Below are 464,130 nucleotides of genomic sequence, written 5' to 3' on the forward strand. Positions count from 1 at the left end.
GTGAGTGGCTGTAAATATAAAACGCTCTAACAGTTTGCTGATGCTGCTTTGCTGTGGACCTTTTAACCCCCCGCAACGGCTGAATGATGCAGCTCCCTAGGAAACAAATTTCATCTCTGCTTGTCATTATCACATTAACTCTGCATCAGCTGTCAACAAAGGGCCACAGCACACACACACACACACGCACACATTTATCGTCTTTCTTCTCCTTGACTAATCTCCAAACAAAGCCGTGAATGTTAGCCTCTAAAATCCTTTCACTTTGAATTTTGTTGAAAAAGAAAAAAATCCCCGGAGGAAAAGAAAGAAAGACGATGCGAGCGAAGACAGAGATGAAGAGACGAGGCTCGCCAACTCCGACTGAGACCTCTTTGATAGATGCAAAGAGGGAGTTTGCTTCATTTGCAAATCTGTGCGAGCATTTTGTGAATCTATTTGTATGTCACTACACATGCATGACTCATTGTATGTACTGTAAGCTTACAGTAAATGCAATCAGCAGGCCTATGCAGGGTTTTTTTCTGTATCCCATTTGCATCTCCATCGCAGCTTTGATAACTTATTTGCGTTCTCTTGTTTGATTATTTTTGGGGTAAAGTCCTCATTATCTTGCTGGAGCTCTCATTGTGTAATTTGTCTTGTATCTTTAAAAGAGCCATTACATTACCTTGATGTTTTACAATACAGCAAATTAGGCTTACTGGCATCACACCACTAATAAGATTAAGCCTTCCTTTTTCTTTGTTAGAAAAGTGGAGAACGAGGGAGAATGTTACTGCTCTTTTGCTAAACTGACAAAGGCTGGGGAGTCCTGGTTTTTTCTCTCTCTCTCTCTCTCTCTCTCTCTCTCTCTCCTTCTCTGCATGAGAGAGAATGAAAGTCATTAGATCCCTCTACTTTTGGGGCCAGATTTCAGAGAACTGAGCACAAACAGGGGTGAGCTGCATATTTGATTACAGCTTCTACATGCTGCTCTACCAAGCACCGTGGAGATTGGAGAAGAGAACAGAGCAGAAGAGAAGACAACTAACGCTGTTAATTTAGAGAAAGAAATGCAGACAAAGAGCAGTTGGAATGAGGAAATATGCACGATTTGGGGGGGAAATTAAATGCAAGTGGGTTTGAAGAATAAAAGCAGCTACAAGGTTTTTGAATGAGATATACGTAAGTTGGGAGTACATTAGCTAGTTTTTCGTGTAACCTGTTGGGTTGTGCTTAACTTGCCTGTTTTTTCCTGTACCTCTTTCGTTTTAACCAGCCCACCTGATCCAGCTGGGCCAAAACAGCTCTAAAATGCTAAAGGGGCCACCCGAAGACTTTTAACACAGCCGCAAAAAAAAAAAAAAAAAAAAACATGAGGGCATGTCATGGACTTACTCGAGCAAAATAATTAACACTGAACGTAATGCAAGCAAACACCAGATGACAAAATGCTTCCACTTAAAAACATTATAAAACAGCCGTAAATATTATGTAACGCGTCAGGCTTTCTCTTCATGTTACCCTTTTGCCACAACAAATCCCACTTGTTTAACAGGGTTTATAAATCTGTCACAGACAGAAAGTCACAAGTTTTTAAGCCTTGTGGTGGGACAGCAACAGACCAAATATGAATAAACAGAAAGGATTATCTTGGCTTACTGAGGAGACATAGGCTAAAGACATGTCAGATAGTGTGTGTGTGTGTGTGGCAGTAGCAGTGGCCCAGGTCTGATGACAGGGGTGCCAGGCACTAACTAAAGCTTAAATGATGCACAATCTAGCAAGGACAGAAAACAACACGGATGCAAGAGGGAATGATTTGTTGACCATTTTTTTTGCCAGCTTGCTATCTAAACAGATGTGTGTAAACTGCTGTCTATTAACCACACTGATGATTATCTATAAGGCACTGATTTAAAGAAATCAGGTACTGTTATATGTGTGGCTAAATAGCGTATGAGCAATGGCAAGCAATGAGAACAAAATAACTGTAAATCATCTATCCCAGCTAGATAATTGGAAATACAAGAAATCATGATATGCTAATAGACCACTTCACCTTCATGAAGGACAGTGTGAACCATTCTCTAAAATAAGCAGCAAATGCCCCCCCTCCCCCCTCCCCCCCCCACACACACACACACACACACACACACACACACACACACACACACACACACACACACCTTTTTCTCTTTTTCCTTTGGTCTCTGTGAAGTCTTTGTAAATTTCCTGAAAACTATTAGGTGGATGTCTTGAGAGTGTTTGCCTCTCCGTTTGTGTGTGCGCGCGCATGTGTGTGTGTGTGTGTGTGTGTGTGTGTGTGTGTGTGTGTGTGTGTATGTGTGTGTGTGTGCGCATGTTTTACATTATAACTGCGCCTCAGAAGAGGCAACTATATGCCTCACAATAAGCTCCATAAAGGGGTCCAAATGGTAAGCCTGAGGAGGTATTGATGTGTTAGTTCACCCAAAAGGCCTCTCATCCAGGTAGGAAGGTGAAACTCCAGGCTCAGCAGTTAACCGCAGTTTGAACTCAGGGAGAGACAAATTCATAAATCAGCAGTGGCATCTCATGTGAAGGAGAGTGGCAGTTGTACTTCTCGTCACCTTGACGGATAAATGACGTGGCTCGTTGTTATCCCATTGAACAAATTCTTTTATCATTTCTCTTCCTCTGTCTCAGCCCCCCTCCTCTGCTCTCAATTGTCTTTATTTCTGCCTCTCACATTGAATCTCACTTGTTCTCTTCATCCCGCTCTAATGAATTCTTTCTTCTTGTACTTTATGTAACTTTTTTTTCCTCCCCGCTGCCGCTTCTTTCTTTCACTCTCATCCCCCACATTTCTTTTCAATCTTGCTTTTCTTCTCGGTTTTAGTCCTCTCATCCTTTGGTTATTGTAGGACATTGTACAGCGTCATGTCTCAGGCCACTAGAGGACTTTTAGAAGTCAACAAGAGAGAAACTGACACGGATTCCCCGGGTTCCTGCACATACACATTCATTCATACACACCAGTGTTAAGCTCTCAGATTCCCCACAAAGAGCTCCACTCCCACAAGGCAAGACACCACAGAGTGAAAAAACAAAGAGATGGAATGTTTTCTCTCCAACCTCCCCTTTCCTTCCATGCCTCTCCTCCTCCCGCTGTAAGTCTTCTGTAGTTCTCTGCAGTGCAGTACAAACATGCCGAGTGATCAAAGAGACCGGGGTGTCAGAAGTCGGGGACAAGACGGACGTGTGTGGAAGACAAGATGAGAGGGAGCAGCAGGAGGAGAGAGCTGTCATTCAAACTTTCAATCATACTCAGTGGAGCTTGTATCCCGGTGGCACGGCCGACGACTTCTGAGCTTACCTGGAGGACCATCAGTGTGCGATCATACCTCCTGCTTGGTTGTCATCCGCGGGATATCTTTAGGTCTATATTTCTGCTGGAAATGTTAAACAAAAATCATCCCAATAGCCATACAATCTTGTCCATTCAGTGTTCATCAGATCTGAACTGTGTGCAGTCAGATCGTTTTAATGAATATTGGTTAAAGGGTTATACCTTCATGTTGGGGGATGAAAAAATTGGCAGATACATATATAAATAAAAACGTTGATATAATGTAGGTATCCCCTTGCAATACTTTATCTTCATGCTGTCTTTAATTGGACAATCAAGTAAAGTGATGGTGAAATGGCTGGGTCACTGAAAGTTAAGGTTTAATTGGGAAAACTTTCCCAGACCAAATTAAGTACCATCACACTCTGTAAACCCTTTCACTTTTTTTTTCCAAGAGCATTATAACTTTGCTTTAAATCTGAATTCTAATGCTTTAAAGCTCAAGAAAACTTGACTTGTGAAGTGAGAATATTAAATGTAAGTATTGCTGTCAGCATCGTGGAGTCACAGCACCCTCTGCTGGATGAAGACAGAAGTACAGTTCTACATCTATCTAAGTTTTTTGTTTTTTTCAAGCTGCATGTGTGGGGTTTATCTGCATTATGAGTATACTGACTTACAGAGTAATTGACAGTATCATGTCCTTGTTTTTAGCTTTTTTTTAATCATTGATAGTATGTATTTGTAAACGTATTATAAGTAAGAAAGACTTAAATGCTGGTCACAAAATAATGTATGCTCTGCTTTACTTTTGAAATATCTTTGGCATATAATATATTAGAGTACTCAATAAACAGTATTTGTTATCTACCTCTTACATGGAGTGCTATATTGAAATAGTGAAACTTTTTCATGTGTTATAGACAAATTTGTACCCTTTGTGTTTATGCACTTCAGCCACGTTCCGCTTTCTTATTTTTCTAAAATCTCTCTCAACTCCTCAGGCAACTGTCAGTGAGACTGCCTGAGTCAGCAATGAAATCCCAATATATGTGAATAACCAAGGCCACTTTCCACCTGTGTGGGTGTAGATTGGGAACATTTTCGATGACAAGAGCATTTTACTGGCAAAGTCCAACCGATATATATTTCAATTAATTTTTGACCTTGTTTGTTTAGAATATCAATTGAATGCTATACTGAAAACAAATATGCAATTTATTTGACACTTCAAGTGACTGAGAAAAGAGGATTTCATCTTTATGATGTCCTTGGAACGTGCTTTGATGAAAAATATGTATATCTTACCCTGAATACCAATGCCTTCTAAGTCAGTTTCTAGATTGGTGATGTACATAGTGCAGTGTTGGTTTCTAAATAGAGACGTTGGCCTGACTGAGCCTTTTTGATTCCCTTACTTAACAGTGTAGCATCAGGGACCAAATTCTCTGCTAGGTCTTTGATGCTTGCTGATATCATGAAACAATTTGTGACATTAAAGAAAGACATATAGCAGGTAAACAAGTTTAAAAGTTAAACATGAAGTACATTTTATCTCGTCTGAGTAAATATTTGATGCTGATTGGATGAAGGGTGCAATTGAACAACCTCCTAAGAATTGAACGCTTTTGTATTAGTTCCTATGAAAGTGTATTTGAAAAGGAGAAACAATCTTCAAAATAGAAGTCATCAAACTCAGTTACACACTGATTACAACTATGAGGGACCTTACCATTTGGAGGAATATGTGACAAACCTTGTTGACTAGGATGTAGCGTAAGATAAATAAACTAAGACGTGATAATGGAAAACCTTCACTTCACAAATCTGATTGTAGTCATTCAATACCCATGTTCACCACATGGTGGTGCATGTAACACAACAAACTACAAGAAGTATATTGCCCCTCTGAAATATCAATCACATAAGCAGCAATAAACATGACCTGTCATTTGTATGCAAACATTATAATGTTGATTTGTAAACAAAGAAATGGCTGGTAGGCTAGCCTTGTTGTTCAATATACTGGTATAGTATAATGTCAACTGCACATACTGTTATTGACTTTGAATCTCGCTAGCATACTGTTAGCCTTCTGGCACATAGCTGAGCTGAAGCACATTTTGACCTGCACTTTGATTAGAAATAGTTTGACTGACTTATAACTTGCCTTGTTAAACTATTGGTCTTGTTTTTCTTTTATAAAAGTTAAAATTGTATAAACCGAATTAAAGCCCTTCATAAGCATAATCAGGTTCTCGTGAATGACATGGATGACAGAACTGTCTGACACACAGCTTGACATGGTGTCCTGATAATGCCTTGTAGGATATTATCTCCTACTTAAATACATTTAACTTATCTGTAAAACCCTGCGTGTCTGGGTGAAACTGCTGAGTCCCACAGGTTTTTATTTTACATTTTTTAAGCTTAAAAAAAAGGTGACTGGCAAAGTATTACAGATACAGATGTGGCGAGGAATACTGATTGTGTCTAAAGAGGTTGAATTTTTGGCCTGCAATAAACAGATCAATGATTTATGGGCTTCACTGTGCACTCTGCCTCAAAGGGAAAAAGACTCTTCTCTGGTTAAACTTGCCAACCCAAGGACATATTTGATTGAGACTGTTTGAATTGAATGGAATAATCTGCATATTATTGGAAAACCTTGGAACACACATCATACAATGTGTATTAATCGGTGAGAGTCTGGAGATGCATGCCTATTCATTCCTGACCGATTTTGCAGTGGTCTTAATCAAATTTAATCCTAAGTGATAACATACTAATTTTGTTTATATTCATGTGGACGTTCATTATGATAGCCTTAGTTCTGCTTTCATGTCATGATTGGACTCCATTGGCTTCACCCAGGGCGTAAATAAGCCTACTCACTCTATTAACCATAGCCTTAAAATTTGCTTCAGGGCACCTCGGCAGTGCTCAGGAAGTTAAGGCACCCCTCCAGCAACCAGACCAAATTCTTCCTCTAGACCCAAATCCAAGCCAATTCCGACTAAGCTGCTAAGTCTTTTGCTTAGTTAACAATAAACTACTAGACATGATCAATATCTCTTAATTGGCATGATATGTACCACAGTCTTTTAAAGTTTTTTGATTAAACATATTCTTGAAACTAAAGACATATCTTAACTTCCATGTATTGCAAAGATACTCGAGAAAGTAGTGAATCATATTTATTAAATCGATTTCAGCTTGTACATGTTTTTGATAAGTCCTCTATGTAAACCAAAGTGTGTCATGGAGTTCCACAAGGTTCAGTGCTTGGACCAGTTATTTTTCACCTTATAGATGCTTCATCTAAGTTATATTATGAGAAACCACTCCATTAATGTGTATTGCTGTGCAGATGAAGCTCAATTATACTTCAGTTAAGCCGGGCACCAACCTGTTAAGTAAACTCGAAGCATGACTCAAGGACATTAGAACGACCAGAAATGTCTTGCTACTTAACTCAGACAAGACTGAAGGTATTGTGCTTGGCCCCAAATACCTCAGCGATACAGCTTCCAATGATATAACTGCCCAAGATGGCATCAGCCTGGCATCAATCACCACCTTTGGGAAAATTACTGATTCTTTATGATTTTTACTATTTGATTAGGAAATTTCTTCCAATTCCCGCATTTCAAGGACAGCATTTTTTACCTTTGAGATATTGCAAAAAAAGGCACATCCTGTCTCTAAATGATGCAGAAAACTAGCCCATGCATTGGTAACCTCAGTGTCGCATAATGGCCATTCTATTTTATCAGGCTGCCCTAGTAAGTCATTAAAGACTGTGGTGTATTTTATTTTGTGTCCAGATATTCAAGTATTAAAGTGGGACCACATATGGCATAGGCATATTATAGTTACAATGTGTGTTCTACAATGAGCATATGAGAACATACTGTATGAGATCTGATGCTGAGTTCACTGAGGACAGGGCACTCAGGGAAGACTGACCTGCTCACAGAGGTTTTTCCTTCCGAAGAAGTTTGGCAGTAACAAAGTCATTAAGTTGTCCAGTTTTGGATGGCTATCTCCTGTGTTGTATAACCATTACATCAATGTGGTATGTGGATTGGAGAGTAATGTATCAAGTTATCAGAAGCAGGGAAAACCTAATCATTGGATTATCAATATGAGTGACAGATGACATGCTTGTGTTAAAAAAAGGAAGTTGGGATTTGTTTGGAGAAGAGTGGTAATACTACTAATCTACCAATCAACCAGACACGAGAACTGTTTTAAAGAGTCAGCTTAAAACTTTCCTTTTTAAAAATGCTTACAAGCTCAGGCATGGACAAGCTCTCCTGGGAGTTCATGAGCTCCCCTGTCTTGTAGGTTCCTCTGGATGGTTGTTGTAGACGACCTTCTGCTGTGAACCTTACTCCAATTCCTACAGTTATTAATATCAGTCTTGTGTCTCTTATCATTACTTTAAGTGTGGATGTGAATCTTAGAACTGCTCAACTCCAACTGCTATGAATAATTAACATTACAGCATTTAATAAATAACTTGTTGTTTCTGCTAATATCACACATAATTGTACTATTATTACTGGCTTTGTGGACACATACTATTATATACGTTGTTGTTTTTGCTGCTGTTGTTATTTGTATTTGCTTGTCTTATTCATACCTCTTTATGCTTAACCAACACAGTAGCAGCAGATGGCTGTTCAACATGATTTGGTTCCCAAATCAATCATGTCAAGGTTTCTGCCAGTTAAAAGGAAGTTTTTCCTCTCCACTGTTACTTTGCTAAATTGTGTAATAATATGTGCTGTACTCGTGGTGGATACATGTTGAGTCTCTGAAAATAATAAAAGAAAGAGTACAGTCTAAACCTCTATTTGTAATGTGTCTTGAGGAATTAGAGCTATGCAAAAACAGATTAATTGATTGATTGATTGATTGATTGATTGATTGGTTGATTGATCATATTCTGTTGATTCATTTTATGTCATTCATTTTAAGTTACTATAACAATTTAAAATTGTCCATCCAAGGGATGGTCAATCAAAGACAACTAGTCAGTTATCATGGTTTAAAGTTGATCTTAGAAATAATTTGATTTAAAAGTTGGTACCTGAAGCCTTTTCCACTGCAAATATAACTTACATCTTAAACCTATTTTACCTTAAAGAGACCTCTTACCTCGGATTCCCTTTATGAATTCAACAATAGTCAGCGCAGCAGTGTGCAGGGTTGCTGCTGCCTAGCAACAATGGAGACCTCTTTACAGCAGTATTTCTTCACTCTGCAGAAAAACTACAGAGAGGGAGAAAAACAGTTGTTATTTTAGTCTACTGATTACTGATAAGTGCTAGTTATGGTTTGATAAATTAAAAAAATGATTTAGCTGATTTAAACAAAAGTGTATAATTTATCAACATTGACCACTGAAGTTTTCACTTGAAACAGCATTCATTAGTCCACGCTGCTGTTGTAGAATCAAAGACCTTGCAAAGCTCTCCATAATGAGAGGTGCAGTTCAACACCAAGGACAGCGACAAACTCCCAATTTAACACCATGAAGCAACCTTTTCATGCAACTGATTTCATTCCAAAGTTACACCATAAACTGCAATCTAGGTTACAAAAAATGCAATGCATCATATCTTTTACTGTTTGTTTTTTTCTATACAAAAAAAAAGACTAAGCCAACAGGGTTCGAGAGGAGTCTTCGGATTTAACTACAGAAAAGGATGCAAACAAAACATCTTCGCAAAAATGTGAACTTTTTTCCCCCTTAGAAGTTTTGTATCAAGTGATAAAGTGTTATACAGAAAATATACTTTATCTTGGTACACAAGAAAAACATGAACACTGTAATAGGATGAGGACTAAAACAAGAAAGTCATAGGTAAAAAGAAAGATTTAAAACACATTCACACATGCAAATAAACAATTCAATTCAATTCAATTCAATTCAATTTATTTGTATAGCGTCAACTCATAACAAGAGTTATCTCAAGACACTTTACAAAAAGCAGGTAAAATACCTTACTCTTTGTCTGTTAACATTACAAAAGAGCGGGTAAAAAGACCTTACTTATTGCTATGTTACAAAGATCCGGCCTATCCATCATGAGCACTTTAGCAAAGCAGCAAAAGTTACACACACACACATAAAGTTCCTTGAACACAGCAACATAATCAAAAGTCCAACTGGTATTAAGTCAATGAAGAAAGTAATAAATATTTAATTTAATATATTTCTTAAAGTGAGGTTAAAGCACCTATATTTGATGTTTTAATATGTTCAGTGTAACTGCAATTTTTGCATTGTTTCAACATAAATAAACTTCAAATAAACTACTTGGAAAAAATCTAGCATACATCAATACATGGTGTTTTCGTACCAAACAGTTCTGGGGACTTTTTGAAGAGGAACACACTAGGGAGTTCCCTGAGAACTACACACCCTGGACTTTTTCTCTCTGCATTCGCACCACCATGGTACCTACTCAGAAGGAGGAGCTACAAAGGTTCCACTAAACCGGGTTCTGGGGACTAAAATAGTTCATAGCTCCTGTGGTGAGGGATCAATAAAAAAAGGGGGAGGGTGCCAACAGTTCCTAGAACTATGAAAAAGTTCCTGTGGTCCAAAATTGTCTAGTTTTGGCACTTTTTGGGAAGCTTTGTTTGCAGTATTTAATTTTTAATTTTTTTTTATTAATCCTACATCATACAATTCACTTAGCAGACACTTTTATCCAAAGCGACGTACATCAGAGAGTAAGTACAACACAAGCAAGGATCTAGAAAAAAGGGAACAATGTCAGTAAGAGCAAACTATCAGCTTTGAGTCCGATTGGACACACAGGTGCTGACAGGAAGTGACCAGAGGCAAAGCACAACATTGACGGCAGTTCTTGAGAGCTCTAACCAGTATAGAAACCATCTTACAAGTCGTTGTTATCAAACAAAAACCATCGTCACAACCATCATCATCATCAATAATATGGAGACCATCATCATTAAGTTAGTAGGTATTCATGAAAGAGCTGGGTCTTTAGCTTTTTCTTAAAGGTGCAGAGGGACTCTGCAGATTGAATGGAGTTTGGAAGTTCATTCCACCACCGGGGGCGACAAAGGAGAAGAGTCTAGTCAGAGACTTAGGACCCTGTTGTGAAGGTTGGATCAGACACCTTTCATTGGCAGAACGTATTGGGCGGGAGGGAGTGTAGACCTGGATGAGAGGGTTAAAGTAAGGAGGAGCCGTTTTGTCGCTGTTTTGTAAGCGAGCAGCAGAGTTTTAAATTTGAGCAGTAACTGGGAGCCAGTGTAAGGAGATGAACAGTGGAGTGACATGTGCTCTTTAAAGAAGGTTGAAGACCAGTCGTGCTGCTGCATTTTGTATCATTTGCAGAGGTTTGATAGTGCATGTAGGAAGACCTGCCAGTAGAGAGTTGCAATAATCGATGCGTGATATCACAAGAGCCTGTACCAGGAGCTGTGTAGCATGTTCTGACAGGTAAGGTCTGATCTTCCTGATGTTGTACAAGGCAAACCGACATGACCGGGCAATCAAGGCTATTTGAACCTTAAAAGTTACCTGGTCATCAATCATGACACCCAGGTTCCGGGCAGACTTTGTGGGCATGAGTTTGGTTGTTCCAAGCTGGATATTGACCTGTGGTTGCATAGAGGGACTGGCTGGGATGATCATACAGGGCAATAAGCAAATCCTCATGATGTCACTATAAAGTAGCTGCAATACAGATAGCTTATGTTGTACAGTTTTGGGAATGTATTGTGTTCAGTTAGAAAAATCAATCAATTACTGTAAACAATGAAATAAGACCTTACTTTCAATACCCATTGTAGAATAAACAATATAATAAACAGCATTGTACACAGTCTGTAAGCAAATAAATGTGTCCACCAATAATGGTGGATAATGCATGCTAATGCTCGACCATGACAATACAACTTAAGGATACAATTATCATAATGACCACAAACAAACAGTCAGCCCACCTCCTTACTGTTTATGTCTTCTTAATGGCTTAGTGTTTTCAGACCACTTCCCTAAGTCTCCTTTGAGTCTGTAGCCCTTTCTTCCTGTCATACTTAAACCACCTCCTCCTCCCTCACCCTCATCTTGCCTAATGCTCTTTCCTCTCCTGACATCACCGCTTGTTGGGAAAGCTTCGCTTATCTGTCTCCTCTGTGGAATTTTTGAGTCTTCTACTCTACCTCCTTCCTCCCTTCCTCCTCTTGTCGGCTTCTAATCACTGCAATTGTACATCACTCGGGTGTGCTGGCAGCCTGTGTCTATCCCCCTAGTTAGGAACAAGCAGAAAACTAGTATAGGCTAACAGTGTGACTCCCCCAGTAAGTGTTTACCTCTGTTATTTCCCAGTATCCTCTCCTTCTACCCCCTACCCCAGAAGAATGGATGAAGAAAGGGATTCTAGAAGGGAGGTTGAGGTGTTCTTATTATTTTGTTTGCCTGCACGGCTGCCTGGTTTCTCTCAGTAGAGCCTCCTTTGAGTCCATAGCCTACTCATTCTCCTGATGCTTACTGGTTTGCACTGGTTTTGCTGCATACAGGTATAAGTTTTAAATTGCGAGATAGGATTTTTGTATGGTCCCAACTGACACATGATGAGATGTGATCTTGATTAACAGGCATAGGTTGGCTACATAAACATGAGAGCTTCGATGCTCTTTGGCACTGATCTTTCATGTCTCTGAAGAGCTAAAAGTTTATTGATAAATTTTTGTTCAATATATATATATTTTTTTTTGTGATCAATTTTTTATTATTTATGTGGCTAATTGTGCGTTGTGTGTTGATTTCCTCAGCAGGTTTTGTCAAGGTAGCCTGCATGGTTCCCAGCTGATTCTCCAAGCGATCGAATCTTTCATTGGAGTTTTTTTCAGCTAGACTGACATGTATCTTTAGAGTGGCTTCCAGCAAGGCCATTGGGAGAGGGCTCGGTTGTATCTTTTTTGTTAGAGCGTGATCGAGACTTTGCAATGGGAGCAGCTATCAAGCTTACAGATGGTGAAGTTAAATCAGGATCTCATAGACAGAAAGTGTACAATTTTGCTTCAAATAAAGAGAGGGAGAGGAGCATAGGTTGACTACTCCGCCATCTTGATCACATCACTCAATATATTCAATACTTTTTGATCAAAAGAATACTGGCTGACAAATTGCTTCAAATGATTGCAGTTCAGTTTAGATGGGATTTCTTTTTCTATGAAAGCAGTGTGACATAGTAGTAGACTGATATCCAGGCAAAACTATCACCAGACTTGGGCCTCCAGATATCTGTGCACATGAGCATTTCACAAAAATGTGGGCACCTCACCTGTCTTCTGGGAGAAGGTTTCCACCTTTATTGGAGATGATTTGCAGTACAAAGGGGAAGCTTAGCATGCCATTTCTACATATTCTTAACTCCAGAAATTTCTCATTTCTCAAATTCCTTTCATGTACACATCACTTCACGAGGGGTGCCCCAAAGGCGACTGTGTTACAATTTCACATGAATGGAACAACATCCCAACATTTATCAGAAAGCGCAACACAGACCAGTCATTTAGTTCACATCTGAAACACTGGCAAATTAATACCCACATCTGTCAGCACTGAACCTGTTCCGCCCGCTGCTGACACCTTGGGTCTGGTTGTTGGTGAATGTGTCCTGTGTTTTTAATTAATGCGGCCTACATGCTTTAGTTGTCTATTGTGATAAGCTTCAGGTATAGCTCACTCAATGTTTTATATGTGACCTCGTGTGATTTGTACATGTTTATTGTATAATAGTGTTACAGATTGTCCTGTTGTGTACACGTAACATTTACTTTAGTAGGTTATTGGATACGTGCTTTTATTAATACCTGTTTAATTTTGTGCATTGTTATGTGTGCTCAAAACTGCTCCACATTCTGTATTGCATGTTGTATATATTTTGAATATTAACCACAGGCTGCTTTATCAGTGTCCTGCATGGTTTATGTATTTTCACCTGTGGCTACTCACCTGTCTGCCTTCATTACTGTCATGATATTTCTATTTATAGCTTTTAGCAATGTTAGAATTGGTTTTCTTTTAGGGAGCCTTTTATAAATTCTGGCCGGGGACAAGGGATGAAAAGGAATGCTTATTAATATGCAATCTCCCTGTAAAATAAATTAATAAACAGCCTACTTAACGGTCAAGGATCAATGTATGATCTACCCCTCCATCATGAGTGTGTTTTATGTATTTTCATACAACAACAAAAGTTGTCATTCCGGGGATACATTTATTTTATTTATTTTTTAAATACATTTTGTGAATTTTGAGCCCCTGTCCCTGTAAAATCCACTGCACATCCCTCCTCTATCAAATTGTAGCTATTAGCTTACGACTAGTAACGCCCGCCTTCCTCCACCGCAAACAAACCGACATCCATGAGATCAACCATCATACGGCTACAGACACTGCCAGCCATGTCCTGCCTCTAAAACAAAACAAAAAAAATACTGTTTTTTTTAGCATTTTAACGAACCCCGCCGCTACATGCTTGCTCTGTCTTTCTAAATTTGGTATTTTTCGAGGTTGGACGTTTTTTTCATTGAAAAGAAGAAGAAGAGAAGATGTGTTCACGCGCGCTGAAGATGAGCGGTGGCGTTCAGCTGTCAGTGAGCGCGGCGCTGCTCGTGCTGCTGCTCTCGCTCTCCGGTAAGACACAAAACAACCAAACCGATCAATGCACATTGATACGACAAACAACGGTTCGATTATGGCGACCGTAAATAGCCACATTCTTCTCCATTTCTCTCTTTGTTGTGTTTGTGAGTGTGATAGAGAGAGACACAGAGAGAGAGAGAGAGAGATGAGATAGCCTACCCACAATAATTGTTACTAGGCTACAGCTTTTCCCCTGCTGACAAAAACCGTGGAGAAAGAGAATAACAGATTGTTTGGACTTTCCACAATAGCTCGAGGCTTTACAAAATCGTGATAAGAGGATGCAGTCCCCCTTTAGTCTCCACGTTATTTCTGTTGACAGCCACAGCATTGCTCCAGTGTATCACAGCCTTTAAACAGGATTATGATGCACTGCATAAAAATAAATATGGGCTAGGTCTTCTTGCAGAATCATAGTGTACATTACAGGGGGTCTGTGAGTCAGTGTTGTGGTTGCTGTGACTGATAGATCAAAATATAGGCCTAGGATCAGGTGCTAACAATGTGCTGGTTATATTCATAGGCCTGGTATTCAAAAGGCGACATACCATATCAAAACAACTGTTGTATTTGTGTTTAGGATTGTATGCAGCAGGGAGCGAATGCAAACGTATGCTATCAAACCCAGACTGGTTCATGATTATTCTCGAAGAAAAAAAAAAGGTAGCTGCCAGATCAAAAAAGGGCCTCCAGTAGGCGTGACCCACATCTGTTCAAAGCAGAGCATCAATGCTTCAGCTGAAAGCCGGCAACTGAACAGAAGGTGTTTCCAGCAGACAACAAACAAAAGCCATCCTGCATTACATAACATAACGGTAGCCTACCTGCTCTTTACCTGCTGATTGCCTATATTAAATCAATTTCTTATCAAAGCAAAATATGGAACAACGAACAACAATGACTGCAACTTAAATGAGATCCTCTACCCAATGGCATACAATGAAATCCTCTGTGAAGTAGAAGGAACTTAAGGTATTGTTTTCAAATTATTTTAAAGCCAACAGCTTACATCAACATACAAACACTGAGAGCCAATAAAAAAAGACTGATCATCAAACTGCAGTTCACCGGTTTAAAGCTTTTATGGGGCTCTCCCACCAAAGGTTGACTGTTTCTGTGAACTTGTTGCATAGAGGAGCTTCTCAGATACTGTTGCTGCTAAAGGGAACATCTCCGCATCTCTGTCTCTGTTTTTGATATTTGTAGCTTATCCTTATTAAATCAAATATTTATAGAAATGTACATGAGCTGTATTTTAAAATGGTCTTTCACATTAAGATACCTCACAAAAGGGAAAACAGAGATTGCCATCAACTGGGACTGTTATTTGCCACTTCCTGCTTTACAGACGTCTCTTGCCTGACAACTGGTTTGTCAGAATGCTTATACAACGCTGCAGAATCCTGGAAGGAATGTTTCCCACCAATAAATAATTTAACTTTACTCCCTACTGTTACACTTACTGAAAACAGGCACTAGAGGGCAGCAACACCCTTAAAGAAAATGCTTCAACTGCATATTAAATGGCATGCAATCCTTAAGAGGCATTAACGACTACTGATGCATCATTAAACAGCAAGGCGTTTTGTGTTAGTAAATAAACTTAAATAGAAAGGTGATTGTTCTTTATTTAAGTATTTCATTATTTTGTTTTACATTTTTACAAGTCTATCCACTTCTTCAAATATAAATTATTGTTCTATCTACGACACCACATTTGTCAGATTGTACCATTTTTCTGCCAGTGATAAACCATACCTTGTCTGATTGGATCATTTTATCTAAACAATTCTGATGAACTCTGATGATATAAAATCCCATCTGGGCTTAGAATATTTTCTCATTTCCAAAGCTAAATAAACCTTTTCTTGAGTTATTAAAAATAATTGTCACAAGGTGGAAAACTGTTTTTTCTGAACTCATACAAACTGTCATTTTGAAAATTTTGATTTGAATTACAATCCAAGAAAAAGTGGATGTTACACAATTGACATTATAAACTTAATACCTTCAAATAAACAACACTTATTCGTCTATAAGATGATTCTGCAGCATGACATTGTCAGTCAAGTGTACGAGTGCATTAACATACAGTAACATGGACCCAGTATCTCTCTTCAGATCATTGTCTAGATGCTTTAAGCTCAAGTCAAACTGCAACAAACAGTTAACTTGAACTTGACTTAACTAAAACAATAAGCTCAACTGTTTTAAAGATGCATCCCATCAGTTGCTTAATCACTGATACTAACACTAAACATGCTGATACAGAACTAAAATGACCACTATCCACAACTAGATTCAGTTTGCCAATCTCACTACTCATATGTTTCTGTGTGGATTTAACATAAAGGCTGTGATTTCTTTTTTTGAAAGCTACCAATACTCAAAGTTAAAGCGATCAAACTTTGATGCTCTGCAAAAAAAGAAGCACAACTGTAAATAATCCAGAACGTGGAGGGACTGAAAGTACCTTTCAAGTCTCACTCATCAAGTCAATATTTTCCATGTTGTATGGTTTATATAGTGACAATAAAACAAGCAGGGACATATGCTGTTAGTCTATCTATGCAGAACAGGGAAATAATGCCAATTCACCTGTATAAAGCATCTCTGTCTGCTGACATGATTATTTGCTTTGTTTACATTCAGTGTTCACATATTGCTTATATGACAGTAACCTAACACACAAGATGCTGCAGGCTGACACAGTACTGTGTCAGTATTTCTTTATAGGGTTTCAAGGCTGTTAGGAATCCAGTTATGACATAGTCATACCAAAGCTTTTCCAGCACACATGACTCCCTGCTACTGCTCTAAACATTACTGATGGGTGTCATATTGTTGTTGTGAGCTGTAATGTATGGGCAGCTGCACAGAATGCTGCAGTGGGCAGGATGCAATGTTGCTTTGTCAAAAGAAGGGGGCACTAGAGCTAAGCCAAAGCAGTGCAAGAACACAACTGAATCACCACTCAACAAGACAAGGGCTTAAGAATTAAGAGGCAGAATGCTGAGGTCAACACATCATCCATAAAAAGTGTTTTGCCTTTACAAGTTGTGTTGTGATCATAAACCGTCAAGAGACAAACACTTTACCAATGGTAACATCTGACAAGAAAAAAAGGCTTTTTTTTCTGGCTTAGCGAGACAGACCGCCTGCTGCAACCGTTTTCTGACTAGCCCACAAAATTAGTGTCAAATCATCAGAACACTAAATTGTCGACTGCAACTTTTAAATAGTAACACTTCTCAGTTCTCACACAAAATCAATTATTCAGATTCCAGACAGCAGCAGAAATGAAAGCTATTAAATAACAATGTGTGCCCCCAGTGAGAGTAGCTTGGAATGTGAGCATGTTTTTACACCAGAAACGATCAAATGTAATGTGACTGACTAACTCCTCATGATGCATCATCATTAAGCCAAATGTAACCCTGCGGGACACCTACTGAATTCACGATTGGGACCAGTTTGAGAGCAGTGTCGAGACCTTACAGTGAGCTAGGTGAAGAAGAAGAAGAAAAAAAGCACAACCTTTTGTCTGATTATTTGAATGATAATATTTTATGCTGATTATCCATGTATGAATTAATGGCTCCTTGAAAATTGTTCATGGAGGGTCCCAGTTTGAGAACACACACATGTAGACAGACACACTCAAAACAAGAAGGGGCGCTGGTTTTAAACTCCATTAAACCACTCAGGAGTAACTCCTCTCACGGAATTCCCTTAATGTAGTCAGAATTAAACTCGACACCAAAACAAGTATGTGGTAATACTGCTAATTACTACATCAAATCAGGTCTAGTCTAGAAAAATAGTTTTTTTTTTGGTATATCCTCTAAATACTGAGATGCAGGCATTAGAGTGTGACCTTAAAGCAGCTTTAAATCACTTTTAGAAGCGACCTTCATGAGGGAGATTTGTCATGTTGTGTCTTCAGTGGTTCACATCCAAATGGTTTTCAGCCACATATTGTACAATCAGAATGGAAAAATGCCCCTGATTGACAATGTTACTTGGTTTATTGTAATCCCTCTCTGACTCAAAGTTATCTATTGCTTTAATCTTTTTTACAATACAAATTGAGACACTTCGGCGGTTTTCAATATGGATTAAGTGAAAATAGAGTTTCATTCCTCACACACGTAACTAACGGCTGTACCAGCTCTTTGCCTGTACGAGCTTTCTTTCACTCCTTTCTGATCAGGCAGGGGAAGCTCAGTTGTTTCAATTACATTTAGATATATCATCTTTCTGGTATAGGACTTTGTGTTGAAAACCTTATGGGAAGGTGGTCACGTAATGTAGAGTTGGATGAGAGGGATAGGGAGGGCACAGGAGTGATGATGTAACAGACCTACCTATGACTTACCTAGTTTTCCGCTGTGACCTTGTGAAGGTAACGGCATCAATGGAAGGGAGGGAGAAGGGGAGTGAGACAGCAATCGTTGGAATTTGGGGATGTGAGGATGTGGAGAAAAAGAAGAAGTGTAATTTTAAGGCTAGAAGAGGGGGTCGGAGAGAATTGGGATTCTGGGGGGGGAAAAAAGGCGTGAGAGGAGGCAAGAGAGGTGAACGGAGATGGGAGAGGAAAAAAAAAAGGGAGGGGCAAAGAGAGGGAGGAGTTGCGTGAGGTGGCTTCACTGCAGTATTTCATTTGTGAGCAATTCTGCATCTGCCTCTCTTTTCCCACTATCCACAGGACTGCTGAGTCAGCAGGGGCATGTGTCCAACTGTGTCTCACACAGTATATGTGTGTATGGGTTACAATAGCTAAGTTAGATATGTGTATACAGTGCTTACATGTGTGAGTGAGTTGTGTGACGGTGTCTGCTTGGATTTCTCTCTGTCAGCTGTGCCTACACATTGGTCTGTATGCAGGGATGACATTGACTTAGCACAGCTAGCATGCTTAGCTCACTGCTGACAATGCACACTTTGCAGGGGCTTTGCGTCTGCTTGTGTGTGCATTATTTGTGAGAAAGCAGGACTCTGCATCACAAGCCACCTGACTGGGGTGAACTGTGTGCAGTGTGGATAATTGGGTGTGCTTATGTGTGTAAATTATACATACGGGTGATGGCAGGAGATGTTAAAAGTGCATGGGCGAGTGTGTGGGGGTGTGTGTGTGTGTGTGTGTGTTAGTACAATATGTATGTGGTGCAGAGAGGCAGGCCTGTAGAGTGGTGCAGCAGCAGTGGTAAGGGAGCCAGAAACACCCGACTGCGGAGGACGAGAATGGTGCAGAGTCCCGTCACACAAACACACACACACACATACAGAGAGAGAGAGAGAGAGAGAGAGAGGCACAGATTCTGTCTGGGGAGTGCAGAGTCGTACTGTTAGGAAACTTGAAATAACTAATGATATTTTAACATAACATTATATCTTAAAAGGAGGCTTTTGGTCTGTCAAGGCACAACAATGTGATAATTTGCTATCCTGACATTCGTCCTATTTTTAACAGCAGGGTCTCAATTACTCTGACTGAACTTGACACAGCTAAATAAACATACTCCTCTAATCAAGCAATACTTTTGAAAATCAGATGGCCACAATACATAGGCTACATGTCTTAAAGTAAATAGACTGTATAAAATGTAGACGTAGTCTCAGTGACATCACCCATGGGTTTCTGAAGCCGGCTTTGAAGCCCATAGATGGCAGTCGCCATCAAATAAAAATGGTTAATACCCCCCCCCCCCCCATTTTCCCCCAAACAGAAATTAGCTTTTCAAACCAAATAGTTTTTTGTACCAGTGAACATGTGCATTTCTTCTATAGAAATTGTCCTTTTTGCATTAGGTTGTATGTGACTTTTGCTTTTGCAGCCAGCCTCAAGTGGACACTCTGTGAACTGCAGTTATTTGCACTTCCGCATTAGCTTCATTTTTTAACACCAGAGGTACCCACTTGCTTTTTGTTAGTGCCAGATCAAAGTAAAAAGAAATACCCATCCCAGGTTTAATACAACTTTTATACCAGTGAAAAATGACATATGCCTACCTTTAGTCTTTAGGTTTTTTTATTTATTACTTATAATCCACTGTTATTCACGATCAATAGGAAAATTAAACAATTACAATGTATCACAAAACTAATTTACCCTCAACTACAAGTAAATGTCTAGGTTGCCTACAATGAGGGATTGTTAAAAAGAGAATATGGTGGCTTCTACTACCCCTAGATTTCTACATTTTATAATTCATACCATTTCAAAGATGTGGGTTTGACAGTTAAGTATTATAAGAGCCAGACCATGGCCAAGATTGTAAAGAAATTTTGTCTGGCTTCAAGGCTAGGGTAACCACTTTCAATGTAAATGGCGCAACTCCATTGAAAGCTGTATAGTATAAGCTTACATGCTACATTTTGAAATCCCATTGGAGGATTTTAAATCTGAAATTCTTGATCGAGGTGGATGCCACCATCTACTGTACAGCAGCAATGGCATAGTGTGTACCACTCCAAATCAAATCAAGTTTTTGTGAACATGACTAGAACTAGCCTTTCAATGTCTCGACCTAGGAGGTGCTTGGAAATTCAATGTACTAATACACTACAGACAGATCTAGGACAAGAAATACATGTAGTACAGTAGAGGCCACCACTTCCTGTGTGCCATCTATGTTTTACACAGACATGTCTGGAACTGTTAAAGGTTGATCTACAATCATTTTATGGGTTTAGCTCACTTTAAATGTATTCTCTGGGATAAAAAAAAAATCACATCAAATGACTGTCAGCCTGAAAGACGAAAGTGCTCTCCAGACAAAGTGCGGAAGACGAGTCAGCAGTAACATGGACACCCCCATCCTCACTACAAACTGGCTGACTAAAACAGCTGATGTATTGCATTTTTCAGCTGTTCAGAAAATGCTGTCTGAGTTGAAGTATGTTTGGTTTAACATGGAGCCCTGAAATGTCCAATCCTTCAGAATTAACAATCATTACAGAGGTGTGAGATAACATTTAAGTTATGCATGCTCAAAATTCCAAAATGTGTATGAGTAATGTTATTTTGATTATTGTCATTTACATTCCTTTTAGTTTTTTTCCTTCATATTTAAATACACAATCTACTGTGTTGCTTTTTCAGTTTGTTATAAATCCATTGAAACTTAACAAGAGTCAGATCTGCTTCCCTCCTTAAAGCCTAGATATCTCATTATTGTTGGTAGAACACTATTAACAATTGTGTTATTTTCATTTCCAGGTTGTTCATGCATGGATGTGTTGATGCCCAATGCAATAAATGCTCTCAATGGAACAACTGTCAAAATCCCCTGCACATTTACATCCTGCTACAAGATGGATGCTACCAAGTTTGCCATGAACTGGACCTACCAAGAATCAGTTAATGATACAGAAGACATGGTAAAACGTCTCGTCTTTATTCTAAACAACCAGCGTGCCTTGCCCACATTTTAAAATCTCAGTCCTTATGAACTCTCACTCATTCTTTCTCTCTCTTCATCCATAGTTTATGACATACTTTAGGAAAAAAGGAATGGTTCTGCGCTCAGACCGCTTTGGAGATCGGGTCTCGTTTGTTGGAATCCTGGAGAAGAACGACCTGTCAATCACCCTTTCAGATGTTCAGAAAGAGGATGAGGGGTTTTACAAATGCTATGTGCGAAACCCTCCAGACCGCATCCAAGGACTTGGTGTCATAGAGCTTAAGGTTGTCACGGAACGTAAGTAACTTACCCTACTGTCTGAAAATACAAAACACTAAGGGCCAGATCCACTAAAAATGGATTGCTCCTGCTAATAGCACAATTAATTGTGCAGAAATTGCACCCAGATTCTGTCTTGTTGAAGCATCCTTTCCACAAAAGGATTTGCACTTATTATATGACTGCCCTTACATGGTCACAAAGCGTCCTGCTCTGCGCAGTTTGCTCTTTTTTTTTGCAGCGTAATGTGAAGAAAAGCGGTCTGCACCTTTTCTCTGTGCTGAGCTGCTGATGAGGCTGTTTTGTCCACATAAAGACGATGAGCTAGGAGGGGAGGGGAAACCTTTTCAGGGTTTATTTTCATGCCAGACTTGAACAATTTAAAATGACTTCCACTGTTTACAACAAAGATTCCTCTCTGAAAGGAGCAAGCAAGGGAAACTTGAAAAAATAACCCAAAAAAACAAATGTGCAACGGCTCCAAACCTCTGTGGATGAAGTGTTGAGTTGATGATTATATGGTTATATTAATAATATTAATACCACAGTAATATTTAGAGACTTTAACAGATCATTTATTTTAAAGTCATAGAGAGGCGGAATTGTTTTCCTGATCACTGGACAGTTTGCAAGTCACATCTCGAACAAATACTGATCCACAGTTACCTCAGCTAAATGCAATGTCCTGTCCTTTTGCGTATATTTTAGTCAGCGGAGAGAGAGAAAAGGGAGAGAAGCAGAAATTACGCCACTAGGTCTCACAGATGTTAAATAGCACCACTGTAACGGCTTGTGGGAATTAGCGCTGGTATTTTCAAAAAGGCTTATTTGAACTAAGGAAGGGGGACATTTTGCACCGAATGATCTTATTTTCCCTAATTTACCAAGGGCACTGTCTGCTTGGCAGTGTAGTTTGCGGGCATTTCAACCTTTGCATGTGTGCTGTGGATTACAAACTATCTTTTAAACTATCTCATTCGAAAAGGTTTAGTGTCTGAATAAGCAGCACAATACATTTGTGGATCATGCCCCAAGTATCTATAAACCCTAAACCCTTGCTTTAAACATACATTGCCCGACTACGTTTACCCTCATGTTAACATAAACTAAACTTGGATGTGGATTTTTAATGGTGAGTTCTACTACATAAAGCATCATGTGTGTCAATATTGGGCTAAAATTGACTGTGAAACAGTCTGCAAGAACTATTCATTCTGTTATTTCCTGTTTCAGTGTATTTTTAGTGTACCCATGGGAAAAATATAATTTCATGAAAATTAAATACCATAATGTCTGTCGGCAGAGTAAGTGACGCTTTTATCTAGCCACTGCTGTTGATTGTAAGTCATTTTTATAATGTGCCAATATTTGGCTACAACCGACCATTTGTGGCTTTGCACAATCAGCTGTTTACAATCGCTTAAATGTGCACATGCTGATGCAAGCTAAACATGGACACAATGGGTATTTTGAAATCAATATTAGTTTGAAACAGTGATATGAGCATGATCCAGAATCAGTTGATGATTTTTTCCTTCTTTCTTAGAATGTGGTCCCAAAGAAGTGATTGTAATTTCATTGTTTTCTGCAGTGCAATAGATGTTCTTTAACAGCCGGCTTTAAGGATCAATGTTACACAATCAATTATAACATACTGTTTGTCTGTGTGTGAGTTTCCTTGAGCGTGAGCGCCTACTGGTGATGACTCAGCGTTTTACTTATTAATGACCAACAAGAGCCTGAACTTAGTCCCAGGCATCTTTTTCATGCGCTCGCACGCACACACACTCCCCTATGAGGCTAACTCAGCAGCACTTTCCTTCTTTCCACTCTGTTTAATCAGCCTGGTAGAGCTTTTAGCCAGCAGTGCATTTGTCTCCATCTTTTTGTCTACAGACTATTTAACCCTCTCCTCTCCCCTCCTTATAGTTCCTCCTCCAAGAGATTCAACCATTGCGGTTGCAATAGGGGCTTCAGTGGGTGGAGCATTAGCTCTCCTGATCCTTTCCATGGTGGTAGTGAAATGCCTCCGTCGTCACCAGAAACAAGAACTGATTTCAGAGGAGAAGATGGAAGAAGAAGGAAAGCTGGAGGCTGAAGGTGTTGCAGAGGAGGGAACCAAGTAAGAAATCTAACCGTATCACCCCCCTTCCTCAAGCAGGACCTGCCACTGGCGCTGAAATGGTGTGTCACTCATGTTTCAATGGAACAAGCCAATTCATTATGGCAGTTTCCCTCATGTGTTCTACTGGCATAATGCAACTTAAAAAGGTCATTTTAGTACCAGCAAATAACACTCCCCAAGTGTATACAGTTTTTGTCCCCGGAATATTCTACAGGTAAATATGAGATGTCATCACTGTGTACATGATATATACAAAAGATGGCCACTGCTTCAGTCCTTAAATGCATTAGTTTCACTTTTGCTCACTTTTGCCCCACTGAGATTCCCAAATAAATAATCAAAGAAAAAAAAAAAACATATCAAATCAAGCAAGAATAAATTGATTTGTTTTCCAGCAGAAAGAGTGTTGTGGAATTAAAAGTGGCATGAGCCAGTAGAACAGCAGCAACATACCAACAATAATAAGCTGCATACCACCAATAGAATTATCTTAATTAAGAGTCATATACCAGAAGGCACCAGAAGGTGTGCTAATAAGTTAATTAGGAACACATTTATAAACACAAAACTGGTCCTCAAAAACTACATCTTAAAGGCCAGACCAACCAATCACCATCATAAGGATTTACCATATCCTAAGACCTAAACATACGGATAGACAATCACATTTGTATTCTGACAAATTTAAGCTAGAGATGCTAAAAGGAGATCTATGATGCGGATTCATATTTGAATACATACATATCATTTAACAATGTTGGATGTTCGCACTTAACCTTGTCGAAGATTTTTTTAAACACAAGACACACAGTTGTTGACGTAATCCCCGGACGTGGTTTTCTGGTGTTCTGAACGAGATGTTACAAGAACTTTGGTGAGAATCGTGAAATTTGTGAGCCCAGAACCTGAAGTCAGTTTCTGTCGACGTTTTAGAGCAATGCATGTTAAGGAGTTGTAGGACATGCCCAACCCTGGCAACTCTTTCAAGGACACGTGGTCGCTCACTTGTTCAACTTGCAACTTGAACGCGATTAACTCAGTTGTGACATCATTCCGAGCTTGGAGATCCCAGTTCCAAGGTAAATGGAACGCACCATTGAAGAGACAGGCAGCTGAAATTCACTGTTTCAGACGGAGGCTGAAATGAGGGCTTTTACTGACGCCAGTATAAGATACATTATGATGTTTTAAAGCTGCACATCTCACAATGCTACTCAATAAGTGTCCAAGACTGAATTAAAATTGAAATGCAGGTTTAGATGATACATTTGATCTACTTAAGGCCTGGGCAGACTCTATTAAAAATGTACTCCACCCCAAATTAAACATAGTTTAGAAATGAAGCTATCCATCCATGGCTTAAGTACTTACTAAACTCAAACCCCTGCTTGTTGACTGAAACCTAACCTACTGTTGTGTTTATTTTACACCTCTTGTATTATTTCTTTATAGACAACCATAGCTGGGTCAGCCTGTGGAGCGCTCATTCGTAGCACCTCACCAGGTAAATATGTGTTTGATTTAACCAGTGCTGTTGTCACTCATACAGTTTTAATTGATTTGGAGAAATGATAATGACGCTTCTGTGAACACAGTTTATTTGAAATCAACACAAGTATAGCAACACAAGCAGTTCTTTATCTAATGGCTTCCCTCGAGGACATTAATGACTGGGACAACTTAACATAAAACAAGTTATAGTACAAATATTATTTCTCTCTTTTTCTTATATTTTCTTTCAGACATGTGCACCCCCCTTCCTGAAGATCTGTAGTAACCACAGCTTGAATCATCATGCACTGACGTCCATTCATTCTGCGTGTGTGTGTGTGTGTGTGTGTGTGTGTGTGTGTGTGTGTGTGTGTGTGTGTGTGTGTGTGTGTGTGTATGTGTGTGAGTAAGTGTGTACTGAATGTTTCTATGTGTGTGAGGGTATTTCTATATGTCTGTGTGAGGTGGGTCTTTCTGCTTGAAATACGCCAGGAAAACGTTTTCTGCAACGGTATCTTCAAACACATTATTTCATTCATAGCTGCAAGTCAATTTAAAACAATTAGAATCCCTTCTTATTATGAGAATGCCATGATCGTAGCAAATTGCACAACAAACTAGGGCTGGGTAGTGTGACCTAAAATGAATAGGAGTGTATAGTTTGAGTATGGTCAAAAAAACATATTGCAGTATCTAATTCTCAGCGGAAGTTTGATATATCATTAATTAATTGTTTGTAAAGTTTACCATGGTTTAAGAGGCAGAGATTCATACTAAAGTTTAGTTTAAAGCTACAATATTTTAACATTTCAGGAGAGGATGTGTTGGTATCAGTTTTATGATGGTTTATTGTGCCGATTCATCCACTTTCCAGCTATTACTACAATCAAACTTTGGGATTTTGTTTAAATGGCTTTGGTCAGTTGTGATTGGAAGAATAGATTTGTGGTGGTAGACAACAAGAAACAGGGTTCCCAATTACAACCAAACCTGTCAAGTAACTGATATCCTTTTAAAAATGTAATTTCTGCTTTCAGGGTCTTCAAAAAAAAAAGGAAAATATCTGTAAAAAAATATCACATAGCTTTCTGCCAGGATCTGTCTAAAAGAGTGTTAGAAGCATAAAGGAAACAGTGTGTCCAGCGTGTTGGTTAACAGCGTTTGGCTAGCAAAAAAGGGTCAGTTACAAATAGTCAATAGAAAACAATATGGCGTCACGTTAACGATAACATGACGGAAAGGCAAGTGTGTATATGGAGCTCCCACTCTCTCTACAAATCTTGCTTCTACAAAGCTGTAACGCCATTAAATTCACCAGGACACCAATATTACGCTGTTGTGGAATCAATATGAATGTACAAAGACGTGCTAATGGCGGAGCTTCTTCCTGAGCTACGGCGCTGCTGCGGAAAATCTCACTCTGAAAATGTTTAGTGATTATCCAGCAGTCTAATTGTCAAAGTGTGTTTAAACCTAATTGAATGGCAACAGTTTCACTACATCACCACTAAAACGTATTTACCGTTAATCACTATGATGAAGGTCTGGCAACTTCAGACTTTCACATTCAGTCTTTTAATAATTACGGTTGATTGCATCATGAGGCCTATTGGAAGATGTAGTTGACTCTTTCAAAGCTTGTCCATTTAGTGGTAGTGATAACAACAGATCAAACCAAATGTTTATTGTTTTTACATTGTGGGTTTATGTAACAACTCTGCCTTAAATCCATGTCTCTCAGCTGCCTGTTTGGGCACCATGTCTTAATATACATTCATGCACTTGTTAGCGCCTGTGTAATCCCCCTTCCAACACTGGAAAAGTAATAGTCTGTGACTAAGCCATTTATGTCTATCTGTCTCAGTGTTGTCTACTCGTGGCCGACTTTCTCAAACATTCCTCATACCTATTTTTAAGACTTGTCATGGTGGGAAAAGCACTGATTTAGATCATTATATAAACATTGTCTTTTTATTCACAGAGCCATGACAGCAGCCCCATGCACTACATAGTTCACTATATTAACCCTCCAAAACATTATTTTTTATAATATTCAAGATTAAAAGTGGGTAAAATGTGAATAAACTATAGAACACAAAGCTGTATTATAGATAGCATGGATCGTACACTCTTTTCTACAAACAATCAAGTAAAATTGAGTGGAGCTTGGGAAGAAATGAAAATGTACAGCCCCATGACATTAGCTCTTGTGGTTTACCACATTATTAATAACTGTACAATAAACTCTACCCCTTTTTATATTGGGAGTGGTAAATGAATGAAAGAGGAGATTCCACACATGGTCGCTGAGACAGTATTCCATTATGCATATTGTCAGGGCTCTGAAATGTTAGCAGCTAATTGTACTTATCGTTAAATTTACCATTTAAATCAGTGTTTTTCCATATTCATGTCAACATGTTTTAAAGCTGCCTTTGTCTGATCTGCATTCACTACTTCATCAATTTTTTTCTGAACACAAATGTTTTTTTGTGTGGTTGTGTTTGTGTATGTGTGTGTGTGTGTGTGTGTGTGTGTGTGTGTGTGTGTGTGTTCAAGAAAAGTACAAGCCCGCATTTCTTCTGGTCAGTGAAGTGAGGTTGCCTAAATTTTACAAGTGCTCTGGTCAAAAAAAAAAAGCAGGGAATTGTAGTTTAATGTTTTTCTAACCACCTAGTCTAACTTGCAGCTCAGATTATATATTTACTTATAAAAACAGCACTGCCAAATCTGAAAATTTCTGCACTTTGCCACTTACTGGTCATACCAGCCATCCATATGGCTGAAACCTCTGCATTCTCCCTGCTAAATGCTTTAGGTTATCAGAGAGGAGTGACATCTTTTCCTGCATAAATACAGGCCTCTGTTATGTGTAGGATTAAAACAAGTGTCAGTCTTTGACCATTCAATATCTGTACACCATTATACTATATTGTGCAAGGAAATCAGTCACGATTCTAGTTACTTTCCCTCTCCCTCACATTAGGCTACATAAAACATCTTAGGAGTTGATTAGGAGTATGTGATAAGGGATGAAGTCAAGTCAATTTTGGTTGACTACAAGACAAAATGTTGTCAATCACATGTCAATGACAATTTAAAGTAACAAACACTTTGCATCCACAATCACATAACCCAGGCTGGTGCCAACCTTTGATTTTAAACTTTATATGAATTGTAGGAATTAAACAAAGGTGCCCAAAAATATGTCGACTCCCAGACAGTCAGGAATAGAAGTTGATTTAAATAATAAAAAGTTATAATAAAAATGCTTATATTCATGACGGACAGAAGGGGAATTTATTTTAGTTTGTCTCTAACCATGAGATGTCATCATTATGACTTTGTCAAAAGAAGCATGTTCAATGTATTATAGTGCCATGAATGCATGTGAAACAATGCTTTAGTATATCAAAAATGAGGTATGTGTCTGTTTTACCATAAAACAACAGCAACATGGGTCAGTCAGTCAAAGCATGTCTGGGTTTGCTTTTGGTGTGTCAGGGTTTCCCTCAATTAAGTCACCAGGTTGCACCATTTTCTCAAAATTATAATAAGTAGATGTTATTCTAAAACATGCTTAGAAATATGGCTGACATCTTAAATGTAAAGACTGCCAGGGGTATTTGGTTGCACTTTGAAGAGTTTTATCTGCCACCTGCAAAATACTGAGAAATAATAAGTCAATATTTCATATCATGGAAAAGGATCTCCAGCACAGACTTTGTTAGGGTCGTCTTTTTTACTGGATCTCTAACTTGAACTGTGTTTTGTAGAGATTTAAATACAACTTTGATGTAATGCACCTGAAAAAACAGATTCTCACACACACACACACACACACACACACACACACATATATATATATATATATATATATATATATATATATATATATATTATACAAAAAGATTAAAACATTCACCATAGTGAACTGAATAGAACTTTGGAAAAACATAAAGCTCACATTGTTATGATGGTATATTGGAATGTTGAGTCGTTGTAATTGAAACATGGCATGGTGGGTAAAATAATATAATGGGAAAATGTATCCGTGGTGCATTTTTATGAAACACTTGTTTAGATCACCCTAAATGTATAATATAAAAATAAATAACGATTGGATATTTGATCACTGTTGAAATATCATTTCACATGGTTCAGCATGTGAGTGTTGGTAACCACTGAATGTCTAGTCTGTACCTATGTTGATAACAGTCCAGCTGTGTCAGAAACTCATATCCATGTCTTACTTGTAATGTGTCAAGCGCTTAATGCTTCCAAATATGGTAACTTGGCCAATCCTGGTTTTTGAATTCTTTTTCTCTATCATTGTAAATGTATTTAACTACCAAAAGCACATCAGTGACATCGCAGTAGTATTCTTTAGACTGATAGTGCTTACTCTGGGATTATAAGAAAGCTTGAAGTTAAAGGCAGGGTTGATAGGTTTTGAAAGTAGCATTCCCTCAGTGCTCCGTCTGCACCCACCCCCTCCCCTCTGTGCTCCCTCAAAAGCCATGGCCCTTACTTACACAAGTGCCATTGGTACATATGCGGAGCTCAGTTCATGCTTCGAGTGTGGGCTCGTGCATGCATGGGGTAGAAAACGAGCAGGGAGACAGGGAGACACAATTGGTTCATCAAATTGGTACCTCGTGGCAGACATTGTTCAACGTTTTTACAGGCTTACAACTGATACATATGACGGATTTTCTTCATTCCTTTTTCAGAGCTCATGAGTTATTAATTCCTATCAGGACCTAAAGACAATTTGAACCAAACTCTTCCCTAAGTGTATCAGGAGAAATGACCAACCCTACCTTTAATTATACTGGAGAGCAGCAATTAACAGGGTCTTAAGGTGAATTAATTAGTTGGCAAAACTTTAAAAAGTTATTTGGTCGAGACAGCCAATGCATCACAGGTTCTGGTTCTATTAGTGAACATGCATGTTTCATTTGCAGGGTTTGAGGTGCTTGACCCATAACATGATGTTATAAAGACAAAATGTACATTCATTTTTTTAAAAGGGGGTTTGGTTTGCCATATAAAGCTACATACATAAAGATATTTAAAATTGAGTGTGTTTCTTAATGAGAAACAATAAAACACAAAAACATTGAAGTTGAATCTAGCGTCGGAGTTGCACTTGTGCATCATTCACCTCTGGATATGAGTTTGCCCTGAATTTGCTCTTTTTTCACATTAAATGTTAGCAAACACCAAACGTATGCTTGCACTGTGCTGCCTTTGAACAGGCAGCTGTCATGACATGATGTATTTTGAATAAAGATGATTTAGGAACATGTCATAGTTCTTCGTTCTCTCTTTTCCATCCATTTGATCACGTATTGTATCTCTTTACCTGATTATTCTGTTTAACCTTCTGGAGTCTAAGGCATTTCCACTCATTTTTAACGCCTGGTCTCATTCTGTAAAAAGAGATGTATAATCTCACCAGAGTAATACACAACCATGTAATACTGCACATCTATTTTTCAGGACAACCTTGGGAATCAGAATATCTATCCTCCAAGGATGTCACATGAAGTCCCAAATCGTTTTTACACCATAAATACAATATAAAAATAAAAGCCAAAATGTAATTTCACAGATATATGTTGACATGTAAAACAACAAGGTTCGACCCTCAGGGAGTTTATAAAACACTTGTATTCAATTCAAAGTCTACACATTATTTTTAGCTGTTTTGTATAAAGAGTGAAGATCTATTGATACTAGAATAAGCTGAATGGGATGAATCCATTAAAAACAGTTCTATGTTCTATCTTTTTATTTCTGTGCCAAGAGCAGGTTGTGACGTATGTTTCAGGCTGCACTGACTTCTCATTGGCCCTAACATGTCAGTTGATGGCAGATACAGCATGTGATTGGTCAACAGACCAAAACAACAATAGGGGGCGGGACTAAAGAAAACACAATAGGAGTAAGATGTTAACTTTGGTTATAATATATTTTTAATTTATTATTATCATTTTTTTATGTATTTATTTACTGTTGTTGTTTTCATTAATTTACATTTGATTTAAGTAAAGTATTTTTTACATAGCTCATGCTACATACATATGTAGTTGACAGTATGCACCTATTTAAGTCATGGTTGAAAGCCGCCATTCAAGAAGAACAGACCAAAACAAGATGGCAGCATCCATGTTGGCCAAAAGAAATGACATTATGTTAATAAAATGTATACATATATCATCATGGATAACCTTCATTTTTGGTAGGATTATATCCGGATAGTCAGTGAATATACACTGATCTTCTCAGTAGGATAGAAAAGCCTCTGGATTTCACAGAAACACACGTATTGCAGATCGCAGGAAAGTTGCTGAGCAGACGAAGTGAGTGGATTTCACAGTAAGTTGCTACATTGTACTATTCTGTTTTTTGAGCTGATGACGTAAAGACGACATTCCTTATGTTGTTTACGACAGCGTCAATCTCAGAGAGTTAAGGATGCCTAGTTTCAAGGGCCGGTCTTTCACAGGGCTTAAACCCATACAGCCAACCATGTGCTACAATCCCCAGTCTTTGGTTATCTTTTAACAGTGAAACTGAAAACTAGAGGAAAGGGATGTGCACAGGAATACAAGCAATCTACAAAAAGAAATGCCAAAGGAAACCAGACCAGGCTGTTGGATTCAAACCCTTCTTGCTGTAGGGTACCCTGCTTTGTGTTGAATGACTATGCTGCCGTGCACTATTATAGCCCTCTACCCTCCAAGCATGTGCCTGACCATAACCCCTACATGGAGCAGTCTCTCTAGGGGCCGTATTTTAATTATTGCAGCCTAAAATTAAAGCTTTTTTAAAAAGTTGCAACATAACATGTTATGTCGTCAGTATATTTGTTTACAGTTGAATTACCTGAGCATACTAATATTGCAAAGAAGCAGCTGCAACTGTGATAATATTGTATTTTATCATATATAGCCGACCTACTGGGATTTATGATTTAAATACAGAGGAAGCAAGACAGTTGACATAACGTATGATGTGTATGTGGAAACTAGGGTGAATGTTAAATTTGCAAAAAAAAAGTTGCAAGGTTGCAATGAAAACCCATGGATTTGTTTATTATTGTTGTGATTGTGATATTTCTGCTCCTGCAGACACTGAGAGTATCAAAGACTATCAGAGTTGTACTGGTCCTGAGCATGTGTATGTGATTTTATCAAGGGCAGGTATTCATGTAAGGGATCACTTGTCAATCCTGAAGCTGCAGTCTTCTCACCAGAGTGGTTAACCTGGAGCTGCTCCACTGAGAATCAGCTAAAGGTGACTTTGTAAATGTAGAGCATGAATATCTTTACAGCTCTTATAAACCCTGACCAAAAGACAGTCATGAGCTGGTTTGAAGCCTTATGAGACACACCTAAACAGCACAGGGCAGATCTGAAAAAATCAAGAAATGCAGTTTAAGTCATCATTTTATCTTCTATTGAAACTACCACAAGGTAGAGAATAAAAATAAGCAAATTATAGCAATCCACTAGCTGGGCCCTTGCATGCATTTGATTGACCAGGGCAGATTTTAATACTTAAAGAAGGTTCTTTTGAAAAAAAATAAAAATCTGATCCAGCTTGTTTTATGTATTCGTTTATTTTCAGCCCTGTCTTTGTACTTCATATGCGTGAACCCAGGGTCTAATTTTTTCATGAAGTGCTGCAGTCTGAAAGTGATCTAGGAAACATTTGAGTGGAACATTTTCAGTCTTGTTAATTGGAAAATTGTTTTAATTTCACAGCGTTAAAATAAAAATGTAGCCGCATACTATCAGTCCTAAAATACGCTTTTATATTGAAGAAATATCTATGTTTATTACTAATGAATTGTTATCATTAAATCACATCCAAACTTAAAGACACAGTTTCAATGACAGCCGCATGTCAAGCCATTCTATGTGCCTCTATACGGATTATTGTAACGGTATGAAGATGGATGGATGTATGGATAGATAGATAGATAGATAGATAGATAGATAGATAGATAGATAGAGACCTTCTAGTTGACATTCCACAGCATGGACACACAGCCAATAAAGTTTTTGTACTTAACCGCCTCAATGCGAAGTCTTGCCAACATCTTTACGAAGATCACGCAAATCACAAGCGGTTTCAAACTACCTTCTACTGTCCAACTCCAAACAACGACAATTACAAAGGCACAAACAAAACTGCAATCCTTTAAACTTCCAACACAAATCTCTACCAGGAGGCTGTCTGTATTATCGACACTAGTCTCCTTACATATCAGCACTGAAGCCTGTTATAACTTCAGTGCAGACGCATGTGTGCATGTTTGTGTTTGAGAATCAGCATGTACGGCAGACCTGCTTTTAACTTTAGAGAGGACTCACCTTTTGATGGTCTACCCCCAGACAGACGGATGGACAGACAGCTGGAGCACAGGACCGCGGAGACAGGACAGAACCAAAAAAATGAAATGAAAATGTAAATACAAAGACAAGAACGGAGAGTTAGAGACGTGAGAATGTAAAGCCAATGAAATAAAAAAATAGTAGAAAGGACAACGCATGTTGGAGAAAACAGATTGACCTGTACAGATGAAGACAAAAAAGAAAGGGGAGATGGAGACGAGTGGTAAGGAGGAGGCCCACCCAACTTGTACTCCTCCACTCAGGACGATTTCTGAAATGTGCTCACTCACCGGCTGGTGCAAAGATAGAGAGAGAGAGAGAGAGAGAGAGAGGGAGAGAGAGAGAGGGAGGGAGAGAGAAAGGAAAAGTGAGAGGGGGGGATAGAGCAGGTCGGAGTGTGGGGTGACAAGAAGGTTAATCAGGATGGGGGGTGGGGGTGGTGGTGGTGGGGGGGTTGATGGAGGTATAGAGAGAGAGAATGGAGAGCTCAGAGTCTTTCAGTAGCTGTGTTCGGACCAGCTCTGTGACTTCACTGCAGCATTTCACTGCTTTGGCTGTCCCAGAAACAGATTCTCCTCTCCCTCCCTCCCTCCCTCCCTCACTGCCTCCCTCCCTCCGCCTCTCATCTCAACTCCCCTCTTTGCCTCCTGCCATCTCTCCTCCTCTCACTCCTCTCGTCCCCCCACATTCCCATCCTCTACCCATCGTTTCTCTCCTCTCCTGATCCCTAACATCCTCCTCTCTTCTCATCAGTGTAATGTCCTCTTTTGCTCCACCCCTCTATGCCCGTCATCCAAGGTCACCCTCTCCAGTGGCAGGTGTGTGTATGTGTGTGTGTGTGTGTGTGCGCGTGTGATGCCATGTGTCTATGGATGGTGTGAATATGCAAAGACACAAGGGTGCATCATGTATCCCTGGTGTTAGTGTTTTACCCTCACTCTATAAATCACATGTACGTCTTTATCTCAAATACTTGTAGGTTGCTGCATCTCACTCTCCATCAACCCCTGATGATGCTTCTTAGTTCTTAGCATCTCTACAGTCTACAACACTACAGTTTAATCCGATATAGTGGCCAATATCTTTCTTAGATCTACATTCGATCTGTAGAGATAGATAGAGATATATACATTTATTGTGTTGATCCCTCAAATGCATTTATCAAACAAAACTGGATAGTGCATGTACTGGGATCACGGCTTGACACTCTGGACAGTGATCATGCTTGTTGTAATCCATAAAGCTCACCTTGCTGATGACAGCCAGAAAGAGTACTGCTAGTGTAATACAATGATACTCGAATGAAATTATATTTGACTGGTGAATTAATCAATGTCATTCACCAGTCATATATCTGCAGGCAGACTAATTGGTCAGGCCCCAAAATATGTATTCACATTATGTATATCTAATGTGTTTAGGCTAGCCATGAGTGTTTGAAAGCATAAAAACATGTCAGTGTTTGTTTCAGCAAATGGGTAAAAAAATAATAATTCTTTAAACCAAGTTCTGGCATCTTCTAATTCTATGCCTGCAGCCAGACATACCTGACAGAGTGGCGGTGTAGTGGGAGTGCTAAGTGACTTCCAGTGTACTCTGATGCATGACTCATTTTGTATAAAATGTAGAAGGACCAAGATGGTGGGTTCAGTTATGTTCGACAGTACAGTAGGTAGTGGGAGGACAAACATGGGGGTTTGTCAGCTTGCAGATAGTTAACATTCCCCCTGCACCAAGTGTTGGGCAACAGAGAAACAGAAGGCATGTAGGCCTGAGGTAGAGACAGATTCCCTCGCCTGCTCGTGTTACTGTGAGTCTAACTTGTAAATATTGAGGTATTGGCCTCGGATGTGACCCTATAGGGCTCTGATGTCTTGGAATTGACGTGTCACTTGATGGCCGAGGAAGCCATGAATCTTGTGAATGAGGTCAAACTGAACATTCGAGATGTGGACTTGTGCTATCCTTCACTGAGAAGTGTGAAGGCTGCAGGTAAGATTGATGAAAGGTATGCTGTGATTATGTGGTGTCCTGTGTGGCTCCTAGTTTTTATTTATTTATGTGTAGCCTTTTCACACATGCACAAAACTCCAAATGTTTCCCCAAAATAATCAGGGTGAGCTTCACTTGTGAACGTAAAGAGACACATTTTAAATCATGACTTCATACAGCCCCCCCCCCCCCAAAAAAAATGTCTGCGAGAAGTCATGATGTGCTGATATGCTCTATCATTTCTGGAAAATCATAAATGAGTGGGCGGGGGATACACTTTATATCCTGCAACCGCTGTGTGACCGGTTCAATATTTATGTATGTAATAAAGCTGCTTTTCCACTCACTTGCTAATACTAGGTATATGTCAAGTTACACACAAAAAGTGTCATTGTCAGACGCCCATGTTTCATTTCACCATTTGGATAGCATATGTTGTAGACATTAACTCTGTGACCAAACTCAGGAAGATTTCAGGGGCAGGCTCTCCTGAAATGTGCCTGTCCAGGGTGCATGTGTGAAAGGGGCCATCATGAATCAATGTTACTGATTATTTGTGCTTTGCAGGCAAATTTGTGAGGCATGAAACATAAGGAGCAGTTTATTTTGGTGGATGACATGTGTATAAAAGCCCCTGAAAAAGTCCACTGGTCTTAAGCAGACATTTGGGGTCACAGTGAGCACCGGCTCAAACTGTTCAAAAGATGTCGTCAGTACATAGTGCTTGGTTTGGCTTGAATCTACTTGGATTCAGTCAGATGTTTTGTATACATTTTGCATTCTTGAGTCCAAATTGTGATGCAAGAAAATGTGAAATACAGGCACTGTTCCATGATTTGCGAGTTTACTGCATAGGTGGTTCTTTTAATAACATATGCTAATTAAAAATGTAAATTTAGAATGACTCATGTGCAGTGATGCCAAAAGGTTTAGCACTTTCTTAAAAAGGAAGAATGGTTGATCTACACATTTTCCTTGTGCTTTAATTCGGAACAAGGGCTTCCGAACATGTAGTCCTGCCATAAAACTGACAAGGGAGAGAGAGAGAGAGAGAGAGAGAGAGAGAGAGATAAAGCATGAATCATTTGATGGAGAACTGGTGGATAACATCGGATCTTGCCAATGCTTTCGCCTGCCAAAGGGACAGCACTTGGCATTGATATGTAAGCATCAAATAGGAGACACATGAAAGTGGAGACAGTCAAAGGATGCAGTAAAGTCTGGGGTATGTGGTATGGGTGAAGCACCCAGACCGGCTCAAAGACCCTCTCGAGTAAGGCTGACTCAGCCGTTATGCTGGCTGCATATGTGTGTGTGCGTGCATGTGGCAGCAGCTATCACTCACCTCCCCCCCCCCATTTCATTCTATTCCCTCCCTCCTCCTCTCTGTGTAGCTCTCTCTCTCTCTCTCTTAGTCTCTTCACCTCTACCTCTGCAGTACCTCTATTGCTCATTCCTCCCTGTGCCGACTGGATAGACACGCGCTTTCTGCTTTTTTTTTTTCTGCCTTGGCTGCTGGCTCTGCTCCAGCATCCCTCCGTGCCTCTCGAGTGCCCTGCTCTCCCCATCTCCAGCCTATGTGTCCTCCTTTGGGGTTTGTTGGTCCAGCCTGCTTCCCTGGCTGCTGCTGCTGCTACTGCTGCTGGAGCAGTGGATCTGTCCGTCACTGATCTGCTGCGCCGCTACGACTTCGCCTCTCTTCTGTTCGCCTTCTGCCTCACTCTTTGCTTTGCTGGATAATCACCGCCGAGTCTGTCAGAGACCGTGACAGAGGACAGGCAAGGGAGGGAGAGAGAGAGAGACAGAGAGCCCGCACTCTTGGTTGAACTGCTGCATTCTTCACTTTGTCTCTCCCTCTGCTTCCCCATGCTGCTAGAGTGCAGCGCAGGGAACAAGTGATCGGGAGGGAGAACCCCGAAGAGATTTACACTCCTCTTTTTTTTGCGTCCCGCCCCCCCCCCCCCCCCCCCCATTTTCATTTCTGGGACAGAGTGCGGAGAAGGAGAGAAGAAGGAGAGAAGAGGGAGGAACTGAGAGCAGGACTTCAGAACCAGCTACTCCTTGCTTCAGAGACACATAAGACAAACACACTAACACACACACGCACACGCACACGCACACGCACACACACACACACCTTTTCTTAGATTGGACTCAGGTTGACCAGACTGGCAGAGGTGTAGGGATTGACAAAAATCCACATAGACACATAACAACATAGACAGACAGTCTTGGTGTCATGGCGTCAGTGGACAGCGACGGTTCGAGTGTCTCTGGTCGGAAGAGATCAGGGGATCTACTTCATGCTGGGCTGGCAGTTGCTCTGCTGCTGGGTGAGTTATACTTCTCTCTATATCATCAGGGGCCCTGTCATTCCTCTCTGCTTAATCTTAGCTCTACTTAACACTGAAACAGACTTCTAAACTGTTTCACTGCCACACTGTGCTGTGCAAATCCCTCTAATTGTTGTCACATTTAAACTTGCGTCTAAGGCCTCTTCACCTTCCTCTTCAGCACCTGTGTTTATTTTTTTTTTATCACGTCTAGTTGGGTGTTTGTCTCAATAAATAGGCCATAATGCTTTTTTTTTTTGTATTGCTCCATGTCAACACAGGCTTTCCTTTGCTTCTTGCTTCAGCCATCCTTCCTCGTCTCTCTTTTCCCTCCTTTTCTGACTGCTTAAAATCTGCTAAATTGGGCTAAAAGTGATATCACAACTGAGGTTTACTTGTTGCATTACTGAGGGCATCAAGGTCAGCAACCTTCAACCCTTGGCTGATCTGAACTTGGTGATGTTGAACATCTGGTTGCTGAGCAGGATAAGTTGTCTCAATGTGTCTTCATGGACTTCTTAAGGCATTTGCAAAAAAAAAAGAAAAAGGAATAAAATAAAAAATATAATGCAAAATGTATGTATCTATAAGTACTTAACATATAATAAATGATATGATCAAAAACATGTTTATAACCACAGTTCACATCTTTTGTGTTTGTAGTATTACTGGTACTGACGTAGTAGTGCAGTGGTGATCAGGGCTTTTGCTCAAACACTCCCTGGTTTTGTTATTGCGCCGAACAGTGCCCCCACATCCCAACATTTCCTCTCGGCTCTCCGATCTTTGGAGGCTCAGCACAGATGAGCTCTACACACTTAAAATTGCTAACTTAAAATCATTATCAAGGAATGATGATATTTCAGATTTTAATCATTGTTAGTATGTGTCATGTTTTTTTTCTTTTAGAATCTTTGTATTTGTATACATTTATAAGTTTGACTTGGAAATTATTCAAATAAATGGTAGTCATTTTTTTCTGTTTATTGATAGTATTCATAGCATTTATACTGACAGACATAGACAATAAGAAAGAAGCTATATGTCCCAGAATGAGTCGGTTATCTCATTTATGTTGAACTTTAAGATAATCCTTTAATAACATTTCTGACTTTTTGCTGTGACTCCTTACAAATTGATATTTTTGTAAGACTTGTAATGACTTTTCTTCCAGTAGAACCAATCAAGACAATCAGCTGTCGACTGATTTGATTAAGTTACATATGGCTGTCACCAGATGACCGGACCAAAAAACGTATTTAGTCAAATAATAAAAAACAAGGGCAACACTTCAAATTAAAGTCAATATATTCACCATTCACGAGATGCTTATTAGCATGCTAATCAATACATTATTCTACATGACCATAGTCTATAGTTAGAATGCCATAAAGTAAGAGTTTACCCTCATTATACTACTCATTACTGAATATTGATTGTACGTTAGGAAGTTGAATTTAGTAATTTAGTAAAGTTTTCCTTAGTAATGTACCATATAATGTAGAAGTGAAAAAAGCATATTGAGATCATAATTCATCTTCAACAACTTACAATCAATAAGCAGTAACGCGGAATGTGAGGGCAAACTCTTAGTTAATGGCTTATTAGCTATGGTCATATAGAGCAGGGGTTCCCATGCTTTTCAACCCCATATGCTAACGGTGCTAACAACTGGGGACCCCCATTGTCCCTGGAGGTGGTTAAAACCCTTTTAATGTTGCGCACAGCTGGGCACACTATGAGGCCTATCAAAATAGTAACATTAGAACAACACAAACGGAAATACTCGCGCTTGAGTCCTGTTTTTTGCAAACGCGAGGGGAGGGGGGTTTCGCTGGAGTATGGCGGAGGTGTCGCCAAACAGAATTCCGTTTTGGTTTCATGCTGGTGCTCAAGGGCGACATCTACTGGATCAAGAAGTCGCACATTCTTCCTTTAATGGAATCAACTAATAAACTGCTATTGAAGTGAACCTCTTTGTAAACAGATTAATGGTCAACAAATTATTTTTGATAAACCTCTCCTCTACTAAAGAAATCTCACACATCTCAATCTATGTCTCTGCATCATCTCTACAGTTTTCTGTATTCTTTTTTTTTTTTATCACACATATGGTTATTTCATTTAATATGCACAATGTGTTGTTTATCAGTTGAAATTTCCAGCCTTCATAGACACGGACAACTGTTCTCTTGTCTACAATCTTTTACTAGATTCCACTTTTCTATGCCAAAACATTCCCATCAGTCTCCCTCAGTAGACTATTTGGTTCCAGGAAATGAAGTCAGTGAAACAAAGAACTGAACAAAGACTCATTCAAAAGCATATCTAGCATGAAGGAGAAATGAGAGGCTCCCCAAAAAACTCAACATTAACAGACAGTTAGTCCTCATTGGGACCAGTGAAACTTGCAATACAACAGAGATTTGATAGCAACATGTTGTCAACTGTGTCCCATTCAACGAATACATCTATGTCTGCGATAGTGTAGTATGAACCCTCAAACTATACCATGCATTATTGTCTACATAGAGATACAAGGGGTGCAACAAGCTGTGTTTTGGATGTCTGGTTTTCTCCAGATTTTTTAAGTCAAAGTGGGGAGCCAAAAATAGGTCGGGAAACATTGGCTTATAGACTCTGCCATGGGTGCTTTTATTGTGAAATGCTGCTTAACCCACATGAATATACTTACGGAGAGTAAAGATATTGGTGACATCTAAAACGAGTTTCTATTATTTGTAGAGTTTCAACACCAACAGGTGTTATTTTGCATTTTCTCAGCCATCATGGCCCTCTTAATGTGCAACAGTTTACACATAAATATAGCAGAAATCAAGTATGTCCTATGTAAATATCTCTAAGTCATGACTGCCTGCAATGAGTAAGAAGTGCGAGTCCCTCTGGCTGTCATGTTGTCGGAGCCATGTTTACATGGACGCGACGACTAGCGCCTCCCCTTGTGTATAAAAGCAGTTTTAGTCAAGGACTAGAGAAAAGAAGAAGAACATACTCACTGCTTATTTGATTGTCACGTAAATGTTTTTGGATCACTTGTCATTCCATGTGAAATGACATGCAATGTGATGCTACGAGCTAACTAAAGAGTGCTAACATTAAACCCGCTAACACAGCAAGCAGGCTACAGTCAATTGCAGCTCAAGCCAAATACTTTTTTGTCTGCTGGACTCCTTTTTTTTTTCAAACACAAGGGGAGGGGGGGTTTGAGGCATGTCGCTGGAGGAGAGCGGAGGATTCAGTATGGCGGAGGTGTCGCCAAACAGCATTTCGTTTTGGTTTCATGCTAGTGCTCAAGGGCGACATCTACTGGATCAAGAAGTCGCACATTCTTCCTTTAATGGAATCAACTAATAAACTGCTATTGAAGTGAACCTCTTTGTAAACAGATTAATGGTCAACAAATTATTTTTGATTAACCTCTCCTCTACTAAAAGAAATCGCACACATCTCAATCTATGTCTCTGCATCATCTCTACAATTTTCTGTATTCTTTTTTTTTTTATCACGCATATGGTTATTTCATTTAATATGCACAATGTGTTGTTTATCAGTTGAAATTTCCAGCCTTCATAGACACGGACAACTGTTCTCTTATCTACAATCTTTTACTAGATTCCACTTTTCTATGCCGAAACATTCCCATCAGTCTCCCTCAGTAGACTATTTGGTTCCAGGAAATGAAGTCAGTGAAACAAAGAACTGAACAAAGACTCATTCAAAAGCATATCTAGCATGAAGGAGAAATGAGAGGCTCCCCAAAAAACTCAACATTAACAGACAGTTAGTCCTCATTGGGACCAGTGAAACTTGCAATACAACAGAGATTTGATAGCAACATGTTGTCAACTGTGTCCCATTCAACGAATACATCTATGTCTGCAATAGTGTAGTATGAACCCTCAAACTATACCATGCATTATTGTCTACATAGAGATACAAGGGATGTAACAAGCTGTTATCTTTTTAAAGAGCAAACTACTGACTACTCTCCAGACCAAATACAAATTAATCATTCAGAAAACAACAAATTTCTAAAGTCCAAAATATTCCTACATGTGCCTTATGTTATGTTATTGGGTTAGGCAAGAATATGGCCGACAATATACCCACAGCAGGAATGTTTGTGATATTCTGCAAAGCAATGTGGAATAGCTGAGGTTGTCAGTACCAGAAAGGGTTAACTATCAGGCATGTAAATGTGAAAATTATACCCCACGTTGTTACTTGTTTGCGTTACTATCATATTACATATGTGTGTATCCTAACATGTAAACGTGAGCCAACCTTGACCGCCATTGATAGACTTACTTAGCTGCTGCTGTAATTCTCTCCTCTGCTGTCACTCCCCCACCTTGGAGAGGACATCTCACTCCCCGACTCTCTCAATAACCATCCCTTGTGACCCTTTCCATCACTCCCTACACACTCTACCTCCTTCATTACCACTGCTTCCCCATTTAATTTTTGCTCCTCCACTCTGCTCCATGTGGTCCATTCTCTCCTTCTTTCTAGCTCACCCTTACCATTACTTCTCTCTCTCTCTCTCTCCCTCTCTTTGGCTGTCTCTCTCTAACTGAGGTAATGGTGTCCTCGGTCAGTTCTCTATGGGTTCACTCGGAAATACATTAACCCTCCAATCTTTGGCCTACTTAAAATAAGACAAAAAAAAACATATCACCTTGACTGTCAGCCAAGGACACGCACACACGCACGCACACGAGCACACGTACACACACATTCATACACACACAAACACATGCAGTACTGTAGCTGCTTTTCCTGCTATCAGTTATTTAGGTATTGATGTTTCCCAACTGGAACAAAGAGATATTTGATAGTGGAGCTAAAAATATCACATTCCAGCCTACAACTCATGTACGCACACATACACACACACACACACAACAAAGCCGCAAGTTCACAACTAAAGTATGTGAGTCAAACTGTAAAGATAGAAGAAGAGAGATGAGGAAAGTCGGCGATAAAAAGGGATAGTAGAGAGCCGAGGTGTAAAATGATGGAAGAGAGAAATGTATTTGTAGACATAGGGGGGACACTCCTCTGAGATACGTAAAACATCACTGTGTTTGCTTCTGGTTACAGACTGAGAGTATGCCTTAAAGTAGAGAGACTCACCCTTGTATTGGTTTTTGTTTTACTTGGCATTATTACTCCCTCTGGATCCCTTTTAGAATTGCTGAGTGGTACCGGCCAGTAATTATTCAGAAGAGTCAACTTAACACAGAGTTTAAAAGGAAACGTAAATAAACCGAACACCAGCCAGCTAAAATGTTTCAAATATAATTGTGCAGTTTTAAAATAAGACAAACTCACAGACAAGCTCCTAAAATATTTTGTTTTCTTAGTGCTTGCATCCTTGTGGAAGAAGTTCTGAGATAGTAAGACAAAAAGGCCATGATTAGAAATAAAACATTTTTTAGAGAGATAATGTGTCATCTTCTGCAAACAAAAATAGTAAGAGCCCATTAAAAGAGAGCGGAATCAGAGACAGGGAAGAACAATGAGAAGCCAAATGGCATGAGTTGTTGCTGAAAGTAGAGGAGACAGGCCACTATGACTGCAGAGGGGAGGTAAAAATATCAAGTGTTAGATGACAAGATGAAAGGGCCAAAGACTGAGAAAACTAAAAGAGCAGATCTGGAAAACTGAACAAAAGGGAGAGAAAATAAGGGCTTGGCAAAATTCAAGAAACAAAGCATGATCAGGATACTTTCTCTTTTTAGACCAAAACTGATTTTATAATGATATCTGATCTGATAATGCTGAAACCAGACTATTCATGAGTTAAATACTGAATCTAGTTAAACACATGTCTCATGCCTGTTGCCTTTTAATAAGAAAAAAATCTCCTCAATAAAGCAGTTTTAGGTTGTGTCTTTGGCATGCTCTTTTGCAGACACAGGATGTGTTCCCTTTTGAAGACTGTTTTATTACTCAGCCAGCCTCAAGAAAAAGTACAAACAAACACACGTTGAAATACAAGGTCTAATAACCCTGTACCTTTAGAGCAACGCTGAGACATCCAACACTTGACAATAAGAGGAACAATCACAGTTATTGTCATCACAGTTTTGCGGGGCTTTGAGCAGAAGTTTAGATTTTTCTTCTCAAGATCAGGTGTCTCTTAATCACTTACTCAATTTTCTTGTATTTCCCTTGAATCACATCTGTTTCCTTTTCTAAAAAAATAATACTGAACAAAACATCTGTGGAGGAGTCAGTTCAGCCCTACAAGGCATACAGGGGATTTGAGAGAGGGGAATAACAAGGCAGAGGAAGTACAAGGAGGGGGTAAAAAATCACATCTGGTATCTAGCATCATACTGTATCTATAACTTGATATCCGCCTTTAGACTGTTTTCAAAACACACTAATCCTGCTACACCATGCAGGATTCTGTCAGTGACTTTGTGTCTTTGTTTTGACACACTATTACTCACACTGGTACGTGTATGTGAAATCTCTAAAATACTGCAGAGCGGTGGTTCCCAAACTCTTTCCAGCAGGTGACCCCACTTTGACTTCACAAAACTCTGGGACCCACAGACATCCAAAACACATACAGCTTTTTGCTAAGTTTGTTTTCAATCATGTAATCATTTTTCTATTGTGTTGCAAGTAAACATTCATTCCAGATGACATTTGGGTATTTTTCTGTATATTATTATGGAGGCAGGCAGAGGATGACATTTCTGCACAATGGACGATAAATAGACAGAGTGGTTCATGTTTTGGCATTGGCTATTATCCTGTGTTTAGTTTAATAAAGAATATGTTTTTTATTAATCAATAAATATTAAATTCAGATGAATTCCATGCGACCCCACATAGGGTCAGGACCCCAAGGTTGGGAAAGCCTGTTGTAGAGAGAGAGAGAGAGGAACAGTCGGGGATGTGTTTTTTGATTACTCTAAAAAAAAAAAAAAATCCAGTTTTTCCACTGTTACACTTAGTGTTGAACAATTAAGCACATTCACTTGAAAAAGTCTACTGCAGAATAACAGTGCCAATATTAGCAAAAATAAACAAGTAAATGAATAAAACAAGGCAATTCATCTTTACTTGAAAGAGAGCAGCTCCAACTGATTACTGAGTGTCTACACTGAATGTGCTCACAGTCATTTCCTGAATTAGACCCCAGGGATTCCAGTGTTTTGTTTTGTTAGTACAAAGCTGTTTTTTTAAGGTTTATTTGTAGGAGGGGTTATGCTTTTATTTTAGAGATAGGACAGTGGATAGTCAGAACTTGTGAGAGAGAGAGAGAGAGAGTGGAGGTCAGATTCGAACCCGGGATGCTTGGAGGACAATATAGCCTCCGTACATGGCGCACACGTACTAACCACTAGGTTACCCGTGCCCCCAGATGTAAGTCTTTTCAAGTAAAAAAAAACAACAACATATGGACAAGTATGAACTCTTTCACTTCTTGCATCATGTCCAAGTGCAATGTGATCCTGAGCAGGTCAGGAAGAGGGTTTATAAATAGGCCCCAAGAGTGTGAGACACATCAGAGCAACAATCTGGGAATCACAGCAGCTGTCACTGCAAAACCCTCAGAGCCCATCCAGACAGACTCAAATCATTTGGGGAAAATTAAAAAGTCACAATATGTTTTGTGTCCTGCAGGCTCTGTCACAGGAAAATAAACGTATGAAAAAAAAAAGATGATTTTGTCCCCCCACTTCAGTGCTGTTGATGTTGACTTATTAGCATTTAAGACCCACAAATGCACTGATGGGGATATTACAACATCGTGGCAGACAATAACTAGGCAGGTTACATTTTTATCTTAAATTTGTAAAATTGTTCAACATTGACTTTTATAAAAAGCTTTGGTTTTCCTTCCCTAACCCTGCATATTTTCATTCTTCTCAAAGTAAATTAAAAAACATAATTATAATATGATGCAGCATCACATCCTGAGGGTCGACAATGGTCCCTGCTTTCAGAGATGACTGATGAAACAGTGAAACAATGTTTACATATGCTGTAGCATGTCAAAAATATACTGAATACTAAAACCTGGATTCTACTGGTATATGTATCAGACCTTATACAGGTTATCTAAATATAATTCACTTTTACATGCTCTGTTATAAATGTTCCTCATCTCAGTCCATCTGTAACTGCCATGTTTTGAGTAATGGTTAATAGAACTTGGATTTATATTTTCAGTACCCTGTAAGTTAGCCTTTAGGCTAATGAACTGAATAATGAAGACTAAGGCGGTTAGTTTTAACTATATCATCAGCATTAATTAAGATATGCAATGGATGGTTTCTTGTTTCTGCCTGTTAAAAGGCAGTTTTTCCTTGTTACTCTAACTTTGCTAAATGTTGCTTATTGCTCATGATGGATTAATGTTGAGTCTTTGTAGATAATATAACAAAGAGTAAGGTCTAGACCTGCTCTTTTTGTAAATACATTTATTTTTGAATTGGTGATATACAAATAAAGATTGATTGATTAATATTGTGTCTCCAACTCCTCCCATTATCCATAAGTGAAGCCAGTATGCCCCTTTGACTGTCACTGACATAATTCTCATTCAGAGTCAGAGACTGAACAGTAGGGATTCTCTGGAAGAGCCCAGGTATTGACGTCATGCTGCTTCCACTGTAAAAAAACAGACATTTAAATGATTGTTAAAAAAATGCAGAGAGCCCTCAGGTCAGAACAGTGTACGGCAGAAAAGATTGTTGTGTCAGCTTGAAGCATTCACTCACGGTTATACAAGTTCAATGGCTCTTGTGTTAGTGTTGCTCACTGTTTCACCTCTACCTTAAAAATCTGTTGCACACAGCACTGCAGGAGTTGCATCAACAGAGTTGTCAATCACAGTATTTTACAACGTTTTAAATCATCAAATAACTCATTTTAGCTTCATATATATTTTTATCTGTGGAGAAGAAAGAATAACAAAATAAGACAGAAGAAGACATGTGTATACAAAATGCACAGGTGGGACAAAGGAGTCCCCCAAGGGCTTGTACCAGGAACCCACCGAAGATTAAAATGAAAACAACTGCAAAGTCTTATCACAGAATACTAAAAATGTAGGTATTGCAGTCTAATAGCAGGAAGAGAATACAATTTACAAACAATAAAATTATTTTGATATACTGTAACCTAGTGCATTCAAATACTGCTGAATGCTAGGCACTTGTTTAAGATCTCTTTAAAAACCGAGTGACTGCAAATTGAGGCAGAAAAACTGTCCAATATTAAAAATAAGAAACGATTCTTTGATGTGTTATTATTTTAAGTTGTCCCCATGTCCCATCTGTTAACTTAGAGGAGGCAGGGTTCATGACCTATGCTGCAGTCAGTCAGTTGGGGGCGCTTTAAATCTTTTGGCTTCCCACAGATAATTTGGAATATACTGCTATTAAAAACTCAATAATAAGTATTGAGTATGTGGAGTGCAGGAAGCTGTCATTTCATGAGCTATGCTTACAGTAAGTAAGCTACTTAACTTTGTAATGCCATTACTCATGAGCAGCACTTATCTTTAGCAGTAATCCTACACCAACCCAGCATGCCAGCACATAAGCATTATTTTATGATTTGTCATTGTTACCCGTATTTCTGATGTAATACAATCTTAACAGTAACTGACCTATTTTATCCATCATGTGTGTGTTTTCTTTGTTCTCTACCAGTGCAGTACTCAGTTTGAATTAAAAAGGTATATTTTCTGGTTTGTTTCTTTATTGTCTGAGCTTTCCCCTTTCTCTCTTGCTTCAGGTGTATGGAGTGTTGGTGGACTGGAGGTCTCGACAGGTAAAGTGTCCTTTGTTGAAGCAATGAATGGCTCCACAGTCCTGTTGCCCTGCACCTACTCCTCCTGCATTGGAATCAAAAACCTCTACTTCAACTGGCACTTCAACAACAACGGAACCATGGAAAAGGTACGGCATACACCAAAAAAACGCACAATGGAAAAGCATGAGCCACATGAACAAACAGTAAAAACAAACAACAAAATATCAACCATTTCTTTTTTGCAAATTCAAAAACAATTAGGGTGTTTTCACACCTAAATTGTTTAGAGAAGTTGTTCTGAAACAAGGGGTCGCTTTCCCCTTGGCCCATGTTTGTTTGGACATTATGTGAACTTGACAACAACTTCTGGTTCCACAACTCAATAGTTTTGTCCAGCTTGTTGAACCAGGAGAATTTTTTGCTTTTCATCACCTGAACCTCCCCGTTAGTCATGCTGGTCTCGTAACTTTACACGGTGCTGTCGGCTCGTCTCTCATGAGACTGCCAACAGGTGTTAGAGTGACCATGTTAACTGGCGACTTTCAGATGCATGACATGACAACAGCAAGAGCACTCACAAATGCCTCTTGGTTTATCTTTCATTTTTAATTTAAGTTAACTAATTAGGTAATCTTTGTTAAGATGAAAACTAAACTAAGGAACGTTTGGCAATATTTTCTTTTCTTTTCAACAGCCGTTGTTAACCACCTCAAAGGCATTTGCCTCAAAGTCACCAGTTATCAGGGTGACAAATTGAACCATAACACCAGTAGAGTGTCGAAAGCCTCTCTCAATCATGCACAGATTCACAAGTTTATTATATTATATTATTATATTCATGTGATATTTAACATCCTTGCTGCTCCAATTCAACACCATTTTCATTTTGTTGGTATTTTAGCTAGCTAACTAAGTAGCGTCCTGGAGCCATCCCACATTGCAAAGTGCGACTGCGCTACGCATGGAATTTTCTTCTTACCTGTACTTACGCAGCGAGAGAGGAGGCTGTGACGTAATGCGACAGCCCTGCATTGATGTGTGCCTTGGCCCGCTTTACAATACTACATTGTGAACACAAACTGACCAAAGGGAAATATGTATCACTTTCTCATCTGAGTCAGAACCAGGCAAAGGAGCCGTAGTTGTGAAAACAACCTAAATGTTAACACAAGCAGATGCAGAAGAGCTTTCATACAAACATCTGACTTCCTCTCTGTATCTAACTACAGCCATGTATGTATGTGTGTGTGTGTGTGTGTTTAGTTATGCGAAGCTGTTATACACGTTGAGGGTGTGGAGCCAAAGGTCAGTGTCTACCATGAGCGTGTGGAGTTTGTCGGCTCCTCAAAGAGCAACAACATCTCCATACTGCTTTACAACATCACCTTTGAAGATGCGGGAGACTACATCTGTTTCGCCAAAAACCCAAAAGAGAAGAATCGTAACCACAGTGCTATCTTCACTCTTATAGTGGTGGACCAAGGTATGTAACATGTGCACTCCCTACCATACGCCTTACTATGATTTGTACCATGCTTACAGTACAAGGAGCTTGCATCTTCACATCCATAACAATTGTTAATGATGGTTTCTAGAGTTGGATTTCACTCTTGGAAAGACTATTTATTAAAATGTTTTTTGTCTACTTTCCTCGACTTTCTCCCTTACAATATATTTCTCTCTCTCTCTCTTTTCAGTGACGGAGATCGACAACACTTTGACAACCATCATTGTCTCAGTTGTGGGCGGAGTCATTGGTTTGGTTATCTTTGTCATGGTGGTAAAAGCCCTGGTTGTTCACTTTCTGCTGAAGGATGATGAAAAGAAGTGAGTAAACCCAATGATGACAAACATGAAAACAAGATGAATTCTAATCACTAATAGACGGTTTTTAGGATTGAATTATACATCACTGCATGTCTGGCTCACTGGCTTCTGTTATTAAACGTTATATTGTTTTTACTTTTTTAAAATACTGGATTATTAAAGGCAGTGTTGGTATTTTTTGAAATAGCACGATTTTGAGAGTAGCATTCCCTCAGTGCTGCGTCTGCACCCACCCCCTCCCCTCTGTGCTCCCTCAAAAGCCATGGCCCCTCACTAACATGAACAAGCGCCATTGGTCCAGAAGCGGACCTCAGCTCATCCTTTTAGTGTGACAGACATTGGTCGAAGTTTTTACAGGCTTACAACTGCTACATATGACGGATTTTCTTCATTCCTTTTTCAGAGCTCATGAGTTATAAATTCCTATCAGGACCTAAAGACAATTTCAACCAAAATCTTAAAAAGTGTATCTGGAAAAATATTACCAACCCTACCTTTAATGGTCTGTTATTTTAATTAAATGACCTACATACTCACTGACAGTGATGATGCCGAACTACTAGCATTAACCCTCATAATTATGTTGACCGCTTTTGTTAGATAAGCTCACTCGACAGAGAGTCAGTCACAAAGTCACTTTAATAAAACTCTGTCATTACAAACATCGATTATTGAGCCGTTCTTAGTACAAACAAGTACTGCATCATCAAGCAGGAAAATTGCTATTTGTATTGCACTATACTCACAGGTAGTTTACATTCCCTTGTCAATCATTTGGCAAGCACATGTAACCTTCCTGTTACACTCTGAAGAAAAGCAACTGCTCGAAACATCCGTGTGTCAACTAAAGGTACAATTAGGAGTGCATGTCCTTATCATACTTCTTGTTTTGTACATTTATTCAGGGTTTCAACAGCCGGTTATTATTCTCTGTTAGGAGGAGTTGAGCTCTATTTTAGCCCATGTAACTCCTAGAGATGCAGATCCATTGTAAAAAAAAATCGACATAACATACAGAGCCATCAAGTTAACAGGTTCTAAATTAGCCGTCTTAATATTCTTCGGTATGTGTTTCAGAGTCATTTTAATTACATATTTCCAATTTGGGTCCAGCACAAGATTATCATATGGGGCTATGAGGGTCAGGGTGTAGAAAATCCCTGTAGTATCAGTTTATATATAAAGGCATTATCATTCTTGTGTTCTCTCTCTGCGGGTGAAGCTCCATTTTGATCTTTGCTTTCTCTGCCCCCCCCCCCCCTCCCCCCTATAGTAAAGAGTGCCTGGTGAGCTCCTCAGGGAATGACAACACCGAAAATGGACCTACAGGAGCCAAAGCAGACAACAAAGGGACACCAAAGGCATGAGCAGAATGCAAAAGTATGTCTGTACATATGTTAGAACAACTTACACGCTCAGAGAAGATACTGTTATCAGTGGACTGTTATATCTTACTAATGGCTAACTAATACATTGTAAAAGTCTATTTTAAATCATGCTTGAGATTTGAGAGGTGTGAAATGTGCACAGGCCTGGATCACCCTCACCTACATGGCAGCCCATTTGTTACACAGCCTCTGATATCAAATTCTACTCTTCATGCTACTGTAACCAAACACTTCACACAGAGTCTTGGGTAAACTGTCTCGGTGTGTATATTTGTGCTTTCCATATACCCTCTTTGACATTCAGAGGGTATATGGATCATTCAGGTTACAACTTTTTTCTTTCTAATTTTGAAGCCTTTAGTGTCATGTGCTCTGACGAATAGTCACTTTTCCACAGTTTTAGAGAAAGGACTTTGTACTGAGCAGATCTCTAGTTGTTTTCAGTTCTTTATTTATACGTCAAATTTGTTCTAATCAGCTGTCACGCTGAAAAACAGTGTCAGAAGACTATAGCGAAAAAGCTGTATGATGCTTGGTTTGAAATCATAAGGCTCTGTTTTAATCTACAAGTCTACGTCAAACTTGGACCCGAGCAAACCTGACCTAGGGAACACACACACTTTGATGCCATAACTAACTGCCATGATGTCAGCTGAAGAACAGCAAGCTTCTGTCCCACCCTACCAAATCAACCTTTTTCTTTTCAACATAGATTAAAGCCATCATCTCTCAGTAAATTTGTTCAGATTACAACCAGGAAATCCATTAGTTGATATCTCTAAAGCTATTGTTACATTTGTTTTTCCTGTTCTAACCACCAACTTGATTGCTACCATGGTCCAGGTTTGGCGTACTGTGGGGATTATTTGGTTCAATAAGGCTGACGGCAGGAGTTGACTCACTTTTGGTTTGCTGAGGCTGACAACTGGGCGTTATCTAAGGTGTCTCAGGTGATCCAGTTCTGCAAAGGTTTTTTATGATTTCGCTTTAGATGAAACACAGGTGCCTGTTTTGCTTCTGCTCCCTCTGCTGGTGGGAGGATGAAACCACAGAAAATGTATAAAAACCCAAACCCCCTCATCAAAGACAATCCCCTGACTACCCAGCTCCCTATAGAAAGGAATGAACTTAATCATGCTGCTTCTGACAAATAATCAATGCATTTTTAGCATGTGCGCATTTTATATATAACTTCATATAAGTACAGTATACTTTACAGTTTATAGAGTATTGTCTAGCACCACAGCACCAAAACATGTCTTTGTGCCGCCGTATGGTCCCAATCAACACTTCACATCAACCTCTCAACAATGTCACATCTTTCAATACCCCCTTTAACCAGGCCAAGGTCACTGCAAGGTGACTCTTCTAGTCGAGAAAATGCTTGCAAAAATGGTAAACAAAACTTAACAGGATTTGAATCTACATATTTCTGCATTAGTTCACATAATCTATATGGCTTAATTCCATATTAACAGTCAAGAAAAGACAAACCCCATGGCTCAGTAATACTGGAAACCCACCATTGGGAGGGATAGCTGAAAACGAATGTAAGAGACTCAGTTCCCAAAAACTATTTTTGATTAATATAATTTATTAAACATTAATGTTACTATCAAATGAATGTGTTCATATCTCAATAGGCAAGTGGTTCATTTTATTTGCCATTTGTCTTGTGTGTTTGCTCGGTTCAAAGGTCAATTTGCCAAAAAAATGACTGCTGTGACAGGATTTGAATATTCTGAGCATTGAAGATAACGGGTCAAAGTTTGTGTTTGGTGTCTAGGTAGTGTCTTAGCGTTAGAGATGTTGTACAGATGAACAAGTGAGGGAGCTCGGAGAGTAATTAACACATTTTTATTGGAAAAAGTGCTCAGATTTCACATTTATTTATTTTATTTTTTAAAGAAAGAAAATAAAAGTCAAAATCTAATTCAATCACTTCAAAATGGAAGGACGTAGTGCTAAGATGTCTATTGGCATCCAGAGCCAGGACTGTATGTGGTTTTCAGTATATGAGCTGCCACACCCTCACGCATAGCTTAAATAGCTACGACAGCTGAAAGCTCCACATACAGACGCACAAGTGCACTCACATAATAAGAGCCTGTTTGATACAAAAAGTGTAGTAGTACACTTGGATACAAGCAATGCAGCACTTTACCACAGTTTAGAGTCAGGAACAAAACAGGAAATCATGTAAGGTATTTTAATTCGTTATTTTTTTATGGTACACAATTCCAGAGTTCATATAAAATTAATATGTTTTGTTTTTCAAGTCTGACTGAGAACCTAAGAGGAGCATTATGTCCAAATGGCTTTAGCATTGTCTAATGATGTCTCACTGGAACAGAGCTCTATAGAAAGATGTAATCTTATTTTTCTAAGTGTTTCACTTTGTGTCAGCCTGCTGCTCTCTCTCATACTGGAGTGCATTTCCCTTCTTGCTTTCAATGGAAGCAATAAGACGGACATCAGATTATGCAATAACCTGTTATAAGGCACTTTATAGATGTGTCTGGACTGGCTGTGATGGCAACTGTGTTTGTCCAAGACACCATTCATTGTACTGATATATGTATCTACAATGTACTAATGTGTAAACATTAGATTCATATATCTGCATTTATCTGCCTTGGGAAACAAAAAAAACCTGTAATAGACGCTAACATTGCGACTGACTGTGCAGTGTTAGAAGTGATACAGTGTACTTGCTGTGTCGAACAAATGTGAATGTTATGGATATAAGGAAGCACTTCACAAACACACACAGGCATACACACACATATACACACACAAACATGCACACACACGATCGCTTCCTTGTCTAGACAGTAATGTATAGATCCCTCTGCAAAGAGGATACATTATGTATATCCAAAGTCTTCCTGTAGGGAAAAGCAATATTGTGAAGTGGATCTTGTCTCTTGTTGTAACCCTGACATTGCATAACAAATCCTGTAGATGGTTTCATGTAGAGATAGTAATGCATTACTTCAACATTTGTGGCTAATTTTGCATCGTTGTTTTTCATTTTCATTGTGATCCCTAGGTGGATTTTTGTAATGTTTCCTGGTTATATGCCCGTCAACACTGCATCACTTTTTAAGAGATTCCTTATTTTCTCTATCTTGCTTTTCTGTTATGAAGTTATTTCCCTGAAGTGAAACTACTTGCAAAAATCAAATACAAAAAAAAGAAAAGAAATCCAGTGAACCAGACACAGGTATGTGAGGAGAGTGTTTGAGTGACCACCCCATAGATCTGTGCTGGATTATGAATTGCCAAAAGCATTCACTCTTTTACCAGTTTAAAGGTTCTTTTTTTCTTGTATTTTTTTTAACATATGGCCCTTCCTACATTGTGAACTGCCTGGACTTTCTGGAAAAAAAACCCAAACAGCTTTATAAAATCTTACATGAGTTGAGGTCAGCAGCTTGCTTGCAGTATTTGCTGCAGTACTGACTAAAGGCCTGTACAGTGTGGGCCCCCTTAGCTTTTGAGCAGAACAGCAAAGTCAACACAGTACCACTGCCACCTAGTGGTTAATGCCATTACATACAATCATCTGCTCTCTACAGTAGTGTCTGCTGATGAGACACACAATATGAAAATGCACTCAATCAGTGCATTTTAAACGAGATAGTTGTAGTGTAGGCTTAAAACAGTGATTTTAGTTTGTAACTGAGAATGAAAATATGAATACAACTCCATGGCTAAACACATTATATGCTGATAAACAAGAGTTGACATTGTTGCTACACTAATTGCTTCTAGTTGAATTGGATCATTTGAACCCCTGTGCACACTGGGTAATTTAACTTCAAGCATAAAGGGGGTGATTTGTGTGTGTAAGTTTACAATAAAGTGTTTAAGGAAAAGGATACTCGCACAAATCCTCTATCAATTTTTCTCTTACAGTGAGCATTGAATAGTCCCAGTCTGAGTGCTATACCGTCGAACACTGACTGACCACTATTATGATTCCTTTAGAGTTAGTATTGCTCTTACTGCCAGAGCAGCTGAAACTCATACTGCCAATCCAAGAGTCTCACGTCTGCTGTTGTTAACTACACTCTAATAATGACAAAAACAAAAGAAAACTCTCTTAGTACACTGACATTTACAAAAAAAAACACATTTGTTTTACTCTACTGCTGATTTAAATGTGTCTCAGTACTAAATTGTGGAGGATATTGCTCTGTACTTAAATAAAAAAAACCTGTATTTCTAGCAGCTGAAACTCACACTGCCAAGCCAAGAGTCTGACGTCTGCTTTCGACATTCCACACAGACCAGAAGATCAATCCATTGATCTCATGTTGGTGTAGTTCAGCACAAACTTTAACTTTACTAGAAACCGGATCAAGGAGGATGATTAATAAAACGAGAAGAATCAGGAGCTATATGTGTTCCCATTTTGGTGGTTCAGAGAGCAAAATGTGATGCATATTGTGCGTCAATATGTGATCACAAATCTAGCAAACTGCCTCCTCCTATAACTCTTTGAAGAGAGATAGCTGCAAAGACCAAGGCCAGCAGGTTAAGAGATTTATTGCAGTACAAGAACAGACTGACACCAACCTCTCCACATTCTCTCACTGCGGTTCTGCGTTTTGAAATACCGGGACAATGTTTTTTATTGTAACTGTAACATGGCTGTAGATGTAACTCCTATCTTAATCAAAATAACAAATTCACTCATCACTTCATCCTACACTATCCAATGCTACAGACATTATACACACCACTGCATTTTATAATAAGCTGAAATCTCGCATCAAACTCTTACAACAGAGTGCGATCAACTCAACCACACACCCCCGATGTCACAACACAGGAGTCCTGAATCGACTTGTCTTCTTAATGTTCAGCTGTTTGTATGTGTTTGTGAACATGTTGCTCATGCTTCCTTCATAACTATGCACCTCAAACTTTTGACTTGTTTTAAAAAAAAAAAAAACACACCTGAAATAAAATGTTGATTGAAACACTCACTGAAGTGTCTGATCTCATTCTGTGTTCCTCCAAGTTACGTAAATGCTCCTCTACTTCATCCACACCAATAGCTGATAGAGATCTGATTTTCTTTTGCTATGTATTGATATTTGAATCTATTGGTAGATAGTATTGTTAATTACTGTATGCGATAAGCAGGGGAGGGGATTATTTACAGATTCATGACTTTTTGTAAGACTGGTGACACACTCTGTCTTACACAGCCATGCTAGTTCTATCAATTTTTACTATCGTGACTAAAATCAAGTGAGGTCAGTGCAGCACAATTCATACTTTTAGGGGAAGTCCTTCCATGAAAAACAAACCCAATGTTCAACTTTGTTTTTCAATTTATCCCAATTCCATGCTTGGATTTCTGTGTTTCAACGCATACTATGCATCCCTTCAATGCAGTACAACTATACACTGATGCTTTAAAGGGGTCATATTATGCCAGATTCATGACAATACAAACATTCACGTGTTTTACCCGCGGCAGAAGGATTGCATCGGAAGAAAATAGGTGACCTGCTATTTTTTTTGTCAGCAGGTGCCAGAGATTTGCGCTGCCCCAGAGGACAAAAACACACTTTTGTGAGTCAAGGCGAACTCGTCAGCCAAGACGAGAGCTGCAGCAAGAGACGCAACTTTCTGCTCATTTAAGAACACCGCAATGCGCTCGGACAGACACTTTTTAAACTCCAAGTTTGAGCAATTGTGCAAAATCCAAAACTTTACTGGCTTGACACCATTTATCAGAAAGGACACCATTCACACGAGCAAACTCTACATATGTCTGATTGGCACTTTTAACACAGTTTCTGAATTTTGGTCTGTATGCCTAAGGCACCAGCTCATATGCACGCAGCACAGTAGGTTTTACAACATCATAATTAAGACTCTGTTCAACAATGAGGCTGGCACACACCTCCTGGTCTTTACCAACACATTGCAGCAATAAAGACCAGACATCTTTGGCCAATTTAAAGTGGCTGCAATGCGCTCAAAAGCACCGAAATAAGAATCCACCTCAGATTCTAGGAAAGGTGGCACCAGTGCGATTTGCCTGCTTACGTCAAAGCTGAAACGGGGAGAGTGTGAGGTGACGGGGGATATAGACACTAGGCTGGCGTTCAAGCTCTTAAACACTAACTCTGAGGTGCATCGCCAACCAGAAATACAAGAGAAAAATACAAAAAAAAACGTACCGAACTTACCCGACGAAACACGAGGGGGAAAAAAACGGATGAGCCCCCAATTTATGTTACGACCAGCCTAGGGGCAACCAGCCAGAGCACTAAAGTGATCTTCTCCTTCCTCATTTGCAATGATTAAACACAAAACAACGAATTCACAGTCCACAGTGCTATTTATTTAGCAATAAACACAAAAACTAAGAAATCTTCAGGGAGAGCGCCGGCAAAATAATGAACGGAACATCTAAGTGGTAAACCAAACTACCTTACCTCGAATAAAGAAAAGAAAGTACAGGCATCTTGCCCTAACTCCCTAACAGAAAAACAGGAGAAAAGATTAGTCAAAAGAAAAGGCTAGTCTTCCCTACTTCAGAACAAGGACTGAGCAACAGAAACAATCTCTATTAGTTAACAAACAATCAACAGCAAACACATCTCTCTCTTTGGAGGTGAGCAACAAGGAAGGCAGCGTTCAGCTTCTTCAGCTCTCTTTTTTAAAGTGCCTTCAGGTATCATCCAATACGCGTGCAGTACCAGCTTCCCTTCAGTCTAAGGCTGGCGCACACTGTCAGCGTTTCCCCAATCAAGTGTGGCCACCTGCAACACGGCATCAACAAAAGACGGAACACAACACCAACAATAACCAAACATTTAAATACAATGTCTCTCAGTCATAACAAAGATGTTGTGATCAAAATGGAGAAAACGGAAAAAGAGGAAAAAGGAGCTTCTTGAAAATCACAAAAAGGAAGTGCAGAGCTTGAATGATGTTATAAAAAAATCATGAAATGTTTTCAGGCGAGCCAGACAGAAAAAAGACGTTTTAAAGAACGACATAGCAGCAAAAAAGCTGGGAACAAATTGCACAACCTGAAGAAGGACAAAAAGGTTCTTAGAGAAGATCTGAAAACCAGAGAGGACTATGACGACCTATCGCAGTGCAAAGATCACATTTACAAGCAAATGATTCACAAATGAAATACAGAGATCATGAAATTGAATATTTAACGTTGCAGGTGAGTAAAACTCAGGAAGACGGCAAGAAAGAGTTTCATGAACAGAAGAAGCAACATGAAAAATATCAAGAAATCATGCTGGCAGAGTGGAAGGAAAACTCAGAGCAGGAAGTACAGAGAAGAGTTGCTCTGCAGAGAGCAGTGGAAAGATGTGATCAAGATGGAAGAAGAAGCTGCTTGAAAATCACAAAAATCAAGTGCAGAGCTTGAATGATGTTCTAAATCATTAAACATCCATTCTAGAACAAAGAAAGCAGGGACAGACAGAGTTTATGCTCTTGTGAGCGAGAAACTAGATGCTGAGAAACAAGTGAAAGAGATAAAACATTAACTGGACAAGAGAAACACAGTGGATTATCTCATATAGGAGGTTGACGAAAGATGTAGCAGCAAGAAAACCTCAAAATTAAAAACCTCAGATGTACGATAAGCACTCTCAAAATTGAAAAAGGAGAGTGTGTGAAATGCACAGTCTCTTACAAGTCAAACATGTTTTAGTTACCAAAAATGACCAGAAGCTTCAGGACGATGACAAAAGAGTCAGACCAATCTCAAAGAAACAGAACTGAAGCTGAAGAGTTCATTACAAGAAAACATGAAGCTGCTGGATCAAGTGAAAAATCTTAGATTCAGAGAGAAAGTCAAACAGCCAGAAATATAAAAATAGGCTGATGGATAAAATCTGCAGACCGGAGGCCTTAAATGAGAGCATCAAGGCGGACAGAAGTTCATGCTAGCTTCATATGAATGATCCAAAGATGCTGAGAAAAAGATTCATTACTCTCCATACGCGCTCATTGATGGCGATAAAACAGTGGGCATGGATGAAGACACCAGAGAGGGGCAAAAGTTCATCATAGATTGTATCCAAAGAAAACTGGATGCCAGTCGAAGGACTGTGGAGATCCAGAAGAAAACCATCAAAATTAAAAGATCTGCAACTGTAAAATCTGATGCTGACAGAATCTACCTCATGGATTTCTGCCATCAGCACGAGATGGTCATCGATCACCTAAGAGAAAAAATGGAGAAGCTGAAACCAAAATGATCAATGCAAAGTCAGGAACCAAAAAGTTGTCCCTTCAGAGCATTAAAGCAAGAGTGACAAATATGTTGTTCAAGCAAAATCGTGTTGAACCGCTTACAGAGGAAGAGACTTCCATCCAGGAGGATGCCTCTCACCCACAAGACTCCAAACAACAAAATGATATGCCATTTGTTGGTTCCTATAACAGTGACGTGACAGTGGCCCTCACAAACATACGCATGAAAGAGAAATGGGTGTACGGTCATTTCCACGCAAAGTTTGGCATTTCAATTTGGACATGAGCTGACGGGAGGGTACGCTCAAATACCACGCCAGGTCTCAGCTTGTGTACACACGTGCAGCGAATCTGTTCGTCAGAGAATCCTTAGATCAGGGGTCTCCAACCTTTCTTCATTTGAGAGCTACTTGCATCAAATTGCTTGCATTTATTTACATAGAACACATCAGCTGTTTGTTTGTACACGTGTGGAATTGCAATAAGCCAATGTTTATCAATAATCTTAAATTCACACCAAGGTCCAAGAAAAAAAAAAACATGAATATTTTACACTTCTTATTGTGGCCACATAGTAAGCTATGTTGCTGAAAATTTACATCAATGTCCAAGAAAACTTTACTACTTTACACTTGTTTTTATGAGCCTAATATATGAATAGTGGGAAGAGGTGCATTTATTGTCGTCAGATTTTTTTTTTTAACACAGTCAACCTATAGGCGAGCTACTTAAAACCTGCCCGCGAGGTACCAATAAGCTATCTGTTAAGATATGGCATCTTACTGTATTTTCACATTTCTCTCCACCTCAAACGATCCCTGTAGGCTTTTTAAATAATGTTGAGCAGCCCAAGCTTTACTCCAAACAATTTGAGAGCGTGTGTAAAAGTTGGCTATTTACTGTAACGCAGAAAATGAATTAAAATTGGATCGGCAACTCATCGGCATGTTTGAGTAATCAGTGTAATTCACTGCTGTGCCTCGTACATAATTGCGCACAGTAGACTCAGGCTAACAGTGTTCTAACAGTGACATTAAAAGAAGCACCCAGACTGGAGGAGGCCAGCCGGACCCCAGCCTGAAATAATCCCAGACTGAGGAGCGAGTGGCTTCTTTCATCGGTTCAGCCTCCATATCAGACACAGGCGAACCTGCATCTGTGTCGGATAACATCGGCTGCACAAACGGGCTCCCTGCTTGCCATTAATGAGACTTTAAAAGAGAGTCATGAAAACCTGAAACATCCTGCATCAAATGAATGAAGTGTTTGACCAAACGCTCTGTAATGTGTATTTTTCATCTGAATAGTTTACTTTCCAAGCACAAGAATCTAACACTTACATATATGAAGGTCCTGACTCCGTCTTACAGCCCCCAGATTTCTTTATTCCTTTTTATGTGAAATGTAGTCTGGCCTAACTCTGTGTACCAGCAGCATCCTGGACCTGTTTGTGACCGTCATCATTTTCTTATGGCTGTCGAACACTACAATCAACCTTGGGTAATTTTATCTCACACACACACACACCAGAGTGTGGATGGACCAACGCAGTTTACAGTAGTTGCTGTTTTTAAGAAATGTTCTCTGGTTCTGAAAGCTATAGTTTCCAATCAAAACCGTATTGCATTAAACTCTTTTATCTGGGAGGGAAACATCCTGCTCTAACAAAAACGTGGAATGGAAACAGCTGTGGACATGATAGAGCTCCAGCAATGTTTTCATTCAAGGGGAGAAATTTAGAAGCCTGTATAAGTTTCACCAGGTTCTGGGAACTTTCGCCAGATGAGGGTGACAACACAAGACGGGATGACCACCCTGATGTGGTGGCCCAGGTATCCCCAGCACCACCGCACAAAACTGCAGTATGCCAGGTGTCTGTAGGCACTGGGAAAAATGAATATAACAAAATTATGGTACGTTTTTGCAGTGCTTTGCCCTAAATGACAATAATTTTATATACTCAAAAACAAGGATAATGTTCAGGATGGAAATGATATTGGCCTATCACACAGGTGTCTCAACACTTCTGATTATACTTTCTGACTTTGTATACTACATATTGTGAATAAAAATATTTAGAAACTATTCTCTGTATCAATTGACTTGATTTTTTAAAACTGACCTATTGAGATCTGGTGTCTGCATCTCCCCATAGAGCTGCATGTAAGTCCCATACACAGCCTGCAGCACATAAGGGTTGAGGGCAACTGGTTCAAATCCTGGGTGAGCAGTTATGCAGGCTGCAAGCCCAATCTGCTCACATCTATACATCACCTGAATGAAATGAAAAGCTGAATAACTTTGTGACAGTGTTGTGTATGGATGAATGTGTTATAACCCACAATATCATATGTGATCATGAACTAATAATGCAATGTGATCTCTATGTATTCTTTGCAGTAGTGCCAGGTCGCAGTATGGTGTGCTGTTACCTTTGTCACCTTGCAGCACACATTCTCTCGAGGAGAGAGCTTACAGCAGTGACAACAAGAGCACCTGTTGTAAAATAAAATAAATCGGAAGTGCATTGCTGTGAAATATGGCAATTGTAAATTTTAAAACCTTTGTTATTTGTCTAAAATGTAAAAGCCAAAATAAATCCTCCAGGGGGCCTCGTGTACCATTCAGAGACGTCCCCCATCCTCTCTTGCACCTCACTGTCCTGATCATCGGCTGTCTCAGCACTTGCTGCCCCTTCTAACAGATCAAACCGATACGGATCTGGACGTCTGTGGTCATGGTCTACATGAGGGTCTACAGGAGACTCTGGAGGAGAGAAGTCCTCGACTTCAAATGACATTTCTGTTGCACAAGTACCGTTGCTGCCTACCGAGTCGTCCCTCATGGCTAAATAACCTAGCTTAATTTACTCAGTTTATTTGTGTGTGTGGGGCAAACATTGTATCATGCTGCGGCTGATAATGGCGGGAAGTAGTGAGTTGGACGAGTTTTACCCCCCTGACATTCTATAGGCATTTCTTTTAAATTCCAGAGTAGAGTACTATAGCTGAAAATCTGTGGTGAGTTACCCTCTAAATGAGCATCGCTCTGTTGAGATGAAGAGATTACGAGCCAGTCTTGGAGATCCTCATAGTTTCCTATAGGAGCTGGAGTTGTTCTACGCTCTTTTTGCACTCCAGCCCTCCGCGCTGGTGACGTCACTGAAAGCTATGAAGGGAATCATGAAACCTTTGTATCAAAATGTTGTGATCCACAGTGTCAAAGGCAGCTGTGAGATGAAGTAGCACTCAAATTGATGTTCTCTGATGGTCGCCGTTGATCAGGTCAGGTTGTGTGTGTGCAAGAAATATCATTTCTAAGACTTTTTGAAACTTCATGAAACTTTTTCATGAAAGAATGGATCCCCACCATTAACCATTCCCTCAGACTTATCCCTGGCTTGGCACAATCCAGTGTAGTGGTAGGTCCCAGGACCCTTGTGTGCCAAGACATATATGTGTCAACCAACGCTGCCGCCTCTGCGGCTGTCTTGGGATTGTGATCTCTGACCCAGGTCTTCACCTCTGGATAGAGGACTCTGAGGTACTGCTTGAGGACCATTTTCTCCAAGATGTCCTCCTTTTTGGCAGTCCCAAAATTAACCTATTTGCAAAACAAGTCCTTTAGGCGAATATACATCTCCTGGGGGGACTCGTCTGTGTCAAGGGAACGAAAGCGCTGATAGTAAGAGTCTCTGTTGACCTCATTTCTTTAAAATTGCCTCTTTTAGTCTTTCATAATTTTCAGGTGGGCTGGATCCATGGCTACAAAAGCACTTCTTGCTTTACCAGTTAGCAGGGGGATTCATCTAATGGACTAGTCTTGTCATGGCTAGTTGTTAACAGCTGCCAGTCTTTCAAAGGTTGTGAGAAAGTGTTCAGTGTCTTCCATTCTCACCAGCTTTGGTTCACCCAGAAGGTACCCGTCTTGATCCAGCTGCTGGAAGCTGTGACCTGGTTGTTCCGGACAGAAAGCTTCTGTTCCTGCCTTGCATTCTCTTTTTCTTGTCTCTTTCTACCTGAAACCACATGTAGGTTTCAAACATCCTGGCAAGGTTGGAAAAACTTGCATCATGGGAGGTGGTTGTGTCTGCTACAGGGAGGAAGCCTTCCTCCAAAAATCCCCCGAGGCACCATCTTACTCTGGAGACTCTGCTTGCTGCTGCGGCTGATTCTGATGATTTCTGATGATTTCTTCTGACACCACGAGTAAGCATGGCCTAGTGGCTTGGGCCCAAAATGAGGAAAATTCAAAATTGCAGTCCAAGTGAATTTATTTACAGTGGATAAACTCAAGTGCAGCAATGTGTACAGTGCAGGAGAAGAAAAATGAAATTAAATAAGAATGAAAAGTACAAAAAAATTACAAAATAAAATAAAAAGTCGAGACACAAAAGACGAGACTGAGCTCTACACAATGCCGGTCTGGGCCCTTGCTCTGCATACTTTTTGATTAATTGTCAAAACTCATAGGCTAAAAACATATAAAAAATACATTTTAGTTAAGTTAATACTTAAACCACCATTTAAATAACATTTAATGTCAATAATCTAAACACCCCTCTACCTCTACCAAACTTGGCGCCTTCCACTTGGCACACCCCAATATAAGCCAAAGGCAGGATTCAGCTCTGTTTGACAGTTCCTGGTTGAGAAAGAGTGCAAGTAAGGCTGTGGAGCAACAGGTGATGTGTAACAATGAATAAAATGTTTTAATGTAAAAAAAAAAAAGTCTTTGAGTGTTTTCTTTGGCTTGGAAATACAATGTTTGAAGTCATTTGTCAATGAGTTATTCTTAAATTTTGTCAGAAGTCATTCACACCAAGTACTAGTTGCTAGTCATGCTAAGCTAACATTAACACAGAGCTATCAGCCGCCTTGATGATACAACGAGAGTATCTGTTTAACATTAGCCCATTAAAGTGTGTGTATTTCTTTAGAGGGCACGAGGTTGCCCCGTGACAGTGTGGTCATATTTTAACATTCACCCTCACACTAAATGATTATGTGCTTGGTCCTGCTTTTTTTTTGTTTTCCTTTAGTGCAAAACATGTTGTGTTTGAGCCTGTGGTAAACTTTAGCCCAAGTTTAATTGTATTAATTGTTGGTGGTTCAAATAGTAGGGAGAGGGTTAATCATAATGGACAGTATAATGACCGTGAAAAATAAGTCGCAAAATGGAATCAAACCCTTTAAAAAAAAAAAATCTGTTACTGCTGTGATTTTTATTGTTTTGTGAAATGTCATGTGAAATACGGCTATTGTGTGAGAGTTCAAAGTCATTGTTATTACCATGTCTTGTACTTTGTCAAAAGTGGCAAAAATCACAATGGGTGTTTTATTGCAGGTTCAAGTTACTATAGGCCTACATGGAAAACTAGAAAATATCCATCAGTGACATATCAACAAATCTGGACTTAATTGTGCTACAAGGACTTCAGGTAGGAGCTCAGGTTAATCATTCGGCTGTACTTCAAACACACTACTTTATTTTTGATGTTTTGATCCTATGCCTGAGTGATGCTCTCCTTTGGATTCCTATAGTTGTTGACTCTTCAAATCTTGTGGTATCCTGTTTGCTTCTACATATAGGTAAGTATGACAAATTGTATAAGAGTTGTTTAAATGTACATTCAAACCAACATTACAGACCCAATGTCTGGCACAAACTTTGTATTGACGAAACCCCCACAGCTGATGTTTCTGTTACAATGAAACATTAACTGAAGATGTCTTTGTTCCTTGTTACTTTAGAAGACGGGGGCTAATTCCTGAGGAACAATTTTTAACCCATAGGCTTACGTTTTCGTGGGACCGTTTGAGCTAGGTGCATTCTATCAAGTTCTCCGAGACAAATGAGACTGTGGTCCATTAAACTTCATCGATTGCTCATTATCACAACACAAAGGATACCTGAGAAGAAGGCTTATCTGAATCCCATGGTGGCATCTTTCCTTTGCTTGCTTTGTTAAATGGTTTACAAAAGGATTTAATTTACAATGATATAAACAAACGTATAGGCCTACCTAATCCTTACATTTGAGAAGCTAAAACTATTGAATGTTCAGCATCTGAACCTGTTAATGAAATTCAGCAATCACTTCTTGTATTACTTATACCTTTTCTTTCCGATTATGTCACAATGGGGGCAGCTGTGGTTCAGTAGTAGAGTAGGTACTTTCTCAACTGGAAGGTTCAAGGGTTCAATCCCCAGCTCCTGCAGCCACATGTCCAATGTGTCCTTAGGCAAGACACTTTATTCCAAGATGCTCCCACTGCTTTGGTGGCAGCGCATGAACGTGCATGAATGGGATTCAATAATACTGATGGCCACTTTATATAGCCTCTGGCATCAGTTTGTAAATGGCTAGGTATGACCCCGGGCCATACTTACCCATTTACTGGCGCTCCAAGCTCAAATCCATTTACCATTTTACCATTCCATTTACAAAGGAATGTCAATAGTGGGAAAGTGGCATATTTATTATTAACTCACTGTTTCGGCCACAAAGTCAATAGTCTTACAGAAAGAGTCCCTTTCTGAAAAGCCACAGTTCAGTATGGAGTTTATTTCAGTAGGGGGTTTCAGTAGACTGAACCCCTCGTGGTCATTCAGTGGGCATTTTTTGGGTCCACCTCAGTAGACTGAACATTTCAGCAAGGATACTAACTTACAGGTTTTGTGCAGTATGGTTTGGATGCATCCTTTCAGGAAATTAATTATATTTTAAACACCCACAATGCTGAGTGAAATTAAATGTAAAACGTCACTTCAGGAGTGCCTCCAAATCAAAACAAGGATAGATGAGGCTGCGTTCGGGTAACGCGCCTTTCAAATGTTAAGTTGTTAAAAAATGTTCATGCAATGTGAACTTTTGTATTATTTATTGAGCCATCATGCATATCACGTCTAAGCTGGAGTGTCAATAACATGAGGCGGACTAATGACACCACTTCCACACTGAATGAATCAGACGAAGTATAGGAACAAATATCCGCCTACTGAACAGTAGGTCCTAAAAGTATACAGCACGGGTAGAAGGGACTGTCTACTGTCAGATTGTGTAGGCACTTTGCAATTAGGATGCAACCAATGTCTGTACAAAGCAATTTTGGTATCTGTCTGTTTCAAGTTCAAAGTCAATGTGATGTGAGCAGTCATTTGCAGACACAGTATTCGTTATTGACTAGTTTTGTCTCCGCCTCCAAAGCCTCCCATCCATCCCTATCTTCCCTTAATTGCCTCAAAACCGGGAACCTGACAAGGAAACCACTGTCTGCTGTTACTGGAAACGCGGATAAATAAACCCTGATCGACTGTCCCATTGATTACCTGTCACATCCCACTGTTGACAGGACTGGTGCACGAGGAACATCAGAGAAATTGATGGGGATGAGCTCGTTTCTTTGTGTGTGTGCGTTTGTGTAGGTAGGATCCTCTCATCGAGCAGCCCTCAGAGATATATATGTCTATGGCGACTATGAGTCCCATCAATACTACTTTCACAAATTGTCTCAGCAGCGCATCGTAATCTGTCTCCAATCCTGGATACTGGGTCCAGAAATGGTTGTTAAAATGCACTTTACCTCAGTACAAGCCAGAAGTCATTCATCAGTGACCATGATCATGTAACCTTGTGCCTTCCAGTATATTCACATGGACGGTAAGGCCAATCTACCATAAAACCCACTATTAGTTTAACTGATTTCCCTATACTGCGATACATTCATGGCATTGGAGATTTACTATGTGGCTACAAGATTTTCCCGAATAAAATGTTTCATCTAGGTACATAGGTCTGATGTTGTTTATTACATACTCATTTGTAAATCCAATATCGGCACAGCTCAAACACTCCCAAACTCATCCAGCAGATGGCAGTACAGTATAACTCATTTTAAACAACCAGGTTGTCTTTCTCACTCATTCCGCCTCATGCAGTTAGGATAAGAACAGGCACTGTTTTAGTACAATTTTGGTCATGTTTTTCCTTTGTGAGGATATTTATCATTTTTTCTTTTTTTGAAACATGCAGCTGCAATGAGACAGCCTAGTGGAGTTGTGAATTGAATTTGGTAAATTTGAGTTAATTCATTTGAGCTTATTCAGTTGAACAAAATACAAATAAAAAACCCTGTAAGAATAGAAATGATATCTAGACCAGTGGTTCTCAACTGGTGGTTCAGGACCCAAAAGTGGGTTGCAGAGCCTGAAATTATTTTGTTTTGTTTTTTGTCAAAAAGTCGCAACGTTTAATATTTTTTTGCTTTTTTCAGTCTTGTGTTCTTTCACTTAAGTTCTACTGCCTGCGATCCAGACGGCACCATTTTTCATTGAATAAATGTGATTGGGTGAAAGTTTTTCTGAAATTTGGGTTGCTATTTCGTATTAATGGGTTGTTGGTGGTGGGTCCTCCTAAGGCTAGCTCAGTAGAGAACCACTGATCTAGATTATCAACTTGAGAATATGGTGATATTGTTTTTAAGTCATGCTATGCTAAGAACATATTTCTGCGTAGTATCAACAAAATAGGACAACATTCTATTAGTCTGGATAAATGTTGAATAACACAACATTTTAACATTTACAGATATAATGAGGCATTCAGGCTAAATGGAATTTCCCTTTAGATTTTGTAACACCTTTAAACCTGTTTACAGTGTTGAAGTCATGTGTTTAAAGTCGTTGTTATAAATGTCTATCTCCATTTTTTGGTTTGAGTAAAAACTCAGGCTTTTTAAAACGCATCTGATTTAAGTTGTCTTAACATTTAACAAATCTGCTGTCAAAACTGCAAGATGAAAATATGTGAAATGAAAAATGTTCATTTTAAATCAGGTTGTTACAATTAATTCCCCTCGTAGCCTCGCTCTCTGCTTTCAAATAGGAACAATATCTAGTCTCTGCCCTGTTGGCATTGTGTTCTCCATCAAAGTATTATTTAGTTACATTATTTGTTTATTGAAAGCTTCAATATGTTTGACTGTGTTGATCATTCTCCTCACTGGGCAGCAGGCACAAGCCAAATAAATCTTTGCTTTATTTTTCACTCCACACATTGTAACTCAACATATCAAGTTGTAAATCATCAACTATTATTGTTTATATTTTATTTTATTTTAGTTTGTTAGATAGCCTTTAGAAAAAAGATCTTATTTAAATGTGGCCTTGACAGAACAGGCATTCCTGATTAGAACATTCAGTGGGCCAAGACAAAATACAGGCCTGCATTGATGTTTTTCCTTTTATGAGCAGTTTTCTTGTTTCTTGGTGGTAGCGTATTTCTTCATAAAATTGTAATGTAATGTTGTATTTATAAGTTCTATAAAAATATAACAGCCATTGTTTTCCTTTAAGAATCAAAGACTAAAATTATATAACATTTAGATTTCAATTGTTTTATAATAAAGTCACCATCAAGCAGCATAAATATCCTGGTTTGAAATCTTTTCTTTCGGTTGTAGACACAGGTTTGATCGGACAAAGCAGTGATAAATATCCCTGTTGATCGCTTGATTGATTACCTTGCTCAAAGGTCACGCGGGCGCTGGTAATTTCCTTGTGCCGGAGGCTCCTTTTTCACTTTTAGTCTGCCTCGACAGAGCATGTTATGTTTAACCCCTGAACAGCTGAATGAACCACTACTGTAAAACAGTCGAATCTACCAAAACGTGCTTATTTGAATTAACACCCATTCGCATTTAATAATAGACTCTCTCTTTTTTTTTCTTTTTTTCTTTTTACCGGTAATTTGTAGGCTATATGAACGCGCAGAGTGCAAGAAAGGTGGCAAGGTTTTGAAACCGTGGGGGTCTCGAACCCAATTAATTTCTAATAATTACAATCCACGGAGCTGCGGGGATCCGCGCACCACTCCGCGCTGCCACCGGGTTCAGAGTATCATCATAAAATATGAATAGAGTATAAGCAGAGGAAGGAGAGGGAACAGAAGAGAGAGTTATTGCGGTGAATGACAACTGTTTCCATTTAGGCTAATTGAGCGCGCCGCCTGAAGCTCTCTCTCTCTCTCGCTCTCTCGCTCTCTGACTCTCATTCTCTCTCTCTCTCTCCCTCTCTCTCTCTCCTTCTCTCTCTATTTGTACCTACGCGCGGCGCGCCACCTTCCAAGGCGCGGTGTGAAAGCGCAACCCACTTAATTGTACCGTTTATGTCAATACAGTAGAGAGTAAAATAGAACCACCATAACATATCAGTTCTAACCTCTCTTAGCTCGGCTTGTTAAAGGAGGGATGGCTTTGCAGAGTTGCCCAGGTTAAGCTATGAATGAAACCTTTATTGCCCCGAGGGGAATTTGGCTTGCACCAAAAGCATATTTGAGTCGATCGAACATGTTTTGGTAGCCTATTGAATTTGCCTTGTGTTGCACGTGTGATCCACATTGTCATCATACGCCGTGTTTTAGTTTGGTAATCTCTGATATGATATTGTTTGTTTGTTTTTCATGGCATGATGTCACGACTTTAATCAGTTTCAACACACTTCGCGATCGATAGCTTGAGTTCACGACCCATTTAAGAGTTCATCTGCAAGGTCAGCATGATCTCATGCGGATCTAATTAATGACCAATTACTTTAATTATAAGTTGTCTCTGTTTGGGGACATGTAGCTCTATCTTTATATCAATGCTTGCTGATGTGTGAATGCAATTTAACTGGATTTTATTTTTTGGACTAAAACCTTAGTAGTGAAAAACAGAATCCAGCAACAAATCTCGATCTGCCTTATTTCTTTTTTTTTCTTTTTGTACATGTGGCTGGTGCTGTATTTTGCTGATATATGACTCAGTATCTAAATATGCCTCTATAAAATGTTTATGTGATAACAGCAGACGTTCAGCTTTTTTTATTGACTTTTAGTGCCTGGATACCATGCATTTATGACTGTGGCCTTTTTTCTTGAAATCTAAAGCAGCAAAAAAAAAAAAAAAAATCTACCTTAATATAACCTAACCGACCTCCCCTCCCTGCCCCCCTCCCAGTCCAAATATAAAAACACCCTCTTCAAGCGTACCAAGTGATGACATTTACGCACTGCAACGGACACATCTCAAATAGGCATTAATACTAAGCACTTAACATTAAAAATAATTTGTCAGCACAAAAAGAAAAAGGGGAAAAAAAAGAAGCTAGGCACTTTCATATTAGAGCTGTCAGTCGGCTGTCCGAGCGTGAGAGGGAGGGGTGGAATTGTCTTTCATTATCAGTGCTTGGGGAAAATTGTAAAAACATTTGAAAATATATTTTTGTGTCAATATGCAGCATCGTTGTTTCAGTGAACATTGATGAATAAGTCACATGTGACTTAATCTGAAGGAAAGGTGTGCAGTAAGGATGTAATTAATGTGAATCCGTGGTGCATTGCACTGCAAAAATATCCGTCTTTATCAACGCACTTTGTACTCCATTAAAAAATATTTTGTTTCTTTTCGTCAGAAACAGAGTCATAGTTCCAGTGAAAACGATTTAACTTCTTTGGAAATGTTTTGTTTAAAACGAGTATTGTTGCCATTCCCTGTTATATGACTAATACCTCTTTTTGTTTTTAAAGATCTGAAACAATCTTAAGTAGTCTACTTGCTGCTTGTGCATCTCATTACAAACTTTGCTCACGCGTTAAACAAACAACAAAGCTGAGTCTGCGGCTACAACAGCGTTTGGACACTTTTTACAGTGTGCCCCGCTTTCTCACTCAGCGATCGTTTCAAACGGTGACACGAGACGAGATGTCCACCACGATTCACGCGTCTGGACCAGATCAGGTTGATATCAAAGTGATAAATCGTCCCAAACTTTTTCTGGCACTTGCTGCCGGCAGATTTCAGGCTGTGCGCATGTGCGAAGGTGTCCTGACTGACAATGCTGGGGAGATAGCGCGTTTGGATTGAGAGAAACCCAGAGAAAAAGGACAGAGAAAAAAACAAACAAAAAGGAGGAAAAAAGATCCAAGAAAAAATCCAAACAAACCCACGCCGAGAGACTGGCACCATGAGGTCCAAAGGCAGGGCACGGAAACTAGCAACGAGTAGGTGCAACATCCATTTCTTTTTTTGTTCCTTCTTTAAACATGCCATCTTCTATTTCTAGAGACTGTCGCTTGCTATCACTGCGTTTATCAAGAGTTTCTCTTACGATTTATTTCTTCCAGTACACCCAAATCCTCACTGTCTGCTGTTAAGAGTGACAAAATCAAGATAGTCTCGCGAAGGAAAAAAAGAATCGCTGTCACGAGAGTAGGGTAAACTTTAAAGTTTGGTGAGCGACGTAAGAACTTTGTGCAGGGCGTCCGCTCCAGCTTTGGACATGCTGCTTGCATGTAGTGGGCGCTGTAGTTTATTGTAGTGGATTGTAGTCCTGTGAATCGGCAGTCGTGTTGCAGTTGCTTCACGCTGCTGCTGTGGGTTGCCGGTCACCTCAGTGTGCCGGGAGCAACTTGGAGAAAAAGGATGGAGAGAAATGTCGAGAAAACTGAGGATGTAGACAGGCATGTTTCAGGGAAGAGGAGCTTTGTGTGTTTGTTGATTTCAGTATGTTAGTCATGCTGATCGTTTCGAGCTCTTATTCGTGCGTAATGATTGTTTATTGTTTAATGATACGGCACCCTGACAAATATGATTCAGACTTTGACGTTTTAATTCTTCCGACGCAGGTAGGTCGAAGTTTGAAACATGTAAAAACAATGTACTTTTAGGAGTCAGTCTTCAGACTGTGCCAACTAAATTTATTACGGATAAAATAATAAGTTTAAACGTATTTCATTAAATTGGTTATAATATCGAAACACTCGTGTCATAAAATCGATTTAATTACTTGGACGCAATCAACTAGGATTTATGCAAGGAGCTGATTGATAAGGCTATTCATGCATTGATTTTCTCAATAAATGATTACAATCTTCTTTCTAAAGCTGCTGCACAAATATTTTTGCCTGGGTGTTAAGCTGCTTTGACTCTGAGGTTTACTTTGAATTTTTGTTGTTTTTTTTACAAACGCACATTGTTGATCTAAAATTATACTGCACGTGTTCTTTGCAGAAATAAAAGAAGGTTGAAACTGAGACGGGCCTGAAACACTGCGATAATTGCAAACATTTTAAAAGCGACATCATAATATGAGAGTCACATTCAGTTTGCTGACTCCTGTTTACATTTTATTTGTCTCGTGCTATTTTTTTTTTTTTACATACAAACACAGCTACAAATATATGGTGTAAAAGCTGCAACACATGCCTTAAATTATTTAACACCAATATGCAGCAGGTTGGGGATGTGTCTACATGCGGCCTATTCAAGTAACTTTATTCGTTTACACTGCCTATGTGTTTGTGAAGTTTGATGAATATAAGAAATGAATCCAGGCCTGTTTTTGTGTGATTTCATCGATTATTTGGAAATATTTAAACATTTTAAAAAGGACGTTTGTGCACACACGCACGCACACGCGCGCTCACAAACATTGTCATCTTAACAGGAAAGAAAACACTTGAATTTCTTCGTCACGGCCTTCCAGGTCTCTGTTGACTGTTACAAGCAACTAAGTTTCCAAGCAGAGTTTCGATAAAGGACACAGGCAGCAACTGCATCAACTTTTTCGACAGTCTGAGCAATCCGTCTTAACATTGCTGATATTTAAATGATGAATCATTCCTCTTTCTTAACGATTATTATTCTCAAAGTAAGAGACGAACGTTTCTACATCTAAAGTCAGACCGGGGGAATGTTCAGTGGTCCCCGGAGGAGCGGGTCCGCTCTGGCCTCCAGCCAGGTCTGCACAGTGTCAACAGTGAATATTTAAATTCCCAGACCCCTCATAAGAGCTCGGCTGGTAAATGCGTTCAGTGTGTGCCTCCCGCCTGGCTGTCCGGAGCAGTCGTGTTAAAACGGGCATGTACGGGGGCCTCTTTGCAGAGCAGTCGTGTGATAAAATAGGGGGTGGATGCAGCAATAGAGGAGGTGATGGAGAGGTGGTAAACGTAAGAGTGATTGATGGAGGTTGACTGATTAGTCCGCACGTCCAGATGTAATGCGGTGAGCCACAAAAACGCACCTCAGCTTCCCAACTAAGTATAGCCAAGGCGCATATAGGCCGCACCCCGCGGTGAATTGTGGGTTACAGAGGGATGAAGGAAGGGGGCTTTGATGCTCCACACTACCTTGGTGTTGGTCTAATTAAAGGACCGCTTAGCATATTTGCGTCTCAATAAAAAAAGGCCTTGATTATAACGTGTACGGAGGTCTTTTCTATATTGTTAGGAATGACTAAGGATTAATCAAACTCAATAAACTAACAGTGATCTTGTGATTGACAGACCTCTAGTTTGTTAATAGTGTTTAAAATGTTTCTAACATGGTAAAATAATGTAAAACTAAAGGAAAAGTTCTATTAAAATGCTTTGGAAGCTTTACAAGAAGCAATGGAGCATTTAAAGCTTTTAAATTCTTTCCCAAGGCACACACTACCATTTGTTTATCATTTTTCACTTTGACCGCACTATTTTGTCAGCCATCAATCATAGGGCTTTGCTGTCTCCAAAAGTGGGGCTCATTTTCCTTAATAGATTAATATGTTCAAAACGGACACCCCTGCTTTTGGCGCATCATCAGATACTGTTGGTGTGCGTGTGCCAGGGAGGGAGAGCGAGGGAGAGAGAGAGAGAGAGAGGCCTCGGTGTCACGCTGTCTGTCAGCGCCTCTCCTCTCCGCGGCTGAGAAGCGCGTCGTCCTCCTCACATTGTGCAATGGGCCATGCATCTCGCGTTTGTCTGGTGGAGCTCATTAAAACGGTTAATAGATCGGCCCATTTAAAAGGTGAGAGGGAGCGGGCCGGCGCGAGGAAAGTGAAATAGAGACCCCATTAAACAGCCCTTGTTGTCCCGGAGCGGTGCTCTTTGCACGGCGCTCCGCTTGGTGCCAAAGCTCCGCACACAAATGTCCCATATCTCCTTCCGTCATGGACAGGGTCAAGAATCACAGAGGCGCTATATGAAGAGATTAACTCTTATCTTCGTTCATGATTTTTTTTTTTTCAAGTTTTTATTAGTGCAAACATGAAACAGGCATTTAATTATTTTGTATATGCTCAATAAGAATTAAGTGCCGCTTCTTAAAAATAAGAGAAAGAACATCTTACTCAGTATTTCATGACCTTAGCCATTCTGTCTTGACAGAGTTGTCATTTATTTTAAAGGCTGAATAGAGGATTTATGTACTTACTGCGGACTTTTTTTGAGTTTTGGTTTGCTGTGTACATTGAAAGTTTGTACAATTCTTGAAGTGCGAGGGCTGCTTCAGAAGGGTGACTTGTAGTTTGTACTACAAAGCCTTGGATGCACACCAGCCATGTGATTAGAAGGGGAAAAACAGTGAAAACACATTTATTTACAAACAGTAGTTGATAACAGGAAAGCAGCTGCTTGTCAAATCAGGTGCAATGCATATCTAATCCTCACATACATAAAACCTTTATGGGTTTTTAAGCTATGTTCTCGGACACCGGTGTGTGTGTGTGTGTGTGTGTGTGTGTGTGTGTGTGTGTGTGTGTGTGTGTGTGTGTGTCTGTTTGTGAGGGTGTTTGGATATGGGATGGTGGGGTCGAATGTGACCCAGGCCCTCTCATCTATCAACGCCCCCATCTGTCTGACATGCCGTCCACTTTCCTCCTTTCCTATGATGGTAGAACCCCCCCCCCCCCCCCCCCTTTCAGAAAATGGCTCTTTTGGAAGGTCTGTGATGTTAATGAGTGGTCCGGGACTTGCTCTCAGGGCTACAAACAGAGAGCTGATGAGGTTAGTAGTTTGTTTATGTCCCGTTGTCACCTGCTTGAAGGATGGCCCTTGTCCCAAGCAACAAGAAAGCTTCCAGGCCTCGCCATGGGTCCCCTCTCTCAGGCCCTGACAGAGCGGCCTTGCCCCAAGGGCTTCTCTCCCCATCTCTACTCCCTCTTCTCAAATGCACTCCCTGCTTCCATCCACCTCGGTACATCATCTCAATGAGGAATTTTTATGATGCATAAAAGCTGAAACGTGTTCCTTTCTGAATCTTGCCCTTGTGGCATGTAAAAAAAAAAAAAAAAAAAAAAAGTGAAAGTGTGGAGCTGTTCTTTCATCATGTGTTGCACTAATGTAAGTGTATTCATGTTGACAGTGTGTGTGTGTGTGTGTGTGTGTGTGTGTGTGTGTGTGTGTGTGTGTGTTGTTGTTTAGGGGCTGTTGTGGCGCAGCGACCCAGACAGGGCAGTGTGGGAACACCAAGCGATGGATGGAGGGAGGGGAGGGAGGAAGGTTGGGTGTGCAGCAACATGTCAAGCCTGGGAACCGCTGTGTGTTTACCGCAGGGAAACCGTACCAACACAGAACAATGAGCGAGCCTTACCCCTTCTAAATAAAAAAAAGCATTACAGCTTTCTCCTCCCCCCCCCCCCCCCCCCCCAAAGGTCATGGAGTTAGAGATAGGGAGTCCACACAAAGCCTCCAGTCTGTCGGCAGTCCCGTCTGGCCCAGTGCGGTGCCAAGGCTGAGGTCATTATCAACTGCCCAGTCCCAAGCTAAGCATATTTTTATAGATTGTGTGTGTGTGTGTTTGCAGGGGAGGTTTTCTTCATGTGTGCACCAGCTGAGTGTGTGTTTGTGAGTTTTAGAGCAGGAAACAAAAGGCACTCGACAGAGTAAACATAGTAGGTGTCAGATGCGTGATGTGCCGCCATTTTCTCATCACATATTGCGCCGAGATAAATGACATTTTGCTGAGTTTCAAAGTAAACGCAGACATCAAACTGATTTGTGTGTCGTTATGATGTCTGAGGAGTTATAATGTCAACAGATTGCTGATGCTGCGGTCTGCGCGGGCTATTAATGAGGCGCCGTGACGCGGTCGCTCCTTCTGGCATGCTCTGAGAAGAGATGTCTGTTAGCTAATTAAAGAAAGTCAATCATTTTATACTCCAATCAATTACCTGAAGCAGGTGGTAGAAACCGGGCCCGACACTCTGGCCTCATGTCTCACAACCGCTAACTACACAAAGTCACTTTACTACATTGTTGAGTGCTTTTATTTGGACAAAGGATAAACAAGGAGGCATGATGTGAATTTATTCCGGCTGCCAATCTTTGTGGGATACGTTTGATTTCAGAATGCAGTCATGATGTTTTGTTTGAGTGTTAGTTGACTGACTGCAATATAATCATCATGATCTTTCTATTACTTAGTAACTCAATTTGACAAAAAAAATAAATATAAAAATTCCGGTTTCAGCTTAATTGTCTATTTTCAAAGACTCAAGCTCATTTTGGAGATCAATGCGAAGCTATACTGTAGAAGCATGTATTTGCTTATGGACTTTTTTGTTATCGCTGTCATTAAGGGCTGACACGGAGAACTGCTTTTGTTTTCGCCCTCACACACTGAAGAGAGCACTTGGCTATAAACAGGAATAACCAAACAATTGCCTTGTGAATGTGGTGATAACAGTGTGTTCCAGCTCTGCCGGGGGATCTCCCTGGGTGGAGCAGACTGGCCTGCGGGATGGAAGGAGTGAGTGAGTGAGTGAGTGAGTAAGTGAGTGAGTGAGTGAGAAATGGAGAGGAGGAAATGGGCCATCAGGTCATGCCCACCTGTAGCTGATAAGGGGAGGACGGGACAGAGCAGTCAGCTGTGTAAGTTTATGTGTTTTTGTGCTATGTGAGTGATTCCTGTACACCTTTCATCTCAGCCACAACACACACACACACACACACACACACACACACACACACACACACACACACACACAGACTCTCCGCCCTGAAGCTCATTAAGCAGTGACCTCTCACTCTCGCAGGCTGGGAGAGATGATGGGAGAAGCAGTGATCAAAGCTTTGGCCTTCCTGATGAAGTTTGCGCTGCACCACGTTTACCTGATTGGATCTGATAGCAGCTGTCTCGCCGGTGAAGCAGCTATGAAACAGTGACAGTTACAGTTAGATACCCGATATGACAAAGTCACGACAAAGCTGTGAATCCGTTATTTAAGGCAGTTAGCAACATATGTAGGTTAACTGTAAGGTAAGTAAGGTTAATAAACTGTAAAAAACAAAATGTATATGGTTGTATTTTTAATTTTGGGTGGAAGTTATTTTAGCACTTCTGTTGCTGAAATAGCTTCTATCAAGGATTTTTAAAAGCATTTGCAGAAATATTTTACAGTAGGAGTATCAAATATTTGTATATTATATATATATATATATATATATATATATATATATATAAAAAAAAAAATAGTATATATACTCAACTTCATTATTCTGGATGGAGAGTCATCTTCCAGCAAACTTGTACTTTTTTTAAGGTGGATCATCTTTCCAGCACCCTTCTTGTTCACTTCAGTCCTAATCCTATGTCTGTGAAAAGGAAACACCATGTCCCTTTCCTCTGAGCTCTGTGTTGATGACTTCCCCCCCGGTGTGTATGTGTGTGTGTGTGTTCGTATTAGCCATGCACCTTCTGTGTGTCTATACACGTGTGTTGTTGGTCAGCCAGGGTCGCAGCAGAGGAAAGAATGCGGCCGTGGAAAGGAATGCAGGGCTGATTAGTGCTGCTTACCTGTAAGTGAACTGGACGTGCCGGCGTGTGATGAGACCGAGGAAACAAGGGAACAATAGGACAGTAGAGATTCCTTTCCACGATGCATTCCAGCGATCCTGCAGAACTGGGCCCCCTGCTCGGAGCTTTGATGAACCCTTCTCTGGGCTTCCTGGGATTGTCGCTCCTCCACAAACACAAAAACATGAAGCGGCCGGTGAGCGGGGCCAGGGAAGAGAGAGCACGGCCCTCCTCAGGATGTCCTGTTTTGATTAGTGTTAGCATCCTAAATGCACCATTGAAATATTATTCTAACACGGTGAAGAGCTTAGCGGTGACACATCCACTTCTTTCCACTGTGTGACCTCCGAGGTCAGATACACTACAATGAGACCAGGAATCAAAGAGGTGCTGAGGAAATCATGTGAGGAAAATAAGAGGCGATAAAATGATAAGGAGAGGAATCAGAGCCTGTCTGCAGGTGGAAGTATGTCAGGCCAAATCTTTCAGAAGTTTCTAATAAATACCTGATAGTTTCTGGAATTACACAATGCTGGCGTTTCTAAGACTACAGTAGCTTTTTATGCGGATAACAGGAAGTGATAAATGGAGGAGGTGAGTTTTGCTTTCCGTGATGGAATGAGCAGACATATTTCTCCAGGAAAATATTACAAAAAAATTATATAGTTGTGATATTAGTGCTTTTTCATGGCATTAAAAAAAACAATTCAAAGCTAATAAGTGGCAGTCAACAGCTACTAATTAGGCTTAATTAACCTACTCTTTAATGAGACCATGTTACTTAAGGTTTAAAACCAGCCCAACAAAAAAAAAGTAGCTTTATTTTATATTAGCTAATTTCAGGTGGCTGAAATCCTGCATTAACTAAAGTTGTTTCCCTTGACGTATAAAAGTACCTTAGTTGTGTATTTGGAGCACCAGCTCTTACTCGCAGTGTCCTCATTCAGCGGCCCACACTACATCTTTTTGTGTCTCCTGTGGAATCAGAGAGCAGCGAAGCATTGCAGCATGGTTTGTTGTTTTGCTGCTGCTTGAGGGCTTTAGTTTGACAGGAGGGCACCACTTTGTTCACCTCAGTGTCCAGATAGGACCCCTAGGGGGCCTCTGGGCCTGGACGTCTCTGTCAGGGCTGTGGCAGGACTGGGGCAACCGGGGGCCCTGCTGCTCACTGGGTCAGTGGACAAGCTAATCGATTTTATCTCCGTTTCACACACCACGCCAAACCCCTACTGGCCTGATATTCACATGTTCACTGTTCAGAGGATTATACTCCTTGCATCTTCTGTCTCTCTTCTCTTCAAGTTTCTTTCACTTGCTCTCCCACCACATTTCTTGCTTTTCTCGTTTGTGTTTATTCTCCCTTTTTCTTCCATGTCTCTTTCACGCTTTATCTCCCTCCCTCTCTTTATCTCTCTTTCTCCCTTTATGAAGGGACATTTGAAATTTAGCCTCCATGCCCAATCTTGTGTTGGCGCTCCCGTTGCATGAGGCTGGTGGGTAGGCAGGCGGAGGCACCCTTTTTTTTTTTTTCCTCCTCTTTTTCAGCAGTTGGATGAAGCGTTGGAACAAGGGAACGAAAAGCTTTGGGAAAGGTCTGGAAACTTCCCATTCATCAGTGTAAGGAGATACTGCGCTGACAGTTAGCAGACGGCCGGCCAAGTACAACACGGGACAGCCGCGTGGGCCCGCTGCTCTGGGCTTCAACAGACAGACAGACAGAGGGAGAGCAGACCAAACACCCCACACATCTCTGTTCGAGGACAGAACATGTGTTAGCATTTAAAGGCATTTCTTCTGATCCTCTCGCATGGAGTGTGAACAGTAGAATAAGTGAATGATTATGGGTGCAATCATAACTAATATAGTAATAAAGAAGAGCAGGGGGCAGCAGAGTTTAGCACTGCAGACAAATAATGATTACATTCTGTTGTGTAAGTAGTGGAGCGAACTGTGGTTAGTTCTGTTATTTTCAGATTTGGCAGAATTTACATTTTTTTTCAACTTTACAAGGTCCTTAAAGCGAATTTGCTGCGCTTTGCTTGTATAGAAGTGATGCAAATGTAAACAGTGTGTCTTGAGTGTAAGATTCTGCATTTTCATCATTATTCTTAATGCTTTTTCTTCTTTCTTTTCTCTCATATTCTCTTGACACCCTGGGTAGCCTCATACACCCTGTCATTGGCCTGCTCTGGATCTTCTTGTCGGATTAGGCTACTTAAAGTTTTTTATTGACCTACTCTTGTATTGTAACTTCTAACAGAGATGATTCTTAATTTTTGTGATCATTTACGAGGACACACGTTTTCTAACATGGCTGCAGCTAGACTAAGCCTCCCTGCGGACTTTGAAATGACCTCTACCTGACTGTTGATAAGTTCCCTAATCGATAATCAGAAAAATATACAGAAAAATATCTACTGCTGAATAATAGTAAATACATTTGACTTGAACAGTTTCATTTAATTTATCATGTTCAATAAGTATTTCTACGCAGTAGTTTTGTTACCATTAACATAACCAAACAGCAGCTTTCAGTTATGTGAAATAGTCGCACTTTGGTTAAGTCTGGGCATCGAGCTGGTTAGATTCAGGAAATTACTGTGTTGTTTGTTATATGATATGCCCACTTGGTTTCACATGGACACAGTCGATTCAATGGTGCAGTGACGTTGATTATGCTCACTGAAGCATACACATACAGTGCCATTTCTCGCCATGCCAACCCAGGCCAAATCCTGCTTTTTTTTTTTATCTAGAGTCCAATCTCCTTAGCCCATCGTACACTCCCTCTCTCCAATCCTTCTCATACGCCTCTGCAGCAGGGATAGAATCCATGCATACCCTCAGGAGAAAGTAATACAATCATGAGAGTGAAGATTTATATGCACCCATAATGCACCTACAGACGTTTGAATATTTATCCATCCTTAGAGGAAATTTGGACTCACATACGTGAACATCCACCTGTGCAGACTGAGTAGAACCGGACAGACCATTGGGAGGGCAGAGAAGGGTGGGACACTGCAGGTGCGGGTCTGTGTCTTTCTGCCCAGCTATCAATCGCTGCCATCTGACAGTTCAATCTACGAGGGGCCGAGCGGAGCAGCCGGCTGGCTACCAGGGCAGGTCATTACTGAGCATGGAGGCAGCCAATCGCATCAGCGATCAATGACAAAAGCAGGAGAAGGGGAGAGTGCAAAAAAAAAAAAAAGTGAGGGAGAAGTAGAAGGGAGGCAGGGTTGAGAGAGACAGAGTGAGAGAGGCAATGAAGACGCAGAGATGTAGGGAAGAGGAGGGGGTACAGCAGGATAAAAGTAGTTATGCTGCTGAAGGTCAGTTCTCAGCTGTGGAGTGGATGACAAACAGGCTGTCAGCTGCTAAGAAATGGAGATATGCATCTGATGCAGCAAATCAAGAAATACGGCCTCCTGCATGTGCGTGCACATAGATGCACGCAGACACAGTCACTGCCATAGCAGCGTGATTGAGAATGCAGCGAGGGGATTTTAGTGTGAGCTATTGTTTTATGAATTCCATATACAAGGTGTTGGCAGTCCGCACCGCCCTTTTAGTGGTCAGTTCAGGCTGCGCTGCAGTAAAAGTAATGACTGGCTGTGAATAAAAAAAAAAATTCAGTTCATGAAAACGCCACAACTCCCCTGTGGCTCCGCCTCCGCCTCCGCTGCCCACCACGGTACCACGGGAACAGCTGCCACGGTGAGGTCCGTCCAGTGGTGTTTACCCAGCCCCAAGAAAGTCAAACACAGAGGGAATTCCAGACGCTTTTTCTGACATTTATTATATTTCATAACCAAGTGGATGTCATTTTCACTTTCTCACCAATGTTTTCCCTCAAACTTTTAAAAAATGTCCCCCACCCCCTCATTATTGAAAAGGGGATGAATTGATGTTGTGGGAGACAGTATTTGGCCAGAGCTCTGGTCAAAAAAACAAAACTGAATGATCTCTCTTTTCTCCCTAGAGGCCTAGAATAGCAGGACCGGTCGTTTATCCTGCGTTATCTCTCAGCAGATCCACAGACACATACACACCCCCACACACACACACACACACACACACACAGACCCAAAATACGCACACACCATCGCAGCATGGACACCACTGAGTGATGATGAGTCATTACAGAGAGTGTGCCCTTCGACCTCCTCCAGTCTTTATGGATCACTCTCTGGCAGAATCATATTCCCTAATGCCAAGTTCCTGTCCATCTGCCTGCCTGTCTGTCAGGCAGTCAGGCCCCTTAGTGTCTCTCTCTGTTCTCTCACTCTCATTCTCTCTCTCACTTTCTCTCCGTCCCCTGAGTTTCACACACCAGTTCATCCCAGACATCGCTGTCTCTGTTTATTTGAATAACATACAGGAACATATCCCCCCTTACTGAATGTTTGAATCTTGATACTTGTACATGTATTCCGTAGTGAGAATAACGGACTTAAGTGTTGATTTGTTCTAAGATGGTTTTTAGATGAATTGGGCAAGGTAGAGAGTTATTGAAGGGTGTGGTAGTTTGAAAGATGAATTACATCTATTCCCTTTAACCTTCCATGTACTCCAATGTTGAGATTGGCATGCATGAACAATATAGTTGAATTCACAGTAATCTAATACCTTTTCTTTTCTTTTTTTTTACTCTTAAACGTTTTCCCTTCGTCTATTTCCTGACTTGCATACTGTCGTTGGTAATTCCTGCACAGAGGAGCAGAGCAGCGAGGGGAAAGCAGAGCGAAGGAGTCAGCTTGTATTTTCTACACATCCTTTTCTTCTTTTCTATGTTCCTTTGCTAATCCAATACTATCACTATGCCAGGGCTGTTCAGCGTGGATCAGGCCGCTGTTATGTTTATTGTGGGTGCTCGCATTTGATCCTTTTTCTCCGCAAATTCAATTTGTTCGACCTGATTTGATCAGTTGCAGCAGCACAGTTGCGTGCAGGCAGAAGCAGATAAAACCTTCAATAAATATAGGAGTTAAAATGTTTGTTTTTTTTGCATCTGTGAGAGGGGAAACTCTATTACAGGTGTGCTGGACCACGGGGGCCCTGCCGCCTCTGATGAAATGCTCTGTGGTTGTTAATGCAATTCTGATTTGGCCTAGCCTGGAGACTAGCCACCTCTGGGGGTTTCAAACTGGCTTTGAAAGGAAGAAAACAAAGTCAGGATCTAAACTGTACAAATTACATTGGTGGAAACTTTTAAGGGCACTTTCTGATGTAACATAGTAATGTCGTCCGGGGCAACAGAGACTATCCTTATGGTCATGTTTTTGTGGAATAAGCATTGGATGTATGTGCTGTTCATGCAACTTCAGAGTAAGCTGGTGCTCCTGTACTGTCACTGACACATACAGTACATTGTTTTCCTTCAACAGTGAGCAGACCATATAGCAGTATATAGCAGGTGGGAAAAGGCATTGGAAACATGACAGCCAATGAAAACAAGTAGAAACATCTCAGTTGGACTTATGGCTTAAGGTTTTCTGTTAAGAGAAGAGCAGGGGGATCCATAGGGTTTGGTTCCAATTCAGTTTCTCTTACGACAAGAACACGTCTGACATGTGTTGACAACTCGCTGAAATCGTTGCAGTGCACGGTGCCAAAATCCACTACTGACAAAGCTAGGCTTTCATCCCGCAGCTTGAACCAGATGTGTTAGGTCTATAGCGACAGTAACAGCAGAAAACAATTGCAATTATTATTACTAAAGGTAGTATTTAGGGCAAAATATGTTAATTTCTCTTTAATTGATTGTCACAATGACAGATGCCACATGCTGCCCCCACTGACCACATTCGAGATAAAGCTGTAATTGTATAGCCAATATCTAATTATCACCATTACACTATTAAGAAAGGCATCGTTACAATTTGTTTTTTGAACTGCCTCTTCTCTTTTCAGCATTAAGACAAATGTCTACCTTGGTTTTATTTTATGATTATTCACACTCACTTAAAAGGCAAAATTCAGCACATACGTAGCCAGATTTACACACCTTTGAAAATCCGGCTGGACTTGCTAAAAGAGAGACCAATTGTATCCCCTTCTGGGCTCAGAGTCACAGGGTGCATGCTAGCTGTCACACCGTCAGCCAGCCTAGCGCCCCACAGATCAAGTACAGGTATGATTTATGTCCTCTGTCCCAGCCTTCACACTGCATGTTCTCTTGCATTCAAGCTTTTGGCCAAATCCAACAGCAGTAGTAATTTGTCTCCTTACATGTGTAGGAGGTGAGGGGCGAAGGTCAGCCAAATGAAAATGACCAGACCTGACTTAATTGTTGTATCTATTTGTGGTTCGAGACAGGATGTCTGTGCACGTCTGTCTATTTGTCCATCTGTCTCGCTTCTGTCTTGGCGCCATGTTTTGTGTCATTGCATTGAGACCCTCCTGCTGCAGTGAGACGTTATGGCCACTGATCTGATCCAGCAGTAGTGCAGGGTTCACTCAAGAGATCTGTCGGAGCCAGATAGTATCATTATCACAACACACAGCCTGATGGAAAAAGGTTTGCTTTGGTTTCTCTTGTCGTTTCCTGATTCATCAAACTCACATAGCTCTATACAAAAATAATACCTCATTGATGAATGTGAAATTATCATTTCTAACCCGTATTTTTTTTTAAAGCAAAACAAATACACTTAAAAAGGGGACACCTTTTTTTTCTTGGTTGCCAGCTTAGCACATCTGACAAGGTTAATCCTGCAAATAGTGGAGAGAAATGCTTCCTGTGTGTGATTACATTTATCATGTATAATTAGGAAGTTCTGCTCTGTCTACACATGATGACCTCTGACCCTGACTGTGACAGTTGCAGGCTGGTGTTGCCAGACACCCAAATGTGCTGCTCAGGTCATGCTGCCCAACTAAGTCTGGTTTCCGCTGTGGGATCAAATGTCTTTCGATTGCCATTTTTTTTTCTAAGCCGTTTCAATTAGGGAAACAAATCTCGGATTCTTTGGTTTACACTGAGACAATCTTTTAGATTGACCGCAATTTCAGACAAATTAGAGATACAAAAATGTAACTTTACATGGATGTAAATTGGCAATATGTACTACTTTGCATAGGTAATTTTAGGTCAAAGTTGTGATTTTACCCATAATGGTTGCAGAAACAAAATGTGTATTCAAGTTTTTTTTTTACAGATATTTGATAGATAGCATGATACCAGCGATGCATGCTACATGACCTGTATGTCCCTCACAATATTTATCTTGGATGGGAAAAATCAACAGAAAAAGACAGAGAAATGCAGAATTTAATCCTTATTTATTTAAACCAGTATCTCCTTCCGTGGCTTTTACAGTGAACATAAATGATATACAGTGATTTTTTAGTTGCTCTTTATTGAGTCAATAGGGAAATCATCTTGCCTGCATTAGCATGCTTACCATGTTTGGTGTATGAAACACAACAAACTTTATGTTTTCCGGCCTCTTTGTTTCCTATAGTTTTCAAATCATTCAACCCCTCTGTTCGGCTTAAACTTTCTTATTCCCTTGTTTTCCTTTATCTTCCTTCCCAATGCTTTGCCATTTGTTCTTCCTTTTTTCTTCATGCTTGTACCTTTTTTGTGTTATAATTCCCACCTATTATTTCTTTCCTGAGCCCTCATTAGTCATGTCGCTGTCAGCCGCCATCTGCAAACACACACATGCACACACACACATCACATACACATTTACACAGCCATACGTATTCCTGCACATGCACAGGTATGGAAGTCATCAAGGCAAGGTCAAAGGTCTCCCTCATTACCCAGCTCCAGTGAAAACTTTTGGTGTGTTTTATGCACTGGTATCAGAGAACAGGGTAGAGGGAAATGAGCTGAGGAAGGGGGGGGGGGGCAAGGGTGAAGAAAAAAAAGCACAATAATGATGAAGACTGATGTGATTTTAGGAGGAAATAGGAGAGGAGAGCAGGAGAGAAGGATAAGACAGAAAGACCTCTTCTTTGTCCGCCCGGTCTACTACATTTACCTTACCTGTGAACCAAATATCTGAATCAAAACAAGGAAGTTGTGGTGAGGTAGAGGATTATTTTGGGGGTTGAACTGAGCTCAGAGGACATGAGAGAAAGTGCCCTAACCTCGGATGCTGCTGGCGACATACATGACTGGTGTTTCCTGACGTTAAACACAACATCTCTTAATAAAGTCATTAGGAGCAGTTTAACAGAAGTCCATTCATTTCACCTATCCTGCACACTTAAACTCTCTTGTTTTTTTTCTCTCTCTCTCTCTCTCTCTCTCTCTCTCTCTCTCCCACACACACACACACGGTGTAAAGACTACATGCCAGCATGGGACATGATATCCTGACATGTGACAGAAGGCAAAGCAGGAGTGTGCAAGCATGTTCAAGTTCTGCCTTCGAGGTCATAGAGGTGTGTGTGCGTGCATGCATGTGTGTGTGTGTGTGTGTGTGTGTGTGTGTGTGTGTGTGTGTGTGTGTGTGTGTGTGTGTATGCATGTGTGTGTGCGCAGGCGTCAGCTGGGAGCAGTCAGGGGGACACTGGTGATGCAGACTGACATGGGACATAAACACTTAGTAGTGTAGTGAAGGGGCCCATTGTCTCAATCGCCGCCATGTCAGCCTCTCTGTGTAATGGAACGATCTACCTCTGTGTGTTTGCCTAATTGCCCAATCTGTCTCTCTGTCCGTCTGTCTTCTGATACGTCTATCTCACTCTCTGACTGTGTCTTTCTTTCCCATTTTCACACACACACACACACACACACACACACACACACACACACACACACACACACACACACACACACACACACACACACACACACACACACACACACACACACACACACACACACAACCTCTTTTCTTTCTGCAGTGTATTTACACGTTCATTTCCGTCATGAAGCAGATCGTCTGATCCCACATGCCTGCTGGACAAGTTGTCAATTCCTGAAGGGTTAAGTCTGTTTCTTGGATGTCAGTGCTGTTAACATATATTTTTTTAAGTCAAGTTATGATTTAGGACGCACACTCTCACATGAAGTGTCTCAGCACACCTTTCTTGAAAATAGTACACCATTAATTAGAATCACAGTTATTAAATAAAACTATTAATTGCAGTAAAGATGGCAAACTTCGCACTGCAAAAACAGGACATATTACCTTATATAGAACTTCACTGAAACTGTGACTTCTACTGATTTGGCACACACAAAGAAGCAAGTGTTCAGGAAAATGTTTTGCTTGGCATCAGGCCAGCCCCAGTGAAGATGCTGAACTATTGATGCTGGTGGAGCCAAATGAATGATTAGATACACAAAAACAACAGTGTGACGCTGTTCACACAATGTTTTTACTAATGTGGTACAATCATTTTACGTACTGTACATGGATGTGATAAGAGGATAGCAAAAAAAAACAAAAAAATGAATTGGATGAGATGGAAAAAAAAGAAAAGGATAACACATGTCTTGATACATTCTGGGTCTCCTATGGGTAGAGTCCTGGTTTACAATACCTGGCCTTGATAATTAGTGGCAGGTGGGATTGTTAACAAGTCCAGTAAGTCAGAACATGCACAGAAGTTATTAGTTGTGGGATTTCAGAAACGTGGCTGGGCCCTGAAAGGAGGTAAAGGTGTGTGGAGGATATGAGATCTTTGGGGTCGAGGTGGCGGGACTGTGATGAGGTGTGTGAGATTAATGGCACTAAGGACGTAAGAGAGGGGAGGCATGTTAGTTTGAGGTGCTGAGGACGGACCAGATGGCTGTTGAGGATTTGTGTCTGTGTTTGTGTGAGTTTCTTTATGGTGCTGCTGTTTTTTTTTTTAAAAACCCAAAAAACGAGTGGTGACTGGGACACACACATTCATATTCCAAAGTGTTAGAGATGTTCTCACCTGAGTGCAGACTTGACATCCTTAACCTGACATCACGTAACATCAACTCAAAATTGACTGTGTGGTCTGAAAACATATAAGCTGGAAAAATCCATACTGGGCTGTCAAATACCTAACACGTATAGAAAGACAGTAATGATGAGAATGGCCGATTTGAGGGGTTAAAGGTAAATATGGAGGTGTTAGGAGAAGACTAAAGTTTGTTTAAGTCTCTGGGCTGTTTTATGTGCTTGCTGCCACGCTCAATCTTTACACACACACTCACACATCTATCACCTTCTTATACACAGCAGTTTGTCTTATTAAACATCAAATAGTCACATTTAACATATATGTGGCACCAAGTATTTCATTCATCCATCCATTATCTATGCTGCTTTTCCGTTCAGGATCCCGGGCCTGGGGCCGGAGCCGGTCCCAACTGTCATTGAGCAAGAGGTTGGGTACACCCTGGACTCGTCACCAGTCAGTCACAGGTCTGACTTATAGAGACGACCAGCCACACTCACATGTACATCCACAGGCAATTTTAGATTCACCAATTAACCTAACAAGCATGTCTTTGGACTGTGGGAGGAATACCAGAGTACTCTGAGAACATGCAAACTCCACTCAAAGATGCACTGTGTGACAGGGATTTGAACCAGGAACCTCCTTGCTGTGAGGCAACAGGGCTAACCACTGCACCACTGTGTAGCCCCCAAATATTTCAATAGTTGTAAAATTGACCACATCACTTCCAAAATGAGTTACACCGTTTATGTTTCATTTACATTACAAATACTTCCAAGTGTTATTCCACTGGCTCATCCACTTTTACTAAGACTCATTTTTCTTTCCCCTTTTCTATCCGTTCTGCATACAGTTACCAGCTTGAGTTACTGGCACTGCCATGTGTAAAACCAGAGAGGCACAGTGCATGGCTAAACTCTAGTAATAATCCAATTAGAGTAATAAGTAGTCCTGTGATTGACACTTGAGTCAAACACTAAGGGCCTTTTAAGGCCTTGTCTCTTGAAGGACATGTTTCCGTACGTTGGCCTCCTGTTCACACACACACACACGCACATGCACACACGCACATACACATACATGTCTATTTGGATAGCTTCAGCTCAGCTTCTCCCTCTCTCTCTCTCTCTCTCTCTTTCTCAGTAGTACATAGTGTCTGTTTATTGTGGCTGAGGTGTGGATGTTTATACTCTCCACAGAGGAAAACAAACCAGTCGAAGTGTGAGGTGATTCTTAAATAATCCACCTACCTCTTTGGCAAATTGACACCGTCTAGTCCCTACTTGTATTATTTGTTACTGTTGGCTCTTAATATGTGGGTACTTGCTCACATCCTTGGAGATATCTTCTTTATCCGATAAAATGCAACAACATCAATAAATATTTCTACTCAAAGGAAAATAATTTTCTTGTGCATAATAATGTTAAATCATGTTTTATTTTTTTTTATTTTTTTACACATCATCCATAATGCCTGTGTTTAAAAAACAACAACTGACAGCTGGCCTACATCACACTAAACTAGTCAAATAAGTAACTTTTATTACATCCCATCATGAAACAAGATCCCTCATATACAAGTTGAAAATATGTTAACATTTAATATGTAATGATGTAATCATCAAAGCAGATTCAGGTTCCGAGGGCTGCGAAAGGTTACTTGGTATCACAAAATCAAAACAAGAGATATTGTTTGGATATCCCTTCACACGGCCACACTTCTTTTTCCCCAGTTGCCCGAGCATTAGCGTTTGTATGAATACATCATAGAAACGCACACAATGGCCGAGGAGGGGTGGATGTCAGTGGTCAGAGCAGATAAGAATAACAAAGCTCTACACTAAGCCACGTCACCACCAGGCTTCTCACCTGCCTTCCCCTCACACAGACGCACTCAACCATCACCGGCTGATTGTTTTGTGCCCATGCATGTGAGTGTGTATGTGTGTGATTGATGCGCTTTGCCTTCCGTCAACTTTACCTCCCCCTCCCTCTTGTCCCACCTCAGTCTGGACTGTCAAGGAAACATGAGGCCTCAAGAGATAGCGGCGCGCTCTCCCGGCCGGCCCTTGGCCCGCTCTGTCTCTTTTTCTCTTCCTTGTGCCAGTCACCTACTGCTGTGGGAAAAGCAGAGGAGATGAGGCCTTAAAAAACAGATCATTGTCCGCCTCCTAGATTAAAGCCAGAGAATGTGAGCATTGTCCACTGAATGGCTAAACCTTCCTGCTGTCACTCAAACGCTGCTCTGAGCGCTACTTCATGTCTAAGAGGCTTATCTACACTGAAAGGCCCCTAGCTGCTCTGGGGAGAGAGGACGTAATGAAGCGTGTTTTTTTTTCTTCCTCTGTAGGGAGAAACCTGCTGCTGGTGGGTGGGGGGGCTGGTGGTGGTGGTGGTGTTGGGTGGTTAGGGGATTCAGGGGGTGGACGTGGCCATTGGGACAGCTGCAGCACCAGGCCCCTCTACCCCACCCCTCGCTTTCACTCCTTCTAACTGCCTTCTCTCCAAAGAATTGTCATCTATCTAGTCTCACATGAGAGGGAGCACAAATACGCTGCATGCAGGCCAGAACTCAGTACTCGGATGATGGGGGGACATGAGGACATTATGTGGTGACTGGCTCAGGGACCTGCCCGTTGTCCACATTCAGCCGTCTGTGAGGACGATCAGCAGGCCACTGATGTGGTCCTCTCTTTGTCCTCCACTGTTTGAAAAGGGGAAAGTTTAAGTGCTGCACACATTCAGGGCTGAGGGCCGGCCAGGCTGGGAGGGTTAGCTAAGCCCTGAGGCCTGAATGTGTGTGTGTGTGTGTGTGTGTGTGTGTGTGTGTGTGTGTGTGTGTGTGTGGTGTGTGTGTGTGTGTGTGTGTTTGCTTACATTATGTGACAGAAAACTATAGGTACTTAGTACGAATTAAGGGTGTTATATTTACAATTTAATGTTATTACTTGGTCCATTGTACGGAAAAAGCCACCTTTTTGCATGATGTCTGTCAATCATTATTACTCCAAAAACATCACACTCAAGCATGTACTGTTCTACTGAATATCAGCACAACTGTCCCAAAAATAATACCATCTGTGATGATATTCAGTACAATAGCATAACCTCAACATTGATATTGCAAAGAGTTTTATTTGGTCATAATTCATTTATCCAACAAAACAACTTGTTCTGCAATTTTACTGGAACAAGATTGTTGCCAAGCAACACTTTGCCACTTACAGTACACTTGTGACTTTGAGTATGTCCTAGAGTTATTCCCCCAGTTAGTCATCATATTAATTTTTCATTAACAAATCATTTACAAATGCACTCAGACCCTGAGGCCTGCTGCCCTGTTATTTTTACCCTCTGCAGCTCTGTTCTGTCTACATTAGCACTACTTCACTGACACAGACCCTGTAACCTTTAGAAACCCAAACTCAGTGGCTGGCATTTGCACTGAAGAGATGTTTGAATGAAGTGTTCAGACAATTATCCACACAAAATTCTGAATCTGTAGTCTGAGTTCTTAGGACTTCACTTTCTTTTTTCACATTTCCAAATATGACTCTTTTAGTGTTTGTTTGGACCCCACAGGCTTTTTCCTTTGGTCCTGTTTAAGTTGTTAAAGGGATCTTTAACACATGACAGAATTATTCACTTCATCAGCACAGAGATGGTGTTTGCTCTCTCTTCTCCCTGTCAGACCGTGAGCCAATGCGTGCACTCTCCTAATGTGATCTCTGACCTAGGTATCTTGCGGGGTTAGTGCCGCTTGCGCTTACTTTGTGCTGTGTCAGGAGGTCGAGTGGGCTGGAGAGCCTCGGAGAGGACCAGAGGACTTGTCAGCTGGATGGGGGCAGGAGGGGGATGTTAAGTGGTGTGGCCCAGCTGTGTTGGGTGGCCCAGTGGTCCATTTAGAGCTCCAACCCCATGCTGGGAGATGGTACATCCCAACAAGCTGAGGGGACCTTACCCTGGTAGCAACATGCTGCTGGCTCTGTCAAAATGTCAAAATATGAATGTCAGATTATAGGAACATCTCTTCTGCAGCATGTGAAAATGGAAGCTCTGGGTGTCCTGTGGTGCCTTATCATTTGTTTGTGGCTGTAAGAGCTGCAGAGTACCATCTAAACATGAGGAAGAACAACTAAGTAGTGAGGGTTTAAATGAAAGAAGTAGTTTTAGTTTGACTATATTGTTGATACTGCTCGATCTATTGTTCAAAAGTAACACTATTTAGATAATGGTTTTGTCCATCTCAAGAGGATACAATTGGATTCCTGAGAATTTGAATGTTAAATAGAAAATGATTCATGGGAATGATCCCTTCATATCAATGATTCACCCAAACAATGTGTCCATGCACCCAAGAGTGATAGGTGCCACATTGTTCAGGAGACGGAGAGTGGATTTGAAGGCTCTTTTTCAGTAAACATTTAAAAGGGTAGAGAAGTGAACAAAAGCATTAAGAAGGAGCTGTTTTGTTGCCCCTTTTTTAACCTAAATAGGCGGTCTGTCCGACCGAGGCCTTGGCTTCAAAGTATAATCCAACACATGCAATTACCATTTCTATCAACTGGGGAGAAAGATTATGCTTTTTGGGTGTTCTTCTGCGTTTCTTCCAGTGGATTCACTTGGTGAATGTGACACGTTTTGTGTCTACCAACCCCTATTGAATTTAAAAGTTCTCTATTCTCTGAGAGAGCTGAGGAGAGTCCTACACGCGGGCTGAATGGACACTAAATCTTTCAAGGTTAGGACTTAACCTTCTCCCACTCTAATTCATCTTCAAACTTTAGTCTGAAACCAATCAATATCAGATGATTGGTAAACAATGTGCAGTGTCTGATAGGCAGGTACCAAGGGCCCTCAATGGGATTGCAAATGCTTTGTGCGTCCTGAGTCGCTTTTGCTCTAAAGCACTGTCACAAAAAGTGAAATTACCATTCGCTTGGAATGATGCCATTCATCTTTGTCAGAGCGCCAAGCTCAGCACGCAAGCCGCTCCCCTCAAATTAATTCCTTGTTTTGCATCAGCTGAATTTGCCCAAATCCAGGAGGATGGCCCCGGCTACACCTCGCCTGCATTCTTTAATGTGGCAATTCCAGCTGATTTCACTCTATGCACAGGACCCTGCCGCCTTATTGACTTGCCTAATTCACAAAGAAAAGGAAATAGATATGAAAATAAGTTGGGAAAATAAGATAAATCTGGTTGTAAAAAAAAAGAGTCAGAGGCCCTGCATGTCACAACCAGGCGAGTCGGAGTAGCATATAAACATAGCTTTCTCCTCAGAGCATTGTCAATTTGTCATTTCATGTAGCAGGAGCTCTTGTACAAAGGTAATGTCTTCCCAGGGGCTCTTTCGCGTTGTAATATAAAAGGAAAAAGCAATGTCGAATGAATGTTTGAATGATTCATTTGTTATTCTGTATGAGATATTCCTCAATATGTCAGGACACTTAAACTAATTTAGAGAGAAAAGATTGTAAACAAAACATTCATTTATTTTCTGATGTGCAACCCCAAACTAAATGATGCAAATTTATAAATCAGTCTAGATTTGTCAAAGAAAAAAGACTTGAAAGACCCGAGAAAACAGTTGAAAATACGCAAATACAAAACTCTTTTGATGTAGTAGAAATCTCCCTTTCCACTGAATGTGCAAGAACTACTTGAAGTCTTCCCACTAGGGGGCTCTGACCTGTTTTGTTTTTTTTCCTTCTCTCTCTCCTGTGCTTTTCTGAAGTTTTCACTGCTGCCGGGTAACCCAGCCCTGCCATCATAGGCTATCCCATCCGGCAGTTTAGTGGTCACATCTTTGTTGTTCTCTCTCTTTCCAGCTCATGTCGGTGTTATCCCAGTGTTGTTTCACAGTGCGCAGCCCTCAATGACAGCAGTGATGAGATTTTAAACAGCGGGTTGTCCTACCCTTTCACTGTCCGGCTCAGACGCTAAAAATGTTTCCTAGGCTAATTTATGGTTTTGCTGACCGTGACCGCTGATTTGTGAGCCCTTATGTTTGTGTTTATAGAACATGGCTTGTTTTCTTCATCTTATCTGCCGACAGATGGACAACATGGTTTGACAGGGTTTATTTAGATGTTTTCTTTTTCCGGCACAAAGTATGATGGAGTGCAATTACCAGGAATGTAGAGTGAAGCCCTGGGGTCAAAGGCCTTTTCCTGTCTCCATCCTTGGCATGGGTTAGACCAAGTCTCTTTGCCCATGTCCATGTTTAGGATCCACACACATTTGTGGCGTTTAAGCATAGCAAAGTGAGGTGTATGCCCATTTCACATGTATTTTAAGAACCTAAAGAAGCTCTTGTTTAGAGGAATGTGACCAAGGGACGGTAACGGTGGAAGAGAGGATAAGAGAGAAGAAGAGAGGAGAGAAGCTGCTGAAGATAAGTGGGTCTCTCCCAAGAGACTGTTCTTCACCTCAGACACCTGCACCTCTCCACAGATCCCTCATCAAGGACTCACTTTGTCCCCAGGCTGCTCCATTGTCTGCTGAAGGGCCCTCCAGACTTTGCTCTGAATGCTTCCCTGTGCTGCTCCAAGTGGACTCAGCCCAGCTCTCCCGAAGAGAGAGACAAAAAGTGGATTCCAAAGTGCTGGCCCCTTGGCATTCCCTTGCCTTCGGGAGATAAAGAGGGGGAACTTCGGCCCGATTCACTCCTCCACTCTTCAGCCCTCTCCAAAGTCCAACCAAAAAAAAAAAAAAAACCAGACGAAGAGGAGGAGGTGGAGAAAAAGAGAAGGCTTTTGCATTGCAGAGCATAGGGGTAGTGGAGGGGTGGTCTCAGGTTCACAGAGTGATTAGTGAGGAGCACAGTGGCGCTCCTTTTCCCCTTTGGTCCTCCTCCTCTGTGGTCACTGAGAAATGACTTCCACTGGGCTTACTGGGGAGTGTGGGTGGAGAGGGAAGTGGAGGAATTATTCCCTTCTTGTCTGTCTGTCTGGACTATATTTAACCTGCCTGACAAGATGGATGTTTCCAAGGGAATTCTACTCTCGGCATAAATGAAGCCATTATACTCTCAGCTCTTGTCCTGTGCTGTGCTTTTCATTGGAAACTTTACGATGAAATGTAAAGAGGACGTTTACTATCAGATCAAAATAAACCTAAGCTCAAACAAAGACATCCCTGATCACAGCAGGTTTTGGTATCAATGGGTACATAAATGCAGCGTTTAGTTTGCATGGGACAAAAGCAGTACTGCATGCTCATCATACATTCCCTTTTGCTAAAGTACACCAAATGCAACAAGTAGTACAAGGCTCACACATTTGCACACGCATGCACACACACACTAACACATTGTTCTGGTGTGGCCAGTTCCACGAGTTGGAAGTGATTAGGGAGAAATATGCCTGTCTCCCTGTAATGTCAGTAATAGGCAGCAGCACATCAAAGTCCAGGCCTGTCAGAATGATCCGGATCAAACCGGCCCCCATCTGGAAGCCATAACTGACTTTTCACTCATTTAAACACTCTTAAAACACACTGAACAGACATGGAGCTCCCGTCTCTGCTCACCACTCACCACCACTCATATCAGCACCCTCTGCCCTCTGCGTCTGTGTGTGTGTTGCTCCAACGCTCCCTGCGTATTGTCCGTCCCCGTATGGGTTTTTCACATGCAGTGGTAACGCCATGTGTTTCACATTTGTCTATTAGGCTGCTAATTTTGGATGATAAATGTTTTCAGTCACACTTTCAGCCTTTTTTTTTCTTTCTAGATTTTTTGAGGGAATAACATCTGCGGGTTGGCCATTGACCCTGTTTTGACAGTTAAGTGATATCTTTATATTGCCTAATGTAGAGATGTATTTTAAAGCAGCTTTTAAACATGGCTGAACAATGAAACAAAAGATAATATTTGTATTTCTTGAAGGCTTAAAATTGGAATGAAGTGCTGGTCTGTTTTTTTTTTCTGCTTTAGTAATCAGCCAAAGATAAGTATCTTGTCTGCGCGATAATGACTTGCTGGATTCTGAGACAATGATGCGGAGTGCTTCCTACCAGCTCACTCTCACCGTGTTGACTGGACTCCTGGACATATATTATCTCTCCAAACACAAGTCGGACACAGCACTAAGTGTATTTTAATTGGCTTTGAGCCGCCTTCCTAAAGCAAACAGCTGGTGGTGTGGTGTGCTTGGTTACTGACGGGTGGCCTGCAGCGGTCTGGGGTGGAGTCCGATTGCCTGTCCGTCCAGTCCACTGACAATCAGTCCAACACAGGCCTCCATTGTGTCAGCGTGTGTGTGGGTATGTGTGTCTGTTTAATCTAACAGCATGTGTGTGATCATGAACACACCTTACTGTCTGTGTGTGTGTGTGTGTGAGGCTTACAGTGAATATCTGTGTGTCACTCCGGGGTGTTTCTCGTTTAAGCAGCGCACACTCTCTACCGTATAAGATCTCAACAGGCTGGCAGATAGCATCTTGAGTTGAAGTGCAAGTGATTTAATACTAACAATTAAAGTAGGTATGTCAGCAGGCAGCTATGGCTCCTGCTGTGGCCGGACAGGGAGTGGGCCTTCTCTCATATCTTGGCCAGACAGGGAGACAGGGGGGCCTCCGGCTCCACAAACCACTGATGCTGCGAAAGCACGCACCTTTTTTCATTTCAACTCTCCATAACACTCTTCTCTCATTTCTGTGTTTTTTAAGATATCTATGAATACACTTTTTAAGGGTTTAAAGAGACAGATCCACTCAGAAGATGTGTTCTTTCCATTGTCTGTCGTTTAACCGTCTCTTTGTTTTGACATCCCTGACCTCTATGAAAGGTTGACACCAACACTCGCTGGCCACCATTGTTAAAGCTTTTGGAGCAAAAAAAACAAGACTTCTGTTAGAGTCATGAATTGCAGGTCAAGAATTGACTGGCAGAGTTTTGGAGAAGGAAAAAAAAAAGGATGTCAAATTGAAGAAAGGGGTATTCAGTCTGAGCTCAGCATATGGAGAAAAGCCCTTAAAAAGATTCATTTTACAAGAAGCAAGGATCTCACTCCTAACAAGGCCTACTCCACCCTCATAAAATATATAGACATCCATTATAAAATACCCAGGCCCCTTTGAGTAGCTTTGCCCAAACCCAGCAACAGGGCTGCCTGCATCCAAATTCCCCTCTGGAAGAAAAACAAAGTGAGGCTTCACTTCAACCTCATTAACTAGTTATAATAAACAACACAATGCGTTTTTTAATGGATGGAGGGTCCCTTCTCCCCCTTCCTCCTCTCCAAGCTTTGGTCCAGAGCGACTGGTCAGCGGTGAGTTTCCCATGACTGCAGCTTGTGGTGTGACAATGATGGATGGGCAAGGTTGCCGGGGGCTGCCTCTTACCCTGCTCCTGAGGGACATCCCATGGACTGACTGGCACATTGTGTCGCTCGACCCATGCTGACGTACCGCTCTGCCCGCTGGCATGGCCACAGAGAGTCCCAGATAGGGCCTGCTTTTCCACTTTAACATTTTACAAGACAGAGAAATGCATGCAGTACTGGCACGTATGTATAAGGCGCACTCGTAAAAAAAAACTTTTGCATTTAATCACTACATTTAGGTCACTAAATGCTGCATTACTTACGCTGCATTGACTGGGTTTCCATGCTTAATTGATCCAAAATAATATTTCTTGTCAACTGTGAAGTGCTTTGTTGAAGTGCCCGGCAACCACCTGTAGCTGAGGAGCGCTGCTGGCCCTCAGTGGGGGAGACATTTGCATCCTGATGAATAAACACCAACAGAAGCTCTCCAGCCACAGCACACACTCCTGAGGCTGTTCTAATAGCTTACACCCCGCCACAGTGGTAGATATGCAGACTCTCTACTGTATATGAATCAGTCAAACACGCTCCACACCACAGCTCCTCTGGAATCAAATTCTCACAGCTAGTGTAAAACAATCCAATAACAGCCAGCACCTCTCAAAATAAAACAATAGCTCAGCTCATGGTGGAGCTGTAAAACAGCTCAGCCCATTACATGCACGTACGTGTTACTGTACTGTGAACTTACCCTTAAGCTAATAGCACATTTTTCCTTCATTGGGTGATTTGGGGATTATAGTTAAAGCAAGGCTTGCGTGAAGGCAAGCTCTATAGAGTGCATGTGGACACATTTTTCTTACATTGTGTTTTTGTGTCGTGCATGCTTCTGGTTCCTGTTGTTGGAGCATAACTTGCCAGGGGTGATGCATCCCTCCCACCCCCCAGTGGTAGACATGTTAAATGTTTTGTTAAGGTCAAAGGCTTTTTGAATAGAATGATAAGATATAAGACCCAGACAGACAAGAGTGTGAGGGTGTGAGCGACCGTGACCTCTGCGGCGCTGTTCATCGTGCTTGTAAACAGGACGTCATTAACACTGGGGACTGGGCAGGCTTACAATGACTTTTGTCTCCTTCAGTGTGTGTGAGTGTTTTTTTGTGCTAGGGTGGGGGCCAGAAAAAGACGAGGGAGGGGGGGGGGGGGGGGGGATAAAATATCAAATAAAACCCTTCACATACTTCCACTGATAAATCAGCACCCTCACAGTTTTCTCAGACCGGCCCGTGTGCTTTTTTCTGTGCAAACAACATCCAGGTTAACTCTGTCACATCAGATAAGCACCGGCTAATGTGATGAAATTTATGGCTTGGCGTGGCTGCTGTACTAATACAGCGCTGGATTGTGTGAAGCTGTACTAAGTGCACTCAACTGTCAGCTCTTATTGTGGTGTCAGTCCTTCCTTCTAATTAGTGTCCTCAGCAGGCAGGAAGTGGGCTTGGACTGGTCTAATCTGTCAGTGAGGCCAGACCATCCTCGCCCCAGCAACTGTTTCCTTAGATAAACCCAGAGCCCTTTATCTAGGAGAGTTGCTAGACTCAGGGGGTCTGGGAAGCCCCTAGTGACTCTGTTATTATTTCTTGGATCCACATATACATATATGATACAAACATGGAAGGAATTTCTGTATACATTGTTTTCCCTGTTTTCATCACAGAAGTATAGGAACAAAATGGATTTCTGAGTTTGATATGCAGAAAGTGCCAAAAGCTTCTTCAGGCGGCTGCGTTCACATCGTCGTACTGATTGCTGTGGTGACAGGTGTTGATTGAGCATGAGAAGGAGGAAGCATAGTGAAGGACACTTCCTGGCAGACAGTTTTATCAGCGAGGGAGCAGAGGGGTCAGAGAGAGGGTGGATGAGGTTATCGCTCTCTGGTATTCATGTACTGTAAATGCAGCCTGGTGCACAGAGAGCGTTCGGAGGAGGCCTGGCAGCAGCTCAGAGTTGCTGACCAAGGCAACTGTCTCTTTCATATAAACACTGTGTGAGTTATAGCTACATGCTGGGACTATCTAGAACAGAAGTTGTTTTTTATGCCTTGGTTTAGACTATTATGCCGTGGTTCAAAAGGCCATGCAAAAGGTGGAAGGGCTTTCTCCAGTATGTCCAAAAGAGACCTGAGGATCTTTGTGTATTGTCTGAGGGCATCGACACATCCTGGAGGGATATCTCATGCTTGTAAAGGCTTCCAGGCTGTCGTTTGGTGACTAATGTGTGAAGTAAACCACCAAACTGGGAGAAAGAGACAAAGTTTGAAGACTCTTTTTTTTGGACTCATTGTCATAATAGTCGCTAAACAAGATCACGTAAAAGGCAGGAAAAGAGAAAGTGAATGAAGGAGAAAGAGAGTGATGGCTTGCTTTTCCTCCCCTGTACTCCCTCCTTTTCTCCATCCTTTTCTCTCTCCTTCCCTCCCTTCCTTCTCGCCCCACCAGCGGGGTCCAATTCCTCCACTTGAGTGCTCAGGGCCAGCAGCGGGCTGATTAGACCCGCACCCCCAGCCGCGCTTCGCAGAGGACTCTGCAGCGGGACGACTTCAAATGCACCTCGCTTCTGCCACCCTAAATAAAACCTGACTGCTCCTAATGGACACGTTTTAATCTCCCTGGGTTATTTGAAGATTTCTCCAGCCCGCTGCTGGCCACAGCAGAAACAAATTCCTCTGGCTTTGTTGATTAAACCGCTGCCTCTCCACCGTTGCTTATCGTCCAGCAACGAGCTGCGCTTTTTAATTAAAAGTGAGACACCACAAGTGTGCAATTAACAGCTGGTAATTATAGAGCTCTTCAGAAGTGCAACACTCCACCTTCATTTCAATTATATAATGGACAAGTGGCTTTTTGATCTCCAAATTAGTGAACTCTTGTAATATTTGTTTTGTGGCAGATTTGGAGGGTTAATAGTGGCCTATGGTGGCCTCCCTCTTCCATGATTGATGTAAGAGCAGAAAAAAGGGATATTAAAAGCTGGAACAGTCCATCAGGAAATGCAAATCGCACCTTCATGTTAATGAGCAGGCATCGGGCCGGGCTGGCCAGCCGTGCCGTTTCATGTGGGAAAAACAAGCGCCCACTCTGCTGCAAACTGATTAGTACATTTGAATTTGAAAGTTTAATTAAAAGGCTCTAATACAGATTGTTTTGGAGAGTGACACACAACATTAAATAGTTTGATACTTCATTTGGCTGCCTTTTGATTGCAAAGCAAGCACAAGTAAATTTGCGAGGCAAGTGTGGAAGCAGTGAGTGCAATCCCAAAGGAGGCAGACGCAATGGATTTGACTTAAAAGCTTGAACTGATAACTGATGAAAATGTGTTTAATGACCAATGCACTCTTTGAGTGTATAAAGCGGAACACTTGTTCACTTTTAATTACAATTGATTTCCATCTATGTACATGGCTGTGGCATTGTTAGTTCTAGAGTTAGCATTCTTTCACTCAACGCAGTCCATCAATATAAGAAAAGGTGGACCTTGATTGATTTTTGGCTGCACAAGTGCATGCGGCAGGTTCAAATGAGGCAGTTATTAATTGGCTGCAACACTCTAATGTCTTCAGGGGCTGCTTTTCATTCTGGCACTTTTTTCAATGAATCACAGTGTTCAAAAGAAGTTTAATCTGTGCGCTGTCTTGGTTTGTAATTGCTTTATTTCCCAAGTCAATATAGTTCTTTAAAATTTGTTTTTCTTTTACAGTGTGGGAATAGAAATGCCTGCATTGCGCTTCCCCTGAAGAGTTGATGCTTTATTTGGTGAAATATCAACACCCTGTGATCTTCTGTTTTCTCACAACAACTCTTAAATCAAGTCACTTTATTTAGTCAAATGTAATATTATTACAGATACAAACAATTAGCTGATGAATTCAATTTGCTCAGTCAGTGGTGGTTTGAAATGTAAAGAAATGCAGTTTGAGAAATTATTAAGCATAAAGTGCAACATAACAAGACTTTAAAGGGGGAAAAAAAATGCCATCCAAAAAGCATTAACGGGAGATCTCCTGATAATCTGTGCAGTCTGTCCTTCATTCCCCTAAAAATATGGACAAAACAGGAAAAACCAGAGAGACAAAAAGCATGAAGTCAACAGTCTCAAGTCCCTTAAGCACAATGGAATTTTTCATCGGTGAATATTGGCGGCTCATTGTGAAATAAACACCAAGCATTTAAATCAAAACCAGGTCATTATGAGCGGTTCCTAAACAAAATGTCAGTCATTAAGGGAGGCCATGTGGCTCTGCTTACAGTCCCTGTTTGTTTGAATTAGGAAGAAGAAACTGGGAATTTCTGTGATCCCTCTCATCTGTCTGAATGACATACTGAGGACTCATTACAGGGATGCAATTCCCAACAGCCCCCCAGCCCCCCAACCCTAAACGTGGAGTAGCACCGGAATCCCATGTGTGTATGTGTGTGTGATAACAGTCTAATCTAAGTTGCTGTTACTGTCATGTTCCTCTCCTTCTCTGGTTGTCCCTCTGCTTTCCACCTCAATCTCACTGTCATTTGGCAGCTGTCACTCTCCATTTATGTCCTCTCGAGCTAACAGATACACACACATACACAGACACACTCACACTCCAATCCTTACACAGACATGCAGGCTAGAAGAAAAAGCCTGCTGGATATCAAGATATCGAGGAAATGAATGCAATGCAGGGTTTTTTGTAATGCACATATATTTGCACTATATATACACTGTATAGAGAGAGATTAAAAAAAAATACTTTATATTTTTGTGTAGCTGTATATTTTTGTTATACCTTAAAGAAATACATGTAATACCTTTTTAAATATGCTAAAACAGCAAAAAGTAAAGAGAATGTACTTTATATGAAACTTTGAATATAAATATTTGAATGTCAGCATGGAACTTTGAAGTGGCAGGTTTTTCAGCAGTCAAGATCAATGCCCCTCTGAGTCTTGACAATGACTCTCGCTGTTTATTTACATGTAGACCTTGGTAGTGTTTTATACAAGCAGACAACAATCCCCATGCAAGAACACAATCCTACTGTGTTCGGCCAGCTAAATCACCTCCTAAATAAAGGGAAATTGACATCCATAACAAATAACATAAACAGTGTCAGTGCTCTGACGGGGATTTTCTAGCTCGGGGGCGCAGGGCTGAATGTTAGCCTTCCAACAATCATTAAACAAACATCCTCTCCAGGACCTTTCCATGCATGGGTCTATTGCACATGTCGCATTGTGGTTTGGAAAGCCTCTGCAGCCGCGGACATTATTGTATGTAACAAGTTCTGTAACAAAGTTAAGGTGGAATTGGCCTGCTGCTGTGGCAGTGCTCGAGGCAAGCGGACCCTGAGAGTGGAAAAGCAACCCTCAGACAAAGTCTATTCATATCCAGAAATATTAAATGGGCGATAGCAGGTTGGTAGTAGGTGTCCAGCTTGTCACATTAAAAAAATACTCCTTCATTCTAAAATATGTTTTTATCTTTCTTTACTATTCACAGAACTTGTTTCTGACTGGGGGGGAAATGAGCAGACTGTGTCTAATCTGTATCATGCTTTTCACTCTGTATATGCTCATGCTTCCGAATAGTGCGAGAGGGGATTTTTGTCTTGGCCATTGTGCATGTTAAACAATGCCAGTATTGATAACCTCTGACCTGCTGCTGTTGTATCATAACATAAATGATACGGGCTCTGTTTCTGCAGCTTCAAGTGACAGCCAGACATGAGGGGAGGGATTCATTAAATGAAACTTACCGTCCTCTTTTAGATTTTAAAAGAAAATGCATGATTAGCACCCTTTTGATACACTGTGGATATCTAAATGATCTCATTAATAAGTTATATGCTTGTGTGTGTGTGTGTGTGTGTGTGTGTGTGTGTGTGTGTGTGTGTGTGTACGTCTGTTTGTGTCTGTTGTTGCCCACGTGGGTGTTTGAGTCATCCAAGTGAGGAGTTCGAGTTTGTCAGATGCCTCAGCCCCGAGTTGAGGGCCATTTGTCACTGGTGGGATTCATTATTTGTGTCCCTAACCCCCCCCTCCCCCCTCCCCATCTGGGCAGTGTGATCACCACTGACCCTCTGTGACAACCACAGCACCTTCATTATGTCACCGCGGCCACCCTGTCACTACAGCAACTCTCTAACTGTCTGGGTGACACCCCTGGGTGGGACTCCAATCTCTCATCTGGAGGACTACCTGTCTCCGAGCTTGTCACTGTGTACGTGTGTTTGTGTGTGTATGTGATTCTTTTTGAATGTGATTTTTTTTTTGTTGTCTGAATCAGTCTGTATATTTCAAACTCTTTGATAGCTTTGTTGCTCACTTCAATTTAGTTTCCCCGCGGCTAACAGATTGTTCGGGTGAATTATTCTAATATATTCATCCATCTGCCCAAAAAGGTTAAAAAAACACTTTTTTATGTTTATTCCTTAACAATAATTCCAGGAATATAAACTGACCCCTTAATGAAGGTAATGATTTCCCAGTAGGTGTGAGCTGCTCTACATATATGTATATGCTTTATTACATATTTCTGTTTGGTATTATCATACTCTCCTTCCCAAAGGCATTATTTCAGATAACACACTGGACACTCTTATACTATTTCCTTTCCCCCTATTTTGCAATCAGCAATTATTCAATTATGTCCCATTAGTTGGAGGGTGTTGCCAATGTCGCCGCCCTGGGCGTTTAGCCCCTGCTCTCTGTCAAGGGGAGACCCAGAGGGCCCTGCAGAACGCCTGTGATTAGTGTTGCGTCTGCAGAGAGGTGACAGAATCCCTCTTCAAATATTTTGTCTTCATTTTACGGCTCTGAGATGCAATTATGGAGCAGCAGTTCATTACGGCAGCACGCCGCGCTTCATGTTTTATGCATGCTGCCTCATTTAGGCCCTTTATTAACGAGCCAGGTCTGACCAGGCTGCTGGAGACTATAATGCAGGCTGCGCTGTGGCCACCGCTGCCTGTATTTTACAAGGTTTGTGTGTTTGTGTGTGTGTGTGTGTGTGTGTGTGTGTGTGTGTTTGTGTTGGTGAGCCAGCGATATAGTAAGCAAGAGTAAGGGAGTGAGTAAAGGAAATAGAGTGAGCGAGAATGAGGGCTAGATGAGAAATAAAAAAAGGGAAGAAAAATGTGATTGAGAGAAAAGTGAATGAAACAGCGAGTGTGTGTGGTCAGTGTAGTGGTCACTTCACCGCTGTGCCCTCTTTATCCCAGCAGCCAACCCTATAACGTGGCTCTATAGTGCGGAGGCTGGTGCAGGCAGGCTGGGCTTTAAGGCAGTAGATTGAAGGGGTGGGGGCAGCAGGGGTGACTAACTGCACCTCCCTCAGCAGAAGAAACTCCATCTGCATCCAACATTGAGACAGATGAGGCCAATTTGGCTCCTTAAATTTCTGGGCTGTGATGGATGTGGGGTGGCTGTGCACACCGAGAGGTTGGTAGAAGGGTGTGAAGGGGACAGGGAGGAAAGAGAAGGGGGACAGGTGAGAAAAAGGGAGAGAGAGGGAGGCATCCAGGGTATATGAGAGAAAAAGAGAATAAGGGAGGAAAGAAAGAAAGGCGAAAGAAAGTCATTTCTGAGCATGAGCAGTTGAATTGTATTCCTGAAATTGATTTTCTTGGTTGCCTTATTAGAAGATATAGTCAAGAGGGGAAAGAGTCAAATGGAGACTCAGAAAAGTATGTTTTTTATTATACTGGAGTTTTGTAGACCACACATGTATCCTATAGAATTATGCAAACTTCGAAGTGATCAAAATGAGCTGAACTGTTTGAAAGAAATAGATGTGTGTATTTTTGATTAGACATAACACAAAGTTTGATTACATCGCCTTTCCGGGTTTTAACTGAAGCGAATCTTAAACTTGTGCGCCATTTCCGGAAATTTGTGTGGCCAAAAAATTGTCTTAAATGGGAAAAATAAATCTGTTAGAAGCGTGGCCAAAATCATAATGCAGTGAATGTCCACCAAGTTCTTTTTTTGTTTTGCAGGGAAAACATATGGAGGCAAAGTTATTTATTCACAGATGCACAGCACGTCTGCATGCATCTAAACTCAATCAGGTGTGCTGGATTATTCATGTCAAACATTTAAATGTGCTTAAGACTGGTTGCATGATTTAGAAAATATAACTGTACGCAACCAATAAAAAAAATTCAAGTAGTCAGGTTGTATTTGCCCACAGTTTTTTCCCCGCTTTAACGGGCTGAATGGCCGGCTCACTGCAGACCACAGCTCCCATCTGGGCTGCAGATCCGCCCCCCTTTGATAAGAACTACCATCCTCAGGCCTACATAAATATTTTATCAAGTATAATGGAAATTGTCAAATCCATCTAATTGTGTAATGCATTATGAAGACATCAAACTTAAACAAAGCACATATGCTATCATTTCTTTTAATGACCGGGACAGGCTGGGCCGGGCTGAGCTGGCGGTTTGGTACCCAGGGGGCCCTCCACATGGCTGGGGGGGCTGGCAGCGACCACTCTGAATATACGTCTCTCTCTGCTCTGACCAGACCTGCACGCTCACATTTCATCAAAGGAATCAATTTCTCAAATGTGCACAACTGTGAGCCATAATTATATTAGGGCCCAATGGCAGTTAGCCATGACATGAAAATGAAAGGGGGGGGGGGGGGGTTGTGAGAGGGAGAATGAGAGTGTGTGCATCTATTTGTGTTGGACACGGTTTGTATTGTTAATAAAATAAACATTTCAAGTTACTTTTTTAAAAATAAATTCAGGTTTCAACACAGTCCCCTTTTTATAATTTGAATGTTAAATGTTGAAATTCGTCACACCTTCAGTATAAATCTGTTGTTTTGTCTTCTTTGGTGGGATTTTTGCATTTGATGCTCCAAAGAAGATAGAAGGATTAGGATGGAGGAAGGAGAGATAAACGTAAGGCACAGGGGGCCAGAACAAACAAATCGAAAGCCTATAAAGTGTGACATGTCTAGTGGTTAGGAGTTAGGATTAAATCACAGGTGAAGACGGAAGGGATGACGGGGGTTAATAAACTATTCCAGTACTTTCAATTGTGTGATAATACGCAGATGATACACTTTCATACATGACCAATTTAAGCACAAGATAATCAAAAACTTCTAAATTAACTAACAGAATAAAGAGAGGCAAGGATTACATCTCCCCCCCCCCCCTCTTTTAAATAACCAAATCAGTCAAAATCAATGAATACAATATCATTTCTTTTAACTTTGTATTCACGATCACCCAGTTTTTACTCTTATTCATAATCTATCTGATCATCTTTCCCTTTACTGTAAAGTTAAAGTTTAATCCTACCTTTTCCTTTTCTTGTTCTACTTATCTTCAAAATCCAAGAGTCAGCAAGTGAATCAGAGGGACACCCCCCTCCCTCCCTACACCCCAGCTGATGTATGACTTGGGGAAACAATGTGAGCGCCGGCTTGTTATTCTGTTTGCTTTACATCGGACAGGCTTGAGTTAGCGCCCAACTGGGATCCTATCTCATTAGGCCAAATGTGTCGCTAAAACAATCATAAAAATCATTTGGCAACAGCCATCCCACTTAGCAACACCTGTCAACATACAGGAGGCAGATAAACTCTGAAAATTAGAGTTGGGCTGAGACTGGACCAGGAAAGACTGATAGATGGAGGCAGAGGAGAGAGAGAGAGACAGAGAGAGAGAGAGACCCATAAGCTCCATGTTGTAAGAGAGTTAATGATATGAAGTGGTAGGGTTGATGTGGATTCTTGATGATATTGATTGTGGTTTTAGGACATAAACTGTGTGTGTGTGTGTGTGTGTGTGTGTGTGTGTGTGTGTGTGTGTGTGTGTGTGTGTGTGTGTGTGTGTGTGTGTGTGTGTGTGTGCATCCATCTCTGTGTTCATCCACACTTCATTCATTTGCATTTCATTAAGAAGAGATGTGATTTGTTAATCCTTCATATTGATTAGCTCAAACAGCTTCAGAATAAACAGCACAGTGATTTGTTGATACAAATGAATCAATCTTGGCCTTTTTTCTGAGAACATCATGTGTCTGTATGCACGTGTGCCACTAAGTAATCGACTGTTAGGATTTTGTGAGCGTCTTCTCTCACTCTCAAATACTTGATTTTTTCATTTTCAAATTCAAGCAACCACCCACATCCCCTCTCTATTACACACTCCTTTTTTTCCCTCCGCTGTATCTCCCCCTCCTCACCCTGTCCAAACATACGTCTTTATCAAGCGGCTGTTGTCAGACAACATTAGATAATTAATAGGCCATTTGTCAGGCCTGCGAGAAACATGTTAAAATCCCCGAGCAGCTCCCCAGATAAATCCTGCCGCGCACACAGATGCCTTTGTTGTGTCAGCCTGCCATTGGAGCTACAGATTTACCATTAAAGGAGCCTCATTATTAATTACAACTAATGCTAATTAATTAGGTGTCTGTGTGTGTGCGCGCACAAAGGGAGTAGCTCTAAGTTTCAGCTTGTTGTACGATGTTAATTGGTAACTCAGCCCATGGCCCTTAGTAGAGTGCTTTCCATTTGGAACTGGGAGCAGTTGACTAACACAGGGGTGAAAAAACACAGACAATTCTCTCATTAATTAAGACTGTGCAAAGAGCTCTGCTCTTGTTGCTCTCTGGAGTGTGTGTGTGTGTGTGTGTGTGTGTGTGTGTTTGTGTGTGTGTGTGTGTGTGTGTGTGTGTGTGTGTGTGGGCTTAAACCGTTTATACAATATGAATGCCTGATGGCGACCATGTGAACATGAATATTTGTGGATGTTGCATTTGTGACACGTTATCTGACACAGCATGGTCTGTTTTTTTTTACCCAATATCTATGTTTTTTTTTCTTGGTTTGAGAAACAAAGAGAGATACATTTAAAAGATAAATAATGACAATCTATCAAAATACACACATGCTACTGAAGGCTATATGATTGTGTTTTTAGTTTGTATCACTCATTACCACAGTCATCCCAACGGACCTGTGGACCAAAAGACTCCCCAAAAGCGGAGCTAAGGCCTCCATTAAGCACAAAGACGGAGTTAATTAGGGAGCTTATTGCCTCTCCCGAGGGCACGGGGCTCCGAGCACTCTCCTATACACCCTGCTGAGGGAATCTAGGCACAAACTGATGCACTATAATTAACAGTGCTTTACAAAATTAACAGCCACCATTTTGTGTCCGCAAGTGGCTGTGAAAGCATTACAATTAACCAATTTAAAGATGATTTGTTTTTATTTCCTTTCACATTCAGTTGCAGTGAGTCGTCCCTCGCAATGGTTGCTATGGCTGCTTCTTCCTCAGGGTATCCTAATTTTTCCAGCAAATTAATCACTATTCAATAACAACAATTTTGCCACAGTTCGTTAAACTCTCCCATATTATATGGATTATTAAAACACTTCCTAAGTTGGTTTAGCTGTTGACTGATTCAGCATACCTTATATACTTAAGTCTTCAATGGCACACATGCACAAACATGTATTCATGATTTTACCTGATGGAAATAGAAAGCAGAGGAATGATGAAGTGTGCAGATTTAGAATTTGGATGTGATGACTAATGACCGGGATCATGTGCGATTATGTTCGGCCTGCAGTGCAAGGGTAAGCACCCCCCCCCCCCCCCCCCCCCCATTTGTTTCTGTTATCAACAACGAATGATGTCTACAGGAAAGCATAAGGTCCAGTTGTCGTAAGGAAAGTGAGGAGTTAATTTAAATATTTCAGGATCTAAGGCATCATCAGTCAACGGTTAGACCTCCTTTCTTTCTGCTTAGATGAACTGCTCTTAGGACATGACTAATGTGCTGACCTTGAACCTATAACAGGGTTAACATTGTAAAAGTTGAGGCATAAAACAGGGACAGATAATTGTCATTAAAAAGTATACTGTATGTAAATACATGATAAGATCATCACAATACCGCCTATCTCCTTTTCTAAATGCAGGAGAGATCAGTAGATTTTAGCTGATTAAAATGTGAAATATATAAAAAAACTATAGAAATATTTAACAAACCATTAAATTGGGTCTTGCAGTGAAAGACAATTGAAGATAGTGATACTGTTTTAGTAAAGCTAGAGAGACAGCAGTACAGAAAAAAAGGGGTGGGGGTAGGGGGGTGTAACTTTGTCCACAGGTAGGTTATTTCTCTCTGTAAACATATGTATCCATTTGTCCCGTGGGTGCGTCCCCTTGCCGTCTCGTTGGCAGTGGCTGGGTCACACCTCCATTAGGGGCTTTGTCACAGTGATTAATAGCTCCTTCTATCATCTTTAATTCACTCCCTGATGATGGCGGGCCCTGCTCGCTGCTCGGGGTAATCGTGTGATGTATGAGTCCGCCCAACACCTCGTGGCAGAGGTGAAAATCATTCCACCCATGCAGATAGCAGGCGCGGGAACAAATGTTTTCCCTTTTAATAAGAATTAATGAATTAAGCGTCAAGTGCAAACATTTACATATATGGAGTCCTGTGTGTGTGTGTGTGTGTGTGTGTGTGTGTGTGTGTATAACAGTGTTTTTGCACAGTGCCGTGATGTATCTTCTTCTCATCCTGAGTGATTGTGATAAGCCGATTATATTGTTTTCCTCATTATTTAGCACTCCATCATTTTTGTTGTCTTAAAGAATACATCAACATCAAAGTTTTCCTCCTTTATTTTTCCACGCTGGCTTTGGTGTACTATCATCATGTGTCATCTCTGTTAATAATACAGTTGAAGTCATGATTCTGCTCCCAGCTGGAGTTCCCCTTCTCTACCCAGAATTCCTTTAGGGCTCCTTCTTTGATGAAGGGGCGTCAGCTTGCAATGATGAAGTAATGTCTATTACCGAACAAACAAACAGGACTATTTGCTTTAAGTAGGCAGAGACGCACAGAAATGCACACAAACACAGAAATATACCGATCCGATCATCTGTGTTCAGTATCTGTACCGCCCCACACGTCTAAGCAGAGCTACGGTCTTTGACTTATCAATCATCTGCACATGAAACCACAATTTTCAGAACTCTGAACATAGCATATTTGCTTTTGGCCAACGTTTATCTTACAGAAACATATATGTTTATGAGCTGGTATGCTCTCGCTGAGTCCGCTGGACAGGGGGAATTTCTGGTCTAAATCAAATATAAACTTGGAGACCAGTGTGAGGGGGGGAAATGTCAGAGGAGAAACAGCAATGGAGGGATACAGTTACCTTTAAAAGCTCTCGTCCCTCCACCATATGGCAAGCCTCACATTCAGGACTATAACCGCGTTACAGGGTCTCCATGCTGAAAATCATTATGTTGACTCCCTGAGCCACATTGGGTTTCATGCCCGGCCCCGGCTCAGCACAGTCTTTTAAAGACATTCCCTTCAAACTGTGTAGCCCACACAGTGTGTCTGTCAAACACAATAGTTTCACAGACACTGTGATCAGGTATTGCTGCAGGGAACGACGATGGAAATACTGAAGTTCTCGATCAGGTTCGATGAACACAGACACATACCTCTTAACATGGAGAATGCAGAATGTACGTGTGATGGACAGCTTATTCAGCAACAATTTGTTCATGCACAGATTTTGATCTGCACGGCAAACACACATTCTGACTGCATCATGATTCTTAACCGGTTGAGGAAAACAGCTCATACAATAATTATGTAGCGATTGTTTTGAACAATGTGCCTTGTCCTTGCCAAAGTGGAAGTTGCAGAAACTGTAGATAACTGCCTTTACAATGCACTCATCTCGTCTTGTATGAAACAGTTTGGTAGTTTTAAAGGATAGAGTACATGTAAAAGTTGAATGACTCTGTCCACGTCTTGGGTTAATCTCTCAGGTTGGTTTATGACCACCTGTGGCCAGTCGCCATGACCCCGTCCAGTCAATCAGAAATGCGTTACTTTCATGCCCAGTGCACATGGCGTGAGTGTGTGTATCTGTGTGGATCAAAGATTCCATGGCTGACAGCGCAGCAGTACAGTGTCACACAGGCAGCCGTTCAGGAATGTTCCTCGGTGCAGGGATGGGTTGTGGAGCCTCATTAGCAGAGCCCCCTCTCCCGGGCCTTGTCAACCTGCGTTAGGCGCAGCCCTCTTCAGATACATGCTGGGTGAGGCGCAGCTTCCTGTGAATCATTTCCTGCTTGGAGTGTCTCTCAGTGTGACTACTGGCTGGCTGTGTGTCATCCTTAATGGCTTCTTCATTCGCTCGCTTGTCTGAGAACATAATGTCTCTGTTAGCGTTTCGTTGACCTGTCTTGTCTTTCTGACTGTCTGAGAGCCTTTTTTTTTTATGTTTCTTTTTTTCTCATTTCTTAGTTTCTTTCCACCTTCTTTTTCTAAACTCCCAAGACCTTGGAACAGTGCTTCTTTTCTTCACCTGCACACTGTGTCAACACTGTTAAAGATTTAATCGCTCTTCCGTCATTAAGCTCCACCAGCCACGTGCGTCTCCCTGAAGAAGCCCAGTGTGGGTTCATGGGTCATACGTCTATGTCCTGTCTCACTCTATTCACAATTAACCCCCAGTATGTTTTCCCTCTGTTTTCACTGTACAGTGCAGAAAGAGTTCAGGAAAAGGAAACATAAAACAGTCAAAGCAGTACAATGCTGAGCAGACCCGGCTTATCCACCTTGGCATCGGCTCAAAAACCATGCCATGATGTTGCTTTTGGGTTTGTTTTACCTCTAAAATCCAAGTTTTACATTTCAAGTCTAACTTTAAATTTGAATTTGGATTTAAATTAGTCATTTGGGTGTCTCCTAAACCAGGATAATTTATTGTAGAAGATAAGGACTGAGATAAGTGTAAACAATGAGAACAGAACAAAGACTTTGCCATAAGAAAACATGGGGTTGGTTTTTAAATCAGCAGCACCCCTATTATGATTATTTGATCTTATTAGATTCAACAATGTACAATTTATGTTTGACCAATTTCTTCTCAGTGGTTGAAATACGTAAGAACATTAGAAAACCTATCTCCACTCTTAACATCAACAATCACCAAGGGCATCACCCTCACATTAATATCTCTCTATCTTTTTTCTCACAGATGACGGTGACGATGACTTTTCACTTTACCCGTGTCACATCTTGAACGATGTGTGTGGTTCTGATGGTGACCCTGCACCTTCTTCAGCCCTGGCAGAAGACCCATCATCCCCCTTGCTCTCTGATGACGAGGCCTCACCCCAGGACTCCTTGTCTTTCCAACACCCGAGCATCTTTTTACCCCAAGAAGACCTGAGCATTCCCCTGGACTTTGAACTGCGAGAGTCAGAAGTTGCAGGTGGAGGCCTGGGCATCTGGAGCAACAGGAGGGTAAATGTCGGGGAACGTTTTGGGCCATATGAAGGAGAGCAACTGCCTTTTCTGCGAGACCCCACACAAGGCTGGGAGGTAGGAACATCATACATATTGAAGAGCTGATTGGTTTGGCATGATTTAGAGTTCTGCTTTGTGGAGTTCATTCCTTCATATGCATAAATAATACCACAAACTTATGGTTCCTTACATGCAAAGGAAAAAAAAAAAATCAACAATATCCAGATTTTATTGCATTGCACCACATTCTTTGCAGGTTTTCTGATAAACTACAAAAGTGGGTAAACTGTCTCTTGTACCAGAGCAACTTTGTTTAAACTTGGCTAATGTTAACACATGAGGATTGTCTGCAAAAGGCAGTAGCACTCTTTCTGATAAAAACAGTGTTCCTTTGGTTAATATACACACTAGCCTTCACATCAGTCCTGTTTTTATTTCCTCCCATGGCGTCATTTACACATTTTAGCCCAGTGACCACAGGGCTGTTATGGCCGTGTGCTACCCAGTGATGTAATGTGAGCTCAGAGCCTGCTTAGGGAAGGCAGTCGAGGTTGTGCTCTTAACTCAATTAAAATGAAAAGCCATAAATCCCCTTTTCATCCTGATTAGGGACCCACTGCGGCCATTGGCAAATCACATATTGGTTAGCCGGCACAAAAAATCGAAGACAGGGTCACAGGACAATGTCAAAGGTTAGATGTGGTCTCAGTCAGCGTCAGGCTAGTTTGGTTTCTATAAAGCTGGAATAAGGGGCTGGAGGAGTATCCGCTTCATTTAGTTTCTGAAAATAGATCTAATTTGGATGTGAGGATTTGGTCCTTCATATTCAAGTCTTTGTCCCTTTGTCAGACAGAAGCAAGCTCATTAAGAATCGCTGACCATGCAGTCATGAAGTGAAAGTCACAGGTCCAAATAAAAACAGGATTAATCACCAAATTCTTTATCACACTCGAGTTTTCCTATCCCATGGAGTCCATTTTACTGCTGCAAGCTGACTGAGAACGTGTTGGTAGAGTATCAACATTCGGCTCATATAAATAGTTTTGGATTTGGACTGTTGCTCATTGGGTTTGGATCATAACGGATTACTCCAGCCCATCAGCTCTGACTCAGTGGTTTTGGCTTGGACTAAACCTAAATAAATGTCTTATTTCACTCTGGACTACATTTCTCCAGGCTTACGACTTCTCCCACATTATCAACTGCTGGGTGAGACCCAGTATATAAATATATCCTTAATTGAAGCGAGGAAAAACTCTTCATTTTGCCCATTTTCATAACACAATATCTTAATAAAATGGCTCTTTCCTTCCTAAAGAGATTTACAGCCGGTTGAACATGCTCTCTGGGTTATTCTTTTTTTCCCAGGGAAGGAAATAAAGGAAAAAGAGGTTTCATGAATTTTAATCCGCCAGTAATTTATGGGGGGCCTTGAATAATAATATGTATTTAAAAAGCTGAGGAACAGGGATGTGAGTGTGCATGTGTGTGTGTCTGGGGCAGGCGGGTGGGGAGACTGAGGGGAAAGATGGGATCCCAGTGAGGCAGCACTGTATCACAATGTTTAATTACCAAGCTGACAGCGAGCCATAACTCTTTCCATTAAGTAAATAAGTTGTAAAGAATTTATGATGAAATGCCACATTATTCAGAATGGATATTCAGTGATGACATCCCTCTGCATTAAATATGGTAAACGCCATTAAGCCCTCCTGAACCCCCCTTTTCTCCCATGCCCACCCGCTAACCATCCCTCAACCCCCTCTCCTGCCTGCAAACAGTCAATATGCCAATAAGCCTGTGCAGGGTCTGTAAAAATAAGATTGATTTGGTAAATGTGAGTTAAGATAGATATGTTTGCTTTCATCATCAATTCAGTGCGGCGCAGAGAGGTGATGTCACCGACTGGGGAACGCTAAAGTGGCGCTCCCATCTGGAGCGTTTGATGGAGGGCCCTGAGCGGCCCAGGCCAGTGGTGACAGACTGGGGGAAGTTTGTCACCAGGGAGGCCAGCGCTCCTCAGCACCATCACCATAAATTTGGGGGCTTTATTCATAAAGGGGAGAGTGAGTTATGGCGCCCATGATGCTTTATGAATACAGGAATGGTGACTTATGGGAAAGATAGCTTCGGTAAATAAGAGGTAGAGAGGCAGCAGTGAGGGGTCTGTCAGGCCGAGACGCTCACCTACAGTACACTGTCGTATGCAGAGCTGAGGTGCTGACTGTGGCGATAGTCCTCTGCTCACCGGTATGTGACCATGTCACTGTTCCTGCATGTATTCCTGTTTGTGAGCATGGAAAAATGAATAATCAAGTTTATAATTTTGAATTTGAATTGTATATTTCTTTATTATTATTGTTATATTAATTTATCTCCTTCAACAACCCAACATCTGATTGATTGCAAATTATTAATTGATTTAATTGTATTTGGATTTAAAATGGCAAAACGAAAGACACTAAATATGAAAAGAAAAATACTTTGAATATAATTCTAAATAGCTTTGCATAGAAGAAATGTCCTTTTCCGAACATGGTGAACACTTTCATGTCTCCATGTAACCAGACTGAACAACATTCACATTTGATAACCAAAGTCAAGCTCATGACCTGTTGGAAATTCATTAACCTGCTCAAATTATTTCAAATCTGTATATAAAGGGTATTACGTCAATGTACGAGACGCTTTAGATAACAAAAATAACAGTATGAAGAAAAGACTATCAACGGCAAAATAGTTCATTCCATCCTAACACTAAGCATGCTGCAGCCTAGACTGTATTTGCATTTATTTCTCCATGCCTTCGTTGAAAACGCTCTTTAACGCCTGGATGCCCACTAGTCCATATTCTGCTGTCTCTCTCTCTGAGTCGTTAGGCACATTGAAATTCAAACTCCATCTGTGTCTGTCCTCTTCTCAGCAGCAGCAACAATAAGATAGAGGGCTAGAATCCGGGAGAGAGTTATCCTGCGCTCAATGAGCCTTTGGGCTCGCCCAAACTCACAGCCCCATGGGATTATGGGTCCTAGTCTTAGAAAGCTGGGTGCCTCCTGCTGTAGGAGCGATGGGCGGAGCAGGTTAGGGGTGCGAGAAGGGTTTGGGATGGTGAGTGGGGCGGGAGAGGGGTGCTTAGGGCCTTTTGTGCACCTCTTGAGTGAGAGGCAGAGGTGGAGGTGGAGTTTGAGGCGATAGTGTCGGTGGTGGGGAGATGGTGGAGGAGATTAGCAGTGATGGTGAATGGGAGTAGAGGATTAGGCGGCTGGGCAGGGCCTGTCTCCTGAACCTCCTGGTCATGAGAGGATGGGTGGACGGAGGGACGACAGGCAGATGCCTGGCTAGAAAGAGATCCATCGTTTAAAATCATGTCTACTGAAAACTTTGTACTGAAAATAACCAACAGTGAGAAATGATCATTGTGTGATTATATTACCAAGGGTTTGACAAGCCATATTCATATTAACATTTTCTGAGGCATTTGTATGATAAATCTTGACCTACACTCGTTATGCCTGTAGTTGTGGTAAAAGCAGTCATTTCTGAGTAGAAACACCAAAAGTTTCACATGTACAGATTTGTTCCTGCTTTTGCTTTTTTGTCATCCGTTTACAGACAGTGTGAACTCCATATGTGAGGTCAGTCCTACTATCAAGGTTTTGTGTGTCACTGTGTTACATTTGGGTTCACATACACTTTTGTGTGGGCTTGCGTGCATGTGTGTCAGACAGAGTGTGAGAGTGTGGATGGAGGGCGTTTCTAGAGGGCGTGCTTTTTGTGCGCGGATAAGCCGCTGTCCTGAATGAATGCAGATGTCTCTGGCTGGCTGTCCGCCTGTCCCCTGTGCACTGACGGCCCGTCACCTCTCTGTGTCACCAGGAGAAAGAGCCACTCTCAGTCCGGGGCTCAAAGCCTCTTAATCCCCAAGCCCCTGCCACATCCCATCCACTGTCAGCGGAGATGGCCCTGCCCACAGCAGCGCTTAGAAAGGCAGGCGCTAGGGATGAACCTCACTGTCACTCACGCACCTCTCAATGGACACACATCTTCTCATTTTCTCACACACACTTACACACGTATAGTTTTTTTTTTTTTTTTGGAATTCAAAGTGAAAAAATCCTGTGTCTGAAAGGCTATGTCAATGTATTGTGCTGCATGAACACAACGGCTGCCCTGACCTCATTGTCGGCCCTGTTTTCTCTCATGAGAGGAGCCTAAACAGGCTACTGAGACAGATAATGAAGAAACCCTTCACAAAATACACTTGGGACTCATTGGCACCTAATTGAAAGTAAAACATTAAAGGGATAGATAAGGTTTTTTTTTGAAGTGGGGTTGTATGGTGTACTTAATAATATAAAGTACACTTCGTACAGTAGATAACAGCATGGCCCATGTTTGAAGGGGGGCTGTTTTGAAAGGGTGAAGACAATTGTTGGGGTTCAACTGTCCTGATTTTGTCTTGTCACTAACACTTCATTGGAGGTTGCAAAAGAGGTGCAACAGGTGAAATCTGTGTCAATGTAAAATAGCCACTAGAGTCTGCCGTTTTTGGTATCATGTTTATCAAATTGCAAAGCAACTTTTGCCGTCATTCTTTTGAAAGTAGTGGCCAGTTTTCAGTACCAGAGAAATCCTCTCACTTTGTTAGAATGAGATTTGTCGTTTATGTCAGTGCCAAAGCAGGAAGCAGTGCTCTTTACATTTATCTAGACTAGGTTTAGAGATTGTTGTTGTTGCCTAACCAGAGTTACATGTTGTTCATAAATTATTTGCCACAACAAAGAGCTATCCTTTGTTTATCCATACAGTAGTTGTGATAGGCAAATATTGTCTATCACATGTTTCATGCTTTTGTTGTTTGTGATCACACCCTCAAATGTCTAAAATTCATTGAGCTTTCTCCAATAACTATTTTAATGAATTAGCGAGTGTATGTAGTTTCTTTTAACCGATTTCAGAATTGATTGAACGAGTTTGGCTGGAGTCCTGGAGAGTCAATATCATGTGTGTGGACCTGCTGTGCTACAGAAATACCCGGGCCTCTAACTTCCTCCACATGGTGCAGAGTGTAAAGCCTCCCTTCTGTTAAAACAGCCCCATAATACCTTCAGCGGTATGTGTGTGTGTGTGTGTGTGTGTGTGTGTGTGTGTGTGTGTGTGTGTGTGTGTGTGTGTGTCATGTTGCTCGCTCTTTGTGTCTCCTGGTGTCTGTGAGAGAGATGAGTTTACTGTTCGATGTAACTGGAGCTAGAGTGTCTTTGACAGGGATAATTTCCATTCACAATCCCAAAGACAAAACAAGCTGGGGGTCCATCTCCCTACCCCTCAACTGATTGGTAATCCCTTTCTTTGGGTTAATCTGTTGTTTGTTGTGCTTGTTGAGGCTAGTGTGTCTCTGTTTGGGTGTGTGTGTGTGTGTGTGTTCTGATTGGTTGTATTGATGTTAGTGAGAGGAGCTGTAGCACATTGATAAAGAGTGTGTGAGAGATAAATTGGGAAATGATGCCACCATAAATGCAACTGGAGGCTACTTTTCTGTTGCTAGTTAAGGGGACAAACATTTTTACATTTCTTATTTCCCCTCATTCCTCTGCACCAATTCCCCCTTTCCACCACCTTCTCCTCCTCCTTACACCCTCCTCCTCCTTCTGTCTCTGTCTGAGTTCCCAGCAGGGAGGGGAAGCTAGGTTAACTAACTGAACAAAGTCAGAGTGAATTGAAGGAGGACAAAGGCGGGCGTGAGTGGGGGCCCATGCCAGTTGGAAGGTGTAGCCAGCAGCACAATAACAGGTGAAGGAGGCTCTTGTCGGGGGTCCATCCAAGCAGGTCAAAGGTTATTGGCCTTATTAGATCTGGAGTGAATAGAAGGACTCATTTGAGTGAAGAAGGAAGTCAGGAAAATGAATGATGAGGAAGGAGGAGTTCACCTGTTTGAAAAGCTCCGAGGGGGTTGTGTTTCTTCCCCAATTATCTCCGAACGGCAAACAAAAATCTGTCTCGCTGTTAGCTCATGGTGGGCCTCACAATACTCGCATAATACACTGAGCTGGAAAAAAAAAAGGAAGGCTGATCTGATCAGAAACACATGCAGGACAAACTCAATGACACAATGACACACGTCTAGACAGCCACAGATATAATGGAGTTTATAAGCAGGTGCATTGACTAATCGGGTGGTATATAAATGCTTCTGCCTCTTACATCACACATTTACATCTTCGATCCTCGGCTGTTATTGCACACTAAACACTCTGAGAAAGATCAACACCGTAAAACCTGCTGGAATAAGTCTTGTCTGTATTTTAAGATGATTTATAGAGGAAAGTGACACAGAGAAGAAAAAGGGGCATGAAGCAAAGTTTACCAGCTTTAATAAAATTCCACTTTAGAATTTGTGTTTTATGTTACCAACCAAAGAGCGTTAAAGGTGTTTTTTTTTTAAAGTTCAGACTGTTCAAGTGGTCCTTTGTGTAAGAATGTGTACCACCCTCTTATTCATTTACAAGATATTACCCTATAAATGTTGTGGAAGTACTGAGGTAACATTTGGGAAAGGAGTGAGTGGACTGTGCATGAACTCGTCACTCCATCCAAGGTTAGGAGCACCCAAATCAAACGCACCTTGGCAGAAGTCTACAGAGCTCCCCGGAGCAAAAAAAATATCAGGAGTGCATGTTTGGTATGAACACTCAACAGTTAGCCTTAAATATTCACCAACCTGGCAACCCCCCTCCCCACATACACACACACACCAGCACACAAAATGTGCCCTCTGCACTCTGCACAGGTAGGAGTGAAAATGAGGGGACCTTTAAGCGGCTTTCAGGAAACAAAGGTGATGAATTCCGTGTGCTGGGCTGCAGAGCGAGCCTCATAGATACCTTATCTAGGGGTATTGATAGGGGAAGGGCCTTCCCTTAAACACATGACTGATTGTTTCCAAATGTCTTCCCCAATGAGGAGGGTTGGAGGGAGGCAGAGACAGCAACTCGGGGGCAAGAGCTCACAGGCTTTTTTATTGGTTCCGTCCGGGGGAAACAGAGAGAGAACGGCAACTCTGTCCTGGCTTTCCAGCCTCGAGCTGCAGCTTGTGCTTAACTGGCAGTCAGATTGCATTACCCAGGCAGTAAATCTAAGTACCGGTTAACGCAAATAATCAAGAGCTAATACTTCTCTACGAAACCACTTTCTCTGTGTCTGTGGTCAAAGCCGTTCTAACAGGCACAAGCCGAGGCCCTTTTTCCTCTCGGTCTCTGCCAGACCCTCGCTCTCTCACGGCTATTATAACCTACACACATTCACAATCTCCACACACTTCTGTACCCATGTACTACGCATTTTCTGTGTGCTGCTCCATATCTGTCGTGTGTGTGTGTTTAAGCCTCTCCTCTAACTGTTCGCTGTGGTTCAAAGGCTAATGTGAAGGTGCGGTCTGCTTTGAGAGCTTATTACTAGGTTAAGCGCTAAAAAAGGCAGGCCGGGCTACATTCAGCCCCGGTAACACCGCCCCCCCCTCTTCCAATTACTCCATATTGCCGCTCCAATTAGAGTGGAGCAGGTCCAAACCCAGAACTGAGAGCTGCCAGGTTTGCAGAGAGAGAAAGCAGAGGCCCCGGGTGGCAGTAATGAGGTCTTAACCCCGACGTCGCTCTATTATGTCATAATGCTTTAATTCGAGCCATATGATAGGCTGCTGCGCACTCTCATGTTATTGGAAAGTCAATATTTTTTAGCTTGCCCTGTCTGTTCCCCTCAGATGTGGCCTGGGAGTTAGTGCAAAAAGCCAAAGATGTCTGAGGAGTAAATGACTGACAGGAGGGAAGATCATGTCAAGTTCCTCAGAGAAAGTGTTGCATTGTGAGGTGATGGCATCGTGCTTCTTGGCACAATCATTCACGTAAAACTATAAAAATGTATGCCGTGTCTTCCCAAGCTGGTGGATCTGTTTGTCTCTGTGGCAAAACGAAGAAGTTTAAGATGGAAAGGGGGTTAATTTACGGGTTGACCATCACCCACATTTGCAGATTATGCATAGATTAAAGGCCACTCTTCATCTATAGAAAGGTATAAAGGGATACTTCATCCATTTGCATTAAGCTTTTTGCCATTAGAAACCTGGTAGTATTTTTGAATGGTCGTGCATCCTGCCCTCATTTTCCCCTGAGATGGGAAATCTTTGTGTTTCTAAGTCTGAAAAGGAGCTTCCAATGATGCAAAATGACGATTTTTGCATTACTCAAAGCTGTTGTAGTTAGCAAGGTGAAACTACAACGCTAGTTCTTCATATTTTCGACCACTGAAGCTACAGACCAATCACAGATCAGTGGGTAGGAACTTACTCCCAGAATCGAACCTTAACGTCTGCCATATTGCTTGGAAGCTATGCTAACAGACTCTATGGAGAAAGCTGATAATGGCAAGAAAATATAAATATAGCGGTGAGACGGCTGCTGCAGACAGCTACTTATGTGTTGAAGTAAATTTCTCTGTAAATGTTTTTATTACTATATTTTTACTGCTATACTGTATGTTTTGGAGAAACTGTAACAATCGAATTCCCCTCTGGGATTAATTAAGTATTTCTGATTCTGAACTAGAGGACCTTAGTGGGAGTGTCCTGTGGTGCATTCTGGGATTTGGTGTCTTTCATCCACATGAGCCAAAAAGACACTTTCTGCCTTTTCTCGGCCAAGAAGGCACCAACTTCAAAATGTATTTCACATTTCTACTACATATATGACCCAATGTCAAAACAGATTCATGTTTCAATGGGTGAAGTATCCCTTTAAGTAATTGAACTGATCCTAAACAAAAGCTATGTGCAGTTATGTTTCTAATTGTAATTGACTTCACTTCCTATTCCACAACATTTCATGTAAAAGAATTGTACTTTTAACCTCAATTTATTTATCTGAATTAAATCAGTAGGGCATGCTTTTCAATTATATAAATATCCAAGAAGAATGTATAAAATATGAGACATTTGTATAAATTAAGCTAAACAAAAAAAATGGCATTTAGCTGCTACTTGTCTGAACCTTTTTCATTGTTGCTCTCCTTTCTAGAAGATATCAGGACAGTCTGTCCCTAAAATCTTCTAGAAATGCTGGCTCACAAAACCCCTCATGGCAGAAGACTTTCTCTGTCAGGAAAGAAGAAGGGCGGGGGTGAGGGGGGGGGGGGTCTCTGGCAGGACATGATGTAAAAAGGTTGACGTGGAAATGGTAGACGAAGCAACAGCATGAACGCTGTTATAATGCTTTTTGCTTTTATTTGAATGCAAAGTGTAATTTGACAAATTCACAGTTCCAACAAATAAGTAAAGAACATACTGGCAAGTCGAAACAAAGTAAAAGTAGCTTCATTAATTCACTGCGATTACATCAGTCAATCACTGATCAAGACATATAAATGTTATCGCCCCTGTCCCCTCACTCACAGTGAATATTCCTGAATATTATCTGCTGCATTCTCACATGTGCTCACTCAGAAATGGTGGAGGACATGGAAACATTTTGGACAAAGCCGGGCTGCACAAAATGTCTGTTTAGGTTCATGCAAGCAGCTCACCAAGGAAATTTCAGGAAATATTAATTGGTGTTATGATTGTTTGGAAACATCACTAGATTCAACTTTATACACTTGCTTTTACAAGAATCTTCCGTTAATAAAATAAAATGTTAAAACCTAAATATATATTTTTTTCTGATAATATTGAAACACATTTTGAATAACTTATATTTGGAATGCTCAGTGTATGAAATGTTGTCCAATGTATACCAATGCCCAGCCCCATTACAGTTTACACAGAACTGCACTAACTGCTCACACTTCAGACACAAACGACTGAGTGAACGCATCACTGTGCAATCAAAAGCACTTCTTGGCCTACTGTTGAACCAAGCCCCAATTAACTAAGAGTGTGTTTGTTGATAATTATTTGTACAGTGTTTGAAGGTCACATTTTAAATGAGTGTGGCTCTTGTATTTAATGGGGTTAATTAGCGCGGTAATAAGCCAGGATCACATCCTGGTCAGTAATTGTTTTGTAATTGCTTTCAGGTTGCATAATAACGATACAGACCATCAATTTCTGTCATTGCGTAATTACAGTACGGGATGGTTAATTATTCTCAGGACAAACATGCATTTCTTTCAAATAATGAAAACTAAACGGTAGATACAACTTTATGAAAGAATGCTAGAATGCAAGAGTCACTAAATCAGAACAACTTGAAAGCATAGAATGTGATGGTGTGTTAAGGCTACATAAGCTAAGCTCTTCTCAAAGTATAACCTCTTTAAGATGACTTGCTGTGCTGCATGGTTGTCTACATATGCTGCACATCAGACTTAATTTGTGCTCGGCAGAGTTATGTCTTGTTTACACGCAGACACTATAGGAATGTTATTCTTTCAGTATCACAGCAGCCTTTGTAGGGTATCTTTTTCATACCCAGCATCGTTCTTTGTTTAAAGATGTAAATTGAGCAACAACAAGAGATTGCTTTTGGGTAATTGGATTAGACACCCTGCGTACTGTATGCTCATATGCTTTGTATTATATCATTCTAAAGTTAAGCATGGGAGATTGAGCTTAACAAATGGCAGTCACCCTGAAACCCACAGATAAACGCAGCTCACTCATCTGAAGATTACTTGGACCAGATAGAGTTTCTTCTCCCAGGAGAGGGTAGAAAAGGAGACTGGTTTAAAAAAAAAAGAGACGTTAAACATTGGTTTTGCATAGTGACGGAGAGGGCAGCCTGTGAGAAGATAGGATTGGCAAAACTAGACAACTAGACAGGCTGAAAACAAGAGTGATAGATGAGGCAGAAGCTAGACAAAGACGGATAAAGGGGGAGAGAAGAGGACAAGAGAGAGAGACTAAATCAGTCGGAGTGAATGAAAGAGAGGCGGAATGAGCTGAGGAGGTGGTGAGAAAACTCCATGTCCTGTCTCTTGTACGTGCCGAGGGAGACAGATTTCCCGGTGGACTGCTCTCAAGTGTCCCCCTCTGCAGTCTGTAATAGGATTTTCCAGGCTACAGCAGGTAGTCTGTGAGGGAACTTTGTTCATCGGTGCTCGCAGATAGGGGTTAATGCAGCCCAAAGGTTCCTCCACTATGCAGGGCGCTCTGGGAGACTGTCGCTCCCTCCTCGTCGGCCTGCGCTGTCAGCACCAATCTGTCACAAAGGATTTCTTCCAACAAAACTCAGCGGCCAATTCTGACATCTCCAACAAACTAATTGTTGTCTCCAGTCCTGGAAAGCCCTGTGAAGTCCTAACGAGTTAGCGTCTTCTGCGCAGATGAGAACAAAAAAAATTGGAAAATCTAATTTTTTTTTGCTACATTTTGCTGTCATCAATACTTAACGAGAGATAAGGAGATGAGAGAATGAAAAGACACACCAGGCTAGTCTCTCTGAGTGCAGTGTGTGTGTGTGTGTGTGTGTGTGTGTCATCCAGATCCTCTCGTCCAGTTGTCCTCTTTTTCCAAGCTCTTTATGGCTGCTTCCGTCCCGTCCAAGCCACGATATGACAGGCATTATAATGTCTTATGAGTTCTGGGCAGTCTCTGATTGGGCCATGCAGTGCTTCTCCCTGGCTCTGAGTGACAGTGGGACCAGGTCCAACCACCAACCAGGACACGGAGCCATAAATCATCTGGCTGGCACCATGCGCAACTTCCTGAACAGCTACCAGTTCCTGCAGGGGACAAAAAGGCCTTTGTAGACTGAACACATCTGAATTTCTTCTTCTCCTCCTCTTTGAGGATTCTAAGGTTTATGAGCAAAGCTTGGAAAGATTAGGACGGAGCGTACACACAAACTCTTTCTCTTGTTTTAATCATGTCTAATAAGGTTACGACTAAACTACAGCTAAGATAGTTATTGAATGGGAACACCTGTTGAACTGCAGTTCTTGATCAAATCAGCCACTGTTTGTTTATACACATCACCATGGGAACTGCTCATTGACGTTACTTCACCAAGATAGAGTCATCAGCCTTCAGAGTCTGCAGGAGTCCAACTTGGCCATTTCATCACTGTGTAGTGATGTGTGAAGGCTCAGACTGCCAGAGCTGCGGCGGCCCTCGCCAAAAGGTGGCCTCCCTCCATCCCTACCTCCCTCCTTTTTACATTCCTCATTTCCACCAGTCTCCGTCCTCCCCATGTGTTTGGATGGCTCCACCTCACTGTCAGCCTGTGAGGGACGGCTATTTTCCTTGCAGGCCAGATCAAGACAGCAGATTGGCCCCGGGGGTCCCGAGGATGTGAAGCTTCTGACATGTCCCGTAAATCTAGGGTGTCCCATCTCCACTGCTCGATCTGCGCGCAGCAATGAGAACACCAATGAGGCGTGAGGATGAACATTCCTCAAGGCCGTTCTCACACACAAACCACTGGGTTTTGCTCAGAGAATAATTGCTGCCCCTCTTTTCTGACTGCTGTGCTGTCCACCTCAGCAAAAAGTCTGTCTCTCCTGCTGAAATAGTCCCCCACCCCCCCACACACACCCCGACCATTTCTACATAAAAGTTTCCTTGCTTTATGTATGCACTTGTGCTTGTGTTAATGATGAATATGGAAATGCGGTGTTATTCTACTGTCTATGGGAAGCAGTGACAAACTGTGTATGTCGGTGTTTTCCTTTATTTGCACAATCCTCTGCTTAGCTGTCTCAATCCACCTACATGAAGCTGGCAGAGCTTCACATGTAAACTTGTTCTACAAGACAACATTATACATCAATTTGTCGGGCTAGATTTAGAACATTTTTAACCCTGGTCATATAGTAAAACACAAATATTTGTATTTTATTAATTTGACTGCTGCTGTTACAAGGTGCCCCAAAGGGAAATTATTATCAGCAGTGTGAGGTGTGGAAATATTTTTTTCTAAACGTGTGGACCAAGCTTTCTTTTTTGCGGTACACAAAAAGACAAACAGACAGACAGTTGCACTCACACAGGAAGACAGAGGAAATAGAGGCAGGGGGACATGTAGACCATCGAGACGGCTGAACAGTAGACTGACCAACCAACAGTAGGCTCTCATCACCCGACCAACCACGTTAGCCAGATTTTTCACCCAAATAGAAATGCAGCCTGTCATTTCCACGCAGCCTCCAACCGCTCCGTCTGTCCAATCCGTCACAGCACGCCGCCGGCCGCGTAAATAGGCCTGCCACTCTCACTGTCATCTGAGTAACGGATGTCCCATCGTTACCACAGGGTGGGACCAGGCAACACTCAGGTCCACTCTCGCTCCTCCTCGTTTTTTTTTTTTCCAACCTCTTTCACCTCTCATCAACTTATCCCCGTGATGAGCCTTTTGAACTTCACTAGGAGTTTAAGGTGAACGTGTTTTTGTGGGTGCTTACTGTGAACACATGCATGTCTTTTTTTTTTTTTTTTTCGAAGAACGCTCCCCCCCCCAAATCTCCCATCAAGAGTCAAAAGCAGAGGTATAATAGGAGCAGGGGTGGGTGGAAATAAATTGTGTCCTGGACTGGTAACCTAACAGCCATCATAAATAATGTAGACCTATTTGAAGGGGAAGATGGGGCATTAGAAGCTATTTACACTGCAGGAGCTGCGCTATCGATCAGCACGGGGCGTCCCATAGATAAGAATGGGATGATGTCATGGTTATTTATGGTGATTCCTCGATGGAAAGGCCACAAAAGGGATTTGGGGGTGACAGCATCATCAGTTTTTGGGGGGTTTCAGCGGGTGTGATGCATACTGTCATCAATGGAACAATCAACACAGTAGTTGAGGGAGGTGCAGCATGCCTCTGACATACATGTAACGTACATTCAGACATATGGGCCCAAGCTAACATACATACATAGACAACCCAACATGCACACACAAACTCTTCATGCATACAAACACCACACACATGCACAATGGTAAGATAAATGCCAGTGGTGTGATTGGGGTCCATAAAGAGGAGTGAGAGGAGATGGCTCAGAGGAGATACAGTACATCTCTGTCCGCCTGCTCCACAGCCGAGTACAAATAAAGAAAGTGCAATAAAACACTGGTTCACCACTGGTGTGCTGTGAAGTGAGCCAAGGGCTATATTCAATACGAGTCTGAGATAGAATTACCATTCAGGGATCACTGGTCAGGTCACATGAGCACATGAACCTCAGTTTTGTTTGATGAAAACTTAGAGAACTGTGAGATAGCGAGACTGGCTAAAGAGCGTCTTGGGATTTTACTTCATGTTATTCCTTCTGGAGCAGTAGCAGAAATAATGTGAAGAAAAAGGAATCTCAGTCAATTCAATGATAAATTCAGTTATTGGTCCCTTATAACATCAGTCTGGTCAGAAGCACTGTGAAATGTGAGAGTTTGAAGCTACACGAGAAGGCCAACAGAGCATCAATAATACCAATCATCTTCTAAAACATCAATAATACAACTTAGCTTTTCACCTTTAAAAAGAAACATTGTCTAATAATGGTAATTGGTTAATGGCCTTTTCTGGTCTTCTGCTCAAATCGCTGATATGTAAAGTGACCATCAGTATTAACTAATCCCATATATATACATTTGTATGCCTTAGATAAAGCAGTGGGAGCAATTCGGGATAGAATGTCTTGCTCAAGGACACATCGGACATGTGGCTGCAGGAGCTGGGGATCGAAACTCTGATCTTCCAGTTGAGAAACGATCAACTCTACCAACTGAGCCACAGCCGATACTTAATGCTTTACTCATGAAGAGGGGAAAGCGGTCAAATTGTATTAAGCGACAAGAAATGTGGGAAGAGAGAGTAGGGGATTACTGCACCTAACAGCGTCAGAATTAGGAGTCGAGCCTGCGACCAGTGTGACAAGGGTCTATAGTCTCTGGGGTGCCTGCTGCCAACTAAACTAAGCCACTGTGTGTCTTTACTTTTATTTTATTGTACCACCAAGCTTAAAATAATCAAAAACTAAATTCCACGTTTATTTTTCTATTAAAAAAAAGGAACGATTTTAAAGAGTGATGACATTTTCAGGTTACATTTATCATAACATGTTCTTGATGTAAAACAATCTCTTAGTATTTGTTACCATTTTGAATAAGAAGTGCTTAGGCTTTAAGTTATATGCTTATAATGTTAGCATACAGCAATTACCCACATATAGTATGTCAACAAATAACCTTCACTGTACCAAAGATGTAAAGTGTTTGAAGAAAGAGAGAGAGAGAAAATGGTACAACTACACAAAGAGAAAGCGGGAGCCGAGGGAGATATGGAAAGGTGAAGGAAAGAGGAGGAGGAGGAGAGGAAACGCTGGAAACTCCACAGTGTTTTCTGTCCCTGGGCCCTCAGAGCAAGAACATTATTGTGAGTATTAGTTCAGAACTTTTGGCACCCATCCAGACATCGGCCTCTGCCTGTGCGGGGGGGGGGGGGGGGGGTTTAGCAGCAGGGTTCAAGCCCCATCATACACACACGCTTAAACACACACACACCAATACTGCCATTAACCAACCAACCCCCCCCATCTTCACAGCATACTTAAGACTAGAAAGGCTCCTAACAACAAGATGTGTGGAGCCTAAAGTCCTGCCCAGCTCTGATAACAAGTCCCAGCTTTAAAAAAAAAAAAAAATAAGCAAACACATGTGGCTGTTTGATGTCCCCCTTATCTCTGCTAACTTTAAATTCTCAGAGAGTTTCTCCAGCAAGATCAAATTTGGTAATTAATCTGCTTGCTTTTAAAAAAAATATATTATTAAGCTAAAGTTTTGCTCAAACTCAAAAGCTCACAGCTGTATGCACGCACCAGTGGAGTTTCCGGCGGTCTTCTTTCATGCTGCTAATGAGAAAGTGGCAGAGACGACTGGAAATGGCTGTTGAACTCCATAAGGACTTCTTTTGCTTAGAAGCACTCAGATTGTGTTGTTATTCTTGGATACGCATTGAGGAAGTATACTCATTTGTGAGTTATGTGTTTTATATGAAATAGCCCAACAGTTTTCCAGTTGTCTGATTTTTTGGGGGAGGCCTGAGGGCCAAATAACACACTTTGCTTCCTTAAAAAGAGAAAAGAAACATAAAGGGTTGCCAATTATGTAAATTCAACACTCTTGTTATTGTTTGAGGTTTTTTTTAAGCGAGGAAAAATAATGTGGTTAATGATTATGAATGGAAGGAAAACTACAGAGAGAAAAAATGACAGGAGGAAGTATGAGAATCAGTGATGCCAGTGTCGAAGCATAGCAGCCTGGCACAAAGTTGAGATAACACACAATACACACAAAGAGACCAAAGGAAAAAGGAGCTGTAAAAAAAAAGGGCACCTCCCTGTTAGGGAAGGAGGAGGGTGTATAGAGTCTATTCAAGAGGAACAAGGAGACACAATGCAAAAAAGGGTCAATGCTGGGTCAGCAAAGTCCATGAACTGCAGGGTACAAGTGGTGGCAGGCAGAAGTGAGAGAGTGCAAGATAGACAGGTGAGCTGTTTGCGTTTTAATGCCACAGGAATGTAACCCAGAAAGACGTTTTTATGCTCAGTAGATTGAGCCCATGTTTAGATCCGTCCATGCCAGCATACAGTATGGTTATAGCAGCATTAAATATATTCTGGTTATGTGTTCAGTACATACTTAAGATAGTGACTTTCTGGAGTTAAGACATCTAAAGGGGCTTGTTAAGGTCTTTGGACAAAGCCATCACAAAGGTCATGTATCTAGTATCTCTTTGACCTATAACCCCCAGAAAGCCAATACAACAAGGGGCTTAGAGAGGCGTTGTTATGGTAACGTGGCATCCTTGGGTCAGCGAGGGGACAGATGCGATATAACTGCATGAGTAGCATTGAACTTACATTATTGTACCTGAATTAGTAGTTGCACCTGCATGCATAGATGTGGGTTGTAGCTTGAGTTTGTGTGTTCATTATCAAAGAGTGTGTGTACCTGCTTCACATGTGTCGTTGCCCTCACCGCCAAACAAGCCCAATGAGGATGAGCTCCCAGGTCTCTCTAACCCAGTCGCCTTAGGGTGGGAGGGAAGTCAGGGGTTTTGTCTCTCACCCCCCTTTTGTTAGAGTACCCCCTGTAATAAATCTGGATCTGGTAAATAGCCCATGAATAAAGGGAGATTTTATCCTCAGTGGCACTGGGAAGATTTAGTGGGCAGAGGCAGCGTCGCCTCTCTTCTGAACAACTACAAAGTGGTCACTCAGCGAGCCTTAAGAGGCATAAAAAGCCTGCGGTAGTTCATTAAATCTCCCGAATGAAGATGGGACCGCCGTAGCGCTGATTTATGGCAGTCAGGTGCATATAGTGGCAGTGGCACTCAGCCCCACCTCTCATTCTCTGTCCGTCCCAATGAGGAAATAACTAAGCATGCTGCGCTATTTAATGTGAGCATCGTCGGTGAGACACACAGAGAGACACAGGGACACTGTTAGGAGAGGGAAACTTGTTTCTTTTTGTCAAACACTGAATAAGAGAAAGGAATCTTACCTGAGTCCTTTGATTATGGGCTGTTTGGATTGTGGTTCCAGGTAGATGTGCTCTACCCTGATGAAGAGTCATTTCAGGATGCAGAGGGTAAAGGAGAAAAGAGGTCAAACATTGAGGGTTAACTTTTGATTCTGGAGCTTGCTTATAAAACCTAGGCTGTTTACTTTTTTGGGGGGCAAGGTAACATAGATTCTGGCTACTTTTCTGCTTTCAGTGATATGGTTGAGCCACATCTTATAAAATAGTTTGCTGTAGAATACTGGAAACAAAATGTAATCCCTTTTCCTAAGCCATGTAAAAAAACATTTATTTTGCGTCATGATGCCATTGATGACTCCTGTTGCCTTTCTGCACTGAGTACTTGATATCTGTTTGCTAACCTGCTTAAAGCTACTTTGAGGAGGTTTTTAACTGGTAATGAAACAAACTGAAATGAATACTCATGTCTCTTTATGACCTACAAAAGCAAACACGACCATCAGCAACAGGATTAACTATTTCTATATAGTCATTTTTAATGCCTGAATCTTCTGCCGCAGTATAGGTTAATCAACAGCAAGTTATAGAAACAGGCTTTTTTTTTTTTTTTTTTTACACGTTTTTACAAGATATTATTCTTGAAGAGTCAGACATTTGGCTGTTTAAAAAAGATGGATGCGTTTATTTTGTTTATTTATTTTCCTGAAACACAACCTACATATGTACAGGAGCAGTTCAGCCAAGAGATAACAGGTACCGCTTTGTCCACAGGGGTCGCTAAATACAACACAAATCGAAAGATCCTCACATGAGCTTTAAATAAAATGTTATTCTTATCTCATTACCTGAGCGGTGAAACTTTCTGCATGTGCATGGGATATTATAAGAATGAGTGGGACATATGCATTCTCATCCATTCCTCCCACTCTGCCTTGATCTGACCTTGCTGCTATCATGTCCACTCTCTCATACTGAGCCAAGTTTGATTTGGAACATTAAATATTTGTATCCAGATTATTTCAGTGAATCAACGGGCCTGCACTTGTCTTGTGTAAATATTCACACAAATGGACCAGGGCAGGAATGTCAGGGAGAAATGTATCATCGTTAACTCAACCATGAAGGATTGGTGATAACGTTGTCATGGTAATTACTTGTATTTACAACGTATCTCAAAAAAGTGACCGTAAGAAGTATTTCAGTGTCCCATGTAGATGATTTAAAAGGAAAAGTTAATTTTGCAACAACAAAAAAATAAAAATTAACTTTACTTAATGGTGTTGTCACGCTTGGAGCAAATTAGAATTGTCTCTATTATATTTGTCTCTCATGCACCGGTCACAGACCATTCCGTTTTTTTTTTTACCCCAGTGAAAGTCACTTTTAAAGTTTTCCACATATTTTACCTGTCAGCACGTTTAGTTCTCCGCAAATTACTTTCAAAAATTACCAATCCCATATACTGTTTGAACTCTTTTTTTCCCCTCCTGCAATGCAGAAGGTCAAAGCAGAGCACATACTGTATGTTAATCTCCACACTGAAGGACAACATAAGGGCAGATAAATGCCATTTACCAGGGGAGTACTGGACTATGACTTTCCAAATAGGATGATTTAGAATTTAGATTTATCAAAATCCAGAAATGTCAAGTTTCCCTCCACCTTATAGAGTTCCTCTCTTCCTCCCTGTTCCTCTCTTTTCCCCTCTCTGCCATTCCTCTTCTCTTCCCCTCTACCCTTCATCCAGCTCTCTTCCTCTGTCTGATGTCAGTATAAAGATGTAGGGCCTGATCAGTGGGAGCTGATGTCCTAATAGAGAAGTAATGAGAATAGATCTGCTGGCTGCCCGGCTGTCTGCATGTCCCGGCGTGCCGCTGTGTTCAACCACTTATGAAAGACACGAGCAGGGAGAGAGTGATGTGCTCTGGCCCTTAGCACAAAGATAATATTCACTGTTTTATCCACCTCTGCCTGACAAATGACTGTCATTAATCAGCGGCCAGAAAGTCCGCCCTATGTGTGTGTCAGTGTGTGTGTGTCTGTGTGTGTGTGTGTGTGTGTGGGTCTAAGTGGTAAAAAATAGAGGATAGAGGTGAATTCAGAGCATGTGACTTTCTGGGTATTTGTGCAAGGAAGAAAAGCAAACACACAGAATCACACACACCTTACAGATCTTACTAGATAAGGATAAAAAAAAAAAACTCACATATGTGCCAGCAGGGTTGTGTCTCCTGAACACATTAAGCTGCATGTGTTTTACTTTTCTTCACAGAGTAGGAGAAACACGATAGAATCTAAGAAGTACGAGGAGTAAAAAAGGAAAAATCAAGTTGATGGAAAGCAGGATCCAGAGATTAAACCGGAGGGACAAGTGGGAGGGTAAATAAATGTGGAGGTTAACGGGCACAAAGGGCTGGTGCGAGGCCTAGCTGTTGGCCCTCTCAGAAGATGAGGTGGCAGAGAGAAAGAGAGAGAGAGAGAGAGGGCCCGAGGAGGCCCTTTGTGTGAATGAATGCGTCTCAGCCGCCAATGTTATCATGATGTTGAGTCATTAATCACAATCCTGACAAAATACACAGTGACCAAGAATCACACACTTGGCAGCCAAGCGTACACAGGAACGCACACATGCACACTTTATATACAAGGACATACAAGCACACAGCTCTAGAGCACCCAAAATGTGTGTTTGTATTGCTCTCTAATTCACCTGCCCTGCTGACAGACATACTTCTCATCCCCTCTGGGTCTCAGCAGTGATTTGAGGATAAAAAGTAGTACAACAACGAAGCAGAGTAAATACAAGAAGCTGCTGGAAAATGCCCAAACTGTGGCTTATGGGAAATGTGCTCACCCTAATTTATTTTCCTTTTATTTGTACCGAAATATCAAAGCATTTTTTATGCTTCGGCACTGCAACACCTTTTCCTATACGAGTAAGAAGCTACATGAAATTCCTCTCTATATCAAATTGCTGTAAGGGAGGTCTAAGTAGTCATCTGTGATCGGATTTGGCAGCCAAGAGCTGAGAGCTGTTGGCCTACAGAGCGGGTATCCTACACAGAGGCTCCACTCTCTGAGTTGGCTCTTGGCCCTGGTCCTTCCCTCTGGCCTCAGTCTGGCCTCGGTCTGGGGCCTAGTTGTCCCCGACCCTGCCAAACCTCCACCACATCCCCGAGGAGCATCACTGCATCTCTGATCTATGCCTCGCTGCTGCGCCCTGCCAAGTACACACTCCAGCTGCCCAACCAAATCCAGGCATGACCTGACAGGCACACTGCCCTGACTGTGAGCAGAGTCTCACCCCAAACACAACCTTCCTCCTCCTCCTCCTCCGCCTCTGACCTTCTTCTTTTACATATCCAGAACTGATGCTCATGTTGTATCTCTTTCTGTTGCTGTTCCTGTTTTATTTGCTTACAATCAGTCCAGTCTTTTACACTGGTTGCCCTTTCATATGCACTCAAGCCAATAACAGAACAAATGACACGAGGTTATGTTTCATGCTGTCACATAAATTCCATTTCGCTCCTCATTTACAACTCTCAGGCTTTTTACTTCCCAATGTTCCATTAAGTGAGGAGAGATCTTTCACTTGCTCATATCCCAGCTGGGGCAAAGGTCCCATCTTTCCCATATTTAGTTTTTCCATTTTTTCTGCTTTCCAAAAAAAAAAAAATCAGAACTCTGTCAGTGGTGCAAAATACATTGAAACGATTTTTTGCTATTATAATGAAAAGCTTTGAGTATTACTGTTGTGAAAATAAGTTAATTGTTTCTTAGAGTAAAAAAGAAGTAGTAGTAGAAAGTTAAATTATTGAATTATCAAGCAGACATTGTTATGTTTGTTTGATCTGTGTATTACATATTTTCTGCTGTACTGTAAACTTGGTCTCTTTTGATGTTTTCCGTCCAACATCTTTCAGCATGTTGTGCATTTTGTGACACATGCAGTCTCAACTTTTACTCCACTGTCTTAGATTGGTTGGTGAGAAATCTAACTTTTATCTCAGAAAGGCCTTATAACGGCCTCACCGTCTGTCTTACTCTCTCCTCCTACAGTCAGCATTTACTGGAAGTACAAAAAAGCAAAAGTGAGCCCAGGGTGGTAAAGCCCAAACTGGGATATGCCCACCAGGGAGCAGCCTGCTGCTGGAACTGGTCTGCAGCAGCTATGGCTGTCTAGCTTCAGGAGAGCACAAAGTTTTTGTGGTCAGTCACAGGAGGGATCCCGGGTCAGGCAGTGTATAAAGGAAGCTACTCAAAAAGAGAGGAAGAATGAAAAAGGAAAGGAAATGGAGAAAAGTGAAATGCAAAAAAAAGGTGGGAGCAGAAGTGAGAGATTTCCGACGTGGCCATATCTGTTCTTTTCAAACTGCTGTTGTGTCTGCCTTTACTTCCTGTGTGACTTCTCCTGCCACCTCATCGCTGCACCTCCTTTTGTCCGTGTTTGTGTCCATTCGTCAGTCCTGAGAAGAATGGCTCGTCCTCTGCATATGAGAGCATTTAACAAGGCTGTAGCCGTCGTGTTTAATAGTTCTGTTGATGGTAATTGTGGGGTTGCGTGACGCCTGCCTCGTTAAAGCCACTGCAGCAAGACTGGATTTCAGGGCTGTAATTGCAGCTAGTTAGAATAATGCCAATCAGGAGCTTTGGCCCGGCTCGATGCCCATGTGCATTCACTGTGGCCCTTCATGCAGGCCCTCTGAACATTGGCAGCAGTCTACGTTAAACAAAAACATTTGACATATTCGATAAAGCATGATGTTTTCATTATTCTGTCATATGGCACTCATCAGGGTCGTTTTTGTCGTTTTCTTTGTCATATTCACTAGAAGTTTTTATATCCATATTATTTAGTGGATTCATAGATTTCTACTTTATTGACTCACTTAGCAAAATACCTCAATTTCTATTCACTTTAAGACATACATAGGATATTCATTATGTATGTCTTATTCAATGTCAGTTTGCTTTATATTAGTAACAACAAAATGAAAACACATATTTCATTCACACTGAGGCAAAATGCTAAAAAAAGACTACATCCTTTGAGCAGTTAATTAATATCTTCAGCTCCAAATGGGATTCAAATTGCTTCCTCGTTCATCCTCTTTAGAATTAGTGTTTTGGCCACATTGTTTTATGCACTGTGTGATGTTTTGGAGGCTGAGTCAGAGCCAGGTTTAAGCAAGCCTGGAAGTAGACGCTCTGATGTGGCCTCTGTCCCTGCGTGGGGGTGCCCATGGCTAGTGTATAATTTAAGATTTCTGGTGAGCTAAATAGCACTTTAGCTCAATAGCCATCAATATGGCCGCTTGTAAAAATGTGTCTGGGACCAGTTGGTGGCTGGCTGGCTTGGTAGGTGCTGGGAATATTTGAGGCAGGTGGTGGAGGGCCCAGGCCAAGGTCCATATGGATCTGATCACAGAACAGTAGTGGCTGCTTAAGGGCTTTCTGTTGCTTTATTCCAGCACATGGTGTCCCTCTAGTTCCTTCAGTCAGTTAGTTCTGTTTCTGTGCATGTCTGGATATGTCTCTGGGTCTCACTGGGTGCACACTATATGTCCATCTGTTCCTCTTTTACCTCACATTCTCATAAAACAGTTCCTGGTGGTTACTTTTCAAAAATGTCATTTTGTCAACTTAATTTGTATTTGAGCTTTAATAATTGTCTTGAATGCCCTTGTTAAATGTTCACAAGAACATCTGTCGCATCATGGAGGAGCAAAAGAATCAAACCTTCTTGCTCCTCCAGACTGCCAGACTTTTAATCACAATGTCATGTTTTCAAATGAGCTAAATGAATCCCTTCTCCCCTCTTTGTCTCTAACCTCAAATATTTACTGTTGGCGCTGTCTGTTGGCGGCGGGTGAGGGAGGGAAGGTTTGGAGGAGCGCACACAACTCCGCAGTGTGCCTTGGCCAGAGAGGCAGAATGTGGGCCCAGCTCAACCCAGCCCCGAGGGCCCGAGTGTGTAGCCGGGCTGCTTAATTGAGATCTCAACGTGACATTGAGCGCTTGTAAATTGCAATGTGCAAGCCAGACAAGAAGCCTTCATCTCACCAGCAGCCCCACAAAACATATGGTACGGGTGTCTGAGTCTGTTTGGGTCTTCCTGCTCTTCTGTGAGTGAGGCTACTTTTTCCTTTTGTGAAAGCGCTTTTAAATCATTAGTGTCTTTGTATTCATTGGAATCACTATATAAAAAAAATTCTGTGCTCATTTGAGTTTCTTCATTTATGTAAGTTCTTTCATCCTCTTCCTGAAACCACCAATCTTATTTTTTCAGTTAAACCTCTGGCAGCTTCGTCATCAAATGTCCCCGCCCACTTCTCATTGCTCCTCCCATTGTTCCTCCTTTATTAACACCCACTAGTACATTTAAAATGCAGCATGACTGAAAAAAAAAAAAAAAACTATTTTTGCTGTTTTGTTAAAAACATACAACTTTCATGCTAAAGGTGATCAGCGGCTACAATTGTGCTATCCTCTATTTGTTGATACATGTATTCTTTTTAAACAATGTCCTGTTTATCCTAATCATAAAAACAGGAAATGGAAAGCAATAACATACTGAGTTATTTATAGAAGAGATCACCCATAAAGAAGCAAGAATTAATTAAAGCATCACAGGCAGGTAATAAACAAACTGAAAGTGCACCTTAATCCAGTGGGACATACCATTGGCGTACAAAACACACTCTTACATCGACACACTTAAACACACTAATCAGGTAACAGGGGAACCACAAACACACGCACACATGCATGTATACAGACTTGTCAGTCAAGCAGTGGGACTGTTTATATTTAGAAGTTGTAATGAGTGTGATGTCATTGCTTCACGCTCCTGAGAACAATCTGGCAACCTGGATCCTGCCAATCACTCTGTGCCTGCAGGCGCGCGCGCGCGTGTGTGTGTGTGTGTGTGTGTGTGTGTGTGTGTGTGTGTGTGTGTGTGTGTGTGTGTGTGTGTGTGTGTGTGTGTGTGTGTGTGTGTGTGTGTGTGTGTGTGTGTGTGTGTTTGTGAAGTGCTTCCTTATATCCATAACATTCACATTTGTTCGACACAGCAAGTACACTGTATCACTTCTAACACTGCTGTGTGTTAGGGAGAGGAAGGGGGTAAATCGGAGAGTGTGTGTGCATGCATGTGTTAGTTTAGTTTCGAGGTTATGATGAGCAACTCTCTAACAAAGACCCAACATATGAGCCGCACATGGCGCCTCACCAGAGGAATGGGCTTCATCATTCTCACCTCATCACCGGAGCGACTGCACCCTTAACACACGCCCCGGCATACACACACACACACACACACCTACACGTATACTCGCTCTCTCACACACACACACACACCCTCACACGTCCGTGCTTATACCACTCCACACATACAGTCCACCCTGTCATTCATACACGCAGCTGCTGCTGCACGCCAACAACACACACATTCACTTACCCGCAAACACCCGCGGTGCCCCTTTCCCTCAGCGACCACTGGAAAGGATGGAAATTTGTTTACTTTTGACATTTTTCCCATGCTGTAGCAGAAAGGAAACGTGTGAAGGAGCTCTTAATGGATGTTGATGACACTGACCCACTGTATGTGTGAAAATGGTGTGATTTGCTTCTTTGTTTGGACATTTTTTAGTTTCTCATTGCGGTCAGGAATATGTTTTGTTTGGAAAACTACAACTTTCCACATGTGCTTATGCTTTTGCTTTTTGAAATTCTCTCACAGTAAAGTGTCTCATTTAGTGCAAGCCACCACCAGTGCAAATTAGCATCATTTAATGATAATTGCTGATGACTTTCCTAGAAGTTGCAGTGCAGATGTGGGCAGGACAGAGGGAGGAGGCGGGCAAAGCGGGCAAGACAAGCTGGAGACTACAAAGTGACCAGCCACTGTGTCTATGTCCTTGCTCTTTTTGTCAAGTGCATGTTAATGTATTAATGAAATGCAAAAGAGGAGGAAGGGGAGGGAGGGTTGGGCATCCATATAAACGGCTAATTAAAATAATGAGGAAGGAAAAAGCATGTAGTGCAGTGTCACTATTGATTAATTCATTCATAAAGAACGGTCGGGCACAGCGGGCGTAGCCCCCTGACAGCCCCCTCCACTTCGCAGTGTTTCTAGAACTGCTCAAAGAAAAGGAGGCTGGCGGAAAAAGAGGTAGACAGATACATTGTGTAGTGTACATCTGTCAATACCGTGCACTATTCACCTACACGGTGAGGCCAATAGGCTAACAACAAAAAGGAAGCTTCTGTGAGGAAGTTTTGAGTTGTGTTGATTTTGGCACCCCCTGTGGACTAAGTGGGGAGATGCATCTCTTTGCTGATCTTGTCTTAAATGTGTTTTCTATATATATATATTTTTTTTTTTTGCCGAATGTGCAACTTGCAGTGAATGTTTGGTTTGGAAAAGCTTAAAAAAGGCTGGTTTGGCAGCTTGCTGTTAATTCTTCATCTGACACCTATCCTGCAGTAGGGGTGACAGGCATGTTAAATAACTGGATAAAAATAACAACTCCTCTCTCCTCGTTTTCTTTTGTGGGTCATTATGAGGGATCAATATTAATTTCATTTTCAAGCTTTAGGGCCTTTGGTGGCACAGTGGTTGGTGCGCACGCTCCATGTATGGAGGCTGTGATCCAGCCTGTGGCTCCTTTCCCACATGTCTTTCCCTACTCTCTCTCCCTGATTTCCAACTCTATCCACTGTCCTATCTCTCCATTAAAGGCACAAAAAAGACAAAAAATAAAAAATCTTAAAAAAAGAAGCTTTAATCTAGAAGTGTTTCACTGTGTGGATAAGTTACATCTGCTTGCTGCATACATATGTCATGTGTCTCGAAATCATTTAATATTCAGGAATCTCGATAACCACCCTCCTCTTAAGACGACGTTGAAGGCTGAATGTCTGTTTGAGCATTCGTATCAGGTCATTGTATGTATCGTTGCTCTGTGAGTTTCTCTTGCGGACAGATTATACTCTGATTGTTTTCACGGGGCTATGCACCCTGCATCACGTCCCTGCTCTGTACAATGTCACACACCTTACTTCCTTGTTTGGTTCTAACATGCAAAAAGCTGCCCCATATCACTTTGCTCTTAATTTGAAGCCTTTTCTCATGCTTCTCCAATAACAGAGTTTTCATTGTTTTTTTATGCTCCATATGTGACGTCATTGAAACAGAGTGTTTATCCTCAGGTATGGAAATTTTATGAAACATAAATCATATATCTAACTGGTAAAGCCTTGAATTATATTTCTCGCCTGTTGGCTCTATTTATAGTCATTTACAACCAGATGCATTTTTTTAAACTTCAGTTTCCTGTAAGAGTCTGAAATGTTTCATATTTCCTCTGTGTTTCTCGTTCCCAAATATTTCTTTGTGCGTTTGTGTGTGTGTGTGTGTGTGTGTGTGCGTGTGTGTGTGTGTGTGTGTGTGCAGGCAGCAGCAGGGCAGTCTGAGTGCAGACAGACGTTCTGTGCTCCCTGCAGAATCAAGGCCCATCAATCATGTTAACATGTTAATTAGTGGGATTTATTTTATTCAGCAGAAATAACAGTGAGGATCCTATTACAGAGACTGGCCTGAGGGCAAAACGTGTGTGAATGTGTGAGTGTGGCGTGTGTAAATGTATGAGTTGGGGGGAGGTCCTCTTGGGAAGACCCCCTTCCCTTCTTGTGTAAAAACCCAATCTCTCTCAACAGGCACACGGTGAGAAATAACGGCAAAGCTGTAATCAATCAAAAATATTTAAGTCAATCAATTTTTGAGAAAATCAAACATCATGTATTGTGATTTGTGTGGTCATTGCACAACACACTTCAGCACTTTTCCAATATGTCAGACCTGCTTCACTTAATAAAAGCGGAAATGCAAATTGCTCGCTCCGTTTTATTGAGCGCAGTTAAGTGTGTTAGCAGCAACATTCTTATGTGTGAAGTGAAGGCCTGCCCAGATACAACTAAAGATTTACACTCCACTGCTCGCTTTCAGTGTAAATACTATTAGCAAATAATACCCTGTGTTCGAGTTACTCCATCTGACAGTCTATGATAGGTTTCGTGTTGCGTGAATAGTACGGGCAGGGACTGTGTAAAAAGGCCGGGGCTGAGATTCAGCAGGAGGCTGTGCATGTGCTCTGTGTCTGCTCAGAGGTGAGGGTGATGCCAATAAATGTCATATTAAGTTGATATAAGGATAAGTACCTGAAGACATAGACACGCGATGTGTGTGGGAGAATGTGTGTGAGCATGCAAATAGAACATCATCTGGAAGAGCTCATTGTCTTGTTTTCACATACCTGTTTGATGTCTACTTGTTTTCAGATGAATAAAGAAAGTCAAATGTGAAATATTAGAAGTGTTATAAAGGTGACATAGATGATATAGAAGAAGTCATGTGAGGAAGCTGTCCCTATGAGTTTGTGTTCAGTAAATGATCTTACTTTATAAGCCTTGTAACAAATACAAAACATTTATGTTATTTGAAAAAATACATTTCTCTGTGAACAAATTCATTACATTAATTTAAACTTTACTGCATTGTACAACATAGTCAGATTATTCTTTGACGTTTAAATTTGGGTTCAGTCTCTTTATGCATCGAAGATACTGATGACTGATATGTTGTACGCGGAACTTAATCATTAGGTAAAATGGATTGATTTGAAAAAGCTTATTGCTAAACATCAGTTCTGTGCACTTCACATATAGGTGCATGGCAATTCTGAAACACAAGATATGCCAACACACTTACACGATGCCACACGAAAAAATAAAATCACAGGGGCGCCGGTGGCCGAGTGGTTAGGGCGCGTGGCTCATGTACGGAGAATGTAGTCCACCCGAATGACAGACCGGGTTCAAATGTGAACTGTGGCTCATTTCCCGCATGTCTCTCCCCACTCTCTCTGTCCCTGATTCCCGACTCTATCACCTGGCCTGTATCTCATATCTAAAGGCATAAAAAGCCTCAAAATAAAAAGTAAAAACAAGTTTAAATTATGACATTTTGACCAGAGCTCTTCTTCAGGTGATTACTTTATTATTTTTTTTAAGTTTTAAACTTTAATCTGTTTACCTGAAGTAGACATCTGTTTGAATGTTTGTGATATAATATACTTTAATTATATACTTTGATATACTACTTAATTTGAGAAAGTGTGTAAGCACATCTTTTTATTGTAGGGAAAAAGAGATGAACAGGAAATATCAGCAGAAAAGGATAGCCATGATGTGTCAAAAAATGTGTCACAGCTGTTAATGCTCCAGAGTGCCCCTTGAGAGCATGTTTTTTTTTCCTTCTTTTAGATATATGAATGTGTTTTGTTTTTTTTTTTCAATCAGTGCTCCATCACTGAGGCAGGGCGTGTGCCGCTGACACATAAGAAGGAAGCTGAGAGGCAGGAGAGTGAAACAGGAGCCGGGAATCGGATCCACCTTGTCTTTATCTAGCCCAGTAAAACAACTCCACGCTCCACAGCAATTCAGCCTGCCCTTAGACATGCACATGTGTGTGTGTGTGTGTGTGTGTGTGTGTGTGTGTGTGTGTGTGTGTGCTTTTGCCCGTTGTAGTGAACGGGTGTGCATACATTTTCCATTCTGCATATTTCCATACAAGCCTGAATACATTTATGGGCATCAAAGTGTGGCTACGTAAACAGTTCTGCTTGTTGCCAGTTTTGTTTTCATGGTTAAGTATTTTTGTGTGTGTGTTTCATTGTGTATGTGTGTGTGTGTGTGTGTGTGTGTGTGTAGGATAGTAGTGCAAGGCTGTTTGATTGTTTCACCACCTGTGCCCGCCATGTCCACAGATTAGTGCCTCCCACCCTGACACTCAAATCAAACAAGGCTCAAGTTTCTCAGCTGTCTTTTGTGTCGGGCGTGTTAAGCAATTTTTAAAGTGGCCCTATCCGGTTTCTCCTCCAGGGTGGGGGGTGTGGAGAGGGGGGGGGGGGCATGGGGTTGGGGGCTCTCACTGCCTCGCTCTATCTCTAACTTTCTCCCTATTTTTTTCCAACCTTGGGTTAATTCAGGGCCAGCCACTTGCCTCTTTCTCATGATTTGAGGAAATCTGTTTTTTTTTAAACAGTAAAGCAAATAGAAGGTGAAGGTAGATATGAAAACAAGATTTTTCCAATTAGAACTTTCTCCATTGATGGATGAAAAGAACTCAGAGCGATGCATTCAGCGCTCTGTCGTCTTTTCTGCCCACTCCACAGATTAGTGAAAAGCTCATATCTCACCCCTTATTCAGCATCCAACTGGCATCCTATTTGCATAGCTGAGCACAGAGGAGGGGGGACAGGGAGACGTGTATACGGTCGCTAACGAAGTGGCCTGGAGAGTGCATCGATGGATACTTGCCAAGCAGCCCCCTCCTTGCACCCACCGCATATACTCCCAGTCACCGCTGTCCCCCACCCCCATGCACATCGATGAGTGTACACACTCTAAAAGCTCACAAATTCTGCTCCTTGTGACAATGGTTAGGTCAGCCCAGATAAAGCATGTCCATTAGAGGCAATGGAGTTAGGGGGACAGAGAGACAGAGACAGACAGGGGGCAGAACAGAAGGGGGGGTGGGGGCGGGGCTTTGACAAATACCGAAAGTAGCCATAACTCTGCTTGTCTTCCTGGGAAATTTTAGCATTTTTCTTTCTTAGAGCCTCATAAGTGTCTCTGAATCAAATTGGTTTTAATTAGCAGTTGCTAAGTGGTGACGGTCATTAGGAAGTTCATTAGCATATTGCCCGGGTGTTTGGCTGTTTGGATGGCGATGCTGTCTGGAGCTCGCTCAGTCTTCTCTGTCTTTTTACATCATGGCGGTCAACGGTCATGTGTGTGCAGAAATACTGAGACTGACAGAGGGAGAAACGAGGGGATTAGGTTAAAAATGCAATGAGAGGAAAACTTCAAACTACACTTGTTACCCCTTTCCCCGTTTTGTGTTATCATCCTGCATGTTTGTTCTCTTACAGTCCAGTCTCCACTTTTCCATCTTCCATCTCGTCACTCTTTCTCTCCTCCACGGTTTCTTTTCTCCCTCACTCTCAGTGGTTGGCTTGTGGTTATGTGGTGATGGAATCTGATGGCTGGCGGTCGATGGTTGTTCTGTCGGAGCTTTAGAGGAATCCATCCGTGACCGCGCGGTTGTGGTTTGGTCAGACGGTGCTGATGGGCCTGCTGCGGTGGCCTTTTGCAGTGTAGTCCAGATTAAAACGGGGGACGGGTCATTTTAAATGGTAAACGATAAATGATAAATGGGCTTGAGCTCGTATAGCGCTTTTCTAGTCTGACTACTCAAAGTACTTTTTACACCACAGATCACACCTACCCGTTCACACCCATTCACACCATGATTGCCAAGGCTGCTTTGTAAAGTGTCCATCATAATGGATTTATCCATTCATACACATTCACACGTTGCTGACGTAGAAGTTTAGGTATCTTGCCCAAGGGTACATCGACATGTGGCTTCAGGTGCTCAGGATCGAAACCCCCGACCCTCCAGTTTAGAGACGACATACCCTCAAAAATGTGTTTGTATCAATTAAGACAAAAAATATGGCTGATTAGTAAAGTGAGAATTTAAAAGTGAGATTATATTACTGTTCCGTTTAAAAAATTAGGGGGGAAGAAGGGGGGGGGTCCAAATATGATCGTGTGCAGTTCTGATGCTAACACATAATGGAAATTGCCTTTAACCGGTTAAAATAATTGAATAAGCTCATTATTTTACTTAACAATGTCAAGTACAATGGATTGTTACTTAAGCTGCTAAGTTCATCTCCTCAAGCTGTGATGCTACAGTTATGTCGCTGGTCAAAAGTTTGTGACCTGTAGGCTGAATGAATTTAGCAGCAAATCAAGGAGGTGTGCCATGACACCTGTCACTTAGTTACACAACTGAAGCGAATGGAAGAGGATGCTACAGTAACTTGGCTGTAAAAAAAATAAGACGATATAATGATATTTGTTTTGTAACAATTAGGTTCCACAGAAATGTAAAAAAAAAACAGTTTTAAGTGATTTGTTGTGTTTGTCACCTTTATATATATGAAAGGGAGAGCTTAGCCCTGCCTGCTCATTTTTACCAGCTGTCTCTGGACCTATGTTTATTTTGAAGCTATTATCCTTCTTATTCTTTAAACATGAATCTGTTTTTTCTCTGGATTTTCGATTTCCAAAAAGAGATCCCTGCTATATTACATGCTTGTTGCAGTAGCCTTTTCTTGGTCACATTTTAGCACCCATATATTGATGGAGTTTCCCCTGGTCCCCTCGTGATCATGTTTTCATTGAATGGACTCTTAAGGCCGGTGACCTCGCATTGACAAAAGCTTGGACCTCATTCTCAGACTATTGGCCAGTAGTATTGACAGATGTATAAGCAGATGTCAATACATTGAACTGAAACATTTCAGTTTGGACATAAAGATATACAACAACACTGAAGGCAAACTCCACGTTCAAATGTAAGTACACACACACATATACATGCTATGGACAATGGCTGAAGGCTTGCACCAAAGCACCTGCCCTTTCTCTCTATATCTTTCTCTCTCTCTCTCTCACACACACACACACACACACACACACACACACACACACACACACACACACTGCCTTAGGAATATATTTGTTGTGATTTGAATTGCGTATGTGAGTACTGTGAGAGATCAATAGCTTTATATGGAATGGCGGGAGATGTCAATGCCTCAGCGACAGGGACTGACTAATGAGCAAGAGGTCTAATGGCAAAGAACGAGGGGGGGAGCAGATTGTGTTTCCCTTCCTATCACCTATATCTTAACTCCTTTCTATTCCTCCTTGAATCCGTTCTTTTAGCATTCAATCAATCACGCCTGCGCTTTATCTTTCTTTCACTGACTCATTTCGTTCCTCTGTCTTGCCCTTCATCCTTAAGTTTCTCCCCTCCTTGTTTCTCTCCTCGGCCTTTTCTATCACTGTCTCCATGCTGACGTCACTCTCTCACTCTCTCTCTCTCTCACTGTGGTAATGTGTAATGTTATGAAGTTGGCCTGATCCATGGCAGACTGCTGCCGATACAGAGTGATTAGCTATAAATCTGGCTGCAGTGACCAGTTACCTCATAGGGGTCACACAGGCAGAAAGATGGAGAGCGAGCGAGTCTATTTGTGTTAGCTTGCATTTTATTACCGCAGAGGTGTCTGCGCTCTATCTGACTTAGAAAGCCTTATTAATACAGAGATGACTGATAACACTCCCTTTCATTCCACCTCGCTCTCAGTTTAAATATTAAGCCTCGATCCAAAGCCAGGGTTGGTGACCTGAAGCTTTTCTAAGGATCAGCTCTCAAGCCTGTTTGAATGGGGAAACACTTGATGAAATGCTCATAGACTTTTGACTAATCCCTCAGGAATGTGTACGTCTTTGTCCGTGAGTGTGCGTGTGTTCTCTCCTCTCTCTCCTTTGTCACCTGCTCTCACTGATTCAGATCTGTCAACATCATTAATTCAATCATATTGTTGTTTTTTTTACATCGACACCAATGACAACATACAAATAAACATGTGAGCCAGAAGATGCAGTGAGGTGCAGTGATTTTTTGATGATTAAAACCTGTTAATCTTCAAGTGTTTTGAAGGCTTTTGATTGTCGGTTATCATTTTTACTTAAGGTCACTTACTACCACATGTTTTATGGCTATTCATTGGTTAAATTAAAACTGTTTTGATTCATCAATAACCACACTCACGTTCATTACAATGCAAGATAAGAAATATTTAGTTAACCTCCATCTTCATCTTTGGACGGTAGGAGGAAATTGGAGCACTCAAAGAAAAACTTCATGCAAACAGGAAGGCCTGCTCTGTATTCAAAAGACCATCATTTAAATGATGTGCAAAACTGGACTGACCTAAGTGGAAGTTCTCCTATAGCTATGCTCATTCATAAAACATTTACATGCAAAACACGCAACATATTTCAGCAACTGCTAGAGAGCACTCTTCATTGTGTTTGGCTCCCGGATCTCCGTTTTTAAAACATCACAGGTTTATTTTATGACGACAGAAGGGAGGTGGAGATGAGAGGCATGAACAGACGCATTGACCTTGGCACTCTGACTCGGGCTTTGCTCTGGTGAGCCCAGAGAATAGTCTGAAGCTGCTCCCACAAAGTGTTCACCACATGTCAAAGTCAGCTCAGGAATCTGCTTCAATCTGTAATCAGATCTACACATTTAATAAGGCATTCTCCTGATTATTCAACCAGTATCTGGTGTGCGTGTTTCTCAACACATGTGCTTCATGTGTGCATTACTCACTACATTGACAAAAAAAAATGTTTGGACTAGGACTAGGACTGTGTGCAAGATTGTGCTCAGAGATGGTAAGAACAATTATATCAAGTGCAAATATGTTCTGCTATGGCCCATTTTTTTTAGCTTTAAGGTTAAACCTCTTTAAATTTAGAACAAATTAGACATAGGGCCCTCTTTTTACAGCATAAGGTGAAAGCATGTTATGACCAAGTGATTGTGTACGCGATGGCACAAAGGAGGTGCAGAGCGCAAAGAAGTTGGATTAGGTCACCTTTTTTATCCAATCAGAGTGTCATCTCTTATTCCCTTTAAAGCCAGGTGTACCTGGAGGGCAGGTGTTGGCATTTACATGGCGGATTTCATTCATTATTCTTTAATAGACTGAACTCCAGCCAGCTCATTTAACTTCTGTCCTGACATTGTGCCATTGAACACATGCAACACACACATGTCACTGTATGAAATATGTTGACGAGGCATTCTTGTTATATTTTGCTGAAGCAGTCCCACAATATCCTAAACGATCAATATGACGGTGTGAACATTTCTGCATGAAGTACAAAAGCGTATCTTCATTAAATTTTAACTAATGTTCTGTGAGCTCAACATCAAATGACGGTAGGCAGTAAAAAAAATGTTGCTCATTTTCTCTGCTGCAATCCTTAGTTATATTCTCTAATGTGTGCATAATGGACGCCGTACAGTCTGTATTAATATCTGTGGCGCTCATAGCTGTGAACAAGATTTATTATGTTGCACGAGAGCGTGAAAGTTAGTTTGCTTCTGCATATGTTTGAAAAGAGCTTGGAGAGAAACTGAAACAAAAACTTTCCATCTCCCAGGCGTCTATACCTTAAAAAACTCAATTTGAATGTATCAGCAAATGCACTGATATTAAACTGTAGAGTATGTGTGCTGTTGTGCACCCTGTATATGTGTGTGTGTGTGTATGTGTGTGTGTGTGTGTGTGTGTGTGTTTGTGGAACAAGCTCAGTGGAAGTGTGTTGTGAACTTGTCAATGTATGCACATCTTTCTAATGCATCCTCAAAAAAAAGCTGCAACTCATACTTTAGACTTTAGACAAAGTTCCAGGTTGTCTAAGCCGCAGTCGTTATTCTGCGTGCTCAAGATAGGAACATGCTAGCGTCACCTGACCACACCTATTTTAAAAACACACACACCCCTAGACGCTAACGTGGGGCGCACGTTCATTTGCTGTTATTGAACTTTCTATTGCTATTGTAAAAATGACTATAATAGGAAACACACCTGCGCTGCACATCCAGGCTTTGAGATATAGGGCCCATAAAAGTTTAAGAAAGAAATGAGCGGGGCGCTGGTGGCGCAGTGGTTGGTGCGCACGCCCCATGTAGGGAGGCTATAATCCTCCAAGCGAGTGGCCCAGGTTCGACCTGTGGCTCCTTTCCCACTTGTCATTCCCAAATCTCTCTCTCCCTGATTTCCGACTCTATCCACTGTCCTGTCTCTACAATGGAGGCAAAAGTGTCCAAATATTATCCTTTTGAGAAAAAAAAGAAGAAAGAAATGAGCAACAAACAAAAAAAGCTACTCTAAAGAACATTGCAATTTTCAAGTAAATCAATGTACAAAAGAAAAAAACAAATGTAACTGTAATCCAGAACCTATAAAATCCGATGTATGAATAACAGCTTGAATCCTTGCTGTATAGTGACAAGAACAGAATGAAGTCTTACATGAGACTCGCAGGAGAATCACATCCTCACTGTGGGAGCATGCTGTTCCTTTCAGCACAGACGAGCCCTCTTCACCCAGTGTGTCTCCGTGTCTGTTTCTTTTTCAAATTGCATTAATATTAACACATGGTAATGAAGGTCCAGACACAGACAGAGAGGCCTTTTCTCCCTCTCACTCACACTCACTCATTCCCTCTGTATGTCTCTGTCTCTCTCTTCCTGTGACAATCTAAACCAGATGCCACGGGTCACGGAGTTAAAGATGAGGGTGATGGTGGTAGTGATGTGTGTATGTGTGCGTGTCAGTGTCCAGATATGTGTGTGTCTGTGCATGTGTGATTCAAAGGGGATCAAAAGTCAGGACAGGAGGGGAGGGGGGGGGGGAGAGAGAGGAGAGAAGGGGGAGAAGAAGAGAGGGGGAGAGGAAGGGTAGGGACGTGCCAAGCCAGAAGTCAATCGTCAAGGGTTGGGGTTGGAGGGTGAAGGGGGGTACGGGGGGGCATGGGTCATTAATTTGCTGTCCTTTGTTTTGTCAGTTTGTTTTCATGAGGCCCTGGTCGAGCCGAAAGTAAAAGCAGTCAGCCTGAAAATTGTCTGCCTGCTCTGCAGCATGTTCTCCCCTCAGGGCTGACCAAGCCACCCCTGGGATAAGCGGGGGTGCTGAGACAAGGAAGGAGGCGTAGAGGGGAGGGGTGGTGGGGGGGGGGGGAGCTGGGGTCGACCCCACTTCCCTCTTGTACTAGCCACTTCGGCCAAGATTGATCACAGATTACAGATAGCGATCCTGCTCAGTCCAGTGCTCCTCTGTCACTCTGCCTTCAGACAGGAGATCAGCCTGAGATAAGACCTCACCCCGACAATTATTATCAGGAAATGAGTGCAAGCAGTAAAGCACTCATCAATGCACACTCATGAACACACAGAGTCACTCTGCTGCTCATTCAGCCAAGAAGGCAGAACTTTATGTTGCCTTGCGTTGGGAAACATATTGTGCACACGTTTAAGTTAAACTGCGGTCTCTCTTGAAAATGAATTTTAGACCAACTGACTACCAAATTGTTTAGGAATTACATGTATTACCAGCAAGATATAGTCCATGCTGGAAAATAATTTTAAATTCTGACGAGTTGGGCGTATTGCTAACCATAAGAAGTTATGATAATAATAACGATCGTGCACATAAGGACAAATCATTAAGTGAAAAAATAATGAGTGGGGTTTTTTACATCGTTTTTTCAAGAACGTAATGTTAGTGCTTATACATTTGTTTTTGTATCCCACACTATTTTTAATTGATCAAAACATTGTAATTGAATGAATAATTTCCCTTTATCCTGGCTTTAATAGACCGGGCTGAACATCAGAAGAGCATTTAAAACAAACAACTTAATGCAGCAAATATTGCTGCATCAAAAACAAGATCCCTGTGTCTATAAAAACGGTTGTGAAAAAGAATTCATCAGACACTGCAGTATTAAAGCTGGCACAAAAGAAAGAAGGGAAGGTCATTATTTTTAGGCTTTTAGTAACGCACACTTGGATTTAAAAAGGATTACCTATATTTGTTGCAGTGAATGAATCTGAAACCTCACTGCAGTGTGTGTGTGTGTGTGTGTGTGTGTGTGTGTGTGTGTGTGTGTGTGTGTGTGTGTGTGTGTGTGTGCGCGTGTGTGCGTGTGTGTGCGTGTGTGCGTGTGTGTGTGTGTGTGTGTGTGTGTGTGTGCGCGTGTGTGCGTGTGTGTGCGTGTGTGCGTGTGTGCGTGTGTGTGTGTGTGTGTGCGTGTGTGTGTGTGTGTGTGTGTTTGGTCAGGGGGGTTAACTGGCCCAACGCACGCTGAACCAATAAAACTGAAAATCTGCAGAGTTAAACACTTTCCTACTCTGGTTTCACCCCCCGTGGTTTTCTGCTGCCTGCTTGAATTCCCACCTCTGCAACACAGGGTCCACCTGGATTTCCCACAATGCATTGCTCGGGGGGCATAATCCCACAACACTCTGCCGGGTTAAAAAGATAAAGAATAGGAAAGAGGAGAGGATAAAGAGCGGTCAGGAGTAGGTAAAGATGGAGTTAAGGAGGCGAGACATGAGACGGAGGTGAATGACATGGAGAAGGTGTTGGTGTAGCTCGAAGGGGGGGGGGGGGGGGGGGATCAAGGTGGTGCAGAATGCTGAAAGTTTGGGGCAAAAGCAACTCCCAGATGTCACCTTTCCAACAGATTTACAATTGCATACGGTCCCCACAGCCCACACTGGTCTCAGAATGAGTCAGGCCTACAGAACTATGAAGTGTAGGCATGTAAAAGAGCCGCATTTGTGTATGTGTGTGGCAAGTGTGTGTTTCAAATAATTCAGGACTCAGGGTTGTTAAATGCAGCCTCATGGCTACAGAAGCCATGTGTGTGTGAGTGTGTGTGTGTGAGTGTGTGAGTTAGGAGGGGTAAGCAGACTGTGGATGGAGGATATTAAGAGAACGAGGGGCGGGTGCAGAGGGGCATATTTCACAGAGGCACCCCTGCTGAGTGCTGTGTACCCACATTGTTATGAGTGCACAGATCTTTAGGCCTGTAAAAATACCAGTGCTCCACTCAGCAGCGGCGTACAAAGGAGAGCCCTCGCGCTTTGTTACTCTCCCTTAAAAAAAAAAAAAAAAAAAACGCAAGTGACATCAGCCTCCCTTCCTTCTCTCTTCCCCCTCCCCACACTTCTCCTTCCCTCTCTTGCCCTCTCCTCTTTCTCACTTTCTCCCTCTTTTAAACAGTGTGCAATGGTGTTGTAATTTCTCTGTCTGTCTTTGCTTCGGGAGGCCCAGTGCGGCCAGATGACTGTGAGCCAACTAAAGTTTCACAACATGTAATTAGGGCCTAAGTAGGGAGGTCAGCCTGTCCTGGCCCTGCGGCCGGCGCTCTTTTGCCCCTCCTGCCCTGCCCTGCCCCGCTGCAGCTATCTCTCTCTCTCTCTCTCTCTCTCTCTCTCTCTCTCTCTCTCTCAATCTTCCCTTTTCATTCACTTTTTTAATTACATCTCTATTTTTTTCCCCTTTTCCTCTGCTCCCTTCATGCTTCTTTCTGCCGTATAGTTCCCTCCTTCTCTCCTCCCTCCCTCCTTTTTACCCCTTAAATGAGGCACCCCGCTCCAGCTGTTTCACATATCCACACCATCTCATTTAAAGATAAAGCCTGCCATCTTCCAAAACAGAATGGAAATGATGTGACTGCCTCTTTATAGATACTTTTAATTTAATTGCAGTTTCTCCTTTATAAATGGTTAATTGAAATGCCTCGAGGGTAGCCTGGCTTGAAAGTCAATAAAAAAAGTCCCCAGAATAGAAGTTTATAGCGGTTGTCTATGTACATAATTAAACCCTTCAGGCACTTTAGGAAGAAAAAAAAAAGAAAGATCTGTAAAATAAATGGTTATGCAAGAGCGGCATTGCTTGGAGAAGGGATCCAGAAAGAAAAAGAGACAGATAAAGAAAGAACAAGAGACAGAGGCTATTAGGACAGTGGAACTCACAAATCAGTGGCCCTTCTGACACCTCAGGGATGCCTTCACGGTGGCTGACAAGAGCAATACTCCATAATGCTCTGCCTCCCCGAAAAAACAACAGACGGGGGGAAAGGAGAAAAGCGCCTATTGATGTATTTAAGTAAAAGGTAAAATAGCTGAGTTAAGGTTTTCATAAACATTAAGAAGAGAAAATGATCCTATACTAAGATGTGTTTTTACAGAAGTGTGCACGTTTCTGCTTCTCCAAGGTAAATTAGTCGCAACAGCTTGCAGTACAGGCAGCGGGGTTGAATGGACAGGTTTAGGGTTACACACTCACACCTACACATCCAAAAACAAAACTTATAGTTTTATGGTTGCAGCATACTTTGGGGAATGAGGGGAACTGTAAAGACACTTTTGGGCTGTTGGGCCAACGCAGGGAGGTCCTGACTATCACAACTTTGTTTGCATGTGCTCACGCAGCTATATTTCATTCTGCATGGGTTTTTATGACTTTTTTTTGTGTCTCTTTTTGACACAAGGACACGCAACGGTCTGACACATGCATTTTATCCGTCTTTATTTTTTGTTGCTACTGTTGGCCAATTTTGAATGCATGCATGGACACCTATGTGTTTTGTTTTTTTTGGGATGTGCAAGGGTGTATGAGAAGTATAGGTGTTTGCATTGTCTTTGCACGTGTGCCCTCCTTAACCTCTTCCTCGGTGTGTGTGTGTGTGTGTGCCTCTTTATGTGTCGACTGCATTGGCCAAATAGGTGGCCCGGCTTCTCCTGACTGATGATAAATGACAGCGCCAGGAGCAGATAACCCTCCAGGAGTTTTTGGCTCTGGAGAACAGCGGTGGAGAACATTCTGGAACTCCCCGCTGACCTGACACACACTGCAGCCTCTGTCCTGTTTGTTTTCTCTGCCTGACTCTCTCTCCCTCGCTCTCTCTCTCCCTCTCATTCTAACATCTCCGCGATTCCTCCTTCTCCCCCTCTCTCCCTCTCTTTCTCTCCCTCTGCTCTGGTCAGTGATAGAGGAAGGGCCCAGAGCGACCTGCTCGCTGTGGGCAGCACACCGTTCTTGGCGCCAGCCAGTCGCAGGAGCCCCCCCTTGCTTGTGATTTGGGGGGCGGGGGGCATCTGCTGCTTCTCTTTCGCCACTGTCCTGCACAGAGGAAAGAGAAAAAACTTTTAAAAAAGTGGTGTTGATCTGTTATCAGGTTGCTTCGGTGTGGGTCGTGCCAGAGCTCATGTAGTATGACTGTACATTGGGGTCTTTGTTAAGAGTGTGTGTGTGTGTGTGTGTGTGTGTGTGTGTGTGTGTGTGTGTGTGTACATGGTGGTTGGGGGGGGGGGGGGGGTGTACAGTAGATGGTGTTTTTATTTGAAGTTGATGCATGCAGATTAGCTAGAGACCAACAACAATCGTTCTGCTTGTTAAATCAAATGCTTAAAAACATCTATAGGCGAATGACAAGAAGTGTGGAAGGCTGCAGGACGTGGGGAAGGGGGGAGTTTGGAGGGGCGTTGAGAGGAGGAGGTAGAAGAGGAGGAAGAGAAGGGGAGGTGTTCTGCTTTTACAGCCGGGCAGCAGCAGCAGGCTCTGTTTAATATGAAGTAAAGAACAGATCCAACTGCGTCATTAACTCTCAATTACAGCCATGAGGCTCGCAGGCCGGGCTGAGCTGAGCTGGGCACTGTGTATAGTGTGTGTGTGTGTGTGTGTGTGTGTGTGTGTGTGTGTGTGTGTGTGTGTGTGTGTGTGTGTGTGTGTGTGTGTGTGTGTGCAGGGACATTTAGACACACAGAAAGGCGTTATGATTGAGTACATACTGCCTGGCTTGGTGTTAAATTGAGGCTTAATACACAAAGACATAGCAAGCATATTTAATTTTGCTTTACAGTGTTCGTGAATGGTAAATATTTACCATGCACCTTTATTGTGTGGTTGACTCATGTTTAATCTTTTGAATAAATACTATTCTATAGTATTCAATGTGATTTAATATTACTTATTGTAGTTGTTCTTATAAATGATTTAGGGTGGTAAAAAATTCTGCGCATTCTTTAAAACTAAAAATTCCACATTTTACCTTTACACCCAACCTGAGGAATTGGAGAACAGTGTTTTCTCTTCATTTTACAGACACTGTAATATATGTCCTTGCATTTAAAGCAAACTCAATGATTAAGCGTTTCCATTCAGAGTTTTAGCATCGCCGTTGAGTGTTGCAACTGTCAGCCAAGCCACTGGCAAAAGACAGAAGTCATAGGAAGTGCTGAGAGTATGAGAAGACAATTGTAAAATCTATAAATCTGAGCCAGTATGAATAAAGTGGAAATGGATTTCCCAAACGCAATAAAGGCAATTGTGAGAGCGGGAAACCCAGCTGTAACCTGTTAGGATCATTTTGCTTAATTAAATGTTTCTATTAAAACATCAAACAGATTATGTTTTTTTTTTAGGGCACCAAAGCAGAAACACTGACACCTTACTTTTTTTTCTCTCTCTCGTTCTCTCTTACTCTTTTCTGTACGCCTATTCCTTCCATCCCCCTCTGCCTTTCCTTTCTTGTTGATGAGTAAATGCTATAAAGCCGGCTGATCAGTAGAGGTCCACTGCCCACATGAGACTTACGTGTGTGAATGTGTATGTGTGTGTGTGGTTTTAATGGAGACTTTTCCACATTGCAATAAACTAAATGACAGCATGTCCAGAAAAGGAAAAAAAGACCACCAGTTCTCACCAGTTAGTTTCTCATTTATAGAAGCAGCACTGAAGGATTGCAGTACCTTTTGATTGTATGATTCTACAGTTGTCTTCATTGTTTTGGAGAGCTGCATGATGACAGACAGGTACATTGACTTACTGACAGACAGCTGCAGAGAGAAGCAGACACTTACCCAGAATGACAGGACAGACATTTACAGCACAGATAAACACGATAAATATTCAGACAGACCAAACTTGTTGGGGTTTTCAGAGTATTTTTGGGATTATCTTTGCATGCACTGTAAACCATCTAATTCAGTAGATGTATACACTACAAAGTGGATTTTTAAAAAAAGACCTTCTTGAACTGTCTCCTCTCCGGGATGCCACAATGACAGTCTTGTTTTATTGGTTTTCTTTGAGGACATTCACATTGGGACTGGCTCCCTGTTAGTGTTTTGGGTTACATGGAGTTCTTCTTGGCACCCAAAAGGGAGGTTGGACCTGACTCACTTTATGCTCTCCTCTGGCGTGCCAGGAAGGGTTACAACGCGGGCAGTTTCTGGCTTGGCACAGAGCAGCTTGGCTTGGCACTGCTCAGACTATAGCGTTTCCATCAATACTGCATTTTAATGAAGGGCAGCTACATGAGCAGTGCTCATCAGTGACTATTAAGTGAAGATGATCTCAATCCTCCACAGAAAAAAAATGGACATAAGTTGATACCGATTCAGAGACATCGAAGATAAAGACAAGAAGGATAAAGAAGATAATACACAAATTATATTTGATGAACTGAAGGATGCATCCCTCAAACCCCGTGAACTCAAATACAGCAGCTGCGACCATTATCTGTTAGTGACAACAGACGCTCTCTCTCCACAATGACTAAAGTATTTAATGTCTCATGTTTTGTCATTTTCACACTGTCCTTCAGAGCTTCCCTCTGTTCCCTCTATTGTAACGCTCCCTGTCCCATCCTCTCATCCTCCCACTGTGTTTGTGTGAAGAAGCTTGTCTCCCTGCTGGGCCCGGGTGCATGGATGCCAGGCTGAAAAGCCCCAGGGGAGAACGCTTTTTGAACCCCTCTTGTCCTCCTGGTTTGATGCAGTGCATCTCTCTGTTGTTGGGTGTCTTTGTCAGGCACCCCAGGAGGTCCATTACTTCAGACCCCTCCAACGAACGACAAAGTTTGAGCCTCCCCACCCTCCTTAAATTCCCCTCATCCTCTAAGTGCTGCTATCCTGTCCTCCTTGGCAGAGCAACAGGGACACCGAGTGTTCCAGAGTATCTTGTGTTTGTGATCAGAGACAACTGTCATTCAATGGTGTATTTAGTCAAACCAGACAAGACAACACAGTATAAGTGATGGTTCAGTTATTCACTCAATTGGTGGTGTTGAAGATTTGATCATAACCCAGTCATGTGTATTGTCCTCTTCTAGGAGATTGAGTCTCAGTGGAAGGTCAAAGTCCTGCAAAATGTCCTACTTATTCATATTTTTCCTCAAAATTACAAAATAAAACTGATTAGTAATAAGCAATAGCAATTTTATACTGCACATTTGCTGGTGAGCTCATTTTCCTTTACAACAGGGGTAAAAACAGGGCTAATTGAAATCAACAATCATGAATGAGTCACATCAGTCTTATCAATAAAGGATGCACCCAACACACACAAGAGAGGCACACCATGTAGCCACCATAAGACAACAACTAAATCAAACTAGAAACACACAAGTGGTCTTATACATACACACAAAGTAACCATTGTAATGCTTGGGAGAAGAGAGGTTATGAGTTAAGTTTTCAAAAGTAGAGACAGTTGTGACGGACCTTAGGTGAGCAGGAAGTTTGATACAGAGAGAGGGATCACAGTAATCAAAGCCCCCCTCAGCGGACTTTGATTTTATTCTTATCAAACGTGAACTGATCCCACATCTATTCTGTAAAGGACAGCTACTCAAGGATCAGTGTGTTGGCCTGAGGCCATATGTGTTCATATGTGACCATGCAGGCCTACAAGAACAGGGGCAGCAGTAGAGGGGTGTGTGTGCTGTGTAGACCCTCTTCCTGGGTATTTACTGGGGGATCTGACTGTTTGGATTGGTGATTTAGGATGTTCACCGGGTCAGAGGGCACAATTACACACTGAGGCCAGGGTCAGCTATGGATTGCCTTTCTGCCAGCTCTTCTCAGTTTACCCATGACGCCAGGCCCCAACCCCAACCCTCTGAGGCACACCACCCACATCAGACACAGAGCACCATTGAACACCCTTATGATGTGATGATCACGACATTGTTTGCATAAATAAAACCAGACAGACTTTGTATGTTTAATTATTACTACACACAAATAAAACCCAGAAGATTCATTTTGAATACGCTTGTGTATTTTTGAACAAGCAGTGAAAGAGCAATTCTATAATATATTCAGCATAAGTTACATAAGTAGCTTTAGTCTGTTACCTTTAAATGATTAAAGCATGTCATAGGAACAATACAGACAGTAACTGATGCTTAATCATATCAAATGAAAGTGAGTTGCTTTTTTTAAAGGGTCATAATCCCCAATCCCTGATTGTCCTTAATCATGTTCTGCATTGATGTCTTGTAAACTGGCAATGCATAAGCATCATACAATGCCATAGTTAAACATGTCCATGCAAATTTAATGTTTGTTTTATGAATTAGCATTAAAAGACGAAGCCATGGACAGTAATGTCTTCACAGAGGATAAGAAAGCATTACAAAATAATAGTAGAGAAGAGAATTAAATAATTGTATCTTGAAACTTTTTTTTAGTTTAATTGTAAAAGATTCAAATTAGATGAGGGGTTTTGTTTCATAAAGGTCAATTCTTTCTGAGCAATCAGCCTCTTTTAAATGGAGTTGTGTTGAACTCTGTTTTGTAAGCTTTTACATTGTGTCACAACAGCATAGACCTGGAAAAAAAATGTACCACCCATCCTCCTCCAAATTTCACGAATGTAGCAGGGCTCTCTTTTTTTTATGCCATTCCTCAGAAGTTGTGGGTCTTTCCCTGCGTGACCACTGACAGGCCTTTACGGTAAAGAGCTGGAGTAGCTGAAAGGACGTGTGTGTGCGAGAACACCCTGACTCCATAGCTCTCCTCGTGTGAATACATTAATTCATTTACCACTTCGAGGTCGCCAAACCCAAATATTTGCCTCTGCACATATTTAATATTTATGATGACGAAAGCAAATATTGCCCGCTGGATTGAGTGACATGGAGAGGTCAAGCTCTGGGCTTGGCCGGAGGGGGCAAGAGGGAATGTTATTGGTGTGTGTGGAGTGGTGTGAATGTGTGTGTGAGCTCTCCTGAGAGAGCCAGTCCACATCTTAGGACAAGTGCACACTGCTCTATTTGCCCTAAAACGCACATGCAAATATGACACGGTACAGCAAACAATTTACATGAATTTGTGTATTATGGATTCATGAGCTTAAAATCTCAACTTGTCTTCTCAGAAGGACAGCTGTGTTGATGAAAGGCTGTTAAAGTGTGTGTGTGGGATTAATTGAAGGAGGGATGTGGTGGCCTTTTGGTTGATGCCTTCACCAAGGTATACATTTATTCAAATGTTGATCCCTATGAGTATAGGTCTACATCTTTGCAAGCATGATTGTTCATGAATGTGCTGTGCAAGTGTACGACGTCCAATGAGGTGATCCATTAGGGGGGACAGTTTTACGATTTGGTCTCAGATCTGGATCAGCTCAGATGAGATCCTGTTTCCTTTGGACTGATCTCCCTCACCAATGATTCCGGCTCAGGAGCCGCATGACTAAATGGTGCATACCTAATCTCTTTTGAACTGCAACCCAACAGAGGCAGCATTAAATTGTAATATCAAGTTTGCAGACAAGCTCTACTTTCAGATTAAGTTGCATGTAGCTTTTGTTAATTTATAGCTCATTGCTTTTATAGAGACACTGAGTTGCACAACATAATGGTAAGGAATAAAGGACTTCTCACACTTAAGTCCATCAACAATACCCTCTGATTTACTTTTAAACTCTCACATGCATTGAAATATGGATAATTGTGTGATGTTAAATCTACATTGACATGCACACCTAGTTTTTGATGCATCCCACCCAACATTCAAGCAACCTCACCATGACCTCTGTGCCTGAGCGCAAACTCAGGAGTTCCCTTATACACACAGATCACCTCTTCACCTCCCTGCCCCTATCTCCCCACAATTCTGCCTTTTATCCTTTCTTTCATATGAGTTATCTTTCTTTTTGCCCTTCCTCCTTTCACCACTGATAAGTTATTGTGCAGTGTTTGTGGAATGTACACAGGCCAAGGATCTCGATGATGTGTCATTGTTCCGTTTGTTGAAAGGCACTCAGCTCTCTTTCTTCGTCTCCTTCGGATATGAGCAAGGGAAGAAAAGGCCTTAATGGCAGAATGATAAAGAGTCTTTCATTGAAATAAACACAAAAAAAAGATGAGGGAAGAAAGAGAGAAAATCCTGTGACAATATTTGACATAGATTCACCTACAGTTGACACCAGTAAGAAGAGATATAGACACAATGACCTCACTTGTGTGCAATTTGGTAGCAAATATATCAGACTCGTATGACTAAAGTAGATGATTCAACCGACAGTCCAACACGACACCACACTTTCTAAATACCACTGGCAGAATTGACAAGAAGAAGAAAAGGATCCTAACTGGCTTATTTGAGTCTTTCTGCAGCCATTATGAAAACCCAGATAAGCTAGTGTAACCGAGAAAGATACAGTAAATGACACCATCCAGCAGTGGCTCAGAAGACTTATCATATAAACCTTCTTTATGTTGGGATGGATGGACAGATGGCTGGAGGGATGGTGCAAAAAGGGTAAACAGAGTGGGGGGGAAATTATAGTGTTATAGGAATTGTACCCAGCTAATACCACCCATTAGCTGTCCTTAAAAACAAATCAATTGCCCTAAATAAATATATTAGTCCAATGTAGATCACCAAGCCTCGGACAGATACATGAAAGATAAATTAACGATTACGTCTATTAAATAAAGTCTTAAAATGTAACTTTAAAATAGCTTTTACTGAGAAATATTCTCTTTTGATTGAGACAATGAAAGATTATCAGCATTAATTAGAAAAGACAATGGTTCTATCATTGATCCCTGTGGAACTCCAGAGGATATTCCTATGTGGTTTTAGGAAATATTTGTCCATACCAAATGATAATTACCTTCTGCTTTACAAGTTTCAAAAGTTATACCCTAATTGCTAAACATCTCACATGTCAAAGGCCTTCAGTAATCATTTTAGTTTATCTTTAGTTATAATGTGTAATCTGTTTTTCATTTTAATTTAATTTGCAATCAACATTTCAACTGTTTTAAAGGAAAACTGTAGAATAACTACAAGACATTTTGTGCTTTCCATCATATATGATAAAGTTTTTGGGTAGAATTTAAACAAGCAAAAAGAGTCAATTTTTAAAAAGAAAGTTTTCCTAGAAGTGAAATACATAATATGTTAAGGATTTTATTTAAACATGATGCTTGATCAAAAAATGTGACCAGGAATTCAACTAATTATCTTGTGGGTATTATAAATATAATATAATTTTGCCACCAGTTCTCTTGTATTTCCTACCTACGTTGGTATTTTTAATGTTTAAGAATTCATCATACTGATTATGACACCAGACTTCCAGTTTTGATATAAATAATACATGGCCCCAAAGCCCATTTAAAAGGTGCCAGTCCACAGTGCTTCATTGGATAAAGCATGATGAAATGCATGTCTTTGGATGTGTCTAGTGGGTAATTGTAAGACGACAAGTGGATTTACTTTTTGTAAATTAGTTGAATAACGTAATTGTCGTGAAGATGATGAGGTCAAGACCATGTTCATGGTTTTGGGGTGAAAGCCGAACTCTGTGTGGGAATGACCTCACTGGGGCAGCTGGCAGCACTCCCTCTCTTCTTTTGTCAACTCCAACCATTTGATGCCATTGAAACCAAGCAAGGCAGAGACTGAGAGAGCAAAGGCGAGTGCATGTGTGAAGGTGCAGAGCAGCGTGATGCAATGTGAGATAGCAGCTGAGTGAGCGCTCTCTGTGTAAAAGTGTGTGTGTGTACTTGTGCATGCATGAGAGTGTAGAGAAATGACGGAATCCTCTCTAATCGCACCAACCGGTCTATTATAACGCTCTCTCTCTCCATTATTAGCTCTCACTCATCCCATACCCTCCTCCTCCTCTTCATCTGTCCATCCTTTAAGCCCATTCTTTAATTTTGCCAGAAAGCGAAGGAGGAGGAGGTGGCGTTGGCGGCGTGGTGGTTGTGGCATTGGGCGGGGAACAAAAACTGATGTTTTGAAGGCTTTGAGAGTTCCACACCTGTGGATGTAAGGACAGTTTGTAACCTTATCTCCGACGCTTTGTGTGTCTCCCTTTTCTTTGGCGCTCGATGAGAACAAATTGAGCATTGTGTTTAGGCAGGGGCCAGGAGAATTTTGAAGGAAGGAAGCCAGCGAGTCCAGGCTCTGCACAGCAGTAGTCTGAGACGAGAGAGATCAGGAGTGATTCCATGTGTAAGATTCCTTCCTTCTCACGGACAGTGCTAATGAAGTGTATGCATCCTTTGTTAGACAGGCTCCTCACGCAGGGCCAAGCACTCTTTCAGACATTCACACAGACATATCTGTTTTCTCAGATGTCTTTGCAATTTTTTGATGTCTGTAAGGTTACAGCAAGCAGTTACGGCACCGAAAGTTTGCCATTATTAATCTCCATTTACAGATTCTAATGTCGAATCTGTAAACAAGGATCTAGATTTTAAGCAAGGGAAGTGTTCTGGTTGTGGTTGTTGGGTAAAAAAAAGCAGGCTAATCGCTATTCACAGTTGTGACTTGAAGCCTCCCATCTGCGGTAATTCAAACATGATTTAGTTGTCTCTTTAAACAGATATGTGCATAATAGTGCAGCTAACAGTCCTTAACAGAGATCAAACATTTCAACTGGAGTGACAAATCTGCCTGATGCTGTGTTGCGAAAGCTCACCACAGTTTAGATTTCCTGAATACCTTAAATGCATCAGATTATAAAAAGTCTTACCTCCGATTTACAAACAAGCTTTTTTGAAGTTGTTTACAGTCCTCTTTAGGACACACCTGGCTAATCTTTTATTTTTACTTGATACAAATTTGCATCATAATGCTGTTATTTCTGCAAACTCAATTCCCGTTAAACGTAAGTAAATCACAATAATATCAGATTATTTTTCGGGCTGATGTGCACCAGAGTGAAGCCACTGTGTGACCTATTATCTATCGTTGAAATGGGACTTATGATAGATAGATGAGCTGGCACTACTCTGGGGAATGTTGTGGATTAAGAAATGACATCATTAACATGTGTGTATATATATATATATATATATATATATATATATACACACACAGACCAAAAGGTATTGGCTGACAGTCGTTTAATGCTGATTGCTGACTACACCAGAGTTCCCAAATTAGCATCTGTTCACAGAGGCATATAAACGTTGTCACACAATGATAGACAATAAATGCCAGTGGGTTCTGAGACTGGACATTTTAAAATGATACTCTATTACCATTATATATTTTTTAATGTCTTGTTGATAACACAGCCCATAGAGAAAGACCCACCAACAACCAGTTTACCTCTTACAGCTATGTTTTTAATTCAAATCTGCATACATATGTAGGATATCTGCATTAAACTACTAGAGTCCATTTCTCCTTTGCGCTCTCTTGTCTCTGCTCTGGTGAATGCAGATGAGGGGAGAAATTAGCCAGTGTGGGAATATCAGAAGAGACAGATACCCGTGTCACTATGCATCCTTAATAAAAAAGACTCCTGTTTCCAATTATAGCCAGCTGTAAAGATAATGCGATGTGTGCAGCTAGACAATAGTACCATGGAGAGTGGGGGCAGGAGAGGAAGGGGGAAGAGAGGAGGGAATAAGGTGTTGAAAAGTGATAGAAAACACAGACACAGAGGGAGAAGAAGAACCGCTGGAGTAAAGTAGCAAATAATGACCGTGAGCAAGGGTTACTGAATGTTTTTTTTTTTTTAAGCTTCTCCTAGTCCAGGATAATTCACACACTGTCATGTGGGACGTAGGAGTGCAAACCAAGATAAAATAAACACATGGGTCCTAATGATAGCCTAAAGTATTTGTTACTGTATATTTCAAGACAGGCCTTGGATAGATCATGTCGATATATAAAGTACTCCAGCTGGGGCTTTTTGTTTTCCCCTATTTCAAAAGGACTCCATCAACCTCTACTTCTATTTTTGCCACTGCCAAAGTACTCATCCCAGTGCTCCTCGGGACTGGAGAAGCTACAGAGAAACTTCCAGGGCTACAAAACTTGTGCTCCCTCAACCTATTTTACTCCCACTCCGCACTCTATCTGTCTTTGCTCACCCTAGCGTGACCCAAACATGCGGCCAGTGAATCCAATGAGTTTTCTATGGACATACAGGGAAGGTATGGAGGCTCCAAACCAAACCTCAACCATGCCAGGCCTATGAGGGAAGGAGGGGCCCCTTTTTTTTGAGGAAGTCATCACAGAGTCCAAATAACAGGGCTGTCCCCGCCTGGGGCCCGCTGTCAGGCCAATGATCGATGGTTTCAGTCTCAGATGCCTGCCCCAACTGGCCAGCGGTGAACAAAGAGGGGCAAATATAGAGACAGAGAAGGGGTCGTCCCTGCCATGGCGGGAATGACTGTCAGCCAGAGGAAAGGATGGAGGGAGGAGGAGAGAAAAAAGATGGAGGGAGGTAGTGTAAACCCAAGCATGTTGATTGCTAGTCTCTTCTTTGATTCGAAAAACAGACATGTCGTGCTGTTTTATTTCGTTTGTAACATGTCCAGAAATTGCCGGCATTGAGACAGCGCTACATTTTAGTGATTGCAGCACCCGCAGCTGTGGCCACAGGAATGCAGTCTGCCTTCCTCGCCTCCTTCCTCTCCTCCTCGTCTCCCGGTCTATCTCTCATTCAAGTCTTCTCTCGTTTCCTCACCTCTGTGCCTATACCCTTCGTTCTCTCGCTCTCTCACTCTCTCTGCCCTGGGGCGATGACTCCGGCTCTTCTGGGAAATATCTGATTAACACTGAGGCCTTTTTTTTTTTTTATAACCAAGAAGGCTGTCTCCTTTCCCTCCCTTTTCCTCTTCATTCCTTTTTTTTCGAGAATTCAACACCCTCCTGAGGTTAAGCAAGCATCAGTCAGACCTTTGCTTGGCTTAAGAGAGAGGTACAAGACAGACTCTCTGTTGTACTTAAATGGGTGGTGATGACACATATAATCCACCTTCAGCTGGCCTCATGGGCATCACATCTACGCAGATGAAATGTAACAATTTGATTATAGAAGCAAATGTATGTGGAGGATAGTTGTCATAAAGTACAACCATTTTACAACACTTTGATTTAAAGCTGATATTTATAATTGAGGACTATTTGGGTACAAATGATATGACTTAAAATTGGTGATTTTACATCTGTGGAGCTGGCAATGTTTTTACCTGAGAATTTTAAGTGGCCATTTCTCTTACAAAAGAACCTCTTGGATCAGGCGTCCTTATAATAATACTCTATAAAAGAACGTAAACCAACCGTCAGCCAAGCATCTCTCTATTTTTGTAGCTCTTTCACAATAGCCTTTTCCCCCTAACGACCTGAAGTACAACCTACAAGAACCAAAGCAGAAGGCGCATGTTCGCATTTTTAATTCTGTGTCATGTAGTTGAACATTTTAATAATCGTATAACCTGTTCTCCTAGCATGACACATTGTGAAAACCATCCATGAAATGTAGTTTCAGGAGAAACTGAAGTGATGATAGTAAGTGAGCTCCGGCCGGGCCTTGCTTGGCTCTCGAGTGGGAAGGAGGCCATTGTGAGAGCAGAAGAGCTTTGCAGCCTTCAAGGCCCTGACACACAAGCACTTATTGTTGTCTTCCCCTCTCCATATAAGTCAAACTAAGCTGACTGAATGTACTTGACCCTTCACCCACTCCCTCTTTTCTCTCACACTCCTCCACTCTTCCTCTTCTCTGCTCCTCTTCTCGTCTGCGTGTGGTCTCGCTTTAGCCACCTGTCTCAATTACTGTTAGATTGCCTGCTATACTAGACTCACGTATAATTGAAATTGGTTTCACATACTACTTGAACCAACACAAAACAGTGAGTCCCCCCCCCCCCCTTCCAAGACTCCAGAATTAATTTTGCTATCATTGAGGCCTGTGATCCCCAAACTGATCATGAATTTAAAAAAAACCTTAAGTTATCTGCTAGACAAAGTGATGTTAGCTGGAAGGGTTCAGAGTGAGAAACAAGATGATGAAAAATAATAATCAAGATTTCCAAATGACTTCAAAGTAAAAAAAAGGGGCATTTCAGAGAGGATTCACTGTACTAAAATGGGGGTGTTGACAGGGCAGCCGATAATGGCAGCTGATTCCCTCACAATGTGCCGGACAAAGATTCCAATCAGCTATGTCCTGTCTGTGCCAGTTTTTATTACGCTGCTCACTGTGTTTAACTCTTTTTCTTTCTTTTTTTCTCAAACTCTGTTGTCCTCAGCCAGCCTCCTGTGCAATTACTACCCAAATACAAGTCATCTGTCATTTTGCCATGAGGATTTATTCTGCACCACATGTTACAGAGCAGAGATGTCTAGAATACTTCATAATGAATTATTGTGTTGTCCTCAAAGAAGTCTGACCTTGTGTATTTTGCTGCCTGTAAATAGTTCTGTTCAGACATGTCATGGTGTCTATGTGGGTTGTGGATTATAACTCAGTTTAAGTGTGTCGTCTTCTCTTCATGGAGGGCCAGACAGAGTTAGTTAGCCGTCAGGAAATGAGTCAAGTTCCTGCTAAAGTGAGGATGATGTTCAGAGGAAATGACCATAGATGACCAACTGAAGAAGAGTGATGACTGAATCTGGGAGCATGTGTACGTGTTTGTGATCTGATTTCTAACCACGTATGGCCAAATGGAATCTTTGGTGTCACAGAAATACAGAATAATTTCATGAAACAAGAGCACTCTGACTCACAGCCTAAAGTTCAGAGTTACTCATTAAAGTTCCTGAGATATATGTGATGCACACAAGAACCATTAAAACATCTGAGAATGAAATGGGTTCTGCTGCTGTGGGGAATAATCAAGCTTACCTGCATTTCTCCAAGATAGCTTTTTTATCCACACTAGGATTTTTTTTCTTGGATTATTGTTTATCAATGCACAGGTGTTGCAAAATGAAATGCTGCACTGTTTGTGCTATGACGAGGTCTTTACTCACGAGCATCTTTATAGGCTGTTTTCTGCTAAATAAAAATCATATTGTATAAGAACTGTTAAAAGCTTTTCGTATGCTCAAATACAACATTGTGTTCCTGACAGAGCTTTGAATTTTGTTCCACTTCAAGGTACACAGTTTCTTTTGCCCCCATTGTTTTCTGGTTTTCCTGTGCCTACTTCTTACATTGTGTCCACCAGCCGCCATGCAGGTGGGCAGCATTAGAGAGCCGAAGGAGGAATGTTGATCAGATGAGATATGGTTGTGGGTCTGGGTGCAAGCACCAGTGTGTGAGTCTGTGGATGTTAGTGTTATTTCTAATGTGTGGCGGATCATTTGGTCGGCTGCTTTAAAACAAAGGGCTCTGGTCGAGTTTACTCCCATGGGGAGGCTACCTTTGACCAAGAGAAGGAGAGAGAGAGAGCGAGAGAGAGAGAGGGAGAGTGGAAGCACGTAGCTTGTTTGGTTCTCGAACACTCACTCCTCCACACTGCTTTATGTAAGGGTCAAAGTAGTTAACTAGTGGCAGGCGTTCAGATGGGTTTGCTCTGACTTCAAACAGAGCACATTATGGCCGTGCGCACTCACAGGATATTGCACTGTAAGACCACTGAACATGGTCGGGTTAGAGAGAGGAGGCTTTGTATCAAGCCCATTAGAGCCCTAAACCCATACTAATGAAGCTGTTTCCTGTACAAACGGAGCGGCTCAGGGGAAACGGGCTCTAGCCTTTAATAAGACCCTCTCCAATCCCAGTTAAGATCCTAGCATCTTTTATCTGGGCACTGAGTGGGTTACCACTGGTTCTAAGCAGAACCTCCGCTTGGAAAAGTTAATTACGCATGATTAATGGAGCGTTTTCCTTCCAATGATATCTATGACAGCACAAAGCTGTCGTAAGGCTTGTCAGGCCCAATTCGAGCTGAATAAGTATTTATGTGATCGCATGTGATGGGCCTCCTCTCACCAGCACCAGCCCTCATCAATCAAGCCCTACTGCTCGCAGTAGTGGGAAATTGGTCTATCAGTGCGGCTGCCTCCACCCCCCCCCCCCCCTTCCCCACTGCCACCGCCACCACTGCCACCTCCCTCCCTCCCCATTCAATCAGGCCCGAGGCTACAATGCTTCTTTAGCTCTTACTTCTGACCAACGCAGGGGTCACGGGGGGGGGAGAGTGGGAGCCAGAGCCGAGCCCATCCATTACAGCTCTTGTTTCTCTCGGTGGCAGCCGGACGACGGGATTCTATTAAGAGCTCCGTCTATTCAGCACTGAGATTACACCAGGGCCCTCTCTCTGAGCACACCTCACCACCAACCCCCAAGCCCTCACCAAAACCCTATACCCACCCTAGGGGCCTTACAGCCCCCCCACCAACACCACCGGCAGCCCACCGCAGCTTGGTAGTCCTTCCCCTCCCTTCCTTTTTTACACTTGCCACTGGACGTGTTTTTTTTTTTTTTTTTCTTTTCAGGAGCCAGTGTGACAATAATCATTGAGAGAACAAGAAAGAGTGAATGAGACAGACATACAGACACTGGGAAATACCAAGAGCAAAATGAGAGCAGACACTTTGACCTGAAACCTTTTTCAGGGTTTGTTGTGGACACATTAACTGTCTGCCTTTTCTGGACAGCTTTTGGCCTAGAAGCACTGCCACACACATTCTTGCTCACAGGGATTTAATGCTTACAAACACACTGTCCAAGCCACAAGTGTACCCTCTCTCTCTCTCTGTATAGCAGAAGACATACAGCCACACCTGGCTTAAAGACCAGGGCGCCCACCACCACAGTATAAACACACTTAGATGGGGTAACATCACAAACACTGCTGCAGTAACGTCGTAAACACCCGCCATCATCGGCTCATTCCCCCCGCTCCTCCTAAGTATAAGAAGCTCATTTGTCTCCTGCCAGCATGAAGAGACTCTTCATTTACTTAATATGTGTTAGCACTTGAGAGAGAGAAAGAGAGAGAAGTGCTGGTGGGGTCGCGGCCCCTGCTTGGATGGATGGGGGTCTTCCCGTCAAGGAGAAGGCGAGAGACAGCGCTCCTGTCAAACAAACAGGAATTTAATACGTTGTCTTCTGTCGGGCTGTCCACAGTGTGTACATACTCTCTCAGGTTTGATATGAATAAGACCCTCTGTCTTATAAACAAGTGGAGCTTAAGGTGTTCATCAGGGATAGAGAGTTGAGGGTGTGAAGACGGTAGAACATTTTCTCCTTCGATGAGAGCCTGCTGAGAAGATGGCGAAGGAGAGGAAAGGAGAGAGGGAGGAAAAATAGAAAAAGAAGGTGGAGATGAGATTAGAAGCACCCAGAGGATGAAGTTAAAGAGAAGAAGAAAAAATAGGAACGAAAGAGAGGCAGATGCTTGTCCCCGGAGATGGCGGAGGGCATCCAGGGTGGGGCTGTGTGAGGTTTACTCTCCCAGTGTTTTGCTGCATGGTTTGGGGTTGGCAGCCAGCGTGCGGGTTAACAGGATCGGAATGCTTCTTCAGGGGGCAGCGTAATCAGCACCAACTTCCTCTGATTCAGAGAGCACAGGCCTCGCTCTCCAGCCTCTTTTGTTTCAGCCGGACTCTGCTGACAGCACGAAGGAAGCAGCCATCTGACAGGCAGGGGAGATGTTAAATGTGTATAAACAGCATATCCAGGGAGCGAAAGAGAGAGAAAACGGACAAACTTCGGTGCGACTAATGTGTCCGTGCATCGATGTCCGTTTGGGCCACATGTGCGCGCACAGATGTGCACACTTGTTTGTGTGCCACGGTGATGTTTTGCACCCACAGTGCTGGCCTCTCCCAGTGGAAAACATGCGAAGATGTTGTCTGCGGGATACTCAGCACACGAGCTCCGTGCTCTGTCGGGCCAGTCATCTCTAGCTTTTGTCTTTGTTAAATGTTGTGTGACAATGACATTTTACAAAGTGCCATCTAGATAAAGAAGTGGATTGAGAGAGGAGGGAGGAGGGGGGGCTTGGATAAGAATGGTGGTCTGGTCATAGTTCAGCAGCCCTTCATCACTGCTGCTGCAGCCCCAGATATATCCCCTCTCTGTCTCTGCAGCACTCACACACACACACCTTCATCACTTTGTCTCTCTCTCACCCCCATAAACTCATACACACCTCATACGCACACAAACACACCTTCATTCCATCGCTCCAGCTCTAGATCCTCAATCGATCCTCACAGCACCCCCCCACACACACACACCAGCAGACACCTGCAGGTGATTGATCCCCAAATCAGTCCCTCACAAACCCAGTGCCGTAAAAACCATAACAACTCATCATAAAAGCTGATTTATCTTCACCTAGCCCAGGGCCTCACAGTTGGAATATTAACCCAAAAGTGTATGACACCAGAATGATTGGTTTGGAATTGAATAAACCTTGGGAGTATTGACGCACATATCTGATGGCTCATATCAAGTCTGACTGCTGAAATGTGCCCAAGTGAGATTGCATTGTCTGAGGATAGAGCCTTTCGCAGATCTCCACACACACACAAATGCATGGAGAACTTTAGATGGAATACTTGATGTGTTCTTCTCTGTGACTTCCTGTATGCGCCGGGGATGAGGAATAACTTCTTTACCAATAAAGCACCTTGAAATGTATTTTGCCCGATTAATTATCCTACATGCTCTTTTTAAAAACCAAAATGTGAGAACTTTTATATATATGAGGGATCAGGGTTACTGGCTACATCTGTTGGGTTATTTGATGTCATTTTGCACAAATATGTCCTAAAATTGAATCTGGGATTTTTGCATTGTGATACACGTTATATCAGTGGAAAATGTCCTCACATTTGGAAATTTACTGACAACACTTTTCCTTTATTTCACCTTTAAGACTAGCATGCACAACTAGTGTAGAATAAATGACCAAAGGGTAAATACATTTTATTTAGAGTTTAATATTTAGAGTTTAATATATCAAATATCTCCTAAAGTGTTAAGAAATCATCTACTATATGACCATGAATCTATCAAAAGAGTCCTCGTTGTAAAGACATTTTTGTTTTGTTGTTGTGTTTTATTTGTTTTCCTGTGTGTCCATGCATGTGTGTGTTCCTGTATAGGAAACAGTGCCCAAACCACATTTTAATGAGAGCGTCGGTCTGAAAGCCAGAAGCACGGCGCACTGGCAGCGGCATCGGCATGTGCCCTGTACTCAGCAGAGCAACACGCTCCTGGTTTAAATATAATCCCAGCCTAACTCAGGGGCCTCTTTGATGCTACTGAAAGCCAGTGAAGCCTTTAATGGGAGCCACTCCGTGTCCTTGTGTTATGTGTGAGCCGCTTGCCTTCTGCTTCTTTTTTTAGGGCTGTTGCAACTGATTTGTTGTTTTCCGAGGTAATTTGGACTTTAATCATGCCCACATACACTGAGCTGACCTGTGCCGAACAAATAGTGTTGAACTCCATTTGTCTGTGCATGTGTGTGTGTGTGTGTGTGAGACTGGTCAGGATTTCCTTTTTTAACACGATGGACATACTGAACACACTTCCACAATCGGTTTACACTTTGCACTTACTGAACCTTTTTCACTTTCTCACATTGCAGAACTGACCAGGTGTAAATAACTCCCATAACTACTTTTCATGCTTTAGATTTCATCAACTGAGTTAAAACATAAAGGACTTTTTTTAATTAGGCGGAAGATAAACACATCCTATGCAGAATAGGATTAGCAGTTGTGCTCATTCTTTTGTCCAAGAAGTAAAATCATTGGTATCATAAGGTAAGCTGTAGATGTAACACTAAGGGCAAACACTATATTTTCTTAATGTCAAATTAGCATGCAAACAACTCTTCTATGTTCTCATTCTTTCAAAAGATCATATCTGTTTCCCTTCAGTTAAGATTCTCTTTCCATGCTGGCTTCAGGATATGTTCTACCTGACATGGCAGCATTCTCTCTGATAACACTGAACAAGTCTTCCGTCTGTCTGATATCCGGCAACATTAAAATATTAGCCTTCCAATTGGACACACGACATGAAAAGCAGATTGGCGTGATGCCGCGGCAGAGCGCTGACTTTAAACGTGAGAAGAGAGCTCAATAAAGGTAATGAATGTGTGATCCTTGAACATCTGAAGTGCCGTGTTCGGTTCCTCCCGTACATAAAAAAGCTCTTTTAAAGATGATATCTATGAGCGTTTTAGAGCCGATTTGTTCGCCCTGCGGCCACAGGCAACATGCTCTAATTACCCCCCCCCCCCCCCCCAACCCCCTCCCTGCTCACTTTCTGCGCTGAGCTGGAGTGGGCCAGAAAGGGTTGTTTAAGTTTCCAGCCTGTCCCGTGCGTATAGGAGCTGTGTGCCTGCTGAATTTATGCTTGGAAAACGTGACTCTTGACCCCTGTGCAGCTTTATCGCACCCCGTGGCCCACATACAGTGTGACCCTGTATGCAGTGACTCTGCAGAGGAAGTGTCTGCAATTACCACAGCCTGTACTACTTTCTGTACATCATTGACACCCCCATGCTCACCTACCCCTACCCCCCCCCCCCCCCCCCCCTGCACCTTTTCAAAGACCCCAGACTCACTAGAGCCACACTACAGGCTCTGAACAGAACAAATGCTCAACACCAAATCTTAAATTGACTTTTTAATGTTGCTCATCTTAACTTTTTACTTTCGACCTTTTCCACCTGATGATCGATTGATTATCAAAAGTAGATTACTCATTACTTAAATATCTTTTAAGCTTGTCTGGTTCCAGCCCTTGGTCAAATACTGTCAGCACAAGAAACAATATGTAATTAAAAAATGTTAACCATTATATATCACATTGATTTCAATGAAAGATCCATGATTTTCATTGATGTATGTTTGTGTTTTTTAAAGCACATTCTCCGGCTAAAAAACATAAGGAGTATTGTGGCACATGTTGTGGGGATACCATTAGCCTAACTGTATCATTTAATGTTCTACCACTAGTGTAATCTTGTTAATCAAACTCTTTATTGGTCTGCAGCTCAGGTAAAAATGCCTTTAAATGGTCAAAATGAAAACAATACCTTTTATAGAAATCTGTCTTACACCTCCTTCTGAAGAGGAGCTCATTAGCCTACTTGTCATCCCTATCAGTCCTGTGATCACCACTTTGTTCAAATATTGTCTTGTGTCTATAAAACTAGTTAAACAAAAAATGTCTTTCCTTTTCGATACAAATGAAACCATGTCCCTAAACTGGAAGGACTTTTCACAAAAACAATTATTGTCGTTAAGATGAATCAAGTAAGGGATTTGTTAATATATCCATGTATGCAGTGCTGTTACCTGTCAGAGCAACAAGCTGTCAAAGACAATCACAGTGAGGGCCCACAGAAAACGAGCGGGTGCTAATTCAGCAAACAAGCCGGGCCTGCTCCTCACAGGCCCCAGCATTTGTCAAGAAATCATCCCTCTCTCTTTCTTTCTCTGTCGGAATGCCTGGCTGACCCCCGGCAAATGAAAATAATCCAAAGTAATTAGAAGTGAGCCGCTCTGGTCCTGAGAGCCCCCGGGCGGAGGGGTAAACATGGCGGAGGGGCCGGGAGGGGCCAGCCCGTGGAAGAAGAGGGGATAGAGGTGGAGGTGGAGGTGGAGGTGGAGGGGGGGGGGGGGGGTTGGGGCTGACCTTGTCCACATAAAGCAGTGATTTATGAAGTGCAGGGCACAGCAGCAGGGCTTCTGTCTTCTCCCGCACAACCAAATTACTGAGGTGGAGATTAACACGCCGCTCACAACGGGCCTACTTCCAGAGCTGGGGAAATTCTGTATTTACATTTTCCCCTTTCATTTCCGCTGCTCTGTTTTAATGCTAATTGGACTATGGACACCAGGTCTATCCTTTAGTATAAGGACTTAAAGTTGCACACGGGCAATTAATTGTGCACTAATCTTGGCCGATGGTTGCCTTAATCAAAGTAAAAAGTTGCAGAGTGTTGTGCAAACTGCAGGATAACCGGTCGTTTGAGCTTTGAATGAGGTTTTACAACTTGATTGAATCGGCCCACATTTAGGCAAAATAAAATACGCAGGGGGGCCGTGTGTATACAGAGGCATGATCGAGACTTAATGCAGCTTTTCGCCGGTGTCAATGGGCGGTCTCGCAGTGAATGGTGGAACTATTTTATGTGGGTTTGGCTGCGATATTTTCTTTCTCTCCTCTACTTTTTTTTCTCCTTTGCTTTTCGCTCTCCTGGAGGATGTGCTGGAATGCAGCGCACAGGCCGAAACACTGTTTCCATGTGGCCCCTCGGATGCAGCAGCACAGAGGCTCGCTCTGGCTCTGCAGCGCGCGCGCGGACTGCTGGAGTCAGTTTGCAACCCACGCGGGAATCCCCCCTCTTCTCCGGCCGGTCCCATATGACAAAATCCAAATCTCTTTTTGTTTTTACGCCACAATATTAATACTGCAAAGATATTCAAACGATTAAAAAAAAAAAAAAAAGAGTCAGCCAGTGTTACAGCCGTGAAGCTGAACCTCAAGTAAAATATGAAGCTTTTTGATCATAAGAATTCTCTACTTTCATTTGTGCATTGCTTTTTGCGTGACTTCACTCCTTAAACAAACAAGAAAGCCGCAAGCAAAATAAGCATGGGCCCATTTAAGCAATTTATCCTCCTTTCAAGAATTTCACAGCGCTTAAAAGCCTCGGCACTCCACATTATACGCGCATGCTGTATGTTTTAAGAGCCCCTTTAAATAAGTATGAAATGCTGTGTGCCATGATATAGTCGAACTAACATACCCCGAAGCCTGCGAGTGTTTGGTTTGTAATTTGTTGATAAACAGCTTTTCCACACCGCTATTTATGCGGCAATGTCCAAATCATTCTGACAAAGGCATGGCATAATTCAGATAAAACACACCTTTTTCATCTCAGCACATCACAATGTGTTTACGGTGGATTGTGGGGGGGGGGGATGAATAAAAAATAGATCTGTAGCCTACATTGCAAATCACTCTCGTGGCTTATTAACAAATGAACAAGTGTTTTATATTCAGCCCCATCGGTCTTTTTTTAGTACATTTATGTGCGCTCGTTCAGGTGATTATATATTCAAAGTCATACAGCTGAATCTTTCATGTCTCCATCTCGCAATTTGACGCCTTACTGTGGAGGTTTTTGTGCCGCAATTCACACAGACGAGAAAGAAATGACCCCCAATCATACAATAAGTCACAAAGCTGGCTGATCGAGCAGACTGTTACAGAGGGAGATGTAAGCTGCAGAGCTTTCAACATGAACTTAATGAAATTAATAAAGGCCCGCACGTGATCCCTAAAGAAGTTCGATTCTTGTCTTCTTCTTTTTTTTTTTTTTGTGGCTGTAGGGGTCAGTTTACTCACCATCCTGGCAAAATGAGACCCTCAAAGCATTTAGAAAACTGCATCTGATACAAAAGATAACAGTGTTATCTGCTAACATTGTAAACGTTGAATTTAGCCCACGTTTGAGTCTTGAAGCTTTTTTTTTCACTTGCTCAAAGTTTTCAAATGTAATGAATGTAATTCTGTTCAGTTATGTAATTCATCCTCAAATGTCCATCACTATTTAATTGTCATTTAGTCATCTGAAATGTTCAGAGATGTCTCAAAAGTCCAGTCCAGAAGAGCGCGCCCTCTCCTGACAGGGGAAAGTACTACATACTCTCCTCACTTAGCCAGCTTAAGAGGGTCCTGTTACTGTTAACCCAATTTACCCCTGGTGATACCACAAACCCCGCGTGTTTATCCTCCTCTTTTCAGACATTTCCTCCTCTTCAGAAAAGAGCTCTGGCCCCTCTCTCTATCAGGATCCTCGATCAGAGCCGGAGAGGCCGTGAAGCAATCACTTTCCCAGATTACTAGTATTTAATACACAATGCATCATAAAACAAATCCCTCATCCTGACAGGAAGAAAATAGAACAGCTCATTCGACTTGAGCTTTCCCAATTTATGGCTAAATTAAAAAGGCTTCCAACAATGGACAAGTCGAGGGGAGGCAGGAAATCAATGACCGGGCGGACCGGGGTCCCTCCTCGGTTCTCAAGGAGCGCGAGACGATGGGAATCGGTGGCGGGGTCCTGCCTTATTTACACATGATTTTTCCTGTCCTTCCTGCACATTTGCTCCGCGATTTCGTCAAACAATAGGCATTATCTGGGATGGAAGGTCAATGTCACAGCGCGAGGCGTTATCCATCATCATCTGCTCTCATCAGCCAAAGCCCTGTCCTCTGCAGCTTTATGAGCTGCCTAATAAACTGCGCTGTCCGACTATCAGGACGTTTCTTTATTATTCTATACCCGTGTCTGTTTTATTCAAAGCATTAGGTTCGGATTTAAACTCCCAAGAAATAAAAACGAATCAACATTGGGGTTTTTTTTTTCTACTCCTTAACGCTGTGGGAAGCAGGTGCACAATGGCAAGAGTGGTGGACAAAGTACATACTCAGGATTTTAAACTTGTGTGTCTGAAGATGAAATGCTCTTTCTCTCAGATTGAAACTAATGTTATAAAAAATAAATGCGCACTGCTGATTTTGTGCGCGTGTTAACTGATGAGCAGAGAGATTTTGGAAGGAGAGCGCACAACTCACACCGTGCAGCTTTTTTTTTTTTTTAAGTCAGAGAGTAGCAGGTGATTAGGTCAGTGTTTCCCAAATTGTGGTTTAGGGACTTTCAACGGTCCTGGTGGAGTTTCTTAGAGGTCCCCTGGAGGAACACTTAGTTGATACATGCCTGCACAGATAGAGCAAGGTTTTTGTTTTTTTTACTTAAGTTCTTACTTTTGTGTTGTTATATCGCCTCTCTGCATAAATTGTAGCCATCTTCAAACAAATTAAATGTAAACCTTAAGGTGAACAAGAGAAAAAACGGCTTTATTATTCATGTTAATAACGTCATAAAACGCTCCATGAACTGTTGCGGCGTGTTGTGAGAAGTTGAGGAACACGTGGATAATAGCACTTTGATGCTTATGTGGCTTCATTAAAGTGTGCTGCCTAGTTCATCCCTTTAGAAGCCCCATCCCGACCTCTCCCTGACCCCGCTCACCCTCTCCAACCCCGGGCCCCTGTCACTTTAAAATTTACTGCGGAGAGGAGTCGCTTCCGACCGGGAGACAGGGGCAAGGACAGTCCCGTGCTCTGTGCGCCAGGGATGTACGCGATGGATCCCCTGTGTATGAGACAATGCGTAAAAAGAGAAACGAGTCCAGGACGCGTTTAAAGTAGGGGGCGATGCTTGAAGCCAACCCCCCTCTGAATCTCTCCCTGCTATCATCTAGACGACACATCCCGAGTGGCTGAGGAGGGGGGGAGAGGAAGAGAAAAATGAAAAGTTGAATGGCTACCAGAGGACACCTGGGTGCGTCAGGACAGGAGGGGTGACAAGAGAGGAGCGGACGAGCACAGCGAAGCGCACACACTGAAAAGTTGAGAGCAAGTTGATGTTCCGGAGGTGATTTAGTTCCCAGTAGCGATGTCTGGGAGACAGTGAGAGGACATCTACATAGTCAGCGGTGTCTGTGAGATCATATAGCGGGAGAGGATCTACTTTTTTTTCTTTTTTTTTTTTTAAACCTAGCGCGCGGCGTCTGAGGGACAGTCGCTCCGGAGAGAAGTCGACTCGTCCAGCGGCTTGGAGACCCGAAGAGACACCGGCACCGAAAACAACAACAGAACACTGGTTCGTTTTAATGCCAAAATCTGGAAAGCGAGCATTAGACTTTTTGTGTTGTTCTTTATTTTTATATTGTCGAGTTTTATCGATCACATTTTTTATATAAAACCAGAGTTTTTATCACTTTTCCTCGGTGCTAAAAACGCACTTCTTATTCTGAGAGGTTAATCTGCCTCATGCCGGTGTTTTAACGGTAAGAAATGAAGAAAACTTTGCAGATAAACACCAACGTTTGTTTTGCTGAAGTGTTTGTACGGAGAAAATAATCATCCCATTGTTCAGTTCGTTGTAAACTAAGTTTGAAGACTAAAATCCATGAAAGGCTGTAGAGTACTTTTGCAGGGTGAATGTGTAGATGCAGTGTTACTCCAGACAAAGGGCTTTATGCAAACTAAATATTTATTCAGTGGCCGCTCATACAAAAGCAGAAAGACACATTTGTGACCCCGAGAGAGAAAGAGAGAGAGAGTCCGCTTTGCATCGCAACAATCGTCTCCGGCTTCATAATTCTTATCGCTCGCGGTTTCCTGCAATTGATTTGTTTCCCAGTAAAGTTTACTGCTGCAGCATAATAAATATTAACACGTTACAACAACGTTACAGCGCTTACTGTTCGTTTGGGGGGGAAAGTGTATAAATGTTTGGTACAAGCCATACAAGTTCAACGTTTTTTTAATTTGCATAATAATTCACTTCATTGTTTTTATTGTCATTTTCTTCTTCAGATGTTGACGAGCGGTGATTATTTATGGGATATAGTCAAACACTTCGTTTTTAATTTAATTTAAGGTTTAACTTCTTCTTTTTTCCGTTTTTTTAAAAAAATTATTTATTTGTGATTGCAATTTAAAAACCAAACTAGAAAAATCGATGCAGTTTTTTTTTTCGATGAACATACATTTACAAAAACGAATTCAAACCTGAGCTGAATTCCATTTTAATCGAGCTTAATTTGGCAACGAGTTTTATTCATTTATTTATTTATTTTGAGAAAAAAATATAATGTTTTTTTTCTGTCCATATATGTTGATAATATATCAATGTTTCTTTTCTTTTTTAAATTATATTATCTAAGTTTAGTTATACCTAAACAAATTGACTTTATTTTGAAATACACAAAAAAAATACACTGAATTTACTGACAATTCAATATAATTTACGTTTTACTTGTAATGGAAATCACATCATTTAATGAAAGCCCACTCATGGGAAAAACTATACAGTATAAGGCCTATATAATATTTTTTGCTCTGCTTTTATTGCGTTTGTTGTTTTTATTTTATGTTATATGAAGTTACAGGAGTCTTCTACAAATATTGTTTTAAAAAATAAGGAAACAAAATGCTCAAAATATTTTTTAGATAAAACAAAATTTGGAGGACATACACTTTGCTTATACTCCACCCAAATTGTGTGTGTGTGTGTGTGTGTGTGTGTGTGTGTGTGTGTGTGTGTGTGTGTGTGTGTGTGTGTGTGTGTGTGTGTGTGTGTGAACGTGAGTGTGTGTGTGTGTGTGTGTGTGTGTGTGTGTGTGTGTGTGTGTGTGTGTCTGTTTGTGTGTTTCTTTGTGTGTAATGCACCACAGACCAGCTCCTGACATGTGGGAGGTATGTGGTTAGTCAGTGTTTGGACACAGTAACCTGGACTGATGCTGATCAAAGTCTGATATCTCTCTCTCTCTCTCTGTCTCTCTCTCTCTCTCTCTCTCTCTCTCTCTCTCTCTCTCTCTCTCCCCTCCTTGCAGATCTTGGACGGGTCAGGCCATGTAAAATTCTGTGTGGATGCCAGCAAGCCAGATATCGGGAGCTGGCTGAAGTACATCCAGTTTGCCCCTGCGGCCAAGCAGCACAACCTGACAGCGTGCCAGATAGATGATCAGGTATGTGGAGACACTCGCAGACCACCTGGCAGAAAACAACCTCCACACCATACAAGACGAATATGATCTGAAGACAAGAAAAAAAATACAGGGACAGAGAGAGAAAACATGTGCATGACTTGATTTTGAACTCCCACACGATGATGTATCTAAATCTGGCTGTCTGGATCAAGTGGAACTGAGAGTCATTCAGATCTGTTAAAAAGCTTTTGTTAATGCCAGAAGACTTCCCCGTATTTTAAGACATCTGTCCTGTCTGTGTGCTGTGGTGTTAAAAGGTGTTATAGTGATCTAAGTCAGATAGTCCCATGAGCGGCTGGCCCACCCTGCCTTTATTTCACACACACATACAAACACATATCTCCTCCTGCAGAGCCTCCTTGCTATCTGTGTGGGGTTTTCTTTCTATAATTGTGCTCCGGCTTCTGCCGTGCGAGGACCACAGGGCAGGATCAGAGGCGGCCCGCCAAGATGATAGTTCCGCACACTTCCCGGTCACGCTTGCGATATAAACTCTTAGATATGCCAGGAATGTCACAGTCCTTTTGCTGCTCACCTGGCTGTGCAGAGAGGTGCGTGTGTGCACACATGGGGGCCCGTTCACCTCAGTAATCCAAGCGCCCTCTCACACAGACGCATGCAGCAGAGCAGGCAGACAACAGGCTCAACTTTATTTGACATGTGTATGGAGAATACCATGGCTTGACCAAAATAAAAAAAAAACATAATCCAGCCTGCATGTTTGTCATCACTTCTCACTGGTGGTCCATCCAGATTACTTGTTGAGTGTCTCCCTTTGAAATAACAGCTAAAAAAAACTATAGAATTACAGTAGCAGCCATGTAACTCTACATGGCTGCTAATTAAGGTTGCATTTAGTTTTGTTGGACCTGATATTATTTGGAAATGTTGAAAGTTACAAATTCAGAGATGCTCAGATCTCCTGCTCTGACTTAAGCTAAATCTCACATGTCTTGCACTAAGCAACAGGCCTGTGAAGAGAGAGGCAGATAGCCAGTGCTCTTTTCATGAACCCTAATAGGAAAGCAGAAGAAGAGTCTTTCCATAAGTGCTTCTTTCCCTCTCTCTTTTAAAAGACACACAGAGACAAACAGGCAAAGGGAGAGCTTCCCCGAGCTGCCCTCTTCACGAGGTGTGACTTGCTGTCAACACTGTGGTTCTGCTCGGGTTGCTGTGTAAGGCTCCGACAGGTCACGGACATGGCTATGATGAGGCGATTGTTAAGTATTACACACTGTCACAACAGAGCACAATGTGCCGTCTTTAAGCCTTCCGGCCAACATTGGTGTTTTTGAAAACACACTGGAGTGTCCCACAATGCCTGTCTGTAGGTGGAAAATGAATGGACTAAAGAGGGTGGTCTTGTAAAGCTGCTGTCAGTTTCTGGGAGTGTGTGCGTGTGTGTGTGGGAGTGTGTGTGTGTGTGGGAGTGTGTGTGTGTGTGTGTGTGTGTGTGTGTGTGTGTGTGTGTGTGTGTGTGTGTGTGTGTGTGTGTGTGTGTGTGTGTGCAAAATTATGAGCGCTGTTTATCTCCATGTGTGCACAGACCTTTATGTGCAATGGCTTGTTGTGAGTGTGTGAAGTGTTTCATTATGTGTTTGGAGTGTGTGCACACACCTGTAACTGCCTGTGTTTCTACATGTATGCATGTGTGAGCTTTAGTGGGTAGGTGTGTGTGTGTGTGTGTGTGTGTGTGTATGGTGTGCATGCGTGGGTGGATGTATGCCTTTGTGTGTTTGTGTGTTTCTGTGTCTGTGTGTGCATGCTCTGCAGGACTGTGAATTGTTCATTGCGGTTCAGATGGCTCCCCATGCTCCTCATTGCGAGCTGGAAATGTTCAAACACACACTACCTGATTCCAGCAGGTTTTTACAGCCACAGAGAACTGCTGAGTCTAAACCCAGCCTGAAACCACACATTACACACACTCGCCGCACAACGTGTAGCATCACCAGGTTTTCTCAGAAGGGCCTGACCAAGCTAAAAAAAAAAAGGGCTTACATACTCTTTGCTTGGCTGAATCTTCCCTCAGAACCACATTTAAACTGATCCCATCAGAGATGACTTTGCTGCATGATTTATTTCAGGACAATGTCGTATGACAGCAATTTCCAGGTGTGTCAGTCGTTATTTGGGCCCTGCTTCTTTTCAAACACCAATTTATTCCTGCCAGTGTGAGAGTTAAACCGGCCTCCGTGCTCTTATTTCTGACCCAGTTCTGTTTATCATAAAACTTTATGAGCAATCTCAGGAGGGTGAGGGAGTTTAGAGGAGAATAAATGTGTGAGGAGAGAGAGAGAGAGCGAGAGAGAGAAAGCCTGTTTTGTCTTACTGATGAAATTAATCCCACTTCTCCTTTTTTCCTCTCTGTTTCTCTATCACCATGCATTTGTTTCTAGTCAGCCTTTCTACGTTGGCATGAAAGATGAATGATCAAGCACCTAGCAAGGAAAAATCAAGCCTTGTTTGTCACACAGTCTTTAAAGGAGTCGCTACTAAAAATGTTTATAATGTTAGAATCAATCATCTGTATACTTCTCACACACCTGGCATTTAAAATGAGCTACTTTCTTCACAAATTCAATAAAGTAACGTGAAGAAACATGTTTAAAAGGGTGACTTAAATGGCTCCAAAACATTGTGTCACTGTTCAAATTTCACGAACACATGGTTATTCTAAAATTAGGCGCATGTATTTAAACTAAACTAAACAAGAGTAGCCTTTATTTCTATGACCTTTCAGTTTCTTTTTTACTGCTTTATATATTTGACACTGTAAAGTGGAGAGCGACAGGAAGGAACCGAGAGGAAGGAGATGGCAGGTGTTCAGTTTGTGACTCACACTTCATTCTGCACTTCATGCAACATGCTGTAACCTGTACATTTCAAATTTGTCCTTTAAAATAAAACTGTAGAAATAAAAGTGTGTTCAAATGCAGACATTTGCTACGGGCACCACAATGGATTATCTTTGCCTGATGTCCTCGTGCACTGTGCATCACAGCCTGAGCGCTATACTCGCGTGGATCCTTTCCCGATCAGCATGTTTTGTCGTTCAGATAATTAGGGCAATTAGCGACTGAAAACCCTCAACTGCGCTCCTCACTCGGCTGATTCGACTGAAAGCAAAATGGATTAAAAGTGTAATTAACATCATCCAAACGAGGCCCTGAAGAGTCTTTCATAAGACAGTGCAGACGGATATGAGTGTTAATCTCATCCGCTCTATTGATTCTCGCTCAGTATTGAGTGGGATGAAGTGGCCGAGGGGCATATTAGCAAAACACTGACAGTCATTCACTGTGTAAATACACGGTGGGGGGAAAGCACGAAGGGATTGTAACTCACTGAGATAACAGATGGAAGCTTTTTGCAGTTACTAAAAAAATGCTTAGGAATTAATTTTTAAAAGAGTTCAGATTTTTTTTTTACTTTGTGTATTTTTGGATGGAATTAATTAAAACAGAGACTTTTTTTTGATAAGCTTCTAAGACACTGCTGTAATATTTGTTGTGTTTCAGTGTAAAGCTTGATTGCGGCTCTAGTGCATCTTTCTTTTCCATCATTTTTCAGGCGTTAAAGTGGCCTGAAGTTTTTTGCTGAAGAGCACAGCCAAGAGTGAGAGTACACTGTGGCCGGACGGCGCGAGCCAAAGACATACCTGTCCAATGAGCTCTGTGTGAGCGAGGAGCCGGCCAACAGGGTGTGACCGGGGGAAAATGTGACTGTGTTTACAATACTAATGACTAATGGTGTCAAGGTAACAAGGTAGTCCGATTATGTAGCCGCTTATCCTCTTATGGTTGGGACCTTTGACAGAGAGGGAGAGAAAGAGAGGTCAATAGGAGCGCCATAAATTAAAAGGCAATAAAGACAGAATACATTAAATATTAATATGATTATGATTAAATGGCAAATCATAGACTGCAAAATGAAGTTTCTCTTTCTTCTGCTACATCTTGTGCAGAGCAGACCAAAACATCTGCATTCATTAAAAGCTGGACACAAAAATCTCAAGTCTATGTCTTAAAAATAAACAGTTTTGTTTGCAGTTAGAACAAGAAACAGCCTTGATGCTTAGGGGAACGGCTTTCTCAGTGTGAACTCAGACACCCTTGCTATCTTATCTACAGACTAACATGTTATTTTAAGCCACTGTTACACTGGGGGGGGCGATGTTGGTTAGTGTGCGAGTGTGTGTTTGTCATGCTCAGGGTGACCAATCTAACCCTGTGTGTGTGCTGCCACGCACTGAGTCTCTGCTTTTTTGTTGTTGTTTTGTTTGTGTGTGTTTTCACTGTTTATCTGCGGTGGCCCTGTGGGGGGAAGAGGTGGAGCTTTTGGGGGAATTCCCCTTTTATTGGTAAGCACCCTCCTGTGCCTGCTTGTGTGTGCACTTATGCCGCCCCCCCCCTTAAACACAACTACTACTGCAGCAATTACAGAGAGCCAGGGCTACAGAAATGTTTATTGATCCCTGAAAGAGGGGGTCAACGGTCAGGCACAGGGCAAAGTGGATCTCTGCTGCTATAGTTTGAAAGACTCACCTGCTTTCCCCACTTCCTCAATATGTTGTCCTTAATTACCTCTTGTTCGCAGTAAAACGTACTAAAATTACAGACTCATAGCTGCACTTCAGCATGAACTTGTAGTCCTGTATTTATGGACAAAGTGGTTTCGACAGTGTCCATTAACTTTAATGTTCCGAGGCCTTCGTCCGCGCCCTGGTAGCTGTCCAAAGAGCCTCCCTCCTCAGCCTCGGTATCAGTCTCTCAGAACGGATTCCCTGCAGACTCACATGTCTGTTTGAACTGCAGTCTGATTGTTTCTGAATCACAATATTTGTGTGGCCTTGTAGAGGTGACGGACACAGGAAAGAGTGTGTCTGCTTGTGCATGTGTGCATGCGGTGCTCTCTGCAGTACTGTGCAGATGTGTGTTTATGGTGTAGATAGAGGTTAGAGTGGGGCATGTCAGCGATTAAAGCTCCTGTTGGGAACCCCACATTCTGTTCCCTTTGTTCTTTTCATTAATGCAATGGGGTTCTGCATGGCTGTTGCTGATCTGTGCTGAATTTATCTTCAGCTAGACAACAAAACTTCAAACTTTCTTGGGACCTCAGTGTTTAATTAATGCACAAAAGCAGATTTAAAAGTCATTTCATATTTATTTGAGTTCTACTCTAATGACTCAAGTACAGGAGCTTCCTGTGCTTCAGTGAGACACAATGAAGGTTGCCACAAATCTGTACTGTCATACTTACTATCATATCATTTCCCAGAAGTTTGAACAATGACACAAACAATTATAGCATATAATTCATCATGATGTCCTCTTGTTACAATGATATTCATAGTGAGTCTCTACGGAGCTTTGGAATGCTGTCCATGAACTGTATACCTGTGACCCCTTTACTTCCCAGAACCCCCCCCCTTCTTATTGCATTTCTAATAAATTCCCACATGGTCATTGTCATGTCGATGCGGCAGAGGAAGGTAATATGTTAAACCTCCAAAGCATGCCAAAAATAACGCCAAGACTGATTGTTTTACAGAGAAAGGCCATTGTGTGTGCATGGGAAGCACCACAGTCTCAGGGTCTCTCAGCTGATTCTTTCAGAAATGACTGACCCTCCAAACACACAGCTCTAGTAGGGACAGAGTGTTTTCACCTATATGTATTTCAGAGAATGAAATCTGTACGATAGCTATTTTTAGCCTAGAAATACTTCAGCTTTGAAAAGACGTGGATGTAAGTACAATTTTAATTTTAAGATATAGATACACGATGAAGTGTCACTGATAAACTGTTATAACAGTTGGACAATTTCATTCATCTTACAAATACTCAAGTTGCACGGTGCATTCGTATGTTTTCTCTCCACACCTTTGTTTTGGCGCATCTTGTGTTTGTGTGTACATGCCTGAGTGTACAAAATGTATGACACGGGTTATTTATTTTACAGTGAAATTGTTTGTGCTTTAATTTTGTTTTCATTACTATGGTAATTAATTACCAGTTAATTAGCGTGACTGTTTTTATGTGGAGATCCCCCTTGTGTGTGTACATGTGTGCATGCATGAGTGCCTGTGTGCGTGTGTGTGACAAAGAGCTACACCAAGTGTCCTCTGCTGGTTTCAAAAAGTTGATAGCTTAACCTTAATTAACAAGCAGAAACACACAATATAAAAAAAAAAAAAAACATCTGCAAAATCTTTACTTTCGCTCGGCAAAATTCCTCTTTGTATAAAGTTGTGTTTGAATTTTGTACTGAAATGTGATCGCCCCTGTGTGTGTGTTGCAGATCTTCTACAAAGTCACCAGAGAGATTTTCCCCGGTGAGGAGCTGCTGCTTTTCATGAAGGCTGAAGAGTATTCATGTGATACCATGGCTCCGGATATTCATGGTTAGCACCACAAAGCCACTCACACAGACAGTAACCCACAGTTTGTCACCATTCACTCAAATGCATAAAATGCTCGTATGTCTCTGTCTTTGCACGTTGTAGAGGAGAGGCAGTACCGCTGTGAGGACTGTGACCAGCATTTTGAGTCCCGTAGCCAGCTGTTGGACCACCAGAAGCAGCCGTGTGGGATGCCCCCCTCCTCCTTCCTTAACCCAGGTTTGACTTTATTATTTTTAGATAGGTGGGTTATTTACATAGCATTGTTGAGTGGGCACTGAGGAGTGACATAAGAGATGTGTAGCTGAGCTGAGACAATATGACACAAACAAATCAAAGCTTATCTCCTTCTGGAGCCACTGATCTTACAACAATTCACTGAGGGGAGCTCCGATGGCCTAGCGGTTGTGTCGCACGCTCCATGTGCAGATGCTGTGGTCCTGTCCCTCTTCAGCTGTCCCATTCAATAAAGGCAAAAATGCCCAAAAAACAACAACAACAAAAAAAACAAAAGACAATGCGCTGAGGACAGAAGAGTTGGCAAAACATGTATAAATTGTGTTTCATTTCATACAGGTTGAGACTTATATAGGATGTCCAGGTCAAAAGTGAATGACCCGTGCTACACTGTAAAAATGTACTTATCCCACATTGTTTGTCCAAGACTTCACAAAGTGATATGTATAACCAAAAGATTATGCCTGATTTGTATGAGGCTGGACCACAGACACAGTAATTGACCAGAACCTGTGGCAATGCAAGTCATTACATTTCCCCCATGTAATCTATGTAATGGAATAGATTGCTCTTGAAGACCGCACATACCTCAAGACAGCACAACTCTACAGCTCACTGCTACACCCAAACACGTCATTCCCATTTGACATGAATTTGAAGTTAACATGTAAGCATTTAAATGTGTACAATTGAAACATAAATCTAAAATACAAATGGCATAAAAACCTCAAAGACCATAACTTTTTTAAACAGATCCTCAGGATGCATTTAACCCTTCTTGCTTTACTTTTTCATTGTATCTAGGAGGGGACGGTGACTTGAAGGGCCAGGAACCTCAAGACTTGAGACCCCTCCACATGTCCCATGGTCTACTTGAGTGTAAGGAGTGTGACCAAGTCTTTCCTGATGTCCAGAGGTGAATATGGAAAGCTGACACACTCCAACTTGTGATCTTCATTCATACACATATAATAGAGCAGAAGTTGTCAGACAACAATATGGCACAAGACACAGTTCTTAACCCAAATGTGTGTTTAATGCTTTCGTTCCCTTCAGTCTGGAGGCCCACACCCTGTCCCACTCTGAAGAGAGGGAATACAAGTGTGACCAGTGTCCCAAGGCCTTCAACTGGAAGTCAAACCTGATCCGGCATCAGATGTCTCACGACAGTGGCAAGCACTATGAATGTGAAAACTGCTCAAAGGTACAGTGATGACTTTTGCAGGATGTGTTGCACTTTTGTCTCTCTGTGTCTGCATTTCACAGGAGGGTTTTCATTTATTGAGAAGAAGATACTAACTCCCTCGAGTGTCTGTCTGCTTGCTTCCCCCAGCAGGTGTTCACAGACCCCAGTAACCTGCAGAGGCACATCCGCTCGCAGCACGTCGGGGCACGGGCCCACGCCTGCTCTGACTGCGGGAAGACGTTCGCTACGTCTTCGGGCCTCAAGCAGCATAAGCACATCCACAGCAGTGTCAAGCCCTTCATGTGTAAGTCACTAAGACCCTACCTATGTAAGTCTCCTCAGTACGTTATAATAATAACAACATAATGCTTGTGACTTGCCTTTAAGAGAGAAAACTGATGTTATGTAAAAATACATTTTTATCCTTCCTCAGCTCCTTCTCAAGAGTCAATCATGTAATGTTATACAAGAATTGCACGTGGGATTATGTTGTAGTTGTGTTTAGATTGGCAGATATTTTTCTTTTAAGACAGAATTGTATTTGAATCAGCACTCTCATGTAGTGCTGATATGGTCATAACAGCATTTAAGATAGCATGTAATGTGACTCAATCCCACTCAGTCTAACCCTTCTATTGCCTCTCACAGTGATCCAGCATCACCCACAGCTAACAACCTTTTCTCTTTTTCCGCTGCTTTCTCACTCACACACACACACATTTTTTTTCTTCTGTTCCTGCTCGTCAGTAAACCTTTACTCCTGTGAGACCCAAACACACTGTGACCTTTCACAGTTTCGCCAACCTCACACTGCAGATCTGATCTCCTTCCCCTAAAGCGTTATGACCTTCACCCTTTGCCCCATCTCTCTTTCACTGACCCCTGCAGACCAACACACACAAATACACACCCCCCTTGTCAAACAAACACGCACTTATATGTAATATTCATAGGTCGGATCGACTGCATCTCAACTGCAGACCTCTTGACTCCTCTCTCCCCTCCACCTCATGCTGCACCATTCCTCACAAATAGCAACCACATGTACGGCCCTCTTCCTTGTACAGCTCCTTCTGAATAGGAGTCCATTTGCCGTAATCAGCAGAAAATATGCAGGTTTAAAAACAATTAATGGCTGCCTAAGAAAAGAAAGAAAAAACAGAGCTGCGTTCAAACATGATGGCTGCCGGAGAGAGACTGTGTGTGTGTCCCAAGTGTTTGTTTTTGTGAATCATCTTGTAACGCATCTACATGTTTCTAACAGTATTGCACTGAATGCGCACATGATTTTGTTTGTATTTTAGTGCACGCAATGTGTCAAGGATGTTTATCTATGTGTCTCCGAGCTGTGAAGAACTCAGGCCTGCTGGATTATTAATTCAGACTCTCAGCTATAGGCAACACTTAGCCACGGCTATCCTCTCAGGAATGTGTTTATAATATATTTTTGTCCGCTTATTAAGAGCTGATGAATACAAGAGTGTCATAAAAAAAACATCTCACACTTAGTGTGTCATCTGGTGCTGTTAAATGTCAGTACTACATGATTAATGGTGAAGATGTTTTTTTTTTCTTCTTTGGCTTTACTCTTTGGCATATACATAGAATCTTAGTGTTAAGTTATAGTTGCATCTTTCCCTTATACACACCAACTGTAAGGATTTAACAACATATTGACTTTTAGAAATGACTCTGTGGGTGACACAAACAAGTAGTGTGCATAGAATGTACCATTCAAATTTAGACGTACCTATCCCATAGAAATGTCTACTTCACAGCTCGAGCTGGTTCCTCAAAATTAGCTAAAAAGAATTCAGTTAAAGTTTCCAAATGTCTTCCTCCTTCTTGCAAGACACATGCACAGCTTCTCGAGAGGAAAATCATGTGTATAATCAAAGGAATCAAGCACTCGTCCCATTTTCCCAGATGTTTCCAAAATGTTTACAACTACCTTTCAGCCCTAATTGTGTCAGCCAAAGCCAAGCCGCAAAATGCGCTTTATTTAAATTTAGTTTTCTGCATCTATTCATTAGAATAGACTTTTTAATAAGATTACATTCCCTCTTGGCTTTAGCGTTCAGATTTTGGCGTGCTTCTGGGATGTTTATTTAAATGTGTTTCCACAGTCCGTTTTTTTCCCCGCTCTTCCTCTCAATCCCCTTAAATTGTCTCTTGTGCACCTTGTGGCTGGAAGGCATCCAAAGTATGCAGAAGCGTAATCACAGTGTGAGCCTAACCACTTCCTTATCCTCGTTTTGAAAATCAAATAACAATGTGAGTGAAATCAATCATCCACGGCTAACAGCTTTCTGATATTATCAGATGATCAAAGATCAGCTGTAGTGTAGCAGATCTGTAAAATATCCCATTATGCAGGATTGGGCCAGGAACATCTTCCCCCTTTCATAAACTGCATTCTTGACTTTTATTAGAAGGGCAAGGGAAAGGAGCATGGGAAAACAGTAAGTAATCAGCCATCATCCTGCTTTTAAAACTTAACAAATCATCCATCGGTAGTTGATAATGTTGACAGGCTAATAATGGCGATAGATAATGTCAGGGGTTGAGGTTTTGTCTCATGGTCTGGGTGTTGCCACTGAACATCTCTCAGGGTCAGACAGAGCTACAGACAGGCACACTGCAGTCAGCTGTGGGAAGGTCACTTAGCACGGAACGACAGGGACTCAACTATGGGGAGAAGGTGAGGGGGCTAAGGGGGTGACAGGGGAGGCCCAGAGAGGGAAGAGAGGCTGCAGAGGACGTGAGACCTGTCCCTGGGAACCGGACTGCAGGATAGGATTCATTCAACTCGGCTTCCTTCACAAACTTAAAATAGAGCCATTGTACTGCATGTGGCTGAGAATGTGTGTTTGTGTGTATCTGTATGTCTGCATGCTTGTGTGTATTATTCAGTTACTCTGTGTTATGTGAATATTTAAGAATGTGCCTGCATGTCTGTGTGTGTGCCTGTGTGTGATTGTTTATGGACTCCCTGGGAGCGTCCCTGGGAGGACAATGGGGCTGGAGATGCCTGGGAATTTGGTTTGATGTGCAGGTGATGAGTGGCAGCAAATGACTCACACCGTCAACCAAACTTATTCTCTTACAATGCCAGGATCTGGACACACCTCGCCCCCCCCCTTTTTTTTTTGCTTGAAAACTATTATCAGGATATAGATGGGAACATGAGGATAGTATTTGTGCTGCATTTCCTCTGCCTTAGACTGAGTCAGCCGGAAAACATGTTAACTGGAGCTGTCATGTCATGTGATGCTATTTTGTGTTATGTCTGTGCGTGTGTGTTGTGTTGCATACTGATACGTCCCATATCTGTCTCCGTGTCTATGCAGGCGAAGTATGCCACAAGTCCTACACCCAGTTCTCTAACCTGTGCCGCCACAAACGCATGCATGCTGACTGCCGCACGCAGATCAAGTGCAAGGACTGCGGGCAGATGTTCAGCACCACATCCTCCCTCAACAAGCACCGGCGCTTCTGTGAAGGGAAAAACCATTTCACAGCAGGAGGATTGTTTGCCCAGGGTATGCCACTCCCTGGTGCCCCTGGCTTGGACAAAGCCGCTCTGGCAATGGGCCACAGCAGTGCTGGGCTGGTTGATTACTTTGGGGCAAGTCGCCACCACGGCGGGCTTACCTTCCCTGCTGCCCCGGCATTTCCCTTCAGCTTCCCTGGCCTCTTCCCCTCTGGACTCTACCACCGGCCTCAGCTCATTCCTGCCACCTCTCCTGTCAGACAAGCGTCCCATGCATCCGTCGGGCCTGGTGGAGAGCTGAGTAAGAGTCCACTGCTGCCCCCAAGCCCTGGGGTTCAGGAGTCCAGAGAGCTCCTTAAGGCACTTCGTAAAGATGGTGGTTTACCTGGCAACCACATGCTGGGCTCAGAGCACCATGCCCAGAGCTCTTCATCTTCCACAAAGCAGCGGAACAAGCAGAGTGACCAGTCCGAGAGCAGCGACCTGGATGATGTCAGCACACCCAGCGGAAGTGACCTGGAGAGCACATCGGGGTCAGAGCTGGAGAGTGACATGGACAGTGAGAGGGAAAGGGGGGCTGCGAGAGAAAATGGGAAAGGCCCAAAGAGAAAGGCCAGTGAAGGAGGCCCTCAAAGCCCCAGCCTGACTGGAGGCAGTGCTGCTAAAGACTTTCCGGGCCCTGCGCTCATCCCATCCTCGCTGGACGAGCACACAGCTGTTACAGGGGCTGTAAATGACTCTATTAAGGCCATTGCCTCCATTGCCGAGAAGTACTTTGGCTCCACAGGACTGGCTGGCCTGCAGGACAAGAAGGTCAGCTCTCTGCCCTACCCCTCTATGTTCCCACTGCCATTCTTCCCAGCTTTCTCTCCTCCAGTTTACCCTTTTCCAGATAGAGACCTCAGACCTCCAGGCTTAAAGCGCGAGCCACAGTCTCCGGCAGAAGACTGCAAGAAGGCCCAGGGCAAATCGTCAACCGAGTCACCATTTGACCTCACTACTAAGCGGAAGGAGGAGAAGTCTGCTGCCTCTGCCCCCTCCAAATCAGAGGCGCCCAACTCCAGTGGTCAGGATCAACCGCTGGATCTGAGCCTGGGGACAAGAGGCCGTGGTTGCAATCCGAGAGAAGAGGAGACAAAGAATAACATGGGTTATGAGGAGGAGAAAGCAGTGGTGGAGATCCCGAAAGCTGACACTTCCTTGCAGCATGCCAGGCCAACTCCTTTCTTCATGGACCCCATCTACAGGTATTGTTATTCCCAGTAGCTTAATTAACAAACATATTGAGTTTCTAAAGTCATTTGAATATTTTACAAGTTTTCATATGGCAGAAATTTGCTTCCGTGCATGCGTTAAGAGCTGACAGAAATCTACTATTAGCAGGGTTGAGAAGAGGAGAATGAGCGATCCGTTTGAGTCTCTGAAAGACAAGTACATGCGGCCAGCTCCAGGCTTTCTCTTCCATCCACAGGTGAGTTCTGAGTTTTATATAATTTTTTTGGGGGGGAGGGGAATAAACGTTCATCTCATTTGTCTCTAGCATTAAATAAATAGACAGTGCAGGTGTAGTTTGGGGTAGCCCTTTGTCTGTCCTGCCCATTTCATTTTAGATACTTGTAAATGATTGCATCTATCTTGTAACCTTGACAATATCACTGTTACAGGTCCAATTGTAGTTTCCTTTATCCAATGAGATACTGTAACAGCATTATGGTAGACCCCTCAAGATATCTTATGAGTCTTTGCATAAAGAGCTATAATTCAGAATGGTTTTCCTTAACTGAGCAATTTGGATTAATGAGGATCAGTATGTGGCTCCAGCCTTATCCGAGCTACTGCCCGTTAAGTCAGTTGTTGTAGGCCATCAGATTCGAAACAGATGTGGTAGAAGGGCATTTTCTGACATGTCTTCCCATAACATATCTTTGATTACATTATAAAAACTGATATGCTTTTAAAGCAAAGATTTCTGCCCCTGGGTTCAGTATTTCTCCATAGGTATGTGTGTGTGTGTGTGTGTGTGTGTGTGTGCATGCACGCGGGTGTATGTGTCTATGATGTATTACACTGACGTTCATTTGTTCAATCTTCCCCCGCGGGTGAGAACGGTCCATCGGAAAGTGAAAACACCACTTTCTCAGGCATATGATTTTTTTTTTTTCCTCTTTTCTGGCCGTTTCAGGTCTGGTTTTTACAGGCTGTTTCATTTGTCTGATTTATGTCCCCTGTCCAGACTGCTGCTCAGGCCCGGCCTGCAGCAGCCACATGGCCGTCCCACATGCCTTAATGAGGTGTCCTATCAGTAGAAACACTAACAGAGTGCTTAGGCCATCTTTATGACTTTATGATGTCTGGACACACAAATCATTCCCAGAAACACCAGACTTGGGTGGGTCTAAGCCAGACCAGGCATGAGGCCCTTCTGTATACTTTTGAGGGGGTTTGTTTCACTCACCTGACTCACTCTTGAGACGTATATATTTGAAAAAAAGTTGCAAAGCTGAAGGATTGGAATTTTTTTCAACCTTTGGTGATTCAGCTTTTTATTTCCTGGCAGGAAACTTTACTGCTAAGTAATGATGGCTTAGATTACATGACTGGAATTGTATTTGTAGCGTGCTTTAATGATCTTATTGAACACCAGGAAGTGTTGGGAACTACTAGAGCCTCCTATAATTCCCGCGCTGTTACTCGGTCAATAGGCAGCTCATTCATCATTCAAAGTTAATCACACCGAGACCCATCATTCGCTTGTATGAGTATGTGTCCAATAAAAAAAAACTGTTGATGCATACATTACTTCCTGGTTCTGACTGCTGTCTCTTTTCCTTCTGCTCCGCCCCTCAGTTTCGTTTGCCAGATCAGAGGACTTGGGTAAGTTCCTCTACCTGTATCTCTACCAAAACAACAACATCCCCTTGTTAACACATGGGCTGAAATAACAGTTTACAACTGACATCACCGAGCATTTGCATGGTCTTAGACCATCACTATCATGCACTGACTGAACTGGTGCCCATGTCTGGCCAAGGAAACACTTTTCTGTTTGTTAATACAAAGAAACTGCATCTTAGTGTTTGTATTGAACACCTTATATTATTCTTACATGAATACATGATACTAGAAGTATCCCTTCTCTGATTTACATGAAAAGTTTTTTAGAGGGGATTTCCAGCCAAGCTACACCCAACAGCTCTGAATATACAGTATGTTTGCTTATTTGGAGAATGAAGCAGGGCTTTTGCAAATGGGCATTGGGGGATGAGTGGAGGGTGGGGTGAAGGGTGGTGTTTAGGGGGGCTGCTTTACATCAATGCGAGGGTAACAGTCTCTTTGGGACACTGTCAGGGGGGCGAGTCAGGGGGGGTTAGTTCCTCCCTCCAAACATCTGGTTCCTGATAAAGATCAACAATTGAGAATGCTTCTTGCTAATTAAGGCCCTCACAGCATCACTGACATCTGAAGATAGCCAATCAACTGCTGGTCCCAGTGCGACGCTACAGCAACAAGCAAGTTCACAGACACACACATACTGCCCAGGGGCAAGACAAGGGGGTTTTTGGGATATGTGTGTGCGTGTTTGGAGGTTCTCCTAAACAAAGGAGTAGAGGGGGCTATAAAACCTTTGAAAAATCGCTTTAGAGCTAAATGTGGAGCCGTTTATCCTCGTGTCCCTTTAGTCGAACATTTCACACACAAAGCATTGTCAAACAGTGGCCTAATGAACCGGGTTCAACATCCATAAAAACAGCTCAAGTGTCTTATGGGGACTGATGCCTTCTACTTTGAATCATTCAAGTGTTTAATCTCTTGGATTTGATATGTAAATAATTTACTGCTTGACCTAAATCAAATAATATGGTTGGCAAAGAAATACTGCTTTAGAGGTAGAAACATATAGTGATTAAAAAATATATATTATTTTGTCTTACACTAAAATGGACCATGCAGCAACGGTTTCAAAATGTGTTCTGATCCGGAGAATTTTTTTATTATAAACAAATCACATGTTTGTAACATGTACAGTGCCTCGAATTTGTATGATACAAAAATGTTTGAGATGGGAACGGTATTCTCCGGTAGATGGAGTCAGGATGGAGTACTTTCAGTACTTCAGCTTTAGGGGCCCTAATGTTCCAAAGAGTTACGGCTCCTCGTTGAGCAAAGCAGAGCCTTAAAAAGCACTCGATGAAATACACAATCCAGATTCAAAAGAAATATGAAAACATTTCACCTCCTTTCTCCCCACAACTCCTCGCCTTTCTTTCAATGTGTTGCCTTTTCTTTTTTCTCTTGTTCTTGCTTTCTGTCTTTCTCTTCTCGTCCCTCTCTTTCTCCTCCTTTGCCTTTGATTCACGGCATGCAGCAATGGCATATTCATAATCAAGCAGACCTGACACTCCACATCCTCCCTCAGTGGGAACGTCGACGGCTGCGGCAGGAACTTTACACTTGGCCGTCACTCCTAATCAGCCGCTTTCAACAGCAGGCTCCACCACCATTCATCAGCCCTCTCTTTCTCTTCACCCTTTCTCTCTCTCTTCCTTACTTGCTTCGTTTTGTCTTTCTTCATTTTTTTCCTTCTTTCTTTTTATTTCTTTATATCTTTCATTCCTCTCCCTTCCCAGTCTTCTCCCCTATCGTCTCCTTCATCATGTTTCTTCCTCGATTCTCGTCCCCTGTTTCTTTCCCCTCTGTCTGCTCCATTTGGCGTGAAGCCTGAGAGTGACAGGGGGTGAAAGCAGGAGATGAAATGTCAGAGTCGGAGCAGGGCTCTGGTGGAGGACCCGAATCACCATTGATTTGTTGCCTTATTGAAATCAGAATAAGGAACAGGGCGAAAATTCAATACACGCAAAATAATGCAAATTTGTGTGGGCCCTTGCAAAAGAAAAAGAAACCCTGTGTGTGTGTGTGTGTGTGTGTGTGTGTGAGATGGGCTGACAGGCCCTGCGGCCTACTGGGACCCCCTCAACCCACCCCTCCCTCTCCTCCTCCCCCTAGTTCTCCCTTCACTCCCACTGCAGCCCCCGCTCCTCCCCCATCCCGCCCCTCTCAGCACAGCGATATCATTATTACCCGTGTCTGGCCCTTGATCAGTAATGTCAACATCTTTCATATTGACGAATGTGCTGTCTGCCTGCATTGTGCACAGAATAGTTTACAGCCCAGCAGTGGACATGAATCACTCCTCTGCCACACACACACACACACACACACACACACACACACACACATACACACACATGTACATACACACACACACACACACACTCAAGCACACATACAAACAGGGACATGTATCTGACAGCACACAGACACTTACTAAACACGTACAATCAGGCTCACATATAACGCATATGTCTGAAAGTGCACACTGTTCACACACACACACAGACACACACACACACACACACACACACACACACACACACACACACACACACACACACCCACACACACAAACACACACACACACACACATAGTATTCGACATTACTAATACATTCTTTTCTCTCACACATATATTTTCTTTTTTGCACACATTGATGGCAATTAATCAACTTGGCCACCATGCAGCACATAGTTTATCATTCATATCCACATAGACACTGACACACACCTACACACCTACACACACACACACACACACACACACACACACACACACACACCCGAAACACACCACACATACGAACTGACAAGTCCACATATCTCCTCTGAGAGTATCTGATGAAAGTAAACGTTCAGCTTCATTAGAAGATTGGCTGTGGTCCTTAGTCCTCTCTGTGTGTGTACGTGTGTGTGTTTGTATGTCATCACATATACATTGCACATCTATGTTTAATAAGGGAACGAGAGTCGGCTGAATTTAACTTTCAAAGTTTTACACCTGCTCTCTGCTCACCATGAATGGGAACACACAGTTTTTTGTTGAACTACAAAGTTATGAATCATTATCGAATGTACTTGTCCATGCACATTTGGCAGGGATTTGACCTTGTGTTTCATGAATCATTGATGAACATCATAATAAGAATTCACTCCATACCTGTTTGACTTCATTTCACCTGCTGCCAAGATGCCCATAAACAACCGCAAATCTGTCTAGAAAGCGTTCTTTATATATTCAGTAGAGGCAATTAACAGTCAATCATAAAGAAACTAAATCTTTTTGAGAGGACATGGAGAGCATAATGTGAAAATGTTTGTATGTAAAAATGCATTGTTGCATTAGCCCCTACTGCTATATTTGTCTTAATTATCAGTGCATTAGATTTTTTCAGTGGATTGCTGTATTTTTGCAATCAAAAATCAAAAGTATTCAGCAACATAATTGTACAGCTATCTACAGCCTGTGATAATAATAGAAACATGGCAAGGAAAATTGTCTGTGTTTTACCCAGAGTTAACCCTCTCTCTCTGTCCGTCCTCTCGTCTGTCTCCTCAGATGTCGGCCAAGAGAACATGGCAGAGAAGCTGGAGACGTTTGGGTCCTTGAAGCCGGACTCTGGTGACCTGCTGCGCTCCGTCCCCTCCATGTTTGACTTCAGAGCCCCACCGTCTGCACTTCCAGAGACGTTGCTACGCAAGGGCAAGGAGCGCTACACATGCAGGTAACTCACGGCGATCGGTCATGCATGGTTTTTTTTTTGTCCATCTTTAACTTACATTTTGGTCACATGTCTTTATGGCATTATTTTTCTGTGAGTGGTGAGTCTTTCAGATGTTTCTCATTCCCCTTTTTTTTTAGCCTTAAAGATACTAAGGATGACTTTCGTACAACTTCTCTTTCATGTGTAGTCTGCACATTAGAATACTGCAGTTTTTTAAATAACTACTAGATGTAGGAACACCAAAGTTGAAAATGCTTTTTATTCCATATAGATATTGTGGAAAAATATTCCCTCGCTCTGCTAACCTGACACGCCACCTCAGGACTCACACAGGAGAGCAGCCCTACAGGTAAGAATATTTCTACCATTTTGAAATGTAACGTCTATAGGAGGTTTGGGTGAGGATACTTGAAAATTATCAAGCAAGGAATCCGATTTGCTTAACAGAACTTTACTGGTGTATTGCTTTCCCTACAAGAATAAGTGAGAGCCGCAGACATATGCTTTCACACAGTTCAGAGAGAGGAAGCTTGTTTGTTCCCAGCACATGGATGTTTTTCCTAGAAAATTCTCCTCTACAGATAACATGTGTTTTGTAATGCAGAAAAAAAGCCTGAATAATTAGCCTACTGCTAAATAATTAGCCTGATGAGGAATGGTGTCTTTCGCCAGGATGACAGGAAAAGGGGGGGGGGGGGGGGGGGGGGTTGTATGGTAAGGAGCAGAGCAAAGGGGAAGGGAGGAAGTTTGCTGAAAAATTGGGGTGATGAGGAACACGGGCAGATGTCCAGGCCCGGCAGCTGTGGTCATTTCTCTTGTGATGCGTACAAGGCCAGACTCCGACTGATTTAAAGGTCGACTGGCCACTTGCCGCACCAAGCTATACTTTCTTGCCAACTTAAAAAACATTATCATAAGTTTAAGTTCTTATTTTTTGGAATTAGAGTCTAATAATGTCGAATAGAAAAAATATACACAAAGTTTCATAGCATTTTGTTTCATGGGAAATCTTGTTGTAAAAGTCTCGCTGACTTACCTCAACACTGCAGGGCTCTCCAGGTGCTGCTGAGGTAAAGGTAACAATGCAGCAGCCGTTCAGTACCCAACTAAAAATGAATCTTGCACATTTACAACATTTTGGATAATGAGTATGCCCTGGCTAGCAGTGCGCTGCTTTGTAGTTACTAAGGTAGTGGAATGTTGCCCCAAAGCTTGCAGGAGGACTGCTGACCACAGGGGAGAGAGAGAGAGACAGACGCAGGCCTCGACTGCCCCAGCCTGATAGCCTGCACTCCACACGCTGGCATGCCATTAAAGATCACCGCTGTTTATTGTAATTTTTTTGTGGAGATAACCGGGGGTTTCCTGAGGGACAGCCAATCGAGCGAGCTAATTCCAGCAGAAGAAAAGATGTAATCTTCTCGTATAATTTTGCATGGAGAAACTTGGCAAGAGGCTCGTATTTTGCAGGGCTAGAACCAAATCTGTTGCGTGCTTATTTTCTGAGAGAAGAATGCAATTTTATTGCGCTGGCTGGAGATAAGAGGCAGAGCTGTTTCACCTTAAACAAGCTCCTCCATCATGTCTGGGACTGTGGGACTGCTGGGATTGTGTGTGTGTGTGTGTGTGTGTGTGTGTGTGTGTGTGTGTGTGTGTGTGTGTGTGTGTGTGTGTGTGTGTGTGTGTGTGTGTGTGTGTCCTGCATTATGTATCCTGTTATGTTTCCCATAGAACAAAACCATTCATTTTGCAGCGTTGTACTAACCACTTGTGTTTGTAACTTGTGCATTTTGCTGTTTTGTCAGTAAATCGTTGTCTAAGTGAGAGGCCTCTCCTTTCCCTGCAGGTGTAAATACTGCGACCGCTCCTTCAGCATCTCCTCCAACCTGCAACGTCACATTCGCAACATTCACAACAAAGAAAAGCCCTTCAAGTGTCACCTGTGTGATCGTTGCTTTGGTCAGCAGACCAACCTTGACCGGCACCTCAAGAAGCACGAGAATGGCAACCTGTCAGGTGAGAGATCTTGGACATGCGTCTTGGACTTTGCTGTTTCAAACCTCTTTTCCCCACTGTTGCTAGGAGAGATTGAGAGCTACTTTGCTGATTTGAGAAAAACATTACTCATGATTGGAAACACTCAAAGAAGCTGAAAAATTAAATTACATAAATCTGTCATCTTCCTCTGCAATGGCAAAAAAAAAAAAACAATATTTTTTTTTTTAAATGAGCTGCTTTCATCAGCAGCACAGCTTATGGGTTTGACAGGCTGCATCGCTCTGAATCAGCAGCTAAGAGTAACAGTCCTCAGAGGATATTTTCACTTAATCAGACATAATGTTTACTCTGTCTAATGCTCAACTCAATTATCTATCAGGGCTTTCCATTTGCTGCATCAGTCATTATATCAATTCAATTCAAAGGGCTCTATTGGCACGGGAAATATACGTTAACATTGCCTAAGCTAAATTAAAAATAAAACACAAAGTTAAGTACAATTAAAGAAAAACAAAATGTAATATTTAAGTAACAGAGCTGTGCAGGATTGTGACATTATAACATGTATAAACATAGAAATAGTTTGTCTTTCTCTTAAAAGTTGAAATCGTGTCTTTGCTTTTAAAATATATACAGATGACTACAACTTACCAAAATATACATTAAAAATGAAAGTAATTATGATTATTTTTAAGTATATTTACAGCTCTATGGTTTGTTTGTATGTACAGTTGTTTTCTGAAATAAATGGTGCACATGATGGGGCAGTGGTACACGGATGGTTATATCCGCAAAAGTGCAACACAACTGCGATCAACTAAAAATTGTTAAGCAGAAAAGCCTTTGTTCACATAGTGAGACACTTTGTGACGTCCCTTACGAATACATTCTGCGCTGCCAGGTTTGTCCAAACTCACACCTTTCATTCCAATGGCAATCAAGATCTCAAGATTTCCAAACACACCAATTATTTCATGGAAACGTTCCTTTGACGTGTGCATTAACATGATGCAAAATCCATCTTTGTCCGAATGACCTCAGTTCTCCTCTAACATCATCTCATTCATCATCTCTCATAGTGTAAAAATGTTCCTTAAAAATACTTTTTACACCACAAAGCCTCGATTTAGAAGTTTATTTTAAAGACATATTGGTGAAAAGTAAACATGCATTTGAATTACTGTTAATAATGAAAAAAATAACGCAATATCTTTTTTCATTGTAGGCACTGCAATGTCGTCCCCACGGTCTGAACTGGACAGTGGCAGCGCCATTTTGGATGATAAAGAAGACTCTTATTTCAATGAAATAAGAAACTTCATCAGCAACGCAGGCCAGAACCAGACATCACCGGACCCCTCTGAGGAAGGGTGAGAGCAGTTTTATGTTTTCATTTCCCTAATATCTAGACAAACCTTTAAGAGGAAAATCTCAGTTAGCTCTTGGTTACACATCATGTCTGTACAGCGGGTACAAAGAGGATCAGAGCCTCCTGGCTTCACCTGATACCCAACCTACATGACTGTGTGTTGAACTCTTGCAGTAATTGTGCCAACATTAAGATTATTAGACATACAAACGCTTGATTAAGTATAAATAATAGGTCAGCTGCTTACAGCCCGTAAACCTGCCTGCATTTTAATACCACCCAGCCAGCCTGGATAATTATCACATCATGTTCAGAGGTCTGGAGGACAGAGCAATTATCTGTGATGACATTTAAGATAATCGCAGGTCCTGTAAATGTACAGGAGCCCATTTTATCTGTTTCCTTTTGGCCTCATGTACAAACAGATATCTGCGTGCATGCAACTACGTCTGAGCATTATGCAAATAAATTCTTGACGCTGCGATCGGGTCAGATAGCAGTCGAGAGGTCTGCTCAGGTCTCGGAGTTTGTTTTCACGTACCTCAAATCAGTGTGATCACGGGGCCGATTGCAGGTCTAGATTGAGATCTGCAGACTGGTGTGTGATTGTGCAGAAGGCCTGTGAGAGCAGGACCCGGCGGTAGAGCGTCAGAGGTGCAGGGGGGGGAAGAGAGAAGCAGGAGGGGAGGGGAGTGCAGAAGTAAGCTCAGCACATCTGGAACCAACATGTCTGCCTACAGGAAGAGGGTAGAGGGGGTGGGGTCAAAGGGTCGGCCCGTGTTTCCTTTCAAAGTGCTGTGCTCCTGACTACTTCTGATAGATACTTTATCCTCTGCAAATTACCACGTTTGAAAGCGTAATTAGCGAATCTGTTTTCTTAATCATAGAGCTCTCGCTCGCTTTTTTTTGGGAGCCGGTTCCTTTTTCTCTGCTCGGCACGGCAGAAATACCATCAGCCTCCAACTCTTAGTCCCAGCGGGAGCTTTGACGAAAACGTAATTTCATGAGCTGCTGATAGAAGAGAGATGATGATCTCTCTGTATTGTGCATAAGCTAACATTGAATGTGCAATAATTCCAATTCCTCTTCAGGTCTTCTTTGGTCACAGCTCCCTCAAAAGCGCCATTTAAAATCCAATGCGTGGCAATGTGTGCTGATATGCTTGACGTGTTTCATTTTCAATCTACTTCTTTTAGTACACTCTATTCTGAGTTCTCTCCTCTGAGTCCTTTGTGCGAGAAGTGGCATTTTTGGGAGCTGACGAAAGATGTCCCAGAGTGTAATTAGTGAATCAGTCTTAATGTGGTTCCAGATGATTTACCAAATAGCGGTTTCCTGTGGCGCTGAGACAGAAGGACAGATTAAGACTCAGGCAGTTTGGATAGCTCGCCCTCTCTCTCTCTGTGGGGATAAAAACGAACAGGCTGGTTGGCAATGCTCACAGAACTCTCCCACCAAATGGGGCTGTCAGCTAAATATTTTGCCTATTAGATGAATACAAGATAGTTGAGAAAATAAACAGGGAGAGAGGCGAAGCACTCCAGTTAAGTGCTGCAATGATCAGCTCAGTGCTGCCGTGCCCAAAGGGGCCCCAAACGCCTGTTGACAAACGAGATTCCGGCTCTCTCCAGCCCGGCTGACGTGTGCTGCCTCAGATCCACCTCGCTCTGTTCTCTATCCCCAAAACTCCATGGTGTTTTAATTAGTGAAAATGAATGACACAATAAAGTGTAGGATGCAAAAAAAAAATAAAAAATGTACACAAGTTAAAGTCATTGTCATTTATTTCTGCAAAATATGTGCACTTTGCCAAGCTGTACGAAGTAATCATTACTCCTGGCCTGCAGGTTAAACGGTGGTCTGTTTGAGGAAGAGAAGCCGCTGATGGCCAGCCAAGGGTCACGTGACCTGGAAGATGAGGAAGTGGAGGACCTCGGTGCTGATGAAGATGAAGGAGACGAGACGAGCCACACCCCAGGGAAGCAGGAGGGCGAGGTGCATCCTAGCAGCAATGACATCATACAAGATGAGATGGACTTCAGTGAGCCCAACGACATAAACCTCAACTGCAAAACCTCTCCCAAGAGGTATTTACAATACAAACCCACATTATGTAAAGATATATTTGACTCTGTGTGGTTGATGTGCTGTTAAGTATCCTGAAAAGTCTTTATATCAATTTTTCTGTTTCACCTCCAGGTACAACGATGAAGAGGAGCAGAGTGGCTACTCGGCCTTGGATCATATTCGTCACTTTTCAGACATGCGCAAGCTGGAGGAGAGTGAGCTGAGTGACGGGGACGTAGACGCAGATGAGGACGATGGATCCTTCAGCTCCCCTTCTCTGACTGAAGCAGTAAAACAGCCACTGTTTAGAAAATCCAAGTCTCAGGTAGGACAGACAATAAGATAATATCTTTCTGAACCCTTGTTTACCACTGTATACTATAAGCAGCATGGTAGTTAACTTTGCTCTATCTCCTTCTCCCTCAGGCGTATGCCATGATGCTGTCTCTGGCTGAAAAGGACTCTCTCCACCCGGCCACCCACAACCCGGCCACCATGTGGCACAGTCTGGCTCGGGCTGCTGCTGAATCAAGTGCCATCCAGTCCCTCAGCCATGTATGATGACACCCCTCAAGCGCTTTCCCTTTCACCTTTCAACCCCCAGAACCTGACCTATAGCACTGGGAGCCCATTAAGGGGTCTACGTGCGGTGGCCCCTGATCGTTCCACAGAGTGACTGCTGAGCAGAACCACGGCCCATCTGACTGCTGAGCAGACCGCCTTACTCACAGAGCAGGGTCCCTGTTCCTGCAGAGCCCACACAGCCCGAACCTCAAAAAAAAAAGCCCATCAGATAGAGAACAATACGTCCCTCTGAGACCTTAAAAAATAAAATTTCAGAAATAACTCCATCCTGGTGATAGCAATGGTGATGAGGATGCGGTGAAAATAATAATGCTAAAGTAATAATAGCTGTATTTATTCTGCTGAATTTCTATGTTTTGCACAGCAAAGGCAGCTGGTGGACATGGAAGAAGGATGTGCTGATGTATCATCGCTACAGAGCACATCCAAAACAAGGAGAACATTCTATGCTGAAAAGGTGATTGTGGTTGTGTCTCTAAGACAGTTTCAGCCCAGGATGTTTCACTGTGTGCATAAGAAGCCTGACTCATCTGACTAAATTCTGTACAAATTACCTGTAACCCCTAGCGATCCACAGGAGTTCCTCATAAATATGTACTTGATGATAAAAATGAAGGGTGGGGTTAGTAACCTCAGTGCAAATGGAAACACTTCATGTAAGGACAGCGTTAGCGGCGCTTTAATATAACTAAAGTCATTGAAGAACAAGTAAAAAAAAAAAAAGTCATTGTTGAACTGAAATCAGGCCAGTTTCCCATTATGTGTTTTCATGGCTGCGTGTGTCTGCACAATCATAGCACTGTACACAAGTGTCGACCAACTGTTCTCGTCTGCACTCCATCCTGCCCGCCTGCTCTATCTGTGAAAGGATATAAATAGATTGTCTTTTTAGTGGAAGAGAAGAAAAACACAATGTTTCCTTTTTTGTATGTTTGTTTTTTACTGAGATAAGTAGTCAGTGCTGAAGTTAATTGTTGTTCTGTAAAGGACATATGTCTTTCTTTTTTTTTCCCCCCAAGGCCCTCAAATCCATCCTAGTCATGTCAGCCAACAATACCACTAATTAGCCTGAATGCTAGTCGTTAGCTTCTCCATGCTCGTGTGTCTTTCATTTTTAGACAATCATTATTTTGTTTCCATTTTTTTTGTTGGTGTTGTTGTTGTTATTTGCTGTTGTATGTTGAGAACTGTATTTATTTCTTGGCAAACTGTAGTTTGTTTACTGAATAGCACTGCTCTTAGCCCAGGTGAAGGGGAGATTCCTCACCGGGCCTATCCCAGAGTTCCATGGGGTTTGTAGATTGCATTTGAGTGCCGGATAGTATTAAATATACACTTCACTCCTTATTCTTCTAATGAAACCGGTCGATGAATAGATATGATGTAGTTTTTTTTTTTTCTATGACAATTTAACGATTCAATTGTAAAAAATGAAAAACAATATAAAGAATGAGTAATAAAAAAAAAAAAGCCAGGTATAATTTCTTCATAAACGCATGATTGGTCTGGTAAGATCTGTATCTGACATTTTCTACGGTTGTCTGCAAGCTTGTGTGACGTTCGGTTCATGTTAATCTCTTGTGCCAAACTTATGATAAATAACAGATTACTTTCATTTATTCTCCCGTTTTGAGGGACCAGATTTTCTGTTTGTTTTTGTCGTTGTTTTGTTTATAATCGATTTTAAAAAGTAATCAGCAAGTTGAGGTACTTTGTTTTAATGCTTTCTACAATGTAACTGTTATGCATTTCAATTCAATACTGTGGGAGGAACAACTATGAAATAAAGGATTACAATATGGATTGACATGTCTTCCTTCCTCTCTTTTTTTCTCCTAAAACGCTTTTTCTAACACCACCCCTCTGGCTGCCCATCATCTTGGCCCGGACAGGGATTTGTACTCAGAGACGTGAGTCAGAAAACCACCTGGCGCTTTCTTCTGGCGCTCCCATGGCCTCCAAGAGCGAGGGAAAGTCTGAACTCTGGTCCTCTTTTTTTCTCCAGGCTTTGGCTCGCATAGAGAGAGGGAAGAAGGAGAGAAAAGGCTGGAGAGGGCCTGAATGTGGTAGTGGGAGCAGAGGCAGGAATGTGTCCTCTTTATTTGTGTCCGTTTGTGGGGCATGATGGATGAGTTTGGTAGATGTGATGACTTGGCTCATCGCTCAAACGCTCAATAAGCGTCCCATCCTGCAGCAGGCCTCCCCATCCGGCACCCCCCTCTGTCACTGCTGCCAGCCGACGTGGGCGGACATTGTGGCTGCGAGGGTTGGAGGTTCAGCGGCTCCATTGTCCGCCAACCAGCTCGGGTGGGGGGTTGGAGAATTGGGCATGACAGTGAAGATGGCTGGCGCTGACACTCCACATTTACAGTGCTCCTGGCACCCTAATGGATGGGGTGTTTTCTTAGGGCCTGTCGTCAGCCCTCAGGGCTCAGTGGGGCGTCCAGCTTTGATGAGGTCACCAGAGGTCATGAAGTGTTGATGAGGTCAGCACAGGTCGTCCAGCTTTGATGAGGTCAGCTGCAGTGATGGTGTTGGCCTGGAACATAATGGAGTGGAAGTGATAATGGTCCTGAGTATGAATTTTGCCACCTGTGCTATTATGGACAAATTTCAACCAAAATGGTCATGAGAACATGTCAGAGGTCATTCCAAATCATCACTTTTCTCCAAGTTAGTTGGTAAAGTAGGTAATTTAGAGGTTTGTAGCAATGCTATCTTCAACTGTACATTGACATGGTGAACTTCTTAGCATACAGGTTCCTATGGAGCAGAAATGAAAGAAAAGTTGTTTTTTTGTCCTTGTTATGCTAATGACTTCTATTTTTGCAATGCATGTCTAATGTATGTGCTCCAAAATATTTATGTAATACTGTAAGTGCAACTGAGGAGCAAAATACGAGCGAGAAAATTATATAGCCTTGAGAAACAGGTCTTTCCTGTTATCGACACGGGGATTATCCAAAAGGGAAATAACTCATGTACTCAGGCACAATTAAAACAATGTAGAAACAACCCTTCAACTAGCTTTTAACAAACAAGAATTACACCTTGACTACATCTGGGAAGTCACTTAGCTGGATGATTCTGCCACCACCCCTCTTTGGCCCCGCCCACGCTGCAGTTCAAATCGCCTTTGTAATTGCATCACGGACAAAAAAAAGTCCAAAGGCACAGCCCCTTGAAAGAACACCAAAATATCATGAATAGACAGTAGTGTGTATGAAGCCTTTGTATGCAAGGAGGGCGCATAAGTGGGTTTGGCAGATACACATTTAACTGATGTGTGTGTGCTGGTTTGATCAGTGTTGATTAGCAGATGCCAGTGTCACCCATGTATCCTCTCACACTTAATCAACACGCTGGGACGAGTTATTGCCATCATTAACCCAGAGCTTTTCATAAAGGGCTCAGTGTGTATTGAAGTGTGGCTGGCAAGGCCCTGGGTGTGTGTGCATTTGTGTGTGTACGTGTATGTGTGTTCAAAGAGCTGAGGAAGTCGGACAGAAAGAGAGTGCATTAGTCAGTGCAATCAGTTCTAGGTAAATGTGAAATGTGTGTGTCAAAGGAGCTCGATCCCCAAGCTGCTGTGTCCTGACTGTGTGTGTGTGTGTTTGTGTTTGCGTGTGGACGGGTGGGCACACTGTGGGCACCGCTCACAGGGGCCCGGAGCCACTCAGCTAATGGGGCAGCTGGCACAGCCTCAGAATCCATCAGACCTCATTATGGCTCCTGTTCCGCCACTGTCCACTTTTTCTTTCCTCCCCTCCGTCTTTCCTTTCCTCACCCTCACCTCCCTTTCCTCTCCTTTGCCAACCCTGTGTGGCATGTAACTGCCTCGCTCCCCTCACTGGAACATACATCACACCCCCAAAGGAAGAGAGACGGGCCATCACAGCTGGCAGCTCTCACAATGATTGACTTGGCACCCGTGCTGACTCAGACGCCAGGGGAAACATTTTGGTGAGGGAGTGTATAGCCCATGAGGAGAGGTGAGGAGATTAGTGGGAGGGGGGGGTTGTATAATGTAGTACTGGGTAACACTTGGCATAAGTGGAAAGTGTGTTGGGGGGACGGGACTCCACGACTCATCACATCAAGTTTTTGTTGTGTTTACAGTCCTGGTAGCACTCCTACGCTGAATTCACTTCAGTGTGTGTGCGTGTGTGTGTGCGTGTGTGTGTGCGTGTGTGTGTGTGTGTGTGTGTGTGTGTGTGTGTGTGTGTGTGTGTGTGTGTGTGTGTGTGTGTGTGTGTCTGTGTGAAGCACTGTGCCTTCTTCTTCTCTGCTCATCTTCATTTCCCCTTCCCATGCCCTATCCCTTTTAGAGAGCAGCAGAGCTTAAGGTTGTGGTTTCATCATTACACTGTTTGTTGTTCCCCCTGGAGGCTGCGGGTCATTAGTGTTATTGATGGACACTCAGAACAGTCTCGAGAACAGACCGGGACAGAGTGGAGCGGTCGTGCACATGGTTTTAATATGACGAGTGTAATCAGGACAGGCGTGGTGGCAGAACCACTTGGAGCCTGCTGCTCAAATCATCTCATTCTTTGCTCATGGAGAAGATTAGAAAGAAGCTCATCAAGAAGAAGATTGGGGTTTTCTCCTGCTAGTGCAATAAAACAAAAACATGTATGACTCACTGTCAGGCAGTCTGATTTACTTATTATTAGAATTTACATCAGGCCATTGGCTCATTATTTTTTCACATTGAGCGCCATCCAGTGGTGAGTATTCCAAACTGCACCTACCTTAATATAGTTTGATTTTAAAATTGTACCTATTGGAAAAACATTTTTATATACTTATATGTTATATGTATATATACTGTGACATCATTTCATGCTGACACATCAAACTGAAGATGACTTCACATCCAGAGTGTGGGAGAGTTCCTTGATACCCATCTTTTTTTGCAGCGTTCACATTTATTTTCCCAAGCAACAACTGTACAAATGGTGCAAGACGTGTTGAAATGATTTCCATCTCTCAGTCTTTTTTTTTTTTTTTTTTATCTGATCCGACAGCTTCATCAGCCAGAGTTCAAAACTGTGTGGCCTTCTGGGAGTTGTGGTTCAATGCAGAGGGGCAGAAATTATCTCTGGGACGTGAAGCTATGGTAGTAGAGTGATAGAATCTGCTTGGCAAAGAGTGGCATATGCTTAATTAGGGCGAAAAAGTACCCATGATGAGATCTGACTTTTTACGGGCTATTTCATCGACAGTTTCCTGCACCCTTTTTCGCTCTAGTTTAATCTTGATAAGCCTGCATTGCATACACTAGGCCAATTTTTCCCTGCACAACCCTTTAAGCACAAAGACTATCTTTGTTTTTACACTTATAATGAGACCAAAGTGGCTACCAAAGTACAGAGGTTGTCAAACAAATGATGGCTGAATCAGCTCCTTTCCCTGTAAGCCCTCTGCATACATTTTCTTTTCAGTACAAGAGTTTTTGGGCTTGCGAGATCTTCATTTGTAGCACCCTTGTCTGCTGTGGCACCCAGCGTTTGTATGAGGGGCTGATGCAGCGATGCAGTGGCCACCCAGAGCTCCACGGATGGATGGCCTCTCTAGGCCTGTTTGACTGGAAACAGGTGTGTGTCATCCGAAGATGAAGGCCTGGCCGATAAACATTATTGGAGAACATCTGCTGCCTGTCACAACACAGGGCGAGCGGGAGCGGCCCCCCCATCCATCAGCCACACCGGAGAGTGGGTGTGGGAGGGGCTTCGTCCTCTGCTGCTGAGACTGTTCACCCATCACTCACCCCAGGGATGCTGGATGTGTGTGTGTGTGTGTGTGGGGGGGGGGGTGCATGTTCAGTCCAGGCACCTGCCTGCCTCTGCCAGACCAGAGCCGCCTTTGGCCGATGGAGGAGAAAATGCTCCAACGCACTTGAAAAATGCTTTTGGGACAATGGAACCACACACACAGGAGCAGGGACTTACACACACCTTACACCGTGCTCTTAATGCTTGACCCCCTCTGGCTGATGAGGGACGTCTGGTTGTAGCCCAGCGCAGTGACATATCCACACACGGGAGCCCATAGGTCTCAGTGACAGCTGAAACCTCTCTCCCCCTCTTTTCCTTCCAACACCTTACTTCTCCCATCACACCATGTTACACTCCATTCAAAGCAAAAATTCTAAAAGAATGGGTGTCAACAGGTTTTTCCAGTTGTTTGTTTTGTTCACGGCTCCTACATTTTATTTAGACAAAATTCAACAGAAAATTATAAAGACACAGTCAGGGGAAAAAAATGTGTTTTGCAATTTTATACAGACATACTGTGACCGTATATATATATATATATATATAAGAACAGTAGGTTACAGCTCATAAAGATTTCACTGACCTGAGATATGATACAGACACAAAGAAAAGAACACCTCATTAAAACCAAAAGCACATTAGGCTAAATGTTTAACAGCTGTGATTGTAGAATTGTAAACCTTATCTTTTGAAAGGTGTTGCAGCTAAAGTATTTACATCAATTGTGTCATTTTCCATAACACTTCAAATCTCTGCATCAGCTGCTGACTCAGTTAACAAGAAGTGCAAAGCATGCAAGTTTCTCCAATTGTATTTCACAACCAGCACACCCGTGATCAACGCCAATAAGGAGAGAGTGTGAAAGCCTCTTTATGGTAACCTGATCATGTTAAATTCAGAAACAACCACAGAAAAACGTATAGATAGAAAGACTACACAGATGTATTATGGACAGTTGTATTGACAACAAAATCACTCAAAAGGAGTCCATTCTTATGAAAGGATCCCGTAGTTGTAAAATCTACAGGTTGAATATGAATATGTGAAATCAGAACAAAAACTTTTATCAACAAATTCTAATCCAGGGGGGAAAACAGGATAGTAGACTTGATATGTAAAGGAAAAATAATTCACTCATTTGATTAAGTTGTATTCAATATAACAAAGACCCCCCTACCCTATAAATAAGATTTGATTAGCTTTACCAAATCATTAAACTTCGATTTAATGATTTGAACACTGTTATCTTTGAATTATTGGTGGACACATTTTCATCTATTTTTATAGTGGGGAAGTGAAATTGTACAGAATGTGCTTTTTACCTTTAAACAGGCAGAAACCTCAAACAGAAACCGGACTCATGTTGGACAGCCATCTACCTAAACTGTGTCGGGCTTCGGTGGGATAGAAGGACATGCAGACCATTAATGGGTCTGGTGTCATACATGCCAATCCTGGTCCAGTGTGTAATTAACACAAAGCAACGTTCAGCCTTTAAACCTTTTGAATTTTCTCAGTCAATAGTTCCACTCTAAGTTAAAAAATATATATATTTATGTTTAGTATTAAGGTATAATGGCTGTATTATTGCTGTCTTCCTTTGCAGTTTCCTCTGGATTTGTTTTTCTTTTTTTTTTAGAAAATGAGTCCCCATAAACTCTAAATCTGTTGAAGATGAATTTAATTGTCATCAGAGAAATGCTTGCTATTCCAATGTGCTAAATAGGATGTTTTTTGGGGACACACATAGGAAGGGCTGGTTGTAAAGGCTCTTCAGTGAAGAGAGAAGAAGGTCTTGACATGTCGTTTTCAAAATGCCTCTAACAAAGAAAACTACAAAGTCAAACTGGAGTGACATCAGCCTCTTCCAATTTGCAACGTTCATAAAGGTATTTGTGTAGAAGTCTGTGTTTCCCTGGAGATCCAGGGGTTTCTGGTCCTTTGAGGCCCCTCACATTTCAGGTCCATGTCCTGGGTGAAAATCTCCAGCTCCAGGCTCAGTGATGGAGCGCCAGGTCTTGACAGCTGAGCTCCACTTTCACAAAAACATCACATTGCAAACATCACCTTTACCAAGATGATCAGTTTAAAGCTCCACAGAGCCAAACCCCGGAGTTTGAACATCCAGTTAGGAGTCTGCACCTCTGCATAGGTTATGTGGTTTTGCTGCCTGCCCTTCTCTTTCTCTGAGACACAGAGGAGTTCAGCGAGCCTGCTGTTTGGTGCAAAACTGCTGAAAAGGAGAAGAAGGAAAAAGCAAGAGGACATCAGCACTATTCGAAAATCAAAAGCAAATGTTCTGGGGGTTTTTTTTGGAAGAGAAGTAACTGGTACGTAGACTCCCATGGGCTTGGCTTTGAGGAGGTAAAACGAAGACAGCCTGGAGGCCAGCGTCATGCTGGGTGCAGATTAAAATAACTGTCAGGAGACAGGAGCAGCTATTGAGGGAGACAGGGTGACACACGGAGTGATGGGGCTCAGCCTCGCTCACTTCATGACACAGTATTTCCCCAAAGCTGCTTCAGCTTTACAGCCTGTGACCTTGTGAGTGTGTTTAAGTGTATGTGTGTCTGTGTTAGCGTTAGCCTGGCAACCCTAGACAGAGAGAGAGAGGTAGAGTGTGTGTGTGTGTCTATGAAAGTTTAGGTTTACCTTCACTGCAGGTGGGACCCAGCCAGCTGAGCGGGCACAGACATCGTCCGCTCAGCCCGTCACATCGAGCCTTGAGGGAGCAGTGGCACGGCAGGGAGCAGTCAGGACCAAACCGGTCTCCTCCGCAGTCTGAGACAGAGGAGACAGAGTGGAAGGGAGGGAGAGATCAAATCAAGGAAAGCACTTCTGCAGGACAGACTCACATTGATAGAAGAAGGGTTTGCTGAATGTAAGCATCTACTTTTGATTTCCTTTAACACTTCTGATGAAGTTCGGTTCCCTGAATGTGACCTCTACCTTTTTCACACCTCTGCCCCGTCCTTCCTGGAGGACAGAGGCACTGTCCGGATGTTGGGTCACATGGGGCCTGACCATTACAGTCACATGACTGTCCACAGCCCAATCCAAACCTCCCAGCATCACACCCTATAAAACAAAAAAACACACACAGATACACACATACACATGAGCTTTTATTACTCTATTTATGAGCCTTTTCATCGTTTTTATCACAAGCCTCGCCCTCATTCTTATAGATAGCAACAAGGGTGGGCTTTTGGCTCATTTATAAACTTTGTAGAAAGAAAATAAAAAAAGGATGGAATTTACTGGTAAAATAAAGTCTATGTTAACAAACCCATACATTTATCTCATACCTTTTGACAAACATTTTGATGGTAAACAGCTCTATAACCTTTTTCCTTTATTAAAGATTCTAAATGTTAAATGGAACATAAAATTATTTCTGAGTCGACATGCGTTCAGGCAGATGGAAGACAGCTAACCAGACAACAAGTCAGGGGACTGTCCTGCCGACAGCAGGAAATTAAAATAAGATGAGAGCATCAGAGAATACCAGCAACAGAGATGTTGTTAACAACCCCACTTCACCATAGGAACAAGCTGCTACGTGTGCTTTGTTTTGCCTTCCTGCCATTTAATTGGACAAATACCATCAGGATTTTTGTCTGTTTGCTGTCTACTGTCTGCATGAATCCATGTGACTACGATTAAGTACAAAAAAAGTACACCACCACACAAAGTGCAAGTTCATACAGATCAACTTCACAAGTGCATGTTGTGATGAATATCTGCATACACACTTCTCAACACAGAGACATACATTTAAAAGCCTTGTGTGTCGGTGGAGCCTGTGGCTGCCTTTACAGCTGCTCTGCAATGCTCACTCACATCTCCTGCTGGGACTGAAGTGGCCATTTAGGCCCTCACACTGCGGCTGAGAGCCCCGAGAGCAGGTAGGAGGGCACAAGGATGTAACAGGAATGCATTAAGCAGTCAGGAAACACCTGTCTCTCATCAAATAACCAGTCTGCTTTCCTGCCCACCTACCTGCCAGCCCTGTCTGTCTGTCTGTCTGCCAGAGCACACTCACACCAAATCCTGAATTCATGTATGCTCATTTCTGTCTGTGTTCTGCTGCAGTGAGCCATCCAGGAGCCTGTTTATTCATGTGTGCAAACGCTTCTGTCTTCATGCTTGAAGTTTCACTGTAAATATTTTAAAAACCTTTGAAAACTTGACTAATTGGATGAGTTTTTTTATTTAATTTTTTATATCTTCCACACATCATGCCCAGAGGTGTTCGAATAAACTCACGCGTTTGGCATTGTGGCCCATGGTAGCCTGGTGGACACACACATTGGCCTGTCTCATGGTCACATGTCTGCCCCACTTTGCAGTCACACGTATGGACACAGTTTACTCCAAAGAATCCAGAAGGGCAACCTATGGGACACACAAGAAACTGAATCCATGGTTTATTGTTTCAGAATTAGAAATGACAAGAAATCACGGTGTAACGAGTTTGATTCAAGTCAACGATCTTCACATATCGACAGCATTTAACAGCAGTGTCACAGAGACTGCTGGTAACCTTTTCATCAAGCTTCGTTTTGTATTATAAGTGAGTGTTTGCATACTGTGTTGACAGGAGTGGCCGTAGTATCCAGCAGTACAGCTGCAGGAGCCAGTAAGCCGGTCGCAGGTCCCATTGTTTAGGCAGGAACAGTTGTGTGCACAGTCAGGACCATATCTTCCAGATGAACAGGCTACACACACAAAGACACAGTTTCACAATTTTAAAAAAACTATTCTGATTCAAATTTTGTTTAAAATAACAAATGTTGATCTTTACAATATCAATGTAGAAGCCATAATGTGTATTTTTGCCTCAGTTGATTATTTGTTATATTTTGCTCCTTTTATGGGTGTTTTATTATTTCTGGTAATAAGCAGTGGGCGTGGTTTACTTTATTTTCACCTGTGAATTTGGGGTGGCGGGAGACTAGACAAAGGGGTTGAGTGAGTTTGAAATATTTTCTGTTGACCGTCATTGTTATCTTATCATCATCACCTTTATCATCATCATCTCTGGACCTTTTGTTTAGAAATACTTTTTCCCTTTTTTTGGTTTTATAAATCTACAAACATATCTGGACTTTTGGAGTCACAGGTACAAGCCCACTAAGTCTCTGTGCGGCATTTTTTAATCTTAAGCCGCCACAATAATTCAAATGAAATGTTCCTTTAGATATATGTGTCTGATCTCTGCCTGTAATTGCCCTACTTTGTATTTAGCTCTTTAAAAAAACATGTGACAACTTAATGGTAAAGGGACTTGGGCTTGTATTGTACTTTTTAAACTCTACAGTCATACACTGATGGCAGAAGCTGCTACTGTATGTAAAGTGTCCATCAGTATTAACTTGACACCGTACTGCAGGAGCTGGGTATTGAACCCTTGATCTTCCGCATGAGGGACGACTGACTCTACCATTAAGCCAAAGTCGCCCCTAAATCAAGAAACAAATCAGGGTGAGCTTGCACTTAACTAGCTAATGACAGCAATTCTGTGAGGGGTGTGTTTGAATTGCATTAAGGTTGGCTGCATTCCATTAGAATATTCATATTGCTTCCTGGCAGAGTGTTGAGGGGCTTTCTTTATACTTCAGCTGTTTGTTGTTGTTTTCAAGTGTCTGATTTCCCATGAATGGAGCACTGTATTGATTAGATCAGATCATTTCCTGTTGTGTTTATCTGTGCACTTGTACCTGTCTCACAGCGAGGTCCGGTCCAGCCCAATCCACACTTGCAGGACCCATCCACAGGGTCGCACAAACCCCCGTTCTGACAGCTGCATGTGTGTCTGCACTGCAGGCCATAGCGCCCCCTAGGACATGCTGTAGAAACATTCAAACCATATCAGGACAAAAAAAAAAAAAAAAGGACGACTGGCTTTTCTGTCACACTAAAACTGCACCACACAGACAACACACAGAAACAGCGTCCCTCTGTTCTGTCTCTTTCACACACACAAACACACACACAAGATTGTGCTCCCCACATTAAGTGTTAAGCAACAGGGTCATTACAGAGAAGGCAAAGTAGTCTAATTTGGCACTGATATAAAAGAATAATCATGTTTCTCTGGGTAATTTAGATTGAGAAAACAATAAGCAAGCTATCCTCATTCCCCCTGTTTATTTGTGTGCTTCCTCGCCAAATCCAGCGACACGGAACACGGAGAACGAGCTACTTATAGGTTTCTGTAAACATTCAACAAGAGGAACTTAAGAGGCGGTGTGTCCAAGAACATGGAGGCAGGAGGCTAAAGACGAGAACGTTTAACACAGGCAGCGGTGGAAATCCCCACTTGCATTGTAGCAGAGCCGCTGATAATGGGACCGATAAGAAAATCACCAATTCTGCCTCTGTTTTTCCAGAGAAAACTGCCCTGTGATCATCAGAGGCCTCGCACAGAGGAAGTGGAGAATTTGTTACTTAATATGCAGAGAGAAAATGTTCCAAAATGCTCCCTCATTTGGTGGCCGGTTTTCACTTTGCAGTTTGTCCTTTTTCTGAAGAGTTCATCGTTGGTTCTCGTCTGATACAAATCAGGCTCAATGATGACTCAAGAAAAGGTTTTATGGAAAATAATCCATTAAAGATCCTATGTGATATCTGTAAAACTAATTTATTGAAAATTAAATAATTAATTTCATTAAGTTAATTATCAGATTTGTTTGCCTCCTTGCCTTAAAAGATGGTGTCAGATAGCAATCTCTTTGCTTTAAACTTATTATTTCAAATTAGATTACTCTGAACCAAACTGTATTTTAGTAGTATATACAGTTTTTTTTTTTTTTTTAATTTGACCTAATTTGTGTTTAATTACAACAGCACAGAACAAATAATTGCCATTCAATATTTCATTTAGGCATAAAGAGTACAAATTAAACTTTTAACTGATTGATCGTCATAAACAACACGGTTTGGGGTGACACGGTATCTCAGCAAGTGTTAATAAATCAAAACAAGCAGAGTGTTACCTTGTTGGCAGGACTGTCCCATCCTACCAGGGGCACAGATACATCTCCCAGTCACTTTGTGGCATTGTCCTCCCTCCCCACAGGAACACAGCTTAGCACAGTCCTTTCCATAGTAACCACTCGGGCAACCTGAGTGAAATAAACAGATTTTCATTCACAAAAATGAGTTCAAATCATAGATTAATGAAGATAAATGTCATCAATTCATAGGCCCTGTTTGTAGTCTAAAATCACTGTTGATCAGAAGTTCATATAAAACACAAAGGAGACCTAAAGGACCAACACCTCCATAACAATACCTAATTACTATCAAGACAATGAAGTAAGACAAGACTCATTTATCTCTACAAACAGGTGCTGCTTTCTTCACTAACTTGAGCTGCAGTTTGCTCCAATGAACCCAGGAGTGCAGTAGCAGGTCCCCGTCCTGAAGTCACAGCGACCACCGTTGATGCAACTACATCTGGACTTACAGTTTGGCCCAAAAGTCCCTACTCGACACCCTGAGACAAACCATGGCAAAGAAAGAGGTCATTGTTATGCTCTTAAAGAAACAGCACACTGGTTACAATATATGAACGTTTCACCATCAATCATGACTTACGCTGCTCACAGCGAGCCCCGTAATAACCAGGAAAGCAGCTGCATTTCCCCGTCACAGGGTGGCACAGCTCTTGGTCTCCTGAACATTCACACAGCTGGCTGCAGTTCAGCCCGAACACGCCGGCAGGGCAGGCTGAGAAAAAAAACATACAGAGAGAATTTGTTTAGATATAGAAACAAGTGGGAATTTGATTTACAAGGTCAATTCTGTGAACTTTTAGAGGCATAGATCATTGATCTGTTTGCTCTTTGAAACGAGGACCTGCATCATTCAATTTTTGTGTTCTATCTTGAGAATTTTGCTCTAATTCTTTATTTAAAATGCTCACCAAAACCTTTTTCAACATGCAGGGTTATTCATTTTCGCATCAACAAATTATTAAACGATTGAACATGCAAATATAATTCTGGTCAGGATTGTCCTTCTGAACATGCTCATGACGTTAACAGGCGTCCCACAACTTTAGTAAACCCTCTGGGATGAATACAGTTTTCTAAGTCGAAGTAAAGCTAGTCAGATATGAAACAGGTTTTTGGTTGTGCAAAAAAACATACTTTTGCACATAATATAAACAAGTTAAGAAATTGGGGTGAAAACACAAATACTAAAGTTTAAAGTAGACAAATAATGTTCAACAGCTTGTAGTTATAACGGACAACAGGATTTTTGAATAACACTTGATCTTTGAAATCCAGAAATATGTTTTTTATTCTTTGCAAAACCATACATATGCGCACAAAACAATGACCAGCTTGGAAATGTAAGCCCACATGCAAGTCTTAAAGTGAGTTTGAGAAACATTTATGAGATAGCCGAAATACTGAATTCATTTGAGTCAATTGAGACAATCAAAGCCGTCTTCAGATCATTGAAGTACATCAGAAAAATGACTGTACGTTATCAGGCTTTTAAAAGTAAAACAATTCAAGCAACAAGCAACTATTTGAACACAGGTACAGCTGTGGAACAAAAGTTTATAACATGCTTCTTGTATCCCTAGGATAACAAACATGAATGAAAAACCACAAAATCCACAACATGATTTTAAATTGTAAAATTGTACAGCTACGTCTCGTTTTGATGAAATTATGGAAACATCATTTTAAACACTCAGTAGTTTGCAGGCGAGCCATTTTTCCTTTCTTCTCTTCAGATTACTCTGTGGACATACTGGGACATTCAGCTTTGACTGGTAACAAAAACCAAACTCCCAACAACTTCCCCTGGTGCCCAAAACCCAGATGGACTGGGAGAAGACATTCTTTCACACACCCTCTTCTGCATACATACGCAAACTCTCATCACACAATAATGAATGGGGTCTATAGACGATCAGTCATAGCGAACAAGATGAATCTGTGAACCGAACATGTTTTGGGGTGAGACCGCAGCACTCAGATACTCAGTCAGGCAGCAGCAGGCAGCGTGGGGGACAGATAAGAAAGAACTCCAGACTAAAGAGGCAATTACGCTGCTGTCATTATGCATGTCTGCCTTCCAAAAGCCCTTATCCGCCGCCAAGGAGACAAAAACAATGCCTTCTGTTTTACTTGGCAACTGGTGTGTAACGTTTATCAGATGTCTAGGGAGTGAATGAGGAGAGGAAGGGAGCTGAGGTGGTTAGGCACTACAGAAGAAGGGTGTAGCAAAGCTGCTTGTCCAGAGTCCTAAATGGTACGGTCTAAATAAATGAAATATTAGCGTTCATTTCTGTGACAGTCCTAGAGTAGAGTGCGTTTCTTGGAATGGAATTTATGATAATCTTTCCCTGGAGGATGACTGGAAAAACACATTTTAATCAGTGTTAAGAGAATGATACTTGGTTATTTATCTTGGTCTTTACTCCCATGATGCCTTGCCTCCAGTGCTTCTATCGACATGGTACACATGTCAGCAAAATGGTTTTGAATGTGTACAAGTGCTCGAAACAATGTGTCAGGGCTTATGTGAGGTACTAAAGTTTCAGAGATTTAAAATTAAGCACATAAAAAAGATACGCTATGGAGCTATCATATCATTCATCCTAACCATTAAAAAACAAAATTTAATGAGGGAAATATTTGTAGTTCTGCAGACTAGTTGCCAGGCTTTTGCCGAGATACACTTCAGCCCCGTTTTCACCAAGCGGTCTGGTTCAGTTTGGTTTGGTACCATACCCATTTATTGGCTTTTCCACCGCTAAAGGTGGGAATGGTACCAAAATAAGGGATCCGTTCCGTCCTACTTTTTTGGTACCCTTCTGTTGGGGTGCCAAGGGTACCGATCCCACCCTAAAGGGTCCCGTTTGTTTACTGTGTCCCATTCTTCTTCTTCTTTGAACTTAATTTATAGCGGACTACACTGTGTCAGGCTGCTATGATGTCACACTATTTACATAGCGGACGTGGCTATCTCCATCTGGCTTGCGCTCCGTTTAACAAATAAGGATGCGGTTGGCTGTTGAAACACAAGTAAGACCAGCGTTTACCGTACCAAACTGTACTGAACCAAACCCGGGCCGCTTGGTGGAAACGAGGCTTTTATGTCCACCCTTACCTTTTTCACAGCCAGGCCCTGTGAGGTTTGGCCAGCATGGCACCCACAATTCCCTGTCTCATGGTGACAGGACACCCTATCCTGGCAGTCAAACTGTCGGCCACAGGAAGCACCGCAGGACCCCGGAAAGCAGGCTTGAGGGGTTCAATATACACACGCAGGAACACACATACTCCGTCTATCCCAATGTTCAAAGCTCCTCTATTCCCCGTTTCATTCCGTTTGCTATTTCTTCTGCCCTATACACTTACGTTTGTCACAGCTGGCTCCTCTCCAGCCTGGCTCACACTCACAGCGGCCCGTCACATGGTGGCAACTCAAACTATGGACACAGTCACACCGCTGCTCACAGCCCTCTCCAAAGAATCCCTTAGAACAGGCTTCAGACAAAACACACAATCGTTTGTGTTCAGTCTAAGAACATAATGTTTTAAAAAGGTTTCATGCTTATTTAACAGAGGCTTAAATGAACAAATTGTTCTGACACAGAAAGTGTTAGGGTTGCAGGAGAAAGAATCGTCATCGTCAGTAAGAAATAGATGGAGATTACTGGATAACAGGTCCGCTATGTATCTAGACATGTCATTGGGACAGGTGAAAAACAGATTTCAGGTAACACTGTGTACTAATAGACTGTCATGCAACAGTCATGATGTAACGTTCAGGTATAGTCACCTGTGTGACAGAGCTCTCCTGTCCAGCCAGGCAGACACACACATCTTCCCGCCACTCTGTCACATCGGCCATTCACACAGCGGCAGGCCTGCGTGCAGTTCTCTCCATAACGTCCTTCCTCACACTCTAGGAGAGAGGGGAAAGAAAACTTCATATATATATATATATAGATATACAGTATGACTGTGAAGACAAGGACAGGTTTACAAAAAATTGTTTGGGAGTAGTACTGTTGGACTCACCTAACTCACAGGCAGCTCCTGTCCAGCCGGGTGAGCAGGAGCAATGTCCAGTAACGCCATCACAAGAGCCTCCGTTATGACACAGACATCTGCCGTTACAGTTCTCCCCGTATTGTCCTGGAGGACAGGCTGCATTCACAGACACATTTACCACTTTGAAGTCAAAGACACGAGTAAGTGTTGAATTAAAACACAATATTTGTAGGTCTTCAAAAAGTTAGAAGTCATAATACATGAACTCAAAGCCCTTTATTTCAGTACCCAGCCATGTCTATTAATCAGTTACCATCATGTGTTATGGCACTAAAACAGATGCACAAGACAGCTGAGTCAACTCTAATTAGGAAGACGCTGTTCTGTTTCTAAGTGCACATGTTTTATATGAATATGCAAGAAACTTCTTTTGATCTCAAACATGTCAAATCTTTAGATAGCAGCTTAAATGACCACACACGTTTCTATTTAAGTTGTGACTCCTTGATTAAAAAATGTAGGATAATGTTTGTAATGCAGGCTTAAACACAAAGTCACTGTAACACATTCATTTTCTGATCCAATCAGATCACACTTTTTAGAGTCTGCAGCAACTTTAATGACTGTAAATCGACATTGACAAAGCACAAAATAAAGTAAACAAACTACATCCTTATTTACCAAAAACAAGGCAGCTCGGTTTGCAAAATGGATGGTTGTGATGACGGATTCATTTACAGTAAATGAGCTAGAAAAAATGCAAGTCTCTGAAGAAAAAGAAAAAGAAGGAAAACATTTGACGGTGTTTGTCACTCTGAGGGATGAGCTACTCACGCTGTTGGCAGCTGACCCCCGTCCAGCCCGCCATGCAGCTGCATCGCCCGCTGATGTGGTCACACCTGGCTCCATTCTGACAACCACAGGTCTGACTGCACTGCTCCCCAAAGTGACCCTGTGGGCATTCTGCACAAAACAAACCACACACAACTATTATATATATATAAATATATATTCACACACACTGAAATCACCCAACTTAGTACCAACTTCAGGTGCAACTGCAGCTATATTTGCAGCACTTGAACTTGTGAACTTCTCCCTAATGATCAAAGTACAAGATGGTATTTGTGCTCTTAGTAGGAGGAAAATGCACTAATGATAGAGACGCATCATTAAGTCATGCAAGTGGCTTTCTGCTGACTCGAGCACCACAAAATGGTTGCAGCTAGAGGAAAGTCTTGAATAAGACTGCAGAATGACAGACTTAGAGCTGCAGCAGGCATTTCATTGGCTTCATTAAAACAACAGCATGAAGAAGTTTAGCATGAGAACACTGATTGGTTCTCTACTAAAGAGTCTTTTGAGTTACTTTCTCCCTCTCCTAATGTTGATCACTATAAACACGTGGGTGCATTTATCCAGAATAGACCTCAATTAAGTCGTCCATGCTGGAGGGCACTTTTATCCACCCTCCTCTCTCCGCCCGTACCCATCCCTAAAAAAAGTCATCGGGCAGAGTCTCGTTATAGAGATAATTGTTCACAAACACATCGTAGTTGAGTTTAAGGAGAGGATGTCGTGATGGGCTGCAGCGAGGGCCTCCCTCACACCCCGTTTTAATGATGTGGCTTCCATTACCCAGAATGCAGTGTGGTCCTGCCCAGCCGGCGGTGCATAGGCAGGCTCCTGTGATGTGGTGGCAGCGGGCACCGTTCCTGCACTCGCACATCTGGCCACAGTCAAGACCGTAAAAGCCGTCCGGGCACACTGTGGGCCGAGATAAAACATCCGACTGGTTAGAAGTGGCAGCTTCTTGAAAAAAAAGGAGAGGAAAGGGTTTAGATACCAGCTACTTTTCTTTTACTTCTTTCCCGCATCTATCTTTCTCTCGCTCGCCTACTTTCGCTCTCTGTCTTACCACCTACTGAAAATACCAATATCAAATTGCAGCACCATGCTGTGGCTGTTCATTTGCAGAGGGGTCTGCGTTCGTTAAGTGAGCTCATGTCCCACATGTGTGGTGGATCTGGGCCACATCAAAGTCCACAGCGGCTCTGAGTCCATTCCCGTTTTTTAGGGGGAGAGGCAGAGGGGGCACAGAGAGCTGGTAATTAGAGCACCTGCTGAGTCCACAGGCCTCACCAATACACTGCAAAACAAAGCCAGGTTACTGCACCGCCCAAAGACACACAAACATACACACATGCACGTATACCTACAGTATTGCTGTCGACACAAGGACGGGAGTCTGTTTCTTATTTTCAAGGAGAGCTTGAGAGGTTGTGTAAGTGTGTTTAGAAACAACTGACACTTGGAGAGATTGGTAAATAAGGGCCGCCTGTGCACAAACACCAAGTCAGCAGCTTTGGGATGAATGATTCCCACCGCTGGGATGCAAATATTGTCTGTAAGCATGACCTCACCAGAGAAGTAAAGAATGACTCTGTTTATTCACTGTCTATGTTTTAATGGCTCAAATTTGTCACTGGAAACAAATCAAAACTCAAGTGATTTACAGACATTCTAAATACTTCTCTCTTCTGTTTTCTTTTGCAGTAGTAAGTGAGCCAGATGAGGGTTTGAATCCCAATTATGGCAGCAGCTGGCACTTCATTTACACACGTCGTCTATCTTTAAGGAAAGCAGTGGAGCGTGTCACCAAAGGAAGCTACAAATCAGGAGTGCAACAGAAAAGTGTAACGCGGTGGTTTTGTGTTTTCTAAATGCGGCAGTACTCAGGGGTTTATGCATCATTCCCCCCTCCCTCTCCTCAGCCCAAATTGATGATGCTGTCCACTCCTCCTGTTATTTTTCGCCTCGAGGCCTCAAATTGGGGAAAGTATCCTTCCTGCTCAGCAGTTTCTGGCATGGCCGTCTCTGTGTTCCCACGCTGACAGCATGACGTCTGCGCCGGCCTCTGTAGTGGTTAAGGCTGCGATGTTATTAAAGCCAACCCACTGAGGATGCTGTCATTTTAATCCAGCTGTACATTAGGGTCTGTGGTAGTGCTGCGGCTAAATCACTGTTTAATTGTCTATTGTTTGTTATTATGACGGTTTTTCTGACACCATGGCAACACCTTTCACTCCTGCTGGAAAAATGTCCCAGGAATCTTAAACACCATTTTTAATTAGGAAAAGGGCACATTAAAAATAAACTCGATTTCTTATAGTAAGTGCAATATGTTTGGACACTTTCCCTTCTTTTAAAAGCGGAAGGCGAAAATAAAGCAACACGTTTTCAACATTTTCAAGGGTTTTAATGACCCTTCTGTTTTGCAAAGTTTATTTTTGTTTATGCCAGCAGGGGGCGTCTGGTTTCCATACTAACCACGGAGAGGCAATCTGTCATCTGATATGAGCACAGAGCCTGCAAGTGTTTGCAAGTGACGACTCTTTTCTCGTTCTCTTTGTTTACAGGTAGACACACAGGGATTCAGTCCACCACACACACACACACACTCTCACACACACACATAGACACACACTGTGCCATCACTGAAAGACTCCATCTCTACACTAAATGAGACAGGAGGATTATTTCCAGATCCCTGGTTGTGTAAGAGCTGCTGCTGTCAGCCCATAAAGCAGGTCCAGAGACCACACAGCCAGGGAGAGCAGGCCACAGAAGTAGAGCGGATAGAGACAACACAGAATAGAACTTCCTGGTGCTATTCAGGGTCTATACCCTGAAAGAGGTCAACACAACAACAACAAAACAACCCGGTTTCTTTGACAATAACGCGGATGTTGGATGTCAGTTAAACCAGAGTTCTTTTTTGCTTGTGACCAAACAAGCTTATTTTAATGCAAACATCAAAGCTGCAGACCAGAAATGGAGCAGCATCCCCGTTAACTGAAGACGTGGTCCACTGTTCAGGACCCATGTCAGCACAAAAGCTTGTTTTTCTCGAACAAAGCTTGACGGAAATGTTTACCATCAACCTCAACAATGCTCATTGAAACTATTCTAGTCACAAGCTTTTAGAGTGTTGCAGATCCAGTCATTTCAACAGAAAATGTTGCAAAAAAAAAAAAACAGCCTGAGGACGAATATCGCCCACGTAGAATGTCTCAGACTCAAATGGAAAGTCATCTCTTTCCATCTGAATTCTATGAAACAGATGCGCCAGAGAGATCTGGTCCTTCTCACAAGCACAGACCCTCTTCCTGACGTCTCCTGAAGGAAGAGGCCCAGCAGAAGATGGAGAAACTGGACACCTCTGTTTGAGGAGAGGTGGCCCTCAGAAAACAGAATCTGGTCAGAACGATAGCTGTATCCCCACGGCGACGTCCAATCAGAGCGAAGTCTGCATCTGAGGCCATTAGACTGTTATGACTGGGGATGTGAAGCTCTGTTCTAGTGTGACACAGCCATGATTTACGATGCCCGGCACGCTGCAGAGGTGGTATGAATTTCTGGCCTGGTAGCACTCTCACACTAAATCTTACACTGCAATAACATGAGGCCACTTCAAGTCAAGAGACTATAATCAAGAACAAATCTATTACACTGTTAAGACTCATGGTCTGCTCGTAGCCTACTTCTTGTAGTTCAGTAAAAATATCCCTATGATGAGAAAGATATGACTTACATGAAGGCTTTGCTCTAGCAGGGTGCACGTAAAGACTCTGTAACACATGAAATACAGCCAATCTGTCCCAGAGTGACTCATGCAAATTATATCCTGGGATTTGTGTTTTTTTTATGGTTTCACTTACGACATTACACAGACAATCTGATGATTCATTGAATCTGCGCGGTGAATCACTGAAACTGTCGAACAGATGAGAAAATCAGAGGAGTGTCCTGCAGCGCCCTCTGGTGTACAAAGAGTTAAAGACTGCTTTAATGGAGATGTGATGAATTGTATTACTGTTGGTGGGGATGAGACTCTTAATCCCAGATCACTCGAAGCTGCTTTGTTATGTCCAACGAACGTGATCTCGCATTCCTCAATTTAATATGTCGTGAATTAAAGAAATGCAGAAAATCTTCACAATTTGGAGGCTGGCATATGTTAGCAGGAGTGGGTTATGTTAAGTTTGAGTTCTGTTTGCAGGTAGACACCTGCAAACAGAACAGGAGATGATGGAGGGAGAGATTTGGGTAAGTGAAGAGATAATCTATGATTACTTTTGAGATGAGCTTTGAGGAAAAAATAGCAAATCAATATACATGTTCCTAAGATCAAAATTAAAAAACAGTTAAAAATGCACAGGACTTACAAAATATAAATGGTAAATGGGCTTGAGCATGTACAGCACTTTTCTAGTCTTCTGACTACTTCTGACTACTGATGACAGAGGCTGCTGTGTAAAGTGTCCATCAGTATTAACTAATCCATTCATACGCCGCCGACAAAACATTGGGAGGAAATTTGGGTTAGGTGTCTTGTCCAAGGACACATTAGACATGTGGCTGGAGCCTGGAGATCGAACCCCAACCTTCTATTTAGGGGACGACCAACTCTACCATTAAGCCACAGCTGCCCCCAAAATATACCCTTGTGAACATTAAAAGTAACTTTTATGTTCCTGTGAATTTACTAAAAAAAACACCAACCCAACTTTAAGCCCATCTCTGGAACTCAGTCTCTAAAACCATTTTTTTTGTATTTTTATGAATGAAAAAACAACAACATGTTGTACACCTTCACTCTTCTCACAGAAGATACCATCAGGAATCATTGAAAACTTACTTTTTTCACAATAGGTCCCTGCATATCCAGGTGAACATGTACAGGCTCCACTCACGTGGTCACAGAGAGCTCCATTGTGACACTGGCACTGCTGGGTGCATCCCTGACCATACCTGCCATTCTCACACTCTAAACACAGAAAACATATGAGGGAAAGCAGGTGAGGAGACATTTGTCAAAGCAGTATTTTAAATCTAAAATGTTTATCCAAATACAGCAAGCTAAAAACAAACCCTCTTTGAACAGGGTCTAACTTCTTGTTGTGTCATGGTTGGAGCTTGATTTGGCCCCTGGGTTACATCCTTGAACTTATTCAGCTTAATGTTAAAATAAAACTCATATCTGTATTCAAGTCGGTCTCTTGAGAGAAAACGACGAACCAAAGTTAAATATTGTTAAATAATAAAATGAAAAATCCTCTTCCAGTATTGTACATGAGCTCATAAGATGTTAGAAGGGATATCTCCACTAGATGGCAGTGTTGTTTAAGAAGTGAACTCACTCCTCTCACAGTGGTCTCCAGTGGATCCAGCCTCACACACGCACTGACCGCTGACAGGTTCACAGCCCAGAGACATTTCTTTGCACTGGCATTGACTGAGGCAGCTTTGGCCCCAGTAACCAGATTCACATGCTATGAAGGAGAACAAATGATTTAGGTTAGGCAAAACGCTTTGATATTTGTTGTAGTTATGTTACGTTTTCCTCTGCAAACATATACTTTGAAACCTAATTAAAAATTGAAATGAAACAATGTCTTTCTTCACTTCTTACATGTTGAACAGTCGTTGCCAGTTTTGCCAGGAGGGCAGACACAGCTTCCAGTCTGTGGCTCACAGGTGACCTCAGGGGGGCACGAACATGACATCAAACATCCTGGCCCGTGGAAACCTGGGGGACACTCTGCAACAGGCAATGTAAGAGGGCTTTAGTTATTAAAAAAATCAGTACAAAGATTGTGTATAAAGCAAACGATAGCCACTGACAAAACTCACGTCGATCAGTGTTGTTAAATGTATGATATGATGACATTGAGTCAGGGGTCTGAAGCGAGGGTTAAATAAAATCGTAATGACGGCAAAACCCTATTTTAAAGAAAATGTTTCTGTCTCAAACATATTAATACTCACCGTTTTGGCAGACGATCCCTATGAAGCCTGGTTTGCATTCACACACACCCGTCTTCTTATTGCAGAAGCCTCCGTTCTCACAGCTAGGACAGGGTGACTGGCACTTCAATCCCCAGAATCCATCAGTGCAGTCTAGGGAGCATCAAGTATCTTTCAGATTATGTGAGCAGTAAGCCACTTAAGTTAGGTATTCCTCTGTAAACCCTAAAGCCACTTATGCTTGAACCATTTGGGGGAGAAATGTATTAAAAAGTGAGAAAGCTACATAGCTAAGGACATAGTTTCTAATTGGTCGGACTTTAAGGAGGCACTGAAGAACACAAACATCCTGGTGGTGGTTCAGACTTGGGGCTCACAATGTCAGTGAGTTCAAAAAGGTCCTCAGACTAAATCACATTTCCTGTAAGCCAACACATTACAATTAAGGCAGAATAAGTACAAAGAAAGAAATACAGAAAAGAGAAAACAAATGTACCTTCCTGACATGATATTCCAGTTTTCCCAGCAGGACAGATGCACTGTCCAGTTACAGGATCACAAGGAGCGTCTTCACAGTCACAGGGCAGACGACAGTTTTCACCATATCTCAATGATGAACAGGCTAGAAATACACAACATATGAAGTTATAAAAATAAGAAAAACAGAGAGAAATAAAAGAGTCACAAGTGACATTTAGGCCTCGAAACCACAGGAAAGGAATGTGCCAGAGTGCAAAAATGGGAAGAAAAAAAGAGAACTGCAGGAGTGAAATTTTAGAATTACTCAGTCATTTTCTGTTTATTTATTCAGCCTGTGCCAATAGCCTCTGTAGTAGTAACAGAAGTAAATCATCCCTCTCATGAGACGCTCTGAAACTAAATCTAAGTACAACCCAGACAAATGTGGATTTTTATTTTCATCCTCAGCCAGCCACTGTGACTTAACGCTGAAATACTGTAAGTCTGTTATCTGTCTCCTCTCCACAGAGACACACACGTCATGTTTTACCAGAGACTCCTGAACAATATTAAATATCACTTCAGATCTCAGCACAGAGGATTGAACTTTCTATCAACCTGCAGAGTAAACAGCCAGAGGGCACCCTGCTGTGTACAAACGCACATACTTTTGGCTGTACCTTTCTGGAATAAAAAGAACACCTACACTGACTGACCAGGTGAATTCAAAAGCATTCCTTTTTTTTTTTCATTTCAGCTTCTAAAGCCACTCAATCAATCACGTGTAGCAGAGAATGAAAAGCAATAGAAGAGACTAAAGATTTATAGGTGAATTGAAAAGGTTGAATTAGAGCTGAAATTCCGAAAGAACAGTGTGTGTTGACATAGTTCATCAGAAAGCGCACATACTAATGCATTCACGCATAAGGTACGCAAACAATAATTGCACATGTGGAAACATGTTTGCAAGTCTACACACTTCAGATATTCAAACGTAGGCTCTTATTTCTTTCTGTTAAAGATGTGGCCACTTGAGGGTGGTGGAGTGAAGTTTTGATAGGAAGTCATTTAAAAAACAAGACTTCCCTGTTTAAAATATTTAAAAAGTAAAGAAAGTTGCTTTGATTTTTGAGACATGTTTGAAACAAAAAAACAAGAAAACAATGGATTGTGTTAACAGTTATAAACCCTGTATGTGAGAAACATGTGCTTGTCAAACATGTTTATTTTGTTGCCATTTCAATGCATAAAAGCAGCTTTTCTTTGTCTCACCGTGCTGACATTTGTCTCCGTGAAGGCCTGCAGGACATCTCTGGCCGCACTCTCCAGTCCTGGGGTCACATGACCCTCCACCTGGACAGTCACATGGCTGCTCACAGCCTGCGCCAAACAAGCCAGGCTCACATTCTGCATTGGGAATATACAGATACGTAGCAAAGTGGGAAGATTAACCGGCAATAGCAAAACATTTTCCAAAGATTCAAGAATCCAAGTATGATGGTTCCCCCTAAAGACACAGGCTATTGACTTTAGACTGATCACTGTAGGCTGGCCAAGAACAACAACGTGTCCAGATTATACATTTAAGATATCTCTAACTCAGAACCGCATTGCAGGAAAACAGCACGGCTCCCAAGTTCTTACCCTCTGAGCGACTAGCTGACATTACTGTGATTATAGCCCTACAGCTGCAACAGAACAAAAACAAGATCCACTAAAATCTACGTGTGACTAAAAAGGACCACGTAAGACTGCTGACTTGACATCTTTGACATAGTTTATTCATTGGGTATCACATGCATCTATTGAATAAACGAGTTGTCATTTCAGAGAGCACTTGTACCTTTCTCACACTGTGGCCCGCGGTATGCAGCCTTACAGAAACAGCTCCCTGTTTTGGGGTCACAGCCAGTGGAATGTTCTTGAACGCAGTCACATTCCTTGGAACAGCCGGCACCGTGCGTCCACCTGGGACACGCTGAGTGGCGGACGAGATCAGTTCAAAAACAGACAAAAAAAAAACATGCATTACATTGACGTAGTGTATATGTGTATGATGAATAGTTTCAACAAGTTTTATTGTTTGTATGGTTTGGTGCAAAAAGTATGCACATATAAAGTATGCGTATCTTTGTATTACTAGCACAGAGTTACTGCACTAACTGCAACTTCCAATAAGTTTATTTTTAAAGTCAGGGAAAAAGAAAATATATTAGCTTCGCACTTGCTGCTCCTGAAAATAAAGACGGCTGACTTCATTTGGGAAAAATGTGAACATTAAATCTTCTCTATTATCATGTTACATATAAATTAAAGCCAAACAAACACACCCTGACACCATGTTATCACAACGTCAGACTTCTGCAAGTTGAAGTCATGTGACCATGTGTTCCTCCTGCATCGTATAACTATACAACTACACACAAAGTAACATGCATCATTCGGTCTTTTGGCTTTATGAAATACATCTTATCTATCTGAGAGCAGGCTTGCTATTTGAGCAAGAGATGACATGTCATAAAAAGATGACATATGCTTGGAAGGTTTTTGAACCTGGAGCACAGCTACAGTCCCACTAAGCGTTCAGAACAATCAATCTGTATGATTTTGGCCAAGATTGTCCCTGCTCAGCAACAAATCCTGAACTCCACTCCACCCTGTCCCTCTCCACATTGGCTTTATGTTAGGTGCAGCTGCAGGCTCTGGTTACACCCTCTCCACCCTCTCAATGTCCCCGCTGCAGGATGGAGCAGACAGCTGTGTGAGAAGCTGATAATATTTTTCGTGCACATTCTCCCATCACTTGGTTTGGTCTTGGAAGAGTGAGCAGCTTCATCACTGAGAAATTAAGAGCAGAACATTTGCCGCAATGTCCATGCGAAGGTTCAGGAGTAACCCTAAAACACTGGGGGATGTTAATATGGTGACAGAGGAGCTGAAGAATCTTTATTATAAGAGGCTGCTGCCTATAGAGAAGTACTACTCCTTCCATCACTTTCATTCTCCCAGCTATGAGGACGCAGACTTCGACAACAAACCAATGGTGTTGGTGATGGGCCAGTACTCAACGGGAAAGACAACTTTCATCAGGTAGGAATCAGAGTTTCCATGCTGCATGTATTCCGCTGAGAGGGTCATAATGATGGTAACGGTTGGAGCTCATTCGGCTTTAGGTATCTGGTCGAACAAGATTTCCCTGGTAGCAGAGTCGGACCAGAGCCAACCACCGACTGCTTCACTGCCCTCATGTATGGAAAGACGGAAGGAATCATCCCTGGCAATGCCCTCACAGTGGATCCAAAAAAGCCCTTTCGCAACCTCGACCCTTTTGGAAATGCTTTTCTCAACAGGTGAAACATATACAGTATATCTGTTTTTGCAAATCAAAGCTGCGCCAATATCTATTTTGTGAGAAGGATTTAGAGAGATATCTCATTGACCATTTTCATACTTCTATTTTTGTTTTTCTTGCAGGTTTCAGTGTGCTCAGATGCCTAATAAGATCCTCGAGAGTATCAGCATTATCGACACACCGGGCATCTTAACAGCTGCTAAAAGAAAGCTGAGTCGAGGTGAGAATGAATACCTTACTACTCTCCTTTATCATGACATAAGGCTTTGTCACTTTCAGTTTCATCAGTTTTTATTTATCAGTTTTGAAGAGTTAAATATGGAATGCATTGCTGCTGTCAGTAGGATTTAAATCCCTGCATAAAGGAGAGGAAATGTAATCAAATAAGAATACTTTGGCTCAACATGTTTCAAACTTTTGAAGACAGAAGTGCAGCAGCTGAAAGTAATATCACAGTGAGTGAGTTGGGAGGAGATAGACGGTCAGTAACTCAGCAGTCTCTCCTTTTGTTTTAGGGACACATGAATTTCTGGGTGTAACTCAAATGGCTCAGAAACCAATGAGGACCTCTGGGATATATCTGTTCCCTCACTTGTCAGGCAGATAGGCTTGCCCCATTACATAAAGTGTTAATGAATACCCTCTGTTTTCCTTCCTTATCCCCCAGGCTACGACTTCCCAGCAGTGCTGCGCTGGTTCGCAGAGCGTGTGGACCGGATCATCCTGCTGTTCGACGCACATAAACTGGAGTTCTCTGATGAGCTCACTCGTGCCTTTGGGGCTCTGCTGGGCTATGAGGACAAGTTACGTGTGGTTCTCAACAAGGCTGACAGGGTGGACTCACAGCAGCTGATGAGAGTGTACGGCGCCCTCATGTGGTCGCTGGGGAAAGTGTTTCGAACCCCAGAGATCTTGAGGGTTTACATCGGCTCTTTCTGGTCGGAGCCGAGGCAGACGTGTGACCACTATCAGCTGATCGAGCTGGAGGAGGAGGATCTGCTGACCGACATCAGGAACCTGCCGCGCAACGCTGCAGTACGCAGACTAAACGACCTGGTGAAGAGGGCACGCTTACTCAGGGTACGAGCTCTCATATGTCTAATTCTAACCAATACTTTGGGTAGATAGTTTCAAACTAAGATGAAGTTTTGGTTATTTATGGTCTTATATGCTTTGTTTCCTCCAGGCTCATGCCCACATCATCAGCTACCTGAAGCAAGAGATGCCAACTATATTTTGCAAAGAAAGCAAGAAGCACAACTTGATTTACCAGCTTCCTGTGATCTACACTAAGATCCAGCAACAGCAGCGAGTCCCAGCTGGAGACTTCCCTGACTGCACAAAGATGCAGGTCAAATAACTTTTTTATTCCTGTCTAAAAAAAAAACCCATACACATTCAAGTTTATTGAACTTAAACTGTTGCTTTCGTTTCAGGAGAAGCTTTTGGGTCAAGATTTCTCAAAGTTCAAGACACTCAAACCAAGTCTCATGGCCTCCTTGGATAAACTTCTGTCCACTGACATAGCAAAACTGGTGCCTTTACTGCAGCAACAGGAACTGAGAAAGAAATCTCTCCACGGTGTGTTGGATGGGGAATTTTTGGGAACCTTTAGGCGTGACCATTTCAGGAGAGACCCTTTTAAGGAACTCAGAGATGACGAGAGCAGTGAGGCAGACTTTGACGAGTGGGCCGTAGAGAAATTCAAGCCAAAGTATGACGAGATTTTCTACAACCTCAGTCCAAATGAGGGCAAACTGAGCGGCACCAAAGTCAAAGAGTGGATGACGGGCACGCTGCTGCCCAACTCCGTGCTGGCTCACATCTGGAGGCTGTCAGATGTGGACGGGGACGGCATGCTGGACAATGAGGAGTTTGCTCTGGCAGTCCACCTTATCGAGGGAAAACTGGAGGGTCATTGGCTCCCCAGGGAGCTGCCGTCTCACCTGGTGCCCCCATCAAAAAGGATGAGTACAGCCAGTGATGAAGAGTGAACATAGTAGTGGGAGGAAGCTGAGACCTTTGATATTTTTCATGAGTTTACCTGGTATAACTTAAACTGGAGGTGGCAGTTTGTTGTTTAAAAAAAGTGTACAGTGACTGTTTATGCACCTTAGACGGTGTTATCCATTCCTTTTGTATTCATGATGATACTAAATTCCTTAAAATTAACAACTAAATATCAATGGGAGTAAGGAAAAATACAGACACATTTAATGTAGGATGTATATTATACTGTATGAGTTGCATTAATCATGTATTTACTACAAACGGCATTAACCTTTAAACTTAAAATAGGCCTTAACATCATCATCACCATTGTTCTCTTGGTGTTAGACTGAGGTCAGGTTGGTACTCACGCAGGTGGCAGAAGCGGCCGTATAGTCCTGGAGAGCAGAGGCAGCCTCCATACAGACGATGACAATGTCCATTGTTGGGACAGTTACACTTGCTTCTGCAGAACCTGCCGAAATAACCCCTGGGACAACCTGTGAAACATGAGAGTGACACCTTTAAGATTGGATGCCAGTTATTGTTAAGTTAAGTATCTTTTTAAAAAGACACGAGCTAACATCTCCACAAGATTACTATTAAATAAAAAAAAACTGGACACTACTCTCATTTCTAACTGTAGAATGGCATGTCTGGCAGTGTCAAGATGCATTGCTCACACTCTGAATGTAGATCAGGGATTCCTAAGGGTTTGCTATCTCATTTTAATAGGTCAATAGGATAATGTCCAGGATAAAATAAAACAAAGGGAAAACTAACTGTCAAATGTGTCTATTCTTCTGTTTGATTGAATGATTGATTTATTGATTCATTGGACTTTATTGCCTGACCAAATTCGAAACTTATCTTGCATTAAAGACAATATATAAAAATTACAGTCATTTTACAAAACATTTGAACACCAAACATGGGATTCAATGCTTTTGATCTGGGATCAAGCTCCATATTTAATTTTAGGATGGTCTGGTGTACAAAAGAGTGCTTCAGTCTGACAATTTTCAATAAGAGGAGCACTCAAGGTTTGATGGTAAGAGGTTATATTCGCTGTTCGCAGCATGGCAGAGGTCAGAGTCAATGTTGTTAGTCAGCCTAAACCTGTTTTTACTGTAGGCTGATTCATAGAGTCTCTGGAGGGGCTGGTCTACAATCTTTCAGCAGATTTTTATTCGGAGGAGGCATTTAGACTTTAAATTGTAGGACAGACACTTGTACCATGTAATGTTACTGTGCTGCAGGATACTACACACAGAAGTAAACAATTAAATAATTTCTCTACAGTTGAACACCTTACTGTAAAATGCTTCTGCTTTAGTATTTCAAACATCGACAAATTATTCTTAATGATCTTACCCTCCATTATCCTCTGTTGAATTTACAGACATTGCTTAATGCACACCGGTGTATTTTGCGTGTGTGTATGACTTCAGGAATGTTTGTACAAACCATCCTCGCAGAGCAGGCCCTGCACCCCAGGGGGGCACAAACACTTCCCAGTCACGGGGTCACACAAGCCCCCATTCTGACAACGGCACAGGCTGTTACAGGCCTGCCCATAGGTCCCCTGAGAACATGCTGGAGAAGGAAGAGAAGGACAGAAAAAAAGAGCACTGACAGATTAATAGTTGCTAATGAATTAAAATGTGCGGTATTTCACACTCAGTCAATGTAAAAAAATAACTCATGATTAAGTAGTAAAGGCAGCCAGATGAAGGGTTGTTCTCAACAGTTTAGAAGCCAACACGTTCCATCCTGTCCTCTCCCCACAGTCTGCACACTCCTGACACCGTTAATCTATCTGGCCTTGTTAGCAAAAACATCACGAACCAGCTGGCTGTTTGAGATGTGCTAAAGTGTTACAGTGCATCAAGGGAATGTCTGCTCAATAACATCACATGCTTTCTTCCCAGCAGTTTCATGTCTTGTATGGGAAAATCATAGCAGGCTATGGAGGACAAATTGTTTTTGTAATAAACCTCAGGTGCAACCACTTGTATATAGAATGTGATGTGTGTATTTAGACATACATAAACATAAACAGATACATAAACATTGCAGGGTTCAGTGTTATGAGAAATTGATTCTGCTTTGGTTGGCACTGGCATTTTGCAAACCACAGAAATCTGTTTTAGCAGCACAAAATGATTTTGCCTCGACCACTGTACAATAATAAGTTGACAAGTTACCTCTGTGACATGATTCTGGGGAATTTGATTTTGTTTTTTGCCAATAAATTTAGACATGCACAAAGTTTTGCTTACAAGTTCAAAGTAGACAGAGTTATGTGTATGGCTAAAGCACAAGTAACATGTAGGTACATTAACTAAGAAAATACCAAGTCCAAACCATATTTTGCTACCATGATAACTAGTGTCCATCAAAACGAGATGAGAATAAAAAGTTAAAGAATTTATCTTCATAAAATAAGATTGTGGAGTGACACCTTACTACTAAGTCAAGATTTAGTTGCATTGAGAAATATTTGACCTCACATCAATTTGGCTCATCGTCTTCACCTGGAAATGCCACCTAAGTCCAGAGCTCTTACCTCCAGCTTGTGTAACTGAATGCTGCAACCGCAGGAGCGTGTTTCTAACTGTGACAGATTGCTCCTCATGGACATGTCCCACGTGTCTCTCCTCTTATGATTACCAGCCCGACTCAGTTTCAGACCAAAGACAGCCATTAATCATGGCGCTGGATGGGAACAATGCTCCCTAACCCAGTAGTGGACATCCTTGGCCTCAGGCTGTGCTCTTGCTGTGGGCCCTGGCCTGGCTCCAGCAGCAGACAGATTGATTCCCCTGGTGCTCCTGTGTTCTGGAGCCCATAAACAAGCCAGCCTCCCACGCAGAGCAGGCGACAGGTTTTGATACATGGCCCTGGATCGATGTGCACAGGGAGCTATCTCATCTCTCTCTTAAACTAGACCATACTGCTGAAGGTAGTCCAAATAGACCTGGAAGTGGATGTGCCTAAAGGGAATACCTGGTTGTGTGTGTGGTCAGTGTGTGTGTGTGTGTGTGTGTGTGTGTGTGTGTGTGTGTGGGTGCGTGCGTGAGTGCGTGCGTGTGTATGTGGTTATCATTTTTATGATCTTCAGTCCATGAAATGGTCTTGCCAGAGAGTCATTTATTTTTAAGATTCCTATTCACAAAGTACACAGGTCCCCAAACATCTACAAAATGAAATTATGAAATGTCTGTTCTTACTAAAGGCAACATGACAAGATGGATTTTATCTTTCATACATGCCTAGTACTCACACAGTAAACCTCAAGCAACAGCCAATAGACAGTTAGCTTAGCTTACTTTGCTTAGTTACACTTATATTAGCTTAGCAAATTTTAGCTTAGTTTAGCTCATCTTAGTTTAGCTAAGATTAGCTGTATTACAAAGGGGCAAACAGTGCCTCTAAAACTCATTAAGCTAACTTACAAATGATGTATTGCTAGTTTAACCCATATAAAAATCATGTGTAAAACCCATAGGTTAAGTCTTCGTAACTCTGTTGAAACCAGTAAAAGTCGTAAAAGTGTTCTTGTTAAATCACAAATTGTGGCTTTTACTTTTTTTTCCTGTACAGATAAAACAATAAAGATAAAACATCTTATCTAGCTTTGAGGGCAGAGCTAGCCTGAGTGTTCTCTTCTAATAGTCGTTATGCTTATAGCTGAGCTAACCAGCGGCTGTTTGCACGTTCACATTTAATAAAAAAACTAGTATGAGAATGGTGATCTTGTCATGGAACCAATAAACAAGAATTTCCAAAAATGTCTAATTGTTTCTGTAAATAGTTGCAGGACATCCTGGGGGAAATTATATTGTCAGTTTAAATACAACTCATCATTTGCAGAGAGTTTTTGAAGTTGGGGCTAATTAGAGTTAATCCCTGTGTAGCACTGTCAGACTGTATGTTCTAAAGGAGCGATGCATCACACAAAGAACAGATGTAACTGTAGGAAATCCTGTGCGCTATACTCACTCTCATTGCAGATGGTGCCAGTCCATCCAGGAAAACATTCACATCGGTCTCTGTCTTCACTACACTCTCCATTCATACAGTCCTCACAGCTCACACTGCAGTCATGCCCGAATGAGCCACCTAGACACACTGAGAAGAATGAAACACATTTAAAAAAGACACATTTTCATAACTTTCTGCTCTGAAGACTTTATAGGACAACGATAAAGCAATATCCTCTTGATTTCTAACCAGGAATAGAGCTTATTGTCATCACTCCCATTTTTACGATACCTATGCTGCTGTCTAGTCTCAGCTCTCCTCGACGCTCCCTCTGGATCTCTAATTCTTTATCGCTGTCACCCCCTTCATCGTTATTATCATCTGTATCATCCCGGTAGCGCAAGGCTGCTGTGTACTGCAGGAGCTGAGGGGCTTTGCGGAACAGCAGGTCTGGTAATCTGTGGACCCCCAGCTGCTCATCCCCTTCTTCCTCCTCCTCCTCCTCCTCTTCTTCTTCCTCTTCTTCTTCCAGTTCTCTGCCATACAAAGCTTCACACAACCAGTAAAACATGTCAAGAGTCTGATGATTTAAATGGTGAAAACACATGTTTTACTCTGGATTTCAGGATAACTATAATACATATGTCACTTACAGATGCAGGAGTGCTGGTCCTGATCCAAGCGGAAGCCCATTCGACAAAAGCACTCATATGTTCCCAGGGTGTTGACGCAGTAGTGTTCACAGCCTGAGGTCTCTACGAGGCACTCATCGATGTCTAACAGAAGAAAAAAAAAACACACAGCTAAGCTAGAGAAATGGTAATAATGGGAAAAGCTAAATGGCAGACTGTATGAAACATGGACGTGGTCTCTGTGATGTCTCTTACTGGTTTATGAAGAGGAGATCTGAATACAAACAATGGTGGTCACCAATGTTGGAAATGTTATCTCCACCTAACTTTTGTTCAATCTAGTAACAGGAGAAGAGATGGACTTGAGGTGGGCCTTGCACCTTCTGTCGACAGCTACAACACACTCACCTGTTGGTCAAAGCGACCACGCCCCTAATTATTCAAATATTTGCTTAACTCTCAAATCAACACAAATTAGTTGTAAAAAATTCCCAAACGGTATGTTGTGTAAAAAATAAAGAAATTAGATCTTCAGATTAGATCAATTATTTGCACCAGGTTGTAAACATGCTAAATAATGATGTCAAAATGGACATTTCAATATGGTGTTAATGGAGCTTCAAGGACCTTTGGAGCCAGCCTCAAGTGGACGCAGGAGGACTTGCACTTGCAATGTGTATAACATTTTCAATGGCTTCATTTTCCCATACGTTACTTGCCACCTGGTTGTGCATGTGATGCTCCTATTGATCTATTAGTTTTTCAAAATCAGACAATTAAAGGCTTTACTTTTGTTTCATTTAACAGTTTTGTTTAAAGTTGAAAGGTGATCTTGAAAAAAGATTTCTGGATAACTATTTTGTTGCTGTTGTTGTTGTTGTTGTTGTTGTTTTTTGTTCTCTGCTTGGAAATGGCCTTGCAGAGTTTAATCTTTGATCAGTCAGTTTGTAAATGAACATTGGGGAATTTGCACGCACAAGCATACCACAACATAGAACACTTTAAAGCGCCTGATGAAGAAACAAACCAGAACTTTTACCATTGCAGCCACAGCCGTCTGGGTTCAGTCTGTGACCAGCTCTGCAGCTGCACTCATAGCCACCCGGGTAGTTTTTACAGAAGTGACTGCAGCAGGCTTCCCCGCTGATGCACTCATCACTATCTGAGGAGGATATGCAGTGAAACAGAGTTGGTTAAATGTGGGAAAAAAAGGATAAAGAAACAAAGATGTAGAACATGTCACAGAGTCTTACCTACACAGGTCTTCCTGTCCTGATCCAGCTGGTAGCCGTGGTTGCAGGAGCAGAGCGGGCCGTTGGTGGTATGGTCACAGTGATGAGAGCAACCTCCATTGTTCTTCTCACAGCTGTTGACAATCTCCATCTCGATGCCTGGAGGAGAGACGGCCCAAACCACAATGAAAGTGCATAACTAAAGCTGAAACATAAGGACAATGTTATGGGGATTTCATCAGGACTATTTGGGTTTGTTTCAGTCTTACAATTACCAGGATGAGGATGGGGAAACTATCCAAATATAACCACAGGTTTAGTTGACATTGCAGTGGAATTAGACAGCTTAGACCAAGTGTATTAACAAACAAAGCTTAAGTGACTGCCGTGACCTTGAAATGCATATTTTTCTATTTATTTTATGATGTTTCATACCATATGCTTCTTAAAAGTCCCTTTGTTTAGAAGAAAGTTAGAATTTCTCCATTGTAAGCATGCAAACAGGATAGAGAAAAGACTAGTTTTTTTATATATTGAAATGTTTTTCTTTTTTTTTTTCACGTCTTTAATCTCTGCCACAGGTCAGTGTAAGAAGAGGCGATTAACAACACATTGTCGAACAAGACTTTTTTCAACATTTTCCATGTAAAAGATTTTTGATGAGTTTCATGTTAGACTTTTTTTTTTTTTTTTAAAGCAGGTTGACATGAAGCTGCATTGGGCAGCCAACACTGACAGACAATGATAATTCCTCACCACAGCCTATAATCCTTCTGGATTTGTCATTTCCCCAAAGACATGTGTTCAACATTTTGTGGAATCTGTGATAGTTTGACTTATTCAGGATTACTTACGGTAGCACTGTTTGCCATCAGCACCCAGTTCGAAGCCTGGGTGACACACACAGCTGAAGGAGCCCAGCATGTTGACACACCTGTGGGAACACTTGGCCCGGCCTGAACTGCATTCATCAATGTCTGGACATACAAAAAACAAAAAAGTCATGATGGCATACAGGACAAATAATAGATTATTTCATTTTTCAAAAACACACAAATATATCACTAGGTCATATTGAGACATAGCCGAGATCCTAAGTGGAGTTGACATACATTTTCCACGTCGTCTTAGCATTAAGTTACTTATTACTTTTTTCAAGTCAAATCATGCCTGGGTTACTGTGGTTCATACAGACAATGCGTCTGTTGGATAGCCTAGAGGTTATGTTGCGTGTCTTACAGAGGCTATAGTCCACGTTGCAGCACCCGTAGGTTCCAATCTGACCTCTGCCCTTTCCAATATGACATCCCGGACTCTCTCCTCCTCACATTTTCTGACTCTCTTCAGCTGTTATATCCAATAAAGGCAGAAATTGCTCCCCAAAGAAAAACTACAAAAAACGGTCCATCCTTAAGCCTGTTACAAGGTATGTGGTTCAGGCTCTTGAGGGATCAGACATAAAGGTAACCTTAACAATGCCTTTGTTTGGAGCTGGGTTTCTGACACAGATGAACCAGACAGAAAGGCAACCACACTGTTACAAAACTAAGTCCCCACATGTTGTGAAAATCTGGATGTATAAAAGATTTCAAAAACAGTGGAGCTGATACTTCCTCCTGCAGGAAGACTTTGTCTGGCTTCTCCTCTCGTTCGGTTTGAACAGGAGAGATGTAACTGAGATCGATGGGGTGAATATCATCAGCTTCTTAATGAACATCGGCCTGTTGTGCTGCAGTTATGCTTCCAATTGAAGGTTAAGTATGGCCACATCTTGTCGAAAAATCATGAATGTCAGACTTTTAAGCTCTTTAACAGATATGGCTCCACTCAAATTTATTGTGTGTATAATGCAGCATGCGACATGTTTGATGACTCACCATCACAATTCTTGCCATCCCCTGCAAGTGTAAAACCAGGTCTGCAGCTGCAGTGAACCGTCGTGTCTTCTGAGAGACACAGCTGGGCGCAGCCTCCATTCCTCTCCTCACAGGGGTCCCTTACTGACGCACACACAAACACAGAGAGAGATAAACACAAATGAAAATACACATACACAAAAATGAAGTGATTTTCAGACCTTGTCTGGTTGGTTAATGTGCACATATGTAATTGTAAAGCTGTATATTAACTCATAAGGTTGATTTATGCATGCACAGCCTCAAGATATATCTAAATCCCTGCTCTTCACTCAGCAGCAAATGTCTGCAAATTTGCTTCTCAAGTTAATTTCTTCCCTGTTGGACATCTTTCCTTCCCTGCACAAACAGACATAACTCTTTATTTCTGCAGGAATTCTGTCAAACGTGCAACAGAAGCACCTCACTTACATCAAGAGATTATCTACTCTAATGAACCCTTTGCAGAAATGTTTGGCACATGCTTTCATTGTGAGAACATCTGTAGTAAAACCCTACTTACATCCACAGTGTCTGCCATCTCTCTTTAGCTGGTAGTTCTTCCGACATTCACATTTGTAGTGATTGTTCCCAAAGTCCACACACTTATGCTCACATCCACCGTTTAAGACTGAGCAAGAGTTCACAGCTGAAAAACAGTCACAGAAATATAGATGATACACTGATAAGCACCGTTAGTTGGTTTGAAGCCTCGAGCACTTATAATCTGAAATCACATAGATGACAGATATAATCACATTTGTTGGCGATCTAAATGCCTCTCACACCTCCGAGCTCTGCAGCCGTGTAATTATGGAAAAACACCCGGGTAAAGGTCGGGAGACTGGAGAATGATATTCAAGCTGGGTACCCCTGGTAACTTTCTAATGATCTTTCCATCCCATTACTCCTGTGATTTAATGACGTGCCAAAATATGAATATCAGCCGTGTGCCTTCTGGGTGCTCTAAACACAGACATGATGACACGGACAGGTCGTCAAACTGAGAGAACGACTGAGTTTACACACTAATGACTTTAACAGACACAATTAGCAATCCCTCTGCCTCCAGTCCTTATTCCTTACCACTTAGCTGCGGTCAAAAGATTGAAGTATTATGAATGATAAATAAGACCGAAAGCAGCAGAGGAGAATAGATTTTCAGCAAGTCACAAATTCTCGTATTACCTTCAGATTTTATGCTGCAGGAGAAATAACTTATAGCTTATATTACTCCTTGCGAATCATGTTAGAATTCCCCCTATAGGCACTGGGATTAATCATGGTGACTCTGCACTCCTACTCTTTAATGTGTTCGCACATTTATCTAAACAGAAAATGTTTTATTTCTCCAAGACGTGAGCAAAAACTTGACACTCAGATTTGATAACCGTACTCCTAATACTGAAATGTTGTACAATTATTGTATCACACAAAAGGTTTTTAAAAAAAGCACTGCAAAGAAAAAAATTCAGTAACAGAACTGTTTTTTTGAGAAGGAGTCATTAAGTTACCACAAGAGTAATAAATACTTGTGTTTACAACTCACCAATGCAGGTCCGAGCATCAGTGTGCATGCGGAAGCCTTCACTGCACTCACAGTGATAAGAGCCCAGTGTGTTGACACATGTTTGCTGGCATCCTCCGTTGAGCACCTCGCACTCGTTCACATCTACAACAGCAACACGTGTATACATATTAATGCAAACATGAAAACCTTACACATGCATATTCTCATTAAGAAAATGACTCATTCATGTAACAGGATATTGCTAAAATCCTCAGTATTGAACAATAAAAAAAACCCACTTGAGCACACGATGAAATATTCAAAGGGTTGGAAGTGCAAGTCTTTATTTACAAGCATGTGACTTACAACACTATGGCACAATTAAATAGAATAGATTGAGAAGTTTGGTAAACAGCTGGAAAGTAATTCTTTAATGAATAAAGGCTTGAAATAAGACATTTATTACATTCCTTATTAAATCTGACTTCCAACTTTAAGGTGGTCTAATTAATATTCCATCTGCAGTTTGACAAAAAAAGGAAAATGAGAAGCACATTTTTGGTATTACAGATTTTAAGAGTTGCCGTTGAATGATTTTGAACAGATCTCAAATGTCTTCATTCCTTTGCCTTGTGCAGACTTTGAGTTATAGGTCATTTCTGACCTCTACTTTAACCCCTTGACATTTCAATGATGCCACTGAAGGCAAAAAGCTCATTTAGATAGTTTTTAATATTTGATCTCATATGTTAGCCACTCAACCATCTGCTGCACAGTATCACACTGATCCACCGCTGTGACTCCTCTTGGAGGAAAACTATACATGTATAGGCTTATGTCTTCCAGGGTAAATGATGAATGGCTTCTCATGCTGCCTGTGCAGTAGCATGCGTGCAATCGATTTGTTTCCTGCACAGGAGACAACTGCATATGGCTGCACACACGTGTGTAAGACCACAGCTCATGTTCCACAGAGGACACTCAACTCAAGGACAACCAGACTCTATACTGCACATCTGGACAACACATCACACATCCTCCTCACCTCCTCCCGCTTGTCATCTTTGACTCGCAGGAGCTTTTTCAGCTCACACTGGTGATGACTGAGTAGATGTGTGAAAGGAGGTGGAAAATAATGTTTTCTATATTTACTTTTTTTCATAGAGTTGGGGTTTTTAAACACTTATATCATGTTGTTCTTAATGGGTGAAAGCCCTGTCCTATTGTGAAGATATTAGAAATAATTATTAAATAGCTGTTAGTGTTTGTGCATGGCAGACTTATGGGAAAAGACAACTTTAAAATGATCTGAAGACAATTTTAATCAGTCTTACACCAGCAAAAAAATTGCTTTTTTATACCTCGAGAGGATGCATAATGGTTTGCAAAACGTACTGAGACATGTGCATAAGTCTTTAAACCAGTTATCACTACACATCTGACCGTGGATAATCACATATTCATGAGCTGCCCCGGTTTTTTTCTGCTCTCTTTTGTATTTTTAACACATTTGGCAGCTTTTGTAGGAGAAGCCAAACATGCAAAACAAAACATGCAGGGGGAGGTTTTCCAAGGTTAATATACTTATTGGTCTCCTCATGTGAGAGGATTTCAAAGGGAGACGCACAATGGCTGCTTTTCACCAGTTAGGGAGCTGGTGTGTGTGGCAGCAGCGGTGGTGGTGTCAGAGGTGGAGCGGGGCACGAGGTCTGAATGGTATCATGTGACACCGTCTGGCTCTAAGCGGAGTTGCTGAGTTGGCATCTACAGGCAGACAATGTAGCGGAGCGAACATTTGGAGGCGAAAAGAAACGAACAGGTGGTCTTCAGAATGAGCTCCACAGGAACTGAATTCACTGCGAACAAAAGAAGAACTCGGCTGTGAGAGCAAACATTTGTATTGGTTACCTTGTGCAATTGGAATTTTTTAATTGCTTTATCAAATTATTCAAATTGATTTATATTCTCATCTGAATTAAAAATAAACAGATAAGCAGAGAGGTAACTCAATGGCCTCAAAAGACAAAATATCATGTATTCTCTGTAGAACCAACTCTGAAATTCCAACTGTTAAGAGCTTACACACCACACACACACATGCAAGCACACAGGCACGCACGCACACACACAGACAGGCACGCAAGCATGCAAATGCGCAAAAACACCAAGTCCCAGTCCACATGACCACACATACAATTTCACACAAAATCTTGTAAAAATAAAAAGAACTTCACAGCTGCTTAAGCCGTGAAGCAGCTCACTCAGACTTTTAATTATTAGTAAGTGACAAAAACCCTGTCTCAGATGTCAAAGGTCAGGTGGCATTTGTTCACACCTGTTAAGAACAAATGGGCCTCTGTGCCAAACTTTACCTCAGCATATTTCTAATGAGTCAGCAATCTGTCTGAGAGGAACAGACTTTAAGAGAGTAGATCTTTCTCAATGTATGATTGGATCAGCTTTAAAGAGACAGAAGTCTATTTGGTCAAATGGGCCTTCAGTTGGTGAAACTATACAAGTTTGTATACAATTATGCCGAAAGAATTTGTAACAGAAATGAAATAATTTGAGTTGATCCAAATAAATTTCAAAGCACCTAAAATGTTTGGCAAAAAAAAGAAACATCATGAACATCATATGTTTATTGAATTTAGAGTTCTATTACTCTAATAAGGTGAGAAAATAAAATATGTTGGGTTTGAACACTTATGACACTGTAAAGCAATGTTTAAAGTTAAATGAGCGTCCATATTGTGGGACTGTTATGACCTGCAGGGTGAGGGTTATAATGTGGCTGATGGAAACAGCAGGACGTGTCCTAAAGTCACAAACTTGCACTGTAGAAAATGTCAACAGTGGAGTTGCCATTGGAACTCCATAAAGCAGACAAAAAAAATCGACCATTCTTATTCTCTCATATTAACACATTCCACAACAATAGGGGAACACATGTGGCGTCAGACTGTAAGTAATGATGAGACATGGGTAAAGATATTTAAGGTAGAATTAAAAATGCTTTTATTCTATTTAAGCAAAAGCTGGGAAACAGATATTCCTTCAAATTAAAGGAATTGACCACAATTTGAATTAATCATGGATATATGGTCACAGTTGCAAAGATCTCATTTAGGCACAGAAGACATAAAGAACATCTGTTTTTTGACCCTGAAAGGATAGGTAATATAGATGGATTAAAGTTGAGAGCTCAAATCCATAGCAATACTATACTATTATAGTATTGCTATTACTATACTAATGTATAATCATTTCTTTCAGTATGTGCATTTAAAGCTATGTAAGACATATATCATTGTACTTCTATGCAAATGCTCTATTTTCAGTGGCAATATTGTTAATACAAATAAATAAATTGGAACTCAACATCAAGATCTTGGCTTTAATACTCGCTCTGGAAGTGCACCTACACACAGCATGAATTGTTCATGAGACAAGAGCGGATAGAAGGAATTGAACCTAGCCCCAAAATTAGGAGCTTTCTTTTTCCCACATTTTCCACTTTTGTGTTGGCCCTGTGTCCTTTGGAGGCATGATACAGAGTACATAACGTTGTGTTAGTTCAAACATGACGGGCATCTTTAGCACTGGGTAAACTCATTCTTCCTTTCCAACACTGATGCAAATCTTAAAATAGTACAGGAAGCCAAAGTTGGGCAGACAGGATTATAGAGAGTGTCTTTATTTGTGCTCACAGGCTACATCCAGATGTCCAACTTACCTTGACATGCTCTGCCATCTGGCCCCAGTTTACTGCCTTCAGGACATTTACAGTAATAGCTTCCAATGGTGTTGCAGCAGAACCCCTCACAGCCGCCGCTATCCACTTCGCATTCATTAACATCTGAAAAAATATTTAAAAGTCAGTTTTAAGGCACAGCTTCCTTTTACTTGTGTTCATTACTTCTTTACCTTTCAGCAGGAAAGAAATCAACTCAGTGTTTACATTTATCACTTTGTAGATCCTGAACCTTTTTTAGGGCTATGACAGAAATGCTATCAGTGAACTCCTGTCCTGCCTTATCATTTCATAAACACATGTCAGTGCTTCCACTATGTCATTAGTATCTAAAATCAGTCGTTTCCAAATGAGCCGCAGTATTGACCAAGTACACACCATGAAATCTAAATGGTGCGTTCCCTGTTTCTCATGTTCTTATTCATATCAGAGGGTTGAATGGGTCCCAGGCTTTTCCCTTGTTTTTCCTTCAGGCTCCTTGTTATGATGTTGGTGATGATAACTATCAATAAAAGAAGTCCTTGAAATCAAAACAGTCACCTCAGTCACAGGCATTGGAAAATGAAGCCAATGCCAAAGTACAAAACACTGCAGGTCCTCTAGTGTCCACTCGAGGCTGGCTCCAAAAGCCAAGAAATCTCCCTTAGGTCCCACATTACAATGCTTATTTTTACAGCAGTTTTGAAAACTGGTCTGGCTCATTTCTTCATTGGTACAAACTGCATTGGGGGTAACTTTTGATAATACATCTGTTTTGATTATGGTCATGGCAAAGAGTTATGCATACTTTGCATACATAAGGGCGTGGCTGAGTCGACTGACAGGTAGGTGCATTGTAGCTGTTGACCATAAGGCTTAAGGCCTGCCTAAGCTCCACCTCTTTGCTATGCTACTAGAATGATCAACAGTTAGGGCAAGAAAGCATTTCCAACATGAGGACCATTATCATTCAACCTCAAAATGCAGCTCCAGAAACCAATGGGTGGTAACCCTGAGACCACATTCATGTTTTATATGCTTCAAACACAACAACATGGAAAAAAATATGATCAATCTGTGACATCAATATGGCTACAAGTTGCATTTTCTAAAGAGACTTTTCAGAGGCTAAAATATATGGTGTGACATTCAACACATCAACATACCAAAGCACAGTCAAGCTTTTTTATTTCCACTTTGTCCTAACTTTACTCCAATAATGGTCAAATCAGATATCGTTTGATACCCCTCTTTTTTTAAATGAAATATATTCTGAAGAAAATCTGTAATCTCTGTCCAATTGGTCTGACAACGTACTTACCCAGAAATCCTTGTCAATAGGAATTATTACTGAAATATGAAATGTTTTTGGACCAAGTACACTGTCCAAAGAATAAAGTTTATTCTCGGTAAAGATTGATTGAACAACTGCCTCCACTTCTTGTCCTTGAACTTGCAGCAAAGCCAAACTTTTTCACAGATGACACAGTGTTTTATGTTTCCTTTAGAAAACGGAGATTGTGACAGAGAAATGCATTGCACTTGGACGGCCACCTCCTGTCAAAGAGGGAGACTAAAGAACGAGAGTGGAAAAGAAAGTTATTTAGCATTTTGACCCCACGATCTGTAAAAGCACTTAATGGGACATCTTCATTTTTCATCCAGCAATAGTTTGTTTATCTTTGAATAACAGGAAATGTCTGAAGCAAAACTTGGAGAAAGAATTTGAAAGGAACAAGATGGCAAGAATTAAAGAGCTGTGCGCTTTACAATTACAAAAAGCTTCATCAAAAGCACATGACAAGTGGAGTTCTGTCTGTGTAGTCGTAGTGTAGAAACTACAGATAGCTTCTCACCCACAGTTGCCTACGGCTCTTCTTTAATAAACTCGGATTCGCATTTGATCGTTAACAAGCTAATTACTTTAAGTTGTTTAGGCTTTAAATCCCCTGGTGTTTGGGTATTTATGTAAAGGTTAATCTAAAGCACATACAGTTAAATGGGGGCCAATAAGAAAAAGCCTGGTAAAAAACCTGAAAACAATTTCTGTTTTAGGTTTCAGTAAACTTTTTGCCAGTACTCTCCTGGTTCACTTGGAGTCTTCACTGTATTTCATCTGTTGCTCTATAGCCAGGAAGTCACCCATGGAGCGTGGCTATCTTGGCCAGTAACATACACAGACGACGGGGTATGATTAACAGCCATTATTGCTCGGATAAAATGTCCCTGCCACCGTCTGTGCACATAAATAAACATGTCCGAAAAAATGCAATGATAAAAGCCAAATGTAAAAAAAAAAAAAAAAGAAAGAAAGTGATACTGCCTGAAAATGATGCAAAACCACATCAATCTATTAGAAGAAAATTGTCTCCAGCTGAGCATGAGAGCTGCATTACCCTAGAATGTTTTAATCTATGATATGGAAGGCACAGTTATATGGAAAGCCGATTGAAGATTTAATAGATATCCTTGATATCAAAGCTCAGTTTCCTGTACTAGTCAAGTCTTTGGCCGCACTAGTTTACTAGTAGAACGTTGAAAGACTTACTAGTAAACTAGTAGAAGGCAAAAAGTCCTACATGTTAACTAGTAAGGTGCAAAATATCTACTAGTTAACTAGTAAGATATATTTTGTGTCTACTAGTTAACTAGTGAGCCTAAAAATGTTTACTAGTTAACTAGTAAGAGCAACAATGTCCACTAGTAAGCTAGTTTGACTCTTTTTAACCTTACTTGTAAACTAGTGAGGTTCAAAATGTTTACTAGTTAACTAGTAAGACCCAAATGTCCACTAGTATCACTAGTGATGCAGTTACAAATTTTACTAGTTTACTAGTGAGGCTCTTAAAGTCCACTAGTTAACTAGTTAGTGCAAAAAGCCAACTAGTAACACTAGTTCAGGACATTTTAGTGCTACTAGTGAACTAGTGAGGCTCAAAATGGTTAACTAGTTATCTAGTAAGAGCCAAAATGTCACTAGTTACACTAGTAGTACTCTTTTTGGCATAACTAGTTAACTACTACGGTTTTAAATGTTAACTAGTACTACTAGTGAAAGCCAAAATGCGTACTAGAAACACTGGTTGAAGTACATGCTAATGAGTGGGTGGGATCAGGGCACTCTCTGAACCTTATCATTGGTTCTCCATATAGACCTCCACCTTCCACAAATTTAACCCTTTGTAAGAAGGAGCAAGTGCTGTGAAGCAACGGCTTCTTCCTTACTTTCCATGGAGAGTAAAACATGAAAATTATATATATATTAAATGTTAGAATTGTTTTATAAACTTAAAATAAGATAGAAGATCATTTTAGAACTGTTCTCATGATTTTCTTTTTCCTTTTTTATCCCATCAAGACAGTATTTACAGAAAACATAAGAAAGAGTACATCTTAAGGTCAGTAGAGTGATAAAAAAAATGCCCAAGGTGCAATTGTAAGTTAAAAATGAATGTGTAAATATTTCATATAAATTCATGCTGTTTTTAAAAAGGAAAAAAGTTAATCAGATAAAATTATGGACTTTAAAACAACTGGAACTTGATACAGAATTTATGTTCTTGTACTTAATACGTTTTAATTTGGCCTAAAGTCGGTAAACTAAGAAAAATAAAGGGATTCAAGATTAGGGCCACGTAAAAGGAAAAAAACCTAAAATTTAGAGATTCAAATAGTTAATTTATGAGAATAAAGTCAAATGTACGAGATTAATTTCTTGTTTAAGTCTATATCAGAAGAGCAGCAGCCGCCTGTTCGAAAATGATAAACGTGGAGCATCTTGTTATAGTAAAGGTTTGACAAATAAGGAAATAGGCTCCTTCCTTGTGTAGTCTGTAAAAACAGTTGGACAAATATATCCGATAAGTTGTTTTATCGGCATATCATCATCACAAATAAAATATCAGGACCCTGAAAAGATACTGGAAGCAACTGTAACTTTTGTGGCAGAGGAAAATGCTTTAGGGGTTCTCCTTTCATCATTTATGCGCAGGCGGAAGGCTTCTCGATGAATGTACATTTTCGTAAATTTATGACTTTATTCTCCTAAATCTACATGTTTATTCTCGTACATATACAAGATTAATCTCAAATATTTTCTTTTTTTTTCTTTAAGATGGCTCTACTCCATCGTATAAATGAGCCCTAAAAATGTAATTTTATTATGTAAAATGAAGGTTAAAAATTGTACTACTTGCAAATGCCCCACAGATGGGGCTATACGTATATATACTGCTAATGTCTACAGTACTAGTTGCACTAGTAGCACTAGTCGTACTAGTAGCACTAGTCACACTAGTCGCACTAGTCGCACTAGTAGCACTAGTCACACTAGTCGTACTAGTCACACTAGTCACACTAGTCACACTAGTCGTACTAGTCGTACTAGTCACACTAGTCACACTAGTCGTACTAGTAGCACTAGTCACACTAGTCACACTAGTCGTACTAGTCGTACTAGTCGCACTAGTCGCACTAGTCGTACTAGTAGCACTAGTCACACTAGTAGCACTAGTCACACTAGTTGTACTAGTAGCACTAGTCACACTAGTAGCACTAGTCACACTAGTTGTACTAGTAGCACTAGTCACACTAGTTGTACTAGTAGCACTAGTCACACTAGTAGCACTAGTCACACTAGTTGTACTAGTAGCACTAGTCACACTAGTAGCACTAGTCACACTAGTAGCACTAGTCGTAGACAGAGACAGAGAGAAAGAGAGAGAGAGAGAGAGAGAGAGAGAGAGACAGACAGACAGAGACCCTTTTCTTGGCTCGGTGCCACTTCAGCTAGCACGGATAAGCACCTCCACTACTGTGGGTCTACCTGCTGAAGGTGTTTATAAACTGATGTCTCATTGTCTTAAGTCCAAGATGATTCAAATAAGTTGGCTGTGGCTCTAACTCTTGGGCAAGGAAGTGGCTGAGTACTCTTTCTCACTACAGCCTTCGCAACTACAATCGCCGCTGCAGCTCCGAGTGATAAACGCATTTAGTTCCGGAAAGTCTTTCACAATAAAAGTCCCTTATTACCATCTATGTCATGTGCTTTTATTTTGAAGCAGATGAATGAGGAAGTTGGGTCTTGTAAGCAGCTGCAACTTAACATATCTCAGATGTGTGAAAATAAATACTTAAAACCAAGAAGATTCAGTTAGAAGCTTCAGTATTTAATAGGTAAACAAACAGAGACTAAAACATCTAATATTTAAGCTCATACAGGTTCATTTTAAAACAATAAATGGATTATCTTTCATCTCAGGTTTAGTTGCAGCTACATCAGCCTTTGAGGCTGCATTTGAGACTAAAAATAAAAAAACTAAAAACACTAAAATACTCTACACTGTTTATGATTGAGACAAAGTCCCCTTTAGTATTTTCTTAAATAGTTTAAACATTTCCCTTCATAAAACAGCTGAATACTTGAACATATAATATATTATATAATATAATAGTAGAATATATTGGTATATCAGAAGAGCAGGAGCCGCCTGTTCGAAAATGATAAACGTGGAGCATCTTGTTATAGTAAAGGTTTGACAAATAAGGAAATAGGCTCCTTCCTTGTGTAGTCTGTAAAAACAGTTTGACAAATATATCCGATAAGTTGTTTTATCAGCACATCATCATCACATTGTCATAAAATATTAGGACCCTGAAAAGATACTGGAAGCAACTGTAATTTTCCAAAGAAAGAACCACACTGACTTGGATGAAACTGTCTCTTTTGTGGCAGAGGAAAATGCTTTAGGGGTTCTCCTTTCATCATTTTTTTATTCTCCTAAATTTACATGTTTATTCTCGTACATATACAAGATTAATATTTTCTCTTTTTTTCTTTAAGATGGCTCTACTCCATTGTATAAATGAGCCCTAAAAATTTAATTTTATCATGTACAGTAAAGGTTAAAAATTGTAATATTTGCAAATGCCCCACAGATGGTGCTATACGTACATATACTGTCTACAGTACTAGTACTACTAGTTGACATTTAGGCCTTTACTAGTGCGACTAGTCGCACTAGTCGCACTAGTAGCACTAGTAGCACTAGTAGCACTAGTCGCACTAGTCGCACTAGTCGCACTAGTAGCACTAGTACTACTAGTGGACATTTAGGCTCTTACTAGTAGCACTAGTAGCACTAGTGCTACTAGTAAGAGCCTAAATGTCCACTAGTAGTACTAGTGCTACTAGTACAACTAGTGCAACTAGTGCTACTAGTGCAACTAGTGCAACTAGTGCTACTAGTACTACTAGTGCTACTAGTGCGACTAGTGCTACTAGTAAGAGCCTAAATGTCCACTAGTAGTACTAGTGCTACTAGTACAACTAGTGCTACTAGTACTACTAGTGCAACTAGTGCAACTAGTGCTACTAGTACTACTAGTGCTACTAGTGCAACTAGTGCTACTAGTAAGAGCCTAAATGTCCACTAGTAGTACTAGTGCTACTAGTACAACTAGTGCTACTAGTACTACTAGTGCAACTAGTGCAACTAGTGCTACTAGTACTACTAGTGCTACTAGTGCGACTAGTGCTACTAGTAAGAGCCTAAATGTCCACTAGTAGTACTAGTGCTACTAGTACAACTAGTGCTACTAGTACTACTAGTGCAACTAGTGCAACTAGTGCTACTAGTACTACTAGTGCTACTAGTGCAACTAGTGCTACTAGTAAGAGCCTAAATGTCCACTAGTAGTACTAGTACTGTACACATTAGCAGCATATATAAGTATAGCACCATCTGGTGGGCATTTGCAAGTAGTATCTTAATTTTATGCTTTAATCATAAAAACATGACTCCTCATATGATAAAATAAATCTTAATGTATGTTGCTTGTGCACTTATATCTGCTCACTGCCATATGTATCTTTTCTGCTGGGCTTACTCGAAGCTAAACCAAGAAAATTTAGCAAGTCCATAACATACCGATCCTGCAACTGACACCTAATGGCCGAAATGCATATCTCTCTGCAGCTACTTCTTGTATAAGGGTTATTTCTCCAGATGTAAGAGGCTGACTTTATATTTATTAAAAAAAACATTAAAACATCTTATTCACATTAGTTTAATAATTCAGTATACACTTGTCCTAAATCCTAATATTTTATTCAATATTTTGCATGATCATCTAGCAGATAAACTAAATATAAACACATTTCTTTCATGATTTAAAAAGAATATACTTAATTTTTCACTTTGCAAGTTTCAAACTAGTATATCTTTCATATTTTATATTGCCATATTTTCAATGGCAAGAAAAAAGCTAAAATCCTTGAACATTAATGTTGTGCAAGATTTTATTTTATTCAATCATACTACTATATATAAATATTAAGTGATGGGTTATTGTTTATTTTTTGACAAATACTGCAATAATGAATAATCATTAGTGATTTTTAGAACAAATAATACTAAGTTTAAAAAACAAAAAAGTTGAAAAGATGAATAACAATGTAACATCAGATTTGGATTTAATCTGTGCATGGGTCATAAAATTCTATCAAAGGGCATTCAGTGAGTTACCATTTAGTGATAATATAACATGACACAAATGAACAAACCTTCAGAAATTAGTGCTGGTTTAACCGAAGGTACTATTCAGATCTGGCCCTTTAAGGCTGGCAAAATCGCAGGTTTGACATTGACCAATCAAAATCCTTGTCCCGCCTGCTTCATTATCATGCGGTCAACTAGTGCTACTAGTACTACTAGTGGACTGCCAGTTGACATTTACAAGTAAACTAGTAAGGACCAAATGTCCACTAGTTACACTTGTAAAACACATTTCGACTTTACTAGTAAACTAATGATGTTCAAAAAGCTTAACTAGTTTATTACTAAGGGCATAAATGTCACTAGTACCACTAGTTGCAGTCTAATTGACCTTACTAGTTAACAAGTAGGGCTCAAGATGTTTACTAGTAGTACTAGTGAAAGAAAAATGCACACTAGTATCACTACTTTGGTCTTCAAGGCCTTACTAGTAAACTAGTGAGGCTTTAAATGCATACTAGTTAACTAGAACGAGTCAAAATGTCCACTAGTTTACCAGTTAGACCATGTGTGACCTTGCTAGTTAACTAGTGAGGCCAAACACAGTTAACTAGTTAATAAGTAATTGCAAAATGTCCACTAGTTGTACTAGTAAGGGTCTTTTTGGCAGTACTAGTTAACTAGTTAGATAAATTGTCAGTCACAAGTTAACTAGTAGTCAACAGATCAGACTACTAGTTGACATCTGTGTTCAACTAGTTAACTAGTAAAGGGTTTTAACTGTTCAGCATGTAAACTTGTCAAATGATATCATTCAACTAGTTTACTAGTCAAAAGCAAATGTCCACTAGTATGCTGTTTTGCCTGCAACTAGTTTACTAGTGCCACACAAAGTCTTCAACTAGTTTACTAGTGAGGCCAAAAAGACACTAGCTAGTTTAACTAGTGGACAAAAAGGCACTTACTAGTTTACTCGTAAACTGTATAGGGCTTTACTAGTAAACTAGTAAGGTTAAAACCGCCCTCAGTAGTGTGACTAGTTGACATTTTAGCTGCTACATGTTAACTAGTAAACGTTTCCGAGCCTCACTAGTTTATGGAAAGCCGATTGAAGATTTAATAGATATCCTTGATATCAAAGCTCAGTTTCCTGTACTAGTCAAGTCTTTGGCCGCACTAGTTTACTAGTAGAACGTTGAAAGACTTACTAGTAAACTAGTAGAAGGCAAAAAGTCCTACATGTTAACTAGTAAGGTGCAAAATATCTACTAGTTAACTAGTAAGATATATTTTGTGTCTACTAGTTAACTAGTGAGCCTAAAAATGTTTACTAGTTAACTAGTAAGAGCAACAATGTCCACTAGTAAGCTAGTTTGACTCTTTTTAACCTTACTTGTAAACTAGTGAGGTTCAAAATGTTTACTAGTTAACTAGTAAGACCCAAATGTCCACTAGTATCACTAGTGATGCAGTTACAAATTTTACTAGTTTACTAGTGAGGCTCTTAAAGTCCACTAGTTAACTAGTTAGTGCAAAAAGCCAACTAGTAACACTAGTTCAGGACATTTTAGTGCTACTAGTGAACTAGTGAGGCTCAAAATGGTTAACTAGTTATCTAGTAAGAGCCAAAATGTCACTAGTTACACTAGTAGTACTCTTTTTGGCATAACTAGTTAACTACTACGGTTTTAAATGTTAACTAGTACTACTAGTGAAAGCCAAAATGCGTACTAGAAACACTGGTTGAAGTACATGCTAATGAGTGGGTGGGATCAGGGCACTCTCTGAACCTTATCATTGGTTCTCCATATAGACCTCCACCTTCCACAAATTTAACCCTTTGTAAGAAGGAGCAAGTGCTGTGAAGCAACGGCTTCTTCCTTACTTTCCATGGAGAGTAAAACATGAAAATTATATATATATTAAATGTTAGAATTGTTTTATAAACTTAAAATAAGATAGAAGATCATTTTAGAACTGTTCTCATGATTTTCTTTTTCCTTTTTTATCCCATCAAGACAGTATTTACAGAAAACATAAGAAAGAGTACATCTTAAGGTCAGTAGAGTGATAAAAAAAATGCCCAAGGTGCAATTGTAAGTTAAAAATGAATGTGTAAATATTTCATATAAATTCATGCTGTTTTTAAAAAGGAAAAAAGTTAATCAGATAAAATTATGGACTTTAAAACAACTGGAACTTGATACAGAATTTATGTTCTTGTACTTAATACGTTTTAATTTGGCCTAAAGTCGGTAAACTAAGAAAAATAAAGGGATTCAAGATTAGGGCCACGTAAAAGGAAAAAAACCTAAAATTTAGAGATTCAAATAGTTAATTTATGAGAATAAAGTCAAATGTACGAGATTAATTTCTTGTTTAAGTCTATATCAGAAGAGCAGCAGCCGCCTGTTCGAAAATGATAAACGTGGAGCATCTTGTTATAGTAAAGGTTTAACAAATAAGGAAATAGGCTCCTTCCTTGTGTAGTCTGTAAAAACAGTTGGACAAATATATCCGATAAGTTGTTTTATCGGCATATCATCATCACAAATAAAATATCAGGACCCTGAAAAGATACTGGAAGCAACTGTAACTTTTGTGGCAGAGGAAAATGCTTTAGGGGTTCTCCTTTCATCATTTATGCACAGGCGGAAGGCTTCTCTATGAATGTACATTTTCGTAAATTTATGACTTTATTCTCCTAAATCTACATGTTTATTCTCGTACATATACAAGATTAATCTCAAATATTTTCTTTTTTTTTCTTTAAGATGGCTCTACTCCATCGTATAAATGAGCCCTAAAAATGTAATTTTATTATGTAAAATGAAGGTTAAAAATTGTACTACTTGCAAATGCCCCACAGATGGGGCTATACTTATATATACTGCTAATGTCTACAGTACTAGTTGCACTAGTAGCACTAGTCGTACTAGTAGCACTAGTCACACTATTCGCACTAGTCGCACTAGTAGCACTAGTCACACTAGTCGTACTAGTCACACTAGTCACACTAGTCGTACTAGTCGTACTAGTAGCACTAGTCACACTAGTCGTACTAGTAGCACTAGTCACACTAGTCGTACTAGTAGCACTAGTCACACTAGTCGTACTAGTAGCACTAGTCACACTAGTCGTACTAGTAGCACTAGTCACACTAGTCGTACTAGTAGCACTAGTCACACTAGTCGTACTAGTCGTACTAGTAGCACTAGTCACACTAGTCGCACTAGTCGTACTAGTAGCACTAGTCACACTAGTAGCACTAGTCGTAGACAGAGACAGAGAGAAAGAGAGAGAGAGAGAGAGAGAGAGAGAGAGAGAGAGACAGACAGACAGAGACCCTTTTCTTGGCTCGGTGCCACTTCAGCTAGCACGGATAAGCACCTCCACTACTGTGGGTCTACCTGCTGAAGGTGTTTATAAACTGATGTCTCATTGTCTTAAGTCCAAGATGATTCAAATAAGTTGGCTGTGGCTCTAACTCTTGGGCAAGGAAGTGGCTGAGTACTCTTTCTCACTACAGCCTTCGCAACTACAATCGCCGCTGCAGCTCCGAGTGATAAACGCATTTAGTTCCGGAAAGTCTTTCACAATAAAAGTCCCTTATTACCATCTATGTCATGTGCTTTTATTTTGAAGCAGATGAATGAGGAAGTTGGGTCTTGTAAGCAGCTGCAACTTAACATATCTCAGATGTGTGAAAATAAATACTTAAAACCAAGAAGATTCAGTTAGAAGCTTCAGTATTTAATAGGTAAACAAACAGAGACTAAAACATCTAATATTTAAGCTCATACAGGTTCATTTTAAAACAATAAATGGATTATCTTTCATCTCAGGTTTAGTTGCAGCTACATCAGCCTTTGAGGCTGCATTTGAGACTAAAAATAAAAAAAATAAAAACACTAAAATACTCTACACTGTTTATGATTGAGACAAAGTCCCCTTTAGTATTTTCTTAAATAGTTTAAACATTTCCCTTCATAAAACAGCTGAATACTTGAACATATAATATATTATATAATATAATAGTAGAATATATTGGTATATCAGAAGAGCAGGAGCCGCCTGTTCGAAAATGATAAACGTGGAGCATCTTGTTATAGTAAAGGTTTGACAAATAAGGAAATAGGCTCCTTCCTTGTGTAGTCTGTAAAAACAGTTTGACAAATATATCCGATAAGTTGTTTTATCAGCACATCATCATCACATTGTCATAAAATATTAGGACCCTGAAAAGATACTGGAAGCAACTGTAATTTTCCAAAGAAAGAACCACACTGACTTGGATGAAACTGTCTCTTTTGTGGCAGAGGAAAATGCTTTAGGGGTTCTCCTTTCATCATTTTTTTATTCTCCTAAATTTACATGTTTATTCTCGTACATATACAAGATTAATATTTTCTCTTTTTTTCGTTAAGATGGCTCTACTCCATTGTATAAATGAGCCCTAAAAATTTAATTTTATCATGTACAGTAAAGGTTAAAAATTGTAATATTTGCAAATGCCCCACAGATGGTGCTATACGTACATATGCTGTCTACAGTACTAGTACTACTAGTTGACATTTAGGCCTTTACTAGTGCGACTAGTAGCACTAGTCGCACTAGTCGCACTAGTAGCACTAGTAGCACTCACTAGTAGCACTAGTAGCACTAGTCGCACTAGTCGCACTAGTAGTACTAGTAGCACTAGTACTACTAGTGGACATTTAGGCTCTTACTAGTAGCACTAGTAGCACTAGTGCTACTAGTAAGAGCCTAAATGTCCACTAGTAGTACTAGTGCTACTAGTACAACTAGTGCTACTAGTACTACTAGTGCAACTAGTGCAACTAGTGCAACTAGTGCTACTAGTACTACTAGTGCTACTAGTGCGACTAGTGCTACTAGTAAGAGCCTAAATGTCCACTAGTAGTACTAGTGCTACTAGTACAACTAGTGCTACTAGTGCTACTAGTGCAACTAGTGCAACTAGTGCAACTAGTGCTACTAGTACTACTAGTGCTACTAGTGCGACTAGTGCTACTAGTAAGAGCCTAAATGTCCACTAGTAGTACTAGTGCTACTAGTACAACTAGTGCTACTAGTACTACTAGTGCAACTAGTGCAACTAGTGCTACTAGTGCTACTAGTGCTACTAGTGCAACTAGTGCTACTAGTAAGAGCCTAAATGTCCACTAGTAGTACTAGTACTGTACACATTAGCAGCATATATAAGTATAGCACCATCTGGTGGGCATTTGCAAGTAGTATCTTAATTTTATGCTTTAATCATAAAAACATGACTCCTCATATGATAAAATAAATCTTAATGTATGTTGCTTGTGCACTTATATCTGCTCACTGCCATATGTATCTTTTCTGCTGGGCTTACTCGAAGCTAAACCAAGAAAATTTAGCAAGTCCATAACATACCGATCCTGCAACTGACACCTAATGGCCGAAATGCATATCTCTCTGCAGCTACTTCTTGTATAAGGGTTATTTCTCCAGATGTAAGAGGCTGACTTTATATTTATTAAAAAAAACATTAAAACATCTTATTCACATTAGTTTAATAATTCAGTATACACTTGTCCTAAATCCTAATATTTTATTCAATATTTTGCATGATCATCTAGCAGATAAACTAAATATAAACACATTTCTTTCATGATTTAAAAAGAATATACTTAATTTTTCACTTTGCAAGTTTCAAACTAGTATATCTTTCATATTTTATATTGCCATATTTTCAATGGCAAGAAAAAAGCTAAAATCCTTGAACATTAATGTTGTGCAAGATTTTATTTTATTCAATCATACTACTATATATAAATATTAAGTGATGGGTTATTGTTTATTTTTTGACAAATACTGCAATAATGAATAATCATTAGTGATTTTTAGAACAAATAATACTAAGTTTAAAAAACAAAAAAGTTGAAAAGATGAATAACAATGTAACATCAGATTTGGATTTAATCTGTGCATGGGTCATAAAATTCTATCAAAGGGCATTCAGTGAGTTACCATTTAGTGATAATATAACATGACACAAATGAACAAACCTTCAGAAATTAGTGCTGGTTTAACCGAAGGTACTATTCAGATCTGGCCCTTTAAGGCTGGCAAAATCGCAGGTTTGACATTGACCAATCAAAATCCTTGTCCCGCCTGCTTCATTATCATGCGGTCAACTAGTGCTACTAGTACTACTAGTGGACTGCCAGTTGACATTTACAAGTAAACTAGTAAGGACCAAATGTCCACTAGTTACACTTGTAAAACACATTTCGACTTTACTAGTAAACTAATGATGTTCAAAAAGCTTAACTAGTTTATTACTAAGGGCATAAATGTCACTAGTACCACTAGTTGCAGTCTAATTGACCTTACTAGTTAACAAGTAGGGCTCAAGATGTTTACTAGTAGTACTAGTGAAAGAAAAATGCACACTAGTATCACTACTTTGGTCTTCAAGGCCTTACTAGTAAACTAGTGAGGCTTTAAATGCATACTAGTTAACTAGAACGAGTCAAAATGTCCACTAGTTTACCAGTTAGACCATGTGTGACCTTGCTAGTTAACTAGTGAGGCCAAACACAGTTAACTAGTTAATAAGTAATTGCAAAATGTCCACTAGTTGTACTAGTAAGGGTCTTTTTGGCAGTACTAGTTAACTAGTTAGATAAATTGTCAGTCACAAGTTAACTAGTAGTCAACAGATCAGACTACTAGTTGACATCTGTGTTCAACTAGTTAACTAGTGAAGGGTTTTAACTGTTCAGCATGTAAACTTGTCAAATTATATCATTCAACTAGTTTACTAGTCAAAAGCAAATGTCCACTAGTATGCTGTTTTGCCTGCAACTAGTTTACTAGTGCCACACAAAGTCTTCAACTAGTTTACTAGTGAGGCCAAAAAGACACTAGCTAGTTTAACTAGTGGACAAAAAGGCACTTACTAGTTTACTCGTAAACTGTATAGGGCTTTACTAGTAAACTAGTAAGGTTAAAACCGCCCTCAGTAGTGTGACTAGTTGACATTTTAGCTGCTACATGTTAACTAGTAAACGTTTCCGAGCCTCACTAGTTAACTAGTAGGTTTAAAAATATTCCAACTAGTGTTACTAGTTGACACATTTTATCTTACTAGTGACCTAGAAAGGTAAAATGCATCTTCACTAGTGTTACTAGTTACCATTATGAGATTAACTAGTTAACTAGTTAGCATTTGTGTCTAACTAGTTAACTAGTAAAATGAAAACAGATATCGACTAGTAAGATAGTTCTAATCCTGCAATCCAACTAGTTGACTAGTGTGCAATATGTAAATGCAGTGGGTGGGATTATAACCAAATCCTGGGTCCTGATTTGATGTTATTTTTGTTCTTGATTTTTAGAGCCTATCATAAGCCTCAATCCACACTTATCCCCCACCTCCTCGTTACCATTTTGTGCAACAAGTGTTACTAGTGACATTTTAGATCTAGCTAGTTTACTAGTAAAATATTTAAGTCTCACTAGTTAACTAGTACGACTTGTAAAGATGATACTAGTGCAACTAGTGGACATTTGTTCTCTTACTAGTTAACTAGTGAACATTTAGAGCCGCACTAGTTAACTAGTAAGACTAATAAAGCCATCTCTAGTACAACTAGTGGACCTTTCTGCTCTTACTAGTTAACTTGTAAAAACTTTTTATCCTAACTAGTTAGCTAGTATGGTCCATATATATGCCTTTCTAGCTTACTAGTGGACACTTTGGCTCTTACTAGTTAACTAGTAAACATTTTTAGGCTCACTAGTTAACTAGTAGACACAAAATATATCTTACTAGTTAACTAGTAGATATTTTGCACCTTACTAGTTAACATGTAGGACTTTTTGCCTTCTACTAGTTTACTAGTAAGTCTTTCAACGTTCTACTAGTAAACTAGTGCGGCCAAAAACTTGACTAGTACAGGAAACTGAGCTTTGATATCAAGGATATCTATTAAATCTTCAATCGGCTTTCCATACTAGTTAACTAGTAGGTTTAAAAATATTCCAACTAGTGTTACTAGTTGACACATTTTATCTTACTAGTGACCTAGAAAGGTAAAATGCATCTTCACTAGTGTTACTAGTTACCATTATGAGATTAACTAGTTAACTAGTTAGCATTTGTGTCTAACTAGTTAACTAGTAAAATGAAAACAGATATCGACTAGTAAGATAGTTCTAATCCTGCAATCCAACTAGTTGACTAGTGTGCAATATGTAAATGCAGTGGGTGGGATTATAACCAAATCCTGGGTCCTGATTTGATGTTATTTTTGTTCTTGATTTTTAGAGCCTATCATAAGCCTCAATCCACACTTATCCCCCACCTCCTCGTTACCATTTTGTGCAACAAGTGTTACTAGTGACATTTTAGATCTAGCTAGTTTACTAGTAAAATATTTAAGTCTCACTAGTTAACTAGTACGACTTGTAAAGATGATACTAGTGCAACTAGTGGACATTTGTTCTCTTACTAGTTAACTAGTGAACATTTAGAGCCGCACTAGTTAACTAGTAAGACTAATAAAGCCATCTCTAGTACAACTAGTGGACCTTTCTGCTCTTACTAGTTAACTTGTAAAAACTTTTTATCCTAACTAGTTAGCTAGTATGGTCCATATATATGCCTTTCTAGCTTACTAGTGGACATTTTGGCTCTTACTAGTTAACTAGTAAACATTTTTAGGCTCACTAGTTAACTAGTAGACACAAAATATATCTTACTAGTTAACTAGTAGATATTTTGCACCTTACTAGTTAACATGTAGGACTTTTTGCCTTCTACTAGTTTACTAGTAAGTCTTTCAACGTTCTACTAGTAAACTAGTGCGGCCAAAGACTTGACTAGTACAGGAAACTGAGCTTTGATATCAAGGATATCGATTAAATCTTCAATCGGCTTTCCATACAGTTAGGTATGTGTGGAATCATTGCAACCACATGTATTTGCATGAATCTCCCCTGCAGAGAGGAAGAGATATGCACGGATTTGCTACATTCAGTAAAACAAACCAGAGCAGCTGACGTAAACAAGCTCAAGACAAAGGCTTCTCTTGTACAATGTTAGTAAGAAATAGAAAAAAAATGAATAATTTTCCTTCAGGTATTGAAGGAAAAGAAAAGTGTATGCTATGTGGGGGTGATTCCTCTGTTTTTATTTAATGATGAAATCCTGAGACAGACTCTGGATTATTCAAGGATTTAATCGGCCCGAGGTCAGGCAGCTAGATCTGCTGTTATGAGGTGTGTTTCACATACATTACAGCTACACAGGCCTAAAGGAAGAATTACCCTAAGATGGTCTAAAGATTTAACATCCTACATTCACAAAGGTTACCAAGAGGAATGAATTACAGTGTAGCACAAGGAACACTAAAACTGTTGTGGAATTGTTGGTATCATGGCCCTTTACTGTAGGATGAGCTGTTCAATTCTGCAAGACCTCAGAAACTAAGGATGGGTCGCCATATCTGTTCTTCAGGCCACACCCACACTTGGTTTCTAGGGGCAGGCAGTACAATAGGTCATCTGGAGATGAAGACTTTGTTTTAGGAAGGTATAAAAGATAGTTGATCGGGAATACATTTTTAGAGATTATATCTTATTTGTTATTTGATGTGTAGATTTTTTTAATTGTCACATTTAAAAAAAACATGTGAGAATTGCCCTGTAGGGAGTATAAGTGTGCAAATTTGGAAAGTGCATCACTTATTCCTGCTGCAATGCCTCTGCTTACACAGTGGTCCAACATTCAGCACATTACCCTTGTCTATTGGGGGGATACTTAAGAAACCTAATGTCTAAACACACACACACACACACAGTTGGGTAAAGAGAATCAGCCCTGCTCTGCACTTTTCATTAACACACTGGGAGGGAAGCATGTGAAGCATCTGCCCCCTAGCATGTGTCTCCACTTTGATCCTGCAGCTCCCCAGTGCCTTAATGAGCTCTCCATATTAGCTCAGGGTCATTTGCAACCATCGTCAAGATGCCGACCAAAGATTGAAACTTATTAAGAACCGGCATGCATTCAACACATATTTTGGGTGTGAGCGACATGCACTACCAGAAGTCTTCAACGATCCTAAATATAACACTACTTTATGTAGCCTCAAAGAAAATGTGTATGCATATTAAACTGTAACAAAGGCCAAATTCTACAGTTTCATCGGCCAGATTTGTGAATTTTGCTTGGTTTGGCTTGTGGCTCAGCAACACATTACTCATCTGTAATGAAACTCTGGCCTAAAATGACCCTAGAGGCTAAGCTAGAGTCAAATTGCTTGAACATGAAAATAGGAACAAGTATCTTGTTAGTGACTCTCTTGGCCAAACATACAAGAACAGATTTAACTCTAGAAGATCATCATTTGCGAGTCTTCAGGGATTAGGCTATAAAGGTACAATGAAATAAAATTAGACTTATTGAACATCGGTCTGCCAAGCATGCAGCCAACAAATATCCCAGTGCTTTCTACGAGAAAGCTGAGGATTCAAACTTAGCATTAGATAGATTAATAACAGAGCAATTAATACTTTTCTGGTATAGATAGACGTGAAAATTCTATCAAAATGTGAAAAAATACAAGACACTGTTGTATGGGATCGGATAAATAGATATTCTCTAAAGAAGAGAAAGCTAAGAAGGATAAACATTGTCTCTGTGTACTATTCCAACACATACTTGAATGACTTTTTAGACACTTTAACCAGCAAAAAAAACTACCAATATTTCTTCATCAACATGTGCATCAAGTACACTCAAACACAGTGTAATAAAAACATAGCAGAGTTGTGAAGTGTTAAAGAAAATAGATGTAGTTTTGGACTACTTTTATTCAATGTTGTAAAAGGGAATGCTAAACAAGAAAATTCATTATAAAATGTTCCTGCTGGTGCACCGTGTGAAACTTTCTCCTTATGCAATCAGATGCTCCCTTTTAAGCATGGCCTTGAGGGGTTTATTTGCTTTATTAGCCCAGTTTAGCTCATTATACATGTACCTGTAAACAACTCTTTGCTATGAGAAGTGGATTAAATGTTGAAGGACTGTATTGAGAGAAACAATTCCATTCTACTTTCAATTAGATTAGTGTTACTATTGGCAAATGCTAGCATAAAGATAACCATTTCTGCCTTCTTTCTGATACCGTGCTTTTGGATATATAACACAGGCCACTCCCATGCAATCAGCAAGATGGATACAAAAATGCACGTGAGCAATTATTTCTGTATGCCTGCTCTATGTCACAAGATTACCTTCTTTCCTCCAATGTAAATTTTCAAAATACAACACAAAGTCTCTGCCTTTTCTTAACACATTTAACAGCAACCTTTATTCCTTTGCCAAATATGCTTGTATTGCTAAGGTCAGTTAGGAGAACCTTGGATACTTTCTGTAAAAAAAAGACACATCTGATAACTGATCATGATGACAAAGGAGCCCAAATAATACAAGTTTATCATCCAGTATTGTCTTGGTTAGTGTCTAACACACACTTTTAAAAATTCTGAAAAAGTACTATGACCTTCTCCTGAACTAGCTTTGCAACTCCCTTTAGCTTCAAATCCCCTGATACCTAAACACCTGCAGCCTTTTCCTGGATATTCAACAGTTCTGACTCCCTCGTGTGACTTTTGAGCATTGACCCCCTTAAAATCTGGATCATCAATCTTGATCTTAGTGAAGGACTGACAGGAGAGATGACACATCACTTACCTCAACACAGAGTCATTCATTGATAAAGTACAGCAAAACAACCATATGTCTTAAACTAGACTGCTCTCCATCACTTTTTGACTGCTTCTCTGAAACACACTTTATTAGTGTTGTCTTATAAATAATCTAACGTACATCTCTAATATAGCACTATATCTCAAGGTGCAGTATTTCATGACACCGGGACATCACTGTATCTGAACAGCAACAGTTCTCTGCAGTGCCCTATTATTAATTGTGCATCCACAAATTGTACATGTAATCTTTTGCTCCATTGCTATGCTGATGACACACAGTGTTATCTACCAATATTACCTAAAGTCCCTAAAATCGTATTTAAATTGTAGATGCTCAAACGACTTTTAATTTAAAAGATTAGTTCCACTGGAAAAGCTACTTTTTTCAGCTGAGAACCTTGGCCACATATAAGCCGTATTTTAAGTCATCAAGGCCTAGAAACAGTAATCCATACTTATGGAGTTGACCAATTGCCCTCTTCCACTATTCCAAAAGGTTAAAAATGCAACTGCTAGCCTCGACAAACAAATCCGATCCACAAATAAAATACTGCAAAGTTCACAAAGGATAACAAAGTCAATCTAGCAACTGAGGTCACCAAACAAAGAAGTTTATGAAGTGGCTGGCTAATGAGATCAACAGAGGCTGGTAAGTAATGAGAGCAGGTGCTGGTAATTAAGACAATGGAAGACACATGAGGGCAGGAACTGGTATGACAGGAGATTTCAAAATAAAAAAGGAACACAACAGCCCTCAGTCATTAAAATCTAAGGGTTACCTTTGTTGTTACTTTCTACAGGCTGTGTAGTCTACCATTTCACAGTGAATTCCATTCTACCATTAACAACTTTAATAACCCTTTTTTTCTCACTTTGTATTTAGCTTGATTGTTTCCCCTTATATGCTCCTGCCTTTACAGTGTTTTGGTCTTATTTATTTCTCCATATTTCCTATTGTATTATTTTGTTTCTGAATTTTAATCACTGCAGATGTCATAAGTGCTATTACTGTTTTCTTTTGTCCTTTACGCAATATTCCTTCAATCATAGCTGTACTAGTGCAGGTTATAAATATATGCCCATATTGACTGTTTTGTACTTCAGTTCAACTCCTGTTTTATTTCAATATGCTTCATAAAAAGTGATCCGACAACAGATGTATTAATTTGAAATCATCACTTGAAGAGAAAATTGATTGTTCAGAGGTAAATGGAAGTATTGGTCTCCCTTAGGTTTATAAATGGCGATGATACTGGTTTCCCATCATGTAACAGAGAGAACCAACAGCTGCTTGAATATTCTTGTTTCCTCTGCAGACAAACATTGGCCGCCAATCTCGATTCCTGCCCTTCTCATTATGTGTTTTTGACATTACTTGTCCTCTACAGTACAGTATCTCCCCGTTCAAAACTCTCAAAGGACCAACACTCTTCCTTCCTTAAAAAAATAAAACTATTTGAAGCACTTTGACATTTCATAAATCAATAAACTTGCGACCATGGGTCCTTTCCCCCTCCTGTTAAACACATTACACAGAAAAGTGAGGATCAATAACTGAATCAGCAGGTCTCAGCTGCGTTGCAGGTCTCTCAACACTGTGCATCAAAGGTGGAAAGCTTAAATTTCAGACCTGAGTGTTCGGAAATGATACTGAAACCTGGAGTGAGCAGCAACCGGCAGGAATGATTTGTATTTCCCACATTTTTAAGTCTCCATTCCCACATTTCTTTTGTAACAAATGGATGTGGAAAAGAATGTGCTATCAAACAAAATCTCTGGTCTATAATCACAGCTGTTTTAAGTCTGAAAAAAGGTCCAATCACAATGACACACAACGAATAGAAGACCTTTTTTTTTTTTTTTTTTTTACATTGCAACACATTAAAATAAACCAAGAGTGAAAAATGTGAACTTTCAAAACAGGAAAAGGGGGTTTGACTTATTTTTAATATTTCAGCCAGCTAATAAAATATGAAATCACTGTGGTTTTGCCAAGAAATAAAATATTTGAATCCTTCACTGAAGATTAAATGGGCTCACTCCTTTCTCCCACTTCCTTTTCTACACCTTTTATCTGAAGTCTTTTTGTCCTCACCACAAATATTGATGCAAATATTTTACTCAAAATCTCAAAGCGAGGGGAAACAGAAAACAAATTGGTTATTAGTTTTTTTTAGCAAAACAAAACTACATTGCTGCTGTGATCTTCACATCTTTGTTTTTATGTCTTCTCAATTGCCTTTGGCAGCACTAAGAAGCACTCTCAGTGTTTGTTGTCTTGTGTGTTTGACTTTAATCTAATTATCTAATTTGCCCCTATCTCTTAGTGAACTAATGTTTATATAAATGTAGGTCAGTGTGGGGATGGCCTTGTTTGTCTGTCTAGTGGTCAATTACTTTGGACCAGACTGGATTTAACAAAAACTTTAAGATGGATGACTAGACAATTTTTCACAGCCTCCCACGTTCCTAACAGGAGTAATGCTCCTAGGGCACCACTAGTAAGTTGACGTTTGTGGATTTCAGTGAAATATCGAAACAATTATTTGGTAGATTGCCATGAAATGTGGGCTAGATAGTCATGGTGCAGAAAAAGCTTGTGTCCTATTGACTCCGGTGATCCCATGACATTTCCTTTAGTTCCCCCATGATCTTTCTATTCAAGGTTTTGAGTAAACTAAGCCAGCTTTGGATAGGACGCCATGAAAAAATTATGTAAATCATTGTCCCCCTCAAGTGAATTGTAATCACTTTGGTGTTAGCCTCACTTTTCATGGCTCCACCATGAGGTTAACACTATTATTTGTCCAATTTCAGCTGAAACACTAACATTCTCAGAATCGACATATGTCAAGTGTATAGTGCTGATGAGATAAAAGTTGGCATTTTACAATGAATAATGAATAAAGAATGTAATAATTTGCATCTTATCCTGGTCAATTTGAGCAATCCAATCCAGCTGTATAGTGCACATGTTAAAAACAGCAGTGTTCACCAAAGTCCACAAAAAAAAAACATTAGAACAAGATAAAACCGTAAAAGACACAAGGAGCGAGGACACAAGAACACAGCACTCTCATTCAGAGTTAAAAGCCAAGGCTTAAAAATATGTTTTAAGACGAGATTTAACAACAGTGTGGGGCCCCACCTGACTTGAGGGGGTGCAGCTCATTCCAGTGTTTTGGAGCTATAGATGAAAAAGTCTCCTCTCGTCTTCAGCTTAGTTTTTGGGATGGCTTAAAACAACTGGTCAGTGGATCTAAGCGATCTCGATGGGGTTGACAGGGCTGCAAATGTTGTGAAATATATTTTGTCGTTGAACGATTTAAAAACAAATACAAAAGTTTAAAATGAATCCTAAAATGAACACGGAGGCAGTTGAGTTAGGCCAGAATGTGGGGAGATGTTGCAATGTATAAAACCATGTTAATTATGCTTCTTAACCATTTACAGAGTTGCTGTGCTTTACTTTTACCACTACAACAATGCAACATGCAAAGACTAACTTTAAAACTTTATTCTATCCTATGTTCTTTTGGGTAGATTCAAAATTAACTTAAACAATGCTTATTTGTAACAACTCAGATTTAAAGGATAAAAAAAAAACAGGTAATCAGACCAATTCAACCTTTAAAGCATGTTGGTTGTTTTTGATACCATAAAGAGTCTTCAAGCAGAGTCCGAAAGGTCTATCAAGTGCTGTTAGGAATACTGAAGATCCTGAGAACTATAAAGACAGCTGAAGAGCTTTAAGGAACTTGTCACACACAGGAAAGGAAACTTTAACAATGAGCTCAGTAGCAAATAAGACGAGACAAAAGTGGGATTGTTTTCAAGATGTCACACTCAAGATGGACAGCTAGCTTGGGAAAAGGGATGTAATCAATCATGGTCTTCAATACTGGAAAGGTTTTTTTATTAGACTGACTGACTGATCAAGGTGTCACATAGGTCATGTCTTTCTTACTTCCGGCCCTTTTTCAGTGTTCATTCAAAGGGCTGTACATTTTGGACCACATGGTTGCATGCATCTACCACCTCACCAGCATCTCAGATGTTTCCCATTTGTCCATTCAACACAGACATTGTGGTAATATATAATAGGGATTTTCAGAGACTATAGTTATGTTTGATTGCAGTCTTAGTGGGACACATTTTTTCACTTGCTGTGCACATATATTTCTGTCTTTTTAAGTTAATAAAATGTTATTTTATTTCATGCAGTGCAGATGTTTGACACAAATGACACAATGAAACTGGTTGCTGCTCTGCTTTTTGTGAGCAGAGACTTTCACCATGCAAATTCACATTCTTTAGAATGGAGTAGTACAGTTAACTACATACATAGCTGCAAAGACTTCAGCAAGCTATGTAGGAAGTGCAAGAAAGTGTATTTGCACACTCAAAGTGTAAGGGATAGCCATTGTAGTGTTCAAGTTAATCTGCACAGCTTTAAACAACAAGATAACCCCTAATAGTCTACAAGTGAGTTTATATTACCAGATAGACCAGATATTCTGAAACAACACCAACTCCCAGACATTTCTTGTTTTATATTTTTGACTCTCTCCATTGAAGCCTCTGTCAACTTCTACCCTCGACATCTGCGAAACTCATTCTGTTTGGTTCAACAATAGATACGACAGAAAATATTTTCCACTGAACGGATGAAACATGAAGCCATAGATTTATGGTTTAATGCTCAGCAGGTTCAGAGGACTACTTGGCATTAAACAGCACAGAAAGGACACCTTAGGGCAGGTTTGAAGACAAAGATGAAGCATGGTTTGAACAAAGACAAATGTGTTCTGTGAAAGAAATGTGCGTTGGAAAATTGGTTGGAAAGTTGGCCTGGATAGCATCCATGTCAATAGTTTATCATGGAATAATAAGAAACAGCATATACCACATGATCTTAGTTTCACAGTTTCAATCAAATTTATCACGGTAATGAATTGTATTATTAAACAATGGTCTCAGGAAAGAAGCACATTCAATACTGGGAAGAATCATCTTCACTCTTTGTCCTGAAGATAACAGCTACCTCATGATTTCAAAAATCATATATTTCTTAAGTGTTCTGCTTGATGAATGTTCATTTGTTTTGTGTATGCCATGCTCTAAAGACATTATCAGTACCATATTATAGAAGTACTATATTGACGTAACTTTAAAGAGCAAAGCCATCTTGTTGCTTTGGCTGTTTTATCATTATCACGCGTTTGTTTTTTTCACACTTTTTATTATTACACAATTAATTAAATAAGATAGCATACATTTACTACAGTTGTTTCAAATTCACATTTTGTTTGGATGGTTTAGCTTATTTTATCAAACTTTGAAAGAATTTCCAACTAATTTTCTTAGTTTGAAAAAATTATTCAAAATACTTATTTCCGATTACTAAATTACCCACATACATTCATAGGAATTTACCTACTTGACCACTTGAAAGAGTTCTACCAGTTGACTTTCCTTTCACAAACTTGTTTTCTTGATAGTAACACTACATGGGCAAACCAATACAAGTTCAATGAGGATGAACTCCTCTAAACTGAGAGAGCGCCTTGGAATGTCACAGTGAGCCCTCAGAGCACATGGTCAATCACACAGACCATTAGCTCCGACCCGCTCAGCATTAACCTGGTAAACAACAGCGCCATAATGCTTTTGGAGAGACGAGGGAGTGCCTGTTCAGTGTGTGAGAACTTCCTTGCCATATGGAAGCCATTACGGCTCTAATGAGCTTCTTCCTCTAGCTATGCTAACATGCTAAGCATTGCCCAGCATGCCCCCCTGTCAGGTCAGCTACCTTAAAGCATGTCTTGGCATATGATTCCTATATCCACACAGTTAATGGCTCACTTTAGGAACGACAACAGGAAGGTGAGGTACAAGGGGCTTAAAGGAGAAATATGTAAGATATCTACTGAATTAAATCATGACCTTACTGTATCATCAGACATTAAGGAAACATGCTATGTTGAAGTGCTGGCTTCTCTGACATCACTGCAGCAGACAGTATGTCCTCCTTCAAAATTTTCGAGTCCGGTCCAGACTGGTCTGTATTTGTTTTGAGAAGAAAAGTAGGTGATTTTAAGGCACGACCACCATGCCGTCTTGGACGCCCCTCAGTTTGCCAGGCAAGCCGCAAACCAACAGGTGTTGCAGCGATAGAAGCGGGCAAGGGTACTGGTTCAGATATAACTGATTCTACCCAACCTAAAAAGCTCTGGCATTTTTCTAATAAACTCCATTACCAGAAATGTGCTTAATCCAGGATAAATATTGGAGATGCTTTTGAAAAATAGAGAGAAGTTAGAGTGCAGAACGTTTTCAAGATACGTTTTCAAGATAGTATAGCATGCTCACTGCACCTTAATATGTATATTATAATCCTAAGAATACACTTAAATTTATAGCATTTATTTATATTTATAGCATCCCATTAATCCAGCCATCCATATATACCTAATAATTCACTTTTTTTAGTCTACATCTGTAAATTTTGTAATTACTGTACATAGCACAGACTCTTGCACTTTCTGCTTATTTGCACTTCTGGTGAGATGCCAAACCTCATTTCGTTACTCTATACTTGTATATGTGTAATGACAATAAAGTTGAATCTCATCTCATCTCATCTCAATGTAGAGATGGCTAAACACTGAAGCTTCTGTGTCTGCGACATGGCAACCCACGTGACCGTCGACTCACTGTTTGCTAACACACATGCAACTCAACTAAAACATTTCAGGACGTTTTCAGCTTTCTTTGTGTGTGAAGACAGCAATACAATAAGCTTACTGAGAGTTAAAAAAAAGACATATTGAAGAACAGCTTTGGCTGACTTTGCATGTGAAACTTCAATCACAGTAGCTTAGATAAAACAATAAACCACCTGGTGTTTTAGGTCATCCCAGAGGGAAAGTATGGCCTAAAACCTCTGTGTACCTTTTCAGTATCCCAGCAAGAAAACTTATGACATTCCTTTTTTTTATAATTCCTTTGGTGGAAACGGATTTTTCTTTGACAAATGTCTAAACTGGACTCAAAGGGGGACTCGACGATTGAGAGAAGCTTGTCTCTGTTACTGGAAAGTCTGATGCAATCTACCAGAAGCTGCAGTGGATTTTTAATCAGTTTTCCACAGCTGTTCCTTTCCATGTATCATTGCCTTTAGTCAATTTTTACATATTTAGTACAGTTATGGGTGTCTTTAAACAATGTCAGGGGTGAAGTATACTGATTACTAAGAGATTGAGTTCATATTACACCCAACCAGTCAACTTTAAAGGGATCTGTTCATCTATAAAGGCTTACACATATCACAGTTTTAGCCAACCTTCTCAGTAACCTCTGATAAACAGACTAAGGCTGCACTCACACTAGGCAATCCGTACCGCACGCTTCACCCCTAAAGTCCAGTTAACTTGACTAGTGTGAGTGCTCTAGTCCATGCTCGAGCACGGTACACTTCCTTGGCACTGGCTACTTGGAAGAGGTGTGCTTCGGCACTGTACAGTTCATGCACAAGCATGGGTACACCACTTGGGCAGCCTTCATTATCAAGAATTCCTATAGTGTTATGACTGTATCTGACTAAAAATAAGCCACAAAGTCAGTAAAGCAGCCGTAACTTTTTCTGTGTTGTTCTTCGATGTGCGGCCAAAGACTCTGCCTCACGTCCCTTTAATTTTTTTGTAATTTTCGAGTCTGCCTGCACACTTCATAATTGCGTAAAGCCATGCATGTGTTATATTAACAGGTTATGAACAAGAGGTAACCATGCTCAGGCCCGGTTAGTCCTGGAGCAGTGTTAGTGCAGGCCAGCAGGGGAATAGGGAGGGGGGGGACCATCGTGCTTCAGCACAGTACGGGACAACTTTGCCTAGTGTGAGTGCGCCCTAAGAGAGCTGCTGGCCAAAGCAAAGACTAGCCTGTTGAGAATCATGATGTCTGTTCTACAAGTCTTTATGATAACAAAGAGCATCATTATAGCCACCCTTCAAAATCTTCATCGCCACAGCCGCTTTAGCAACAAAAATTTGGTTAAAGACATCATTGGAAAGAGACCAAAACAAACAAAAGTGCCTGCCATCATTATGACAGTATGGTTGCCATCATATCTTAAATCAAAACAGGCAGTCCACTGCACACATTTCAAGTTATAATGTTCATTAGAGAGGCTGCAGATTAGGGTCTGGTATCCTGTGTTAAACCATGTTAAATTCAATACATTCAGGGGCATAAAACTATAACTACCCAACAAGAAGAGCCCTTTGTCTCACTGCCAGAGAAATACCAAATAAACTAGATGTTTGATAGGCTCATGCATTTTCCTCAGAAAAAAATCTTATCATTAGCCTGGCACTCTGCAGGAACTTATACTGCATGGGAAGGATACATTTTGTACCTGGTATGTTAGTTAACTTAAGTGGAAGTGATCCTTCCAGGCCTGTTAAAGTCATCACTGTTCTCTTAAGCTGTGAGAAAAACAGCAGAAGTTACTGAGACATCATCTTCTATGCTTTGTTTGTCATAACCTAAATGGATTAGCACAACTGGTCTACAGCTATGTATTTGTCTTTCTTTTCCCTTTTGGTGTACACACACCTTACATTTTGGTTGGATTGTTTTTTTAAAACATAATTAGTCTCAGAAATCTGGAAAAAGTACATGTAAAATGAACATAGAGTAGAATTTTCCCTCTGACCAAAAGAAACTCGCATGTAGGGATGCATGATATTTCTGTCTAAAATATGTGCCAACAGAGGAATAAAGAGGGTCAAACACTGGCTAAAAATGTATTAAGCACGTCCGATATTTGATTTACAATTCCACCTGAGCACATTTCCAGGTTCCACAGTCGTAGCCAATAAGAAAATATTCTGGATCCACATTTAAAAGCAGCTCCAATGGCGCTGCCAATAAATAACTTTTACTTAACAGAAAATGTCTATCATCCTGTATCACACCATAAGCTTCAGCAGGAGAGGGGTGTAGAAGTGTTACAGAGCTGTATGAATTGGAGCATGAGGAGTTTTTTGCAACATGTCCACTGAGACTTTCAAGGTTGATGCACAAATACACAACACCTGTCCGGTGTATGTTCTTCACAGGGACAGGAACACAGACCTAACGCCCCAAGGAGTTTAAATTAAGAGCTCAACAACTTTTTCTCAGGGTTTCACTCCCCCCTTTTTCTCTCTTTAAATGCTAACTAGTCTGTATCAGAGGAGCTGCTCCTGTTTATAGCCAGCCTTGCCTCTCTCAATCTATTATACCATTGCAGTAAGAGAACATGATGCTGTCTTAAAAACCACTGAATGTCATTTTAATGGTACCTGGTACCTGTCAAAAAGGACTGCTTTCTCCACTAGAAACAAACACATATTCTAATTTTAACCTAAAGATTACAAACAAGTCAGCAGCAGATTTGAGACCTATCAATAAACTGCAGTTGTTTAAAACATGACAACACAAGCATGTGTTCAGAGGTTTACATTCACTGACAAACACAGACACAGGTGTGTTTCATTTAAAGAAAGAAAGCCGTCCTGTTGAGACATGAGCTCGGTGAATGAGATGAGATCTGAAGCCAAGGTCCCAGGGATTAAACACAAGAGTTCATGTGAAGAAAGACGATTCCCATGTGAGAAATTAGGATTTGTAGCAATTGCAACAACTGTAAATCTTTCTGTGGAGTTTGAATCCTAGTGAGCACTGTTAACAAGACTTTTGTGGCTGAAAGGTTAGCAGTAAACACATAGTCAAATGATTGCTTTTATAACATTTTAAATGACCCCTTAAAAACACGACAATATTACCTGTCAGAATTCAATCAGTACTGTCTTTGTATTTTGTCAACCTGCACCAACTATGGATGTATCTTTGTGTTTTTTGTCACGTTTGAAAGTGGTTTGGGCCTTTTTATTTGTGTTTTGAATCTAAACGGTGTTTTTGTTTGTTTGAGTGTGATGTGTAGGAAAAGTTATCCATCTTAGACTAGCCTAGAGACTGGAAGTCGTTCATAGTTGGGGCTACTGAGAGATACTTAACAGCAGCTCATACCGGATTTTAGAACAATAAACACTTCAACAGACAACAAACTTTCAAGCTTGTTAAACACTGAAAGTTCGCACCGACATGGACTATATGACCAGTTTATAGTTTAGAATTATCAGAGCAGTGAGGATACATTGATTTGAGCAGATGCATGGTCAATGCTGCACACCCAAGGCATGTTGGGACTGCTTATATCAGACAGCATCAGTCTGCATTGTTGTTCACAAAATGAGTTACATTGGTACAGGTGATTAAATTAGCTTTTTTTCTTGTCCCTCCACTTCTCTGCATAATGATGATCCCTTTACTCTAACTCATCACTCCCTCCATATTTGATTAAGTCGAAACTCTAAAATACCTCAATGGGTGTCATAAGGGATACGTTCTGAGCTGCTGTGGATTGTATCACTGTGCAGGAAACAAGTAACTAACATAGTAAACAGACAAAAAACTATCCCACATGTTGGTGTAATACATGTACATATCACATTAAAAAGTGACAAACGCAATTTAAACGTTTTCAGAAGCTGATGATTTTACTTGCTTCATTCTCGGGGGGGTGCCTTCGGGCGAACGAGTCCTTTGACTTCTAATTCAGCTTCTGTCTCTTAGGCCTTTAGTGCTCTCAGCCTTTACATTAATAAAACATAATGCAAGTTTGTGTAATGGTCTACTGATCAATTGTATTTTTGTGCCTTCCTTTTTAACAGAGGGTTAAATATTGATGGTTATTCTCACTGTTGTGATTAACCATCGTACTAGCCACTGTCTTTGCTCTGCAACTGTGTCACAAAACTTGTTGTTGTTATCTGTTCGCAAAGTGCGTCTTGAAATGGGGAAAAGAAGTTTCAGGTACGCTGCTCCTGCGGCCTGGAATCTCCTGCAGGATGATCTGTGTCTGGGTGAGCTGGTCTCTTGAAATCTTTTTGAAAGTAGATTGAAGGTGAAAGGTGTTGGAGGAAGATGCTTCAGGTTGAAGATGCTTTGACTAATGATTCTCTGCTCTGTGACTCAGAATCTGAATGAGGTTTCTCCTGGTTAAATACATTTTAAATACAAATAAAAACCATGTAGGCCCAACATGTGTTCACTTTCTCTTTTGATGTATCGCGTCATGGTGCTAATAAGTGTCTCACTTTGTGTAAGAATGTTGTAAATCTTTGTGGTAAATTAACTATGAATGAAACTCTCAGTTTAATGAGTGTTTCTCTCTTTTTGGTTGTTGTTTGTTAAGCTCTTGAAATGTGTTTGTGAAATTAGGCCGCTGCAAAAACGGAAAATAAACTTTATTGAGCATCAGAATGCGAGTGGACTATTAGTCTACCTGAGGATGCTACAAAAGCTGCTGTGGTATGTAACTAAAATCCTCCTTTACTGCATTTAAATGCAAGAATTTCCTAAAAGTGCTGATGTTGTTAACTGTCTCATTACATATCTTAAACCTCCAGTTCAACAGGATCCAGGTCTCAGCACTGTAACTCCTGTTTAAAGTTCCCTGAAGACAGCCAGACTCCTTTAGTGAAGACCAGATGGTTTCTTTCCTAACACAGTCATGTGCCTGCGCTCTCTTAATTTCATGCAGACCCTTGCACCAGTTTAACCAAATTCAAGCTTTAATAGAGTGAGACAGAGTGGCGTTCACAAGCAGCGGTAAATACAACCATTACAGAGCAGGCCCCGCTGTCTCTGCACATGCTTGGTCCGTGTCCAGGCTGTTTATTACCCCACATTGTCATCACCGTGGCCTTGGTGTCAGCCGCTGACACACATTTCTATCGACGGTGCCTTCTGTCTCGTATCAGAGATTGGAAGCAGGTGGCCGGCCTGCCCACACAACATACAGTGGGCTTTACCAGCACAACTTGGCAGCAATACTAAAGAAAGTGATGTTCGAGAGGCAAAATCGTGTCGAGTGCTGAAAAGAGAGAGAGAGGGAGCAGAGCATGAGTTCTTGCTTGAACTTTGACTAGATCCAGATTTCTCTTTAATCGTGCTCTCAATGAACGTTCTTTCTTTACTGAGGCTGAGCTGGAGGCGACTGTGCTGAAAGTTTTGTCTGATATGTTGTGCAAAAACCCCCTCTCATCTTTTATCATTATTATGATTTATCTATCTGCATTGATTCAAGTGTTTTAATAGTGATTAGGACATTATTTTTGCCCCCCCCCACACACACACACACACACACACACACACACACATTTATTCATAGTTTAGGCCTAGCACTGCATTAATTCTGCCTGAAGAAGAAACACGTTTCTTAAAAACCCTACAGTTAATGATTTCTGGTCACTTGGGTGCACCAAAAAGAATCTATGAACAAAACAGTGATATCACATTTTAGGTTGTTATGATGAACTGTTTGCTTGGATATAAATCCAGCAAATATGCTTGTAAATTGTAGCGCCTGATGTCAGAGTACACTACCAAGTTAGCATTGGTCAAAGCGCAGATCAGAGCACTTTGAAGGCGTCTGCATATTTGTTGGTGTTTGAATGTTGTATGAAATCTTTGTCTCTTTATACCTATCTTGTCTTTCATTATTATGTTGCAAGTGGAGCTGCTGTGATGCAAGACAAATTTAAATTTTCAGTATCCATACTGCTTATTCTACCAATGGGTGACAGGTGCGGGGTATACCCTGGACAGGTTGCCAGTCAGTCACAGGGTTGACACATAATGGTATTTTGACACATGCAAAAAAACGCCTATAAAATATCAAACATTCTTTGGGTGAGCTGCATTTGTGAATGCAAACAGCCACACTTTCAACCCAACGATATCCTGATTTTTTTTCCTTCCAGCTCCCTTGTCTGAACGCAGCAGGTATTATTCAGCTGCAGGTTATTTCACCTGAACAAGCATGCTAGGGTGATGACATCTAAATCATGCAACAGGTGCAATTGTTGTGCACATAGTAAAGCTGCTTCTTTTCTGCTTCAAATATGTTCTTTACCGATCATATGTTAGTAATGTTTGTGCATCCAATCAAATACCCCACCGTCACCTTGCAATGTGCAATATTCAGTTTCAGTTTGGTTCAGTTTTTGACTCCTGAACCTACTCAGACAGATATTTATCCCACTAGCTGCCTATAGGTATTTGGTACAGTATTAGCATAAATTCTACATTCATATGATTGTTGGCTATAAACCACACAATAAGCTACATCACACTGAAAAGCTGCTTTGCCGACCTGACGAGTGAAAATAGTGTGAGGAATTGTGACCGCAAGAAACCTCCTTCAAATCCAAACTCTCACACACCAGACACACAAGCACACCTCTACGCTTAAACATACATTTACGTGTTTTGCTTATGATTTTTAAAAGGGGTAAACTCTAGTTGAATGAACTGGGATACAGCTGAATAATTCTTTTGAGGAATCACTGAAAGACTGACTAATCTCTGCCATGAAACAGCCGCTTGCAAGCTCTGCCTCAGGCTTCAACAGAGATGCAGTGTGAAAACTAAAAGACAAGTTGATCTGCAGATGGACCAACACCCCAAAAAATCAATCAGCCAGGACAGAAAAAAAAGAGACAGAGATGCCAAACACTTACACACTACCATACGACAGGGATTACATACAGTAGTATTAAAAACACATGGGGAAGGAGGAAACAGCATGTAGTAAATCTGAAGAAGCCTTGTGAAACATCTTCATAACCAACCATCAGGTCTAGTTTCCTAAAACATATTAATACTCCAAGATAAATCCACAGAGGTCCACATTCCTACCTTTGTCGACCATATCTGTTTTTTGTCCATCTTCTAACATAATGTAGGACAGTAAGACTGTCATTGTGGAATGTTTAAGCTCACAAAGAGAATCTGATAATGAACAGTTTTCCCTTGTGACATTGGTTGGTCCGAGTGCACAGACAGAAAGGTATGATCCAGGTTCTCAGGATGAGATACAGATGTCTCCGTCAGTGATGTAATGTAATGCTAGAATCAGCTGTACCTACATGAAATCCATAAGGCACAAGCAGGGAGCTTCCTGCACTTGCTGATAGTGAGCTAGGTTTGCAAACAATTGGATTTATTTCAGTGGTTATTTGGTAAGAAAGAATCAAATTGAGATGCACTTGGGAGACGTTCTTTTATAGTTTGAAGCCAGATGTTGAGTTGTATTCCACTTGTTCCTCTTTAGTCCAGCTGGAGGCAGTAATGCACCTCCAAGTCAGTTAGCCAGTTAGCGGTCAACACCAAAAGAAGAGGAAGAAAACTCTCCTTTTGTCCGTGCTTAGAGTGTGAACCAGAGAGGCACAGATGGGCTTGACTTTGAAATACAACAAACAGGAATAAAAACAAAATAGAACCATGATCAGCACTTAAAAAGGAAAACAGCCATAAGATTCAGCGCTTGTTACAGTTGCTTGTATACACATCAAGCAGTAGGAAATATTGTAAGATATAATTATATACTGTATATACTTTATATATAGATATATAGATATATACAAAAAAAACAATGAGTAAAAGCAATGCAGAGAATGGAAAATGTTTTATGTTGAAAAATATATGTATGGGTGCCTTCTTCTATGAGATGCATTTTGTTTTTATGTTATTGTCTGTCATAAGTGCATTTAACTCAATATTTGTCTCTCAGTCTTTTCACATTAATTGATAGTATTCAGCCCCTTATCTCTTTTTAAAGATTCTGCATTTTATAAATATATTTTTGGCCTTTTTGTGAGAGACAGGAAATGTTGGGAGGAGAGAGTGAGGGGATGACCTGCATCAAAGGTCGGATTTGAACCTGAGATCGCTGCGACGAGGACTGCAGCCCCTGTACACGGGACATAATGACTATAGGCTACCTGGCACCGCCAGATTCTGTAAGCTCGGGAGCAGATTTTGGTATCAGAAGAGTTCTGATTTCTGGTTGTAGAACGATATTGTTGTGGGAGCTGTTCAGAGATTGCATACTTAGCTGTTACAAGGTCTTTTACTCTTAAATTTTCACATTTCCTAACGCTAGTTTTCATTACTTGACATTACTTGACTCTTTGTGTTCAAAAATGAAAAAAGAAACAACCTAAGTAGATGGGAGATGACTTTTTCCATCATGTCATCTTTTTAGTGGATGACTTTTCTGCAATTCTGCAGACACTTTTATTTATGTCATTATTTTAGCAGTCACGGAAGTAGCCCCAACATGTTTACTCCTAAATAAATAACACTGAAATACTATAAAGCCTTAGATAAAATTGTATTATGCTGGTGTTTTATTATGCTTAGCATCAGTTGCCTCTATGCAACAATAAAAGCGATGACATAGTGTCTTAGTGGTAGCATTTAAAAATGTATGTAACAAAATATCCCACTAAAAACTGCATTTGTTTGAGAGGAAACATAAAATGTGTATTGATTCCGTTTAAACACCTGAACCCCTGGGCTCAAACTCTTATAAAAGCGGATTATTGGTGTATATGATTCTGCACTGAGCACTGGTTCAGTGAAGGCACCTGGCTGAACTAAGAACTTGGCAGACTCTTTCCTTTTATAATGATTCTGGCAGACAAGTGAGGAAATATCTGTCTCAGGAGATACAAGAAGGGAAAACACTTTACAAAAGGAGAGGAGCAAGAGAAAATCTCATGAGTAGACCTCACTGAGGAGAATCGAAGGACAGGATGTGCATGAGGACAAAGAGAAAGCAGGAACAATTTCAGATTACAGCTCGTGGTTCTATCCGTTTCCAATCTGTAACTGTGATGTGTGAAAAACAAAGAGCCCATGTCAAAACAAACACACCTATAAACAATGACACGTTTCTGTGAAATGTCTAAGCAAGAGGAGGGACTGTTTAAGGCCCCTGGCAGGCAGGCCCCCTCTCGAGAGCCAAGGAATCAAACAGGAAAGCCACTGCAGCGTGTGTGTTTGTGTGTTTGCGAGCATGTGGGGGGTATGAACCAAATATCCTCTGTTCTCCTCTCTGTCCCAGCAGGACTTTCCAAAACACTAACAAACATTGTGCTGTTTGCATGAGGTTTGACAGTAGAAAGAACAGACACTGACTGTAACAGGATAACGCTTAGAGACAAGAGGAACAAGAAGCTTTTGTACAAGCTTACTGTAAATGTTTACCATTTAGAAATGACAGATCCTGGGTTACTGCTCTGAGTGTCAACACTGTTTAGTTTTGCTGTTTTTTTTTTTCCTTTTTGTTTTGTCCTAAAAGAAGTCCCCAAGTTCTTAATAAAGACTTTTTGTATATTTTCTACTCAGGTTGGAAAGCTAAACGTTCATATATTTCATTTATGATTTTATAGAAATATAATTTGGTAGGCATAATTTAAAATAACTATAATTGGGATATTTACTCTTGCCTTAAAGAAGAGTGTTAGATGAGAACACCACCTTGATACCGGCCAGTTAGCTTAGCTCATATAAACAAAAGGAAACAAAACGCTAGCTTTATCCAAAGATAACAATATCCCTTACCGGCACCTTGAGCTATTTTTACACTAAGTGTTTGTATATTTTGACACATGACATATCCTGTCTTTGTTGGTGAGCTTTAGGTCTGTTAAGTGGGTTTCGTCACATTTCAACAGAGCTGGGCAAGCTGTTACCCTGTTTCTATTCCTTTTGCTAAGCTAAGCTAAGAGTGTGCTAGCTTTAGCTTTATAATTAGCCACAGTGCAAGCCCACATATTCCAATAAAGTTGACCCATTCCTTTAAGTGTCTTGTAACAGCAAATTATGGAGTAAGCTAGTGTATATTAATGTTATATATATATATATGTATGTATATATATGTTAAGAAATATTTAACTATTCCTCAGTGAAATATTTTTCCCACGTGACAACCTTGTTCAAGGCTTGAACTACAGATACACTCATTAATATTCAGTTTTAATAGAGTGGAGTGTTGGTTGGTTTAGCCACAGCACTCCAGGCACTAGCCTTCAAAGGAAATCATTCCTCCCTGCGAGCACGTCTTCTACCTTTAACTACCCAGAAACCCCCACAGAAAAGCCTCCTCCAATCAAAGCAACACTACCGGCACAGTCTGCTCCTGCAAAGTCAAAGCATAAGGTTTGAACTAGGCCTATTTAAGATTTAACAACATGTTGTCCTCTGAAGGTGTATGTTCACTGACTCTACAAGGTGCACTGGGTTGCATTTGAAGGTATCATTTGTGCATGACTTTTGCATACCCGGAAATGCCTTGAATACGATACATTAAGAGAAAAAATTGACTCAGCTTGCACTGTTTACTCGACATTTAAGTCTGCAATGCAAGCAATGGCGTACACAGGTTTAATAGCATGACCATCTCCTTTATCATATAGGAATTAAAACTCACCATATTGGCACCGGGTCCCTTTAAAGCCCAGTGGACAATGACATATCTGGTCTCCAGTCTCTGCACATTGGCCTCCATTGAAACATGTATTGGCACCACACACTCCTGCAGAAACAACATATCATACTCCACAATGCAACACTGAATGGTTCATGGAGTTCTCCATCTAATAGGAAGGCTTGCTACAGTCATGCCTATGCAATACACATTAAGTGATGTTTAAGTAATTGTACTAGCCCTAAGAAATGCCATTACTCACTATGCAGGCAGCCTGACTCTTCACCCTTCTGAGTCCAGCCTGGGCAGCACTTAGAAATGGTGTGCATATCCATGCTGTACACCTGCCTGTACACTGTGTAGTATGCTGTCCTGGGGGGGAGAAACTGTGTTATAATTACATATTTTTTTTCCATTTGAGTTGTTTTCTGTCTTTCACATCAAAGACTTAAAAACATGAACCTTACATATATTCTGCACTCAGCTGTAGCTGTGCTGATATTCAGTACAACAGCACTCTCTCATGTGATATCGTTTAATTGATATATCAAGGATTACAACATGGCCTAAGTATATCTGCGCTATTCAAAAGGGTCTAAATATCCAAACCTCACTTCATCAGTCTTGTTATGTGTCCTTTTTAGTGTATTTAGAATGATCTTTCTAGCTCCAGTGATTATAAAAGAGCATATAGCATGCAAAAAAAACAAAAGACACTTCTCCAAGACAAACCCTGAGGCTAATGCATTTGAACAGTGTGAGTAAAACACTGTTCAAATACAAAACATTAACCATCTAAATGCACTAATAGAATGGTCAGTAATGAAGCATGCGTTGTCAAAGCATTTTTGCTCTTACCTTCTCTCATAGCCCATACACCAACTGTGGCTGTTGCAGCCCTGTTTCCAGACTTTTACTATGCGGGTAAAAGCCTGGACACAAGGCTGACGGTTACCCAACATGGACAACTCCTGGTCAGCACAGACATTTGGCCTGTGCATGGAAAACACATAAATAACAAAAAGATGGACAGAAAAAATCTTAAACCTTGTTTGAGACAGCAATCAATCCAGTGAAGAACACTACGGAACAATATAGGCTATAAAGTAACAATGCCAAGCTTTTCAGTCCTTCATTTCCATTGCTGTACAATGAATGCTAAAGGTTCATGTGTTAAGAAGTTGGCTGTAGGTGGTCTAATTCTCCTGCAGAGCTCATGTATTTCAACGTATGTTCTACACATGTTCATGCTCATCACACACTGTCAAACAATTATGCATGATTAAGGTCCAGAAAAAAAAATCCTGTTTTAACACCCCCTATGGTATGCAATAAACCAGTGGTAAACAATCTTGTTTTCTTGGGGGCCCTTCCTTTTAGAAGTACAAAAAGCTGAGTCCCCCCCAGAATCCACAGGAGTGATGCATTGCTTTCAAAAATGAACATGAATTTGAATAGTTTTCATTGATAAAATTAGATCAGAATATGCCTACACACTAGTTCTTACTGCAGCAAAAGACATGTGTATATATCTCCCAGTTATGTTTTAATATGATTTTATAAAATCTTGGACAACTTCAAAGCAGACAGAGCCTCAAGTACCCCTCCTGGAGGGACCCAGACCCCAGGTTGGGAACCAATGCAGTAATTTCAAAGAAGAAATTACTTTTCCAATGATTGTTTGTGCATGCATGCAGGGTGTACACATTCATTAAAACAAAGAGGTTTTGTTTTTTTCCGTACAGAAATCTATGCTGTCATTTCAGGTTTCCTATATTGGAGGTGTCCTGCTCCATAAATAAACCATCTGGCTTCAATACAGACCAGTCACAAGTTAATTAGGGGAAGTATTCTGCTCTTCTGGTAATGAACACGATTCCTTTACTCGAGTCCGGCCAGTTTATATACATTTAGAAACCCCTGGCAGAGTATGCCTACTACTGAAGCCACAAAACAAATCACATTCCACTGAAAGCTATTATGCAGAAGCACGTTATTGCAGTGCTATAAAACACATCCATCCTCAATGGAGATCGAAAGAGCGACTCCTAGTGGATATTTAACAGAGTAAACTACACAGTTTGCAGACAAAAGCAAACGTTTATCATTTGAAAAACCTGGGCTGTATCCTCGATCAAAGTCAAGAGGCAAAGTCAACGTTTTTAAGGCCGGTTGTTTCAGTTTTATTAATAGCACCCTATACATAGGCCTATATAGTTTTACTTCTTAGGATAATTTACAAAAGTCAGATAAGAGGCAATTAACAACACAAATTAAAATATAACACGTCACTTACATGCCAAGTTGAAGCTCCAAAGATGATGCCATGTGCAACGTGCTGAGAAATATCACACAGAGAATACTTTGGACCATAATTTCAGCCATAGACCCGGAGAGAAGTATTCAGTCGGCGCTGGGTCTGTGTCCATCAAATGAAGAGCATCCTGATATTTATGAAAAGTCCAGCTTAAGACATGACAGAGAAGTTGAAGCTTTCCTTGTATTATTATCTGTCGAGCTCAAGACGTTATTTACCGTACACTGAATAAGCAGAGTGAGGGCTTGTCTCACGTCAATCGCAGTCGAGTGACTCAGGGTTAACGCACCACCCACAGTCACTGAGGCCGCCCCCCCCCCCAACCCAGCCTTTTACATAGGCTAGTTACCCCTTTTATACTAAATAGACACATACTGCCCTGACATAGGCTACTGTGTATTATAAAAACTCGCCCAAACTTTTCTTATATCACTTAACCGTATTCAGAATTCAACTCTGTCCCCTTTGACAATGAAAACGAGACTAAGTTTAAGCAAATAAGAAATGTAATAAAACTCTTTAAGTAAAATGCAGCTCATATAGGCACTAGTACTACACTGACAAATAAATCCGAGGACATGGAAGTAGTCAATGTTATTGCATATACTACATTGCTTTTGTATAGACCTAAATGGATGCATTTCCAACGTGCATACTTAATTCTAGGACATTTTAATAACGAATAATTTAACCCCAAAAATATAGTAGATTGAAACCACATTAGATATTTCCATCATAACATTGAAGAGCCACAGCTGCAAAAAAAAAAAAAAAAGGACAGAAAACGATGAGTTGTATGCAATTGTAAGTAACTCTCAGGAACAGTAACTCAAAGACCTACATTTAATTTAAGCGCTAGGTGCACGTTTCGTCACTTCCTCTCAAGCGTAGGTACCTCACTTCCGGTTAGTTCGGGAAAGCGGAAGAAGAGAGGAGCTTCCCCTCTCGTATCAACACAAGAAGATGCCCAACAGCTACATCATCTGTCAAACCTACACTTGTTTGTGCTTTTGGATGAATGTTTAGACTTTTCCGTGTTCTTTGGTATTCTGTAATCTGTTCTTTGGATAAGAAGCTTTTATTAGCCACAAACAAAACGGTAAGAAAGCGAAACTAACGCGCTGACGAAAATGTTAGCTGGAAATGGCGCTAATGCGTTGTCTAGCTGACTAACCCGTACTAACCTTAAAGCTTTAGGGTTTTAATTAGATCTTATAAAGGTTACTTAAATAGACAGCAGTAGATTGCTGGATTACTGTCTGACCACTGCAAACACTGGTGATTGTTTCTTTAGAATAAGTAGTGTAATACCTGCTGTAACCCCATTAGCTTACCTGACGATATTATCATTAAGTCTATTAGTCTGTTATAGTGATCAAGAAATATGTTGTAATGCTGATCTGAAACACTCATTTCTTTCGCCTTTAAGTCAGGATATATTAAGTTATCATCACATGATAGTGTCACGTGAATCTTTCCAGCTCCTGCCCTCTGTTCATTCACTGATCAGATCCTAAAGATAATGTATTTTGTATGTCTATAAGTAGATGCAGCCTTATTAGGTGTGTCAGCAGGTAAGCAGAGAAACATGTTCGACTGGAACCGAAAATGAAATTTAGATCACACAGGAATCTTTCATGTTGTCATGCTTCTGCCCTTGCTGACCTTTTTTTTTTTGGACTAACAATTAGCTTTGTGTTTCTGAACAAATCATTCCACACAGCCAAATGAACGGAGCAGCGTTCCCTTCCCCCACGGCCGAGATGGCTGAAATGAACCGTATCCAGTATGAGCTGGAGTACACCGAGGGCATCAGCCAGAGGATGCGCATTCCTGAGATGCTTAAAGTTGCTCCTCAAGGCCACGGCGATCCTAATGTTGGATTTCAGGATGTCTCCAACAGTGTGATGATGCAAGTCCCAGAGAGAATTGTGATTTCAGGTCAGTATTCTTTGAATTATTCTTGAAAAGTAGTGTCTGTGTTTACTATTTTGTCTTTTATTAGACTTTGCAGTTTATAGATGATATGCTTCTATCACTAGTTCTGGACTTTGTCCACCAATGTCCTGATTAGTGTTTGTGTCATGTCACAAGACTGGTTTTATTCAGTCTCAGTGCAGCGTTTCAGATACATGTAGAGCATGAAGACTGAAGTAATTTCTTAGACTTGTACTTTCACAGTATGTTATTTTTGAGTGGAGTTAAATTACTTAAACCCGTTACTTAAAACTTCAATTCACACCTTCCACTGATAGGAGACAGTGACCCCCAGTTCTCCAGACCCAGAGACCTGGACCTCATCCAGTCAACACCACTAGAGACCCTTTCACTGAAGACCCCGCCCAGAGTCCTCACCCTCAGTGAGCAGCCCTTGGATTTCATGGAAGAGGAGCATCGGTCGGCTCAAGAAAGCGAGGAGGGGGTAAGTAATAAATCAGTGTTCGTCCATCACTGAGGAGTCTCCATTGAATCAAGTCATTCTTGTCTAACAGCAAACCAAAGCCTGAATAAACGTTGTTATTTTTCGTTGTAGTTGCGACCACAGGGAAGATTACGGCGAGAACGTTCAGCCAGTGAGAATGCTGCTCGTCAGAACAATCAGCTGGTGCACAACGATTCAGCGTGAGTATTGATATGCCACCGTTACCATGGTACTAGCTCCATCTTGTCCCCGCATGCACGAGCATGTTGCATCTTTCTTTTGGTTCCGTGTTTTCTTCCGTTCCCTTTGTCTTTGTGGCGCTTGCGTGTGATTGGTTTGCTGTGACCTTGTTAGCCGTTTTGTTGCACGAACATTCTCTGCTTTCAGCGCTAATTGAGAATTGAGCGGTTTTTACTGATGACACTCATCCATTAACACTGTGATTTTAAACCTGTGATGCACTCATCGTTAGATTTGATCGTCATTATCAGGATCTTAAGATAACTGGAAATGGATCTTTAGTATAAGTATAAACACACTCATTGACCACACAAAACACAATCGTTAACCGTTCAAGGAAAATTGTAACACAGAGGCTCATAATGTAAATGTAATACATTTTTATATAAAGTTATTAATACATGAAGTATACATGTTTGTTTTTGGAATTCTTCTCTGTTACTTTGAAAGTAGAAAATAGAATCAGAGTGGGACACATATGCAGTAAAGCAGTTTTATAGAAACAAAAGCTCTTCTGTCTTTCCTTGTCCTGACCACCTCCCTCAATAAAAGTGCATGTGACAAAACAGACTGATCTTGTTCACAGATCTGTTTGAGTAATCTGTTCCAGGTTGGAATCATTTGCATTGCAATGCCTTTAGTTCATATCTCCTTTCTGTTTTTTTTTCTTTCTGGGGGAGGGAAGTTCAAATCTTGGGCTATTATAACTTGCAATGTATAACAAAAGCAGAAAAGTTAAGGACAGTTCCTTTTCCTTATTTCTCTCCCCACCCCGTCCTCCCCTCTTTCTTTCCTCTTTTATCCTTTCTTCCCTTTTTTCTCTGAATTGACTGCTCTTTATGGTGGGCACTGAGCAGTGCGACCCCGTCCCCCCCTGCCACAGTCCGCCCCTGCCCCCCTCTCACCGTGACTGAAGAAGAACACAACCTTTACAGCGCTAGCGGTGTTCTATCTTTCATCCAGTCCACGACACGTCGGGCCTATCAGCAGGTCCTGGAGGTCTTGGATGAGAACCCTCGCAGGTGACCTTCCAATCGTCTGGCTTGATTTGATTTTTTTTTTTTTTTTTTTTTAACAAAAAAAAAAAAAAAGATCTTCACTGTCTGAGCTACTGGTCAGGGAGAGCTGTGTCGGATGTCTTTGTTCATAGTAACATTACAAATACTAAACACCCTGTTGGCTGGTCTTCTTGAAAAGTTTAGTGGCTCTTAATGGTGTTGGAAGAGTTTGGAGAGTTTGTGTGGTACACTCAGGAGGCAATGCATAACCATTTTCTAACTTAACTGTTTTTAATATTCAGTAACAATATTAACTCAGCATAATGTTCAAAAAGTTTCATACTTTTTCTGTTTGGCTATTATACCTTTCCAAACTCAGGTAGGCCATTACTAGTACTGTTATTGAGGTCTTTTGCTAACCATGTAACCAGCACCTGACTCTGACGTCCCAGACATGTTAGCGTGTTGGTTTCTTCAAGGTGTAGTTCTGCCAAAAATATGCGATGTGTGTGCATGTATGCAACACTGTTCCATCTACATTTCTCTATCTTTCTTATTTTTCCCCCTTCTCCCCACCCTGTCTTTCCTCACCTCTGTAGCAAACCATCACTGCGAGGGGGGTCAGCATCAGGCTCCAACCCCCTGCATGAATCCAGGTAACCTCACCTGGCTATTTTCATTCTGGTCCTTTGTCCGTTTCCTTATCCTTTTCCTTCTGCCATTCTCACTTCGGGTCGAGAAAGAAAGCCTTGCTTGAAAAAAAACAAAAAAACTTCTATTTAAATGATGTTGTTGTGGTCGACTTCAGCGATAGATAATCATACATTTTGCCGTCTCAATAATACACTATGAATGAAGTGAGGGAGTTGTGCTTTTCTCAAAGTGACTGTTCTCTTTTCCAGGCTCGCATTGACATCATTTGAAGCCTCGATGGACGTGGGGCAAGACGACATGACCGTGGTCGATGCCACAACACTTCGGCGTCAGGTAAGGTCTCAATAAATCCTCCATCTCCTCCTTGTTGTCCTCGAGCTCAGCATGGAAACCCCCAAAGACTGAAAACCTTTTTTTCTTTTTGAATCTGCAGCTCATCAAGTTAAACCGGAGGCTCCAACATTTGGAAGAGGAGAACAAGGAGCGAGCCAAGCGCGAAATGATCCTGTACTCTGTGACTGTAGCTTTCTGGCTCGTCAACACCTGGGTGTGGTTGCGACGTTAGAGCTAGCTTATATTTCTGCCGTCACCGTGACAGAAGAAACGTATTATCCCCTTATTTTACTGGTATGTGTCAAATGTTAGCTTTGCGCTGCACTCAGTCCCTGTGTGAGAAAGACATCAACAACACATGCACTAGTCTGTTACGCACAGGGCTGATCATTTGGTTTTGTTTATTTAAAACATGTACAGTTTTATTTTTTTACTCTTATTTGGTCCTGTCCTCATGTTCTTGTGTTTTGGTTTTATTAGAAATCTCCTTGCTCTATGCTAAGCATGACTTGTTGTAAATATTAGCTCATGTCACTCCAGAGATACAGTATAGCATCATTTACCAATAAAGACAGATAGAGATGTCCAGATGTAATATGTTGAATATTTATTGTGGAAAGGGTGATATGTGACTTGAGATGGGAAATGTGATTCATTTAGTAAAACTATACATATTATGTGTTGTCCTGTATTTTATTGCATATAGTGTAATTCACAGTATGTGTGGCTTTCAGAATTATTTCTGATAATAGGGGTTTTGACTCGGGCTTCAAATGTTGCTTTACAGTCGGGCCTCTAAGTCATCAGCAGCTCTTGGGAACAGGCTTAATTTTCAAGCCTGTGCAGACCCCTAATGCATACATCACTATGATTTTGCTATTATGTAAGGAAGGAACACATTGACTGAACCTGAAGCCATTTCTTTTTATTATCTATTTTGTAGTGTTCTAAAAATGCAATGAAAATTGAAAAGTCATGGAAAAATTGCTACACAAGAAAGACAAAGACTGAAGATCATGTAAGATTTATTCTGTATTAGGCCATGTTACAATTAACACCCACGTCGCCAGCATTTTATTTCATTTCAAATATGCTAGACATTGAATTCCTTCCAACACTTGTAACATCTAAACTATCTTTTTTATAATTAAAGCTGTGCCTTGAATTGCATTCAATGCTCACACAGCCAGTCTATCAACCTTTAGCATAACCATTTCTTAAATTTGATATAGTCTCTCATTAAGACTGTAAATTTCAACACTGGAATATCTGAAAACTGCTTTAAACACTGAAAGTATCATTCCAGCTCCTCGATTAAGCAGCGGGATCGGGATGAGGTTTGGGCTGATTTGGACTGTCCCACTGGTTCAAAAAAGGCATCCTCATCCTCTGGATACACCAGTGGTGAAAAGCTGTCGGATACCTTTTTTGACCTGTTGATGTCACCCATTAAGAACAGTAAGTTTTTGTCTTGGTCAAGGGTGTGGCTGTTTTCCTCCTGACTCTCAGTCGGTTCGTCCTCATCATTGCTACCTGGTAAGAGCTCTATTTTTGGTTTAAACGCTTGCTGAGAGGAAAATAGCTCTGTGAAGTCTTCTGTGTCCACATCCTCAAGGTCAGGCAGGTCATCAATACACAGAGAGGGATGTAACGGGAGGTAAATGGTTTCTAGCTGCTCTTCGTCTCCCAGCTCTGTAACCAATGGTCCAGCACCACAAGCTGGCACAGCAGGAGGAGCTGCCCTGACTGGAGAAGGCGGTTTTTTTTCAGACTGCTCTCTCATGTTTGCTGCCTCTCCCTCATCGTCTTCATTTCTCAAAAACAGAATTCCACATGACTGGTTTTTGTGTTGCTGGCCATCATCTTGTCCCGATTCCAACAACATTTCTGTGATTCTCTTTTGCTCTTGTGCTGAATACTCTGGATTGACCTCTTCTTCGTCTTCTCTCACAAGCTGCATCACTGTTGCTTTACCCTGGACATCTTTCTGAAAGTTTGCCCCTGACTGTTCACTGTCAAGCTGATGTTCATAAGACCCATTTGTTGACTGACTCTGCAAAAACTCTTCATGGGCATCTAGGCTGTCCTGCACAAAGGCTTTGATCTTCTCTTCATCAGATGAAGTCAAAATCTCGGTGTCATTTTCCTCAGATGGAGTTTCCGGAGAGGTAGAAGCCTCAGTTGCCCCTTAAATTAAAACAGAATGCATGTTGCGAAAAAAAAAAATGCAAATCCACGTTTACACAATATAGACAAGTGGTAAAAGCTGAAATCGGCTTACCATTCTCCTGTAGCTCTCGAAGGCGCTTTCTCTCCAGGGCATCCTTTCGAATCTTTGCCATGCCGTCCAAGCTGTCCTGGATTTTCCTTCTCTCTCGTGTTTCCCACTGCTCCCTCTCTCTCCGCTCCCCATCCAGCCCCCCAGCTGCCCACGCCTCTGCACACGCCCTGTCTTTGGGGAACACCGGGCGATCGTCGAGGAAGGTGAGCTGCTTAAGGCGCACGATCACGGTCTTCCTGTAGTTTGAGATCTTTTTCACCACGTCATTTCCCATGAGATTCAGCACTCGTAGTTCAGGCATGGCCTCGAGTATGGGGAGTATGTCAGCGTCGTGCAACAGGTTGTGCGACAAGTCCAGCACGCTGATAGCCAGACACTGACTCAGATGCTCTACGTCCTGCACAGTCTCCAGCTTGTTATGGGCAATCTGCAGCGTGCTCAGGTAAGGAAGACAGGAGATGTTCTCAATGTTGTGTATGTAGTTGTTGGACACATTTAAGGTGCAGAGCTTGTTCAGGGGTTCCAGGTTTTCCAGCTTGTTTAGGAGGTTCTGCTGAAGGAACAAGCAGCGCAGGTCACTCTGGGCATCCAGGTTCTCGATGCGCTGAAGGCCATTGCTTTCCAGCCAGAGACACCTCAGTCCTGTGTACTCCTCTAAGTTCTCAATGATGGAGAATCCTTTGAAATGCAGATACAGTGTGTCATTCAGGCAAGGTGTTGAGTAGAGTTTGTTCTGCTTACAGTGGTCTTTGAGGAAGGCCTTGGTCATTCGTGGTCCTGAAGGTTTTTCTTTTTTCTCTTGAAGTGGGCTTTGAAAATGATTGTTATTTCCATTTAAGTCTTGAGCCCCCTCCTTTGTCACATCATCCACCCAGCTTATTGAAGAAGTCATTTCGACATCTCCAGCTCCCGTTTCGGTCGCTGTCAACACTTGGTCTCCCATTGTTTCCTGTCCTTTAACAATAGACATAAATAAGAGCAATAACAAAATAGATTATAAGCCGGATATAAATGAATTCTTACTTCTTATCGTCTCTGTGTTTAATGAGAGTCCCTCAAACTTTACTCAGCCGTCTGCTGTACTTGCTAACGTTGGCGTTAACGTTTGAGTTAGTTGCCATGGTTACGCTTGTTCGGTTCATTACGGTGGGACCGTCTGGCAGACCGGATGTTGTTTCTTGTTCCGCGTCGGGCGGTTTTGGTAGTTGCACACACTGCCGACATTGATCGACATGGCGTCCGGGTACATATTAAATCGTGGTGTGCTAACGCTCGGGATTCACTGTCAGCGTGTTTGCAGGAACGTGTCATTAACGCAAGTGAGAGAGAAGAAACGATGGATGAAAGCTTACACATACCTCATGGCGAAGAAGTTAAAGGTCGAAGGACCTCCAGCGCCGACGCCACGGTGAGTGTGTGTGTGTGTGTGTGTGTGTGTGTGTGTGTGTGTGTGTGTGTGTGTGTGTGTGTGTGTGTGTGTGTGTGTGTGTGTGTGTGTGTGTGTGTGTGTGTGTGTGTGTGTGTGTGTGTGTGTGTGTGTGTGTGTGTGTGTGTGTGTGTGTGTGTGTGTGTGTGTGTCTGTGTCTGTGTCTGTGTCTGTGTGTTCTAAAGTTTCTACAGTAAGGAATGATGGCTCCTTTACACAGTTAGGTCAAGGTCTGTCTCTCTTGCTCTAGTTTATTCTCTGTTTTTATTTTAGAATAGTGTTGAATAGTTAGGACTGTCTGCATGGCTCACCACAATATTCATAGAGGAAGTCAAGACTCCAGAGTTAATTCTGTTTCACTTTTCTTTTTTTTTTTTCTTTCTCAGCTCTCAAAAATCTCCCTGGGATTATCAGGCTGAGGTTCAGGCTTTCAGCAGCCGCCTCCAGGAGAACTTCTCCCTTGAGCTGCTGAAAACAGCCTTCATCAACCCTTGTTACCTGCAGGCGGAGCTGCAGAGGAGACAGGGGCTAGGTGTGGACCCTGAGAACACTGCTCTTGTTCTGGACGATAACACTCAGCTGAGTGAAAAAGGAGTCGATTTCACCAAAAGCTTCCTGACTGACTGGTGCAGGGCCAGCTTCCCCAGCCTGCCAGATGATGGACTGGATAGTATTGTACGGCACCTCACCAGCTCAGCGGTCATGTCCCATGTTGCAAGAAATCTTGGCATTGAAGACCTTGCCATGAGTGCAGAATGCCCTGTACCTGATAACGTTCTTTATTCTACATTCACGGCGGTTATTGGAGCTCTACAGGAAAGTAGTGGAGCTGAGCGCACTGGATTTTTCCTCAGGGTAAGAGGCTTGAGGAAAATCATGATGGTTACTCGTTTGTTTTTGCTGTCATGTGTCCAAATAATGTCTTTTAATTAGGATTTGTTTGTGTGCTAATTTCCTTTTTCTTTTCCCCTTGCTGTAGGATTTCTTGGTCACTCAGCTGATAGGAAAGGACCTGTTTGACATGTGGACAGTTGTCAACCCAATGGGACTGCTGGTGGAGGAGCTCACAAAGAGGGAAATTCCTCTTCCCGAGCCTCGTCTCATCAGGTCTGCTGGAGCCAGCACCGTCCTGCCACTATACTTTGTTGGCTTGTACAGGTATGTATAGTGTTGTGGGTGCTGTAATGGATGAATTACAGAGATTAAATCCATGTTAATTCAGAAAGGGACTTCATGGTGTTCATTGAATAATCTGCTTGTTTTACCAATGTTTTGTTTTCGCTTTTCTATGTGTTGATTCAGCGACAAAAAGCTTCTGGCTCAGGGTCCAGGAGAGACACTTGAAGCCGCTGAGGAAGAAGCAGCTCGTGTGGCACTCAGGAAACTCTTCGGCTATACCGAGAACCGCAGACCCTTTGACTTCTCTCAACAGCAGCAGCATCAGAAGCCCTTAATTCAGTCAGCCGTCAGCAATTAATAAAGCAACGGCGCTTTTGCTGACGTATCAGGATTGTTTGTGTTGGGTATTTAAATGTCACTTCCTCCACATGAGAGAGAGCGAGTTCTCAGCATTATTGGCCATACAAAACCAAATATTAAGAAATGTGATAACATATTTAAGAGTAAAATCCACTGGTCTCATAGCTGGAAGGTATTGGACCAGTAGTATATGGCACAAAATCAAACTGATATCTGGTTGTTCTTGTAAATATTACATTTATGTTTGGATTACTTAACCATTCTTTATAACATATTGCTGATATGTAATAAAACGTTATACATTATACCTATTCTTATGCTCGTTTATTAACCATCACTGTTTTCGCCCATACATCATATATATTCCTACCCCAGATTAATCAGGTGATGTAAATTTGATCCCTTGAATTAATATTTTTTGTAATGTGTTGTACATGTTGGGGGCACGGTGTGTGGGTAATGATGTTGCCTTACAACAAGAAGGTTTTGAAGTGAACCTGCTGGCTCTATATTTCAGCCCTAAGATTAACAGGTGACCTGTCTGGGGTGTGTATGAGGTAAATTGACGGATGGTTAAATTGCAAGTGTTAAAGTCACGGCACAAGGATTTGACCAAATCATTTCCATTTATCAATTGAATATTTGCCCAGTTTTTTTTTTCTGGCATTAACTCACAAAAGTTTCAACTACATAGACCATTACATATTTTGTTTGTGCTAGTTATAAATGCCGTTAAAAGTGTATCACAATCCTAATTCTAAGAAAGAAACATTTTGATTGCGCATTTAGTTATAGCCCTTCATATTATTAATGCAGTACCAATGCTAATCCGCATGGAGGCGCTGATGTCTTTACGAAAGACCAGTAGCGTGCTTTGAACTGTCATGAGTACAACCAAAGAGGTCCGTTTGATAGACAAGATAGTTCACTTCTTCAATTTAACCTTCGAAGTGCTTCGGGTTTTCATGAGAAATACCTCGGACAAATAATGTCGTGCCCTTTCAGTTAACAGTAATTCCTAATTTAATTGCATGATCTCATAACTACAGTCAAACTAATATGCAGTCGCCAGTATATAAACGACATTATTTAAATTAATGTTGGTTATAGACGCCTATCGAAAGTGCGTAACACGCATTACGTTCACGACATCAGATCTTGCGAGTTAGTAATATCGTCTCCTAGCAGATCAAGCTCGAATAACCTTTTCAGTCCTGCAAACATCTTGACCATGGACTGTAAATTTTAAGATCTTGACATGAGATTGTCATAAATATCGCTGACCCAAAGAGATGTAGTTTTCTGCGCAGCGGGATTTAAACGAAGTGCGGAAGTAAACGACATGGTTACATCTTGTTCCGGTAGAAACCGAGATCCAACGCCTGAAAACTCCTTGTTTGAGGAGACGCGAGGCCCCCCCCCCCCACCACCACCAACACCACCAACACCACCACCACCCCCTGACAACAGAGCTACCCTTTCCATCCCTGTCATTAGCACGGACTGGCAGCAGACCTTTGTTTTTTAGGTGTAGCAGACCCTCCAGTCTTCCCTGACTTAACGTAACCCTGCCGTACATCCCCTCACCATGGCGGCGAGTGCAAAACGAAAACAAGAGGAGAAACACCTGAAGATGCTGAGAGAAATGACGAGTTTGCCTCCCAACAGAAAGTGCTTTGACTGCGACCAGCGCGGCCCAACCTATGCCAATATGACCGTGGGCTCCTTCGTTTGCACCTCCTGCTCTGGCATCCTGTAAGTTTCTTGTCGCTCAGTGACCTTTAGCGTAGACATGGCGCAGACGACATAACGCGTTGGTTTCCTCCAATTAGCCACATGCGGAATCTTAAACCAGTTAGCCGAACTAGCGCTAGCTAACGGTACTTAGTCATCCAGTTGTGCCAGTGGGAGTTCAGCTACTTTGACATTGTCTTGTCTTGCAGTGTTGGGCGGGGTGCATAGGGGTGTCAGTGTTTAGCAGAGCAAGCTAACTAAGCAACCACCCTAGATACTGGCCAACTTTAGCTCTCAGTGCTAGCCAAAGTGAGATGATCTTGCAGGCTATGTCTAGTCTACTTGATAAGTCAGGAGTAACCAGCTGCTACACTTGTAACCACTGGAAGCACCAATAACTAAGCTTACTGATGCGGTTATTGTTACCCTCCTGAATACAAATACACATGGAAAGAACATCAAATGCTCCATTTTTCATATCTACTATTGTTTGATGCAGCGACTTGTTATTGTACTTAAAACAACCATTGTAAGGGAATAATAATTAAGCTTTTTTTGTTTGTTTGTTTGTTGCTAAATGTTACTAGTCACATGTTGGACGTGGAATAGCCTCATAGTATCTAGTTGTGACTGACAATGACATCCTGATGTTTGACGCTATCATAAACTATAATGTAGTAGTAATCTTATTCATAAAGACTTTAATAATCTAGATGCACAATGACAAATGTAGCAGCATTAGCAATGCGCTCTTGCAACGCTGACCCCCTTGTTGAACCACTTCTATCCGCCATTTGTCTCTAGCGACAGTGTGATATATCCAGAGTGATGCTTTTAGTCTTGCTCGATGGTGCGACGTTAGACAGCGTTTGCCTGACTGAATTAAAGCTTTGCTGTGCAGTTGTGTAACCAAGCATCTGTAGCCTGTGATTTTGGGATTAGTGATGCATTCCATTTCTTCTTATTCAGCTTAAGATATCCCACCTCACTTCAGCCGTCAGATGTTGCATGTTGGCTGGTGTGTGTGTGTGTCTGTGTGTGATGTCAGCCACATGTAAAATGAAATCTAAAGTGGGGTAATGACAAATGAATGCATGATTTTTATAGATCATTTTTTTCAATCTTTTGCATAATTAACACCCCAATTCTGTTTTGAGGTATTGTTTCCCTTATGTATCTGACATAGCATGACATTGTGGTAATCTGCACATAATAACGCTTCTCTGAAGAATGATTACAGCACTCCTCGTCGTTTGAGTATTGACATCTGGTTCACAGACTATGCAATATGCCTCCCATACACATTAATTACTACTGCGGCTCAGTTTTCCTTCTGTACAGCGTCTTTGAAGAAGGAGTGTAGTTGCACTTCATTGTTCAGATGATTTTAAAACTGGTTACCAACCATAGCAACACAATGTTCTCACACAATTGTTTAAATTCAGAATTGTATCTCTCTTTCCCATGAAGCCCCGCTCTGACCTGGATAGTTTATAGCTATAGCTACATAGTTTTACCTTGGGTTTTTTTTTTTCCTTAACCTATCACATATATTTACTTATCACAAGCCTTTGTGAATGAAAACATTTAAGGAGAGCAAAGTGGCAGTTTGCTGTTAACTGGTAACTTAATAGACTGCTCATTCTTCCGTCCTGTTCTGTCCTCGTTCGGACAGTAAGCAGCCTACGTAGGTCCTTCTAAATGCTTAATCAAAATATAATTTCCGTTGGTGAGTAATGAATATAATGTTCCAATGGAGACGGAAATATTTGTTGCTCAGTAATTCCTAAATGACCTTTTTTATGTTTACAGTGAAACAGATGGAAACTGTATGCAAATGTCCCACCTCTTGTTCTTCACGCTTTACTTCATATACAGACCATGTTGTGACCTTAATCTGCTTGTCTCCACTTGAAATATAGATATTTTTTACTGTAGAATTGATAGAACGAGATTAATAATGTGTTTGCTGATGGGCAGAGTTTGCCCTCTATTTCACTTCACCAGTGGGTCCACTGGGACTCCTCTGTGAATTTCCCCATCTGCTTACCCTATGGTATTAAAGCCGTTATGCCAGTTAATTGACTTCTTTTATAGCTTCAGATCGCAATTCTCTCGTGTACTTTATGCAGACAAATTAATGCTGCTGTTGTTTGGAATTTCATTTGCAAAAGAAGAGTGTGTGGTTGAAAGGATTCCTGTACACAGGAAGCCTGGTGTGATTGTAGACTCAGGAAGTGGTATGGCCCGACTGTGCTGCTACATCAGCAGCATGTGCTGTGACATGTGCCACAGGATGTGGCAGAGAGGTCACGGCTTACCTCTCTCTTTCCTTTTAGTTCAAGTCAGGCAAACGTATTTCGGTTGTGAGAACTTTCCTTGACTCATGCTCAGATCTGATACGTTGTTATAATTATTGTCTGAAGTACACGCTCTAAGATTTTTTTTCATTAGCACAGGGAAGGGTTTGTTTTATTTTGGAAAGCAGATTCCATCAACAGAGAAAGCTATCTCTCTATACAGTTTGTATTTACCAAGTAAGGTTATGTCTCTGGTTTAAAGTTCTAACCAGTTCATATAACAGAAGAATGCAAATACAACCATTCAAGTTCCCCCCCCCCTCCATTTTAATTTGAGGTATTAACAGTGTTTAACTGATTAAGAGTGACTATACCCACCACAACCGTCTCCCCCACATAGTTTCAGGTTGTTAAATGGGTGGAGTTGGAATCTCCAATGTAAACACATTCCTTATGAAGGTGGAGGCGTTCCCAGGAGGAACACCATGCACAATGTCTCTTTCTAGAGAATTGCTCAAGGCAGGAAGTAACCCCACTTGGCCTGTGTGTTCCTGAGTAAGCAGGGCTCGAGCATGAGACTAGAGAATAACAAATAGGTCAGAAGGTGTCACTGGCACCAACTGCCTGGGATAATATTAATCATTGGCAAGTTAGCAGATATGACTTGAACTGTGAAAATGAGCATGTTTGGTTTTCCCTTTGACCCTGACATTTGATTTCTCAACAAAAAAAAAAGTCACTGTGTCTATGAAGCGCTGTAGATAAAACTGGAAGCCATGACATTGCAGAGTCAGCATTTTCAGTGATAAAACATGAGTAAATTACTGGATCAATTGTAAAAGCGAGCATTTTGTGCACATTTTATGAAGAAACAAAAGGATGGTGCATCGCCCCTCCTCTCTTTTGAGACTTACCATTGCCAGTTTCTTTCACCCCGGAGCTGATACAGTATGCAAATGAGCTGGTCTGATGCACAGTAGCGCCTAGGTCATAATTATTTCACTGTGCAATATGTGATACTATGACTGTCACTCTATTCTATCCAATAGACATGAGGTGAAAATAGGTGATAACATTGTTTCTGTTTCTCTCACAAACTGCAGACGAGTAAAAGATTCAGATTTATGAAGCTGTTTTATTAGTTCTATATTTTATCCTAATGATTTAACTGCTGTCTGAATACACTCACTTTTGTATGACTAATCTGTTCTGCCAAAATAGGAGTGTGTGGGACTGTAGAACATTTGAACACCTGGCTCAGTAAAACCTTGGAGTCCAGACCAGAGGAAGCACCTGACAGTTTATGTTTCTCGATGTGAGATGATTGTAATATGATTCCCACTTTAACCATTTGTGTGTAAGATGAGAAATATATTGAATTAAAAAGGTAGGCAGATGAAATGTATTTAATGTGTTTAATGCATTCTAACTGCAAATGAACAAACACGTAAAAAAGACCTGTATCAGCTAACCATTATTGAACAACTGTGTAGAGATCCTGCCTTCATTTTAGACCTTCAGGGCTTGGAAGCTTTCTCACTGTATCTGACCTAGTTTCATCTTCATGAGACTGTACTGTAGGATCTTATCACTTATCTACCGCAGGGCTCACACTCTCAATCCTCTACTTTCTTGAAGAACTTTTGTGGTAATTTGGGTAGGGATAAATCTAATATTGTATTATAATCACCTTTTAGATGTTAAGATGTATCTTTTTTTAAAGATCTATTTTGTGCCTTTATTTGATAGGATAGTAGGAAATCGGGAGAGTGTGGGAAATGACATACAGGGAAGGAGCCGCAGGCCGGACTTGAACGCAGGCCACCCACTTGGAGAGAACTATAGCCTCCGTACATGGGGCACCACCTAACCACTAGGCCATCACCACTCCAAGATTTATCTTAACGAAAAAGAGTCTTTATCATTCAGCATTATCATTTTTTTCTATTGAACCATTTTGTGTTAAAGCAGTGTTTCTTTTCATGGCCGATCCTGTAAAGAATGAACAACAGAGGTGTTTCTTACATTTCGCCTGTAGTTGACAAAGTGTTACACCTGGAAACAACTCGAGTAGATCCAATGGATCCTTTGCATGTTGAGGTAAAGCTATGTAAAACTTTGTTCTAGATTCAGCAGGGATATTTCACTTCGTATCTGCTTTCTGTTTCTTTCGTCTTGAAGCAAGTTGACTCAGCCAGTTTGAAGAAACCATACAGACAGTGTGGACTTATTTATTCATTGACAGTCTAAACTGTTAACAATATATTTGTTGCTTAAGGAACAGCCAGCTGATTGGTGGATGTGAAAAGAAAAGTTGGAGATAAGAACATGTTCTGTCAGGGGTAACAGAAGTAAATAATTCAGCACACTTGTCTAGTGTTTCACCGCCTTTAGGAGCTGACTCCTATGTGTATTACGTTGTGTTTGTAATAGTTACACTGTGGATCTAATTTCCAAGTGTGGTGGTTCTGCCACACCTTAAGGTGCCTTGAGGAGGAGTGTGCAGCAAGACTTCTTTAAACATGTCATGACAGAAAAACAGTATGTGTATCTGGTGTTTTTTTTTTAGTACACCATGAGAGTGGAACAGTGGAAATAGTTCACACAGAAACAGCAGAAAAGTCAAGTGAAGCTCTATGTTCTGTGTCTGCTTTTAGATCAACGTCTTTGTTGAAGAGTGCTGCTGGTGCTGGAAATAATATCAGGACAAATGACACTAAAATGATAAAAAAATATTTCTTTAACCTGCAGGCCCACCCATTTGCCAGACGAGCTGAATCAGAAAGTCACAAGGGAGGTTTCACAGCCATTGTGAGCAAAATGATATTAAAATATGTAAAAGGAACAGCTGCTTGATCAGAGAACTTGGAAACATAGCCCAATAGTTAAAGAAAGGCTTTGAAAAGCTTGGAGAAACTGGGGTAGTTGAGCAAGTTTGTTAAAGTAAGTCATAAATAGCTACTACAGATTCACTTTGTTATATGCCCTACTTAAACATGTTTGGGACATGTTTACATGTTTTGGTAGTGAATAGTAGCACTATGAGCTCTAGAGATAAACCCACCTGGCCAGTATACTGGCTGATGTTAGCTTATTAATGATTCATGGACATCTGTGAATATGCTGGCCAACATGTAAGTGAAGTACAATAACGCTCCACTAGTGTGACATTTTTTATCCACCAGAGAGTCAACCAGATTTGTCAGCTGTTATATTTGCACCTAAATATATTCACACACCTGGGGGAGGGGTAACTTCCCTTTGTGATTTCATTAAGGGAACGGCCTGTATGAGAACACATTAGTACACATTTCTGAAAAGTGGAGCAGGCAGAAGACGGAGAAGATCGACTTTTCTCCTAATTGGGGTACGTGTTATACTTGTTGTATACTGTCAAGGACCCTGATAGAGGAATGCAGCTGCTAACCTTGTGCTGCTGACATGCATTTGCTAGAAGGCAGATAAAGACAAAAAGGGGAACAGATATTTAAGGTCACATTTTATTCCAAAAGGAATCTTAATGATATTTGAATTATCAGCCTCAATGGAATTGATCTGATTGGCTAGTGGCCTTACAGTCACTGTACTAGTGTTCCAGTTTATAATATTTAAATAAGTTGCCTTTTCCATCTTCCAGCGGCTCAGCAATCTCACTCGCAGTTAAAATAATCTGCTTGCATAACTGATGCTGATTGGTCACCTTCACAGACAAAACATGTTGCGACCTTGAAGCCAGCATTGCATTTTCACTTACAAGCATGCCTACAGCTTAATATAATAGCCTGATGCTGGCTCTTTCAACCATTAAAGCTAGGAGGCGTCTTTAATTGTGGCCGTTGTGGCATTAGCTGTGACCTTCGGAGGAATCTGAGCCAGGCTTGTGTGGTCTAATGGGTGTTACTTCATAATGGAAGTTTCTATATTAAGGGAGATCACTCGTTCTGTCACTGTGCTGACAGCCTCAGTTCAGGCTATGGCAATTAGCAGAGAGTTTCACCCATCTCCTACTGTTCTGTTCACTCCCTGTCTTGTCCTTTGAGTGTTTGTCTCTGTCATTTCTCTCTGTGATTCTGTCGTACCAGCCTGTCACTTTGTTGCTAATTAAAAGACGCTGTCCTGTGAGCTTGGATCTGGAGATTGTCCAGCTGTCGTCACCAATGTCTCTAGATTAGATTGAACCCTGTTTCCATTTCTCCACCCACAGACGAGGGCTGAATCCACCCCACAGAGTCAAGTCGATCTCCATGACAACCTTCACACAACAGGAAATCGAGTTCCTACAGAAACATGGAAATGAGGTGAGCATGGTGACTCCGCCCTGTCACAGTTGTTAAGGCTGAGGTCAACTCTCCTGCAGCTTCACCAGGTGTGCTATACAGACTGTCCATTGGAGTTTGGCTCTTTTTATGTTACCTTGTTATATCCTTTATCTGCTGTCAATCCAACATGTATGCTTTTTTGTAAAGCATTTTCTGTAATTTATGAAAATCGTATAGAAAGATTTACAGAATTACAGAAAAAAGCATACATGAGTACATTTCATTTACGTGGAGATAGACATTTTGTACGACCACATCCTCCACGTCACCAAGTTAGAGGTAAGCTCTGGGTAAGTCCAACAAAAATTCAGTAGATATGCAGACTTACGGAAAGTGTGTAATTTGCCATTGAAAAGTTTGCATCAGAGCCCTCATTCACAGTGGGAAGACACTCAACACTCACCCACTTACCGGTAATATGCCTCAAAGTCTGCGATTGTGGAGTTTGGGATTTAGCCAAGCACTTTGGCCCGTCACAGGCCAAGGCCTGAGATAAGAACATGGAAAAATATGTCAAGCTTGTACGCTTTTTAAAGGAATAAAGACACATTTAGCTTTTGTCCACATATTATCTAGATTGAATATTGCTACCTTATGTTTTTAAAATGAATAATCTGTATTTTACAGTAGTTAACGATAGCAGTGCTAGCGCCTTACTATCTTTCTTTTCTTTTACTGGTCTGAATAACTGTTGGTTTTAGCATTAAGGCTAATGCCTGTGGACAATTCAAAAGCCGTGTGTGTTGTTCATTGGGGTTTGTTTGTTTGTAGTGTGTTTTCTTGGCCCAACAACTAAAAACATTAACTTCTGGGTTTAATGTTTTAGTTCTCATTAACATTGGGTGCATTGTATCATATTGCGACATACTTTCATCAGGTAATCAGGCAGCTGTCTTCACTGGGATCATTACATTGAGCCCTGTGTCTGATGGATGTGGAAGTTGGCAATTAGTTTAGTATCATGTTATCCAAAGCGAGTAAGACAGGGTTGTGAGCCTCAACTTTGCCATTAGAAGATAAAGTACATTTCAATAAGATGGTTACTCTCTATCGCTCTCTCTCTCTCTGGGTTTTTTCTGCACTAAATGAATGCATGCCTAGTTTTGAACATTATGAACATCTTTTTTCTTCTGGGTATTATTGCGCCAACAAGTTCAGGACAGCGCTGGAAATCAATAGAATTCTTCAAGGCTACTAGTATTACTCGCCTTTTTCTTAAGTTGAAAATGTAAACAGAAATTACTTGATCAGGCAACGTTACATTTTTCAACCATATTACAAAGTGTTAATAGATCAAAGTAAGAAATAAAATGTCAAATAATACAAATGGTTTGAGGTGAGAGTCTCTTTGAAAAGTCTGCAGCCCCAAAGTGTCACTATTTGTACCACACAGAGAAACACTCTCACTCGCTAGCCAGTTCTGGTAAACGATGTATGAAATAGAGCAATGCCACCTGGGAAGTACAGCCTATTAAAAGCTGAAGCAAAGTGTCAGGGCAGGCACATATACATGAGACTCAAGGCTAGAGATGATGCATACATCCTTCAAGGCTGCTATAAAAGTACTGCTTCCCTCAGGTTGAGAGCATTTGACAGTAAAAAAAAACAGCTGAAACTCAATGCACTTTATATACTGTATGTCCTACAGTTGAAGAATTACGATCCTGATCATTAAAAATAGAGTGATCATTCATGTGCATTCAGTGTCGCTGCACATATGGACCAAAACCAGCTAAAGAAATAACATCTGATGTATGTACAGTAACTTGAAAGTCTAGCAGTGCCTTACTCTACAGTGCAGCATCCTTAAGGCACACATGCATGTTGCCTAAAATATTTTACAAATACTCTCAAGCCAAGGTCAGAGAAAGGTGAGGATAAGACAGATTTTTCACCTAACAACTATTCAACATGGCATACCTCTCCCAAATATGACTGAATGCTCTTTCGATCTTAACCTGCACTCACAGGCTTTAAGGCTGAACCACGCCATCATCACTTTGATAACGCACATAACGCATCCTGTCATTCCTCTCCTGCTCTGTTTTGTTCCAGGTGTGTAAGCCGATCTGGCTGGGCCTTTATGACGACAGGACCTCCTCAATACCAGACTTCAGGGAACCACAGAAAGTCAAGGAGTTCCTTCAGGAGAAATATGAGAAGAAGAGATGGTCAGTTAGTTTTTGCACACATTGCAAATATATGAATTATCCTCTGCCTGTGCGGACAAGCGGCTTTGCCAGTGTTTCTCTCTCTCTCTGGTTTGGAATGTCTACCAAGCAGCTCACAGAAGTTAGTCTCCAGCAAGCCGGCAGATAAAGGCAAAGAATGTAGGTTTTGAAAGTCAAGCTGCTTTATGTGCAAGATGCAGTTTTTCCATGAGGTTACAGGTTAATTTAGTACAACTATGCAAGTTAAGTATAGTTGTCCCACTCAAAAGTTCCCATTATGGATGCTGACTGTGTTGACTAATGGGTGCAGTTAAGACAAGTAAAAGTGAAGGCAAACATGGCTGAACAAGTGCCTGTCTGTTGAATATTTGCAATTGAAGACTCAACTGCTCACCACTTGTAGATATTAGTTTAATGATGTTCTTTGATGCATCATTAATAGGAATGTTGTTCCTCAAATTGATTATTAGGTAACACCTGAAAGTTAAGGCTGTGATGATGTGAAAGTGTTTGCTTTGAGTTGGACGAGACTTACTACACACAGCCACTTTCCCTCACATGGGCCCCTCTCTTCTCCCTTTCTTGCTTGGCGTAAAGTTTATTGTAACACCTGTTATCTGAACTGTCTGGCCAGGTACGTACCACCCGAGCAGGCCAAGGTAGTGGCATCCGTCCATGCTTCCATCTCTGGCTCCTCCAACAGCAGCACCAGCAGCACTCCTGAGGTCAGACCACTTAAGTCCCTGCTGGGGGACTCTGCCCCCTCCCTGCACCTCAACAAGAACACCCCACCTAATCAAGTGAGATTTGTTTCAGTATGTACACAAGAAAGTACACATGTTGAATTTTCATTTATTGGCAAAGGGTTTTATTGCAGCTGAGGTAAAATAAATGGATTACTTGAAGTATGACATCCTGAGTATTATGACAAATTAACTCTTATATTCACCGTTAAAGAAACATATCAGAGCATTAAAGTTCTCCCAGTATTTTTTTAAAGCATTTAAGACACAGGAATAAATGTTCAGTTTGTGCCTTAGATTTCCTGTGGAAAATATGTCAGTCTGAGTCATTTGTTTGCAATGATTTGAAAGCAGCAAGAGATGACTGAGTCTGCCTGATAAAGAGGAATTCTGAGGTTTTGATTGTTGCAATAAGTGACTTCCAAATTTTTTTATTTTTTTTTATGTCTACAAACTTTAAACTTGTGTCTACCAGGAATCATTAGCACTGAGTGATTTATTTTAATCATGTTAGAAGAAGCCATGTTTTCAGGCTTTAAACTTTGATTAATATTACTGTTATTGGTTGACTATTATCCCCAATTGTTTTTATTTCTGCTTTTATATGAATGTAAAAGCACTTTTTAGCCACAGAGTGACTCCTACAATCAGTTTCAAAAAGTCAGATGTACACAGTCTTTTGCACATCGATCAACACATACCTGCAGCTTTAATGAAATCTGTGTCTTGTCTCCACCAGTCTCCAGTGGTGAGCCGTGGACAAAGCCACCCACAGCAGTTCCATGACAAGAGGTTTGACCTCCTCAGTGATTTGGGTGGAGACATCTTTGCCCCCCCGCCCAACATGAATGCAGGCGCCAGCTCCAGTTTTGCTAACTTTGCACATTTCAACAGCCACTCAAGTAAGGAACACATGCGTGTGTGATCAAGTAAAAATATCTAAGGCAGGAGTTTCGACACTGTGCAGGGGAATTTCAACAGTTAGAAAATACCCTCTCAACTTGGCATTAAACACAGGAAAGTGGCATGCTGAGACATAAAGTGATGAGGAAATGCAGGAAATGAGCAATAAATGCAATGTCCCTTAAGCATATCTAAATGTTTGTCATTTAGTCTGAACCATGGGCAACAAGTCATATGCATGCGTGTTTTCATTTATGATTGATCATAAGTTAAATGCTACAGGGATCTAACTGCAGTTGAAGATTATCATAAATGTCAGCTAATGTGTCTAAAAGTATGTTTACCTCTTCTTGTGTAGAACAGTATTCAGATGCTGTAATAGTTCACTTCCCTTTTATGTTGAAGATATTTAAAATGCTGAAGGTGTTTACAGAGACAGCTGTGAGCTGATTGATGTGGGGTACCATTTACCTTCTCTGCGAGACGGAGGCAGAAGTTTCAGGACGTACAGAATCAGAAGTGTCAGCAGCCATGTACCTCCAGGATTTGAATAACTTATGTTATGAAATAGTGCTCGTGATGCCACAGACGAACACATCTCCATGGCTACTAATGCCTGTAACATAGGGCTATTAGTGTGTGCCTTCCATGGAGGATAATATCCTCTCATTTCCCCCACGTAGAGCTATCAAGACGCACTCTGAGTGCAGTTACTAACATGCTGCCACACATTTCCTCAAACATGGGCACAGATTCACCCCCCCCCCCCGAGACGAATGGTGTGTTTAGGGCTACACTCACACAATGCTCATTGCTCTGTGCTCAACAAGGACTTCTGACAGTAACTCATGGGAGAGTGTAAACAACAGACTATCTTGTCTGCCTTTTCATCCACCATGCACTAAACCTGGTTATGTCACTCTATGATTATCTTTTATATTTAGCGCATCATCCATTGTGAGTTTTGTTGTCCATTTTTTTCTTTATACGTTTAAATCCATTCTATTATTATCTCATCTGGTGTTGTCTTCTCATTGTGCTTTTTTTTTTTGTTCATCTGTATGTCTGACACTCATCCTGACACCACCTCCAGCGACACAGAATGCCAACGCAAATGCAGACTTTGCTAATTTTGATGCATTCGGGAGCACGTCTGGGTCGACAGGTGGTTTCCCCTCCGCATCCCAAGCCCCCTTCCATCCCTCTAATACAGGTAGACCAAGTTCTCTTCACTGGACAGCTTACAAACATACAAATCACTCTTACATGAAGACAAGCTGATATAATGTGCACATATGTATCGTTCATATAGGCTTAACACAAACAGCATGCTCAAAGGTTTTTTTATGCACATTAAGCATCTCATTTTCTTACCAAAAATGGACTGAATATGCTGAAAAAAGTGTTTGTTTTTAAACTGTTCAAATACATATGCTGTGCTTCTAAAAACGTTTAATATGCACACTGTCTATAAAAGTGTCTGATTAGAATGTCCTCTGTGTTTCTAGTAGTTTCAGTAGTCAGTTCTAAAACATAAAGTAAGCAAGAAATCTAAAAGTAGTTTTTCTAGATTTGCTCAAAAGAAACAAAAGTTGGGGCGCGGGTAGCCTAGTGGTTTGTGCGCACCCCCCATGTATGGAGGCTATTGCCTCCAAACTGGCGGTCCAGGTTCCTTTCCCAAATCTCGCACCCCACTCTCTCCGATTTCTGACTCTATCCTCTGTCCTGTCTCTAAATAAAGGCATAAAAGCCCAAAAATAAATCTTTATCATGCTGCTATTTGTACACACTTTCAAAACTTCCTTTTAGACTGATGAGTGGTAATTTCATGCAGGTTACCCTCTGATCATCATTTACACTTCACAAAAAATGTGGATATAGTCAGAAATCAGAGAGAGAGGGGACAACATGCAGCAAAGAAGCCACAGGTGGGATTTGAACTTCTGGCCGCCCGCTTTCGAGGACTTCTGTACTTCAGCTTCTGTACACGAGGCACATGTACTTACCACGAGGCTACCGGGAGAATGAATGTGTTAAATATGTGATCTGTTGAAAATACTTCATTTTCTAGTGATTCTAAAATCTAAAAGATTTCATACGACCTTCACCTTATACATAAGGTGTTTTTGCAGTGTGGTTTAGTCTAAACTTGCTTGGCTTATGAAGCTAGTGTTTGAATGTGGTATGTTGTTGTCTCAAACATACCTCTGTTCTCATGTCCCTCTCTGAACCCTTCATGCACTTTGATATGACATGAATAGGAACCATGTTATTTAAAACTTGTTTTTGCTCACCTGTAAGGGGCTGGCCTTTTCACCTGAGCTCTCTACAACATTAAAAAACTGTACAGTGACTGTATTACACAAACACCCCAACTAGGTTTCCTTACTCTCTTCTAAGAAATGGGTGCACTACAGTGCCCTCTGCTGGACGATTCTGTTTTGGTGTAGAGCTGCACAGTGATCTCTTTCCTATGCTTACCCCTTGATGGATAAAGCTCCTTTCTCTCTCATGGCTTTGTAGGATAATCCTTTTTTCACAGACACTGACTCTACTATCTGCCCTAAGCTGTCCATTCGATGTCACATGTATTTCATCCTTTGCTTTTGCAGCAGTTGTTTTGCCTTGACTTCACGCTTTTTTTAGTTTTTTTTTACCTCTGGTTTAGTTCACGCATGTTTAGTTTTTCCGCCCTTTCTTACATTGCTCATTACCCCATTTCTTCCCCCCCTTCTTTGATTTCTGGCTGCCAGCGTTCACTGTGCTCTCATCCAGCCGCAGTGTGGGTGAGTTTGCCGCTGCCCTGCCTCTCCAGGGTGCACACAGTAAGTCTCTCTCTGGGCTTGTGCTCTTAGCAGCTTTCACCCGTTCCACCGTCTCTAATGTAGATTCACTCTGATCCTCTTCTCTTTGGATGTAATGTGTGTCCCAGCATGTAGCCCCTTTTTTTGTGTCTGTAACTCTAACCAACAGTTGACCATCTTACTAGATGTGTGTTGGTTTGGCTGAACATTGTGACTAATGACTAAAAGTGCCTTCTCTTCCTTTTAGGCTCACAAAGACTATGCTGTGTTGGAGTTATCTGTTCAGCATTTAGCTGTAATAGTTGAACATTAAATAATGTAGATATCCCTTTGTTCCAATTCAGTCTATTTTCTGAAAGTAAGTTCTTTGTATGGTACAGAAGCAGTGGATGTCTTGACTGAAATTAAATTTAATTCTATTCTGATTGAATCCAAACTGCACCCAGAGGTTAAAGATATTAAAGGGGAAGAACCTGACTTGGCATGGGATTGGCTTTGTTTGTTGGTTTGTTTCAGAAAAAGATAAAAGCTATTTATCTTTTGTTGTTGCTGTTCCTGCTTTAAAAAACCACTACTAATGAGTCTTAGTTCTTTGCTTCCTTTATCAAAATGTTAGGTATGATTGATCTATTTACAGAACTCAGTGATTCCTACAGGGCGCTTAGCAAAGTGAGCTATTATCAAGCTTAAAAAAATATTTTTGCCGACACAGAAGTGTTAGGGCGCACTCAGACAAGGCAAAGTTGTCCCGTACCTTGCTTAAGCACAGGTACGGGTACTGACGAAGGACGTGTACTGATCGGAGCACTCACAATAGTCAAATGAACTGGACTTTAGGGGTGAAGTGTGCTTAGGCACGATATGGATTGCCTAGTGTGAGTGTGCCTTTAAACTCGGGTATAACCATGGCAATCAACAAAGGTGAGAAGCACCTGTGCCTCTGACATTATTACATGATAATGGTATTATTCCTTAGGTAATATACGAATGGAGAGCTTGAATAGTGCAGTTATACAGAGAACATGTTTTTAGAAGTGAAGAACAACCCAATAGAAAATGACGGTTACTAGCCTGACTCCATCCCAACTTCACCGTCCATGCAGCTTCTTATCCCCCCTCTCCACCCTGTTACTGTTGTTTCTCAAAACCCCAAAATTCGAGGTCCCCTTATGTTTTTTTAATCTCTCTCTTTCATACAGGTAGCGCCTCAGCAAACGCCAATTTTGCACATTTTGACAACTTCCCCAAATCGTGTAGTGCTGACTTTGGATCCTTCAGTTCCTCCTCCCAGAGTAACTCCACAGGAGCTGGCAGAGATGTTGTACAGAGTACTAGCGTCCCTGCCGATAAATACGCAGCCCTGGCTGACCTGGATAACGTGTTAAGCTCTGCCAAAACAGAGCAAGGTAAACTCCTGCCTAGCCTGTTTCATAGATCTCACTTGTAGGGAACGAGGTCGACCAGGTTGTTTGATCTGAAACATATCTTGCCCGTAGAGTTATGTTCCTTTGAGTCTACTTCCCTGTGCAGGAACAGCACAATACAATACTTTTATCACATATTTCTTGGCTTGATAACCTTATCATTTCTATGTACAAAGAAAAAAAATAAATGTTTAAAATCAGGCCCCAGGCCTCAGGGCTTCTGAACCAGCCTCCTTTAACACACCACTGGATATGGTGGAAATAGATCCTTGCTTTAATGAATGCTACATGCATTTGCTTAATTGGTGAATTTAAATCACACATGGTTATAAACCAATGCTCATCTGTGAATCCTGGGCTGGTATTTGTTTTTTTTTCATACTTTTCACAAACTGTATTTCTCTGTATTTATTCCCCTTTACTTTGAATAGGTTGATATGGCAGCTATCTCGGGACCTTGTGTTTGTGTCTTTTGAAATGACTATTTTCCTCCTGCATTAGTCGAGTCGAATTGGACTTAACCTTGCTAGCCTTTTCTGTGCTTCTATTCCAGGAGGTGGTATTCCTGTCGGAGTTCGGTCAGGCTCACCGGCAGGAGTAGGCAGTGTGTCTCAGAAGCTGCAATCAGACGGAGACCGCTATGCTGCTCTAGCTGAGCTTGATACAGTCTTCAGCCCGCCAGCCCCGCCAGCCACTGTTTATAACACCAGCAACGCATCACAAGGGTGAGACACTACATCAAACACACTGACATTATTCAACTCTAAGCTGTGGTGACTTCTAAAACTCGTTAACCAAATCCAGTATCATCCAGAAGAGTGTAAATCTACAAAAACACAGTGACACCACATCTATCACTCGGATTGGTCTCTGGTTTTATTTTGGTGGATTTCCTAAACCGCATCTGTGATGACTTTGTTTCAGGGTTGTGTTTGGCCAAGACACCAGGGTATCAACAGCACACGCACAACAGGTCCTGTCTGGTGTGGCTCAAGGTTTCGGAGGTAAGCAAATGTGCTGACAGTTTTCTGATGGGGGTTGATTTTTTTAGACAACCCCATGTGAACAGGGGAGTTTGATTTTTACAGCTGACAGGGACCAACACCTGGTACTCCTTGATGAATCTTTAGGTTTTGTTCCAGTCATTAGCAGGCTGCAGATGTAATCAAAAGGTGTAAATCTTAAATCTGTAGCATGTTTCATTCTGTCAACAATCAAATGTCTAACATGAATAAGCATTTCTCTTTCCTCAATATCCTTTCTTAATGTATTTTTAGCCAGGCCACCGTTCTGGTAATTTTGGTTTATTAGGTTCCTCAGATGTATTTAGAAAGTTTGACAGCAGATAATTTAATCTAACTGATTGGGACTATGGGCAGATCTTAAATAATCAGCAGGAATTTAGCCATGATCATTTTGGATAATGGGAGAAATGATTTATCTGCTTGTTTAAGTAGGAGATTAAAATGTTGAAAAGTGAAAATCATGCTCACCCAATGCTGTGTAGCATAACGGAAGGTCGGCAATTCTTAAGAGTTCTGCTACAGCTGGTTCTTAATGACATTTCTAAATATGATTTTCATTTGATGGTTCTTTCAAACTCTGTACTCTGTGGGCGCACTCACACTAGGCAATCTGTACCGTGCTCGAGCACGTTTGACCCCCAAAGTCCAGTTTTGTTTGACTAATGGAGATATCCAGGATTGTAAGAGGATTATATCTGACCGAAGCGACTCAAAATAAGTCACAAAGATAGTGAAGTTGCACTCATGTTCTCTGTGTTGATCTCCATTGTTGGAGAAAAAATCCACTGTGCCGCTATCAAACAGTCTATGGCTGCAATATGAGAGTTACTGGAAATGTTGAGGTTTTCTTTCATGTTTCTCAGTGCATGAGTTGGTGTCAAAAATCAATCAAGCCAACTTAAATGTCAAAATGATAACTGAGCATTGTTATTGTTTTTATCGTGTCTCTTGCAAGTCACACACGTTAGTGATGATCGGATCTTGAAGTGCTAAAAAAAAAGGGAAAACGAATTTGAACCTTATTATGTAAATTGCAGAAATTCTATTTCCTCACATGGAGAAAAAAAGTCCCAGAGTGCACCAACACTACACATAAGGGTATGACATGTGTACAGAGGTAACTTTGCTCAGGCCCAGATAGGCCTGGAGCTATGTGAGTGCAGGCCAGGGGGGGACTGGGAAGGGGGGGGGGACCATCATGCTTCAGCACGGTACAGGGCAGCTGGTCCTAGTGTGAGTGCGCCCTGTAGGTGACTTGATGTCTCTTTCAACAGCTCAGTCAACTAATCCGTTTGTAGCTGCTGGAGTAGCCCCTGCAGCAACTCCCACCAACCCATTCCAGAGCAACGGCAGAAGTGCAAACATGGCTGCAGCAGCAGCAGCAGCAGCAGCAGCAGGTGTGTTCTGTTTGTGTTTTGTGTGTCAGTGAATGTGTATTACACCTACAATTCAACTAACCTAGCAATTTAATTAGTGATATAAATCTGCTTTTCTGTGAGAAATTAAGGTTCATGACAAAGTGTCTTTCCTTGCACAACCTAAATGGCAACCATTGCCTTGCCTCAGCAGTGAATAAGCCTCAGGCACCAATCAGGGAGAAGAGAAAGATAACTAGAAATTATAAGAAGAGTGCTGAACACAAATGTTTTTCACTGTCAGAATGGGCAGAAAAAGTAGCATTGCTCAAACACCATGGAATGTGCTGACATTGAGACTTAGTCCCCTTTGATTGCTCTTGCCCTCCTGGACAGACTTGATTAGGGTTCTTCATGGGCAGGGTTACCCTCCAGCCTTTGGTAGGATCTAATTCTGCTCTCTGCGTCCCTTTTTATTCTGGCTGTGGGTTCCTGTAAATCTAATAGGAAGGTTTTTTTAAAAAAAGGTCATCACAACACAAAGAGGATTTAATACCTCATGAATATCTTAACTGACTTAATTGAAAGCCCTGACAAAGAAACATGGACCAAGCAACACGAAATATGTACATGTTCATATGGAGAAAGGTTGTAATAATTGTATTTTTAATTGTGATTGAAATAACATTGAGCTTGATCTATCTCAGTAATAGTTGTCCATTATTTTTTGAAGGAGAATCCCCACTGTCTGGTCCCTATAGATTCACTGATAATGGCTTCTCTAGCATCTGTTTCTCTTTTAAATGCATGTTCATTCAGTCGAATTCTAAACTGCTGTAAATCAAATTGTCATCCTGTCATGGCATTGCATTGAATGTTGCATTTGTACTAGATATCAGATATTTTCAGCTGGCTGTCATACTCACCACAGTTAATCTGACTTGTTTTCCTGTGGGGTTTTTGGCATTGACAGCCACATTAATAACCACAGAGTTACGTTCAGTTGCTCACCTCTTAAAGGGACAGTCATCACATCTCTTTAGTGCTTATTGTTTTTTGAATGACTGTTCTGTTGTTCCTAGTCTATCAGCTCACTCATTTTACTTCACGTCAGTGTGCTGCTTTCTAACCAACTGCTTATGAAATAAACATGTTAATATTATCAGGTTTTGTTTTCTGCTGATGTGTGCCAGCACAATTTTAATGGAAAGTGTGTGTGTCCTGTTAAATTCCTGTTATTATCTTGAAGTAAATCAAATGAATGCTCACATGTAAAGGTGTTGCACAGGCTTGTTTAACCATTGACTCTCTTGCTGTCTTGCAGCCTCATTTGGCATGGGTTCCATGAGTATGCCAGCTGGATTTGGAAACGCTGCAGCATACAACCTCCCCACCAGCTTTAGTGGAACCTTCCAGCAACCCTTTCCTGGCCAGGCCCCATTCCCTCAGCCTCCTGCATATCCCCAGCAACCCAATGGTGTGTGTGTGTGTAGATCATGGTGATACATATATCTGCATTGATAACTATGCTGATGACTGTAATGTCATCATGTTGTGGTACCAGTGTCAGTTTGGAATCAGGGCTATTCTCTCCTGGTGCAAGATTAGGTTTCCTGCTTTTTAACATGAGCAAAGACATCCATCTTTCTGTTGTTGTTAGAATTTATATCACATCACATGTCTTTCAGGTGGTGGATATCCAGCTTATGGCCAGGCAAAGCCGGTTGTGACTCCTTTTGGACAGGCTATGGCTGGACAGATGGTTTCTAGCAACCCTTTCCTGGTGAGTGAAAGGGTTACATGGCATATTCCATTTTAAGTAATGAATGAGCATCAGAACCATTACGTTGTTGATACAGATAATGAAAGTAATTTATGCTGTTGTAATTTAAAAGACTGCTTAAATGAAAGTTGGACATGAATAGTGTTTTTTACCCTCTAATGGGTGCTAAGTGAAGTAAGTGTTTTCCTTGTTTGTTTCCCTCCCTCCCAGGGTGCTGGTCCATCTGCACAATATCCAGCAGGAGGCTCTTCAACAAATCCCTTCTTATAGCGATCCATCCAATCAGCTCCACTACAGGGTCGAAAACTGGAGCACTTGCACCTATTGCACTGTTTTGTTTCACAAGTAGCTTTAAAACCACAATGTTTGCAAGGATTTGTATTTTCTATCACAGTTTGTCAAAGATGGAACAATATGACAATACGACGGTCCTGCTGACACTTACAACGGCTACAAGACAAACTGATGGTGTGTGCGGAGGGAGAGGTTGATCCCCTCTTCTCTATTTAACCTGTGAACTGGCCTGGCCTCTACTGAACCACAATGTATAATCGGACTGGCTGAAATCTTAAGTTATTGCATACTGTGTATCCCATTCGTTATGCTGCAATTCTGTACATATTTTTTTCTTTATGAGCTCTTTGTGCATATCAGTATTTGTATTTACCACGCAAGATTTAAGACAGAACTATTGCTTGGAAAAGCTAATGGGTACTGCCATTTACTGTATTTGTGAACAACCAAACTGTATTTGTGCAGGATACTTTTTAGGCAAACTTATTCTCACTTAAGATAAAAAAAAATCAAAACGCTTGTTTTATTGGCAATAGATAAAATAAAAAGTGACTGCTGTGTCAGGATCAAGCAGGGGGGGCTTGTTCTCTGCTGACCCCTGCCCTGCTGACCGAGTGCCGGACAATATGCTTCTGAACTACTGTCACTGCATCCGTAAGTGGGTAACAGGAATGGCTGATGAACTGAAAACCACTAACATTGGGTATTAGAGAATTTTAAGTTAATATGTAAATATATACAGTATATATATATATTAAAATGAATTTTAAGTAATCATAATTGACCAAACCTTTCATTTATATGGATTTCTAAAAAAAAGATCTTGTATATTTGTTTTGTATAAAAAGAAAAAGAAGATAAACATTTGTGGTGTTGCAGTCTGTACTTTAAAGCTTTGTCTGCTTTTTAAACCAGCACGTCTCCTCCAAAAGCACAAGTGATTATCTCAGCCGGGGAGTATCACATCTGATCCTCTATTCAGAACCTGTGTTCCTCATCGTCCGAAGGTTCATTTCTGTCTGATGGCGTCGTCAAGTCCTTGCTGCTTCTCTGCGTTCTCCAAATGGTATAGAGTCCCCGGAGTGAAAATACGACGGCGATGAGGGAGAAGTAGCTGGCATACACGATGAACTGTAAACAAACCACACAATATTTTAACACATTTACACGTGTGTTGGGCTTATAAACAATTCTGCTACTTCTACAGAAGACCTTACTGACATTTTGCTGACCAGACAACTCACCTGAGGGATGATGCTCAGGCCCAGCCCACTACTGTCCACCACGACAGAAGTGATGATCGTCTGTAGAGCCAATGCTCCAAAGTTGTTAGCTCCAAAGACTAGTGCGTATCTTTCCATTGACAGGTCAGCTGCAATTTGGTACCTAAGAGAAGGTATCAGTGTCACGTGTTTAAGCTCTTTTTTTTCCTGCTCTGCCTGAAATAAAAATGAGCTTTGTTTCTGATGTTTAAAAACATGTTGGCTCTTACATTGCTATTGTTATCAGCAGCATGTACAGGCACTTGAAAATGATATAACAGACATAGCAGACCCAGATGTTGCCCGTGAAGGTCATGAGGAAGAGTGCTGCTGCCCCAAGTCCAGAGAAACCCCCCAGGGCCAGCTCTCCCCACTGTTCCCATCTCACCTCAGTGAAGCCTATACCGTAGGATGTGGCTGCACCTGCAATACACATTGATTTTTTTTAAGTTATGGTGTAGAAATAAATTAGTACACTCTTAGCATATTCCCCATTGGAATCATTTATATGTCGTTGCTTACTCAACAGGCTTGACGCAGCCTCCACCCCTCCATTGTAGATGGTGAAGTTCTGAGAAGGCTGCACATGCTCCCACAGCACCTGCAGGAGGGTATTGCAGTGATGATTTGAGTGATCTAGTGGTACTCAATCGTGCAAATGTGCTGTTAATGTTGCTTTTACAACTGACCTGCACGTAGTTGACGGTCTGGTTATAGCCACATGTAGCCATTGCCCACCACACTGACCAGTAGAGCAGCTGTCTGGTTGAATAGCACAGACGGAAATCCCTCCACAGCTGGAGGAGGACGTTACCGCAGCTCTCAGCACCTACTGACTCAGCACGCTCCTTATCCTCAAGCTCTTTTACATCCTCTGTTTCTCTTCTTTTCTCCACTCTAAATTCATCCAAGGATTCCTTTGATCGATGAACGTGCTCTTTAGCAACCACAATCGTCTCTGTGCCCTCTGTCACTGCTTTCTGCCTGCGATGAAAGAACATGCTCTGCTCTGGCATTGGCAGGAGGCAAGCAAACAGGAAAGCGATGGCGGTGAGAACTAGAGTGAATACCAGGATGTTGTTGTAGGACATGAGATTGAAGCTTACAAGCAGCTGGCCCAGAACAGAGCCCACTGTGAACCCAAGTAGCTGGACACTGCGGCAGTAAGAGGTGGCCTTCCGGTACCGCTTCAGATCTAACACACTGTAAAAACAACACACTCAAAATGTCACGTCTGGTTTTTTTTTCAGAGCATTACATTCAAAAACCCTGACACCCTCTAGTACCAGTGCCCTTAAAGCTAGTATCGTGCATAACCTGTAGATGTAGGAGAAATAGGCCACATCACTGGCGGTCACCATGCCGTAGAAGAACTGCATGGCCTGCATTTCTTGTACACTTTGTGTCCAGAGAATCATCGCTGTGGTAATGAAGAGGGCCAAACTTTGAAACACCACCACAGGTTTGTACCGCAGCCAGTCAGTCAGCAGGAACACAGGCACAAGCACAGATAGGTAGGAGTATGTCCACACTGGAAATATTTGATTGTTAACCTAATGAGAAAACATCAGGAGATAAATAAATGCTTGTCAAAAGCAATTACATGTAACAAGGAAACTAGATTGCTTTCTGATAAGAAATCGAGCATTTCATAACCTTGAATGGATTTTACCACTCAAGTTATAAAGATTTACTGTGACTAAGCATCTTGGTTGTTTTGTTACAATAAAACGTGTGCATGTTGTTTATGCTTGTACAAAAAGACCTTTTAAAAGCTTTTTAAGGTATTGGGATCAAAGCCACAAAACTATCAAGGCTGCATCACACAAAGCAATGGTTGCCTTTTTTTGACTGAGTTATTTTATGATATGCCTCTGGGCTAAGATCTTCTCAAGCCATTTGTCTAAAGTGTTTGTCTGTACCTCTTCAGCTGTCAGATTCTTGTCTGGTCCTGTCAAGTACGGGATCATGAAAGGCTCCAGTGGTTTAACTGTGCTGAAGAATCCATACACGCACAGAAGAGTAGTGGGATACCTCCAGTCTGCCCTGCACCTTCTCATTGCCTCCATCTTCAGCTATTTTTAACACTCGTGTCAGGTGCGTGTCTCCTTTTGTTACGCTTTCCGTCTTGCCTCCTCGTGCTAGAAACACCTGAAGTAGTCTGAGCATTGAGCTCGGTTTGTCAATCAACAACCCGGTCAAAGAGCAGCACAGCCTTGAGGTCACATCCACCTCAGCCCAACATGAGTCACAAATTAATCAGGCATCCACACAAATCTGTGGACTTCATTATCAAACTTATACCCCACTAATCTTTAATTACTGCAGATTTGATTGTGCTGAGTGGAATGTTACAGAGATTAATTGTAGAGATAAAATAGAAGTAAGGTCAGCTTCACACCACCTGATAGAGAACATTAATGTTGATGTAGGATTATTTTATTCTCCATAGACAAAAGGAACCATCAGCTGTTCATTTAGACAGTACCGGCAGTTAGTTGACCTTGTTCAGAGACGTTCAGCAGAGATCACCTCCACATTGGACTCTAGCTCCTTGGTTTCAGAGAGGTCAGGACCGCATCGACTTACACAGGCCGTGTAGGTCCCTCGAATCAGAAAGAGGACCGAGATAGCAGCATAGTAACTGCCGTAGATGATGAACTGCAGAGAAAGCCATTAGTCATACTCTGCAATGAAATCTAAATAATGCTGGAGCTCAATCTTCATCAGACAAGTCTGTGGATAGCCACCAGGTGTCACCCTGTCCTCACGTTTCAGTGGAGGTTATCAGGCAGAAAGCAGATTCAGCTGTACCTCAAACACCTTTGTTCTGTTGTTAAAATGATACTGAAACACTCAGATACTGTGAACAACATACCTGTGTCACAATATCGAGTCCCAGTGCAGCTTCATCCACAAATATGCCTGTAATGATGGTTTGCAGCGACAGGGCTACAAAGGTGTTGATCCCGAATGTCAAAGCGTAGCACTCCATGGAGAGGTTGGAGGCAATCTGAAATCTAAAAGCAGAATTTACTTAAACATTCAGTGAGAACTATGCTCGACACTTATAAGCAACTCAAAAGAAGCTTATCAGGATAAAATATCAGTCAACTCCATCGATGTGGTAGTAAATTATTTGGTTTTCTTATCATGCAAAAGGTTCCTACAGTAGGTTCTTTATTGTGTACTTTCTCTTTTTGAATGTGTATCACTGCAACTATTAACTTAGAGTTTTGTATGTTTGGAACATGACAGCAACATTACAGTTAAAAAAAAACAAAAAAACATTTGTGCTCTGCTGTCCCTCCATCAACAGAGATGACTTACAAAAAAAAGAAGAAGCAATAACCGTGCAGAATCACATTTTGGATGGATGTTGATGTAAAGGGGACTTACGTTGTGATGGTAATGAGAAGCATGTAGCAGGACTTGAATATGACATAACCAGCATAGCATGCCCAGATGCTGCTGGTGAGGGCCATCAGAAACACAGCACACGTCGCTATGGCTGAGAACAATCCCAATGCCAGCTCTCCCCACACAGCCCATGGTACTTTGATGTGTCCCACGGAGAAGGCAGCTGCAGCCCCTTGCCCATGGAAGACAAAGATAGGATAACCTCTCCATTATGCACTTTTGTTGTTATTCACTAAACGCAGCCAAGAACAACATGTTTTTCCCCCTGACTGATGATATAAGGGTTTGAGCTGTAGCCTTATGCACACAGATGTCTTTCCTGGCCTCACCACCACCTGCCTTTTATGCTGACAAACAACTTCCGCCTGACTCTTGGAATCAACCATCAGCAATAATCACAGAATCCATTACCTCCTAACTCTATCTCCTTAATTGAAGTAATTACTCTTCTTCTCCACATGTCGAGCCAGTTTGAGTGTAAGCCAGCGGGCACTGGTTCTGTTACTCCTTGCAAAATCCATACACATTTTCCATCTAATCAAGCATCCCATAAAAGCAAGCAGAGCATATTTTCTTTCTTTATTGTGAGCTTTATAAATGTGTCATCAGTGTGTCATCTGCCAGCCCGTTTAATTTGAAACTACTGATACTGAATCATAATGTAATGAAAATAGGGTATGGCTTATATACACTTTTGGTCACTTCAGTGAGGTAACAGTACCCAAAAAACAACTTTCCCTATTTCATTGGAGGTTCTTCTGTGTACATTATCTCCTGTATTAATTTACTTTTATAAGATAATGCCTGGGCTGCACAGTGGCGCAGTAGTTAGCGCTGTATCCTCACAGCAAGGAGGTTCCTGGTTTGAATGCTTATGGACAGGGCCTCTCTGTATGGAGTTTGCATGTTCTCCCTGTGCATGCATGGGTTGTACTCCGGCTTCCTCCCACAGTCCAGAGACATGTTGTTAGGTTAAAATTCCTCACCTATTCTTTTCTTTTCTTACATCTTCAAATATGGGTTGTACATATATTTTTGGCTTTTACCTTTATTTTATTCATTCTCTCGCTCTGTAGGGTTTTCTATATTACAGACACAGATACACACTGACACACCAACAACTTCGTCTTACCCACAAGAGAGCAAACCGCCTCCACGCCCCCGTTGTACACTGATGACGTAGTAGAGGGTTCTATATGGTTCCACATAAGCTGGATGTAGTTGAAAATCTGCACGTAACCTGATGTGGCCAGAGCCCACCACAGGGACCAGTAGATTAAGTGCCTGTATGAAAGTCATTATTTAAACATTATAATCATGAATACAACTCAAAAGATAAAAAAAATAAAAAAAATAAACTACTTTAGAAAACACCATTTTGAAACATCATCTAATTTTTTTAATTTGCTGCAGTAAAATAAATGAAGCTGTGGTACACAACAGAAAAAGACAATGCCTGGAAGAATAAGACTCCCTGAAGCTCTGCCAAAGTAGACGGCCTGCAGTGGCCACATTTTCCATGCTACACCAGCCAGCGCTGCCATTATGCTCCATCTTCTCTTTCCCCAAGCCAACTTCATCCACATCCGTCACTGGTTCCTCAGGCCTGTAGGCTCCCAGCTGCCCCTCCCGCTGGGACTGCGAGCCCTCAGCTGCATCCTTTTTCCCTTTGAAGAACAGGCTCCTCTGCGGCATGGGCAACCAGAAGGAGACGAGAAAAGCCACGCTTACAATCCCCAGAGTGATGGCATTGATGTAGAAGTAGTCCACTTCTATGGATTACAGTTTGTGCTACATCAGCGTAAATTCAGTACTTTCAAAATGTTTTTTTTTTTTTGTGTGGTCAATTTTGTTATGTATGCAGGCCAAGCAATACATATTTTTCATCTTGGTTTTGACGACATAACAAGGCAAAATACTGATGCAATTTTTTTAATCCATTTAGATGTAATCATAGGAGAGAAACCTTACCTGCTAGGGATATGAGCATTTGTCCCAGGCTGGCCCCGATTGTATATCCAGCCAGCATGGCACTGCGCAGGTATCCAGTGGCTCTTTGGTAATTTTCAACTGGAATCACACTGTAAATATAGGAAAAATAGGCCACTTCTGTGGAAGTCACTACAGCATAGTTGACCTGTTGATGGGATAGAAAAGTTTTTAAAGAATCGTAAAATGCACCTTGTTCCAGTTACACAAAACATAATGCAATCTAGGTTTTAAGAGTTGCTCCAAGAATACTTACAGTAATATTGCTCTTACCTACCAGTGTTATATTTATTTTTCATTCAACTGAATTGATACATGAGGAAAATTATTAATGAAATGTTTTTTTTTTAAATCATTAATTGTCTTTGATGACCTGAAGGAAGATCATAGCAGGCAGACCCGGGGCAAAGCAGAGCAGGACGTAGTTGGTGACTAGAAAGAACCCTTGAACCATAATGAGGGGCTTATGCCTCAGGAAGTCAGTCAGGAGGAAGACGGGGAAAAGGAAGGCAAGGTAGGAGTACGTCCAGATAGGGAACAGGTAGTTTGTGACCTGTAGAAACAAAAAACACCAGAGAACACATGCTGACCACTGTTTTAGTGTAGTACATTGTTGGTGTAAGTTTAGTGCAAGGTAAAAACAGACAAAGGGATGTACACATGCTTTAGAATATCTGTTCATATCAGTTCTACATTACAGGGTGTGTGTGTCCGCCATCCTTACCACTTCTCCAGAGATGTTCTTGTTTGGTCCAATCAGGTATGGAGTAAGGAAGGGCTCGGCTACTCTGCAGTTGGCAAAAAACCCATATAGTGACAGGACTGCTGTGGGATAAGCCCAGCTGGAGGACTTCAACTTTTCCGAAAAGCCCATGTTTTCTCTTCTTCAGAATTTCACATAGATCCTCTTTGGTTTCAATTTCCAGGTGATCTACCTAAACGACTTGGTCTTAGTTGAAAGTCTAACTCTCTTGCCTATATTTCTGAAGCACCAATAGGAGTGTTAGGCATTCATCAGTAGCTAGAAAATACACACTTTATCTTTATGATCTACACGTGCCCTAGTCACAGTTTATGAGCCATAGACTTTGAGCGGTTAGGAAACAAAAGGATTGCTGAGAGGATCAAACAACACTTTTTTCAGGTTTTGCTATCGGTAGGCCTTCAAGATTTTAACAAGTCTAGATAAAATCAATCAAAACAGATGACAGGTTAACACAGAAATAAAACTTGTAGGCTAACTGTATAAGATAATCATATGATTATATATTTATAGGAAGACACAGCAAATTCAGCCTGGGAATTTATGACTTGCCCAGTGTAGCATTAAGGAAATGATATCAAAGGTAGGGTTATTTGGAAGTGGTTAAATAATTATCTAACTGTTTAAAAAAGTTACTAAATAGCTACAAAAAAGGTACAGATGTTTTTTTAAATTCACCATTTGCATCTGGGACACGAGTTTAAATGGAGTTTGTACCATAGACTGGTTTGTACTGACCTTATTAGAAGTTTATGGGAAAGTGATGTAAAATAAAAAGTATATTGGGCAATGGTGCTCGGCCATTGACGTGTTTGCGTTTTATGCTCATAATACGCATGCGTACTAAGTGCACGCGGTGATATCTGTCGTCACGGCAACGGTTTGTTGATAAGTGAGGTTAAGTGGTCTGAGTAGATACAATAGATGACAAAATGAAACTCAAGCGGTTCTATCTCAGATATTATCCACCAGGTAATACAACTTGAATGTTTGACTCCTTTGTTACGTTATTTTGTATTAATTGTATTAACTGAATTTGCCAAAGAGCAGCTTTCCTGCTGCACTGTTTTAGTTTCAAACCACGAATTAAGTTGACTTGCCTGGCCTGGTATTTAACTGTTGAGCTCATTCCGGGCGTAAGTTGGCTGAACTTGTTTTTGTGTCTCTAACCTTCAGGTATAATCTTGGAGTATGAGAAGAGGGGATATGTGCGGTCGAAATCTATCGACCTTTTTGATTTGACTCCAGAGTAAGTGCGTTTTGTCCTGTACGGTTCATGACGTGAGCTAACAGCGTGGCTGGCTGATAACTGTGTAATATCATAACCTCTGGGTGATGATGCTTTTCAGATACCACATTACCTTCTTTTAAGCTTGTACAGTGAGTGAGGGACTACTCAGCCTCTATTTACCATTTGACATGTAGAGCTAGATGTAAGATGTATTTGCATAGTCGAAACATCAGTCGTATTTATATATTATTTTATTGATGCTTTACATTTTAATAAAATAAGAAAGTTGTTTGATTTTGTCAAACACACCAAAGTGATCTTGTTGACAATAAAGTCAATTTGCTGACTTACGCTCAAAGCAGATTTCAGGTTTAAAACTTGAGTGGATTTATAGCTTATTCTTCTATAGTCTATATAACACATCCGTCATTTATATGCACATAAATGTGAAAATTAAAGAGTAAATTTACTATAAGATTTACTACAAATAAACAAGTTGTTTTATTTTGCATGTAATTTTGTCATTTCCTCAGATTGAATATTTATAAAATATATTTTTTTCCATCACGCAGAACAAATCCAGATGAGTTGGTGGAGGAAATCAGGCAGTCAGAGCCTCTTGTTACAGAGTCCCGGGCTGATCAGGTCAAACAGCTGATCCTTCGACTGCAGCAGAAACAAGGCCAGAAGAACCACAGGTTCTGTTTCTTCAAGGTCAGACACTGAACACATAACTACATTAGTAGTTGCATTCACACATCGGCACTGTGACATGACTTCTACATTTAACAAAATGAACAAATACAAACATTCATTTGTTTTCTATTCCAGTGCTTGCTTTGTAGTGGAATGTTGTAAAATCAGTTGCATTGTTTGTTAAGAAAGCTGTTGTGTTGTGTCTTTCTGAATTCATTAGACTAAACAAAACAAGAAAAACAACTTTGCTTTCTGAATGAATTAAGTTTTTAAAACCTGATTATAACAGCAGTCAAAGAGTAGCATAACTCTTGCTCTTTGTGAAAGTCTGTAGAAAGTCAGAAGGTTGAGTGGTGACAGTAGCCAATGCTACAAAGAAGCACTAGAGAGCAGTATTGACTAGGTTACTTAGAATTTAAACAACATGCATACAGTTTAATAGCATGTTAAGTTAACGATACACTTCACTAACAAAGTGTGTTAATAATTATACAAGACATACACCCTGTATGAGATCAGCTAATGTGGTTTGAGAATTTGTCTGTTTTCTACTGTTGTCTAAAACTTGTCAGAGACTCTGTTGTTTTGCACAAGGAGAGAAAATATTTCCACCACTAGCAGGCTAGGAAATATACTGTTATTAAAATTAATATCTATAGATAAATAAAGTCACTCACTACACTTTACTTGAGGTTGTATTTTCATGTCTTCCTTATCTTTTGCAGGAGCTTAAGGCACACGTCCTTCCACTGACGAATGTTGCCTTTGATAAATCGGGCTCCAGGTGGGTGAAGATAGACACAAAAGTTTGGCAATATTGATTTCAGGAAAAGTTATGTATTTATGCTTGTTGTGTTGGTCTCTTTCTGACTCTCTGCAGGTTTATAACTGGGAGCTATGACAGGACGTGTCGAGTTTGGGACACAGCCTCAGGCACAGAGCTGCACACACTAGAGGGTCATAAAAATGTGGTGTATGCCATTGCATTCAACAACCCCTATGGGTAATTAGCAGGTTCAGCAAATCTTCAATTGCATTTGAGAAGGTTGCTCTATTTGACGAGTAGATTGATGTTTTATTTGCTGTACCATATCCAAATTTAGGGACAAGATTGCTACCGGTTCTTTTGACAAGACGTGCAAACTGTGGTGCGCTGAGACAGGCATATGTTTCCATACCTTCCGCGGACACATGGCTGAAATAGTATGTTTGACAACCTTTCTTCAGTAGTAGTAATGTAGTTACTGTTGTCAACTGTTGCATTGTATGGCTACTGTATATTTCTTCACATATATTCCTCTCTAGGATGACGTGCCTTCAGTTGAGCCCAGGGCCAAATGAGCACTTTAATTAATTTGTTAACAGTGTTTCCTTTGGTATTATGTCTAGTAAGTGTCTAGATGTTAAATGCATTAGTCAAATTATTTGTGGCTTTATTGCAGAATCAAGCTTTAGTGAGTGTAAGCTTTTGTATTGTGTAGGTGTGCCTGGCGTTCAGCCCCCAGAGTACCCTGGTGGCCACAGGCAGCATGGATTGTACTGCCAAGCTGTGGGATGTCGAGACTGGAGAGGAGGTGGCCGCTCTATGTGTGAGTTATTTTATCTTCACTTACTTTATTTTCAAAAGTTCTCTGATTTATTCATCAGAACTCACATCCAGTCATTAAAAATGCTTCGATTGACTTTTTTAAGTAGTTCCCTCAATGAGGACTTTTGGGACAACCTATCCACCCCAATATCTGATGAGAGGTTTAACTGTAACTGTTTTATGAGGCACTGATTTCCCATTCTGAGTGGTGCGCTCTCTTTGATGTGCAGACTGAAAGTACGTCCGTGGTGTGATGAGTTGATTTGCTGGCGGAGTTTTGGACGTGTGGTTTCATCCATACAGGATCATAGAGAGAGAAGAAAAGACAGAGAGAGGGGGGGAGGGGGAGAGAAATGAGAAAGAGAAGTATAATTCTATCTTTTTGATTTCATCCAGGGTCACACTGCAGAGGTCATCTCTCTCTGTTTTAACACAGTTGGAAATCAAATTGTCACTGGCTCCTTTGACCATACTGTGTCTATATGGGATGTTGCTTCCGGAAGGTAAAAAACACATTATTGTCATTGGAATGTCTCCATTAATATGTTTCATCTTTTATAATTTACACTTAATACGAAGCATCCATTGATTTTGTGGTCGAAAGTGCAGAACTGAGTAATTTCCTTCTTTTGTTTTTTTTCTCAGACGTGTCCACACTCTGATTGGTCACAGGGGGGAAATCAGCAATGTTCAATTCAACTGGGATTGCACCCTCATAGTCACAGGCTCCATGGACAAAACCTGCAAGGTGAACCATATTAGCTGAAAGACTTAAAGACTTAAATTGTGTGTGGGTGAGTTTGAAATGCATTTTTTTGTGCAACAGCTCTTTTTAGACATGAGTTCAGTTTTTTTTTACCACCCATTGTTTTTTTCTTTCATTCAGCCTTTTAAACCATTGCGGTGGTGGTTGTCATTCACATTCATCCTCCTCCATCTCCTAACTCTCCATAACTCTCCACCTCCTGTCTCTTAGGACTCCATCATTTCAAGTAGAAAAATGAATTCCTAATTCCTTAAGCATGCCAAGATGAGTCATACTCTCAAGTAGGAATTAACCACCTCACTGCATTCTTCCGGGGGAGATTTATAATGCTATCATCTACATGAAAGCCTATCTCATGGGACTGATTATGTGTTAGTTTACATGTATGTCCGTTTTCTGCTTTCTTTTACTCTGCCTGTGTTTCCATATAATACAATCAGTGACTGTTTTTTTGTTATGTGCATGTGTTGGCAGTTGTGGGAGGCAGTCAGTGGGAAGTGTGTCACCACTCTCGTTGAACACAAAGAAGAAGTGCTAGATGTGTGTTTTGATTTAAGTGGCCAGCTCATTGCTACTGCCTCTGCCGATGGTGAGACTTATTACTATTATTGTTCATTTTCAGCAGATCAATAAAGTACATTTCGTACTTGTAAATGCTCGTTTCAAAAGTGCACTGCTTACAACCCTGCCTGTCCGTGTCTTTAACAGGTACAGCGCGAGTGTTCAGTGCAGCCACACATCAGTGTCTCGTCAGCCTAGTGGGCCATGACGGAGAGATATCCAAGGTAGGGAAATTGACTCAATATTAGTATTTTGCCATGTTCTGCAAAATGTAATGTCCATGCATCACCGCTTGTCACTCTGGAGAGTGATGATGCTTGTTGTAATCCATATAGAACACTCTGCTGGTGAAGGAGAACTGCTAGAGAAATACAATGAAACTTAAAGGGAATGCTGTTTGACTGGTGAATATCTCAGATAAAATTAGCCTATACCGATAGTCCCTTAATACATTAATGTCGGCTGATATTATTGGCAGGATGATTAATCGGTCAGGCTCTACTCAATAAACTACTTTATTTAAAAGACATAAATGGAAAGGAAAAGAAAAGGTCAACGCCTTTCCTTCCAGCCATCTTCTATATTAACATGCAGAGCAAAAATAAATACTATTTTATTCATTTATATTACTAAACAAGGTAGTGGATGCAGCATTTCTCCTTTCCAGTTCCCGGAAGTAGGTTATTGCCGTTACTACTGTACTCCTGTTTACAAGAGATAACCTGGTTTCTGCAAAGGACAGATTAGATGCTTCAGGCGGACCAACGACTGCGTTAATGCTTCTGTTGATCTGACTAATTATATCTCAATGTTCAAGAGTACTAAAGGTTTCAACAACATGCCATTCAGTGAAATCAAGCTTCCTATATCCTTTTACCCAATGTCACATTATCTGGCAAGTCAAGAAAGCTGATACTTTGGTATAAATGTGTGTTTTTGATTCATCCAGCATTAACATTTCACATTAATGGGATTCATCTGACCCATTTACCATGTCCCAGGTTTCTTCATGAATGTGTGTTTAATGACCCAGAGGGTTCATTTGTAGCAGGGACAGAACCTCTGCTCTCTGAGACTAGACAGTCTAATAGTAATAAAAAGAGACTACATGGAGAATCATTCCAGAGGATTGTGTTAATCTCACTAAAATTACAGAAAGTACAGCTCTTTCTCTCCCTTTATGCTGCTAAACAAGGACAGAGGACTTTTTGTCATGGGTATCTCTGCTCTGTATGCTAAAAAAATTCTGGCATGGGTCATGACAAAAGGTGTGATCCAAGAAATGTTACCTTAAAGGAAGACTGTACACATTAATATAGAAGAAATCAAGTATATCCTCTTTAAATGTCTCTCTGAGTCATGACCGTCTACAATGAGTGACAAGCCGGAGCCCGCCAGCTGTACTCTTGTCGGAGCTGTTTTTACATCATGTTTACATGGACTGGGCGGCCTTGGGTATAAAAGCTGTTTCAGAATAAGTGTGTGAGTTAACTAGAGTGTGCTAACATTAGCCTGCTAACACAACAATGCAGACCAAGGCAATTGCAGCTTGAGCAAAAGACAATTTTGTCAGCCGCTTTTGCTTTATTATGGTGTATTCTAATTCATTTCTCCTTTTTGTGAACGCGCATGGAAAAGGGTTGGCGGTGTGCCGCGGGAGGAGAGCGGAGGATTCAGAATAGCGGAGGTGTCCCAAACAGCATTTTGTTTTGGTTTAGTGCTGGTGCTCAAGGGTGACATCTACTGGATCAAAAAGTTGCATATTGTTCCTTAAATGTCAAATCGAGCACCTAACCCACTTAATATAAAGATAATCTTTGCAGTCTTTTTAACTTGTTTTTGACCTTTCAGATTTTTTAAACACGACTTTACAAACAAAATTGCAAAGATAAAAAAGACCTTGTTGCATACCATGTCGACCAAGAAGACACTGAACTGACTTAAAATATAATAAAACACATCTCTAACCACACATTATTGCACAATTCATCCATCAATTTTCTTTACTTAAACAAAAAGCTCAATAAAAATGACGCAGTTAAAGTACTGCTCCTGCATTAACATACACGTGTAAACTTTGTAGTGTGACTCTTAATTAAGAATGTAAAACTGAACTGGGATACAGTCTTTGTCTTGTTTATTTATACATCTTACCTCATGTCTTCTTTTCTTTGTTCCATTTACAACTTTTTGTTCTATTTTTGCTTCCAATGTCGTTTTGTTCTTCAGCTTCTCCTCTTGTCAGTTTCCATTTCCTGTCAAGGCTCCCTCCTCAGTGCAACATTTAGAGTTTTAATAGAAGCATACTTAACTCTCATGGCCATTTAGAGCCAACTTATTTTAATCATCTCTTCCTCGACTTCACTCTGTGGACACAAAACCATTCAGGGAACAATAAACCAGGGATCTAACACAATCAGCTTCAGCCATGATTTTCTTAATACTCTTCAGGAAAAGCTCCAGGTGCCTTTATCCTCCTTAAGCATTAAGTTGAATGACCGCTGTGAAATAACGCCGGTGATGTGGTTAACTCACCATTTTTTCCTCGTCATTGCAACCACAACTGGCATAATCTCTTATACAGCACTCTCCCTTACTCACTCCATCGCTCCAGGAGCACACACACACACACACACACACACACACACACACATCTCTGAATTAGAGCGACTCTCCTGACTCTGCCTCTCTTGCTAGATCTGTTTCAGCCCACAGGGCAGCAGGGTCCTGACTGCCAGCTCAGACAAGACAGCTCGTCTGTGGGATGTTCAGTCTGGGAGCTGCCTACAAGTCCTTGACGGCCACACCGATGAGATCTTCTCCTGTGTCTTCAACTATGAGGGTGATACTATCATTACAGGTATACACTGCCCCTCCCAACTTACTGCACACACACATACACAGACAACCATGCACTGTTCAGATGTAGCCTTCAGCAGTGATTAAGTTGGTCCTCTCTGGCCGTCATGAATCTTAATTGCACATTTCACATGAAAAGCGTGCAGCTGTGTCCTTCTGTGCAGCCACCTGTTCTTGTTTGTGCTCTCCTGCAGGAAGTAAGGATAACACATGCCAGATCTGGTACTGATCTTTCCCTCGACCATTTAAAGGGAACCTGCCTCTAAATGCCTCGACGCAGAGAGCAATTTGTGTTTCTGCGTGTGTGACCTGCTGTATATCTGCTCGACTTGTGGATGACTGATTGAAAAACCCTCCGCCTCATTGAGCTGCAAGTCTGGTAAACGTCATCTGTAAAAGGTTAGAGGGTTCCCTGTTCCCTATCCTTGTGAATAAATTACATTTTACAGTATGTCTCTCTCATGTATCTCATGTGCCTGGATCTGTATGGAGCTGCACTAGTTCCATGGATTACCAACTTTCTACTGGGTAATACCTGTAAACCTAGCTTTTAAAAAATATAGATTATTAGCATGATAACTTGTGTGTGTGATCTTAAGCACAGGTCAGTTCTCTTATTTCTTTGTGGCAAAGCTTGGAGCTTTAACCAGAAGGCAATTGGTTTAGCTTTGCATGAAGACTGAAAGCAGTCGGACAAAGCAAACCTACCGTCGTTGAGCTCATAGTTCAGCACCTCTAAAATCCTCCATCCACATTATCACAGGACGTAACGACACGTAAGATCTGAACTTTTCTCCTGTTTGCATGGAAATGTCTTGGATTGGATTTTTTAAGCTAAGTCGGACCATTACAGCTAATTCTCCCTGACTCTAGTTTCATGCATGAATAAACAAAGTATCTTTCGAATCCTATTTAGAAGTTTTCAAACTTCTCATTGAACACCTTGCTCTACAGAAAGTCTAGTTCTCTAAAGCTCTGTAAAGTAAGGCCTGAATATATACTTGCTAAAAGGTTCTTAATTCAGCACTGAATTTAATCTAGCATGTTTGACCTAGCCTTTGCTAGACTCTTAACTGTAAATATCTGGATGTTGTTTCTGTTAGCACAACATGCTGCAGCATAATCCCATGTTTTATATTAATTTCTTCACAATCTGTAGACATACACCGACTGTATGATCTATTTTTCTGCTTTAAACATAACCTGATTTTTGGTTTCCTCCTTTTTCTGATATTTTCTTGTGAAGCAACACAACCGTGATTATTACTACCACCACAAAGCTAAAGATGATTCAGTAACATAATGGCATGCATTAATTGTGATAAATGTCATATTATACAGACCAAATGCTTGTCATTCTTTCTGGGAAGAAAGTATGTGATACAGTTGAATACAGATGTGTACACATGTGCTGCTAAGCAGTGTTGCCTTTCTGCTGTGTGTTATGAATGATGACTGCTTGTATTTCACATCACAGAAATTTATTGATGTCAAAAGATAAATACATTCAGTTCTACTGTGACAGTTTTATACAGTTGAATTGTGTGCTTTTTTCCTCAATGCTGATGTAACACTAGAATACCACTAAGTAGAGAAATAAACAGAACAAATTCACATACAAATCTGACAGAACAAAACGTACTCTGTATTCCTGACACAGTCGAAACTAAAGAGAGCAGTCCACTACTCCAAGGTGCAGCAGTTCCAAAATCTACAGTATATACAGGACATCTATCCAAATAATCCGTTCTCCAGTAACATTAACAAGATAACACACTTAGTTAGAACCCAATCCCAATGTCACAACAGAGGTGAGATTTTGACCAATGAATACAAGGATGCGGACATGTTGCTTACTCTAAGCACATGTGCACTTCTATGTGGCTATCATAAGAAAGTGACAAAGCTTTCCTGGGCTTCCATATCTTCACTAGGCCTCTTTCACAAGATGGTTTTTGATACAAAAGGTTCAAGCACGTTGAGCTATTTTGAGAATTTCACCTGATTTTCCTATCCTCTATTGGTACTTTGTGTCGTGTGTTCATTAGGAATAAATAAATAAATACTCACATAATTTGGTGGTGTGAATCTGTAAATATATATAAATATTTGTATATAATCTGAAGCAGTTAAAACCTGCTGACTATAATCTCTTGAAGGCTAGTTTATTCCTACCAGGAATGTCCAACCAGAACACCTACAGTTTGCTGTGTGTGTGTGTGTGTGTGTGTGTGTGTGTTTGTGTCTCTAGAGAGATGAGTCTAGAAACATAAAACATACTTTTCTTAAAGGGAGACTTGTCCATTTGTGGTGGTGAACAGAGAAAAAATATAGACACAACTTCTACAGACAGATCCTGCTGTTCGTGACTGGCTTCTAGCGAGCTGTTGGAGACTCTTGATGTGATGAGACGGGACAGGGATGACAGTAAGTAGTGTGAGTGAATGAGTGAGCATGTTTTTTGTTTGCGGTATTATGCAGAAACTAGTCCACCCTCTAGGGTCTCCAAAAGCCAATCGAACAGGCTGGACAGGGACTGGCCCTCCTCCTCCTCTTTCTTGTGTAGCTCACAGAACTGAACCACAGCTCCAAACAAGTCTGCAATCCGCCACGCCTTCTGCGACATCAGATGGACCACCCTCTGGAACTGAAGGAGACACACACAACAATAAATGCATGATCATTTTCCTCAACACTTTTACTAAGTGACGGAATTTAAAGAGTAGAAATGTAACATCTTTATTATGTACAGGAAATTAGCAGTGACAGGCAACATAATACAGCTTACAAGTGTATTATAAAATAACAGTAACAGAGGATTTATTTTTCGGACAAAGCATCGCTAAAATTCTTTACGGTTTTCAAGCTTATCATAATCAAAGAAAACTGTAAAATCTGTATCTAGAGAGACGTGAGTTTCACTACTTTAATGCCATGCCCACCTTTGCAACTCTCTTTTCTCTGGACTTTCTGAAGCAGAGCGCCGGTAGGCCCAGCTCTGAGGCAGCAATCCACTGCAGAGCCACTCTTAACTCAGAATGTACACTCTCAGACTCAAGGTCACAGTTTACCACCAGCAGCACCCTGCGGTTCCCACTGCTGCCTGCTGTCCTTGCTGAACTGCTCTCTGGAGAAAAAAAAAAATCAAAGGTGATGGAACATTTTGTAGTAGAAGAGCGTCCCTGCAGTAAACACCTTAAAGGGTAACTGTGTTATCCTCACTTACTAAAAACTACAACACCCCGCAGACAATTCATTCTTTTATATACAAGCAAAACCTTTCCATGGTATGATGGAGTATGTTCAGCTTCATTAAATATAAATGTCTCTGTTGCACTTTGAATCGTTGAAGGACTTTTAAGTCATAAAACAAAAATGAACTATGTGTTGGGCCCCATTTAATAATTGACGACCATATGTCTTACAGAGGAAATGTGTCTCCATTCAAGCACATCCATTTGAGGGATTCCTCGTACACACACAGAACCTTCAGGTCATCCAGGAGCCTTTGTGACACGAGGTACATGTTTATAATTATGAGGATGACTTGACAACGCTTTTCTACACTTACCAATGGCGTTCTCTGTGGTTCCTGCCAGATAGCCTTTCTCTGTCTCATCGCTGTGAGGAAAAGAAAAGAAAAATTTAAATAAAGGTGACAAACACTATCACTTAAAGGAAAGGTTCCACATTTTGAGATGCACTAAAGCCCCGTTTCCACCGAGCGGCCTGGTTTGGTTCAGTACAGTTTGGTACGGCAACCCTTATCCTGTTTGTGTTTCCACAGCCAACCATACCCTTGCTTGGTAGACAGGGTGTAGGCGGGATGGCAATAGCCCCTTCAGGTACGTATTAGTGTGACTTCACAGCAGTGCGAAGAAGTGTAGCCTGCCAATAAATTCAATGAAAAATAAAAACTTGCCACAGTTAAAGGCTTTTTATGTGATTTTTCACACTTAAATGTAATAGAAATCAAGCATATCCTCTGAAAATAACTCTGTGAGTAATGACTGTCTACAATGGGTGTAACACCCGAGTCCCACTGTCTGTGATGTTTTCCGAGTCATATCTTCAGTTTGTTTACATCGCCCGGACGGCAGCTGACTCCTCCCCTCGCGAATAGAAGTTGTTTAATTGAGGGACTAGAGAAAAGAAGAATAACATGCTGTACTCACTGCTTAACTGCGTTTCTAGATCACGCTCATTTCGGGGAAATTTACATGCAGTGTGAAGATACGAGCATAATAAAGATCGCTAGCATTAGCATGCTAACACAACAATACACCGCGAGTTGTTTTGGTTTCATGCTGGTGCTCAAGGGCGACATCTGCTGGATCAAAAAATTGCATATAAAGCCTTTAACACAGGGCAACAATGGAGGACATCTAACAATTTGTGTTCTTTCTACTTGGCATGTTGCTGTTTATCCCAAGAGGTGCTACACGCTGACATTAGGTGCAAAAAACACCTTAAATCCATGGGATATTTAAACATTATTACCACTGTTGCATGGGAAGTGAAGATTCTTTCCACCAATCAGCAGACTGTCTATCTCCACCCTTTAGAGTCGTATCAGTACACTTGGGACCCCAACAGAAGGGCAGCAAAACCGGTACGGATCGGTTATTTTGGTACAATTCCCAACTTTTGAGGGTGGAAACGCAAATAAATGTGTACCATACTGAACCGAACTGAACAAGACCACTTGGTGGAAACAACGCTTTACTTTCTTAGCAAACTGAAAATGATTTTCAGAGCTATAATGACAGCACATTTTCTTAATTAGCGATAATCTCTCATCATGATTGTTAGTCCAGCAGCCTCTCACAGTCAAGTCACTTCATTGCTGCACTCTAGTTAAGAAAAAGCAATGTTCTGCAGCCTTTTTTTTTTTTGTATAGAAAATTGCTGTTGAGTGACACAATAATGAGAAAAATTTCAGCCAAGCCCTGCGACTGTGACAGGTACCTGATTACTGTGCTCTGAGTGGGGACGTCAGAGAAGGCATCCAGGTCGGCCAAGCCTAGGCTGGATGCACTGCTGGTTCCATTCCTGTTAACCAACAAAAAACAGGAGACAGTGTCACCCACATGTTGTCTCAAGACGCTCGACATGATCATTGATGTGTGAAGGGAACAATAACCAGGCGCAGCGATGCAGGTCATGTTGTTCATTAGCTGGTGATTAACAAAGAAATAGCAGCTGCAGCAGAATCAGCGGCTCAAGGTGGGAGAGCTGAGGATTTTTGTCCAGCAGCAAGCCTGTCTGAGTATGAAGATGAGCAGAATTAGAGGTAGTTTAGGCAGGGGGTGGACAGGCAGGGCTGGCAGCCATACCCATGTGTCACAATAACGGGGGAATGAGGTGAGGTTAAAGTAAGCAGGTAGATGGAAAGGTTGCAAAGAGCAGCGAGTGTTGTGTTGGGATGCAGACAACTACCCCTGCAATATATTAAAACAAGTGTCGTACATCATTACCTTCCAGCTTCCAATATAAACTCTAATCAGTACTTTTAGAAATAAACATTTTAATATTCAGTTTACAATCTGTACTGTGGTGTTAGAGAATTTGCTCTATTATATTGGTATGTTCTGGTAATTACTTTTTAAGGCAGTCAAAACAAGACCCTTTCTGCTGTTAGCCTATTTCAACTAGAAAGCACAGAGTAATTACTCAAGGTGGGCTAGTTAATTTAAAACAGGTGGAGTAGTTGGCTGGAGGTAAACTGATGAAGCAATGGATGGAATAGCTAAAATTTCAACCTAGAAGCTTTTATACAATTAAAGGAGGCAGGTAGTTGTGTGTTGTGTGGTGCAGGCATGGTGTGATCCTGTATGCAAGCTATGGAGAGGCCTTTGTGGACAGAGCACTCTGCCATTAACCACCTTAGCAGGTGTGGGTACTGTAGCTGTGGGGGGGGGGGGGGGGGGGGGGGGGGGGGGGGATTGGCATTGGCACTGGAGAGCACAAGTGTCAGCAGCAATGGGCCAATGAGAGTGGGGTGAGGGTGGGAGTAGCAGCGTTTGCAGCAGCATTAAGGAGCAATGGTTACTGACCCCTCGCTCAGGTGGATAAAACTACTGGTCTCCTCATGTGGGTCATCTTCTGGGGTTATATGGGACCAGCTCCCCATGCTCTCTTCACTGCTAGCACTCATAGAACGCTTGTCCCTCTTCACTACTGCAGCCATCACCACAGCGGGCTTGTCCCTTTCACTGCTGGGGAGAGCAAACCGCAAGAATGGTGGGAATGACCATTGACTAGTTCTTCACAATGACTGCAGCTATATGTAGGCCATTTTTTGCAGCTATGTAGGCCACTTGTTCAATCATGTTCCTCTGCACTTGGTGGCATCAGCTAGGCACAAGTTCAAACGTAGCCTAGTCTGAACATCATTTCTAATTTATGTACTACAAAAAATGTAGGTGTTGCACCAGCTGAGATATTTCAAATTAAATCATAAATTACAACTTCAAACTTAAACCCAGCTTGTAGTTGGTGTAAAGTCCTCTGTGGTGTATTGTTTTGAAAGGTGGAATAACTTGGAGGGACGATGAGGAGTAGATGGTTTTACCGACTGTTTGGCGTCAGCAGTGCCTTCTCTGCGATACATTACCTCCCTTAGAAATCACTGGCTGTAGATTAAGCTGATTAGAGCGTGTTCATTTCATTATCTTTACTGCAAGCAAACTGCATTCCTAAAGGGAAATGGATCCAACCAGTGATTTTTTTTTAGGAAATGAATCAAATGAGGTCTTAATCAGATGATTGAGGCCTGCCATCCTTGACAAGTCCAGAGGGAAATCATGTTTTATTGACTAGGCCTGTGATTGAGTTCCACTCTTACACAGGGGGCTAAAAGAAGGTTAAAGGAAGCCTGTCTAGTGAGTCTCTTGTGGTTTTGGAGCTTTTCAGCTGTTTTACTCTGATTCTCTTTTGAACAAGTCTTATTTTGAGGACCTAAAATTCTTCAAAAAACTTTTTTGAGAACAAGATGCATCTGTTTCCCACATTCAGATATTCAATTTTCACTTTGTTCTTCTTACCTCCCTTTCAAATGAATCTTTCCACTTGTGAATTTTCAGCTGGCTCATCTGTATCCACACTGAGTCACACTATGAACTGCTCCTGTCTTCATTACCCTTAAAATATCTGCTAAAAGGTCTTCTGGGAGTCTACTCATGTTTTTTCCCCTTATAGGCCACACATATTTCTTTGAGTCTTTACAATGTAGTCGATCCTACTAAGCCCTTGTTTTGCTAAAATGTAAATCTTTGTTGAATAAGACATGTCATTCCTGGGACAAACCCTCTACCTCCAGTTGTGTCTGACAGACATCAAGTTGAACTCTTTGACACGGTGCTGCTACTGTCACCGCTATCCTCTAAATTGAGTTTTCCTTTTAATAATTCAGATAAAGGTTAAGACCATGTTCTCTGTTAAAGTTCTCTCCATTCTCTCCATTAATATCTTCCACATAGAAATGCAGAACCAGAAGGCAGGTAACACGATTTTAGTTTTCAGAAGCATTATTATTTGTTTATCTTAGTTGTCTCTCTCAACTCGAACTTCATGATTACTTCTTAAGTCGTTATAGTTGGATTGTAAATAATGAAAACGCATGAAAAAGAAATAGTTTAATACTAAGCTTGCTATATGAACAATCTCAAAAACTAGGCCGTCAAATCCAGAGGCCTTACAGTTGTCAGACATAATGTGTCCCAACAGTGGCCCTATGAAAAAAGAAAATGTTGCTGAAATAATATTGATTTGACCATCAACTGATCTTTTACACTTCTAGGATAATGTAAGAAAGATGCTGCATATTGTGCTGCTAAAGCCTTGTTTGAGCCATGCCATCCAGGCAGACTGTGTGGCTGCTCTAATCTGTTAACAAATAGGCTTCCAAAATGAAAGCAAGAAGTTCCAAACGGCAAAAAACCTCTCCAGGCCATCATTTTCCCAGCTGTAAGACCTATCATTTCTATAAACAATGAGAAGGACTACATGCATAATGACACTCATATCTTAGTTGTGTCAGTGTCATATGAAATATAACTTTCCTGTGGTTTTTCTGTGTAAGCCACTTGTCAGTGCAGCTTGCACCAATTGAGGTGAGTTGAATCGTCTCAACAGATAAAATATGGAGCCAACTAAAGATTTCTGCATACGAGGTACTTTTTTTGCTATTAGCAAAAACCTAGCCAAACATTAAAAAATAAATGCTAAAATAGAGTGAATGAATCTTCTGTGAGCCAACACTCTTTGATCAAACATTAAAAGTACATTTGTATATTGCCATTTGTGTGTCATGCGTGTCAAAAAATTTAAATATTTTCCTTTAATAAATTTAATTTTTCACTGTAACTCTTTTATACAATATGATAAACCTGTGGCTGGGATTTAAAAAAACATATGCATAAAAGAGGGATCTAACCATCACATACAGTAGAAAGGCCTTAATCAGTGTAATACCTGCTGCTGTTGGCTTTAGCTCTCTCTCGCTTGATAGCTGACGTGTCTTCGGCTGTATCCTGCGGCCCCCCTCCTGTCCTTTCAGAGTTTACAAGAGCATCCTCATCCCTCTGATCTCCCTCAATGTGGATCAATGGCACATCTCTGGGACCCCTCAGGCGTGGTGCACCGCTGTCACTGGTGGTGGACCCTATTCCAGCCCCAGTTTTCTCCTGGCTTGTCCTACTCCACCCACAACCCAGATGGGATTGTTTGAACCCTCTTCTTCTCTCACCAACAGGCATATGTGGCTGTGGAAGTGACCCACATGTTCCCCCGGCTACATCTTGCAGCCCCCCCAGAGCAGACTTACCAATATCTACAATGTCTGCAGCAAGGCGATTGGCAAACTGCTGCACGTGGGGCTGGCAGTCACCTGCTGCCTCCATGTCAATACTGTCCTCTGGATCGACAATGATCTTGTTCTTTCTCATCAACGACTCAATAGAGCTTGACCAGGTCTCATGAATCAGCATGTCAGTAATCTGGTCAGACTTGCCCCTTTGATAGAGGCAGGAGTCTGACTTACAAAGTCCAGTGGCCGACACCGAATTGGTGGGGAAGATATTCAGTGTGTCTCCATGCACATTGCGGGCAAATCCATCAAACGAATTGGCTTTAATGGGTGAGTTGACAGTTAGTCTTGAGTCTGAGGAGCGCCGGTCTGGTACAGAGGACTGTCTTATACAAAATGGTGTTCTAGCAGAAGGGGGGAACAGGCTGTTGCTCCATTCTTTTGTCTTTGCAATCCCATACTCCCTGTTTTCCTTGTCCATGTCCCGAAGCATAAACCTATAGAATTCCTCTGTGATGCTCTCTGTGCTGGACTGTTTGGAAAGACAGGATGAAGTGCGGACATTAAGATGACCATTTTTCTTTGATGCAGCCTGTTGCACGGCTGCAGACAGAATAGAGCTTGCATTTTTCCCTGCATAATAGTCCAGCAGCAGGTCAAAGCCCCTACCCTCGGACTCCATCTGGTTAACCATGAAACGTGAAAACTCATCTGTGATACTCTCACAGCTGGACTGCTTAGAGATTGAGCTACCACGGCTCAAGTTCTGACCTAACCGATTGCCGAGGCCAAGAGTGTTGGATGTGCCGGAGGGGTCTGCATCTTCTTCTGGAATGCTCTCGTAACTAGATGCCTTCCCTCTACTCCACCTCTCACACTGCAACCTGCTGCGTGGTTGGCCTGTTTTGGAGGTATCTACCACATTTAGCTCAGGGCAATTCATGATCCTGGCAGTGACTTCTGAGGCAAAGAGTGCAAATGGATCCTGTAGTTCTTCTGGATTTACTGATTCATCCACCACCCTGTTCACCAGCCGCTCCATCAGCTCAGGTTGCTCCTCAGTTTTCCTCTTGATCTCGCTGAGACGAGGTGCCCTATGTTTCTTAGAGGAAGCATTGCCACTTGGACCTTCTTTTCTTCTGAGCACCGAACGGCAAGCAGGTAACAAGTAGGCTTCTGGCCCTTCAGCAGATGCCCCTTTTAGAGCACAGAACCAGGGTTGTTTCCCTGTCGAGTTCTCCAGGCAGATTGCTGCTAATTCTGTAGCCATAGACACCACAGTAGCAGCCAAATCATCGGCATAGCATGTAATAGGTGTCCTGGACTCTGAGTCCATTCTAAAATAGAGCAGGGAACTGCAAGAGTTGAGGGAGGATTGGGGTGTGAGTGAGGCCCGTCTGCTGTCACTGCTTGTTCCAAGTCTTCCTCTCTTCTCTGTGCTATGAGATGGTATTTCACTCCAAGTTTCCCTATTTGCACCACTGCTCTGTTGGATCTGATTGTGGTCAGAGAAGTCCCTGCTAGGCAAAGAGGTGGATTTATACATACTTTGTCTGCATGTTGACTGATGCTGTTGATCTTTTCTGTTTGTTGTGGAGGAAGATGCCATGAAATCATCTTCCTCAAGCATACATTTCTCCTCACGCCTCAGAACCATGCTCAGCTTATCAGTGTCATGAAGAACGCTGCTGTTGCTGTCTCTATTGGGGGACTGGCTACGGCCAACTAGGTACTGTAATTGACTTAAGGGGTCTTTGCTCTCTTTGCTGATAGCAAGCTCCCTAGCACAAGTACTACCCTCTTGTGCCTCAAATGACCCCTGGTCACATTTAGAGATGTGACTGATTTTCTTCTGTGTCAGACAAAGGATATCGAATAGCAAACTGTTTACACTGTCCTGCAGGAAAACTTGGAGTTTTGGTGCATCTTTTCCAGTCCCCTCGAGTTCTTTTTTCTTTTTTGCTTTCTCTAAAGCATGCTTGAAAAGGCTGTCTGCCACCTCGTTTATTAGGTCATCTACCTCCCTTTCATCCATGTAGGACTTTTTAGGACAAGTAATTCCATCTACTATCTTGTTATGGGTGGCCTCCAGCAGTTGGGCTACACTCCTGTAACCTTGCGACTGAGTCAGCACCTCAGCTGCTTCCCTGTGTAAGACTTCAGCAATATTTGCACGAAACACTTCAACGCTGGTTCCTTCTGCCACACTGCAGTGCAACGTGATGGCCGTAGAGGCTTCTGCAGCAGACATCAGACCACTGGATGCTGTATAGACTTCAACAGAATCCGCATCAGAATCACAGAGCCCCCCTGACTCCTCTGTCAACTCCACTGCTGCTACTGCACCAGCCACCTGAGCCATGCCGCACATTGCTGAGGAGAAGGAGTAGTCGGTTCTCTCGTCTGGTTCCTGCACCTCCTCATCTACGTCCTCCTCTATGTCTTCCTCTGAAGCTGCTTCCATTGTTAGCTTTTCAGTGAGCTGTGGGGTAGTTATGGTGCCAATGACACTGGCAGCACAAGCCAAAGCCACCTCCACATGTTTTGATGGGTGCACTCCATTGTGGTTAGAAATATGGGCCTGTGTCTCATTCTCTGGAACTTCTCTGGCTTTGGCAGTGATACCCTGATCGTGCACATGAGACAACTGGTTCTCTTGCCATTCCACAGCCCCGTCAGAACTATCTGGGCTTTGAACTATAACAATCTTGGGGAGTTCAAAAGAGCAGGTGCGCTGTTGGGAAGGTTGTTTGGTCTTAGAGAGGCTTGTGGTGTTGGAAGGGTGGTTAGAGAGGGACACACTGACAGCAGCCTCAGAGACAAAGGAGGCTTCCTCTTGAGAGAGGCGTATGAAGGCATCTTGTAAAACAGACTCAGCCAGATTGCTGGCATAGTGACCAGCTGATTCCTTAGTATAAAGGCTTGCTTGCTGATGCCCTTCTCTTTTCAACTCTGCATTGTCCCTGTTCTGATGATTGGCCAGCTGTCCCCTCTGACATGCAAGTCTGACGCAGTGCTTCTGTGCAGCCTCTAGCAAGCTCTCAGCCAGGTCAACACTTTCTGGTTCTGTAAAGAGACGGGGAACAAAGAGCAACACAGGGAAAGAAAAATGTCATCAAAAATTAAGAACTAGCTTAATCAGTTTCAAAAGCATCACAGCAATAGTAAAATATTACCCTCATTAACACTTCAATGAATAATGGAGCTTGTTTATGTTTTGTGCAACCCATTGAATTTCCCATTGGACAAAATGCTAGTGAAATATTTCCATTATCATATTTCATTCATCATCAGGGTAACAAATTGACTATTTAAACACGGCTCCCCTGTGTCAAACATTGCCATTCACTACAGGAATCGTTCTGGGCTTGTAACACAACTGCCTTGATAATGTTGCCAGAAACACAGGAAGAAAGAAAGACTTTAATTCTACTCAATATGCTTAATTCATTTTATATACCTAAATATCTTTATAAGCTCAGAAATGCTGCTTTACGTTGTATCTGACTTGGCGATGAAATTTCTTTTTTCTGTTTAAAACTGAAATGTTCCTGTCTTCGTAAAGCTAAGCTATCACTTCCAATGTTATGCTCACTAGATTGACTCAGACATAGAGATGACCCAGTTATGCCTCAACACTACAACCATCGCTGTACCACCCACATAACAGCAGAAAGAACTACATTTGATCATCATATTGACCCAAGCAACAGTTGGCAGGGTTGCATATTGTTTTTTGGAATGGGGCTTTACATGTAGAAATTACAGTAACAAGGAACTGAAGAAACTATCCAAATAGATTAAGTTATGCTGACTATACACACACATAAAAACATGTAAAAACAAAAAACTTTGGTCAAGATAACGAGATTCACCATTTCTGAAGCTGTCATCCTCGCTGTCATCACCAAGGTGTTCTGAAGCTGTCTGGAAGTCTTCTTCTATGGATGAGATGGAGCGATTAGTATCATCATCGACCCGCTGCAGCGGTGCTTGGCTCTGCTGAAACTGACGCTCCTTCCCCCACTGCAGACCAATCAGGAACTTGTTGATATCAAAAATAATGTTGCTGGGTTGGTTGGAGTATCTCAATCCTGAGCACTGAACCAGGCACACTCCTGTACTTCTCTGCTTGCCAACCTAAATGGAACATGTACAGATACCTATTATGCATATGCACACACAAAAAAACATTTCATGCGCACATACAAAATACACAGCAATAATGCAGAAACACTGAGAGGATAACAACTCAACCAGTATGTGTGAACACTTTTAAACCTGTCTCACTGAGTGTTTTCAGCTCTCATACATATATTTCTTTATTCCTTACATATACACTATTAACTTATTGGACCAGTTCATGCAAGTTTAATTATCAGTGCAGGCTGTGTATTGATTCTAATAGTGGCTTTTTCAATGTTGCATTAAGTAAGAGTCAACACATTTTGAGAGGATCAATGACTAGTGAAGGGCTATATAAATAAACTTGACTTGACTATAGTGTAAAGTTCAGCTTTGTCAATTGTTTAACTTGCCCTGCCACATCATTTGCCTTTGGGGAATCCTCACAGCCATGACGCCATGGATTAAACACTGTGTAGTGCAAGATATTTTAATTTTGTATTTTATTTTAACAGTAAATGATTGGCTTAATTTCAAAATTATCATTGGAATAAATAAACATGGTAGAACGTCAAAGCAAATAACAACATTAGGGCAATGCATCCCTACTTTACAAGATGAGCTGACCCAAATCTCTATAGGCTTAGATATGATTTAGGAACATTTCATTTAAATATAGAACACTTTGGTTTTATTGGATTCAGTACAATATGATCTGCTCCGATATGATCAAAATTAAAAAAATATATGTTTTTACTTTTGGAACTGAGAACAAATGAAAGACAAATGTATCATTTAAATTAAAAAAATAATTGTGTTCTTTTAGTCCAAGAGACAAAACACTATGCCTAAAGTACAAACAAACATTCGGACATGATGACTGTGAACCACAGTCTTAATCATATTGGGCCTTTGTAATATAGCAGTGAGTAAGGTCTTTTACCTGTTTTTTGTGAAGAGTCTTGAGATAACGTGTTATGAATTGGTGCTATACAAATAAAGATTGATTGAATGATTTATCACACACCCATGGCCAGGTGTATGACTTAAACCTTTGGTTGGGGGAGGACTTATGACTTATTACTAACAGACATCTCAGCTCATCTGTACCTTATGGGCTCTGCAGGCTGAACCAATAGTTTAAAAACAAGTATTGGATTTCTAAAAAGCACAAATTGAAGCCAATTTAAAGAGATTGAAAAGCACAATAACAGAACTCTTCAGCATTGCTCGGATGGCAGAGCAATTGCTGTTATGAAGAAATAATGACAAGCCATGTTTTTCTCAGTAATTAGGAGTGCTATATTCTCAATTACTAACGTGGGTTTGTCTGACGCGTGTTTATTTGCCTCAGGAGACGAGGGGAGGTTTGTAAATCCTACAGTGGATTTCTTTTCTAGCACAAAAAGTTCAAATCTAATCACACAAAATTGTGGTACAAAAGAACAGCTTGCACTCGCTGCCTCACACTCCGGGCCAGTTCATTCAAAGGCAGAAAAGCCTTGCAAGGTTTAGAGGACATCACTGCAAACTCACCTGAGAGGGGGAGTGTGGGTGTGTTTGGCAAGAGTCTGATGCATCTAGGCCACCAAGCAGTAGGATCTCATTTTCTTTCGGCAGGTGGACAGTCAGTAATTCAACAAGCTTTGGCAGCTCTGGAGACACTGATGCCAATTTCTGCAGGAGACATGCCAAGCATAGGGACACAATGCTCAATGATTTAAAAAAAAAAGAGATTTTCTTTGGGTAACCTAAAAACTGAACATGTGTTCTCTGTTGTTCCAATTGAGATACATGCAGACACAAAATCCTTTCTGTGAGAAGGCTTGAGCCACACAAAACGCTTTTTAACTGTTAATTACTGCCACTGCTGACGGCTAAATCTGCAAATAAACTAAACTAAAGCAAACAGCCATGTCTGGTAACCGATTTTGATGCAATGTTAAGTGAGTCAATGTTAATACATGAATACGGTGAAAAAAAGAGTTCATAGAGGGTGAAAAGTGGTCTGAAAGAAAGGGGGCTTGTAAAGTTGGAAAAGAATGGATGAGGATTGTGCTCACCTTAATGCTTTTCTCATCACGATAGTCCGTTTTCTGAGGGTCACGGTTTACAAAACAAATCTAAGAAAGACAAAAAAGGAAATGACAAAACATTAGGTTGGCAATATTTATTGGAATATATCCTAGCATGATAGCTGAGCAGGAGAGGAGCAAAAAGAGATCCAGATGTAACAGTGCTGAAACAGCGCAGGTACTCTAACGTCTACCAGAATGCCATTTCTTTGTCACCAATCCTGAAAACTCGACCGAGGAATAGCTTCACTATTAGCGACTCACCGTTTAAAACTAGAGCAGCTGTCTGTCGAGTCTGAATAAACACTGTATGACAATGTCTCATACTTGAGGCCTTTCTGAAAAATGATTTTCTTTCTGTCCCTGTCACTCTTTTTCTGCTTTTCACTTCCTCTATTTCCACTCCTTCTCTGTCACACTCTCTCTTCCTCCTCCTCTTCCCGTGTCATCCACCTTCGCCTTCGGCTGCAGGTGTAATGGAGTGCGATGGAGTCTACATGTCAGTGCAGTGAGTCTGGGACAGTCCACCGGCTGGCATTTTGAATCTACTGCACACAGCCTCAGATCTAAGTTGGCATGGCCGAGTTAGTCCTGTGTGGCTAACCGGATAAAGCTTGACACATACAGCATTTGGAGGTGAAGCAGCCATACTCAGTCTGTGCATGCATGTATAGGGTACTTTGTGTTGTTTTTTGTAGGAGCGATGTATTTCCATCTCACTCAGGAGTACATGGATTTAAAAAAAAAACATGTTAAAATCCTTGCATGCTTGTCTTCTCTAATCAAACCATGTCGTAATGTGAGCCACTGAGGCAGTTTCAGTCTTTTCAATTCAAAACATGCACAGGTGGGAACCTGCTCGCTCCTTTTTACATCTACCTGCTCCATATCTGCTCTGCCTGCTGCTATCTCCCCCTCTTCTCTCCTCTCTAGACATGCCAAAAATATATATCGTTACATTTAATCACATCTTGACACAAACTAGTGTTTGACATCATTTCCCTTCAGCGGCCTCAGTGCTTCTAAAAATACATTTTCCATGGTTTTCATCTTTTTTTTTCTCACTTTAGGTGTTGTATTCCACAGGATTTATTCTCAGTAAGTACCATCAAGGTAAAGAAGCCAACATTAACCATGCATATTCTTCTGTTTTTCTGCTTTTACTATCATGTTTTTTTCCTGACTGTTTTCTTGGTGCAGATTTTAAAAAATTAAACGAAAAGGTAAAAATAAATATGCCGAAGCAGTCAATAGTATATTTACATTTTGAAATAAGGCTGTTATTCTGCTACACTTTGCATAGTTTCCTTCCATTTGAAAACAGTGAAATGAGCTAACATGTCCTTCAGCTGAAGTGCTCATGTGAGCAGGCAAAGTTCCCCCTTAACCTCCAATCTGGTATCTTCCAGTCAAACATGATATTTTGAAACTATTAAGTCTAATGTGATTAAAAAAAGTGCCACATTGGACTGCAGTCAGACATTTAAAAAGGTTTTCCATTGTCATCCTGAAGCCCCACTGCCTTTGTAGACTGCTTCTGTTAACCTATAGAAACACTAGACCGACTCTTTTGTCCCCTTTTTCTTTAAATAACAGTGATTATATGCAATGGGATGAATAGTCTGTTCATTGCCTGACTGTTGTTCACATTAGTAAAGTGAGTGTGTATGTGGTTGACATTTAGCAGCTTTTGTATCAACAAAAAGCTCAAGTCCTCCTAACACAGAAAGCTGAGATTATCCTCCAGCATTTACCGAGCCAAGACAATGGCTGGATTTTGCCACTTGATGACCCTTGTTTGATAAAAAAAACATGGCCTTTAAATTCTGTTTTTAGACATCCAGTGGAGTATTATTGTATCCCTTGCTGACAACATGCATGGGATATTAACTTTGACTCTTTATCTGATAGCTTCTATAGCAACAGCATACAGAACAAATGCAGTTTTCAATGTCTGGCCATATCACGTCATGTTGGGCGGCTGTGGCTCATTGGTAGAGTCAGTCTTCTCTTAACCTGAAGGTTAAATGGTAAATGGTAAATGGACTTGAGCTCATATAGAGCTTTTCTAGTCTTCTGACTACTCAAAGCGCTTTTACATTGCATGTCACACCTACCCATTCACACACTGATGGCGGTGGTTGCTATGTAGTGATACTATCAGAAGTAACTAATCCCATTCATACGCAGCCGACGAAGCAGCAGGAACAATTCGGGATTAAGTGTCTTGCCCAAGGACACATGGGACATGTTGCTGCAGGAGCCTGGGGATCGAAACCCTCGACCTTCCGGTTCAGAGACGACGACTCTAACAACTGAGCCATAGCTGAGGTTAGAAGTTCAATCCCAGCTCCTGCAGTCAGTATGTCAAACTTTCAATTGGCATAGCACTGAACCCAAAATTGCCCCCGATGGCGTAGCCAGCTGCGTGTGAATGTATATGAACAGGATTAATTAATACTGCGACTTAACATAGCCTCCTCTGACATCAGTGTGTGAATTTGTGTGTGAATGAGTCAATGTGACATGTAGTGAAACAGTGTTTTGAGTGGTCATTAGACTAGAAAATAACTTAATACATACAGTTAATTAACCATTCTTAATAAGACACTTGAACTGATTGGAACTCATCCCAGAAATGCAGCGACAACACCATCGCCTGCTTCACAACACATCGCCCACAGATAAAACACATTTAAAGGAGAAGCGATCAGGGCGATGAATAATTTTGACTTTGAGAAGGGTTAAAGCAATTTAACCCTGTCAGACGGCGGAAGCCAAGAGGCATTTGTTCTAAATATGGGATGCAAAGAAGCATCTAGTCATATCTCCGTGTCACTGTGTGGGTACGAGCCCAGGGACATGCTCTGATTCCATCAGTTTCTCACAGACAACACACACTTGCGTCATACTGCCTCCGAAGGACTGACCACGTATACAACAGCAAAGGAATACAGATGGGGGAGAGAGGAGAAGAAAATACAGACAAATATAGAGTGAAAGTAATGTTTAATGTCAGGATATACTGATAAGAGAGAAACTTGATAAGTACTTCAGGTGACTTAAAGACAATCCTAACACTGTTAGAAAATCTGTAATGTATCACTGAATGCTACTATTCCTTTCTTTTTTAAACTTTAGACAACTTCAACTGCCGGATTAGATCTGCAGTACAGATTTTTTTCAGCAGGCACAATGGCTGAAAAATACTTGTTATTATTATTTGCATTTTGTGTCGCATTTTGAAGTCGAATTTGTGACCCTTCAGTGACGACTGCCTCTGTGAACGGGGCCTGTGATCTATCAGGGTGCCCCCATTTGGTGACAATAAGTCACTATAGGCGAACTTCTTAGCAAACAGTTGCACATATCCACCTAATAAAGTGTATCGACATTCATTAAGACTAATGCTTCTTTCCATCTTATGAGTAAGATCTTATTCCAGCTCCTGAGGGAAATATGAGGCTCTTCAGCTGATTAATACTCTTCTATATTCACAAGCTAATCGCTAACTTTTTTAGCTATCTTGCTCACCTGACCAAAAAACCTTCCTCCTGCTGCAGCTAGAAACATGGCCTCAAAGTTCCAACAGATAGAGTAAGATTGCATGTTGGAAACCAAAACAATGTGCTAAAGACACTTTGAAGAAATTAAATAAAATGCAAGTACTCATGTGATCCACTGGACAGGACGCAAAGCATCATCTCTGCTGGGAAAGTCAAATACTATTGACAACCACCCAACCAAACCGCCTTTTCTGTGACTTGTAGCAGCAGTACAAGGTCATACTTCCTGCTTTGCTACCTTATGCATATATTCGCCTACATACATAATTTGAAACGTTTTGTAAAAACAGCATGTGCAATTCTCTGAAGAATGAAATATCTAGGTTGTGTCATGACTCTGGCTGCAGGAGAGATCTGGGTTTCTCACCACATCTTCTCGCTTCACTAGGTGCTCAACCATCACTAATCTACAGCTGGGTACATTGGCCTAGCCAACCAGAGTAAACCCAGGGTGACTCTGACCACCTGTACTGATTGACTGAACAGTAATAACCTTACAGGAAGGACCTCTGGAATTGGCATCAACGAGAGCTATTGCAGCAGTGAAATAGAGCATGTTTTAGTTTTCACCTTCAGGAAAATGTTAATGATTGTTTCTCTGCGTCTGCAAGCATGAAGGGCATCTGGACTTGCTTTACCCTTTACCTCATCATTTTAGTTCCTTAATCCATAGGATACAGAGGTTACATACTGCAGTCTGGATTTGATTAACCTTGGACAGAAGTATGTTCCAGAACTTAGAAAAAGAAGTTAGAAAACCAAACAATCCCACCCTCAAGGTTCTTTTACTTACTTCTAACTGCCCACTATCTAGATGTGCAGCTTATAACCTTATCACACTGGTGTCCTTGTTTCATCAGAAGCTGTTATGTAGTTTTTCAATACTGATACAATTGAAATCTCCAGAAAAAGAGATGAACTGGAGCTTGAGTTGTCAATGCTTTGTCAAACTTCTCTTCCCTTTCTTTGAGATGGACTGAATGCAATGTGTGTATGTGTAATTCACAGCCAGATTCATTTTAAATGTTAAACAATATTCAATATTAATGCAATAATGGCATCTGGTCTTTTGATTGCCTCAAAACCTATATTTCAGTGGCTAAAGAAATGAATTCCTCTCTGTGTTTTGTTGTTATGATTGTTGAACCAATCAGACACAGTATGTTTGCTTATTGTCAGAGGCACAGTGTGTGTGTATGTGTGTGTATGTGTGTGAGACTCTAACAATGCCCACACAAGGGTTCAATTGTCCCAACTTATTTATCCAAAAAAATCTCATTAAGCCTCGGCCATTCAAAACTGCCGAGCAGGCAGATTGCATTCTTTCTTTTCTACTACTACACAAACACATGCACATGCACACTCACACATGCACTAATAGAGGTTAGGTAGATACCAAGCACAATGCAGTACAATGTTATGTGCACAGACGTGGTCAGATCAGCAAACCTTTACAAACATTTGAGTCTCCCTTGTCCATCAAAGCTTCACTCCTTCTCAGAAGTCCTCCATCTCTGCTTACTACTCTGATCCTCCCACACACAGCTGCTGCTCTGCGTCCATCTGTCTGCCTTATTTCTTTAACTATTGCCTTTTCTCTGTCATGACAAATAATAGGGTTATACCGCTTATTTAAGCATTCATATCCTGGGTTCATTTTGTTTAATTCCCTACATCCCTCCTCTTAACTCTACTGGTGCTTCATGGAAAAGGTTATGCTGCTCCAAATTCATTCATTCATCCTACCCCTATTTGTAGAGTGTTTTGAATCTTCTCGGTGGCTGCAACATTGACAATATTAACTCTTTTTGAGTTCTATCTTATTTAAATGCAGTTGAAAGGGTAGACAACATTAATGCTTTGTGACTATGCCACTAGCATTTTTTTTATAGAGCTCCAAAGCTGCACTGTACTGGAGTACAGACCAGACAGGCATGCTGATGATTTCACACAGCGGTGGCTTTATTCAGCATTGAAAATATACAATACATGCTGATAAACTGCAAACCATTAGCACGTCAAGAAGCAAATCAGGATGAAGAAAGAAAGTCCACATGCTGCACTTTTTTAAAAACTCTGAGCTCTTTCCTATTCATCTGCCACTATTTTTCTACTAACAGCAAAATATTGTAGGATGGACCATCTTTGCATACAGATTTGAAAACAGCGTCTTCTTTATCAACAGTTGTTCCATTTATATTGCTGAAGAAACAATGTGCAGTATGCAGTACACACACACACACACACACGCACGCACAAATGCACACACGCACACACACGCACACACGCACACACACACACACACACACACACACACACACACACAGATACAATTAGGTCTTGGCGTAGAGTTGCTAAGCTTGGAGCCCCGGGCTAAAGAGAACATCAAGAAGCTGATGCAGTCCTTCTCAGAACATGATAATATGTGATGGGAAAGGTTTAAAAATGGGACACACAGCATCTCTTTAGAATATATATATACACTGCGAGTCAAATGATGCATGCATTCACCAAAGGCTCATTATTTGATCAAGAAAAACGTGCAGAGAAATGTTAAAAAGGTTTATGCAAGAGAACAAAAAAAAAACTCCAAGAGGACCATGATGAAAATTGCAAACAGCAGTTTCATTATCTTTGAAATGGATGAATTGTAATGTGTTGTTTTCACACTCGGAGACGTGCTAAGATGTGTTTTCATCACAAGGGTTTAAATGCCAAGTGTTATCATCTTAAAATTTTCTTGTTTAATCTTCAGAGGAGTATGCTTATGAAAGTAGACATTCTTGTTTAAAGGGAAACTTAACACTTGATGAGAAAGCAAATTTCATGAACACTTGCTTTTATACACATTCTAACAAATCCTGATTGGATGTCACACTTTTTAGTGCAACAAATGTCCCTTTTTCCAGAGAAAACTATGTGCTCTTGAAACCTCCTAAACCTCTGAAAATCTATGAATAGGACTCCAGAGGTCATGTTCACCAATCACATCACATCATTTTCAACAACAATCAAACTTCAGCCAGTTGGACAGTAAACGGACAGTCAGTGTTCAATTCTGCAAATGACAGCAGCATTAGTAGAAATTAGTGCTGTAGTCAAGACCACACTAACTGAGACCAAGACATATCCAACACCAGAGTGCTCCGAGACTCAGACAAGACCAAGACATTTAGGGATCGAGACAAGAACAATACCAAGACCATACATTTCAATGAAAAATTCTCGTGTTGGGTGCCAGGGGGCGTGTCACTCACTTTGGCCTGTCACACCTGTCTGGTAATTTGTTAAAGTAAATGGAAAAATTGAGCTTGTGTAGCGCTCTAGTCTTGTACTCAAAGCACTTTTACACTGCAGGCCCCACCTACTGTACCCATTCACTCTTAAGCCCTGTTTCCACCAAGCAGTCCGGTTCAGTTTGGTTCGGTACGGTACCCATTTATTGGTGTTTCCACTGTCAAAAGTTGGGAATGGTACCAAAATGAGGGATCAGTACCTTCCTACTTTTTTGGTACCCTTCTGTTGGGATGTCAAGGGTACCGATCCAACTCTGTCCCGTTCTTATTCTTCGTTGAACTTAATTAATAGCGGGCTACACTGTGTTGGGCTGCTATGATGTCACACTATTTCTTAGCTGACGCGACTATTGTCAACCAGCTTACACTCCGCTTACCAAATAAGGGTAAGGTTGTGGAAACACAAGTAAGTTCAGGGTTTACCATACCGAACTGTACCGAACTGTACTGAACCAAACCGGACTGCTTGGTGAAAATGGGGCTTTATTCACACATTGATGGCAGAGGTTGCCGTTTAATGTGTCCATCAATATTAACTTATTCCATTCATACACAATTTATACTGTTGAATAGGCAGTGGGGGCAACAAGACTTAAATGTCTTGCATCTGACATGTGTCTGCAGGAGCTGGCAATCAAACCCTGACCTTGCGTTTTAGAGACGACTGCCTCTACCACTGAGTCACAGCCACCCAATGGTTAGTTATACTTGTGCAAATGCAATGTCTCTGGTTTAATATCCACTGTGCTGTACCATGTATTTATTCTGTTCTCCCTTCGCTCCAGGCCCTAAAGGGGACAGCTCAGGACACTACACACGACCTCAGTGTGAAGTGTTTGAATTGGGTGATGAATAGATCAATCTCCTCTGGGGTGTAAATGTTCAAAGCAGGAAGACATAGCAAGAATAATGAACATGGGGATTCTACATTTGAAAAATTCAGCAACTGCTAGGATGGAGTTTATTTCTAGACTCTGGCCTTTTGCTCTTCACCTTTTCAGGAACATTTTTTTTATTTCATGCAAGAGTGTAATGTGCTCTGATAAACACATTGATAAGTGGAACAGGAAATTCAACATGTAAATAAGATGCGCAACAACATTGGATTTGCCTTCTTTTTCAAAATACTCACCCTGTCAAAATATCTTGAGGGCTGTCAAGAAATGCGGTGTGACTATCACGGCAGCATGACACTTCTGTGTGACTTCATGCATTAAAACATGGGTGAGTAATCAAAGGTGCCAACACGATTCAGCCAGAGGTGCTTGACAGAGCCAGATACAGCAAATGTTATGTTTTTATCTTTTATTTAGCTCTTACAGTTCATTTTAGCCTGTTCCCAAACTCAGATTTTTTAAACTCATAAATTTAATCATCTTAGAAAACCAAACATAATAGACCTATTTTTGTAAATGTCATTAATAGATTCGTAATACATAGATCTCAGTAAAGTTCATTTCCAGTGTAATCAGAGTTTGCCCCCCTAAACTTCATGAAATACTTCACTATTTTAGCTTTTGTGAATCAAATCCAACAAGAACAAAACAAATCAAATGTGTCTTCATTGTCCTCGAGTTTGACTTTGCTCTATTAAAGGGTCCATTGATCGTGTGGATATTTTGGTGGACATTGTTCGCCGTCTGTTTCGACCGGCATGCATTGTTCACACATCTTTCCCCCTGTTCTGTTTTCAACACTCTTGCCTCCTTTCTATCTCCCAGTTCAGAATTTATTTCCCACCAAGTGTCATTAATCATAAGCTTCTGCTCGCTTGATTGATTGGCCACGGGAAAGCGTGGAAGAGCCAAACAGAGAATCGAGAGTCAGATGAGTAATCTGTCACTTCAGAGGCAGAGAGTGACGCTGTAAGCGGATTGGCTGCATCTGTTTGCACTCACATAAAAGTGCTTCCTGAGTCTTAGAAAACAGACAAGAGTGAAGAAAATAAACAGCCATTGTCTCATTTAAACTAAACAGTGAGGATGAGATGGTTTTTTTTTTCTATTCACAAGAGAACAATGAGGATAGAACTGTTTGCATAATCACAGATTCAGGTAGGAGCTCGAGGAGAAACGGATTGTTCTGCTCAAACAAGGAAGGAACAGGTGATGTCTTTGTTTTCTACTTGGCAGTCATTTTAATCAGATTTTCAAGTAAAAAATATGAATGTGTTTGTGTTGCAATGAGTAAATCTTCCTGGAATTCTATCAGATGATCAACAGGGCATGTTGTTCCAATGTGCAGGCTGTTTAACCTTCAACGATCCGTGATATGCTGCATTAAATGTATAATTATTCTGAAAATAAAATCCCTCTGATATAACTCTCATCAATGTGTTTGATTCCTGTGTGCATCTTGTCCTACATAACACAGCTGCTGTCTGGGGGTTTTGAGGGACATTCAATTCAGCACACGTCTCCTCGCACTTACAAGGTGTGACATGAGTGTGTGAGAACGATGCTCTTTGCTAAATTACTGTTATCCCTGTTACCTTGGCAATGATTACCAAACACTTGAGACATTTTTCAGGAAGAAAAAAATGGAGGAAAAAAAAAAAAAAGTTCAAAACACCTACTGTGGTAATATTTACTTTGTATAAGACGACAGTAAGAGATGCCCCCCTAGTTTTTGCGGTGTGTCCAGCTCCATTGCTACCTGTCGACCCCAGTTGGATTTTTTTGGCCAATTCCACATGTTGAATCGGCGTGAGCCGTCGCGGTTTGGGGTACGAATCTCTCTGATTGGCTGTTCAGCTAAGCGAAACAGGAGAACCAGTGCACGAGAAGAAATACGGAAGCGCCTCTTCCATTCTTGTTCCACTAATAAAGGACCAAGGGCTGACAACGCCATTGACATTTTCAACTTTTTATCAGACATTATTCTAGATTAGAAGTAACAGTTTTACGAGTGTTGAGCGACAGCCATGAGAAATCCTTGTTCTTTTCCGGTTTCCCCTTTTTGGAATGACGATTACACATTCGATTTCAGGTCAAAACATGGCGGAAAATATAAAACCCCCGTTAAAGGTTTCCTTGCTACATTAAGAGGACATTTGGTTGGGGAACAGTAGAAACAAGCTCCCCCATAGCATGCTTTACGTCTTCTCTCCATACATCTGACATGCCCTTCAACTTTTATAGATACATCATTGTCCTTTGCTGAGACTAAGCCACGTTGATGCCAGAGCTTGTGTCTCACCTCGTACAAACTGCCCCCCCCTTCCAAAACTATTTTGTCAAGGGCACCATCACTGCACCATGGGCTAGACCTGATTTATACATGGATTATAATCAATTCAATTCAGAAAACTGCATTTGTCCCCGGGGGGCAATACAAAGGCATGAGTTAACTTTTCAATCAATTTGAGCTAAATGTATTTAAATGTGATGATCAGTTGATCCTCATCACTTCAATTCTATTGTGAATATTTAGCTGTTCAATGTTACTCATGTTCACAATCCAAGTTTAGCACAGTAGAATGCTAACTTCAAATCATCACCAAACTCAACCAGCTGAGGCTTGTGAGAGGATGATACATTTTGTTTTTATTTGGCAAATTCAATTAAAATTTGACTTATTGATGGTTGCTTAAATTGATCCCAAGGGGACCGTAACCTTATGCTTCAGATTCAAGTAATTTGAGTGATTGCTATCTTTAAAGCCGCACTGCTAACATGTCACTTGTGTTTCCTCAAAGAGATTATCCATATCTGCAAGACTGGCCTCACTGCCATTCAAATCACTGTAACATGTGATGATTTCCATTGGGTCAAGTAAAGTCCACAGCATGCAGTTGTTGTGCTGCTGTGAAGCTCATTTATAATGCAATCTGTTTTTGTCATGTGGAGTTTACAATCCTAGCTACTGGTACAGTGGTTGGGCTCTGAGCCTACGGTAGCGTTGATGTCATGTTCCTACAAACAGCCCATGAATAATTTACAGATCTACGCTTCCCACCCGCACTGTTCACTTGTTGTCTTTGAAAGAGGGGTCTTTTCAACCAAACCAACTCTCAACAAGCTTTATTCATTTAACAGTATACCACCACTTTCATAAAATGCATGATTATGACCTAATGAGGTAGTAGGCTGTTAAAAAGTTGTGCTGCCGGATTGGTCCGTCGACCACGTCAAGTTTCCTGCAGTAAAAGTGAGTCTTATACACCAGATTTTAAGGTATATCGCAGATGTGAGGTACAGGTCATTTCTAGGTCATGGCTCAAGTATTGTGCAGTTCAGTGTCCAAATGTATAAAGAGGGAAGTAAGAGATACAGCTGTGGATATTCATGCAGTGTTGAAGCTATTTACAGAACTCAATGCCGGTGGTAAAATGGACTTAATGCACTCTAAGAATCAAGTACGGTACCTGTTTTCCCTCCCAACAAAAGCCTGCCTTTGAGCCGCTGACAGACGTAAATCCTGAATGCAATTCATGCTCAACTTGCAATTTCAACTGAATGAGTGATCAAAGGTGACACATCAGAATTGGGTGACAGAGGGGATTAAGAATGTGCGTCCTCTGCAGCTAAAAGCTTTTTTTTCCTGTTTGCTTCCTCTGAAGATGTGTTTTTTTTTGTTTTTTTTTTACAATCTCACACCCTTGCTTGCTTAAACCCCCAACAATGTCCCTAGTAATCCAAACACATTCTGTTTCCAGTATTTGAATGGTGTTACCCTTCTTTTTAGTCCCAACACCATGCCTGACTGTGTTTTTTATAATCCAATTAGCATGTTGTCATTGATTTCCACGACTTAAAACATTCAATAGGCCATGCAAATGACATAATCAATGACAACATCAGTGAAAAAGAGATGTTAAAAGATGCTGAAAATGAGTGGAGTTATCGTAAATTGTGAGAATCCGCCATCATCAAGTCTGTGACTTAAACTACACTGTAACTATATTACAATATGCAGAAATAAGACAATAGGCAAAAGCTCTGTGGTGGTCTCATCAGAATATCTGAAACAATAGGCAAAAGCTCTGTGGTGGTCTCATCAGAATATCTGAAACAATCTGTCTCTTTAAGCAACCCAAATAACATTCATCATTTTTGCCATGGCGTTTCAAGATTTCCTTTTCTGCTAAGTGTACTGAACAGAATCCAAGGACAGCCTGAACATGTCCTGTTGCAAATTATAAACTTTAGTCGAGCAAGAGGGTTGTCCTGTTAATCCAAAGAAAGAGTCAACTACTGAGGGTTTGTGATAGAGCAGAAATGAAAACGCATAAATATATATTTTTCCTCTAATGCAATTTGAGCTTTTAACAATCTTGCTGCGATTCTTACTGTTGAAATATCTACTCAAAGAAAATCTGCTGCAATGCCCTAAAAGTCAATTTGAGATAAATAAATACATTTGAACTATTTTTCAAGTACCCCCCAAATACATGCCAAATCCTTCCTTTCATTCATTCATTCCTGGCTCTCAGCCAGTATACCAACTCATTAAAATAATGTCTCGAGAGGATACAATGAATGATAAAAGAGTGAAATTTAAACTTCACTGCAAGTCTTTTAGGGCAACGGTAAAAAAGAACAATATCTTACTGAATCATGAGTAATGCATTCATTGCATTTACCTGAATCACCATATGTTATCTTACAGTAACAAAAGATTTGACAAATCAAACCTTGACAACAAGAACTGCTTACTACAAAGCAGTAGGTGAACACCAGAAAATTGCCATGTAAACACTTTTTCCACCATCTCCATGCCCACAATCAACACAGAGGAGGCAGACTAAAAAGAGAGAGTTCAGCTGTGAGCTCGCTGTCATGTAAGGCCACAAACTTGCTTCCTTCAGCTTCAAAAACTTTAGCCTGAAGACTTGGTCCAGGTTATTTGTGTTTCATCATCCACAGCGTGCTACTCACCATGGTGCAGCTGCCCTCTGCGTCGTCGTCCAGCAGGCCCAGTCTGCACAGAGCTTTCTCGTTCCTCAGCCAATACTCGGGCGAGTCCAGCACGCTGTTGCTGCACAGCACCTGCAGAACACAGATAAACCCTTCTTCAGGTACAGCAGCACCAAAAATCACAAAAGACAGACACCCGCAGACTCTGACTTAGTCACCCCTTGACTTTCATCCCCCTTCCTCTGTGTTGACCTTTCCCAAGGACCTTCATTTCAGGATAAGTGTCCGTGACACCGGATCAATAATCCGTTAGCTAAGGAGACTGTACACGGTATATCAGTTATTGTCTACCCCCTGAAGGGACACTTTAATGACCTACAGTTATAGAGCTGTCTTTGTACCACTGACTGATGTCACTCGTTTGTCATGACCTTTTGACTTTGCTGTTTTAATAAGCACTAAATTAGAAGGCCAATTAATTAACAAGTGAGAAATCACAGATTCCCTTCCAGATTCCAGCACCAATCACAGTCCTGAAGTTTGAACAAAAGGTATTCATATCATATCTCAAAAACTGTACTTTAATTCATTAATTAATTAAAGAAGCAGGCAAAAACATGGTGTGATGATGATTGAATGTTCATGCTTTTATCAGAATTGTACTTCAATCCTCTGACATAAGACAGATACTGGGAGTCAGTTCTCACTGTGTATTTTTAGTGACACATTATGCCCCCTCATGCCTGCACCCTGAGGAAAAGGCCATCTGTGCAAGGCCTTCAGCCAGGTAAAGGTGACATAGACTCAGCTGATTCAAGCGAAGGCTGCAGGCACAGGTCAGTAGAGCACAGACACTATATATAACAAAGACTTCACCTAACAGGAAAGTGTCGGGGAAATCCGTTAAGAATATAAGCAATAAGCTAGTTAGAAGCAAACCCTGTGTGTGGTGATACACACACATACACAGAAAGGGAAACACAAACACATATTTTTTTTAAAAGAAATTCAATCTAGGCTCCACCTCAGCCCACAGAGCTGTACGAATTCCCCTCCTGTCTCTTCGATGCTGAGAGATGATAAATCTACTGGGCTGACCTGAGGGCCTGGCTGTTCCTCTTATTAAACCACCCCTGGGTGTCACAGGCACCCCGGAGGAGGAAATGAAAATCACTGCACTGCCCTGCTGGAATCACACAAACAGATGACAGGTGGAGACAGATATGATGGACAGGTGCACATAAAAAGAGAAAAAGACGAAAAGAAGAGGCAGTTGACAAGAGGTCGCACAATACACACAAACACACACCCGGAGACACACATACAGGCGGATAGACGGTTTCTCCTCTGTGTTTTTACCTTCTTGCAGGCGCTGATGGACGAGGCCAGGGTGCTCTCTGTGCTGCCTCCCTCCAAGTCAACAGACTCCGAGCCTTCAAACATGGCAGACGACTGGAAGTTACTACAAGGAAAGAGGGCACAGAGTTGACTTTGTCAGAGCAAGTTTTCGTCAATGGCTCAACATCTCCCTGATCTATAAAAAACTCATGGATCAGTTTGGATGTTTTATCTCTGCGCTGACTGGAGAAGCCATATCGCCTGTCACATTTGTTCAAACTATACAGCTGTGGCACTATTCCAATAAAATGCACTGGACAGCCATTGTCAGATAGCATAATCATTTGGATAAGCTGAGTTGAGTTATTACCATGAAAGCATGGCAAGGTCAGAGCGGCTTCTTATGCCACAGTTTGCAATTAAGAAAATGCATGTACCAGTTCATGGGCAGCCAAAGCGACCTCTTCAGCATTAATTGGATGCAAAGAGTTATTTTTGTTGGTCATTTAATGTCAAGAACTTTTAATCACGTTATTATTCACAAGGAACCAATGTAGCAAAGTTTCTTTAGGGATTTCTGTAAAGTTTAAACTCTTGAACTGCTATTTTGGCCCATTATGAGATTAAGTTTTTAGGAAATGCCCCTTGGCCAGTCTCTCTGTACAACAAATTATCACACATGTGCCTTCTACTGTATATGCATTTTAGCATCAAATGTCCAAGGTTCATGGCTAATTTTTCAAATCATGAAATTTGACTTTGGCAGCAGGACACACAGGGATAAACAACATGTGACCCTCAAATTGCACACTAGCCAAAAGGTAACAATCTAAAGTGATGGGAATGTGGGTCAGACTACAGTGAGCCTAAACAGAACACTACAAACTCAAAAATCCAAGGAAGGCGTCATTATCCTGTATGCATGCTTTCACTGAGATAAGCCAAATCGAAGCTTATCTGGAATGGCATTAATGAGGATCAATTTACAAAATAAAGGCGCTTGGGATGCATATTTAAATAGGAGCAGCTGTTTTTATTCTGACAGCCCTGAGGGATCACATGAGATCTATTTGCAGTTAATGAACGTGCACGATGTTAATAATGGGTGTCACAGGAAGAATCAGTTTGTAGTGTGAATAGTTAGATGTACAAAAAAAAATGATGCAGTGGAGATAAGTGGATATGATGTGCTTTAAATAGGCTGCTGCTGTCTGCAGGCACACATCAAAACATCCATTCAACACACACACACACACACACACACACACACACACACACACACACACACGATTCTGCAGTGAATATGTTGGATCCATGCAGAAAATTGGAATTGAACGACACTGTAAAAAATGAGGTGAAAAAAAACCCTGTAAAACAGAAGCTCCATGGACCGTGTGCGTTCATGGTCTTCATGCAAATGTTGAGTAATTTTCTCAGACATCTGAAAATGACCAGCGGGATAGATTTGTCACGCACGACCTCCTTTTTTTAATCTTTGCGTTTTTCCATCACGACACACCGATGATTGACAGATTGGTGCGCTCTCGTGCTCCGGGGCGCCAGGTATCCAGCAGGCATCCCCCCAGATGAGAGGGCACAATTAACCCCTGAAATGTCTGGCTTTCAAGGACGGCCCCCGGTCTGCAGTTGTAATTCACTGTAGTAGATTGTGTGGTTGAGGCTTTCGCCAGACTTGAAGGCAAGTGGAATAGTGAACAATCAGGCAACTTCAGGCGGTAGCCTTCGGAATTCATTGCTTTAGTAATCGTTCAGCTGCGCAAAATTATCAATTAAGCAAGTTTAAGTCCTGAAGACTGCAGAAACCTTTGATGAAAGCTCTAGTTTTGTCAATTATCACGGAGGAAAAAAAGATTACTGTACGAAGATTTTTAAGAAATATACTAAAGTGGGAAAATAAAGCATTTCATTTTTCAAAGAGACTGCTTAAAGCACTTTTTAATGGCACACATGTCTGTCAGCCAAGCTGAGACATCTTGTTTACTGCACGAGCGCTGACAGTCGACTGTGAAAGCGGCTTTACTGCACCACTCTGCGTGGATTTTAGTGCGCTTTTTTTACAATGCTAAAACACACATTGACACACTTTATCCTGTGAAAATAATCACTACGCTTCGATTCAAAACAATATTAAATGCATGCACACTAAACTCCAATGATTTGACTGCTTGTGTCGAAATAAACTGTTTTCACACCAATAACAGCAACTCCTTGTGTAAAATGTTGCTCCTTGCAACAAATATGCAACAATACCATGACGAAGTACTCTGAAAATCACGTATATGATTTATGTACGGAATGAGACATTCTGTTTTTGTTTGGTAATATGCGCCTATGCTCATCGATGTTGTGTCTCTTTTATATCCCATGATAATACGCGTAAACCTCTTACCTTGGTGTTTTCAGAAGGCACTTTGCGCCTGCCATTCCGTCAAAAATAGACAAACTATCCTAAAACGTTGCGATTATTCCGGTGTGGGGGCAGGGGGAGCAGGGAGAGGTACAGCGCAGCGCCTCGACGCGTAATTGTCCCCGGGCCACTCTTCGGTCCAGATGCGCATCCCAAACTGAGCACTGAAGAAATCCAGGACTGTTTCACCGTGACTGAGAGAGGAGAGTGACGATCCGAAACCTGAAAAAAAACCCAAACAGCAGCAGTTGCAGCAGCAGCGAAGTCCTCTTCGTGCCCTGCGCGTCCGTTCGCCAAGTGCCGAGTGCAGGCTCAGGAGCCCCGCGTGGATCAAACGTAATGAGCTGCACGACGTAGGCAAGGACACAGATATACCCATTGCGCGCGCACCTCGACGCACATGCATGTGTACAAACAAGAAAAACGAACACAAACGTTGTTGTTTTACTTTCAATCTATCGTATGAACAGCAGTAAACGACTTACAAAGGTTGGTTAAGATAAACTGAACAAGTGTTCATGTATTGATTAGACATATTGGCGTGGAAGTCAAAGGAAACAATTCCAACCTATTCAGATATTAAGGCTAGATGCATAACTCACTTCCAGTGTTTCTCTCGTTTTTCAGGCAGGTGCTTTCCCTCTTAGCTTGTTATAACATGTGAGTTGACCTTCCTCTGCTGTTGCTGTATCTACGTGACCAAGGCATAGGGGATACACTTATACACGCTAGCCAATAGCCAAACAGTCACTAAGGATTCAAAGTTTATGTCGAGTTGACATAAAAAAAGTGAGGATATAAAGATAATGTGTACAGATCCACACTGCAGGACACTCACAACCCATACTGAGAGTTTAACAGGATTGATACCAGATAATGACATAACAGACAATATTTTCCTTCCACACACACACACACACACACACACACACACACACACACACACACACACACACACACACACACACACACACACACACACACACACACACACACACACACACACACACACACACACACACACACACACACACACACACACACACACACACACACACACACACACACACACCATCTCCATCTCCATCTCCATCAACTCAGCAGCGATATGAGAGCCTTTAGAGCAATATCTACATTGTCTGTATCTGATGGTTAGGCTAAATTTGTGCTCTATGGGCCATTAGAGGGGTCAGCACAAAATCAGCAGGGGGTAAGAGGAGCCGTGACCCTCGATTCTGTATCATTCCAGTGAGACTGTGTCGTGGAATGAAGTGCTGGGGATAAAATGATGGATATTCAGAGATAGTAGGGGTCCTGGTGAGATGATCTGTTTGTGTGTGGGTGTTTGTGTGTGTAAAAGAGAGAGAGAGAGAGAGAGAGAGAGAGAGAGAGAGAGAGAGAGAGAGAGAGAGAGGGAGAGAGAGAGAGAGAGTGTTTTTTTGTGAATGTCTTCTCTTTGCTGAAAGGATGATTTCTGCAGAGAGGAATGCCCATTTTCAGCATGCCTTTAAATCCCTTCTTAAAACATACTTTTACAGACTTGCTTTTATGTGATGTCGTTTTCTTAATGTCTTCTCTTACTGGTTTTACTATTTTTATCTTCTTCTACTTCTTACTGTCTTTTATTTATGGTCTTATCTCGTATTTATGCTCATATCTTAATCTCCTCTTGTGTTTTAACTTGGTAATTTCTTATCTTACTTACTTTGTCTATTTATGTTTCGTATTTATAGTTAATTTTTATTTTTATTAATATTATAGTTTTGGGTTTTTTGATCCTTTAACCACTTGTTTTTATTTCCTTTACTGCGCTTACCTTCTCATTGCTTTTTATTTGCTTTTATCTCTTAGTTTCTTACATCTTTTTAAATCTTTGGTCCTCTTGGTCTCAGCTCATGTTGTTGGGTTCTTGTGTTCCTGGGTTCTTATGATGGTTCTTGTGATGGTCGGGTTATACATGTCTGGTTGTGTATCGTGCACTTTGGGTTCTTTTCTGTTGAATTGTTTTTAATTATTTTTGGTATTTTGCATCTGTTATGTTCTTACTGTTGTTAATGTTTTTCTGTGTTTAGTTTGCTTTGTTCTTGCTGTTTGTCAAAGCACTTTGTAAACCTGTGTTTTTAAAAGGTGCTATATAAATAAAGTTATTATTATTATTATTATTAACAGCAGATAGATTTTTACATGTCATAATCAGCTATAATGTTTGTCCCTCCCCTAGATAGCATTTATTATTATTCTACAATTCAGGGATATCAAGACCCATTTTCTGCAGGGCGGTCTCTGTGTACAAGTGCTCCAAACAGGAACACTCCCATTTGCAAAAAAAACAGTGGCTTGATGCCTGATAAAATATCAAACATCTAAAGAAATCCCTGATACCTTTCCCATTAATATAACATACTAAACAGCTGTTAATGCCCTCTGTGGGAATGTGCTCTACTATCATTTTATGCTTCTCAGCTGAGGAAAATTGTTTTTTTCCAGCTCGATATTTCCTAGAATAATTACTACAACCAGGCACTAGAGAAGAAAAATGTATCCCTGTATAGTTTTAATGTCTTAAAAGGTAAAATGTGTGATACCTTACAGCTACAGACAGCAAAGGAACAAAGAATGACTTATATCAGCAAGGGGTAAAAAGCCTTGGACTAACAACAGACAGACTTATTGTGTAAGCACAAGAAAGAGAAAACACAGTATGTAACACACTGAATCATCCACTTTTTTTCCCCAATATTTCTCAGAAGCTGCTCTAAATCTGAGAACCTTTTTCAGACGAGATGGATATGGAGATATCTTCTATCACCCTCTTTTAATCGCTGTTGGAGAATAAAAGCTGTAAAAACCACCTGAAGTACGACAACATTGGTGAGCTGTATGTATCAGCCAGTAAACAACTGTGTATAAAAGACATAACATGCTTCTGTGCGCACTGAACTGTCCACATTTATAGAGAGACAATGAGGACATTTTCCAAATAATTCAGGTAAAAAAAAAAAATCTTATAGCAAAAAGTAATATCTAGTGATGTATAAAAAAATAATCTGTTTTGAATAGAAGCAGTCAGGAATAAATAAATGGACAATATTTTTTACAGGGTATGGTGAACCTGACCTTTCTATTAGAAAGAGGTCAAATGTTTTGCAAATGTTTTATTTCAGATCTTTTAAAATGATGGTTAAGTAATACTGTATGAGGGTTAGGCCGCTGATTTGAATCAATCTGGTTTTTGTTTCTGGCTGAAATATTGATGAAGTCAGAATATAATTTCTGAGACAGGAAGGAGTATGAAAAATCGGAGCAGCATTTTGGTTTTTGGCAGAAGAAAAACTCCCACATCATCCCTCAGATTTCGCTGCTTAGTGACCTCAGAAGGTGACCCATGTAGAATATCACCACAATCCCCCCGTCTACCGACTACACTGTGTAAATATAGATGTAGGATCACAGTTAAGAGCTAAAAAAAAATACAGCATCACCACAACGAAAGACTTTTGTAAAGGAAGATGTATTGATTTATATCCTATTTGACAGGTTAAACATTTTTGTGTAATAATAATTGCTTGAAGATGTTACATTTATATTCATTGTACAGTTAAAACATGCGATGAAAACCAAGCTGTTTCTAATACTGATATGATGAGTGATAACTGGGTCTGTATTTCTCTTCTTTTTTTGAGGGAGAAACCTAAAGATGAAAAGCCAATGTTCTCCCTCAGTATGAGGCAATACAATTAATACGGTGATCTGCAGTGGACATTTTTTGTTAAAACATAGACTATCTGTCAGGGCTAAATTGTAGCGAACATGTGTCTCACAATATGTACTTACATGTGTTTTTTTAGGCACCCTGTTGAATGTTCGATCACTGCTGTTCATTTGTAATTGTTTGGTAAGTTACTGGAACACTGCTGACTAATTTTGCCATACGTGTTTAGAAACCTATGTGAGTGAATGTAATGCAGATATACTGTGTATGTATAGAGTGCTAGAACCCTCCAATGAGTTTGCATTTTTGTATACATGACATGGTCAGTAGTTCATAACAGCTTCAGATGTTTTTGGCTTTATTCAACACATAATGTCAGTCTGTAAATTCCTTTTTAATTTGTAAGTTTTTACATGTCTTGTAAGAGGCAGTAGCTAAAGAGTGGGTAAATGAGTCTACAGAGATCGTCATCAAACATCACTACAATGAAAAGGAACAGGGTGGATGCTTAGTAGTTATATAAAACAGCATGCAACAGTGTTGTAAGTAGTCTATAGCATGTTAGCTTTTAACCATTGATGAAAAATCTGAAAGTGTTTTCTTTTTGTAAAGGAAAATAAATATGTGACTCAAAGTTTTGTATGCAATGGATCTTCATTTAACCAAAATTCAAATTCCCTTTATCAGCTTTTTCATTGGAACCAGGGGTGATGTTAATCTTCAAAAAGAAGAAATAAATGGGTCAGATGCAAGCGGCAAACTGGATATTGATAAATGAAGTCAATGCAGAAGTGGAAGAAACTGCAGTTCCTTGAGTGTCCACCTGAGGGCGGCTCCAAAAGACCCTGAAGTCCCCTACATACTGTATCTGTATCGATACTTTATCGGCACACACTGTACCTGGGTGGATTTTTTTGTATAACTCATCTGTTTTGATTTAATGAAGGATAAGAGTAATTCATAATAAGAGGCATGGTGGAACAGACTTAAAGACACACCTGTTGTAGTTGTTTTTTCAGGCGGCTTAAGGTCCACCTTAGCTCAAACTCTTTGTGTTGGTCATGAACGATTCGTTCAAAACGAACGAATTGTGTGTACTGATTCTGAACGGGAGCTCTGAGTCTCTCTCTCCCTCTCAGTACGTTCAGTGAACGAACTGAACGAGAGCTCCGCTCTTCCTCTCAGTTCGTTCAGTGATTCACGTCGGAGCTCTCGTTCAGTTCGTTCAGTGAACGAACTAAACGAGAGCTCCGCCTCCTCTCTCTCCCTCTCAGTCAGACAGTCAGTGAGTGATTTGTGTACTGAACGTACTAAACAGAACGGTCGGGGAAAATAAATGTGATTGTTTTAGCAGCTTTCAGTTTGCAAACTGTGGCTTTATCCAACTAAATTCTCAGCTCATTGGTTTATTATTCACCACCGGCTGTTCTCAGTACGATCGCGAGCAGAACTAAACGTTCGGCCGTGTTTCAGTTTATTAAATTCTGATTCACAGACAGAGCTGCAGAGAAGTACTGAACGATTCGGTGAACGAATCATTTGAACGAATCACTTTACTGAACTGATTCTACTGATTCAGTACACTGAAAATAACTGGTTTTCACATCACTACCACTGATGGGCTTCAGATGTATACTTCAGAAACCAATGGGTGATGCCACTCGGTCTACATCCATGTATATACAGTCTATGACTGAGTGCGTGTTCTTGTTAATCTTACAGCATCTGAAGATCCCTTTGTAAGGGCATTATTACAGGAGTCTGCTTCCAACTATACTTATATATGCTATAGTATACATATACTTGTACCTTAGACTGGCCTGGTGGTTTGAGCTGTGTGGCAATAAGCAGCGTTTGTGTGAAAGATGTGAAAGATTCTCCTTATTAGGACATTCTTTTTCCTTCATACCCATCATTGTGTGCCTATTTGAGTTGACTCTTTTGTCTTCAGAGGTTATTGGACAACATTAACTTTTGTGAGTGTTTTCTAATTGTACAGTCTGAATCAATGGCCTCAATTAGAGCTAAAGTGTGATCTTTATATGGAACGAGTCATCCCAGTTATGATACCTGATCCAGCAGCCTCTATATTTACACCTGGTATGAATGTGTTTTTCATTATCTAGATAATGTATTCAGAGACAGACAGCTTCTTAATGCCAGGTGTTAATGGGGTTATTATGTAGAGTCACCACTAACAGGTGTTCAGATGGCAAACAACACTCCTGAGCAGCCTACACAAGAGTTCCCAGTAAAGCAATAACTTCTTCATCCTTTTATTTCTAACTGTAAAGAAAGAGTCTGCTCTCAGCTCTGCGTGACACTCGTGAATTCAGCATCACACTCAGCATGCAAGTGTGCTGATGGTTTTGAAGATCTCTAAATTAGATCATTCCAACAAAAAGATCGCAGGGCTTCAAACTGATCAGAAAAGTGTTTCAAACAGTTGCATAGCAACACAGAGTCAGCTTTTTATGTGTTTTTTTTTTTTTCAAAGGAGCCAACAAACGGATAATAAACAACCAAGCAACAGCCAACCAAGCAAAACACAACACAGACTGTTGCACACAAAGCTGCACAAATGTTGAATACCAAACACTGAGGGGAGTCAAACTTCACTAATGTTGATTCTGATCCCCCCAATACTCAAACTAAATCCTTTATTTTCCTATACTTTTGCAGGGTTTTTCCCTCTTTTGCTCTTCTTCAACTTTCTTCTCATTTTAATGTTATCAGTCTCTTCCTCTCTCTTCTAATCATTTTCTTCTTTTTTTTCCTCCTCTTTTTTTTCATCTCTCTTTTCGTCATCTTTTTAGTTGCCCTCCACACATCTTAATCCAAAGACATTCAGAGAGGGGGTGGGGGGTGGGGTAAGTAGGGGGGGCAGGGAAGGGCGACTAATCCACTTCACACATTCTTAAAATAAAAGATAGAAGGACAACTAAAGAGGAGATAAAAGCGAGACTGCTCTCATCAGCTTCTGAAAACTCAGATGAAGAGAGAATCAGCTGGAGTTTTGGCTCCCTCGCTGTCAAACAAACCGTCTCATTGGGGATATTTTTAAACTCGTACTGACTACAAAACTACAAAAATATTATGTGAGATGTAAAAAAAAAAAAAAGAAGGGATGCAGAGGAGAAGATTTGAAAATGTGTGAAATGCTAATTATGGGACATAAGGAGTGTGAGAAGGTCGAGCTCATCCTCAGGGCGTCATGAGTTCGCTGTGAAGGTTCAGTCAGTAAACAGGTCGTTTATAAATAGAATTACATACTGACGCTTGGCAATGGCATGTAATTCTACCAAAAGTTCAAGTGAAGAGTCGTTGCAACTCACCTTTGAAGTATCGATCACAAAAAGCTCAGATGCATCCCAGAAAATAAATCAACAAGCCTGGTTCCCCATAGAGAAACGCAGGATTATGTTAAAAAAATCAAAGTTTAACGTTGAAATATTTAAGAATAGTTTTAGATTTAATAATGTGTTAATCTGAGATATTAGCCCTGCTCAAACTGCTTTTTTTCTGCTAAGTGTAGTAACTAAGCTCAGACAACATCTTGTCTTTGTACATTCATACTGATTCTGCGATAATTCGGCTTGTTTCTGTGTTTCGGAAGCACAGCAAGACGGGAGCTCCACATACACACCAGGTCAGACATTCACACACACAGCGCTTCACTCCCCTGTTGGCTCAGCTGATCCCGTCTCACCTCTGTAACGCTTCTGTTACTTCCTCTGAAAAAGGTACAGAGGGGGGATCACTTTGTCCCCCCATTACACCTCTAAGACATTCAGATTAAATGTGAAATGTCACAGGGGCGTAAATATTGCGGCTTGAAACGGCGGTCTGAATAAGGCTATAATCTCTTTATTTTGTATAAATCACATTGATGGATAAGCTGTCAGTCAATTCAACAAACTTTGCAAATCAACTCTGCAGAGTGACTGAGGTCAAATTCAACACATTGAAATTCCAAAGTGACTGCAGTCTGAAAGGTATTGTGCATGAGGATGAAACCAATGAAATGTTACATTATCGGATGGGAGAGACAATCCTGTCTCCTGGCAGGTATTAAGAGAAGCATCAACTGGTTTTTATATTAAGCCACAATTTGCCTCAGTCAGGAAGTTTGGAAAAGATGGGGGGAGGACAAGGGATTAACCCACACACATTTATATAAGAGTAGTAGTGAGAAGTTAAATAGCTGTAAATGTTCTAGCTAAATAAAGACATTGGAAAGTGTATTTTTCCCCCTTTCATTTCTTTTTTTATTGCAGTTGTCTGCATGCACGACAATCTACCTCTAAGGTCAATCTCAAATGTTGTTATCCAAAGGAGAATCTTCAACCGCTGTTTCAGGTTGTAAATCATTGTAAACTGTCGAATCTGACAAAATATTGTCTTAGCTTCCCAACTAGAAAGTAACTGAAAGAGACAAAGGATAATACAAATGGTGAGATGTCAGGCCATATGTCAAGGTTAAGAATCATATCTGTTACTGGTTAGCTTCCTTTAGCTAAAAGCTAAACTAACCATTCAAGTGACCTCATTCCTATTGTTGTTTCATATGTATGCAACGTTATGAAACTGGGATGTATGTTCTTGCAGAATCTTTGCAATGACCTTATCAATCATTACACTTCTAAGTGGACTTGTTAGCTAGGTATTGATTGATGTAAATGTCAGTATCTGTAGTTAATTAGTTATTGAACAGCTTTTACTTTGAAGTAGGACCTAATCCCTCTTGGATTGAGGTATCCATATTTTTTTTCAGTTTATGATTAACAAGTAGGCAGGAGAATCTATACAATTTGTCAGATTCCATTTATTAATATGAATTTTAACCTTGAATGCAGCAGTATGACATTATAACAGCAGGTGAGCGTTCACACCAAAGTTTTAACACAGACAAATGACTGCTGTGTACAGTTCCTGCGTACTACTTATTATGAATTTGTCTTTCTCTTTGCAGCCTGTATTGGAACAAACTGCAATGGAGGGCACTCTTTTTTGTAATTTCCAACTGTCCGTTAGAACATTTTCCAAACATTTATGTATCACTAATTAGAACCCAAACTACGACTAACCCAAGTCGATTTTGCTGCCTAAATAGAACTATTTTAAACTACATTTTTGCTAATGGTGCACAAATACCATTTAATATAGATTTGCAATGGTTCCAACCAATTTAACATATTTTACTCTAAAAACTCTAACACTTGAGATACATACTTTTATGTCTACTGGACACAGCAAGGTCCCTGTAAACAAGGCTCACAAAGAAGATTCTGTAGTCAGTTCTTGGAAGCAATTAGAGCTAATGGCCTTGTTAATCAGTGTAATCACAGCCCCCGCTCACTATTCCAGATTTATTTTTATTTAACCTTTCCATCTATCTTCCTTTCCACCTGTGCTCTCATCATAATGGAAACATGTGATTATGTGACCTGATCATTACAATCGCATGAGGAGGTTAATGATGGATATTCGTTGCTTTGCGTTTCGATGACAGCTCTTATTAATAGAGTTTTGACTCTCTTCACAGTAATAAAACAAGAGGACCACAATATACTGGAGAAACTGTTTTCTCTGTATAATTCAATATATTTTTGATTCATTTACCTTTGGTTCCCCCAGCATGCACATCAAATCTGATATTACTTTCAATTTCATGCTGACATATTTTTTCCAATCCTTTTTGGATACATTCAGTTGCCAGCATTTCTTGAGCTACAGAGAATGCTTCCTCCTCTGAACTGAAAGAAAACTTTTTCACAGGCTGGATCATCATAATGAATGTCCCTAGAGATATAGCCTACCTGCAGACTGTTTTTCTGTGTTCATGTGGTTGAATATGAATACTGATACAGCCGACTGGTTTCATCTCTGCAGGATTTTAGGATTAACTGTAAGTTTTTCTTTAAGAAAATGTCTACAGACCTGAGCACCAGCCTATTTTAACCCAGAGAGCATATGAGAACACAAATGTTTGAGTCAGTAAAACCGGGCTTTACTCTGCCACCTCCTATTACCATGTCCATGTGATGTCCAAGTGAGTCCATGTGTGAACAGAGTAGGCAATGTTCTGGAGCATGCATGGCGTGTAATTGGGCATAGATGACGTATAACCTTTCTCTGTGTGGAGCTGTTTTTTTTTTTACTTTTTTGTTCTTGTCTGTAAATGTTGTGATTTATGATACATCCAAATACTTGTGTGTTGTAAATGTAGATCAAGTTATTTGCAAATGGGACTTTTACAGTGCCAATTGGGGCATAACTATTTCTGACCAAGGTAAAATTCATTTTAAACGAGCATGCAGGTTGTTTTTACCATTGATGATTTGTTGTTTCCACTGAGCGTTTCCAAAGCAAAACTTGCATCTGCACATAAATTAAGCTTATTAAAACACAAAACATTTCATGTATGTTCCTGGCTTTATTATGTTACTTAAAGCAACAATAGGTAGGGATTTGATATGGTGCACATTGGTGCCCTCTGATGGTCTCTAGGGATTTTGCACAAATATGACTGCAACCTGTTTTTATTGCAAATTGTTTGCATGTGGATTTCATGTATGTGTAGTCATCTGTACATGGGCTGTGGCTAAATAGTAACATTGGAGAGGATAATAAATGATGCTAGCTGATATGGTTTTTAAGGTTTCAAATGTATAAAGCTATCCTGAAGATGACAAGTGAAGAGTCAACTTATTGGCGTAAGATGGGTCTTTATTTATTTATTCATAGGCCTTAGAAAATCTGATAACTTGGGTCAGAAGACTTTCTGCACTCTGTAAAGCTGAAAAACCTGAGAGAACGATGACACAGATAACGTCACCGATAACGTCACCAAACATTACGTCGCAATCTGTTAAGAATATTATAGGCAGGGATGTTCAACTTCGCTTCTTGCTCTGTCACTCTCTCTTCTTCTCTTCTGGCATCACTGTCCTCTTCCTCTTAGCCTCAGCCATTCTATCAAACTGTACAGAGATGGGCTAACTGGCTTTATTCTTATTAATTCTTATTACTGAAGACCTGTCTTCTTTGGGCCGCTCGCTTTTGAGGACTTTAGCCTCTGTACATGGGGCGCACACGCTAACCACTAGGCTACTGGCATCCTCCTTCCTGTTCATCTTATAGTGATCAAAATGTAACTGAAATAAACATGCCTCCACTTTCTTAGTTGTGTAAGGATCATGATAATTCTAATGTGAACCTTACGCTCACTGCTGAAAAGGTTAATAATGGAGGTCATGACAGACGGTGGAGGCTGTATGGTAAATAGTGTTAGGGTGACATGATGATGGGGATGGATGGAGAGTTTGAGGACAGGGTGCTGGAGCTAGCACAGTGAAGGTTGTGGGCGGGGTTGATGGATTCTGGTGAGAGATGGAGGATGGCAGGAGAGGTGACGATAGCTGCACAGACCTGTACAGTTCTACAGTAGGAGTTGGTGGGGATGACAGATTGTGGTTCCGGTCTGCTGCTGAGAGGAGGTCGGCAGGTTTTGGGCCAGACGCAGGTGGAGGCCATATTCACGCCAAGTCAGTGAAAGGACTTCTGGGTAATAATGTAATACGTTTTCAAGGATTTCATATGGAAAAGCTCCTTCACCTGACCTTGATATAGCCCTGGAGGCAAACATGAGCGTAATGTGAAGGGTGATATTATGCCGACTTGTTGTTTAGTATTTCACAACAAGTCCAAGACTTCCCTGTCAGACTGCTAAGCTGCAAAGCTCATTGAAAACCTGAGAAGAAGGTTGAATTGATTTCCGAAACATTCACGATAATCTCTCCTCCTCTCTACCTGAGTAGCTCTCCCTCTTTTTCTTCCCCTATCAAAGCCCCCTGTCCCACTCTTTCTCACTTCTCCTACTCTGGATGCATCAGTCTCTCCATCCATCACCTTGAGCTCCCTTGGCAGTTGATTAGTGTCTGTCCACCCTAATCTCCCCCACATGGTGGAGAAATGGCCTTCTGACTTTTTTTGTTTGTTGATTACTTAATCTTGTGGTACAAAAATAGGTTCAGAAAAGATGAGTGCACACTTTAAGTACACACTAGTTTTACACCTTTCATTTTAGTGATTCATTGGTTCCAATAATGTATGGTGTTTGGTACATGAATCAGCATTGATACGATTGAGGCTTTTTGTTGATTTTATCTCTAAAAACCTGAGAAAAAAATGTTCCTTCCACTTTTCATATTATGCAAATTGTATGTTATATATGCAATGTAACAATGTAATATGTGTATGTTTGTTATAATCGCCTCCTTATTTGTCAGGCAAAGCTTGAAAAGAATATTTAAATTGACTTAACTTTTTCCATTTCTAAGTGTGCGCTTGTGAGCACTTTTTGGGTGTAGGCTACACATTCATATTTATCAAAACAACTCTTAAGTCTGGCTCACACTACAGGAGTTTTAGAATCTTTCCTGATTTTGTAATCAGGTAGCAACACACACATGGAGAATCTCAACAGATATTCTTCTCCATAATCTCAATAATGCACACACTGCAAGATATAAATATAAAGGCACATCACATACAGTACTACAGGATTGTATGTGCCCGGCGAAGGAACGCACGACCTCATGTAAACAATGAGTTGTGATTCTAATGCTTTTGCAGAGAGGACAAAAAAAAAAAAAAAACGTTTTAAAAATATTTGTGTGAAGAAATGTCTTGGGAGACACGGAACTGTCCTCCCTTGTCCCTCAACATTACTGTAGTCACACACGACTTCCGTCAGACCCTTTGATGACGTAATCATCAAGATTAAAAATCCTAAATATCAAACGTGTTTGTCTGTAAAACACCCCAGCGACTTTTGGGAAGGGTGAATCGGCCCGATTATCCGCCAGTCTGTGCCAGGCTTCACCCTGCTGAAATACCACGACACATTTTGGCAAACAAATACAATTAATAAACAATATAGATTATGTAATAATCAAATTATTTTTGTTTTAATTAATCCATTTTATTATCTCAAACAGATAACAATCCAAACACCACTCAAACTCAAACCTTTAAAGGGGAAATTAGGTAAAGACATCTTTCTTTGTTTTACATTTTTGAAAGGTTCCAAATCTGTTTGGTCATTATTTGTCTAACTTTCCTGTAAGGCACAAACGGCTTGCATCAGAAGTCGTTGGCTGTATACAAACAGAAGAGGAAACACTGCCAACATCAAGAGAGAACTTAATTAACATTCACAATTAACATGTAGAACAAATTAACTACCAGGTGCTTTGACTCCACAATTCAATTATTGCGTCTTACTGGCAAGGGGCTCAGTGAAGGTCGATGGCATGCCGCAATTATGGAGTGCTTTGCACTGTAACAGCACTGAGCATTATTGAGAGACAAAGGGCTCTCTTTAAAATGTTAACCATGCCGTCTGAGCTAGTTTTTAATAAGCACAGTGAAAGAAAGAATGCAGCATTTACCTAATTAAGAGCTTGTACAACGTCAGCTGCTAAACATGAGGGAAATGTGGCACTGATGAAGATAACAGTGGAGAACTAGGTCTCTTATGTGGCCAATAAAGGTCCTATTGCTCCAGGAATAGTAATACTTTGTCTCAATATTAAAGGCTATCATTGATGCCGCTAAAACTTCTTTGAGATGACACAAAATCTGAATTAGTAGCCACTTCTCCTTCTTAGGATATAAACGCTTTATAGCTTGTGCTAATTGCTAAACGCAACATGCTAACATTCTAAAATAATATTGTGAAGATGGTAAACATAACATCTGCTAAATATCAACATGTTTAAAATTGCCGTTGTGAAAACATTAGAACGCTGAGTTCAGCATTCAGTTCTGAGCGGTGCTGTGTTACAGGACAGCCTCAAAATGCTACAGCATAGCTGGAGACTCTTATTCTTGGACTTACATTGTCTAAAATGTACGCAAAGCACATCAGAGGTATTACAATTTGAGGTGTTCTTATACAATATCTATTTTCCTCTATACCTCTCATCACTGTGTAATATCTAAATATAATACTATAATACAAATACTAAATATGTTCCTTTGATTGATACAGATGGCCTTAGCACTGATGTTAAATTGCAGCTCAACTTCTCTAGAAGGCACTGAGTAAAAATAGCACCAGAATGCAATGCTGTTTTAGCTGTCAATTTGGGCGTCCTAGATAAAAGACTTTCCAAACTGAAAATGAAAAAAGGCTAATGGCAAAAACCCAAAACGTGTTGCTTGAGCTAAAAATGTCACAAGAGTCACAGCTATTTGTCAGCGTTTCAAGCACTTCGCTGGGGACAGCAAAACCTCTTAGCTTTGTTAGAAGCACACACACACACACACACACACACACACACACACGTTCACATAGAGTGGACACACACATAGTTGAACACCTGAAATTTGACCAACCACTCACAGGCTAGTAATTGACCTCCAGTAGATCAATATCATGACGCCATGACTTATTTCTAAGGCCAACTCTATTACTTCTGGACTGAGAAAGGACACATTACTCCACCTTCAGACGTCAATGGAAACTGATCTATTATTCATCACAGCCGATCAAATCTGCAATCAATTAAGACCACGGTGAATGGGGGAGGCTGTAATAACTGGTAACTGCTGTCTTTTGTGCAGAACAATGTGTCGCAACCGGTTATATGAATGGAATTACGACTGCTTAAAAAATTCATGAAGAATTGAAAAAAGCTATGAATGGTTAGGGAGGGGCGTAAACAGTGTGATCAATGCTTGTTTTTCAGCGGGCTAAATTTAGCCGTCCCACAAGCCTGGTTTATCAGCATCATTCATCAAAATCTGTGACAGGCCGGACATGGCGGCTGCAATAAAAAGGGGGCCTTTCTGGCTGCTCAGAAGGCATGAAATCACCTGGTGAGGGTGGGGATAACAGATGAATAAACTCTGAGTGGGATTATTAATCTTAGAGTAACATCTGTCCTTAGAGAGCGAGGGAGTGAAAGCTGCCGCCGCTGACTCATTTTCTCTTTTTGTCGCCCTCCTCACTGCCTCATCACACGTCCACACTCTCTGCTAGGCTCCATTTGTTTTTGCCCCTTGGTTTTTTTTTTTTTTTTTTGAATCCTTCTATTTTTCCCATCTGACACAGCTGGGTAATGTGCTTTCATGTCTCAGTAAACAGTTATTGCATATACAATATTCTCATCCCAGCCACAGAAGTGACACAAAGGTAAACTTCGGCGGGCTTTCATTATTATTATAATGATAACATTCATTCTGCTGCAGTTTTTTTCACATCTTGAATCTCAAACATAAAGATTAAAAACATAGTGAGCATCAGTGATCAGCTGTTTTTATGCTCCCAAACGATTCATTCTTGCTAAATGAAAGGTTGCCCAGGTCTATTGAAAATAAAAGTAGCTAAGCGAGTGTAAGAGGAAATAATTGAGATGAAGAAAAAAACTATTCTGACTGTCAGTATTTTGTACAATGTACCAAGTGCACATATTGGTTTAGCCCATTTCCTACAATAATTACTGGAATCTCTGCAAATGTCTGTGTAGCTTCTCTGGCATCCAGGTCATGGTAAATTTGAAGCTTGATCAACAGGCAACCGGGCTCAACTCAAACTTAAAGAAGCCATCTATGTGAAGATGGAAAAACCATCCCTTAACCTTGGTTGGGGGTTTGAGGCACCATCTTTTATCAACCTACAACGCTGTTTTGAATTCTCTCCCAAAACTCCTGAAGCCCCATTCCCACCTTGGAACATGCAACCTTAATTTCTAGCTCCTTCCACAAGTAAGTTTAGAACTAAAGAAGCCTTTAGGAGGAGAGGTGAAACGTCTTCAAGATCTTCAACCAAGTCCAGTCACCTCTGGAACAAAATCAAGCTCTAAATCTGTGCAAATGTTTTTAACCCGACACCAGCATGTGTCTGCTACTGCTGGTCCAAATGGCCTTCACATAAATCATCAGACATTTCAAAATATATAACTCAACCAGAGGACCACCTACACTATATAAGTGAGAATCCCTGAATAACTCAGGTGGAAACAAAGCTTGATGGGTGCCATGGAACACACATGGGATTGTGGATAACACTGTGCTGTTGCCAGGTGCCAGAATGTAAGGCTGTGTCTCTATATGTCCATCTGTTCAGTGAGTTCATTTAGAGGTAATTGGACTTGCGTGGAATGTTTTTGTGCAAAACACAAGCAAACCACAAAAATCATCTTTCTTCCCAATTTCCAGCTGGACATATTTCAACCTTGTATCCAAAAAATGACATTTTAAAAAGCGGCTAACCTGCAGCAGCAATTGAGTCAAGAAGATAATTTCATACCAACAAAATCCTTCTAACACCAAGTGAATATCTCTGAAGATGCACTATGGTCATTTTGAATGGCTGATGCAAACCATCAAGTGGCAACACCTTTATTGGATACTTGGTTTTACAAATTAATGATCTTCTAATTGGCATTCATCATTATCCATGTGGCAGTAATGTTTAAGCTAACACATCAACGGCAAAATCATGAAGTAGTTAAAATATTTTGGGGTCGGTTTCCTCCAAAACATCCCCTCTTTATCTACACTATATCAGTTGATTTAAATGAATTTTAATGAAATAATCAGGGAAAAAAAAGAATTTTAATGATGCCTCAAGAGTAACAAAATGATGTGTTCTCCTCAGGTCCAAACCGATCCCTCATCCATGCCAGCCATGGTGTCCATTCTGATAGCTGCCATCTACTTAAACAGCATCAGCTGGTCATGAGCTGTGAGAAAACCCTGACACTGAAACTGTCCTTGTTTGCTGAAGAAACACTTTAGCGGAGTGACTGATGCTTTTCTATCAGCAGTATGTGTGCTCAGCTCAGTGTAAAGACTGCAAACACTAAATGAAAATACTCACTGTACACACTGCTGTTTAGATAGGAGCCCCCCCACCCCCTTCTCTCCCCTGCTCTCTTTCTCTCCTGGCTGGAGGCGAAAGAGTGCCCCTAATCAGCAATCATTTTGAAGGTCATGAATGAGCCGACTGTGGGAGAGGCTGCGGGCTCTGAGCTAACAGTTTATCTTCGTCAACTGGTGCACTGAGCTGGCACTTCCTGCACACTGTTTAACTAAATTCACTTGAGAGCCCTGTCACTGTACTGCTGCGTTTTCTGTCAGACTTTGTTTGAACCATTTTTTTTGAATAATCTTGAATAATCTAAGTGGAAAATTGTTTTCTATTTCTTCTCAAAATAAGTCTTTGTCTTTTAATTATTGTCCGATTCACACATTTTGTTGGATGTGTGAGGAAAAAAAAGCACATGCAAAGGAAAGTTAAAACATGGCTGAATTCCATTTAGCTGCATTATTTACTATATTTATTTACAAAGACTTACATGAGATGATTGGCATGCTAATTATGAAGCTACTAGCTTAGCTTTGTGAATACCTGAAGCAAAAACAAAACAAATCAGCTCAGAACCAGCACCTCTTAAACTTGCTCTTCAACATAATATATCTTGTTTGTTTAAAAAAAAGGACATTTACAGAAATATGTCGAATGTTAAGGTGGAGTTGTGTTTAAACATTTCTTTGTTGTGAGCAAGCTGTTGTCCTTTGGTCAACACTGGTTACAACAACAAAATTGAACAAACCCGACGTAATGTGAGAGTAAGACAGCTTTAGATATCTTGGCATTTACCAATACTTCAAGTCTCTATGCTCAGATAAGCTAAATGCATTCTTGCTGTTGATATCTATGAATGTTTAATACAGACCCACGACTGGTATCAAACTCGTCATCTTACTTTTAAGCAGTGAAGTTTCTTTGTTTTGATCAAACCAAACCTTTACAAGCAATTTTCTGACTTTGCTGACGCTGCATTCTTCAGCTTTCTCGACACTTCTGCCACGGCCTTGTGCAGAATGGTCTCAGAGACGGCCTGCGTGCAGAGAGATGCTAGGACAGATGGCGGACGCCAGACTCACTCAGGCACCCTACTGTCTACAAACACTAAACTGTCTCCTTCAGTACGGCTACAACAGTGTCCATCTGATCCCTACAACCACACAGCATCTGCTCCAGCATTCTGGTCTGTGCGGTTCTCTCTATGTGCAGTGTCTCCTCTAATCTGTTTGTGTTGCACGTGCACGAGTGCATCCATACAGTAGGAGGTATGCCAATATTGATGCATAAGAGAACATATGTTATTCTTCTAGTTGAAAGCCCTACATGCAGAGAACCCCACAGGGAGAGAGACTGGGATGTGAAGGAGCTGCAGGTGAGTAAGAATATGGAACAAGAATAAAGGAAAAGTAAGAGAGATAGCAGGAACAGTGGATGGATGAAACATCTGAAAAAAAGTCTCTCAGAACAGCGCTACAATCACTCAGTGAACTTCATGAACTAACTTTCTTATAAAAATAGAACCGTGCCCAAAATAAACAAAATATTAAAACTAAGGGCTCGATTCAGAACACAGCACCACACACACACAGACACACACATTTGTTAGTAAACCCTTCTGGCAATCCATCAGCCTTCAGTCTGTCTGTAATGACCCTGAGTGCTGCCTCTCATTATTCCTGCTTGTCCATGTGGCAAACCTGGCCAGCCCTGCTGCTCAGAGGACAGTCCTTCATATAATAATATGGCACAAACACTGTAAAATAATATTGATTTATGTGGATTTTTGTGCAGACAGCCATGTTCCCCCAGGGTCAACTATTTATCCCCCAACTTGTTTGTTTTTAGCTGGCTTTAAGAACATTATGTTGGTGAATAACATCAGGTTACAGGCATTGTTTCTTCTGGTGTGATCTCCCTCTTCCTGCCTCTCCCTTTTCTCTACAGTTGTTTGTGCCCAGCTAATTTAAGGACAGGTGTGTCTTCAACCTCGATTTAAAAGTTTTCGATTTACCTGAAGTAATTACAAGTTCCAGTTGAGCACATGCCTATTTGCTATTTTCTGTATAGAATAAAATATTTATGATATTTGTAATGCTAAGAAATTAAAATATATATACATACTTTGTGGTTTAACACAGGGCTGACGGCAGTAACTCTCAGCATTGCTGCAGTCAACACTCAGCCTGTGTGACCAGCATGACGGTGTGATCTGTAGAAATTTAGCGTGACAGGCTTCACACTCTGCTCACCTGTGCTGTGCGACAAAAGGCCTTCGCTTTTCCTGTGGGATATGATATGTCTGAGCTGAGGAGTTGGCAAATAGAGAATGCTTCTCCTCATCACTGTACTCAAATATACAAAAACTGATGCCATTCATTTTACAAAGTAAAGAGCTTGTTTCACTAACATCTGTGCATTTCAGTGAAACCATTCACACATCCTGGTCCTCCTTTGTAAAATCAGTCTTTTGCCATCTAAACCTGGTGATCAAGGACTCAGTCCAAACTGGCATTTTGTCTGATGTGATAGGAGAGAGAGTGGATGGTGAACTGAAGCTGCTTGTAACAATCACTCCTTTGTGCTGGCTGACAGTAAATGTATGACTATTGAAAGATCACTCACTTTACCACCTTCTCTGAAAGGGATACCATTTCCCCTCCAACCCCCACTGCACGACACCGAATCACGACTGTATCAGAGCAGGCAAACATATCACATTCATTGCATGCTGTTTCAGTTTCCAAACTGTTTCCTTGACCCGGGAGGCAAACTGAGAGGTGTGGGGCTCGCACAACACTCATAACTGAGCTTTTCTCGCCTCCCACTATTGGCTTGTAAAGTCAAAGTCACCCTTTTTGTCCGAGTGTTGAAAATCATTTTTTCTGCTTTTAGGGAAAAAAACAAAACATTTTACAGTAAAGGGTGGACATGAGTGCAAAAATACACTCTATAAAGCCCAAGGCCAAAAGAGAAGGTCCAACTCCCTATAGTGAAATGACAAATCTCCAGCCGTCATGTACTGACCTTTATGTTTGACACTTTAACCTGGCTTGCTTTACAGTCATGCATCCATTAGATCTACAGTACCTGCTCAATAAATACCAGCTGAGAGCAAAGATACGAGATAAAACCAGAGCCCACAGAGGGAAAACATGATTGGAAAGCTTCGGTCTGTTGGCTTCGTTCTTCTTAATGGTGAGCTCATTCATGCAAAGAGAGAAACAAAGAGAGGTTGAGAAGGACTGGAATAAGGGACTGTGTGTGATAAAAGCTGATTTACGCCTGCTGTTAGGGGCATCATCTTCTCTCTGATTAGTCTACTCGAGACGTAGCTCCCCTGAGCACTGATTATGTGCTTACAGCTCCACACACCTGCACACTGAGCAACAGCTACACCCATGCTTACCCTACATGCAAGAAGAGCTCTAGATCGGAGACAGTATTGTGTTTCTATCAGGAGGAAAAAAGGCACACCAAGCCGAAGTGTCATTTAAAGGGGATCAGTACCGAGTACAACCATCTTCCTGTAAAGCTCTGACCAAGAGTGTGTGGACTTCATGAATATGTTCTAATATTTTAAGATGCATACACAATGGAATCAATCATACTCCGTCAGGCATCAATAATAAGCAATAAATATTTATGCTCTGAACAAATTTTTGTCTGATTTGTTGTTGCTCCATCTGAATATATTACATATTTTAGCTATGCTAAAAGCCTGGGTACAGGTCGGGCAAAGTTTGGTCCTAAATGAAATATCTCAGTTGTGGGATGGATTGTTGTTGATTTTATCACAGATACTCATATCTTCCACAGGGTTTGAAATTCAAGCATGTTGGAGATCCTTGAGCTTTTCTTCTAGCTATGAGTTGATAAAATTTAAAAATGATACTGTGGTTTATATCCCAAATACATGCCAAGGTGACATTCTTATTTGCCCCCCAGGTATACTTTGTGTTTATTGCTAGCTAGCTAATGTCAGCATGCACAGAATAAACTGAGTGAGAACATGAAACAAATATTTGGTAAATAACAAAAAAAGACTAACATTTTAAGCTTCTTAGCATACTGCCTACAGCCTTAGCAGCTGGCATGCCTGCAGACTAAACTGTTACTAAACAGGATATGTAGTGCACACACCACATGAGCAGAGCAGCTGCATGGAGCTTCAGTCCTGAGTCTACATACACAGGATGTATTCAGGCACAGTATTGAGCGTAGGTCAACTATGTTTTATGAGCCCAACACACTATCACTGAATGTTGGGAGGAAAGTAGAAGTATGAAATACACTCTGAGTTTCTTTCATGCACTCACAGGGAAGATCAAACGCTAACTATAAGGGGCCTGTGTTGACGACTGGATTGATTAAAACGGAAACACATCTGTTCCATCGGACAGATGTGAGAAAGATGAGTCAAAAAGGTAATAAAAAGATGTCTGTCTGGTTTCTGGATGTGTGGCAACTTCACAATCAGAAAGGGTTTTCATTTTTTAATCAAAAGGTGAAGAAAAGAAGATAAAACAGGTTAAGGAAAATGATCCGGGGAAAGTTGAGTCTGACTTTGACATTTACTTATACTTTTAAAATGTGTTTGCCTTATTCTAAAATGATATGGACTTTGTGTCAGATCACTGATTACAGTAATACTTTGTGTGCGCCCACCACAAACAGTAAAGAGATGACATTATTGAACCAAAACCTGACTGAACCACATTCAAGCACCTGTGCACATGTAAGACCACACGTCCAAGTTCTTCTTCTCCCAGAGCACATTTTGACCTATTATCGTCTGCCCTATTTCAGTTTGTCCCAGATGTCTCAGCCAAAATAAACTGTGTACATCTGGAGCAGGTTTTTCGGATTCCCTTCACCAGTTATCGCCTCTGTCCTCCAAAGTGCTCCCCTGACATTGGATCTGCAAATCTGTGTGATGTTGCTGTTCATGCGGATGTGTGTGAATGTCGTCCAGCAGGAGGTCAATGGTGTAAAATGGTAAAGCGTTTTTTTTTTTCATCAAATATTACCTCATTCTCAATTTACCGTATTTTCCGCACTATAAGGCGCACCGGATTATAAGGCGCACCTTCAATGAATGGCCTATTTTAGAACTGTTTTCATATATAGGGCGCACCGGATTATAAGGCGCATAGAATAGAACGTGTTTACAACTGAAGAAGGCTGGGAGATATTGTGAATATATAAATATATAGTAGTTTTATATAAATATAAAACTACGTTTTATACGTAGTGCATTCACAATAACTCAACATTGTTCAAACGTTAATGTGCATATTCACAATATCTCCCAGCCTTGTTCAGTTGTAAACACGTAAAAGAAACACAGTCTGATACCGCTAATTCAAACGTTAGTGCATAACTCAACATTGTTCAGTTACGTATAACACGTAAAGCTCACTTTTTCAGTTCATTCCCCGTCCACGAATCCCTCGAATTCTTCTTCTTCAGTGTCCGAATTGAACAGTTGGGCGAGTACGGCATCCAACATGCCCGGCTCCCTCTCGTCATTATCCGAGTCAGTGTTGCTGAGCGCCGTGTACAACCAGTATGGATCAACCAATTAACCAATTGATCCATATATAAGGCGCTCTGGATTATAAGGCGCACTGTCGTTTTTTGAGAAAATTAAAGGCTTTTAAGTGCGCCTTATAGTGCGGAAAATACGGTAAATTGGAATCAGCATAGGTAATGTATCTTGTAGAAAAACACATTATCTTGACAAGTTTTTTTTTCCCTGACTTGCTTTGATTAAAGCATTTTTCTGGATTTTCCTCTCTGACTCTGTGCCCATATCCCTTTCTTCCCTTCCATGATATAGGCCCCAAAAATCACTGACAGCAGCAAACCCCATCGCACAGTATCTGAGCTACTGCAGATGTTCCGTAAAGAAAAACAAAGCATCCCGTCATGCTCTCCCACCTGCCCCGTAGTATTACATAAACACACAAAATGGTCCCATTGTTTTTACCATCTGTCCCTTTTGTTTCTCTGTCCAACTCGGAGATTGTGGCACCCGTTTTGCTGATACAACAGTGCTGTTGCTGATGATGTGTTGTCTCTCTCAGGGGCCGGGCATCCATTAGTGCTTCATGACCAGTTTTGTGCCTAAGCAGTCCCAGTGCATGCACAAGTGTTTGTCTTTTCATTCCCTCCACCTCTCTCTCTCCCTCTCTAACCTGAGCCCTCGGGAGAAACACCCACTCTGGCCCTGATGATATATTGCAACGATTAAGTGTCATAATCATCCTCAGACTAGGGACAGATCTAGCTAATTGGGTGGAGCAACAAAGTGTGCCCCCATGTGGTGGGGTAGGAAAATACTTTAGAAGTGATGCTATGGATGGGTGTTTTATCAGAAAATAGAACAAATGTATTGATCCCCATCTTTCTACTGTTTTTTGATGTTAATAGTGTTTTGATGTTAATAGAAAAGTGACTCAACGGAATCAATGAGAGTTTGCAAATATCTGTTTTTTTTCTACTGCAAACATCAATAACAGAAAATGTGGTGAAGAATAGAAATGAATGTTTTTTGGATCATAAAAACTGCCAGAGCAGCTGTTCATTATTAGACAACTCTCAGTGACTTTAAGCCGGCAGTCGACATGTCACTTAAAGGGACCTCGCCCAATAACTTTAGGGCTTTAATCCAAGGATTTATTCTACAAAAATTCCCCACTTTAAAGTTTTAAAGAATAAGGTTTTTTGTTTTTTACTCTGCTATAACATGTTTAATTCTGCTTTAAAATGGCCTTTGAATGTGGGGCTCTAAGGGGATTGACTCGCTTTTGGAGTCGGCCCCATGTGCAGTTTTTCATACATCCACATAGGCTTCATTTTTCAACTCCACATGGTGTAGCTTGAGCATTATGCCACTCAAGCTACAACACTGCCATCAAGAAAGCACAAGTTCATAAAAAGCATTTGTTAGATCACAAGAATAAATAATGATAATTATGAAGGGAAAATACATTTGGTTCATTTTAGGATACTATCTTGTACATCTTATTAAATTCTTGTTTTAGAGTCAAGTTAGGTAACAGGGGCTGATAAAGTGTGGACGGTAAGCATGTCTGCATGTAAATGTGAATGATATGAGCTGTCATCATTTTAGTTGATAACACTTTGCATAATTCTTGTGCCAGCCTGTTTTATTGCAGCCTATACATTTCTTTATACATATTTATAGCCCCTGTTCCATTCTCTTGAATTATTGTAGTGGCTTCTGGTTATTCTTGGAGACATAGTACGTTCACATGTCAAACATTTCTCCTCTCTCTTGAAGCTTTTTAGAAAATAATGGGACACATTCCGTTTCTCATTCAGCCCCAAACAGTACCATACTGTTGCGTTTTTTTACAGGGTGATGACAGGACAGCCTCTATATTTGGCTAAGATAACAATGATACAACAGGTAAGCTAAGCATTGTCGAAAATGTTACAGAGTGGTTGTGTAAATTGTGTGTGTGTGTGTGTGTGTGTGTGGTGGTGGTGGGGGGGGGGGCTTCCCTGTCTGTTTCAATGAATCATCAGGTAATAAACCATGACTAGCTGATACACACAGGAGGTTTTCCAAATGGTAAATTACCAAATTAATGTGATAAACGTTATAAATAATCATCAAAATACACCCTCAAAATGAAATTTAAAAAATAATAGTAAAAAGTGTCGTTCTTACAGCTCGGTGAAGGCCCGCAGCGCAGTAATCAGTGATGACAACATCTTGAGTTTTAATGTTGGTCTATGTTCCAAATGGTTAGTCCAGGATCTTTACCTGAAAAACACAAAGAAAGCTTAATGGATTAAAGAGTTTACACAAAAACACAAACACACACACACACACACACACAACAGCAGTGTCAGGAGGAAGAAACAGATGGCAGCCGTTCTTCAAGGTCCAGCAGTTTTCTTCTGCATCATCTGGCAAATGTTCTGGATGTAAGCAATTTGAAGCACAGCAGTTTGTCTTTACCTCTGGTACTCACACAAAGACACACACACACACACACACACACACACACACGCACACACGCACGACAGTGAGACAAACCCACAACAAATGTGTGCAGTTATGATGGTGGCTCAGTGGGTCAGAATCAGTCCTCTCTCAACTGGAAGGTCGGGGGTTTGATCCCTGCCTACAGCCACATGTCTGATGTGTCCTTGGGTAAGACACTTAACCCCAAGAAAGAAGAAGCTTATGAATGTGTACGTGTGTAAGCACTGTGTATAAAAACGTTTTGAGTCGTCAGAAGACGATACAAGCCACATGGTGACCAGCATAAAAAAAAAAACAAAGTTCACTTTTTTTTGCAAATTGAGGTTGATAGTATAATTCACACAGAATAGAAAGGCTGAAACGTATCCATTACAGAGGTGTAATGGAAAGGTTGGCAAACAACATAAAAGCCTGTAGCTGGAAGAATCCCATGCAGCATAAAAAAGTAAAAATCTGAGGAAAACATTTTACTTTGTAACGTCAGTTTGGTGTTTCTTGCTCTCTTGAAGCCAACCGACAAGTCTGAAATATCAAAGTCTCCATCTGTAACATTTGACTCCCTCACAGACTGATGAGAGAAAGATTGTGCTTTGTTGCTGTTGAGTTGTTGCTTTTTACCAAATATGTCAAAATGTTATCAAATCATTCAGTTTAGTTTTGTGAGTTTCTTTACGTTTTTACTTTATACTTTTCCATAGCTGCATTTATCAACCAAAAGATCAATATGATCATTTATCATTCCTTTACAGCACATGGTCATCCCAACACACCTGCATAAACAGTGCTTCCTTAGACTGATTTTAAGTTATTGCTCATTTTAGACAGTTGTTGTATCCAAAAGAAGGGAAGGAAATAGCTGTGGAAAATATATCCCTTTAAACTTTCTGTTCTGGATGTGAGTCACTAACAAGCAAAAACATCGACCAAATTGCACCGACCAATATTTCTTTTTACATCTTAAGATGACTATAAAAGATGACTTATACTGCAATAAAAAAAAAACCTTGATGTTGAAAAGAGTATGCTTAAAACCTTTGAGAGAAAATTCAAACAAGCTTTTTAACATAGCTATTATTGTATAATGTATTAAATACAGGTGTTGCAAATTAGCATTTTGCTATAAACACTTAGAGCAGTGCATCCGGAACTTTATACATCCAAAACTGTTACAGCACCAATGTTACTGTATGTGCATGTCAAATAAAAATACATTTTCTTTTCTTTCTAGTATTGCACAAACATCAGAACGTTTACTAGGATGTATAACGAGTAGATAATCGTGAGGCTTGATGTTGAAGCTTGAAGCTAAGCTTAACCAATCCGACACAATTCCTATATCTGCCATTGCAGACTTGCATATTGTTGTCCCAGTTGTTTATTATCTTCTAAATTTAAAGAGAACAGGAAAAAAAAAAACAGGTAAAGTAACTTCCCTGCTCCAGCTCATCATCCTGGATCCAGATATTATTGTCTTGCATGGTTGTCACAGGGCTGTGATGAGGTCACAGCAAATTGTAATGAGATTGCCGCACACATTAATGAAGTTATTGGGGATTTTAATGAGGTCACAGCATACAATGATGAAATCATTAGACTAGTGTTGATGCTTATGTTAATCTCATATACGCACACATACACATTCATTGCTTCCTGTAACACCAGAAGGCTACATCCTCTCCATGATTGCTGAAGATGGAAGCAAACTTGATTAATGCTTATTAATGCACTTTATGCTTAAGGAAAGTGTATTAGCATATAATACACCACGATCTGACCTCAATTGGTAAGGTCAATATTTGAAAATCTGTTCAGTTGTAGTAAGTTTTATAGTAGAAGTTAATACTCATATCTACCCTCATCTGTCGGGACATGAACTATTATGTTATAGGCCACAGAATCTGTAGGTTATATTGGGGAGCCAAACATTTCTGTTTCCAATAGACAAGTTAGCTTTTCACCATGTGAAGTCGCTGAGCGTACATGTTTAATATTGTAACCATGCCAACAAAGGTACCTTAAACTTTTAGAATAATTCAATTGAACCAAGCCTAGCCCACAAAGTAGTTCTAGAGCTGATGTTGACAACAGGTTTGAAGAATTGAGTTTGGCATTTCAGCTGCTGTCATCCCGCGGTTTTTGTTTTCACACCAGACCATATTTGGAACCCATGGAGGGGCGTTTCTAAAATGATAATCCAGTGTTGTAACTACAGTTAGATATCTTACCAATACTGTAGCCATACCCTAAAGCATAACGTGTTGTGTCTCCTATTTCACTCCAACTTGGGCCATCATGTACAAAATAAGATGGGGCTATCAGATCAGATCAGAAATACTTTATTAATCCCAGGGGGAAATTCGGTGTTACCATTGCTCTTCACACAATACAGCAGTAGGAAATACAATAAAATAGAGATAACAAAATAAGCAATCAGTACCAAGTAGGGCTACTATAATAAGATACTCGATAAAGCAATATTTACATTATGAATGTACAAGATGAACTGTGTTAAACAGATATTGCACGGTGTAAAGGTGTGCAGATATTGCACAGTGTATTGACCAGTTTGCAGACAGATTGCACAGTTTCAGAGTTAAATAAATACGTCCAGGTTAAATAAATATATTATTTTTAAAGTCATATAAAGAGTTATAAAGTCTGATGGCCACAAGCATGAATGACCTCCTGTGTCGTCCTGTGGTGCATCGTGGGGGAATCAGTCTTGCACTGAATGTGCTCCTGTGTCCGACCAGTACACTGTGGAGTGGATGTGGGACATTGTCCAAGATGCTACGCAGCTTTGACAGCTATTTGATCATCTTTCAGTTTATGATCATACCAATGATTTTCTCAAATGTATGACTTTGATTACTAAGCATGCGTATCATGGAATGGCCACCAATAGGGACTTCAGAGGTCTTTAGACTGTTGGATGTTTACTTTTTACTTTCACCATTGTTCTTGTTTAAGTGAGATATAAGCACAACATCAATGCCCTTTGAATCTTACAGGAAGACCTTCAATGTTACAGTTTTAAGTTTAAATTTTGCCTGTTTGTGTTGAAATTACCACACAGCAATTCTGTATTACTTAAGCATTAAACTCTAAATATAAAATACAGAGCAGGAAGCTCGTGAAATAAATCAGGGCCAAGAAGTATTGGTCAGTGTTTGCCAAGATGCTCCTTTGACGATTTATTCCAGCCCTGAGTAGAACAACATGCTTTGAAGCTTTGAATACACAGTGAGCACCCATGTTTCATCATCACAGTCTCTTCCTCAAATGGACACTTTTGAAAGCAATATTGCACCCTGTAACATCACCATCATTAAGGTTCAAGTAGCCAATCAACAACCTTACTTCCAAAAATATAACATGCACCATTTAAATTCATCTAAACAGTCTTAGCAGTATATCAGCACTACTGGAGCATAACAAGCTATTTTAGCTTCTATGCAAGCAGGTAAAAGGTGAAATACAATGTTTTGGAAAAATCAACTTTTAAGGCAAGCTGATTGATAAAGTAATTATTTTCTGTCTTTTATCTCTGTTTTTGGTCTCCACCACCTCTGTATTAGTACACCTAGCTAGTGAGGTTATTATTTTAGCTGGTTTCTCAGTATGTTTGTTCTGCTGTTAGTGACTCAGTACGGACTTTACAGTGGTGAAAATGCTGTTACTAAAAACAATTACTCAATGAGAAGAGTGAATTAGTATTTTCTTTTCTTTGAGAGGCTGGCCATCCAAAACACTGAAGCCAAAGGAAGCTGTACATTCAGTACTCAGTTCATTACACTAACACATGTTTTTAATATGTCTATAGTTAAACAGAAATTACTATAACTGCTTTTAAATCAGGTCTTTACATCGTGCATGACCTAACCAACTACAAAAATAGACTCTAAAACAACCAACACAGGTGACAAAACCTAGCTTACACTCTGCAAACAAAGACTGTATAAGAAATGGATAACATGGCAGCATCACAAAAGTGAAGCCAAAATATTGTACTACTGTGTAGGTCATAAGCTCTACCATGTTAACAGATCGGACATGGGTCACGCTAGAAAATCAAAATGCACGGCAAATACATTTTGCTCAAACATGGTTCCTGTATCTAAAGTTCTTGTTGTGCTGATTGATGTCCAAGTGTTACTTTTTTGGAGAAATTTGGTTTTAATTAGTTATTTTATGCTTTAAAAAAAGTGGTCAACTTCCATGAAAGACAGCCCTGTTGATAAATGTGGCAACACTGTGCTCACAAAAAAATTAGCAGAGAACAGCAGAAACAGTGAGAGGACACATGACAAACACCAAAGCTAGAGTCATTAAACTTTCTGACAACTGTCAAGTGTCTGCTTCAAACAAACAAATCTGTTCTGCTGTGGACTCTATGGACCCAAGGGAACTTTTTTTTTTTTCACACCTATAACAAACATGTGTTTGTTTTGGTAAGCGGAATGGGCAGAACCAGCTCATTCTCTCAGTGACCAATAAAGGGGATATTTGGCCTGATTTTTATACAATGGTCTCTAATGCAGTTAATGTCTGCAAACATATGTAAGGGATATAAGTATCTATACTGTTCCCCTTTGTTTTGATCCCTTTAAGGTAGATACACTCCGAGTGGGCATGTCTGAGGCTTTTTGCCGATTCAACATGTTGAATCGGAGGCGACTAGTTGTAGAGAGAAATCACTCTGATTGGATCTGAGTCGGCTACACTGGGAATGAGAAGAGAAACCAAAGTGAAGAGAAATGTTAAGAGGGCACGCACGGAAGTCTCTCATGTAACGTCAATGCTGTCTCGTTATCTCAGGACATTTTCTCAAAATGAGGGTACAAACCCTGCTGTTTGTATGTCGTCAAGTTATTGCCTCTCGCGCATGTGATGCAATCACTTATTTGTGAAGAATGCCGTACCGTATTGGTCCGAATATAAGACGACCCTGATTATAAGACGACCCCCGTTTTTCAACACTCACATTTAGAAAAAAAGATTTGCAGACCAGATCTTGTTTTTATAAAGAACTTTTTTTAAAGAACTTCATTTTATTTGAAAATAACAATATTAAAAACCTATGCTCCTATAAAGGCCTATTTATCGTTATATGCTACAGCACTTTTCAAAACAAAGTTTTTCACAAGGTAAAAATATGTACAGTATGATTCAACATTAAAATCAAGCAATATTATCAACATTTTTAAATAACAGAGAAAATACAGGCCACATCTTTAACTAAACTAAAGCTCGCCAAACTTCTCCTCCGATGTCTCCTATTCGTCACACACGTCCTCCGCCCCGCTGTGTTCGCTCTCACTGTCATCGCTCCCCTGCTCCTCCCAGAGCGCGTCATGTGTATTGACATTTAAAGGGACAGGCGAACAATTAGAGCTGTGCTCTGAATACTAGACCCCGAATTTCAGACGACCCGACTTTATCGAACCTATTTTGATGGGGAAAAAGGCCGTCTTATATTTGGACCAATACGGTAATTGGCAGTAGGCTTCTATCAGTTTTGGTGTGAACAGTGCGACTTTTTGGCCCGACAGCGGCAGAAAAAACACGACGCAGCAGTTGCTTTTCGCCGCAGCTTGTTCTTTAGTTGTCTGTTTGGTGTGTAGCAGCCTTTAGAGACAACACAGCTCAATCATCAAGGGGCCAATACACTGACGACTTGTTTTAACACAAGCCTTTCAGCGGAAACCAATTCTAGAAAAAAAGATTGCAGATTCTTCTTGCCAATCACAATATTTACATTACACACCTTTTGCACTGCATTTCTTTCTTATTTTTTTTTACAGAAAGGAAATGTCAAGGTGAAGCAAGGTTGATGAGGCATTTCACTGTCTTAGGTCTTCTCTAACAATATTGACAAGTGGTGTTATTCACATCAAGAGTTTTCACACATCACAGCTGTGACACCCTCAGTGTCTCAAGTGTTATATTGCTGCTGCATAACAGGACATCTGGACCATGCTGAGGAGAGAAGGAATTGCCAATAACACTTAGTATTTGCTTTTACATGCATGCTTGGAGATCTGTATGGGTGGGATTTTAAAAATGGAACAGATAGGTAAATTTGATGTGAGTAAAATATACATCTATTTCCCTCAGAGGACTCCAAAAGTAAGATTTCAGCCAAAGTGATCTTTCGGTGGGGTCTTCAAAGGGTGAAGCAGAGGTCTGGCATTAAGTGGGTCCAGGGGGTCTCTGAGCTAAGTACCAAGACATCAGGATGGCAGCTTGGCATCACCAAGCCCTTCTGGCAGTTTCTGTTGTAGTTGGAGTTCAGTTAGGCGCCAGGGTCTCTAAAGTAACTGCCAAACAGAGGCTCCTCTCCTTTCTTCCTGGATAAAAGTGGTCCCTCTTCATTCCATCATTTAAATAGACAAAACAAGGTGAAAATGGGACACTGGATGGAAAAAGTGAATTGTTTATATGCTGAAGTGGCAGCCACTGACAGTGCAGCTATAAAGCTCCCTGCTCGCCGCGCAACATTTGCTGACTCGTCTACTCCATCTTGATTAAGTTTAATAACCCTCATCCCTCCATCTTCCCTCTTTCCCCTCTCCTGGCTTACGTTCCATATGTGCCTCCATCTGTGTGCTGTCTCACCTTTTTCATTTTCACATTCTTCTACATGCTGCAGGTTTTTGTGTGTCTTGCATCCCCAACTCAGAGACTCACAAACTTACACCTCTACAACATGACCAATAACACAACACCATCTGGAGCCAGCTGCAAGTCCAGCATTGTGATGTTTTTTTTTTTCATTTCATTGTGATCCTCTTTGAACTCTTCATGTTGCACAAGAGCTGCGCAATTAATTCCATTTTGGTGGTCAAAATGATATGAACATGCACAAGGAACAGAAAAAGGAAATCTCAAATGCATGTATCATATTTTAAAGTTAGAATGAATCACTTGATACGTGATCAATATATTTACACCATTTGGCCAATCAGATGTGGCATCAGCTACCAGTCAGCTAACCCATAATCCTCTAGTTGGTGTTGGTTGGCGATCATTTAGCACGGGTGCTTATAGAGAAGCCAAACGAGTAACGCTTAAATACTTTAGTAGTAACTAGTAACTGTAAAAGTTGCAAATTTTCAGTTACTTGCTCCACACTAGTGGTAAGAACAACTTAAATTAGCATTGTAACATATCAGGTCGACAGTTAGTACCTAAGCAGCTCCAGCATGAAGGGACGGCGTGTGAAGGGGAGGAGAGATGCTGTCAAGCAAATGAGTCATGAAGACGACTAACCTCAAAAGGGAGCTTCGTAGCCTGTCAGTTTGGAATGATTTACCAGTGTGCGTGTGTGTTGTCCCAGTTTGTTGTGCAAATGTGTGAGTGACAGAGCGAGATGAAGAGTCCCTGCTTGTTCTGTAAAAAGCTTCTTGCTGATGTTCCTCACACTCAAGAGAACTGTCCATTTACTGATGTTTTGTTAAAGGCTCATTATTGTCTCGGAGCAGAAGAGCAACTCTGGAGTCTTGAGAGAGAGAGACACACTGCATCTATTCTCATTACCGCTGTGTAAGTAAAACAGTAACCACAAGTGTCCAACACCTACTAGCCGAACAATGATGTTGGAGGAAAGAGGAAATAAACTGACATATTCATGACAATATACACATCGTTTGTACAGCTAAATATATTGAATGCTGTTGTGGGTGGAAGAAGCAGAAGTTAAAAACAAACAACCAGACATTGGAGGTCAGGGGACGGTGAGTTCTGAGCCTTAGAAACCGTTCTGTGATTTAATTTTCAGCTCCAACAGACACCAAAAAAACTCCACGTAAGAGCAAAAAAGGGGGAAGGGGGTGATGAGGGGAGGATAGATGGCGGGCACAGACAGATGCACTGACATTTCCCAAACTATTCCTGTGGTCCCACAGTGTGTACTTGCTCTATCCAAACACTGCTATTCCAGGACGGTGTGTCCAACAGTGCGGAACCTGGACAGGCTGTTTACAGAGCAGCTTCATATAAAGAGAAGAAGGCAACATTTTGGCTGTAAGTGTATATGAGGTATTGTAATTTACACACATATAGACTTAACTGTTATCATTCAGAGTAATTTTTCCATGAACAAAAAAAACGTAGAAACTACACACTAGTAAGGTCATCATTTTTGATAAATAAGAAACAGGTAGCTGGAAACATATATTTGGTTTTAATAAAGGACGGAAAACAGATTAACGCATTGGTTTGTTATTCAGAAACTACAGATTTACTGGTAAAATCTGAAGTGTCTGTCCTTACATGGCATTAATGTGGCAGCTGTATGGAGACACTTGATTTAGCATCTTTTTGTGATTGGCATGTGAAGGGTGGCGTAACTCAAACAACACCCTGCACAATCTGTGCTACAATTTCCATCTAAAGCCTCAGTTTCCCTTCTCTGCTTATCATTTTTTACGGCTTCTCTTGTCACGATCTTCATGTCATGCTGTACTCCCCAGGTCCAAATGACCTTTTATTTCTTAATGATCTGTCAAAATAGATAATTTCTTATCTTACATTTCTTCATGTTTTTATAGGTTTGAAGCTCAGCCATACATACAGCATGAGCAATCATCACATACAGGGTGAATAGCAAACAGCTGTTACAGCTAAATGGTAAATACACTTGAGCTTGCATAGCGCTTCACTAGTGTTCTGACTAGTCAAAGCTCTTTTACATCACACACCTACCCATTCACATACTGAAGGCAAAGGTTGCTGTAGTGTCAATCAGTATTAGCTGAACCTTTACAGCCGTCCCCGCCCGCAGCTGCACTGGTATCAGCAGATTTTTAAATTGAGGAAGGCTATAGAATTGTATTTCATTCCTGCTAGTATATTAATGTAACATGACGTAATTCAATAAAAATAAAAAATATGATCCTGTTAGCATTGTATCACAGTTGAGAAAGTATGGAAGAAATATTGCATCGTTTGTTAATTAAATGTGTAAAAGAATCCGCTTCTGAACAGATTTCTTCCTTGTGTCAGTGTCTTCCTGCATCTTTTCCAGCCTCAGCATCATAAGACTGTTATATACAATCTATGGTCAGCACTAGTTTATGAACATTCACAGCCTTGTTCATGCTCAGTGTAGAGTCAGGAGGAGGCTTTAATCAGTGTTGGTCAAGTTACTTAAAAATATACTTAATTATTTACAACGTATTACTTATTCAAAGGGAAAATAAATTGCTTTACTTGTTACACAACCGCCCAAATTAATTGGTTAATTCATCACATTTTCAGTATTTAACACTTGGACAGAAGCAAAAAGACGACTATGTAGTTTAACAAGCAGCCAGCCTGTAGTGTTTACACCCACCAACACTTAAAGTTTGTCCACAGTGACTGCACACAGCATTCTGTATCTTCCTCTCAGGGGAACCTGCTGGGTTTACATTCAAAATCGGACAAAAACAGCAGATTCCCGAATAATGGCTGAAGTTGCAGAAGTTAGCAAGAGAGCTAAAAACACAGAGTTGAATCCATGCTCTATTTTCTAGAAGCAGTCCCCCACCCCCAAGTGCCATGCATAAGTGTGTTTCTACATGAAATTATGTGCAGAGTTGAATTGATTACAAACTCTTCAGACAAGCTTGTACGATGCATGTTGTGATGTCTGTTTGACACAAACCAAACACACCTACATTGCAGATTCTGGCTCGATCTCGCTGTTGTAGTTTCAATATTTATAAGACATGTTTCGAATGAAGCCCTTCAAGACAGATCTTTGGTGATTTGGTACAATTTGATAATGGCTCAGGTGAGCCTGAGAACTGTTTGTGTTGTCCTTTACTCTTTAGATTGTGTTTCTGAAAATGTGTTCCTAAACACTTGCCACAAAGATCTCATTTCGTTGGGAAACGTCTGAGGGTCAAATGGATGATAGACACTACACAACAAGCTCAGTCCAGAAATGATGCATCACATGGGAATTATAATGGTTTCTCATGGTTTGTGTCTAGATGAGTTATGTAGTCCTCTGTGTCAGGAGCAAATGCTAACTGAATGTAGCGACAAATATGTCTTTCAACAGTCTGACTCACACATGCCCTGTGTTCACTTCTTTGGCAATCCTTTTTTTTTTTCTTTCACTTGCTCTGCTTCTTTATCTCCTCTCCCACTTGATTCTCGCTCTCATCCCACTCTCTCAGCGGGGAGGAGGGACAGACACTGCTAAGCTATTGCTCCTTCTGGCTTGGTGTTAGTTTCAGTGTCAGGTTTTTTTTTTTTTTTTTTTACTTTCAACTGCAAGTCAACTAACAAATGGCAATTATTACAATTATTAAAGATGTAACCAGATCTCCGTGCATCTCTGGCTCATGGTGGGATCTGTGGAGACATCGACACCTTGTCACCAAACAGTTGGTCTGAACAGGATCCTGCTGCTCCAGGAATCATAATGCAATCAGCCAAGTCCATTAAAATGAGCTCCACAAGTTACTTTCATGCATGGATGGAACATAACACTCGAAAAATCTTGAGATTATTTGGCTCAAGCAGGAACAGAAACAGTACTTGTTGAGAATATAAAACTCCACGTGGCTCCTTTTTCTGTTCCAGCTGTCTCAAAATCAACAGTAAAGAAAGCCTTCATGTTTAACGCTCCCCCAGACTATAATAATCTACATGTGAAAATTCGGTCCATATCATCTCTCCAACGGTTCAAAAATGTCTTCCCTATTTCAAAATCCATCCATGATAACACCACTTTAACACCTTTATATTATAATGTATTTTGTGTATAAATTCCACTGTCTGGATGACAATTTGTCTGCTAATGATCTGTGAGTGGACAGTCTACTCCATTTAATGCTCCACTTTGAGCAGGTTTTCTGTATGCATTATCATCATTTTAGAATGATTGTTAAACTGTTTTTTTTTTATTCTCTTTGTCTTTGTTTCTTGTCTTGTGCTCTGTTAAATGTCTTTGAATGTGTCTTTACATTTATGTCTTCAAGGCTCCCCTCAAAAACAAGATGACCCACCTTATTCCTAATACACAATCTCAAATATAAATAATGAGAATAAATCAGGATGCGTCTTCCAGCGAAATGTTCAGGAAGAAAAGAGAGACGTCAAAGAACTTGACAAAAAAATGCATTCCTCTGACTTTTCTTCAATTCTATAATAAATCTTATAAATAAATAGCTCTACATCCAACTATATTGTGCTTTATAGAATAGAATAGAATAGAATTACTTTATTGATTCCAAACTGGGAAATTGTGGAAAGATTTCACAGTACGTTTAGCCATAACGTTGGGTGAATTAACAGCTTTTAAAACATTTGCCTTGCAGAGTTACTGTTGCTGTTCTACTTGTTCCATTTCCACCAAAGACTGATGACATGTGTTTCTGTCCTCTGCAGGTATCAGAAATGTTTAAGCCCATGCTCATTGTGGTCATCTGAGTCTTTTGTGGGAATTGTTTCATCTTGTCCAACAACTAAATACATATTTTCGTCTGAGCTGATGGATGCAAGGCTGTCACTGCTGAAAATAAACTGAAATTCCCACTCAGGAAAACCAAATTCGGCAAGGGAAGCATTTTCCTTCAGAGCATCACATTAGTGGAATTTAATACCGCAATCAATTAGAGATTCAACACCCTTTTATTTGTTTAGATATATTTTTAAAAAATGACTTATTGAGAACCAGCGATGTCAACACTAAGGGAAAAGTAAAGAATACAACGAACTACGGCCATGTTATATTTGAAACGTCATAAAGTATTTTAAGTTCACCTAAACTTTAGAAAATCTCTTCTTCCAGTCAGGGTATATCTGTCTGAGTCACCTCAGTACACCATGTTCTCTTGTTGTGCCACAAACCCAAACACACAAGCACAACATTTATTTCTTAGTTACATTTGGTCTTACGAATGTGAGTGTGTGTGTGTGTGTGTGTGTGTGTGTGTGTGTGTGTGTATAGATGGGTGTGTGATTGTGTGTCCGTCTGATAGGTCCTGTCAGGTGCGATCATGCAGTGCCCGGTGGGAGAGGACTGAAGTGACTCAGATGGACACAGAAGTCTTGTTTCACTGCTGAAAAAGGGCAAGTGTGGACCCAAGAGAGACCGTGAGATGCAAGATTGAGGTGCTGTGTCTGTTTGTGTTCTCTATATGAAGAACTGTGGGCCTGTGTCCAGACGAATACAAATTTACCTAACTCTTGGCCGGGCTGTGAGTATCAGCCAGCAGCAGAAGAGAAATAACAGCTCTGTGTTTGGCATTTGTGGCGTTCTTCCGTCCCTGGAGGTGTGACTGTAATTAATGTGTTTTGCTCAAGATGTGTAAGTGCAGCGTTTGTGTGCAAACAGTTAGTTTACCTTTCTTAATTGTATTTTATGTCACAACACGTAGTTTTCTGTGGCTTGAATGTGTGTTGAAAAGCAGTGGAGGGTCTACAAATAGCACAAACTGATGATACCTGCAGGTTGTGGTCATGGGGCTCAGGCAGCACATCTCCATGAGGCAGGTAGAAATAAACACAGCTTTAGCACAATGCTCCAATCAGGGGAAGAATCAGAAACCATAGAAACAAGTGGGAGGCTTTCTCTACCTCTCAATTACAGCTCCAATTACATCCTGCAAATCCCTGACAAGTTTTAGCCGCATTTAGTTTTTTTTTTGGTTGTTGTTGTTGCAGATCTGTCTAACAAAGCAGACACAATTGCACACAATCTGTGTGTCCCAACTGTTTGTGTAACAGCTGGTTGTACATGTAATAGTGAGCCGAGGCATTTTTCTTATTAAAGTCTATTATCTTTCTACTTTTTGTGCATGTAGGAATGTGATTATGTGGTGGGTTGTGACTGCTGTTCAAAGCGTTTGAGTGCACCGCAGTACAGGAGCTGAATTGATTCAGTTGTGACGCCGAAAGACGACTGCTGCTGATGCTGCTGCTGCTGCTGCTCCGCTGACTAAGTTCTTGCTTTTTCTGGGATCGTGCAGAAAAATGAAAGCATAAACTGTATTCTAAAGCAAAGTAAAATCACACCGAGCACTGTAAGTTTTTCCATTTTAGCTTTAGCCTAGCCAGTAGAGCCCATATCAGGTTAGTCACATTCTTCTTTGTCAGACTTCACTCATTAAACTCTTTCTGGTAAATGTTAACAATATAAGGCTTAAACCTTAAAAGTGTTTAAAAATGACAATGAGCATCTGTATAACAGCTCTGAATCACACTGCACAAAGCTAAAAAGGATTGTATTGTAAGAGCTGTATTTTTTATTTATAACAATGACCAAACATCATTATCACATTTGTATTTGTACAAACAGGTCGTTGTGGCACAAGAGATTCCACTGACCGGGAAATTGAATTTATAATTTCACCACTGTTCGTTGAACGAGGGAGATGGCATACATTAGCCCACCACTTTGCCAAATCCTTTCGCATTCACTCTCCAATACAAAAGTGCTTTTGCTCGCTGATGTTTTAAGGAGTTTGCTACATTCATCAGATTCATTACATGAATTTGTCTCAGTTTCCAAACAGCATGATACAAACAGACAGGAAAGTGACACTTTAACCTTTCCCAACAGAAAAAAAGTCTTCAGCACCCGTCTTGTTTTTCTCCAATAGGCAAACCAGCTGATAAAAATTAGGTTCTCAATTCCTTTTGTCAGCATTTCAAACATGCGCTTTAAACTTCCCAAACAACTGAAAGGTATAACAACTCATTTATGAGATAATAAAAAATGACACCAACCTGCCTGTCCTCTCTTCTGTACGTATGTTTTAGCTTTCTTTAATGGCCCCTCTGCATTATTTACATCTCAGGGCTATTTTCAGACACCTTGAATTATGCACAAACACAGTCTAAACAAAGCCAGCCACAAACCAGGAAATGTGTGATAGCTTAACTGATCCACTGCATGCATGTTGAACTTCACAAGCTAACAGCACAACGTGTTTTCCTTTTAGTTCTTCCTCTGGATGGATGCTCAGGGCTGGATGCATGGATAATGGTGGACAGTAATGTGTATGTGTGGTGCCTTTACATAAATGTAAATTAGTGAATATCTGTATTATCTATTATGTCTACATGTGTGTGTGTGTCTGGCAGCTTGATCTTTTTGCCTTCCAGTAATACTGCAGGGATCAATTGTCTCTGTGTCCATTAGTTTGGCACGCTGACCCTTTGGGATCAGCAGGGAAGGTGATGCCTGCACTATAGCAGGAGAACATAGCGTGTGCTCTCATCCATTTAATCCCTCTCTGCTCCTTTGTTTCCCTCACTCTCTCCTTCTGTTTCAACCTTTCCTCACCCTCATACATTTTGTATCACAGCACATTTATCCTTTACTGAGCTGCGCATTGTTTCTTACGCTGATTAAATAATCTCCCTCGAAAGGACAGTTTAAACTTATAACATAAATGAGCACAATATATATATATTTTTTTAGCTGTTATAATACATAGACCACGGCAGGAGTAACACAGGGCAGACTGTAAGTCATCCTTCAGTGTTCAAGAGTGTTCAAGGTTTGTTTACTCCAAGCTGATTTTTCTGTAAATCTCTCCTCCTGTCTACAACAAATAGAGCTGGTTATTGAAAATCTTCGAAAACTCTGAGTAAAGCAGGTTCAAGTGACTCTCACTGTCTTCAGCTGTAATGGCTGTCTCTCGTTACATAACAACCGGATGATTGAATCTGCAGGTGGAATTCTATGTTTAAGAAATGATGGTGATATGAGTTGAAACAATTAGAGTTGAGTTTAAATAGAAACAAAAGAGACTCCTGCAGGCTGATATGAGTTTATAGTTTAGGTAGTGAATTTTAAAAAAATGAAGAAATAGCTGTATCAGTAGTAGATTATGCTGGCAGGTTGATGGTGTGTGAGGGGTTTATATTAAGCCAGCAATGAGGCCTACATTTATTTCCTCTTGAAATACAACATGTACAAATAGCACCACTCTATCAGATGTTGTTAGCAAACTTCTTTATATATCCAGCATTATCATAACTCTCCTTTTAACTCCGAGTTCCCATTAACTTAAGTTCTTAAGTGAAACATTTAGCTCATTGATGACAGTCATTGGGCTAGAGACGAGAGTACACCCTGGACTGTTCGCCAGTCAATCACAGGGCCGACTTATAGAGACAGACAACCAGCCACACTCACATTTACACCTACGGGCAATGTAGAGTCCCCAATTAACCTAACAAGCATGTCTTTAGACTGTGGGAGGAAGCCGGAGTACATTTCCAGGTATTATTATTATTATTGCATGTGTGTACGCACAGCTTCATTTCTCAGACCTTTATCCAGATTTAATCCTGACAGCTCCTGTGTGAAAAGTTTGCAACACGTCAGGTTGAGCCATGCGTGAACGCAGAAGGTTATAGCAAAAGTAGTGAGTGTATAAAAAAGACTTAGGACGAAATATAAAGTTTGAGGTCATATAACCAAAACGATGGGTTTAAAGACCCTAAAATGCTTTGTATAGTTGGAGAAAAAGTTGAACTTACTGAACATGCATACATGCAGATATTCATCTGTAATGCAGTATTTCAATGTAGAATACTTTGGTGGTCTTTTAGTTTAGCCCTGTAGAATTGATTTTTACAAAAGAAACCCAACATATTTTCTTTATAGCTGTAAAGTGCTGACGTGTTTGTTTTTTTATGTGGCTGTAATGAAATGAATTTGACCTCAGTTATCCTACACATTCCAACTCTCTGGAGGTTTAATGAAGTGAACATGATGACCACTTCACATATAATCACGATGCACTAAATTGGCTGAGTGATGAAAGGGAGAAGTGTCCTGCAAATGTGTCTCCATAATGACTGTTAATAGGTGAGACAGACGAATAGCAATAAGAAACGGGCGGACAGCTAACTGCGTATTAGCAGCTCAAACCGTTCTGTGTTCCTGTTTTGTATCGCTTAAAGTGTCTGTTGAGAAGAGGACAAAGAAAAGAGATAGAGGGAAGAAAGAAAAAGAATAAAAATGATTAGAGAGTTAGAGACAGTGAGAGAAGTTGGTCTTGGCATTTCTAATAATTTCATCCCTCTGGACATTCAAGAATTTTTTTAATTCTTTTTTACAGAGAATACTTCCCTTCTTGTCCTTTTTGTAATTGGCTAAATAAATATAATTATTGCTCTTAGGAAAGGGAAGATAAACACGTAAATGTCTTCAAAACAAAGGTACTGGTACCATCAAACTTAAGTGGTCCTCAATGTATAACTCTGCTTTCCTTAGGATTCAACCTGTCACTATAATGATATGTCATGACACATGTAAGGAGCATTCTGTAATTACTGTGTAATGTTACTGAGCATGAAAGCAGCTTACTTTTCCCTCAGTTCTATCAGCTAGCAGACGGAAACATATACATGAAAAGGAATCCAACACAACATCACAAGAACAACAAGAATTAGTCAAGTCCTCGCCCTCGTTTCCTACTTCCATTTTTTTCAAAGGCCTGACTTCCTTCTCTCTGTTCCCTCGTCAAAGAGATTAATTGACTACATACTGTAGTTTGGGCTCATTAGCAGTGTGCTAGCCCACACATGTGAGGTTTAATAAGCTGTGCAGTGGAGGAGGGGGGCTCAGCCAAGAGCTCGTTAAGGTTTGTCAGACCCGTCTTAATTGCTCCATCACGCTGTTTGTCCAGTTTCTCATTGATACTGCCTGACTGACTCACACAGGTATCACTTTTTACATCACGACTATTTTTCTCTCTGGCCATTTTCCCAGGCCAAATGTAGGTGCGCACATACCATGTACGCTTCGAAATATGTGACGTGACACGTGTACAAATAGCAACGACAACAACATTAACAGTAATCCTCTTTCATGCTACAAAAGTGCACAACATACTAATGCTAATCCAGTTCAACATTTAAGCCGAGTATAAGGAACTCATAAATGTGCGATGGAACATTTAGTCATGCAATGTTTATTAAAATGTCAAATTAGTTTGTTTACCCTGAAAAAAGCACGACAAAGCGTGAGAACACATTACGGTGAAGCTGCCAACTTGGAACTCTTTAATGATGAATCTTTCATCCACATGAATGCACCAGTACAGTTCTGTCTGAAACATAAAACAACAGCAACTGCCTTAAAGCACGAAGCCCAGGAGTTGCTCAACATCAACAACCAATCAGAGATGTTTTAGCTAACGGCAATCTGTCAAATAAAGTCCAGCTAGTGTGGTGGGTAGCCCCAACTTTTTGTGACATTGGAACCCTTCCTATTTTTGGCTACCTGTGATTTCATTCCATTGGTTATTTGTAAAGGGACCATGCACAATATCAAACCTAAATGTTTCCATTTGATGCATTGAACCAGAGTTAGCTTAAAGCTAATTTACATCCACAGTCCCTCGACAGGTCATAATTACATCGTCACAAAGTTATAAAACGTCACTGAAAAAACTGAACTATAACAAACACAACACAGTAACACAGAGCAGTTTATCAAACACACACACACACACATATATATATATATATATATATATATACACCAATACACATCAAAAGCACTGATGTAAGATCAGTGATTACAGATTTGAGAGTATTTTAGCAGATTTTTTTATAAAACCATGTTCTTATTTATAGATTAAACACTGGCATGGATGTTTTCCTGTATCTGACAGTACTTTTAAGAATAGCCTTAAAACAACCCTTTTTGATAAAGCTTCATTCACATCATATTACTGCATGTCACTATATTTAAATCTTACATCTTTTCCTGGGCGCTCCTGAGCTCTCTTGTCTCTAGTCTCATGTGCTTGGGTTTGTTTCTCCCTATCCTTCTTCCAGCATCTTATCCCATCTTCCTCTATCTCATTTTTCAAGCCCGGCACAGTTTTGGCAGATGGCTGTTCATCGTGAGCCTGGTTTTGCCCAAGATTTCTGCATCTTAAAAGGAAGTTTTCATCTTGCCACTTTAACTTTGCAGAGTGCTTTGCTCATGATGACTTGACAACATTGGGTCTCTGTAACATAACAATAAGGGTAAGTAAGGTCTTTTTACTTGCTCTTTTGTAAAATTCTGAATAACAATAGGGTCTTTTACCTGCTTTTGTAAAGTGTCTGAGATAACATTTGTTATGAATTGGTGCTATACAAATAAAGTATGTACTTAGCATGACCCATAGTCACTGAAGTATTAAATAATTTGCAGACATTAAAACCATACTTGGTTTGATATTAAAGATGTTGGTCTGACCACTTCATTGAAGCAGGTTGTGAGGGCTGCTGACAGCCTGACAGTATCTGTTGGAGGAGTGTCAACTTTGCAGTCTATAACGTGTTTCTTCCAGGTTGCAGGATAAGTTGCAAAAGTATGTGGTTTGACACGTCTCGGCAGTCTTGTTTGAATGATACTTCTACCATATTTGCATTTGCATTAGCAAGCGCAGCTAATTTATGCCCAAAGCTACGTCACCAGATTGAAATGCCACGTGAGGAACTATCAAAAGGTGCTCAAGTATAGTACTGTGAAGGAAAAAGCTTTGGACAAACTGTGTTTTAAAAGATAGATTATGGGCTTTTTGGGGCCTTTATTGGAAGGACAGGGCAGTGGACAGAGTTGGAGAGAGTGGGGAATGACATTCCACAGGCAGTCCGCTACGAGGACTACAGCCTCTGTACATGGGGATCACAAACTAACCAATGGCTTCCGGACAAGCAGTTTAACAGTTTATTTGTCCAGAATTATTATGTGATGTTACTCTACAGAGTATGTGAGCAAGAAGATACACCAATGTTTTAATTCACCACATCCCTCTGGAAATTACAATGAAGAACAACAAATAAGGGAAGTGCTAAACAATGGAAGGGTAAACACTTACAAACGTGTGTTTACTTGAGTGACTGTGTTTATGCCGCAGGAAGCAAAGAGAAACACTGAGGAAGAAGTGATTTAAATAAATGCTTTAGAAATGTGACTGTCCAGAACAAATGCATTTGCCAAAGCACACATACGTTCACAGGGATAATCCCTCAAGTCCATAGCTTAGCAAGTCATTTTATGAACATAAAATAAAAAAAATGATGTTTATTTTATGTTAAGCTTCCAGGCTTAAGTTGATCTACTAAACTGTTGTTTAATGTAACTATCCAATCAATATCTATCAAATCAGAAAGGCAGGCCAAGAGATCAAAGTAACTTCCTGATCAGGAAAGATAGTCAGAAAAAATCTGAGATTGTGAGTTTGATGACGAGTTCATGGGTTATCTAGAGAGTCATATCTCAATTTATGACATCCTATTTGATATGGTTATTATGTTCCATCCATGTCATGGCTCATCAACTCTGAACACCTTATATCACCAAAGGTGACACAGAACTTAATGCATGTAAACACAGGACATACTGGACAAATCTCACATTTTTTTCTTAGACTTGTTGACTTAAAATAACACAAAAGGATTAAATTCATTGACTTTTAGCAACTGAAAGCAGCTTTGGAGAGTGGTGTACAAAATGCAGAAAGAGAGTATGTAGTAAAATGTTGTTTTTGTTATATCTCCTTCATACAAAGATTAAAATCCAGCTTCATTTAAGAAACAAGGCCAGTGGGTTGGAAATTAATTTATTTCTCTATATACTTTTAAACTAATTTTGTTAAACCAGAGGGAATGGGAAAGCTAAATTGATGTTCAGGAGACACAAAGCCACATATTGGATTACTTCAAAGTCATTGCATTTTAATTGTAACACTCCCGGACACCAAAGGGACATGAAACTAGGTGAATATTTCCAGCATGACACGATATTACCCAACAATCAAACATAGTGAATTGAGTTTTCATGTAAGTCTTGCCATTGAGGTCAGAGGATATGTTCAGCAGTACAACATTGCCTCTGATCTGCTGTGATCCCCTTAAAACTAGCTTCCCCACGCTCATTACTATTCACGATCTTTTTGTAGATAATTATATTTTGGACATGACTCCAGTAATGTGCTTTTGTGGGCACCATACCGTGCTTTGGTATTTGGTAGCTAATTTGACACAGCGCACTCTCTATGACTCGATATCGTCACTAACAGCTTCTAGCTCTGAGCTTTTGATCTGTCACTTGATCAATTTTCTGCCCTGTCAAAACCCATTATCCAGTCACAGCCTCTTACATGGGTGTCAGGCAGCAGAAGGGACACTGACAGTATCAGTGAACATAGATCATGTGTCGGTGTAAACACTTGGACAAGATGGACGTGGCATGACAAACATGAAGTCACAACAACAGCAGACGAAAAGAGCAAGCAGGACAGCGTTACAGCATCCTCATGGTGAAAAACGCAGAATTTTCCTGTCATTGAGTTTTTTTGGTTTTGTTTATATAGTTATGATTATGGCATTAATGCAGACAATTTTTGTTTTTACAAGTTTAAAAACGTATGTTATAAAACAATCATAGGCAATTAAAAGGGCTGTTGCAAAATAATGAATTAATTGTTAAAAAGTGTCATAAAAAAAGATGTGTGTTAAAAACAGTCATTCTAAAAGAGAGAACACTTTAAAAAGGAGTTTCTGGTTAAAACTCGTAAAATAAACCGATATGAATTGGAGTATTCAGGGTTGTTAATAAGCTACCTATAGATTTTTGAAAGATAATGCCTTTAATGCATGATGCCTGCCAAGGTCGGAAGGGAGCTCTTGACCACGACGTCTCATTTGCCATGAAGCTGCCAGAGAGGAAGCATCGTGTCTGAGTGACTTCCTATATAATTCCAACATACCGGGGCGACTTGTATTCACGATTTTACAGTACCATTATAAAGATGTGAGGTAGACCGTAAGGTACATTATCATCCTTTATTATCAACCAACTGTATTCCCAACAATCCATGACCCAAATACTCTTAATCTACTCTTTCATTAGATATTAAAGGAAAATAGCCAATCATCAATTAGATGGCAAATTATTGCATCCTTGTCATGCTAGGAGACCATGACAAACACCAGATCTGTATCATCTTTCATAACTCTCAAAGCCTCAAACACACTAACCTATAATGTAAAGAAGTACCCATTTAAAATGTATGCTCCCAGCTTGAGGTTCACTGGTTGCCAGCTGGTTGTGATGAAGTTTTGAGCTACAGTATAATCCTCCATGCCAGGATGTATAAAAATCTATGATAAAGGATTCTTTCAGATCCAATCTTCATTTGCAGCAGGCCAATCTTTCTCCACAATTGCCAAAATAGCGCCTGGCACAACTCAAAGCACTTTGGTCCAGAAGGAAAAATCTTATCAACTACTCGATTATTTGCCAATAAATACAACTGAGATATTCTTGCACACCAAGAATATTTAATGATTCCATATTTTACTTTCATCAGGAAGAAATGAGTCCCCTGTGAGTTCAGCTGTGCTGAATAAATGTGACAACCAAATTGTATTTTTTGTAAAATCAGTCAACACACAATACTTCTCTGTTGATCAGCATGTTTTAATAACGAGTCAATGCCTAGATAATCACAAGTTAAAGTATGACGCATGAAGAACTCAGCCATGCATTCATCAGCAAATATATGATCACTATAGGGATAAGCTTTACTTGGTGGGACACAATCATTAACTCATCAAGTAGCCTACATCGGGGCACCCCAGTTAAAATCCATGGCGTGGCTCATTGTGTTAAGTATCACATGAATTAACTGTATGTGGTAAAGCCAAGCATGTAAATGGACAAACGTACCCCCCATCCTCATGTTTGATTTTTTTGTGTATCGTGTATATTTTATTATGATTGTTCGGTCATATTTTTATATATGTTCAAGTACAAAGGCAACTGTAGTATTTAAAGGTTTAGTTGTGATTTAAAATGAGTAAGCAGGACCTTTGAGGCAGCTTTGGGACAGCATTGGGGTCTTTGATGACATATGTGAACACAGATGACCCAGATGTCAGGTAATATGCAGCCACGCTGACTTAATGTTCTTGTGTGTTTCTATATTTCCAGGTGAGCAAAAGTGATGAAACAATGTTTAAACTAAGCGATACATATATCAAACGTGTGAGAGAAACTGACTTTGTAAAGCAAATAAGTTAAGTTATGTCAAGTTTTGCAAGTTCACTTTAAAGTCTTTGAAGTGCCCCACCTGCCAGGTTTTGCTAGTTCTGAAGACAGTAGTAAAAATACCTGTAGCCTGCTTTATTATTAACAATGTAAATGTGTAGAGAATATCTTAAGTGTGAGTGAGAATCACAGTGCAAGCAGACATTCAGGGCATCGTGTTTGAGTTAGCAAGAGTTTGATACACGTGTAATTCAGTTGACACCAGATGTCAGGGAATAAGCAGCCACGCTGAATTGATGTGCTTATGTTTCTGTATTTCCAGAGAAGTAAGTAAAAGTTATTATAAAACCCATGCATGCTCGGAAGTGAACAAGTATTGCAACAAGTATTAATAAAACCATTAGTCATTAGTGAGTTAATCAATGCATTCAGACATCATTAATAGCAATCAAAGTGTTAATCACTGTGTTAATCATGTAGCTGCTGATAAATGCATGGCTTAGTTCTTCATGAGTCATACATTAACGCATTATTATCTATTCCCCATTGCCACGTGCTCATCAGAGAAACAGTATTGTAAAGTGTTAATCGTAACATCAGTAGCAGAAAACATGTGAGTCATGCTGGCTCTTTAATCCACATGAGCGGAGATCTTTTTTGGTAAGAATATAAGATAATGACTGCGCTCATTAGTCTGAAAAGGTTCTGCATTACAGAGACGGTTGGAGCTTTAAACAGAGGGCACTTTAATTGTCCAGTCTAGCCAAAAAAAAAAGACAAATGATGGAGTGACTTAATGCTTGAATAAGTCTTCATCAGAGTCATTAAGTGCTATCATCAACAACAAGGTTAAAGGAGGAAAGTCAAATTATAGTTGTCACTTTTCTTTTGGGAGTTTATCTCATTCAGTTTCATATTTTGCTTCGTCACACAAACATGAATTTCTTACAGCAGATTCATAGCTCAATGAACCAAATCTGCTCAAGGTCCTCTGCCTTACACATTTAGTTTGAGTTACTTCTGTTTTATCCCAGAGTGTGGCTGGGATTGATGTGATAGTCTCCATGTAGTTTTCAGCTGAGGCCATCATCACTCAAACATAAGGGGGCCTCGTTATTTTCCAGTCTAATCACTTCCCCTACTTTCTTCCTTAGAGCTAAAACCAGAGAACATGATGAGCCAGCAGAAGCTTTAGCCCTCCCCCCGGCTTTATCATACATTGATCAAACTAATGTGAAAAGCAGGGCCTTACTTCATCAATTACTCCTGGAGTCTCTTTTAAACTTTGTATGACGTCACTCTTATGATAAAGACAGGTAGGGTAGATGGTCACGCCTTGACCTCGCTGATGATACATCTCTTTACATCAACTTTACCAGCTGTCTCTTTAGAGTTATTGTGCCCAAGTCTTTGGTCATTAATTGGGTAAATTAGAGCAGAAATGTTTATGGTACAATTCAAAAATGTGTGCTTTGAATGAATAACCAGACAGAAAACACAAGAATAAAGCTTCATTTAAAAACAAAAGCCGCCTTGTTAACACGTTGAGCTTCATGCCTGCAAACAAAGTATGTTAATAACAGCTATACCTAAGAAGAATTCAACCTGGATTTAAAATGAACTTGTCAACAACCAGCCAAAAAATGGGCTTCACTGAAGACAATTCTTCAACAAGCATGTATCATCAACATATATCAGTTTGTATATGAGTGGAGACGGTGCCATTAAGGTATTTTTGTTCGCTTTGTTGTTTTCTAGCATATTTTTGAATGTCTGTCCATCCATGTATACAATTTTAACGATTTGAATATTTAAGCCGTCCTGTCGTCATTTTTTATTTCATTTAAACGGCGCACCTTGGACTTTCTGACTGTTGAGCATACAAAACAAGCAATTTGAGCTATGTGCTTAATTGAGATGGGGAATATATTCCTGCTTGCAATAATCATTAAAAATCTGAAAATAAAAACAATGCAGGCTTTAAAAGGAAATATTTATTGGTTAAACGTTGGTTAATATTTAGAATCAAATTATAAAACAGCAGTGAAATCATCATGTTTGACTGGTCATGTTGCTCTAAAGATTTCAACTTGTCATTATATAATAAATATATTTTAATTGATAATTTAATTGATAAATCCTGCAGAGACCCTTAGCTTGTGACGATGACCTTGTTGTAGATTTACTCTGTGGCATCATGTGTTAACAACATCTTCTTTTTTGAGATAGAGAAACATTGTAGCAGCACTGTAACCTGTGCAATATTTGATCTATAAATGACTCAGTGGCTGTATGGAGAAAACATCTTTGATTACATGAATGTGTGCGAGCGACTGTTTGTGTGCATGTGTGTTCGAGAGCCCAGAATGGAACCAGTCAAAGTCATACATTAGAATTACACACAAATCAATATGCCTGTGTCTCCTGTTGCGAGGCCACTGAAGTACTGAAAGTGGAGTCTCCCCTGGATACTCATCAATGTAGCACACACCAGATATTGTGCATAAATAGGAAATATTCACACACAAACTACATGTTTGTGTGTTTACTTTGTACCTGCAGGTCTTTTCATTTGAATTCTTGGTTCCTACATAGAGATGTACTATATTCTATATTCTGTATACAGAGCTGTACAAACAGAGCCTCTCTGTCTAGTTGTTGGCTGATTGTATCTGTATTGATGTTCCAGCCTTACGTGATCCTCTCTGATGCATGTAGAAAGCACTAAATCATGTCAGCCCGCATTACGCCTGACTGCAAGTGAATATGGCTATATTTGTACCGCAGCTGCATTATGTATGTGTATGTAACGGTCTGTCCACAGCTCTGTGTGAGAAGTCACATTAAAGCCTGAATACAAAAGAAAAAGGTTGATCTATGAGAGGAAAAAAAGGCGAAAAACGCTGCTGCAGGGAGGGGCAGAAAACAGATATTCCCCTCATGTCTTTTGATGCAAATGATGCAAGGTCAATGCAGATCAAATCCATTTGGTCTCTGGAAATATTGTGTAATTAACTGCTGTAATTAGGGATGGCACAGATGACAGGAAAGACGGGAAATGTGGGCGAAGACACGCTGAGAAAGGCACCATAGAAAGACTGCAAGCCACACATAAGAGAAGGAAGGTACATCTGGATAGTAGAAAACATCTAATTACAGTAATCCATAATTTTGACGAACAAAGCAGTTCAATGTATATCTTCATTTATATTTGAAAGGAAATGCATAAGTCAGGACATTTTCAAACTTCGACACACGCACTATAAAAAATGTATTTTTGCACATTTAGGCTTCTTCCCCTAGCGCTGCTACTTCATGTCACAATTCCATCAATACAAACTAGGTGATGTGGGAAAGGTGACCTTAATGGAAAATCAAAATGATGCCGCGCTCCGTGGAAAATAGTGCATCCGACCCCTTAATGCAATTAGATCTGGCTTGGATGATTGATGACTGAAGCAACGTGAGTTTATTTTTTCCCTTAGATAATAATGTTAGAATAACGAGGGATATGAGAATAAGTTGACAAATAAAGGAAATGGAACACACATAAAGATGTATTCTTTTTAAATGAGTATGGGTATTGCTGCATTGGAATGGTTTCGGGTGATTGACAGAAAGAAAACTTTTAAAATGATCTTCAATCAGCTTTTATTAGGCTGTGTCATCATTACCATTTTTATAATATCATGCATCACTGGGAACCATTTCCTGTATCAACCCATAAGTCGAATTTATGTTTAATAATTGTGTATTGTTACAGCAAGATAAACTTTATACAAACAGGGTTCTATGAGAGCCAGAACACAACATTGCAAGTTGTTGGGACAAGGGACCACTTCAGTTGGTCCACCACAGTGGTCCAGACTAAAATATCTACACAGCCATTAGAGCTGTCGTCTTATACCTCCCTCAGGTTCAAATGAAATTTGGATGGTCATGATATTAAGTGTGAGCATTCATTTCCCCTTCTGGATGTATAGTTATAACTTTGGTACTCTCTAAACTCCTCCTCTTTTCCTCTAATTCAGTATTATTTTTGTGAGCAACTTAGCATGCTAACATTTGTATTTGGCTCAAACTGCTGCTGTACTTGAGTAAAGGCCACATAGAAACACAAGACTGGCTGTTAGCTATAGCAAATAGTCTCAGTTTTGACCATTACTTTTGTTTTGTATAGTTTGTTTCTGAACATTGTAAGTTTTGTATTTTGCATGAGGCAGCGCAGCTTAAAAATTATGATAAAAAACGTCAACTTTTACGAGGTGAAATAGCCTGAACTGATGTTTAACAACTTTCTTTGTTCAAGAAACAAACTTTCCACTATAAAAGGTGCTCTGAGTTTTAATTAAAGGTATCCAAAAAACAACTTTGAGAAATCTACGAAGTTTGGTTTAGTTACATCAGCCCCACACATCAGAAGGTCATTGCTAGGCTTTGTGCAGATTGGGCCAATGCTGCACAAACACCAAAATGTTATACAAAATTGCAATTTGGACAAGTGAAATTTACAAATAGCAGAAGCTGAATTTTTTTGTGATAACATTTAAATGTGTGGAAAAAAAACAGCACTTACTGAATTATGTTGGGCTGAAGGGATGTCCTATAGCTCTCTTGCTTTTTAAATGTAGTAAAACAATGTTTGCTTGCTTTAGACCTTAACAAATGTCATTGTTTTTTTCAGTACAAGTAAAAATGTTTTAATACCATGTAATAATTTGAACAGGGAATATGGAATATGTTTGTTTAAGTTTGATAATAATTAAAAGAGGGCTTTATTCACATCGTGTAGTATGAGTCCTGGCAGAAGCATATCCAGAGATGTTCTCCTCAGAGACAGAAGACTTTCTTCAGTAAACTAAAGTGTTCCCCCAAAGATTTTCTAACATCTTGCAAAGTAAAGAGAGCCAGACATGAACAGACTACAGCCATCATTATTCTCTCCATCAGCAGCTCCATCTGCTCAACACAATGGCATGTAATCCCAGCTAAATTAAACTCTATTTACAGCTGAGATTTGTAAAGGCCTGATTACAAACACCAGTGGAGCTATAAGACAAGCTTCCTATGATTAAATGCATCTACACAGCAAAATTTGTATTAGCGCTAATACAGCCTTTCAGCACTCTATTGTGATGACAGAGGCTCAGTTTGTGTCTGGCCTGCGACGTGCTGAGCATGTATTTGAGATGTGTGACACAAAGAGAGAGGGTAAAAAAAAAAAGGAAGACGTCAAAAATTGCCTATTTCTGTATCATGGCTGACTCATCAGCTGTGTGAGCATTTAGCTGGGGAGCAAAGACTGTCAGAGAGATCTCCAGTGAGTTTGTGCTCAGCAGGGGGGGGGGGGGGGGGGCACTGAGCTTTGTTCTACTATTTCTTCAAACAGTGTGATCATGCTCATTGTCTGATCTGCAAACCAGAGTCTTTAGTGTTTTATATCTCAGATTCTGAGGCCACACACACACACACACACACACACACACACACACACACACACACACACACACACACACACACACACACACACACACACACACACACACACACACACACACACACACACACACACACACACACACACACACACACACACACACACACACACACACACACACACACACACACACACACACACACACACACACACAGGTGTGGGGGGGGGAATCAGAATTTCTCATTAAGGCGAAGATCACAGGGGGAAAAACACTTTGCTTTCTGTGCCTCAGTCAAGTCGATCAGAAATGTTACTTGCCAAGCATGGTCTTATGGGAAATATATGCATTTAACAGTCTTGCAGATATGTTTTGGAAGTGAGTAGCTCCTGTCTGTCGTGTAAGACATATTATCATTATAGCATCGTATAGTGGACTCTGTTGCTTTGTCCGCGTCTTTATTTTTATGTCACGATTATGTTAGGAGACCTGACCCACCCCCTCCCGTCCGATGAATATCAGGTCAGTTGAATATCCGGAGCAGTCCTCCGGAAATTATCTAGATATTTTAAGGAGTGCAGATGTGAAAACGGCTTTACAGTGATCAGCAAAATGTGTAAAAAAAAACAAAAAAAAAAAAACAGGTTCAACTACACAGGGCAGTTTAGCAAAGCAGAGCATGTACAAGTTTGATTATATATAATAAAAGTGACCTGGTCTGTCTTCTGCTCTAAGTCCGTTCATCTTTTTCTCACCTTCAGCAACTGCTTTAGTCACGACAGCATCAACATCTTCTGCTCCATCTCCATGTCATGGATTTTGTGTTTTGCATTATTAAATTAACTTAGACAGACTATGTACTGCCTGCCATGAAATTGAGTCTTTATAATTAGTGTTAATGGACCATCAATGCTTTGTGTAAATTATAAACACAACAATGAGCTTCAGGCGACAGACTCACAACCTGACACACAAACAGTGTCAATTCAAATCCCAATCTCACAGCCCGACAAAAGTTTTGCGTCAGAGACTTGATTCCAGCGCAGTCTGCAATCTGCTCCACTTATCTCCACCATGCTCCAAAGGATGATTAGCTTGGCGAGACTTCAGGGGACGGAGAGAAAAGACAGACAAACAGCGAGGCACAGAGAGAGCAAGACAGGAGGGAATGACAGACAGCAGATATGGACAGATGCATGGGGAGAAGAAGAGACCAAGAGCATCTGTCGACTTTGCTCCCGGCGGAAGAAATTTTGTCACCACAAGCTGCTTGATGTGAAACTAGGAACCAATTACAGTTAATGATAAAATGAAGCATATGCTTGGATTGGGTTGCTGAGATTCCCTCCTTTCAGTGGCAAAAGAACAAGGGCCTCATCGCAATAATTTACAGTCGGCCTGAGCCTTACATAACTCTGATAGTTAACCTACACTGCATGGTCTTGATGGGCACAAGTTGTACAGGGGAGATTTTTTTCATAACTCATCCGTTATGATTTAATAAAGGATAAAGCGTCGCTGACCTGGTGGACAGTCTGGCGCCATGTAACAGTTGGTCAAGAGGCTTAAGACCCGCCTCAGCTCCAGCTCTTACCCTGTCGTTAGGTTGACTTAGATAGAGTTAAAGTGAGACAGCATTTCAAGAGGGGCGACAGCCATCAGCGGAACTTCAAAGCCCCCTGCAGGAACAGATGGGTCACTCGTCCATTGATTAACAGTCTATGAATATGACAGTTATGTATGAAAGGAGCTGGTTTTTTTGTTTTGTTTTGTTATTTTAAGATTTATTTTTGGGCTTTTGTGCCTTTAATGCAGAGATAGGACAGTAGATAGAGTCGGAAATCAGGGAGAGAGAGTGGGGAACGACGTGCGGAAGGTGGCCACGGGTGGAGGCGAACCCGGGCCTCCCGCTCGAGACGACACCCTCAATACATGGGGCGCGCGCCCTAATCACTGCGCCACCAGCGCGCCCCAGGAGCTGTTTGGTTTTAACCATAAACTCGAAACATTAATGGACGAAGCCTGAGTGATGTCACCCATCTGTTACGGCAGGGGGCTCCGGAGACTCATCAGCAGCAGCCGCTGTTGTGGAAATCCTGTCTAAGCCTAACTTTGAGTCAACCTAACGACAGGCTGAGAGCTGGAGGTGAGGCGGGTTTAAAGCCTCTTGACCAACCGTTACATCACACCAACCTGTCAATCATGTCAGCTACACGCCTAACTATGGATAACGATAAAATAATTTTCAAAATCAAAACGGAGCCCCCCGTACAGTATGTACCAGGCTGTAAATATGTTTATTTATGCTGTAAAAACTGTTTTTTTTGCCTGTTGTGTGTATGTGACTTCCGGTGTTCCTGGAGCCAGCCTCAAGTGGACACTTGAAGAACTGCAGGATTTTGCTCTTCTGCATTGGCTTCATTTTTCAAGACCGAAGGTTGCTGTTTGGTTTTTACCGAAATGTGCAGGGTGTAGAAGGGGAAATGTGCAATAAGTGTAAATATACAAGCGCAATAAATGTAAAACAGGGAATCAGATGTGATTAGTTTTTTGCTCTTTCTTTCAAAAGAAAGAGATCACACTTTAATTTTCAGTCAAACAAATGTATTAGACTGTCACTGAAATAAGTCTGGAACCCTGGAATCAGAAAGGGGGTTTTACTGGTTGAAAATTGCTCGTTTTGATTAGAACATAATGGGTCTTATGAACAGATTGTTAGACCGCACATGAATACAGTAATGGTGTTGATTAACCAATTAATGCAGCGCTCATTCCCATTAAGAATGAGCTAAAACGAGGCGAGTGTGAGAGGCAATCCAAGGTCTGAACTGAGACTCACAACCACGAGACATTGAGTAGAAAAGGGGGTGATTAAAAACGGTGGACACCTCTCCCTGTGAGACGTGTGACCAGAGGAATTACATGAAAATCTGCTGAGACACTTTCACAGCTGCCCAACATCCTTGACAGGTTTAAAAATGCATTTGAAGACGTTCCCTGACTGTGACTGAGGGTGGATACAGTACATTATAGATGTAGACGTTTCACTGTGTTTTGTTGCTTGAAGGATAATGGACAATGACGGCTGCTACTTATATTCTACATTCCCGATAAGCAAGACTCTTTCTCTGTCAAAAAAGTATTTGAATGACCATTTTGTTTGACTTCTTTTTTCAGAAGATAGTACGAAAATATGAAATATATATAAAAATGTATGTTTAGTTTAACAGAAATGAGAGATATTCTGATACTTCCCCTCACCCATACTGGTTCTGATATGTAATTATGCTAATCAGCTGATAGGCTGATAGGATGATACCTGTCACTATTGGATGGCATAAATAAGGACCCTTTTTTTAAATCTGAAAAATACATAGAGAACAAATTCTAAAGAGCTCTCTTTACGAATCTTGATGACATCTTGCTCAATTTGAAAAAGGGACAAGTATGAAAAGAAAAGTTGTGTATAAATAACAGTTCTGTAGAGTGGGGCCTTTTTTTCCCGCCACACATCTCCTCTATGGTCCATTGAAGAGCTGCTGAGAAACTTTTTCAATTCAGTGTTTTAACAAATTGTAATTACTCAGTTAGTTTGTTATGAGAGTAAAAGTCTTATATGGATAGTTTGTTACATCTGAAGTGTCAAAGAATCACTCATTCCTAACTTGAGAATTTGATACTTCTTTAGTCTATATTGCTGTGACTTGCAGGATGGTATTGTTTGCTATTGTGACGTAGTGGCAAAGAAGATTTCCAGTGAATGTGTGATTTTGTATTTTCTTGAGAGTTTTGTTGTTGTTTTGTTTGGTTTTTTTTTGGGGGGGGGGGGGTAGGCATCTTAAGTAAGGGCATCAGTTTGCTAGATAGACTAGTATTTTCACAGATACCTGATCCTATAGGCCGTATTCTTGATATTCATGGTATCCTTTGTATTGACAAAAAAATGAATCTCTGATTAGTCTTATTTTATTTTGTGATCTGACCATGATTTAAAGCAAATGTTATCATTTTAATATATAAAGTCAGTCACAAAGTCTCTACCATGGCTAATAATGGCCAGGAAATGGAGCGTAATATGAAAGTTTAAGCTATTCAGGACTCACACGCGGCAACATTTGGAAAGTTGTCTTCTAAAAAGCCTTGATAACACATTTTTTAAAATAAAAATAAGGCTGCAGTGATCTGATTGACCACTGAACGTTTCCCTGAGTTTTTAGAGAGATTGTCAACACCTCACACTGTGATTTGTCACGACGAGACATCCGATAAAAGTCTGAACGAGATTAAAAGAGCATATAGAACTATTACAATCAAGAGTCATTTACTTTTGAAACACCTGCTGATGAAGGGATGATGGGTGGCTGATGTTTTCAGGGTAGATGATACAAACAGCTATAACTGTCCTGACCTTTAACCATGTTCGAAATGCTAACAATTATGGTTTCAGAAAATTATTTAAATAAACAAAAAGGAAAAATACAAATATAATGCACTTAATCGTTTCTGCTTTACTATTCCAAAGAGCATATGCATTTTGGTGATATGATTGTTGAATGTTCTGAACTTTAACACACAATGTGTAAATTTCACCGCCAGGGGGCTCTCAATCAAAACAATAAGAAAAGTTGACATCAAGGCTGGTGGGGAATCATGGGAAAGATGCTCCCTGCAGCTCCACCCCCACCCCGGATGAAAACAATTTCCGAGTTGACCCTAGTCCAGCCGAACCGGCGAAACAGACCTGAGGAAAATAATATGTTTACCAACGATGTGTAAGTAATTCACATGACAGTTTAATCACAGCAGCACATACAGCAACACTATGGCAGCTTTCAGGAACACTATGTAGTGGTCTTTGATTTAACATCCAGTGTTTCCACAGCAACGATAAACATGTCGTGTCTGTCATGGCAGCCGCCGCCAAAAGACACATCCAGTTACAATAATAAAATTATGCATTTCTCTGGCTTTGATAACTGTTGGAAATATTTGAGGTAATTCAAGTACTCAACCAAAAACATACATCTACGTATTGTAGATTTTTAATTAATGTAGATATTTTAGAGTAAAGATTCAACAAATTGTATCTTTAAAAAACAAATATATATATATATATATATATATATATTTCCATATCTTGCGTCCTTGTCTTAATCTGTGTAATTTTCTGCTTGTATGATTTTTATGTGATCTAAATTCCTATTTCAATCATTACATTTCTTATCCTGTGTATACTCCATTGTTCTTATCCACTGTTCTCTCATCTAAATACCCTCTGCTCCAGTATGTGTGTTTGCACGTGTATTGGTGCAACCCCCAACAGTGCTGGGATGAATTCACACTTATTTTGCTCGGAGCATCTCTCCCTCTTCCTGCAATGTAATTTTCACATCTTGTGCTGCGTTTACCAAAATGTAACCTTCTCTTTGAAGATTTTCTGATACTTCAAGAAGAATAAAAACTGGCTACAGACTGCTCTTCTTCTTCCACTTTTCTTCCACATTTTTTTTTTTACTGAGTCTTGACGTCATATGGAAAATAAGTTAAAGCATTGTTGCTGAATATGAATTGACTTGATTAATGCAGTCTGTTTGAGCCTGCTCTTACACACTGAACCTTTCTTTTAGCCGGCAAAGACAGGCTGGAAATAACTTCACAGACACTTTGGACTTTCTTCTTCTTCCCTCCTTAAAACCAAAGCACTTTAAGTCTGTATGTGAGAATAGGTGGAAGCTTTCAAATTTCCTCTGATGCCTATTTGAACATGGAGCTAATGTGTTTTTGATTTGAAGTATTGTGGGCCATTAATAGTGTGTGTTTCTGGGATGTGTTGAGGGAAGGAGGGATAGAGGCAGTATTTGCAGAGGAGGAGCCAGCTGCATTTAACGTTCATTCCCTTCACTCCTAAGGGGCCCCAGTGAAATCACACACATGGGCCGTGAAATAAGCAATCTGCAGGGGATCTTTGGGGACTTTAAGTTCACAAAGACGATCCATGTGGAGGGTTGGGGTTATCAGTTTTGGACCCAAAGCGAGGATGGGCTGAGATAAAAACTCCTCGTTTGTACTGGCTCCTCACTTTGTTACCTTTTTATTGTATCTAATGTCACCCCATGTAGCCTTGCTGTATGGGTCCTTGTGGAAGTAATGGCAAAAGATAAAAGGGTTGCCCAGTTGTAACACAAGTTTTCTCTTTTTGAAAAAAACATGGGGTAATGAAGGTAAACAGCAGGGTTTCCTCACTGTGGTTAAATACTACCCTGATACATTCAACATCAGATGATAGTCTCACCTCAGGACATTTGCCACAATGTCCCTGATCCATGGGGAGATGGCACCATTACTCACCTACTGGGTAGGAAGAAGGGAGGAAAAAATGGGATTTAATCTCCTTTTCAAGCCTGGTGAGTCACCCTAGCAAAAAGTGTTTGTTGTTGTCTTTATTCCTGGGTGAGACGGCGGATCTACTGGGAGCAAGAAAAGCCTGCTCTGACCTTTGACTAAGAAGGCTTGTCTTCTGGTTTGCTTTTTTTTCCATCGGGTGCACTCACGCAGGCAAAACAGCACCATACACACCCACACCTCAAGGGACAATAAAGAAATATCATTTCCTTGACTGGCTGACTGGTGTGACAGGTGGTAATTTTTTCTTTGCTGCTGCATTCTAATATTAGACGAGATGGGAAAACTTGAAAGCTGAAGGCTCGTGGTAAGACCGGATGCACAAAAATATACCTTTTAGATGTACCTATTTTTAAAGGCCATATATATCTTAAAAGGTAAGAGAAGCGATGGACAAACTATTGATCATAGACTCAAATTGAGCATTAAAATCGTGAAGTGACTGAACAATGTCTTATCCAAAGCGCCAATCATCCATTGAGCGTCTCAACCATGGACTGTAAATAATAAATGGACGAAGTCTGAGTGACGTCACCCATCTGTTACTGCAGGGGGCTTTGGAAGCCTGTTGATGGCGGTCGCCATGCTGGAAATGCCGTCTCAATCTAACTTTGAGTTAACCTAATGACAGGCAAAGAGCTGGAGCCCGTCAATCTGGTCAGCTATGAGCCTTATCATGAATAACAATTCATGCTTTGTATTAAAAACTATGTTAACTTGCATGGTCTCTATTAAATAAATAAATTCAAATTTTTTTTTTTTTTAATCAGGCTGTAAACATGTTCATTTCTGCTGTAAAAACAGGATTTTCTTTAAAGGTGTGCATGTGGCTTCTGCTTATTTAGCCAGCCTCAAGCAGACACTCATCTGCACGTTCTTGCACTTCTGCATCTGCCTTAGCTTTCAACACTGAAAGTTGCCGCTTGGTTGCAACAAACAAAAATGGAGAAAATGCAAAGGATGTAATTACCAGGATTATTTATTTTCCTGTTCACTACACTTGCCTTGTCAAGTCATTTGACTAGAAATCATATTGTCAAGCTTATTTTCTGCAAAAAGTCAGAAAACAGCACAAAGACAGAGCTTTACATGTGTATCTATGAGTGTGTGTGTGTTTGTGTGTGCGTGTGTGTGTGTTAGTGATGGATTAAGATACTATAAGTCAACCTCTGCTCTTGACCTGTGTTGCAGGCAAGGTGTCTTATCTACAGCAGGAAGAGCAGCTCCAGTGATCTATTGCTTTGTTTGCTCACAATATCAGCTTAATTAAATGTCATTGATTCCACAGACACACCGTCTCCTGCTGCCTTTGGTGCTCTGCTCCCCCTCTGAATCTTATTTCCCTTGAAACACAATCAGGTTTATCCTCCCCTTAAAAAAAAAAAAAAAACATTAATAGGTCATTTTGAGATACATTTCTATCAGCATCCCCTTATAAGGAAAACCACAAACCTGATGGTTCCGATCGAGTTCACCAACAATCTTAGCAGCAGGTCTAAGTTCTTGTTCTTGACCTGGCGACCAATGCCAGAGGGGAAACAATCTCCTCTGTTAGAGGTGGAGATTCAGCCGCGGCCTACAGAGATTGAGTATATTGGAGGGGGGAATTATGTATTCATGACATTTTATATATCTGATATTGCCTTGTTATTTCTGCCTTCTAACTGGTGGCGAGTCTGAATCTGTGTTTTTTTTTTTTTTTTTTTACACTCAATCAAGCCGGATTTCTTGTCCAAATGGAATTCAGACTGAGCAGTGGTTGGAGGGCATTTAAAATGAACTCATCTGAGGCCCTGCTAAGGAAATGAAATTGCTTTGGCTATGGCCTTTTGTCACGTAGCTCCTCAGTGCATATTAATGATCATCAGCACACGGTGTAGCACTGCGCTGCAGGACTCACGCACTGACACAAGTCTAATCAGAATCACAGCACACTCACGGCCTATTTGCTTATCTCTAATTCCTCTACTGCCTACTCTGCTGTTTTGTTTCTCACCTTTAATCTCTTTACTTGTAAAGGTGCCTTCAAAACAAGAACCTTTTTTTTGTATAGCTGTTTAACTATTCCAAAACAATGCCAGTGGCACATTACAGAGGTTTTACTTAAAGAGAATGTAATTGCTTAAAAGAGAAGTTCGTCTGCCCCAGCTTCTCCTAAAATTGTTCAACCTTAGCTTGACTGTGAAAAAAAAATGACTGACTAAAAACTGCAACATTAAAAAAAACTATTAAAACAGTGACTCATTGCTGCCATGTTGCTGGTGGGAAGTTGAAATTCAAATGGCAAATCAAAGAATAAAACATGGTAACCACTGCGAGTGTTATTTGACTTTTAACAAAAACTAAGTCAGTCAGCTTTTCAGCAACAAACAGCTTAAGAGAGTACATTTTCTCATTGCTCATATTTCATCATGCCATGACCGAGAACATCAGTACCTAAAGCATTTTGTCAGACTTTGTGCGCTGCAGGAAGTTAATGCAAAGCCACCTACCTGATGTGTAACATTTCCACAATTTCCCAGTTTGGGATCAATGAAGTAAATCTATGTCTATGTCTAAAATACATGCCAGGAGTTTATAAATAGAAAAACAAATATCCAAATCCATCAAAGTAGCTTTTAAAAACTTGACTAATGCCGAATGTCTGTGAGAGAAGAGCTTGTAAAACAGAAAACTAGGACTGAATTATTAGTATCATCATCAATTAGTTGCTTCTTATTCCTCATTGTAATTCCTTGATGGAAAAATAGTTTTTCTCCGGTGTTGCTGACACAAATCAAAGCTCAACATTTCAATCACAAATGTGGATATTTTTAATACATCGTTAAGTCCACTAAGCTTTGCAATAACCCAACAAGCTAAAAAGCTGTGCGGAGTGAGAAAAGCGAATGTCAGTGCCTTGTAGAGCGGCGGCTCAGTTGGTAGAGTCGTTGTCTCTTAATCTGAGGTCGAGGGTTCAATGCCCAGTTCTTCCAGCAACATGTTTGATGTGTCCGTGGGCAAGAGACACTTAACCTCAAATTGCTCCCGTTGCTTCAGCGGCGTATGAATGGGATTAGTTAGATGGGTACTTTACATAGCAGCCTCTGCCATCAGTGTGTGAATGGGTGTGACATGCGGTGTAAAAGCACTTGGAGTAGTCAGAAAACTAGAAAAGTGCTAAACAAGCTCAAGTCCATTTACCATTTAGAGCGCCCACCTTCCGTGTTCCTCGGCCGTCAACGCGAGCGACAGAGGGGAAAACAGATACAGGGCATCGGGGAAAAAATGAGGACACTCCAATAGATAACATTAGAATCAGTCAATCAAGTCAACTCTTCGGTTCAAAAGTTTGACCTAGTGGGCTAGTGTACTACCTGTATGTACATCTGTGGCTATTGATGTTGTAAAATGTTGAATGTGTAAAATGTTCTTTTATTCAAATCTCTCTTCTAAATTTCTTGGAGAATGTCGTTTTTGAAATAACTGAAAGCTCCTAAAGGAAAGAAAAAAACTTTTCTGCAGATATCCGGCCCTGTGAGGACAACTTGTAATTCTCTGGGGAATGACAACGTCCACACATTTGTCTTGTCATCTTGCTGCATTTCTGGCCAATCTCTCCCATCACCCTGTCAGCCAACTATTTCTCTGCTCTGTGGAAGCTTGAGCGCTGTTGACCTATAAAAGCAATTCCCCAACACACACACACACACACACACGCACACACGCACACACGCACACAGAAATACACACATCATCACGCACACACTGTCTCAGAGTGTGGACACTGCCTGGCCCTGAAGCATATTGGAAGAGGACAATTATATTTGACAGGAATAATTCAATTTCTTTTCTGCCATTTCACATGCAGGAGAAGTCTTTATTTGTTTTCTACTGGTGGCGACGCGTTCATGCCTGAAAATCACCTCTGTGACCACAATGCTGTGCCCCGTGCTGCCTCAATCCACCCTACAGAGCCAAAATTTAAAATACAATTTTAAACAGTTTAACTCTAAATATATCATTGTTAATTCTGTAAACCATTACCTTGAATGTAAAGAAAATGTAGGACCCTATTTTCACAGTATGGGGCAGTCCCACGTGGCACAAAAGCACATCATTATCAATTATTAAAATCTCCAGACATGCCAACAGGATCAGACAGGATCCATGTTGTCTTCTGTGTGCCCAACATCAAATAAAGGTAGGCTGTAAACATTCATTTGCTGATTTTCTCTGCTGGATTATTTGGCTTTATTCCCTTATGTGTTTGTAATGGACACTGGATACTCTATATCAGTGGACAAGATTGTCAATGGCAAGTACAACAATTATAACAAATCAAAGTCCTGTTGCCTGAGAGCGTGAGTGTGTGCTCTTGCATGTGTTTGTGCAATACGATGAATGAATAAAATGACAACTGCATTAGGTGGAAAATAAGGAAGATTCTGGGTCTGCTCACCAAAGGGCTTTGCTCCACATGTACAGGGCTCTAAATGTAAAAGCCTCTTGTAATTCTAAACCTCCGTGCTCCTAGTTAATTTTTTTTGCTTTTGTTGCTTACACACAAAATGTGCTTCAAAGAGCCAACAAAGTCAGAAAAGAACACTTCAAGCTTTTACACATTAATGCAAACATTTGGATTTAAAGTAGTTAAAAAAAAATGTTTGAGTAAGATAATGCAGTACAGAGGAGTGTAAATGGACTTCAGCTTGTACAGAGCTTTACTCATCTGACTACTCAAAGCACTTGTACACCATAGGTCAGACTTACTCGTTCACAACTTTTCACACAACCAAGTAGGAGATCTTGGGGTAAAGTGTCTTGCCCATGAACAGATGGACATGTGGCTGCAGGAGCCGGGGATCAAACCTTCAACCTTCCGGTGGAGAGACAACTGACTCTATACCAACTGATCCACAGCGGCCCAGCCCAGACCTGGAGGGTACAAACAATGCGTGAGGCTTGTTATATAAATTGTAACTGTTTGGGCTTGTTGTCACGTTCATGTTTTTATCCTGATTTAGGTCATTTTCAAGCCAAAGTGCCAAACACTTGCCGTTTCAACCCATCAGGGTCGGTTCAACCCATGAAATAACAGGATTAGTTGATTTTGTGTATAAGTACCACCTTCTGCTTTGAAATTGTATTAAAATGAATTTAATCATATTAGATTGATAATTATCTGCAAGGATTTATCTTATCCCAGAAAGACTCTTTGAATGCAAAATTCCAAATAATTGCGTTCAGCTTTTAAAATGAGGATTTCCAATCTCCCACTGTTTTATATCACTGAAGTCGTTCTGTTTTGGACTGTTTGTTGAGCAAGGCAGGCAAAACATGTAACCCTGGAAAAATTCGCATTTTTCACTATTTAATTTCTCTCTCTCTCTCTCTCTCTCTCCTACAGTATGTGACCGTTACTGGTAAATGAACACTGACCCAAAGATACAGGTCATACTCTGTGAACATGAGAGGGGCACGGACAGGTCAGCACTGAATATAAAATCCTTCTGACAGCCAACTGTCCCTCAGATATAATAAAGGAAAGTAAAAAAAAAAAAAAAGAAACAGACTAGGTGACAGATCCTTTATAGAGTCAGGTGATGGCAAAGATGAGTGACTGTAGAGCACAGTTGTGGCAGGAGACGCCCCACCTGACAACAGTTCGGTGTCACCTGGAGCCTGTGACCTTTCCTAATGTAATATGTTCAAAGCAGCCATCCATGAGTGGACAGAGCCCACTCCACAGCACAAGATTAAAAATCCAATTCCATACTGTTGAGAAAGAGTGAGGCGCAGAGGTAAAGGCTGTGTCAGAGTGTGAGACAGAGAGAAGCACTGAGCAGTAGAATAGAGTGTTTCATTTATCACAAAGTGAGAGGGGGGGAAAAGCCCATTCATCTATAATCCATTAATCTAGGACACTTGTGAGAGTCTCTCTCTCACTGTCTTATGACAAACGGAGCTAATCACTGAGAGCAGAGAGGAGAAGCACAGAGAGCTCAGCCTACACTGTAAAAAGTGTACTGCCCTGCTCACTGCTCGGTCAGGCAGGAGAGCAGTATGATTAGGGAAAAGGCTTATTTTCCCACACATCAGTTTTGCCATGTTCAGGCCTAGCATCCACATTATTCATATGCTTTCAAACTCATAACACAATGTATTAATCAGCCAGGATGTATACGGTGGCCCATTTCCATCAGCGGGTATGGCTCATGTAAACTGGGGCAAGCACACTTTCATCAGGGGTTCCCAGTGAGGGGTAAACTGTATAACCCCCTAACCCAGAAGAAGAAAAAGAGGCAACAAAATACAATGAAAGTCTCCATAGTCATCCAACCTTTTGCTATTTGGCACGTTTTAACCGTTCTTTCTTGTCTTCTTGTGTTGGCCATGTTTCATTGGGATGCAAGACAAACAAATGAATGCAATGATGTCAGCAGCTCTGTCGTGCTATAGGCAGAGGTGCTGCTTGTCAACAGGCAAGGCGGGCAATTGCTCGAGGCCCCCGGCCAGTAAGGGGCCCCCCCCCCCCCCCCCCCCAAGGGCTGACAAACTTTTAACCACAGCAAATGGCTCAAGAGGTGCACATTTTTCAATGACAGTAGGACACCTACCTAAGAGGGCCCTATGTCTAACAACATTATTCCTGTGAAAACCAAAGTTTGTCAAGCGCCCAAGAAAAATGTAGAGGAATTCTCCATCTGGGAGTGAAAAAATAATGACGGCAAGACATTGGGATCAATACTTATGTGTCTGACACCAGCAAAAGAGAAGGATAAAGTGCCCCCCTCAAATGCTGATAATGGTAACTCGTATTTATAGCATAAAGATGATTAACACTTGTTGTAGGGCACCACTGCAAATTTTTGCCTCATGCCCCAACAGACTCTAGAATCGCCACAGGCTATAGGTCTTATTAAGTTATTCTCTCATTATGACGGAACTTATTTGCTGCTTTTCCACATCCAATTTACAATTTGCTGCATCTGGACGTTTCTTGTTTCTCAATATGCTTAATGAAGTAATCCAAGCCAATGTCTTACAAAATGACATACTGTAGGCATTAACCACGTACATTAGTAAACTTTAATAAACAAAGTAACCAGCAACAGCATAAAATAACAGGTAAGTGAGGAGAGCTCACTGATCGCAGGTAGTCATTAGTCATTGGTCATTAATATAGGTTGCCTGTAGCTGAAGTCCTTGTTTGGGGAATCACTGCAGAATGTTATGTAGGTCTGATTTGTAGGATGCAGCTATCTTATTATGGAAAATTCCTTATAAAATCAAGACACAGGGATGTCCCAAATCTAAATCAAGGTATTTTCAGTAAGAGGTTCATTTTAAGAAGGAAATGAGTCAAATACTGAAGCAGGTTGCATTTACAGTATACATGCAACATTCTGAATATTAATATAGTAATTCATGTATTGTGAAGTAAAGACTTCCTGAAAAGAGGGTGAAGTCAAACTCCCTCTGGATTTGTTGTTCTTAGTTCACATGGACAGGTTGGCACTTTCTTCAGCTTCTTTATATTTCACTCAGAGGCTCCAACATGTTTCATACTCCTTCCCTATCCAAACGTCAGCCCCGCCCCACACAGGAGGTGAAGGGGGAGCTGAGGGATGAAGGAGGTGTGTTTGAAGAGAGCAGTGTTTAGGTCTGAAAATCTGCTCCTTAAGTTGCACGGTAAGCTTTTGACTTCTCCAGTGGAAGATTACAGTGTGCAGTGCATTTACCCGGCGTTTCAGGGTCTTTTTTTCAAACAGGCACTTTGCACTTTTGTTATTCCTCAACTCTGTACCTTTATTCAACCCTACAGTTATATTCTGGGACAACGAAAGAGTTTAAAATTTCCATCATTTTTATCAGTGCAAGCCCCTCAGTGTAATAAAAAAAAAAAAAAGACAAAAAGATTCAGGGGGAAGGTAATCGGCTGCTGGGTGATGAGCCAGGGGATCCAGGGGCTCCTTGGTCGGCTATGATAAGGCCACACTCATCCAACAACACCCACTGCTGGGATTCAGGCTAATGCATCCACTCTCATCTGAAAATACATTTGTCTTTCTCCTCTGAGTGACACTGCCAACTCTTCAAATGATCATTTGCACAAACACGGCCCTTTTTAGTGGATAGCTTAGCACAGACAAATAACATTAAGCAGGAAAAGAACAGAAAGACAAAAGAGAAAAGGGCCAACACAATAAGAACATAAAGCTGTATCTCGGAATAATACTTCACAATGCTTCTGAAAATGGCGCCGGAGTGTACACTGCTATTGAATGCCTTGCAGTGGTTGGAGTTGTGGTGAGGGATTTGATTTATGAGCATGACCCGGCCATCTGTTATCTTCTCCCTCTGCTGCTGTCAGGCCTATAAGAGAGCAAGCCTCGCCCCTCTTTCTACTCTGATGAGAATAAAACAACAAGATGAACAACAAGATGAACACTTCAGAGTGGCATATTTGCTCATCCAGTATCTCTCAACGGAGTTTTCTATTAAACCACATGTTCAGATTTGTTGAAGTTTGTCCTAATTCAACACACCAATTAGCATACGTGCACTCAAAGAGTCAATCATCACAAGAGCTGTACCATACTTAGACTTTTGTCAAGTTGAATCAGAAGCCCCTAATCAGTTATTTGTTCCTTTTACTGTTCAGTGACAAACCAAACTAATTTTCCAGCCCACTCAATCACATCATGAGCTATAGCCAGAGATCTTTCTGAATATTGAAGGTCATGTCACCGTGCTTATTTTCCTTGTTATTTAACCAGGTAAAGCTTTTCTTCATCTGACACTGACAAGAAGAAAAGCAACCTGGCTTTTTACTTTAGTATGGAGCCCGGTTGTCACTTTATCATGTTTTGTTCTGTGCTGTCATTTGTGTGTAAAAGGAGGCCGACTCACTCACTGTTAACCAAATCTACCTACGGGTACAAATAAAGACACCTCACCTGAACTGGGCTAAGGTTAGCGGTAGCTCAGCATTTAGTGCCAAAAGCCCTTTTTAGGAGCATCAGAAAGCCAACCTCTTAATATTAAAGCTGCTTGATTCAGTATTTTAGCCACTTAAAATGATGAGGTGTGTGTTTTTTTGTTTTTTTTTTGAGTGGACACGGCTGTGAATAATGAACGCTGCAGGAATCCTGACCAAAAACAAGCACTAGCAGTCCAGCTCACACCCCCTCCTGATATGCTGCCAGGAGTTTCTGAGGAACATTGATTTTTTGATTTTTGTTTAAGGATTTTTTTTAATGATTTGAAATACTTGGTCAGTTTGTTTTGGAGAAGGGAAGACATCTGTGGATAATTTGGTTTGTGAACAATGACAACTGCAAGGATGCTAACTTGAATTTATAACTGCCTGGTAGTAACCCCATCCTAACTAACCTTGTCTACCAAGGAGCGGTGACTGAATGTTAGTCTTCAACATGCGTTAAATTTGTGATTTTAATGTTCTTTTTTTATTACATTTCCTTAAAAAAATACAGCCTTAAAACAACTTTGTTGTTATTGTTTTGTTTTCATAACTACCTTTACACACACAGACACAAAACAAAGCTCCATACATAAAGTGACAGCTCAAATTGTACTGTTTTGTTTCACAAACAGTGCTTACACTCAAAGAAAATACATCTATTAATATTTTAACCGAGAAAAGCAGCAGGTCCTTAAAGCATGTTTGGCCTTTTCTCTACCTAAATGGTTATGAAAACTGTCCTTGTTTACTTGAGTAGACTGACTAACGAGCTGACATCTGAACCAAATATTAAATAACGTGGATACTAAAACTCCCTAAAAAGTGGCCTTATTCTTTCACCATGAGCAAGCACATTCACTTTAATGTCCTGCTGCTATACAGAGAGAAACAGCACTGAAGCACCTGCTTGTAAAGAACAGGCAAATAGTTAAACTGCAAAGGATTCAATTAAAGGAAATATATGTAACAATTTTCAAAGAGCAGGTAAGAAAACCTGTTCAGAGTGACAGCAGCAAAGCACCAACATGATCTCCCCCACACTAACAGGATTACTACAGGGACATCTCTCCTCCTCCCTCTGTCTCTGCTACCTTCCCTTATGCCTTCATGTCTCCCTCTTTTCACCTTCTCACCTTTTCCTCCCTCCGTTTTACCCCTCCCTTCTTCTCTCTCTTTTTCTCACCCTGCCACTCTGTCACTCTTTAGAGCCTCCCTTCATTCCTGTCGACTCTGGGGAGGAAGTCAGAGACAGACGAGGGGACAGGAGCAGTGACCCAGGATGAATCACCACTCTTTATTCCACAGAGAGGCACAGAAGAACGGGGGTTAACAGGCAGACGGCAATATGCTGACAACATTTCTGGGTGAATCCTTCTCTTATTGGTGAAAATAATAGTCAACACAAAGCAACATGAAAAATCTTCAGACACTAAATCGTATTACAGCTAAGTCTTAAATCCTCCTGTGCTATGTCTTACCATGTCGTTCAAGCTGTGTCACTGACATATTCCATTTTCTATAATATTAGTGGAACTTTTTTTCTTAAGTGTTAAATAAAAATGGCCTTTATCAGCCAAAACTCCCTTTATAATAAAGTTACACTTGATAAGGTAGACAAACACATGGTCAGACAAACTCTATGATGCTTCAGACTGACTTTATTTTGAACACTAAGAACTAAACTTAAATGTCCCAGGTTGTTGATCTTTTTCCTTGTTAGGCTGTTTGCTCATAACAGTGAAAGAAATACAATTCAATGTAAGCGCTCACATCCCTTCGACGGCCCCACCGCCACCCTGAAAACTAAGTGCTTGTACCATAAGGACAAACATCCAACTATATTCTTCTTTCATTCTAATAAATCATCACATTACAAGAGAAAGAGAAGTGTGTTTATACCAATGTGTTTGACTGCTAATTTTCTCATTTGTGTTTGCTGGAGTCCAGGACAGAGCTCTTCTCTAATGTATTGAGAAACACTTTGAAACAATGTAAGCAGCTAATTTCTCACATTTGCTGATGACTGACAGGAGTTAATGGGTTATCAAGGTCAAATATAACCTAAGTGGTTTTATAAAGCTGCTTTGAAAACTAGACAACTTTGCAACAAAGGGGTTGACAACAAGCGTCATTAAGTGAGACCCAATATGTTGTTTGTTCTTTAAATATGAACCCAAGTCCTTCTGCATAATCTCTTTGTATCATCTTTTCAGTCACTGACCATTTAGAAGCAGCAAATGGATAAGAATTTGTCAGATAATAAATGTTTTCAAGTTATTCAACCTGAAACTCAGTGATACAAAATGATTCGTTTGGTAACAGCACTTAGGGGTAGGTCACTCTGGGAATATGGTAAAAAAGTAGGTGTTATATTATGAACTTTGTTTCTTATTGCATGAAACCCCAAATACTATAATGACCTTTGAGGGAGCATTTCAAGGTCACGCTTACGTTTTAGGCAGTAAGCTAGTTAGCTGAGCATGCTTACATTTGCAGATTGCATGGAAGAGTATAAAGTGAGTTTGGTTGAGGTTTGAAGAGCATCAGAAGTCACATACACACCAGATTAAAAACGCCAGTTTTTAAAGCAGAATTGACAAGTTTACAGCCTAGTTCAAAAAAGGTATTGGTCTGATTAGATATTGTCCTCATGGGCACACACTGTACAGGGGCTGAAGTTTATTATAAAGTTTAGATCTGATGAAAAATACATGTTATCCATCCAAGCAAATAGGTACATTTTCAGAGTGTTAATGCAATCAATACAACAAAATGATATTTTACCATTCTGTTTATATGTATTTACCTATTTCAACAAAATACTGATTTGTGTATCAAATAAACATTTGAGCCAATAGGATTGATTATTTGCAGAACAGACTTCGACAACATCTAATTTTGGGGTTATGACGCCACATGAAGAATGCGTCCAGATACACGCACAGACACACAAACCACAAACACAACACACAACCTCATTATTGTTGTTCACTTTTTTGACTTACACCGCCAATATTGCGCTGTAATGTCAATCTGAACACAATTAAGGCTGAAGCCTGATTAGCATGCCTGGACTGGGAATCCTGTTTACGCCTGCCCGTCCAGTCGGACTGCACTCTGGAGAATGTCCGCTGTCAAACTGCTGCTCACAGTGGTGGATTGTCATCGCTGTCCTGACAGCATCCTGCACAACCTCCTGTCCCCTGGACTCTGTGGAATGCCCCAGCAAGCATATCCAAACACACTGACATATACACCACAAAAAACACACCAACATATGCTACTGTCATACATGGAAAAGACACAACTGCCCATCTGTGGTTGAGCATATGATGGATGGCCCTGTGAGGGACCATTTCACCTCTGAAGGCACCCTTTCATTTTCCTCCCCTGTTGCCAGGAAACGTGTTTCACATTCAGACAAGATGTCGGGTTAAAACCACACTAACCTCAGAATAGGCCACATACTGTATGGCATTAAAAACAGTTTTCTCTTGCACCCTGGAGGATGTGGTCAAATTAACTGAGTTGGACCTTCACATAATCTAATTGGTTTGTTGTGTCGCTTTGTCAGTTGACATATATGGATTAACTGATAAGTAAATCAGAAAATCAATAGCGGAGTAAAAGCTTTAGCTAACCACACATCTAAACCAAATCTAGCAAGACGTTTGTCAAAACAAAAAAAAATCAATATGGCTGTCAAAGAAATTCTCTAAGCTCCTGTGGCTGGTACATGTGTGGGAGGTGACTCACCTCACCTTGTTTTCCGGTCACAGACCAACATCCAGCAATGCACTCTTAAGGGACAAAAAAAATTCCATACTGGTTAAATGTCCACCCTGGTCCCACAAAACATGCAACAGTACCAAGAAACTTACTGATGTCACCATTAACTTCACGCCAAAATTAAGCAGTTGAGTGAAGAGAGAAAAGTTCTTCTGGAAAAGTTTCAAACTGAGTGTGAGAGGAGCTTTTAAAAACGATCATTCATGCAAGAGTGAAGTGTATACGATATGCCCTTGTAAATAAAGTAAATATCAAGTTTTGTTCTAGGTCCCATCAAAATAAGGATATTAATAAAACGAAAAATGAAATTCTAATCTGATAAATAGTAATATTGATATAACAAAATGATTGTGAGCACATTTTTTGCCATCACACAGCCCAATATACACTATTCCATAAGCAGTACGCAGTAAAGCTTACTTTATCCAGCAAAACAGCTAGCATTTAGCATTTAGGTGGAAGTAGCTCAAATGTAGAGACTTGGGTTGGGAAAAGGAGGATCGTCTGATCAAGTCCAAGTAAGTATGCAAATCGGTGTGGTTGTTGGAGAGGTGTCAGTTCACTTCCCGAGTACTTCTGAGGTGCCAAGCCCAGAACGCCCAACAGCTCAGAGGAACTCCCTGTGTGCTGCAACCTCACTCTGACATCTCTTCATTAGCGCATGACCATATAGGTCCTGTTTATGCATGCGTGCGTGTTTAATGTGAGTAGCATGTCTCTGAGTGTGATTAGTGAGTGTCAACACTAATTTCCCCTGGTGATTAATAATACAAAAAAAAAAAAAGAGAAGGTTAATTTTCTTTCAAAACACAAGGAAATTCCTGAAGGTGTTAGCTGCCCACTCAAAAGGAGAGGCGATTTTCGTTTCAAATAGCTGGATAGAAATAGATTGCACTGACCATTGCAGCACGAGAGAGATGAGAGATTGTCTCCTTTTTAATTGCTGCCAAAAAGCTTCCTATATCATGGCCCTTTATTTTTGGGGGGTAAATTTCACTCGAATCAATTCAAATAGAACATTAAAAAAAATGTATATTTTCTCCAGTTCCTGCCTGTGAAACTCATAACTCATAAACTGATAAGTCTTTTTTAAATGTCAAATATGTGTAAATTTATGTTTCTGAATTGTCTGAGAGCACATGACAAGAATAGCAAGATCAGCCAAACTGAAAAGCTCATTTGTGAACTGAAATGGAGATAATAAACTGTTGGAATCCATTCTTTGAATAAACATTAGAAACGTTTTATTTCTTTGAAAACAAACCCGGCACATGTTTATGCATTACGTGGGCTATCATCTCAAATAGCAACAGCGTCTTTTTTTTTTTTTTTTTTTAAGTATCTGGAGTTCTGCTTATCTCAGTTGGTTTGCAGTTTATCTGTCACTGGCCGTTAAACACACACACACACACACAGATAATCACAGAAGGAGGGGGCAGAGTTGTCAAAGTGGTGCAGTCCAATGGATTTGTTTTTGTTTGGTATTCAGCCAAATAAACCTCAGGGGATCTAACAGCTGAATAGAAATGTCCTCTGCGCATAAGAGAAGTGTTACACCCAAGAGAGAAGAACAAAATCACCAGTCTGGTGAGCGTGCTGAACAGTTCTGCTGTCACTATTGGTAGATTTTTTTTTAAACTGACCTCAGGGTGGTTACTAAAAATATTGATTCGAGTAAGACACATGTTCAGTCTTTCCAGTGAATCCTGTGTGTTATAAAGTTTAGAGAGCAGAGAAGTTTGGTATCATTGAGTTTTCCTCACCACCTTTTCCCTAATAAACACACATGATGTGACTGGCTAGAGCCCATACAAAGCATTTTGCTATGACCTACCAGGTAGGCCATTGTCCTGATGTTTGAAACAAGCTCAAACATTTGATCCAGAATGATGTTTAAAGTGTACTAACAGGAGCCAGGAGAGAGACCAGATTTCTTTGAAAGCATCTTTGCACATAAGCTCCGATAATATCTAGGATACAAATTAAATGTTCAAGCGCGATAATATCTAAAAGAATTCATGTTGTCCTTTATCCCCAAGAAAGTGCATCAGAAAATGGCAGACCGCAGACCGGATCCAGACTTAGGTTCCGTCCTATCCACACCCAGGTTTATTTCGATCATTAATTGTAGCAATGTAAAGCATCTTTACAAGACATAGAACACAGATTTTGAGCAATCATATCAGCTCAAATCGCTGAGGAGAGAGAGAAAACTGAGAGTACAATCCAAACAAATCCACCAGAATCCTGAAACAATCGTTCACTGACCATCAAGGTGCCAATGTTCCCCTAAAGCTGCTTTGGTTTTGGTTCAAAATTGTAATCCAGAGTTACTTGTCACAATTCCAGCTGGGAATTTCTATGTTGACAAGTGAGGCGCCAACTCAAGCCTGTTTCTCTTAAACTAGAGAATGTGTGAGAGAGGGATATAAGAGGGAACAAAGACTAGACTACTACTACTACTACTACTATAGCCATACTAGTATAATTTTATCAAACACTTTTTATTTCATTTTCTAGAAAGTAAGTCTTTATTTAAACACTGCCTTGCAGCCCTTTTACCATTATTTAAGAAATGTACTGAATGAAATTTTAAAATGACCTTATATCATCATACATTGAGGAAACATGCTATGTGGAAGTGCTGGCTTCTCTGTCGACAGTATGACCTCCTCTTAAGTTTTGATTCTGGTGCGGAATGGTCTGTATTTGTAATGGACGCCTGTCGGTTTGCAGGCTAACAGCCAACCAACAGATGTAGCAGCGATGAAAGCATGCAAGCGAACTGGTTCAGATTTCTCCCCGACCTAAAAAGCCTTGGCATTTTCTAATAAGCTCCATGACCAGAAAGGTGGTAAAACTAGGATGAATACTGGAGATGCTTTTACGAAATGGAGAGAGGTTAGAATGCAGAAAGGTTTCAAGACCGATCCAGAGCTGGTCAAACTCTGAAGCTTCAGTGTCCACAACTTGCACGCACACATCACTTCTAGGGAGGAGGGGACAGGGGGAGCAACTCTCTCCAGTGTTTTGAATTTAGACTGTAGTACCCATTTTAAACGCTAGGTGTCAGAGTTACATATTGCTCCTTTAAAATAAATAAATTGCATATTATTGTTCAAATATAAACATGTTTTTAATTCAGCTTCTATCATAATCAGTGGCTGGCTGGACTGATGCAGTGCAGTCACAGCGTTTTACTCATGATTAACACCGATAACACCTCACAGTCTTTTTTTTTTTTTTTTTGGAACACTAAAGGTTGCTTTGAGCTTCCCCTTGTCTACTGGTCAAAATGTCTTATTTACACACCAAGAGCACAAAGCAAATAATCTGAGCAGTGGCCTTTGTACTCGTCCCGTAATGTCTATAAATAAAAACTTGTGGACCGAGGCTCATACGTTTGTATTTATTGATGGTGAGACTTTCTGGCAGGGCTTTGAATTATTCAGTACTCCACATTTCCCTCCCCCCCTTTCCTGTCCAAGATTGTTAACAGTGTGAGTGTGTGTTTGCGAGGAAGAGAAAGGGATAAAGACAAGTAACCAGAAAGAGAGGACAGAGAGAAATCAGATGAAGGGTTCAGCCACTGATAGCAACAGTCGAACACAGAAAACAGAGCGAGACAACACAGGACAGAGATGAAAAGAGTCCTTTTGATATTGAGCTCTGTTGTTATAATCCTCCATTGTTGAAAACAAAAAGAGAGCGATGCAGCACAGATTGGACAGAGAGGGTGGACCGGTGATGTTGATGCCATTGTTTCTTAACTATTATTAACTCATTGTTCCTGAGATGTGCGAGGGGCATTATATTACTCTATGCACTGGCATGTTATTGGCCTACTCAGTAATTTCCTTGCTCTATAATTGTACCAGGGCTACTTGCACATTAGTGCTTCCTGTGAAGATTAGAGCAACTAATAGTTATAGAGCCAGAGATAAAGAAAAGGAGGGGAGAGAGATTTTAGTCGGGTAGTGACGTAGGCCCTTCGTCATTTAGCCTTCGTCATCAGCTATGTTAAGCTTTAGGAATCTTTGATTAGGTTACACACACTGTTCTGTCTATCCTCATCTGTGTGGGCTGGCCAATCTCCATGTTTGGTGTAAAAGGTGTATTTGTGGGTCACAGGCAAAATCATTGAGCTCTGTTATCAGGGTCAATTTCACCTAAAACAATGTGCATTGCTTTACATGAACAATCTAGTTGTCATCACTTTATCTATAGTTGTTGACCATCTATACAACGCCATACAATACAAGAACACAACTTTTTTTTTTTTTGACAGCAGATCAAGCTTTAATAATGCAGGGAGAAACAGAACAAGAAGAAAAAGCTGCAGGGAGCATGTTGGCAAGCAAGGCTTCACACTTCAGCCGAATGCAACACTCCTGCAGCGTTTTCAATGTAAAATCATGTTGAGGTTGCTCATGGTGTCACAGCAAAGGTCGAAGTATTGACTGATTTCTCTGTTGTGTTGGGTTGGACTTAGGTTGGAGCACAATAACCAAATCAAAGAGGAGTGGATGCGTAAAACAAATTCAACTTTAAGCAATAAAGTACACCAGTTTGTTATGGTTACATTTGTACTGCAGCGTCACCTCGAGAAGTTGGTGTTTATTATAGATTCAAAAACTGTAAAAGACATGTTGCCTTTAAGTAAGAGCAGGGAATTCAAACTTGATTGAGGTTTTTCTGACAGTTATAGATTTGAAGACAGGAGTATGAATTATGACAACATAAACAGCAGACAAGTTGAAGCTTTACGCAGTGACAGATGGCTTCACTGACAGACACATTAACTTACTTTAACCCAGCAGGGAATGCACGCTCTATTTCAAATAAGCAGGGTCATTATACTTAAAAGCCAAGGCTTAGCCATTGAAGTGAGGCCGAGGCAAACTGAACACCCCAAGCATGTCATACAGTGACACTTTGGACTTCATGAAAACAAGGATAACAAAAATGGTTACATTAAGTTTGGGTATGGAACCATCAGTTGTATCTAAAAGGTCCACTGACTTTTCATTATTTCCTAAATGTTAATGTTATTTCCCACAACAAGAACCCAGGAATTTTAATTAAAAAGTTAAGAATAATTGGGCTACATAAATACATATTTGTTTGATGCTGGCTGCTCAGCCCAAATGTTTTATTTGATATAATCTGTTTAAATCTGTATGAATAATTCAAGCTAAATCACAAAAATGAACCATGTAATGCCCCCAAAAAGTTACATTTAAAGAAGACCTAAAAACATATTCCTCGCTTACTCAGTCTTAATTTTTGTATGAATTATTTAAACATATATGGCAAATTCACAAATATGAAATTCATGGCAAGGTTTTTATAGCTCAAGAGAAATAGCCTTCTTTTACTCAAACTTTAAATACAAATTGAAGTCAATTTTTGTAATTTTCCTGTTGACTTGTCAGATTATCGTGTTTCTGGGTTTGTTGTTGCTGTTTTTGCCTCAGCAAAGAAGTCTCACTGCAGAAGCAGTGAGGCAGCAAATAAAGCAGTTCCTGCCTGGATAAACACCACAGAAACAATATTGAATACTGAACCTCTGGCCTTTGGGAACTTTAATTAATAGAACACTTCCTCTTGAAGTTGCTGTAGATTAAAACCTAATCACAGTCTGTTCTTTTTTTTCCCTTCAGAAATCCTCTTTCTTCTCGGTGCGCCCCATGTTCAGAGGACATTGTCCTCAAGGTAGGGGGCCCAGGTATGAATCCAGCATGTGACTCCTTTCCCACATGTCATTCTGCACTCTACCCACTGTCCTGTCTCTCAAATAAAGGCATAAAAAGCCCCCCCCCCAAAAAAAAAAAAATATAATAAATAAATAGGCCTAAATAAATAAAATCTGTTATTGTAAATAATCCAAGCATTCTTTCCACACTCTGTCTTCAAACACACAAGTACAAATGTTTAAAATACTGAAATTCTGCCAACATTTCAAGCCTTATCATCATGCTACTCTTTTTTTTTTTTTTTGGATGTTCTTTCAGAATCCGGCTTTGAAGCTTCCTTTATTACAATCTTTGTACAATATTGAATGAGTCTGGAGATGATGACTATTTGATTAAAAAGGCTTGCAGAATATAAATTATTTGACCACCTCAACTGAACATCTTAAATATTCTTTTAAGTGAAAAAGACAAAATAATCAGACTTAAAAAAAAAAAAAAAAAGAAGCCAGTGTCAGAGTCTCCTCCTCTATAGCTGCAAGAAGCCAGCTAAACCGCCTTACACTAATCCAGTTAGCTCCCCTATAATTCCTCTTACAGCAGTCATCAACCATACAAACATTCAATCCACTCTCCTCTCAGGTCACGCGTCCCCACTGTCAAGGCCCCAGCAGTGACATACTGTACACTGTCCCCATTTCATTCTAGATAGTAATAAGTATAAGTACAAAAATAATAGCATATCCCAGTTAGAACAAATGGCATCTCTTTTTAGTTAAATATGCTAGTGGTATATATATATGCTATGCTAACTGATTGGCAACCATTAAAAATGCAGCTAATGTTTCCCATGCGAGCCATGTTGCTCTAGGGATGACAATGTGGGATTATACGGCACAGCAATTTATTCTAAACTCAAATGTGACACTATTTGATGACTCACACCATGTCATTTTGGACCACAAGTCATCGCCTGCAGAGCATGAATTTTCCTGAGTCACCATGGTGTCGACTGTGTTTTTTGGGTGAAATAGTACCTCAAGAAATTGGATGGATTTTAAACCAATTTTGCACTGATATTCACGATCCCTGGAGGATCAATCTTTATGACTTTGATAATTCCCTCTGGTAATATTGGGTTGACACTGGTTTTCAGGGAAACAAATCAACAAGCATTGAATGGTGTTTCATGATATTTTGGCCCACACATAACTCTGCCGATCTTCTGAGTTTCTAGTACAATCTTCTAATCCAAATTTCCACTACCCTAGTTGGTCACCAAACACTTAAAAACAATGACATTCCCATCAGCCTGAGCTGTATTTTGTGCTAATGCCAATTAGTAAATGTCAGCAAGCTAATAGGCTATATGCTAGGAAGGTAATCATGGTGGATATTGATATAATACTATCGCCATGCTAGTCTTCAGCTGACATACATCCCCACAGAGCTAATAGCACAGCTGTCGACTCTCAGGCTTGTTTGTTTTTAGAGATCTTCTTTAAGCTGTCCTGTCATCAAAGACAATTTAATGCTGTCAAGCGTCGACAGGCTTTTCCATTAACGTTGTGCAGTCCATGCGGTCTTAGAATAAATACAGCTTGTTCTACTATGAATGACATTTTTGCAAATTGTGATCAAAATGCAGACTCAAACCTTGCTTTTGTATATTGAATGGAATTGCGCCTGAGCTTTGTATGCCCATTAGCTTGCCAACTCCAGAGCAGGGCACTACAATAAAATGCTTAAGTGACACAAAGCAACTGTGGAAGATGGAGAGAAAAAGTTTTACTGAATGTGGATAAAGCATATGATCAAACGCTAGACAGCAAACCAACACAATCAGATTATATATCCTATATTGATTACAACATTGTGGTTAATCACACTTAAAACGGGAAGCATGATGATTCAAAGTGTCCTGCAGCCCAGATTTGTCACATGAAACATGAAATTATCTCTCAATGCCATGTTGTCTGATTGAAATTGGAGTTTGTGATGTACCAGGGCCATTCATATTTTGATTGCTGCCAATCCTGCTTCCAAAGGTCCACATTTATCACAAAGACTGAAAGTGAAGGAGAGTATGAGTCTGGACTGATGAGTACTCCCAGGTCTTACAAGCCCTGCACCCAAGCAGCTGCAGTCACACAGCATTACAAGCTAACAGAAAGCCAAAAAACATAATTTCTGACGAATAAATGAATTCACTGACACCGGGGCAAGACATAGAGCACTGACTAAATCCTGCGCTTTGATACATTTGAGACCTTCTGCACAATGAGCAATTTTTGCGACCCAGCAAACATGAACCAAGAGGTTTAGTGCAACATATGGCAACAGAAGACTCATGTCAAGCATTAGAGTGAGTCAAGGTTGACTGAATATTTCAAATTAAACTGCTTTGCTGCAAAGCCACTACTGCAAGAAGCACACAAGTAATTGCAGCATTGATTAAACAGACCTTTGATATACTCAAACACACACACCAGACACACGTAACTATACTTCCATTCACCTCCCACACTATTGTTGACATCCACAGAGGAAGAACATCAGACAGCAACAGGTATAATCACAAGACGGCCAAAAGCACTCACCACACTCATGAGGGTCGATCACATCCACATCTCCTTTGTAGAGAGAGAGGTAGGACTGCTCTCCCTCGTCCCCCCCCCCCTCTCTTTCTTTGCAAATGGTACTTTTATAAGAATCAGTTCCTGCTCACCTGCTGCTTCAATCCCTACAACCTCTCACTGAGGCTCAGGATATACCGTATTTGTCTTGTGTGTTGTAGTGTGCCTAATCCCTGCTGAGTGGAGTGGGTGCTAGGCAGCAAATGTTCACTGGGGAGTTTGGATACAGAAAACAGCAGGATTTGTTAAGTGGTGTAGACCTGTTTTCTTAAGAAGAATCCATATTACCATGCAATCATGTTACACACCGATTGAGCATTAGAGCAAATTTGTTCCCCATGTAAAACTGTTTTTTTACTTGAATAATCAGGAACCACACCTTATCTTATCGGAGGAGGCACATGAACTCCTCACATAAATTCCCTGATGGCTGATGTTACGCAACCGTTCTCGGCATGGAGGCACTAATTATTAATCACCTTGGTATACCACTAATTAAGAGGCAAATAAGTGCCCACATTGATCCTTCATTTTCTATCTGAGACTGATAAGTGTAGGTGGTGAGGGCAAACTGCCAGTCAAGCTATTTGTGGTCTAGACAAGGAGCCTTTCAGTTTAGTGTTTCTCTATAAGTTATACTCCTCCGCCCTTGGCAAAGTTAATGATTGATGGAACATACAATGAGACGGGCCTTAACTCTGCCTGATGACATTTCTGAGCATCTATGCTTCAACAGATCCTCAGATGTGATTTAACTCATCCATCTCTAGTCTGATGGTTCAATTCATTTGTGCTATCTAGCAAAAGTTTGCCTCACTTAAAGCTACAGTTAGTGATGCAAGTCTGTCTGTCAGTCAGTTTATTAGTCTCCTTTCATCTCTCTCACTGTCTCTCTATATATCGAATGTTTCTTCCCCCTCAGTCATGGTAGATTGCTGTTTGCTGTTTGAGTTCTACTCAAGCGGCAACCTCCAGTCTTGAAAAATTAAGCTAATGCGGAAGTGAAAAATCCTGCAGTTCCTTGACTGTGTGCTTGAGGCTTGCTTCAGGAACACTGGAAGTCACATACACACAACAGGCAAAAAAGCTGTTTTACCGCATAAATAAACATGTTTACAGCCTGGTACAAAAAACGAAATACGTCTGATTAGTTATTGTCATCACTGGCACACACTGTATGGAGGGTGAAACGGCTCCGTTTTGATTTTGAGAACTAAAAGTGTTATCCATAGTTAGGCGCATAGCTGACATGACTGACAGGTGGGCGTGAGGTAATGGTTCATCAAGAGGCTTAAAACCCACCTCAGCTCCAGCTCTCAGCCTGTTGTTAGATTGACTCGAGAGTTAGGCTGAGTGAGGATTTCCAGCATGGCGGCTGCTACCGATGAGCCCTTCGGATTCTCCTGCAGGCTGATGTCACTCATGCTTCGTCCATTTATATTTACAGTCTATGGTTCTACTCAAGGTTTCAACATGTTAAGAGGAAGTTTTGAAGAGTGTAAGCTCACTGGTTTCATACCATGGACTCATACCACAGTCTCATACTGTGAATCTGACCCGAACAAGACACTTTTGTTCTTTTACATTAAACCCAACAATGGAGTAATAACGGTTTCCCAGTGTGGGATTTTACATTACGTTACAGTTTTGCTGTAGAGGCACAACATGAAAACAAATCTTCTAAGCTTCAAGTACAGACAAACACTCAAGCTGTGTCCAAAAACCACACACTAGCATACTGCCTACTACATACTCAAACAGTATACTGCATACTGCCTACCAACCCAATTCTTAATGTGCCACAAGCAAAATACAAAATTACGGGTCATGCAACACATTTTCAGTTCGAGGTACATTGGATAACCTAGCATCAAACTAGTGCAGCTGTTGCTCTGTAAATAGAATTCAACAACAATATACATCAGTTCATTGTTAATACAACTATGTAAATCATAAATTACATTATTTGAAAACATATTAAACATACTACAGAACGGTTACTTTCAATTGTATGCCACTAGTTGGCTGATTGGCGAGCTCTGCCATTGGTTAATCTGAGAACCAAAAAGCATATTGGGGGCGGTTTAGTATGACCAGTTTGATTTCGTTTCCTACTTAAAAATTCTGGCCAACCTAGTATAGATCCGGGCATTTCTCACATATTATGTCATATCTAGTGTAATAAGTATGAAATGCAGTTTTGGACACAACTTCAGGGTGGAAACAACACTTTATTCAATTGTCCTGCTCTCTTCCAAATGAAAACAAAAAATCTCCTGCACTCACGCACACTTACTGTATATATACACACACAACATGAAGCTTTAAGTAGATTATGGGCAGTATGATGAGCTGTTAACAGGACTAGTCCTTGGCACAGAGGCCAGCCAAGGACAGACAACAAGCCCAAACCTTGACATCAAGCCAAATGTTTCTAATGCTTCTAGAAAGGTGATCACATGAAGGGTGCAGAGGCACGCGTTTTTGACTTGAAGGTTACCTGGTTGGAAAATTAAAGGACTACCCTAACTGACAGTACTCTGCTGTCCGACAACAAACATCAACTTGTCCTTGAGGGCTTTAATTGACCAGCGCAGGACTCTGTTGTAATAAAATGACTCTAACCCTGATGTTGTATGAGTACAAAACTATGAGCTGATTCTTAAACTTTAATAATAATATTTCCGGTTATTTGTTTGTATTCTCTTTGTGGGTGGACATGAGAACCTGCAGGTTCCTTTGATATTTATGAATCTTATTTCCCAAGAGACAGAAGCCAGGAATATTTTCAACCCTTGTTCAACCAGGGCTGTGGACTAAGGGCACATTTTTTATCAACAGTGATAAACTTGGGGGCCATTTGGAGAGTGTAAAGTCAATCATACAAACACACACAAATACCCAGAGGCTACCCACAACTAACACATATGCTCGGCATAGGAGCAGCTGGGTTTTCTGGGAAATAAGAGAACCTCAGCTGCTGCAACAAAAAGCCTTCCTTAATTTGCAACATTTTACCAATGCAATCAAAAACACTCAGTTTCTTGCTTAATTTTGCCTCTAGTTTCAATATTTTATTCAAAGGGTTCACAAAAATTGATTTCACCAGAATGAAAGTCAGCAACTGCCACTGCTAATGCTAATTACAGGGTCAATCAAGCAGAATGAGTTCTGCAACTTCAAAGTGCTCCAAGTGGAAAAAATTTATTCTGTGTGTGCTACTCAGAGTCTCCTCTGCAACATCATAAATCCAGCAGATATAATCCATCATATAGATTTATTCACACACACACAAACACACAAGCACACACACAAACACACACACAAACAAGATATAGCCAGAGGCAAGGAGGAATAAATGCTTTTTACACATTTACTGTGTACGTTTTGGGGAAAATATAAGATGACAAAAATATAAGCTGTCTGTTATTGTTGATGTATGCCGAGCATACATAAAAACATTCCTTTCCTCGATGAGTAATACTGTGTGCAAGTTGCCTGGACTTCCTCGCCATGATGTGGGGAGATTAATTGGGCAAAAGAACACCTTGTTGGCCTTGGTTGCACTTTCACCTTGTTTGACATGGAGGACTGATCTCTACACTTCTTAACTACTTGAACACTTAAATCCATTGCACCCTGACACCGGCTTTCTGCAGTGACAGTTATTGTGAGCAGGTCAGACTGGGTTGAAAGGTGCCAAGGCTCAACAATGATAGGGTGTCATTTTGGAGCCTTACTGTGCCCCACTCAAACATGGATACATCTATTCCCACTACACAATTAAGAACTAGCTAGAAAAACAGCACAAATATAAAAAACCCAAATGTCACTGAAAGCTATACGTTATAATTACTCTGCCATGAAACAAAACATTGAAATGTTAAAATCTATAGGTACTGGGTCTAAGATTAAGAAGATACGCGATTTGATTTCAACCATGATTCCAGTACAACCCAGTAATCCCAACCCAAACCATCAAATTTACAACAATTTCAACCCATGTGGCATAATAAAGAATGATGATAGTGTTGTATGAGTTTTATATTTGTATTCATGTTTGAAACCTTTGCCTGCACAATCTCAGACTCAATCAGCTATAATAACTATTCAGGGCCATCAGATATTTGGATAATCAATGAACGACATAGAGGCCAAAGCTTTCTATTCGAGGCCCTGGTCTTTTTGCAGTCTGACGAGCCACTTGAGACATTATTGGTCTGGAAGTGACATCATCGTGACTGGATTCAAAACGGTGCCACTATGCAACCCAGTCTCACGTCAAAATGTGTAATACCTACGTTGGTCCACAGCGCAAAACGTAGTAGTTTCACAATAATGGCTCTAAAATTGTGACATGTCTACGTTTCCTTTTGTCTATTCTTTTGTATAGACATACCTCAGGTCACGTGACTGCCCAGTTTTCCCCTGACGAAAAAAAAAAAACATGGCGGACATCTCTTCTATTTTAGGTGGAAAATGCAATATTTTAAGATAGTTTGAGGCTTAAGTGTCGTTTTGATAACCTTTCTGGCAACAAATGTACATTGTATCTTCATAATCTTCGTTCAGTTTATGTTTATGGTCTTTAGTTTAGTTCGCTATCAACAACGAACTGGAAGAAAGTGGACGTTCGGTCCGCGGCTCTTTTTTCGGCCGCTCTGGTTCCAGAATTAAATTTTCCCATTCAAATCCTCCATTGATTTTTCTCAAAATCCTTATATCAAGAGATTGGCGCCTGGGACCAAGACAACAAGCTACCCCAACACTCGTGACCATAGTACATTCAATTCGGCACCAAAACGGCATTAAAAACGGAAACAAAGGTATAGGTTCAAGACTGTGTACATCATTTTCGTCCGGAGACAAGGAACTACCCATCCCACAATACATTGCGAATGATATCGTTTATTCAGTCTTTCAGGTCTCGCCAGAAAAAACGTTGGACTGTTACGTTTTCTACTGTTGCTATGGTGGTTGCTATGGACGCTATTAACAACAAACCGGAAGGAAGTGGACGTTCGGTTCGCGGCTCTCTTCTTTATTAATTCATCCTAGTACTTTTTTTATCCTTCTTTCCTTATAGAAGAGTTAATCTAATTTGTCATCAGTCATTGTTTTAATATTCAGTTTAATGTCTTTCATAGAGCAACAGGGTTGAACAGGTCAAAAGGCTTCATGTCTCTGCTAGGCCTCAAATGGTCAAATTAGCTCTTTTAAGCACCTTTTAAAAGGAGTTTTGAGCGTTGAATCAATAGTGAACGTACCCTCAGCCTTTGAACCGACAGTGGGCGTGACTGCTCGATTGCGCAAGTAAGCAGCACACTGGCAGACCATAGCATAATGGGCTTTTTGAATGGGTTTTTGCTTAGATTCCTGGAATGGGATCTTTGGTTAACACAGATTTAAGATGTGTTTTTGCAACCAACCTTAAAAAACATCAGTAAATACCCCCTGAAAGATCTAATAAAGAGGGCGCTCACAAGTGATGATAATCAATACGTCATTATCCGTTTGTAGTTCTTATCGCCGGCCGTTTACTTTATTGATTGCATTTTCTGGTATTAATCTAATCCGTTAGGATTATTTTGTTAAATAAAATTATGAAATCATATAAATCACACAAACTGTACAGTATTGTCTTTATGTATTGTTACATGTTATAGTTTATAATGTTGCTAATATGCATCGATCTGTTCCAATCGTTTTATTAAATTTGGTTGTAATGAAAGACATCCATAAAAATGTAACAGAAATCATTATTTATTGCATAGGAGCTTAGTTTGATGTCTAGGGTCTGATGTAACCCGTTTTAAGGGAAAATGTAATTCCGGAACCAGAGCGGCCAAAAAAAGAGCCGCGTACCGAACGTCCACTTCCTTCCGGTTCGTTGTTGATAGCGTCCATAGCTACCACCATAGCAACAGTAGAAAACGTAACAACCCAACGTTTCTCTAGCGAGAAACATAAACTGAACAAAGATTATGAAGATACAATGTACATTTGTCGCCAGAAAGGTTATCAAAAATGACACTTAAGCCTCAAACTATCTTAAAATATTGCATTTTCCACCGAAAACAGAAGGGATGTCCGTCATGTTTTTTTTTTTCGCCAGGGGAAAACTGGGCAGTCACGTGACCTGAGGTATGCCTATACAAAAGAATAGACAAAAGGAAACGTAGACATGTCACAATTTTAGAGCCATTATTGTGAAACTACTACGTTTTGCGCTGTGGACCAACGTAGGTATTACACATTTTGACATGAGACTGGGTTACACTATGCTATTCCTTAATGATTTAATAAAATACCACCTTTTCCTAAAGACAAAAGCCATATGTTAAAAGTTTGTATTACTGCCATTGTGTGTCTTATTTGCTCCCGATATTGCCTTTTTTCTGCTTTCAACCAACTGAAACTTGGTTGGACAATACCACCCAGACAACAGAAACCAGAACACTTCCAACACCAAACAGCTACAAGACATAAAATATATTCAATTTGGCTTTTTTCCCCCTGTACATTGGGGAACTAAGTTATGTTCACTGACTGGACTAAATATGTTCTCTTTCTATCACTATCATGCTTTGATAAGGACTTTCCTCCAAACAGCATAGGACCAGTAATTGCATATTAACTCTCAAAAGAACAGTGCCAACCATAACAAGCCATTCCTAGGTTCAAACAAAGCTCAGGGGACTTTGGGTGGATGCATCATCTTTTAAATCTGGCCTCATCGTAAGCAGTGCAGGGGTTCAGTCAGAAAGCAATGTTTTTCCAAAAAGGAACACAGCTGAAGGCGCTCTTATCTGACTAATCCAAATGGGAGCATGTGTCAACACAAAGGTTGTGTTGTTCTGTTGTTTTCATTTTATTCTACCTTTATCTAACCAGACAGGTCCATTAAGATTTGTTTGATATGTGATTGATCCTCTCTCACCAGAGACACTCCAGTTCAAAGATGAGCTCTTTATCGCCTTTCTTTTGTATGAACATGACTTTTAGCAATCTGAGGACAGGAAACTGTCCTCAGATTGCTCAGGCCAAAACAGCCCTCGACCCCATCATCCAATTCATCTGCTCCATGCCTGCGCCTGCAGTCTTTTTTCCTCTTACAAAAATCTATCAGACTATCAGTCTTCTTCTACCTTAAGGGATCTCCCCTCCTCCTGACAGAAGAAAAGTTATGGGATTAACAACTTGGGAAGTGAGGAGAAAGAAGGAACAGAGATAGGGACAATGTGAAGAAGACTTTCCTCCAGCGACCTGACCCCCTGCTCAGCAACACATTTCAAGTCGGCTGTGATATCACTCCACATTTTCCTAATTTGCTAAATGTTTTTTGGCTCTGAGAGCTAGCAGCATGCACATGCTGCTGTAACACGGTGTCACTTTATAAGACTCACACTTTTTAATGGTCACACTAGCAGTACTTTGATTGCTAGTGACCCAAATGGTTTCAAAGTCCGCAACAAGCTCATCAGCCTCTAGTTCACATTCTGCATCGATATTGAGGAGATGAAAGCAGTGAGCTACAGGTGATGGATGGATAAATGGAACGGCAATATTGATGAATGGTTAACTTTGTGGGTGAATGAGAGGAGCTTTACCTTACCTTGTGGATAAGGTAAATGAAAAAGAGGGCCTGGACAGTCAGATGTTTATGTTGTTTTTGTGAACTTTTTTACATCAGCTCTTTCAGCAAAGATAACTTATGACCGAAATACGCTTTTGGACATAAAGAGACTGGTCACAAACACAGTTTCCAGCTGTTACAACGATGATCAGTGGTTGCCGGTTGAACTCCTGCGTAACACAACACAGGACGGGAACAATGGCCGGAGGAGGAAAAAGCACTGAGGAAGACGAGGTGGTGTCCGAAACAGGCTAAAAACTCAGGACCACCGCCCACCCCTGCCAAGCATCCTTCTTGCCAACGTCCAGTCCCTGGATAACAAGATGGATGATCTGAGGGGTTGGGTAAAATACCAACGGGACATGAGGGACTGTAAAATCATCTGCCTGACAGAAACATGGCTCACTCCTGTGGTGCCAAATCAAGCCATCATGCCATCGGACTCGTTCTCTGTGTTTCGCAAGGACAGGACGGAGGAATCTGGCAAGTCAAAGGGTGGAGGAGTTTGTTTTATGACCAACAACAGCTAGTGTAACCCACAGAACATTAAAACTCTCTCCCACTCCTGCTCGCCACATCTGGAGCACCTAACCATCCTGTGCCGTCCATTTCACCTCCCCTGGGAATTCACTTCAGTCATCGCTACATCTGTTTACATTCCACCACAAGCGGACACGGACAGAGCTTTAACGGACCTGCATGACGTGCTGTGCTGGCACCAAAACAAACATCCGAACGCTGCCCTCATCGTGGCTGGGGATTTTAACAAGGTGAACCTTAAGAAAGTTATGCCAAACTTTTTCCAACATGTCACTTGCTCCACCAGGGGCAACAATACACTGGATCATTGCTACACGCCATTCAAAGAGGGCTACAAGGCGACTTTCCTGCCCCCACTGGGTAAATCAGATCATTCCGCTATTTACCTTTTGCCAATGTACAAACAGACTATTGTACGTGAAAGGGTGGTGACGAGGCAGGTTAGGCGCTGGAACGACCAATCAGAGGCTACGCTGCAAGACGCTCTGGATGACGTCGACTGGGGCATGTTCCAATCCAGTTCGAGTGACGTAGACGAGTTTACGGAAGTTGTGACGGACTTCATAGCATCGCTGGTAGACGATGTCGTTCCTATGGTGTCTGTCTGGTTTTTCCCAAACCAGAAGCCATGGGTGGATAAATCTATCCGCACCACTGTGAACGAACGGACTGCTTCATACAACTCGTCACTTCTCACCAGTAGGAATACAAAGCGGCATCTTACAGACTGAGACGGAGACTAAGCAGAGGTACAGGGACAAATTGGAATCACAGTTCCAGCAGCGTGATTCAAGGAGCTTGTGGCAAGGACTGCAGACAATTACTGACTACAGGACAAGAGCCCATGTCTCGGTGAGTGCAGACGCCGCTCTGGCTGACGAACTTAATGACTTTTATGCGCGATTCGAGGCTAACGCTAGCACCGCTAACATTAGCATGCCAACTGATGCAGCCAGCAGGATTTGCAAGGCCGCAGCGGCACACTCGCACCTGCTCATTGTGTCAGAGCGCAACGTGAGGAGGACACTGAAAAAGGTAAACACCAGGAAGGCTGCTGGGCCAGATGGTATTTCTGGCAGAGTGCTGAAGTCCTGTGCCGACCTGTTAGCTCCAGTGTTTACCACCATCTTCAACCTCTCCCTGAGTCAGTCTGTGGTCCCCACATGCCTGAAAAAAGCCATTATTGTCCCTGTACCAAAGAATGCCTCTCCAGCTTGCCTTAATGACTATCGCCGAGTAGCACTCACCTGAGAAGTGCTTTGAGAGACTCAAGATCAAGATGCAAATCTGCTCTTTGCTCCCTGAGTCTCTGGATCCACTTCAGTTCACATACAGACTGAACAGATCCACAGATGATGCTGTCTCCCAGGTACTGCACAACACCCTCACCCATCTGGACAGAAGGAAGACTGCTGTTCATTGATTTTAGTTCAGCTTTCAACACCATAGTCCCTGCCAACCTCCATTCCAAGCTGATCAACCTCGGATTTAACACCTCCCTGTGTGCTTGGATCCTGGACTTCCTGATGAACAGATCCCAGGTGGTCAAAGTGGGTAGCCACACCTCCAGCACCTGCACCCTCAACACCGGAGCACCACAGGGCTGTGTTCTCAGCCCCCTGCTCTTCACCCTGTACACACATGACTGTGTGGCCACAAGCAGTTCCAATATCATTGTGAAATTTGCAGATGACACGGTGGTTGTTGGTCACATCAGCAACAATGATGAGCAGACGTATACAGGGGAGGTTGGAAACCTGTCACAGTGGTGCCAGGACAACAACCTGCTCCTGAACGTCAGCAAAACCAAGGAGCTGATTGTGGACTTCAGGAGAGGACTGCAGAGGGATTACACCCCACTAAAAATTGATGGGACGCTGGTGGACAGGGTGTGCCAAGTACCTGGGGGTGCACATCTCTGAGGATTTAACATGGACAACCCACATAGACAGTCAGGTGAAGAGGGCGAGGCAGCGCCTCTATCACCACAGACAGCTGAGGAAATTCAAAGTCTCTGTGAAGGTCCTGAAGACTTTTTATTCTGGAGCGGTGGAGAGTGTGCTGACTGGAAACATCACCCAGTGGTACGGGAACAGCACTGTACGTGACCGAAGAGCCCTGCAGAGGGTGCTGAAGTCAGCAGAGTGTACCATGAGTACAACACTCCCCACCCTCCAGGACATCTTCACAAGGAGGAGCACAGCCAGGGCAAAGAGGATCATGAGTGATCCCTACCACCCAGGTAACGGACTGTTTACGTGGCTACCCTCTGGCAGGCGCCTTCGAGACATCAAGGCGAACACAGACTATCCTCAGGCTGTCCGGACTGTTAACTGCACTCTCCTCAGTTAAAAACAACTATGAACTGTGATTACATGATGCACACACACCACACATTCCAATCTGCACATTGCACTTTGACACCCTGGACACTTTACACACTGACACTTCACATTGTTTACATTATTCTATATTTTGTATATTCAAATATTTCTTTTTTAAATTTTACATTATATTCGATTTTACTGTATATATGTGTATTAGCAAATTGAGTGTTATAGCATGGCCTTGCGGAACACCCTTTACATTTTACTGCACATCTGTATGAGCATGTGACAAATAAAAACAAACAACAAATAAATAAACACACCTAGCAGCCAGCAAGAGTTAGCAGTGCAGCATTAGCCCACATCAGCTTGCCAAGTGCCAATTGTGTTTGATGGAGCACCCAGCCGAGCCCTAAGCACTGCAATTTGGAACTGTCATTGTGTCTGTGAGTAGGTGGGTGAGGGCTTTTATTCTTGCACCACCTAAACGTATGTTCCTGCATCAAATTACAGTCACATTCACTGCAGGAATATCTGCTCAATTTTCTGAGGGCCAAGGCAAAAGGTCTGATTTAGAGCTTCTTGGTTTATTTGCTTTTTTATTCAAAATTTCACCAAAGGTAAATTGCAAAACGGCTTTTGAGTAAAGGGAAATTGAAATAATGTCAAATATTGCAGCTTTGGCATATCAAGGGTATGGCCATACAGGGAGAAAGACAGAAATCAAAACAATCAGAGCTACAGAGAAGGGACAAGCAGACATAACATTTTTTAAAAGTGAGCAGGGGTTTAGGACACAGAAATGTAACCACACCAACAGAAAGTCCTCAAAGGGAATCAGGAGGGGGAAAGAAAGTAAAAGAAAAAGGTCAAGGCCGTAATTGGGGCCATTCATCATTGGACAGTTTTAGGAGTATGTGTTATGATCCATCCATCCATTGAGGCACTGGCTCTCTGAGTGGCCGATGATAAGACAGTCTGGACTCAGGCATGGCCAGATAGCTTTGGTATTTTTTTCTGCTGAGTAAATCTTTAAAAGCTGCTTAAACAGTCTCACAGTGAGGATACTGATACTATGGATGTCTAGGTATTAATGCTTGGTGTATGTAAATGATGCAAGTTTGAATGCAACATAGATACATGTTTAACCCTCCTTTAACCATTAAGGATGCGTGGATATAATTAAGCATATTATTCTTAATAAGCAAAGCTCAAAAACCTGCAAGGAAGGCTTGTGTGATTGCTGGCAAAAAGAAAACAGAAATAAAAAATACCTTTTTCTCAAACAACTTTCATGTAATATGATTTTTCAATTAAGGTCACAGACACGAAAATGAGAAGCCTCTGTTGAAGAAGCTTTACATTTGAAATATCATCCCTTCATCAATGTTTGAACTCCACTGAGGACACAGAAGTGAATTCTCCACTCACTTCAGTCTCCTACAGTGAAATGATAAGCCTCTGAAGAGCACAAGCCAAAAGGCAAAACAAGCCAGAGTTGCTTTGAGGAGAACTAAAGAAAAAAAAAAGAAAGAAAGAGAGAGAGAGAAAAAGGATGAAAAACCAGGAGGGACAGAGAAAAAAACAACAGAAGGCATTAGAAAAGAAAGACTGGACAAAGGGGATAAAAGAAAGGGGAGTTGGAAAGGAGACAGAGGAGAAATCGGTGACTGTGAAACTTTTGCAGTATATAGCAAATCAAGTAGAATGTAAGAAAATGAATGGTCTAGTACTGTAATTCTGTAATGCCAACATACTAGTATACACAGTGGTGAAGTGGGCATACTCTTAATTCTGTTAAAGTGTCCCGTCCAGCAGAGGATAAACGGCCTCTGTTACTAACAGTGACATAAGACTCCTCTTGCATATCAAGTAAGTGTGTACTAGACAATTAGAGACAGAGTAGGAGGGTCATCCCTTCACCGTCCTAGGAGTTGCAGCATCCTGAGTGCTGTCAATCAAGGAATAGTGTGAATCAGAATACCTGGGTATACCCTGCACTACACAACTAACTACACATGTATTACATACAACAGAGTTTAAAACAAAAGGCACAGAAACAAATTCTATAGTTGATATTAAGTGAATGCATACTCCTTTGCTATAAGTTGTAAATTATTCACTGATATCATCACTGGGAAAAGGGTTAATATTTGGTTTGTAAAATTAATACGGTTGATAGTTTACCTCAGTCAGCAATAGTTCTAACAATCTGCTGAGGGACGACATTCTGCAAGCTCTTATAAAGAAGGCTGTGTGAAAGTCTGCCAAGAGACTGGTTATACTTTCTAGTGTGTTGGCAATGCATCTTAATGGTAATGTATGCATTTTATACACATGCACCGCTGCAGAGGTTTGTGTTGTAGAAAGCATTTTGAGCAGGAACTTTTTGGTTACATGTTCAATCACATGAAAAGACGTATACAGCTTAAACGGACGACAGGGCCAGAGTCAGTGTCAACTGAGCATACGTTGGTGTTTGACCTTGGCTGTGGCCCTGAGTGGGTTCATGCATGTCTGGTCGAGTTCTTCAAAGTGCATGGATGAGTCACACCCTCGAGGGAAATGATCGTAATATGGTAATGGGAGGGCTGGAAGTCACATTAGACATGTACAGTAGATCCAGCATAGACAGAAATATACCCAGCGAAGGCTTTTCTGTTAATCATGCAGCCAGTCCCTCAATATACAACCAAACATTGAAAATATTCAGGATGTTTTTTTGCAGTAAATAGGGTTTACTGTTTCTAATTTGGATGTCAGGTTAGTTTCCTATAGGATGTCCTTGGACCTATTAGGAAGCCTCTTAACCTTGCTGTTGGAGACTCCAGTGGGGCTGCAGCTCCAGAGGCTTTTTCACTGCTCTGAGTAGAGCCGACCCAATAACGTCTTAAAACATGGACTCACAAACCACTGGTGTGCACAGCAGGAGGGGAGAACAGGCCCAACTGTTAGTGTCCTTTTAGTTACGTTATATCAAAATTATTATTATTTGCAAAGGGCAATAATAAATGATGGAAGCAGTGTTTGCATTATGTGCAGTCAACCCAAAACTGGGACCTCGCAAAAATATGGCTGACAGTGAACAGTTTAAGTCCAGTCAAATCGTTGCAAGCATACATGTCATGATTAGCATAAAATGGCAGTTTTTTTTTTTTTTTTAAACATTTGCTTATTTCTCATAACTTTATGAAAGTAGGGTTTGGTTTGCAATAACTTATTTTGCATCTTTCTCACAAAGAAAAGTATGAACCGGTGAGTAGAGCTTTCTTGGTTATCAAATTCTGCAAAAACAACTCCATGGACAAGCAAACTGAAGAAGATGGCAAGCTATCCCCGCATCGCTTTTGCAAATATTCATAAGGCTGGACCCCCTCATGTTTTTCATTATGAAGCAACACAATGTGTGGAAGTTGTTAGTGAAAACAAGATTAAAGAGTCTAAACTTTACCACCAACTGTAAGTTATCCTGCAATGCTCAAAGACCAAGTTTCTGTCTCTGATTTTGATGAGCAACAATACAGCTTCTCTGTATGCAAAACCAATTGTAACTCACAGGTTTGGGAACATTTTGGCTTAATTACGAAGATGGCGAGTCCACCAATTCACACAAGTTAATATGCCTAATTTGCACCAGGTCCCAGTGAAAAAAGACTAATTACTCCTATTGCTACCTTTCATCTCACAGATGGATACATGTAGGAGTGGTTGAAGCCTTTATTTTTACGTGATTATAGAATACATCCGTTTATCAGATAAATATATTGAAGACACGGCCACACATCTGGTATAGATAAAATTATTCTAATAAGCTTAAGGGAGGCAACCGCTCCATCTGTAGGGACTAAGGAACTGGAGGGTAACCGTTTCAAGCTCTGGTGCGGACCCAAAGTATGGAAGTTGGTCTGGTGGCTGGAGAGGGGCCAGGTCACTTACACAGTCTGTCGTGACTGTCGAGGTGCCCTTGAGCAAGGCAATGAACCCCCAACAGCTCTGTCGCGCTCCCTCCGTAGCAGTGTGTAGCAGCCCCACTCTGACATCTCTCCATAATGCATGTCCACAGGTTCTGTCTGTGCATGTGTGTAATTCAGGCTTATGTGTGTGAGAAGCATGTCTCTCAATAAGAGTGTAAATAAAACAGAATTTCCCCTCTGTGTTAATAAAGTATGTAAAAAAAAAATGATATAGCAGGAATGCTGCCCTGCCATCTTGATTATACAGTAAATGTACAGCAATGATATGACCATGACGGAGGCAGATAGTAAGCAATTAGTAAGAAAAGTTATTATAATGCAAACATTCCAGACAACTAAATAACAGGCAAATGGTAAATGGACTTGAGCTTGTATAGCACTTTTCTAGTCTTCTGACTATTCAAAGCGCACATGTCACAACTACCCATTCAAACCCATTCACACACTGACTGCAGAGGCTGCTATGTAAAGTGATCATCAGAATTAAGTAATCCCATTCATACACATTCATACACCACTGATGAAGCAGCAGGAGCAACTTGGGGTTAAGTGTCTTGTCCAAGGACACACCTGACATCTGGCTGAGCTGGGGAACGACCCCCCGAAAGAGGGCTTAATTTGTGCCGGATCCTGTCGGAACAAGATCTAGCACCTACCACATTGCGACCGGCGCCTATTTGAATGAATCCAGCACCTTTGTCACTTTCCAAATCTCTCATTACATTTGGCGCAATATAATGTTATCTGTTCTGACATTCTTTTATATTAATATAACTGGGAATCTCATTTTTTTTCTGCTTGCATGCATTTTTAAATTCATAAAACTCTCTTTGAATCCAGCAGAATCTCTTCTATTGATTTCCATCACTGCGGCAAAGCACAAGTTCATGAAAAAGCTTTTTTTCAAACAACCAAACTATCACTCCAGACAGAATATGTAAAGTCTTCAGTACCATGCAAAAGAAAAATGGACTCTTGCAGAGCAACACAGTAACAAGCATTCGCACTATAGCTCTTATGGGGAAGGATACCCGCAAGTGCACAACATGATTCCAGAAATCTAGTTTTAGTGTAATGCATTAAAGAATCTGCAAGCAAATAAAATACTGTTTGGTTGGATATTTGAATAATGCTTCATTATTAATACATCAAGAAGGAAAGACACATGGGAACAGAGGATCTCTCCAAGCATGACGCACACACACACAACCATCCAAAGTAATTTCTAGCAGAGAGACCAAATCACTTTAAAGTATCAGAGAAAGTATTTAAATATGAGTTTGTCAATGACAGTGGAAGGTTGAATTTAGCCTTGCTTGGAAGATAATAAGCTGTGGCGTTTTAAAAATGTGTGCCCTTCACAGTTGCATCAATACAGTAATAGAATAATCCCATTTGAACACCTGTTTGTTGCTTTAAATAAATATAAAAAACAAATACATATCCATGCCTCTATTCATGTTTCCTTTCGTCCTTAGTTTGTATGTCAATGCACAGCAGGAAATGTATCTATACCTGCATCTAGTTTGAAAGCTTGAACAACAAAGTAAAGATGCAACTTGCAAGAGTTTCCCCACAAACTTAGCAGAATTTCTGTAAATTCTGGTGGATTTGTGTAGTGTTAGGAATCATACCAAACACAGAAAAGCACAAACTTATAGCCAGAACATTTTCTAAGAAACAAAGTCCTTCTCTATAGCCTATATCAAGTTGATTTTTCAACATGCCTAAATATATTTTCATATTATTAGTTGAACAAAGCCATTTCTGATCAATATGTCTGTGTGTTGCTGGGCAGCGACACAGTTAGCAAAGAAAGAATAATTACAATTTTGTAGAATTCTAAGAATAAAGAATCCCAATTCCTTTGGAATCAGTGTCAGGAGAATATATAATCTGAAATAAGCAAATCATCCATTCCAACACTACAGGTTCCTGCCAACATGTGGTCACTTCCAAACAAAGCACCTTAAACTCCTTTGAGGAGTGTTAGGCAGAATGAAATACCCAAAACTCTCCTATGAAATGTTACATGGTATGACAAGAAGATAATCATCAGTACATTACTGGATTTCAGCATAGAATAGGAGTTCATCTATTTAGATGTAGTTTTGATATGAAGCGAGCTGTTACATAAACCTATTGGATCTGGGTGAAACATTTCTTTGTGAGTAATGAACAATATGTTCTTTAACTGAAAAAGCCCTTTTTTAGTTCTATGATTCCAATATTATATGAAAACAATTATACCGGCCTACACAAGTTGACTGTTAGCCAATGTGAATCAATTCAATTCAATTTGTATGAAGCCGTTCGTGTAACCCTCTGACAATTTGAGAGCAATGAGCCAATAAGCTAAAAACAAACAAAGCCAATAAATCACTAACAAAGGCTTTTCACATTTCAGCACAACACAAAGCAGCATGAAAGCATCACAAGACAGGGCTACAAACAAAGGCAACATTCAGAGCCACAGCACAAACAACGCCCGTATGAAGCAGTGCCAACAGGTGTCAAAAGAACAGGAGACTGTTCACAAACAAAACAATTAGCAGCCACTTAGCATGGGCTTAGTTTGATACTGGGCTACCTGGACACCAAACAATACTGACCAGAGCTAAGGCAAGCAGGTACTTACTTTGTCCCCTCTATCTTACAGGTGAATGAATCCATTCAGAATGAGAAGACAAACCCTCACTTCTTGTTTAAGATATGCTAACAGCCAGGTGCTAGCTTATGAGATGCTACATTAACATTAGCTGTGGCAGGACAAACAGAGGGGTGGGGCACAAACTGTTTAAATAGCCCGCCTCATTACAAAGGTGGGACTTATGAGCTATTTGCCACAGGGGCGGCTGTGGATCAGTGGTGGAGTCTCTCAACCGGAAGTTTGGGGGTTTGATCCCCAGCTCATGGAGCCGCATGTCCTTGGCTAAGACACTTAACCCCAATTTGCTCTAGCTGTTGTTGTTTGAACGTGTATGAATGGATTAGTTAATATTGATGGACACTTCACATAGTAGCCTGTACTATCAGTGTGGGTGTGCATGGTATAGGTGTGACCTGCGGTGTTAAAGTGCTTTGAGTATTCAGAAGACTATAAAGGTTCTATACAAGATCAAGTCCATTTACCATTTACGGCATCAAAATTGTCTTTTATTGACAGAATTTTACATCAAGTAGGCCTAAAAACATCTTTAGTCTCAAACTTATTTTGCTTTCTGTTTGTAAAGTCAGGTTAAAATAGTGGACCATCAGCTCTAAAAGTTTGTTTTTGTTCTCAAGAATTTTGAATTTGTTCCTATAAAATTTGTTCAGAAAATAAATAAGCAAATAAACGGCATGTCTGTCATATTCAGGAAATACACAATACATTTCTACAAAGCAACACAAAGCCAGACTGAATAAGATCCTTAATAAAATGTGACAATTACCCCATGGACTATTGGTATGTGGGCAAGACTAATATTAAGTTCCCAGCATATTTCTGCTCTCTACACAAAAAGTAAAGCTAACAATATTCTCTTATTTAGGTTCCTGCAATAATGAATTGCGGAACGAAACATGTGGATCAAATTCAATGATAAACCTTGGACTTTTATGGTAAAATTACATCATTTCATAGATGAAAAAGTATCTCCCTGATTTTCTTGCTATTAATTCCCATTGATATTAAACTCACTATTCAAATTATTATCTTTTATTGATGTAAAATTATTTTCTTTTTACATTATGATCATATGTTTGTTTAGTTTGGTGTAAATCTTTAACAGTTGTTTTTTTTTATATATTAGAGCCAGCCTCAACATCGCTGATAAACATTTATATGATATGTTATGTAAGACTATAATAATGAAAAAAAAATGTACTGAGGCTTTTCCTGAATCCTTTAACAGAATTTTCAACAAAAGACCTGTACCTGGGGCTGTAAACTCAGAAACACTAATCACTTGTGATAGCTGGTGTTGGAGTCAACAGGAGAGGGGGATGGTGGCGAGGTTGATGGAGCAAGCTCGTTAAGAGATGAGTAGTCTGCCCTTAAGGATTGTTGGACTTCATTAACCCGCCAGCTAAGGTCCCTCTTCTCTCGCTGTCTCTCTTGTCACTTTTCTGTCTTTCTCCTAGAGCCCCACAGACCCCCCCTGTCTGCCCCTCCAGCTCTCAGCCACTCTCTCTAACCAAGTGGAAGACTGGCCTGTCAGAAGGCTAACTGCACCGCTCAGCTGGAAAATGGAGGGCTTTTCATGTGGTGAGTTTGCCATCTTCACTCGGACATTGAGGCTTTTGTATATCCTTGGAGTGTGACATACAGTGGAAACACCTCTTATATTCTTGCTGTATGAATGATCAAATATAAGTATTTGGAACCCAAGCTCTGCAGAAACACATGAGCCAAAGAGGTAGGGATATTGTAAGGCAACATGACAATAGTCTCTATATATTTCAGTCAAAAGGTAGCCTGGAATCAGATAAACAATTTTCAAATTCAAATTATCCTGGAATTCATATTTTAATTAATTTTTTCCAAGGTGGAAAGTGCCTGCAGACTCTTTAAACACGCAGCAACTTACAGAGTTGAGAAATAAAGCAAATGCAGAAGTGCCAAAAACTGCAGTTCCTTGAGGGGCCACAAGAGGCAGCCTCCAAAAGTAGTTCAACTTACATAAGGCTCTGCATTAAAATGCCTAACTATACATCAAAATTGAACATGTGAAGAACCTCATACAAAAGTCAGATCTAGTATCATTAGCTCTTTAGTTAATTCACAACAACTTTGTGGTGGTAGGATTTTTTTTAAACTTACATGTTTAATTACATTAAGCTCTAAAGTTATGCTAATTAAGGATGTAGTCATTTTTAGCTCTCCTGTCTGTTGTAGGTCACCTCAGCAAATTCTGTCTCTTTACCTTTTGAGGTCCTAATCTTATATGCATTGTTTTGGTGCTAGCTCGAAAATGACTGCTGCTATGCTACAATAACATTTTTAACATTATAAACTACTGCTACTACTACTATTACTACTACTATTACTACTACTACTAGCATCTGCATTGTGTTGGTAAATGTTCTTTTACTTATGACATTGGTGTGTGTTACAGGGAGACAAATCAGCCTTGGAAACTTCCTTTAGTGTTTAGAATTGTGCAGCTTTGTAGGCAACACTATAACAATTTGCATCTCCATATTAATTTTGATTCTTTTACAGGAATGTTAACCTGCAACATGATCCAACTTGTGTTCCTTGTACTTGACATTATAAGAAGTGGAATATATCAATCATTCAGTCTCATCACAGGAAAACATATCCAGTTACAATTATTCAAGGCAATCAACCGTATGCTCTAATCTGTATCTGCCCTTGTCATTTTCAGTCACTCTTTTCCCTGTCATTAAGCCTATACATTTTTTCATTAAAAGCCCTCAGCTGTGCATACTTTCTCTCAGGTCTGTTGTACATGATGACTCAGTGACCTTTGACAGATAGGGTCACTGTTGGCATTTTAAATTTGTGTGAGTGAGTGTGACAGAGGGCCAGCGACTAAACTGACTGAGAGAACGTGAGAGATTTTTTGAGCTCATGTATTTTCTCTGGACATGACTCACAGCCTATCAGCTCTTTCCATTTCTTATCATGTGCCACACAGGGCACAAGAAATAAGCCTTGCCTGTGGTACAGTAGCTCTTGTATCAAGTCAGTGCACAAAATCCCTAAGTGTTAGAAATAAATAGAGGACGTTTTTTTTAAACATGGATTCAAAGTGCACATGAGTTCAGTGACAGAGCTAAGACAAAGTGAATACTTACCTGTTCAATTACATTTTTATCTTCACATTTAAGTCAAATGATCACTCTATTAACACAAAGTTATTGTGTTACTAAGTATACTGGATATAACTAGTATAACTAAGCCACTTTGTTTGAGCACTAGTTTGGTGCGCCACATATCTTTCTCTGCCTACTGCGCACTGATCAGCTTTTCAGTGCGCAGTAACTTTGAAAGACACATCAAATACAACCAAACTAAACAATGAGCCTTTTTTAAAGGGACTGTGACTTGCCATTTACAGTGGATGCAAAAGGATAGTTTTGAGGATTGTAGGACTCAGAGGAAAAACTTCTGCAGATGGAGACTTAACAGGTCCAAAAGAGAGAAAGGGGGGGAACTTCTTTTGAAACTGGAGTACAGGAGAGATCACACGTTACCTGGTGGAGCAGGTGTGTAAACTGTCAGCCCATGTCACAGTACAACGTGGAGAGCTACAAGACTTGGTAAAAACAGTACTCAATTACGCCTCCGATCTGTCACACAATCATGACACTGGTGAAGAGGCGTCCCCAATCACACATCATTTTATACACTGATGGTTGAAGCTGCCTATAAGGATCTTATCTAATCACATTCACACACCAATGGCGAAGCCTTTAAGAATGTCTTGCCCAAGAATCCTTTGTCATGCAGACTGGAGTCTAATCTTGAAATGATTATATATGCAGCAGACCCGAGATATGTGGTTCTTTCTGAATTTACCTCACACCCTTTAAAAGTCAAAACTCTTTCCCTGACCATGTCTGTCTGGATTGAGCTGTTTTCACATATGCACTTCTGACAAACTATCTAGATAATTTCAGGAGGACTTACTCCTGAAAATCTCCTGATCTGGTTGTTCACATATGCACCTACAGAGGGAGACTCGAACAGGAGGGGGGGTCGGGGGGTCTCCAGAGGCAAGACATGGCATATAAAGACGGTTGCGGAAGTGTCGGACGAAGTAACAAAGTCCACTTTACGCTGCTATAATGAGATATTATCACAAAGCATTATATCAATGTGAAGTTAGTCGGAATCACAATGTCACCAAGTGTGGAGAACAACATGCTGACGAACAGAAAACAAAATAAAGCTGTTAAATTACGTGAACGGTGATCATAGCAGTCGCATGCAGACATTCTATGCACAATGCATTGGTTCCAGGATTTAAACGTCACTCCCTCCCTCCCATTGGCTCAAGGTGACTTCTCCTGATTATATCCTGCTGCGCTCTCACATCAGCTCACTTAACTTAAAGAGGAAAACATACCAAGGGACTGGCAGGAGAAACTCAGGGTAAAGTCTGAGTGAAAACTGTGTCTGTTTGCGTTCACACATACAGCTCCTCCTGGAACTATCAGGAGTGTTTGAGGAGTTTTCTGCAAGTGTGAAAGCACTCTGGGTTGAACATAAAACACACATCTGATTTACTTTACACAGACAATGTGTTTGCCTCATACTTGTGATAACTTATTTTCTAATTATGTTGATATTACTTTAAGCATTTCAGGGAATGGGTCATGGAAGGAAAGATAAGTCGGAAAAAGCCCTGTAGCTTTAAAGAAAAAAAAAAACGGTCACGATGGGTTGAGACATTTGCATTACCAATAACACATTTGCAATTCAGCTGGAGAGCAGCCTGTCCTTCTTGTAACATATCAAAAAAAAACCATCAGCTGGGTTTTAAAGTTGTTGCTTCTTCACCAGCTTTGCATCCTGATTCAAATGTTGCTCATCATCAGGGTGACCTTGGCTGAGCCTGTTGTGTGGTCTGCAGAGAGAGGAGACGCAGCACAAACTTCTCTGAGGAAATCCCAGAAGAGAAATAAGACAGACTGATCAAATATTCAAGACCCCACTCTAAGATTTATAACATCCAAGTGTTATAACTGATTGTCACATTGACACAGGGGTCAAATCGTGAAATGTTTTCTTTCAAGTGACTAGACCTTTCCTGCAAACACAACACAGGGTCAGGTTCCCATCCTAAATCCCTCTATCACACAGACAAGCAAGCCTTGTTTTAAAATCTGTATGCTTAATGCTTTAGAATTTAATTGTTCTATTTGAGTGGTGTAATATTGTTAAACACTCACACTATAGTTCACAGTAATTGAACAAGACTGAACTAATGAAAAAAGATTGGTATTTCAGGGCTTGTTGGGGTGGAAATTTTACTTTTAACATTCAGCTCAAAACGAGGCCACACACTGAAAGAGGCTCATTTCACACCGTGTTTGTATTTTCATGCTTCAGAATCAACCAGAAGTGGTTCTCATGGTGGAACTCCAAACCTTGCTTTAGATCTTGTGAGGCTACAAAGTGTACAAAATGTATATAAAGTCATTTTTTAATCCATAATCGACACTGTTTGATCATATTTGTATTTAATTGTTGTTGTGAAGATCCATTCGATTTTGAATATTTACATTATTTTAAGCACCTTTGAGGAGTTTTTGCTGCTTATGCGACAAGCTGACATCTACAATGATGCTTCTTTATGATCTACAAAAGCAATAAAGACCATCAGTGACAAGATTGATTATTTAGTGTACATTTTAGTGTCGTGAAGCCCTGCTGCCGTGTCAGACGATTGATAGCATGCTAGAGTAGGCTAACAGCTTTCTTTCCTTTTTTTGTGGAAAGATTCTACAATTTATTTAGCAGACGCTTTTGTCCGAAGCAATGTACATCTGAGAGTCAGTACAACACGAGCAAGGTATCTAGAAAGGAAGAACCAACCTCAGTAAGTAAAGAGTAAAAGCTTTAAATCAGATAAGACACACAAGGGGTCTGTCAAGCATACAGGCAAAGCACAGGTTTTTTTTTTTACATCATCATCAACATCCTAAATGTCATCTTTATCACACCTTTATCATCATCAATATCCGATTCACAATGAGTGATATGTTTGATTGTTAGAAGAGAGCAGGTTAAGATTGTTTATACTGAAAACACTGGGTTACTTACACATCTACAGGACATAATCAGCAAAGAGACATGACATCAACTTTTCTCCCTAAACGGACACAAACCAGAAAGTTCCTCACAGGAGCAGTTCTGTTAGTGTGCTTTTTTTAAGACTGATTTTTGGGGCTTTTTATGCCTTTATTTGAGAGGACAGTGGATAGAGTCATAAAGCAGGGAGAGAGAGAGAGAGTGAGGAACGAAATGAAGGAAAGGAGGCCAGATTCAAACCCAGTACACCCGCTTGGAGGACAACAGCCTTCTTACATGGTGCGTGCACATTAACCACTACCACTACCTGTACCGGCATCCCCTGTTAGTGTGCATTTAAATTGGTTTTAAACTTGAATCAACGTTTTCTTTAATGTCGTTGTGATGTATGTCTAAGATAGAAAATACTTTGTTGTTTACCCTTTGCATGCAAAAGGAAGAAGCTTGTTTTTTGGTTGCCCTGTGCAAAGACATACAATAAAAACACAACATGTTACATTTAATACAAGACAAATAGAAAGACATATTCACTTATTATGTGTTCATATATAAATATAAATATATATATATATAGCTCATACCAT

At 40.8% G+C, this 464,130-nt stretch overlaps 13 protein-coding genes across 33 annotated transcripts; 8 read left to right on the forward strand and 5 right to left on the reverse strand.

Annotated features, from left to right (window-relative positions):
* The first annotated feature begins 13,739 nt into the window (after positions 1 to 13,739).
* On the forward strand, positions 13,740 to 30,630 carry scn2b (sodium channel, voltage-gated, type II, beta). The gene is made up of 6 exons (XM_020643370.3): positions 13,740 to 14,009; positions 21,241 to 21,401; positions 21,508 to 21,721; positions 23,633 to 23,825; positions 25,281 to 25,332; positions 25,571 to 30,630. Exons 1-5 carry the CDS (start codon positions 13,925 to 13,927, stop codon positions 25,288 to 25,290), a joined length of 663 nt encoding a protein of 220 aa, XP_020499026.1. The 5' UTR covers positions 13,740 to 13,924; the 3' UTR covers positions 25,291 to 25,332; positions 25,571 to 30,630.
* A 6,507-nt stretch (positions 30,631 to 37,137) lies between these two features.
* LOC109991070 (sodium channel subunit beta-4) lies at positions 37,138 to 56,071 on the forward strand. The gene is made up of 5 exons (XM_020643373.3): positions 37,138 to 38,052; positions 47,842 to 48,005; positions 49,123 to 49,342; positions 49,557 to 49,686; positions 50,960 to 56,071. The coding sequence occupies exons 1-5, from the start codon at positions 37,959 to 37,961 to the stop codon at positions 51,051 to 51,053; spliced, it is 702 nt and encodes a 233-aa protein (XP_020499029.1). The 5' UTR covers positions 37,138 to 37,958; the 3' UTR covers positions 51,054 to 56,071.
* A 14,962-nt stretch (positions 56,072 to 71,033) lies between these two features.
* Positions 71,034 to 203,857, forward strand: mecom (MDS1 and EVI1 complex locus). Its single transcript, XM_065960056.1, has 18 exons — positions 71,034 to 71,370; positions 112,183 to 112,529; positions 177,944 to 178,078; positions 184,403 to 184,505; positions 184,608 to 184,721; positions 185,544 to 185,655; positions 185,796 to 185,943; positions 186,076 to 186,229; positions 189,276 to 190,665; positions 190,802 to 190,889; positions 192,266 to 192,308; positions 195,870 to 196,035; positions 196,307 to 196,384; positions 197,882 to 198,051; positions 199,259 to 199,403; positions 201,250 to 201,489; positions 201,602 to 201,794; positions 201,896 to 203,857. Exons 1-18 carry the CDS (start codon positions 71,334 to 71,336, stop codon positions 202,028 to 202,030), a joined length of 3,798 nt encoding a protein of 1,265 aa, XP_065816128.1. The 5' UTR covers positions 71,034 to 71,333; the 3' UTR covers positions 202,031 to 203,857.
* A 4,462-nt stretch (positions 203,858 to 208,319) lies between these two features.
* megf6 (multiple EGF like domains 6) lies at positions 208,320 to 283,673 on the reverse strand. Of its 8 annotated transcripts, none has more exons than XM_065960049.1 (37): positions 283,414 to 283,673; positions 281,976 to 282,110; positions 281,380 to 281,489; positions 281,121 to 281,225; positions 244,464 to 244,586; positions 240,767 to 240,889; positions 239,741 to 239,866; positions 239,200 to 239,322; positions 238,177 to 238,299; positions 237,344 to 237,481; positions 237,130 to 237,252; positions 236,112 to 236,234; positions 235,750 to 236,007; positions 235,477 to 235,605; positions 232,939 to 233,067; positions 231,843 to 231,971; positions 227,974 to 228,108; positions 227,403 to 227,537; positions 226,168 to 226,293; positions 225,693 to 225,824; positions 225,337 to 225,465; positions 225,065 to 225,196; positions 224,563 to 224,691; positions 220,500 to 220,673; positions 219,696 to 219,824; positions 218,889 to 219,041; positions 218,647 to 218,772; positions 218,223 to 218,351; positions 215,437 to 215,568; positions 215,207 to 215,335; positions 214,833 to 214,961; positions 213,555 to 213,683; positions 212,424 to 212,552; positions 212,101 to 212,229; positions 210,781 to 210,909; positions 210,484 to 210,612; positions 208,320 to 210,061 (listed from the first exon to the last, which is right to left on the reverse strand). In XM_065960049.1, the coding sequence occupies exons 1-37, from the start codon at positions 283,500 to 283,502 to the stop codon at positions 209,985 to 209,987; spliced, it is 4,827 nt and encodes a 1,608-aa protein (XP_065816121.1). In that variant the 5' UTR covers positions 283,503 to 283,673; the 3' UTR covers positions 208,320 to 209,984. The 8 variants fall into 8 exon arrangements, with proteins under 8 accessions (XP_065816121.1, XP_065816123.1, XP_065816122.1 ...); XM_065960051.1 differs by having other exon boundaries at positions 208,320 to 210,064; positions 220,500 to 220,628; positions 283,414 to 283,672; XM_065960050.1 differs by having other exon boundaries at positions 208,320 to 210,064; positions 218,889 to 219,017; positions 283,414 to 283,672.
* On the forward strand, positions 228,840 to 233,743 carry LOC109991069 (EH domain-containing protein 2-like). Its single transcript, XM_020643372.3, has 6 exons — positions 228,840 to 229,220; positions 229,304 to 229,480; positions 229,605 to 229,702; positions 230,150 to 230,562; positions 230,669 to 230,833; positions 230,919 to 233,743. The coding sequence occupies exons 1-6, from the start codon at positions 229,000 to 229,002 to the stop codon at positions 231,474 to 231,476; spliced, it is 1,632 nt and encodes a 543-aa protein (XP_020499028.1). The 5' UTR covers positions 228,840 to 228,999; the 3' UTR covers positions 231,477 to 233,743.
* Positions 283,674 to 284,340: 667 nt separating the features above from the next.
* mffa (mitochondrial fission factor a) lies at positions 284,341 to 288,758 on the forward strand. 4 transcript variants are annotated; one of them, XM_020641720.3, is made up of 8 exons: positions 284,341 to 284,533; positions 285,158 to 285,375; positions 285,690 to 285,856; positions 285,968 to 286,056; positions 286,954 to 287,118; positions 287,694 to 287,750; positions 287,997 to 288,081; positions 288,182 to 288,758. In XM_020641720.3, exons 2-8 carry the CDS (start codon positions 285,162 to 285,164, stop codon positions 288,311 to 288,313), a joined length of 909 nt encoding a protein of 302 aa, XP_020497376.1. In that variant the 5' UTR covers positions 284,341 to 284,533; positions 285,158 to 285,161; the 3' UTR covers positions 288,314 to 288,758. The 4 variants fall into 4 exon arrangements, with proteins under 4 accessions (XP_020497376.1, XP_065816539.1, XP_065816540.1 ...); XM_065960467.1 differs by lacking the exon at positions 287,694 to 287,750; XM_065960468.1 differs by lacking the exon at positions 286,954 to 287,118.
* A 331-nt stretch (positions 288,759 to 289,089) lies between these two features.
* dnaaf1 (dynein axonemal assembly factor 1) lies at positions 289,090 to 291,476 on the reverse strand. Its single transcript, XM_020641776.3, has 2 exons — positions 290,363 to 291,476; positions 289,090 to 290,268 (listed from the first exon to the last, which is right to left on the reverse strand). Exons 1-2 carry the CDS (start codon positions 291,330 to 291,332, stop codon positions 289,379 to 289,381), a joined length of 1,860 nt encoding a protein of 619 aa, XP_020497432.1. The 5' UTR covers positions 291,333 to 291,476; the 3' UTR covers positions 289,090 to 289,378.
* An 83-nt stretch (positions 291,477 to 291,559) lies between these two features.
* mrpl44 (mitochondrial ribosomal protein L44) lies at positions 291,560 to 293,572 on the forward strand. The gene is made up of 4 exons (XM_020641762.3): positions 291,560 to 291,770; positions 292,175 to 292,643; positions 292,768 to 292,946; positions 293,091 to 293,572. The coding sequence occupies exons 1-4, from the start codon at positions 291,595 to 291,597 to the stop codon at positions 293,263 to 293,265; spliced, it is 999 nt and encodes a 332-aa protein (XP_020497418.1). The 5' UTR covers positions 291,560 to 291,594; the 3' UTR covers positions 293,266 to 293,572.
* A 1,121-nt stretch (positions 293,573 to 294,693) lies between these two features.
* On the forward strand, positions 294,694 to 314,902 carry agfg1a (ArfGAP with FG repeats 1a). Of its 7 annotated transcripts, none has more exons than XM_065960682.1 (14): positions 294,694 to 295,022; positions 301,506 to 301,599; positions 303,676 to 303,791; positions 304,426 to 304,591; positions 305,274 to 305,436; positions 306,531 to 306,650; positions 308,191 to 308,262; positions 309,441 to 309,647; positions 310,219 to 310,390; positions 310,590 to 310,669; positions 311,965 to 312,087; positions 313,370 to 313,522; positions 313,734 to 313,828; positions 314,039 to 314,902. In XM_065960682.1, the coding sequence occupies exons 1-14, from the start codon at positions 294,856 to 294,858 to the stop codon at positions 314,096 to 314,098; spliced, it is 1,788 nt and encodes a 595-aa protein (XP_065816754.1). In that variant the 5' UTR covers positions 294,694 to 294,855; the 3' UTR covers positions 314,099 to 314,902. The 7 variants fall into 7 exon arrangements, with proteins under 7 accessions (XP_065816754.1, XP_065816752.1, XP_065816755.1 ...); XM_065960680.1 differs by having other exon boundaries at positions 311,965 to 312,086; positions 313,366 to 313,522; XM_065960683.1 differs by having other exon boundaries at positions 308,191 to 308,223; positions 311,965 to 312,086; positions 313,366 to 313,522.
* Positions 314,622 to 317,650, reverse strand: slc19a3a (solute carrier family 19 member 3a). Its single transcript, XM_020641758.3, has 7 exons — positions 317,307 to 317,650; positions 316,702 to 316,937; positions 316,074 to 316,587; positions 315,907 to 315,985; positions 315,615 to 315,807; positions 315,367 to 315,508; positions 314,622 to 315,253 (listed from the first exon to the last, which is right to left on the reverse strand). Exons 1-7 carry the CDS (start codon positions 317,451 to 317,453, stop codon positions 315,101 to 315,103), a joined length of 1,464 nt encoding a protein of 487 aa, XP_020497414.1. The 5' UTR covers positions 317,454 to 317,650; the 3' UTR covers positions 314,622 to 315,100.
* Positions 317,651 to 317,805: 155 nt separating this feature from the next.
* Positions 317,806 to 321,820, reverse strand: slc19a3b (solute carrier family 19 member 3b). 3 transcript variants are annotated; one of them, XM_065960687.1, is made up of 8 exons: positions 321,518 to 321,820; positions 321,167 to 321,346; positions 320,776 to 320,941; positions 320,246 to 320,576; positions 319,937 to 320,088; positions 318,784 to 318,967; positions 318,263 to 318,404; positions 317,806 to 318,045 (listed from the first exon to the last, which is right to left on the reverse strand). In XM_065960687.1, exons 1-8 carry the CDS (start codon positions 321,665 to 321,667, stop codon positions 317,893 to 317,895), a joined length of 1,458 nt encoding a protein of 485 aa, XP_065816759.1. In that variant the 5' UTR covers positions 321,668 to 321,820; the 3' UTR covers positions 317,806 to 317,892. The 3 variants fall into 3 exon arrangements, with proteins under 3 accessions (XP_065816759.1, XP_029134691.2, XP_020497415.2); XM_029278858.2 differs by having other exon boundaries at positions 318,784 to 318,976; positions 321,518 to 321,819; XM_020641759.3 differs by having other exon boundaries at positions 318,784 to 318,976; positions 320,261 to 320,576; positions 321,518 to 321,818.
* Positions 321,821 to 322,219: 399 nt separating this feature from the next.
* daw1 (dynein assembly factor with WDR repeat domains 1) lies at positions 322,220 to 330,787 on the forward strand. Its single transcript, XM_020641733.3, has 13 exons — positions 322,220 to 322,528; positions 322,733 to 322,805; positions 323,360 to 323,501; positions 324,209 to 324,267; positions 324,364 to 324,486; positions 324,587 to 324,686; positions 324,965 to 325,072; positions 325,468 to 325,574; positions 325,717 to 325,819; positions 326,312 to 326,426; positions 326,546 to 326,622; positions 329,096 to 329,258; positions 329,452 to 330,787. The coding sequence occupies exons 1-13, from the start codon at positions 322,489 to 322,491 to the stop codon at positions 329,484 to 329,486; spliced, it is 1,245 nt and encodes a 414-aa protein (XP_020497389.1). The 5' UTR covers positions 322,220 to 322,488; the 3' UTR covers positions 329,487 to 330,787.
* Positions 330,717 to 440,374, reverse strand: sphkap (SPHK1 interactor, AKAP domain containing). Of its 3 annotated transcripts, XM_065960678.1 has the most exons (13): positions 440,267 to 440,374; positions 385,047 to 385,142; positions 358,346 to 358,448; positions 357,008 to 357,118; positions 344,255 to 344,314; positions 343,728 to 343,868; positions 341,942 to 342,206; positions 337,733 to 341,132; positions 335,314 to 335,475; positions 334,226 to 334,309; positions 332,829 to 332,878; positions 332,200 to 332,384; positions 330,717 to 331,904 (listed from the first exon to the last, which is right to left on the reverse strand). In XM_065960678.1, the coding sequence occupies exons 2-13, from the start codon at positions 385,088 to 385,090 to the stop codon at positions 331,731 to 331,733; spliced, it is 4,779 nt and encodes a 1,592-aa protein (XP_065816750.1). In that variant the 5' UTR covers positions 385,091 to 385,142; positions 440,267 to 440,374; the 3' UTR covers positions 330,717 to 331,730. The 3 variants fall into 3 exon arrangements, with proteins under 3 accessions (XP_065816750.1, XP_065816751.1, XP_020497387.1); XM_065960679.1 differs by lacking the exon at positions 335,314 to 335,475 and having other exon boundaries at positions 440,267 to 440,372; XM_020641731.2 differs by lacking the exons at positions 385,047 to 385,142; positions 440,267 to 440,374 and adding an exon at positions 360,735 to 361,092.
* Positions 440,375 to 464,130: the final 23,756 nt, after the last annotated feature.

Source organism: Labrus bergylta, chromosome 11 (assembly GCF_963930695.1).
Source record: "Labrus bergylta chromosome 11, fLabBer1.1, whole genome shotgun sequence".
NCBI classification, from domain to species: domain Eukaryota; kingdom Metazoa; phylum Chordata; class Actinopteri; order Labriformes; family Labridae; genus Labrus; species Labrus bergylta.

Excerpts from the sequence above, each read along its gene's own strand:
- slc19a3a (XM_020641758.3), bottom strand. The coding sequence starts at position 317,453 with ATGGAGGCAATGAGAAGGTGCAGGGCAGACTGGAGGTATCCCACTACT. Across the intron at positions 316,938-317,306 it reads AGAATCTGACAGCTGAAGAG|GTTAACAATCAAATATTTCC; the intron begins GTACAGACAAAC and ends TTTTCTCATTAG. Across the intron at positions 316,588-316,701 it reads TATTTCTCCTACATCTACAG|TGTGTTAGATCTGAAGCGGT; the intron begins GTTATGCACGAT and ends TTGTTTTTACAG.
- daw1 (XM_020641733.3), top strand. The coding sequence starts at position 322,489 with ATGAAACTCAAGCGGTTCTATCTCAGATATTATCCACCAG. Across the intron at positions 324,487-324,586 it reads GCATTCAACAACCCCTATGG|GGACAAGATTGCTACCGGTT; the intron begins GTAATTAGCAGG and ends ATCCAAATTTAG. Across the intron at positions 325,073-325,467 it reads AGGAGGTGGCCGCTCTATGT|GGTCACACTGCAGAGGTCAT; the intron begins GTGAGTTATTTT and ends GATTTCATCCAG.
- LOC109991070 (XM_020643373.3), top strand. The coding sequence starts at position 37,959 with ATGGCGTCAGTGGACAGCGACGGTTCGAGTGTCTCTGGTCGGAAGAGA. Across the intron at positions 38,053-47,841 it reads GGCAGTTGCTCTGCTGCTGG|GTGTATGGAGTGTTGGTGGA; the intron begins GTGAGTTATACT and ends CTCTTGCTTCAG. Across the intron at positions 49,687-50,959 it reads CTGAAGGATGATGAAAAGAA|TAAAGAGTGCCTGGTGAGCT; the intron begins GTGAGTAAACCC and ends TCCCCCCTATAG.
- mrpl44 (XM_020641762.3), top strand. The coding sequence starts at position 291,595 with ATGGCGTCCGGGTACATATTAAATCGTGGTGTGCTAACGCTCGGGATT. Across the intron at positions 292,644-292,767 it reads GCACTGGATTTTTCCTCAGG|GATTTCTTGGTCACTCAGCT; the intron begins GTAAGAGGCTTG and ends CCCTTGCTGTAG. Across the intron at positions 292,947-293,090 it reads TACTTTGTTGGCTTGTACAG|CGACAAAAAGCTTCTGGCTC; the intron begins GTATGTATAGTG and ends GTGTTGATTCAG.
- sphkap (XM_065960678.1), bottom strand. The coding sequence starts at position 385,090 with ATGTTGTCATCACTGATTACTGCGCTGCGGGCCTTCACCGAGCT. Across the intron at positions 343,869-344,254 it reads GTGATGAGAAAAGCATTAAG|AAATTGGCATCAGTGTCTCC; the intron begins GTGAGCACAATC and ends TGTCTCCTGCAG. Across the intron at positions 334,310-335,313 it reads TTTATCCACCTGAGCGAGGG|GAATGGAACCAGCAGTGCAT; the intron begins GTCAGTAACCAT and ends GTTGGTTAACAG.
- mffa (XM_020641720.3), top strand. The coding sequence starts at position 285,162 with ATGAACGGAGCAGCGTTCCCTTCCCCCACGGCCGAGATGGCTGAAATG. Across the intron at positions 285,376-285,689 it reads AGAGAGAATTGTGATTTCAG|GAGACAGTGACCCCCAGTTC; the intron begins GTCAGTATTCTT and ends TTCCACTGATAG. Across the intron at positions 287,119-287,693 it reads TTGGATGAGAACCCTCGCAG|CAAACCATCACTGCGAGGGG; the intron begins GTGACCTTCCAA and ends TCACCTCTGTAG.
- LOC109991069 (XM_020643372.3), top strand. The coding sequence starts at position 229,000 with ATGTCCATGCGAAGGTTCAGGAGTAACCCTAAAACACTGGGGGATGTT. Across the intron at positions 229,481-229,604 it reads GGAAATGCTTTTCTCAACAG|GTTTCAGTGTGCTCAGATGC; the intron begins GTGAAACATATA and ends TTTTTCTTGCAG. Across the intron at positions 229,703-230,149 it reads TAAAAGAAAGCTGAGTCGAG|GCTACGACTTCCCAGCAGTG; the intron begins GTGAGAATGAAT and ends CTTATCCCCCAG.
- megf6 (XM_065960048.1), bottom strand. The coding sequence starts at position 283,502 with ATGGCTGAAATTATGGTCCAAAGTATTCTCTGTGTGATATTTCTCAGC. Across the intron at positions 235,606-235,749 it reads GAGACTAGACAGCAGCATAG|TGTGTCTAGGTGGCTCATTC; the intron begins GTATCGTAAAAA and ends CATTCTTCTCAG. Across the intron at positions 218,352-218,646 it reads AGGAGAGCTCTGTCACACAG|CCTGTTCTAAGGGATTCTTT; the intron begins GTGACTATACCT and ends TTTTGTCTGAAG.
- slc19a3b (XM_029278858.2), bottom strand. The coding sequence starts at position 321,667 with ATGGGCTTTTCGGAAAAGTTGAAGTCCTCCAGCTGGGCTTATCCCACA. Across the intron at positions 321,347-321,517 it reads AGAACATCTCTGGAGAAGTG|GTCACAAACTACCTGTTCCC; the intron begins GTAAGGATGGCG and ends TTGTTTCTACAG. Across the intron at positions 318,977-319,936 it reads GGCGGTTTGCTCTCTTGTGG|GGGCTGCAGCTGCCTTCTCC; the intron begins GTAAGACGAAGT and ends TCCATGGGCAAG.
- dnaaf1 (XM_020641776.3), bottom strand. The coding sequence starts at position 291,332 with ATGTCTATTGTTAAAGGACAGGAAACAATGGGAGACCAAGTGTTGACA. Across the intron at positions 290,269-290,362 it reads TCGAGAGCTACAGGAGAATG|GGGCAACTGAGGCTTCTACC; the intron begins GTAAGCCGATTT and ends TTTTAATTTAAG.
- agfg1a (XM_065960680.1), top strand. The coding sequence starts at position 294,856 with ATGGCGGCGAGTGCAAAACGAAAACAAGAGGAGAAACACCTGAAGATG. Across the intron at positions 304,592-305,273 it reads AGAACACCCCACCTAATCAA|TCTCCAGTGGTGAGCCGTGG; the intron begins GTGAGATTTGTT and ends TGTCTCCACCAG. Across the intron at positions 305,437-306,530 it reads ACATTTCAACAGCCACTCAA|CGACACAGAATGCCAACGCA; the intron begins GTAAGGAACACA and ends CACCACCTCCAG.
- scn2b (XM_020643370.3), top strand. The coding sequence starts at position 13,925 with ATGTGTTCACGCGCGCTGAAGATGAGCGGTGGCGTTCAGCTGTCAGTG. Across the intron at positions 14,010-21,240 it reads GCTGCTGCTCTCGCTCTCCG|GTTGTTCATGCATGGATGTG; the intron begins GTAAGACACAAA and ends TTTCATTTCCAG. Across the intron at positions 21,722-23,632 it reads GCTTAAGGTTGTCACGGAAC|TTCCTCCTCCAAGAGATTCA; the intron begins GTAAGTAACTTA and ends CCCTCCTTATAG.
- mecom (XM_065960056.1), top strand. The coding sequence starts at position 71,334 with ATGAGGTCCAAAGGCAGGGCACGGAAACTAGCAACGA. Across the intron at positions 190,890-192,265 it reads GCTTTCTCTTCCATCCACAG|TTTCGTTTGCCAGATCAGAG; the intron begins GTGAGTTCTGAG and ends TCCGCCCCTCAG. Across the intron at positions 192,309-195,869 it reads TTGGGTAAGTTCCTCTACCT|ATGTCGGCCAAGAGAACATG; the intron begins GTATCTCTACCA and ends CTGTCTCCTCAG.